This window comes from Rattus norvegicus, chromosome 3, assembly GCF_036323735.1.
Source record: "Rattus norvegicus strain BN/NHsdMcwi chromosome 3, GRCr8, whole genome shotgun sequence".
NCBI classification, from domain to species: domain Eukaryota; kingdom Metazoa; phylum Chordata; class Mammalia; order Rodentia; family Muridae; genus Rattus; species Rattus norvegicus.
Genome location: NC_086021.1, coordinates 104,567,488 through 105,144,203, shown reverse-complemented (window position 1 = coordinate 105,144,203; position 576,716 = coordinate 104,567,488). Strand labels below are relative to the sequence as shown.

General features: G+C 36.6%; 1 non-coding gene and 1 pseudogene across 1 annotated transcript; one reads left to right on the top strand and one right to left on the bottom strand.

The window, feature by feature from the left end:
• Positions 1-189,105: 189,105 nt before the first annotated feature.
• On the bottom strand, positions 189,106-189,170 carry LOC120101993 (U7 small nuclear RNA). The gene has a single exon (XR_005503038.1). It is a non-coding gene; the product is annotated as a U7 small nuclear RNA (small nuclear RNA).
• Positions 189,171-349,656: 160,486 nt separating this feature from the next.
• On the top strand, positions 349,657-349,983 carry C1h9orf85-ps1 (similar to human chromosome 9 open reading frame 85, pseudogene 1; annotated as a pseudogene).
• Positions 349,984-576,716: the final 226,733 nt, after the last annotated feature.

Sequence of the window (576,716 nt, the reverse complement as noted above, 5' to 3'; positions counted from 1 at the left end):
TCTATCCGACCTTCATAGAACACCTCATACCAATATTATCCAAACTATTCCACAAAACTGAAACAGATAGAGCACTACTGAATTCCTTCTATGAAGCCACAATTACTCTTATACCTAAACCACACAAAGACCAACAACGAAAGAGAACTTCAGACCAATTTCCCTTATGAATATCGACGCAAAAATACTCAATAAAATTCTGGCAAACCGAATCCAAGAGCACATCAAAACAATCATCCACCATGATCAAGTATGCTTCATCCCAGGCATATAGGTATGGTTTAAAGTACAGAAAACCATCAATTTGATGCATTACATAAACAAACTGAAAGAACAAAACCACATGGTTATTTCATTAGACGCTTAGAGAGCATTTGACAAAATTCAACACCCCTTTATGATAAAAGTCCTGGAAAGAATAGGAATTCAAGGCCATACATAAACATAGTAAAAGTCATATACAGCAAACCATATACAGCTAACTTTAAACTACATAACCATATAAAAGTTATATACAGCTAACATTAAACTACATGGAGAGAAACTTGAAGCAATCCCCCTAAAATCAGGGACTAGACAGGGCTGCCCACTCTCTCCCTACCTATTCAATATAGTTCTTGAAATTCTAGCCAGAGCAATCAGACAACAAAAGGAGATCAAAGGGATACAGATTGGAAAAGAAGAACTCAAAATATCACTATTTGCAGATGATATGATAGTATGTTTAAGTGATCCCAAGAGTTCCACCAGAGAACTACTAAAGCTGATAAACAACTTCAGCAAATTGGCTGGGTATAAAATTAACTCAAATAAATCAGTAGCCTTTCTCTACACAAAAGAGAAACAAGCCAAGAAAGAAATAAGGGAAACGGCGCCCTTCATAATAGTCCCAAATAATATAAAGTACCTTGCTGTGTCTTTAACCAAGCAAGTAAAAGATCTGAACAATAAGAACTTCAAGACTCTGAAGAAAGAAATTTAAGAAGACCTCAGAAGATGGAAAGATCTCCCATGCTCATGGATTGGCAGGAGTAATATAGTAAAAATGGCCATTTTACTAAAAGCAATCTACAGATTCAATGCAATCCCCATCAAAATACCAATCCAATTCTTCAAAGAGTTAGACAGAACAATTTGCAAATTCATCTGTAATAAAAAAAACCCAGGATAGCTAAAACTATCCTCAACAGTAAAAGGACTACAGTGGGAATCACTTTCCCTGAACTCAAGCAGTATTACAGAGCAATAGTGATAAAAACTGCATGGTATTGGTACAGAGACAGACAGATAGACCAATGGAATAGAATTGAAGACCCAGAAATGAACCCACACAGCTATGGTCACTTGATTTTTGACAAAGGAGCCAAAACCATTAAATGGAAAAAATATAGCATTTTCAGCAAATGGTGCTGGTTCAATTGGAGGGCAACATGTAGAAGAATGCAGATCGATCCATGCTTATCACCCTGTACAAAGCTGAAATCCAAGTGAATCAAGGACCTCCACATCAAACCAGATAAACTCAAACTAATAGAAGAAAAAGTGGGGAACCATCTCAAACATATATGCACGGGAAAAAATTTCCTGAACAAAACACCAATGGCTTATGCTCTAAGATCAGGAATCGACAAATGGGCTCTCATAAAACTGTGAAGATTCTGGAAGGCAAAGGGCACTGTGGTTAGGACAAAACAGCAACCAACAGATTGGGAAAAGATCTTTACCAATCGTACAACAGATAGAGGGCTTATATCCAAAATATACAAAGAACTCAAGAAGTTAGACCACAGTGAGACAAATAACCCAATTAAAAAATGGGGTTCAGAGCTAAACAAAGAATTCACAGCTGAGGAATGCCGAATGGCTGAGAAACACCTAAAGAAATGTTCAACATCTTTAGTCATAAAGGAAATGCAAATCAAAACAACCCTGAGATTCCCCCTCACACCAGTGACAAAAACTCAGTTGACAGCAAATGCTGGCGAGGATGTGGGGAAAGAGGAACACTCCTCCATTGTTGGTGGGATTGCAGGCTGGTACAACCATTCTGGAAATCAGTCTGGAGGTTCCTCAGAAAATTGGACATTGAACTACCCGAGGACCCAGCTATACCTCTCTTGGGCATATACCTAAAATATGCCCCAACATATAAAAACGACAAATGCACCACTATGTTCATAGCAGCCTTATTTTAATATCCAGAAGCTGGAAAGAACCCAGATGCCCTTCAACAGAGGAATGGATACAGAAAATGTGGTACATCTACACAATGGAATATTACTCAGCTATCAAAAAAAATGACTTTATGAAATTCATAGGCAAATGGTTTGGACTGGAAAATATCATCCTGAGTGAGCTAACCCAATCACAGAAAAACACACATGGTATGCACTCATTGATAAGTGGCTATTAGCCCAAATGCTTGAATTACCCTAGATGCATAGAACACATGAAACTCAAGATAGATGATCAAAATGTGAATGCTTCATTCCTTCTTTAAAAGGGGAACAAGAATACCCTTGGCAAGGAATAGAGAGGCAAAGATTAAAACAGAGACAGAAGGAACACCCATTCAGAGCCTGCCCCACATGTGGCCCATACATATACAGCCATCCAATTAGACAAGATGGATGAAGCAAAGAAGTGCAGGCCGACAGGAGCCGGATGTAGATCGCTCCCGAGAGACACAGCCAGAATACAGCAAATAAAGAGGCGAATGCCAGCAGCAAACCACTGAACTGAGAACAGGAACCCCATTAAAGGAATCAGAGAAAGAACTGGGAGAGCTTGAAGGGGCTTGAGTCCCCATATGAACAACAATGCCAAGCAACCAGAGCTTCCAGAGACTAAGCCACTACCTAAAGACTATACATGGACTGACACTGGACTCTGACCTCATAGGTAGCAATGAATATCCTAGTAAGAGCACCAGTGGAAGGGGAAGCCCTTGGTCCTGCTAAGACTGAACCCCCAGTGAACGTGATTGTTGGGGGGAGGGCAGCAATCGGGGAGGGGTGGGGAGGGGAACACCCATAATTACGGGGAGGGGAAGGGATTAGGGGGATGTTGGCCCAGAAACCGAGAAATGGAATAACACTCAAAATGTAAATAAGAAATACTCAAGTTAATAAAAAAAAGAATATGGTGTTCTTTAATAAATCCAAACAAATGTAAAGTATAATTTTAGTGTTGCTGTGAGTGATACAGTTGATCACTGGTGCTATCTCTTGCTTCTTGACTTTGGCAGAGTCCAGTATCCTAAATCGTAGTAGTGAGAACGATTTGTATTTCTAACATTTATATTCATTTCATTTTCTTATTTGTCCTACACATTTATTAGTTGAGTGAACTATAAATAGAATGTATCACTATTCTTAATGCAATTAAAATGTCAGAAATATAAATTTAAAAGACACATCCATGTATCACTTCAATATGTATTATTTCTTAATGAATTAAGTACAGTATCATTGTAAATGTGAAATAACACTGAAACACACACACACACACACACACACACACACACACAAATTATCAGCTTAACTTATCTAAGGAGCAATCTGGAAGTTTTGAAGATACCCATGCAAAAGCTCTGAGCCCCTTTGAGCATGTTGGGCCATGACTTCAACTCTTCACATATGATAGATGTATTCCTTAGTTAATGATGATAGGTATCCTGTAATGTTGGATTATGTGTGTATAATATCATTTGAAATGAAAAGTCATTAAAATGTTATAAAGCTAGAAAAAGCTTTTAAAAAGACATACAATTATAATTCTTCTGGTTCCTATCTGCACCCTGGAGCTTACCTTGTGCCATAGCTATCCTCACACAAATCCTGCCCAGAGGGAGATGGACTCCTGGGAGACTTTCTAGTTCCATCATTTTCCCTCAGAGTTTCATGAAGTCATTATTTTTAATAGCTGAGTAGTACTCCACTGTGTAAATGTACCACATTTTCTGTATCCATTCCTCCATTGAAGAACATCTGGATTCTTTTCAGCTTCAAATCGCACTGGCTCAATTGTTGGTCAGCATGCACATGAATGTAAATTGACCCATTCTTATCTACTTGTACAAAATTCATGTCCAAGTGGATCAAAGTCCTCCCGATAAAATCAGATACATTGAATTTATAAGAAGAGAAATTTGAAAAGAGCCTTGAATACAGTGACACATGGGAAATTTTCTGAACAGAACACCAGTGACACAGGGTCTAAAATCCACTATAGAAAAATGAGATTTCATAAAATTAAAAAGCTTCCGTAAGGCAAAGGACACAGTCATCAGGATAAAATGACAATCTACACATTTGGAAAAGTACCTATTAGAAGACTAATATCCAATATATACAAAGAACTCAAGAAGCTAGACCAAAGCGAATCAAATAACCATAATAAAAATGGGCTACAGAATATCAAACGGCCTAGAAATGTTCAACATCCTTCATCATCAGGGAAATGCAAATCAAAACAAGCCTGAGATTCCACTCCACACCAGTCAGAATGACTAAGATCAAAAACTCAGGTGACAACAGATGCTACTGAAGATGTGGAGAATGAAGAACACTCTTGGACTCTTGGTGGGATTGTAAGCTGGTACAACCATTCTGCAAAACAGTCTGGAGGCTCCTCAGAAAATTGTACAAAGTACTACCTTAAGGCCCAGCTATACCACTCCTGGGCATATACCCAAAAGATACTTTAACATATAACAAGGACACATGCTCCACCATTCTCCTAGCCCCCTTATTTATAATAGCCAGAAGCTGGAAAGAACCCAGATGTCCTCAACAAAGGAATGGTTACAGAAAATGTTGTACATTTATATAATAGGGTACTACTTAGCTATTAAAGAAATGAATTCATGAAATGTGCATGCAAATGAATGGAAAATAATCATGGGAGGTAGAGGCTGGGAGGGACTTGGGAGGAAGAGCAAAAAGGGAGAAGTAAAACGGGGCAGAATCAGGTATGGAAATACATAGGGGAGATGTACTTGGTCAGGCAATTGAACAGAGGTATGTAGCAATGGGAGACGGTGACGTGGAGGTAACCTACAGAAAGCTCAGATGCCAGGAAAGCAAGAGTCTTCCAGGACCCAAAGGAGATGACACTAGCTTAAATAAACAACAAAGGTGAGGGAGAACCTTTAGTGACCGTATCCTGAGGATAGGCCTGGCCCCTGGTTAAGGGATGGGTCACATCCTTTTCCAAATTTAAACCCAGAACTGCTCTTGTCTAAAGAAATACAGGGACAAAGAGTGGAGCAGAGACTGAAGGAAAGGCCATCCAGGGACTGCCTCTTCTGGGCATCCATCAGATATGCAGCCACCAAACCCAGACACAATTGTGGTTGCCAAGAACTGCTTGTTGACAGGAGCCTGATTAAACTGTCTCCTGAGGGACATTGCCATTGCCTGACCAGTACATTTTTGGATGTTCACAGGTTACTATTACAGTGTGTCCAGGTAAAGACTGAATTTGCTGAAGGGGATTTTGCAACTCCATAAGAAGATCAACAATATCAATCAACTAGACCCCTTAGAGTTCCCAGAGACTAAACCACCAACCAAAGAATGCACAAAGAGAGATCCATGGCTTCAGTTCTATACGTAGCAGATGGTGATATTTACTGGCATCAATGGAAGGGAAGGCACTTGGTCCTGCACAGCCTTCATGCCTCAGCTTAGGGGAATGCTAGGGCAGTGAGGTGGGACTGGGTGAGTAGGTGGGTAACGAAGCACCCTCGTAGAATAAGGGGTGTGGGGAATAAATACTACAGGGGGATTGCAGAATGGAAACCAGATAATATTTGATATGTAAATATATAAAATAACTAGTAAAAATTTAAACGGAAAGAATATGAATATATCTCTTCCAGTATTTTTTTTAATTTATGAATACGTTCATGTTTCCTGTATGTTTCTATTTTTAATACTTTGGCAAAGTGTGAAGAAGAGGAGCAAAAGTACCACGTGTAGTCCAGTTCATTATCTTGGATTAAACAATTTCTATGTTACCTAACACCATATATCTGTAAGTTATTGCTGGTAAAGCGGTCATTCTTTTAGTGAAGTATTTACACATTGTAAAGAAAAGATAAGCCATATATCTTCCTTATGAAATGGGAGAATGCAAGCAAGCGTTTACATGATTTTAATTGAGAAATTAGTAGGAATTATTTTTTGGTTTCAAAATATTTTAGATCTATTATTTTAAATTTAACCCAAGCATATTTAAATCACAAAGGGAGAAACAATGCTAAGACTGTGATTAAATCTTCATCACTTTCATAAACCAAATGCAAATTATGCAGATAATCACTTTGTATCCCATGTCAATATTTCTCAATTACCTGTAATTCTTTTTGTACAGTTAGGGCCCCATGAAATTTTGTTAATCCACTTTGGCCATTTTGTTTTTGAGGTCTTTCTATAGCCCTTTTTTGGACAGTTATGTTTATGTGACTTGAGGGAATGTCTTCTGAGAGTGCCAGTAGACATAGACTTACAGCAGAGTCCCTTATCCCCTGGCTCTACAGCTTTTCACTCCCTCCTCTGCATTGTTCCCTGAGCTGTTGGTACAAGAGTTGTTTTGTAGATGTATCCCTTGGAACTAGGTTCACAACTCTTCACTGATATGTTGTAGGTTTCTTCAATGTCTTCTGTCTGTAGCAAAGGGAAGTTTCCATGATGGTAGATAAAATGTACAGTTATCTGTATGTAAAAGGACAGTTATTTAGAATGTAGTAAGGGATTATGTTCATTTTGTAATGTGGTAGTTGTAGGTTTTTCTTCCAAGATATGTGATTTCACAGCCCAGGGTTTGCTTAAGTTTCATTACCAGGTATGTGTTCCCTTTTCTTTAGTAGGTCTAAAGACCAATAAAAGCACTGTTTGCTACCACAAGGTATGAATACCAGTACTTTACTCTTAGATTTATTGTGCCATGGTGGACATTGTTGTGGTTCAAAGACATGATTGCTGGGTTGAACCAATGGTTTCTTCATTTGTACGAAAGGTTGTAAGGAACCCACCAGTATCATGCTCAGGAATGATGCATTCAAAATAGCTATATTTAACAAGGACTTTGGGCCCTGTGACTGAAATGCATTGTGTCCTTAGTAATATGTACTTACTATCTACATATGGGAGGAAACATGCAAGGGCAATACCAATAGTCTACAATATTCTGGGAGTCGTTTTGGACGACACTACCCAATAAGTCCAAGTAGAGCTGTTCATGCTTCATGTTACAATTTTTGTTAGGCATTTTTATTTTTGGCTTTTGGAGGAAGAGTTTTCTTGAATATATATATATATATATATGTATATGTATATATATACACATATATTTACAGGTATTATAGTTTTTTGAAGATAGTTGGGTTGGGGATTTAGCTCAGTTCTAGAGCGCTTGCCTAGGAAGCTCAAGGCCCTGGGTTCAGTTCCCAGCTCCGAAAAAAAAAAAAACAAAAAAACAGAAGATAGTTAATAGTATGATTCCTTACCATTTCTTCAGACATTCTTACAGCTATTTTACCTTTTTTCTTCCTTCTAATGCAGATATAGCCTCCCCCCCTTATTAAAATCAACCCCTTTCTTCCATTTTCTAGTACTAAATCACTTGTACATTTCTAGTACTCTTCCATTTTTTTTCTATCCCATAAACCCTGGCAAAGACAACTTTTCCTTTCAGGATGCTATAGTTACCCAGAATATCCACCCATGAAGATTAGTAGGCAGGGACTTCTGATGCTCTTTTTGTACTGGGTAAACTTCAAGGCAATCTTTCCTACTTCCATTCATTTAACTGAAAAAAAATCTACGTTATCACTTTCCTTCACAGCTGAATAGTATTTCAGAGAACATATGGAGCATATTTTACTTACATTTTTTTCAGCTGAAAGTCATTCAAGCTATTTCCATTATCAATATTTTGTGAATAGAGCAGCAATGTATGTGGCTGAGGCAGGTATCTTGGAATAGGGTGTCAAGTCCTTTGGGCATATGCCAATGATTATTATAGGAAAGTTATTTTTGAATAATTTTACTCTTCTTGGACATTTTATGTATTTATATTTCAAAGGTTATTCCCTTTCCCCCCTCTCGCATATCCCCTCCCCTGCATTTTGGAAGAAAATTGCTAATTGTCCAAAGACACTAAGTGCTCATTTATTAGATAAAAAGGAAATAAAAAAGAAAACCTCTAAACCTATTGAAATAAATTTTCAGTCAACCTAAACATTATTAGAGAAACTAAGCAAAATAAAGATTCAAAAATTGTAATTACAATAGGCCTAAAAGATAAAATAGATTAAAAATTCCTTTAACTGTTGTAAAAATTGATAAATATTTTAATTTCAAATCTCAGTAATAATTTTAATGCATCTCTACAAATATTTGACTATATCAAATAACATTATAATTCTCATATATTTGCTACAAATCATAAACTTGAAATGATTTAAAATCAAGTTTTAAAAGGCTTAAAGCATCGGTTTTTTAATATATTTTTGTTAGCAATTTAAATGAAAATAAATTTGTGAGATTTGTTTCTATAATCCACTATAATAACTAAAATGCAAAATAGTTAATTGTGTTTATATCTTCTCTCTCTCTCTCTCTCTCTCTCTCTCTCTCTCTCTCAGGGAGTGGATAGGTCTTTGGTCTGGGTGGGCATAGGATCATCCTTGTCGAGACTTAGGGGGTGGTGGTGACGAGAGAAAGAGCTATGAGATGTGGAACAGTCATAGAATGAACCGGGAGGTACATACATACATACATACATACATACATACATACATACATACATATACATACACACACACACACACACACACACACACACACATATATATATATATATATATATATATATATATATATAGAGAGAGAGAGAGAGAGAGAGAGAGGATATATCAAATGGAGATTTTCTTTTTTTTTTTTTTTTTTTGCTTCTTTTTTTCGGAGCTGGGGACCGAACCCAGGGCCTTGTGCTTCCTAGGCAAGCACTCTACCACTGAGCTAAATCCCCAACCCCCAATGGAGATTTTCTAACATTCCTCTACACCAGGACATGAAGCCTTCACAGGACCGGGGGCCACCCCTTCCATTGATGTCAGATAATGCTCCTTCATTTCCTTCAGTCCTTCCCCTAACTCCTCTACTGGGGTCTGTATGATCAGTCTGAAGGTTTTAACCTGCTCGTATTTTATCTTGTTCTGTTTATGTCCTTGGGAGCCCTGCTCTTTTGCTGAGGAAAGACTAGGTTGGGTTAGGGTGGGATGGGCAGTGAATCTCCATGAGAGGGGATGGGAGAACCAGAGGAAATGTGTTGGGGGGAAGCTACAGCTAGAATATATTGTATGAAAAAATAGTAATTAAAATTCATAGATAGATATCCAGACATATAAAAGAAACATAGAATAAAAGATTGTCAGTGTCTAGTTGGCTACTCTTTTCTCTTTCCTTCTATACCAATTAAAGATGTGACTTGAGAGGGTCTATTTTTATGATAGGTGTATTTGTTTAAAGTTTTATTAATCAGTAACATTGAATACTATTAACATCTGTTAAGAGGGTACTATCTATCCCATGAGCCACCACATGAGAGAAGCAGGCTAATGGAGATTGAAAAGGCATTTAATCTCATGCCTATTTATTACTGTGTGTTATACATATCAATTGTTCTGTCATTTCTTTCTTCACAAGAGGATTCCTTAGTGTGATACATAACTTCATCTAAAAGAGCAAAACATTCAACGAAATAGAGACTGTTTCAGTTTAACATAAATGGTGCAGATTGCTCAGGATTACCTGTCAGATTGTCAGCAAACCCTATTTCTCAATAAATTTAGTCCAGGTTTAAAAGTCTCACAGTTTATCACTGAATTGGCACTGTTGAAAGGTTCAACATTAAAGTCTTTTCTGAGAATCATGCAATCTTTTAACCTTAATCCCCTGAAAAATCAAAATGACAAGAAAACAAACAATAACAGAAAACAAATCACATACTTCCAACAAATAATGGTGCAGGGTATATATTACCATGTCAAAAGGGAGAAACAAAAGCAGAGAGAAAATACTGGACCAAAGCAAGATCAAAATTCAGCTAACCATACTCCACATGCTGCACTCATATATTATATCAAAATGCTCCACTTCCTTTTGGTGTGTTGATTGCAACACATTTTGGATGTTTCTATTTCTTGTTAGCAGCCTTTCTCTGCAGGTATCTTAGGGTTCTTGCATGTTCAATATTTTGTGATATCCTATGCAATCCAAGTGCCACCTTCACACCTCCATCCAGTGACATCTTTACTCATCCATGAAGGGAAAACCCCTGACACATATCTGGCTTCTTAGTTGTGAAGGGAGACTTCATAAAACCTTTCTTCTATCCGTGTCACAAAAGTCAGAACTATTTGGTGGAAGCTGCCAAGTTCTGCTCCTTGCTGGGGCTGAATCATGGCCTTCATTCATTTATATCATCACCAACTTTCACGTTTTCCATGATTTCCTCCACTGCTTACATTTGGCTGTCCTGAAAGTGGATCTGGAAATAGATGACCTCAAACCAAAACATCCCACCTCAGATTCCTGAGTTTAAAGGCATGCAAAACCACATTTGACTTTAAACTTTTTTAAAATTTCTTTACACAAGTCCAAAACTTAGCTGGATAGGATTTTGTCCTGACCTCCATGCTCATTTTCTTTCATTTAATATCAAGCTTTTCTGTAATCTGTTTACCTCCTTGAATAAAAGACTGAGCTCTATCCCAGGTTCTGATACCCATTTTCTCCTTGAACTATATGTTTTGTATTGTCCTTGATCAGTTTGCTGCTTTTCTTTATAGATCTGAGTAACAGTAACCACTAATAATTATATGGTTAAGTCAATACTGTCTGTTTTGAGATTTCTTCTTCCAAAGTAATTAATCTAATACTCTACAATTTAGCTTCAGGCAGACTTTTCAGACAAGGGTGAAAACCAGCTACAGTCATCACAAAAAAATATCACAAAAATAGACTCTAGGTCTCACCCTAGTATTCTTTGTCTCTGCCACCTCTTGAATCATTTTCCTAGGGTTTGATTACTCTCAGCACCACTGTCTTCCATTTTCTTACTAGTATGACCCATTAAACCATGCAGAAAGCATCCAATTCTTATTCTAGTCTGGAGTTGCAAAGCCCACATTACTCCAAACAAGAAGATGGTCCAACCTATTTCAGCACTACCCCATACATGATCCCAAGTTCTGTCTGTGTTTTTATTGCTGTGAAAAGACACGATGACCACTGCAACTCTAATAAAGTAAAAACATCTAATTTTCTGAGGTTCAGATTTTTATTGTTGTGATGGAAAAAGTAGCAGCATGCAGGCAGATCCGGAGCTGGAGGAACTCAGAGTTCTATATCTTGATTCTCAGGCAGCAAAAGTAAAAGCCAACACAAGGCCTAGCTTGAACATATAAAAGTTCAAAGCCTGTCCCCACAATGTTTCCTCCAAAATGCCACAGCTCCTCCAACAGTCCCATAACTTCTAATAGAGCCAGTCTTTATGAGCCTCTGGGGACATTTTTTCCAAACCAATAAAGATGTCTTAGTTCATATTAAAGATAAATTGAGCAGATCACCAAAAACACTTTGAGAAGGTTAACAATGACTGTTGTGCTTTATTAATATTCTATACCCTAAACCATGTTTCAACCATGTAAGAAATTGAGTATTCACAATAGCATTGATTACATTTACTGTTAGCAAAGGTAAGATTGACATGGATTGCCTTTGTCTCAAATATATTTGTAATTGATAAGCTAAGTGTATGTCTACTTAAATGAGACTTTTGACTTCATTATATCTAAGAGTTTTAAATTATTTCTGGTACACATATAACACAGAATTTACTTCCACCTAAAATATATGATGAGAATGAAAAAGAACTGTTGTCTCCAATCATTTTTCTGGGTGATGGGAAAGGCAAATAAGGAAAGTATAGTCCAGCAATTCTAGCTATTTGTTGGAGTGCTAATCTGAGATAAATTCAGAAAGAATGATTTTCCCTTAACACAGAGACATATATTAAGCCCTCTTTGATGTCAAGGAAACTAAGTTACTTTTTCCATATTTTTCCATAACAGAAAAGAAGAAAAAGCAAGCCATATTTAAACAATAGAAAGATAAAAATTTCAGATGAATGACATAATTCAAAATTAGTGATTTTAAATTTATATAGATAACAACAACATCAATGCCAATATTAGTATTTTGAATTGAGACATTTTAAGGGTTATATTATTTAATAGTGAAGAGATTCTTTGAAAGACACAATATTTATTCCTTAATGCTCTAATAAAAAGAAAAAAGTAGCAGTCCAACTTGCTCAAAGCCATAGAGCTAGTAACAAAACAAAACAGGAGAAAAATAAAAATATAATTTGGAACTAAGCATCTCTAAGTCAATAGGAGAATACTGTAAACAGGATAAAATGTTTCCCTCTTGAGTAGTCAGCCTCACAAAAATAGTAATTGCATGTAGATCAGTAAGTTTATAGGATATTGAAGTTTAAGAAAATGCCATCTTCAGACATATAGCCTTGAGATAACAGCCTGTTACATATCATGACACTATGCAAAGATTATTGAACCATAACATGAAGCCTTTAAGATCACTTTCTACAGAGATTGTATGACATTCCACAGCAAAGAAAAATATGAGTATTACCAGGACTGTCAGAAATTTATGAAGGCTTTCTAGAAGAAACTTAAGTATAACGTAGGGCAATGAAACTATACTGTATAAATTTATAATGCTAGGCATATGACAACATACATTACTTAAAACCCATGAACTACTCAACACAAATATTGAGTCATAATACATATTGATATTTTTAACATTCTACATCATTTGTAAGCTTGGAATCTCATAGAAAATAACCTATACTCTCAAATATGATATTATATCACAACTATAGTGACACAATATAAAATGTCAAGAAACAACACTGAATTAATAATGAAATTATGTGATGTAAAGCAGAGTTTCACATATCATAAGCTCCAACTTAGAATTATCAATCATATGTAAGCAAAGCATGTTTCTTAAAATTTTATTTAACAACATGGTGTTCTCTCTCTCTCTCTCTCTCTCTCTCTCTCTCTCTCTCTCTCTCTCTCTCTCCTGCCTCCCTCTCTTTTTTCTAAATGCATGCTGCTTGAAGGACAGAGCTTTGGATAACCAAACCATGTGAATAACAGAGGGCCAAATGGCTAAATGGATGGTCAGGCTCAAATATATAAATGTTTATTTTATATTAATGTTATAGTTTGACTCCATAAATTTCTGCATAGTAACTTACTTCAGAAATGATATCATGTGGAACTCAGCTATTATGGTTTCAATATAAAAAATGCTCCCCCTGTCAACACATGAGATTGAAGATTGAGTCCTCTTTGATAGTTCTGTTACAGGATATTCTGGGGTCTATAGGAGATGGAAAAGTATTATGAGCAGAAGTATTTTACAGGTTTAGTTTAGTCGAATTATTCAGATTTCTCCCAGGTCCACTAATATGGAAGCAAGCTGCTTCCTGCTCCTTCTATCACAGAAACACTTGTACAAATATCTGATTTGATTAGCTTTGTCCAACTTGACGATGCAAGACATTTAAATAGTTTTTCAATATAGGAAAAGGTAAGGTTCTCAATTTTTTGTTTCAGATACTATACTTTTCTCCCCTTGATACTCAGGATTCTGCCTTACAACAATGAGTTTTAAAGTTACCAATCCTTTCTAACATCAGAGCAAGCTAAATGGACAAAAACCCTCAACAACTGCTTATAGAATCTGTACAAGAACCAATGATCTATAACAAAGCACTGCCCTTAGCATTACAGCAGAAAGAGTATTGGTCCAGGGAGTCATGGCTTACCAAGGACTCCTGGTAGTAAGAAACAACAGGAAGATGGGGAATTCTGAAGATGATATATTAATACATGGCACAGTACTTAGGAAAACTGACCATAAGAATATCACATGAGAAATGTCCAAAACCAAAAAGGGAAACAAGGTACATACACATGCACAGGCACACACATGTGCACGCACACACCAATACACAGATACACACACACACACACACACACACACACGAGAGAGAGAAAGGGGGGTGACAGAGACAGAGAGTCAGAAACAGAAAATGAAAAAGTCAAATAAAATATATTTAAAATATATAAAATAATACATAACTGAGGTTTTTTTCCCCAATTGTTTTCAGATCTCAACTTACAGATCCAGAAAGTTCCAAAGCACCAAGTACAGTGTCACACAATAAGCTGGAACAAAATGAGGCATTTGCAGACTTTGCAGATAAATAGTCAACCATTTAGATAAAGAAGTTTTAGGGGATGGGATAGGAAAAAAATCTTAACATTAGGAAGAAAGAAAGGTAGACTCATAATTTAGTATAGAAAACAGCAAACAATAAGGCAGTATGATAAAATATTTAGTGTGTTGAGAGGAATTAGTTATAAAATAGAATACTTTGGTGAAGTTGTACTTAAAGCATGAAGGAGAAATGTGTCCTCATAGAAAATGTGATGGTATTTTGATAATAAGACTGTTTGTCTTTGTATAAAACTTCACTAGAGAAAAAGATAATAATATATGTTAGAGACTTGGATCTGCAGGTAAAGGCCCTGGTCTTTAAGCATGGTTTTATGAGTTTGTTCCATTGATTCCATGTGAAGGAAGAAGGAGGTATCAGAAAGCATACCTACACATACATACACACACACACACACACACACACACACACACACACACACACACACACACACAAAACATGCATGCACACACACACATGCCAACACACAGATATACACTACATATGTAAGAACAAGGGGTACAAACAAATAAAAGTGAAGATTATATTGTTCCAATGGTATTAATAATAAATTCAAATACAAATAGCCAAGTGCAACAGTAATAAGTGAGATTTGAGAAATGAATCAAAGTAGACATAGTATAGTTTAACGTAAGCACAGGCATGGATTGTGGGTAATGGAGTAGAGAGCAAGTGCTGTCGAGATATATGACCAAAGAATTCAAATAAATAGATGATAGATAGATAGATAGATAGATAGATAGATAGATAGATAGATGATAGATAGATAGACAGACAGACAGACAGACAGACAGACAGACAGACAGACAGACAGATAGATAGATAGATAGATAGATAGATAGATAGATAGATAGATAAGGTGATGGTTAGGAAAATGAACTAACCAAGCAGAGAAGGCATAGTTGGGTTAATTCTTTTTCATTTGCATTTTTTAATTTACACTTTAAATATTATCCCATTTCCCAGATTCCCCTCCAGCAAATCACTATGCCACCCACCCTGCTTCTATTAAGATGCTCCCTCACCCACCCACCAACTCTTTCTCACATTCCTGCCCTGACATCCCCCAACACTGGGGCACCGAGCCTTGACAGGACCAAGGGCTTCTCCCTCCACTGACGCTCAACAAGTTCATTTTCTGCTAGATATGCACATGGCGCCATAGGCACATCACTGTGTTCTCCTGGGATAGTTGTTTAGTCCATGGGAGCTATGGGGGATCTGGCTGGTTGACATTTATTTTTCTAATGGGGTTGCAAACCCCTTCAGCTACTTCATTCCTTTCTCTAGCTCCTCCTTTGGGGACCCTGGTCTCATTTCAGGAATTGGTTACTAGCATCTGAAATTGATTTATAAGGGTCTGAAAGAGCCTCTCAGGAGACATCCATATCAGGCTCCTGTCAGCAAGTAATTCTTTGCATCAGCAATACTGACCGGGTTTGGTGGCTGCAAAATGGATAGATCTCCAGGTGGGGCAGTCACTGGATGACGTTTTTTTTAGTCCCTGCCCCACTCTTTGTCCCTGTATTTCCTCCCATGAGTACTTTCTTCTCCCTTCTATGAAGGAATGAAACATCCATATTTTGGTCTTCCTTCTTCTTGACTTTCATATCATCTATGATTTTTTTTTCATTAGGCATGGAGCTTCAGTCAATTCCATGTGTGTTCTTTTGTGACTGGGTTACCTCACTCCAGATGATAATTTTTACTTCCATCCATTTTCCTATGAATTTCATGTAGGCATTGCTTCTAAAAGCTGAGTAGGACTCCACTGTGTAAATGTACCACATTTTCTGTATGCATTTCTCTGTTGAAGGACATCTGGTTCTTTCCAGCCTCTGGCTATTATGAATAAAACTGCCATGAACATAGTGGAGCATGTGCCCTTGATATATATTGAAGCATCGTTTGGGTGTATGCCCAGGAATGTTATAGCTAGGTCATCAGATAGTACTATGTTCAATTTTCTGAGTAATCTCTACATTGATTTACAGATTGGTTTTACCAGCTGGCATTACCACCAAAAATGGAGGACTGTTCCTCTTTCTCACACCCTCTCCAGCATCTGCTGTCACCTGAGTTTTTGATCTTAGCCATTCTGACTAGTGTGAGGTGAAATCTCAGATATGTTTTGATTTGCATTTCCCTGATGACTAAGGATGTTGAGCATTTCTTTCGTTGCTTCTCAACTATTTAGTATTCCTCAGTTGAGAATTTTTTAATTAGCTCTGAAGCCCATTTCTTAAAAGCGTTATTTGATTCCCAGGAGTCTAACTTCTTGAGTTCTTTATAAATATTGGATATTAGCCCTCTATCAGATGTAGGATTGGTAAAGATCTTTTCCCAATCTGTTGGTTGCTGTTTTGTCCTATTGATATTGTCCTGAGTCTTTCAGAAGCTTTATAATTTTTGAGGTTCTATTTGTAGATTCTTACTTTAGAGCATAAGCCACTGGTGTTCTGTTCAGGAAATTTTAACCTGTGCCCATGTGTTCAAAGCTCTTGCCCATTTCCTCTTCTATTAATTTCATTGGGTCTGGTTTTATGGAGATGTCCAAGATCCGCTAGGAATTAATTTTTTTTAAAAAGGCCATAAGAATGAATTGAATGCATTCTTCTACATTCTAACATCCAGTTGAACCAGCACCATATGTTGAAAATGCTGTCTTTTTTTCCAATGCATGGTTTTTGCTCCTTTGTCAAAGATCAATAGACCTTAGGCATGTGGATTTATTATTTCTGTGTCTCCATTTCTATTCCCTTGATCTCTCTGCCTGTCTCTGTTCTAATATCACACAGTTTTTACCACTATTGCTCTGTAATACAGCTTGAGGTCAGGGATAGTGATTCCCCCAGAAGTTCTTTTATTGTTGAGAATAGGTTTCACTACCCAGTGTTTTTTGTTATTCCAAATGAATTTGCAAATTCCTCTTTCTTATTTTGTGAAGAATTGACTTGGGATTTTGATATGGCTTGTATTGAACCTCTAGATTGCTTTCAGCAAGATGGTCGTTTTTACTATATTAATCCTGCCAATACAAGAGCATTGGAGATCTTTCCATCTTCTGAGATCTTCTATTTCTTTCTCCAGATACTTGAAGTTCTTGTCATACTTGCTTCACTTGCTTGGTTAACTCACACTGAGGAATTTTATGTTATTTGTGACTATTGTGAATGATGTCATTTCCCTAATTTCTTTCTCAGTCTGTTATCTTTGAGTAGAGGAAGACTACTTATTTGTTTGAGTTAATTTTATATCCAGCCACTTTGCTAAAGTTTTTCTTTTTTTTTTATCAGGTTTAGGAGTTCTCCAGTGGAATTTTTGTGCTCACTTAAGTACACCGTCATATCATCTGGAAATAGTGATATTTTGACATCTTCCTTTCCAATTTATATCACTTCGATCTCTTCTTATTGTTTAATTGCTCTCACTAGGACTTCAATCACTATATTGAATAGGTAGGGGAAAAGTGGGAAGTCTTATATAGTCCCTGATTTTAGTCGGATTGTTTCAAATTTCTCTTCATTTAGCAGATGTTGGCTACTGGTTTGCTGTATACTCCTTTTACTATGTTGAGGTATGGGCATTGAATGTTTTATCTTTCCTAGACTTTTATCATGAAGTGCTGTTGAGTTTTGTTAAATGCATTCTCAGCATCTAATGAGATGATCCCGTGTATCTTTTTTCCTTTGAGTTTGTTTATCTAGATAAAAGAGATCTCACAATCTGTAAAATAATGAAAATCATTTAGAAATAAATGTTGCATGTGGTCAGTGAAATAACTAGCACTGAGTTTGTGAACAAGTGGGATGGTGACTTTCCTTTCAGATAAACTGTATAGAAATACCTTGTCTCAAAAAGCAGGTATGATACTCATAAATGCTAAAAGAGTTTGTTGATGCAGTATTATTTCTATCTGAGAAACTGCAGAAAATGGAGAACAACATGAGAAAAATGAGGTTCAGTGACAGGAACAAATTGGTATGCAGCTCAAGGGTATGCCTGTGTCCCTGACACTTTTACTGACGCTATAGTGTGCTTAGCATAGGCTCTCTAGACAAGAGCCTAACATGGCTGCCCTCTGAGAGACCCAACAAGCAGCTGAAAGAGTCAGTAGATATTAGCACCCAACCAAGGGAAAGAAGACAGGCACTACTGTGGTTTAATTGGGGAAAAGTTGGAAGAAGCTGAGGAGGAGGGCAGTCCGGAGGGAAGACCAGCAGTCTCAACTGACCTGGACTCAGAGATCTCTCAGACACTGAGCCACCAGCCAGGCAGCATAAACCAGCTGATATGAGTCCTCCCCCCACACCCCCACCTTGCACCGACACAGGAGAGGATTACTTAATCTGGTGTCATTGAGAGAAGATGAACCTAACCCTCAAGAGAGAGTTGAAGCTCCAGGGATTGGGGAGGCCTGGAGGAGTGGGGCGATAAGGATGGTGTGCAAAAAATATGGGCAGGGGGATTGAATTTTAGATTGTTAGAAAGGATTAAAGAAAAATTAGTCAATTAAAAAAGAAGAAGGTCATTTGAAAAATCAGCATAGAATTGTTTGACTACAAAACAAAAAGGATGAAATTGTAGGAAGAAACAGAAAATTGAAAATGGAGAGTGTGTATTGTGAAAAAGCAAAACAAAACAGGAAGTCTTAAGCCAAGTTATTTGGATAAAAAGCAAGGATAACCTAAATTCATATTTAGTGTTGAAACTGAAAAGAAAAAAGTCAATGAACTACATTCCCTTGAACCCTGAACAAGAAAATAAATACTATGTCAAAGCAAATATTCAGAGGCTTAAAAACTGATGTCATGAACCTGATATCTGAAATAAAATCTTATGGTGCCAAGATAATAAAAATGACATATTTATTAAATAATTTGAATCAATTATTAATTTATTTGGAAAGCAGAAAGCTACAAATGTAGATAGGGTCACAGGGCTCTTCATAGAAAAATTATATAATCTATACCATTTACTTGAGGCTAGAAATAAGAAATGATTATAAGTGGTATAAGAGGCCAGCATTAGCTTAATATACCAATCAGATAAACATAAAATTAAACCAGGCATATCTCAGGCATGACATGGAAAATACCTAAAAAAATTAAGATGTACTTCAGTAGATATATAAAAAGTAATAAACAATATCTACATGGAGTGAACTGTTGTGTAATATTTCTTTCAAATTTAACCAGATGAGTGTGATAAACTCATTCCTAAAAGCCAGTATTTATTGTGATAGCCTACTTCATGACTACAAGGTCTGATAAAGTTACATAGCCACAACCAGGCTAAGAAACACAAAAGTAATTAATAAATAATAATAATAATAATAATAATAATAATAATAATAATAATAAAACAATTCTACATAAACAAGCTAAGAAAGTAAAATACCACATGAATTTAACATTAGATATTAAACTGTCACACACCTATTGTCACTTTCTGCAGGATTTATTTATATTTTTGCTTATTTTATTTATTTACATTTCAAATTTTGATTCCCTTCTTAGTCTCTTCTCCACAAACTCTCCTTTCCATTCTGCCTCCACTGTGCCTCTAAGAGGTAATCCCCTACCCATTCATCCATCCATTCTTGCCTCACCCCTCTAGCAGCCCCTGTGATGGGGAATCAAACCTCCACAAGAGCAAGGGCCTCTTCCCCTCACATTGATGCTAGAAAAGGCAATCCTCTGCTACATATGTAGCTGGAGCCATAGACCTATCCATATAGACTGTTTGGTTGGTGGTTTAGTCCTTAAGCACTCTGGGGAGTCCCGTTAGTTGATAGTGTTCTTCCTATGGGGTTACAATCCCCTTCAGTTTTTTCTGTCCTTCCCTTCACTCTTCCATTGGGGTACCCTGGCTCAGTGCAATGGTTGGCTGTGAGTATCTGCATCTATCTTAGTCAGGTGCTGACAGAGCATTGCAGATGACCATCATAACAAGCTCCAGTCTGTAAGTACATCTTGGCAGGATGAGTAGTGTTGGTGTTTGTTGTCTGTACATAGGTTGGATACCAAGGTATGACAGTCTCAGGATGGCCTTTGCTTTGTCTCTGCTCCATTTTTGTCCCAGCATTTTCTTCAAACAGAAACAATTATGGGATAAAAATTTTGAGGTTGGTGGGTGGCCCCATACCTCAACTGGGGGCCATGCCTATCTACTGGAGTTGGTCTCTTCAGGTTCTATCTCCCTTCTGTTGGGTATTTCTACTAATTTCATCTCTGTTGGGTCCTAGGAAGCTATTACTGCCTTGTGTCTGGGACTTTCTAGTGGCTGGCCGTCTTCCCCACGCCACACCCCACTATTCATTTCTTGACCATCTGGATTCCTTTCCTTTCTCTTCTCATACTTAATCCTGCCTCTCCTCCCTGCTCCCCTCAAGAGACGGCTCAGTTGATAAAAACACTGATTTCTCTTCCAAGTTCAATTCCAAGTATCCACATGGCAGCTCACAACTGTTTGTAACTCTAGTTCCAAGGGACCTGCCACCCTAGTAAAGAATTACAGGTAGGAAAATACTACATATACATAATTTAAGGAAATTTCTTAACTTAAAGAAAGGAATCTACAAAAAGTAGTTTTTTGACTAGTATATTTTATCTCAAAAACAAAACAAAACAAAACAAAAACAAACCCTCAAATTTGTGTTTATTTCTGAGATCAGAGGTAGAAAAAGGATGTGAGTTATCCTCAGTATTTTTAACATTGCTTCAGAATATCTAGTTAATTCACGGAAAGAAAAGAAAAAAAATAAAATCATACCTAAGCAAGTAGAAAATGTAAATAGTCTTAGTTTATGATTAGTGTTTTTCATTAAGTAGAAAATTTCAAGGAATAAAAAGCAATGCAAGGCAGCATTGGTAGAGGAGGGAATAGTCAGAGAACCTTCAAATATATTGCAGCATAAAAGGCTGACCTTTCAATATCCATCTGCTTTTCTTTGAGCCTTCTTGTTTAATATTGTTGTGAGTCACAAACTACTCTATAAGGAGGCTAAATAATCCATGTCTTCTAGAATTCCCTTAAGTTTTAAATTTCAAATTCATTATTTTATAAAATTCAGCATTTATTTTCTGACAATATTTTATTATTTATCTAAATACATATAGTTCTCTTTAAATGTGGGCAGAATTTATGTAACAGAACTTTTATTTTCAGTAATTTCTTTCATGAATCTAACAGCTATATATGTTTACATTATGTTAGCCCCTAATATGCAGAGAAAAGCAAGATTTATTTAAAACTGTACCTCAATAGCTGAGCAGTTAAATGATCTACTTTAACATTTTATGCTAATCTGGCTATCCCTCAATTCCATCATATAATATTTGCATATTATTATCGATCTGACTCTTCAAGCTTCAGTTATGTTTCAGTGATTTCTTGCCAGACCACATGGCTCCAATTTTTCCATCCTCCTGGCTGATCAGAATCTCCCTCTCTCCTTCTTCTAGATGGTAGACATCCTTCCTATTCTATATCATGCCCAGCCATTGGATTATCAGTATTTATTGACAAGGCAGGGAATGAGTAAGAATTCTTTAAGTAAACTTGAAACACATGATTATTGATATAACCATCATAATGCCATGTTTTGGTTGAAACAATACATGAGGACAAAAAATTTTGTATTTGTATAACACAAGAGTAAACTTTACACAGTGTACAAAGACATTATCCATAGATAGGGTTGCTTTTATGTTAGCTATAGTTTTCTTTTATTATTATTTATTATTTTACTATTAGTGATACATCACCCTCATAAATCATAACTGAATCTTATGTTCTTTTTTTTAACTTTCAGTGATTACCATTTTCTAGTGTCCTCATGAGTCTCTCAAAAATATAATTTTATGATTTAAGTAGAGTATAATTTTTTCCTCCAAACTACCTAAAAAATAGCAGGTACGTAAAGGCTTCATGGATACTCCCTTTTACCTATGAGAGATTCTTGTTCTTAAATATTATAATTATTAGTTGTAAATTAATCCTTCTTTCATACAACTTATTTAAAAATTTACTTTGTTTAGAGGTAGAAATGTACCTTAGATATTTCAGTAACTATGGTAATAGAGGTTATAGAACTATAACCTCAGTCTCAGTTGGAAGATATTCTTTTAATTATGTATAACTAATTCCCAATAACATTTAGAAGTTATCTTTCGATAGGCCACCTTTACTTTCTCAATATTACTCTCAAAACTACTTCTCAGTAGTGTTAGTCATACTTATATATTAGGTTAAATATATATACATAGGCTGAAGATATCACTGTCAGTGAAATTTGCAATGCAAGTATGTGGTACTGAATTTTGATCCCCAGAATTCAAGGAAAATAGAGATGGTGTAATCTTAGAGCATTAGTAATCTTAGTGCTAGGGAGGCAGAGACAAGATAGTTGTGCTCAGTCGAAACTCACCTTAGCCTTCTTTGTAAGTTTTATGTCAGTGAACATTCCTATCTCAGAAAACTAGATGAAGGGTTTCTATGGAATGAAACACATAGTTGGCCTCAGGTCTCTACACATAAGGGTACAATCTATACTTACATAAAATGAACTTATTCATATGCACACATATATGTACATTTAGGTATTGTTAATGAGTAAAGAAGACAAAATCTTCTATAGAAACTGTCCTTATATTCTATTTCTCATGTGCCACAATTGAGATCTTCAGTCAGGAAATCTCAGACACACAAACACATACATACACAAACACAGATGCACACACACAACCAAAGTTATAAAGTTCAGAGATGTGAATCCAAATGAAACTCTTCCAGACACAATGGTGTTTTGTAAGTAAATTCAAAATATAATTAAATATTTATAGTTTAACTTAACAATTTTTGTTGTTACACAATAATAATAAAATTATTTTTTCTATTTTATTGAATGTCTTATCATATAATTTTGGAGTATACATATAAATAAAAGCTCCTTTGGTTAATTTTTATAGTCAACAAAATCTGATTTTGGATTAACTAATAGATACACCTTTGGGCATGCCTGTGAAATTATTTTCTATAAGAGTGAACTAAATGAGAAAGACTCAGTCAAATACTGGACAGCATGATTACCCAATGTGGGATCCTATCTTGAATAAGAAGGAGAATATGTGATAATCTCCTAAAATCAAGATGAACTGACATCTTAGACCAGGAGCCAAGACCAACCTTCCTTACCCTTGTTGCTCTTGATGAGTATTTTCTCATCACAGAAAGCAAGAACTAATACAGACTTACACAATAAAATGTGTGTACTTCAAGAATTAAATTTGTTTTACTTTTTGTTTTTCATTTGTTAGGTATCTTTTGAAATACTGAAATATGTAATTGACAATTAAGCTCTTGAAAGTGTTGGGCAGTTCTCGGAGAAGCTACGCTGTGCCATGTGGACTTCCTAATAATAATGTGTTACTTAATCTCACCCAACTGTACTGAATAAGCAAGTTGATCTTATCAAGATCTCAGGCAAATGTGGACATATTGAATTGTGCAGAACAGCTGGCAACATTTTGCTACATATCAGTTTCTTTCCCTTCCATTGTCCCAATTTATAAATTACAACATAAGCTATTTCCTTGTCTTGCTATCTTAGACCATGATAACAAAGTAGTTTGTAATTTCCAACAATCTTTATTGATGTCACTCTGAACATCCTAGTTACGGATAGTATTAGCCTTCATCATTTAATCTGAATAATGCAGTTTCTAATAATCTGTAGTAAGAGCAGTAGGTATTTGAATAAATTCCATCACTGATTCTGTGTGATATCTTGATATCTATCAATTTATCGACATGCTCCAAACTCATTTTATTCCACGTTTTGTAGGACATGTTTATCTCTATCACTAATCTTTCTACATGATTCAATCCAAATATTAGAATATATATATATATATATATAGTTTGTTATCTAATGCTTAATTTGATAAATCCATGAAATTCAATTTTCAAAAAACACTGGAGTTAGAAATAAAATATCCTTAAAAATTGACCTACTAACTCTTCGTTCTATTCTTTAAAATTTTCATAATAATGTATTTGTTCTGTGGATGAAATGAATTTTGCAAATCACAGAGAAAAACACTTAAAGCTCAATTGACTCTTAAATAAAAGAGTTCTACATTTTTTTTCACATGGATATAAAACAACAACAACAACTGCCTTCATGTTTGTATTGCTAGTATTACTGGCTTAGAATTAGAAACTGTTACCTTGAAAGAAAAATGATTTGAAGCTTTACAATATTTTGGTTCACATGTATGCATTTTTACATATTTTATTAACTCAAGAATTCTTCATTTACTCTGTTTTCTATCTAGATTTCCATTTGTATAAAATTGTGGTATATTAATTATTTTCATATTGTTGTGACCAAACACCTGGTAAGATTCTACTTAAGGAAGAAAAGGTTTATTTGGCTTATTGAACTTACTTTTTACAGATAAAGTCTGATCTAGCAGGAAATTCATGGTAAGTGGACTGTGAATTCGCCAAATACATTCCATATGCCATCAAACAGAGAGAGATGACTGTCACTTCCAGCCTAAGGGATGGATCCACCACTTTGACGTTGGTGGGTGAGTTACTTCTTCCTAGAATTAGTTTCACAAACACTCCAGGTACTATTTCTGTGATGAAACTCAAGTTCATAATGAAATTTAATATCATCATATATGAATGATATGCAACTTGTAAGATATGAACTATGCCTTGCGATATCAAAAAAAAAAATGAACAGTGTGAAATAGCTCTTCAGGAAGTAATAAGAAAAAAAGAGAAAACTGGTCATACTTACACCTCTGGTCACTTTCTGTGAAACTCTTACTCACTCAATTTATATTGGATTGTCTTTCTTTGTGCATGTCTTTATGCACGGATAAGGATCTTCCCTGTTGATGTAAACAATAGATACCAAGATAGCATTGGAAACATAAGTTACCAGTGAGTCATTTCACCTATTCTGTCAAAAACATGCATGAGTACCTAGCAAACGAGAGATAAGAACCTGAAGAGGCATAGATCATAAAAAATCCTAAATGTTCTTCTTAAATAGTTAGAGCAAATACAAAGGCTGTAGATTTAGGGACTGTAAATACTACGAGGAAAATAATATCATGTAATGTACACTTTTATACAAAAATGGTCCCAGTATTTGAGCTTCTCCTGTGTCACAGTTCCTTCAAGTTAGATTTTACTATTCCTTCCATCTACAGGTATTGCTTCTCAGACCTTTGACTTCTGAGCTGCCTATTACATTTGCTTTGCTATGAGAAGATTGCAAAAATGACAATTTTAGAAAAATAAAATTCTTATTTTTAAAAAGCATTCATAGACTTTCAGGATCTGTTTTGCAAGTAGCTTCAGTTACCTTGATGGATAATCAGAAATAATAGCCCAGTCACCAGGATGGTCCATTCAAATCCCAGCTAAAGGACAAGTATATCAGAAGTTATGCAGGCAAAACAGCTGATTGTGGCCAATACTGCGACCAAAACAGAATATAACTTAGCCAAGATCATCTGGATCTACTTTGCTTAGAAGAAGAGAACCATGTATTTGTGGGCAATAATAGAAACTTGCAAGTTGCATCATCTAAGCTTTAAAAAGATAGGATGTACATAAGTACATAAGCTGATAATGATACATTGAACATAAGTCAGAGAGTAAATGCTTTCTGCATTAAGACATGTGTGTTAAAACAAACAAACAAATAAACAACAAAACCAAAGTGAATCATATGAACAACAATGCCAACCAACCAGAGTTTCCCGGGACTAAGCCACTACCCAAAGACTATACATCGACTGACCCTGGGCTCCAACTGCATAGGTAGCAATGAATAGCCTAGTAAGAGCACCAGGGGAAGGGGAAGCCCTTGGTCCTGCCAAGACTGAACCCCCAGTGAACTTGATTGTTGGGGGGGAGGGCGATAATGGGGGGGAGGATGGGGAGGGGAACACACATATAGAAGGAGAGGGGTAGGGTTTAGGGGGTTGTTGGCCTGGAAACCTGGAAAGGGAATAACAATTGAAATGTAAATAAGAAATATCCAAGTTAATGAAGATGGAGGGAAAGAAAAGTGTATCAAGACTTCAGAAGAACAATTAAGGGTGGGCCCAATAAATTTAAGACCAGAGAAACAAGTATCTACTAGGCTATTATAGATATCTAAGAAGTTCTTAACATGAAAAAGTTTAAAGTATATGGTCTAAAGAGGACACACATGAAGGAGGTCACATTGTTTTCTAGGAAGTAATTATTGATTTTCGTGAATCGTATTTAGTTTTGTCCAATCTCTCAAAAAGATGTAAAGAATATTTCCTCACACTATTCTAAAGACATAAAATCTTCATCAGCACATTTAACTCCAGACATAGTCTCTAAGGAGTTATATTTATTTTAAGTAAGAAGACAGTAATTTTCAGAGAAATGTTGTGTGCTACTGTTTTCCTGACCTAAAGTTTGGAATCATTGAAATGATCTGGGAGATACGATTATAGTAAGGGATGTGGTTGTGCAATATGTTGGGTAGTCCCCTCTGAGTGCAAATTTCAGAGGTTTCCTATCCGTCAACACCCTAAGTCTCAAGTCAGCTATCCATATTTCAATCCTTCACAATTAGAAAAGAAAAACTAGTGCATTCTATATCTGGCATAAGACTTAAACTCATAGAGGTTGCATATTTAAAAGGCTTTATTTAACCAATATATTTCAAATGTAAGGCAATTTGAAAAAAAATCACACCTAGAAAGTATGACTGAAATCATCATGGGCAGACATGTTCTTTACATAATTGATTTAGAGACATTTATTTTGTTTTATGGTCTCTGTACATTGTCAGAGATAGAATTAACTGATAGATATAAATTAAAATCTTGTCTGTTAAGCTCCATTTATTCAATTCTAATGAAGTTTTCTAGTTAGTAGTTTTACAAGTATTTATTAAATCTCATGATATCAGGAAAAATAAAATGAAGGATAGAAACTCATTCAAGTCTGTCTCTTGAAAATCTAGGAGAAGCAAATCATTGGGGTAATAATAAAGTGTTGTGATAAGACTGTAAATGTAACTTGCCACAAGTCCTGGGAAATTAGTTTAATTGTTTGTCTCATCAGTAAAGTATAACATATAGGTAAATCATAGATACACACACACACACACACACACACACACACACACACACACACACATATATATATATACACACACACACAAACACACATTATCAAATGCTATTTCTGAATGTTATATTTTTTGTAATACAGTGTTAAATTATGTAGCTAATGCTTTTCTGATGATGACTACATGGTCTAGCATAGCCTGAAACTCATTGTTGTTCTTTTTTGTTCTTATTTATAAAGGATGTTTCTTTGTCTACATTTTAAATATTATTCCCCTTCTCAGTTTCCCCTCCAGAGCTACCCTATCTAATCACCCACCCCCTTCCTCCACAAGGGTGCTACACCACCCACCAACCCCTGCCACCTCATCACACTGGCATTCCCTATACTGGGACATCAAGTCTTCACAAAACAAAGGACCTCTCCTCCTATTAATGCCTGACAAGGTCATACTCTGCTACATATGTGACTGGAGACACAGGTCGCTCCATGTGTACTTTTTGGTTGGTGGTTTAGTCCCTGGTAACTCTGGGGTGTCTGCTTGATTGACATTGTTGTTTTCCCTATGAGGTTGCAAATTCCCTGAGTTACCTCAGTCCTTTATCTACCTCCACCATTGGGGACACCATTTTCAGTCTAATGATTAGCTGTGAGGATCTGTCCCTGTATTTGTCATGTTCTGGCCAAGCCTCTCAGGAGACCCCTATATGAGGCTCCTATTAGCATGCACCTCTTGGCATCCCCAACAGTTACTGGGTTTGGTGACTGTAAGTGAGATGGATCTCCGTGTGTGGCAGTTTCTGGATGGCCTTTCTTTCAGTCTCTGGTCTACATTTTGCCTCAATATTTCTTCCTGTGAGTATTTTGTTCCCCCTTCTAAGAAGTACTAAAGAATCCACATTTTGAGCATTCTTCTCTTAAGCTTCATGTGGTCTGTAATTGTATCTTGGGTATTCCGAAGTTTGGGGCTTATATTCACTTATCAATGAGTGCATACCATGTGTGTTCTTTGTGATTGGGTTACCTCACTCAGGATGCTTTCTAGCTCCATCCATTTGCCCAAGAATTTCATGAAGTCATTATTTTTAACAGCTTAGTAGTACTCCATTGTGTTATACATTTTCTATATCCATTTTTTGTTGAGGGATATCTGGGTTCTTTACAGCTTCTGAAAAATAAGGCTGCTATGAACATAGTGGAGCATGTGGACTCACATGTTGGAGCATCTTTTGGGTGTATGCCCAAGGAATGACATAGCTGGGTCCTCAGGTAGTGCAATGTCCTCATTTGTGAGGAACCACCAGACAGATTTCAAAGTGGTCATACCAGCTTGCAATCACACCAGCTTGCAATCACACCAACAATGGAGGAATGTCCATCTTTTTCCACATTCTCGCCAACACCTGCTGTCAACTGAGCTTTTGAACCTAGACATTCTGACTGGTTTGAGGTGGAGTCTCAGGTTGTTTTGATTTGCATTTCACTAATGACTAAGGTTGTTGACCATTTCTTCGGTACTTCTCAGCTAATCAATATTCCGCAGCTGAGAATTCTTTGCTAACTTCTGTACTCCATTTTTTTTAAAATAGGGTTATTTGCTTCTCTGAAGTCTAATTTCTTGAGTTCCATATATATTCGATATTAGCCCTCTATAAGATGTAGGATTAGTAAAAATATATTTCCAATCTGTTAGTTGCTGTTTTGTCCTACCGACAGTGTCCTTTGCCTTACAGAAGCTTTGCAATTTTATGAAGTCCCACTTGTCAATTCTTGATCTTCGAGCATAAGCCATTGATGTTCTGTTCAGGAAAATTTCCCCTGTGTCCTGTGTTTGAGACTCTTCCCAACCTTCTCTTCTATTAGTTTCAGTGTATCTGGATTTACTTGGAGGTCTTTGGTCCACTTGGACTTGAGCTTTGTATAAGGCAATAAGAATGGATCGATTTGTATTCTTCTACATGCTGACCTCCAGTTGAACCAGCATCATATGTCGAAAATGATGTCCTTTTTCTAGTGGATGGTTTTAGCTCCTCTGACAAAGATAAAGTGACCATATTTGTGTAGGTTCATTTCTGGATCTTCAATTCTATTCCATTTATCTACCTGCTTTTGTCTGCAAAAATACCATAGAGCTTTATAATTACTGCTCTGCAATACAGCTTGAGGTTTGGGATGATGATTGTCCCAGAATTTCTTTTATTGTTGAGGATAGTTTTCACTATGGTGGGTTTTTTGTTCTTCCAAATAAATATACAAATTGCTCTATGAAGAATTGAGCTGGCATTTTGATGGGAATTGCATTGATTCTGTAGATTGTTTTTGACAGGATGGCCATTTTTACTATATTAATCCTTCCAATCCATGAGCATAAGAGGTCTTTCTGTCTTCTGAGATCTTCTTCAATTTATTTCTTCAGACACTTGAAGTTCTTGTAATTCAGATCTTTCACTTGCTTAATTAGAGTCACATCAAGGTGTTTTATATGATTTGTAACTATTATGAAGGGTGTCATTTCCCTAATTTCTTTCTCAGCCTTTCTATCTTTTGAGTAGAGGAAGATTGTTGATTTATTTGGGTTATTATATCCAGCCACTTTGCTGAAGTTGTTTATCAGGTTTAGGGGTTCACTGGCTGAATTTTGGGGTCATTTAAGAATACTATCATATCATTTGCAAATAGTAATATTTTGGTTTCTTCCTTTCCAGTTTGTATCTCTTTGACATACTTTTGATATCTAATTCCTCTGACTAGAGATTCAAATACTCTATTGAATATGTGCGGAGAAAATTGGCAGTATTGTCTAGTCCCTGATTTAATAGTAATGCTTCAAGTTTCTCTCCATTTAGCTTGATGTTGGCTACTGGTTTGCTCTATATTGCTTTTACTATGTTTAAGTTCGGGTCGTGAATTCCTTATCTTTCTAAGGCTTTTATCTGAAGGAGTTTTGAATTTTGCCAAATGCAATTTTTTAACATCTGAATGCTTTTATTTTTTTAAATAAGAATTCACCAATCCCTGAGCTTTGTATGATTGGAAAGACAAAATTTTTGATTGTTTTAAACAAAATATTTTAACTTTTGTCAGCAGCATAGAAAATCAGGTCTTCAAGTGTTTGAACAAAATCTCAATACTCAATTATGCACTCTTCAGTTCTTATCACAAGCCTCACTGAAAAAAATGATAATTAGGTAAGATAGTTTAACAGAAATAAAGCCTATGCCCTCATATAAATGGCCAACATTCTTTGATTTATTATATAATTTGCTTCTATAGTATATTATTCATTGCAAGATGCCTGTGAATAATGATCACCAATTCTCCCTGGAAAAGGCTGGATCTCGTGAATCATTTAGATTGAATTACTAAGAGTTAGCAAATAAGATGTCAATGTAGGAAAGATGGAACTCAGAAATGTGGCGATTCCTTTGTTCAAGCTTAATCTTTTGTTAAGTCGTTCTAAGTGAATAACTTTATTGACAGGTTATAAATACTGTTTAGACAAGACCTGTTTTAGACAAGACCCTTTTTAGCAAGACTTTTTTTCTTAGAAAAATTCAGAATGACTCACTTGTCCTGTATGTCATAGAATACAAAGTTGCATGATAAGTTCACATTCCTTGTGTTGCAATTGTGCTGAATTGATGCTACAGGCTTAAAGCAATTGTTCTCAGTGTACAGTGTCAAATAAATAGCATCACATCATTTAGGAACCTAATATGGGAAGATTTGATTGTGCTTCCACTAAATCACTAGTATAGAGGTCTGGTTAAAAGCTTGTTATCTCTAAAGTCTTTTTAGTAATGCCTCTTTCAGATGATATATTAGTTAATTTTGGAGAAATGAAGTAATATTCAGGAATGCCTTATAATTTTAACAAATGAAAAATAAAAAAGAACAAATATATAGTTCACTTTAATTTCAGGAAAACCTTTGACACATCTAAAAATTACTGCCCTACCTTGATATAGAAAAATAATATCCCTTTTTCACAACACTAGTTAAATTCTTTATCCCAGGGTATAGTACGGTCAACTTCAATTTCTACAGGTAAACTTTTCTCCTCTAAGAAATCTTATTTTAATTAAATATTCAATAATTACTAATTTTATCTTGTTTACTTTAACTTCCAATATGAGGGGGAAAGCAAAGGGCAAGATTCAGGTGAGATGCAGGAAAGATTTTTATGATCACATAGCAAGAATAAACATAGGCAACCCATAGTTTTCATAACCATGCATTTAAAATATTCTCAGGAAAGTAGAATATTTTCTGTGTTATTTAGAACTTGACCTATGTAGAAACAAGAGGGCATTTAGTCATTGTTTGTCTTTTAGCTCTACAACCAAAGATGCTAGAAGACATTGTCAATATATTCTAAAGTTTCACTGCTCAAAAATAGAATATGGAAATTTTCATAAAACAGTGCTGAATAGATCCAATTTGTAAAGAACTACTGCCCATTATAACCATATCCACTGCTTAGGACTCTGTTGGTTTAAACAGAAAATCAATAGAGAAATATGAAATCTGAGGAAAATAAAAAAGGATAAATGAATAAAATAGCATCATACTGGCAAGTGATACAACTTTACTTATATGGAAAATACTAATCAGGACTGGAAGGAAAATAACTTCATATTAATGTTTTAAATTCTACAGTATGCATGTAACAAGTAAGAGAAATTTTTCTACTAACATGAAAACCTGAGTTTAATTCCCCATTAGGCATATCAAGAGGTGTTCATGTGAGCCTGCAACCTCAGAATTGTGGAGAACAGAGACAGGAGGATTCCTGAGACTTGCTTCTAGCTAGCCAAACTCCAAGTTCAATGAATATTCCAGTTTCAAATAAATCATGCAGAGACTGATAAAGCATGACCTCTGATTGCCCCTGTGTACCTGCTCACACATATGTGCATACTCCCTGTACACATACATAACATCTAGTGTCAGATGTTGAAATGACAGTGGCTGAATACCTTCTACAATAACTGCATCCAAAGAGTCACACATATATGAACAATTAGGCACTCAGTAAATCACTTTTACAAGAAACATGGGTAACATTTGAGAGACTGCTGCAAATGCACTTTGGGTAACAAAGAAAAGATATGCCAAAGAAATCAGAATGTATTGCCCATGCCATTCCTTTACAATCTTCAGTTGCCACCCTCATGAAGAAAGAAAGGAGATTAAATAAAAGCCTTAGACTTTAAAAAGCACCAGGTTACACAGGGTGAAAACAAATGCCATGCCTATATCAAAGTCCAAAGTTTCCAAGCTTAAAAGCTCAATCTTCTGCTCTAATAACTGTTCACAAGGAATCAAAGGGATTTCCTTCACTATATTTTCCATATGGTAGAAAAAACAAAGGGGTACAGCTTCAACTGTGGAAGAGACTAGGGATAGGGTAACAATTGACCTTTATTTTAGAAAGCAGTTCTGGGACTAACAGAATGAGACCCATCACTTGATAGAAGCAAAAGTCTCACAGAGACATCAGAGTTGACAGAGCCTGTAGTCTAGTACAAGCATCAGAATCTTGTGTTCACTAAGGAGAGTATTGGCTTAACTCACTGCAACATTTAATATTGCAACATTTAATATTGCTATGACATACTCCATTTTAAAATCCTGAAGTTGTTGTGGCTCTGAGATCCAGGTGTGAAACAACCTTAGGTCTAGTAAGTATTTTCCACTTACAATCACTATAATATCAGAACATCCAGATGGAAATTTAGAGCTTCCAAAGGCCAGACAGAAATGTGCCAAAAATGAGGTAGACTAATTATCTCTAGTTTTGATGCAAGTTCATGAAATTCAGGTGTCATCCTAGATAGCTGAGAGACTATCTTAACTAATTCTATCCTTAGTTTTGTAGCAGGGCATGAAGAAGATTCCATTAGCTGGGACATTAAAGGGTTAAACAGGAGTGTGTTCTGAAATATGAAAGTGGTAGCATATGGAATTTAGCAGTTGGAGGATGTTATTAAACGTGTTAGCAGATGTCCTCATGAATTATACTGATGGAATAGCACCAATACTACAAGATTGTACACAACACAATATTTGTTAGAACTTACTACCACTTGTACATATCACCGAACAAAATACTTTAGCTGTGTGGGTCTTGATACTTCTCCAGTTCTCTCCTGAATTTGGTGGGCTGTGAAATCAGACTGTGGTTTTGTTTTGTGACTTTAATGAACACAGGCATAACAGGTAAGTTGGAATCTGACATTCCCATTGCAATTCTACACTGAGCTTAGCAGATACAGAAATTCATGGCTAGAAGCTGTGGGCTATAAAAGAGGAATCTAGGTTTATTGTGACCTACAAAGAAGTCTGTGGATACAGAACTTTTACTTTGTAATATGTTTGGGGCATTTTAAAGAACACATGAACTTCAAATTTGGAACAAAACTTCTTTTGCTAAAAATGTGTCAATATTAAGCAACACACTTGCTAAATGAACCGAGGCACCACCTAGTGCCAAAATAAAAAAAAAAAAATGACTATAAACTTAGTGAGATGTCAGTCTGTTTAAATTTTTTTGTCAACGTGACCACGGTTGAATTACTAAAACTGGAATAAATTTCTGATTATTTGATTTTCTAATAATTTTTCACATTAGAAGCATCTAAACATTCAGAAAACCATGCCAGAAACGGGCAATAATTTCACCAAAATAAGGACTAGTTCCTAAAGGATACAAGAAGAGGAGACAGCTCATATGAAGTGGTATCTCAACTTGCTGAAAGCATATTTCTCTTTAGAAACCTTACATTCATGAGAGTGTAATAAGTCTGTCATAGTATATTTTGTGCAAACAACTTAATCTGCATATAATAGAGGATAAGGCAATGGCAGAGAGAATTATTGGCCCACATACTTAATGTACTTTGTTTTAGAAATCCTCAACTAGTGGCAAGAAAAATGTTTCCAACAACACACAAAAAAACGTCACTCACTTTGCCCAGATGAAATTCATACATTGAACCACTATTCTTGTGAAATGCTAATTAAATATGATATAAGAAAAGTGTACATGATTCCACAAAGGACTTTGATAAAATTCTATGTCAACTCATGATTAAAAAGTATTGATCAGGTAAAGTTAAAAATAAATTAATTGAATGAAGAACATTTAAAAATTTCTGAGGGCTAATATTGTATTCAACTAAAAACACATGATATTTTCTCTATAGGTTGTGGCAAGAATTTTTATTATGAATAATTACCTAAATAAACTACCATATTTTTTGATATTGAACAAATTCAACAGTATATGTAGATGAAAAATCAATAGCCTTTTATATGCTACTAGCAAATCACCTATAATTGAAGTAGTGAAACTCAATTACAGTAGCCATGAAAATGAGTGTAATTAAAAAGCAGAGCACTTTTAGAGCAAAAATTATGGAAAAAACTGATGAACTAAATAGAGAAGGGTGTGGTAAAATGAAAAGATGAGCACAATTATGGATATGAAATGTGGATACAGTTGAAATATCCAGCATAGTCAACAGATTAAACAAATTAACTCTTAAGAAATTCTTGAATTAGAGAAAACAATTGCAAATGTATATATATATATATATATATATACATATGTATATAATTTATAAAAGGTTCTAATAAGCAGTTACAAATCTTTTAGTTAAAAAGAAGAATTATAACACCTGACTTCAAAATACAGGATAAAGCTGTGGTAATTAAAGTATCATGGCATGAAGAGGTTCCGTGTATGTGTGGAGGGGGAGTGTTCACACCTGGTTTTATGAGATATTTACAGTTACTGTATAATAATAAAGCATTTACCTACCTTATGTCACTTTGCTATTGTAGCAGACAAACCTGAATTCCTTTTGAGCCAGAAATTCAAGTCTATAGAAATTAGCTTCTCATCATAAAACAGCAAGAGATTAAGTAATGAATTAATTAATTCATATATATATATATATATATATATATATATATGAATATATGAAGCAAAAGACCAAGAACCTGGGCAGAAACAACTCATTCATTCATAATGAAAAATGAGCTCCTATCTTTATTGAAGAGAGAAAAAAGTTTCTGCCCTATTATAACTACATGAATGAAAACCAAAAGAAGAAAGTTATTTTCCTCTTTGGTAAGACTAAGTCTGCATAGCTACTAAGAAAAGGATGGTTCTATCCCATGGTAAAAAGAAGCCTGCCTGCTCTTTTTAATCTGTCTGCACTTTCTTCTTTTACTCGTGCCATCTGCATTCTGCTTACTGCTCTCTCTCTCTCTCTTTTTTTTTTTTTTTATTAACTTGAGTATTTCTTATATACATTTCGAGTGTTATTCCCTTTCCCGGTTTCCGGGCAAACATCCCCCTCCCCCCTCCCCTTCCTTATGGGTGTTCCCCTCCCAACCCTCCCCCCATTGCCGCCCTCCCCCCATAGACTAGTTCACTGGGGGTTCAGTCTTAGCAGGACCCAGGGCTTCCCCTTCCACTGGTGCTCTTACTAGGATATTCATTGCTACCTATGGGGTCAGAGTCCAGGGTCAGTCCATGTATAGTCTTTAGGTAGTGGCTTAGTCCCTGGAAGCTCTGGTTGCTTGGCATTGTTGTACTTTTGGGGTCTCGAGCCCCTTCAAGCTCTTCCAGTTCTTTCTCTGATTCCTTCAATAGGGGACCTATTTTCAGTTCAGTGGTTTGCTGCTGGCATTCGCCTCTGTATTTGCTGTATTCTGGCTGTGTCTCTCAGGAGCGATCTACATCCGGCTCCTGTCGGTCTGCACTTCTTTGCTTCATCCATCTTGTCTAATTGGGTGGCTGTATATGTATGGGCCACATGTGGGGCAGGCTCTGAATGGGTGTTCCTTCAGTCTCTGTTTTAATCTTTGCCTCTCCCTTCCCTGCCAAGGGTATTCTTTTTCCTCATTTAAAGAAGGAGTGAAGCATTCACATTTTGATCATCCGTCTTGAGTTTCATTTGTTCTAGGGATCTAGGGTAATTCAAGCATTTGGGCTAATAGCCACTTATCAATGAGTGCATACCATGTATGTCTTTCTGTGATTGGGTTAGCTCACTCAGGATGATATTTTCCAGTTCCAACCATTTGCCTACGAATTTCATAAACTCATTGTTTTTGATAGCTGAGTAATATTCCATTGTGTAGATGTACCACATTTTCTGTATCCATTCCTCTGTTGAAGGGCATCTGGGTTCTTTCCATTTTCTGGCTATTATAAATAAGGCTGCGATGAACATAGTGGAGCACGTGTCTCTTTTATATGTTGAGGCATCTTTTGGGTATATGCCCTAATTTTCTAAGTTGCCTTATACTTTCTAAGATATTCCACTATGTATTCTCCTTCCAATGTTGCCTTCTACTAAGTAAAAATGATTCTACTCTCAATACTTTTACTTCTAAGTTATTCTTGTGTTCATTTCTATCTAAAAAGTTCTTTTTCCTTCTGTGTACTCAGCACTTATACATCTTTTACAATACATCATCACATGGTAAATTGTTCATTACAAGTTTACACATAAATCCAAATCATAAATTGAATAAGATGATTACAACAGACAATGTTTACTTACATATCTTTTAGGAGCAATTATCTCACTAAGCATTCATCTTCTATTACCAGCATTACAGGTTCTTGGAGAGTTAAAATCATAATTTCTGTAACTATTAAGTGAAATTTTTATAGATAAACCTAGTCAGCATTATATTTTCTGTCCTTGTACCTATAGCAAGATCTTAGTTCTCTTTTTATTACCTTTGGTTAATAAATTTACAACCTCTTGCAATGTGCTCTGAGTAGTAGATACCTGCTTGATATCCTAGAAGCAATTGACTGGTGACACTTGTAGACTGTGAAAGCTCACATCACAGAAACCTAATAGCAGTCCCATTATTAAAGAGCTTAATAAATGCCAATATAATTTTAGGAATTCCTGTAAGCCTGGCTATTATCAAAAACTAAGACAAAAAAGCTAGTATATAGAGAATATGAAACTCTTGCACACTTTTGGTTAGGGTGCCATTATCACAACTATTGTATAAGGTTATATGGTTATTAAAAATAGAAATAGAAATATCATAGGGTCAAGTAATATAAATGGAACATATATGTTAAAAATATCACTTCTGTGTTTACTGCAAGCTCATCACAATAATTGCGAAATGGAAATGATCAAAAATGCCCCATGAGTGATGAATGAACAGAGAAATTATGATAGTTACACAAAATGGGAAGGTGGTCACACATACATAATCAAGACCTACCAGTTAAGACAGAATGGAGGAAAATGTAGATTACTGTAATGAGTGAAATAAGGCAGGTACTGAATCTTAAGTATAGCAACATTTCTGTGAAATAAAAAAATCTAAAAATACTGATCCTATAGAAAATGAAAGTAGAACGATCTCACCAAAGAAAAGAAGTATATGAAGTTATATTTATAAAGAAGGAAGAATTCTCAATGTCACATTTACATAGTAGGACTCCTGAAAGCATGAATATGATTGTGTATTTTAAAAGACAAGAAATCGTATTCGTGTGATATGATAGAAATTTACTTTTTTAAGCATTATGAGAAGCATGTGTGTGATAAAATATCACAGATTATCCATTATTTTGTAAATAATTTTATTTCCCTTCGACTGAAATCAAACTAATAAAAATAAATTTTTTGCTTACTTTTACTAAGAGATTCTACTTTTCAAAGATGTAAAAGGCTAGAATATAATGAACTTTATATCTTATTAAATAATAATATTTTTAAAAGCATCTCACTGTTACATGACCCAGTAAAAGTACACTTTTCTTACAATGCATTCATATACCACTGTTCATATGTTTATCAATCATTAATTCTATAAAATACAGATTTAATGCCTACTACTTCACTATCTACTCTGAAGTTCTGTTTCTATTGCGACAAACATTATAGTCAAAACTATCCAAAAATGTTCCCTAGAAATCTTCAGAATCAATATAGCTACCTGTATTTTAAATGAATACATAATTGTGAACATTTTAATAAGTAGAATTGATATGTCTTTTGTAGTCAACTTTAGAATCATATATTAGTTTTACTCAATTTCTTATTTATAAGCAAAAGCTGAAACAATATTTAAATAATAATTGTGTGTTATATGTAACTACATGATTCAGAGCTTGATTCTCAAAGTGCATAAATTACCCATGTTTCTTGAAAACAAATACAAATATAATGTTTGTGATTATATAGATAATATAAGTTCATAATTTTCTGTAATATTTAAATTCACAGAAATTCTTTGGAATCCAGTACATAGAATTCTATTAATTAAAACTTGATGCAATATGGCTTAAGCATATATAATTTTTATAACCTTCTAAATTTTAAACTTTACTTTAATTGGATTTTTTATTTATATTTCAAATGCTACTCTCTTTCCCGGTTTCCCAGACATAGGCCCCCTATCCCATCCCATTCTTCTAAAAGGGTGTTCCCCTTACCTTCTACCCCTGGCCATTCCTACCCACGGACATTACTGTACTCTTAAGCATATCTATTTATACTTATATTGTATGACTATAAATAATTCTTGAGTAGTTTATAGCTGAGGCCCGAACCTCTCTGTTCCAGGTCCACAGCTCCCTGCTCCCAAAACTCTTAGGAGAGAGAGCTCATCGCAATGTCAGGTGGGCACTCCTGAGGCTGCAGGGATGGAGAGACCGCCAGTACTGCCCACCCTTGCCCACATCCCTGGCCCAAGAAGAAACTGTATAGGGCCTCTAGGAGCAGGAAGATAGGGGCACTCAACATGGCGGTCCAGACACCTCCCGGATCTGAAGGGATGTGGTCAAACAGCTCCCTGCACCCAAATCCTGTGGGAGAGAGAGAATGACCTTCAGAGGGGCAGAAACGCCTAGAAAACAAGAGGAGACAACTCTCTGACCACATTTCTGACTCTAGAGAAAAATGCCTAGCAACATCTGGGCCCCTTATGCACAGGGTCCCAAGCGAAGTTGGGGCAGGCCCTTCTAGTTGCTGCCCTCATGGAGAGCTGAAACACGGCTTGGAGAAGCGACCCCAGGCTCCAGACCAGAGGTAAGACCAACTTTTCTGCTCCAAGAGACCTGCTTGATAGATTCAGGATACATGCCCACAGAAACACCTGAAGACCAGTAGACAGGAACGACTACAGACCTGAAAGCAGAACACTCTGCTCCCATAACTGGCTGAAAGAAAACAGGAAAACAGGTCTACAGCACTCCTGACACACAGACCTATAGGATGATCTAACCACTGTCAGAAATAGCAGAACAAGGTAACACCAGAGACAAGATGATGGCAAGAGGCATGCGCAAGAATCCAAGCAACAGAAACCTAGACTACATGGTATCATTGGACACCAATTCTCCCAGAAAAGCAAACACTGAATATCCAAACACACCAGAAAGGCAAGATCTAGATTTAAAATCACTTTGATTATGATGATGGAGGACTTCAAGAAAGACATAAAGAACTCCCTTAGAGAAATGCAGGAAAATACAAATAAAAAAGCAGAAGCCTACAAAGGAAATGCAAAAGTCTCTGAAAGAATGACAGGAAAACACAATCAAACAGGTAAAGAAATTAAAAATGGAAAAAGAAGCAATAAAGAAAGCACAAAAGGAGACAACCCTGGATATAGAAAATCAAAGGAAGAGACAAGAAGCCGTAGATACAAGCATCACCAACAGAATGCAAGAGATAGAAGAGAGAATTTCGGGAGCAGAAGATTCCATAGAAATCATCTACACAACTGTCAAAGATAATGTAAAGTGGAAAAAGATACTGCCCCAAAACATATAGGAAATCCAGGACACAATGAGAAGATCAAACCTAAGGATAATAGGTATAGAAGAGAGTGAAGACTCCAAGTCAAAGGACAAGTAAATATCTTCAACAAAATCATAGAAGAAAACTTCCCTAACCTAAAGAAAGAGATACCCATAAACATACAAGAAGCCTACAGAACTCACCTCAGAGACAAAGATAGACACTACCTCAGAGGGAAAGGCTGGAAAACAACTTTCCAAGTAAATGGTCGGAAGGAGAAAGCTGGAGTAGCCATTCAAATATCAAATAAAATCAATTTTCAACTAAAAGTCATCAAAAAAGAAAAGGTAGGACACTTCATATTCATCAAAGGAAAAATCCACCAAGATGAACTCTCAATCCTAAATATCTATGCCCCAAATACAAGGGCGCCTACATACGTAAAAGAAACCTTACTAAAGCTCAAAACACACATTACACCTCACACAATAATAGTAGGAGATTTCAACACCCCACTCTCATCAATGGACAGATCATGGAAACAGAAATTAAACAGAGACGTAGACAGACTAAGAGAAGTTATGAGCCAAATGGACTTAACAGATATTTATAGAACATTCTATCCTAAAACAAAAGGATATACTTTCTTCTCAGCTCCTCATGGTACTTTCTCCAAAACTGACCACATAATTGGTCAAAAAACAGGTCTCAACAGGTATAGAAATATAGAAATAATCCCATGCATGCTATCGGACCACCACGGCCTAAAACTGGTCTTCAATAACAATAGGGGAAGAGTGCCCACATATACGTGGAAATTAAACAATGCTCTACTCAATAATAACCTGGTCAAGGAAGAAATAAAGAAAGACATTAAAGACTTTTTAGAATTTAATGAAAATGAAAGTACAACATACCCAAACTTTTGGGACACAATGAAAGCTGTGCTAAGAGGAAAACTCACAGTGCTGAGTGCCTGCAGAAAGAAACAGGAAAGAGCATATGTCACCAGCTTGACAGAACACCTAAAAGCTCTAGAACAAAAAGAAGCAAAGACACTGAGGAGGAGTAGAAGGCAGAAAATAATCAAACACAGAGCTGAAATCAACCAAGTAGCACATCAATCCAAGAGCACATCAAAACAATCATCCACCATGATCAAGTAGGCTTCATCCCAGGCATGCAGGGATGGTTTAATATTCAGAAAACCATCAACGTGATCCATTATATAAACAAACTGAAAGAACAAAACCACATGATCATTTCATTAGATGCTGAGAAAGCATTTGACAAAATTCAACACCCATTCACAAAAAAAGGCATTGAAAGAACAGGAATTTAAGGTCCATACCTATATATAGTAAAATCCATATACAGCAAATCAGTAGTTAATATTAAAGTAAATGGAGCGAAACTTGAAGCAATCCCACTAAAATCAGGGACTAAATAAGGCTGCCCACTCTCTCCCTACTTATTCAATATAGTTTTCGAATTCCTAGCCAGAGAAATCATAAAACAAAAGGAAATTAAAGAGATACAGAAAAGAAGGGAAGAAGTCAAAATATCACTATTTGCAGATGATATGATAGTATATTTAAGTGATCCCAAAAGTTCCACCAGAGAACTACTAAAGCTGATAAACAACTTCAGCAAAGTGGCTGGGTATAAAATTAACTCAAATAAATCAGTAGCCTTCCTCTAAACAAAAGAGAAACAAGCCAAGAAAGAAATAAGGGAAACGACACCCTTCATAATAGATCCAAACAATATAATGTACCTCGGTGTGACATTAATCAAGCAAGTAAAAGATCTGTACAACAAGAACTTCAAGACTGTGAAGAAAGAAATTGAAGAAGACCTCTGAAGATGGAAAGATCTCCCATGGTCATGGATTGGCAGGATTAATATAGTACAAATGGCCATTCTACCAAAAGCGATCTACAGATTCAATGCAATCCCCATCAAAATAACAATCTTCAAAGAGTTAGACAGAACAATTTGCAAATTCATCTGGAATAACAAAATCCCAGGATAGCTAAAACTATCCTCAACAATAAAAGGACTTCAGGGGGAATCACTATCCCTGAACTCAAGCAGTATTACAGAGCAATAGTGATAAAAACTGCATGGTATTGGTACAGAGAAAGACAGATAGACCAATGGAACAAAATTGCAGACCCAGAAATGAACCCACACACCTATGGGCACTTGATTTTTGACAAAGGAGCCAAAACCATCAAATGGAAAAAAGATAGCATTTTCAGCAAATGGTGCTGGTTCAACTAGAGGTCAACATGTAGAAGAATGCAGATCGATCCATGCTTATCACCCTGTACAAAGCTTAAGTCCAAGTGGATCAAGGACCTCCACATCAAACCAGATACACTCAAACTAATAGAAGAAAAACTAGAGCAGCATCTCACATGGGTACTGGAAAAAATTTCCTGAACAAGACACCAATGGCTTATGCTCTAAGATCAAGAATCAACAAATGGGATTTCATAAAACTGCAAAGTTTCCGTAAGGCAAAGGACACTGTGGTTAGGACAAAATGGCAACCAACCTATTGGGAAAAGATCTTTATCAATCCTAAAACAGATAGAGGCCTTATATCCAAAATATACAAAGAATTCAAGAAGTTAGACCGCGGGGAGACAAATAACCCTATTAAAAAAATGGTGTTCAGAGCTAAACAAAGAATTCACAGCTGAGGAATGCCAAATGGCTGAGAAACACCTAAAGAAATGTTCAACATCTTTAGTCATAAGGGAAATGCAAATCAAAACAACCCTGAGATTTCACCTCACACCAGTGAGAATGGCTAAGATCAAAAACTCAGGTGACAGCAGATGCTGGCGAGGATGTGGAGAAAGAGGAACACTCCTCCATTGTTGGTGGGATTGCAGACTGGTACAACCATTCTGGAAATCAGTCTGGAGGTTCCTCAGAAAATTGGACATTGAACGGCCTGAGGATCCAGCTATACCTCCCTTGGGTACATACCCAAAAGATGCCCCAATGTATAAAACATATTAAAAAGACACATGTTCATCGCAGCCTTATTTATAATAGCCAGAAGCTGGAAAGAACCCAGATGCCCTTCAACAGAGGAATGGATACAGAAAATGTGGTACATCTACACAATGGAATATTACTCAGCTATCAAAAACAATGACTTGATGAAATTCATAGGCAAATGGTTGGAACTGGAAAATATCATCCTGAGTGAGGTAACCCAATCACAGAAAAACACACATGGTATGCACTTATTGATAAGTGGCTAGTACCCCAAATGCTTGAATTACCTAGATGCCTAGAACAAATGAAACTTAAGACGGATGATCAAAATGTGAATGTTTCACTCCTTCTTTAAAAGGGGAACAAGAATACCCTTGGCAGGGAAGAGAGAGGCAAAGATTAAAACAGACACAGAAGGAACACCCATTCAGAGCCTGCCCCACATGTGGTCCATACATATACAGCCATCCAATTAGACAAGATGGATGAAGCAAAGAAGTGCAGGTCCACAGGAGCCGGATGTAGATCGCTCCTGAGAGACACAGCCAGAATACAGCAAACACAGAGGCGAATGCCAGCAGCAAACCACTGAACTGGGAATAGGACCCTCGTTGAAGGAATCAGAGAAAGAACTGGAAGAGCTTGAAGGGGCTCCAGACTCCTTATGAACAACAATGCCAAGCAACCAGAGCTTCCAAGGACTAAGCCACTGCCTAAAGACTATACATGGACTAACCCTTGGCTCTGACCTCATAGGTAGCAATGAATATCCTAGTAAGAGCACCAGTGGAAGGGGAAGCCCTGGGTCCTGCTAAGACTGAACCCCCAGTGAACTAGATTGTTGGGGGGAGGGCGGCAATGGGGGGAGGGTGGGGAGGCGAACACCGATAAAAAAGGGGAGGGGGGAGGGGGATATTTGCCCGGAAACTGGGAAAGGGAATAACACTCGAAATGTATATAAGAAATACTCAAGTTAATAAAAAAAAAAAAAAAAAAGAAAGAAAGAAATTTCTCCTGTCTCATACTAGTCAAACACCAAGTGCACAAAACAAAGAAAGAAAATTAAAAGCAGTAAGGGAAAAAGGTCAAGTAATATATAAAGTCAGACCTATCAGAATTACACCGGACATCTCATCATGGACTATGAAAGCCAGAAAATCCTGGAAAGATGTCATACAGACCCCAAGAGAACACAAATGCCAGCCCAGGTTACTGTATCCAGCAAAAATCTCAATTAACGTAGCTGGAGAAATCAAGATATTCCATGACAAAACCAAATTTACACAATATCTTTCTACAAATCATGCCCTACAAAGGGTAATAAATGATAAAACCCAACACAAGGAGGCAAGCTACACCCTAGAAAAAGCAAGAAACTAATCTTTTTGCAACAAAACAGAGAAGCACACAAACATAATCTCACTTCCAAATATGAATACAATGGGAATCTACAATCACTATTCCTTAATATCTCTCAACATCAGTGGACTCAATTCCCCAATAAAAAGACACAGATTAACAAACTGGATAGGCAAGGACCCAGCATTTTGCTAACAACAGGAAACACACCTCAGAGACAAAGACAGACACTACCTCAGAGTTAAAGGCTGGAAAACAACCTTCCAAGAATATGGTCTAAAGAAGCAAGCTGGAGTAGCCATTCTAATATCGAATATAAAATCGATTTTCAACCAAAAGTCATCAAAAAAAATAAGGAAGGACACTTCATATTCATAAAGGAAAAAATCCACCAATATGAACTCTCAATCCTAAATATCTATGCTCCAAATACAAGGGAACCTACATACATAAACGAAACCTTACAAAAGGTCCAAGCACACTTCGCATCACACAAAATAATAGTAGGTGACTTCAACACCCCACTCTCATCAATGGACAGATCATGGAAACAGAAATTAAACAGAGACATAGACAGACTAAGAGAAGTCATGAACCAACTGGATTTAACAGATATTTATAGAACATTCTATCCTAAAACAAAAGGATATACCTTCTTCTCACAACCTCATGGTATTTTCTCCAAAATTGGCCATATAATCGGTCATAAAACAGGCCTCAACAGATACAGAATGATAGAAATAACCTTCTGCATCCTATCAGACCATCACGGGCTAAAGCTGGTCATCAAAACAATGAGGAGAGAATGCCCACATGTACATGGAAGCTGAACAATTCTCTACTTAATGATAACCTGGTCAAGGCAGAAATAAAGACCTCTTAGAATTTCATGAAAGTGAAGTTACAACAGACCAAAGCCTATGGGAAACAATGAAAGCAGTGGTAAGAGGAAAACTCATAGCCCTGAGTGCCTGCAGAAAGAAACAGGAGAGAGCATACATCAGCAGCTTGATAGCAAACCTAAAAGTTCTAGAACAAAAATAAACAAATACACGCAGGAAGAGGAGAAGGTATGAAATAATCAAACTCAGAGCTGAAATCAACCAAGTACAAACAAAAAGGACCATAGAAAGAATCAACAGAACTAAAAGCTGGTTCTTTTAGAAAATCAACAAGATAGATAAGCCCTTAGCCAGACTAACCAAAGGAAGCAAAGAGTGTGTCCAAATTATCATAATCAGAAAAGAAAAGGGAGACATAACAACAGAGTCAGAGGAAATGCAAAAATTCATCAGATCCTACTACAAAAGCCTATATTCAACAAAACTTGAAAATCTGGAGGAAAAGGACAATTTCCTAGACAGACAACAGGTACAGAATTTAAATCAGGACCATATAAACCATTTAAACAACCCCATAACTCCTAAAAAAATAGAAGTAGTCATTAAAAGTCTCCCAACAAAAAAGAGCCTAGGTCCAGATGGGTTCAGTGCAGATTTCTATCAGACCTTCATAGAAGACCTCATATCAATACATTCCAAACTATTCCACAAAATTGAAAAAGATGAGGCGCTACCGAATTCCTTCTATGAAGCCAAAATACTCTTATACTGAAACCACAGAAAGTCCCAACAATGAAAGAGAACTTCCGATCAATTTCCCTTATGAATATCTAAGCAAAGAATTTCAATAAAATTCTTGCAAACCGAATCCAAGAGCACATCAAAACAATCATCCATCACGTTCAAGTAGGCTTCATGCCAGGGATGCAGGGATGGTGTAATATACAGAAAACCATCAACGTAATCCACTATATTAAAAAACTGAAATATAAAAACCACATGATCATGTCATTAGATGCTGAGAAAGCATTTGACAAAATTCAACACCCCTTCATGATACAAATTCTGGAAAGAACAGGAATTCAAGGTCCATACCTAAACATAGTAAAAGCCATATACAGCAAACCAGTAGCTGATATTAAACTAAATGGAGAGAAACTTGAAGCAATCCCACTAAAATCAGGGACTAGAAGAGGCTGCCAACTCTCTCCCTACTTATTCAATATATTTCATGAACTCCTAGCCAGAGCAATCAGACAACAAAAGGAGATAAAAGGGATACAGTTTGGAAAGGAAGAAGTCAAAATATCACTATTTGTAGACGATATGAGTGTATATATAAGTGATCCCAAAACTTCCACCAGAGAACTACTAAACCTGATAAACACCTTCAGCAATGTGGCTGGGTATAAAATAAATTCAAATAAATGAGTAGGCTTCCTCTACACAAAAGAAAAACAAGCCATGAAAGAAATTAGGGAAATGACACCAATCATAATAGTCCCAAATAATATAAAATACCTCGGTGTGACTTTAACCAAGCATGTGAAAGATCTGTATGATAAGAACTTCAAGCCTCTGAAAAAAGAAATTGAAGATCTCAGAAGATGGAAAGATCTCCCATACTCATGTATTGGAAGCATTAATATAGTAAAATTGGCCATTTTACCAAAAGCAATCTACAGATTCAATGCAATCCCCATCAAAATTCCAACCCAATTCTTCAGAGGTTTGGACAGAACAATTTGCAAATTCATCTGGAATAATAAGAAACCCAGGATAGCTAAAACTCACCTCAACAATAAAAGGATTTCCAGGATAATTACTATCCCTGAACTCAAGCAGTATTATAGAGCAATAGTGATAAAAATTGTATGGTATTGGTACAGAAACAGATAAATAGACGGGTGAAATAGAATTGAAGTCCCAGCTATGAAGCCACACACCAATGGTCACTTGATTTTTGACAAAGGAGCCAAAACCATCCAATTAAAAAAAGATAGCATTTTCAACAAATGGTGCTGGTTCAACTGGAGGTCAACATGTAGAAGAATGCAGATTGTTCCATTCTTATCACCCTCTACAAAGCTTAAGACCAAATGGATCAAGGACCTCCACATCAAACCAGATACACTCATACTAATAGAAGAAAAAGTGGAGAAGAATCTCGAACACATAGGCACTAGAGAATATTTCCTGTATAAAACACCAATGGCTTATTCTCTAAGATCAAGAATCGACAAATGGGATCTCATAAAACTGCAACACTTATGTAAGGCAAAGGAAACTTGTTAGTACAAAACGGCAACCAACAGATTGGGAAAAGATCCTTACCAATCCTATAACTGATAGAGGGCTTATATCCAAAATATACTAAGAACTCATGAAGTTAGACTGCAGGGAGACAAGTAACAAGAGATAAACAAAGAATTCACAGTTGAGGAATGCCGAATGGCTGAGAAGCACCTAAAGAAATGTTCAACATCTTTAGTCGTAAGGGAAATGAAAATCAAAACAACCCTGAGATTCCACCTCACATCAGTCAGAATGGCTAAGATCAAAAACTCTCGTGACCGCAGATGCTGGCAAGGATGTGGAGAAAGAGGAACATTTGTCCAATTTTGGTGGGATTGAACACTTGTACAACCATTCTGGAAATCAGTCTGGAGGTTCCTCAGAAAATTGGACATTGAACTACCTGAGGACCCAGCTATACCACTCTTGGGCCTAAACCCAAAAGAATGCCCTAACATATAACAAAGACACATTCTCCACTATGTTCATAGCAGCCTTATTTATAATAGCCAGAAGCTGGAAAGAACCCAGATGTCCTTCAACAGAGGAATAGATACATAAAATGTGGTACACCTACACAATGGAATACTACGCTGCAATCAAAACAATGACTCTATGAAATTCATAGGCAAATGGATGAAACTGGAAAATATCATCCTGAGCAAGGTAAGCCATTCACCAAAAAATACAGATGGTATGCACTCATTGATAAGTGGATATTAACCCAAACGCTCAAATTACATTAGATGCAGAGAACACATGAAACTCAAGAAGGATGACGAAAATGTGAATGCTTCACTCCTTCTTTAAAAGGGGAACAACAATACCCTTGGGAGGGAATAGGGAGTCAAAGTTTAGAACTGAGTGTGAAGGAACACCCATTCAGAGCCTGCCCCACATGTGGCCCATACATATACAGCCACCAAACTAGATAAGATGGATGAAACAAAGAAGTGCAGGCCGACAGGCACTGGATGTAGACCTCTCCTGAGAGATACACAGAATACAGCAAATACAGAGGCAAATGCCATCATTAAACCACTGAACTGAGAATGGGACTCCTGTTGAAGGATTCAGAGAAAAGACTGAAAGAGCTTGAAAGGCCTTGAGATCCTTTATGAACAACAGTGACAACCAACCAGAGCTTCCAGGGCCTAAGCCACTATCCAAAGATTATTCATGGCCTGACCCTGGGCTCCAACTGCATAGGTAGTAATGAAGAGCCTAGTAAGAGCACCAGTGAAAGGGGAAGCCCTTGGTCCTGCCACGACTGAACACCCAGTGAAAGTGATTGTTGGGGGGAGGACTGTAATGGGGGAGGATGGGGAGGGGAACACCCATATAGGAGTAGAGGATTAGTGGTTAGGGGGATGTTGGCCCGGAACCCGGGAAAGGGAATAACAACTGAAATGTAAATATGAAATACCCAATTTAATAAAGATGGAGGAAAAAATAATTCTTGAGAGATACTTTTACACTAGTTAAAACTGATGATGTCTTTGAAGTGAAATATGATGCAAAATATCTATATCTATATCTATCTATCTATCTATTTATCTATCTAGAGATTGAGATAGAGATAAAGATACAGATAGAGATCTGGGAACCTATTTACTAATTATCAAAACATTTGTGTTGCAGACTCCATCTCCAAGGATTTGAGTTTCCTCTTCACTATTGGTGTTCATCTATCATCAACACTGTGATGCATGTCAATTCTCTTCTACAGGCAAAAGTCCCAAATAAAAGGAAATTATGGCCACCAAAGTCAAGTGAAAGGCTTAGATAGGGCTCTTATTCAACGAAACCACTAGTAGTAGCATTGTGCTGAGGTCAAGTTTGAAAAAAAATGCTACACACTATTACTGATTTATAAGTTCAGAATAGTGAATCCATTGAAATTGTTTACTATAATGGATTATTACAAATGTATCAATTTAAAACAATGCAAATTTATTTCCCAACAGTTTTGGTTTCAGATGTTCACCATAAAATGGAACTTTCAAGTTAGATGTAGCTTGGCTATATACTCTGCCCAGTGACCAATAAATCCAAAAAACAAATGTTGGCTCCTTGCATACAATCTCTGTAGTACCCTTTGCTTTTAATTTAAAAAAGACTCTTGACAAACTATCCTACTTTGATACTCTAGGGGTAGGTCTATTCTAGCCTTAGCATCTGTTACCAACCAGATTCCTCAGTTCCTTAGGTCATCTGCCTTACCTGATTTCAAGAAATATTCTCTGGTGTTAAAAACCCATCTGGTTTGACTAAATTCACCCAGATGACTAAAGATAATTGTCAGAACTTCATGTCTTTAATATTAATCCTGCCTGTAATGTCCTTATTCATGTGGCAAAACCTCAATCATGACCCAGACGAGCAAATATCATGAGGGTCTAAATATTATTCACTGCCAAGTAATTATGTGCTGTAGGCCATTGAGAACAGCAATAAAACATGTTGCTAAGGAAACACTGGGGCGCCTCAGCATAAGAGTCTTCATATCTAAAGAAGATAGCAGAATTTCATTATGAAAATCCAGAAGCTACACAGTATGAAGACAATTTAGCTTTTCAGTGAATAGACAGCAAGTAACCATCATGGGAACATCATTGCAAAATAGGAGAAATTGCAATGAATTTCAAAATAAAAGAACAAAATCTTTTCATGTTCAGAAAAAGTGGAAATCAAGAAAGAAAAAAAATTTAAAAAGGGGCTGAAATTTTTTCTGCCATATAATTTGCCAACTTTTTTCTCCATTGTCTGCTTCATATAAACAAGTTTTTTTTTCAGTAGAACAAAAATAATCAATGAAAAATAATGGCTATCCACAACAGAGACGGTAGAGACATTTGAGAGATTTTAAGGAGGGTAGTAGGAAATGGCAGGGGGAGGGGGAAGAAATAAAGGATGGAAAAGGATATAATTCTATTTCAATTGTAAGCATATTTTTAAATTGTACATTTTATAAAATAGATATAACAATAAAATAGAAAATAGGAATTCACAGAAGGTAATCATTTCATTGATCCTGGCATACAACTATTAGCCTATTCTCTTCACAGTGAGAAACATAGCAGTGTGCAGGCAGACATGGTGTTAGAAATGGAGCTGAGAGTTCTACATCTTGATACAATGGCAGCAGCAGGAGACTGTGTGCCACATTGGGAATAGCCTAAACATTGGGGAACCTCCTCAAGACCATACCTCCTAATTGTGTCACTCCACATGTGCCAAGTATTCAAACACATGAGTCTATGGAGAACATTCCTATTCAAACCTCCAGAGCCACATTTTTATTTTTTTTCCTTAATAATCAAGTCTATCTTTTTTTTTTTATTAACTTGAGTATTTCTTATATACATTTCGAGTGTTATTCCCTTTCCTGGTTTCCGGGCAAACATCCCCCTAATCCCTCCCCCTCCCCTTCTGGATGTGTGTTCCCCTCCCCATCCTCCCCCCATTGCTGCCCTCCCCCCAACAATCTAGTTCACTGGGGGTTCAGTCTTAGCAGGACCCAGGGCTTCCCCTTCCACTGGTGCTCTTACTAGGCTATTCATTGCTACCTATGAGGTCAGAGTCCAGGGTCAGTCCATGTATAGTCTTTAGGTAGTGGCTTAGTCCCTGGAAGCTCTGGTTGCTTGGCATTGTTGTACATATGGGGTCTCGTGGCCCTTCAACAGAGCCACAGTTTTAAATAAAACAGTTGCTTCAGTCTATAGTTTTGTCACTACTGAAAAAATTGTACACTCTAGTTTGTTTCTTGCATGTAACACAGTCCAAGCTAACAGAAATTTAGAATGCCAAGAGAAGACAAAAAGCAAAACTCTTCAGTGGACAGTGTACTGACACTATTTTTATTGGGAAGCTGCTATTTCAAAGGAGTGATGGACTTTGAAAATCTCTTTAACTTACAGACTGCAGAAACGTATAAGGCATTAAAAGTCTTAGACAATATTTATCCATACAACTGTTTGATATAATTTTATTGATGGTATTTAGCACTTTGCTATTAGAATTTCAATAAAAATAAAATAATAACCAAATAGCTAAGTAACTAGGTAACTAAACTGGTAATAACTAAAGGCAAAAAAATAGATTTCAGAAATCAAATTTTATAAACTAGAACAGTTTTCCATTTAACTGAACTATTTGAACTGAGTGAATTAAAAAATTTCAAAAGCCAAGGAATAATAGTGAAATCCTAGATGTCAGTGGAGGACTTACAAATAGATGATCTTCTGGATGGAAAATGTTCACAAAATAAACAAATGAATAAAACTGTAAGACCTCTTAAACGAAAATTAAAACGTATTTCCGGTTTTTACAGAGTCATAATTATGAGATATGGGTCAAGTACAAGTCACTGAGGTAATTCTTCTTAATATGTGAATAAGAATGTTGCATTCTGGTAGTCCAACATAATTATTTTATAAACACAAATGCATTATTTTGTAGATAGCTTCTTTCTTTACTGCCTCTTGAAACCCAAATACAAAAGAGCCTTTTCACAAACTAGCTAATTAATAAAATGAAGAAAACATGAGCTAGATCATAAGAAATACATATGAGCAACATTTCTCTTGTCTACTTGTCTATTGATAATGCTACAGGATGCAGAGGATCAGACTAGGTATAAATAGTGGTGTAAAACCATGGCTGCATATTAGAATCACATGATGTAATTTAAAGATACAAGCATTCAGGTCATTGAAATCACAATGTCAACCAATGAGTACACATGGAGAAACCAATGACTCCAGACACATATGTAGCAGTGGATGGCATTATCCAGCAACAATAGGAGAAAAAGCCCTTGGTCCTGTGAAGACATTTCCCAATGTAGGGTAATGCCAGGGAGTTGAGGTTGGAGTGGGTGGATGAGAGTAATCCTCATAGAAGCATAGAAGCATAGAAATGTAAATACATAAAATATCCAAGAAAAATAAAATTTAAAAAGGGAAATCACAATGTCTGTGGGTAGGAGTGAAGAATAAGAGCTTTTTAAATAAATTCATTAGCTGATTCTAATGCATTGCATTACTTAAGAGGGGCACACTGTGGTAAAGATATATAGCCATGGTAATTTCCCCAGTTATATAGTTCTTAGTTTTATGGAATTTCAAGAGCTTCTATATAAAAAATCAATACCTAATTTGAAATGTGAAATAAATAAGACTTTGGAAGACACTATTCTATTCTGCTACATATCAACATAGTTAGGTTTTTGTGGGTAATATTTCAATATTTCTTGACTTTAGGATAAAGAAACTAGTAGCAACTTCATTCACAAGAAACACTTGCAATTGTGAGTGTTTTTATTAAGCAGTATACAAAATAGGAACTAATACACCATTTAAATACAATATAAATGCAAAATAAATTCTAAAAACAAGAAGGATTTGGCAAATAATGATAAACAATACATGGACTTCATGGCTGTAGAGTTAGTCACTAGAAATCGAATGACTTTAAATAACGTATTTTGCATAGATAGGTTAAATATAAACATCTCTTTTTAGTGCATTTGTATTTATTTTAGATTGGTTTGGTTTGGAAATTTCTGAATCTAGAATGTTTTTGTTTTCAACTGGGCTATATTTTTTTCAGGTATTTGACAACAACACAGGTAGCTGAGTGGTTAGAAATCTGGCAAAACTTTATCTCATATTCAAGAGGCATTGGGCAGGCTGAGGTGATTCTTCCTATACAGCCGACTAACATAGACTTATTCGTAGGTAAGCTGGCTTCTTAAATCCTAGTACATTGAAACTCACACTTCCTCCCAACTTTATTAGATGATTATCAAGTCACAAGATGGAGAAATAAATCATACCTTTTCACTTAAAGAGCCAAAAAGACATATTATAAATATATCTAATAGATTAAATCAAAATATTTTAACACATCCATTTCATCTTATCACTTCTTTATTTTTCACCAGTTTTATTCCTACACTTTTCATATCATAAAAATCACTTATTATGATTTTTAAAAAACAAACCACAACTTCTTTTTATACTGATTTTTCCTTAAAAACTCTCTGAAACTCCTTTTGCTAAATTGTGGAAATCTTGCATTGAGGCTCAGCTTGCACTTGATGAAGAATTAAGCTCCACAAAGGATAAGTTAGAAGCATATTTTCCAGTCATTTAGCTCCTTACACTCAGTCTCTCCTTTCCCAATGCTCATTAAGTAATTGAAGCCAAAAAGTTCCTATAAACCACATCCATTTGCAAGAATTATTGTGATAAAAGACTTACATGTTGTCTCTATTACTATTAAATTCTCCACCCTTGCAGCCGGTACACTTTGATTAAGGGGCAACCATTATTGTTTGATTTCTTGTAGCATGAGACACATCAAAATATAAACACCAAATATATAGTTTCAGCTAATTTTAGTGGGAAATAGAGTAATTAATATAGTCACAAGTAAGCTAAGTTATACATACCAGTAGGTCTTTCATATTATAGCCAATAGTCCCTAGCTTCTGGAATTTGTATTCTTAGAATTCTGTATTCTTTTGCATGAGTTGGAACTGGAAGAATATATTCAGCAGCAGCAGCAACAGCTTCCTCCTCCTCCTCTTCTTTCTCTTCCTCCTCTTCCCCTTCCTCCTGTTCCTTCCTTCCTTTCTCTCTCTCTCTCTCTCTCTCTCTCTCTCTCTCTCTCTCTCTCTCTCTCTCTCAGTTTGTGTGTATGCATGTGCATATGTGTGTTTAGATCAATGCATATGTGCTTAAGGCATTGCTTTCTTGTAGAGAGGGGCTAATTAAGAATTTGCCAAGGTTGCAAGATTAGCTGGCCACGGAAATCTGTAAACACACCAGGCTTTGCCACTCAATCAGTTTAAGTGTATTTATCATATATATTTATTCTTTTAAATTGTTTATTTTATTCTATGATCTCTTTTTACAGTTGAGATTTCATTCCTGTCCAGGGCTCACCCCAAATGCTCTCCATCTCATTCCTCCTTTGACCTGCCTCCATGAGGATACTAATATCCCCAATTCTTACCCCAACAGATCTCCCCACACCCTCATGCCTCAAATCTCTGGAGGGTTATGTGCATCATTTCTCACAGAGGCCAGACTAGGCAGTCCTCTGCTGTATATGTATCTGGGGGCGGGGGGCTCATATCAGCTAGTGTATGCTGCCTGGTTGGTGGCTCAGTGTCTGAGAGATCTCTAGGGTCCAGGTCAATTGAGACTGCGGATCTTTTCATGGGACTGCCCTCCTCCTCAGCTTCTTCCAGCTTTCCCCCCACTTCAACCACAGGAGTTCGTGGATTCTGTCAATTGGTTAGTCGATATTTCTAGTATTTGCCTATGACTCTTTCAGCTGCTTGTTGGACCTCTTAGAGGGCAGCCATGCCAGCTAAGCTCCTGTCTGCAAGCAGACCACCTGATCAGAAAAGTGTCAGGGCTCAGGACCTGTCCTTGAGTTGGATCCCAATTTGTGCCTGTCACTATACTTCCTTTCTTTCATGATCTTCTCCACTGTTGTCCCTGCAGTTCCCTCAGACAGCAAAAATACTCGATCATATCAGAGATTTATTTGACTGTGGGATGGCAACCCCATTCTTCCACTTGATGTCCTGTCCCTCCACTGGATGTGGCTCAGGCTCTAAGATCCAGAATTGATAACTGTTACCTCATGTAACTGGAAAGATTCTGTAAGGCAAAGGACATAGTCAATAGGACAAACTGGCAATGGAAAGATTGGGAAAAACAAAACAATACAATACTTCACTAACCCCACATCCAACAGAGGACTAATATCCAAAATATATAAAGAACTCAAGTGACAGCAGATCCTGGCAAGAATGTGAAGAATGGAGAAAGAACACTCCTCCATTGCTCATTGAATTTCAAACTGGACAACAACTCTGGAAATAAATCTGGAGCTTTCTCAAAAAATTGGAAATAGATCTACCTGAAGACACAGATATACCAATCAGGCTTATACCCAAAATATAACCTACCATGTCACAGGGGCACATGCACTATTATGTTCATAGTGATAGTCAGAAGCTGGAAACAAACCATATGTCCCACAACAGAAGAATGGATAGAGACTATGTGGTTCATTTACATAATGGAATACTACTCAGCTACTAAGAATGAGGACATCATGAGCTTTGCACGCAAGTGGATGGAACTAGAAAATGTTCTGAGTGAGGTAACTCAGACTCTAAAGGACGTGTATGGTATGTTCTCAAGAAAAAGTTAATATTAGCCAATAACGTACAGAATACTCAGAATACAACCCACAGGACTAAAGAAGGTTAACAAGCCGAAGGACCCAAGTGAGGATATTTCGATCATCCCACTTGGGAGGGAGAAGAAATCAGTTACAGGGGGCAGACGGAGTAAGGGAGCTGGTTGGAAGAGGGGACAAGGAGGAGAAAGGGGCAACATGATCTGGTACGCGGGAGAGGACTGCACTGAAGCCTGCAGATAGAATGGGAACAGACAACCTCGGGAAGTAGGAGGTTGAGGGACCTTCTAGAATGTAATGGAGATCTGGGATGTGAGAGACTCTCAGAACACAAAGGGAGGGACCTTGATGAAGTGCTTTACAGTGGGGAGAAGGAACTTGGAATGTCCATCTATTTTATGTAAGTTTTGATGAACAAGATTAAGTTCTCCTGCTTGAAATGGACATTGCTGGCTCACTCCTCAGCCGAATTATTAACTTATAGCAAAGAGTTATACTGCAGATTTGAAGGGATGTCGGTTGTGATGATTGCATTGCAAAAGATGCTGACTTCTACCTTCCATCATATCCTTTACTCTTTTGTTAGTTTAGATAGCGACTTTTATTATCAGGAAAAGAATAGTCAAGGAGAGACTGAGGATTTGGTGAAATAACTAGCAAAGAATAAACTCTTCTTCACAAACAGGAGAGAGAGAGAGAGAGAGAGAGAGAGAGGAGAGACAGAGAGGAGAGACAGAGACAGACAGAAACAGAGACAGAAAGACAGAGAGACAGACAGAGACAGATACAGGCAGAGATGGAGGGAGACACACAAAGACAGGGACAGAGAGGTGCAACTTCTCCTGAAAGTTTAATAAAACATCTTCAGCTAAAGATTCTGAGATCAGCCATGGCATGCTTCTCATTTGAAGTCCTTAAAATTCAGAGTATTTTGCTATGTTACAATAGGTCAATAGGGGTTGGGGATTTAGCTCAGTGGTAGAGCGCTCGCCTAGCAAGTGCAAGGCTCTGAGTTCGGTCCCCAGCTCCAAGAAAAAAAAAAAGAAAAGATAAAAAAAGACAAAAAAAGACAATAGGTCAATAATAAACTGCCATTGAAACTTTTATAATCAATATTAGTTAATCCTTTTGTTATTAACTTTGAATTTCCTTCAAAATTCTATTAAAAGACTGCCAGATTATTATTCTATCATGTCTGACTTTTACCCATATTTTCATATTTTACTTTATATATTTATATACTTAAATATTTCAATAATATATACATAGATGTATAAATATAAATTTATAGTGAATATATGGGTATGTTATGAACACATTTGTATGTACATATTTATTTCTGTACATAAATTCCTTCTGTGGTGTTCCCATGTAAAAGAACATTAACAATAACAAATATCTTTTTTAACCTATCTCCTTATTTTTCTGGGACAGAGTCTTCCTTTGTAGCCTTGAGAAACATGAACCTCATTATGTAGATCAGGTTGGCCTTGAACTCACAGAAAGGCATATGCTTCTACCTCCGGAGTTCTATGATTAAAGCCTGTGCCACAATATTTGGCACAAAAACAATCTCTAACCATGACCCTGTCTCAGGGAAGTGGTTTCTTTCACAGATCTGTATGATAATGTACAATGACTCTTCTGTTAATAGCTTAAACTTCTCATAAAATATCTGAATTTATTAGACATTTAAATATTAAGTATCAAAATATCAAATACATTAAAATATCAAGTATTAAAGTAAAATATGAAAATATCAATAATAATTTACTTACCTACTTTTTGCTTATTTCAGGTTGGAAATTAAACAAAAAGTCTTATATATGCTATTCAAGGAGCTATCTGTAATGTGTTTGATATTTACATTAAAAATAACTTCATTTCCTGTTTAGGTTTGAGAAAATGATAGCATATTATAGTTTATCTTCTGAAAAAAGATTCCGAGGCTTACCTAAAAACCCTCCTCTGTTGTAAAGCAGATTTAATATTCAAAATGCCTGCTATCTATGAGTAAAAAATAGTTATATTATTTTATAATACATTATATATAACATACATAGTAATTATATATTAATTATATATTAAATATCTCCACCTCAGTAGAATTGAATTGCAACAAACAGTTAAATACAGGAGCACAAGATAGGCCATTGGAGAAACAATTTATGTCTTTGGACTTTTCATATTCTTTAATTATATGCAAGTCAAATGAAAATGAATAATTTGAATATTGTTTGACACTATAAAAAATTTTGAGGGGATTCTGGCTTAACAACCACATTCACATGTAGATAACAACACTGTCAGTTAAGAGTCATATCTAACCAAAAAAATTAATGTTCTTTAATTATGTAGTATAAAGAGTAGGATATATTTAAAGCTAAGCCAATAAGCTTGGTTATTAATGAACAGTTTTACTCAAAGTTAATTGGATATTCAAAATTCCAGCTTATATTTAATATGTAGCAGTTTTTTCAGAAATCTCGACAGGTTGGCACTGTTTAGAAAATGATACCCTACATTTCTTTTTTATTGGTTATAATATTTATTTACATTTCAAATGTTATCTACCTTCCCAGTTTCCCCTCAACAAACCACCTATCACATCCTTCCTTCTGCTTATATGAAGGAGGTCCCCTAACTACTCATCTACTCCAGCCTCAGCACCCTAACATTCCCCTGTGTTGGAGAATCCAGTCTCTATGGGACCAAGGGCCTCCCCTCACATCAATTCCAGATAAGACAATCCTCTGTTTCATGAGCAGCTAGAGCTATGTGTTCCTACATGTTTACTCTTTGGATGATGGTTTAGTCTCTGGGATCTTTGGAGGGTCTGGTTGGTTAATATTGTTGTTCTTATTATGGGGTTGCAAACCCCTTCGTTTCCTTCAGTCCTTCTACTAACTCCTCCACTGGGGTCCCCAAGCTCAGTCTGATTGGCTGCAAGCATCGAGTTTTTCAATTTTATGAAATCCCATTTGCCTATATTTTATCTTATATCCTGATCCATTGGTGTTCTCTTCAGGAATATTTCCCCTGTGCCAATGTGTTCAAGGCTCTTCCCCCACTTTCTCTTCTATTAGTTTCAGTGTATCTGGTTTTATGTAGAGGTCCTTGGTCTATTTGGGTTTAAGTTTGTATAAGGAGATAAGAATGGGTCAATTTACATTCTTCTACATGCTCACTGCCATTTGAACCAGTACTATTTGTTGAATATGCTGTCATTTTTCCACTCAATGATTTTGAGTTCTTTGTCAAAAATCAAGTGACCATAAATGTGTGGGCTTAATTCTGAGTTCAATTCTATTCTATTGATCTACCTGTCTGTCTCTGTACCAATACCATGCTGTTTTTATCACTCTTGCTCTGCAGTACAGCTTGAGGTCAGTGATGTTTAATCCCCCAGAAGTTCTCTTATTGGTGACAATAGTTTTCACTCTCCTGGGTTTTTGTTATTTCAGATGAATTTGAGAATTGCTCTTTTTATCTCTGAAGAATTTTGGTGGGGATTGCATTGAAACTGTATATTGTTTTTGGTAAGATGGCCATTTTTACTAATCTTGATGATCCATGAGCATGGGAGACCTTTCCATTTTCTGAGGTCTTCTTCAATTTCAACCTTCAGAGAATCGAACTTCTTTTCACACATATCTTTACATTGCTTGGGTAGAGTCACAACAAGATATTTCATATTACTGGTGCCTATTGTGAAGGATGTCATTTCCATAATTTCTTTCTCATGCAATTTATCATTTGAGTAGGGGAAGGCTCCTGGTTTGTCTGAGTTAATTTTATATACAGCCAATTTTCTAAAGTTGTTTATCATCTGTAGGAGTTCTCTGGTAGAAACTTTGGGGTCACTTAAGTATACTATTATATCATCTGCAAGTAGTGATTCCTTTACTTCTCCCTTTTCAATGAGTGTCACCTTCATCTCCTTTATTGTCTTATTGTTGTGGCTAGAACTTCAAGTAGATAGGGAGAGAGTGGGGAGCCTTTTCTCATCCCTGATTTTAGTAAGATTGATTCAAATTTCTCTCCCTTTAGTTTGCTGTTGGCTATTGGTTTGCTGTATAGTTCTTTTACTATGTTTAGGTATGAGCCTTGAATTCCTGATCTCTCAAATACTTTTAACATGAAGCGTGTTGTATTTTGTCAAATGATTTTTTGGCAAATAATGAGATAAACATGTAATCTTTTTCTTTGAGTTTGTTAATGTAGTCAATTATGTTGATAGATTTCCATATTTTGAACCATCGCTGCATTCCTGGGATGAAGGCTACTTGACCATATTTAATTATCATTTTGTTGTGTTCTTAGATTCAGTTTATGAGAATTTTATTGAGTAGTTTTCCATCAATATTCATAAGGGAAATTGGACTGAAGTTCTCTTTTTTTGTTGGGTCTTTGTGTGGTTTAGGTATTAAACACAGTGCTAATGTGGCTTCATAACATGAATTAGGTAGTGTTCCTTGCATTTATATTTTATGGACTAGTTTGAAAGTCTTGGTATTAGGTCTACTTTGAAGGCCTGATAAAATTCTACATTAAACCATCTGCGCCTGGGGTTTTTTGGTTGGGGGACTTTTAATGACTGCTTCTATTTCTTTAGGTGTTATGAGACTAGTTAGATGGTTTATCTGATTCTGATTCAATTTTGGTACCTGTTAACTTTCTAGAAGAAAATCGTCCTTTTCATCTAGATTTTCTAGTTTTGTTTAGTATATTGGCTTTTGTATTAGGATCTGATTTTTTTTAATTTCCTCAGATTCCGTTGCTATGTCTCCTTATTCATTTCTGATTTTGTTAATTTGAATACTGTCTCTGTGCCCTTTGGTTAGTCTGGCTAAGGGCTTATCTAACTTGTTGATTTTTTTCAAATTACCAGCTCGTGGTTTTGTTGATTCTTTATACAGTTCTTTTTGTTTCTAAATTCAGGGTTGATTTCAAAGATTATTTCCAGCCATCTACTCCTCTTCAGTGTATTTGTTTCTTCTTTTTTTAGATGTGCTTTTAAGCTATTTTATTCTCATTCTCTCTATATCTCTATCTATATCTATATCTATATATCTATATCTATATCTATCTATCTATCTATATCTATATCTATATCTATATATATATAGATATTCCTTAACCATATATTTTGTAGCCTATGGGTTGTTTGTTTTGTTTTGTTTTGTTGTTTCTTATTAATATATATGCATATCACCATTTAGTGTATTTTTATTTATTAATTCGTGTCCACTATAAAGTATATGTCATTAGAAGATATGATAAAGGGAGCCTTATAAAACAAATGTTTATGACCCTTCAAAGAAATTAGTGAAAACAACAGCAAAATTTGTTATGTATCATTGAGTTGGCCAAAAAGGCCCTATGGGACTTTCCACGATAACCAAGGCCATTTGCCTGACTATAGGTTTGTCTCAACAAATTGATGATATGGTCCCATTGTTGATAAAAACACATATACAATTAATTAAACCTGAAAACATCCAGTTTGTGCTTAACTAAAATTCATACTAACAAGTGTGTACAATAATACAAAGCACTCTGCATTCTACCAAGGGCAAAGGTAGACACAAACCCAGCTACAAATGCTTTGATCTATAATGGTGATCTACATATGTGATGGACAAGTGCTGTAGTGGAACTCTTCCCTGACACTCCTAACGTGTCCACAAACCAGAGACTAGATAAGATTGAGACATAGAAAATAAACACACAAATATTAATGTTCTGCTGAAGAAACAGGTCAACAAAGTTACTCTTAATGATGTTCTTTTATACTTACTGATCAGGTTTTTGTTCAGCTTTCGTCAGAGACGCTTACCCCTGCAGTAGATAGAAATAAGATACAAAGTCACAGAGCTGGACATAGGCAGAGTGGAATATTCCAGTCTAAATTGGTTGTCTCCATCAAAACCCTCACTTACGGTTCAGAGAACACTTCAGAAGCAGAGGCAGAAAGGTTGAAAGAGCCAGAGCAGGTAGAGAACAACAAGAAAAGAAGACCAGGTAGACATAGTAGATTCAGTGCACATAAGAACTTGCAAAGACTGTAGCAGCTTATTTTTTATAAAGCTGGGCATAAGAGAATTTCAGTGAGACATAAGCAAATAAACTAAATCCAAAACTTTCTCAAATTGAGAGCCCATTATGAATGGGAAAAAATGGTTTTCTCCAATGGAGTATCATTTGGTATACAAACCACTATGAAGGCTAAGCCCCATTGCCAGAGAAAGATAGCCAAAATAACACAAACTGAATGGTATTTTCAAAGGATTTTGTTATTGTTTTGTTCTTGTTGTTTGGTCTCATAATGATTTTCTGGGAATATTTTTTTCCTTACCCTACTGGTACTTTGCTTATATATTTCTGATTTTGTGTTTTTCTGACATGTCTTGTTATCTATAGGTATTGCTTATGTTTTTTTGTTTAGCTCTTTGTTCTTTTCTGTTCATTTGTTTGTCTTGTCCTGTTCTGGCTTCTTTTAACATTGTTTTATTATTCTTTGTTTTCATTTTTAGATGTCTGTTTATATTTAATGAGAGAGAACAAAAAAAAGGAATGTGGATTTTCATGGGTGGGATGATGCGGGGCAATCTGGGATAATTTGTGGGAGGGTAACCATAATCAGAATATGTTGTATAAAAAGTGTTTTCAATTAAAAAAAGACAGATGTTTGGATTAAATAAACAGTTCTTACTCAGTTCTACATCCATTCAAAAATTACATGATATATAAATGGTTTAATTGTAAACAAACCAAACCAACAAACAAGAAAACAAAACCTACATAGAAAATAATTATACTTCTGGTGCTTTCTGACCCAGTAAGATTTTACTTACAATGTCTGAATGGTAATAAACCTACTACAATTACATGTTTTAGTTTGTGTGAATAAAAGAAAAAATAAACATCACTCACCCACTGTTTTCATATGAAATTTGTTTTAAAAAAGCTCATCTCCCCTGTTATCTTTCAAGTTATTTGAAACACATACAAACATACACAGACACAAAGGCAGACACACAAATGCACATACATGCAGACACAGACACATACACAGAGACTCAGAGCGACATAGAGAAAGAGGCATATAGAGAGACAACTAGACAGAGACTGAGACAGGTTCATATAATGTTACATGTTAGACTTTGCATTAAAATAATACTCTAATAATTAAGAAATATGAATAACATGTTAAGAACTTGAATTTAACCTTTTAACTTTATGAATGAAGGTAATTGTGAGAGAATGAAAATGCATTTATTATAGGTTATTGATGACTTGCCTGCTTGTAACTGATTAGGAACTAGTAAAGGTGGCCAGTGGAAAATTGAGGGTTGTCAGAGGATAGGAGACATTTAATAACCACACACCTAGAAATTGGTTTACTGAATCTTGAGGACACTTCCACAATCAAAAGGCCAGTTTCTCATACTAAAAGAAGACTCTTGGGCTGGGGATTTAGCTCAGTGGTAGAGCGCTTGCCTAGGAAGCGCAAGGCCCTGGGTTTGGTCCCCAGCTCCGGAAAAAAAAAAGAACAAAAAAAAAAAAGAAGACTCTTAAAGCACCAGCAGTATTTTCTAGTTACTGTGACTGAAGGAAGAGGAAATTTAATCTATAAACATGTTTACCACTTGGAAAAAAGTTTTGCCACCACATTCCTGACACTGTTATGTGAGATTTTCAAGAGGCTTATAAAAAGAAATACCTTTAAAAGAAGATTTGATTCACCATTATTTCAGAGTACATAAAGACTACTTACCTGCATGAATATGGTAGCCATCTAAAAATATTCACAGACTCTCATTAATAGTACACAGCAGAGTCCAGTGTGCTGCTGCTGAGTATATCTTGCCTCTGAATGCTTACAGTCTCTCTGTAGACTATGCTTTTCACCTTCTTTGTTGCCTATAAAAACTCATTAAACTATTTTTCTCAGTAAATTATTTCCTATGAGAAGACCCAAGCCAAGGAGAAAACTTTTCGTGTTTTATTCAAATTCTTACACATATCCTGAGATTTTCACATTCATTGATCTGATAAAATCACTCTGTAACTTTCCTTTCCAAATGTCTATACGTCCCTAGAACATATACCCAGTGTAACACCCAAACCGAAATCCTTTCCCATCCCGTAGAGATGATGACAATGAATCTATACTAAATCCCCTGAGTGTGTATTTTCATCATTTGCACAATTGGCAGAAACAGCTATTAAATATTTTGCTCTCTAGTTCTCATTTAGAAGTTCCACGCCATGGATAGTGACTAAGCTACCAACTCAAGTGTTCATTATTCTCAACTATTCAACTAAATCCTAACTTAAGGACTGTGCAACTTTTATAGCTCTGTCTTTTGTTGTCAATGTTCCCTCTCCGTTTTTCACTCTTCCCTCTTTCTGTTCAACTCCTTTACTGTCCAAGAATCACAATTTTCTCCATCAACTTGTTCATTCTTAGAGTTTCCTTAATTGTTGAGTCATAGAGCTTTAACAGCCCAGACTGTCTCATGTTACCAGAGAACATATTTTATAATTTTTTAATTCAGTAAGAAACATTAAATTTTCAGTTTCTATTTATGACCTGTTACTATGGCTAACATATAACAGTGCTCAAGAGAAACTTATACTCATTATGTCGATCTTTACTAAATATTTTTTCACTAGGCACTCTGACTAATTGTTTATTAATTGATTAATTAATTAATTTGCATTCTGACCATAGCTTCACCTCTTTCCTCTCTTATCAATCCCTCCCTGTCATGTCTTCATTCCTGAATCCCCCTTTCTTCTCACAGGAAGGGAAGCCTCCTATGGTTATCAACCCACTTCGGCCAAAGAACATGCAGTTGGTCTAGGCTCATCTTCTCCTATTGAGGGTAGACAACACAGCCCAGTTAGGGGAATTGGATCCAAAGGCAGGTAACAAAGTCAAAGACAGTGCCTATTCTGCTATTAGATGTCCTATGTAAAGACCAAACAGTACAACTCTTACATATGAACAGAGGGCCTAGGTCCATCCCATGAATGCTTTCTTGGTGGTTGGGTCTCTGTAAGCCCCTGTGGGCCTGGCCCATTTTAGTTGACTATATAGTTTTGTTGTTGTTGTTGTTGTTGTTGTTGTTGTTTTGATTTTTTTTATATCTTCTAACTCTCTGTCCCCCTCAATCTTTCCTCCTCCTCCTCTACCACAGGATTCCATAATCTCTGCCTAATGTTTAGCTGTAGGTCTCTGCATTAGTTTCCATCAGTTAATAGCTGAACCCTCTCTCAGATGACAGTTATGCTAGGCCCCTTCTGCAGGTATAGCAGAATATTACTAGTAGTAGCAGGGGTAGGTTTTCTCTTATGGCATGGGGCTGAAGTTGGGCCAGTCATCAGTTGGCCATTTCCTCAATTTCTTTGCCATATTAATCCCTGCACATCTTATACGCAGGACAGATTGTGGGTCAAATAGATTGAAGGGGGTATCAATGAGACTAGCTAGAATACTAGGACAATGGAAACTTCCAAGAATCTATGAAAGTGACACTAGCAAGACTTCTAACTGTGGGAGGTATGGAAGCCCTGAAATGGTCACCTCCTATAACCAGATAAGAATTCCAGGGTTGGGGATTTAGCTCAGTGGTAGAGCGCTTGCCTAGCAAGCGCAAGGCCCTGGGTTCGGTCCCCAGCTCCGAAAAAAGAACCAAAAAAAAAAAAAAAAGAATTCCAACAAAGGGATGTACACACCAACTGAGCTTCAAAACCTTTGACCTACTGTTTATCCAGTATTCTGACTTCTAAAAAACAGAGGAACTTTCTAAGAAGTAACTTTAAATAATCATTATATGTTGCGGTAAATATTTTTAAAAAATGTGGAGCATTTTAACTCCCTCTTGCACTGTCACCCATAGGGCCACCTGGCACTGTGGGGTAATTTTATCTTAGCAGCTCAACTTTGCCCCCAAGTACTCTCTGAGAACCTTTAAACTGCAATAGCACGATCACCTGTGGGCTATATGGCAATGTGGGGTATTTTTGTCTCAGCCCCCATGTATTCTCATGACACGTCATCTGTGAGTCTTTCCAGCATAGCTGCGCGTCCCTAGAGTTAGTACTGCCCCCATAGGGCCACATGGCACTAACCACAATTTATCTCTGGTTAGTATCTCTTTTGTAGGCTCTCTACTAGACATGAACTCTCTGGTTCCAGCTACCGAATAAATCAGGGCTCTACAAGTCCAGTATGGGGTTCGCCCATCATGGACCCTTGCCAAGTTCACACTCCTAACAACCACCCCCTGTAGTTAAAGTATAACCTCCCAATGACCCTGTGATAAATCATGACTCAATAAACTATAATTTATCAATCAGTTTTATATGTTAAATTCTCAATTCAATACATCCATACAATAAAGCACTTGATAAAGATATAAACCACCTATCTAGATAAGATAAATTGATCTATAGAAATCCATCCCTTAAGAAATATTAATAACAACCTCTTCTATGTAGAGATGCATGGAGATGATCATTTAAGTCTGCCTCCATGTTGTCTCTCTCCTCCTTTCTGCCTCTCACTTTCCTTCTAAAATTTCTTTTTCCACATCCCTTGCTTCTTGTCTAATAACAGACCTAGTTTTATCTTGTGTCTGCCTTCACCTGCATAATGACATCAACCTGCAATTATATTTTTTCATTTTAAGCAGCATGAGTATTTAAAGTCTATTTGGCCTGTGTTTGAATCATACAGGTACACGGTATATTTTTCTGCTTGTTTTGTTTGTTTGTTTGTTTGTTTGTTTATTTGATTTTCAGCCAAGATAGAGCCTTGTGCATTCTAGACATGTAGTCTACCACTAATCTAACACTAATCTATATTTCCACTCCCTAGTATTAAGGAAAATTTAAGATGCTCACAATTACATAATCCCTGACATTTTTCAATAAATACAAAATTTGTTGTTAATTATCAGCCTATTTTTCTATAAGAGAAAGACTCATATTTAAAGAATTTCAGAATTTCAGCCATTTTTTCTTATGGCTCAGATTTTAAACACAGAAAGTCATATGGCCACAATATGGCATTTGAGAAACTTTCAAACTTCTCTAATTCTTTAAGGAATCTAGTACGCTGAGGCTGATTTAGACTTTTACATAAACTCATTATTCTATTTACTATCAGGGCACTTCAAATAATCTTATTATGGATTGGGAAATACATAAAAAGTAGACTACAGGAAAAATGAAAAAGTATTGAAAGAAAGAGGCAGGTGCAAAAGCAGACAAGCACAATAGTTAAAATAATGTTGCATCTTGTTAGCATTGTTTTAAATACATGGAATCACAAATACAGGAAGTGGAATTGTAGTTAATTTTGAAGACAGATTTAATGTTGCCAACATAAAATGTGATGAAGGGGACACGAATGTCCACAGAATTGACTTGTGTCATGAGAAGTGTCAGAAAAGTGTGTGGTTAACATTGTTCTGAGGGATCTGAGGGACAGCCACTGCCTTATCCTTCATCAAAGCTGACAATGATAAGCATTTATATTCCTTTTGTTTAGTCTTCAGTGTCCCCTACTCTTGGGAGCATCTTTAATGTCAGGGACAAAACAATAGCTAATTGCTCAGTGAAGTGGGGAAAGAGCACCTGAACTAGTGTTCAGGGAGAATACGTCTTGAGCTAACACACCTCAGCTTCCACCGCAATTCTCAGCCAGCACTAATTGTCCTCATTTTGACAGCTCTGAGGTATGCCTGACAGACTGGATTTCCATGCATAACCTATTACCTTAAATATTACTTAGGTCAAGTTGAAAAACAAACTTATGTGTTACAAAAATGAATCAGCATAAAGCACAAAATATTAGGGCTATGAGAAATTAATACGAAGGCCAGTTAAGGTAAATAGATAATAATATATATTTCCAGATTTTATATTTATTTAGTAACTTTTGAAAAAGAAGTAAATGCATAACTTTATATTTACCATATGCATTAAAATAATCCTAAACAAAATAAGTACGTGACTCAGACAGATATTAAAATAGAATGCAATTAACATTGTTTCAGTAATGCCAGGAAGATTTAACATCAATGAATTAGCCCCTAGCTCACCATTTTTAGATTTTATTAAGCATTTAAGTAATTTTAATTTGTCTAGAATGCTATTGAAACCAGTGCATAGATTATATCACATGCATAAACCAAAGAACATATATAAGGAATATTCTCAGCAAATATTAAGAAATAAGTTCATAAATCAAACACTTTCATGAAATCTAGTAGTTGAGTCTTTAGCAGTGCAACCTGTCTATTTTCAGCAATGCTTTTAAAATAGATTCATGGAGCCAATACCTTTATTAGTTAATAGGACCTAGGAAATATATGAAGAAAATCTAAGTAGGAAAATGTAATTGAAACACTTAAGTGAATTTTTATTTTAATAAATTAAAAAATATAGGTATATTATTCTTAAATTTTATAATGTGACAATTTAATAAAGAGTGTAGCAAAAATATGCAGTGGTGAGTATTTTCTTCTTTCTAGATTTCTTTTCAATAATCATACAAAAATGGTCAAACAGGTTATATTAGTCATAAAATTAAAAGATATTTTATATTAGGCAGTTTGGACTATAAATATTTTATAAGAATAAGAGCACATTTAACTTATTTTTTTTCTTTTTTTTTTTTTTTTCGGAGCTGGGGACCGAACCCAGGGCCTTGCGCTCGCTAGGCAAGCGCTCTACCACTGAGCTAAATCCCCAACCCCCTACATTTAACTTATTAAATTAAGTTCTGAGTCATACACACAGAAATGAAGAAATTCAACAGTTTTGAAATATAACACACACATTCCTAAACACATGCCAACATACTTTTACACAGAGCTATAGGGCTGGTTTTGTGTGAGCATAATTGAATGAGATATTTATTATACTTTATCAAATACTGTTAGCTTATTTTGTTCATATGTTAGAGCATAATTTTTGTCTTTACAAAACATATCATGAATAATAATTTATTGCACATAACATGCTAAGATACATCTTTATTTCATGAATATACATATATCAAAGTTTAAAACAATGACTGATAGAAGAAATACTGGTGTGTCAGCTGAAATGATGAACTTTCAATGCCTAGAAAATTTTATAAAAATTTCATGGAAGTGCTTGTTTTTTATTGGTAGATGTGATTGTGAAAGTCACATATTTCTGTTTCCATGAGAGTGGATTCATCTGTGTTATCATGCATGTGCATTTGTATATATGAACAGATGAAACCCAGAGACGGATGTCAGTTTTCTTCTTCTATCTCCACGTTGTTTAACTACATTGGGACTCTTGCTAACCCAACAGGTTGGGCAAGTCTAGCCAGCCATTTTGAACACATAACTTCCTGTCTATGCTTCCCAAAGTCTGGGATTACAGGCAGCCTGGGACACCTGCCCAGCATTTACAGGGTTTCCGGGAATCCAAACAGATCATAGTACTTACTTGGAATGTGCTTTAACAGCTGAGCCATCAAACGACAAACTATCTGCAATTTTACACGTATTCCATAGAGCACAGTCACAAAGACCTCTCTCAATTTGACATCTTTCTAAAAACAACTAGGAAATTACAGGGTCCCCAATACTACATTTAGGTTTGATTTATTTAATAAAAATTCATACAGTCACTGAAATCTTGTTACATTCAGTCATTACAAAAGGAAAAAAATTATAATCAACCAAGATGATTCTGAATGATGCCAAATAGTAAACACTGTTCAAAAAGAAAAACATATTGTTCTTAAATCTAGCATATATTCATATAACAATTTCAGTTTTATTTTGTAGACTCACTTATATTGTACATATATACCTCAAATATATCTTATGTCTGCTTCAATGTAATGTTTTACATGCATTCATTTATAACGTAATTTTTGAAAATAAAAATTAAAGGAATAAGTAAATAATTAGAAGAATATAGATTAAATAATGTAGATGCATTTCTATAAATAAGACATGTTCTCTAGCTATTTAATTTGTGGTTTACTTCATTTATGTAAATTTTAGATATGATCATAGGATTCAAAACGTCTACAAAGGTAATCAGTATCCAAAATTTTCTATGCTTATATATCAACTAACATAGTTTATGAAGAATAAATTGTAAAATGTGTAAAAGAATATTCTTAGGACATTTCAATCCCATATAAAGAATTGCAGGTAATTGATGAAAGTGCAAGATATGAGAAATGTTTTTTTCCCAGAGACCACACCAATTGATTACCCACTAAATATTTTTTAATCCTTGTATTTAACTTTAAATGTTGTTGAGAATGGATTACTAGTTCCCAAGGGATGAGACTATAGCAGCATCTTGCATAAACATACAGGGAGCAGTATCTACCTGCACTGTCAGTCTCTCAATAGCAAAACCTGAAGGATAAGTCCCTATGTCCTCAGAGTGTTAGGTCTTCATTATTTCTGCTCCATTTGTGCAAAAATCCAACAATAATTATTGTTACATAAAATTGTGACTATTATTATCTGATAATAGGCTATAAGATTTCCATAAAATGAAATTATTTTTAAAACATTGTAAAAAGTACATACGCTACAAAGTGAAAACACACTGTTTACATTGTACTACCTTTGTTTTGAAACTGGAAAATACTGAAATTACATACATTGAAGGTTTTAAATTAATACCTAAGTACTGGATGAAAGATAGTTTTCATTCTCATATTAATTAAAACAACTTTTATAATTGGAAAATTACATCTTACTTAAAAATTTTATATAATAGAAACTTCACTTAATATTCTTATTAACTTAATATAATTTAATATTCTTTAATAACATAATGTATATTTGTAATGTTCAAATGCCCTGCTATGAATTAAAATTGAGTACTAGGAACTTTCAAACTTTTTACCTAAAACATCAAAAATCTCCTATAACAATTACCAAATTTCAACACACTATAGTAATAGCTTTGTGCCCTGTCTATAGAACAATCTATTTATTTATTTATTTATTTATTTATTTACTTATTTATTTATACAATAAAAATTTTATTCCCCTCTTACTCTACCTTCCCACTGTTCTATATCCACCCCACATCCTTCTCTCCACAAGGATTTTCTGACCCCACCCATCCCAACAGACCTCTAAACTCCCTAGGGCTTCCAGTCTCTCGAGGGTTATGTACATCTTCTCTCACTGAACTCCGATCCTAGAGTCCGCTCAGGGCCCTCATATCAACTGGTGTTTGCTGCCTGCTTGGTGATCCAGTGTTTGAGAGATCTTGGGGGTACAGGTTAGTTGAGACTGATATCTACAGGGTCACCCTACTCCTCAGCTTCCTCCTAATTCAACCTCAGGGGTTAACAGCTTCTGTGAATTGGCTGGGTGGATATCTCCCACCTGACTCTTTGAACATCTTGTTGGGTGTTTCAGATGGCAGTCCTGATAGGTCCCTTTTTGTCCCCATGAGAGGTCCCCAAAGCTTCAGTAATGGTGTCAGATCTTGAGACTTCCTCTTGACCTGAAATTTTGGGCCTGTCACTGGACCTTCTTTTCCTCAGGCTCTCTATAGAGAAATCTGGATCTTAACTTTTGCAGGATATTTCACTAGCATTTAATTTGTTTCAATGCCTATAACATAGAACCGATAACTACTTCAATGCATTGTTCTAAATAATGAAATCACAATGCCTGAGTCCCACAAAAAGTTTAACACTTAAATGTTTTATTTTCTTTCAAATTTCATCAAAGGAGATTTTTGGAAACATCAACAGGCAGATGTTTTTTATAAGTATTTAAATGTTGTATAATTCGGTACATTTATGAAATGTAATGACCAAATGTTGATCCCTCTAGTGTTTGTTATTCTGTTCACTTTAGTTGTTTGAGATGATCTAGTTATTTCAAAATATCCAATATAGATTTCATGGTTGCTCAGTTTTACCTTCCTGGACTAGACATATCCTCTTAAATAATTATGGAATGTGTTATCTCAAATTTCTCCTCCTCTTTCCATTCTCTGTAGGTCACTATTTTATCCTTGATTTTTATAAAATAACTGTTCAGCTTCCACATATGAGAAAGATCATGAAGAATTTACTGTTCTTCTACTTAGTTTACTTTACATACAATTTTTCATTTCTGTCCAGTTTACAATGACAGGTTCTATTGTTTTGTTCTGTTGTTTGTTTCTTTTTCTTTTTTTTATTGAATATTTCTTTTATTTACATTTCAAATGTTATCCTCTTTCCTGGATGCCTCTCAGGAAAACCTGTATCCCATCATCCCTCCCCATGCTTCTATGACGGTGCTCTTCCACCCATCCAGCCCCACTACCTCCTGCCTCCTAGCAATGGTATTACCCTACACTGGGACATCCAGTCTTCTCAAGAAATAGGGTTTCTCCTCACACTGATGCCAGAAAATGGCATCCTCTACTACATATAATATACTTCTGGAGCCATGGGTGGCTGCTTGTGAACTCTTTGGTTGGTAGTTTAGTCCCTGGTTACCCAGTGGCATCTGGTTATATTGTTGCCAACCTCTTCAGATTCTTCAGCTCTTTCTCCAACGCCTCCATTGAGGACCCTGTTCTCAGTCCATTGGTTGGCCGTGAGCATTTACTTCTGTATTCGTCAGGCTCTGGCACAGCCTTTCAGGAGATAACTACATCAGATTCCTGTCAGTGTACATTTCATGGCATCTGCAATAGTGTCTGTGTTTCGTGACTGTATATGGGAAGGATCCCCGAGTGTGTCAGCCTCCGGATGGCCTTTTTGTTCAGACTCTGCTCCACAGTTTGTTTCCACATTTTGTCTGTGAGTATTTTGTTCCACCTTCTAAGAAGGAAAGACGCATCCACACTTTGGTCTTCCTTCTTGAAATTCATGCAGTCTGTAAGTTGTATCTTGGATATTCTGAGCTTTTGGGCTAATATCCACTTATCTGTGAGTGCATACTGTGTGTTCTTCTGTGATTGGTTTATACCACTGAGGATATTTTCTAGTTCCATACATTTGCCTAAGAATTTCATGAAGTTATTGTATTTAATAGCTGAGTAGTATTCCATTGTGTAGATGTACCACATTTTTTTATCCATTCCTCTGTTGAAGGACATCTGGGCTCTTTCCAGCTTTTGGTTATTAAAAGACTCCTATAAACATGTGTTTTAATTTTGGCTTATGTTTTCTGTGGTGGTTGGTGTGGTTACTTTGATTCTTAGCAATTGTTTCTTAGTTTGTTTTGTAAAAATGCAGTAAAAAAATAAGGCTTGAAATTGGATCTATAGGGAAATAGGGAGGACTTTGGAAGAAATGCAAGGCCAGGTAGAAACATGAACAAAATATATGATTTTTTTTTAAATAAAGAATTGAGAGGTACTTCAGTCCTTTCCCTAACTCTTTCATTGGTTCCATTTTTTGGTCTGATGATTTGCTGCAAGCATTTACATCTGTATTGGTAAAGTTCTGGAAGATCCTCTCAGGAGACACCTATACCACAATCCTGTCAGCAAGCACTTCTTGGCATCAGCAATCATGTTCTGTTTGGTGGCTGTATACGAGATGGACCACCGGGTGGGATTCTCTTTGAAGAGCCTTTCTTTCAATCTCTGCTCTACTCTTACCTTTATACCTGTATTCCCTTTAGACAGAAGCAGGTATGGGTTAAAAAACTATGAACACAATCCACTATATAAACAAACTCAAAAGGAAAAAAAACCCTGTGATCATCTCATTAAATGTTGAGAAAGCATTTGACAAAACTCAACACCCTTTCATGGTAAAAGTCTTGGAAAGATCAGGAATTCAATGACCATATATAAACATAGTAAAACTAATATACGGCAAACCAGTTGCCAACATCAAACTAAATTGAGAGAAATTTGAAGCAATCCCACTAAAATCAGGGACTATACAAGGCTGCCCACTCTCTCTCTACATATTCAATAGAGTAATCGAAATTCTAGCAAGCAATTAGAAAACTAGGAGGTCAAAAGGATACGAATTGAAAAGAAAGAAGTCAAAATATCACTATTTGCAGATGATAAGATGGTATGCTTAAGTGACGCCAATAATTCCTCCAGAGAACTCCTAAACCTGAAAATCACTTCAGCAATGGCTAGATATAAAACAAATTCAGGCAAATGAGTAGCCTTTCTCTATTCAATGGATAAACAGGGTGAGAAAGAAATTAGGGAAATGACACCTTTCACAAAAGACACAAATAATATAAACTACTTTGATGTGACTCTACGAAAGCAAGTGAAAGTTCTATATGACAAGATCTTCAAGTCACTGAAGAAAGAAATTGAAGATTTCAGAAAATGGAAGTTATCTCCCTTATTCATGGATTGGCTGGGTTAATCTAGCAAAAATGGTCATCTTGCTGAAAACTATCTACCAATTCAATGTGATCCTCATCAAAATTCCAACTAAATTCTTCATAGAGATAGAAAGAGTAATTTGCAACTTCATTTGGACTAAAAAAAGTAAAAACAAACAAACAAACAAACAAAAAAAAAACCAACCCTCAGGATAGCAAAAACTCTTCTAAACAATAAAAGAACTTCTGGGGGAATCACCATTCCTAATCTCAAGCTGTGTTACAGAGCAATAGTGATAAAAACTGTATGGTTTTGGTACAGAAACAGAGAGGTTAACTGATGGAATACAACTGAAGACCCAGAAATGAACTCACACAACTATGGTCACTTGATCTCTGACATGTTCTTTTTTATGACAGAATACTCTTTTATTATATAAATATACACATATATATTTATATATATATATTACATATCCATTAGACAATATTTCATGTTGGTTTCATATCTTGACCATTGTATCCAATACTATAATTATTCTATGAATCAAGTTATCACTTCAATTTAAAAAATCATTTCCTTTGGCTAGCAAGAAAATTTTGCAACACTAAAACTGTTGATTCTTATGATAAATTTTCTCTACATTTTAAAAAATAATAACCAAATTTATGCCTCAAAGTTTAAATAGATGTGGCCAAGGATGCTTATCCTTTCACTTGTAGCAAAAAGGAAGAGAATTTATTTGAGTTTTCTGTTGTTCATGATTGTAGAATTTTAGTTACTCTTTTGATTTTCTAAGCTAATCAACTCCAACTCATTAGATATGTTTCTTGAATGTTACAGTTGGGAGTTCCCTTTAAATCAGCAATAAGCTATCATCAATTTACTTGGTCTATCATTCACATATACCTAATTCTCATCTCTACTTCCTGGAACTTGAGCTTCAGCTTTCAATGAATACACCAGCAGTCACTGATCTGAGCATACTATTCACATACTAATTCAATTGCATTTACAAACATGGTAAAAATAGAAACCATCATTGTACAATACAGTTCAAAGCCTGTAAATACAGCACTTTTTGCATCTAGAGATACTATGGATGGTTCTAATACCTTCCTTCAGTCCAACAAACGGAAGATTATCACATTTTGTCAAAAGAATTTTTCACTCAGAATTCAACTGGCTTCCTGAGAACTCAAGTTGACCATGCAGATGTTTTCCTACAACTCAGAAAATGGAATGGCTTCTCTTTGGGTACATATCTTATGACCCTAAGTGGAAAAGGTAGAAATAACACTATCTCCATTCTGATCCTTTGTAACAACAAAATCATCTGGAGTATTTCTTGTGCAAGTTATGATAAGACTGATGGCTAGAAAGAATAGAAAATAAAGATATAAAAATGAGCTAAACAGAAGATAAGGCTGTATTGGGGAGAGGATGGGGAGGGGAACACCCATAAAGAAGGGGAGGGAGAGGGGTTAGGGGGATGTTGGCCCGGAAACCTGGAAAGGGAATAACATTCGAAATGTAAATAAGAAATACTCAAGTTAATAAAAAAAGAAGATAAGGCTGATTTAAAATTTACTGAACTATATTCCAAATAACTATATGCTATATGTACTATATGATTATGATAACATGATACACACAAACACACACACACACACACACACACACATGCACACACACAAAGCTATTAGCAAGCACTGGAAAGATGGATCAGTGGTTAAAAGTGCTTGCTTTTCTTGAATAAAACCCAGATATGATTTTGAGCTACTGTATAGTGTCTCTGAGCTGCTTGTATCTCTACATCTAACATACTTTTCTTTCCTCAAATAGTTCTAGAATTTACGAAATGTATGTGTACTCATGCAGGCTGACATATATACATAGAAATAAAGCAAATAGCAAAATATTTAAGATATTTATTTATAGTAGCAGCAACAACCAAAGCAATTTGGTGCAAATCAAGTTAAGTAAAAGATATTTGTAAGAAACTTAGAGTGAATTTTGACTGCTGTTGTGAAACTGGCATGCTATGATGCATATATGAGGAAATATTGAAAATTACAGATTTATTCCCAACATTTACTAAGGGTATTTAAATATCAAAATATGTTTTTACTTACTTCCACGGAGGAAAGATAAAAAGACTAATAGTCTCCATTGCTCCTTCTGTTTCTTGGTGACCTCATTGGAAAGACCACTCTTTATTTTCAATTCCAGGAGTTTGTGGTTTGCCATATACCCGACCCCAAAATTTAGAAACTCTAGATTTATATTTACACAAAAGAAGATACAGAGATAAATTATCTAATTCCCATATCAGAAAGTTTCAGACTCTGACTGTTACACTGTTGATATCAAGGGACAGTGCATCCTGGCTCAATGGTACACAATTTGCACTTACAGTAATTTGGAATGCACAAATATTTTACAAGTGTTTCTTTCTAAATGATTTATTAATTTTATGCTCATGTGTTTGAATTTTTGCCTACATCTATGTATGTGTACCAAAGTAGTGCTTGATGCCTAATGTCACCAGATTCAAAGATCCTTTGAAACTGGGGTGACAGACAGTTGTTTACCACTATGAAAGTATAAGATAATAAACCTGGCTTCTCTGCAGAAACAAATGTACACTGCTTAGCCACCCCTCTGACATATGTGTCTTCATGAACCCATTGTCATTGGATTGTTATTGTCTCCTCTCAGTCCCTTCTAGTTGTGTCTAAACATAAGAATAGAAATTGTGCTTTCTTGTGACTATTATGCATGGTTCTATTCTGAAAGCTGTGGCCATGAACACTCAGTCACTAGAATACATTTGTTTGTTTGTTTACTTGCTTGCTTGTTTGTTTGATTCATTGATTGATTGACATGGAAACGTGGGCTTTCTATTACATAGCTCTGACTGGGATCTTGTTCTGTAGGCCAAAATGGAAGTTACCTCACAGAGATTCTTCTTGACTCCATTTCCCAAGTGTTGTGATTAAAGATATGTGCCACCACTCCCACCTAGATGACTATTGAAAACAACAGGCATAGAATGAAATGCTCTGTTAAATAAGAACAGAGATCCCTAGTTTCCAACCAGAGTTTCTTTTATTATTTAATAGGCATAAAATAGGAAATAAATAAAGGGGGAAGGCAGAGTTAGAAGAAGAAACAGAATAAAAAGGAAAGAGATTAAAGGGGAAAAATAAAAGTAAAGGAGGTATAAAAGGGAGGGAGGCAGGGAAAAGAGAAAAAGTGAAAATAGGAAACTCAAGAGCCAATGATGTATTAAAGTAGTTGGACACTCCAGCGTCAAAATAGCAGAAGAACAATATCAAATAAGAGACCACACAAAGCCCCCAGAGACTAAACCATCAACCAAAGTATACACATAGAGCCACTCATGGTTGCAGCTGCATATGTGTCAAAGGATGGACTTATCTGGGATCAATGGAAGGGGAAGCCTTTTGTCCTATGAATGCTTGATGTCCCAGCATAGGGGAATGCTAGGGCAGTGAGGCAGGAGTGGATAGGTGGGTTGGGGAGCACCTTCTACCTTTGTAAAAGCAGAGGGAAGGGGATGTGGGAAGGGGGTGTTCCTAAAGAGGGATAACAATTGAAATATAAAATTAGCAATGAAATTTTTTAAAGAAATAGCAGAATAACATGAGGTGAAATGGATAACTACCAAGATCATAAAGGAAACACGACTCAAAAGAAATAATAAGTAAAATCATACTTACAAGTTAAAATTCAGCAGAGAAAAAGTTAAAACAGTGTGAAATCATTTTTTGTAAGCTCATCTCAAAATATAAATAAAAGGAGAGAAAATGGTTATTTAGAACTCATGACTTTTCTTAAATGAAAATACAAATAGCAAAACAAATATATACAGAGAGCAAACCTATTTATTTATACAGGAGTGATATATCTGGGTCCTCAGGTAGTTGTATGTCAAGTTTTCTGAGGAACCAATTTTATTCCCTACTCACTGACTTCCTCAATGATGCCATCCCTTTGTAGATTATGTGCTTTGGGCCTGCAACACTCATTTCTAATCTCTTCAGACATTAAGTTTGTGGTAAGTAGAATGGCTGATGATTCTGATCTACATTTAATAAATTTACTTATAAGTTCTCCATTTACTTATGTCTCTTTGATATTGGTGATGATTACTTCTGTAGGTTCTCTACAATTTTAAAACAGCCCTCTGTTTTCCATATAGCACCTTCATTTTATTCTCTTCCACACACTTGGTGAATTACAGATCTTCCTCAAATATGTCTTTGACTTGTGCTCTACTTTCCAATGTTTCTCTGTTGCTCTCGGACCATCAATTTTTCTTTGAGCTTTCCTGGTTCTATTGAAGGCAGACTAATAATATGGCTGTTTTCTAGCACACAGAGTTGTGAACATTTATCATATAACTTCCCGGCTGTGCTGTTTAGATCCTGTAACTTTAGTTTCTATTACTCTTTCATAGAAACATTGAACCATGGGCTAATCATTGTTGGTGATTCATCTAGGGAAGAAGATTCTTTAATTCCCTGATTACTTGTGTGCGAAAGACTTTGATTACAGAATATCACTGAAAGTGTACAAAACATGTCACTGCGGCAAATCCAGTGTTGCTACTACAACACTGCTACATCCTAGCCATAGGTTCTGCCCAGGAGAAGTACTAAGAAATATGAATTGAAGCTATTTTTATGTAACAAATTTATCTTTTCCATGAAGTTTGGATATAATCTACATCCCTTGATTGCCTAGTTTTATTCAGTATTCCTTCCTTTTTTTTCTTTCTGCTTTTGCCATTTATTGTGATTTTTTTTAAATTTAAACACATAGATTTTATTTTTTAAAGTAGTTATTTTAATTAACTACATTTCAAATATTATCCCCTTTCTAGGATTCCCCTCCATAACCACCATATTCCATCCTTTCTCCCCCTGCTTCTGTGAGGGTGCTCCCTGAACCACACACACACACTCTCAGCTCACTGCCCTGGCATCCCCCTACACTGTTAAATCAAGCCTTCACAGGACCAAGGGCCTCTCCACTGAGTGATGTCAGACAAGGCCATCATCTGCTACAAATGCAGATGGAGCCATCGGTTGCTCCAAGTGTACTCTTTGGTTGGTGGTTAAGTCCATGGGTGCTCTGGCGGGTCTGGTTGGTTGATATTGTAGTTCTTCATATGGGGTTGCAAAACACTTCAGCTCTTTCAGTCCTTCCTCTAACTCTTCCACTGTGTTCTCAGTGCTCAGTTCAGTGGTTGGCAGGGACCCTCTTTCTCTGTATTTGTTAGAATCTGGCATAGCCTCCCAAGACACGGCTATATCACACTCCTGTCATAACCATTTCTTGGCATCTGCAGCAGTGTCTGGATTTGGTGTCTGTATATGGGATGGATCCTCAGGTGGGGCAGATTCTGGATAGTCTTTCCTTCAGTCTGCTCCACACTTTGTCTCCTTATTAACTTTAGACAGGATCCATTCTGAATTTAAAAAAATTGGAGATTCCCCAACTGGGGAGCCTTGCCTAACCTCTGGATATAGTCTCTACAGATTCTCCCTCTCCTTTGTTGGGCATTTCATCTAATATCATCCCTATTGGGTTCTGGGAGCCTCTTACTTTCCTGTCATCTGGGACATGATGGTGGCTACTTCCAGTTCCCCATTTCCCATTGCTGCACATCTGATCAAATTCTGACCCTCTGTATATCATCCCCTTTCCTCCCATACCTGATCCTGCCCCTGCTTTTTGTACTTCCCTGCCCTCTCTATCCCTCAAGTCCCTCTGACCCTCTACCTCCAGTCATTATTTTGTTCCCCCTTCTAAGAACGACTGAAACACCCACACATCCTTCTTCTTGAACTTCATATGATCTGTGAATTTTACCTTGGGTTTTCCAAGCTATCGGGCTAATATCCACTTATCAGTGAGTGCATACCATGTGTGTTCTTTTGTGACTGGGTTACTTCACTCAGGATGATGTTTTCTAGTTCCATCCATTTGCATAAGAATTTAATGAAGTAATTTTTTAATAGCTGAACAGTATTCCATTGTGTACATATATCACATTTTGTGTATCCATTCCTCTATTGAAGGATATCTGGGTTCTTTCCAGATTTTAGCTATTATAAATAAGGGTGCTATGAACATAATGGAGCATGTTTCCTTGTTATATGTTAGAGTATCTTTTGAGTATATGCGCAGGAGTGGTATAGTTGGGTCCTCAGGTAGTACTATGTCTAATTTACTGAGGAACCTATTTTATTCCCTACTTACTGACTTCCTCAATGATGTTAACCCTTTGAACGTTGTGGGCTTTGGGCCTCCAACACCCATTTTTAATCTCTTCAGACCTTAAATTCGTGTTAAGTAGAATGGCTGATGATTCTGATCTATATTGAGTTAAGTGATCATTCTCAATTGTTATATAGTATACAGTAACAATCAGATTTACTAATAATTTCCACAAATGTCAAACATCTCTAAATTTACCTGTTTTTTTTTTAACAATAATATACATTTAAATTTTGAATGTCTTTCTGGAAAGAGTGCTGTTTTGTTAGAATCCACCTAGAGATGTGGATGAAAAGTGAAATAATGCTGCATAAAATCATTAGGCATACATTTGTGTAATGATTAATAAATCAGCAAGTTAAATTCACAGTGGCTGGCATTTAAGATATTAAAATCTTTAAGACGTTGCCCAATAAAAATGTTACAGAGAAGACCCTCCAATCCAGGGAAGGTCAATACTTGGAGAAGCAAGGTACACCAAACACAGTATGTTTATAGAGTAGAAATGAGGTTGGTGACACCAGGGGATCAGCAAGAACTTTGGATTCTTGACCTAGAGTTTTATCTTTATCTGAGAAAGAATAAATATTCCCCAGAGCATAAAGTATAGTTATATAATTAATTCACCCACATCTAGCCTAGGATAAGGGCACAAAGGCTCACTGTCCATGACTTTCTGGCTAACAATATTCAGTTTGGCGCCTTTCCCAGAACTTAGCAATGTTTTCACACTGCCTAAGTAAGAGATGTTCTCAGATATATTACTGTTTATTTTGTTTTGAATATATTTCATAAAGCATACCTTTTCTAAATATTTATATAAGACTTTTGAACATGTTTTTTAAAAAAATAATTTCAGGAGACATGTGCTGAAGATATAAATTTGGGGATAAGATAAGAAGCCCTGTTACTTCATGTCCTATTTCTCTAAACACTGATGAGCTAAATCACAATAAGAACTGTAGTTTTTGCATGCCAAGGCACTATTTGACATTGTGTCAGAGATAACTTATAATATATATTCATGTATGATATATTTTATATAATGGGAAAAAGCGTTCCTCTGAGGTTTTATTTTATTCACTCTTCTGGATAAGAGAGTAATAAGGGACTACCACTGACCATCTACATAATGAAGATAATATTTTCCTTACTTAAGTGCCAAGACTAAATAACTCACCAAATATGGCTATTTCCAGAATATCAAATCTCTATCCTTTCTCACCTGTGATGAAACTAAATTAAAAATCCCTTTGTTGTATAGAATCTAATGGCTTTGCTTTTACTTTTAGTTCTGTTCTTCTTGTTATATTCCAAATAATAGGGTCCTAAATAAACTCAGTTCTAAAATGCCACAAGAGTTTATAGATTTTAACTTACTATTTCATATGATTGAGGGTACAGTCTTGGACGTTTGTGGAATTTTTATTTTATTTGAGTGAGATTCAACTCTGGCATATTATTCTCATTAACTAATTTCTCTGAGAACTAGTTTCAATTAGAATGGCAATTAATTCATTTTCACTTGGAAGTAAACCAGTTGGAACCATTGTATCAATTGGTTGGCTGATTGAGAAAGAAAACATATAAACTTGGGTAAACTAAAATTCAAGAAGAGGTAAAACACCTACAGAGGGACTAATATCAATATCAACCTAACACATGTACATCATCAGAGGCAGAGTTCTGCTGAGTTCATAAAGTATATATATATATGTTATATACTGATATTTATATATACAAATGAGCACATTAAATTATCTATTATCTATTATAAATATATTTAAATAATTAGTTATATGTTTATATATAAATATATGTTTATATATCAATAATAATTATATCTATATTATAATATGGTCAACAATCCATAAATATTCTCAGTCTATCATAACTACGCCATAGATAACTTTCACTTATCTAACACATGGAAGAAGGCTCTCCCAAAAGTTTGTCCATGTAATCTTAACTATAAGTCTAGAGCCCTAATTTTTAATTTATCAAAATCTTAGAAAAATATATAGCATGTGTATTTTTCTCATCAATTTTGTGTATTTCCTAAAAGGGACATTTGAGAGTGGTCATAAAAATAAGTGTATTTAATATAAGAAGGTCAAGAATGAGACTTTGATGAAACTATTTCTTACACATTTGCCAGTTCTAATCTAATATTGTAGACTTCAGTTAAAAACAAAATTATATGGGGACAATCAACTTAAAACAAATCTGTTTGATTAATGCTTATTATTTTCTCCATTTGACTATATTTATTATTTAGTTATTTTTTCCAGGCTTTGATAGAACCCATCTAATAGCATTATGTTTGAAAGATAAACCAGGAGGACACACATAAACAGAATGTTATCACAGTAAGAATAACTGTCAACACTACGTCATGCAGACAAAGACTACTTAAGACTGAAAGTCCAGATCATATAAGGTTCAGTCTGCTCTAATCTCTTTCTTCAAGGATGTTCTTAACATCTGTATTATGCTTCTGTACCTCGGTTCTGATCATTTTAACAAGATTTAAACATTTTTTATGTACGATGCCTCTTTTTTCTTAAGCATTAAGACTTCAGTCAGAGTTTTGGTCATGGGCATTGATCTATTACCAAAGCAAAATAAAGGCTAAATTAACAAGTGCTACTTTTACATATACAAATGGTAAAAGGAACAAGAAATTAGGAACACGCTCTGTAGTTTATTAGCAGTGAAGATAAATATGAAGCGATCATGCTTGGTTTTCAGATTTTTCATTTTAAGATGTTCCATTTTACGTTAATGTTAATTGGCATGATAGAAATCCAAATTTTACTTTAAAGCCTTTTAGATTGATCCTGGTGCTCTATCCATCTGGAGAATGGAAGCATAAGAATGTCAGTGATTAGTCATCTTGTATCTCACCTCACATATAATTTTTCTCTGAAGAACATAAATGTCTTTAGTGTCTACTTTATTATTCCCAATTTATCAATGAGAAAGGTTTGTAGCTAAGTCATTTTAACTTTATTTTGAATCAAAAATAATCTTTACTGGTCTCAACTATGTGTGTAGCCAGTAAAATTGTACTGATTCTTTTTTAAAATCTGTAACAAAGCTAAATCTTCAATATCTAGATAACTTACAATTTATTGTTTAACTAACAGTAAAATGATTTGTGTTCATTTTATTAGCATTTGATCCAGACTCCACCACTTATACTGTCTACTATTCTGTTCATGACCATAAATTAGAGGTCATTTAACTAAGAATTCCACAGTTAAACAGTCAATGTTTCCCCCTTGAATGTGTTTCTAATCATGCAATTCACGGTGGCTTAAACATAAATGTGTCCTCATTCCTCAACCCCCATTTTATCAACATGATCATTGTTCAGACTTCATTTCCTCACCCACAAGTTACAAACAGCAGCAGCAGCAAACTGTCCTGCAGATGCTGAAGCTGTACAGTGCTAAGGAGAGCAGGATGCTCCCATGTAGCTGTCTAGTAGACATAGCCAAGAGAAGTGAAGATTAAAACAGCCATACAGTAAAATGAGTACTAATTAAAGGAAAGCAATTTGATGGCCTCAGTTATATACTTGTTGAAGAATGAGAAGAAGCATATACTTTCTTGGACTGCAGCAGAGAATCTAAATACTGCAAATTCAGATAGCGATCACAGCATACACAGGAACAGAATCATTTCATATTCAAAGACCAAAAGTCTTCAGTATTACAAACTGGTTTCTAAAGTGTAAGAAGGAAATTTTTCATTAGTTAATGCAAGTAATACAAATTTCAACCAGTGAGTTCACTTTGGGTATTTTAATTTTTCTTGAACAGTCACTACAACATCACAAGAATCTGAGTATTGGTAGGCTCCCTTGGGTCTTGTGTGAACTACTTATAAGATTGATGACTATGATGACATAGGAAGTTTTACACAGTACTGGATATAGCAGACCATATGATAGAGGTAAAGAATGTTCTGACAAATACATCTTTCTGTAACAAGAATTAACATATTGTGCTCTGCATTTCTGTTCATTTTTAAAGGGAAAATAGCTTAATTAGATCTTTCTAGTTCTGATTCATTCATATTGGCATGTCTGTCTTGAGAACACACACACACAGTATATATATATATATATATATATATATATATATATATATATGTAGAGAGAGATAGATATAGATATTTTCTCATTTAAGAACAAATGAATCTTGTTCATTTTGCATATAGTTTTATGAGGGCCAGTTTCATACAACCACTATAAAACATTTAACATCTTCTGTAACAGTTGGAAAAACTGCTTCCTCTGATTTTGCTTCTTAAACAAATGTAAGTAAATGGTAGTAATGGCATTAGTATGAAAATAATAAGACTTTGACTGAAAAAATTCAAGCATAGGTCAGAATATAATTGGTTAAAATACCAACTAATATATATTAAATGGCCACTAAATGTTGTTAATGATTACAGAAATTCTTGACAGTGACAGCAAAGGCATAGTAACTGAACACTTAAGGAATAGTTAGATGAGCAGACATTGGAGTATGTTAAAGATAAATGTTATCCTCTCACTTTAAAATAGATACACACAAATACATATACACATCACACTAAATAATGGGTCTAGAAATTTTATTTAAATGAATCAGACACGTGCATTCTGGCAATATGTCTTAAGAAATTTTTCTTACTATGTCTGGCACACATATTGAACATGATCTATGCTAAACAGAATAAGGAAGATTATCAATATTTAAGTAAAAGAGTATTGCATCATAAATACAAGCTACTAACATCAGTATCTTAAAAGACCATGAATCAAATATTTTACTTATAATATTTTCTAGTGCTGTACCCATGATGAAAATTAAGTTCATTATTATCTGAATTATATATATATATATATATATATATATATATATATATATATATATATATGTGTGTGTGTGTGTGTGTGTTTGTGTGTGAATATATAGATATATACTTGCTATGTTATTCTGTGCTATGTTATTTTTTGATGACAAGTAGCTTGGTGTTATTATTGAAAAAGTAAGGCTTAAAGATGACAGAGATTGGGGTTGGGGATTTAGCTCAGTGGTAGAGCACTTGCCTAGCAAGTGCAAGGCCCTGGGTTCGGTCCCCAGCTCCGAAAAAAAGAAAAAGAAAAAAAAAGATGACAGGGATTATATAAAACTAGAACTCTTAGTTATGAAAGAAAAGTCAAGTATTTGTCAATTCATTTACATAAAATGCATTTTATAGAATTTTTCACCCTTAATTCTATGTATATCTTCTCTCTACTGAACTACTCTGAGCAGTGAAAAATGTAGATTGCAAATGGAATTTATCTTTGGTAATGTTGATGCATAAACCATGAATTAAGTGATGTTTTCTTAAAGTAAAACTGTCAAAGAGGTTGCTTGAAGTGTAGTTTCTGCAATGAAAAGAAATACCCTTCTCAGTCTTTCATGTTAGCAGATATTGGCATGGACTTTCTGCAATTCCTGACCCCAGGCTAAACTGTGTTCTATCTGGTGCTTTCATGTAAATATATCATTATTCTTAACCAAAATTACAAATTGATTACAAGTCATGTAGAGACAGATCATCTTAGCCATCATAAGAGTTTAGCTGCCTATGGGCTAAAGAGTGGCGTCTATTTGGTTCCAAAATGTCTATGTTCAGTAGCACAGGCCACAATGGTCAAATTCACAGAGTATATTCATTCAGCTGTCACTGCCCAACTGTCAAAACAAAATAATTATATTAGAGAAAACCCAAAAGAGAATTAAAAAGTAGTGAAATGATATGCTGGCAAACTGATCTGCAAAGACAGATTAAAATTAAAAATAAATGGAATGAGAGGCAGAATTAAAATGTCATCAAACTCAGGCAGATGACTACTAAAATCCATTAACATGTTAGCTGGGAAAAACTCACAGAAGCATTATAAACATCTGTGTTTTCATACTTAGGTTTACCAAGACTATACAATATCTAATCATTTACTTTCCCATCAATTTCTTTCTCTTTATCATTAATTTAAAAATACCTTTAAAAGAACAACAATAAAATAGCTAAAATTGAGTAGATGCCAACATACACAATTAAGCCATGTACAAAATGTGAAAACTTCTTATATTACTTGATGTGAATTCTAAATGTATTTAGCAATGTCAAATACTTTGTAAGAAACTAAATTCACCTTTGGCCATTTGTAAATATAATTTGTATCTTACTTTACCAAATAGATGGATCATTGAGAAAGAAATTGCTGTCAGTGTTTAAAAAAATTACAGAAAAGCAAGTCTGGCTTTGGGATTATAAGTATAATTAGTGAGTGATATGTGCACAGCAATGTTTTCAGCAGAATAAATATATTAATAAGACAGTCTTTGAGAAGCCATCTTAGGGAAACAACCTGGAGTGACTGTTCTAAAATAAATGACAACAGAGCAAATAAACAAATACCAGCATGCACAAGGCAGAGGCAGGTGGATCGATCTCCATGCATTGGAGGCCAGCATGTTCTACAGAGTGTTATCCAAGACAACCAATCCTGCACAGACAGAAACAAAAAAGGAATTAAAAGAAATAAAATTATAATTAGGGCATTAAGTTCCAATTTTTTATTTTTTATATTGAAAGATTTCACTTATGTAACAAACATATCAACTACACTTGATATATTTTCGTTTATGTCAAAATGAAAATTACATTAAACAGTGGGGTGAAATAGGGAAGAAAATCTATTTAAATCTATGCAAAAAGTGCAAAATTGAGATTAATTTAAACCTACTTCAATTTTGAATAACATCTAAATCTCTGCCATGTGGCGGCTGCCATATTCTGTGGTGATATTTCATGTTCGGCTTTTGCTGTTTTGCAGTATGTAGTTTAACCTCTCACTTTTGTGGAAAAAGAAAAGATACCATATAAGATAGGACACTGGGTTACACAACTACTGATCAGAGAAATATGATTTATCTTAATGATTGCAAGTCAAAAAAATCGAAAATAAAGCCTTTTCTGTTAGGTAAAACAGACAAAACTTTGAAAAGTATAAATATCTCAAAATCAAAAGAAAGAGTATTTAGACATTTTTTAATCAAGATACACTATGAGTATTTACAAGAGTAGCTTCTGACATTTCCAGGAGACACAATTTCACACCAAACTCCACATTCCTTTGGATTTCGTAATCTTTCTGGCCCATATTCCACAATTCTTAAATTACTGCCTAGACATGAGTGGAACAAGAAGAGTAGATATCTAACATAATAGGAGAAAAGCACAGGGACTTCAACACTACACATAGAACTACACTATGTGTAACTAAGAAATGTTGAGAGCAAATAAGAGCATACCTCTAGTTATGAAAACCAAGTTCTCAGTTCTGAAACCATAGATACTTAAGTAAATCATACAAGCTGAGAAGATGGGTTTTATATATTTAAACATTTTATATTATTATGCATATTAACAGTGTTTAAGAAGAAAGCCGTGAATTTGAAGAAAATGAGGAGCTATTTGAAGGGAACAAGGGGAGAGATAAATGATGTAATTACATTATAATCTAAAGAAAAATATTTAAACATACAATTTAAAAATGGTCTGAAGCCCCCAAAAGTACAACAATGTCAAGCAACCAGAGCTTCCAGGGACTAAGCCACTACCTAAAGACTATACATGGACTGACCCTGGACTCTGACCCCATAGGTAGCAATGAATATCCTAGTAAGAGCACCAGTGGAATGGGAAGCTCTGGGTCCTGCTAAGACTGAACCCCCAGTGAACTAGACTATGGGGGGAGGGCGGCAATGGGGGGAGGGTTGGGAGGGGAACACCCATAAGGAAGGGGAGGGGGGAGGGGGATGTTTGCCCGGAAACCGGAAAGGGAATAACACTTGAAATATATATAAGAAATACTCAAGTTAATAAAAAAATAAAATAAAATAAATAAAAAATAAAAAAAAAAGAGTTTAAAAAAAAATGGTCTGAAGCACTGAACCCCCAGTGAACGTGATTGCTGGGTGGAGGGCGGCAATGGGGGGAGGGTGGGTAGGGGAACACGCATAAAGAAGGGGAGGGGGAGGGATTAGGGGGATGTTTGCCCGGAAACCAGGAAAGGGAATAACATTCGAAATGTAAATAAGAAATACTCAAGTTAATAAAAAAAAATAAATGGTCTGAAGCTGAACACTTAAGCAGTTTTCTTGCATATATATATATATATATTATATATATATATATATATGTATATAAATGAGAGATGAGAAAAGGGGGAAGGAGAGAGAGAGAATTCTGTACCTTCATAGTGACCTATAGCATAGCCTGAAGAAAAAGCAGAAAGAAGAGAGTGAAAGCATTCACTCTTTATTCTTGATAACACAAGTTTCCAATACTGAACACTTCATATGCCCTCTCTATTTTAAAACACAGAATAGACAGAACTTCCAAAAAGAATAAGAACTCCTTTTCCTTGGTAGCTAGTTTAATTTGGAATAACTGTAAATAAAATAATTTGATATGACCAAATTTTGGGAAATATCTACTCTTGACATAATTGCAAATATTACGGGCCAAGTTTTTTTCTATTAAAACAAATGAATGTTTTCCCAACTCTCATACAAACATGCTAATGTATTACATATGTATAGTCCAGTTCTGTAGCAATTATTTTCTTTCCCTTTTTAATTAATCATTTTATGTGTTTAAATTTCAAATGATACTCCCCTTCCCAGTTACCCCTCCACAAACCCCCATCGCATCCCATACTCACTCTTCCCTCTCCTATGAGGGTGCTGCTCTACCCACTCACCCACTCCTACCTCACACCTCTAGATTCCCCTATTCTGGGCATCATGTTTCCCTTCTCTCCCACTGATTTCAGATAAGGCCATCCTCTGCTACATATGTATCCGAAGTCATGGCTTGTGGCTTGAAATTTTTGATGCAGAAATGTTCCTGCCTGAAGGAAAGACAGAGGTAAAAAAATGGAACAGGGATTAAAGGAAAGGTCATAAAGAGATCATCCCACTTAGATATCCTTCCCACTTTCAGACACCAAATCCTCTCACTATTGCTGATGTCAAGAAGCTCTTGCTGACAGGAGTCTTTCATGGCTATTCCCTGAGATGTTCTACCAGCACCTGACCAGCACATAGGCAGATGCTCACAGCCAACCATCGAACTGAGCTGGGGAACTCCAGTGGAAGAGCTAGGGAAAGGACTGAGAGTGTTGAAAGGGATTGCAACCCTGTAAGAAGAACAATGTCAACTAACTGTACCACCCAGAGCTCTCCAGATCTAAACCAGCAATTCTTATTTATAATTTGGACTGATTTTGTCAGACTATCATAATAACTTTTAATTCTATCTGTTGGGTTAAATAGTTGTATATGTTTATTTACTGTAGATTTATGGGTGTAGGCACATGCATCCTATGATAATTTGTGGATATTAGATCAAAACGTGTCAGACCTGGATTTATCCCTCTACTAATATGATTCATCACCCAAATGTGCTTTAAAGGCTTTTAGTCACTGAGCCATACCTATGTGCTAAAAAAAATCAAAAGTACTACGGAAATAAGTAGAATTGGATCATTTAGAGCCTTTTCTTAAATACAATTTGTCAAACACCATGCAGATATTTACTTAATACCAACTGACCAACGATTTTAATATCTAATATGGATACTTCAGAATTTCTGAGTCTCTTTACTTCTAGGATCCTCTTCAGTTACCTAATTTGACAGGTATACCCACTTTATTAACTACTGAGTGTATGTTAATGCACTACCATAGGGGTATTACAGTAACATCGATGCATTTTCTCCAAGATCTGGGGGAAGCACATTCAAAATTAAACTGCAGTATGACAAACAGACAGTGGAAATTTAAAAGAAAGAATATTCTTTTCTCATTCCAATTGATTTTTGATACTCTGTCTTGATGTCCCTCTTTCCAATTTCTGCCTGAATCTTTAAATCATTTTTAAAAGATAGAAGAGTATTAGCTCATCTCTAGATCCTCAATGTGCTTATTTCTTCAGGGTTAATTTTTCACAGTGAACACACTTTGGAATTAGGAATAAATAAAGCCCTGCATAGCCTTACATTGGATTGGAGTTTGATAATTTTGGCTAACATTGTTGTAATTTATTCTTTTTTTTATTAACTTGAGTATTTCTTATTTACATTTCGAGTGTTATTCCCTTTCCCGGTTTCCGGGCAAACATCCCCCTAATCCCTCCCACTTTATGGGTGTTCCCCTTCCCATCCTCCCCCAATTGCTGCCCTCCCCCCAACAATCACGTTCACTGGGGGTTCAGTCTTAGTAGGATCAAGGGCTTCCCCTTCCACTGGTGCTCTTACTAGAATATTCATTGCTACCTATGCAGTTGGAGCCCAGGGTCAGTCCGTGTATAGTCTTTGGGTAGTGGCTTAGTCCCTGGAAGCTCTGGTTGCTTGGCATTGTTGTTCATAAGGGGTCTCGAGTTCCTTCAAGCTCTTCCAGTTCTTTCTCTGATTCCTTCAACAGGGATCCCGTTCTCAGTTCAGTGGTTTGCTGCTGGCATTATGTCACCTGCTTGTGGCCCTAAATAATAATGAAATTGTTCCAAGAGAGCATTTTTATTACTTCCATAAAGAAAACACCCTATCATAATTGAAAGTAACAAAAACAACTTTTAGCAGAAGTTAAGGTAGGTGATAGCAAATACAGATTTATTTTTCTTTTGCCTCCTACCATCAGATACTTTATTTGATCTTACACTAAAGGGCAGCAACCAGTTGAACATTTCTCATTTCCAAAGTGTTTACCATGATTTGAAGCCTTTTTCTATCCATAGCAGGAAATAGGTGTTTTTTGACATTCAACAAAAGATATAAAAATAATAGCTTTGTGAAAAGAAAGTTGTTTATGAAGTAAGATAATGATTTGGAAACAATAAGATGTTTATTGTTTCAATATTCTTTTTTAGTATCATCAATAATGGTTTTCCCAATTTTTCAGATTATCTATGTTATTGCAGGATTTAAACCAAACCTGGTCTACATAGCTAGTTATAGGACAGCCAAGGTTACATAGATTAACTGTCTCTCTTGTTTTTTTTTTAATTGGATATATTTCTTTATTATCATTTCAAATGTTATTCCCTTTCTGGTCTCCAGTCCATTAGCCCCGATATCCTTTCACTCACCCATAAGTGTTTCCCCCATCCATCCCCTTTACAACTGCCCACTACATTCCCCTGCACTGGGAGTCCAGCCTTAGCAGTAGGAAGGGTTTCCCTTTCCACTGGTGCCCCAACAAAGCTTTCCACTGCTACATATGCAGTTGGAACCCAGGGTAAGTTCATGTATAGTTTTGGGTATTGGTTTATTGCGTGGAAGCTCTGGTTGGTTGGCATTGTTGTTCTTATGGGGTTGCAAGTCCCTTCAGTTATTTCAATTCTTCCTCTAATTCCACCAAAGGGGGTCCCATTCTCCGTTCAGTGTTTTGCTGCTAGCATTGACCTCTGTATTTGACATGCTTTGGTTGTGACACTTAGGAGAGATCTATATCCAGTCGCTTTCAGCATGCATTATTTAGCTTCATCAATCTTACCCAGTTTTGGTGGCTTTCTCTCTCTCTCTCTCTCTCTCTCTCTCTCTCTCTCTCTCTCTCTCTCTCTCTCTCTCTCTCTCTCTCTGTCTCTCTCTCTGTCTCTCTGTCTCTGTCTGTCTCTGTCTGTCTCTGTCTGTCTCTGTGTCTGTCTCTCTCTCTTTCTCTCTCTCTCTCTCTCTCTCTCTCTCTCTCTCTCTCTCTCTCTCTCTCTCTGCCACATATGAGGCAGGCTACTTCAGTCGCTGCTCTAAACTTTGCCTCTGTATCCCCTCATGTGGATATTATTATTCCCCCTTTTAAGAAGGAGTGGGAGCATCTGCATTTTGGTCATCTTTCTTCTTGAGCTTCCTGTGGTCTGTGGGTTGTAGCTTGGATAATTCGAGCTTTTGGGCTAATATTCACTTATCAATAAATGAATACCAAGAGTGTTTTTCTGTGACTGATTTACCTCACTCAGGATGATATATCCTAGTTCATTCCATTTGTCTATGAATTTCATGAAATCATTGTTTATGATTTCTGAGCATTACTCCATTGTGTAGATGTACCACATTTTTTTTTTTTTGGATCTATTCTTCTGTTCAAGGGCATCTGGGTTCTTTCCAGCTTCTGGCTATTTAAAAGTAAGGCTGCTATGAACTTAGTGGAGCATGTGTCATTGTTGTATGTTGGAGCATCTTTTGGGTATATGCCCAGGGTGGGTATAGCTGGGTCCTCAGGTAGTGGGATGTCCAATTTTATGAGGAATCTCCATATTGATTTCCATTGTGGTTGTACCAGTCTGCAGTTACACCAAAAATGGAGGAATATTCCTCTTTTTCCAACGTTGCCACCAGCATCTGTTCTCACCTGAGTTTTTTAATCTTAGTCTTTCTGACCGATGTGTGATGGAATCTCAGGGTTGTTTTGGTTTTCATTTCCCTGATGACTCAGGATGTTGAATATTTCTTTAGGTGCTTCTCAGCCACTCAATATTCCTCAGCTGAGAGTGTTTTGTTTAGCTCTGTACCCCATTTTCTAAATAGAGTTATTTGGCTCTCTGGAGTTGAACTTCTTGAGTTCTTTGTATATTTTGGATATTAGCCCTCTATCTGTTGTAGGATTGGTAAAGATCTTTTCCCAGTCTGTTGGTTGCTGTTTTGTCCTAATAACAGTGACCTTTGCTTTACAAAAACTTTGCAGTTTTATGAGGTCCCATTTGTCGATCGTTGATCTTAGAACATAAGCCATTGGTATTCTGTTTAGGAAATTTTTCCCAGTGCCTATGTGTTCGAGACTCTTCCCCACTTTTTTTTTCTTTAGTTTGAGTTTATCCGTTTTGGTGTGGAGGTCCTTGTTCTTCTTGGACTTAAACTTTGTACAGGGGGACAATAATGGATCAATTGCTGACCTCCAGTTGAACCAGCACCCTTTGTTGAAAAATGTATCCTTTTTCCAATGAATGGTTTTAGCTCCTTTGTCAAAGACCAAGTGACCATAGGTGTGTGGGTTCACTTTTGGGTTTTTAATTCTATTTTCCTGGTCTATCTGCTTATCTCTGCACCAATAGCATAGTGTTTTTATCACTATTTTTCTGTAATGCTGCTTGAAGTCAGGGATGGTGATTCCTCCAGAAGTTCATTTATTGTTGACTATAGTTTTTGCTATCCTGGGTTTTTGTTATTCCAAATGAATTTGCAAATTGCTCTTTCTATCTCTATAAAAAACGGAGTAAGAACTTTGATGGGGATTGCATTGAATCATTAGATTGCTCTTGGCAAAGTGGCCATTTTTACTGTATTAATCCTACTAATCCATGAGCATGGGAGATCCTTCCATCTTCTGAGGCCTTCTTCAATTTCTTTCTTCAGAGACTTGAAGTTCTTGTCACACAGATCTTTCATTTGCCTGATTAAAGTCACATCAACATATTTTATATTATTTGGGATTATTGTGAAGAAGGGGGTCATTTCCTTAATTTCTTTCTCAGCCTGTTTATCCTTTGAGTAGGGGAAGACTACTTATCTGTTTGAGTTAATTTTATATACAGACACTTTGCTGAAGTTATTTATCATGTTTAGTAGGTCTCTGGTAGAACTTTTGGGCTCACTTAAGTATATTATCATTTATCTGCAAGTGGTTATATTTTGAATTCTTTCTTCCTATTTTTTACCACTTTGACTTCCTTTCTTCATCTGATTGCTCTGGCTAGGACTTAGAGGACTATATTTAATAAGTAGGGAGAGATAGCACAGCCACTTCTACTCCCTGAGTTTAGTGGGATTGCTTCAAATTTATCTCCATTTAGTTTAGTGTTAGCTACTGGGTTTGCTGTATATTGCTTTTACTATATTTGGGTATGGGCCTTTAATTCCTGATATTTCCAGGATTTTTATCATGCAGGGTGTTGAATTTTGTCAAATGCTTTCTCAGCATCTAATGAAATGATCATGTGGTTTTAATCTTTGAGTTTGTTTATATAGTGGATTAATTTGATGGTTTTCCCTATATTGAACCATCCCTGCATCCCTGGGATGAACCATAATTGATCGTGTTGGCTAATCATTTTCATGTGTTTTTAGATTCAGTTTGCAAGAATTTTATTGAGTATTTTTGTGTTGATATTCATAAGGGAAATTGGATTGAAGTTCTCTTTTTTTCCCTTGGTTCTTCATGTGGTTTAGGTATAAGAGTAATTGTGGCTTCATAGAAGGAATTTGGTAATGCACCATCCGATTTTATTTTGTAGAATAGTTTGGTCACTATTATTATGAGGTCTTCTATGAAGGTCTGATAGAATTCTGCACTAAACCCATCTGGTCCTGAGCTCCTTTTAGCTGGGAGGATTTTAATAACTGCTTCTATTTATTTAGGAGTTTGGGGGTTGTTTAGATGGTTTATTTGTTCATGGTTTAACTTTGGTACCTGGTATCTGTCTAGAAAATAGGCCATTTCCTCCAATTTTCTAGATTTGCTGAATATAGGCCTTTGTAGTAGAATTTGATGATTTTTTAAATTTCCTCATATTCTATTGTTATGTCTCCCTTTTCATTTCTGATTTTGTTAATTCGGATACTGTCTCTGTGACCTCTGGTTATTCTGGCTAAGGGCTTATCTATCTTATTGATTTTCTAAAAGAACCAGCTCCTGGTTTTGTCGATTCTTTGTATAGACCTTTTGGTTTGTACTTGATTGATTTTAGCCCTGAGTTCAATTATTTTCTACCTTTCACTCCTCTTGGATATATTTGTTTCTTTTTGTTCTAGAGCTTTTAGGTGTGCTGCCAAGCCGCTGATGTATGCTCTTTCCCTTTTCTTTTTGCTTGCTCTCAGAGCTATGAGATTTCCTCTTAGCACTGCTTTCATTGTGTCCAATAAGTTTGGGAATATTGTATCTTCATTTCATTAAATTCTAAGAAGTCTTCAATTCCTTTCTTTATTTCTTCCTTGACAAATTTGTCATTGAGTAGAGCATTGCTCAACTTCCATGTATATGTGGGCTTTCTGCCATTATTGTTGTTACTGAAGAAAAGCCTTAGTCTGTGATGATGAGATAGGATGTATCGGATTATTTCTGTCTTCCTGTATCTGTTGAGGCCTGTTTTGTGATAGACTATAAGGTCAATTTTAGAGAAGGTTCCATGAGTTTCTGAGAAAAAGAAAGAATATCCTTTTGTTTTGGGATGGAATGTTCTAAAAATATCTGTTAAATCCATTTGGTTCATAACTTCTGTTAATTTTTTTCATGTCTCTAATTTCTATTTCCATATTCTGTCTATTGATGAGAGTGCGGTGTTGAAATCTCCTACTATTATCATGTGAAGTGCAATGTGTGCTTTGAGCTTCAGGTAGGTTTCTTTTATGAATGTAGGTGCCCTTTCATTTAGATCATAGATACTTAGGAATGAGAGTTCATTTTGGTGGATTTTTCCTTTGATGAATATGAAGTGTCCTTCCTCATCATTTTTGATGACTCTTTGTTGAAAGTCAATTTTATTCGATATTAGAATGGAAACTCCAGCTTGTTTCTTCGGACCATTTGCTTTGAAATTTGTTTTCCAGTCTTTTACTCTGAGGTAGTGTCTGTCTTTGTCTCTGAGGTGTATTTCCTATATGCAGCAAAATGTTGGGTCCTCTTCACATACCCAGTGTATTAGTTTATGTCTTTTTATGAAGGAATTGAATCCATTAATGTTGAGAGATATTAAGGAATAGTGATTGTTGCTTCTTGTTATTTTCATTTTTAGAGGTTGAATTATGTTTGCGTGTCTCTCCTCTTTTGGTTTTATTGCAAAGAGATTACATTCTTGCTTTTTGTACAGAGTAGTTTTTCTACTTGTGCTGGAGTTTTCCATCTGTTAACCTTTGTAGGGCTGCATTTGCAGAAAGAGTTTGTATAAATTAGGTTTTGTCACAGAATATCTTGGTTTCTCTATCTATGTTAATTGAGAGTTTTGCTGGATATAGTAGCCTGGGAAGGCATTTGTGTTCTCCTAGGGTCTGGATGACATCTGTCCACGATCGTCTGGCTTTCATAGACTCTGGTGAGAAGTCTGGTATAATTCCTATAGGTCTGTCTTTATATGTCACTTAACCTTTTTCCCTTACTGCTTTTAATATTCGTTCTTTGTTTTATGCATTTGGTGTTTTGACTATTATGTAATGGGAGAAATTTCTCTTCTGGTCCAATCTATTTGGAGTTCTGTAGGCTTCTTGTATGTTTATGGGCATCTCTTTCTTTAGGTTAGGGAAGTTTTCTTCTATGATTTTGTTGAAGATAATTACTGGCCCTGTAAGTTGGGAGTCTTCACTCTCTTCTACACCTAGTATCCTTAGGTTTGATCTCCTTGTGTCCTGGATTTCCTGGTTGTTTTGGGCAAGGAGATTTTTAAGTTTTACATAATGTTTGACAGTTGTGTTGATGTTTTCTATGGTATCTTCTGCCCCTGAGATTCTCTCTTCTATCTCTTGTATTCTGTTGGTAATGCTTTTATCTGGGACTCCTGATCTCTTCCTTAGGTTTTCTATCTCCAGGGCTGTCTCCCTTTGTGCTTTCTTTATTGTTTCTATTTCCTTTTTTAAATCCTAGATGGTTTTGTTCAATTCCTTCACCTGTTTGGTTGTGTTTTTCTATAGTTCTTCAAAGGATTTTTGTGTTTCCTCTTTAAAGACTTCTACTTGTTTACTTGTGTTATCTTGCATTTCTTTAAGGGAGTTATTTATGCCCTTCTTAAAGTCCTCCATCATTATCATAAAATGTGATAATCTGCATCTTTCTTTTCTGGTGTGTTTGTATATCCAGTGTTTTCTTTGGTGGAAGAACTGGGCTGTTATGATGCTAAGTAGTTTTGGGTACTATTGCTTAGGTTCCTCCCCTTGCCTCTATCAGGTTGTTTCTGGTGTTAGTTTGTCTTGCTGTTTTTGACAGTGGTTTGACCCTCCTATAGATCTCTGTGTCAGCACTCCTGTAGAACTGTTTTCCTGTTTTCTTTCAGCCATTTCTTGGAACAGGTGGTCTACTCTCAGGTGTGTAGGAATTCCTGGTGACTGTCTTTCAGCTATAGGGGCAGGCTGGAATCACATGGGTACTGCCCCTTGTGCTCAGGGGGCACAGCTGGCACTAGGCAATTCCCTCTTGGGTTGAGAATGTGGGCAGAGGGTAGTCTCCTCTGATTTCTCAGGTGTGTCTGTACTTCTGACGGTCCAGCTCTCTGCTATGGTATTTGCATGCAGGGAGGTGTTTGAGTGGTTCAGTTCAGTTCTTGGTGTAGACCAGAATCACAGGTACTTGCAGCCGATTGTTCCTATATTCCTGTGTCAAGAGGCACTATGCAGTTTCCCTTTGGACCAGGGATGCAGGTAAAGGTGGACAGAAGTGGCCATCTCTCCTGTGGTCTCAGGATGGTCCACACTTCTGGCTGTTCAGTTTTCTTCCCCACAGGATTTGGGTTAGAATAACTGTCTTAAAAGAGCATTATTAGTAATAAATCTTCAGATTATGGATTCTTTTGTAACAGTTTCAATTTCCTCCTTTTTTTTTTTTTTGGTTTGTTACCAGAGGAACTGAACAGTTTTCTCCTAAGATAAGTATCCTTCTTAGAATTGGGAGAGCATATAAGTATTTCATAGGTTGTGACCCTGTGCTTTGTCTTCTAAATAATAAATTATGAGATCTAGGTTCAATATGCAGATTAACTGCCTTTGTTCAAATCTAAATCTCTATATTTACAATTTCGATGCTATATCATCTACCAGCCTAGCCAGGGCAGGAGAGAAGACGTCAAAGATATTTGTAATTGTCACATATAGACAAATATTTCAAAAGGCAAACTTGTTTTCCTCCAGCTGGCCAAAAAAAGTGGCCAATCCTTTGTTTGATAAAAGATCTAAGATTTTCAACAAGGGGCAGAAAATCCAGCCCCAAAGAGATATCATGCACATCATTCAATGGCCCCACTACATTAGGCTGCAGAGGCAAAGGACCATCTTCTATAAGCAGCTCAAAGTACTTCCTTTCATTAACCAGTTCACCCAGGCCCTGGACAGGCAAACAACTACCTAGTGGCTTATGCTTGCGTGCAATTACATACCAGAGACAGATCAGGGTAAGAAGCAAAGAACATACTGTGAAGAAAACTGCCGGCAAAGGGTTCATACGAGCAGGGGTCAATACAGTCACCTTGGTGGAGAGCAAGAAGGATCATCTGCTGGTGATTGCCCATGATGTAGATATTCCCACTAAGCTGGTGATTTTCCTGCCTGCCCTATGTCAAAATATGGAGATACCCTACTGTATCCTCAAGGGAAAGGCCAAGCTGCAGCACCTGATACACAGGAAGAAAGGCAATACTTTTGCCTATACATAGGTAAACTTGGAAGACAAGGGTGCCCTAGCTAAGCTGGTAGAAGATATTACGAACAATTACAATGACAGAGTTCTGCCACCCTGGGGATGCAATTTCCGGGGTCCGAAGTCTGTGGATCACATTACCAAGTGGAAAAGGCAAAGGCTAAAGAACACACCACCAAACTGGGTAAAATGTAAACTGCCAAGTTTTCTGTACATAAATATAATTACAAAATTACTTCCAAAAATAAATAAATAAAAGACAAACTAGCTGGGAATTAGTAAATGCTTTCAAGTGTAAGGTCTTGAATTCAATTCATGGAAGATAAGTAATATTTCAGTAGAGGGAGATACATCCTTTGCAATCCCATTTTGAAGTCAGATGGGAGACATGAAGACCTTTGGAGTTCGCTGGACAGCTATCTATTCTGATTGGTGAATTTCAAGATACTGATAGAAACTGTATTAAATAAAATGTCTTCAATAGGGTGCCATGCAAGGTTTTTATCTGTCCTTTGCAACCTTATGTATACAAATACACACACACAGATACACACAGAGATACAACACTAACACACACACAATTAATCATTGATTAATATATATTGATCAAAATTTATTAATGAAAATATCAGATTTCCACAAGAAGTTGATTGAAGATGTGACTCTTTTTCTTCAATCTACCTATCATAAAATAACCATAACTTTTTAATAAGACTGGTAGTTCAAGGAAGACTGTGATAGGTTATATCTCAGAACCTTAAAATCATTTATCTAACAAGGCATACTGAAAGTGTGTTTCCATGAATATACTGCCAGGAATTCAAGACCTGTTTAACTGTAATGTATGATTATATGTCTTTCTCTTTAGAGATATTTAATTTAAAGAATTCTTCATGAAGACTCTAATTTATAAACCATACCATCAGTTATGTCTTTGATAAGTGTGTGGGTCATGATTCTGAAAAAGACAAATGCAATGATGACTCTATATTCTGAGAAACAGTAACTTCAAAAACAAAAGGAAGAAAAGAAAAAGAAGGATATCAAGAAAAACTCAGTGATGTAAGAGATCATTGATCATTTTGAATCCCAGTGGCCTACCCTGTATAACACATTGATGTTACGTTGGAAATATAGTTAGTAAAATAGCTAAATTCTCAATCTATGTGCCTTTCTATTTTGAGAAAATATTTTAACTCTAGTCATTAAGATAACTTTTAAATTTTGAGGTGATAGATTATGGAGGTAAAAATATTAATTTGGGTATGGTATGGAATGATCAACAAAGTCTCAGAAAAAAAGTCACAAACATAACTTTGATAAACAAATTCCCAATTGATGCAGAGGAACACTAAAAACATGATATTCGTGTGTGACACCATGCTTATTCTTCATGAAATATCTTCAGAGTGTAAAGTGACATGCATTTTCTTAGTGCCCCTATTTAGGGTTTTCTAATTTCCTAAGTCAAATGTGGAATCACTGTTGGGATTCCTCTTCTCTTTTGGTAAAGGGACAATTGAAAATTGATGCTGCATGTTGCTATTACTATTTTGTTTTTCTTACCCCAATAAAGGTTCTATATTTTCCACCTAGTCAAAAGTCTAGCATCATATGGACAACTCACAAATATTTATTAAATGTTTTAATATTTAATCATGCACATATATTTAAATAAATTATTTTCTTTTTCTGGGCTATAGTACATGTGATGTTATCATTTGCATTAATTTAACAAAATGCCCACTCTTTTCATTATTGCATGCTTTTTGTAATCCTCTAGATTATCCAACCTGGTTTTATTTGATTATGATATTTTTATCTTCTTCTGATTCTGTAAAATTATACAAACATGTTTAATCAGTTGGTCAGAGAACACAGTCTATTCCCCAGGAAAAGAACAACATAAGCATGAAGTCTATTATGTAGGAAAATTATGTGTTTACTTCAATGCCACACAAATAGGTGTTTTGTAGTGGACAAGGCAGATCATAAAATACTGATGACTGTACAGAGAGAATTATTCCCAGATTTCTAGAATGCTAGAAAATATTTGAGAAACAGTGGATTCTTTTATGTTACTATATGAGACATATATTCTATCAGTTATGACTAGAATGTAATTCATAAAACTCACCAAGAAAATGATACTTCAATTTTAAATGTGTAGGCTCTACTACTATGAAAAACATAACCAAGTAGCTGTTTGTCTTAATAATTTTGAAAGATTATCAGTGAATTATGAATTGAAATATAATATATTGCTTATTAATTAGTTGCCATTTGCTTCTCTCTATTTTTGCCTGCTGTCATGCTAGCTAAACTAATGAGAGGATTGTGAAAAGACTAATAGAATCCTTATCAAGATAACAAAGCATGCTATTTTCCTAATATGTTATTTAGAATATTTCATAATTTCCTTCTTTTGACAATATTTATATCATTTAAACCCAGCATACTCACTTCACTTCAACTCCTCCAGTGGCTCTCACTCCTTCCCAAGTTTAGTATCATTTTTATTCAATTATATATAATATATGTCCTTATATATATGTGTATATATATATATTCCTCTAATAAGTCCATTTATTGTGTCTTATTAGCATACATAATTAGTGGTTACTCTCTTTGTAGCTATTATTTGCTTGTCATTCTGTATCTATTAGACAGTCCTTGTGAGATTTGTTCCCATCCATGTCGGAATATCATCTGATCTTATCATTCTGCAAGTTATATTTAAGCCTTAAGATTTCATTTGTGTTGCTTCTCTGTAAAACACTGAATACAGCATGACATAGAAGATGCCCTGATCTCTATCTCTTACAATTGTTCTCAGCCACTTTTACGATATTCCCTGAGCTTTGGTTACAGGGATTGTATTGTTGATATGTCAAACATGTATGTATAATTCATGGTCATTTATTCTCTGAATTTTAATTAGTTGTGGACTTATGTAAAATTTTCTAGATACAGCAAAGAAGCATCTTTGATAAGGGCTGAGGCATGTAGTTCATTGTGGATTAAAGGATATTTAGAAATCAATGAGGAGGGGTTGGGGATTTAGCTCAGTGGTAGAGCGCTTGCCTAGGAAGCGCAAGGCCCTGGGTTCGATCCCCAGCTCCGAAAAAAAAAAAAGAAATCAATGAGGAATTATACTGCTTTATAAATTCTAAATGGTAAATTCTCATGTGGGGTCCATGTCCTCACCAACCACAGGGAGATGGCTAGCTTTCTATGAGCAGCATGATTTCTCTCCGTGTAAGTGGACCCAATGTCGAATTACATGGTTGTTGGTTATTCCACGATAAAGTGCCTCTTGGACATGTTTCGTTCTACTGCTCATTGTAGTGGTTACAAGGCCCACAGCTTGGTAGTACTTTCAATTAATTTCCTCTTGACAGCTTGCATAGTACCTACGGATATTATAAGAAATTTTCCTCAGGGAGAAGACTTCCATGTCATTTCAAATTTGATTCTTCTAAGATAATATAAATGTAGTACATATACACAATAAAATTGTATTCTGAAAACAGGGAGGAGGATGGGATAGGGGGCTTATGTCCAGGAAACCAGGAAAAGGAATAACATTTTAAATGTAAAAAAAAAATCCAATAAAAGAAAAGAAAAAGAAAAAAAAAGATCATGAATTGAGAAAAACTACAGGTAAATGTTTGAAATTATAAAATATGCTCAATGGTATAACGAAGATTCAAACATAAATGCAACATTTTTTCTAAGTTGTGGATATTTAAATATATATTGTATACCTAAAAAAGGAATTGATTTTTTTATGTTTCTGAGCATGTATCTATGTGTCTGCCACATATGAGTGGGTCTACTAGGAGGTCAGAAAAGGGTGTCAGAGCCCCAAATCTAGAGGTACAGGTTGAGTCTTCCTAACATGTGAACTTGGGTCATCTGTGAAACTAGTAAGCACTTCAATAGTTGTAGTATGTTTCCTCTCTTTATATATACATTTTGAGATAAGTAATTATATTTTTACTTACAAAATATGCTAAACCTGTTTATTTTTCAAAGGGACTATAGTCAGCAAAATAGTTAATAATAAATGTCATATTAAGATATCTATCAATGACAACACAAATAAAAGTTAAATAGAACACCAAAACATGAAAAATGAATTTAGGGATGCTTTTAATTAATTTTATGGAACTTCAGAGAAATTACATTCATGAAATATGTAAAGTCAGGATAAACCCATTTGCAGAAAGCTATTATGATGGTGTTATTTGGCACTTTGCTTATGGAAATGTAGAAATAATGAAGGGTAATGCCATTAATGGGATATATACTGATCCACATTTCTCTTATAGTGTGCTTACAGAGAATCAAAAAAAAAAAGATTACAAAAAGGAGCAAAATAGAAAACAAAATCAGTTTTTCTTGTAGTTAGACCGTGATTCCTTTTTTTCCTACATAAACTGTTTCATGGACTTTTCATTCTATTCTAATTGTTATCTTAAAGAAAACAACTCTGTTGAAATTGTTGAAAGTGATAGAAAATATATTGAGAGGAAAAAGGCACTAAAAATAATCCACTATTATGAGTCAGTGAACTGTAAACATCAGACAGGTCACCCATCACTGTGGAGTCAAATTGAAAGCTGAAAGAGATTTACTTTATTGTCTCTCTGATTTAAAATTGATTGAAACGCATATACAAATGGAAAGGCTGTCAAAAGCTGCTTGTGCACAGCTGATAGCTCAACTTTCCTTCTTGTCCCAAATCTTTAATGGAACTCCTTTCAGGTATGGAAGGAAGAAACTACCATGTAGAGGTGTGAACTGTGATCTAGACGTGAGAGGCAACCATTTCTGGGTGTCTGGTGATTACTGATATTCAGAACACATTTGTCAGTCCTGATCCCTAGTGAAATCAGTGGATACAGTACATTGCCTGTATTTGGAAACTTCTACTTTTCCTTGTGGCCCTTTGCACATGTGCACACAAGATTTTGCAATATTTGAAAGATATATAAACATCATAAAATGGTTGACATTTCAAAGGTAATTCTGAGAAAAACATTTCTCATCACTTTACATCATTTTAAAACATTTTGATATTATATTCTTTTGTAAACCTATCAATCCTGTTCTGGCTTCATTTTTCTACTTAAAACTACATTGGTACCTTAAATTTTACTTCCCCTAGACCAATATGTTGAAGTGACTAATAGTTGATTATCAAGTCTCTATCCTTAATACTTAAAGGACTCCCAGCTGCCAAAATCTTAAATGAAAATGAGAATGAAAATTTCAGGAGGAAAGCATTTCAAGTTTCCATTAATCTGTCTCCTTCTCCTCCATACAGCATTAGCACTTTACATTCCTCTGAAATTCCATGATAGACAAAGAGTCTCTTCTTCAAACTCCCTTAACCCCCTGATAACTGTGACCCAACATAATATGCTCAATACTATCTTTAAACCCATTAGTGAATGCTTTCCTATCTGTTAAGAATCTCTTCTGATTTTCTCTCTATTTGCAAATTACATCCATTTGAGAAAACTCATTTCAAAACTTAATGTCTTTTTGCTTAATGGTTCTCAGGAAATATTAGCTCTGTAAGCTGGAATGATTTTTGCATAGAAGAATGTTATTTTATAAAAAGGATGAGTAAGATTCAGGCTGTTATTCATTCTAATACCAAATATGTACTATACAAGGTAGAAATTTTCTTGCTTTAAAAACACATGAGTGCATATCCACACAAACATGTTAATTTTTATGTGAGGAAATATTTAATCTTGGATAATAGCATAAACAAAATATAAAATAAGCCAACAAATAAACCACCATAAAAACAAATACATTTGATCAGGTTCAAACTAAAATGTGAAATATTGCTCAAATATAGACTAATTTGGTAACTACCTTTATCATTAGGGAAATTTTAAATGAACACCAGTGATCTGTTATAAAGTTGCACATATTTCATATGAATTAAAATAATGGGTGCCCATTAAGAGCCTGCCCCACATGTGGCCCATACATATACAGCCAACAAAATAGATAAGATGGATGAAGCAAAGAAGTGCAGGCTGACAGGAACCGGTTATAGATTTCTCCTGAGAGACACAGACAGAATACAGCAAATACATAGGCGAATGCCAACAGCAAACCCTTGAACTGAGAATGGGACCCCCATTGAAGGAATCAGAGAAAGGACTGGAAGAGCTTGAAGGGGCTTGAGAACCCATATGAACAACAATGCCAAGCAACCAGAGCTTCCAGGGACTAAGCCACTACCCAAAGACTATACATGGACTGACCCTGGGCTCCAACCGCATAGGTAGTAATGAAGAGCCTTGTAAGAGCACCAGTGGAAAGGGAAGCCCTTGGTCCTGCCAAGACTGAACCCCCAGTGAATGTGATTGTTGTTGGGAGGAGGTAATGGGAGGAGGAAGGGAGGGGGAGAGATTAGGGGGATTTTGGTCTGGAAACCTGAAAAGGGAATAACAATCGAAATGTAAATAAGAGATACCCAAGTTAATAAAGATGGAGGAAAAAAAAGAATAATGGGTGCAATTTATTTTAATTGGACTTTATCTTTACTAGTAATAAAAGTCCTGAATCTTTATTGAATGCTACATACTGAAAATTTAATAAAAAGTTAAAATAATCCCTCACCATTCGAAGGAGTCAAGTGGGTAAGAGCACTTGTTTCACTCCCAGAGGATCTGTGTTCAGTTTCAACAAACCACATCATAGTTTAAAATCATCTATAATTCTAGTTCCTGGGCACCAAATACCTACTTCTAACTTCTGAGAGTCATAAGGCACATACATGCAAAACATGTTTTTATTTTCATATGCATAGAATAAAGAAAATATGTTTTAAAAGAACTAACAGGTTTTTTTTCGTGTATCTGTTAATTCTTTTTTTTTTTTATTAACTTGAGTATTTCTTATATACATTTCGAGTGTTATTCCCTTTCCCGGTATCCGGGCAAACATCCCCCTCCCCCCTCCCCTTCCTTATGGGTGTTCCCCTCCCAACCCTCCCCCCATTGCCGCCCTCCCCCCACCAGTCTAGTTCACTGGGGGTTCAGTCTTAGCAGGACCCAGGGCTTCCCCTTCCACTGGTGCTCTTACTAGGATATGCATTGCTACCTATGAGGTCAGAGTCCAGGGTCAGTCCATGTATAGTCTTTGGGTAGGGGCTTAGTCCCTGGAAGCTCTGGTTGCTTGGCATTGTTGTACATATGGAGTCTCGAGCCCCTTCAAGCTCTTCCAGTTCTTTCTCTGACAGGTTTTAATCCATTGTGCTGAGATAATAGCACGAAAGCAGAGGACATTTTGTATATTTAAATGTCAAATGGAAAATGTTTCTAATATTAATGTTCTTTTCATTTTTTAGAATAATTAGGTTTTTTAAAGTTATTATTATGAAACATTTGAAAGTATGAAGATTACTTGAATTTCTATCACCTCTGGATTTTAATAATTTTTCCTGATCTATTTTTCATAGTATGGTCTTATGAACATGAATTACCCCTAACCAGCTAAGGAAATTTTGGTGTTTTGTAGGTATCAGGACAGGGATTTTTCTTTAAGGGCATATTGTCACTTGGTTGGTCAACCACAGTCTAGAGAATATATACTGGGAAAATATAAACTGTATTCAACTAATTGTTTAAAAATGTAGAAGAAAACTTGAAGTTGAATGGGAGAGAATTGGGTAGATTATATGAATATGAGGGCAGCTTTGTGAAGGATTGAGTACGATCAAACTATATTCAGTGAAGTTCTCAAACAGGTAATTAGAATTTTCATAAAACATCTTATTAAGAAATTATAGAAATATAACAGTAATATCAATACCAATAATAATAATAATAATAATAATAATAATAATAATAATTTAGAAATAATACAAGAAACTCTTTCTAGGAGTTTAGAGTGTAAACATCATAAAACATTAACAAGTTAAGGGAACTTGTAGCACATTTTCAGGAAGCCTATGTATAGGTATACTTTAGCTTATGTTTTAAAATACTCTTTAAAGTTTTGTTTTTTAATCATTTTTATGCAATACACTCTTCCATCTCACGAACTTGAAGTGGAAACTTCTACTTTCTTTGTAAATATAGTCATCTGAAATGATGTTTTTCTGGGCCACAGAGGTGAAAGGATGTATTCCTGGAGCAGACTCAGGAAAGAATGTTCTCCTGAAGCAGACACGGGTGAAAGAAAGTTTGTATATTGCAAACACATGAAAGGATCTGGGATGAAGGAGTATAAATATGACCCCATAGACACTGGGAAATGAAAACTAAGCATTGGTTTGGTTTGCTCCACCTTGCTACTCTTAAAGCATGTATTATTTTATTAAAGATGCACATGTTGGTTCGCCTTACATAGCATTGCTGTGCTTAACTTGTGGTAATGCCACAGTTGAGAGAAATCTTCCCAAGAACTGCTCCTGAGTTCCCTGCAACAACATATATCTTCTGTGGCCTCACCTCAGGGTGATTGGTAAACCTGGCAGTTTATTCAGAATTAAACTAAAGCTGCCTGGTGTCTGCTTACCAAAAGACTGGACTGTTGCTGCCAGTTCTTGCTTGGTGTCTTCCTGCCTAGAGGAATGATCTGCTACTGCTGAGTCATATTTGGTGTTTGCTATGGGACTGAACTGCATCAAGAAGATTGAGCTCACCCCCCCAAACAACTGTTGAACAAGTCTACTTGCTGCATATCCTAATTACTTTTCCACTACCTCTGCTGGGTTGTGGGCTAGAGGAGAGACTGAAGAACCCTTAATAAAAGTAGATTGCAAAATATTTATTCCTACATCAACTCATCATAAACTACCTTAATTACTTTCCTTTGTTCTCAATGTTGGATTAATGTTCAATTTCAGAATTTGCTTGGTAAAGTAATATGTTAATAAGAATAGAATCACTAAGTCAGAAAAAACTGAGGACCAGGGTAAAAAGAGGTGCTGGTCTAACTGGCTGTCTGTATGTAGAAAAAATGAAAATAGACCCATATTTGTCACGCTGCACAAAGCTCAAGTTCAAGTGGATCACAGACCACAAATTAATACCAGATATATTCAATCTAATAGAAGAGAAAGTACTGACAAGTCATGAACTCATTGGTACAGGGGGAAATTTCCTAAACAGAACTCCAATGGAACATGTTTTAAGAGCAAGAATCTAGAAGGCTTCTGTAAGGCAAAAGACATTGTCAATAGGTCAAATCGGCAACCTACATATTTGGAAAAAAAAATCACTAACCCCATATTTGATAGAGAGCTAATTCAAAATAAAGAAGTCTAAAATCTAATTATAAAAAAAATAAAAAAATTGGGTATAGAACTAAACTGAGAATTCATAACAAAGGAATCTTGAATGGCTAAGAAGCACCTAAAGAAATGTTCAAAGTCCTTAGTGACCAGAGAAATGCAAATCAAAATGATACTGAGATTCCACCTTCTACCAATCAGAATGTCTAAGATCAAAATCTCATGTAACAACACATGCTGGCAAGTATGTGGAGAAAGAAGAACACTCCTCCATTGCTAGTAAGATTGCAAACTGCTATAACCACTCTGGAAACAAATCGGGAGTTAGAAATGGATCTACCTGAAGAATGAGAAATACTACTATTGGTAATATATTCAAAAAATGTCCCACAATTTTCTATAGTCAAGAGGTGGAAACAACCCAAATGTCCCATGATAGAAAAATGGATATAGAAGATGCGGTTCATTTACACAATGGGATACAATTAAGAATGAAGACATACTGAATTTTACAGGCAAATGGATGTAACTAGAAAATATCCTGAGTGAGGTAACTCAAACCCAAAAGGACTCACACAATATGTACTCACTAATAAGTTAATATTATCCAAAACCAAAATAAAAAAGAAGTACAGAATACCCGAAGGTTCATCCACAGAACTCAAAAAGGACAACAAGCTGAAGGGCACAAGTGAAGAAGCCTAAGTCCCACTTGGAAGGGAGAAGAAAGCAACCAAAGTGGGGAGGGAAGGAGGGACCTGGGAGGGAAAGGGATTGGGGGAGGGCATGATCTGGTATTGGGTGGGGAAAAAAGACTGAATCCCTGAGGTCCAGCAAAAAGAACAAAAACAGGCAACCTCAGGAAGGAGGTGGTAGGAAGAACCTCCAGAATGTACCAGAGACCTGGGAGGTGAGGTACTCTTAGGACTCAAAGGGAGAAACCCCAAATGAAATGCCCTACAGTAGGGAGAGTGAACTTGTACAGCCCATTTCCAGCAGAAAGACAGGGTATCAAGTGTGGGATAGGGATTCAGACACATAATCTTTCCTGTCTGAAAGAAATGAAGGAGTGAAAATGGAAAAAAAAGTCTGAGGAAAAGGAGGCCCAGCAACAGGCCCAAAGTGGGATCCAGGTCAAAGGGAGGTCCCAAGGTCTGATACAATTCCTAAGGCTATGAAGTGCTTACAGAAATGGACCTATCACACTGCCTCCAAAAGACCAAACAAGCAGCTGTAAGAATCATATGCAGATATGTGTACACAATCAATGCTGTCCCCTATGATTTAGTCAAGGAAAATCTGGAAGAAGCTGAGAAAAAGGGTGACCCTGTAGGAGGAACAGCACATTCTTTTTTTGTTTGTTTGTTTGTTTTTTGTTTTTTGTTTTCATCTTTATTAACTTTGGTATTTCTAATTTACATTCCGATTGTTATTCCCTTTCCAGGTTCCAGATCAACATCCATCTAACCCTTCCCCCTCCCCTTCTCTATGGATGTTTTCTTCCCCATCCTTCCCCCATTACCCCCTCCCCCCAACAATCAATTTCACTGGACGTTCAGTCTTGGCAGGACCAAGGGCTTCTCCTTCCACTGGTGCTCTTACTAGGCTATTCATTGCTACCCATGAGGTTGGAGCCCAAGGTCAGTCCATGTATAGTCTTTGGGTAGTGGCTTAGACCCTGGAAGCTCTGGTTGGTTGGCATTGTTGTTCATATGGGTTCTCAAGCCCCTTCAAGCTCTTTCAGTCCTTTCTCTGGTTCCTTCAACAAGGGTCCCGTTCTCAGTTCAAGGGTTTGCTGTTGGGATTCGCCTATGTATTTGCTGTATTCTGGCTGTGTCTCTCAGAAGACATCTACATCTGGTTCCTGTCAGCCTGCACTTCTTTGCTTTATCCATCTTATCTATTTTGTTGGCTGTATATGTATGGGCCACATGTGGGGCAGGCTCTGAATGGGTGTTCCTTCTGCCTCTGTTCTAAACTTTGCCTCCCTATTCCCTTGCAAGGGTATTCTTGTTCCCCTTTTAAAGAAGTAGTAAAGCATTCACATTTTGATCATCCTTCTTGATTTTCATCTAGGGTAATTCGAGCATTTGGACTAATATCCACTGATCAATGAGTGAATAACATGTGTGTTTTTCTGTGATTGGGTTATCTCACTCAGGATGATATTTTCTAGTTCTTTCCATTTGCCTATGAATTTCATAAATTCATTGTTTTTGATAGCTGTGTAATATTCCATTGTGTAAATGTACCACATTTTCTGTATCCATTCCTCTGATGAAGGGCATCTGGGTTCTTTCCAGATTCTGATTATTATAAATAAGGCTGCTATGAACATAGTGGAGCATGTGTCTTTGTTATATGTTGGAGAATATTTTTACCCAAGAGAGGTAAAGCTGGGTCCGCAGGTAGTTTCTGAGGACCTCCAGACTGATTTCCAGAATGGTTGTAACAGTCTGCAATCCCACCAACAATGCTGGCAAGGATGTGGAGAAAGAGGAACACAGCACTTTCAATTTAACCTGTATCTCCAAGATTGCTCAGACACCAACCAGGCAGCAAATACCAGCAGATATGATGTTGGGGAACACATATGCAGCAGAGGACTGCTAGGTCTTGGTCCAGTCAGAGAAGATGCACCTAAACCTCAAGAGACTGGAGGCTCCAGAGATTTTAGAGGTCTGGTTTGGAGGGGGATATGGGGTTGGAATATCCTCATCCTTGTGGAGACACTGGAATTGGGGGTAGAGGGATTAGTTATTGAATGTGTAAAAGTCACAGACTAATATAGAAGGGGAATAAAATCTAGAGTGTAAAATAAATAAATAAAGAAAGAAAGAAAGAAAGAAAGTTAAATAAAAAATAAACCAAATTATCAAATGTAAATATTGCCTCTACTGAAAAAGAGAAAGAGAGCAAACTGAAACCTGAGTGCATGTCGTAGGTGTGGCAGAGGGACTGTGCAGCCTGGGTCAGTAGGAAACCAGTGTTTGTCCATGGTATAAATCTGCAATGGACTAGAGCAAGAACAGGTGCCAGTGTAGTTCCAGAAAGGAGTCAGAAAGCATGCTAGAGAGAGCTTGACAGCCTGTGAGATAATCACAACTCAATATGGGTCCATGTGGAAAAAGCTTCCAACTACGTGGAGTTACTAGAGGGTGGGTGAGGCAGGGAAGAAGAAGAAGAAGAAGAAGAAGAAGAAGAAGAAGAAGAAGAAGAAGAAGAAGAAGAAGAAGAAGAAGAAGAAGAAGAAGAAGAGGAGGAGGAGGAGGAGGAGGAGGAGGAGGAGGAGGAGGAGGAGGAGGAGGAGGAGGAGGAGGAGGAGGAGGAGGAGGAGGAGGAGGAGGAGGAGGAAGGGGAAGGGGAAGGGGAAGGGGAAGGGGAAGGGGAAGGGGAAGGGGAAGGGGAAGGGGAAGGGGAAGGGGAATGGGAGGAAGAGGAGGAAGAGAGAGAGAGAGAGAGAGAGAGAGAGAGAGAGAGAGCAGAAGGGGACAGAGGCAGGAGCCAACAGCAGTGTGGCCTAGTGGCAGAGAAACTTGGCAAATGTCAGTAATAGTCATTTGGAGCTGGCAAGAAAAGCCAAAAAGTCAAGAGACTTTGTAATACATTTAGAACATCCTTAAGGAGAAAAAGTTTTAAAAGAAAACTATTTTCTATGTTACAAAATGGAAAACATAATTGACATAATGAATCTAGATCTCAAATGAGATTGTTACATTTATTAGCATACAATTACTTGTTTTTTTCAGTAATGATTAAAATTTTATATATCCTTTTAAAGAGATATCAGGAGAATGTAGACATGGATAAGGAAAGTACTGAAAAAAATCTTAGCTAAGCTAAAATCAATAGAACAAAATTTAACCAATCCTATGAACAATGAAGAAATTTCATGTAAATGTAATCAAATGCCTTCAACACCACCTTCTAACAGGACAACAAAATGGAAGTCAAGATCTGCTTTAAAAATAAAATGATTTGTTAAGCATTGATTAGCAAATTAGATGAAGATGAGAGAAATGAGTAGGATTTTCAAGAATTCAAGTGGCAATCTATAACAGTTTTAAAAATACAACAATCTATGAATTATAGATTACCATGAACTATAGAATTACCATATATCAAATAGATAATTAACAACTAGATGATACAAAATTATATAATTTCAAACATTGGAGGAGATTTGAAGATTCTGGGCTTCAACTACAATGGCTTACATGGTAGAAAGGCGAAGCTTTAATCGTGGAGCAATTAAATATGACTAGACACATAGATATTGTCAAGGATCAGTTACTAGATAAAGTGTTCATATTCTGAATTAATAGTAGAGATTGAACGTAATGACATTGCCCTAGAACTATGTCATACAAAAGCCCTAAATGCTTGGGACAAGGTTGAATAAGGATGAGAGAATCATTTTCAAAAATAATCAAGGGTTCAAATGAATCTGTCACTAACTTTTTCCAAATGGTTATATCAATTTACAATTTGATTTTTTTGATGAACTTTTTTCCCCATCTTTATTAAATTGGGTTTTTCTTATTTACATTTCAACTGTTATTTCCTTTCCTGGTTTCCATGCCAACATCCCCTTACCCCTCCCCCTCAAACTTTTTAACATGTGATTATATATTCTGAAAGATGTATAAGTACTGATGACTAAGAGATGAAATAGAAAAGTAGAATTTTTCCCTTACTAGAATTTTTTTGCGTTTCCCTGCCTAGAGAAGATTTTTTTTTTCCTTTTCCCCACTTACAAGAATTTTTTTCCTCTGCCCCCTTAGGATCTTTCCACTTTTCCACTTAGATAGCTTTAATAGGAAACTTTTTACCATGTAGTAATAAGCACTATAATCGCTTTTCTTTTTCTTTCTAATATTTTTTAAAAAAGACATTGTATAATCATTTTCAAAGCAAATTCTAAAGAATAACCATATCCCACAAAGAATTAATAATGCCAATTGTTCCCCAAAGTTTCAAGCTTCCCCTATTTCCAGGAATGTAGCCAAAATAATAATAAATCTAAACTTATAATTTTTCTATTTTATTATTATCCAATAATGTTTTTTTTCTTTTTTCATCTTTATCAAACTTATCACTATTAAATCTTTAACTTTTGACTTATTACTCTTCAGAGCTCAGAGCTCAGAGGTCAGCTACTTGCCTTTTCCTGTGAAGCTCTAATGATAAATAATATGGGTAAAGCTGCCAGGTAGTGGCTAGAAAGAATCAATTAACCCTTAATTCAGTAGTTCCACTAACTTTCTGCTTCTGCACATTGCCCACAATGTCTCTTCTCAGAGTCCTAGTATTTTGACTTCATTTTACTAATATATAATTTTATGCACTCTATACTTTCTTATTCAGGAAGTATTCTCAAATGTTGTTCAAAACTTATTTCATGACTTCAGTAGTTTTTTTTTTCCGTTCTTGGGGTTCCAATGTTGACTCTAATTCATTTTCTTTTTTCCCCTATTTCATTAACAAAGAAGATGCTAAAAATTCAAAACAACGACTCCTTCTTGATATTTTCTTTCAGGTGGCATTTCTTCCTGTTGTTAACTCCAAATTATTGTATTTTAGTCAGAGAGAACATATACTTCTATAAGTAAAACTTCTTGTTCATCATATTGTATGGTATTGCTGGGCATGGCACACTTGCAAACCCAATAACTTGGGGGTAAGGCAGGAGGACCATTCTTTATTACATGGTGACCTCAAGGCTACATGAGATTCTTTCTCAAAAAATAAGGATTAACATCTATATCAAACATAGTTACAAAATATATGATTTGTCCTAGAATATCAGCATCGTCTCCCATGACATATTTTGTAGCTAGTCTACTACTATAAGGTCACCACTATATTTTATTTAATTTTTATACATGGCAAGTGTAGAATCAGTCCTGTTGTTGTTGTTTTCTTTTTTCTTCTTTTTTCTCAACTTGTATTTTTAATTGAATTTTTAATTTACATTTTAAATATTATCCCATTTCTTGGTTTCCTCTCCAGAAACATGATACACTACACCCTTGCTTCTATGAGGGTGCTCCCTCACCAAGCCACCCACTCCCTCTCATCTCCCCACCCTCACATTCACCTACACTGGGATATCAAGACTTGACAGGAACAAGGGCCTCTCCTTCCATTGATGACCAACAAGGCCTTCCTCTGCTGCATGTGCAGATGGAACGATAGGCCCACTCCTGTGTTTTCTTGGAATTGTGCTTTCATCCCTGGGAGCTCTCGGGGGTCTGGTTGGTTGATATTGTGTTCTTCTTATGGGGTTGAAAACTGCTTCAGCTACTTCAGTCCTTACTTTAACTCCTCCATTGGGGACCATGTTCTCAGTTCAATGGTTGGCTGCAAGCATTCACCTATGTTTTCATAAAGCTCTGGCAGAGCGTCTCAGCATATCAGGCTCCTGTCAACATGCACTTCTTGGCATCCACAATATTGTCTGGATTTGGTGGCTGTATATTGGAGGCATTCCCATGTAGGGCAGTCTATGGATGGCCTTTCAGTCTCTGCTCTACACTTTGTCTCCATATATCCTCCTGTGAGTATTTTTGTTCCCCTTCTAAAAAGGTTTGAAGCATCTACACTCTGTTCTTCCTTCTTCTTCAGCTTCATGTGGCTTGTGAATTATATCTTGGGTATTCCAAACTTTTGGGCTAATATCCACTTATCAGTGAGTGTACACCATGTGTGTTCTTTTGGATTGGGTTACCTCATTCAGCATGATATTATCAAGTTCCATCCATTTGCCTAAGAATTTCATGAAGTTGGAATCCACAGAATCAACCATTTTCAAAAATAGGTTACAGTGCTAAACAGAGAATTATCAACTGTGAAATACAAATGGCAGAGAAGCAACTAAAGAAATGTTCAACAACTTTAGTCATCAAGGAAATGGAAATACAAATCAAAACAACCCTGAGATTCCATCTCATACCAGTCAGAGTGACAAAGATTAAAAACTCAGATGACAAGAAATGCTGGTGAGGATGTGGAAGAAGAGGAACATCCCTCCATTGTTGGTAAAAATGCAAGCTAGTACAACCACTCTGGAAATCAGTCTGGAAGTTCCTCAGAAAATTGACATAATACTACCTGATGACCCAACTATGCCACTCCTGGGCTTATACACAAAGGATACACCAACATATAACAAAGAAACATGCTCAACTATGTTCATAGCCACCTTAAATATAATAACCAGAAGTTGGAAAGAACCCAGATGTCTATTCACAGAGGAATGGATAGAGAAAATGTGGTACATTTACACAGTGGAATAAGAGCCAGCTATTAAAAACAATGACTATTTAAATGCTTTTCAAAGTGTCCCTTTTAATTCATGTGACTTCAGACTAGCAAGTTGAAAGTAAGGACTGCATAGTTCCTGCTGAGATAATGCAAATGCTCTTTATTTAATCCTATGCTGTTTGAGGAAGAGGTGCTAAGTGCCAAAAACTCTAGTTTCTGGCCTCAGAGGGTCACAGAAGGAAGGTCAGCTACAGTAGCATAGTAACTTAGATAAGTAAACTTTTTATTATAATACAACAACCCTAAATATTTGGTAAGACAAAATCTTACCCCTGAATCTTATAAGACCAAGCCTTACCCTCTGGAGATGCTGTTTCTCCTCATTTGCCACAAGAAGAACTGACATTTGAAAGAAGACTCCTGCCATGGTTGGCCCCCAGTACCCAGGAAAGACTGTTCTGAAAAAAATCAACTAGATAAATCAAAGCCTGATAGTACAAACATATCTTCTCAAAACTTAAATAAAACATTTACTAGAGATATAGTGCCTACTATAAATGAAATAAAAAATTCCAAAATTGTAAAGATACCAGGACTGGGGATTTAGCTCAGTGGTAGAGCGCTTACCTAGGAAGCGCAAGCCTTGGGTTCGGTCCCCAGCTCTGGAAAAAAAAGAACCAAAAAAAATTTGTAAAGATACCAAGAAATGGACATTTGGTTAAAGTACTATAAATAACAATAAGCCAAAATTAGACTTACAGTTACATGGAATTACTATTGAAGGATTCAGGTATATTGGAACAGATGTAACTATTGCAAGATTTTTGGAACAAAACTTGGCCAAATTAAATAGTATGTACACTCCTAGAAATTGGGATATTGTCTCAGGTAAAACAAAAGTCTAAAATGGATGAAATTTATAGGACTAGACCATCAAATAGAAAAATTAAAGACATATGTTTCTAATATAGTAGTAAATCTATGGGGAACAGATCTTTTGTGACTGTAGAAAACAAAGGTTAGCATGTTTCCAGCTTCAGATAGAGATTACAAATCAGAAAAAAGAAACCTAAGTATTTGATCAAAGACAAAAACTGTCCAAGCTTTTCATAAGCAGGAAATGGCTGAGGTTGATTCTTCATCTTTATATAAAGAGGCACTTTTTAATAGATCACAAGGGGTCCTGTCACTAACTTTGCAAACTGGCAAACCTTTTTAGATAGAATGATGGCCTGGGACAAAACAAAACGTATGTGTACTAAAACAGCTAATCCAGCAGAAGTTGAAGATAACCTATAGAAGAGGACACAATACCTTGGAATTCTTACATTTTTATGACTAAAAAGATATCTGTGAAATAGAGGATGGTGCTTCTGGTTTACATCTGCACTTGGAGTTGATCCTGTGCCACAGATCTCTGTGACCAGACACTGCTGGGAGAGAGCAGGTCTCGCAGGAGTGCTGACACACCTGGCAGCACAGGTGAGACCATCACTTCTGCTCAGAGAAACCCACCTGGAGTCCTCAAGACACAGGAACAAAGGAGCAGTCTGGAATGGGATCTTTCAGGTTTCCATGTGCTTGCAGAACTGACTCTGTGCCACAGTTCTCTGTACCCAAATTCCGCCAGGAAAGAGCTGGTCTCCCAGGAGTGCTGACACACATACTTACACGAGGGTCAAGCCACAATCAGGGAGAGCAAGACCAGCTAACAGCAAAAATAAACAAATGGAGAAAGGCAAGTTGAAGAAACTAAGAAACAGAAACCAAGGTCACTTGGCATCTTCACAACCCAATTCTTCCACCACAGCAACTTCTAGATACAATAACACACTGGAAAATCAAGATTGTGATTTAAAATCATATCTCATGATGATGTTAGAGGACTTTAAGAAGGACATAAATACATCCATGAAAGAAATATAGGACAACACAGGTAAACAGATAGAAGTTCTTAAACAGGAAACACAAAAATCCCTTAAAGAATTACAGGAACACACAATCAAACAGGTAAAGGAATTGAACAAAACAATCCTGGATCTAAAAATGGAAATAGAAGCAGTAAGAAATCACAAAGTGAAACAACTCTGGAGATAGAAAATCCAGGAAAGAGATCAGAGACATAGACACAAGCAACAGAATACAAGAGATAGAAGAGAGAATCTCGGGGGCTGAAAATATCATAAAAGACTTCGACACAAGAGTCAAAGAAAACACAAAACACAAAAAGATTCTAACCAAACCATCCAGGACACAATGAGAAGATTAAACTTAAGGATAGTATGTATATAAGAGAGCAAAGATTTCCAAATTAAAGGGCCAGTAAATATCTTCAGCAAATTTATAGAAGGAAACTTCCCTAACCTAAAGAAAGAGATGGCCATAAACATACAAGAAGCCTACAGAACGCCAAATACATTGGACCAGAAAAGAATCACCTTCTGACACATAATAATAGAAACAAGAAGTGGAAAAGACAAAGAATGAATATGAAAAGCAGTAAGGGAAAAAGGTCAAGTAACATATAAAGGTAGACCTATCAGAATTAGACCAGACTGCTCAACAGAGACTGTGAAAGGTGGAAGATCTTGGGGAGATGTCATGAAAATCCTGAGAGAACACAAATGCCAGCCCAGGCTACTCTATCCAGCAAAACTCTCCATTACCATAAATGGAAAAACTAAGATACTCCATTCAAAAGTAAATTTATACAATATATTTCTGCACATCCAGATATACAGAGGATAATAGATGGAAAACTCCAATACAAGGAGGAAAAGTTATACCCTAGAAAAAGCAAGAAATTAACCGACTTGCAACAAACTGAGAAAACAATAACCACACAAGCATAATTCCACATCTAAATACAAAAATAACATTACAAAAATAATGGGAAACAATCAGTATTCCTTCATATTCCTTAAAAACAATGGACACAGATCTCCAGTAAAAAGGTAATAGATTAACAGACTGGATACATAAACAGGACCCTTATTTTGTTGCATACAGGGAATATACCTCAGAGAAAAAGACAGAGAAAAAGGTTAGGAAAATTTTTTTCCAATAAAATGGCCCCAAGCAACAAGCTGTAGTAGACATTCTAATATCAAATAAAATTGATTTACAGTCAAAAGTTAGCAAAAAAGATAAAGGAAAACACTTCATATTTGTCGCAGAAAATAGCTACCAAGATGAACTCTCAATTCTGAACGTCTATGCTCCAAATGCAAGGTCATCCACATTCGTAAAAGGAACTCTACTAATGTTCAAAGCACACATTGCACTATACATAACAATAGTAGGAAACTTCAGCAAACCACTCGCACCAGTGGACAGACATGGACTCAGAACCTAAACAAAGACAATGTGAAAGTAATGGAGGTTATGAACTAAATGGATTTAACATATATCTATAGAACATTTGATCCTAAAACAAAAGAATTTACCCTGTTCTCACTACCTCATTGTACCTTCTCCCAAACTGACAATATAATCTGTCACGAAAAAGGCCTCAACATCTGGATACAGGGTTATAGGAGCAGTCAGGAGCAGGAACCTGCTAGGTTTGGCCTGCACCCTGAAATGAACTGAACCAGTCACACAACTCCCTGAACTCAATTCCCATGGGGGAGAAAACTGGACCTTCAGAAATGTGGACATTCCTGAGAACTGAGAGGAGACTACTCTCTGCCCACATTCCTGATCCAATAGGAAATCACCAAATAACATCTGTGCTCCCTGGGCACAGGGACTTAGGAGTAGTCAGGGACAGGACCCTTTGGCAGAAGCCTGTGCCTAGAGCTGAAAACAAATTGCCAGGAGCGCCTACAACGCTGAGAGCAGAGTTCTCTGTTCCAAGATCCAGCTGAAAGAAAACAGGTCTCCAGGAGTGCTGACACACAGGCCTACAGGAGGGTCAAGCTACTGTCAGAGACAGCAAGACAAGCTAACACTAGAGGCAATCCTCCTGACAAGAGGCAAGCTCAAGAACCTAAGCAACAGAAATCAAGACTACTTGGCCTCATCAGAGCCCAGATCTCCCACCAAAGCAAATATATGATATCTAAACACAGGGGAAAAGCAAGACTTAGATATAAAATCACAACTTATGATGATGGTGAAAGACTTTGACAATGACATAAATAACTCCCTCAAAGAAATATAGAACAACACAATAAACAAGTAGAAGCCCTTTAAGAGGAAACACAAAAATCCCTCATAGAATTACAGGAAAATACAACCAAAGAGGGGCATAAGACACCATAGAAAATATCAACATAACTCTCAAAAATAATGTAAAAAGCAAAAAATCTCCTAGCCCAAAACATCCAGGAAATCCAGGAAAAACGAAAAGGTCAAAACTAAGAATATACAAGAGAGGGAACATACCCAACTTAAAGGGTCAGTAAATATCTTCAACAAAATTATAGAAGCAAATTTACCTAAACTAAAGAAAGAGATGCCCATAAACATACAAGAAGCATACAGAACTCCAAATAGATTGGACCAGAAGAGAAATTTCTCCCATTACATAATAGTCAAACACCAAATGCACAAGACAAAGAAAGAATATTAAAAGCAGTAAGAGAAAAAGTCAAGTAACATATAAAGGCAGACTTATAAGAATTACACTGAGCATCTCACCAGTGAATATGAAAGCCAGAAGATCCTGGGCAGATGTCATACAGACCTAAGAGAACACAAATGTCTGCACAGGCTACTATATCCATAAAAATTCTCAATGAAGATAGATGGAGAAAATAAGATATTCCTTGTCAAAATCAAATTTACACAAAATCTTTTTACAAATTCAGCACTACAAAAAATAATAGATGGAAAACTCCAACACAAGGAGGGAAACTATACCCTAAGAAAAGGAAGAAAGTAATCTTCTTGCAAAGAAACCAAAAAAAGAGAGACACACAAATATAATTCCACCTCTAACAACAACAACAACAACAACAACAACAACAACAACAACAAAAGGAAGCAACAATCACTATTCCTTAATATCTCTCAACATCAATGGATTCAATTCCTCAATAAAAAGACATAGACTAACAGACTGCATACATAAAGAAGACTCAGCATTTTGCTGCATACAGGAAACACACCTTAAAGACAAAGACAGACAATACCTCAAAGTAAGAGACTGGAAAAAACACTTTTCAAGCAAATGGTCTGAAGAAACAGGCTGGAGTAGCCATTGTAATATCAAATAAATCAGTTTTCAACCAAAAGTTATCAAAACATAAGGAGGGACACTGCATATACATCAAACAGAAACATCCACCAAGATGAACTCTTAATTCTAAATATCTATGCTCCAAATGCAAGGGCACCTACATTCATAAAAGAAACATTACTAAAGCTAACTCATACATTGTACCTCATACAATACACTCCACTCTTATCAATGGACAGATCATGGAAAGATAAATTATACTGAGACATAGAAGAACTCACAGAAGTTATAAACCAAATGGACTTAACAGGTAATTATACAAAATGCCATCCAAAATCAAAAGAATATACATTCTTCTCAACATCTCATGAGACCTTCTTCAAAACTGACCATATAATAATCAGTCACAAAACAGGCCTCAAGAGATAAAGGAAGATAGAAATAATCCCATGCATCCTTTCAGATCACCAGGGACTAAGGTTGTTCTTCAGTTACAAAAAAAAAGAAAGCCCACATATACATGGAAGCTGAACAACACTCTACTCAATGATAACTTGGTTAAAGAAGAAATAAAGAAAGAAATTAAAGACTTTTTGGAATTTAATGGAAATGAAGGCACAACATACCCAAATTTATGAGACACATTGAAAGCAGTGCTATAAGGAAAGTTCATAGCTCTGAGAGCCTACAAAAAGAAACAGGAGAGAGTGAGCATATATCAGCAGCTTGACAGCACAGCTAAAAGCTCTAGAATAAAAAGAAGCAAATACACCCAAGAGGATTATTTGGAGGAAATAACAAAACTCAGGGCTGAAATGAACCATATAGAAACAATGAGGACTATACAAAGAATCAAGAAAACAGGAGGTAGTTCTTTGATAAAATCAACAAGATGGATAAGGCCTTAAAAAATAACAAGAGGGCACAGTGACATTATCCAAAATAACAAAATCAGAAATTAAAAGGGAGACATAGCAACAGAAGCTGGTAAAATCCAAAAAAAAAAAAAAAAAAAAAAAAAAACAAAACAAAAAAAAAAAACCATTAGATCCTACTACAAACACCTATAACCCACAAAACTGGAAAATCTGGATAAAATAGAAATATTTCTAGACAGATATCAGGTTCCAAAGTTAAAGCAGGATCAAGTAAACCTTCTAAACAGTCCAATAACTTTTAGAGAAATTGAAGCAGTCACTAAACGTCTCCCAAGTATTAATCCAAGGACAAGGTGTTATTAGTGCTGAATTCTATCTGAACTTCATAGAAGACCTAATAACCATACCCCCCAATCTATTCCACAAAATAGAAACAGAAGAAATACTACCTAAGTTGTTCTATGAGACCACAATTACACTTATACCTAAAACACACAAGGACCCAACAAAGAGAGAGTATTTCAAATAAATTTCCTTTATGAATATCAATGCAAAAATACTCAATATGTTTCTCGCCAAAGGAATCCATTAACACTTCAAAATGATGATCTATTCTGATCAAGTAGGCTTAATCCCAGGAATGCCAGGATGGTTCAATACACAAAAATCCATCAACTTAATCCATTATATAAACAAACTCAAAGGAAAAAAAAACAAATAATAAAACACATGATCACCTCATTAGGTCCTAAGAAATCATTTGACAAAATTCAGTACCCCAACAGGATAAAAGTTTTGGAAAGATCAGGAATTCAAGGTCCATACTTAAACATAGCAAAAGCAATATACACCAAACCAGTATCCAACATCAAGCTAATGCAATCCCACTAGAATCAGGGATGAGACAAAGTTGTACACTTTTTCGCTATCTATTGAATATAATACTCCAAGTCCTAGCCTGAGCAATTAGACAACAAATGGAGGTTAAAAGGATACAAAGTGGAAAAGATGAAGTGGAAATATCATTTTGCAGATGATATGATAGAATACTTCAGTGACCACAAAAATTCATCAAGAGAACTGCTACAGCTGATAAACAATGACAACAAAGTGGCTGGACATAAAGTTAATTCAAACAAATTGGTAGTCTTTCTCTACTCAAAGAATGAATAGACTGAGAAAGAAATTAGAAAGACAACATCCTTCACAATAGTCACAAATAATATAAAATACCTTGAGGTAATTCTAACCACACAAGTGAAATATCTTTATGCCAAGAACTTCATGTCTTGGAAGAAAGAAATTTAAGAAGATCTCAGAGGATGGAAAGATGTCCCATGCTCATGGATTCACAAGGTTACTATAGTAAAAATGGCCATCTTCCTTTCAAACTCTCATTGCAATTCTTCACAGAGTTTGAAAGAACTACTTGCAAATTCATTTGGAATAACAAGAAAATGAGGAGAGCCAAAACTATTCTCAACAACAAAAGAATTTTGGGGGAATAACCATCCCTAATTTCCAGCTGTATTACAGAGCAATAGTGATAAGAACTGTATGGTATTGCTACAGAGACAAGCAGGTAGATCAAATGAATAGAATTGAAGACACAGAAATAAACCAACATACATCTATGGTCACCTGATCTTTGACAAAGGAGTAAAACCTTACAATGGATAAAACATAACATTTTCAACCAATGGTGCTGGTTCAACTTGAGGTTAGCATGTAGAAAATGAAAATCAATCCATTCTTATCACTAGTACATAGAGCAAGTTCAAGTGGATCTTGTACATCCACATAAAACCAGATACACTGAAACTAATAAAAGAGACAGTAGGGGAAAACCTTGAACACATGGGCACAGAGAAAATTCCCTAAACAAAATACCAATGGCTTATGCTCTAAGATCAAGAACCAATAAATGGGACCTCACAACATTGCTAAACACTGTCAATAGGAAAAATGGAAACCAACAGATTGTGAAAAGATCTTTTTCAATCCTACATCTGATAGAGGGCTCATAGCTAATATATACAAAGTATTAATGAAGTTAGACTCTAAATTTTAGTAGGCCTTTTAAGAAATGGACTACAGAGTTAAACAAATAATTCTCCTCTGAAGAATATCAAATGGCAGAGGAGCACCTAAAGAAATGTTCAACAGTTTTAGTCATCAGAAAAATACATATCAAAACAACTCTGTGATTCCACCTCATACCAGTCAGAATGGCTAAGTTCAAAAACTGATGTTACTTTTTTTTTCTTTAATTATAATTTTATTTTTCTTAGATATTTTTTCTTTTTTTTTTCTGTCTCCAGCAGTCTTTTTTTTTTTATTAACTTGAGTATTTCTTATATACATTTCGAGTGTTATTCCCTTTCCCGGTATCCGGGCAAACATCCCCCTCCCCCCTCCCCTTCCTTATGGGTGTTCCCCTCCCGACCCTCCCCCCATTGCCGCCCTCCCCCCACCAGTCTAGTTCACTGGGGGTTCAGTCTTAGCAGGACCCAGGGCTTCTCCTTCCACTGGTGCTCTTACTAGGATATTCATTGCTACCTATGAGGTCAGAGTCCAGGGTCAGTCCATGCATAGTCTTTAGGTAGTGGCTTAGTCCCTGGAAGCTCTGGTTGCTTGGCATTGTTGTACATATGGGGTCTCGAGCCCCTTCAAGCTCTTCCAGTTCTTTCTCTGATTCCTTCAACGGGGGTCCTATTCTCAGTTCAGTGGTTTGCTGCTGGCATTCGCCTCTGTATTTGCTGTATTCTGGCTGTATCTCTCAGGAGAGATCTACATCCGGCTCCTGTCGGTCTGCACTTCTTTGCTTCATCCATCTTGTCTAATTGGGTGGCTGTATATGTATGGGCCACATGTGGGGCAGGCTCTGAATGGGTGTTCCTTCAGTCTTTGTTTTAATCTTTGCCTCTCTCTTCCCTGCCAAGGGTATTCTTGTTCCCCTTTTAAAGAAGGAGTGAAGCATTCACATTTTGATCATCCGTCTTGAGTTTCATTTGTTCTAGGCATCTAGGGTAATTCAAGCATCTGATGTTACAACAGATGTTGGCAATGATTTGGAGAAAGAGGAACACTGTTCCATTGTTGGTGGGATTTTAAACTGGTACAACCACTCTGGAAAACAGTCTGGGGGTTCTTCAGAAAATTGGACATATTACTACCTGAGGACCCAGTTTACCACTCCTGTGCATATACATGAAGGATGCTCCAGCATATAACTGGACCCATGATCCAGTATATCCATAGCAGCATTATTTATAATAGCCAGAAGCTGGAAAGAACCCAGATGTTTTTCAACAGAGGAATGGATACAGAAAATGGGGTTTAGCTACACAATGGAATACTTCTCACCTATTAAAAACAATAACTTCATAAAATTTTTAGGCAAATAGATGGAACATGAATATATCATCCTAAGTGAGGTTACCCAATCATGAAAAAATACACATATACACTCACTGATAAGCGATATTTGTCTAAAAGTTCTGAATACCCATAATACAATTTACAAACCACAGGAAGTTCAAGAAGAAGGAAGACCAAAGTGTGAATGCTTCAGAACTTCTTAGAAGCAGTAACAAAAATACTCACAGGAGGAAATATGAAGACAATGTATGGAGCAGTATTGAAGGAAAGGCTATCCAGAAACTGCATAACCCAGGGATCCATCCCATATACAGTCTCCAAACCCAGACAATATTGTGGATGCCAAGAAGTGCATGTTAACAGGAAACTGATAAATCTGTTTCCTGAGAGGTTCTGCCAGAGCTTGACAAATACAGAGGAGGAGGATTGCAGCTGCCCATTGAACTAAGAATGCCCTCTCCAATGGAGGAGTTAGAGAAAGGACTGAAGGAGCTGAAAGGGTTTGCAACCCCATAAGAAGAACAATAACATCAATCTACCAGATGCCCCAGAGCTCCCAGGAACTAAACACTGTCCAAAGAGAACACAGGGATGGACCTATGGCTTTATCTACGTATGTAACATAGGACAGCCTTGTCAGGCATCAGTGGGAAGAGAGGTCCTTGTTCCTGTCAGGACTTGATGTCCCAGTGTAGGGGCATGTCAGGGCAGAGAAGTGGGAGGGAGTGGGTGGGTGGGTGATGGACCTCTTTCATAGAAGCAGGGGGGAGGGATGAAATAGTGGGTTTCTTGAGGGGAAATCATGAAAGGGGATAACACTTATTTTGTAAATTTTAAAAATATAATATAAGAAAACAGATCTATGAATTTTAGGCATAGAAATATACATATCCTATGTAAATGACATTGACCAGATCTCCAAAAAGATTACATAAAAAACATTGCCAAATTAAGAAAAAAAAGTACAGAAAAGGAAGTATATAGTACTTCAAATGGACAGGAAAGAGACTTTCCATGGTGTACTCTACTTAAAACACAATGTGTATAGAACAAAGAGAGATGGTGTTGAAAGTTGCAAGAAGCAAGTTATAAGTAACATGAAAATGAAAACCCACCAGCATAATCACTGATTTTTCAATGAAAACTTTAAAAGGCTGAAGAGCCTGGAACAATGTACTTTAAGTTCTTAAGACAACAGAAGCCAACATAGACTATTTTACCCAACATAAAAAAGGCGACCCTACTAATGACTGTTGGGAGAGAGAAAGGCTAATTGCTTAGCCAATACAAAGTGGTCCTCCTGAAACACTTACAAACAACAAAACCAGACTCACAAGGTTGTATTTTTTTACTTGTGCACACATATACATAAATAGTTGTAGGTGGAGAGTATAATCAAGGAAAAAGGCTTTCCATTTGAGAAGGGTGGAAGGAGTTGAGGGGAGGAAAGAGAGAGGGGGCACTAATGTAATTTTATTTTTATTAAAAATATATTCAAATAAAAATTTGAAATTTTTTGTCTTAGTTGAAAGAGGGAAATAAAAACTGAGCAGGATATAAACTGGACAAAAGAAATAGAGAATAGTAACAGATCTGAAAGAATTGAAAAAAGCCATTCATCCAAGGAGCACTTTACTCCCTGGAATCTAATAGCTTTCTGTGTTCTTTAAAGCATGGTCTATAATACTGATTTATTTATAAAATTGATTTTTTTACAATCAGTTTATATGAGCATGAAAAAGTTTGCTTTCACTAAGTTTACTTATAATAATTCTCAATCTGTTAAAAAATCCCATTCTAGATTCTTATTATAAAGAATGCTAAAATCCTATATATGTCAATATTTCTTACAATAGCCATTAGAAATTATTCATATACTTTTCTCAGTCCATAATTTACCACTATGTGGATAACTTACATGATAATTAGGATATGAATACCTTAATTTTTGATGAAGTAAAGAGAATTTTGCCTTCCTGGGGGTTATAAATTTCTCTTAAAAATATAAAGAGAATATTATATTAATTATATAAGGTATAAAATAGTCTGCCAAAAATTATGCCACAGAGCACACAAATCCAGAGAGAGCAACTAATAATTGTTAATGATTTTCAAAAAAATGGTATGCACTGATTGGCTAAAGCTCATAATTGGATGAACTACTTGTACAATTTACAAGGTGATAAATGCTTAAATAGCCCATGAAACTTCTCATGTATGAAAGAATTGGATATGGTAAAAAAGATATTACAACACACACATATGAATAGTTTGGATACAATATTGGCTAGTAATTTAGTTATTTTGGCTTCTATTCATTTTTCCACAGGTATTTTTATTCCAAGGGAAGACTATATCTAAGAATGGATATTTATAGCACACAGAGAAAAAAAATAAAGACTTTATAGTAAATTCTTCGGGATTGATTATGAAAGAAAAAAATGAGTCTATGCCAATTAGTGGAATAAGTATAGCAGAGATTGTGGTACCTCTTACCAATTCTGAAATTACCTAATTATGGCAGAAAATCAATATTGGCAAAGAATTGACACTAATCAAATACCTCAAAAGCAAAAGACTTTAGTTTATAAAAAGAACTATTCTGATTCACTATTATATAGTAAAAGGGACATCAATTTCTTGTGCTCCTACACTATATACTATTAAATATCTAAATAGTAATCTATACTATTAAAGTACAATTTATTATACTTGTAAATCAGGAGAGATCAGTTTTAAGTCAGAAAGAATAAATAAGGTAGTTCAGAGTAATTATGATTCAATTAAAAAAACAGAGGTATATGTCATTCTAATGATATTATTAGCTTTTTTGAGAATATCTTAATAGAATCATTGACTCAGAACATGCAGAAAGTGTTGCTTTACCTATAAAAGCCGCTGAGCCTACTCAGGATAATTCAGAATTAACTTCCCTCTTTAATCAACTATAGAAGGCAATCATAAATAGAAATAATTCATTATATATAACACTCATTAGATAACAATATGGGTCTACCAAAACCTGTAAGACAAGATAGTAATACAATTGATCAGCTATTAGAAAAAATGTGCTAAGATCTTTAGAATTTCGTGAATAGATAAACACCATGTTAAAAGCAAAGATGGGAAGAAAGGTTTTTCCCACTACTTGGCAACAATCCAACGAAATTACAATGAAATGTCCTACCTGTTCTTTGTATAATCGAAATGCATTCCTTGCAGGGAGTAACCCAAACGGTTCCCAAAGAAATGAAATTTGGCAAATACATGTGTTCCATTTTGGAAAGTTCAAAAATTAAAGTAATAGTCAGCATAACAAAGATACACATTTGGAATTTTAATGGGAAACAGTTTTAAGGTCTGAAAAGGCTGATTTGTAATTACACATTTACTAGAAGCTATGAATATTATAGGCATACCTGTAAAATTTCCAGTATGCCTTTAGTAAAATAAAACTATTTTATACTATAATAAAAAGCGTATTACAGATATACCACACAATTCTACAGGATAAGCAGTTGTAGAGAAAGCTAATCATACCTCAAAAGCAATGCTTAGTAAACAGAAAATGGTAACAAAGACCCCAAGATCAATTTTATAATGCATTATTAAATTTACATTTTAAATGCTAATGAATAAAAAAATAACAAATCCTGAGAGGCATTGGATTATGGGGAAAAACTGCTGAATTTGAATAGCCCATTACTGTAAAGATGCCTTAACTTCGAATTAGAAGGAAGGAAATATATTGCATTAGAGGAGAGGTTTTCTCTTTGTTTCTATAGGAAAAGAAAAGCTGTGGATATCTTCAAAATTAATAAAGATTAAATTTGATCAGAGGAGACATTCTTTGTCATTACTAATTTTAGCAATAGCGCTTAGTTCAAGATGTATATAGAAGCAATAACTTATAAAGTTTGAAGGAAAGTTTATGTTTAAAGGCATAATCTATACCTACGACTAGAGTTATTATTGGATAGATTGTTATCTAGGAAATGCATTGACCTTTTCTTAACACCCCGCACACCCCGTTATAGAGTAACTCTATTTTTTAGTCATTCCATTCGTTTATGTCACAAATTATAACCCACTTCCTGGTTACCCTCTCCACCAATCCCCCATCCCATTATATCCCTCTACCAGCGCCACATCCCACATCTCCAATCACTCCTGCTCTTTGCCTTTATGAGAGCACTCTACCACCCACCCTCACTCTACTCACCCACCACTCCAGCATGCCCCTACGCTGGGGCATCAAGCCTCCCATTGCTGTCAGGCAAGGCCATCCTCTGCTACATATGTATTTGAAGCCATTGATCCCTCCAGGTATACTCCTTTGTTGGTGGTAGTTTCTGAGAGAATTAGGTAATCAGGCGAGCTTATTTTGTTCTTCTAATAGGTTTACAATCCCTGTCTACTCCTCCAGTCCTTCTACCTGCTCCCCAACCAGGTTCCCTAAACTCAGTCTGATAGTTGGCTCCAAGCATCCATATGTACATTGGTCAGTTGCTGGCTGAACCTCACAAGGAGCCGCCACACTAGGTTCCTGTCAGTAAGTGCCTTTAGACCATTGCAACAGTGTTGGATTAGGTGTCTGCAGACATGAAGGATACCCAGGTGAACCCGTTGGCTCTTCCTTCAATCTGTTCCATTTTTGTCACTGTTCTTCCTTTGGACAGGAACAATTCTGGTTTAAAAATTTTGAGATGGGTGGATGGCCCCATCCTTTGGCTGGGGACCATGCCTGTCTAGTGGAGGTGGTCTCTACAGGTTATATCTCCCCGTTTACTGCACATTTTGGCTAAAATTACTGCTGTTGTGTCCTGGAATCCTCATTTTTCCCTGGTGTCTGGGATCCTCCAGTGGCTATTCCTAGTTCTCATACCACCATGCTGCATATTTTTATTTGATTTCCTGACCCTCTGTACCTCTCTCACATCTCCTCCAGTTCCTGATACTGACCCCCCAGTTCCCCACCTCGGGTTTCCCTCCCAGCTACCCCTCTCCTTTCACCTCCCAAGATCATCCTGTTTCTCTCCTCAATGAGGACAGGAACATTTCATAGTTAAAAACATTGAGATGGGTGGGTTTCCCTTTTATTTTTGGATTTTAATATGTTTAAGAAGGTCCTACAGTAGGAGATTACATCACAACTTTTCAAAACCTTTTAGATTTATTCCTGCTTCCACTCCTTCATCAATCCTGTCTTCCTATTTTCTACATTAATTAACCATCCCTAATCCATTTTTCTCTTTTTGCCCTTTGAAAAGTGGATGATATTGTCTTTAAATTGCCATAAAAATGACATATTTTAATAAGCAAAGATACATGAATAAAGCTGATGAATTTTTTCACTTACAGATTTATAGAAAACGTATTTCAAATGAACCCCTTTATTAAGACATAAACAGTAATCATCATTCTTAGATTGTTTATAGAAATTTATATTTCAATATAATTTTATTAGGCTATTATGGTAGGTGTAACAAAAACTAATTAAATAATACACACACACAAACACACACACACACGCATTCGGAAATTTGCTATTCTAGAAGCTGGATTATCATGATCAAAATGCTGACAAGATAAAAATATGATTTTGGAATACCTTTCTAAAAGAAATAGGCAAAAGTTATGTGGGTTTCACCCTTACTATTTAAATACCTCAATACACTATACTTCTTAGCACTATTATCTTGGCGATTATGTATAATCACATGACTGTTGGGGGTAACACAAAAGCTCAGGTCATATCACATGTTCCGAATTGTTTTACGAAAATAAATGATTTCTAAATGTTTATGGTCTACATTTATATTTATCTGATTACTCAAACACTTTCTAAGGTTTTCTAAAGTTTTATGGTTGAAATGACAATAACCTTTACAGTGTTTCAGATAAATGGATTGCATGAATACAGTTTCTGATAGACTGAATGAATAGTGTGTTCTGCAGAATGAGTTATTTTTTTTTTTTTGGTTCTTTTTTTTTCGGAGCTGGGGACCGAACCCAGGGCCTTGCACTTCCTAGGTAAGCGCTCTACCACTGAGCTAAATCCCCAGCCCCCAGAATGAGTTATTTTAACCTTATCTTAAATATACAAAATTTTACTAGATTCTAAACTTAACAAAAAACTTCCCCCATATTCTAAAATAATCACAGGTCAGAAGAGAAATATAAGATTATTTGGGAAAGGAACTCAGATGTCTACAGTTCTTGAAAATATTCCTGTGTGTTAGCTCATTAATCTGCTTCTCAAATAAAACTGTTGTAATTTCAATGCAGACATATTTCTGAGGTGTTGCTAGTGTTGGCTTGATGAGAAAGTAGACATTGATAACATTCCATGCAATTTATTGCCAAGTCTAAAAAAATTGAGGTACTTTTTTGAGATCTGTTGTTTCTATGTCTCTCTCTGTCTCTTTGTCTCCTTGTCTCCTTCCATGCATCTATCTATCTATCTATCTATCTATCTATCTATCTATCTACCTACCTATCATCTATCTACAATATACATATGTCCATATATGTATATGCATATATAAATTTATCCAGGTACATATACAGAGAGAGTTGATAATAAATATAGATGCTTTGATCATTTGGCACAAAAGTAGCATTATATTTAGTATTGGAAGAATTTAAAGCAAAAAAATGAGTCTCTTTAAACAACCTTAAATTGAATATACATTCTATAAATGAAGTTCATTTGAGAAATGACAATGTACTTGAAGATATAATGGGCTGGGCCACAGGCAATGCAAGAAAATAAATAATTGTAACTGCTATGTAAACAATATACATTAATATCAAACTGAATAGTTTATGAAAACATTTAAAAATATCTAATTGAAAATATAATTTAATAAATTTAAGTCATCTGTATGCATATATAACATTGAATTTACACACCCCATTGTCTAAGACGTTGATCACATTTAAATAAGAGTCATTTTAGACTTTTTCCTTATATTGAAACCAATAACAAATGAAGACAATCATAATTCATAATTTGTTAGTTGCTGAAGACCATCTAACTCTTTGCTTTTTAATTGCTCACAGTGGACAGTTCTGGATTTTAAAAAAATGTGCAGTTAGAGTCCTTCTCAATTTTTATAACATAATGTAATATATTTGATGCTGACTCTCTGACTGCTGCCAGCCAGCCTGGCTCTATTAGAATCAGCTGGGAAATTAATTGAAAATACAGTTATGGATATCCCAGTAAAAGAAGCAAACGTAGTAAGTCTAGATTCTAGTTTATGAATATGTATTATTTTACAGCTTTTCCAGGAAATGCTCATTCACCCCAGGAAATAGAAACCACTAAATAATTGCTCTTATTCCCTCCCCAAGGAAATGTGTGCCATCCCTGTCTTCTGGAAGACATTATCATGTATTATTTCCAAGCCTACATCCATTTGCTGGACTGCCACTACTAAGACAAATATGAATACATATTCAACAAGGAAATTCACTTTTAGCCTAGCTGTTTTATGCATCTAGTATAGTACTAAATCATATCTGCAGAAACTATTTCCAACTTACTCAAACACACTTTGAAAGACTTCATTTTGCTTCTTTAAAAAAATTAAGTTTTGGACATCTTCAATATGTTGCCCAAGGTCAAGATTAAACATGTTTTTTCTTCAAAACCCTTGTAAAGAGTTTCCGATACATTCAGAGCTAAAGAATATATGCTATTAGGCACGGAATCATTGGGTAGCAATCTTCAAATGCTTTCAGTACAGCCATTAAAAAAACATGGGAATTATGTCCATGGAGTTCTAGTTCTTCTGGACTATATGTTGTGACCCAATATACTTATATGTTTCATCAGTATACTAAAAAGTTTAAGCAAGGTTGAAATTTCTCAGAGTCTTACCATAGATTAAAGGAATTACATTTTCCCCTTTAATTTTTGGTGATATTTTCTTTGAACCAATCCATGTAGACTAGCACGAATGCTATGATATGAGTCTTAAGAGATAAGAACATAAAAAGACATGCAACTTCTAATTCTTTGATGAAAACTATCACTGTGTTTAAGATATCTAACTACCTAAAGATGCTACACTAGAAAGATTGCTTGTAGACATGCTGGGTAACTACATCATTGGAGACTAGTCTTCTAGTTCCCCACATCAGTCTCATGGAATAGAGGTAATTTATTTCAACTATGTTATTCTTGAGTTTTCAGTTCACCAAATCCAAGAGTATGTAAAATAGTGTGATGGTTGGGAAATTGAAACAAGAATAGGGATTATGTTGGTTTGAGTTTATACCTTTTTCCCTGGTTACTACTTGGTGGTCAAATAGGCCCGTTTCTCATGGACCAACCTCCCAGATATAAACTGGTATTTTGCTATGCAAGGAGTTTCCAAAGAAAAATATCACTAATAATAACCTACCACTCATAGCCTAAACATCTCCACTGTGTTCATGGAAGCCTTATTTATAATAGCCAGAAGCTGGAACCCAGATGTCCTTCAACAGAGGAATGGATACAGAAAATATGATACATCTACACAATGGAGTACTATTCAGCTATTAAAAACAGTGACTTCATGGAATTCATAGGAAAATGGATGGAACTAGAAAATATCATCCTGAGAGTGTTAATCCAATCACCAAAAAACATGGTATGCACTCACTGATAATTGGACATTAGTCCAACAGCACAGATTACCCACAATACAATCCACAGACCCCATGAAGCTCAAGAAGAAGGACTACCAAAATTTGGAAGCTTCAGTCCTTCTTAAAAGGAAGGACAAAAATATTCATAGGATGGGGAATAGGAATGCCCATTCAGAGTCTGCCACACCTGGGGATCCATCCCATATACATACAGCCATCAAACCCAGATGATATTGCTGATGCCAAGAGGTACATGCTGACAGGTGCCTGATATATCTATCTCCCAAGAGGCTTTGCCAGAGAATGACAAATACAGAGGTGAATGCTCTCAGCTAACCATTGAACTAAGAATGGGGTCCTCGTTGAAGGAGTTAGAGAAAGGATTGAAGGAGCTGAAGGTGTTTGCAACTCTATAAGAACACTAAACCACCATCCAAAGAGTATCTACGGACAGATCCATGGCTCCAGCTGCATATGTAAGAGAGGATGGCCTTGTAGGCACCAAAGGGAAACGAAGTCCTTGGTCCTTCCAAGGCTCGACCCCTTAGTGTAGGGGAATATCATGGCGGGGAGGCAGGAAAGGATGGGTGGTTGGGTCGGGGAACACCCTTATAGAAGAAGAGGGATGGGGGAGAGGATAGTGGGTTTATGGACAGGAAAATGGGAAAACAGCTAACATTTGAAATGTACATAAAATATATCCAATATAGTTTTTTTTAATTAAACAAAGAGTGCACATTTTACACTAGCATTTTTCTTTGAAAACTCTTGTCCATTTTCTGCCATTTTTGATGCAAATCTATTATGAAAGGTTTTTTAAAGTTGTACTACCCAGAGATGTCTTTATAAGGGACCTCAATCTATTATTTTATAATTACTGAAGAGATTGACACCCCAGTCTCTGTGTGAGGCATAGGAAAGGTAACATAAATGCATGTCTCTATATCTTGCAAAGCTTCCTTTTAACTTAATGATTACAGGAAGCAATTAGTAAAAACAGACACCTAAGAAAAGATAAAATTCAACTGATATAACAACACTTTGACTAAAAGAAACTTAGGGGAAAGGGGTTTATTTGACTCACCCATCTAGATCAAAATACACCTTTGATGAAAGAATAGGAACTGAACGCAGAAAATCAGAGACAATATCCATGGGAGACAAAACTTTGCACACTTTTTCTGCCTTTCACTTGCTGTCTTGTCCACCCATGATTTGTTAACCTAATGTATAGCCTGAACCACATACAGTGCTCCTTCTCTCAATGAACTTACCATTCCTCTACCAATAAAGAAACAAGACACACCCATAAGCAGGCCTGAACTATGTGGTCCCTCATGATGACTCTATGATGATAGCAGCCTGTGTCTACTTTACAATTGATGCTGATTAATGAAAAACTTATGAAGCACTATGAGCATATTTGGGCCTGTGTAATAAGGTTAGTAATTATTATGCTATTTCAACTTTAGTTTGTGCAAAACTTATAATTCTTTAGAATCCTTAAGGAAGATTTGCTACCTTAAAATTGAGAACAGAATACAAAAATTTTCAAATGCACAAACAAACAAAAATGGTTAAAGAGATAATGAAACAAAAGTTCTCCAGGTTTACCAGCATTCAGGGATGGAGCAATCAGAAAGTGAATGTCACTGCTTTGATGTTTTGCTCAGAAACTCAGCTAGACTAAAAATAGTGACAAGAGGCTCCAACAGAATCTGTAACATTATGACAGTATAGTATTTACATTTGTTATCTAGAAATAAAATCTATAATTTGTTGAAACGGTTATTTAATATTATATTAAATTATTCAGCAATTTTCTCTTTTGTTTTTTTTAGAATATATAATACAATGCTTTGCTTAAATGTACTACTGAATAATGTAATAAAAACATGAAAAATATTAACAGAGGCAATAGACTCAAAATACTGTTTAAAACATAAAAATTAATAAAATGTATGGTTTTTAAGACCAGAAAAGTAAAAATAAAATAAAATCTTAAAAATATTTGTATATTGTTCCTGGTCACAAATTGAGTATTTGTATACAAATAAGTTCATATAATTCAAAAATATCTAGGATAGCTTTTGAAGCCTACATGTTGTAAATGAAAATCAGTCTCTCTGAGAAGTTACATGACTAGTCCCTATTCATAGGATTGGGACCTTGCTTGCACTTCTCTTTAATCAAAGGCCTTATTATTCTTTACTCTGCCCAATAGTTAGGTTACATTCCTTTTACCATATATTTTAAGCTTTATTGTCTTGAATTGTGATGAGGGGCAAGCATCCTTGTAAATGAAATACAAAAGCAAAAGTAGGGCAAGATGGGGAGGAGATAAATTAAATAAATGTAACACATCAAATGAAGAACAGATAAAAGGTTCACTGGCCTCCATGTCCATTTCTGGAGTACTGATAAGTCTTTTAGGTTCACACAGAGAAAGATTTAAAAAAGAGGCAAGAGATCTGCAGAAGTAAGTGGTTATGGTTTGAATGAGAAATGTCCTAAAAACTCATTTACTTGAACTCTTGGCCCCTAGTTGCTACTATTGTTGGAAGATATAGAAACATCTGAAGGTAGAGCCTTAGTAAAACAAGAATGTCACTAGTAGGAGAATTTGAACATTTATATACTTATCCTACATCCTTTTATGTGTGTTTGTGTTTAAAATTGGGGTGCAATAAGTAGGGTACGAGTTTCTACAGTTATGCCCTTCTCAGTTTGATGAAATCTATCCCTCTTCATATGTAAGCCAAAACATACCCACTTTTCCTTGATTTGCTTTTTGTCAAGGTACTTTATACAACAACAACAACAACAACAACAAAAAGAACTGAACTCTTTCCCAAGAGGGAATTGCTGTGATAAACTTAGAGCTGTGAACTCTATGTCTTTGAACCATTTTTTGACAGAGTTTAGAAATTTGGCCTGGAAAAATTATTGAATAGTTGAAGTGGTGCTTAATGGGCTGTTCTACTGAGAATTTAGAAATGGAACTGATAATGTAAGTGTGGGGAGTGGAGCCCTGCTTTATCAGGGTTGAGTGGGGGACAGAAACACTGTCAGAAACAGCTAGGTGCCACTCACGTGCTATTTTGGTGAAGAATTTGGCTGCATTCTTTGTCCTGAGAACTTGAGCAAGACAGATATAAAATGAAACAATGAAATAATTTCTTTTTTATTTTTTTGGAGGAAGTTTCAAAACACCGCATAACATTGAATTTGATTCATGGTTCTTTCTTATTACTGTTATTTAATTCTACCAAAAAAGAAAAGTGCGAAAGACCAAGTGTATCAGAAGTAAATAACATTTGTAGTTTGGAAAGGAATTGAGCACTAGGAGGTTTAGAACTTCAGTCAAGTCGTGTATTTGTTAAAGGGATTAGTGAAAATAGAGAGAATTATCTGTGTCTACAGTGGAGAACCAGGAAAGATACTCAGGGGTAAAGGAAACACAACCTTAGTCTCCAACCAGACAAAGGAAATCCCGAGCAGTTTCTTGCTCTAGGAAAGCTACTGTCTAGGGAAGGTTATCATCAACATCAGACACCGTTACTGATACAACTGTGGTACAAAGGAACCATGATTTCTTCAAGTCTAATAATTGAATATGAAATTATCATTTATATATTAATTGTTTTGTTAGCATGAAAGCTGAAGATCAAAGGGATCATTTATACTTCCTAAATGGATTCAGAAAAGAAATGAGGTCAGTGATATGAAAGACAGGAACAGAAACTGGAAGGAGCCCCAAGATGACATAATGTGAGGCCATTAAAATGAAGCCTGGGAGGCAGAAGAAAGGTAAGGATTTTGGAGTCTACAAATCTGTAGGTCCTATACCAAAGAGACCTCTACACAGGGAGTAGAAACAGCCCAGTCCAGGAGAATAAATCATGTTGCAGGTAACAAACTTTGAGAGATAGACCATACAAAAGCCTTTGAAATTGAATTTCCAAGTACTGTAATAAAAGCTACAGGATTGTTGCTCTTCTGGATTTAAGACTTGCTTTTGTTGAAATATTCCCTCCCTTTTGTAATGGGAATGCATATTCTATGCTATTGAATATGGAATAAAATTCATTGAATAATGATTACCATTATTATTATTTTATTATCATGATTTATCATTATTTTACAGGTGTTATGAGATTGCTGTGGGTTTAAAAGAGACTTTGGATTTTTGAATATTGTTGAGAATATAATTGAGTATGGTTTTGACTATAGTTGGATTAAATACATGTACCTCTTATATATATGTGTCCATGAGCCTCCATCTACTGAGCTCCAAGTGCTTACAAGCTGCAGGTTTCTACCAGCATACTCAGCCTACACAACAAAAAAATACTCAGCAAAGAACAGATTCACAGCAGCCCAATTACTCAGAAATTTCGTTTTCTTCATTCTTTGTTTTCCTTCATTTTTTCCATCCTGAGTTTTATTGTTATTATTATGACTATTGTTGTTGTTGTTGTTGTTGTTACCATTTTTTCTAAACTCTGTCCCACAGTTGTCTAGCAAGAGCCAAGTATTCTCTGCCCACAGTTGTCAGGCAAGAGATAGATAAACCTGACTTACTATAAAAGGGGCGGCTGGCACCCTCCTCACTCTTGCTCTTGCCTGCTCGCTATTGCTTTCTCCCTATTCCCTTCCCCCTCTCTCCTCATTCCCTTCCTCCCTCTTTCTCCACATGCTCATGGCTGACATGAACTTCTCTACATTCTCTCTCCACCTTTCTGTGGCTCTATTACCCTCTGAACTCCCCTGACCATGCCTTTAATAAACTATATTCTATACTATACAATTGTGTGACTAGTCCCTCAGCGGCACGAAATGCTTCTGCATTGGCTGGTAGAGGGACCCACTTCCCCTGTATCTGACCATACATCTACAAAAACATATTTCTTCTCTCATTTATCTTTTTATAAACACAAAAGTTGCTATTGTTGTTACCTTATTCTTGTTACAAAGTACAGCGCTTGATGATCCATGTCTATATGCTCACAGAGAAGAGGAGGGGGGCTAGAGGAAGGATCATAGAAGCAGGTGACTGGGAGGGGGGCAGTGAAAGAGATGTAAAGTGTATAAGTAAAACAAGATTTTTACAAAAGAAAAAGAAAAAACCAGAACAACAACAAAAACTCTAGAAGTTAGACTCCAACATTCCAAATAACCCAGTTAATAAAATGAACAGAGATAAATGAGAATGCCCAAAAGTGTAATTGCAAATGGCTGAGAAGCACTTAAAGAAATGTTCAAAGTCCATAGACATCAGGGAAGTATAAATCAAAATGACCTTGAGATTCAATAGTATACCCATCAGGGTGGCTAAGATCAAAATTTCAATAGATAGTACTTGTTGGCGAGGATGCTGAGAACCACTCCTCCATTGCTGGTTGTATAATAAAATTGTACACTGACTCTAGAAATCCACCTGACAGTTTCTTAGGAAATAGAAAATAGTTCTACCCGAAGACCCAGCTATATCGCACCTGGATATTTTCTTAATTATTGATTAATGTGGGAATGCACAGACCCTTGTGAGGGATGCTACTCTTATACTTGTTCTCCTGAGTTTAATAGGAAAGCATGCAGAGCAGGCCAGGAGAAGCAAGGTAGACAGCAATCTTCCATGGCCTTTCAATCACCTCCTGACTTCAGGTTCATGTCCTATCTGATTTCCCTCAGTGCCCTCACATATCTCCATGCTCTGAGTTCTCTCAGTGATGGACATTAAAGTATGACTGTAAACAAACAAAAACAAACAAACAAATAAAAATCCCAAAAATCTTTCTTCCCTAAGTTATTTTTGGTCATCATGTTTTATTAAAACAATACTAACTCTATTAAAAAGTAGATTCTTCCAAAAGTATGTCACTGTGAATGAAAGATTATGATCTCTAACTTTCCCATTTTCTCTCCCTCTCCCTCTCCCTCTCCCTCTCCCTCTCCCTCTCCCTCTCCCTCTCCCTCTCCCTCTCCCTCTCCCTCTCCCTCTCCCTCTCCCTCTCCCTCTCCCTCTCCCTCTCCCTCTCCCTCTCCCTCTCCGTCTCCCTCTCCCTCTCTCTGTGATTATTTAGCTTCATACTTCTACCATCATGCTGGCCCTAAATTTTCCCTTGCCTTTCCCATCATGATAGACTCTATCTCAGTGGAACTCTACACCAGATTAAATCAGTTTCTCCCTTGACTTGCTTTAGACAATGGTATGTTGTCACAGCAAACTAAAGGTAAGCAATCCTTCTTGGTCATAATTACAAGTAAGATTCTGACAGTAATTGAAAAAATATCTTCCATTATTACTGCTTCCACAGTAGTAGTATGATATCAATATAGAGGTTTGATCCTGCTCTTAGTTGAAGCATTGGTCTTTTTTGATAATTGTGCTTTATTTTTTGCTGTTATTTTTAGTTCATGTGTTTGTATTTTTGTTTTCTTTTATCTTTGTCCTTCCTTAAGGAAATTCTTCTGTAAAGATTTTTACAACCAATTCATGTTCTTCTTCATATTCAGGTTGCCAGCAGGGTCAAGCACCTTTGGTAGAAATGTTTAGGACATTATAAGATCTGACACTGTACACCTTAGAGGTAATAAAAAATAAATCAAATGGCAAATGCCAGACCTTTTTATTTAAAACTTTGGAACAATGTTTGACCTTCTAAGTGCTCGTTCTAGTATAATTTCTCTCTTCTAAGTAGAGGCTAAAGAAGTTTACTTTTAAATCTTTTAAAATCTAGTTATAGGAAACCTCCAAGCTATCTCTCTTTTAGCCTGGCTTGAGGCAATGCATTGTACAAGAAAGAGTTAACTGCATAAAAAGCCAGTATTAGAGTAGACAGTGCATTTCCATAAGGAGTATAATAGCTCCAGGAAGTAATTCTACCCGACTGTGTACTTGACATCTAGAAGAAATAAACATTTGATAACATCAGTGTGATTAGAAGTTAGGATGTTCTTTAAATGGTAGCAAAGATACGTCTTAATCATTTCTATGCTTTCTTTGCCTTCTAGCCTATAAATTACACTGAGAATACACATGTAGATCTAGTGAGCTCTTTTGGTGCGGAGGATGATTTAGGCAATACAGTACAAATTTGTTTAGTCTCATGTTTGTAAGTAGCATTTGATTTAGAAAACTGGATCATAATATATTCCTAGAGGTGAATATCTTGTCATTTATCTGACTCACAGAAAACTATTCAAGGAACACATATGCATTTTCAAACTATTTGCTCAACACATGGTGCTCACATAAATGAAATTTTTTTTCACTCAAGACTAAAGTCCTTTGATCTACCACTGAGGGAATTCTTAATTGTGAAAAGCTTGCTTCATCCCTGGATATTGCCACAGCTAAATAAAAACAGCTTATGAGTCAGATTTTTTTTAACTTTCTAGTTCCAAACAGCAAAGCTATAATAAATTATTCAGCCTTTAAATATAGAGTGAATTCCTTAAAGGCAAAAAGAGAATATACTCAGCATGTTAATAGCTTTCCAATCTTGTTTTGTGTGATATTTAGCAATTTCAGACGAATTCATAAGTGGCTTTATTTGAAAACTTTGGGCATCACATTTTTGAGCATACTGAATAAAAACCTGGGCATGCATACAGATGTTGAATTTCAGTACAAGTATTTCACATTTTAACAATGCCTTCAGGGCTATAGTAGTACCTGGAGGTGTATAACCCCAAATCCAATTCCTGCTGTGATTTCTGCTTGAACCTGTAAAGTCTCACACTACTGAGAATTCTGATTACTGATTTATAAATATTATTGAATGAATCATAAACAGTAATTTGGATGAAATATACAAAGAAATACAAAGTAAAAATGATTTTGACCATTTTATATAGATGTTGCAACATTCAAATTAAAAAAATATTATAGTGCATAGGAATATGTGACATTAGGTTAATATATCAGTATATTATACTTGTATTTTTGAAATGAGTTAAATATTTAGGCCTGTAACACAATTTTGACCAATGTCTAGGGTTATGTTATAGAAATGTACCCATATAGTATACCAATGTTTTAATATAAATATCATGGGAAAAGGAATCAATAAGGAACAGGTTTTATATTTGATAAACAAAAGGAATATGAGTACTTTGAGAGAGTTAATTTCTTCTCAGGATTTGAGAATACCACATTGGAAAGCATAATTTGTCTGTTTGGAATATCATCTAAGACCAAACCTCTTTGGGTACTTTGCTTGTAACTCTTTAGAAACCATTGCAGGGCCACAAACATAAGTCAAAACCTATGCAGTAATATCAAATGTTTCATTTATTAATATGAACATCACACTGCATATGAAGTAGGGAAGGCTTGAATTACTTTTAGTTGTTAGAAGTTAAGAAATGAGGAGAAGTTGCATCCCCATAATACTGGACCTTCTTTCTTAGTAAGATTACTTGTATAAATGTGATTAACTACTCAATTATGTGCCTAAATTGAAAACCTAAAGAGTTCACATAGACAAGGTTGAACTGAGTCACTAGATTTAGGTTAGAGCATCCACAGTAGTCTGTACAGACAAAGGTTACAGGACTAGAAGGAAGCACCAGATTCTACATTAAAATCCAGATGGGAGGGGAGGGCCTTGGTCCTATAATGACTCAATGCCCCCCATTTTGGGCCATGCTAGGGCAGTGAGGCACCCTCATAGAAGGATGGGGAGAGGAAAGGATGGGGTCTGTGGAGGGGAAACCAGGAAAGGGGATAACTTTTGAAATGTAAATAAATAAAACAATGAATAAAAAAATAAAAATAAATTTTAAAAAATCCAGAAGTAAAGACAGAAGATGAAATATAACTCCATGAAAAAAATGTTCTTTAGACAATTAGGTATATTCATATTTATTCATAGAACAGATCATTTTCATAAATGTTGCTATCTCATTCAGAAGCAATAGCATCTTATATATTTTTTTTTTATTTTGTGTGCTAATCATAATTGACAGGTACCTCTAAGACTGACATGCATAGGGATAAAGCAATGTGAGCAATTCCACAAGTAAACAATGGTGATTTCTGATGATTTCCTTGTAAAGCTAAATGCACAATGTGTGCTTGAATAATCCTACTTTAAAGCTTTGAGGCTGATGTGTGTTTCCCTGTCTTTAGTGGTTGGTTTCTATGACAAAAAAAAAAAAAAAAAAAAAGAAAAAAGAAGCCAGTATCTGCAATGGTGCTTTCTTCCGAGTAATGAGTGAGACAACCACTGAACCACTGAGCCAGATAATGAATTGGTGTCAGGCTTGATTACATTTTAAATGCATATTAACCATTTAACCCCAATTGGAAATACTACTGGAAAAGACTGTGAAGTGATTTACAAGATTGCTTTAAATAAGCAGGAGCCTTAAAAACCAAGTAACAAAAGACACCTTCTCTTCTGAACAAAAACACTGGCATACAGTGGACATCAGAAACATTTCATATGTATACTATACATTCTTGGCAATTATGAGGACATTTTTCAACCAATAATGGTGATGTATATAAGACCAAAGACTGGAATTTGTTTGTAAATTTTTAAAATTATGAATTGGCTATATACTAAGATGTATTTTTCACCTATATTTTCTTATCATGCTATAGTGTATAAGAGTTGAAATCTGACTTGATGAATAATATAATCCAAAAATTGTGATACTCAGTATATTAAAATTCAAATAACCAATGGGATAGCAATATGAAACTATTGGTTGCCTTCAGTATATAAGAAGAATATCCCTGTAAATTTTGTCAATGTTTTCAAAGGAGGTAGGATAGGAAAGGACACACATGATATGTATTTACTAATAAGTTAATATTAGACAAAGATATAGAATACTCAGGATAAAGTCTACAGAACTCAAGGTTAACGAGCCTAAGGACCAAAGTAAGCATACCCCAGTCCCACTTGGAAGGTAGAAGAAAGCAAACCCAGGGACCAGAGAAGAGAGGGACCTTGGTAGAAGAGGGTAGAGGTAGGAGTGAACATGATCAGGTATTGAGGGAGGGGGGCAGGACTGACTGCCAGCAAAATTAGTGGACACAGGAAACCTCAGGAGGTGGGAGATGTGGGGGGGGTATCCTCTAGAATGTATCAGAGACTTGGGAGTTGAGTGATTCCTAGGATTCAAAAGGAAAAACCTTGGATAAAATACCCAACATTAATTGGGAAAAGGGAACTTGTAGAGTCTACCTCCAGTAGAAAAACAAGGCAGTAAGTAGAGTGATAGGGTTGCCATTCCACAATTAAAAATTCTGACCTAGAATTGTTCCTGTCTAAAAGAACTGCAAGAACAAAAGTGGAGAAGAGGCTGTGGGAAAAGAGGTTTAGAACAGGCACAACCTGGAATTTATCTCATGGGGAGATTTCAAGGTATGTCACTATTACTGTCATTGTGATGTGCCTAAAGATAGGAGCCTAGCATGGCTGCTCTCCAAGAGGCCCAACAAGCAGCAGATGAGATTGAAGCAGATACTTACACCCAATCAATGAACATAAATATGGACCACTGTGGTTGAATTAGGAAAAGGCTGGAAGAAGTTATGGAGGAGTACTACCCCATAGAAAGACCAGGAGTCTCAATTAACATGGACTCTTAAGATCCCTCACTGAGCCAACAACCAGGCAGCATATACTAGAAGATATGACACCCCCCCCCCCACCGTTACATACACGCAGAAGACTGCCTGGGTTAGCCTCAGTGAGAGAATGGTACATAACCCTCAACCGTCAAGAGACTTGGAGCCCCAGGGAATGGGGAGGCCTGGCTGGGTGTAGAGAAATTGGACTATAGGGATATCACCTTTGAGATGAGGGTATGCATGGGGTTGGGGAGAATGGAATCAAAAACTGTTGGAGGGTAGACTAGGAGGGGAATAATGACTGGAATGCAAAAATAATGAAAGATAATTAAAGAAAAAAATTAATAGATGTAGAAAGCATCCAAAAGATTGTAAACACACTGTAACTTAAAAGATAATAACATTGAGTCTCCCAGTCTCCATCTGCACCTCACAGTTAAACCTGTAGGAAAGCTTTTCAGACCCAAATTCCACTCTGAGAGAGTTGTTCTTGGAGAGTGCTGTCATTTGCAAGTCCATAGACTCACAGTCTCACAGGAGGGACAGGCTAAAATCAGAGACAGCAAGACCATCTAATACCAGAGTTAAGTAGATGGCAAGAGGCAAACACAAGAACCCGAGCAACAGTAACCAGGCTACTTGGCATCATCAGAACCCAGTTCACTCATTATAGCAAGTACTGAATGTCCCCAACACACCAGAAAGGCAAGAATTAGATTTAAAATCACATCCCATGATGATGATACAGGACTTGAAGGAGGATATAAATAACTGCCTTAAAGAAATACAGGAGAACACAGGTAAAAGGTAGAAACCCTTAAAGAGGAAACACAAAAATCCCTAAAGAATTAAAGGAAATCACAACCAAACAGGAGAAGGAATTAAACAAAACCATTGAGTACCTAAAAATAGAAATAGGGATAATAAAGAAAGCACAAATGAAGACAAGTCTGGAGATAGAAAACCTATACAAGAAATCAGGAGACATAGATGCAAGTATCACCAACAGAATACAAGATATAGAAGAAAGAATCTCAGGTGCAGATGATAAAATAAAAATCAGTGATACAGGGTCAAAGAAATTGCAAAATGCAAAAGCCTCTTAACCTAAAACATCTAGGAAATCTAGGACACAACGAGAAGATAAAAACTAAAAATAAAAGAGCAGAGATTTCTAAATTAAAGGACCTTTAAATATCTTCAACAAAATTATAGAAGAAAGACTTCCCTAACCTAAAGAAAGAGATGCCCATGAACATACGAGAAGCTTACAGAATTCCAAATGGATTGGGCCAAAAATTGAATTCCTCCCTTTCACCACATAATGGTCAAAACAGCAAACACACACACAAAAAAGCAAGAATATGAAAAGCCATAAGGGAAACATCGTCATGTAACAAATAAAGCAAACCTATCAAAATTACACCAGACTTCTCAACAGAGACTATGAAAGCTACAAGATCCTGAACAGATGTCATACAGACCTCAAGAGAACACAAATACCAGCCCAGGCTACTATATCCAGCAAAACTCTCAATTTCCATAGAGGGAGAAACAAAGATATTCCATGACAAAACCAAGTTTACTAATATTTTTCCACAAATCGAGCCCTACAAAGGATAAAAGATGAAAAACTCAAACATAAGGAGGAAATCTACACCTTAGAAGAAGCAGGAAAGTAATCTTCTTACAACAAACCCAAAGGAAACCCACAGAAACATAATTTCCCCCCAATAAGAAAAAAACAGGAAGCAAAATTACTTTTCCTTAATATCTATAACACCAGTGTACTCAATTCCCCAATAAAGAGACATTGACTAACAGACTGGATATGTAAACAGGATCCAGCATTTTGCTGCATGTAGAAAGTGCAGGTCAGTGACAAAGATAAACAATACCTTAGAGAAAAAGACTGGAAAAAATTTTCCAAGCAAATGGTCCCAAGAAAAGAAATCTGGAGTAGCCATTTTAATATTACATAAAAGCAACTTTTAATCAAAAGTTACCAAAATGTTAAGTAAATACACTTCATTCTTATCAAAGAAAAAAAAAACATAACATGATGAACTCTCGATTCTGAATATCTATGATCGAAATGCAACAACAACAACAACAACAACAAAATTATAATAATAAAGTTCAAAGCAGAGATTACATCTCACACAATAATATCGGGAGAGTTCAACAACCCCACTCTTAGCAATGGACTGATCATGGAAACAGAAACTAAAATAAGACACAGTAAAACTAACAGAAGTTATGAACCAAAAGAATATAACATATATTTATAGAACATTTCATCCTAAAACAAAAGAATGTACTTTCTACTCCACACCTCATGGTACCACCTGAAAAACTGATCATATAATCCGTCACAAAACAGGTCTGAACAGATTCAGCAAGATTCAAATAATCTTATGCATCCTATCAGATAACCATGGATTTGGTCTTCAATAATAACGAAAACAAAAGAAAGCCCACAAACACATGGAAGCTAAACAACACTCTACTCAACGATTACTTGGTCAAGGAAGAATAAAGAAATTAAAGACTTCTAAGAATATAATGCAAATGAAGGCACAACATACCCAAACTTATGAGATACAATGAAAGCAGTGCTATGAGAAAAACTCATCAATCTCAGTCTCTCCAAAAAGGGACTGGAGAGAGAATACAATAGGTGCTTGACAGCATATCTGAAAGTTCTAGAACAAAATGAAGCAAATACACACAAGAAGAGTAGATAACAGGAAATTGTCAAGTTCAGGGCTAAAATCAACCAGGTAGAAACAAACAAACAAACTAATAACTATACAAAGAATCAGTAAAACTAGGAGCTGGTTCTTTGAGAAAATAAACAAGGTAGATAAATCCTTAGGCAGAATAAACAGAGGTCACAGAGACGTCTAAATTAACAAAATCAGAAATGAAAAGAGAGATAATACAACAGAAATCAAGGAAATTTATAACATCATCAGATCCCACTACAAAATCCTATAATCAACAAAACAGGAGGAGTGGATCATTTTCTAGAGAAATACAAGATACTAAAGTTAAATCAGGATCAGAATAAACCATGTAAACAGTCCCATATCCCCTAAAGAAATAGAAGCAGTCATTAAAAGTTGTAGGGAGCCATTCTGAGCTATACAGTCACAAAGGATGTGGGGAGCGGGTATGGCGGCAGTACAAAGATGGCGCCCGGGACTGCAGTTAAGTCTCATGACTAGCACCTGACTTCCTCACACACCTGAAACTAGCCACATCCATTGTGAGAGCTGCGCAGGCCTGCCATGACGCAAGATCAGGCCATGTGACATGGATCTATGAACAGAGATTATGCAGTCTGGACTGAGGAGGCAGAGCTGAGGGAGGATATAAGGGTGTGCTTGGGGGCTGAGGGACAGGAAGAGAAGAAAAGAGAGATTGCTGGTTGCATGCAGAAAGAAAGGTTCCTGAATAAACTGCTTTGAGAAGAACATCATGGTGTCGCTCCTTTCTACGAGACGGAGGTGACAAAAAGTCTCCCAACAAAAAAGGGCCCAGTACCCGAAGGGTTTAGTGCAGAATTCTATCAGATATTCAAAGAAGACATAATACCAATGCTCTTCAAACAATTTCACAAAAAAGAAAGAAAAGGAACACTACCCAATTCCTTCTATGAAGCCACGATCACATGCATACCTAAGCCACACAAAGACCCAACAAAGAAAGAGTATTTAAGACCAATTTCACTTGCAAATATTGATGCAAAAATATTCAATAAAATTATTGCAAACTGAATCCAAGAACACATGAAAAAGATCATCCCTCATGATCAGTATGATTTTTCTGAGGGATGCCCGATGGTTCAATTTATACAAATCCATCAACATAATCTTCCATATAAATAAACTCAAAGAAAAAATCCACATGATCATTTCATTAGATGCTGAGAAAGCATCTAACAAAATACAATACCACTACATTAAAAAATCTTGGAAAGATTAGGAATTGAAAGCCCCTACCAAAACATAGTAAGAGCAATATACAGTAAACCAGTACCTAACATCAAACTAAATGGAGAGAAACTTTTTTCCCCCACCCCAGCCACATGGAGAGAAACTTAAAGCAGGGACTACTAGACAAGCTGCCCAGTATCTCCCTACCTTTTTAATATGTTATTTGAAGACCTAGTCAGAGTATTTAGATAGCAAAAGGAGGTCAAGGATACAAATTGGAAAGGAAATAGTCAAAATATCACTATTTGCAGATTATATGCTAGTATAGTAAAGTGACCTCCAAAATTCCACCAAAGGACCCCTAAGCCTGAAAAACAGGTCCAGTAAAATGACTAGATATAAAATTACTCAAACAAATCAATAGCCTTCCTCAACTCAAAGGATAATCAGGCTGAGAAAGAATTTAGGGGAATAAGACAATTCTCAGTAGACACAAATAATATAAAATACATTGGTGCAGCATTAACATAACACACAAAAAATTTGTATGACAAGAACTTCAAGTCCCAGAAGAAAGAAATTAAAGATCTCACAAGAAAGATCTCCCATGCTCATGGATTGGCAGGATTGTTATAGTAAAAATTTCCACTTTGCAAAAGCAATCTACAGACTCAATGCAGTCCCCATCAAAATTCCAACTCAATTCTATATAAAGTTAGAAAGAGCAATTTGAAAACTCATTTGGAATAAAAAACAAACAAACAAACAAACAAACAAACAAACAAAACAGGATAGCGAAAATATCCTCAACAATAAAAGAAATTACTGGAGGAATCACCATCCATGACCTAAAGCTGTATTACAAAGCAATAGTGATCAAAACTTCATAGCACTGGTACAGAGTCAGGCAGGTAGATCAATGGAGTAGAATTGAAGACACAGAAATGAACCCAAATACTTATGATCATTTGATCTTTGACAAAGGAGCTAAAACCATCCAGTAGAAAAAAGATAGTATTTTCAACAAATGCTGCTCATTTAATTTACAGTCATTATGTAGAGGAATGACAATTTATTCATTATTATATCCTTGTACAGAACTCAAGTCCAAGTAGATCAAGGACATCCAGATAAACTCAGACACATGGAAACTAATAAAAAAGAAAGTAGCAAAGGGTCTCGAAGACATGGATAAAGGGCAACAGAACAGAACAGAACACAATGACTTCTGCTCTAAGACAAGTAATAGACAAATGGGAGCTCATAAAATTGCAAAGCTTTTGTTAGGCCAAAGGACACTATCATTAGAACAAAAGTGCAACCCACAGATTGGTAAAAGATTTTTACCTATATCTAATAGAGGACTAATGTCCAATATTTTCAAAGAACTCAAGGAGTTAGACTCTAGAGAACCAAATAACCTTATTAAAAAGTGTGGTACAGAGCTAAACAAAGTATTCTCAACTGAGGAATACCGAACTTCTGAGAAGTACTTAAAGAAATGTTCAACATCAGGGAAATGCAAATGAATGACACCCTAAGATTCCAACACACACGAGTCAGAATGACTAAGTTCAAATACTCAGGTAACACCAGATACTGGTGAGAATGTAAAGAAAGAGGAACACTTCTCCATTGTTGGTGGGGTGGCAAGCTGATACAATCTTTGTTGAAATCAATCTGGTGGTTCCTCAGAAACTTGGAAATAGAACTTCCTGAGGACCCATCTATACCACTCTTGGGCATATATACCCAAAAGATGCTTCAACATATATAAGGACACATACTCTGCTCTGGTCATAGCAGCCTTATTTATGATAGCCAGATGCTGGAAAGATGTTCTTCAACAGAGGAATGGATACAGAAAATGTGGTACATTTACACAATTGATTACCACTCAGCAATTAAAAACAATGAACTCATGAAATTCCCAGGCAAATGGATGGAACTAGCAAACATCTTCCTGAGTGAGGAAAAGCTGTCACAAAAGAATACACATGATATGTACACATTGATCAATGGATAATAATTGAAAAGCTCAGAATACTTAAGGTACAATTTACAGAACCCATGAAGCTCATGAAGAAGGAAGGCCAAAGCATGGATGCTTCACTTTTTCTTAGAAAGAGGAAAACAATATTCAAAGGAGAAAATAAGGGAGGCAAATTGTGGAACAAAGACTGAAGGAAAGGCTATCCAGAGCCTGCCCCACCTGCAGATCTATTCCTTATACAGACATCAAACCCAGACATTATTGCAAATGCTAAGAAATGCTTGCTTACAGGACTCTGATATAGATCTCTCCAGGGAGGCTTTGCCAGAGCTGGACAAATTAGAGGTGGATGCTTGCAGCAAAGCACTGAGCACAGGGTCACCGTTGGAAGAGTTAGAAAATGGACTGTAGCAGCTGAAGGAGTTTGCCACCCATAGGAAGAACAACAGTATCAACCAACCAGACACCACAAAGGTCCCAGGGACTAAAACACAAACCAGAGTATACATAGGTGGGGGGTTGCTCTGACTGCATGTGTAGCAGAGGGATAAACTTGTTGGACTTCAATAGGAAGAAAGACCCTTATTCCTTGGAAGACTCGATTCTCCAGTGTAGGAAAATCCCAGTGTGGGTAGGTGTGGGAGTACCTTTATAGAAGCAGTGTTATAAGGAATGTCCAAAGGGAAAACCAGGAATAGGGTAACATTTGAAATGTAAAAAAAATAAAATATTCAATAAAAAATAAATTTAACAACTAGAAAAAATGAAATATTTTATGCAAACTGGACTTTGGGCTTTACAATTTTGTTCTTGTAAAACTTGTTATGCTTTGAAGATTACAACCTTGTTCATTGGTTGTGGCCATACCAAGGTTTTGATGCAAATTTGTCTATAAAAAGTATTGGGAATTATTTGTCCTATATTCTACCCAGTACTAGAGTTCATTAGTACATTCCTAGCGTAACATACTGTGCTTGGAAATGAAGCACCCACATAGTAATAACAAGATGATGTTTTATCAATATTCAAGTTGAAAAAGAATGAAAGTGAATACCAGTAGAACAAATATTTGTACATAAATAAATGTCAGATATCATGTGCTGTGATAATAATGATTCCCAAAACAGGGATTCACTAGTTATAAGCTACTAGTTATTAGATGGGTCAGTAGGTGGAAACTAAATTGAAATAATTAAAAAATAAATAACATATTAAAATAGTACCCAAATTGCAAGGCATTCCCTACTGAGATGTCATTGTTTAATAGCCATTTTTTTTACTGAGCCATTTTTTCATTGTGGGATTAGATTTATTTGTTCAAATCCTTTATAATTCAACTTAAAAAAACAGTTTGTTCTTTTACATTATGAAATTCAGGCAAGGGTGGTAAAAGTAGCCGGTGTTTGAGCCCAGAATTCTTTTTTTAATACCTCTTGTTTTTCATGGGTTACCTGTTAGGAAACTCTGGTTTTTAAAATAAAATGACATAAACTTATCCCACAAGGTTCTTAAAAAAGAAATTGTTATTGTACAGAAGTTATGATAATACAATTTAATTTAGTATGTTTAATTCCTTAGCATGCCTCTGAATTAAAGCAAATAATTAATACAATTTGGTGTGTCTAATAAAAATATGTAGACTTAACTGTTCTTGTAATATTAAATTATTTATGTTTAAATTTGCAAACGTATAATTTTCCTCAAATTTGTCAAATTATTTCAGTAAGTAAATAAACTATTTCAGGGCATGTATTAGGAAAAGAAACCTGTTTGCACCATAAACACTGCCTTTGATATCTATTAATAATCTATACAGGGAAATGAAGAAAATCAATATCTTTGATTTTCTTGACTTGAAGACAGGGATAATACCAGTAACAAACAATATTGAAAGGTAATAAACATGACATATAGCTTGCTTATTGAGTTGCAAAAAAGACATATACAATTACCTGTGATGGAATTATAGAAAAACAATGAGTAAAATTTGGAATATAATTTTTTGGAAGGCTGCCCTCATAGAAATACAGCATTGGTTGGAGTAGTTTTCAAATATGGACTCTTTTAATATACTAAAAAAAAACTGAAAACTTTGGTATGTGTTATAAACAAAACCATTCAGGAAGGCACATGTTATTTTGTTAACAAATAAGTAAACTTACAAATGAAACTTAATGTTATTTGTTAAGAGAACTGGATGAATGACCTAAACAAACTTATTTTTAAGCTCTATTCACACCATTCAATTTTTTTTTATTTATGTGATTTAACCAAAGCAAAGCAAATCAAAGAAAGAAAGAAAGACTTCTAACCATCTGTTTTATCATGCCAAGCACAATATTTTAAAAATTAAAAAAATAAAATTTTAAACAGATAAGTTTATCTTGTCAAATGTTATGTAACTATTAACTTAGAGAGTTTAATTCAGAATTTGTTTTAACGTTATTTATGGGAACCATATTATACTACTTTCTGTTATATAAATGTCATTTTGAGCATATTGTACAGAGAGAGATGTTACAGTATACAAACTTTTAGAGACACACAGTAACTTGTGAATAGAAAAAAAGAAGTTATTTCAAATGCTCTTTCACATCCGTCAACTTCCAGCACAAGGACATAAACATTTAAGCTTATTTAAATTACAGATGAAAATCAAAACAATACATTGGTTGAAAACTGTAGAAACTAATTGGCTAAGTCTCCAGGTGCTGCCTTGGAAAACTTAGGAGTTAACATCCCATGGGACAACCATATACAGCTGTCTTTGATTAGGGAATAGAGCAGTCAACATGAAAACTTTCCAAAAAACATTCATTCATCTTGACTTATGAATAATTATTCAAATTCAGTGGTGGTGGCTACTATCCAGTAAATACTTATGGAGAACAAATGAAGGACAAACAACATAGATATGCTGGAAAGAAAGATGGGCTCTATTTACAGCAAATAGATGTATTAAACAAAGTCTCTGGTTGAACAATTCTTGAATACATTAGAAAGAGTTGTGCAAGACTACATTGTATTGATGCAGATACTGGGAAATTTTTATTGATTTACTGCAGATTGGAGCACCCAGAATAGCACACCATCATCCAAAATAAAATGTTAGACTACATTCACGTTAGGACACAAAAAAGGTCATTTGCATACTCATTTGTTCCTGTAAGGTACTTAAGCTTATTTCACTATTACAGATGGTCCTTTACTTGAGTATATCTTGTACTCAATTTTTTATCTTTACCATATTGAAAAGAGATGCACTTTGCTATACCTAGTGCCATATGTTTTGAATTTTGTTATTTTCCCTGATGTGTCACTAAGATGCTCTTTCCTGTGACTAACACATGGCAGAATGACTTAAGAGAATGCAGAATCAATTGGGTTCAGGTTATACAAGGAATCACACTGCTGTCTTCTGATTGTATTTTTACCTTGGACTGTAATAAGGCATGCTTCACTGCAGGGGATGTATTTCAAGGCAACATGCTCATTTTATGTATACCATGAATCTCAGGGAGAGACTGTCTGCCATACTTTACTCTGCTCCACTCCCCTTTAATGTTTCTGGAATCCAGCCCACACAGTAGTACTCATCACGTTTAGTGTTCCTCTTCTTCTGTAATTTATATGCTCAAAAAGGAAATCTCTAACAGATTCTCTCAGAAGTATCCTTAGTATCCTTTTCTAGTCTCTTAGGTGCTTCTCTGTTAACCATCAGACCTTGTTAATGATATAAATATGCAGTTTTGGGGCTGGGGATTTAGCTCAGTGGTAGAGCGCTAGGCGCAAGGCCCTGGGTTCGGTCCCCAGCTCCGAAAAAAAGAACCAAAAAAAAAAAGATGGAGGAGATGAATTTCAACACAATGCATGATAACCTATTATACCTGCTTCTGATTGGACCAGTACTTTCAGCAGAAACTGTACTGAAAGAACGCACATGACTTTTTTTTTTTTTCAGATAGCTGTGATATACACGCCTAGGGCCCTGCAGATTCTTAGCACATGCTCTCTCACTGAGTGTCTTAGGGCATCTATTGCTGTGATTAAATATCATGAATATAAGAGATTACAGAGGGAGGAGAGTGTGGTGGTTTGAATAAAAATGGCCCGCATAGGCTCTCATAGGGAGTGGCACTATTAGTAAGTATGACTTTATTAATTTGAGTAGCTATGGACTTTTTGGAGGAAATGAACAACTGGGGGTTCCCTTTGAAGTTTTAAATGCACAAACCAGACGAAACTCTCTCTCTCTCTCTCTCTCTCTCTTTCTCCCTCTCTCTCTCTCTCTTTCTCCCTCTCTCTCTCTCTCTTTCTCTCTCTCTCCCTCTCTCTCTCTGTCACTCCCTCCCTCTGTCCTTTCCTCCCTCCCTCCCTCCCTGAAGCAGCTTGAATTTTAGATACTTAATTCATTTCCTATAGCACCATGTCTGTCTGCATGCCACCATACTGTTGGCCATAATGAGAGTAGACTAAGTCTCTGAAACTGTAAGTGGGCCCCAGTTAAATGCTTTCTTTTAGAACAGTTGCTGGGGCCATGGTGTCTCTTCTATATAACCAAGGGAGGAAAGAAGTATTTCTTTGCCTTTTACTTCACATTGCAACCCTTGCTTAAAGCAAGTCAGAGCAGAAGCTCGTATCTGGTAACAGAAGGCAGGAAACAAAGCAGAAGCCATGAGAAAGTGAACCTTATTAATTTTGGTCACCAAGACTTGCTCAATGTGCTTTCTTATAAAGTTCAGGATCACCCACCCAAGGTTGGCACCACCACAATGGTCTGGATTTCCCTAAATCATTAAGCAAGAAAATAGTCCACACATTTATCCTTACATCAATCTTTTCTTCTCCCTTTGGATTAGCACTTATTCACAGTAGAATAATAGCTTTTGTGATGACATTTTATATGTATTTAAATGTATTTAATGTGTTTAAATACATGTAATTATATTTACATGTATTTTCATCACAGTTTCCCAGATGACACTCTTTTTTTTCTCTCTAAGCCTGCTTGTCTCCTTCATCCTTAATGATCCCTCTTGGCCTTGATGTTATTTCTGAAACAACATTTAGATTTCATGTATGTGAGAAAACAAGATATTTGTCTTTCTAATCTGAATTATTTTTCTTCAAATGATGCTTTTTATTAGTTTCATCCATTTTCTGGAAAATGGCATAACTTTCTTTTATTGCTAACACATGTCCTTCTATGTATACAGTGCATTTTCTTCATTCAATCATCCATGGTAGGTGCCTGCACTGATTCCATAAGAAACCTACTGTGGAGAGTACCACAGAGAAAATGCATGTTCATCTCTATTGTGTCTTGAGTTTCTTTACTTCCGGTATTTACTCGGTGCTGTAATATCATATTTTGAAACATCTATTTTTTAATTATGTGTGTGTGTGTGTGTGTGTGTGTGAGAGAGAGAGAGAGAGAGAGAGAGAGAGAGAGAGAGAGAGAGAAAGAGTCTGTGTTTGTGTGTATTTGTATGTGTCTGTGCAGCTATATGGATGTTATTGTAGGTGCCCTAACCCAACAAAGCGTTGAATCCGTCTAGAAAAGGAGTTGTATGTGGGTAGTATAGGCAATCTTTTTTATTTTCTTCAATCTTATTGAGGCATTTTTTTCAATTTAGAGTTTATCTTCCTAAATGACTATAACTTGTATCAAATTGAAATAAAAATAAGCAACATACTAGGCTATATCTGCAGCTATGTAGATATGATTTAAACTTACCAATCTAAAATTTAATTATGAAAAATGTCAAAACTACATATCTATGTATGTTAATTAAATTTATTATTATTTTTATAATGGATCATCTTAGAATGATTAAAACAAAAGAAAGAATGAATTGGTTATAATGAATATCTTTCTAACATAAAGCAAAATATTTGCCATATGTCAATATGTATATTTTATATATTTACTTATGCACAATATATATTTCATATATTTCCTCATGCATATAAATATTTGTTTATAGATCCATATGAAGACTTCATGTCCAAGGAGACGTTAATTTGTGGTTATCACGCTGAACAAGTAGTTTGTTAAAATTTGTATTCTTGGGTTGGGGATTTAGCTCAGTGGTAGAGCGCTTGCCTAGGAAGCACGAGGCCCTGGGTTCGGTCTCCAGCTCCGAAAAAAAAAAAAAAAAGAACCAAAATTTGTATTCTTTCTTCACTGAAAGCTTTAGAAGAATATGTGGAAATCAAACTCTATTGTTGACAAAATGATATAGATAATACTGTTTAAAGTATATAATTATACTTATTTTAGTATTATATATTGAAGGGTCTCATACTTAGTTTTTGCCAGTGGACATAAAAGCAAAAAAAAAAAAAAAAAAAAAAAAAAACAGTAAAGAAGAAATCTCAATTGAGGAACTGCTTCCATTAGATTACCAGTGGGCAAATACTTGTCACATTTTCTTGATTGATAATGAATGCGGGATGGTTTCAGTCACAGAATTTGCTGCTACCCTAGGCAAGTAAGCTTGGGCTGAACAAGGAAGCCCCCTGAAACCAGTGAGCATTGATCCTTCATAGCCCGTTTGAGTTCCAGCCTCCTGACTTGAGTTCCTGCCTCGGCCTCTCTTACAATGGACTATAATGTGTAGCCAAATAAACACTTCCCTCTCCCACTTGCTCTTGGTACAGTTTGTCACAGCAACAGAAAAGCTTACTAGGAGGTAAATTTTAGTTTATGTTTATGAAAGCTATATGATTTTGTTTGTCTTTGTATGATTAATATTTACTGAATCAGACTGATAGATTGGATAATATTTTTTCAAGGGAATGAAAAAGCTATGCTTACTTATTGATATACTTAGGAATCATGTATTTTTTATGAATTCTCATGTTTGTATATTTACATGTCTTTATGCACTCATCAAGAGTTCATTTCAAGGGGTTGGGGATTTAGCTCAGTGGTAGAGCACTTGCCTAGGAAGCACAAAGCCCTGGGTTCATTTCAGAAGCAGATGAGCACATTTATCAACATTCTCTGACATGTTCATGTTCAATTTCCCTACTAGAGAAAGACACTTAGCAGTTAGATATGGCAACAACGTTATGGCGGCCTATTAGTGCCACTTGGGGCACGTCTCATGCCATCCAATACAAATTAAGAACATTGGCAATCCTATTGTTCTTCTGAATTTAAGTATCATGATTAAAGTAATAATGTGCATTAACAGTGCATTTGAATGGTTTAATAGTCTTGTTGTTGATCTGTTTTGAAAAGCCTCGTAAGTAAATAAGCCTGAATCCAAACTTCTTATTTGGAAGGAAAAACAAAATCAACAACAACAACTCCTCTTTGTGTTGAAGTATCACTGCACTGTTAACAGCCACAGCCAGGTCTGAGGATTACAGCAACTCAAATAAATTAATTAGTAAAACTAGCAATTAATTTACAGCCCATTTATCAGAAAAGCTTAATGACTCTGACATAAGCCCGTATCTCATTTCACAACCTGCTGTACCACCCCTGCTCCCTGCAGCTGTTCCTTCATGTTCTATGGAACACCAGCATGCCTACAAAATGCCTGCCAGAATTGGTGTCCCCAGGTCCTCCACACTTCTGGGGCAGGAGCCTGGTGGAGATCTGGGCCAGCTAATACGTTTGCCATGCCAGACAGTATTTTTTCTGCCCAGTCCTTTGGGCCCGATTACATGATAGTAGCAGATGGTTCTCTACTCTCATATGCTTTGCAAATCTCAAAAATGAAAAAAAAAATAAAAGTCCTATTGCTGTCATTTCATTTTTCATATTGACAGAAGGTGAGACTCAGAGGAAGAGAAAGGTCCAGGGAACATGTGTGAACTGCAGTGAGAAATGACAGAACATCAATCCACACATCCTTTTATGTAAAAGGAATGGTGAATGAGGCATTCTCACCTATGATTCAGTTAGTCTGTATTTCATAGCTCATTGTAGCCTTTTTATTCTAGCTAGCACACAGATGAGTTTGAAAGGGACCTATCCTTTTTGCAAATGTAAGGCTTAAATAGTTCACTTTCTTTGGAAAGGGATAAACTAAGTCAATCCTAAAGTTTTAAATCTCTTTCTTCTCTCAAAGGTATGTACATTTTTATTATTTGTACCAAACCAATTCCATTTCTCCACTTTCATGAGACTTCGGAAAAACACAAGTTTTGTATGTAAATGGCTAGTAGAAACACAGTTTATAATATATGAACTTCGGGTTGGGGATTTAGCTCAGTGGTAGAGCGCTTGCCTAGGAAGCACAAGGCCCTGGGTTCAGTCCCCTGCTCCAAAAAAAAAGAACCAAAAAAAAATATGAACTTCGGGAAGTCCCCCACCCGAGGATCCCGGCCCGCAGCAGCTCTCTGCTCCCAGACCCGGTGAGAGAGAGACCCAACCGCCTGGTCAGGTGGGCACTCCTGAGGCTGCAGAGCGGAAGAGACCACCAACACTGCTCACCCCTGCCCACATCCCTGGCCCAAGAGGAAACTGTATAAGGCCTCTGGGCTCCCGTGGGGGAGGGCCCAGGAGCGGCAGGACCCCGCCGGACCCTGAAGGAAACAGACCGGATAAACAGTTCTCTGCACCCAAATCCCGTGGGAGGGAGAGCTAAACCTTCAGAGAGGCGGACAAGCCTGGGAAACCAGAAGAGACTGCTCCCTGCACACACATCTCGGACGCCAGAGGAAAAAGCCAAAGACCATCTGGAACCCTGGTGCACTGAAGCTCCCGGAAGGGGCGGCACAGGTCTTCCTGGTTGCTGCCACTGCAGAGAGCCCCTGGGCAGCACCCCACGAGCAAACCTGAGCCTCGGGACCACAGGTAAGACCAAATTTTCTGCTGCAAGAAAGCTGCCTGGTGACCTCAAGACACAGGCCCACAGGAACAGCTGAAGACCTGTAGAGAGGAAAAACTACACGCCCTAAAGCAGAACACTCTGTCCCCATAACTGACTGAAAGAGAGGAAAACAGGTCTACAGCACTCCTGACACACAGGCTTATAGGACAGTCTAGCCACTGTCAGAAACAGCAGAACAAAGTAACACTAGAGATAATCTGATGGCGAGAGGCAAGCGCAGGAACCCAAGCAACAGAAACCAAGACTACATGCCATCATCGGAGCCCAATTCTCCCACCAAAACAAACATGGAATATCCAAACACACCAGAAAAGCAAGATCTAGTTTCAAAATCATATTTGATCATGATGCTGGAGGACTTCAAGAAAGACATGAACACACTTAGGGAAGCACAGGAAAACATTAATAAACAAGTAAAAGCCTACAGAGAGGAATCGCAAAAATCCCTGAAAGAATTCCAGGAAAACACAATCAAACAGTTGAAGGAATTAAAAATGGAAATAGAAGCAATCAAGAAAGAACACATGGAAACAACCCTGGATATAGAAAACCAAAAGAAGAGGCAAGGAGCTGTAGATACAAGCTTCACCAACAGAATACAAGAGATGGAAGAGAGAATCTCAGGAGCAGAAGATTCCATAGAAATCATTGACTCAACTGTCAAAGATAATGTAAAGCGGAAAAAGCTAATGGTCCAAAACATACAGGAAATCCAGGACTCAATGAGAAGATCAAACCTAAGGATAATAGGTATAGAAGAGAGTGAAGACTCCCAGCTCAAAGGACCAGTAAATATCTTCAACAAAATCATAGAAGAAAACTTCCCTAACCTAAAAAAAGAGATACCCATAGACATACAAGAAGCCTACAGAACTCCAAATAGATTGGACCAGAAAAGAAACACCTCCCGTCACATAATTGTCAAAACACCAAACGCACAAAATAAAGAAAGAATATTAAAAGCAGTAAGGGAAAAAGGTCAAGTAACATATAAAGGGAGACCTATCAGAATCACACCAGACTTCTCGCCAGAAACTATGAAGGCCAGAAGATCCTGGACTGATGTCATACAGACACTAAGAGAACACAAATGCCAGCCCAGGTTACTGTATCCAGCAAAACTCTCAATTAACATTGATGGAGAAACCAAGATATTCCATGACAAAACCAAATTTACACAATATCTTTCTACAAATCCAGCACTACAAAGGATAATAAATGGTAAAGCCCAACATAAGGAGGCAAGCTATACCCTAGAAGAAGCAAGAAACTAATCGTCTTGGCAACAAAACAAAGAGAATGAAAGCACACAAACATAACCTCACATCCAAATATGAATATAACGGGAAGCAATAATCACTATTCCTTAATATCTCTCAATATCAATGGCCTCAACTCCCCAATAAAAAGACATAGATTAACAAACTGGATACGCAACGAGGACCCTGCATTCTGCTGCCTACAGGAAACACACCTCAGAGACAAAGACAGACACTACCTCAGAGTGAAAGGCTGGAAAACAACTTTCCAAGCAAATGGTCAGAAGAAGCAAGCTGGAGTAGCCATTCTAATATCAAATAAAATCAATTTCCAACTAAAAGTCATCAAAAAAGATAAGGAAGGACACTTCATATTCATCAAAGGAAAAATCAACCAAGATGAACTCTCAATCCTAAATATCTATGCCCCAAATACAAGGGCACCTACATATGTAAAAGAAACCTTACTAAAGCTCAAAACACACATTGCACCTCACACAATAATAGTGGGAGATTTCAACACCCCACTCTCATCAATGGACAGATCATGGAAACAGAAATTAAACAGTGATGTAGACAGACTAAGAGAAGTCATGAGCCAAATGGACTTAACGGATATTTATAGAACATTCTATCCTAAAGCAAAAGGATATACCTTCTTCTCAGCTCCTCATGGTACTTTCTCCAAAATTGACCATATAATTGGTCAAAAAACGGGCCTCAACAGGTACAGAAAGATAGAAATAATCCCATGCGTGCTATCGGACCACCACGGCCTAAAACTGGTCTTCAATAACAATAAGGGAAGAATGCCCACATATACGTGGAAATTGAACAATGCTCTACTCAATGATAACCTGGTCAAGGAAGAAATAAAGAAAGAAATTAAAAACTTTTTAGAATTTAATGAAAATGAAGATACAACATACTCAAACTTATGGGACACAATGAAAGCTGTGCTAAGAGGAAAACTCATAGCGCTGAGTGCCTGCAGAAAGAAACAGGAAAGAGCATATGTCAGCAGCTTGACAGCACACCTAAAAGCTCTAGAACAAAAAGAAGCAAATACACCCAGGAGGAGTAGAAGGAAGGAAATAATCAAACTCAGAGCTGAAATCAACCAAGTAGAAACAAAAAGGACCATAGAAAGAATCAACAGAACCAAAAGTTGGTTCTTCGAGAAAATCAACAAGATAGATAAACCCTTAGCCAGACTAACGAGAGGACACAGAGAGTGTGTCCAAATTAACAAAATCAGAAATGAAAAGGGAGACATAACTACAGATTCGGAGGAAATTCAAAAAATCATCAGATCTTACTATAAAAACCTATATTCAACAAAATTTGAAAATCTTCAGGAAATGGACAATTTCCTAGACAGATACCAGGTATCGAAGTTAAATCAGGAACAGATAAACCAGTTAAAAAACCCCATAACTCCTAAGGAAATAGAAGCAGTCATTAAAGGTCTCCCAACCAAAAAGAGCCCAGGTCCAGACGGGTTTAGTGCAGAATTCTATCAAACCTTCATAGAAGACCTCATACCAATATTATCCAAACTATTCCACAAAATTGAAACAGATGGAGCCCTACCGAATTCCTTCTACGAAGCCACAATTACTCTTATACCTAAACCACACAAAGACACAACAAAGAAAGAGAACTTCAGACCAATTTCCCTTATGAATATCGACGCAAAAATACTCAATAAAATTCTGGCAAACCGAATTCAAGAGCACATCAAAACAATCATCCACCATGATCAAGTAAGCTTCATCCCAGGCATGCAGGGATGGTTTAATATACGGAAAACCATCAACGTGATCCATTATATAAACAAACTGAAAGAACAGAACCACATGATCATTTCATTAGATGCTGAGAAAGCATTTGACAAAATTCAACACCCCTTCATGATAAAAGTCCTGGAAAGAATAGGAATTCAAGGCCCATACCTAAACATAGTAAAAGCCATATACAGCAAACCAGTTGCTAACATTAAACTAAATGGAGAGAAACTTGAAGCAATCCCACTAAAATCAGGGACTAGACAAGGCTGCCCACTCTCTCCCTACTTATTCAATATAGTTCTTGAAGTTCTAGCCAGAGCAATCAGACAACAAAAGGAGATCAAAGGGATACAGATCGGAAAAGAAGAGGTCAAAATATCACTATTTGCAGATGACATGATAGTATATTTAAGTGATCCCAAAAGTTCCACCAGAGAACTACTAAAGCTGATAAACAACTTCAGCAAAGTGGCTGGGTATAAAATTAACTCAAATAAATCAGTTGCCTTCCTCTATACAAAAGAGAAACAAGCCGAGAAAGAAATTAGGGAAACGACAACCTTCATAATAGACCCAAATAATATAAAGTACCTCGGTGTGACTTTAACCAAGCAAGTAAAAGATCTGTACAATAAGAACTTCAAGACACTGAGGAAAGAAATTGAAGAAGACCTCAGAAGATGGAAAGATCTCCCATGCTCATGGATTGGCAGGATTAATATAGTAAAAATGGCCATTTTACCAAAAGCAATCTACAGATTCAATGCAATCCCCATCAAAATACCAATCCAATTCTTCAAAGAGTTAGACAGAACAATTTGCAAATTCATGTGGAATAACAAAAAACCCAGGATAGCTAAAGCTATCCTCAACAATAAAAGGACTTCAGGGGGAATCACTATCCCTGAACTCAAGCAGTATTACAGAGCAATAGTGATAAAAACTGCATGGTATTGGTACAGAGACAGACAGATAGACCAATGGAATAGAATTGAAGACCCAGAAATGAACCCACACACCTATGGTCACTTGATTTTTGACAAAGGAGCCAAAACCATCCAATGGAAAAAAGATAGCATTTTCAGCAAATGGTGCTGGTTCAACTGGAGGGCAACATGTAGAAGAATGCAGATCGATCCATCCTTATCACCCTGTACAAAGCTTAAGTCCAAGTGGATCAAGGACCTCCACATCAAACCAGACACACTCAAACTAATAGAAGAAAAACTAGGGAAGCATCTGGAACACATGGGCACTGGAAAAAATTTCCTGAACAAAACACCAATGGCTTATGCTCTAAGATCAAGAATCGACAAATGGGATCTCATAAAACTGCAAAGCTTCTGTAAGGCAAAGGACACTGTGGTTAGGACAAAATGGCAACCAACAGATTGGGAAAAGATCTTTACCAATCCTACAACAGATAGAGGCCTTATTTCCAAAATATACAAAGAACTCAAGAAGTTAGACCACAGGGAAACAAATAACCCTATTAAAAAATGGGGTTCAGAGCTAAACAAAGAATTCACAGCTGAGGAATGCCGAATGGCGGAGAAACACCTAAAGAAATGTTCAACATCTTTAGTCATAAGGGAAATGCAAATCAAAACAACCCTGAGATTTCACCTCACACTAGTGCGATTGGCTAAGATCAAAAACTCAGGTGACAGCAGATGCTGGCGAGGATGTGGAGAAAGAGGAACACTCCTCCATTGTTGGTGGGATTGCAGACTGGTAAAACCATTCTGGAAATCAGTCTGGAGGTTCCTCAGAAAATTGGACATTGAACTGCCTGAGGATCCAGCTATACCTCTCTTGGGCATATACCCAAAAGATGCCTCAACATATAAAAGAGACACGTGCTCCACTATGTTCATCGCAGCCTTATTTATAATAGCCAGAAAATGGAAAGAACCCAGATGCCCTTCAACAGAGGAATGGATACAGAAAATGTGGTACATCTACACAATGGAATATTACTCAGCTATCAAAAACCACGAGTTTATGAAATTCGTAGGCAAATGGTTGGAACTGGAAAATATCATCCTGAGTGAGCTAACCCAATCACAGAAAGACATACATGGTATGCACTCATTGATAAGTGGCTATTAGCCCAAATGCTTGAATTACCCTAGATCCCTAGAACAAACGAAACTCAAGACGGATGATCAAAATGTGAATGCTTCACTCCTTCTTAAATGAGGAAAAAGAATACCCTTGGCAGGGAAGGGAGAGGCAAAGATTAAAACAGAGACTGAACGAACACCCATTCAGAGCCTGCCCCACATGTGGCCCATACATATACAGCCACCCAATTAGACAAGATGGATGAAGCAAAGAAGTGCAGACCAACAGGAGCCGGATGTAGATCGCTCCTGAGAGACACAGCCAGAATACAGCAAACATAGAGGCGAATGCCAGCAGCAAACCACTGAACTGAGAATAGGTCCCCTATTGAAGGATTCAGAGAAAGAACTGGAAGAGCTTGAAGGGACTCGAGACCCCAAAAGTACAACAATGCCAAGCAACCAGAGCTTCCAGGGACTAAGCCACTACCTAAAGACTATACATGGACTGACCCTGGACTCTGACCCCATAGGTAGCAATGAATATCCTAGTAAGAGCACCAGTGGAAGGGGAAGCCCTGGGTCCTGCTAAGACTGAACCCCCAGTGAACTAGTCTATGGGGGGAGGGCGGCAATGGGGGGAGGGTTGGGAGGGGAACACCCATAAGGAAGGGGAGGGGGGAGGGGGATGTTTGCCCGGAAACCGGGAAAGGGAATAACACTCGAAATGTATATAAGAAATACTCAAGTTAATAAAAAAAAATAATAAAAAAAATATGAACTTCACATTGTATTTATTTTTACCAGATGCTTCCAAGTTTTTGAGGAACTGTAAAATTCATGTTAAAGGGCAAACAAAGTTCTTAAGAACTAACAACAGTAAACAATAATCATGCAAATCCATTATTTAAAAAGAAAATTATTGTTTTTATTTCAAGAGATTCTATGTTATTCTGAGGTTATATGCTTCAAGAGAAAGTCAATACATTTCTCTAATAATAGGCAAAAAAAGTAAGAAAAATAAATGCAATTTACAAACATTTATAACACAGAAGGAATGACATTCTGTATATATGTATATGTAATGTGTATGTGTGTATGTGTGTGAGTGTATGCACATAAGAGACAAAGAGATAATTAAAAAACATTTTAGTAAGATAAAGTAACTTTGTAGTAAAGCCAGCAGGCAAATGAAAGAAGAGATGTCATGTTTTCATCAATTGGAACCAGAAAATGAGATGGAACACACACACACACACTCACACACACAGTCACACACACACACACACACACACACACACACGGGAAGTATTCCTTCCTAAGTATAATTCATAGACTATAAATCCAAATACCATTTTCCAATAGCCATCATAATCTGACACATATGATCTAAGAGATAAATGTTTTCATCTGATTCAAATAAACAATGCTAACACATAAAACTATACAATTTTAATAAAGTCTCATTTTCTGAGGAAACTTATATCCTGTTCTTAAGATAACACATTATGGGATGGAGAGATGGCTCAGCTATTAAAATATATGGTAACACATAATACTCGGTAACAATCATTTCTTTGTATGTAAGTGCTAATCAATGAACACCAAGCAGGATTCTGGTGGTAACATTTCAAGAGGAGAAATAGGTTCTGAAAAATCACCTGGAGGGTCGGTTTCAAAGATTATAGTCAGGAACCTGAGAACCACATGCATCTGAGACATTGATTACAAAACGACTTAACACTTACTTCAGGACATGTAAATATGTTCTAAGAGGATTTAGTATTTCTGAGTGTTCAACTGGAAGGTCTCTTAAGATGGTACATGAAAAACTGTTTTACACCGTGAAGCCTAAGTCAACATGGTTTGTCTCTGGACAAGGATGTATCTACATTTCATAGTTGAAGTAGGAGAAAAATCTCAGCTAGCTTTAATAAAATCAAGGTACCAAGTTCTTTGTTGTAAAATTCTTTATTATAAAGAATTTAACTTGCAGTATCCCTATGCTGCCCTTTCATATGTAAAGAAAGAAAGCATTCAGGAAAATGATGTAAGTCTTATTTAAAAAGATGATTTCTTGCAGCAGTTTTTCTTGAGAACTCTAAGCTTGGGAATAGTTTTCAATTGTTTCTATTTTACAGAACTGCCTAAGGTAAAATTTAACCTGGACAGCATCCTATCATTTGAAATCCCATCGGTTCTGGTAATGGCCACCTTTTGTTGTATTTTCAGTACACAGGCCAGTACCTGTCTTACAATTAGATTTCAATATACTTCTAGTACACAAGGAATATATATATTTTCCCTTTAGCTACATGTATTGTGAAGCTATATATATATATATATATATATATATATATATATATATGTATATATATATATATACATGTATATGTGTGTGTGTGTGTGTGTGTGTGTGTGTGTGTGTGTGTGTGTATGTAAATAAAACTTGTCCAGAAAAAGAAAGACCCAGGCAAATACAAATTATAGGCACTCTGGAGTGAAGGTTCAATGAGAAAATTCTCAGTGGATATTTGAAGACACTAAACTGGTGTTCTCAAAAGAAAAGAGAAGTTCTCCCTTCAGATTCCGATGGTGAAGAATCAAGAAGTGTTAAGATAAGATTTGCAGGTAAGAAACATTTTGCATTTTAAATTTGGTCTTTATATTTAAGATATAAATGTGTTTTAATATACATTAAATTTAGATACATTTGCTGATGTATCCAAGGTGTAACCAAAGAACTAGACTTCAACATAGTCAACTTTGCCACTTTTTTGAAGTGTTGGAAATTTGAACTGAATCAAACAATGAGATATTTTTATCTTCTGAAATATAATTTATTCTTGATTATCATGGGTCAAAATATCATCAGTATCTGCTATTTTGTAGCATTTCCCATAGTTCAAATAATTTGATCATCACACACTGTAAGGACATTTTGATTACAAATTATTCCACAATACATGTAGCTAAAGGGATATTATATTTTCATAGTTTTATTGGTAGAAGTCAAGGATTTTTAGAAAAACTCCATTTCAAGACAAAATCTCTGATGAAATTTGTCTAGAATTTTTAATCCCACAATATGGCATTTTTGGCAAGGGGTCATATCCAAACGCCTAGGCCTATTTTACCAGGTTAAAATGCAGAAACACCACACACCTTTAATCCCTCTAACTGTAAAACAGATATGTCCTTACTACCTTTTTAGTTTATAGAAGGAAGCAGTCATGTTCGAACTTGCCATTTAGAGGCAGACAGATTGATGAATCAGACAAAGATTTGAGAGAATAAGTCAGAGATAGGATACAATCAACTCTTAGGAGAACAGCACAGAAAATCAATGCTGTTTATAAAACTGCAAAGCTTCTGTAAGGCAAAGGACACTGTGGTTAGGACAAAACGGCAACCAACAGATTGGGAAAAGATCTTCACCAATCCTACAACAGATAGAGGCCTTATATCCAAAACATACAAAGAACTCAAGAAGTTAGACTGCAGGGAGACAAATAACCCTATTAAAAAATGGGGTTCAGAGCTAAACAAAGAATTCACAGCTGAGGAATGCCGAATGGCTGAGAAACACCTAAAGAAATGTTCAACATCTTTAGTCATAAGGGAAATGCAAATCAAAACAACCCTGAGATTTCACCTCACACCAGTGAGAATGGCTAAGATCAAAAACTCAGGTGACAGCAGATGCTGGCGAGGATGTGGAGAAAGAGGAACACTCTTCCATTTTTGGTGGGATTGCAGACTGGTAAAACCATTCTGGAAATCAGTCTGGAGGTTCCTCAGAAAATTGGACATTGAACTGTCTGAGGATCCAGCTATACCTCTCTTGGGCATATACCCAAAAGATTCCTCAACGTACAAAAGAGACACGTGCTCCACTATGTTCATCGCAGCCTTATTTATAATAGCCAGAAACTGGAAAGAACCCAGATGCCCTTCAACAGAGGAATGGATACAGAAAATGTGGTACATCTACACAATGGAATATTACTCAGCTATCAAAAACAACGAGTTAATGAAATTCGTAGGCAAATGGTTGGAACTGGAAAATATCATCCTGAGTGAACTAACCCAATCACAGAAAGACATACATGGTATGCACTCATTGATAAGTGGCTATTAGCCCAAATGCTTGAATTACCCTAGATCCCTAGAACAAACGAAACTCAAGACGGATGATCAAAATGTGAATGCTTCACTCCTTCTTTAAATGAGGAAAAAGAATACCCTTGGCAGGGAAGGGAGAGGCAAAGATCAAAACAGAGACTGAAGGAACACCCATTCAGAGCCTGTCCCACATTTGGCCCATACATATACAGCCACCCAATTGGACTAGATGGATGAAGCAAAGAAGTGCAGACCGACAGGATCCGGATGTAGATCGCTCCTGAGAGACACAGCCAGAATACAGCAAATACAGAGGCGAACGCCAGCAGCAAACCACTGAACTGAGAATAGGACCCCCCGTTGAAGGAAACAGAGAAAGAACTGGAAGAGCTTGAAGGGGCTCGAGAACCCATATGTACAACAATGCCAAGCAACCAGAACTTTCAGGGACTAAGCCACTACCTAAAGACTATACATGGACTGACCCTGGACTCTGACCTCATAGGTAGCAATGAATATCCTAGTAAGAGCACCAGTGGAAGGGGAAGCCCCGGGTCCTGCTAAGACTGAACCCCCAGTGAACTAGACTGTTGGGGGGAGGGCGGCAATGGGGGGAGGGTGGGGAGGGGAACACCCATAAGGAAGGGGAGGGGGTAGGGGGATGTTTGCCCAGAAACCGGGAAAGGGAATAACACTCGAAATGTATATAAGAAATACTCAAGTTAATAAAAAAAGAGAAATGTAAATAAATAAAAAAAATGTCATAGGCTAAAAAAAAAAAGAGCAGTGCAATAGAGAGTCAGTAATCTGAGAGTCAGTACAGTGTGTACAGAGCTGTGGAGATGAGTTTGTTTTTGAGTTCAGTGCATGTCAGCAGACATAGTTGAAGCCAGAGAATAAGAAGGATCCAGAAGATTAGAAAAAAAGAAATATCCAGATTTGGTTTTAGGCCAGACAGAGCAATTCAGTGAAAAACGGAGAAGCCAGACTTAATCAGTCAGCTAAGAGAGGAGTTTGAGGCAGACCAGCTAAGTTGAACCTGCTAGCCAGATTTCAGACAGAACTAGAAAAGATAAGGTTGTTTAGCAATATGCCTCTGAGACAACAATTATATCTGGTGAATAAAAGTTATATTTACAAAAGTTGAAATCCATTCTGCTATGCTCACCAAGGACAGGGTAACTTTTACCTGATACATATCTCCTGTATGTTTCTGAGAAACATGCAAAAGATCTTACATTGCAGTTGCTGTTCAGAAAACATCTATTGAATCTTTAATGACAGACTGAAAAAAATTATAGCTTTTTCTTACATATAAGTATGGGAAATGTGCTAACTAGAAAAATACAAAATCATATGAAAAGAAGAAAATATACATATCAAGTAACTACATGGCAAATATTATCAGTCTGTATTATGGTGAACAAAATGATCCATTATAACTATTCTATTGGCAGAAATATCAACTTAAAATTATCAACTTGGTCTATGTTTTAGCCTTTATAGAACAAATTCAGGAAATCTAATTAGGGATTGGCTGCATTTTTATCACTCAGGTTTAAAGCCTTCACATGCAAAGGAATTCCTCCTATGATTTGATTAAAAATGAATGACAACTGGTTAAATTTCTTTTGACATGTGAATTTTTTATTTTGGACCTGACTGTAATAGGGCTGCATGCAAAAATACTGATTCTATGAATTATAACTCAGTCATAAGCTCCATTTATAGAGCAGCTAGAAACCAAAAGCATGGTTTTCATCTGGGCTTGATGTGCACTATCATATTTTGTGTTCTCTTGTAGATTTGAAACATTTTACTCAAGAGAATTAGAGATATTTCTGCTTTCAGAAACAATAAACAGAATAGAAGAACAATATAACACTCCTTGTTCAGTTTGCCCTGTTTAGCTGTATTTCTTTGTCATGGATGGCTCAGTAGAGACAGATCAGAAATAATGTCTTTTATTACATTTGCTTTTGGAGAATGAAAGGGGCAGGTCAGTGGAACAGGTACTTTGAATTGTAATTTTGTTTGAGAACCACAGAGATAGAAGTTGCAAGTTATTTAACACAATAGAGCTCATTTAGTCAAAAGAGATAAGTCTACTTAGGTTATGAGTTCCATGAAAAATAGTTAAAACTTGAATCTTAGGAAGAACAACAAACTGAATAGGATGACATCCAATCTTATTGACTCTTCTAAGAAGTCTGCTTTTCTCTGAGGACAAAATCCAGTATATGCTGATACTTTGTTTAGCTTCAAACAACTTGACGAGATGTAGAGTGCATGATCATCAAAGAAAGACCCTTGTAATGATAGTCCCATGGTCACTTTTATTTCCTCTTTTGGAAATTGATGCTAGAAAATAAATCCTATGAAATTGTTTTGTTTAATCATCCCTTAGCAGAAGGTAGAACTAATTAAATAATTGGAACATGAGAGATCGTCCTTCCCTCCAAGAGCAGAATTAACCCTTGATATATGATTATATAGAGGAAAAATCTTAGACAGTTAATATTACATGTTCTCTCTCACTCTCTTTTATCCTCTCCCTCTCCTTGACCCTTTCCCTTGCCTTCCACATCTCTCTCCTTGACTATACATTAACAGCTTAAAAGATAGATCAATACAGAAGAATAGATATATTCTTCAGATAGCATTTATATTAATGACTATGATTATTTTTACTATTCAGGAAAAATATATGAAAATTTGAAAGATAAATCAGGAGAAACTGAGATTATGCAATACATCAAAAATGATTTGCTTTTGTTCTCTATTGGGAAGTGAGTTAGTTTAAAAGTGGTTGAACTCAGAGGATGGGAACAAGATAGTGTGACAGTTGTCAACTTTTAGCTATCAGCAGAATAAATTCACTAACTACTGGCTCTATTTCCCTTTAAGAATTTTCATAAATACAGAACATTCTTCCAATATAGAAGCCATGAGTATAGATATACCTTTGGCTTTAACTGTCTGTGGAAGTTAGAATTCTAGTGAGTATGTGTTTGACTTTTTTTGAGTACTAAAAGTGAATAACAAGTCATTAAACATAAAGTGTAGATATAGGTGGAAACAATATACCCATGTAGTACATTGGAAAAGTCGTGGAAAGAACACCCTTGACGTAATAGTTCTGGGCTGTAACAGCAACTCTACCCTTCACTGCTATCTGGCCTTGTTCATTGCTGCTCATATCCTATGCTGGTGTCACAGATGTCCATGTTTCTTAGTACTACTGAATATACTTTTTATAAATGCCTTTTATGCTTAAATACATTAGAATTGATTTTTGATGTTTGTAACTTAGACTTCTGCCTAGTACTTAAGGACTCAAAAATAAGTCTTAAGGACTACAGCCTTCTAAACTAATTTCCATGTGTTTTTAAAGCCTCTTGGAATTTAATTTACAGTCAATGAAAAAAATAGGACATGACTTATATAGCTTGTCAGAAATACTTCTGCATAATGTATGCCTGCATTTACTTTTTATGAATGCTGCTGAAGTAGACTTCAGAGTGGAAAAGATACTTATTGCTCAAGTTTTCTAGTCTTTAAACATTTTTAAAGGTGACATTTATGGTTTGAGTGTTAACTGATATTTTTCACAGGTATAATTCAACTATGAAGGCATTTTTCTACCTTTCATTTTTTTCTTTTTTTTAGTGTGTGTTTGTGTGTGTGTGTGTGTGTGTGTGTGATGCTAAGTAAATCATATTTGAATTGCACACTAAAGTAGAAATTATAACATCTGCTATATGGTTTAGAATCTGATTATAAAATGTAAAATTAATATCCACAAGACTACTGGAGTTGTTTAATTAATAGAAAAAAGTCATAGCGTTGGTTTAAACCATTTGATCACAAATTCTTACTCTGAGACATACTGTAAAACCATCAGACTATAGTGTTTTAAACAAGATATATAAGGACATATATCCATTTCAGATCACTATAAGAATTTTTCACTCTATTCAACTCATAGGTATTTCATGATAAGTTAAGCTGTAACTTGAATTTTTACTTAAATTCTAAATTTGTATGAACATACGCTTTAAACCAAATATGTATAGAAAGGTAGAACAAAAGTTATCTAAAATATAAGTACTCTAAAAGCAAGCAAAAAATAAGCATTTATCATTTTAACAATTTAGAAAGATTACAAAAGTGTACATACATAGGAGAGTTTAGAAAGAAGAAGATAAGGGAGAAAATTATGTAATTATAGTATAATTTCAAATTTTTAATATCTATGATGAAAAATCATAAATATTCCTCTCACTTTTAGATTTTTCAAGTAGTAGATTTCAACAACCCCATTCTTACTTTTGATAGTAGTGAGAGGCAAAAATAATTGTTCATATTTTTGTTTGTTTATTGGATGGGCTTTCTCTATGAAGACCTGGTTTTACTGAAAGCTGATAGAAAGCTCAAACTGTCTGTGGGCAATATATGCATTACTCATTTTGAAACAGCATTAGTACAAAATGAAAGTATCATCCTTGCTTCACAAATGTAAAAATAATATCTAAAAACCTCTTCAACTGATATAACAAGTAGTTAGGAGAATTTTGATTCAGACAGTGCTTTATAAAAATTGAATATTCGTTCTTTCAATATCTTCAATATGTTGTAGTATGCTAAAGTCAAAATGGTATTCATCATATATTAATATTTGCTGAAATTATTGGAGAATTTAAATAATTTGAAGATGACTTCATTTGCAATAAAAGGAATTACCATATTAACTTATTTCTCATATATTTACATGTACTGATACCTTTTCTGGCTGGTCTATTCTGAACTCACTTCCTTCCACACATTCTTTGCTTCCAGTACAGTATCTTCATCATCATTATCTTGGATAATTTCTAAAATTCTCATGCCTTACGCTTATTCTTAAAATGTTTAGATTTTTTCTTATGTTTTATTTTATTTTATATAGTATAGGAGGAAGATAGAAAAAACATTGCTAGGACATTGTTTAGTAGCTCTCATAGAAGAAGTCAGTTTCTTGACACCAAGACAGATCAATTTTCCATTGTTAACTTGATATGGAATAAATATTTACAGGGAAAATAATGTGGGGATTTTGTGACTTTAACTCAATTGTTTTCTAGGTTGTAATACTGATTTTTTAAAATATAATAATAACATTATAGATTTTTATATACTGTGAAAATATTCCTTCTGAATATGGTCCTTTTAAATTTTCTTCATTTTTGCTTTAATAGTTATTACTCTGCCCTTCTATATTTTGTTAGTTTATTTTTTTCTTTCTCTGCTATGTAAATGAGTTTCATTAGGGTGACCTATATGAAGGTTGGTGAAACTAAAAGACTATAAACAGCTTGCCTGTTATACTTCTGAAGCTTAATTTATCACAAAATCTTTCTTAATTGATTAAAAGGTTAAAATAATAACTTATATTTGTTCTTGATCCACTTTATAGGGTTGTTGTTTTATTTTTGTTTTGTTTGTTTGTTTATTTGCATTTGGTTACTCAATGACTTTTAAGAAAAGACACTGTTTTCTCATTTTCCCCTTTTATTAGCTTGGTTTCTTCCATGTGGATTCTTCTTCCATTGCTTGCATTCTCTTTTACAGAGTAATTAGTAGTGGCTCAAGTAATGAATCATCTAGGGGTAGTTGGTTCTTTGTTCATATTAATCAAATAACATTAACATCTAAATAGAATTGAATGTCATATAATAAATAAATAAATAAATAAATAAATAAAATATTATAGACAGCTCTCAGGTTATCTGTTGGTGATACTAATTTTACTCACTCTCTGATCAGTAAAATAAAATATTTTCTTTTCTTGTTTTTCAACAAATATACGTTAGGTTTTAGGGGTTAATTCCTTCCTGGTTTTTTCTGAAAACAAATTCAAGGGCAAAATTCTAAGAAAGGAACAGGTAATTGAGCATATATTCCTCAAAGTATTTGTTCCTCAACTTAAATTAGTCTCATGTCTACCAGTCAGGCTATTCTATTTACCCCTTCTCAAGATAAATCTACCTTCTGTCACAATAAGTTAAGAGTCATTCCTTTTGTTTAAAAGTTGAGTATTTATGATGTTTATGATTTTGGTAGACTATAATGAAACTTATTTGTGTCTCTTCAAAGTGCACGTTTTAAGGTCTTAAACATCAGTGTCATATTTTGTCACAGGGCTGTCTGAGATAATTAAAGTAAATGTGTTCATAGAAAGAACTATAAAAAGAATCAACAAAACCAGGAGCTGTTTCTTTGAAAAAAATAAAAAAATATATGAACTCCTAACTTGACTAACCAGAGGGCACACAGACAGTATCCAAGTTAACAAAATCAGAAATGAAGACATAACAACAAAAATTGAGGAAATCAAAAGAAATTGTCAGATCCTACTGCAAAAGCTTATATTTTACAAACTGGAAAATCTGGAGTACACTGACAATTTTGTAGACAGAGATGATGCCCCAAATTTAAATCAGGATCAGATAAACCCTCTAAACAGTTTCACAACCCCCAAAGAAATAAAAGTACTCATTAAAAGTCTTCTAACCAAAAAAAAAAGGGGGGGGATCAGGATCACATGAGTATAGTGGAGAATTCTATAGGACCTTCAAAAAGACATAATGCCAATACTCTTTAAACCTTTCCACAAAGTAGAAACATAAGAAACACAATTCAATTCATTCTTTGATGCCACAATTATGCTTATACATAAACCATACAGAGACCCTACTTGAAAGTAAAATTCAGACCAATTTGAAGATCAAATTAAAATTTAATAGAATGTGCTCTCAAACAAAATCCAAGAACAAATAAAAAAGATCATTCACCATGATTTATTTCAGAAATGCAGAGATAGTTTAATATATGAAAATCCATCAAAATCAATATATAAACAAACTCAAGGGAAAAAATTGAACGTCATATTAAATGTTGAGAAAGCATTTGACAAAATTCAACACCCTTTCATGATAAAAATATGAAAAAATTGATGAATTCAAGACCTATACCTAAACTTAGTAAAAGCAATATACAACAACCAGTAGCTAACATCCAACTAAATGGAAAGAAATTTGAAGCAGTCCCACTAAATTCAAGAACTAGTCAAGGCTGCTTACTCTCTATATATCTATTCAATATAGTATTCCATGTTTTAGACAGAGCAATTAGACAATAAAAGGAAGTCAAAATGATATAAATTGGAAAGAAAGAAGTCAAAATATCATTATTTGCAGATAATATGATAGTATACTTAATTGACCCAAAAAAATTCCACCAGAGCATTCCTAAACCTGATAAACAACTTCAGAAATGTGGCTGGATATAAAATTCACTCATACCAATCAGTAGCTTTCCTCTACTCAAAGGATAAACAGGCTGAGAAAGAAATTCGGTAAACAACACAATTCACAATAAAATACCTCGACATGACTCTAACTCATTAAGTGAATGATTTCTATGACAAGAACTTCAAATATCTGAAGAAAGAAATTGAAGATTTCAGAAAATGTAAAAATCTCCCATGCTCATGTATTGGAAGGATTAATATAATAAAAATTGCTATTTTATCAAAAGCAATCTACAGATTCAATAAAATCTCCATCAATACTCCAACTCAAATCTACATAGAGGTAGAAAGAACAATTTGCAAATTCATTTGAAATAACAAGAAGATGAGGATAGCAAAAACTATTCTCAACATTAGTTGAACAAAATTCTGGGGGAATCACCATCTCTGACCTCAAGCTCTATTACAGAGAAATCTTGATTAAAACTGTATAGTATTGGTACAGAGACAGGCAGGTTGGTCAATGGAAAATTGAAGACCCAGAAGTGAACCCATGTGCTATGTTCATTTGAACTTTGACAAAGGTGCTAAAACCATCTAATAGCAAAAAAGACAGCATTTTCAACAAATGGTGCTTGTTCAACTGGATGTCAACATGTAGAAAAATTCAAGTCAACCCATTCTTATATCCTTGTACAAAGTTCAAGTTTAGTGTATTAAAGACCTCCACATATGTGGAAGAGTCTAGAACCAATAGCTACAGGGGAAATAATCCTGAACAGAACAATAGGAGTTTATGTGCTAAGATCAAGAATTTACGAATGGAACTTCACAAAATTGCAAAGGTATTGAAAGGCAATGGTCACTGTCAATAGGACAAAATGGTAACCAACAGATTGGAAGATCTTTACCAATCCTACCTCTGATAGAGGGCAAATGTCTAATACATACAAAGAAATCAGTAAGTTAGAATCCAAAGAACCAATTCAATCTCTTAAAAATGGGGTACAGAACTAAACAAAGATTTCTCACATGAGGAGTACAAATGACCAAGGAGTAGGTAAAGATATGTTCATCATCTTTAGTCCTCAGGGAAATGTAAATCAAAATAACCCGAGATTCCACTACACAGCAGTCAGAATAGCTAAGATCAAAAACTCAAGTGACAATAGATGCTGGTGAGAATGTGGAGAAAGAGGAACACTCCTCCATTGTTGGTGGAATTGCAAGCTAGCACAACCACTGTAGAATTCAGTCTGGTTATTCCTCAGAAAACTGGACTGTGTACTATCTAAGAACCCAGCTATACCTCTCCTGGACATATATACCCAAAAGATGCTCCAACATACTACAAGTACTTATGTTCCACTATGTTCATAGCAGCTTTATTTATATTAGCCAGAAGCTTGAAATAACCTAGATATCCTTCCACAGAGGAATGGATATAGGAAATGTGGTTCTTTTATACTGTGGCATACTATTCAGCTATTAAAAACAATAATTTTTAAGAAATTCCTAGGCAAATTGTTAGAGCTAGAAAATATCATCCTGAGGGAGGTAACCCAATTCACAAAAATACACATGGTATGTACTCACTGATAAGTGGATATTAAGCCAAAAGCTTGTAATACCCAAGATACAACATAGAGACCATATGAAGCTCAAGAAGAAGGAAGACCGAAGTTTGGGAGCTTCAATTCTTCTTAGAAGAGGAAACAATATACTCACCAGAGGAAATACAAAGACACTATGTGGAGCAGAGACTGAAGGAAAAGCTATCCAGATACTGCCCCATCTGGGGATCCATTGAGTATACAGACACCAAATCCAGTCCCTATTGCTGATGCCAGTAAGTGATTGCTGACAGGAGCCTGATAAGCATGTCTCCTGGGAGGCTCTTGCAGTGTCTTACTGGTACATATTATGATGCGTATAGCTAACCATCACACTGAACTTGGGAACCCCAATGGAGGAGTTAGAAAAAGGACTAAAGGATCTGAATGGATTTGGAATGCATAGCATGAACAACAATATAAATAAACCATACCCCCACCCTACCCTGATATTCCAGGGACTAAACCACCAACACAAGGGTACACATGGAGGGACCCCTGGCTCCAGTTGCATGTGTAGCAGAGGATCATTTTTTATGGCATCAATAGTTGGAGAAGTCTTTTATCCTGTAAAGGCTTGTTTCCACAATGCCAGGGTTCTGAGGTGAGAGTAGATGGGTTGGAGTGGAAGCATCTTCATAGAAGTAGGGGGAAGAGGATTGGTAGAGGGGAAAGGGGATAACATTTGAAATGTAAATACATAAAATATTAAATAAAAATAAAATAAGAATTTCTCTACCAATTGATATTCTTTTTTGAGATTTCTCTATTTAGATCTTTACCTCATGTTTCAGTTAGATTATTCAGTTTGTCAATGTCCACTTACTTAAATTCTTTATTTATTTTGGATATTAGTTCTCTGTGAGATGTAGACTTGGTGAATAACTTTCCCATTCTGTGGGATGACATTTTGTCCTATTGATGGTGTTCATTGCTTTACAGAAGCATTTATCTATCATAAGGAACCATTTATTAATTGTTGATATCAGTGCCTAAATTGTTAGTCTTCCATTCAAGAAGTTGTATTCTGGCCAATGCATTAAGGCTCTCTTCCATTTATCTTTTATCAGGTTTTATAGAAAACTTTTAATTCAAAAAATGGCTGCTCTGGAAAGGGATCACCTCCAAATACCTTCTAGTTCTGTGTGATCTTGCTGGTATGAAATACCTTAATCTCTCTGGCTGGAACACAGACAAGTCCTTAGAGCACAGCTTTAATCCCAAACAACAAAGGTAAAGTTACTTGTAGGAGAAAGTAGCCATATTTGAAAATTACAACAATTTGAGGGGCAGACAAAATGATGAGTGGGACAGATGTAAAAGGATGAGTCAGAAATAGGATATACTTACTCAGTCTCAGAGAAATGTCACAGGTGAAGACAGAGCAAGCCAGAGACTAAGAAGGAACTAGTAGATTGGAAACCAGTTTTAATCAATCAGCTTGGAGAGAAATTTGCGCCAGAACAATTTAGTTGAACCAGCTAGGGAGAGTTCAGAAGAACTACATGGGGTGCGATTATTCAGCAGTAACACCCTTACAGGACAATTACATCTGGCAAGTACATGTTACTTTTGCAAAGTTGAGTGTCTCATTTAATATTGAAGTCTTTGATCTATTGTACTTCCATTTTGTTTGGGCGATAGATATAGATATATATTTTTATCCGCATACCAATATCCAACCAGGATAATATCATTTTTAAGGATGTTTTTGTTTTAGCATTGTGTATTTCTGGTTTCTTTTTCAAAAATCAGTTGATTATACACATGTGAGTTTATGGCTGGGTCTTTAATTCCACTTATCAATGTTATGCCAGTATCATGTATTTTAGTGCTACCGACATGTAGTAGAGCTTGAGGTCAGAGATGATGATATTTCTGGAAGTTCTCTTATTGTGTAGGATTATTTTCGATATCCTGGTTTTTGTTTTGTTTTGTTTTGTTTTCCACATGAAATTGAGCATTGTTCTTTAAAGATCTTTACAGAATTGTTCTGGAATTTTGATAGAGATTGCTATGGATTTATAGATTGCTTTTGATATGATTGCCTGTTTTACTTTGTTAATCCTACTGATCCATGAGCATCGTAGATCTTTTATCTTATAATGCCTTTTTCAATTACCCTTTTCAAACATGAGAAGTCTTTATCATACAGGTCTTTAAATTGTTTGGTAGAATTACCACAGGATATTATATATTCTCTACTAACTTCTAGTAGTAGAATACATAATATCTGAATCACCTGTCTTCTGTGACCAGTCAAGGTCTGAAGTGGAAGGATTGTGACACCAACACAATCCCAAATTACCTACAGTTAATTCTGGATTCAGAGTATGCTGGGACCAGAACCCAGCAGTATCATCATCAAAGAGACCAGAGAAATTTCATTAAACAACAAATAGGAGTGGATTCGGAGTACTACAGTCAAGCATTAATTAAAGCTGTGGATGGGAGGATTGTGAGGAGAATGGGGAAGGATAGGAGGAATCAGAAAGGTCAGGAATGTATCACGAGAACATAGCCAACAGAATCAACAGAGATCCAGGAACCTGTAGGGGTCTGACCTAGGTCCTCTGCGTATATGTTATTGCTAAGTAGATTGTTGTTCTATTGGCAATCTTCCTAGCAGGGCCTGTGCCTGACTATTTTGCCTAGTTGTGGAAACCTTTTCCTCTTATAGTGAGATAGTTTCTTCCTACTGGATTACATTATCCAGCCTTGATGCCATGGTTTATGCATGGTCTTATTGTAATGGGTGGCTTGTTTGAAATACCCAGAAGGCTTGCTCTTTTCTTACAGGAGGCTGAGGGTCTGGATCTGGGGGAGAAAGGCTGTGGCTGAGAGGTTGGGGAGAGGGGAGAGAGATGAACTGAAGCTGGTATGTAATATGTAATGGAAGCATAATCAAACAATGCATTTTGGAAATACATATAAGACAATATCTAGGTTTCCATGAAATAATGTGGGATATGATGTAAGCATTAAAGAAAAATTATAGGAAAACTAGAATAAAGAGGAGAACTACAGAGAGCAAATACTAAAAAGTGTGGTCTGAATGTAGGCAGAAATACAGACTTTACAATGGCACTGCATTAGAATTTCAGGATGAAACCTGGAAACACTATTAGGAACTGCAGTGAGACAACTGTTATGCTTGGAAGTATGTTTTTTCAGAGAACAGAGAGCCTCCTCAAAGACCTCTTTTGGACTATTCTTCAATTTCTTTGATAAATGGCACCCAACATCTATAAAGAATTGGCAAATTTATACTATACTACTAATTAAATCTTATATTGTCAACATTTTACAATTACAAATGAACTTGCTCATTTCTAGTAGTAGAAATAGAAAAAAATCTTAATATTGCTATGTGCTTTTTTAAATGATTTATTTATTTATTTGTTTGTTTGTTTAAAATAAAAGTGTTTTCCTATATGCATGTATGTGTACTTATGGTACTCAAGAAGGCAAGAAACTGCTGTTGTATACGCTGGAAATGAAGTTACTTCTAGTTGTGGACCATTGTGCATTTGTGTGTATCAGGGGTATGCGTATATGTGCTGCCATTCTAGAAACTGAAAATAGGCTCTCTGCAAAAGAATCAGCTTCTCTTAACTGCAGAGGCCTTGTTTCAGTCAGTTTTCTGCTGCTGTGAAGAAACCCCATGATGACTGCAACTTTAAAAAGAAAAGGAATTCATTGGGGCTTGCTTACAGTTTCAGAAGTTCAGCCAATAGTCATTGAAGTGGGACACGTTGTGTCATACAAGCATGCATGGAACTGAAAAAGTAGTTGAGATCCATCAGCAAGCAGCAGGAAGAGTGAGACTATCTGCTTAGCATGGACTATTTGAAACCTCAAAGAACAACTTCGGTGACATACTTTGTCCAACTAGGCCCCACCTCCTAATCCTTTCAAATAGTGCCACTCCTTGTTGGCCAACTATTCAAATCTATCGACCTATGGGGCCCATTCCTATTCAAATCACCATTGCAATCTTTCCTCTGCTTTCTTATCATTATACTTTCATTCTCAAACAATTTCTTTCTCTTTATAGAGTACTATAGGCATTTAAGAAAAGCCTACAATTCTTATATAAAGGGTCTAGATCCTAGAAGCTAGAACCAGATTAGAAAGTCAAATTGCTTGACAGTTTACTTGAGGGTCACCTTTCACCCAGTTTTTGATGAAATAACCTTTGTTTTTACATGAAATTCAGGAGGATGTACTTGGGAAGGAAAAAGTTTCACCAACACATTCAACCTCTGCAAATGGGTAAATTTTATTTTTAATTAGTTAAACCACATAATCTATCTCCTCACTATTGATCAAAGTTAGAGTATTATACATTTCTATGATGGAGTATTATACATTTCTTGCCTCGGTTTTGTCAAGTTTTATATTATTTTATAATACATTATAAATTCAAATTGAATTGTATTACATTTCCTCTTCCCTTTCTTCCCTCACATAAACCCTCCCTGCCATGCTGCCCAACTCTCAATTTGCTAGCATTGTTTTTTAAATTATTATAGTTAAATCTCTCTCTCTCTCTCTCTCTCTCTCTCTCTCTCTCTCTCTCTCTCTCTCTCTCTCTGTTTTTCTCATGTGTGTGTGTGTGTCTGTGTGTGTATTTTATGGGTATGTACAAATGTATATGAATTCCACATGCTGAGTGTTCTTGTTGTGTCTATGAATATGTTTTCAAGGCTGTTAACTACCCATTTGACAACAAATAATGGGGCTTATCTTTGGTAGAGGTTAAGTGTATCATGTAGTTTTTGGCACCCTGCTTTAAGTTTGAGGTGGACCATGCTACCAGCCACACTCAGGTTCCCTCAGATCCACAGAGGAAAGACACACAAACACACACACACACACACACACACACACACACACACACACACACACACACACGAGCTTATTTTTCAATCTGCCTTTTTGACTCAACTGTTGAGCACTTCCAGTCTCTCACAGCTACTGTGCCCTTCCCATTACTCTTAGCTCAGCACTCTAAACCTCCCCTCAGCTTTAGCTGCTCAGTTATGTTTAGTACCAGCTCACACCCTAAATCTTCCCCCAGCTTTAGTTGTTATCCCAAACCCAGTCGGGAAAGTAAGTGATGGCCATTCTACCCTAGACCCCACATGACTGGTGGCCTTTTCTCCCTCTGAAGCCCTGTGAAAATCTCCTTCTCTTTTCCCAGCATATGCCACCTTGCCTTCAGGAACCCATATGTCCCATCTACTCCACCACATTCATTAGTCACTAGCATCTTTATTGATGGATCAAGAAAGAGTTTGGGAACAGGACTTTAGGATTTGAAACACTTTCTTCTGTTAAGTCTCCTTCTCTCAGCTGCCCTCAGTTTCTTGTAGTTCTTCATCTAGACATGGAACCCTGTGAAATTTACTCCCTTCCATGCTACCATGAACATTGATGTACTATTATTACAGTCTTCTTCATGTAGCCATTCTTACAGGGAACACTTCTCAGCTCACTTCCTGATATTCTGGCTCTTATAATTTACTTGCCTGTCTTTCAGAGATATTTCCATAAATGTAAGATATTCTCATATGAAATTCTCATATTATCAAATATAAAAATGATACTCTTTCCTCCTGTTTTATTTTGAAATTTGCATTCTTGAATGCTTGGTTCTTACAATATTTTTTGGTGGTACAGTGCTAGTGTTGGTAGCCAAGCCATGAATGTATTTGTTGTACATAATATTTGAATAATAATGTCCAAAATTTTTGTAAAATTGATAGCATAAAATGAATATGTTCTTAGCAAATCTACATTTTATTCTTGCCTTCAGGACAATGCCTTTGCCCTGGTCATCAGTCTTAATACAAACTACTGTTGGGATCTTTGCACAGACTTACAGAATCTTCTTCAAAGCCAATGTCTTCACATTGAGCAGTGATTTATTGGTATTAAGTGGTCCTATGCAATCCCCAAATATTTATACTTTCAATTTAGGTTTGAGAATTCATACCTACACTAGGTGAACTGGGATTAGATTTCTATTGGAATCAGTATAATGCCTGCACATATGTACTACTCATATGGGTATTAAAACCTTTGCCTTCATCTCCAAAAAACTACTTTTATCAGATCATAATATCTTGTATACCTATATCTCCATACATTTATGCAATTAAGCCAGTAATGATTTGTGAAGATTTCACACCTTGGTAATATTTAACTGCAGTACTTAAAACCACATTTATAGATGAGGATGATAATAGCTCCTGGTACAACTGAACCGTATTGGCAAATCTACATATTCCTGAACAGTTCCACAAATTGCCTGGTGGGTATTGACAATGAAAAGGATGCTGATGTAGTCATATTGTTACACAATCTAATACTGATTTTAAACTTAAGGTTCATTGAACATTCAAGATTTTCTTATAAAATTGTCTATTTATGTGCCAAATTTTCACTCATAGTTATTAATGGAAGGCTGGGTTTTCTTTTCTTCAATTTTGTACAAACTACTTTTTTTTTTTTAATGACAGCACTTCCCATATAATCTGTATAGACATGAACCTCACATCTAAGGGGCTATTTTAACTCTTGGCATCTTTTAATAAAGCCAAACAAATATATGCATTAATAACATATTATTCTAGAAAAACAAATTTAGTCTTTTTTAAAAATTTTTTAAATTGTTTTAAATCGGCTTAATTACATGCTCAGGTTTTTTTTTTATTCTATATAGTTTGCATTCAGTATTACACAGGAGGAATCAAAACACATCAGTTCTGAGACTGCTGAGAATCAAAAGATGTTTCAGGCCCAGAGGATCTCTAAGGACTCAGTTTTATATACCCTCCTTGAATAAAGATGCAACATAAACTTTATTATTTATGAGATGCCTAAAGGAAAGAAATGAGGCAGTTAATTTCTTAATAAGGTTATTGCACTTCATTAAATTGCTAATAATCACTCTTCTTTTAAAGCTCGTTTATTAATTCAGCAAAATTTATTGAATATCCATATGCTATTAGGCTCATAATATATATTTGTAGTACCTGGATGATTCCATCATGCTCATGTCTTTCACCTTTCCTTTCAACACATTTCTTCTTTTTCTGAAATCGTTTGAATATTATACAAGTAGACAAGACTATACTATGAATTCAGATTAATTACTAATAAATATCACAGACAGACCAGGAAGATTAACTAATGAATATCCATCGTTTCCTCAGTATATTTTTTTTACTTAAAGCATAAATATATGGTTAGATGAATAATTGGGGGAAAAGAAAATAGGAGTGGAATAAATAAAGACATAGAGAGCTGAAGTATCTTATTGTCTTTCAGTTCTTTTATCATTTATGCTTATTTATTTGTGTGCATGTTCATGTGCACAACACATGTGATCCATAGTCCTTGTGTAGAAATCAGGGACCAAATTTACAAGTTACTATTCTATATCTGTGAATAGATACCATGACTAAAGCTACTTTTTAAAATGCAAGCATTTAATTTGAGCCTTGCTGACAGTTTCACAGGGTCAATTCATTATCTTCATTGAGGGAAGCCGAAAGTTATGGTGATAGAGCAGAAGCTTATAGCTGTCACCTTGATCCACAGGCAGCTGGTGGAGACAGAAAGATGGGTTCTGGTGTGGACATTTGTAATTTCCAAACCCACCTCCACTCTTACACCCTTTTCAACAAGGCCACACCTTCTATTTCTCTACAACATCCCACAAAGAGGGATCCAATCATTCAAATATATGAAACCATGGGAATCATTACCATCCAAATTACTATAACAAACATTGGAAGTTGATTTTCTATTCTCTCTATTTAACTTTTCTTGTGCAGTAAATTAATCAAAAATTATATCTTCAATTTTCAGAGCATGTGCCTTTAACCACCGATCCATCTCTAGGAGCCACATTCTCTTCTTTTTAAAAAAATCACTTTCGGGGTTGGGGATTTAGCTCAGTGGTAGAGCACTTGCCTAGCAAGCGCAAGGCCCTGGGTTCGGTCCCCAGCTCCGAAAAATAGAAAAGTAAAAAAAAAAATCATTTTCTAGTTACTGTACTTAACCAATATTTTTCATATATATACATACCGATAAAAAACATTTGACTGTGTAGTGATTGCAATGTGGGTATAGAATTGGCATTCACATGGTAGTTATAGAAAATCTCTGGTGTAGGGTTTATGGTGTTTTTCAAACCGGAAAGACCAACACTTGAAAATCTATCATTTCTTACTAATTATTTTAACCTAAGTATAAAGGTAATATTAGGTTATTATTGGGGAAATATATAGTAAGGATGAAAAAGTAAAGAGAGCTGAATATAATGAATTAGTATAATATAAGACAAAGCCATGGTATGTCATAAAGTTTTCTGTTCAGATGTAATTACATATAGTGTTCTTTAGTTTAAAGGGCAATAAATGTCTTTAATTCATGGTGCATCTCTCATTCATTATTTCATTCAGAAGAATTTTTCTTTGGGAAATTTGCCTCTGATACTATAAACATTATTGCCAAGGAACTGCTATAGTATCTTGAGCAGAAGGCACAGTTTGTCTAAGGAAATTTAATTTATCTAGTGAAAGTAAAATAATCCTACGTTGCTGTTAATTTTAAAAGAAACCAATATAAGGTCATACTATCTCATTTAATAAGAATGTATTTTATGTTTATCTATCCTGAATCAGAAGAGCTGCAAAATGAAGAAAAGAGAGAGCAAGAAGAAAAGAGTTCTTTTTTTGCTTTTTTCTGGATTATTACTCAGCTATATTAGGGTATATTTTAATGTTGTCACATCTAAGATTGTAACAATTATATTGCAGGAGGAATTAAGAAAGGCTTAAAATCGCATTTGCATTCATCTCCTATTTGTTACCTATAGAGAGCTACAAAGGGTTATTAGAATTTTATTCTAAATCTGCAAAGTTCAAAGTGTTTTAATTTCTTAAAATAGTAAAACAAATTTTAAAATTTATTTATTCCAATTGACATTGCAGCCTGAATGTTATTACCTTCAATAATGAGGTTTTATTTTCTTAATTTATTTTACAAATCTTATATTGCCCTTATTCTGTCACCAAAACATTATTTACTCAGGAAGGTACACTGCAAAGATTTGAGAAGACAGACTTTTTTTCATGATTTTAGCTGCAGAAATTTTATAAGCCTTATTAATGATTTATGTTATAATAAAAATAATACAATTTTGCTCCCTTTTCTTCCTCTAATTCTGTTGATCAAAATATGGATCCTGACCCATGAATACAGTGGTTTATTCCACAGAATGATTTGAAATAAAGCAGGTCTGAAAGTTGATTTAATAGGATTGCAGGGACTGGTATGTTCATGCTAATAAAATTTGAATGTAATAGAAGCATCTGATGCTTTCTCAACACAAGCATTGGCAAATGTGCAATTCCCACTGTGCTTTCACATAATAACACTGCCCATTTTTAGAGAAAAGTTACTGTCATATGATATACTAATATAATATGGCAAACTAGTAGATCAAATAGACATGTAGTACAGAAAAATGAAAACAAAAGCTAACAGTGAATTATTTTTATAGTCCAGAAATTATCCAAAATAAATTCTTCATACTTAGAAAAACATCAGTTAAGTAACTATGCACAGTAATGTATGCACAGGATATTTCTAGTTTTTGTAAAATGTTATAAATGCTTAATGTGAAATGTATTTTCACTCTAATTTAGTCCTATATAGTACATTTTATAATCACCACTATTAATGTATATAAGTAGACAATTTTTCATGTTTTAGATTTTTAGATTTTTTTTACGAAAGATACAGCTCACAGCTTACAAAATCCACTGCTATTTTTTTACAAGTTTTATCTGTTAAATAAAAAGTTGTTTACCAATGTCACTCATGTAATACATGAACAAGTTTCAGTTAAACCTAAGAAATCATACTAGATAGCAGACAAAGTGAATATAATATGCATTACCTACCGAACAAAATTTCTCACATATAATGAGGAAAATTAAATATTAAATTTAATGTTAAATATATTAATGGACTAAAAAAGAGCAACCCATTTATGATTTAGAAAATTTACACATAAAATAATAACATAGAACATATAAAAATTGAACAAGGCCAAAAATAGTCTATGCAAAGGCCAGGTTAAAACTGATGTAATGTCAAATCAAATATGTTCTAAGAAACACGATTAATCAACAACTGCCCACTAAAATTTATGATGGGTAAATGATAATGTAAAAAATAAAGTCATTGATATTCATCATTTTGACATAACTTTGCTGATTAAACACTAGCGGAAACACAAGGCAGGATTGACCTGAAGATTATAGGAGTCCTTTGCTTCTGGTGGATTTGATAGTTTTTTTTTTTCTTTTTTTTTCGGAGCTGGGGACCGAACCCAGGGCCTTGCGCTTGCTAGGCAAGTGCTGTACCGTTGAGCTAAATCCCCAACCCCTGATTTGATAGTTTTGTTAAATAGGCATGATGCTCTTTTTATCACTGTGACCTGGTAAGCACAAATTCTTTAAGAAAATAAGGACTCATTTAGCCACACATTTTCAGGAAGTTCAAACAATGGTTGGATTCTTCCATTTCTAAGTCTAATCAAATTGCCAGATACGCTCTCTAAAAACTACTTATAAGTATTTAAGAAGACTATGATGACAGAGGGCCAAGAACCAGCCTCAGCTAGGTCTGGGTTCCTGAGAAAAGGGGTGTGCAGGAGCAACAAAAGCAAAAGATTCCAAGTCAAATCCTGGGTCCAAGCCTGTGTCCTGTGTTCTGCTGAGATGGCTTTCCAAACTTCTTTCTCTCTGTGTTCTTCTCTGGTCTAGAAATCTTTCTCTTGGTATTATAAAAATTCTCTGGCTGAGACCACTTGTTTTCTGCTCAAGAGAACTCTCTCTGCTCCTCAGAATTCTAAAGGTTCTCTGGATAGCTCATAGATTTCCTGACCAAGGTTAGAAAAACTGCTATGAAAAAGAAAATTCTTGGATCTTCTGAAGAAATAAGAAATCCTGTTAGAAAACCTTTAAAAGTAATGCAAGGGCCTGTTAGAAAAAGTAATGCAAGGGCCTGTGATTTGCAAAAAAAAAAAAAAAAAAGAAAAAAAAATCCTAGACTCAAATAGTATGCACAAGCAAGGAGCATTTTATTCTGCAGAAGACCAGCATAAGGGGATCTACCATTTACCAGGATGAAGATCCCAACATATATAGATTAAGGGGATTCCTAGGAGGAAAATGGATTAAGGGGATTCCTAGGAGGAGTAAGTGACCTTTATCTTGATTGGTTGTCATGATTTCTAGGAGTATGGGGGTCTTTGGAATTGAATAGGGCTTTTGGGACATTCCAAAGCAAGGGGAATGCTGGAAAGATGTGAAGGAGTTGGAAACTGTTGCTTGTTGCTGACTCACTGCTCTTGCCTCAGCCCAGATCGCAGAGCAGCTTCTGATTGGCTTCCTTCAGCCTTTGGTTTTTCTAGTAAGGGACTTGCCTGAACTTACCCAGTTCTGAGAAACAGAAATTTAGGCCTAGTCTCCTGAATTGCCAGTTTGAAACCTGTCATGAAGTTAGCCTGTCCCAGTCCTCATAGTAGTTCTTTGGTTTTCCAATCAAAATCAGAAAATCCACTCAATCCCTGCCCCCCAAAATAATCTATTCCAGCTATTTTTGCCCTTTAGACAGTCTTCTGTATATAGCTGCTAGAAAAGATTATAAAAGGGCTGTGTTTGCTCTCTAATTAATTCTTGGGATTTCTGACCCAGGTCAGAAACTGTACTAGGAAAAAATTCTAAAAGAGCTATAAACAATTCTAAAAGAGCTGTGTTCATTCACCAAGGATTTTCTGAACCAAAACTCAGAAATACTGTTAGAAGAGCTCTGTTTGCTCTTTAGAAATCTCCAGACAGCTCAGCTATCACTAGGAAAAAAACAAAAACAAAAACAAAAACAAACAAACAAACAAACCTGCTATCACTTTCTGCTAGCTCATCTCAAGCTGACCAAAAGCCCAGGTTTTATTTACATATTCATATCAGTTCAGTTACTCCAGGTTCCCTCTAGGCCGTGAATCAGCATTCTATCACCTTAGCCCCTTGACTCACAGCTAAAGAATAGCAAGTACATTTTTTTTTCTTTTCCTTTTTTTTTTTTTTAACAAGAGAATTCAGAGATCTGTCTGCCTTTGCAGACTTAGCTGGGTGGGACCTTGTCCTGAGATTACCATTTTGACTGAAAGACCCCCAGAGCAGGGAGACCCTCATTCAAGTCTCAGGATGACATGACCCCCCAAGAACTCACAAGAGACCATCCTTGCTGTAATCACATTAGGTTTATTGAAAGGAACCAGTGCACTGGGGTCGAGACTCGCGTCCCACGCATGGCTAGAGGAGTTAGAACCCGAATAGCTGGGAGAAGGGGTATTTAAAGGAAGAAACCACAACCCAAGGGGGTAGGAATGGTGTCATTGGAGAATGTCAAGAATACCAGTGAAAAATCACAAGGAGAAGCTTCCTGTTTCTCAAGACTGTTCTTTAAGATTTTGATCTAACTTTATGGTCAGCTGGTTCCTGGAAACATGCAGTTCCAAGGCCCAACCACTTTCTTTCTTCTGCTCTACACTTTTGTCTGGGGGGGGGGGGGGGCGGTGTCAACTTTAAAACTTGTACCTTCCATTCCCCACTTCTTCTAGTGGCTAGTTCTAATCACAGAACTAAATTTCAGTATCTTCACAATATTGATTTTTTTGACCTTGTAAAGCCCTATATTGGTGGCATACTATCAAAATCTGAACAGCAGTTACTCTTTCTCTAATGAAGGTAACTAGTTTATTTAATACACATGGACCTATATGAGAAGCAGAAGCAAGATTAAGAAGGGTCCCATAAAGGAAGATATTAGAGTATTCATCCAAGGAGAGCTACTAAACCAGCTCTCGAACCATTCATGGTATGCTTGTCTGTCTCTCTGTCTTTTGTCTAACCTTTTTCTAAGTTTACTCATGGAGTCTTTAAGTACTCCTGAATGGTCTACATAGAAGCAACATTCTTCTTTGGTGTAGCACACATTCCTTCTTTAAGGAATATCAGGTCTAATCTTCTCTTATTCTAAAGGATTACCTCTAAAGGGAGGTCAGGGATTCTTGGAGTTCAGTTAAAGTCTTTTCTCTTCTTTTTATATCTAAGTCAATGACAGTTCTGAATTCTCCATAAGCTTTGTGTTGCAGGGCAATAGCACATGTCCTTGTAGCTGCCCTTCCAGTACCTAAACTCAGCCCTAAGATAATTGCCAGAGTAATTCCCAACACTCTTTTGTATCCTACTAAGTCTTTAGCATCAGGATTCCAATCTGGGCACTATCTGAAGCCACACACAAAAGTCATGACTGCCTTTTAAAACATCTAAACTTATACAGATTGTGATCCCTGAGGCACAGTACCAAAAAGTGTTAGGAGTACTAACATATGTCATGCCTTCAAAGTAAGGGGATGTTATATTCTTTGCAATAGAAATCAAGCCTACCCCCACACCTACGATTGGGGGATCTTTCTCAATGGAACCCAAGGGAAACATAAAATTCTTGTTTCTAAAGCATACTCCTCAATGAGCATTAGAGTAACCCCACCAGTCACGTCTCTGATGCATCCACTTATTTGGCGTGCAAGTCTAGGGAGCTTTTAAAAATCTGACTGTCCTTCTTGGTCCCAGCACCCCTCCCCAGTCCCAACAGCTAGTAGGTGAGGACTGAAACTTGACGGCTGTCAGGGTAGTCAGAAGCACCAGGAATGGTCCTGTCCAGTAAAGTTCAAGTGTCTGGATGCAATGTTGTCATACCTGGCCGAGTCTCCGACCTGGAACTGGTGAGATGTCTCAGGGGTCCCCAGGACATAGATTATTGCCAGCTGTAATCAGACTTCTTTCTGTTTCATCTGTAAGCTTTTTAGCATGGCATAAAAATCATATTACTATGACATGTTGGTTAAATAGCATCATCTGATACAATCAGAGGAGCTGGGGTCCCATATAAGATCTCAAAGTGGGTAAGGCTGAATCTGGAAGGGGTATTTCTTGCTCTGAAGAGAGCAAGAGGAAAGGAGTGCCACCCAGTCTGCGCCAGTCTCCATGGTCAATTTGGTCAGGGTCTCTTTTAGAGTTCTATTTATTCTCTTTACCTGTCCTGAATTTTGAGGTATGTAGATGCAGTGTAATTTCCAATCGACCTCTAAATACCTGGCCACACCCTGGCTTACCTTGGCAATGAAAGAGGGGCTTTTGTCTAACCAGATTTCCTTGGGCAATCCAAACCTGGGAAAGATTTCTCCCAGTATCTTCTTGATGACTACCAAGGCCATCTCTTGCTTGGTGAGGAAAGCTTCTATCTATTCCTGAAAAGGTATCTACAAGCACTAGGAGATACTTGTAACCATATTTTCTCAGTGAAGTTTACTTTGACTTCTCACTAAACTCCCTAGGTCTCTTTGTCCTCTTTATTTGCTAAGCATTCATTTGTTGACATACCATAAACTTTTTTACTGTCTCTTTGGCTAAAATCTTAAAGTCTATTACATATACCTTAACTACTTGGATAGCTTCTTATTTCATAAATGAGTCCATTTCTGTGTTTGACAAAGTAAGTCTTTTGTTTGATCTCTGGGGAGTACAGCTTCCCCTCAAGTGTGTCATTGTCCCTTCCTCTTCTAAGCATTTCGGGCCTTTTCTTCTGTTGTAATTCTCAGTGAGGCCATCCCTTAGTTGGATCCCAGTTCTGTGGTGGAGAGGTTAGGATTAGGCAGCAAGGTGACCAGATTGCCCACAACCGGTGGAGAAAGTAGTCCATGTCAGCTGACCAGTGGGCCTACCCTCTGGGACATTAGGGGTTAGGAACAGTCAGGAGCTGTGTGTTCTAGGCAGAACAGCACTAAGCCACATATCTCCCAGCATCAGGTACTGGTGCACTGAGTCAGGGTCAGCCTGGGTCTTAAGCTCCACATACACAGTCTGCAGATATAAATACACATGGCCTCACCCAGTCATTTCAGCCCACACAAGCCATTTTTGAGAGCAAATTTCTCATGAGCAAGGGATAGGGGCAGTTAGGGATGACCATGAACTAGTGGGTTACCTGGCCCACGACAAGGTCCACTGTTCTTTGGGTAGTCCATAAGTATTGTTTGTTGCTAGTAGCCCCCTGTACCCAAAGACTTTTGATGAATACTGGCCCACTTGGGCATAGGAGCACAGAGTGTTGGGCCCCTGTATCCACAAAACACTGATCTTTAGTCAGGAATTCTCTTCTGTTGCCAGGTACTGTCTTCCTAGTCTCTCTAACTACCATGGCCACTACAAGTTCCTCTCTTGGCTTTTATTTCTCTTTATTTCTCTAGCTTTCTCTTTCTCTGTCTCTTTTCTTTCCTAGCTTCTTGCTCTTTTTCTCTGTTATGATCTACTTATGTGCACAGACCCTGAACCACATTTTAACATTACTTTTTCTGCAACTTACACTAACTCTCTCAGCAACTTAGCTTAACCCCTCAAGTTTCTGTAACTTTTTGTTTATATCTTTAGCTGACTGGTCTATGAAGGCCAGAATAACAGTGGCCTTCTGTTTTTCTGTTGTAGGATCGTAGGGCATAAACTGATGAAAAACCTCCATCAAACGTTCTAAGAATACTGAGGGGACTGTTTCCCTTACCTTAGCCAAATTGGTGGGGCATTTTCCAGCCCCTCAGAGACCCACAATTGGAGTCTGATGGTAGACCTGGCGCTCCCTACCTTCAGGCATATTGAAGTCAACGGACAGAAGTGAGGACTTCCATCCATATCCAGAATATTTTTTCTGGCCTCTAGTAGGATTCTGTATTTCCTGTAACAGGTACTAACAAGCATCTCAAGTGGGCTAGTGTGAAAAAAAGAAGAGAGTCCAGAAAATAGAGGTCCGCCGAAGAGGACAAATAGCATTCAGTCACACAGAAAGACAATCAAAAGATTAACAGACAAAAACAGAAGTACACACGAAAACAAAAAACAAGCTACCACTGCTAGATCACCACATAACTGAACTGATTCAGAGGGGTGCTTCCATGAGCTCACCAAAGACAGATGAAAGGGAGCAGATTCAACATCACTCCTCCTTCCCAACAGGACACCAAAGACAGATGGAGGAGAGCAGATTCTACAAAAATGATGGTTAAATCCAAGGTGCCCTCTGGAGGCCAGCCGACATCAAACATTGGCCACTCCGGGGAGCAAAAAGTCTGCTTTGGTCCCTTATTAATCTCAACTGACAAGTTGTGTGCTCTAGCCCTAACTTCAGTCCAATGATCTAAAGTCAAACTCAGAAGAGTCGTCAGAGTTTGTCCCATTGGCAAAGTCACAATTAACACAAAAAAGAGACCTAAGACACAAAGACAAAGACTAACAGATGTCTGTCTCCACCTAGACAGACAAGACCACTTTGGAAATACAGATGGCTGGGAGGGCTTGCAGATTTCTCCAATTCAGGAGAACTACAGAACTACCACATCCTTAACAGTACCCAGATAGGAATCTCCCAGGCATCCCTGGGGTTCCCCAAGACCCCCTAGAATGTTTCCCAGGGCAACACAATCGGTGATCCCCAGGCACATCTACCACTCACACCCGCCATCTCCCCTGAGAAGAGAGCCTCCATCTCTACCTGAGAGGCAAGCGATTGCAAAGCCAGAACTCGGGAGCAAATAAAGATCCAGAGTTCAGCCAGCACAAAAACACAAAGATACAGACACTATCTCACCTCCAAGTGGATCTTTGGAGATGAGGGTGGTTGCTGATCCCAGACGAGCCCCCCAATGAAAGACCTCTGGAGCGGGAAGACCCTCACTCAAGTCTCGGGATGACACGATCCCCCAAGAACTCACAAGAGATCATCCTTGCTGTAATCACACTAGGTTTATTGATGGGAACCAGTGCACTGGGGTTGAGACTCATATCCCACGCAGGGCTAGAGGAGTTCAACCCCAGTAGGGAAAAGGGGTATTTAAAGGAAGAAACCACAACCCAAAGGGGTAGGAATGGTGTCACTTGAGAATGTCAAGAATACCAGTGAAAAATCACAAGGAGAAGCTTCCTGTTTCTCAAGATTGTTTAACTTTTATGTCAGCCAGTTCTTGGGAGAAGCTTCCTGTTTCTCAAGATTGTTCTTTAAGATTTTAATCTAACTTTATGGTCAGCTAGGTCCTGAAACATGCAGTTCCAGGGCCTAACCAGTTTCTTTCTTCTGCTCTAAACGTTTGTCTTGGTGGGGGGCAACCTTAAAACTTCTACGTTTCATAACCACAACTGGACCTAAATTAGCTCTTTCTCAGGTTTACTCTGAACTCAGGAATCTGCCTGCACTTTTAAGCATAAACAAGCAACAACTTTGGTGGGTAAGATCATGCCTCTAGATCACCAATCCTTAAATCTCCTTTCTTAGAATCTTTCTGATACTTAATATATCTTCCTCTGCTCTGTTAGATCCACGAAGCCTCTTATATAATTCATATTTAATCCCCATGTTTTTGCATAGTTTTGAAATTATGTATTTTTGGACTCATGTTTTTATAGTTCTTTTCTGCTGCCTTAAGGGCTGTCCTAAAGGTTCCAGAATTTATTATTTTTCCTGAGACATTGGCCACTACTTCACCTCCTTAACTCAGGCTGTCTTTGATTTTTAAGGAGCCATTGATATTAACCAGGAGGACATTCCTCTTGGGGGATCATGAAAATATGTACACTATTATAAAAACAAATCTTATGTGTACAGGAGCCATCTACACTCATGGAGGCCCACTCCTATTAGGTCTGTTCAAAAGACAAGAGCAATGTCTTCTTTCCTCACCAACTCTGTGCTGGACTTGATATCAGAGAAATGAGAAACAATGTTTTTGCTTCATTGGAGAATACCGAAGCAATAAAATACCAATTTGATTTGAATGCGATCTTCAGTGTGTTGCAAGAGATAGACTTAGGTTAGAGCTTATAGCCTGCCTATCTTTGGGAACGATATATACAATTCCTTTTAATTTTCTATAACAAATCACTATGAACATTGTCTTACATATCTTTTTCTATATTTGGTCAAAATTCCTCTTGAGTGCAGAGCTGTATAACTCAAGCATGTGCATATTAGACGCAAAAAGTATTTTCTATGCTTTTATATGGCATTTTTAAAAATTACAAAAGCATGGTAAAGAAATGTTTCAATATTAAAATTTTTTAAGTTGTTAGAAGAAGTTATTTTCTTAAACTTAACCTCATTAAGTTTCAAAGTACCTATGAAATATATGAGATTTTTCTGATGTTTAAAATTACACTTATTGGTTGATTGTGTGTATGAATGGAGAGGGGTGTATGCAGAGGTCAGATTATTCATTTCTCCAATTATGATATGTGAGTTCCATGGATCCAACTCAGGTTATCAGGTTTGACCTTATTACCTTTACCTTATGAAACCTTTAGCTATCCCATACATATTTTTTGTTTATTAGCTTGTTTCTGTTTTCTATCCCTATGTCTGTGTTATTATTTTGTGATAGAAAGCAATGGCTATCAATGTTATAATTGTCTTACACCAATATACATACAAACTTTGAAGTAAATCACTTTCTAAATAACAACATAGATTTACTTATATTCATATCAATCTTTAATTCATTCATGTTTCTGCCTATTTGTTTAGTTAGTTATTCATAAAGAGGTTACCTTTCATTAGGGGATCTCTTGGAGCTTGCAGTCTGTGAACTGTGAGTCTCACAACACAAATGTATGCCAATACAATTGGTATGTATTTTTAATATTCTAAATTTCAGATTTTATTTTAGTATGAACCACTAAAATTTAAAAAGCAAAACAACTTGTTGTAGTTCTAATGAATATAGAGTTGTCTTCCTTTCTTGAATATTTTCATTGTTCATAGTATATCAGAGCTACTAGAATCCTCAAGGATATATCACAAATATTTTTCATATTTATCAATGGTCATCATATTTGATGATAGTAAGTTGTCAGTCTTCCTGAAAGATATGTTAACTATTTGGTTAGAATTTACTGTTTCCCTGTTTATATTACTGTATTTTTATGTGAAAATTAGTTTTTCTTACTAATCTTACTTTTTTTGAAGCATTTTGAAACTTTGATAGTGATCCAATGAAAAACAGGTCTAAATGGTAATATATTTGTCATCTCAAAATAGTTTTCTATAGATTCAAAATTCTTACCACTTCAATTCCTTGGCTGTATTTTTATGAAAACATGTCACTACCAGATGAATTAGAAATTTGAAGCTGGACTTGGCATTAGAATTTACTATTCTCAAATGTATAGTGATTTTGCTGCTGTTCAAAAATTGCTCTACGAAGAGTACCCTGGTATGATTTAGGACTTTGAACACTAGAATCAGAACAAGTATTTATTCAAAGCTGTTTTCTGATTGAACGATTTCATGAATTTGTTTTGATGTTCTTTGAATTTCAACCCTAAACCAACTGTAATTCCATATCAGTTGAGGTGAGCTTTTAGTGCCATTGGAAACATTCCCTGGAGGGACATATCAGATAAAATTGGAAAACTAGAAAAACATGCATCTCTAGCAGCAACTATCATATGTTCACTTCAACATAATTTATCTCATAGTTAATGGGAATAAATGCAACATATATATATAGTGCAAACTATTTACTTACATGTGTAAATATATAAAATACAGTAGAAAGCCACTACCTACTAAAAATGCTGATAACAGGAAAGAAAAAATTGGTACAAAATAGAGTTGCTTGTTTTGTGCTTTTATTCACTGAGTTACTCATTTTTAAAATCAATGCTCAATGTTTAGCCTTTGCTAGATGTTTTGTTTGGTTTCCAAAATGACAGTAGTATGTCATCCCAGAATAAGTGCTGATCTCTTTCAATTCACAAAACAGAAATTTTCCAATCAACTTTAAAGTATCAGACATTATCTTCTGTGCTTGATATACAGCAGGGAACAAAAGCAATAGTGGGTTATAGATTGAAATGAGCATCTCAGTTAAAAAAATTAAGTTTGGATATGTTGATCACACATCTCTCTCTAACTAGAACAGTATATTATTCCTCCCCTTAGAAAACCTGATCTAGTTAAATTCTTTGTTCTCAGTCCATGTATAACAATTATTAAGAAGCAGGCGAACTCTATATTTATAAGTAAGACTGAGCTGTCACAGTATAAAATGGAAAAGGGTAAATGGGATATCTTTATTGGTTCAGCATTTGTACATTATCTCAGTCATTTATTTAAATATAATCGACCATGACTAGAACATATAAGTACTTTCTGAGAGGAATGCATCTTGACTAGCACAAATACTTAGATTGCTACCCATCAAGACATTGATATGCTACCTATAACAATGAAATTGGATCTATTCTAAATATATGGAAGCCCTAAGTATCAAATGGGTAGGTTTATTGATAGTTTTTTTAACTTTTTATGAAGACCCTTATCTACATCTGTGCCCCAGAGCTAGGGCTGTTCCATAGCACAAAGAGATGAAACCTGCCTGCAGAGAGCTGGTCTGCCAGGAGCACTCTCCCTTCTAAGTCCATAGCCCATAGGCAGGACTCCATTTTCACTCTACTGATTGTTGAAAGACAAACACAACAGCAGCACACAGGGTTCAAGAGCCACAGGGTGACATAGGCGAGGAAACTTACTGTCTCCATCTGCGCCCAGAGTTGGGATTGTCCTATAGTTCTCATAACCAAAACTTGCCTGCAGAGAGCTGGCCTTCCAGGAGCACTCTCACTGCAAAGTTCATGGACTCACAGGCTCATAGGCTCACAGGCTCACAGGCCCACAGGAAGGAAAAGCTCTAGTCAGAGACCATAAGACCAACTAACAGCAGAGATAAGCTGATATCAAGAGGCAAGCTCAAGAACCTAAACAACAGAAAGGAAGACTACTTGGAATTATCAGAACCCAGTTCTCCCAACAGAGCAAATACTGGATATCCCAGCACATTGGAAAGGCAAGATTTGGATTTAAATATCACATGTCATGATGATGATACAGGATTTTACAAAGGATATTAAAAAACACTCTCTTAAACAAATACAGAAGAACAAAGTAAACAAGTAGAGTCCCTTAAAGAGAAAACACAAAAGTCCCTTAAAGAATTACAGGAAAACATAACCAAATAGGTGAAAGAATTGAGCAAAACCATACAAGATCTAAAAATGGAACTAGAAACCATAAAGAAATCAAAAAGGGAGACAACCATGGAGATATAAAATAGGAAAGAGATCAGAAGTCAGACATACAATCACCACCAACAGAATAAAAGAAACTGAAGAGAGAATCTCAGGGGCAGAAAATACCATAGAATACATTGAAAAAATAGTCAAAGAAAATGTAAGAAGCAAAAAGCTCCCAACCCAAAATATCCAGGAAATCCAGGAAACAATAAAAAAGACCAAAGCTAAAAAATAATAGTTATAGGCAAGAATGAAGATTCCCAACATAAAGGGCCTGTAAATATCTTCAACAAAATTATAGAAGAAAACTTCCCTAAACTAAATAAAGATATGCAATGTACATAAAAGAAGGTTACAGAACTCCAAACACAATGGACCAGAAAAGAAATTCCTCTCACCACATAATATTCAGAACACCAAATGCACAAAACAAAGAAAGACTATTAAAAGCAGTAAATGAAAAGGGTCAAGTAACATATAAAGACAGACCTATCATCAGAATTAATCCATACTTCTCAACAGAGACTATGAAAGCTAGAAGATTCAGGGAAGATGTCATAAAGACCCTAAGAGAAAACAAATACTAGCCCAGTTTACTATATCCAATAAAACTTCGAATTACCATAGATGGAGAATCCAAGAGATTCCACGAGAAAACCAAATTTATACAATATCTTTCAAGAAATCAAGCCCTACTTAAGGATACAGAGGGAGAACTCCAAAATAAGGAGGGAAACTACACTCTAGAAAAGGCAAGAAATTTATCTCCTTGCAACTAACCCAAAAGGTAATAGTCACACAAACATAATTCCATCTCTAATAAAAAAATATAAGAGAACAATCACTATTCCTTAATATCTCTTAATATCAATACACAATTCCCCAATAAAAAACCAGTGACAGACTGTATACATAAAAATGACCTAGCATTGTGCCATATAGAGGAAAAACACCTCAGTGACAAAGACAGATATTACCTCAGAGTAAAAGTCTGGGAAGCAAATAGTATCAAGAAGCAAGCTGCAGTATCCATTCTAATATCAAATAAAATTGACTTTCAACCAAATGTTATCCAAAAAGATAGGGAAGGGCACTTCATACTCATCAGGGGAAAAATCCTATCAAGATAAACTTTCGATTCTGAACATCTATGCTCCAAATGCAATGGCACTCACATTCATAAGAGAAACTTTATTAAATCTCGAAGCTTTTATTGTACCATACACAATAATAGGACAGATCATTGAAAGAGAAACCAAATGGAGACATAATGAAACTAACAGAAGTTATGAACCAAGTGGATTTAACAGATAGCTATAGAACATTTCATCCTAAAACAAAAGAATATACCTTCTTCTCAGCACCTCATGGTACCTTCTCAGAAAAAAAAAAACATGCAATTGTTCACAAAACAGTCCTAAATAGATACAAAGAGATTGAAATAATCCCCTGGATTCTATAAGATCACCATGGACTAAGGCTGGTCTTCAATAATAACAAAAACAATAGAAATCCCACATACACATGGAAGCTGAATAATCTACTCAGTGATAATTTGGTCAAGGAAGAAACAAAGAAAGAAATTAAGGAGTTTTTAGAATTCAAAGAAAAAGAAGGTAAAGCCTACCCAAACTTATAGGACAAAATGAAAGTCGTGCTTAGAGGACAAAATCATAGCTCAGAGTGTCTCCTAAAAGAAATTGGAGATAGCATACACTTGTAGCTTGACAGCACACCTAAAACCTCTAGAACCATTAAAAAAATACAGCAAATTCACCCAGAGCTTTAGACAGCAGGAAATAATCAAACTAAGAGCTAAAATCAAATAAGTGGAAAAAAAAAACACAAAGAATCAACAAAACCAGGACCTGGTTCTTTGAGAAAATCAACAAGATACATAAACCCTTAGCCATCCTAACCAGAGGGCAGAGAGACAGTATCCAAATTAAGAAAACCAGAAATGAAAAGGGACACATAATAACTGAAACTTAGGAAATTAAAAAAAAATATCAGATCCTACTACAAAAGCTTATACTAAACTAAACTGAAATATTTGGATGAAATGAATAATTTTCTAGACAGATACCAGGTACCAAAGTTAAATAAGGTTCATAAAAACCATCTAAACAGTCCCATAATACCTAAAGAAATAGAAGCAAACATTAAAAGTATCCCAAAAATAAAAACCACTGGAACAGATCAGTTCATGAAGAATTCTATCAAACCTTCAAAGAAGATCTAAGACTAATACTCTTCAAACAATTCCAGAAAATAGAAACAGAAGGAACACTACAATTCATTCTTTGAAGCCATTCTTTGAAGATATTATGCTTATATCTAAACCACACCAAGACCCTACAAATAAAGTGAGCTTCAGACCAATTTCCCTCATGAATATTGATGTAAATATACTCAATAAAACTCTAGCCAACAGAATCCAAGAACACATCAAAATTATAATTCACCTTGACCAAATAGGCTTCATCGCAGGGAGGCAAGCATGGTTCAATTACAGAATTCCATTAATATAATCAACTATACAAACAAAATCAAGTGAAAAAATAATCATTTCATTAGATGCAAAGAAAGCATTTTTATTAAAGTCAACACGCCTTAAATCTAAAAGTCCTGGAAAGATCAGGAATTCAAGGCCCATACCTAAACATATTAAAAGCAATATACAGCAAACCAGTAGCCAACATAAACTAAATGGGAAGGATCTTGATGCAATCCCACTAAATTCAGGGACTAGACAAGGCTGTCTACTCTCTTCATACCTCTGCAATACAGTACTAGAAGTCCTAGCCAGAGCAATCAGAAAATAAAGGTGGACAAAGGGATACAAATTGGAAAGGAAGAAGTCAAAATATCACTATTTGCAGATGACATGATCGTATACTTACGTGACCCAAAAATTTCCACCAGAGAACTCCTACAGCTGAAAAACAACTTCAGGAAAATGGCTTGGATATAAAATTAACTCAAACAAATCTGTAGCCTTCCTCTACTAAGGATAAGCAGGCTGAGAGGCAAATTTTGGAAATGACACCCTTCACAATAGCCACAAATAATACAAAATATGGTGGTGTGACTCTTACCAAGCAAGTGAATGATCTGTATTACAGAAACGTCAAGTCTCTGAAGAAACAAATGGAGGATCATAAGATGGAATAATCTCCATGCTCATGAATCGGCAGAATCAATGTAGTAAAAATGGGCATCTTGCCAAAAGCAATCTAGAGATTCAGTGCCATCCCCTTCAAAATTCCAACTCAATTCTTCATCAAATTAGAAGAGCAATTTGCAAATTCATTTGGAATAGCCAAAAACCCAGGATAGCAAAAATGATTCTCAACAATATAAGAAACTCTGTGAGGATGTCTGTCCTGACCTCAAGCTGTATTACAGAGCAATTGGGATAAAAATTTCATGGTATTGGTACAGAGACAGGCAGGAAGTTCAGTGGAATAGAACTGAAGACCCAGAAATGAACCCCCACACCTATGATCACTCGATCTTTGACAAAGGAGCTAAAAACATACAGTAGAGAAAAGGAAGCATTTTCAACAAATGGTGCTGGTTGAATTGGAGGACAGCATGTAGAATAATGTAAATTAACCCATTCTTATCTCCTTGTATAAAGACTCCATACAAAACCGGATGTACTGAAATTAATAGAAGAGATACTGGGGAAGAGCTCAAACACAGAGGCACAGGGGAAATTTTTCCTGAACAGAACGATAATGGCTTATGGTCTAAGATCAAGATTTGACAAATGGGACCTTATACAATTGCAAAGCTTCTGTTAGGCAAAAACACTGTCAATAGGACAAAACAGCAACCAACATATTGGGAAAATATCTTTACCAATCCTATATTCGATAGAGGGCTCATATCTAGTATATACTAAGAACTCAAGAAGTTAGACTCTCGAAGTTAGAAGCCCTTTTAAAAATGGTCTTCAGATCTAAACAAAGAATTCTTAAATGAGGAATATCAAATGGCTGAGAAGTACCTAAAGAGATGTGCAATGTCCTTGTCCTTAAACATCAGGGGAATGCAAATCAAAACAAACCTGATATCCACCTCTCACAAGTCAGAATGGCTAAGATCAAAACTTTGGTGACAGCTGATGCTAGCAAGGATGTTGAGAAAGAGGAACACTCTTCTATTGCTGATAGGATTGCAAGCTAGTACAACCATTCTGGAAATGAGTCTGGCAGCTTCTCAGAAAGTTAGACATGGTACGACCTGAAGACACAGGTACCACTCCTTGTCATACAGCAAAACTGCTCTAACATATAGCAAGGACACTTACTTGTTCCACTATGATCATAGCAGCTTTATTTGTAAATCCCACAGCAGAAAAGAACCCCTGTGTCCTTTAATAGAGTAATGGATACAGAAAATGTGCTATATTTACACAATGGTGTACTATTCAGCTATTAAAAACAATGACTTCATGAAATTTTTAGGCAAATTGATTGCACTAGAAAATATCTTCCTGGCTGAGGTAACCCAGTCACAAAAGAACACACATGGTATTCACTCACTTCTAAATGGATATTAGCCCAAAATCTTGGAATACCTAAGAAATAATTCACAGATCCACAGATCATATGAAGCCCAAGAAGAAGTAAGACCAAAGCATGGATGCTTCAGTCCTCCTTAAAAGAAAGAACAAAATACTTATGGGAGGAAATACAGGGACAAACAGTGGAGCAGGGACTGAACAAACATCATCCAGATACTTCCCCATCTGGGGTCCATCCCATATGTGGCCACCAACTCAATTACTCTTACTAATGCCAAGAAGTGCTTTCTGACAGGGGCCAGATATGGGTATCTCTGAGAGGCTTTGCCAGAACCCTACTGATTCACATGAGGATTGTGGCAGCTAACCATTGGACTGAACGAGGGGACCCCAGTGGAGAAGTTAGAAAAAATTCTAAAGGAGCTTAAGGTGTTTGCAATACCATTGGAAGAAGAACAATATTAACTAACCAGACTGCACCAGAGGTTTCATGGACTAAACCACCAGCCGATGGGTGCACATGGAGGGACCCATGACTCTAGCCACATATGTAGCAGAGAATGGCATTGTCTAGCATCAATAGGAAGAAAAGCCTTTGATCCTATGAAGGATCACTTCCCCAGTGTAGGGTAATGCCAGGGCATGGTGGTTGGAATGGGTGCACTGGGATGGAAACATCCTCATAGAAGCAAGGGGGTAGGGTAGAGGAGGAAACAAATAACATTTGAAACATAAATATATAAAATATTTAGGAAAAATAAAATTAAATAAAGAAATCCTTACTATTCTGAAAGACAGTATATTCAAAAAAAGTGATTTGTTTATCTAAGCATAATGCAGAAATCACTGATAGCTGAGTATTCCTTCGCCACTCAGGACTCATGTTTGCTGATATTAGAATCTCTAATGTCGTGAGTCACTTTTCTGTCTGGTATGCATAACTGTCTTTGAAATTGTCATGCCAAAGACAAATTTCTTAATACGTTTCAGAGAATGCTATAACTTTAGGACAAAATTTGTGAGGCATAGTTAGGTCAAAAGTGTTAACAAGAAGTAAGTGCTGCATCAGGATAAAATCAATAGATTACATAAGTACAATCAGAGACATAGCTGAAATGACAAAGCATTGTTAGTTCATTAGGTCACTCAGTTGTTTTCATATGAAAATGCAAAATAGCAGAAGAATTGAAGAAGGAAGTGTTCTGTGACACACGGCTTTTAAAACATTCACAAGGTGACATGTATAATATACATATATATGGATTACATATGCATGCAGTACTGATACATACTATATATCAATTTTATATAGTACATACGTTAAAATTATAAATAGCAAAGAAGATCTTTGTGTTATAAAGGGAAATGTTTGGTAAGCAGTTACAGAATTCGTGAAAATGATGTATTCATATTTCTAAAGTTTTTTTCAACTTAGGAAAGGGAAGGATAGAGAAGGGAAATTGAGAAATGTGATTGTCAGGCATGGCCTTGTAACAGAGAAAGCTATGAGGATAGAATAATGAGACAGAGAAGCATTTATGGGACAATCTAATGAAATGATAGAAGAAAATATCAAATTATGGATGTTATAAATAACAAATATGAAATACAATCACACTTTAGAGAAGAAAACCATTACATAATAATACTATACAGGGCAATTTAGGATGAAAATGATCATATTTTTTTCTTTTTCCCAATAATTTATGATGTTTTGTTTAATTATTTGTCTGATTGTAAAAAACTTATTGGCTATGCTCATTGTAAAGCACATATTTATAAAATACTAAGTTGAATATTAAAAAATGTGTTTTCTGAGGGAGTGGATGAAACTGACTAGTGTTTAATTATTTTCACTGTCAGAATTTGATGGCAAAGGCAAAACCTCCAGTTTTATCTACATAATAATTTCTCCGAGATCAATTCTAGATAATATTAAGATAGGAGGCAGAACTACTTTATTACTATCTTGATTGGTAAGATCTGCTTCATATTCTTTAAAAGTTAAAATTGAATATCTCACCAGAAATTTCAAGTATAGAATGAATTAAGAGTATGGAAACACTGGATCTGAAGAAACGCCTTGGTTTGACAAGGGCTTGCAACTCACTTGTGAAAACTAGGATTAGAATCCCAGTAGCCATGTGAAAAGAACTGCTGGGTGTGGTTGGCCTATAACCCCAGTGTGAGAGATGGAAAAAGATGGATTCTGGAGCACATGCAGCCAGCTCTAGTGAGCTATGGATTCAGTGAAAGATCTCACGCTAACAATGTAGTGGAAAGCACAGTCAATAATCACTAGTAAAAATATGCATATATGCACAAGTATCGTCAGCACTCTCATGCACACACACATTCATAGTATACACATACACACACCCACTCACTCATACAAATTCTGTACTTTCACTAAATAACTGCCACAATATGTAAAGTCCTTTCACTTCTAAACAAAACGTAGTACATTGAAATTACTTTGACTAGATCGCTTACTCTCATTCCAATTTATTAAGCTGTAGTGTATTTAGATACTGATAATTAAATTAGAGATGTAGCTGCAGACTAAGTTTCAGTTAACATTTGTTATGTGTGCTCATATTTTATAGCTCTTCTGACATGGTTGAAATCTTATTGGCTATTTCACTTCATAGGACTGTTCTTTATTATTTTCATGTTGATTGTATTGATAAAATTCATTTCATTTTAAATTTATATTGGTGTTTCTAAGTTTTCTAAATCTGATAGAAAGAAGGTAGACAGCTAAAGCACTTCATTCACTAGGAATAATATATTCTTCAAAAAACATGAATGCAGAGTATCTCACTAGATTAAATGGAGAATGAACAAACACATTTCATCACTGCACTTTAAAAATACTTTTGTTTCCGTCCTATAACAAATAGATGCAAGTCCACTGCATTCGGATTTCACTACAGCTTTTTTTTTTTATTCTGAAGCACATTTTATTTGACCAGTCATTTTTCGGTGAGTGTGTCGCATATGAGAAAGATTTATCCTGATTCCACTACTAACTGATAACTTTAAACACATTATCCTAATTCTGCTCTCAGAGTGCTAAGATTCTAGACATACATTTATCAAACCTGATTGTATACATTGCTGGGAATTAACCAAGAGCTTCAGGCATGCTAAGAAAGCACTCTATCAACTGAGCTATACCCTTGTTTTTGACCATAATGTTCACATCTTCAGAAACTTTGCATGCTTCCCAGCAGAAACACCTGGAATTGTCTATAAGATTCCTTTTTTCTTTATTCAAAACAAAATCCTTTCAATTTTTACACTGGTGAGTAATATAGCTTAATTCATCTGTCTCCTTTTTAATCTTTTCTAATATACCCATTTCAGACTACATAAGTCTAATCTATTCTACATCTATCATAGTCAAAAGCAAATGTTTCTTAATTGAAGAAGTGACACAAAACTACAAATTATCTCCACATTAGATTGTATTTTATCAAGAAAAAATGCAATCACAATTAAGCTAAGCAACTCTTTCAGTATTTTAAAAGTTCCTGACTTCCAAGTATGGCCATGAATTCATGATCATCCTGCCTCTGCCCCCTTCAGCAAATCCTACCCGGCATGGGAGAAGAAACCAACCACAAGGGAGGAGGAAGGAACAGGAAAGGGAAAGGGGATGGGGGTGGGAGGAGAGAGGAACATGATCTTGTATTCTTGGGGGAAAGTACTGAAGCCAGCAGAAAGAATGGAAACAGGCATCCTCGGGAGGAAGGAGGTTGGGAAGACCATCTAGAATGTACCAGAGACCTGGGAAGTGAGAAACTCTCAGAACTCAAACGGGAGGGGCATAGACGAAAGGGCCTACAGTGGGGAAAGGAAAATTATTGAATCCACCTCCAGCATAAAGACAGGGCATCAAATGAGGGATGGGTTGCTATCCCATAACCAAAGCTGTGACCAGTAATTCTTCCTGTCTGAAAGAAATGCAGGGATGGAAATGGAGAAGCGGCTGAGGAAAAGAAGGTCCAGTGACAAGACCAACGTGGGATACAGCTCAAGGGAGGCCCCAAAACCTGACACCCTTTCTGAAGCTATGAGGCACTCACATAAAGGGACCTATCATGACCGCTCTCCAAAAAGCCCAACAAACAGCTGAACGATTCAAAGGTAGATATGAGCACCCAACCAATGAACACAAAGTACTGATCCCTCTGTTTGGGGTCTGGTTAGGGAAAAGCAGGAGGAAGCTAAGAAGGAGGGTAACCCTGTAGGAGGACCAGCAGTCCCAATTAACCTTGACCCCTGTGATCTCTTACACACTGGATCACCAACCAGGCAGCATGCATCAGTTGAGATGTGGCCTCCAACACATATACAGCAGAGGACTCCTGGGTTTAGGTTCAGTCAGTGAAGTTGCAACAGACCCTCATGAGACTGGAGTGCCCAGGAAATTTAGAAGTCTAGTGGAGTGTGTGGAATGGGGACATCCTTGTGGAGACTGGAGGGGGTGGTGAGTGGAGTGCAACGGGACTAGGAGGAAGTATGGAATGTGGAACCCTGGGGGGGGGCAGACTGGGATGGGAATAAAATCTGGAGTGTAAAAATAATAAATAAATAAATAAATAAATAAATAAATAAATAAATAAATAAATAAATAAATAAATGAAATTCCTGACTTCCTTAGTTCCATAGTATGTTTCAGTAGCTCCACTTTTCATAGGAGGCCCTTTAAATACCCTTCCTCTTTCTCTCATGTGCATTGGATTGGTCAGTCAGTGTCTCATACTTAAAAGCATTCTCATTTAGGTCCACCCTCACAGAGGTTCTATAATCTCATGTTTACTCCTTTTGCATTCATATACATGTTTCTGTCCATTCACAAATAAATTTTAGGCCATGATGTGTTCATTTGGCTTACTGTTTAACCTAAGTTAATATTGACAACATCTGAAATCGCATTGTCTATAGAAAACTTTTTAAATGTAAATAACAAATTCTGAGAATCACTTAGACTTGTTCCTTCTTTCAGATACAGTCATGTTTTCCATGCCTGATTTTGCCTTATTTCTTACTCTAATATTGCTCTGGTCAAGATCCTTATGACTCAGAGCTAAGTACCCTTCTCTTCTTAGACCTTATATGTTCTTAAAGTAATCTGAGTCACTGTTTTTTTTTTTTAATCCTACCTAACTATAATATACAGTATATAATCCCCATGATCTACCTATCTTGACTTGGATTTCAAAGACAAAAATAAAGCAAACGTACTGCCATACTGCAGTAAATGGTAAGTCAAATATTCTATTACTAGCTTTTGTATTAAGTAAGATCTCTTAACTTTATCAACCAAGAATCCAGACAGAAAGTGCTTCGTGTCTTTCCCACTGAATGTAAAGAAGAATATCAAGACTTTTACTGGACTGTTTGGGAGGCAGAGACAAAGGAATCTTGAGGGTTATAGATGCTTCTCACACTTAGAGTACTTATCTACCACGTGCAAGGCTCCTCTTACCATGGACGCTCATGCTATAATATTTTTCTTTTAATCTATACAAATATATTGATTAGATAAAAATTGAATGTTCAGTGTTAATAGTTAATAATATTCTCCTTATGTTGGTATTTCTATTTATCAATATTTTCCTCTATTTTATATTTTTATGGATTTTTAAATTTACATTTTAAATGCTATCTGCTTTCTCAATTTCTCATCCATAAACCCCATATGGCATCCCCCATTATCCTATGAGGGTGCTCCCCCACCCATCCACCCATCCCTTTCAGACTTCCCACCCTGACATTCCCCTGCATGGGGAGATCCAGCCTTTGCAAGACCAAGGGCTTCTGCTCCTATTAGGGTCCATCAAGGCCATGCTCTTCTTCATATGCAGATGGAGCCATGGGTCTGTCCATGTATAGTCTATGGATAATGGTTTAATCCCCTAGGGCTCTGGTTGGTTGGTATTGTTGCTCTTATAGGGCTGCAAACCCCTTCAGATCCTTCAATTGTTTCTCTAACTCCTGCAATGGGGACCCCTTTGTCATTTCAATGGTTGGCTGTGAGTGTCCTAGTGTCCATCTCTGTGTTTGTCACGCTCTGTCAAAGCCACTCAGGAGAGAGCTCTACCAGGCTCCTGTCAGCATGTATCCCTTTGCATCCCCAATAGTGCCTGGATTTGGTGGCTGTATGTATATGAGCTAGATCTCCAGGTGGGGCAATCTCTGAATGGCCATTCCTTTAGTCTCTGCTCTGAACTTTGTCTCTGTTCTCCCCCTATGAATATTTTGTTGCCCCTTCTAAGAAGGACTGAAGCATCTGCAGTTTGGTTGTCCTTCTTGAGTTTCATGTGATATGTGGATTGTATCTTGGGTAATTCAATCTTTTGGGCTAATATTCACTTATCTGTGAGTACATACCATGTGTGGTTTTTGTTACCTCATTTAGGATGACATTCTTCAGTTCTATCCATTTGCCTATGAATTTCATGAAGTCATTGTTTTTGATAGCTGAGTAGTACTCCATTGTGTAGATGTACTACATTTTCTGTATCCATTCTTCTGTTGAGGGACATCTGGGTTCTTTCCAGCTTCTGGCTATTATAAATAAGGGTGCTATGAACATAGTGGAGCATGTGTCCCTGTTATATGTTGGAGCATCTTTTGGGTATGTACCCAGGAGTGGTATAGCTGGGTTCTCTAGGCTTTTAAAATCTTTTATCATGTGCTTTAATTCTGTCTACTTCTATTAACTAAGGTAAATCAAAACCAATTTTTATGTGTAATGTTTGTTTCTTTTTTTTTTGAGTAAAGGACTGAATGATAAATAAAAGTTTAAAAAGATATATTTTTCATATTAGAAGAAATTAACATATCTATTTAAGAAGACAACTTAGTTGTGACTAGAAAATTCAGTTCTGAATGTATTTCCTTGGATTAATATCGTTCTTATTTTATTTATAAAATCACAATAAATAATCTGTTAAGTACAAAAAGCATCTCTGAAGTAAGATTTAAATTACCAGAGCAAGTCCAGTGATGACTCTCTGTTAAACAGACAGTACAGCTCTGATCCTTGAATGAATATGTTACTATTTTATAGACAGTCTTCCCATTCTCCCCTGCCATGTTTATTTCTATTATTTTTTAACTTTCTGATGGAATTGCTTTTATCCATTGCTCTTAATAAAATTTCATTTCTGTTCTTATTTTTCTTGTAAAAATAATGTTTATTCACCAAATGTAATTGTTGTCTTGGAGGCTTACTGATTAATAAGCTCACCCTTTCTAGCTCTTTCTAAACTATGGATGGCGGGTTCAATTCAGCCCCTCTGGTACAAACTCCTCTCCAAGTTCACTGATGATCTGCCTTCCCTCAGTATCTCATTGAATTTGTCTGCGTGGCCTCACACTAACATAATTATTGTAATCTTCTTTCTCTTCCTTCTTCGCTGACTTCCACTGCCTCTAATGACATGCACTGAACTGCACAAACTTGTGAAGGAACTCAACTCCACTGCACTGCACTCACTGCACTGACTCCCAACTGACTCAGTTGACTCCACCAGAGTGAATTTTACTGACTGAACCGAAATGATTGACTTGTTTCTTACCTGCTCTTAAATAACTTCACTTTCTTTTACTTTCATGAGAGTTGGACATATCCTTTCTCTGATTCATTATGTCAAATCTTTCTCTGATTAGTCACTTTGCCTGCCCCTCAATTAGAATAAATATTACTTTCAAACATAATTGCTTCTTTCTAGAAAATATCATGTGAGATTAAAGTTGTGTACTAAAGGTGATTCTGTATACCACCCAGAGTAGCTTTGTTGCTGGATTAAAACTCTTCTGCATTTCTTCTGTTCTACTTTCATTCACAAGTTTACCTAAACCCCTCATTTTCCATATTGAATCATTATGTATGTCCCTCTGTTAATGTGACCAACACTTGCAGTATGATTTCTGGTAAAAATTTGAATTGTTATTTTCAAAAATGTCTTGACAAATGTTATAAAACATCCCATATTTCTAACCTGAAGAAGTAAACATTCCTAACTCAAGAAATTTTCACATAAAAATTATGTTCCCATGTTATAGGCATGTAGTTGAACACATACTTAATAATTCAAACTTTTAATGCTGGTGAATGATTTTTATCAGATTGTCAGATTTTTGGAAACATAAATAAATAATAAATGTGGATATAGCTTATTCCAATAGCAATTTAACTGCATAGGTTCCCAAAATTTTTTTAGAAAACACTTAGATAACATATAACATATAAATAATTTTAAAAAACAAAATTGAGCTCCTTTAAAATTAAAGTGTTCGGCATAAGGATATTAAACAATGATACTGATTTTTCAAAAAAAATAAAAAGGTGATTATGAAATTTCTTTGACCTACAAAATTTTCTTACTATCAAAACAATGCTGAAGGAAAATCCCAATGCTAAAGGCATATTGTCTGAATTTAAAATGCACTACTTAACTTCTTAACTAAAATAGCATGATTTTGCCCAAAAACAATAAGCAAAATAATACCACCATCACAAACCAACAACAATCTGAATAATCTTAATAATAATAATAACAATCCCACACACATTTCTTTCTTTTATTTAAATATTTATTTGTTTACTTATTTATTTATTTATTTATTTATTTATTTATTTATATCTTGAACTCGGTGTCCCCTCTCTGTTCCCCATTCACAGAGACTCTCCTCCCTCTCCTTCCCCTCCCTTGGATATTGCCCATCATGTCAAGTCAGGTCTCTACCACAGTAGAGTTACCCTCTCCCCCTGAAGCCAGACAAGGCAACCCTGTCAGGGAATGGATACCAGAGTCCAGCTATGTCCTCAGGAAGAGCCTCTGGTCTAGTTTACGGGGGGCCTACATAGAGACTGAACTATATATCTCCTCCATATGTGCCAGGGTCCTCATTCCAGCCCATGTTTGTTTTCTGGTTGGTGCCTCAGTCTCTGAGGACACTTAGAGGTCCAGAAATATTTCTAACATTTAGAGTCAATTGATTTTTTTTAACGAAGGGACCAAATTAAAAAACATTAGGGAAAATGACTTCCTTCAGTGGTGATGAAGCATGATGCTACATTTAAAACTCTCATTTCATAAACCGTAGTCCAAAATGAGTTGTAGATTTAAATGTGTACCTCATATTATGAAATTATTAGAAGACAAAATATAAGAAATACTTCTGCCCAGATATTTTCGTAGGCCAATTTTGGTGTGTGTGTGGATTACCTTAGAAACCAAAGATAAACAACAAAAAAATTGACAAACAGAAAAATGGATTGGTGTCAAACTATGTAAGTTTCTATACAGCAAAGAACATGCTTAACAGAGCTAAGGGAAAATGGACAGAATTGGGGGAAATATTTGAAAACTGTCCTCTCACAAGACATTGTTAAGATTTATAAAGAACTCAAAAGCTCAATAGTGAGTAAATACACTATCTGATTTAAAATTGTTCCAGACAGACATTTAGATAAACAAAGCTCTGTAAGATGTTTCTCCACAGTATTGACTTTTACCACAAGACAGCAAACACATCTTGGCAGGAATATAGGAGAAAGTACTCTCAGAGACTTTCTCTACAAATATAGAGTAGTATGGATTTTATGGAAGCAAATATAGAGTTTTCTCACAAAGCTTAAACTAAAATTGCTCTTATTGACAGGGTTTGCATTAATACTCAAAGGAAAACACCAAAAGAAAAAAAATGAAAAAAAAATAAGTGATTTTTGTAACACTTCTTAGAGTATCTATAGTATTAATTGTCTTCATTGTTAATTAATAGTTGAACAGACTTTTAAAAATCTGAATATATAAACATTATAATAATGTGAAGCTAGAAACAATATAGGCTTCTATTTTGTAACATTTGTAACAATACAGACAGCATTGGAGAAAACTATATTAAGTGATATACTAAATTAAATAATTCAAGTAGATATCATCAAGCAGCACAGAGTGTCAACTCACATAAACCCAAAAGAGTAAAAAACTGAATTCATAGAAGTAGGGAGGGAATTTGTAAACATCCATTTAAAACCAGATTAAAATATTTCTTTTATGTTTTATTCAAATAATTTTATAAGGGGAAGATGTGTATTTATGTCTATAGCTCATTGTTTGTGTTTGTTAGTGGTGAGAAGTTTAAACATATAGGGTGGGGAAAGGCTGATTCATAGGTACATTCTCATTGTGAAGTAAATATGTAAGTTCTAGTGTTCTATCACACAACAGGCTAAAAGGAGAAAACAAAAGCCCTTCTCATCTCAATGGCATGAAGAAAGGCTTGTGATTGTGAACACTGCAAAAAATCCATTAAAGACAGCATGATGTCAATTCTAGAATATATATATAATAAAATGTTTAGATATGCTAGAATATCTAAAATATATCACTTTATTTAATACTGAAAAAATAATTAAAATAAAACTAACCAATAAAGATTATGTCATTTTAAATATCAGATGAGGTATTTTAATTCCATGAGTTGGTTCATACTAAAGTATAAATAGTCCTAACTCTCTTGAGATCTATAAAAATTAATTCTTAAATTTAATATCCACCTAAGCACATAGCTCTTTTTACCAAGATTTTCCATCTAAAAATAATTGGCCTAAATCCACTCAGAAACACTTTGTCTAGTTGGCTAATTGTATAGACAGATAAAGACAGAAGGATATATGCCTATATAGGGAAATAATTGTTCAGCCAATGAAGTAAAAGTACTAGTTTTTATGAAACATATTTTAATTTTACACATCAGTATGTGATAGAAAACAATGACAAATGGCAATAAAGGAAGAAAGAGTTCACTCCTGCTTAAGATTCCAGGTCATAATCTATCATTGAGAAGATGTCAAAGCAGGTACTAAGGTACTAAAGGCAGGAAATTAAAGGCAGATCTGTCAGTATTTGACACAGTACTCCCTTTGTGTAAGGAACTAACCACACAGCCAACGAAGGACACCAAAACAAAAAACAAAAAACAAAAAACAAAAACAAAAAAACCCCTTTATTCTAGATGACTTACAGGGCAGTTTACACTAACTGAGCTTTCTTTGATTTTTCTTTCTTTTTGTTTATTGGTGCATTTTTTAAAGATTTTATCTAATATTTTTTACAGTACAGATTTTTATCTCCTTCCAGCTCCACACCCTGACTATTTGTCATCCAGAATCTCTTCCCCCTGTTTCCACGAGGATATCTCCCCCATGTCCAAACCCACCAAACCTCCCCAATACCTGGGGCCTTCAGTCTCTTGAGGGGGCAGGTGCAACTTCTCTGACTGAGTCTTGGCCTGGCGGTCCTGTGCTGTATCTGCTTTGGGTCCTTATAAAAGCTGGTGTATGCTGCCTGATTGGTGGCCCAAGTCTCTGAGAAATCTCAGATGGCCCAGGTTAGTTGAGACTGCTGATCTTTCTCTGGGGTCTCCTTCCTCCTCAGGTTCTTCCAGGTTTTCCCTAATTTTCCCTAATTTAACCCCTGGGTCAGCAGCTTCTGTCAATTGGTTGGGTGTAAATATTTGCATCTGACTCTTTCAGCTGCTTGTTGGACCTTTCAGAGGCCCCATTTTGTGAGGATCCACTGAGCTGCATCCCAATTTGGGCCTGTCATTGGACCTCCTTTTACTCAGGCTCTTTTCCATTTTTGTCCCTGCAATTCTTCCAGACCAGAACAATTATGGGTCAGAGTTTTTGACTGTGGGATGGCAACCCGATCTCTCAGATCTCTCACTTGATGCTCTGTCTGTCTGCTGGAAGTGGTCTCTATAAGTTCACTTTCTTCAAATAGGACATTTCATCTAGGGCTGCCCCACCTTTGAGTCCTGAGAGTCTCTCACCTCTCAGGTCTCCCAACTCCTACCTTCCAAGGTTGCCTGATTCCATTCTTTCTGCTGTCCCTCACAGCTACTGCCCTGTTCACCCAATAACTGATCATGTTGCCCTCTTCTTCACACTGTCCTCTTTTTCATGCAGGTTCCACCCCTTTGGGATTGTTTTCATCTCCCTCCCATGTGGGACTGAGGTGGCCCCTTGGGTCCTTTAGCCTGTTAACCTTTTGAGTTCTATGGATTGTATCCTGGGTATTCTGTACTTTTTTGTTCTAATATCCTCTTAATAGTTAGTACAAACTATGCCCGTCTTTTGGGGTCTGAGTTAAATCACTCAAGATGATTTTTTTCTAGTTCCATTAATTTGCCTGCAAAACTCAGGATGTCCTCTTTCTTAATAGCTGAGTAGTACTCCATTGTATAAATGAACCTCATTTTCTGTTTCCATTCTTATGTAGTGAGACATTTGGGTTGTTTCAAAAAGTAGGCTGCATTGAACATAATGGAATACATGCTGTTTTGGCATGGTGGGGCATCTTTTGTGTGTATGCCCAAGAATGCTATAGCTGGATCTTCAGGTAGACTTACTCATAGTTTTCTGAAGAAACTTCAGACTGATTCTCACAGTGGTTGTACCAGTCTGCAATCCCACCAGCAGTGGAGGACTATTTCTCTTTCTGAACATCCTAGTCAACATGTTATGATCCCCACGGTTCTGATCTTAGCCATTCCGATTGGTGTAATGTGGAATCTCAGGGTTGTTTTGGTTTGCATTTCCCTGATTACTAAGGACTTTTAACATTTCTTTAAGTGCTTATCAGACATTTGAGATTCCTCTGTTGTGAGTTCTCTGTTTAGTTCTATATCATTTTTTTTTCATTTGGTTGTTGGTGTTTCAGTGATTCTTGAGTTCTATATATTTTGGATATTAGCCCTCTAATGAATATGGGGTTAGTAAAGATTTTTTCCCAATCTGTCACTTGCCTATTTGTATTATTGACTCTGTCCTTTGCCTTACAGAAACTTTCTAGTTTTATGAGGTCCCAATTTATCCATTTTTTATTAGATATATTTCTTTACTTGCATTTCAAATGTTATTCCCCTTCCCGGTTTCCTGTCCATAAGCCCCTACTCCCTCCCCTCCCCCTCCCCATATGGGTATTCCCCCATACATCCCCCTTACTGCCCCCATATTCCCCTGCACTGGAGGTCCAACCTTGGCAGGAACAAGGGCTTCCCCTTCAACTGGTTCCCCAACAAGGCTATTTTCTACTACATATGAAGTCGGAGCCCTGGGGCAGTCCATGTACAGTATTTCTGTAGTGATTTAATCCCTAGAAGCTCTGGTTGGTTGGCATTGTTGTTCTTATGGAGTTGCAAGCTTCTTCAACTCTTTCAATACTTCCTCTAATTCGCCCTAAGGGGATCCTTTTCTCAGTGGTAGTTTGCTGCTAGCATTGACCTCTGTATTGGACATGCTCTGGATGTGTCTCTCAGGAGAGATCTATATCCAGTCCATTTCAGCATGCATTTTTTTAGCTTCATCAATCTTATCTAGTTATATATATGCCACATGTGGGGCAGTCGATTTATCCATTCTTGATCTAAGAGCATGAGCCATTGAAGTTCTGTTTAGGAAATTTCCCCCTGTGCCAACCAGTTCAAGGATTATTAGAACTTTCTCTTCTAGTAGATTGATATGTATCTGGTTTATGCTGAAGTCCTTGACCCACTTGTACTTGAGATTTGTGCAAGGTGACAAATGAGGATCTATTTTTATTTTTCTACATACAAACTGTCAGTTAGATCAGCACCACTTATTGAAGATTCTTTCTTTATTCCATTTTATATTTTTGTCTTCTTTGGCAAAGCTCAAGTATCCATAAATGTGTGGTTTTATTTGTGGGTCTTCAATTGTATTCCATTAATTAACATGTATGTCACTGTACTTATACCATGCAATTTTTATTACTATTGCTCTGTAATATAGTTTGAGGTCAGGTATGGTGATTTCCCCAAAAGATTTTTTATTGTTAAGAATTGTTTCCGTTATTTTTTTCTTTTTCTTTTCCGGAGGAAATTAAGAATTGCTCTTTCCATGTCTTTGAAGAATAGTGTTGGGATTTTGATGGGAATTGCACTGGATATGTAAATTGCCTTTGGTAGGATGGCCATTTGTACTACATTAATCCTGCCAATCCACGAACATGGGGGAATCTCTCCATTTTCAGAGATCTTCTTTGATTTCTTTATTGAGAAACTTGAAGTTACTGTCATACAGATCTTTCAGTTGTTTAGTTAGAGTTATCCCAAGATATTTTATATTATTTTTGGCTGTTGTGAAGAGTTTTGTTTCTCTATTTTTTCTCAACCTATTTATCATTTGTGAGCTTTCTTATATGATTCAATTCTACCCACAATAGGCTTGAACCTCTGAATGAGTTAAAAGTTATGACAATCCACTACAGGCATGTTCATTGGTTAGAGTTGTTTACACAATTTATTGTTTTTATTTATTATTTTATTCTTATTTTATTCATTACATCCCAGCTATAACTTTTTTGATCTCCCCTTCTTCAACCCTCTTCCCCCGTTCTCCTTGACTCCACTCTCCTCAAAATCCAACCCCTTCTCTCTTCAAACAAGAGTAGGCCTCCAGGGATATCAACCCAACAAAGCATAACAAGTCACAATAAAAACAGGCAAATACCATCACATTAATGCTGAACAAGGCACACAAATGTGAAGAAAAATGTCCCACAAGTAGGTAAAAGTGTCATGGACAACCCATGGTCATACAACTATGATTTCCACAAGAATATCAAGCTACTCAGTCATACAATATATGAAGAGGACATAGGTCGGATGTCAAAGGCTCTCTGCTTTCTACAAGTTCCCATGATTCTCAGTAGGATCGTTCTGTGGACTATGTTCTCCTGGTGTTCTTTTTTTTTTTTTTTTTTTTTTTGGTTCTTTTTTTTGGAGCTGGGGACCGAACCCCGAGCCTTGCGCTTCCTAGGTAAGCGCTCTACCACTGAGCTAAATCCCCAGCCCCTCTCCTGGTGTTCTTGACTTGACTTGTTCCCCCTATCCTTTTTCCCCTTAGACTGGACAGCTAAGCTCTGCCTAATTTTGCCTGTGATACTCTGTATCTTCTCCCATCAGTTTCTGAATGAAGTCTCCCTGTTTTTTTTTTTTTTTTTGTTTTGTTTTGTTTTTTTTTTTAATAGTGAAAGGTGTATTTGGAGGTTGGAAAATACATCTACAAAGAAGTTAAATGTGCTGGCAGATTTCTGTTAGTACACAGCAATAAAAACTTTTAACAGTCTTATCTAAAACACATAAGTTGTGGAGGCAGAAAATTAGGGGGAAACATAAAGCTAATCACATCTATGGCTGCTTGAGCTCTCTCTCTCTCTCTCTCTCTTTTTTTTATCTTTATTAACTTGAGTATTTCTTATTTACATTTTGATTGTTATTCCGCTTCCCGGTTTCCTGGCCAACATCCCCCTAACCCCCCCCTCCTCTTCTAGGTGTGCTTCCCCTCCCCATCCTCTCCCCATTACCACCCTCCCCCCAACAATCATGTTTACTAGGTGTTCAGTCTTGGCAGGACCAAGGGCTTCCCTTTCCACTGGTGCTCTTACTAGGCTATCCATTGCTACCTATGCAGTTGGAACCCAGTCCATGTATATTCTTTAGGTAGTGACTTAGTCCCTGGAAGCTCTGGTTGGTTGGCATTGTTGTTTTAACATGAACCCCCAGTGAACGGGATTGTTGAGGGGAGGGTGGTAATGGGGGGAGGATGGGGACGGGAACACCCATATAGAAGGGGAGGGGGAGGGGTTAGGGGGATGTTGGCCCGGAAACCGGGAATGGGAATAGCAATCAAAATGTAAATAAGAAATACTCAAGTTAATAAAGATGGGGAAAAAAACAAAACAAAACAAAAAAACAAAAACGAAAAAAAAAACAAAACAAAACATGATTCTGCTCTGCTTTGGTTTGAGGATACTTTGCCAGTAAGACAAATCAGCTTTATGTTTCTGGGTCTTAGTTACCTCATTCAGGATGATCTTTTTCCTTGTTTTATCCAGCCTGAAAATTTCATGATGTCATTGTTTTGTTTCTTAACAGCTGAGTAATACTCCATTGTACCACATTTTCTTCATACATAATTTGGTTGAGTGCAGCTAGGCTGTTTTTTTTTCTATTTCTAGCTGTGGCATATTACAAGTAAAGCTGCAATAAACATGGCAACTATCCTTGTGATAGGAAAGAGTACCCTTTTGAGTATATGCTCAAGAGTGCTAGGCCTTGAAGCCGATCAATTTCTAATTTCCTAAGAAACTTAAATATTGATTTTCAACCTGGATGTGTAAGTTTGCATTGCCCCAGTAGTGGAGGAGTTTTCTCCTTCTTCCAAATCCTTATCAGCATGAATCCTCATTCATGTTCTTGATCTTAACCTTCCTGACAGGTGTGAGATGGAATTTCAAAATCATTTGGATTTGCATTTCTTTGATGACTAAGGATGTTGCACTTTTTTTCCCCTCCATCTTTATTAAATTGGGTATTTCTTATTTACATTTCAATTGTTATTCCCTTTCCTGGTTTCCAGGTCCCTAGCCCCCCCCTCCCCCCCCTTTTGTTAGAGAGGAAAGGTTTATTTGTCTTATATTTCCAAATCACTGTTCTTCTTTGAAGGAAGTCAGGAGAGGAACCACAAGGCAGGAGGTAATGCAGAGGTCACAGAGAAGTGTTGCTTACTGGCTTGCTTCTTATGGCTTGCTCAGTCTGCTTTCCCATAGAATCTAAAACTACTAGCCCAGGGGTGGCACCACCCACAATGGGCTGATCCCTCTCATGTTGGTTCCATCAGTTAAGAAAATGCTCTATAGGCTTGCCCACATCCCAGTCTTATGGAAGCATTTTTCTTTATTAAGGTTCCCTCCTTAGACGACTATAGCTTGTGTCAAGCTGACACAAAAGTTTCTTACACAGCTACCAGGAGATGACGCTGAAGGCAGGAAGGTGTTAGCCATGTCCTGACTGAGAACTGATTTCCCATGGTAGTGGGCTCCATCACAGAAGCAAGTCATGATTGATATGAGGAATTTAGATTATATTTGTCCAGCATAGTTTGAGCTACATGGGGAATTTGAAGGAAAATATACTACATGGATTGGATTCTTTTAGGTGTTGCTGGGATTAGGGATGAGAATTATAGATTCTGATTTAAGTTTGGAAGGATCAGTCAGATTTGTGCATGTAGAATGTCTGGAGGGGAAACAAGTTCTGAGGTATGTACATGCACTTACCGACCTCATACAGTATATATGTGCTTAGCCACCACATACAATGTTCATCCACTTACCTACCACATACAGTCTACATGTGCTTGCCTACCACATATAGAGAGTTACATAGTCACTTGTTCTATCTCTTCCATCACTGAAAAGCACTTGCCTCTGTGCTTCACCTCTTGTCTTTAAAAGAGTATAGTGTGGCCTCTGAAGAAGGAAACGGAAGTCAGTGCTGATAGGATAGAGTTATGTCTGTCTTGTTGTACTGATCTGCTTCTTCCTCCTTTTTTTCTCCATCTTTATTAAATTGGATATTTCTTATTTACATTTCAATTGTTATTACGTTTCCCTGTTTCCAGGCAAATATCCCCCTAACCCTTCCCCCTCCCCATCTATATGGGTATTCCCCTCCCTATGCTCCTCCTACTACCGCCCTCCCTCCAACAATCACGTTCACTGGGGGTTCAGTCTTGGCAGGACCAAGGGCTTCCCCTTCCACTGGTGCTCTTACTAGGCTATTCATTGCTACCTATGCAGTTGGAGCCCAAGGTCAGTCCATGTATAGTCTTTGGGTAGTGGCTTAGTCCCTGGAAGCTCCAGTTGGTTGGCATTATTTTTCATGTGGGGTTTCAAGCTCCTTCAAGCTCTTTCAGCCCTTTTTCTGATTCCTTCAACAGGGGTCCCGTTCTCAGTTCCATGGTTTGCTGCTGGCATTCACCAATGTATTTGCTTTATTCTGGGTGTGTCTCTCAGGAGAGATCTACATCCAGTTCCTGTCAGCCTGTACTTTCTTGCTTCATCCATATTATCTAGTTTGGTGGCTGTATATGTATGGGCCACATGCGGGGCAGGCTCTGAATGGGTGTTCCTTCTGCTTCTGTTTTAAACTTTGCCTCCCTATTCCCTGCCAAGTGTATTCTTGTTCCCCTTTTAAAGAAGGAATGAAGCATCCTCATTTTGGTCATCCTTCTTGAGTTTCACGTTTTCTGTGCATCTACAGTAATTTGAGCATTTGGGCTAATATGCACTTATCAATGAATGCATACCATGTGTGTTTTTCTGTGATTGGTTAACTCACTCAGGATGATATTTTCCAGCTTGTGGCTAATATAAGTAAGGCTGCTATGAACATAGTGGAGCATGTGTCTTTGTTTTTTGTTGGAGCATCTTTTGGGTATATAGTTGGGTCTCCAGGTATTGCAATGTCCAATTTTCTGAGGAACATCCATACTGATTTCCAGAATGGTTGTGCCAGTCTGCAGTCTTCAATCCACCAACAATGGAGGAGTGTTCCTCTTTCTCCACATCCTCACCAGCATCTGCTGTCACCAGAAGCTGGAAAGAACCCAGATGCCCTTCAACTGAGGAATGGATACAGAAAACCTGGTACATTTACCCAATGGAATACTACTCTGCTATCAAAAACAATGACTTTATGAAATTCATAGGCAAATGGATGGAACTGGAAAATATGCAGTTATTGATAAGTGGACATTAGCCCAAATGCTCGAATTACCCTAGATGCACAGAATACATGAAACTCAAGAAGGATGACGAAAATGTGAATGCTTCACTCCTTCTTTAAAAGAGGAACAAGAATACCCTTGGCAGGGAATAGGGGGGCAAAGTTTAGAACAGAAGCAGAAGGAATGTCCATTCAGAGCCTGCCCCACATGTGACCCATACATATACAGTCACCAAACTAGATAAGATGGATGAAGCAAAGAATTGTAGGCTGACAGGAACCAGATGTAGATCTCTCCTGAAAGACACAGCCAGAATACAGCAAATACAGAGGTGAATTCCAGCAGCAAAGCACTGAACTGAGAATGGGACCCCTGTTGAAGGATTCAGCCAAAGGACTGAAAGTGCTTGAAGGGGCTTAAAACCCCATGTGAACAACAATGCCAACCAACCAGAGCTTCCAGGGACTAAGCCACTACCCAAAGAATATACATGGACTGGGTTCCGACTGCATAGGTAGCAATGGATAGCCTACTAAGAGCACCAGTGGAAGGGGAAGCCCTTGGTCCTGCCAAGACTGAACACCTAGTGAACATGATTGTTGCAGGGAGGGCAGTAATGGTAGAAGGATGGAAAGGGGAACACCCATATAGAAGGGAAGAAGGAGGGGTTCTGGGGGATGTTGGCCTGGAAACCAGGAAAGGGAACAACAATTGAAATGTAAATAAGAAATACCCAGTTTAAAAAAGATGGAGAAAAAAGCATTATTTGTTTATGGCTATACTTCAGTTTTAAAAATTAAATATTAAAAATTAAATAATGTAGTTTTTGTAGTTTCCTGAGTTCTGTATTTTGGATATAAGCCCTCTGTCAGATATGATGTTGGTTAAAATATTTTCCATTCTGTGAGTTCATGTCTCTTAGTAATATTTGAACATAAACCCACAAACTCTCATCAACATGATTGCCCAAACATTAGCACAAGGAGGATGTTTTTGGTTCTTTTTTTTTTTTTTTTTTTTTTTTTCAGAGCTGGGGACCGAACCCAGGGCCTTGCGCTTCCTAGGCAAGCGCTCTACCACTGAGCTAAATCCCCAACCCCAAGCAGAAGGAGGATGAATTGGGTATATTAGCCATCAAAGTAGATGGCTAAACATCCATGAAGCACTTTCTTTAAGAATATTTATTTTATGATTTGATGTTATTATATAATTATATCATTTATCTCTTCCTTTTACTTTATCCAAACCCCTTTGTGATCTTTTAAGCTCATAACCTAATTTTTCATTAACTATTGCTAATTATCTATTTAGTCACATTAAAATGTTCAATTTGACCTCTCACACATCTATGAATCTATAAGTACCTAATACAAATCTATGACATTCGGATTTTGACCAACTATGTATCCATGATTGAAAGGGTCAAAACTTTTACTATACAAATGACTTTGACATCTGATAGTCTAGAGAAGCAAGACATTCTTGGTCATGAGAAGACTATTCTAAGTGTTTGGGAAAGAAAAAGTTCTGGTAATAGATTTCAATGTTCCTCAAGGTTTTAGGACACAGTATTCCTATTTCACAAGCTGGTGATATAATCATAAAAACAAAAGATGAAGTATACTCATGCCATTTCTTATGAAATATATGGTTTTAACTTTAGATGTAGAAATTAGGGTCATTCGCTTCCTCTGTCATTTAAACAAACTGCATGCTCCAAATTGCTATATTTTTAAGTAGTGAAATACATTTGTAATAGGTCATGCTATATATGTAAAATGTCATGTCTTCTTAACAGGTTATACCACATATCTTTGAGAAATTTTTCATTATCTAGTAACTTAGAAATAAAAAGGAACAATAGTGCGGTGGACACTGTTGGAAATGTGCTAATTTTCTATCCCTTTCAATAACCAATTAGCAGGAGAAAAGTAAAAGGTTAATTTTGTAATTACATGCTTCTCTGAGGTAAATTATGCATGCTACCACATTCATTGACACAGTATAATGGGCAGTTTATGGAAAAGTGATTTTCTCTGAGGCTAGAACAATCAAAAGTGTATTTTTAGGAAATAAGTAGGCAGAAAGCAAACAGTGAAAAGACATAATTCTCCCCAAAAATGTGTTCTTGAAAAACTTTTGCCTTTGAAGCAAAATGTGGTGTTCATAAGTCACTCACTCCAACAAGACAAGTCATGAATAAGCTTGAATCATACGTAGCTCTTAAACTTGTCTTCATCACTTATGAGACATATTTTATATATCTAAGGATTGATTCATTCATTAATATATGGAAATTATTATAGTGAATATATAAGTAAAGTTTAAAGTATGGTAGACTATGTATAGGATTGAATGCATTGTCTGTCACATATGGAACTCAATACATTTCTGGTGTGATATTCAGTCACAAGAAAAATTAAAATTATGAAAATGAAATATATGTGTTAAGAAAATTCTTAATTAGACATATCTATACAAATATACTTTTCTGAGACCATATATACCTTTGCTTTAATGTTTGTGTGGAAAAAATTAAGTTTTAGAGCCAAAGATAAATAATTCCCTATGATGTTTCAAATGCATTTCTGAATTCATAGCATTTAAATTGAAATATGAACACATTTATGATTAAAATTTTATACATATTGGGATAGCTTCCCCATGCTTAAGGTTTGAATGCAATCCTTTATTTACTTATTTCATTTTGTGATTTTATCTGATACTTACAATTGAGTAGGGTCACTTAAATGAGATCTATCTTCTCATTGTATTTTCTTTTCACATGGAAAATGTAAGCAAATTTATCTTCTGAGTGGCTTTATGACACCAGAACACAGGTACTTCCAACACCCTTAATCAGCTCTTCTGTTGAAGAATTTGCCTCCATGGTGACAGGTTGCTTAAGGAGCTTTCCCTTCCCCAGTACTTTGTAGTAGCCTGATCACACAACATAAAGGATGGGAACAGCTCCAGTCTTGTTTTTGTAGTATTGACTCATTTCTGCTCAGTAACCTAATGTTCATAATTTATCCAGGTTGACAGTTGGGCACATGTTCTGTTTCCTCTTCAAGTGTTGCCACATACCAACTTTTCCAAAGTAACCTGTATGTTATTTGTTGAAGTTGATCCTGTGGTGATGCATGCCACCAACATTCCCATGGTGTCCTGGGTCCTTGCTGTGCTTACCAATGCAGCTATGACTGTGGCTCATGTAGCCCTGAAGTTTCTGAGTCTTCCTCAGTCTACATAGCATGTCGGTGACAGAAAAGACAGAGGCTTCTCATCATAATTTACATATAGAGCTATAGGTGTAAAATGGGGGTGAGGCAGATAGGCAGTATGGGATGTGAAACTGTGAGAATGGGGGTGGACCGGAATGGGAATAAACCTGGAGTGTAAAAATAAATGAATTAATTAATTAAAAGGAAAAATTAATATCCATTAAGCAGCAATTATCTACTTGTTCCTTGTATCTTTTGGCAACCATTTCTAATCTTATGAATTTGTGTATTTTGAAGTACTTCTTCTAAATGGAAAAGCTTCTTGACATTGTTTTTGGCAATGATTTCTTGGATTTGACACCAAAAGCATGGGTAGTGATACCAAATATAGAAAAGCAGAACTACATCCAACTCAAAAGCTACAAAGTCAAAGATTAATAATGTAAAAAGGCAACCTACCGGATAAAATAAAATACTTGAAAAACAACTACCTGATGAAAAATTAGTTTATACATTATATATTATATATTATGTATATATATGTATATGCATATATACATGTATATAGAGCTAACTATATACATACATGATTTTTACATATTTATGTAAATACATACACAAACAGGTCCTCTGTGTAAATATTACACCGTCCAATTCAGTATTAATACAGGATTCTTTAGTGTGCAGGTGTGTGTGCATGTATGCGTGTATGTGTGTGTGTGTGTGTGTGTGTGTGTGTGTGTGTGTGTGTGTGTTTGTATTTATAAAATTGAATAGAAAAGAGATCCAACTTTTAGTGTGGTTAAATTACAAGTAGACATTTAGGCAAAGGAGAAAGTAAAACTGAACACAAATAGAAAAATGTCTGCTCAAGTCCTCAGTTATCATAAAAAAAAAATCAAGGTATCAATCAGTCATATCCCACCTAGTAAGTTGAACACTAACACATACACACAAATACACATAGACACATATACATATACACACACACACACACACACACACACACACATATATATATATATATACATATATATATATAATCTAAATATTCAGAATTAAGCAACATTCTCCAGATAGAAACACAGAGAAAAGAAACAGTTGTAGGCTTTTTTTGTGAGGACTTTCAAGATGTAATGGTAATATCTTACTGTAAGTTACTTTGTTCAATTCCTATCCAATTTCCTGCAAGTTTCATGTTGTCGGTTTTTTTTTTCACATCTGAGAAAAACTCCATGTATAAATGTATCACATTGTCTTTATTCATTTTTCCTCTGAACGACATCGAATGTTTTCAGTGTCTGCTATAATGAATAGAGCAAAAATGAGTATGATTGAGCAAGTGGATCTCTGTTAGGATGAAGCATATTTTGCGAATATGCCCAAATCAGGTGTAGCCTGATCTTGAAGTCAATTGACTACCATTTTTCTGAACAGGACATCTTTACCCAATCTTAGCAATATGAATATGGTATTTATTCACATATACATGGATATTATCCACGAAGTGAATGTTAATCAAGCTACAATCCATAAAACAACAGAAGGTTGGTATACACTAAAGGACTAAAGAGAACAGATAGATCTTGTCAGGAAAGGGAACTAGAAGAGTTATGGATGGTTGAGAAGGAAGAGGAAAGGCATGGGAGAATAAATGTGGGAGGAAGAATTGCGAGGGTATTGTGGGTGAGCATACAAAATGAGACATTAAATTAGGGATCACTGAGGGGAATTTGAACTTCCTAGTATATAGACATGTATGAATATGATCTAAATAAAACCACCAAATACTAAGAGAGACAGTAGCAACTGAGTATGTCTTATCACCAAATGAATATTCAAGCACAGAGCATGTATTATGCCTAATTTAGATGGTTGGCCGGGTGTTCCCATGGGAATCCTGAAAGACCCAGACTGTTGCCAAGAGTGTAGATTCTTCACAAACTGGTAACAAGTTCCAGTTGTACACAACATGTACAACTCATTAAACATAGAAATGTCAAGCTGGTGCCTACATAAATCCTTCAATCCCTGTGTTCTTGGTACAAGGTATTCTACATACTCACAAGGGAAATGTAAGCATCAAGTCAGACACAAACTTGTATGTACATTGGTATCCTGTCTGCAAGATATACAACAGCAATGGAGTCTCAGAGCTTATGGGAATAACCAACAAACAACTAATTTGACTTATGTCATACTCCATGAGATGACATTCCCAACATTGTTTAAATAACCAGGAAGCAGAGACTAGCTAGTGCAGAGACCTAGGGTAAAACCAAAATTTCTAGTTAAAAAAGAAAAACAGTTTATATTGATAAAGTGTTTCTCAATGATACTCTGCTATACTCATAGATGCTCATAGGAACTTTTTAGCCATCATCATAGAACCTTTCTTCTGCAGCAGATGAGAACTACAAGAGAGATGAACAAGCAGACATTATTCAAAGAGTAAGAGACATCAGAAAGCAGCATCCATAACAGAATGCAGAATGAAAAAGATGCTCCAGGTTGTTCTATTCAATTTCATTTGACCAGAATGAAGAGAAGGCCATCTGCTGATGGGAACAGTCCCTACTGCCAACAGAGCACAAGTCTAGCCTTTTCTTAATTTTGAAGAAAGGCAATGAAAACCAGAATGGCAAATAACTTGCTGGCAATGTGAACATGAACCATGGTAAAAGTCTTGGAAAGAAAACAAATTCAAGACCCATCACTAAATGTAGTTACAGCAATATACAGAAAACCAGTAGCCAACATCAAACTAAATGGAGAGCAATTTGTAGCAATCCCACTAAAATCAGGGACTAGACAAGGCTTCCCACACTCTCACTACCTATTCAATAAAGTACGTGAAGTCCTAGTCAGAGCAATTGGACAACAAAATAAGATCAAAGGTAACTAAGAAATTAGAAAGGAAGAAATCAAAAAACACTATTTGCAGATGATATGATAGTATATTTAAGTGACCCCAAAAATTTCAACAGAGAACTCCTAAACCTGATAAACAACTTCAGAGAAGTTACTGATTATAAAATTAGCTCAAATAAATGAGGGGCCTTCTTCTACTCAAAGGATAAACAGGTTGAGAAAGAAAGTAGGGAAATGACACCTTTCACAATAGTCACAACTAATATGAAATACCTTGGTGTAACTCTATCTAAGGAAGTGAAAGATCTGTATGGCAAGAACTTCAAGTCTCTGAAGAAAGAAATTGAAGAAGTTCTCAGAAGATGGAAAGGTTTCCTATGCACATGGATTGGCAGGATTAATACAATATCAATGGCCATCTTGTCAAAAGCATTCTACAGAATCAATGCAATCCCCATCGAAATTCCAACTAAATTCTTCATAGAGTTAGAAAGAGCAATTTGCAAATTCATTTGGAATAACAAAAAGTACAGGACAGCAAAAACTCTTCCCAACAATAAAATACTTCTAAGGGAATCACCAGCTGACCTCAAGCTGTATTACAGAGCAATTAGGATACAACTTTATGGTATTGGTACAGAGACAGGCAGGCAGATCAATGCAATAGAATTGAAGATCCAGAAATGAAACTACACACCTATGATCACTTGATCTTTGACAAAGGAGCTAAAACTAAAGACAACATTTGCAACAAATAGTGCTAGTTCAGATGGCGGTCAGCATGTAGAAGACTGCAAGTCAATTCTTTCTTACTGTTCTGAACAAATCTCAAGTTCAAGTGGGTTAAGGACTTCAACATAAAACCAGATGCGCTCAAATTAATAGAAGAGAAAGTAGTGAATATCTTGGAATACATAGGCAAAGTGGAATAATGCCAAACACCAGTGGTTTAAGCTTTAAGATCAAAAATCAACTAATGGTATCTCATAAAATTGAAAAACTTCTGTAAGGCAAAGGAAACTGTCAGTAGGACAAAATAGTAATCAAATGATTGGGAAAAGATCTTTACCAATCTTACATCTGATAGAGGGTTAATGTCTAATATACACAAAGAACTCAAAAAGTTAGACTCTAGAGAACCAAATAATCCTATTAAAAATTGGGTAGAGAGCTAAAAAAGGATTCTCAAATGAGGAATATCAAGTGGCCAAGAAAAGCACCTAAAGAAATGTTTAACATCCTTAGTTATCAGGGAAATGCAAATCAAAACAATACTGAAACACCACCTCACACCAGTCAGAATAGGTAAGGTCAAAAACCCAAGTGACAGCAGGTACTGTTGAGGATGTAGAGAAAGAGAAACACTGTCCATTGTTGGTGGAATTGCAAGCTGGTACCACCATTCTAGAAAACAGTCTGACTGTTCCCTAAAATTTTGAACATAGTGCTACATGAGGATCCAGCTATACCACTCCTGGGCATATACACCAAATGCTCCAACATATATCAAGGACACATGTTTCACTATATTCATAGCAGCCTTATTTATAATATCTAGTAGCTGGAAAGAACTATGATGTCCTTCAACAGAGGAATGGATACAGAAAATATGGTACATTTACATAATGGAGTATTGTTCAGCTAATAAAAACAATGACTTCTTAAATTCTTAGGCAAATGCATGGAACTAGAAAATATCATCATGAGTGAGGTAACCCAGTAACAAAAGAACACACATGGTATTCACTCACTGATAAGTGGATATTAGCCCAAAAGCTTGGAATACCCAAAATACAATTCACAAACCCTAAGAAGCTCAAGAAGGAATGCCAAAATATGGATGCTTAAGTCCTTCTCAGAAGGGGTAACAAAATACTTATAGGAGAAAATACAGGGATAAAGACTGAAAGAATGGCCACCCAAAAATTGCCACATCTGGGGATCAACCCCGTATAGAGCCATCATGTCAAAACAACATTGCATATGCTAAGAAGTTCATGCTGACAGGAGCCTGATACAGCTGTCTCCTGAGAGGATCTACCAGAACCTGACAAATACAGAGGCCAACAGTTGAACTGAAAATGGGAGTCTGCAATGCAGGAGTTAGAGAAGGACCTGAAGTGATTTTAACCCCAAAAGAAGAAGAATATAAACCAACCAGACACCCTAGATTTTCTAGGGACTAAACCTCCATCCGAAAAGTACACATAGAGTGACCCATGGCTCCAGCTGCATATGTAGCAGGGGATGGAACTGTCTGGCATCAATAGAAAGAGACACCCTTGTTCCTGTGAAGGTTCATTTCTCCAGTGTAGGGGAATGCCACTGTTTTGAGGTGGGAGTGGGTTGGTGGGAGAGGCAGCATGCTCTTAGAAGCAGGAGTAAGAGGAGATGGGGGAATCAGGAAAAGTGATAACATTTGAAATGTAAATATTTAAAATATCCAATTAAAAAAGTTGAAGACAACGAAATTTACCTTGAGTTTCCAACATTTTGTTGTTTTCAGAATTCAAAGATAAAATTATTTTTGTTATCTCTGAAGTAATTTTTGAATATTGTTATTAATAACTTGATGAGAATCTGTTAAATGAATAATACCATTTAATAATACAAATTTTAAATTACTTTATTGAAATACTTTACAGCAGAAACACTATTTTACGTATACCTATAAAATTCCTATTGGATGTCTTCCCTCAACATAATCCACATTTTTCTTAATAAATCATAAATTGAGAATAAGCTATATTGAGAATTTCAATGTAGAAAACTAGTTCTTTCTGATAAGTAAAGTAACAAGTCTGCAAACTCATTTCTTTTGTTTGAGTTGCTACAATGTTTACTTTGTTATTCTTCTTTTAAATTAAAATAATTTAAATTTTTATAAATTATTTTTTACATTCTACCCTACCTATATTTCTTAAAGATCTTCTCCAGCTTTATATTTTTTAAACTTCATATTATTTCCTTCTTCCTCAAAAAGGTGGACTAAATAAACAATTGAATAAAACTAATAAAGACAACATAAATAAAACAAAAGAAGACCATGCACAGTACTGAACCTAGAAGGAGAGATTAAATAGAGCATAAACCTAGCCAGAATACTACTACTAAATTATACTAGATTATTCTGCCAAGGGTACAAAGCAATACAATGACATGTTGCTATATTCATAGGGCAGCACATAATTCAACTGTCTCCCGAGGAGACTCCTCTTGCAGTAGACAGGAATTAAAAACATATGCACAATTTGCAAACAGTAGGAGACTTTGAAATAGTTGGCTCTAAATATGTTTAAAATGCCCTTACTGCAATGCTCAAGGATCTATTCTAAAGTGGAACCTGAAAGGTTCCACTATATTAGCTAGAAGTAGGTATCTTCAAGCCAATAGTGTTCTTCAGACACATCAGGATGTATGTACATATGAACCCACAGAGACCTTGAAAATGTGTCCAAGACCAGCAAAGTTTCAAAACAGACACAATCCCAGTATTGGGAGGGAAAAATGTGGACACATTCTATCCCTAGTTAAGAAAGTATTTGTAATTAATCAATGCTGAGAAAGGGAATACTAATTTTCTCCAATGGAATGTCTCTGATTATATCAATGACACTCCAGGGATATCTCCATGTCCAGGAGTTGGCCAAGACAAAATGGACTCAACACTTTTGGTGTGTATGTGTGTTTGTGTTTGTGTGTGTGTGTGTGTGTGTGTGTGTGTGTGTGTGTTTGTGTGTGTGTGTGTGTGTTTGTGTGTGTGTGTCTCAGTGTGTGTCTATGTGAGTGTGTATGTGCCCATGTGGAATTTTTGTTTTGTTATATTTTGTCAAATGCTGCAAATTAAAACAGCATAAATCAAAGAAGTACTGTATCTGAACTCCAAATGCCTGACATATTTAAAATAATTGTTATCATTTACATTTCATAGTAAATTTGTTATTAAACAAATATATCCTTTTACAGATGAAAAATTTAGGCAAAATATTTTTAATAATTTATTAAGCCCAATAAGAGGAAGAAAAAATATTGTATATATCCAAGCTCACTCAAGTATAGTTTCTTATTTTTAAATCACATTATGTTTCTAGAATAACATATTATGATTAAGATTAGCATAAATTATGAATTATCATATTACAATTAGAAAATAACTAAATGTAAGGTATGCCATATAGTTGCAACCAAGATACATGTCTGCCCTAAGTGAATATCATTTAATATTTCTTAAAACCAATTAAAAGACTCTTAGCAGCTTTCACACTTTTTACATAAGAATCTGAAATCAAAGATTAAAATAGTGATTACCTGTGTTCACATAATTTAGAAGGACATATGATAATCTATTGTGAGATTACATGCAACCTCCCTTCTTTTGCTTTTAAAGTACTGATCTTGCTACTGTCATTATCTATTTAGATATCATGGTATAATAACTTTGCCTGCCTTGATAGACATTGAAATACAGATGGAGAGAAAAATACACAGATTTCTGAAAATGTTTAGGAAAATCTATGTATAATAAATGCCTTCAAGCAAACCACTGAACTGAGAACTGGACCCCCGTTTAAGGAATCAGAGAAAGGACTGGAAGAGCTTGAAGGGGCTCGAGACCCCATATGAACAACAATGCCAACCAACCAGAGCTTCCAGGGACTAAGCCACTACCCAAAGACTGTACATGGATTGACCCTGGGCTCCAACCTCATAGGTAGCAATGAATAGCCTAGTAAGAGCACCAGTGGAAGGGGAAGCCCTTGGTCCTGCTAAGACTGAACCCCCAGTGAACGTGACTGTTGGGGGCAGGGCGGTAATGGGGGGAGGATGGGGAGGGGAACACCCATAAAGAAGGGGAGGGGGGGTTAGGGGGATGTTGGCCCAGAAACCAGGAAAGGGAATAACAATCGAAATGTAAATAAGAAATACTCAAGTTAATAAAAAATAAAATACAAAACAAAAACAAAACAAAACAAAACAAAACAAAAAGATAAGAACTATTGCCCTGGAGCTATACTTCCAGCCTGCTCTTTTAAAATTATGTTAAAATACAATCTTAGCAATATTCTATATCCTAAATTTTTTTAGCCATCCTTTATTAAATTTAATGAGTCAAAATTATGTATGCACATATGTGTGATTTTAAATGTAAGTCAATGCTGAATGTTACCTAATAAACAATCTTTATAAGAAAAAAAAGCTAATTAAAGCAGAGGTTTCCTGGCAAAGAAAGAAAGAAAGAAAGAAAGAAAGAAAGAAAGAAAGAAAGAAGGAAAGAAAGAAAGAAATGCCTTCGGAATGACATATAAATGATGGCGAGACTGTTCAAATTTGAATGGACCAAAGCAACACATCATGGCATGGCAGAAACAGTGTGATGGGTTGTTATCAGTCAGTTCATTCCCTATGGAGGTGCTTCAGCCAAATCTGTAACAGAAAACTGGAATATGTATTCAAGACAGCCATCTGCAGATTGTACTGAGCTGTTATCCTTTTACTGCTGTTGCCTTAGTTACTATTTTCACCAGCATGGTTTATTTTGAGACAGTCTCCATCTTCATATATTTTTGTTTTCACAAATTCACTCACAGGCAGTACCCACTTTAGATGCAACGTGTCCTTGCAAGCCAGGATCTTAAAGTAGATCTGTCAGAAAGAATTGGAATGCTCAGGCTTGGGCTGTGGATACATTGCTGCTCATCTGTTCAACACTGGTTATAGTTACTTAAAAGTGTATGTGGAAGTAAGATTTCTGCAGTAGATTTTTATACTAGCTTCAGATTCAGGAAAGTATGTGAAAAAAGGTGTTGAATTTGTATATGTTAATCAACTCAGATATACTTACACTTTAAAAATTCTGGTATTATTATACTTTATTTTGATTACACTACATTGAAATAGCTTGTATATTTTAGAAACTTATCATCTAGCTACACTAGTTATTTCATCTTCTCTTCCTAAATTAAACATTAATATTTGCTTAATCATAGCAATAGTAATAATAATAATATTAATAATATAAGACAATTCTTGTGAATGAAGCTTGCTTTAAATATCGCAGATTTTAAATCCAAAAAAGTATGTTATATTTCTGCCAAAATCCTAATAATTTGAACAAATGAGGATAATTATATGCAAAATCTAACAAGTTCTTTTTCAATGTTACTTCAATGACATAAAATAGCTACATTTTAAAGAATAAGATAATTTTCAATCAAACAATGTCAAAATAAAAATCCTAGTAAAATATTACTTGTTAAATATTAGAATAGTCATTGTCAAAATTAGATTGGGACAAAATTATTGATTAAAATTGACAGCTATCTAAATATAAAGCTGCAGAAGATAAGGAATTCCACCAGAGAACTACTGAGCCTGATAAACAACTTCAGAAAAGTGGTTGGATATAAAATTAACTCAAGAAAAACATATCAGTAGCCTTCCTCTACTCAAAGGATAAACAGGCTGAGGAATAAATTAGGAAAACAACACCCTTCACAATAGTCACAAATAATAAAAAAATATTTAAGTGTGACCCTAACCTAGCAATGACAAGAACTTCAAGTCTCTGAAGAAAGAAACTGAAGATCTCAGAAGATAGAAAGATCTCCCATGCTCATGGATTGGCAGGATTAAAATAGTTTAAATGGCCATCTTGCCAAAGGCAATCTAAAAGATTCAATGCAATCCCTATGAAAATTCCAACTCAATTCTTCATAGAGTTAGAAAGAAAAAATTTCAATTCCTTTTGAACAGCAAAAAACCCAGGATAGCAAAAACTATCCTCACAATAAAAGAACTAAGGGAATCACCATCCCTCACCTTAGGCTCTATTACAGAGCAATAATGATAAAAACTATATGGTATTTGTACAGAGACAGGCAGGTAAATCACTGGAATAGGATTGAAGACCCAGAAATGAACCCACACACCTATGGTCGCTTGTTCTTTGACAAAGGACGTAAAACAATCCAATGGATAAAAGATATCATTTTCAACAAATGGTACTGGTTCAACTGGAGATCAGCATGTAAAAGAATACAAATTTATCCATTCTTATCACCCTGTACAAAATTCAAGTCCAACTCTATCAAGGACCTCACATAAAACCAGATAACACACAAAGTCATAGAATAAAAAGTGGGTAAAAGCCCTGAACATATGGGCAAAAGGGAAAATTTCCTAAACAGAACACTGATGGCTTATGCTCTAAGATCAAGAATCAACAAATAGGCTCTCATAAAATTCCAAAGCTTCTGTAATGCAAAGGACACTGTCACTGGGACAAAGTGGCAACCAACAGATTAGGAAAAGATCTTTACCAATCCTATTCCATAGAGGGCTACTATCCAATATACACAAAGAAATCAAGAAAGTAGATGCCATAGAATCAAATAACCCTATTAAAAATAGGACAAAGGGCTAAACAAAGATTCTCAGCTGTGGAATATTGAATGGCTGAGAAGCACCTAAAGAAATGTTCAACATCCTTGGTCATCAGGGAAATGTAAATCAAAACAACCCTGAGATTCCACCTCATACCAGTCAGAATGGCTAAGATCAACAAGTCAGGTGACAGTAGATACTGGTGAAGATATCACTGCTGGGCATATATCCAAAACATTCTCAAACATATAACAAGGACACATACTCCAGTATGTTCATGGTGGCCTTATTTTTAATAGCCAGAAGCTGGAAAGAACCCAGATTTCTTTCAACAGAGGAATGGATACAGAAAATATGGTACATCTACAACATGGAGTCGTACTCAGCTATTAAATACAATGACAATGAATTTATGAATTTTTATGCAAATGAATGGCACTAGAAAATATCATCCTGAGTGAGGTAACCTAATTACAAAAAAAAAAAACCCAAGAAAACAAAAAAAAATAACCCCCACACATGGTATATACTCACTGATAAGTCAATATTAGCCTCAAAGCTTAGATTACCCAAGTAATTAGACCACTTGACACTCAAGAAGAACAACAATCAGCTTACAAATGCTTCAGTCCTTCTTAGAAGGGGGAGCAAATATATTCAAAGGAGGAGATCTAGAAATGAAGTTTGGAGCAGAGACAGAAGGATTGCCCATTGGTGATCCAGCCCATATACATAGAGCCACAAAACTTAGACAGTATTGCTGATGCTAATATGTGCATGTTGACAGGAGCTGATATAGCTGTCTCCTGAGAGGCTCAGCCAGATCATAACAAATACAGAGGTGAATACTCACAACCAACCTTTGAATTGAGAATGGGGTCCCCATTAGAGGAGTTAGAGGAAGGATTGAATGACCTAAAGGGGTTTGTAACCCCATAAGAACAACAATGCCAACCAACCAGAGTTCCCAGGGACTAAACCACCATCCAAAGTGTACACATGGACAGACCCATGACTCCAGCTGTATAGGTAGCAGAGGATGGTCTTGCTGGACCCCAAAGGGAAGAGAAGCCCTCCCTCCCACCAAGGCTGCCCCTGGCTCCAGTGTTGGGGAATATCATGATGTAGGGGTGGGTAGTTGGGTGGCGGAAAGGGGATTACATTTGAAATGTAAATAAAAATAGCCAATTAAAAGAACTAGCATTTGATGTTTCTTTTAATCAACCATTTTATAAAGAAGGAAGATACATTAATGCTTTAATGACATAATTAGCGTTCTTGGAAGCTTGATGCTTCTTCCCACATAAATCATGGGGTATGCTTTGTCCCTTGTTGCTTAAGAGCACCTCAAAGGTTCAGTAACACATATCACGTTTTCTGTGGAAAGCTGACTACACAGTAGAAGATTCTTCAATATTATATGGCCTTGAGGTGAATCCGCAATACTATAGTGAAGGAACAGACTAATTATATTGATCGGGGAGTATGCCTAACCTGGTGAGTGATTACCTAACATGCATGAAGCCCAACTTTCAAACACAGCAACACATGGTGTAAACGTGGATGTTAATGTGTGCAATGCCAGAAATTGTGAACTAAGGCCAGTTGGCTACTTAGGATAGCTTGGAATAAATGAATCCCTGATTCAAACTGAAAATACAAACTAATAGTTTAAAACATTATTTTTAATGAGGTGGAAATAGAAATATAAATTTTTTGTTTGTTTTTGTTTTGATTTTTGATTTTTTTGTAGTGAGCATAGTGTTTGAAACCTTAGCTAGTACAAACAGATGCTTCAGGTTTTGTAAATTGCTGTCTGTAAGCATGTGAGGGTGGGTGAAAGACAAGGTTAGAGTCTGTGATTGGACAGTAGAAAAGGAGGTCTGGCTGAGAGTTTTTGAGAAGTGGGAGAGATAGGAGGAATGGAGAAGGAAGGAAGGTGGAGGAGGAGAAGGACGACCCAGATCTGTGTGGCTTTAAATAACCACAGGTTATTACAGGACAATTTGTCCAATCTATGTGGGCAGCTTATATCAATATTAATTGTCTCGGAGTTCTTTGCTTGTGCATTTTGTGGGTTGCGGATTTACTGATATAAATCTGACTAATAAATTACAAGCCTAAAGAGTTTTGATTTTACTGAGTTACAGGGAATTGTGACAGTTAACCATGAGATGGGCAGCGAATGCTGGGGCCATAGAGTAGCTGGTACTAGCATGGAATGGTACATTCATTTTTTTATTATTTAATGCAACAAGGTTTTATATGCTAGGAACAAATACAAGAAAATTACTTTTGAAACAAAAATCTCACTATACAGGTTTGGCTGACCTTTAAAAGCATATACACTTGCCTGGCCACAATCTCATCTAAAACTCATTGCCTCTATATACCAATGACTGGTTATAGAGATGTGTACAACTGTACATTGTGGGACATTCATGTTAAAAACAGATAAAATAAAATAAATTATTACTGAAGATGTGAAAATTTGAGAACAAATAAATTTAGATTCATCCAAACTGCATTAGATATGCAATGCTCTCTACTGTTTTTAGTTGCTTTTAAAAAATCTAGTTATACAGCATTATGGCTTCCTGATAATACAAATTATTTCAGCTAGTCAAATGTACACAGTAATAATTTGCAACATTTCTAAGAGAAAACATTTGAGATCTGATGTGGCACACTCTGTGTGGTTTTCTCACTCAATAAATGCCTTTTCTACATCAGATCAAGTTGAACCAAATACAATCTCTGTAAAACCAGCATCTCTTATCCAATGGTGAGAGCTTCCTCGATCCAGGGTTGAGGGATCCTTACTTAGCACACTTCTCTTTAAGATTACAAAATGATGCCAAATTTCCTGAAAATATCTTTAGAAGTCTTTTGATCTCAATATTAACTCTGCAAGTATCCAGGGAGTCTCTGGGATTCTCAGTAACTTGTCAAATAAGATGAATAAATTGTACATGACAAGAATAGAGAAAAAACAGAAGACTGTCTACTGTTCTTTATTAATCACAAGGACTGTATTCCACTAAGGAAGAAAAAGAGTATATCTATATTACATTTATTTTAAGAGATAATTTTGTTTTAAAGAGGATTGTACTTATAATAGCTTCTGTATAATAAGGCAGATGGAAGTAAGAAAAGTACATTAAAGTTTGATTAAAAATATTCAGTGTTTCAAGGTAGATAAATGCTCTTCATTTGAGGAAAAAAATGACATTTTTTTCCCTCAGTATTATTGAGGATTGGGCCCACCATCTCATAGAAAAACTAAAATCCATGTGCACTCAAATGTATTATATAAAATGATAAGTATTTCTGGATATGATGTACAACTACCCTCTCACATACTTTAAATCTCTTAGGTTGTGACTTAGGGCATCTGAAACAATGAATTTAATGTGACGAGGAAATCTACCACTTAAATATGAAAGACTTTTACAGAAACCTGTTCTGTGTTTGTGTGTCTGTGTGTCTGTGTGTGTGGTGTGTGTAATTAGAGAGACAGAGACACAGAGAAAGGGGCAGAGAAAGAATCCTTTCTAAGAGCCTAGAGAAACATGAAATGACTCAGAATTTATTTGCATAAATTAAGATGTGAAACATGAATGGTGTTGCCTTATAGGGGTTAAGACACATTCAGTATTTGACCAAGGCACCACCACTATTTGACTTTATTTATTATTACTAACAAAATGTATAGAACATGTATACATAAAACAAAAAAAGACATGGCCAAAGTTTGGTGTGATTATTCATGCAGTCTGTAATTGTACTTGAAGAGTGGACAGGTGTGATAGATAATGGGAAACACAATATGTAGCACAACAGTAAAGATTGACTTTATCTGTTGATTTTAATCTTTTATCTCTTGCTATTGTAAGGTGAACTGTGTTCTTCAGGGAAGATTGCTGAAGTGCTACTTACCTGTAGCTCACATTCTGCTTTCTTTGGGAATAGGGTTGTTTCAAATGTAATTACATTAAATCAAGAACTGAGGCAAGCTCTTGTTATAAAACTGAATGGATCTTTAAAAAAAATAAGCAATTAAAGTCTAACTCTCAATGTGAAGATTATTAGAAGAAAGTGCCTCTGGGTGATAATTAGATCCTAATAATGGAGCTCTCAAAAAAGTGATTAGTGTCCTTGTAACAAGAAACATGAGAGATGATTTTTATCTTCATCCTATGAGAAAATAGACTGATATAAATCAGTAAGAGAACAAGAATCTTCAATATACACATTAGTTTTGTTCTTGACTACACCCTTATTTTGTCTATTCCAGCTTCTATAATTACTAAAAATAAATGATTGTAGTTGATATCAACATTTGTCATATAATGATATGTCATTTCAAATTCCTTCTGTTCCTTATTATTGCAAATTCCTGTTATCCCAAAGTTGTGGGTAGCTGAATCAGGAGGATCATCATGAGTTCAAAACTCGCCTTTCAGAACAGCTGAATCACATAATGGGACTGTGACACAGATAATTAAAAATCAAAAGACATCATTACACTCTGTCCTTTTGTCCTATTATCCTTGTGAAGTTATAACATGAAAACGGCATTTGAAAATGATACTCCTGAGAGACACAGCCAGAATACAGCAAATATAGAGGCGAATGCCAGCAGCAAACCACTGAACTGAGAATAGGTCCCCTATTGAAGGAATCAGAGAAAGAACTGGAAGAGCTTGAAGGGGCTCGAGACCCCAAAAGTACAACAATGCCAAGCAACCAGAGCTTCCAGGGACTAAGCCACTACCTAAAGACTATACATGGACTGACCCTGGACTCTGACCCCATAGGTAGCAATGAATATCCTAGTAAGAGCACCAGTGGAAGGGGAAGCCCTGGGTCCTGCTAAGACTGAACCCCCAGTGAACTAGTCTATGGGGGGAGGGCGGCAATGGGGGGAGGGTTGGGAGGGGAACACCCATAAGGAAGGGGAGGGGGGAGGGGGATGTTTGCCCGGAAACCGGGAAAGGGAATAACACTCGAAATGTATATAAGAAATACTCAAGTTAATAAAAAAAAAATAAAAAAAAAAAAAAGAAAATGATACTCAATGCAGGAAGAAAGTGAGATGACAAGGTGGAGGGAGGAAATTGTAGCGCTGAAGTTACCTCCAAGTTATTTTACCTGCTTATATTGAAATGCATAAATACAATTAGTGCTTGATATAAAGATAATCTTCAGATTTCTGATTGTATTACAGATGTTTCTTCTAATGCAAATGGTGAATTTTCCAGAAGTAGAGGTTCTTAGCTTATGTTGCCGTCCATGACATATAAAAGAATGACTTTTATCTAAAAAAACTGAGTGAAATACCACTTTCTTTTAAAGTCCTGTCACTTCAAACATCCTGTATGGTTCACATAAAGAAGTAAAAATTGTCACATTGAAAGTTAAAGAGTAGATCTAAATTTTGACCTAATCACGCAATTTCTAGGAATGTATTCCATAGCAAGTGAAGAATATATTCATAGATCTAGGTACAAAAATATTTTTATGTTACCATTTATAACATTATCCCAGATGGTGCTGCCCTGATTGTGGCAATGAGTAAGAGAGTTTCTACTTTACACAAATTGTGATTCACTCAAGGTCTACCTGATATAGATTACTTCCTAAAAGAGTTTCCATGCAGTAACCAGATACTCATGTTTGCATCTAAATTATAGTCTAAAGGCTCAGTATGAAATGCTTGTTCCTTAGTTGGAAGCACTGTGAAGATAAGTTGTGATACCTTGTGAGATGGAGCATCACTGTTGCAAATAGGTTCATAAGGCCATACTTTTCAAGCATATTGAGACCCTGATACAAGCCTCACTCTCTCCATATTAGTTTTCCGCAAACTGATTCACGTTTTTAGCACATATGTTGATCTGACCTGTTCTACCATGGTTGCACACCATGAGGGACTGAAAAACTTGAAAAGTATGAGCAAAAAGTACATCTTTAAATTATTTCTATCTAGTGTTGTATTCACAATATCACAAAAGTAATTACTAAAAATTGTTTTTCTTGAGACAGAGAGACTGCTCCAGAGGAAAGTACTCATTACACAAAATGAGGTCATAACCTTGGGTTTTTAGATCTTAAAGTAAGAAGGATAGTGTAACTTGGTAACATGTGTGTGTGTGTGTGTGTGTGTGTGTGTGTGTGTGTGTGGCAGTTCAAGAGGTGCAGAGAGGACTAGCTAACCTGGAGTATGAAGACACGAATTAATGTTGCATAACTCAAATAACAAGAAAGACTAGAAGACCAACAATTTTGTCTTCTGACTTCTGAATATAAGCATATATATGAACACTCATATGTATATATAAAATCATCAGGAAAACAGAACAAAAATCAATCAAACAAGCAAAGACCTCCCTTTATACTTCTATTCCTAAGATTTGATAGAAACTCAAGGCAAATGCTTCTCTGACATATTATGCATTCTTAAGTGCCTTGGTATGAATCATCTTACTTTTTCATTAATGGACTGTAGTCTTTACCATTTTATAAAATGTTTTAACATTCTTTTACCTTCCAGATGTGGTAATATTGGTAAAATTATTAGAGTCATATTAATACTGCATACTGCAAAATAGTTTCTAGGGCAAGAAATCACATCCAAAAAATTGAGTTATAGGTAGTCAGTTTTGTTCAATTCACTTGAGTTCAATTCAATCAGGACAATTTTACACAAACAGGTTGAAGACAAAACAATCTAGACACAGGTGAATAAAAGGTAAAACCTAAAAATGAGAAGGAGCCAAATAGAACAGATTGCTAGAGTTAGTGTGAAGTGAAGCAATTCAGTCAGAACCTGAAAGAAGCCAGTTTGAATATACAAATTTGGAGAGGAGTTTGGGCCAGCATAGCTGAGTTGAAGTAGCCAGACAGAATAGAGAAAGAGCTGGAAAGAATGAGCTTATTCAGAGATAAGTCTCAAGTTGAAAACATTCTAGTCCTAGATTAGGTTGAATGGAAGATCAAAGCTTCTAGTTTAGCAGGAGATAGTAAATCACCAAGATAACAATTACATCAGGTAAATAAAAGTTACTTCTACACAAAGCCTTGGTAGAGTCTTCATTGCAGTCCAGATTGATGATCATAGTCAATAATTATGTTATGCTTGAACTTTTAAAAATTATTCTTCCTGTGTTGATTAGGCTGGCCTCACCCTTGTGATTTTCCTTCTCCTGCCTCAGATTATGTCGATGTAACATGCATCCAGGTCTAAAATATTAATATTTTAAATACAATGTAACACAATAATTTATCTATTTTTCTCCAACATTTGATTCAAGTGTTCCACTTTGTGTTTCATATCTCTAAATAAATGCAGCTGTAAGTAAAGATAGTAAAAGTGACATGACACAGCAGTCTCAGTTTTCAGTGGTTCTGGGTAGCTAAGTTTAAGTTGTTCATTACAGACTTTTTCTGAATAGGTACAGCACAGAAACATCAAGTTACAGCTGGTAACTTGCCCAGGGCAGACAATAGTACAGCAACCACCACATTTCAACATTGCAAACCATGTGTTTCAATTGGAGTTACTTGTAAAAATATAGACGAGATGTTACTTAGAGGAGAGGAAATGACTCAGTGACAGCTCCATCAGCAAAGCCCACCACAGCATGGGTGAAGCTCATAAAAACCTGACAACTGGATTTCAATGCACAGCCTGCAAGCAGGTCAACCTAACTATAAAGTACCCTTTTTAGGTTTTGCAGTTGGTCTAACTCCTTTCTGGTAGCTCATCTGGTACCTGTTTTTTTCCATGCATCCTGGCTTACTATGGATCCAGCCCTTTTACATACAGCCACCAAACACAGGCAATAGTGATGATGCCAAGAAATACATGCTGACAGGAGCCTGATGTACCTGTCTCCTGAGAGGCTCTGCCAGAGCCTGAAAAATATAGAGGTAAGTACTCACAGCCAACCTTTGAACTGAGAACAAGGCCCCCAATGGAGGAATTAGAGGAAGGATTGAAGGGGGTTTACAACCCCATAAGTAAAATAATAGCAACCGACTAGAGATCCTAGGGTCTAAACCACTACCCAGAGTACACATGGACAGACCCATGGCTCCAGCTGCATATGCAGCAGAGGATGGCCTTGTTGGGTACCAATGGGAGGAGACACCCTTGGCCCTGCCAAGACTGGACACGCTAGTGTAGGAGAAGTCAAGGTGGGGAGCCAGGAAAGGGTGGGGGGCCACCCTCATAGAAGAAGGGGGAAGGGGAATGGGATAAGGGGTTTTAGGGTAATGGGATAGGGGTTTAGGGATAAGGGATAAGGGGAAAAGGGGTAATGGGAAGCCTGGAAAGAGGATAATATTTGAATATAAATTTTAAAAAAGTCCAATTAAAAAAAGACAAAAAAAAAAAAAGAAATAAAAAACGAAAAAAAAAGAAACTCTTCTATGTAACTTGATTTGTCTAAAAGTGACTTCTTACAGCCTTTATTTCCTTACTCTGGGAGGGAGTGGCATAGTGAATCTGTTTAGTTTCGGGGACTTCTTAAAAGTATTTTGAGCTGGTTACTTTTTATTTTAAGGAGTTCCCTGGGACATAGAATGTTTTTGGTTTGGAGGAAATTAGTACATAGCAAAGTATAAAGGTAATCTATTTATTGGAAGAAAATATTTAAAATGATGTGTGTGATATTTAGCTTATGTCCTAAAATAAATGGAATACAAAATTTTAATAATCAATATAAATGAGTAACAAATTAGACCCAGCTACATAATGAAGAATAAAAAGCTCTACATAGACATTTCAAGAAGGAGGCAGTTCAATGCATAACAGATACATGCAAAAACACTAACAATGAATTCCAGGTAAATGCAAATCAGAAAGCATTGAGGGACCATCCATCCTATGAATAAGGTTTGTTATAAAAGGGAAGAGATATAGTAAATTCTGAAGAGAAGAGGACACTTGCAGGGGAAACACTAATCCATTCCACAATGGTACAGATGTTACTCAAGGACACTACAATCTTTTCAAAATAAGTGGAATTTTCTCTATTAAGAATGAATGATATTTTGACCTCTTCTTTTCCGATCTGTATCCCTTTGATCTCCTTTTGTTGTCTGATTGCTCTGGCTAGAACTTCAAGAACTATATTGAATAAGTAGGGAGAGAGTGGGCAGCCTTGTCTAGTCCCTGATTTTAGTGGGATTGCTTCAAGTTTCTCTCCATTTAGTTTAATGTTAGCAACTGGTTTGCTGTATATGGCTTTTACTATGTTTAGGTATGGGCCTTGAATTCCTATTCTTTCCAGGACTTTTATCATGAAGGGGTGTTGAATTTTGTCAAATGCTTTCTCAGCATCTAATGAAATGATCATGTGGTTTTGTTCTTTCAGTTTGTTTATATAATGGATCACGTTGATGGTTTTCCGTATATTAAACCATCCCTGCATGCCTGGGATGAAGCCTACTTGATCATGGTGGATGATTGTTTTGATGTGCTCTTGAATTCGGTTTGCCAGAATTTTATTGAGTATTTTTGCGTCGATATTCATAAGGGAAATTGGTCTGAAGTTCTCTTTCTTTGTTGTGTCTTTGTGTGGTTTAGGTATAAGAGTAATTGTGGCTTCATAGAAGGAATTCGGTAGGGCTCCATCTGTTTCAATTTTGTGGAATAGTTTGGATAATATTGGTATGAGGTCTTCTATGAAGGTTTGATAGAATTCTGCACTAAACCCGTCTGGACCTGGGCTCTTTTTGGTTGGGAGACCTTTAATGACTGCTTCTATTTCCTTAGGAGTTATGGGGTTGTTTAATTGGTTTATCTGTTCCTGATTTAACTTCGATACCTGGTATCTGTCTAGGAAATTGTCCATTTCCTGAAGATTTTCAAATTTTGTTGAATATAGGTTTTTATAGTAAGATCTGATGATTTTTTGAATTTCCTCCGAATCTGTAGTTATGTCTCCCTTTTCATTTCTGATTTTGTTAATTTGGACACACTCTCTGTGTCCTCTCGTTAGTCTGGCTAAGGGTTTATCTATCTTGTTGATTTTCTCAAAGAACCAACTTTTGGTTCTGTTGATTCTTTCAACTTCAGCAAAGTGGCTGGGTATAAAATTAACTCAAATAAATCAGTTGCCTTCCTCTATACAAAAGAGAAACAAGCCGAGAAAGAAATTAGGGAAACGACACCCTTCATAATAGACCCAAATAATATAAAGTACCTCGGTGTGACTTTAACCAAGCAAGTAAAAGATCTGTACAATAAGAACTTCAAGACACTGAGGAAAGAAATTGAAGAAGACCTCAGAAGATGGAAAGATCTCCCATGCTCATGGATTGGCAGGATTAATATGGTAAAAATGGCCATTTTACCAAAAGCAATCTACAGATTCAATGCAATCCCCATCAAAATACCAATCCAATTCTTCAAAGAGTTAGACAGAACAATTTGCAAATTCATCTGGAATAACAAAAAACCCAGGATAGCTAAAGCTATCCTCAACAATAAAAGGACTTCAGGGGGAATCACTATCCCTGAACTCAAGCAGTATTACAGAGCAATAGTGATAAAAACTGCATGGTATTGGTACAGAGACAGACAGATAGACCAATGGAATAGAATTGAAGACCCAGAAATGAACCCACACACCTATGGTCACTTGATTTTTGACAAAGGAGCCAAAACCATCCAATGGAAAAAAGATAGCATTTTCAGCAAATGGTGCTGGTTCAACTGGAGGGCAACATGTAGAAGAATGCAGATCGATCCATCCTTATCACCCTGTACAAAGCTTAAGTCCAAGTGGATCAAGGACCTTCACATCAAACCAGACACACTCAAACTAATAGAAGAAAAACTAGGGAAGCATCTGGAACACATGGGCACTGGAAAAAATTTCCTGAACAAAACACCAATGGCTTATGCTCTAAGATCAAGAATCGACAAATGGGATCTCATAAAACTGCAAAGCTTCTGTAAGGCAAAGGACACTGTGGTTAGGACAAAACGGCAACCAACAGATTGGGAAAAGATCTTTACCAATCCTACAACAGATAGAGGCCTTATTTCCAAAATATACAAAGAACTCAAGAAGTTAGACCGCAGGGAAACAAATAACCCTATTAAAAAATGGGGTTCAGAGCTAAACAAAGAATTCACAGCTGAGGAATGCCGAATGGCTGAGAAACACCTAAAGAAATGTTCAACATCTTTAGTCATAAGGGAAATGCAAATCAAAACAACCCTGAGATTTCACCTCACACCAGTGCGATTGGCTAAGACCAAAAACTCAGGTGACAGCAGATGCTGGCGAGGATGTGGAGAAAGAGGAACACTCCTCCATTGTTGGTGGGATTGCAGACTGGTAAAACCATTCTGGAAATCAGTCTGGAGGTTCCTCAGAAAATTGGACATTGAACTGCCTGATGATCCAGCTATACCTCTCTTGGGCATATACCCAAAAGATGCCTCAACATATAAAAGAGACACGTGCTCCACTATGTTCATCGCAGCCTTATTTATAATAGCCAGAAGCTGGAAAGAACCCAGATGCCCTTCAACAGAGGAATGGATACAGAAAATGTGGTACATCTACACAATGGAATATTACTCAGCTATCAAAAACAACGAGTTTATGAAATTCGTAGGCAAATGGTTGGAACTGGAAAATATCATCCTGAGTGAGCTAACCCAATCACAGAAAGACATACATAGTATGCACTCATTGATAAGTGGCTATTAGCCCAAATGCTTGAATTACCCTAGATCCCTAGAACAAACGAAACTCAAGATGGATGATCAAAATGTGAATGCTTCACTCCTTCTTTAAATGAGGAAAAAGAATACCCTTGGCAGGGAAGGGAGAGGCAAAGATTAAAACAGAGACTGAAGGAACACCCATTCAGAGCCTGCCCCACATGTGGCCCATACATATACAGCCACCCAATTAGACAAGATGGATGAAGCAAAGAAGTGCAGACCGACAGGAGCCGGATGTAGATCGCTCCTGAGAGACACAGCCAGAATACAGCAAATATAGAGGCGAATGCCAGCAGCAAACCACTGAACTGAGAATAGGTCCCCTATTGAAGGAATCAGAGAAAGAACTGGAAGAGCTTGAAGGGGCTCGAGACCCCAAAAGTACAACAATGCCAAGCAACCAGAGCTTCCAGGGACTAAGCCACTACCTAAAGACTATACATGGACTGACCCTGGTCTCTGACCCCATAGGTAGCAATGAATATCCTAGTAAGAGCACCAGTGGAAGGGGAAGCCCTGGGTCCTGCTAAGACTGAACCCACAGTGAACTAGTCTATGGGGGGAGGGCGGCAATGGGGGGAGGGTTGGGAGGGGAACACCCATAAGGAAGGGGAGGGGGGAGGGGGATGTTTGCCCGGATACCGGGAAAGGGAATAACACTCGAAATGTATATAAGAAATACTCAAGTTAATAAAAAAAACAAAAAAACAAAAAAAAAAAACAAAAAAAACAAAAAAAAAAGAATGAATGAAATTTTGAAGACAGGAATAAGTTCAACATGATTTAAATATCTTGCCATATGCTGTCAATTCCATAGCTGGAGAGGCAGAGACAGAGATGACTCTAAGAGTTCAAGACCAGTTTTGTCTGCAAAACTAGAGTTAGACTAGCCCTGGCTTTATAGAGAAACCCTGCCTCAAAAACAAAATTAGAGAATTAAAATGTTCCATGATATTTTTGACTATTTATAGTATGCTTGTTTTATGAATCATTCAAATATAAAATTTATAACTTCAATTAACTCACAAAATTCCTAAGAAGAAAAAATACAACAGATATAGGCAGCACATGTTGGTGAGAATGTGGAGAAAGAGGAACACCCCTCCACTGCTGGTGGGATTTCAAATGAATACTAGCATTCTGGAATCAATCTGGAAGTTCCTCAGAGAATTGTAAATAGATCTACCTGAAGACCTAGTTATACTACTCTCGAGCATATACCCAAAAGATGCCCCACCATGCCACAGGAGCACATACTCCACTTTGTTGATAGTGACCTTATTTGTGATACTCAGAGGCTAGAATCAACCCAGAAGTCCCATAATAGAAGAACGGATGCAGAAAATGTGATTCATTTCACAAGGAATACAATTCAGCTATTATGAATGAGGAAATCATGAGTTTTTCAGGCAAATGGAGATGGAACTAGGAAATATCATCCTGAGTGAGGCAACTAAGATCCAAAAGGACATACATGGCATGTACTCACTAATAGGTGGATATTAGGAAAAAGTACAGAATACCAAGTATACATACCATAGAACTCAAGAAGATTAACAAGCAAAATGGCACAAGTGAATACAATACTACGCTGGAGGGAGAATAAAGCAATCTCAGGGGGCAGAAGGAGGGAGGGACCTGAGTGGTAGAGTGGAAAAGGAGAGGAAGAGGGGAAGATGATCAGTTATTAGGCATGAGGACATGAGTAAGGCCCTGAGCAGAAAGAATAGAATGGCCAAAAAGAACCTAAAGAAATGTCCAACATCCTTAGTCATCAGGGAAATGCAAATCAAAACAACACTGAGATTCCACCTCACACCAGTCAGAATGGCTAAGATAAAAAACTCAGGTGACATCAGATTCTGACAAGGATGTGGAGAAAGAGGAACACTCCTCCATTGTTGGTGGGATTGCAGACTGGTACAACCATTCTGGAAATCAGTCTGGAGGTTCCTCAGAAAATTGGACATTGAACTGCCTGAGGATCCAGCTATACCTCTCTTGGGCATATACCCAAAAGATGCCTCAACATATAAAAGAGACACGTGCTCCACTATGTTCATCGCAGCCTTATTTATAATAGCCAGAAGCTGGAAATAATCCAGACACCTTTAAACACAGGAATGGATTCAAAAATCTTGTATCTCTACACAATGTAGTACTACTTAACTATCAAAAACAATGACTTCATGAAATTCACAGGCAAATGGAATGAACTAGAAAATATCATCCTGAGTGAGGCAACTCATTCGCAGAGAAACACACTTGGTATGCACTCATTGATAAGTGGATATTAGCCCAAAAGATCAAATATGTGTAGGAGGGTATATGGAGGCAAAGTTTAGAGCAGCGACTGAAGGAACAGCCATTCAGAGCCTGCCCCACATTTGGCCCATAAACATACAGCCACCAAAACTAGATGAGATTGATGAAGCCAAAAAATTCATGTTGAAAGGGACTGGATATAGATCTCTCCTGAGAGACACATCCAGAGCATGTCCAATACAGAGTTCAATGCTAGCAACAAACCACTGAACTGAGAACAGGATCCCCTTGAGGGGAATTAGAGAAAGGATTGAAAGAATTGAACGAGCTTGCAACCCCATAAAAGCAACAATGCCAACCAACCAGAACTTCCAGTGACTAAACCACTACCTAAAGACTATACATGGACTGATCCAGGGCTCCAACTGCATATGTAGCAGAGAATAGCCTTGTTGTGGCCCCAGTAGAAGGGGAAGCCCTTGAGCCTGCCAAGGTTGGACCCCCCTGTGCAGAGGAATATGGGGGGCAGTAAGGGGGATGTATGGGGGGAATAACCATATGGAGAGTGGAGGCTTATGGACAGAAACCGGCAAAGGGAATAACATTTGAATGTAAGTAAAGAAATATATCTAATTAAAAAAACCAAAAACAATGGGGAAAAAAGAATAGAAATATGCAACCTTGGGAGATAGGAGGTGGACTGGATGAACTCTCAACAATTTACCAGAGACCTGGGAGGTGAGAGACTCTCAGGACTCAAATAGAGGTACTTAAGTGAAGTGACCAACTCTGGGGAGAGGAAACTTGAAGGGTCCACCTCCAGTAGAAAGATAGGGCATCAAATGGAGGGATGGGGTTGCCATCCCATAGACAAAAACTCTGACCCAGGATTGTTCCTTTCTAAAAGAACAGCAGGTACAAAATTGGTGAAGTGACTGAGGGAAAGGAGTTCCAATATTAACTGGCCTAAATTGAGATTCATCTGTAGGGGAGGCTCCAAGGCCTGGCACTATTATGATGCTTTGGTGTCCTTATAGACAGGAGCCTTGTATGGCTATCCTCTGAGAGGTCCAAAAAGCTGCTGAGATAGAGGGAAATACTCACATCCAAGCAATGGACTAAAGTTGGGGACTCTTGTGGTTTTAGGGAAAGGTTGGAAGAAATGGTGGAGGAGAAGGATGCCATAGTAAGACCAGCAATCTTAACAAACTCAGACCCCTGAGATCTCTCAGACACTGAGATGCCAACCAGACACTATACACAAGCTGGAACGAGGTGCCCAATACATATATAGTAGAGGACTGCTTGGTCTGGCCTCAGTGAGAGAAAATGTGCTTAACCCTTGAGAGACTTAAAGTCCCAGGGAGTGGGAAGGCCTGGCATGGGGGAAATCTTCTTGGAGACAGGGGAAGGAGGCATGTGATGAGGAAATATGGGAGAGTAGACTCAGAAGGGAGAAATTGCTGGACGATAAAAAAATAAAAATAATAAAAATTACACTAGAAGAATTCTCTATTGAAATATTCAGGCATCCCTGATAGAAATACAGATATAATAGTACTTATAATATTGTTTTCTTAATTCATAGAGGTGAAAAATATTATAATTCTTGAATATGTATATTTCTCATTTGTGTAGCAAGAGCATTTGGATTCACATCATTTTAATTTGTATTTCTGTGTTATAACTCACATTTTTTATTAAGCTGTATACTATCCAAATCTTCTCACAAATGGAGCACAGTATATTAATATGCTATTGGAGACTATTATAAATACAAATTATGTGAGTAGGGAAGTCCTAATGATTTATGTCTGAATTAGTCAGTGTGAGTTTTATAATAATTTGAGTATTGCAAAAAGGTTTTGAAAGTTACAGATAACTAAAAGCCAAGTCAAAAATGTTATAAATTCTGACTTAATTCCATCTTACTGACGATATCTTCTTAACATAAAGTAATTGTAGAATAAATAAATGTCACAGAAAACATTAATTCCAATATTATTACATTTTTATCATTTATTTCATACGTCTTTTGAATGCTCAATGTGTGTATATGTTTATGATGTCATTTGCATATTGCATGCTTTGTGTGTGCATTTGCGTGTGTGTGTGTGTGTGTGTGTGTTTGCGCGCGCGCGTGCGCACGTGTGTGCGAATGGGCATGTTTATCCACATACTAGACAAATGCCCTACATTTGATCTGAACATACCCTTTCTTTGCTTCAGCAGATTGCCAACATTTTGTTACTCATTAGGGAATCTGTGAATCATGGTATGTATAGAGAAGCTTTAGATCTGATGGAAAAATGAAGTCACTTGAGCATCTTTTGATTACTGTTTCCAGTTCTTAGGCCTTTGTGGACATAGGTGAAACTCAGGACTTACTTTTCCTTGATTTAAATCTTCATATCTAAGGTCTGTCTCTCTGCTTATCCCTCCATCTATAACTTCTACCTCCTCCACAGGCCTTTCTTCATTTACATGTTTTTCAATTCAATTTTATGATACTTGTGCATGTGAATATCCCTGGTATTTATTTATTTAAATGAAAATTTTGAAGAATCACAAGAAATATATTTTGATTCTCTGTAATAAGGAGTCATTTTTAACACAGAAAACCATGAGTTTTGTGTGACCATTATATTATAGTTTTGAATATAATCTAATACTCTAATTTCTATCATTTTTTATTCTTATAACATTTGTGATAAAAATTTCTCTTCAAATATTATAAATGATGACACTTAAAATCAGACTGTTTTACTTTTTCTTACACAAAACATTTAATTTTGAATGATCTGATATCTGATATCAAAGATATTTGTGACTAACTCACGCCCAACTTAAACTGTGATAAATATATTTACTCAAGTGCTACCACACTTAATATATCAAAAAATGCCTGGCAATAAACTTTTTATTTCACTATGTGGGCTCAATGCAGATTGTTACCTTGCCAATAAATGGATTTCATGGTAGCAATCATTTCTAGAACTGGATAAAATTGCAAAATTACCTTGGGTCCATCAATGAAAAAAAAAGCAGGTGAGTAAATGTCATAGTGGTGAGGATATGAGTTCCAATCACCATCAACCACCTAAAGACCCAAGCAAGCATGTCAGCATGTATGTCTGTAACCTGGAGGGTCACAGCCTGAGAGGCAGCTGACCATCAGCCTATCCAGACAGCTCTGCATATGACATAATCTTGAACAAGTATAAATACCTGAATATTCGTGTAGTTGGACTATACAGAGTCACCAAACACACACACACACACACACACACACACACACACACACACACATACACACACACACACAATCTCAAAATATCTATGTACTCATACATACACATGCAGAAGCATACACTATGGGAAGTGAACAGAAGGAGATAAAAGCACAATTTTGAACTTTGTAACTCCTCTTAAATATTAAAAACCAGAAGTGCTATTTAAAGCAATCATCCTGAGTTAGATAACCTGCAACCAGAGAGACCAACATAGTATGCACTCAATTATAAGTGGATGTTAGCTGTAAAGTAAAACACAGTCATGCTACAGTCCACAGAAACAGAGATTAAGTAACAAGGTGGGCTAAAGTGGAGGGGGATTGAATGGATTTGGCAGGTAGACTAAGTGCAGTTGAGTTGGGAACAGGAAGGATCAGATATGGAGGGAGAAATACTGGGAGAAATGGCTGGGGTTGGAGTGAGGTTATTAAAGGGAAAGGTGGAAACCTAACGCAATGGAGCAATACTGGACATTACTTGAACTAGCCATCTTCTGTAATCAGGCAAAGCCTCAAGAGGAGGGATTTGGACATCAACCCAGCCACAAACCTTTGACCTACAAATATTCTTGCCTGTAGAATTTGCTGGAACTGGAGCCTAGCAGAACTGTCATCAAAGAGACCCAGGAGACTTCACCCAGCAATTGATGGGAGGAGATGCAGAATCTCACAGCCAACATTAGGCAGAGCTTGGGTGTCCTAGAGAGAAGGTAGAGGCAGGATCAGAGGAATCAGAGAGGTCAGGGACACATCCAGAGAGCACAGCCCACAGAACCAATAACCTTGGATTCATGGGAAATCACAGAAACAAGGGAACCTATTTGGGTTTGACCTAGGTCCTTTGTATAACATTATGTCTGAATAGCTTGGTGTTCTTTTGTTAATACTAACAGTGGGAACAGAGGTTGCCCATTTTAATTTTTGCCTATATATTCATTTTTTTCCTCCCACTAAGCTCCCTTGTCCAGTATTGATGAGATGATGTCTTCTTAGTTTTTGTGTAGAATGTTATACTGTCTTTGGTTGATGTTCCTGGGAGGACTGCCCTTTTCTGAATGGAGGCAGATAGGGAGTGCATATCAAAAGAGGGGAGGCTGTGCAAGCCTGAGGTGAGGCAGGAAAAATTGTAGGAATGTAACAAGGAAGACGAATAAAAATTTTAAAAAATGTTTACTATACAGGCACACACGACAGACATTGTTATATGGAGAAGGGGAATACACATATTCTAGCTTGCACATTTCGATAGCAGTATTTGATTGGAATTGTTATACTACCAGCCATCATCAAGTGAAGTGTTTACAAGGGTAATTTTTATTGTAGTAAGACTTCAGACTGTTGAACTTGAACAGTGAAATTGAATCACTCATGAAGCCATGCCAGATGTTATTCATATCAGGTGCTGATTAATGCATACACTTCATTTAGCAGAATTTAATACTGAGTTATTAAAATGGGATGCTGTCAGTTTCAAAAGTGATTGATGGATGGAGGTGGAAAGATTTATGAGTTAGGTATGAGGAAGTATGTAAAACATTTTGAGAGAATTTTCCCCCTGAGAAAATAATCAAACCTTCTTTATTTTTATTGTTTTATTAAGATTGCTTTGGGTAGTTTAGTAGAAACCACAATTCTGAGATGGGTCCTGATTCAGAATGTTAAGATTCAATGCCCTGGTCGACCTAAATAAAAGTATCTGTTTGAGTCAAGTATAAAAAACTGAATACTATAGGTAAAATAAAGTTTAGAAATAAACAAATTCATGTGCTGAGGAAAATTAATTAAACAAATGATCTGTCATATGATCCATGCTGGCTGCTTATTGTTTGAAAGATAAGAGATTATCATTGGTGTAGAGAAAAGTCTGTTTGGATGGAATGATAGACAAGAGTTGGGTAGAAGACAACTGAGGACAAAACTAAAGACAAATTCAAATTGTTCATATTTTACTTCGCTGACCATGAACAGGGCTTAGAATTCTCTACAAGAAAGAACATGAAGATGATGGAGAAGTGCATAAAATAACTTAAGTTTTCTTTAAAACAAGCAAGGAAAATCAGGTGTAGCAAACCAGATTCATCCTTAGTGTGTTGGAAGATTCTCTATACTCCTTTCCACTCACTAAAGTCATGAGTTCCAATGGGATACAACATGGCGGCTCCGAATTCCTGAGTGGGAGCGTGCTATAGCACAGTGTGCACTGCTACACTACCAAGTTTTGAACAGAATTACTAGGACTTAACTCATACTTTGGGATCTTGTAACAATTGACATAGATATAGCTTTCTTTTATAATATTTTGATACAGGAAGAATTTAATAAAATTGTAATACTAAGGTAATTTCCTTAGATAAAGTAGGGTTCATTTTATTCATATTCAAATGAGAAATTGATACATTCATATGCAACGTGAAAAGAACTAATTTTAAAATTTTGGGGGAAGAAAAAAGACCAAAGTAGGCCTGGGTTCAATTTGTATTTTAGTACGTAAGTGTTAAGTGCTTTAAAATTTCAGCTAAGACATCAAGTTGACATAAAGAGATAAAACATTTGTTATTTTTGAGCCTGAATCCAGTAGCTAAACAGTATAATTCATGGCTTCAAACTGAGAGGGAAATGGCCAGTTTCCCTTTAAGTATAACTAAAAGGCTCATGGCTTCTGCCCTGTCAAGTGTCAGGTTGCTGGCACTGAAAATAAGAAGCAGATGGCCACCCTGCATTAGCAGCACCCTATGGAGGTGAACAAGTGACAATTTGCTGGCTGATCAAACATAATTTAAGGTCTTTTAACCTTAGAAATTCAAGATATTATAGTGACAGGTTCAATCACTTTTCTAAAAGTGCAAACAATTACATGCTCTGGCCTAACCTTTTCCCAAATGAGAGCAAGTAAATTCTCTAACATACATAGATCAGGCATACATTCTTTTTACATTTTTCAAGTATAAAATGTTTCTCCTCTACATATCCAAAATGAGATAAATGCTCCAAAGGTCATAAGCACACAGATGAGAAGATTTATATGGTTTGTGCAAGATCAAGATGATACCTCCCGTGCAATGGATTTTAGGGACAGGCCTAGTGTCACATTCATGTAATTCCTAGCACTTAGGAAGCTAAGGCAGGACAATCATAAACCGAGGGCTCAACTGGACTATACAGGGATTTCAAGACCATCCATACAACATAGGGAGAATTTTTTCAATTTTCAAAAATATCAAGGAAAGTCTATAAATATTAGTGTTAAGTGCCTAAAAAATTTCCACTGAAATATCAAGGTGACATAAAGAGATAAAACACTTTTTGCTTGCCAACCTGAGTCTTGTAGCTGAACATTGATATATAGGAGGTGCACAGTCCAGGGTTCATCACCAAAGATGGAAAGAAGTAAATAACAAATAAGAGGTGAATTATTGAATGAATTAATTAAGATTTCAATTGGAAAGTCAGCCAAATATTTCAAAATATTCATGACTAAGGAATTCTGAGAGTAAGAATCATAATCTTCCCCATGGACAAATTCATTGTCAATCACATTCCTTGTCCAATTTCAAGTTGTTAGCTCTGAAATCCTATACACAAAAGTAACAATAAGTATTTTGATGAGATAGCTTTTATATATTTATTTACAAACACACACACATGCACAAACACACACACAAACACACGCACACACACACACACACACACACACACACACACTATGAATTAGGTATGAACAAGTATGTAAAAATTTTCCACTAAGAAAAGCAAATCCTTTTGTTTTTTACTATTCTTCAAGATTGGCACACCTGTTTGTTGTTCAGTGCCAAACAATTGTCCCTGAAAATATACATACAAGTAGTGTTGTATATGTCTGTCGGTACTGAGATCTCAGTACTAAAATCCCAGCACCCATAAATTCCAGATTGTTGTAATTAAAATTATTGTGACAAAATATGCTTTCCTATAGCAAAACTTGTCAATAATTCCACTCTCCTTTGATCCAATTATTCAAAATATAGTTTTTCATTTCACTGAGGTTTTGTGCTGGCCTTAATATTAGTATGTGATTATATATCACACGCACACATATATGTGTGTGTGTGTGTGTGTGTGTGTGTGTGTGTGTGTGTGTTCGTGGGACAAGAGAGGCCAGCCTGAACTCTGTACTCCACCCTCTTATAAGAAAGTATCTCACTGGTGAGAAGTACAACAAATTCACTTATTTCTCTCTATGCACATAATTTCTGAACACATTTTACATTTAAAAGAACCTTATATTATTTTTTTAAAATCCCTCAGGAGACATCAACAAAAGAAAAAGATAGAACTCTAGAGACAGACAAAATCCTTTATTTTACAAAGTTATTAAATTATTAATGTTTCATTTTATGTTCTTGCAAGAGCAAACTTGTCCCTGTAAACTGAAATAGAAGGGTGTCACCTTCAAGCATTCTCTCATTATTATTTGATGTTTAGTGAACACCAACAGGGAGCTTTGATAGCTTTGGTGTTTCATTGAATTGTAAATATTAAAGATAAAAAAAGAAAGTCACATACACACACACACACAGGCACACAGACTACACACACACACACACACACACACACACACACACACACACATCACCAACACATCTAACATGACTACCTTCTCCAGCACCACCCACATACTAGCAGACACTCTAACCGAGTAGTATATTAGTGGAATTGATTTGATTTCAATTAAGTATTTCAATAGATTTACTGAATTAGAGGTGCCAATACATGTTTAGGTAGGTAAATGAATACATACATACTTTCATACATATATACATACATACAAACATATATAAATGAAAGATTTTTCTCTTTAACACCTATGGTCCCTATTATTATCTGGTACGTGGTCTTATTTCTTTGTTTCAAATGTACTCTTATTACCATACAGTTCTTTTTCCTAAATGTTTTTCATTTTAAAAAGAACTTAACATTATTTCTTCTGATTTTTCTAGTTATTTTGGCTGGTATGTCCTCAGAGAAACCTTTCAGGATCTCTCAATCTAAAGCCATGTAATCCTTCAAATAATATTATCAAGTATTCTTCAGTACAGTATATATAAATGTCTGATATCATATATCTTGGGGTGCATGCTCCCACTTCTACAGACACTTTGTTAATATGAAGTTAGCAAGTAGACGCCTTCTCAGTGTGATCAGTCCTGTTAAAATTAGTGTCTCATTTTCTGTCTACTGTCCAAAAAACTTATTAAAATCCTTTTTTTTACTGTGGGAGGAGCAAAGAGGGTGAACATGTACAGGATTTTAATCTTATAAAATGAATTTTTATTGTTATTAATTTTGAATTGTTCTTCTCCAATACACCACACCCCAACCAGAGTTTCCTTTCCATCCTCCCTTTCCAGACCCTCCCCATAATAATGCACTATTTATGGAAAAATAAGTACACATTTGATTTAATTTTTCATTGGAAAACAGTAAATATTTATACCCATTCAAATAGTTTGGAAGTTATTGCTTTACAAAAGTCACTGTGGAAAGGGGGAAAGTCTAAAGAGATATAATACTATTTAAATTAATAAAAATAAATGTGTCCAGAACCTAAAGTCTAAAAAATATCTATATCTTTGGGGGTATTCCAGTAAATTACAAGTTTGTCTAGGTTAACAGGTGATTATATTTAATGCAAAAAGCATTGAAAGAGAAATGTGTGGGTAATGCCTTCAACATTTTTTTTTGCCTTCAACATTTTTAAAGTATTTGATACACCTGACATGGGAGAAGTAGACAGGGCTCTTGCAAAGAAATCTCAAGGTAATTAATATATCCAATTACATGTCTTTGATTACTTTTGCTAGTGCTTGTTTTTTAATATACAAATATTGTATATATTGTAAAACTTATAGGCAGTGGACCACCAACCAAGCAGTATACAGCAGCTGATATGAGGCCCCCAACACATATACATCAGAGGACTGTTGAGGTCTAGGTTCAGTCAGAGAAGATGCACCTAATCCTAAAGAGTCTGGAGGACCCAGGGAGTGAGGATGTCTGGTGGGATGGGGGGTGGAGAGAGTAAGAACGGGGGGGGGGAAGGTATGAGATGTGGAACAGTCAGAGGGTGGGCCATGAGGGGGATAAATATGGAGTGTAAAGTAAAAGATTAAATAAAATTAAAAAATATACTATACTTAGTCATGAACTTTTGTCTTTAAAATTGCTATAAATTGTACCTTAAAGTCGGATACAAAATGTGAAATATTATGGAAGTAAAATAATTTTGTTGTTTTTCTACTGTATTATGAACACAGGATTATGCCAATCCTATGTCATAATTACAGAAAATTTTCCTGCATATTTTGAAATGTTCCATTATTATCATATTATCAATAAATGATGATAAACTTATATCTTTCAAAAAAACTGCAAATAATAATGGAGAAAGGGATCACAAATATGAAGAAAAACATAAGTTAGCTTAAGGCTAGGTGAGATAATATTCAGAAAAAATATAAATATTGTTGAAAAACAAGATTTAAAATATCAAATAATAATATATAGGTCAGAATTCCAAAAATGGACTACATCTGCCATTGTATTTAATAGAAGAAAGATAAAGAAAAATTGAAAGCAGTTACTCACCAATAATCAGCTAATTAGTATGCATAGATACAATCTAGCCACCTTGTTTTTCTTAAGACTGTGTTAGTGCTCTATGTCAGGTTAGTTTAATTACTATAAAATATATTTTTTTTGTTTCCTTGGTTTTTCTAAGAGACAGTTTCTCTGTGAAGCCTTGGTTGTCCTGAAACTTACTTTGCAGGGCAGGCTGACGTCAAACTCAGAGATCCACCTACCTCTGCATCCTGACTGCTGGGATTAAAAGTGTGTGCTGTATGTAGATTTACTATGTTTAGGTCTGGGCCTTGAATTCCTGTTCTTTCCAGGACTTTTATCAAGATGGAATGTTGAATTGGCAAACCAATAGATAATATAAAACTAAATGAAGAGAAACTTGAAGCAATTCCACTAAAATCAGGAACTAGACAAGGCTGCCCACTCTCTCCCTACTTACTCAATATAGTTCTCAAAGTCATAGCCAGAGAAATCAGCCAAAAAGGAGGTCAAATGTATAGAAATTGGAAAGGAAGAAGTCAAAATATCACTATTTGCAGATAACAGTAGTTCCCACCAGAGAACTACTAAGCTTGCTAAACAATTTCAGCAAAGTGGCTGGGTATAAAATTAATTCAAACAAATCAGTAGCCTTCCTCTACTCAAAGCACAAACAGGATGAGGAAGAAATTAGGGAAGTGACACCCTTCATAATAAGCCCAAATAATATAAAATACCTCTGTGTGACTTTAACCAAGAAAGTGAAACATCTGTGTCACAAGAAGTGCAAGTCTCTGAAGAAAGAAATTGAAGAAGATCGCAGATGTAAAGATCTCCCATTCTCATGGATTGGCAGGATTACTATAGTAAAAATGGCGATTTTGCCAAGAGCAATCTACAGTTTCAACGAAGTTCCCATCAAAATTCTAACTCAATTATTCATAGAGATAGAAACAGCAATTTGCAAATTCATTTGGAATAACAAAAAACCCAGGATAGCTCAACAACCAAAGGACTTCTGGGGGAATCACTATCCCTGAACTCAAGCAGTATTACAGAGCAATAGTGATAAAAACTGCATGGTATTGGTATACAGACAGGCAGATAGATCAGTGGATTAGAATTGAAGACACAGAAATGAAGACACACACCTATGGTCACTTGATCTTTGACAAAGAAGCTAAACCCATCCAATGGAAGAAAGATCCATCACCATTTTCAACCAATGGTGATGGATCAACTGGAGGTCAGCATGTAGAAGAATGCAGATCGACTCATGCTTATCACCCTGTACAAAGCTTAAGTATAAGTGGATCAAGGACCTCCAGATCAAACAAGATACACTCAAACTAATAGAAGAAGTGGGGAAGAGTCTTGATCACATAGACACTGGGGAAAATTTTCCAAGGAAAACATCATTGGCTTCTGCTCTAAGATCTAGAATTGACAAATGGAACCTCATAAAACTTCAAAGCTTCTGTAAGGTAAAGGACACTGTCATTAGGACAAAACTGCAACCAATAGATTAGGAAAACATCTTTACCTACATCTTATAGAGGGCTAATATCCAAAAAATACAAAGAACTCAGGAAGTTAAAATCTAGAGAGTCAAAGAACCATATAAAAATGAGTTACAGAGCCAAACAAATAGTTCACAGCTGAGGATTATCGAATGGCTGAGAATCACCTAAAGAAATGCTCACCATCCTTAGTCATCAGGGAATTGCAAATCAAAACAACCATGGGATTCCACCTCAAACCAGACAAAATGGCTAAGATAAAAACCTCAGGTGACAACAGATGCTGGCAAGGATGTGGAGAAAGAGGAACACTCCTCCTTTGTTGGTGGAATTGCAAACTGGTACAACCTCTTTGGAAATCATCTGGAGGTTCCTCAGAAAATTGGATGTTGCAGTTCCTGAGGACCCTGTTATATCTCTCCTGGGCATATACTCAAAAGATGCTCCAACAAACAACAAAGACACATGCTTCTCCATGGTCATAGCACCCTTATTTATAATAGCCAAGAGCTGGAAAGATCCCAGATGCCCTTCAACAGAGGAATGGATTCAAAAATTATGGTACATCTGCACAATGATGTACTATTCTGCTATCAAAAACAATGACTTCATGAAATCCATAGGCAAATGGAATGAACTAGAAAATATCATCCTGAGTGAAGTAACCCAATCACAGAAAAAGACACATTATATGCACTCATTGGTAAGTGGATATTATTCCAAAAACTCCAATTACCCAAGATGCAATCCACCGACCAAATGAAACTCAAGAAGAAGGATGGCCTAAATGTGAATGTTTCACTCCTTCTTAAAAAAGGGAACAAAATATCCATAGGAGATAGGGAGGCAAAGTTTAGAGCAGAGACTCAAAGAAAGGCCATTCAGAACCTGCCCCACATGTGGCCCATGTATATACAGCCACCAAAGCTACATAAGATGGATGAAGCTAAGAAATGCATGCTGACAGGAACCGGATGTAGATCTTTCGTGAGAGACACAGCCAGAACATGTCAGATACAGAACCAAATACTAGCAGCAAACCACTGAACTGAGAATGGGACCCCCGTAGGAGGAATTATAGAAAGGATTGAAAGAGCTGAAAGGGCTTGCAGCCCCTTAAGAACAACAGTGCCAACCAGCCAGAACTTCCAGGGACTAAACCACTACCCAAAGACGATACATGGATTGACCCATGGCTCCAATTACATTTGTAGCAAAGGATGGCCTTGCTGGGCACCAATGGAAGGAGAAGCCCTTTGTTCTGCCAAGGTTGGACCCTCAGTGTAGGGGATTGTCAGGGGTGGGGGCGATAAGGGGGTTCGATGGCAAGGGGAACACCCTTATAGAAGGGTAGGGGAAAGGGTTAGAGGGCTTATAGATAGGAAAATGGGAAAGGGAATAACAATTGATTGTAAATAAGAAATATCCAATTTAAAAAAAAGAAAGAAAAAATTAAGTTAACGTTTCTTGAACAACCTGACTTAGAAACTAATAAAACCACAGAAATCAAGACAGTGTGCTGTGAACATCAAAAAAAGAATCAGATCAGCGAGTCAGGCTAACTTATAATAAAGACACCTGACTTGGTGCCTGACTGACCTCTGAACTCTTGCTCCCCTCCCTCCCCTGTGAGACTAGATCTCGCCATGTTGTCTAGGCTGTCCCTGAATGCCTGGACTGAAATGACCTCCTCTCTAGATCTTTGAACTGCTGGCTAATATCACTATGCTCACTTTGATTTCTCAATACAGGCTCAAAGTGGGAAGTGGAAAACTCTTTTTGTAAGAAGTTGTATCAGGGATGGAGGGATGGTTCAGTAGGGTAGTGCACAACTTGCTTTTGCACAGGACCCAGGCTCAATTCCTAACTACCATATGATAGCTAATTGCCATCTGTAATTCCACTTCCAAAGAATCTGACATGCTTCTCTGCTCTTGGTTGTACCAGGCATACATGTATTTGGAAAGTACACAAATAAAACAAAAAATAAATAAACTTTTTAAAAAATGGTACTGGAAAAAAAAGTGTGTGCTAAGATTGCTTCACAAGAATACTTTGACATAGCAACCACAAAGCAACTTTAGAAGTAACCACTGACATTAAAGTAGTACCTGCCATGTCACAGAAAATGTCTGTAAGCCTTTAAATGAAGGCTTCTAAGAATACAGTAAAAATCCATGGAAATATTAGCCATAAAGTTAGAAAGAATAAGTAGATGGGAAACATTGAAATAGTAGAAATAGATATCAAGCAAAATTAGCATGAGGTAGAAATGTTGATAGAGAACTAGATCATAGGTTCCTGGAAAGCTGTCTATGCAGCCAAGGTATAACAAAGCATTCATATTGACAGGTAGAAGTCAAGCAAAAATTGAAAACATTTCATTGATGCTCTTGGCAGGCCATTCTTTTAGACACACCCAGTATACGTTCACTGGACTTAAAAATGAACAAACGAACCAACAAGCAAAACACACACACACACACACACACACACACACAAAGAAAACAAAATTAGAAACTGAAATGGGCAATCAGTTCCATGTTAATTATCTGCCTGTTACTAAATAAAGACATGCAGAGAAAAAGCAGAATAACTAAACAAAGTAAAATTTATCTTTAGGAATTCTGGTAAAAAATGCTAGATGGTTTGTACTTAACATTGATTGTACTTAACATTGTATGTACTTAATGTTCCTTTTTCTGGTTGTGATTTGAATAGTGGCTCTGGTAATTTTTCATCTAATGCTAGTAGCTTATGGAAGTTAATTACTGTAGGATTAAACAACTAAACTGAATATCAATATTTAATGTCAATTCCAAGATATAAAATAGTGCTTCTGATATAAATGTCCATTTCACATTCTAGATCCATGAGAACAGACCAGTCTTTTGCCACAGGGGACAGTGCATACCATTTTCTCACATGTAGGAGAGTGCTAAAAAATGAAGCATGGAGAGAAAACATCCATCATCAATGTTACAAATTAACAGTTGCCATTTTATACAGCATACTGATGCTAGGATCTCCATGAAATTTCAAAATAAAATTGTGAGAGATATCCAAAGGTAGAAAAATAACAAGAGAAAATGGAACATTACATTGTGAACTCAAAACCACAAGAAAATCTTAGAAATAATTCACTGAACTGAAAATAAAGAGAACAAGAAAAAAATGCAATCGTTTTAATGATAGTTCATTAAAGTCAAAAGAAAAACAATATTGATAAATAAAACCAAAACAGTGTTTATGATTTGTGAAATGTATTTAGACACCATTTAGAATTATATTTGTACAGTCCTGATTTTATTTAATCATCATGATCCAGCATTTAGCTGAATCTTATAAAAGAGTATTTCTAATTTAGGAAAACACTAGACTATTATAGATATAAATATCATAGGCAAACCAACTGTCAATTTTAGCATTGACATCATAGACCATCTGAGAAAACCGTTTATTTGTTGCAAAGGTGTAATCTTTCCTCCTCATCTACTTGCTCATTACACGAGGATCCTTCTACAGAGAGATTTAAGTGTAGGGAGCATAAAAATATAAAATTGAGCAGAGATCACTATCGATATATAATTATAAAAATATGCTTTTGGATGATTGCTTTTTGTTTCTTTTACAGATATATTTCAACCCTGCTTTGCACTAGAATCACATACTGCATGTGGAATTATATACACATTCTAGGTGGCAAAATATGTAGTATAAGGGGAAATTTATCCAAAGGCTCCACACAGGAAATTATTGAAATTTTAACTAATGTGTTATATTTTAGTTTGAATGTATATATTTGCCATATTTTCACATATGCCATAATTGTCTGTAGCATCTTTCTTCTAATATACATGTCAGTATCTGATTTCTGGAAACTGCGAAGTAATAGCAAATAAGAATTGATATTTTTTTTATAAGTCATGCAGTCATCATTAGTCCAGATATGATGTACACTGATGTGAAAATCTAAAGTAAACCCCAAGCCTCAGGAGCTCAGATTAACATTTTCATTTTGATATGAAATGAGCCCTCTATTTGGGGGGGGGGGGCAATTGTAAAATAAAACGTAAAGTTAAAGCCTGCCTTAAAAGTGCAACCCTATTGATCAATGTCCAGGCCATTAATGTTTGTAACCATTAGTGTTAGACTATGTCTGGTTGAAATGTTGAATTTGTACTCATTGCATTAAACAAAAAGTAGTTGCTTTTGTGAAAAGGGAGAAAAATGAGCAGAGAAAAGAAAAAATGAGTGAAAATGCCCAGATCTAATTGCGGTTATTTTCGAACCTGGAAGACTCATCCGTCCTTCTTTCCATTTCATTACTCAGCCCACATGCCATCAAGCTAAGTTGAGTGGGAATCACACACAGAAATGGAATTGCCATGGCAACTAACTTAAAATTTTTACCCTGCTGAGAATTTAGCTCACTGGATAATACTTTGTTTTTATCTTTCTGGAAAATTAAATGGAAAGTAATTTTAGAAACATCCATAAGCCATTCCTAGGTTCCAACCTTAGTCAGGTTTGTGCAGTGAGCATAAAAGGTTCCCAGTTTGGTGTTCCTTGAGAAACAAACTACTGAGATTCCAAGAAGTTAACAGTTTACTCTCTTATGGTAACTAGATCGTCACTGTCTAGACCGCCCATGTCTTGTTTGTTCACCTATTGAAATCTCAGTTTCCAAGCCACAGGCACAAAGTGCATTACCATGACCCAGACACACCTTCCCAAGAGAGTCAGCAAAAGCATTGGGCATATATCAATTAATAATTCATGATAATGTTAATATCAATCTTAATTGTCATAATACAAAGGTCTACTAGTTTTTAAGAAAATTAATTCTTTTACAAAAAGATGCTAAACAGTAACATGAGAGTGCACAAACATTATAATGTGCCATGTCTAGTGGTTTTAGCACTCAGATCTAATCTGCAGCTGTGAGCCACAGCTAAATTGATTTTTCAAAGGTTATAATTATATTCTTTATGTCCATGAGTAGCAGGACAAAGACAACAAGAAATTGATTGAAGTGAGATTATCAGTTGATTTCCAAATTGGATTTCACTTTTCTAGAAAAGAGTGATTTGTCTATTGAGAAAGGGACTCAAGTTTTTGCTTTGATATTTCTTTTAGGTGAAAAGGTGGGGTGCAATTTCAGACATCAGAATAACAAATTATGTGTGAGAGTTCTCTGATGTTTAAAAAAAGACAAAGAAAAGTTTATAACTCTACTACATCGCATAATATATATGATTCCTGTTTAGAATTGTGACAATATTCCAAGAACACCTTGGATTGATAACATCAAAGTCAAAGAAAACATTGGTCTATCAATTTCCTGTTTTATATCTTGATTTAATTTAAAGAAAAAATTATTGAAACTCACTTTTTTGAAACATGGATTCTTTTTGTAGAAAGAATTGTTTATGTGGCATAGGAATACCTCAAAAACATGGTAATCCCCTGTTTCAGCCTCAGAAATGCTATGATTATTGATGTGTGCCTGCATGCTCAGCTCAAAGCTTTACCTTTCTAGTACACAAATAGATGCCTTTGAAAAAAACTGTTGCCACATAACTAATGATATCCCATCTAACTTCTTGAAAATATTTCTAAATAATATACTTTATAATGCAAAATACAAAAATTAGAGCTAGTAATAGAGACTTCAGTATTAATTTACACTGAAATCTATGAATTTATAAAACTTATATGTTTATTTTTCTATTCAACACAAACTGATAATCAACCACTGAGTTTCGTTGTTGTTGTTTTGTATTGTTTATTGATTGAGAGACTTTTAATGACTGCTTCTATTTCTTTAGGTGTTACAGGAATGTTTAGATGATTTATCTGATCCTGATTTGTCTTTAGTACCTGGTATCGATCTAGAAAATGTCCATTTCATACAGATTTTCCAGTTTTGTTGAGTATAGGCTTTTGTAGTAGGATCTGCTGATTTTTTGGATTTCTCCAGTTTCTGTTGTATGTTCACCTTTTCATTTCTCATGTTGTTAATTTGGATATTCCTTCTGTGCCCTCTAGTTAGCCTGGCTAAAGGTTTATCTATCCTGTTAATTTTCTCAAAGAACCAGCTGCTGATTTGGTTGATTCTTTGTATAGTTCCTTTTGTTTCTAGTTGGTTGATTTCAGCCCTGTGTTTGATTATTTCCTGCCTTCTACACCTCTTGGGTGTATTTGCTTCTTTGTTCTAGAGCTTTCAGGTGTGCTGTCGATCTTTTAGTGTACGCTCTTTCCAGTTTCTTCTTGGAAGCACTTTGAGCTATGCATTTTCCTCTTAGCACTGCTTTCATTGTGTCCCATAAGTTTGGGTATGTTGTGCCTTCCTTTTTATTAAATTAAAAAAAACTCCTTAATTTATTTATTTCTTCCTGGGCCAAGTTATCATTGAGTAGAGCGTTGCTCAGTTTCCATGTGCAAATCGGTTTTCTGATTTTGTTGTTATTGAAGACCAGCCTTAGTCTGTGCTGATCTGATAGGATGCAAGGAATTATGTCAATTTTCTTGTATCAATTGAGTCTTGTTTTTTGACCAATTATATGGTCAGTTATTGAGAAGGCACAATGAGGTGCTGAGAAGAAGGTATAATCTTTTTCATAGGATGAAATATTCTAAAGATACCCGTTAAATCCATTTGGCTCATAACGTCTGATAGTTTCATTGTGTCTCTATATAGTTTCTGTTTATATGATCAGTACATTGCTGGGAGTGGGGTATTGAAGTTTCTCACTATTATTGCGTGAGGTGCAATGTGTGCTTTGAACTTTAGTAAAAGTTTCTTTTTTGAATGTAGGTGCCCTTGCGTTTGGAGCATAGATGTTCACAATTGAAAGTTCATCTTGGTAGATTTTCCTTTTGACGATTATAAAGTGAATGTGTGGTCATTTTTGATAACTTTGGTTTGAAAGTCTATTTTATTCGATATTAAAATGGTTACCCAAGCTTTTTTTCTTGGTACCATTTGCTTGGAAAAAATTTTCCCAGTTTTTCGCTCTGAGGTAGTGCCTGTCTTTGTCATTGATATCTGTTAACAGGTTGCAGCAAAATGCTGAGTAATGTTTGATTATCCAGTCAGATGATCTATGTCTTTTTATTAGGAAATTTAGTCCATTGATGTTAAGAGATATTAAGGAAAAGTGATTATTGCTTTATGGTATGTTAGAGGTGGAATTATGTGTATGTGGATATTTTCTTTTGGCATTGTTGAAATTAGATTGCTTCCTTGCTTTTTCTAGGGTGTAATTTTCCTCCTTGTGTTGGAGTTTTCCATTTATTTTCCATTGTAGGATTGGATTTGTGTGAAGATATTGTGTAAATTTGATTTTGTTATGAAATATCTTGGTTTTCCATCTATTTTAATTGAGAGTTTTGCTGGGTATAGTTGCCTGGGCTGACATTTATGTTCTTAGAGTCTGTATGACATCTGTCCAGGATCTTCTGGCTTTCATAAATCTAAGTGAGAACTCTGGTATAATTCTGATAGGTCTGCCTTTATATGTTACTTGACGACCTCTTTCCCTTACTGCTTTTAATATTCTTTCTTTGTTTTGGGCATTTGATGTTTTGACTATTATGTGACAGGAGGAATTCTTTTCTGGTCTAATCTATTTGGAGTTCTTTAGGTTTCTTGCGTGTTCCTGGACATCTCTTTATTTAGGTTAGGGAAGTTTTCTTCTATAATTTTCTTGAAGATATTTACTGGCCCTTTAAGTTTGGAATCTTCACTCTCTTCTATGCATATTATCCTTAGTTTGATCTTCTACTTGTGTCCTGGATTTCCTGGTTATTTTGGGTTAGGAATTTTTTGCATTTTGCATTTTCTTTGACTATTCTGTCAATGTTTTCTATGGTATCTTCTGCCCCCGAGAATCTCTCTTCTATCTCTTGTATTCTGTTTGTGACACTTGCATCTATGACCCCTGATCTCTTTCTCTAGGTTTCCTATCTCTAACATTGTCTCCCTTCATGGTTTCCTTATTGTTTCTATATTCATTATTAGATCCTGGATGGTTGTGTTCAGTTCCTAAATCTGTTTGCTTCTGTTTTCCTGAATTCTTTAAGGAATTTTTTGTGTTTTCTAAGTTCTTCTACCTGTTTAACTATGTTCTCCTGTATTTCTTTAAGAAAGTTAATTATGTCATTTCTAAATCCCTCTATTATCATCATGAAATTTGATTTTAAATCCACATTTTGCTTTTCTGATGTGATGGGTTATCCAGGACTTGCTTTAGTGAGAGAACTGGGTTCTGATGATCCAAGTAGCCTTGGTTTCTGTTGCTTAGGTTGTTGTGCTTGCCTCTCACCATCTGGTTATCTCTATTGTTACCTGCCCTTGCTGTCTCTAACTATAGCCTGTCCCTCCTCTTATCCTAGTTTTGTCAGAATATTTCAGAGTTCAGCTGTCTGTTATACTATGATTCTGGGATCCTGTGATCCTGAGATCCTGGTTGTGTCCAATCTCATGGGAGTCGAGCTTCCTCTGTGATCCTGTGATCCTGGGAGTGTCAGAGCACCTCTGATCCTGGATCTGTTAGATTACCTTAGAGTCCTGCTTCCTCTGGGTATTGTGGTACTTGGTGAGAAGCCAGAGTCCAAGATCTGCTGAGAGTACTAGTTCATGTTGGAAGGGACCTGTGCTTCTTGCTGTGTGGGAGTTCCTGTGTCTCTGGATACTGGAGTATCCAGTCACTCTGGGTGTTTTGGCAGATGTGGCCTCCTCCCTTTGTTACTGGTTGTGTTAGAGCACCTGGAAATGGAACTTCCTCTGGGTGTTGTGGGACTGGGTGTGAAGCCAGTGCCCAAGATCTGATAATCAACAACTGAAATGATAGATAAAAGATAAAACCAAAGTTGAAGCACTTTAAAGGAATTAATAAGAATAAGAATAATAAAATTGGACATTGCACTACCCAAGGCCCAGCTGTACCTCTCCTGGGCATATACTCAAAAGATGCTCCAACATACAACAAAGACACACCCTCCACTATGTTCATAGAAGCATTATTTATAATAGCCAGAAGTTGGAAAGACCCCAAATGCTCTTCAACAGAGGAATGGATACAGAAAATGTGGTACATCTACACAATGGAGTACTACTCAGCTATCAAAAAATGACTCATGAAATTCATAGGCAAATAAATAGAACTACAAAATATCATCCTTAGTGAGGTAACCCAATCACAGAAAAACACACATGGTATGCACTCATTGATAAGTGGATATTAGCCCAAATGCTCAAATTACCCAAGATGCACAGACCACATGAAACTAAGGAAGGATGACCAAAGTGCAGATGCTTCACTCCTTCTTTAAAAGGGGAACAAAAATATCCATAGGAGGGGATAGGGAGGCAAAGTTTATAGCAGAGACTGAAGGAATGGCCATTCAGAGTCTGCCCCACATGTAGCATATATATATATATATATATATATATATATATATATATATATATATATATATATATCTCCACCAAAGCTAGATAAGATGGATGAAGCTAAGAAGTACATGCTGACAGGAACAAGATATAGGTCTCTACTGAGAGACACAGTCAGAACATGTAAAATACAGAGGCTAAATGGCAGCAGCAAACCACTGAACTGAGAAAGGGACCACCATTGGAGGAATTAGAGAAAGGACTGAAAGAGCTGAAGGGGGGATAGGCCATCAAATCAGATTCTCTCCTTCAGCCCCAGAGTTCCAGCGTCACTTCAAGATCTGCAGCAGACAATGTGTTATCGCCTCTTCATACTCTCTATATCCATTTTTTAGGCCAAAGATAACCTGCTACTCTCTGTAAAACCACAGATGTTAGGTATAAAGTAAGGGAATATTGTGAGGGCAGATAAATTGAATTAGGCAGGGGAAAATAGAACAGATATTTGTAGTATACATGGGCCATGCACAAGAGGATCAAGTGGAGAGAGGAAAGGAATACAAACACGAGGGAGGAAATATGGGGCGAAATAGCTAAAATTAGGCACCATTTGAAAGATAGTATGGAAACCTGACACATGTGATATTTCCAAAAATATACACAAATGTTAAGAAGATCTAATTGAAATTCATAAATGGGAAGTCCTCACAACATGTCTTCCCTCCAGACTTAGAAAAATCCATGGAAGAGGAGCCAAATCAACAAAACTGGCACACACATAAATTCTCAGCAACTGAGCAGCACCAACAAGACCTGCCGCTGTCTGTGACAGGTGGGGTTCTGGACCTGAAAGGAAATATATGCCCAAATCCACAACCCATATAACCTATTGCAAAGAAAAATATTTTTCTCTTATGAAGTATTTCTGGGGGAAGAAACTACTGATAAGGGTGGACTGCATGCCCAGCCATTTATAGACAACAGCAAACCAACTCCTTGGCGTCTTCGGGGCTTCTTTGTTTCATAGGTCAGTCAGAGCTTTTCCTTTTAAATTTTAAAGTTTATTTTATTCTTTCCCATTTTTATTTATGTTTTTAATTTTTTTCTTCTGTGCTTTTACTTCTTATGCCCTTTGGGAATATATTGTGGTTTCTAGTTAGTATTTTGATAACATTCCTGAATGAGTGAATGAGTGAGTCTCTTTCTCATACCTTGTCTTGGGCTCTTTCTCTTCTGTTTGTTTCTTTTGCCGTATCATGGTGTATTAGGTTTTTGTTCTATCAATATAGAATAGTATAGAATAGTATATTATAGTATAGTATAGTAATTACTTTACAAGTCTATTGTTTTTTTAATTAGAGACAGAAAGAGGATAAACCCGGACAGGAAGGGATATGGGAGGAACTGGGAGGAGGAGAAAGAGAGGAAATGTAGTAAACAAATAACATGTGAGATAAAAAAGAAATCTATTTTCAATACGATAAAAATATTTAAATCCACAAAAATAATGTACTTCTTTACCTCAATTCCCAAATCTAATTATATATTCATGAATTCAATCTGCATTGATTACTTTGCACATTGTGAACTCAATAGGCTTTAAAACACACAGATATGTATGAGTTCCAGGTACTGCTTGTACCTTCCACTAGTTTGCCTAATTTCTTATGCTGATATTGATACAGTTTTAAGCAAAATAAACTTTCAGACAACATAAAATATAATATGAGGGTATTTCTTAATTATTCCTTCACATCTAGTCTGTGCAGCAATATCTAATTACATACAGCACAAAAATAAAATTCTGAAATTTATTTTAGTTCTTTCATTCAGTTTCAGCAAAAGATTCAAGTATTATTTTATTTAATATATTTATGATATTGTGATAATAAAATTCTTAAACACATTGCCAATGAAATTATTTTCAATATTGTATCTTTGCAACTTCTACTTAATTGGTCTAAATTTATTGCATTGTTTTATGTCTGTTAAAGCAACAAGATCAGAAACACAAGATAAACAAAATGTCACTCCAGCTGTTAGTACTCATAACAACATTTTAAATTTTTTTATTTATTCATTTTTACACTCCAGATTTTAGTCCCCTCCTGGTCTACCCTTCTACTGTTCCACAACCCATACCTCCCCTCACCCCCACCCCAGTATAAATGAGGATGTCCCTACTCCACCCACCCCACTAGACCTCTAACCTTCTTGGGGCCTCCAGTCTCTTGAGGGTTAGGTGCATCTTATTTGACTGAACACAGACCCAGGAGTCCTATGCTTTATATGTTTTAGGGGCCTCATCTCAGCTGGTATATGTGCCTGGTTGGTGATTCAGTGTCTGAGGAATCTCAGAGGTCCAGGTTAAATTGAGATTGCTGGTCCTACTACAGGGTCTCCCTCCTCCTCAGCTTCTTCAAGCTTTTTCCTGACTAAGCCACAGGGGTTATCACTTCTGTGCATTGGTTGGGTACACATATCTGCATCTAACTCTTTTAACTGATTGTTGGATCCTTTGGAATGCAGTGGTGATGCATCCCTTATGGTGAGCACTCCATAGCCTCAGGAATAGTGTCAGGACGTGGGGCCTCCTCTTACTCTGTATCCCACTGTGGACCTGTATCTGGACCTCCTTTTCCTCGAGCACTTTTCCATTTCTATTCCTGCAGTTCTTTCAGACAAGAAAAATTATGGGTCAGAGATTTGACTGTGAGAGAGCAACCCCATTCCTCACTTTATGCCCTGTCTTTCTGCTGGACGTTGGCTCAACAAGTTCCCTCTCACCACTGTAGGGCATTTCATCTTGGGTACCCCCTTTGAGTCCTGAGAGTCTTTCACTTGTCAGGTTGCTGTTATATTCTGGAGGGTCCTTCCAGCCTCCTTCCTCGAAAGATTACCTGTTTCTATTCTTTTTATTTTTTTATTAACTTGAGTATTTCTTATATACATTTCGAGTGTTATTCCCTTTCCCGGTACCCGGGCAAACATCCCCCTCCCCCCTCCCCTTCCTTATGGGTGTTCCCCTCACAACCCTCCCCCCATTGCCGCCCTCCCCCCACCAGTCTAGTTCACTGGCGGTTCAGTCTTAGCAGGACCCAGGGCTTCTCCTTCCACTGGTGCTCTTACTAGGATATTCATTGCTACCTATGAGGTCAGAGTCCAGGGTCAGTCCATGTATAGTCTTTAGGTAGTGGCTTAGTCCCTGGAAGCTCTGGTTGCTTAGCATTATTGTACATATGGGGTCTCGAGCCCCTTCAAGATCTTCCAGTTCTTTCTCTGATTCCTTCAACGGGGGTCCTATTCTAAGTTCAGTGGTTTGCTGCTGGCACTCGCCTCTGTATTTGCTGTATTCTGGCTGTGTCTCTCAGGAGCGATCTACATCGGGCTCCTGTCGGTCTGCACTTCTTTGCTTAATCCATCTTGTCTAATTGGGTGGCTGCATATGTATGGGCCACATGTGGGGCAGGCTCTGAATGGGTGTTCCTTCAGTCTCTGTTTTAATCTTTGCCTCTCTCTTCCCTGCCAAGGGTATTCTTGTTCCCCTTTTAAAGAAGGAGTGAAGCATTCACATTTTGATCATCCGTCTTGAGTTTCATTTGTTCTAGGTATCTAGGGTAATTCAAGCATTTGGGCTAATAGCCACTTATCAATGAGTGCATACCATGTGTGTCTTTCTGTGATTGGGTTAGCTCACTCAGGATGATGTTTTCCAGTTCCAACCATTTGCCTACGAATTTCATAAAGTCATTGTTTTTGATAGCTGAGTAATATTCCATTGTGTAGATGTACCACATTTCCTGTATCCATTCCTCTGTTGAAGGGCATCTGGGTTCTTTCCAGCTTCTGGCTATTATAAATAAGGCTGCAATGAACATAGTGGAGCACGTGTCTTTTTTATATGTTGGGGCATCTTTTGGGTATATGCCCAAGAGAGGTATAGCTGGATCCTCAAGCAGTTCAATGTCCAATTTTCTGAGGATCCTCCAGACTGATTTCCAGAATGGTTGTACCAGTTTGCAATCCCACCAACAATGGAGGAGTGTTCCTCTTTCTCCACATCCTCGCCAGCATCTGTTGTCCCCTGAGTTTTTGATCTTAGCCATTCTCACTGGTGTGAGGTGAAATCTCAGGGTTGTTTTGATTTGCATTTCCCTTATGACTAAAGATGTTGAACATTTCTACAGTGGTGAATGGGGATTGCATTGAACCTGTAGATTGCTTTTGGTAAAATGGCCATTTTTACTATATTAATCCTGCCAATCCATGAGCATGAGATATCTTTCCATCTTCTGAGGTCTTCTTCAATTTCCTTCTTCAGTGTCTTGAAGTTCTTATTGTACAGATCTTTTACTTGCTTGGTTAAAGTCACACCGAGGTACTTTATATTATTTGGGTCTATTATGAAGGGTGTCGTTTCCCTAATTTCTTTCTCAGCTTGTTTCTCTTTTGTATAGAGGAAGGCAACTGATTTATTTGAGTTAATTTAAGCAATACCCTAGAAGAAGCAAGAAACTAATCGTCTTGGCAACAAAACAAAGAGAATGAAAGCACACAAACATAACCTCACATCCAAATATGAATATAACGGGAAGCAATAATCACTATTCCTTAATATCTCTCAACATCAATGGCCTCAACTCCCTAATAAAAAGACATAGATTAACAAACTGGATACGCAACGAGGACCCTGCATTCTGCTGCCTACAGGAAACATACCTCAGAGACAAAGACAGACATTACCTCAGAGTGAAAGGCTGGAAAACAATTTTCCAAGCAAATGGTCAGAAGAAGCAAGCTGGAGTAGCCATTCTAATATCAAATAAAATCAATTTTCAACTAAAAGTCATCAAAAAAGATAAGGAAGGACACTTCATATTCATCAAAGGAAAAATCCACCAAGATGAACTCTCAATCCTAAATATCTATGCCCCAAATACAAGGGCACCTACATATGTAAAAGAAACCTTACTAAAGCTCAAAACACACATTGCACCTCACACAATAATAGTGGGAGATTTCAACACCCCACTCTCATCAATGGACAGATCATGGAAACAGAAATTAAACAGAGATGTAGACAGACTAAGAGAAGTCATGAGCCAAATGGACTTAACAGATATTTATAGAACATTCTATCCTAAAGGAAAAGGATATACCTTCTTCTCAGCTCCTCATGGTATACTTTCTCCAAAATTGACCATATAATTGGTCAAAAAACGGGCCTCAACAGGTACAGAAAGATAGTAATCATCCCATGCGTGCTATCGGACCACCACAGCCTAAAACTGGTCTTCAATAACAATCAAGGAAGAATGCCCACATATACTTGGAAATTGAACAATGCTCTACTCAATGATAACCTGGTCAGGGAAGAAATAAAGAAAGAAATTAAAAACTTTTTAGAATTTAATGAAAATGAAGGTACAACATACCCAAACTTATGGGACACAATGAAAGCTGTGCTAAGAGGAAAACTCATAGCGCTGAGTGCCTGCAGAAAGAAACAGGAAAGAGCATATGTCAGCAGCTTGACAGCACACCTAAAAGCTCTAGAACAAAAAGAAGCAAATACACCCAGGAGGAGTAGAAGGCAGGAAATAATCAAACTCAGAGCTGAAATCAACCAAGTAGAAACAAAAAGGACCATAGAAAGAATCAACAGAACCAAAAGTTGTTTCTTTGAGAAAATCATCAAGATAGATAAACCCTTAGCCAGACTGACGAGAGGACACAGAGAGTGCGTCCAAATTAACAAAATCAGAAATGAAAAGGGAGACATAACAACAGATTCAGAGGAAATTCAAAAAATCATCAGATCTTACTACAAAAACCTATATTCAACAAAACTTGAAAATCTTCAGGAAATGGACAATTTCCTAGACCAGGTACTGAAGTTAAATCAGGAACAGATAAACCAGTTAAACAACCCCATAACTCCTAAGGAAATAGAAGCAGTCATTAAAGGTCTCCCAACCAAAAAGAGCCCAGGTCCAGACGGGTTTAGTGCAGAATTCTATCAAACTTTCATAGAAAACCTCATACCAATATTATCTAAACTATTCCACAAAATTGAAACAGATGGATCACTACCAAATACCTTCTACGAAGCCACAATCACTCTTAAACCTAAACCACACAAAGACACAACAAAGAAAGAGAACTTCAGACCAATTTCCCTTATGAATATCGATGCAAAAATACTCAACAAAATTCTGGCAAACCGAATCCAAGAGCACATCAAAACAATCATCCACCATGATCAAGTAGGCTTCATCCCATGCATGCAGGGATGGTTTAATATACGGAAAAACATCAACGTGATCCATTATATAAACAAACTGAAAGAGCAAAACCACATGATCATTTCATTAGATGCTGAGAAAGCATTTGACAAAATTCAACACCCCTTCATGATAAAAGTCCTGGAAAGAATAGGAATTCAAGGCCCATACCTGAATATAGTAAAAGCCATATACAGCAAACCAGTTGCTAACATTAAACTAAATGGAGAGAAACTTGAAACAATCCCACTAAAATCAGGGACTAGACAAGGCTGCCCACTCTCTCCCTACTTATTCAATATAGTTCTTGAAGTTCTAGCCAGAGCAATCAGACAACAAAAGGAGGTCAAGTGGATACAGATCGGAAAAGAAGAAGTCAAAATATCACTATTTGCAGATGATATGATAGTATATTTAAGTGATCCCAAATGTTCCACCAGAGAACTACTAAAGCTGATAGACAACCTCAGCAAAGTGGCTGGGTATAAAATTAACCTGTTTCTATTCTTTCTGCTGGTTCTCAGTGCTTCAGTCATTTCCCTCCACCCGATACCCGATCATGCTCCCATCGCCCCCTACCACCATCCCCTTTCCTTTCCCTGGCCCTCCCTCCCCTGCTCCTTGTGATTGCTTTCTTCCCTCCCCCCAAGTGGGACTGAGGACCCTTTAGCTTTGAGTTCTGTAGTTCTGTATTCTGTATCTTGGGTATTCTGCAGGTTTTTTTTTTTTGGTTAATATCCACATTTTAGGGAGAATATACCGTGCATGTCCTTTGAGGTCTGATTTACCTCACTCAGGATGACATTTTCTAGTTTGATCCATTTCCCTGTAGAACTCAGTATGTCTTCATTCCCAATAACTGAGTAGTATTCCATTGTGCAATAAACCACATTTTCTCTATACATTCTTCTGTCATATGTCAGATGTCATAGGACATGTGGGTCATTTCCAACTTATGGCTATCACTAATAAGGCCTCTATGAATATAGTGGAACATGTGCACCTGTGGCATCGTGGGGCATCTTTTGGGTATATTCCCAAGAGTGTTATTTCTGAATCTTTATGTAGATCTATTTCCACTTTTCTGAGGAAACTTCAAATCGATTTTTGGAGTGATTGTACCAGTTTGCAATCCCACTGGCAGGAGAAGTGTTCCTCTTCCTCCACATTCTTGCCAACATGGGTTGTCACTTAAGGTTTTGATCTTAACCATTTCGGGTGGTGTGAGGTGGAATCTTAGGGTTGCTTTGATTTTCATTTCTCTTATCACTAAGGATTTTGAACATTTCTTTAGGTGCTTCTCAGCCATTCAAGATTCCTCTGTCCTGCATTCTCAGTTTAGTATTATACCCAAGTTTTGATTGGAATTTTTGGTTCTTTCATGGTTACCTTCTTGAGTTTTTTTTTATATTGTGGATGATAGTCCTCTATCAGATGTGGAGTTAGTGAAGATTTTTTCCTAAAGTATAGGTTGCTGATTTGTCTTATTTATTATATGTTTTGCACAGAAGTCTATAGAACACCAAACAAATGGGACCAGAAAAGAAATATTCTAGTCACATAATTATCAAAACATTAAATGCACAGAACAAAGAAAGAATATTAAAAGCTGAAAAGGAAAAGGGACAAGAAAAATAAAAAGAAAGACCTATCACTATTACACCAGACTACTCAACAGAGTCTATGGAAGGCAGAAGAGCCTGGTCATGGTCTGCAGACTCTAAAGGAACACAAATGCTAGCCCAGGGTACTATATCCAGCAAAACTCTCAATCAACATAGATTGGAGAAACCAAAATATTTCAGGACAAAACCAAATTCAGACAGTATCTATATACCAATCCAGCCCTACAGAGGATCATTGAAGGAAAACTCCAATATAAGGAAGATAACCTACACCAAAGAAAAAGGCAAGATATTAATCATCTCACAACAAAACCAAAAGGAGAGAACCACAAGATCATAAATCTACCTACCTACCTACCTACCTACCTACCTACCTACACACACACACACACACACACACACACACACACACACACACACATTATAACAAACAGTCATCTGTCTTTAATATCTCTCAATATTAATGTACTCAACATTCTACTCACCTATAAAAAGGCATAAGCTAACAGATTGGATATGCAAAGAGGAACCAGCATTTTGCTGCATATAAAAAATGCACATGTCAATAAAAAGACAGACACTGTATCAGAGTAAAAGATGGAAAAAGGTCATCCAAGCAAATGGTCCCAAAAAATAAACTGGAGTTTCCATTCTAATATCCAATAAAATAGACTTTCGACTAAAAGTTTTCAAGCCTGATGCTCAGGGAAACTTCATGTTCATCAAAGTGAAAATCCACCAAGGGAAAGTCCCAATTCTGAACATCTATACCCAAATGCAATGGCACCCCCATTCATAAAAGAAGCTTTGCTAAAGCTCAAAACACAGATTGAACCATACACAATAATAGTGGGGACATCAATACCCAGGGGATAGGTCATTGAAACAGAAATTAAACAAAGACACAGTGAAACTAATAGAGGTTATGAACCAAATGCATTTAATATATATCTACAGAACATTTCACCCTAAAACAAAAGAATATGCCTTCTCAGCCTTCTTCTCCAAAATCGACCATATAATTGATCAGGGAACAACCTTCAACTGATACAAGAAGATTTAAATAATCCCATGCATCCTATCAGAACACAGTGGCCTAAAGCTGATCTTCAATAACAGCTAAAGCAACAGAAAACTCACATACATGTAGAAACTGAACTACTAATGGCAACGTTATCCCAATATCAAGACATAATTTAGTGTATTCACATGCTATTCATTACACTGTTTTCTAAAAAAAAATGGGGTATTGGTGCAGAGACAGACAGATAGACCAATGGAACAGAATTGCAGACCCAGAAATGAACCCACACACCTATGGGGACCTAATTTTTGACAAAGGAGCCAAAACCATCCAATGGAAAAAAGATAGCATTTTCAGCAAATGGTGCTGGTTCAACTGGAGGTCAACATGTAGAAGAATGCAAATCGATCCATGCTTATCACCCTGTACAAAGCTTAAGTCCAAGTGGATCAAGGACCTCCATGTCAAACCAGATACACTCAAACTAATAGAAGAAAAACTAGGGCAGCGTCTTGAACACATGGGCACTGGAAAAAATTTCCTGAACAAAACACCAATGGCTTATGCTCTAAGATCAAGAATCGACAAATGGGATCTCATAAAACTGCAAAGCTTCTGTAAGGCAAAGGACACTGTGGTTAGGACAAAACGGCAACCAACAGATTGGGAAAAGATCTTTACCAATCCTACAACAGATAGAGGCCTTATATCCAAAATATACAAAGAACTCAAGAAGTTAGACCGCAGGGAGACAAATAACCCTATTAAAAAATGGGGTTCAAAGAACTGGAAGAGCTTGAAGGGGCTCGAGACCCCAAAAGTACAACAATGCCAAGCAACCAGAGCTTCCAGGGACTAAGCCACTACCTAAAGACTATACATGGACTGACCCTGGACTCTGACCCCATAGGTAGCAATGAATATCCTAGTAAGAGCACCAGTGGAAGGGGAAGCCCTGGGTCCTGCTAAGACTGAACCCCCAGTGAACTAGTCTATGGGGGGAGGGCGGCAATGGGGGGAGGGTTGGGAGGGGAACACCCATAAGGAAGGGGAGGGGGGAGGGGGATGTTTGCCCGGAAACCGGGAAAGGGAATAACACTCGAAATGTATATAAGAAATACTCAAGTTAATAAAAAAAAATGGGGTTCAAAGCTAAACAAACAATTCACAGCTGAGGAATGCCGAATGGCTGAGAAACACCTAAAGAAATGTTCAACATCTTTAGTCATAAGGGAAATGCAAATCAAAACAACCCTGAGATTTCACCTTACACCAGTGAGAATGGCTAAGATCAAAAATTCAGGTGACAGCAGATGCTGGCGAGGATGTGGAGAAAGAGGAACACTCCTCCATTGTTGGTGGGATTGCAGACTGGTACAACCATTCTGGGAATCAGTCTGGAGGTTCCTCAGAAAATTGGACATTGAACTAGCTGGGGATCCAGCTATACCAAAAGATGCCCCAACATATAAAAAAGACACGTGCTCCACTATGTTCATAGCAGCCTTATTCATAATAGCCAGAAGCTGGAAAGAACGCAGATGCCCTTCAACAGAGGAATGGATACAGAAAATGTGGTACATCTACACAATGGAATATTACTCAGCTATCAAAAACAATGCCTTTATGAAATTCATAGACAAATGGTTGGAACTGGAAAATATCATCCTGAGTGAGGTAACCCAATCACAGAAAAACACACATGGTATGCACTCATTGATAAGTGGCTATTAGCCCAAATGCTTGAATTATCCTAGATGCATAGAACACATGAAACTCAAAGACAGATGATCAAAATGTGAATGCTTCACTCCTTCTTTAAAAGCGGAACAAGAATACCCTTGGTAGGGAATAGAGAGGCAAAGATTAAAACAGATACAGAAGGAACACCCATTCAGAGCCTGCTCCACATGTGACCCATACATATACAGCCACCCAATTAGACAAGATGGATGAAGCAAAGAAGTGCAGACCGACAGGAGCCGGATGCAGATCTCTCCTGAGAGACACAGCCAGAATACAGCAAATACAGAGGCAAATGCCAGCAGCAAACCACTGAACTGAGAATAGGACCCCGTTGAAGGAATCAGAGAAAGAACTGGAAGAGCTTGAAGGGACTCGAGACCTCTTATGAAAAACAATGCCAAGCAACCAGAGCTTCCAGGGACTAAGCCACTACCTAAAGACTATACATGGACTGACCCTGGACTCTGACCTCATAGGTAGCAATGAATATCCTAGTAAGATCACCAGTGGAAAGGGAAGCCCTTGGTTCTGCTAAGACTGAACCCCCAGTGAACTAGATTGTTGGGGGGAGGGTGGCAATGGGGGGAGGATGGGGAGGGGAACACCCACAAAAAGGGGAGGGGAAGGGATTAGGGGGATGTTTGCCCGGAAATTGGGAAAGGGAATAACACTCTAAACGTAAATAAGAAATACTCAAGTTAATAAAAAAAATAAATAAATCAAAAGGTATTTTTTAAGTCATTCATAAAAAAAATGGGGTATCAAACTGCTAATAGAAAGTTTTCGTATAGAGGAAAGTATACAGAATACATATGAAATAGAGATCTTTGAAAACAGTCTGTTATCCAACATCTAATTTTGAATACAAGGAAGTAAGGATTTGAAATGCAGTTTTGAGATTGCATCTCAACCTTCTTAAACTTATATATAATCCATGCTTATATATAAAGTATGCTGGATATCTTTACACACACACACACACACACACACACACACACACACACGTGAACAATTTAAATAAGTGGAAATGTATTATTGTTGAAAGATTAAATTTCTGAAAATTCTTCAGAGGATGCCTTCACGTTTCTTGTCTTCACATTTAGAAAAACAGTGAATTGCTTTTTACAATATTTCAGGATGAAGTGTCATTTATTCCTACTAAGGGTCACAAATGAGCACAAGAAATGACTACAGCATCAAGTCATAGTCATATAAATATACTCTTGGAGGTAAATAAGCTGAATTTCTTTTCTCTGTGACAGGATGATGTAATTTGCCACTGATAAACATGGAGAGTCTAGGAATACTACAGTGAACTCTCATTTCCTATTGATCATCTTATTTACCAGATTCTCTCTGCATTAGATGATGATAGTACCTAGGTTTGCTTAGGAAAAAAATCACCATGAATTTCATCTTGACACAGGATCTTCAACACACTATGTTGTGGTTACCAAATTTCTTGGCTTTGCAACTCTCTCTGGTTTAAAGTAAATGAGCACATTACAAAGACCAACCTCTCATCAACATTTATTAGTCAACAATAAATGACTTATCATACTTTAAAACTCCCACTATTCTTTTGACCATCAATTGATACAGATTCATGCAAATACTATGCTGAATTCTGCACTAAATTTGCTCATTTGTATCTTTATGATAATGTCCATTATTAATACCATATTGAGTTTTGAGATAAGGAAATTTAATAATGAGTTCATCACTTTCTGATCAAGTATCAAGTCCCCCCCACCTTTTTTGAACAATTGCTACATTCCTATATCCCCAATGGAAAAGAGTTTGAAGATCTTTTAGATCGTGACACTTGTTTGAAATACAACAGATTCTAGAGTATGGTATACTTTGTTCATAGATTACAGCTTGGGCGGCGCTGACAAATACACTGTGTGATCTTTGAATTGCAATCTGCTTCTTGATGCAGCTTGACCTTCATGCAAGTTCTTCCAATTGAATAAAATGTTCTAAATTTTGGTGGCAAATGAAATTATACATACACCTATGTAAAATATAATGGATTCTTCCTTTAAAAATCATTTTATGCACTGGTGAGAGGTCTCAGTTGATAAAAGAACATGATGCACAACTCTGGTAACCTGAGTTTGATTCCTGAAACACATATTATGGAAGGAGAGTACTGACCCTTGCACATTGTACTTTAGCTTCCAATTGTGCATATGGCACACCCACAGAATAGTAATAGTATTAATTAGCATTCAAAAGCAGATATTAAAAATAAAATTTGAGTTTTATTAGGCAAGCAAATAGAAAATTCTCTGATATCTTTTCGAGAAAAGCAAATGCATTAAACATGTGCTTTATGTCTAAAATCAAAATAGTAGTGTATGTGATTAATGCTATCAAGATGACATTTGGGGAAGCTATCACTGACATTCAATATGCATAAATTATCCAATAAAACCTTGAAGGAAAACCTACGTATGCAAATATCTCTTTAGGGTACTGGCAGACACATGGACATTTATATGAGTTTTCCTGAAACAAACATGAGAAGTTAGAGTAAATAATCCATCTCTGATGTGAAAAAGTGCCATCAAATGCATTGTCAGTGTGGGATGCTTCAGTCTTGAGGAGGGAAATAAGAGGGAAAAAAATTACAAATCACCAGATCATGAATATAGGTTGTTAGAGTGAGTAAGCAGAGATTCCCCTAAGAATCAGGATGTTTTCAACGTATCAGATACGTTGTCAGAGTTATATTTTGTATGAGCATGGCTAGAGAGAATATCTTATGTCTGTATGGATGTGGCATCTGTCAATAATAAATGTGATGTTCTTTGGCTTAGGCAGGAAATAGGATGTGGAGCATTGAAGAGGCAGAAAGGATTCTGGAACAACTCGAGGATTTGTGGCTGTAACCAGGAAGTTGTGACAAGATGGAAGCAGGGTACCTGGGAGAAGTTAATCAGCCATGTGGCAGACTATAGATTAGAATATATGAGTTATTTTAAGTTATGATCTTTTGCAAGAAGACCTCAGCTATATGGACAAGGTATTTTTAAATATATTTTGAGTCTGAGTCTTATTTCTGGGAGCATGGGCATGGGAGGAAGAACCATATCTAACATTTACAAGTGGTAATTCAACATGAAGCAAGGACATTTTTAGAACCCAGTTTAGATTACAAGATCCCTAGAAATAAACAGGGAAAAGTCAGGCTAACTGGACAAGAAAACTGGTCTCTTCAAAGAGAGAGAAAGAGAGAAAGAGAACGAGAGAGAGAGAGAGAGAGAGAGAGAGAGAGAGAGAGAGAATAAGGTGAGTGAATAAGAGAGAGAATAAGAGAAAGGATGAAAGCAGCCCAAAACTTCCCAAAACAACATAAAACAAGCTGTATAGGAGTCTTCCCACTAAAGAAGCAAAAATCAACAGTGATACAGTTTGGAAGGTGGCATTTTAAAGAAGCCCATACTAAATTTAAAAAGAGAACACAAAAATTGTAACTACTCCCAATGGCAGAGCACATTAGTGCCAAGGAGGAGGAGAAACCAGCTTCCTGGTTATACATGTGCTGAAGGCAGGAGATGCACCACCGGTGGGTAGCAAAACCCTTAGAAATTTCCCAGAGTGGAATAAGTCATTTCAAGTTCTCCTAAACTTGGCAGTAAAGGTTGACCTAATCCTGTCCTATAGAATATAATGTTCTTCTCTTATGGTACACAGAAATGAAGTCCTAGGTTTTCCACTGTGGCCAGAATTGAGTGGAAGGCCGAAATGCCTTTCCCTGGGGAAAGAAAAAAAGGAATGGGACATGACCAGATGCAACACAACATCTCACCTAAAACACAGTGGACACAGGAGACATAGATAGGCAGATTTCTGTAAATCTAGACTAGTATGCTTTACACAATACAGCTATTAGCAGATGAGATTCTAAAATTCCAAATTACAATTCTTTTTCTATAAAAGTACTATATAGGTTTTCACTTAATAATAAGTCAAAAATTCTTAGTGATCTAAAAAACAAAGACACATCAATCTTAAATTTAATAAACAGAAAGGTAATATATTCATATTTATACATATAAGTATTTTTATAATTTCAATTTGAAAGATAATGTTTTTCTGTTGCCAAAAGAATTTTGCTGTAGGAAAAATATATTCTGTGTGTCAACTAAGAACCCATTGTTAGAGCTGGGGCAGAGTTGTTTGCATTCATCCTTTCATGAGAAGAGAAACATCCAACTAAGGAATCCAGAGACTACAAGAGAAGAGAAATATCAAAAAGAAAAATATGATGTATTACTCAAAGAAGGAATTTAAATAAAGTTGATTGCAGAGAAAATTAAATTAAGAGAGATAAAAGAAGGAAAATTAAACCTACAAATAGTAATCTACAAAGAAGAGAGAAAGAAATAAAAAAAATTGTTAAACATATGTTCAAGTCAAATAGATACTAAACAAATAAGTTCTTGCCTTTGATCCCAACACTTTGGAAATAAAGACAGATACAGATAGGTTCCCTGTAAGATTTAGGCCATCCTGATCTACAGAACAAATCAAGGGAAGCCTTAGAAACTTAGTTTTAATAAATAATAACACATATATTATTATAGAGCAAAATATTTGACCTCCATAAGACTTGTTTTGATTTATCAACATGAATATGGATTTGTGTTCATGGGTAATGTTGGTACTGTATATCCTCTTTGAGAGAAGTCAAAATGGGGCAGATCTGGATAGAATAGGATCTGATAGATCAGTCTATATTCATGATGACTTCAAAGTACTAAACAATAGGTATTTTATTGAGAGACAGGCTTTGTGTTTGTGTTAACAGGAAAGAAGAAAAGGCTTTGAATTCTATCCAAAATAATAAGGATCAGATTTGTTAGAAGGAGATCCCCTGACGATCTTGGCTTCAGAAAGGAAGGAGACTCAAAGGATAAAAACAAACATGTTATGTATTTGCTGATCTCTCTAATTTGGGAACAGTTCTGAAATTGAGACATAAAAACTTCTCCATCTAAAACTTCAGCTATTCATGGCAAATAATCCTGTTGGCCACAGAATTTTCATAACTTATTATTGCATGCCATCCTTTTATATGGCATGAACGGAGATTTATAATGCAGTTTGTTTATGTGCTAAAACTAACTTCTAGAAGACAGTTGTTTTATGCCTACTAAAATAAAGAACAAAAAAAGCATTTTTAAATATCTGTACATTGGATATTCCATACATTATGTTAATTTGTAAATATATTATTTTAGTTAGGGTTTTATTGCTGTGAACAGGCATTATGACCAACACAAATCTTATACGGACAATATTTCACTGGGGCTGGCTTACAGCTTCAGAGGCTCAGTTCATTATCCTCAAACATGGCAGCATCCAGTCAGACATGGTGCAGGAGCAGTTGAGAGTTCTACATCTTCATCTGAAGTCTGCTAGCAAAATACTGGATTCCAGGCAGCTAGAGTGAGGGTCCTAAGACCCACATCCACAGTGACACACTAACTCCAACAAGGCCACATCTATTCAGACAGGGCCAAGTTTTCTAATAATGCTACTCCCTGGGCTAAGCATATACAAACCACCACATATATTACCCCTGAAAGCTTTATGTTCACAGAAAAACAATGAAAAATAAAACCCTGACAAAATTCACCCCTGGGGATTCTGAGATGCTGAGACTTACTGTTTCAGTTCCCTGGACGATTCTATCTTAGACAACATCAATTATGTCTACTCTAAAGACTTGCTTCCAGGACAAATTCAAAAAAAAAAACCAACTATCTCATTTGTTAATCCTTACAGCCTGATCCAGTCAGGACTTAATATAAGCCTGAATTTTCTCAACATACAGAGAATGGACAATAAATGTTACAACAAGCTTTCATTTGATAAAACACTTTCTCAATTTTTTTGGGCCCCCAAAAAGGAGAACTATACAAAAATTAGCAAGATGATTCATTATGCAAGCACTTTTCCCCATTCCAAAGAGGGGAGGTAGAAGAATTTTGATTATTCAATAGATGTTAAATATTTGTTATATTAAAATTGAATGGATACAAATATATGTGGTCTGGGACAGAGAGAAAATGAAATAAGGAGGTCAGAATCAGGGATTTTTAATAGTTTAGTAGTATTTTACTGTGCAAATGTGACACACTTTCTGTGGTCAAGATTTTTTTTCCCAATCTCTTGTTTGCCATTTTTTCTATTGACAGTGCCCTTTGCCTTACAGAAACGTTTCAATTTTATGGGTCCCATTTGCCAACTGCTGATATTAGAGCCAGAGTGATTGGTGTTTTGTTAAGGAAATTTTCCCCTGTGCCTATGTGTTCAGGGCGATTTCCCACTTTTCTTTCTATTTGATACAGCTTATATAGTTTTATGTTGAAGTCCTTGATCCACTTGGACTCGAGAGTTGAATAAGGAAAAAAATAGATCAATTTTTATTTATCTACATTTACATCACCAGTTTGGCTAGTACTTGTTGAAAATGCTTTCTTTTTTCCAATGTATGTTTTTGGCTTCTTTGTCACAGATCAAGTGACCATAGGTGTGTGTGTTCATTTCTTGGTCTTCAATTCTGTCCCATTGATCCCCCTGTCTTTATTTTTATCAATACTCTGTGTTCATTTTATAACTAATGCTCTGTAGTACATCTTGAGGTCAGAGATAGTGATTCCCCCAGAAATTGTTTTATTATGGAGAAATTTTTCACATTCCTGGGTTTTCGTTATTCCCTATGAAGTTGAGAATTGTTCTTTCTATTTCAGTAAAGAATTGGGTTGAAATTTTGATGGGGATTGCACCAAACTATAGATTGATTTTGGGAAATGTATGGAACTAAAAAATATAATCCTGAGTGTAATAACCCAGACCCAAAAGGACATATATGGTATGTAATTACTGATAAGTGTATATTAACTCAAAGTCTAGAATACCCATGATACAACTCACAGACTATATGAAACTTAACAGGAAGGAAGGCCAGAGTGTGGATGCCAGATTCCCACTTAGAAGTGGGAACAAAATAATTGCATGAGGGAGAGGGAAGGAGGGAACTGAGAAGCAGAGGGGAGAAGGAGAAGGAAAAGTGGGAGGTAGGATCGGGTATGAGAAATCCAGATGATCAGGAGAATGAACAGGAATATGTAGAAGTTGGGGTTGGAGCAAGGTAGGGAATGGAGGGAATCACTACAAATTCTCAGATGTCATAGATGTAAGAGCATTCCAGGACACAATGTGGATGACATTACCTAAAATGCTCAGCAGTGGGAAGATAAAAGCTGAAGATGTCGTCTCTAGTACACCGATATCCCTCCCAGTTTACAGATAGGGCAACTCATTCATCTCAAAAAAATTAACCCAGATTTTTTTCCTGTCAAAATGAAATATAAGGACAAAAATGGAGCAGAGACTGAAGGAAAAAACACTCAGAGACTGCGACACGGTGGTATCCACTCCATCTGCTGACACCAACCAATAACACCATCGCTGATACCAAGATGTGCTTGAAGACAGAGCCTGATTCTGCTGTCCAATGCAAGGGTTTGCTAGCAACTAAGACAGATACAGGTACAGTCACTACTGGATTTTGCTGTGAGTCACAATGGAAAGCTTGGGGAAGGACTGAAGGAGCTGAAGGGGACTGCAACCCCTTTGGAAGAACAACAGTGGCAACTAGTGGACCCTTAGAACTTCCAGGAACTAAACTACCAGCCAAAGGTTATACAAGTGCTATTGCAAGGCTCTAGATACATACGTAGCAAAGGACTACTGTATCTGGAATCAGTGGGAAAGGAAATGCTTGGTCCTTTGGAGAGGGGAATGCTAGAGGGGAGAGTGAGAGTCGGTGGATGAGTGAGCACCATTTTAGAGCAAAGAGGTTGAGGATAGGATTGGAGATTTGTAGAGGTGAGCCCAGGAAGGGGGACAACGTTTGAAATGTAAGCAAATAAAATAATTTATTAAGAAAGTGTATGGTGATAAAAGTTACCAATTCCAATGCCTTATATTTACTAGGACAATTATATAGTGCTAAGTGAATATATAATTCTAATTCATTTTAAGACAGAATTACATTGTAAAGAATGCAATTGTACATAGTATTTTGTTTTGACAGAATGTTCTACTATGAGAAAAGCTGTCTTTATAAACAGAACACCAAATATATGCTTTAGGATTTATGCTCAGCAAATGGCTTTGAATAAAAAACTTAAATATAAAAGAACAATCAGGGATTTCTTTTGTCTTGCTTTTTCTTTTCTCTGTACTTTATTAGGTAATTAGAAGAAAGTTCAAAAGAAAAAGTATTTACAGAAATATAAGAATATTTACAAAAGGGGTAGATTATTGAATATAATTTTAAACCATAAACCATTTTACAGCCATAGTTTTATATTGTTATAAACCTTTGCATTTTGTGCAAAGTTGAGTTTATACTTTGTTATGTTGGTACAAAATTATATATATTGATGCAGAAATGAGGCTACCTTTGATACATTGGCATAGGTTATTGTATGTTGGTACAAATTTAGGGTTAATTTTAATATACATAATGTATATATTTTTAAATTTTATTTGAGAAATTATTCCTATATATTCTTTTTTTGGAACCAAATGGTGTTAATTTAGTTTACATAGTTCATATGTTTTCTAAGACATTTAGAAGCCATTGAAGGTTGTGCATAAGGAAGAACGTAAGAGATGCATAGGATGCCATGGGTTGTTCACCTAGTAGCAGTTTGTGGGGTGCAACTGAAGTAGCAGGAAACTAGTGTAAAGCTATTAGAGACTGGACTGGGGTAGCAGATGTTAGAATCAAACTGAGAGGCTCACAAAATACTATGGAGAATGGTCTGGGAGGTTTTCAGCTGGTGTGGCTGGCATAGTTTCACAGTCTGGAGTCACAGCTCACTGAGAGGCTGAGGTCGTTGGATCACTTGGTCAATGAAATGATCATAGACCTAATTTCACACAGTTGACTTGGAAATGAGAGCTGGGTATCTTAGTGAAATGGTGCAGAAGGGAGCCAGTAATGAGTAAGAGATTCAAGTTGGCCTCAGCTCTGGGGAGTGGTGGAAATAACTTCCTAATTCTCTGGCCAAGAACCAAACATGAAAACAGATCTATACCTTAGACGGACTCCTAGTTTACTGGCTTCTGAGAGTGACATGAATATAATGAACAAGATGGTAGGGATGGGGATGGTGGTCCAAAGAAGCTAAAACATGAGCCATTTCACAGAAAACAGGATCTGATATTCTTTCATTTGTTTTCTTTTGTTTTGTTGTGCTTTTGTCTTTTCAAGACAGGATTTCTCTGTGCTATCCTGGACCAGCTTTGTAGACCATTCTGTTCTCGAACATGCAGCGGTCTACCTGCCTCTGCCTCTGCCTCCCCAGTGAGGGTCTGTTATTCTTAATAAATTGATGGCAAGAGGCAGAAAATATAAGATCCTCATTAATCTAACTATAATTTATGGATTTTAATGGAGCCCAAATATAAAGAACACAAATAAGAAAAAGAGAGGAGGTCGGTAAGATGGCTCAGTGAGAAAAGACATTTGCTGCAAAGCCTGTGGACCCAAGTTCCAGGTGACCCATATGATAGGCATAAGCTTGCCCCTACAAAGTCCCCTCAGGTATTGAAAGCGCCCAGCCACAGTTGATGTATTTACTGCATAACCCTCCAGGTAATCCTCAGAGAACATGAAGAGATTATAGGCTCCAGATGACCAGGACTTCTGCTTCAAGACAGTGTCTTCTATGACAGGGAAGCTGTACTCAAGGGATCGCAACAATATGGCAGCCTAAGCAAATCTTTTTTTTTTTATTTTTTATGAGATATATATCTTTACTTTCATTTCAAAGGTTATTCCCCTTCCCAGTTTCCTGACCATAAGCCCCCATTCCCTGCCCTATCCACCCCATATTACCTTATTGCTCCCCCATATCACCCTGCACTAGGGTCCAATCTTCACAGGACCAAGGGATTCCCCTTCCTCTGGTGCCTCAACAAGGCTATTCTCTGCTACATGTGCAGTTGGAGCCCTGGGTCAGTCCACGTGTAGTCTTTCCTTAGTGGTTTAGTACCTGGAAGCTCTGGTTGGTTGTCATTGTTCTTATGGGGTTCCAAGCTCCTTCAACTCTTTCAATACTTCCTCTAATTTCCCCCAAGGGAAGGTCCTATTCTCAGTTCGGTGGTTTGCTGCTAGCATTGACTTCTGTATTGGACACACTCTGGATGTATCTCTAAGGAGAGATCTATATCCTTTCCCTTTCAGCATGCGTTTTCTAGCTTGATCAATCTTATCTAGTTTTGCTGGCTGTATCTATATGGGCCATATGTGGATCAGGCTCTGAATGGCGATTCCTTGAGTTGCTGCTCTAAACTTTGCTTCTATATCCCCTCCTATGGATATTTTCCTCCTTTTAAGGAGTGGGAGCATCTGCATTTTGGTTATCCTTTTTCTTGAGATTCCTGTGGTCTGTGGATTGCATCATGGGTAATTCGAGTTTTTTGGCGAATATCCACTTATCAGTGAGTGCATATTATGTGTGTTTTTCTGTGATTGTGTAACCTCACTCAGGATGATATTTTCTAGTTCATTCTATTTGCCTATGAATTTCATGAAGTCATTATTTTTGATAGCTGATTAGTACTCCATTGTGTAGATATACCACAATTTTTGAATTCATTCCTGTGTTTAAAAGCATATGGGTTCTTCCCAGCTACTGGCTATTATAAATAAGGCTGCTATGAATATAGTAGAGCATGTGTCTTTGTTGTATGTTAGGGCATCCTTTGGGTATATGCCCAAGAGAGGTATAGCTGGGTCCTCAGGTAGCAGAATATCCAATTTTCTGCGGAACATCCAGACTGATTTCCAGAGTGGCTGTACCAGTTTGCAATCCCACCAACAATGGAGGAGTGTTCCTCTTTCTCCACATAGTTGTGAGCATCTGCTGTCATATGAATTTTTTGTCTTAGCTATTCTAACTGGTGTGAGGTGGAATCTCAGAGTTGTTTTGATTTGCATTTCCCTGATGACTAAGGATGCTGAACATTTCTTTAGGTGCTTTTTGGCCATTCAATAATCCTCAGCTGAGGATATTTTGTTTAGGTCTATACTCCATTTTTAATAGGGTTATTGGGCTCTCTGGAGTCTAACTTCTTCAGGTCTTTGTATATTTTGGATATTAGCCCTCTATCAGATGTAGGATTGATAAAGATATTTTTGCAATTGGTTGGTTGCCATTTTGTCCTAACGACAGTGTCTTTTGCCTTACAGAAGCCTTGCAGTTTTGTGAGATCCCATTTGTCGATTCTTGATCTTAGAGCATAAGCCATTGTATTTTGTTCAGGAAATTTTCCCTAGTGCCCATGTGATCAAGACTCTTCCTCACTTTCTCTTCTATTATTTTGAGTGAATCTGGTTTGATGTGGAGGTCTTTGATCTACTTGTACTTAAGCATTATACATGGTGATAAGAACGGTTCAATTTTCACTCTTCTACATGCTGACCTCCGGTTGAACCAGCACCATTTTTTGAAAATGCTATCTTTCTTCCATTTGATGATTTTAGCTCCTTTGTCAAAGATCAATGACTACAGGTGTGGGGGTACATTTCTGGGTCTTCAATTCTATTCCACTGATCTATCTGTCTGTCTCTGAACCAATACCATACCATTTGTATGACTACTGCTCTGTAATACTGCTTGAAGTCAGGGATGGTGATTCCCCCAGAAGTTCTTTTATTGTTGAGCATAGTTTTAGCTATCCTGGAATTTTTGTTATTCCAGATGAATTTGCAAATTTTCCTGTCAAACTCTATGAAGAATTGGATTGGAATTTTGATGGGGATTGCATTGAATCTGTAGATCACTTTTGGTAAAATGACCATTTTTACTATATTAACCCTGCAAACCCATGAGCATGGAGATCTTTCCAACTTCTAAGATGTTCTTCAATTTCTTTCTTCAGAGGCTTGATGTTCTTATCATAAAGATCTTTCACTTGTTGGTTAAAGTCAAACAGAGGTATTTTATATTATTTGGGACTATTAAGAAGGGTGTCATTTCCCTAATTTCTTTCTTGGCTTATTTCTCTCTTGTGTAGAGTTAATTTTATACCGAGTCACTTTACTCAAGGTGTTTATCAGGTTTAGTAGTTCTCTGGTGGAACTTTTGGGATTACTTAAATATACAATCATATCATCTGCAAATAGTGATATTTTTACTTCTTCCTTTCCAATCTGTATCCCTTTTATCTCCTTTTGTTGTCTGATTCCTCTGGCTAGGATTCTGAGAACTATATTGAATCGGTAGGGAGTGAGTGGTCAGCCTTGTCTAGTCCCTGATTTTAGTCGGATTGCTTTAAGTTTCTCTCCATTTAGTTTATTATTAGCCTCTGGTTTGCTGTATATGGCTTTTACTATGTTTAGGTATGGGCCTTGAATTCTTGTACTTTCAGGACTTTTATCATGAAGGGGTGTTGAATTATTTCAAATGCTTTCTCAGCACTTAGTGAAATGACCACATGGTTCTTATCTTTGGGCTTGTTTATTTAATGGATTACATTAATGGATTTTCATATATTAAACCATCCCTGAATCCCTGGGATGAAGTCTACTTGGTCATGAGGGATGATAGTTTTGATGTGTTTTTGGATTCGGTTTGCAAGAATTTTATTGAGTATTTTTGTGTCAATATTCATAAGGAAAATTGCTCTGATGTTCTCTTGCATCGTTGGGTCTTTGGTTTCAGTATAAGAGTCATTGTGGCTTCATAGAAGGAATTTGGTTGTGTTCCGTCCGTTTCAATTTTGTGGAATAGTTTGGACAGTATTGGTATGAGGTCTTCTATGGAGATCTGATAGATTTCTGCACTGAACCCATCTGAACCTGGCCTCTATTTGGTTGGGAGACTTTTAATAACTGCTTCTATTTCTTTAGGGGTTATGTGGTTGTTTAGATAGTACTTGATATCTGTCTAGAAAGTTGTCCATTTTCTCCAGATTATTCAGTTTTGTTTACAGACTCTGTAGTAGGATCTGATGATTTAATTTTGTCAGATTCTGTTGTTATGTCTCCCTTTTCATATTTTGGTTTTGTTAATTTGGATACACTCTCTGTGACCTCTGGTTAGTCTGGTTAAGGGTTTATCTATCTTGTTGATTTTCTCAAAGAACCAGCTCCTGGTTTTGTTGATTTTTTTGTATAGACCTTTTCATTTCTATTTGGTTGATTTTTAGCTCTTAATTTGATTATTTCCTGCCTTCTACCCCTCTTGTGTTTATTTATTTCTTTTTGTTCTAGAACTTTTAGGTGTGCTGTCAAGATGCTGACAAATGGTCTCTCCTGCTTGTTTTTGCAGGCACTCAGAGATATGAGTTTTCCTCTTAGTACCACTTTAATTGTGTCCCACAACTTTGGGAATGTTGTATCTTCATTTTCATTAAATTCTACAAAGTCTTTAATTTCTTTTTTATTTCTTCCTTGACCAAGTTGTCATTGAGTAGAGCATTGTTCAACTTCCATGTATATGTGGGCTTTCTGTCATTATTGTTGTTATTGAAGACCAGTCTTAGTATGTTGTGATTTGATAGGACACATGGGATTATTTCTTTCTTCCCGTATCTGTTGAGGCCTGTTTTGTGACCGCTTATATGGTCAATTTTGGAGAAGGTTCCATGAGGTGCTGAGAAGAAGGTATATTATTTTGTTTTAGGATGGAATGTTCTATAAATATCTGTTAAATCCAATTGTTTCATAACTTCTGTTAGTTTCTGTATGTCTCTGTTTAATTTCTGTTTCCATGATCGGTCCATTGATGAGAGTGGGTGTTGAAATCTCCTATTATTATACCTTGTGTGATGTGTAATTTGTACTTTGAGCTTTAGTAAGGTTTCCTTGCATTTAGTAAGGTGCCCTTGCATTTGGAGCATAGATATTTAGGACTGAGAGTTCATCTTGGTGGATTTTTTCTTTGATGAATATGAAGTGTCCTTCCTTATCCTTTTAAATGACTTTTGGGTGAAAGTCAATTTTATTTGATAGTAGAATGGCAACTCCAGCTTGTTTCTTCAGGCCATTTGCTTGGAGAGTTGTTTTCCAGCCATTTACTCTGAGGTAGTGTCTGTCTTTGTCTCTGACGTGTGTTTCCTACATGCACAAAATGCTGGGTGCTCTTCATATATCCATTCAGTTAGTTTATGTCTTTTTGTTGGGGAATTGAGTCTGTTGATGTTGAGAGACATTAAGAATTAGTGATTGTCTTTTCCTGTTATTTTCGTTGGTAGAGGTGGAATCATGTTTTCTTTCTCTCTTTTGGTTTCGTTGAAAGGACATTAAATTCTTGCTTTCTGCAAGGTGTTGTTTCTGTCCTTGTGTTGGAGTTTTCCCTCTATTATCCTTTGTAGGGCTGGATTTGTAGAAAGATATTGTGTAAATTTGGTTTTGTCATGTAATACCCTGGTTTCTCCATCTATGTTAATTGAAAGTTTTGCTGGATACAGTAACTTGGGCTGGCATTTGTGTTTTCTTAGGGTCTGTATGAGGCTTTCATAGTCTCTGGTAAGAAGTCTGGTGTAATTCTGACAGGTCTGGGTTATATGTTACTTGACCTTTTTCCTTTATCTCTTGTGATTACGAGACAGGTCTGCTCCAGAGAGTAATACCATTCCACTTCAGAGAAGATGGTGAATATCAATAACCATCATATGGAATTTCTTTAATAGTACAAGGTAGCTACTGGGAAAAGAAAATGACCATGCTCCAACTATAGACAAAATGCTGTCCTGAGCAAATCAACAAAGGGAAGTCAATTGGCAAGCTCTGCAAAGACTGGCTAAGAAAGATCTTAATAATTTCTGCTTCACAAAGGGTCTATCTGAAATATTTGATCACAACACTGAATATGGATGTTTCAATATTATAAGGACAATTATGATTAACTGTTCAGGCTTACAACTGTGTTTGTCTTTTGTTGCTTGTGAGTATTCCCTTCATACTCAGGTAATATTTAGTCCTTCTCCGGTATCTCATAAATAAGCTTACATTGTTTAGGAGCAGTGATACATGCTATAATAGAAAATGAATTAAGTACAAAACTATGAACTCACCAAGATAGAATACATAACAGAATATTTTATAAAATTGTTAAATACTATGGACTGGACATTATGAATGTGAATCTTACCTAATAGTTTTGATAATTATGTTATAATTATTATTATGTTTTTAATTAATAATTGAAAGAAAAGGAGACTTTTATTAGATGAAAATGGAATTATACAGATTCTATCTTATGTATGAATGTAGCACCTGTCGACAATAGATCTGATGATACTCAAGTAGAACTATTTCAAATTTTCTGATGAATTGCTGGACTGATTTCCAGTTTTTTACCAGCTTATGATCCCATCAGTAATGGAGGGGTATACCTCTTTCTCCACATCCTCTCCAGCATCTGCTATCATAAGAGTTTTTGATCTTAGCCATATTGACCTGTGTGATGTGGAATGTCAAGTTCTTTTTGATTTGCATTTCCCTAATGACTAAGGATGTTGAATATTTTTTAAATGCTTTTCAGCCATTGGGGATGCTTCAGTTGAAAATTCTGTTTAACTCTGTACCCCATTTTATTAAGGTTCTTTGGTTCTCTGGAGTCTAACTTCTTGAGTTCTTTGTATATTTTGGGTATTAGCCTCTATAATATAGTAAGGGCAGTACCCGTATCTTTACCCAATCTGTCATTAGCTGTTTTGTCCTATCGGCAGTGTCCTTTCCCTTACTGAAACTTTTCAATTTTATGAAGTCCCATTTGCCAACTGTTGATCTTAGAGCATGAACCATTGGTGTTCTCTTCAGGAAATGTTCCCATGTGCCTATGTGTTAGAGGTTCGTTTCCACTTTTTCTTCTATTAGATTTAGCATATCTGGCTCTGTGTTCAGATCCTTAATTCATTTGGACTTGAGGTTTGTATAAGGAGAAAAGAATGAGTCAATTTGCCTTATTTTACATACCGACCACCAGTTGAATCAGGACCATTTGCTGAAAATGCTGTCTTTTTTGACTAGATGATTTGAGCTTCTTTGTCAAAAATCAAGTGACCATAGGCATTGGGTTCAATTCCGAGTCTTCAATTCTATTCCTTTGTTCTACTTGCCTGTCTCTGTACCAATACCATAGAGATTTTTATCACTATTGCTCTGTAATACATCTTGAGGTCAGGGATATTGATATCCCAAGAAGTTCTAATGTTCAGAATAGACTTCCCTATCCTGAATATTTTTTATTCCAAATGAATTTTCAAATTGCTATTTTAAACCCTATGTTGAATTGAGTTTGAATTTTGATTTGGATTGCATTGAATCTGTAGATTGCTTTTGGCAAGATGGCCATTTTTAAAATTAATCCTGCCAATCCATGGGAGATCTTTCCATGTTCTAAGATCTTCAATTTCTTTCTTTACAGACATGATATTCTTTTCATAAAGCTACTTTACTTGCTTTGTTAGAGTCACACCAAGATATTTTATACTATTTTTAACTATTGTTAAGGATAAGTCAGAGATAGGATACAATCGACTCTTAGGAGAACAGCACAGAAAATCAATGCTGTTTATAAAACTGCAAAGCTTCTGTAAAACAAAGGACACTGTGGTTAGGACAAAACGGCAACCAACAGATTGGGAAAAGATCTTTACCAATCCTACAACAGATAGAGGCCTTATATCCAAAATATACAAAGAACTCAAGAAGTTAGAACGCAGGGAGACAAATATCCTATTAAAAATGGGGTTCAGAGCTAAACAAAGAATTCACAGCTGAGGAATGCCGAATGGCTGAGAAACACCTAAAGAAATGTTCAACATCTTTAGTCATAAGGGAAATGCAAATCAAAACAACCCTGAGATTTCACCTCACACCAGTGAGAATGGCTAAGATCAAAAACTCAGGTGACAGCAGATGCTGGCGAGGATGTGGAGAAAGAGGAACACTCCTCCATTGTTGGTGGGATTGCAGACTGGTACAACCATTCTGGGAATCACTCTGGAGGTTCCTCAGAAAATTGGACATTGAACTGCCTGAGGATCCAGCTATACCTCTCTTGGGCATATACCCAAAAGATGCCCCAACATATAAAAAAGACACGTGCTCCACTATGTTCATCGCAGCCTTATTTATAATAGCCAGAAGCTGGAAAGAACCCAGATGCCCTTCAACAGAGGAATGGATACAGAAAATGTGGTACATCTACACAATGGAATATTACTCAGCTATCAAAAACAACGAGTTTATGAAATTCGTAGGCAAATGGTTGGAACTGGAAAATATCATCCTGAGTGAGCTACCCAATCACAGAAAGACATACATTGTATGCACTCACTGATAAGTGGCTATTAGCCCAAATGCTTGAATTACCCTAGATGCCTAGAACAAATGAAACTCAAGACGGATGATCAAAATGTGAATGCTTCACTCCTTCTCTAAAAGGGGAACAAGAATACCCTTGGCAGGGAAGAGAGAGGCAAAGATTAAAACAGAGACTGAAGGAACACCCATTCAGAGCCTGCCCCACATGTGGCCCATACATATACAGCCACCCAATTAGACAAGATGGATGAAGCAAAGAAGTGCAGGCCGACAGGAGCTGGATGTAGACCGCTCCTGAGAGACACAGCCAGAATACAGCAAATACAGAGGTGAATGCCAGCAGCAAACCACTGAACTGAGAATAGGACCCCCGTTGAAGGAATCAGAGAAAGAACTGGAAGATCTTGAAGGGGCTCGAGACCCCATATGTACAACAATGCCAAGCAACCAGAGCTTCCAGGGACTAAGCCACTACCTAAAGACTATACATGGACTGACCCTGGACTCTGACTTCATAGGTAGCAATGAATATCCTAGTAAGAGCACCAGTGGAAGGGGAAGCCCTGGGCCCTGCTAAGACTGAACCCCCAGTGAACTAGACTGTTGGGGGGAGGGCGGCAATGGGGGGAGGGTTGGGAGGGGAACACCCATAAGGAAGGGGAGGGGGGGAGGGGGATGTTTGCCCGGAAACCAAAGAATTATTATTAAGTATTAAATAAATTAAAAAAAAATGTTTATCCAGAATTTCTCCTGTCAAAAGGTAATGCAGGAAAAAAGAGTAGAGCAGAGATTGATGGCCATCCAAAGACTGCTCCTCCAAAGGATCCATCCCATATGCATACACCAAACCCAGATACGACTGCTGATATCAAGAAGCACTTGTTGACAGAAATCTTGTATAGCTTTCCCCTGAAATGCTCTGCCAGTGTCTGAACAATACAGATATGGGTGCATGCATCCACTAGACTGAGCGCAGGGATACAAATGGAGGAATTAGGCAAAGGACTGAGGGAGCTGAAGTGGTCTGCAACCTCATAGGAAGAACAATATCAACCAATGAGAACCCCCGCCCTCCCAAACATCCCAGGGACTAAACCACCAACCAAAGAGTACACATAGGGAAACCCATGGTTCCAGCTGTGTCCGTAGCAAGGATTGCCTTATCTGGCTACAATAAGATGGGAGGTCCTTGGTCCTGTGGAGGTTCTATGACCTAGCATAGGAGAATGCCATGATGCTGAGGCAGGAATGGGTAGGCAGTTTGGGGAACACCCTCATAGAGGCATGGCGAAGGCAGGGGTGGATAGGGAGTTTATTGAGGAGAAACTGGAAAGGGCGATAACATTTGGATTGTAACTAAAGATAATAACCAATAATAAAAAAAAACAAAAAAGAAACCAACAATAACAAGAATTATAGACAGTTCAGCAAGCCAATGAGTCTCCCCTTCTTTAGTCATTGATTTTGTAACCTTGTAATACGAATATTATAAGCTTCAGGAACTTTCTGATACTGCTGAGTTACTATATGCTATGTCTTATCAATTTTACTAACTATGATCATCTTAATGAGCCTCCTTCAAGACAGAATGTTTCTGTGAGAAGAAAATGTAGGAGACACACACACACACACACACACACACACACACACACACACGAGGGAAAATGTGCCACTAGTGTTATTTCAGTATCTATTTTTTGAAGGAATTTGAGAAATTTTAGTGTTTTGTCATCCTAAATATTTGTTAAAATTTAGCTATGATTCTGTATACTTAAACTTTACCCTGTGGAGATAGTTTAGTTATAGTTTCCTTTTCATTGTTTGTTATGGTTTTGTTTAAATTTGCATTTCTTTTTTATTGAATTTGTATTAATTGAATGAGAACTTAAAATATATCGATTATTTTAGAAGTTCCAGGATTTGAAATAGATTTTTTTAAATTTTTTTTTTATTAACTTGAGTATTTCTTATTTACATTTCCAGTGTTATTCCCTTTCCCGGTTTCCAGGCCAGCATCCCCCTAATCCCTCCCCCTCCCCTTCTTTATGGGTGTTACCCTCCCCATCCTCCCCCCATTGCCGCCCTCCCCCCAACAATCACGTTCACTGGGGGTTCAGTCTAGCAGGACCAAGGGCTTCCCCTTCCACTGGTGATCTTACAATTATATTCATTGCTACCTATGAGGTCAGAGTCCAGGGTCACTCCATGTAGTCTTTAGGTAGTGGCTTAGTCCCTGGAAGCTCTGGTTGCTTGGCATTGTTGTTCATATGGGGTCCCGAGCCCCTTCAAGCTCTTCCTCTTGTTCCTTCTTTCTCTTCAAGTTCTTTCTCTGATTCCTTCAACGGGGGTCCTGTTCTCAGTTCAGTGGTTTGCTGCTGGCAATCGCCTCTGTATTTGCTGTATTCTGGCTGTGTCTCTCAGGAGCGACCTACATCCGGCTCCTGTAGGCCTGCACTTCTTTGCTTCATCCATCTTGTCTAATTGGGTGGCTGTATATGTATGGGCCACATGTGGGACAGGCTCTGAATGGGTGTTCCTTCTGTCTCTGTTTTAATCTTTGCCTCTCTGTGAAATAGATATTTTTAAAGTATTCCTAAGTGACCTTCTGGATTTAATTAAAATATTTGAAACAAGGCTCATTTTGTCAATAACTTTATTAACTGGCTCCTTTTCTCCTTTTATTAGGTTATCCATATGTTCTTAAGTATTATTAGTCTTATCTAAGAACCAAACTGCTCATAGATTGATTATATATAATGTTCTCTTATGTTCTGTTCTACGAATTTCTTCTCTAGTGTTCAATATTTCTCTACAATAGACTAGTTTAGGGTTTGATTTATTTTTCTTGTTTTTCCTCCTTCCTCACTTCCTCTTCTTTTCCTCCTTTTTTAACTAGTAATTTGAGGTATATAATTAGGTTGTCTATCTGGGTACTGTCTTATTTTGATGTGAATATTAATATACAAAAGTCTGGCTGTTAAGACTACGTCAACTGAGTGTCACAGAGGTTTGTGTTCATATATCATTTTATATCTATTTGGTTTTTAGAATTTCATACCTTATCCAGCCTCTGGCACACACTTCAATAAAACATTTGTTTAATTTTTATATATTTGTATAGGCTATAGTATCTATTTGTATCATTTAATTTTCACATATTTCTCTTTCTAGTATTGATATATAGTCATGCTATGGTTTGAAATAATTCAAACATTTCTATTTATTCAGTTATTTTTATTAAGGCTAGAGTTTGAACTATAATGCATCCAGTTTTGGACAAGTTTCTCTCTATTCCTTAGAATATCTGTAATTTCTATTTATATGAATGAAAATTGTAAAAATATTTTAAATCAGATTATCCACATTATAATTTAATAGTATTTTGATGTTTCATCATAATCTTAATATAGTAGAACCCTTTAAGAGTTAATGGGGTTCTTAAATTCCCCATTTTTATTCTTTCACATGCTATGAGATGTACTTTCATTCTAAAATTAAAAACACTAGATTTTGGTTAATAAATATATTTAATGCTCTTATATCAGCTATATGAATTTTTTATTTATGATTATACAGTTAGTTTCTGTCTCTTGAGGCTAGTTTTCATTTTAAATATAATTTTCTAGATAGCAGATAATTTTTAGAAGCAGATTTCCCATTAATTGGTGGATTAGCTTCCATTCTTTAATTCCCAATTTTGTGCACCCTTGTGAACTCTCTTGATTAAGAGGACAATAAAGGCCCAGATCTTGTTTAGTTACTGAGTTAGTGGCTGTGCTATTGTATTTGTGAGTGGTGACTTTTGCGCTTAACCTTACTTTTGAAAGGGCTTTTATATTCATTATGATTTTGATAACTGATATTCCAGTTTGTTGGGATACTGGAGTTCAGTTTTCCTCCTCCTCTGCTAACAATAAAGACTTGTTAGGCTTCTATATTATTCTATGTCTTATTAATTTCTAATTGTTGTTTATCAATATATTTCACTCACACAGAGTTCAGACTTTGTTATCACAGATGATCGTTTTTCTTCATATCTGTTCTTTTAATTACTTTCTGTGGCACTTGCCTTGTCTTTATTTAAATTGCCTTAATTTGTGTGTTGCTGGAAATAACCCTGATACTTCATCAATTATCAATGATAAAGTTGTGTATCTAGCAGTCTTGGATGGAGGCTATTTGCTTTCAAACCTCAAAATATATCATCCTACAATATCTTAGCTTTTAAATTTGCCTATGAAAGATCTCGTATCATTTGGACATGTCTATGTTTTATGTGAACTGGCTTTTTTCTCATAAAACTTTTAGTATTGTTTTGTTGCTTTATATGTTTGCCATCTTGACTCTGATATAGCATGTTACGTCTGTTTTCTGCCAGAGTATATTTGGGGTTCTTGTTGCCTGTTGTGTTTGGGTACACATTTATTTCTCTATGTTTTGGAATTTTTGCAATAATGTCATTTACTAAGTTATATTTTCCTTTATACACTTTGTCATCTTATTTTCTCTCATGGATTTTAATTTTATGTGTTTATTCTATCCAATGATGTTTGCATGTATTACTACAGTTCCTTACGTTTTGTTCTTCATAGACTCCTGGATGTGTTATAATATCATACCTTTTCTACTTTCCTAAATTCACTTTTCTGAGTGGCTTTGACTATTTTTTCTTGCACGATTTTTGGCTTATTAATTTTTTTTTATTTTCAGATTTTTTCCCAATGTTTTGATTTTGGGAAGTGTTTTTTCCACCATGATTTTAAATTTCTCATCCTAGTGAGTTTTGATGACTGTCTTGTGTACGTTCTAAATTGGTTTTCTAATGTCATTCATGTGCTAAGTTGAGTCCAGTATATGGTTAGTGAGCTTTTAATAGAGTAGGGTTTTGAATCCTTCTCTTAAATTTCAGCTACCACAGTAATGTAATTTATAATTACTCTAGTTTTCAAGTCAGAAATGTCCCAGTGTGGATTTTAGTACTGGAGTGTTTATACTTTTCATTATATTTAGCATGAGTTACATATTCTAGTTTTGTTTTTCCATCTTTTCTCAATATTTTTGCTTAGTTTGATTTACTAGAGTCCTGGTTGGGGTTCATCTTAACTAAGAATGCCATTTATTAACACTGCTTATTGGAGATACAACAGTAATGCCTCGTATTAATTTACCAGCAATTCTAGTTCTCTTATTCTGAGTGGAAAACTTGTACATTTCTAACTTCATTTGTGTTACCATTAAGCTAACATGGAAGTCCATTTCTGATGCCAGATAAAACACAGTACTTAAAATTAACAACCAAATTACAAATTAAAAAAATAGAAATTTAAATGAGTAAAGGGAATAAATTATAAAAGATTCCTCCTCTCAGACACATGCCATTGGAATATTACTTAGCTCAATTTCTTTTGCTCCATTAAGCATCAAGATGAGAAAAAAAGCTTGGCTTGTATATTTAACTTACATATCCTAATCACAGCACATCACTGAAAAAAGTCATAGCAACTTGCTCAGGAGAGTATTCAGGAAGCATGGGTTAATATGGCTAACTGAATTGCTCTCCATGACTTCAGCTTGCCTTGCTAAGTAACGGCAACAACCACAGTTAAATTGGCCCTTCTACATCAATCATCATCCATATTCACAGGCAATTCTAATGGAAACAGTTGGTCAGTATAGATTTTCTTCCTTCAAGTGATTCTAGCTTGTTTTTTAGATGACAAAAACTGACTGGAACAATATTTTTACTCCCTCTCCAAGACTACTCTTTGTGTCAGTTCCACAGTATAGAGAGAACTGATGCTATCATCAGTTTGGACAAATGAAGTCAATATACCTTTCCAAATGGGAAGGATTTCTCTAAACAGATAATTTTTTATCATAAATAACATAATTAGATAATAGTATTAATGAATAATATTAACCAGATAACAAAGATAATTTAACCAGAGCCCATTGTCATACTATTCCACATCACTCCTTCATGAATTTACCTTCTAGCATGTTTCAATCTTGTCTGTAATGAGTGAAAGATCAAAATTTCTACAGACAGGACTTGAAAAGGTATGGAAAACTATGAAAAGGTATGGAAGGTCCATAAACTGACGAATCTTGAATAGTACCAGAATGCTGGCTACTAGAGCACAGCTTGGTAAAATTCACAGACATAAACAAAAAATTCTCAGCTGGGGAATATTGAATGGCTGGGTAGTACATAAATGTATAAGATTCTGTGTCATCAGAGAAAAGCAAATCAAAACAACCCAGAGATTTTACTTCACACCAATCAAAATGGCTAAGATAAAAAAACTCATGTGATAAAAGGTGCTACCTAGGATGTGGAGAAAGAAGAATACTCCTCCATTGCTGGTGGAATTGCAACCTAATACAACCACTCTGGATATCCATCTGGAGGTTCCTCAGAATATCAGACATAGTACTACCTGAGGACCCAGCTATTCTATGCTAGGTCATATACCCAAAAGATGGTCCAACATATAATGAGGACACATGCTCGACTAATTTTATAGCAGCCTTATTTATAATAACTAGAAACGGGAAAGAACCCATATGTTCTTTGACAGAGGAATAGATACAGAAAACGTGGTACATTTACACAATGGAGTACTACTCACCTAGTAAAATTAATGACTTCAGGAAATTCATAGGCAAATGGATGAAGAATATCCTCCTATTTGAAGTAACCCAACAACAAAACAAACAAACAAACACACACACACACACACACACACACACACACACGATATACACTCGCTGATAAGTAGATATTAGCCCAAAAGCTGGGATTACCCAAGATACAATCCCTAAACCCAATGAACTTCACTAAGAAGAATGACCACAGTGAGGATGCTTCAGTTTTTCTTAGAAGGAGGAACAAGACTTTTCATAGGAGGAGATATGGAGACAAAGTTTGGTGCACAGACTGAAAGGATGGTCATTCTGAGACTGCCCCACCTGGGGATCCAGCTCATGTACATAGAGCCACCAAATGCAGAAAATATTGTTGATTCCAAGAAGTGAATGTGGACAAGATCCTGATAGAGCTGTCTCCCGAGAGTCTCTGCCAGAGCTTGACAAATATAGAGGTAAATGCTCACAGCTAACCATTGAACTGAGAGCAGGGACACATTGAAGAGGTTAGAGAAAGGATTGAAGGAGATGAAGGGGTTTGCAACACCATAAGAACAACAATGCCAACCAACCAGAGATCCCAGGGAATAAACCACCATCCAGAGTGTACACATGGAGAGACCCATGTCTCCAGCTGCAGATGTAGCAGAGGATGGCCCTGTTGGGCACCAATGGGAAGAGAAGCCCTTGGTCCTGTCAAGGCTTGATTTCCCCAGTGTAGGATGTCAGGGCAGGAGGCAGAAAGTGGTGTGTGGATGAGAGGGAGAACACCCTCATAGAAGAAAAGGCAGGGAGCATGTGATAGGGAGTTTATAGACAGGAAACCAGGAAAGGGGATAACATTTGTAATGCAAATAATAAAATATTCAATAAAAATACAAATCCTAAAAAAAAATCACAACACACAGGTCTATGGGAGTGACTGCCATTTTTTTGTACAGGCTTCCATTCCTGTATATGCTTTCAAGTCAAATTTTGTGAATGTCCTCTCATGTTGTCTCTGCTCAGGTCTGTTCACTGTGTTTGATTCTGATCAACCTGATTAAAATTCCTAATTTTATTCTTGTGTAAAATGTATCAGTAAAGACAAAGTGCTGAGTGGAGAGGTTGAGGTGGCCATCCATTGCAGCAGTAGAAATTGCTTGAGATAGGCATTTAATGGTTGGAATAATTCCACCAGTGTTTGCTGTATATCTGTAGAAAAAGTGGATACCGAGGCTGAGGGATAGTTTGTACATGGAAGAATATGACTGTCATATTCACTTGTTGGTCATTTGTTTGTAGTTCGAGGAGCAACTTATTCCAGTGGGAGGAAACCCTGATCATTTCTTTAACCTTACTTTTATATAGATCCAGTATTCTATTTTTTTGCTCTAAATATTTTACTTTAGTAAGGGATAGGGTGTTAGAATGATGGCATATTTTTATAGCATTATACTTCAAAGAATTATTAAATATTGCATTGAGAGAGATCTCAAGAATGCTGACTCAGATTTAAGAATCAACAAAAATAATATGTTAAGTTACAAAATAAGATTGACATAGGAAATTACATAGAGATATGGGATTACTATTGTGTCCCTGAGGTTTCCAAAATTTAAATGCCAGAGTAAGTAAATATACAACACAAAGAACACAGAAAGAGCACTTAACAAAAACAACAAAAGGACTTGAGAGAAATGTATTCATGTACTCCTAGATATAGGCAATAACTTGTTTGAATTTTCCATGGTAAGGAAAAAGCAGAAATATATCAGTCATGTTTTCTATTCAATTTACACATTAATGTCCCTTTGCTGTGTGGGAGAAGGTAATAGTGCATTTGATTTGTCTTTTTCAAGAAATGGTAGTTTTTATTAAACAATACCCTTCTTAAACGTGTATGTACTTTCTACGTTATCCACAAGTAATCAAATTATTGTGTTTTATTTATCCTCATTGCTTGGCTGCTGGCTTTCTCTTAGTACTTCCTGTGGGCCATTTAATTCCTAAGAAAGTTTCCAAGTCCAATCTCATTGTTTTCTGCTTAGCTATTTCATTGAATCAGTTAGTAATTCTCTCTAGACAAGACATATGTACACCCATGCACATACACACACACACACACACACACACACACACACACACTCACTCACACACACTCACACACACTTTGTATTCCCTAAATAAATTATTTGTTTGTGTATCTTTCATTTGCCAAAACTCTTCGTGAACACCTCCGTGGGACGAAAATATCTACATTCAATTAAAAAAAGACATTCTGCTGGAGAAAATATAACTTTCAAGTCATATTTTCTATTTTCTTTTTCTTTTTAACGTTCTGATATAACATTATTGAAAAGAAATCTTTTAAATATTAGTGCCAAGGTGGGAGAAATAACACTTTGTTTAAGTATACAATGTTTACATGTGTACTGTGTTTCCTCAACAATCTGGTTTATTCCTCCTCTGAAAGAAATGATACAGCCTAGAAATGGGCATGAGCACTTATTCTTCTCCATACTGATTTAGAGAGATTCTATCAAAAGTGGCTCAAAAGTGTAATGAGCACACATAGTTAAAACTTATAAACAAATGATTTTTTTTCTTTTTCTGGATTAATTTTAATCTTTCAGAAATTCATATTTAATGTATTTTTAATACAATCAAAAATGAAATTATGTGTAGGATTATATGCTTTGTAGGAAAATTATTTTATTTACATTATACATGTCATTAACATTGAGCAAACCTTACTGCTTCTTCAACTTGGATGTAATAAGAGGTATACTCATATACAACATAGGGCTGTAAAAATGTTATCCAAGGAATGGGATTTTGGACTTTGAGGACATGCTCATGTGCATTACAAAAGTATAGAGCAAAATTAAAAAAAACAATAGAAAAAAGGTGTTAAAGACATGTCTAAAATCACCTAATAATAGAAATCTTTTAACTCTTTTCCATGTCATTTAAAAAGCTTTGCTACCCATTATTATGCTATTATTATGTATCACTTAATCACTTACTGAAGGGTATATGGGCTTTCTGAGTGAGTAAGAGAACAAGATAATCCTAATTTGATCCCTGAAATGAACTGATGGAAGAAAGAAAATAACTTCTGGAAGTTGTCTTATACTTAACATAAATACATGCAGATAAATAAATTAATTAATTAAAGTAATATTCTAAAAGAATATTTTATCTGGGGTTCATACATGATCTTCTGGGCTCCCCTAAGGAAAAGAATATTTTAAACGAGGAAATCATTTAAGTAAATGGGCACATAATGGCTTGGCTGCTTTCCAACTTCTCTGAGTTCTTGCCTTTTAATATAATTTCAGAAGTTATACAACCACTCTGAAAATCGGATCTGGAGGTTCCTCAGAAAAATGGATATAGGACCTAAGGAGGCAGCTATAACACTCCTGGGCATACACCCAAAAGATGACACAAGGAAACATGCTTCACTATGTTCATAGCAGCCTTATCTATAATAACCAGAAGCTGGAAAGAACTCAGATGTTCCTCAACAGAGGAATGGAAATAGAAAATGTGGTAAATTAACACAATGGAGTATTACTCACCTATTAAAAACAATGACTTCGTGAAATTCATAGGCAAATGGATAGAACTAAAAAATATCATCCTGAGTGAGGTAACCCAAAGACACACACACACACACACACACACACACACACACACACACAGTGAGGTAACCCAAAGACACACACACACACACACACACACACACACACACACGCACACACGCACACACACTCACAAAAAGAAACAAACAAACCAACAAACAAAACAAAACACTTGGTATGCACTCACTAATAAGTGTATTTTTAAAAGCTTGAAAGCTCAAATTACACAAGATACAATCCACAGACCCCGTGAGGCTCATGAAGAATGAACAAAGTGAGGATGCTTCAGTCCTTAGAAGGGAGAACAAAAATATTCACAGGAAGAAATACAGAGACAAAGTCTGGAGCAGAGACTGAAGGAAGGCCATCCAGAGACTGCCCCACTTGCAGATTCAGCTCATATACATACAACCACCAAACTCAACCAGTGTTGCTGATTCCAAGAAGTACATGCTGACAGGAACCTGATATAGCTGTCTCCTAAGAGGCTCTGCCAGAGTTTGAACAATAGAGAGGCGAATGCTCACAGCCAACCATTGAACTGAGAATGGAGTCCCCATTGGAGAAGTTAGAGAAAGGATTAAAGAGCTGAAGGGGTTTACAACCCTATAAGAACAATACCAACCAACCAGAACTTCCTGGGACTAAACCACCATCCAAAGAGTACACATGGAGAGACCCATGGCTCCAGATGCATATGCAGCAGAGGATGGCCTTGTTGGGCACCAGTGGGAAGAGAATCCCTTGGGCCTGCCAAGGCTCTAACCTCCAGTGTAGGAGAATGTCAGGGCAGGAAGGTGGGAAGAGGTGGGTGAATGAGTCAGGAAACACCCTCATAGAAGAAAGGGTAGGGAACATGGAATAAGAGGTTTTTGGACAGGAAACCAGGAAATAGGATAACATTTGAAATGTAAATTAAAAATACAATAAAAAATTTAAAAAATACTCCAGTATTGTCTCATGTCCATTTATATAGCAAAGAAACTATCCTATGATCGTAAGCCCTGAAATACTAAAAACCCAAAAAGTCATGTTTTTCTTTGAAGGTCTTTGGAGAAGATTTTCACTGTCAAACATTCAACTAAAATGGTCATATCTCACACTTTAGCCTCTATAGATTTGAATGAATATCTGATTGAAACCAAGTTAAAACAGACTTTGAGGCTCCTAGAGAATTCACAGATGCTTCATCACAGAGAGGGTTGCACCTGGGAGAATCAGGGATTGTTTTCTTCAAATCTAAGAGGCATATTATTTACATTTTAACATATCTGAAATCTGAATGCATCAGCATGAAGAGATTTAAGATTGCATTAACCTTTCCATTATGCTGATTGTCCCATTTGCTTTACAGAAACAGATTTAGTGTTAGCATTCCTTATTATTTCTATTTTGCTCTCCTGTGCAATAGTTTTCAAGTCAAAAAGTCGCTGCACGATTTTAGTCAAAGAATTCTTCTCTTACATTTTCTTATAGGTATTTTGCGACTTAAGTTAATATGTTTGAATTTTTAACATTCTAAATTGTATTTAAATAAAAGTATTATTTCATATTTTGCATATTTTAATATATCCTTTTCCACAATGTCATTGAAGAATATATACTTTCCTGAATATGCATTCTTATAACTTAGTGAAAATATGTTAGCCACGTTCTATGAGCTTAGTTTTGTATCATATTTTGTTGCCATTGGTTTACAAATTTGAGGGTCATTTTTCTTTGGGTTTTGAACATGTTGTTGTTGTTGTTCCTTTGTTTCTTCCCCACGATCTTACTATTTTGTAACGTTGTTCCATGTTTGAATTCTTGGCTTGTGATGCTTCCTGTGTACCTCTTTCATTCTTGGAGCAGCCTAGAGTCTAATTCCCAGCATCCACATAGTGACTTTCATATCTACCAAATCAGAAGACCTGCTCACCACAGGTACCACAGAGGTATAAATGCAGTGCACATAAATTATACATTCAGTATAAACATCAATATAAATGAAAATAAAATGAAGACATTAAATGCAAACTATCTGTGAAAAGACAATTTTAACATTAATTTAATCCTTCATATACATGTACATATTTATGTATAGATATGGATATTGCTAGATGTAGATAGATTATAAACCTATATTTGAGCTAATGTAAACTATTAATTTAATTAGAATAAACACAAGATTTACAGTTATCAGTTAATGATTAGTTAGGGAAAATTTTTAATTGTCGTAGATGTTTGAAATAATAAAGTAAGATTTTTAGTTTTCAGGATTATTCTCCATGGAATCATCATAAAAATGTACTATTAAAAGCATAGCTGAGGGGTTGGGGATTTAGTTCAGTGGTAGAGCGCTTGCCTAGGAAGCGCAAGGCCCTGGGTTCTGTCCCCAGCTCCAAAAAAAAAAAAAAAAAAAAAAAAAAAAAAGCATAGCTGAAGTTCAACCTTGACAAAGTCTTAGGAGTTATCTGGATAAATCAAGGTGGAGCTAAGTTATGACTTGAATGAATGATTAAGGCTAAAGATTGATTTTAATTGTGGAAATAACTGAGTAAAAAATAATAATTAAAAATTTTTACACGGGGTTGGGGATTTAGCTCAGTGGTAGAGCGCTTGCCTAGCAAGCGCAAGGTCTTGGGTTCGGTCCCCAGCTCTGAAAAACAAAGAAAAAAATTTTTTACACATGAACAGGACAGAAAAGAAAGACAGACAGTCAGAAAGAGAGAAAGACAGAATAAAAAAGAAATTGGTAGTATGAACAAGGTGGAATCTTAAAGAATAAAGAATTTAGACCAGAAGTGAAGATGATCCTGAGACCTCAGGACAGACTGTCACTCCTGCACAGTTCTGCCCACTTGTGCCAAAATGCCCAGCCCAAGAGGAAACTGCAAAGAGCCTCTGGATACAGGAATATAGGAGCAGTCAACAACAGGAACCAGCTGGTTTCTGGCTTCACCCAGAACTGAACTGAACCAGTACCACAACTCCCTGCACCCTAATTCCAGTGGGGAGAGAGCTGGATGCTCAGAAACTACTGTCAACTCAGGAGACAAATACTTTCTGTCCACATTCCTGATCCAAGAGGAAATCGCCTAGTGTCATCTGTGCTCCCTGCGCACAGCGACCTAGGAACACACAGATGCCAGGAATGACTATAAACCTGAGAGCAGAAGTAAGACCAAGCAACCTGTTCTGTACCAAGCAACCTGCCATGAGGCTTCAGGACACATAAACCCAGGACAAGCTCTCTGTGTCCCAGATCTGCCTGAAAGAAAACAAATCTACAGGAGTCCTGATACACAGGCCTACAGGAGGATCAAACAACTGTCAGAGAAAGCAAGACAAGCTATCACCAGAGACAACCTGATGGGGAGAGGCAAGCCAAGCAATGTAACCCACGGAAACCATGTCTACTTGGTGTAATCAGAGCCCAGTTCTCCCACCAAAGCAAACACAATGGAAAAACAAGATTTAGATTTAAAATCACATTTTATGATGATGATGGAGGACTTTAAGAAGGACTTTAAGAGGACTTTAACTCTCTTAAAGAAATATAGGACAACACAAGTAAACAAGTAGAAGCCCTTAGAGAGGAAACACAAAATCCCTTAAAGAACCCTTGAAATAATTACAGGAAAACAAAACCAAATAGGTGAAGGAATTGAACAAAACCATCCATGATTTAAAAATGTATATAGAAACAATAGAGAAAGCACAAAGGAAGACAACCCTGGAGTAGAAAACCTAGGGAAGAGATCAAGAGTCATAGATGAAAGCATCACCAACAGAATACAAGAGCTAGAAGAGAGAATCACAGGGGCAGAAGATACCATAGAAAACATCTACACAAGCTTCAAAGATAATGTAAAATGCAAAAAAATCTCCTAGTATAAAACATCCAAGGAAATCCAGCACACAATCAGAAGATCAAAACTACAGATAAAATGTATAGAAGAGAATGAAGACTCCCAACTTAAAGGGCCAGTAAATATCTTCAAGAAAATTATAAAAGAAAACTTTCCTAACCTAAAGAAAGTAATGCATATAAACATACAAGAAGCCTACAGAACACTAAATAGATTGGACAAGAAAAGAAATTCTTCCCATCATATAATAGTCAAAACATCAAATGCACAAAACAAAGAAAGAATATTAAAAGATTTAAGGGAAAAATGTCAAGTAACATATAAAGGCAGATCTATCAGAATTACACCAGACTTTTGACTGGAGATTTTGAAAGGCAGAAGATTCTTGGCAGATATCATCCAGACACAAAGACACAATGAGAACACAAATGCCAGCCCAGACTACTATATCCAGCAAAATTCTCAATTAACATAGATGAAGAAACCAAGATATTCCATGACAAAACCAAATATTCACAGTATCTTTTTACAAATACAGTACAACAGTGAATAATAGATAGAAAACTCCAGCAAGGGGTTGGAGAGATGGCTCAGTGGTTAAGAGCACTGACTGTTCTTCCAAAGGTCCTGTACAGCTACAGACTACTTATATATAATAAATGAATAAATCTTTAAAAAAAGAAAACTCCAACAAAAGGAGTGAAACTACATCCTGGAGAAAGCAAGAAATAATCTATTTGCAACAATATCAAAAGTAGAGAGACACATGAACATAATTCCACTTCCATCAACAAAAATAACAGGAAACAACAATCACAATCCCTTAATATCTCTTAACATCAATGGACTCGATTCCTCAATAAAACGATATAGACTAACAGATTGGGTATGTAAAGAGGACCCATAATTTTACTGCATACAGGAAACACACCTCAGAGACAAAGACAGACACTACTTCAGAGTAAAAGGCTGAAAAACAACTTTCCAAGCAAATAGTCTGAAATAAAAAAGCTGGAGTAGCCACTCTAATACAGAATAAAATAGATTTTCAACCAAAAGTTATCAAAAAAGATAAGGAAGAATACTTCATATTCATCAAAGGAAAAATCCACCAAGAATAATTCTCAATTCTATGCTTGAAATACAAGGGCTCCAACATGCATAAAAGAAACCTTACTAAAGCACAAAGCTCACATTGCAACGTGCAGAATAATAGGAAGAGATTTTACCACCCCACTCTCATCCAAGGACAGATCATGGAAACAGCAACTAAACAGAGATGTAGAGAAACTAACAGAAGTGATGAACCAAATGGACCTAACAGATAGTTACAGAACATTTCATCCTAAAACAAAAGAATATACTTTCTTCTCTGTACCTCACGGTGCCCTCTCCAAATTTGACCATATAATCAGTCACAAAACAGGCCTCAAAAGACACAAGAAGATACAAATAATCATATGAATCCTATCAAACCACCACAGAATAAGGCTGGTCTTTGATAACAACAAAAATGACAGAAAGCCTACATATACACAGAAGCTGAACAATGCTCTACTGAAAGATAGCTTGGTCAAGGAAGAAATAATGAAAAATTAAAAACTGTTTAGAATTTAATGAAAATGAAGGCACAACATACCCAAACTTATGGGAAACAATGAAAGCAATGCTAAGGGGAAGAATCATAACTCTGGGTGCCTCAAAGAGAATAAGAGAGAGCATATATTAGTAGCTTAAGAGCACACCTAAAATCTCTGGAACAAAAAGAAACAAATATACCCAAGAAGAGTAGAAGGCAGGAATTAATCAAACTCAAGGCTGAAATCAAACAAGAAGAAACAAAAAAGATCATAAATAGTACCTGAAAATGGAAAGCAAAACTTCATGATATTTACAAACAACCACGTATATACACCTTCTAATTATATGCATAATGAATGGTTAACTTAATAGAACTTCAAGGCAGCTAGTAGTACTTGGTCAGTTTAAGAAATGAATCTAATGGCTTTTCAGTTTTGTAATTTTTCCAGGTTTTGCACTAAATATGTTATTGGATAAGTGTTTCCTCTCTGAAATTGCCATGTTCACTTTAATTATAAAATATATACTCTATTAACCCTTAGCAAATTATAAAATACTTAATAACTAAATAAAAGTTTAATTGTTAGTTTTAAGAGAATTCTAAATATTTTACCATAAGTTTTGTGGTGGTGAGAAATATAAGATGGATTTAAGTTCTCTTCATATACAAACATACCAGCAATTTACCATAAGAAAATTAAGCCAAAAAACAACTGGTTAGGAATTTCAAAATTGGAATGGGGAGATATGACATCACCTTCCAGTTCACATCAAAGAAGTGTTTTTTTTTGTTGTTTTGTTGTTGTTGTTTGTTTTTTTTTATTTATTTTAGGAGACTGAAATCTATTCTGTACAACTTTAGCCTGGTCAGCCAGCTTGTTAACACATAAAGTTTAACGTGGCTAGTTTTGAAACAAGCTGTGACTCTACATGGATGTAGAAGGGATTGGTCTTGGAAGCTCACCTGGTACACCTTCCCATAGAGCAAATATAATTTTACATGTGGTGGAGAGAGTGTGTTGCTGTCAGTCTCTGAGAGTTTTTCATGATATCAAAACCAATTTCTGCAACACTGCATTTCACACAAAGTTATGTACTGGGATTTCCATGATGAAACATTCTCTAATAAATTCTGTGGATGAGTGACCTCTGTCACATTCTTGCCCGAACACTCAATAATTCAGATCTCCTGAAATGCAAGTAGTGTGTACTAAGATACTGATGCTTGAACACACAAATGACAGTGAAGTCTATGTATGTTGTAAATTTCTTAAGTGCATATCAGTGATCTAGTTTAATTTATAATAAGGTGAAAGCAGTAATAACTGATAGACTAGAATAATTATAACAATATTCAGCAATAGAATTTACCTGATAACCTTTTAGACTATTGTTATGTTTTTCATAAAATGTTTAATGAGGAAAAAAGATTATCTTAAATATTTATTTTCTATTTGACTTTATTTTATTAGTAATAAATAATACATAGGTACCAGAAAACTATTAATACAGAGGTTATAATATCTTCCAACAACAACATATTAGTAGCAAATTCCATGCTGAAATTACAAGCCTTATTATACCCTGGAATAATAGATGTTGATTAGCAAATCATGGGAGCTGAAAAGATAAATGTAGAACAAATAGAAAACCTTGAGAAAAATTATCTAGGTTTTGCATGTGAACAGGGAGTCTTATGTATTGTTTCAGGATATATGGTAAACAAATCTTGGTTATCCAATACCATTAAGATTATCCCAAGGAATATTTCCACCACTTGTCATTATTTTGCCCACCTTTATGTACTTGGAACTGTATCTACATTTGCCTCAGAATATTCTCTCTCAAAGTATGTTTATACCCCAAGAGGCAATAATTTTTTTATTTAGAATTTTATTTAGAATGAATTTGCTCATGGCTATGGTATCTCTAAAACCTAACATGTACATGAAGATGTTTTTATACAAATGCACCTGGAGAGATAATATTTATTCTACTCAAGGAAATATGTGCTAATAATTGCAACCAGGTAAATATGTATCTGGAAAAGAAACCCACTTTTAGCCAATTCAAACATCTAACTAACCAAGTTTTTATGTTTGACCATGTAAACCTTGACAGATTAAGTCAGCTTGCTTGTCATACCCAACTTGAAATGTCGGAACAATACTTCAGAGACTTGTCTTACATCTTGGGAACACATTAATATTCATGCCAGTTAATAAAATGATAGATATGTTAATTCATACAAACACACACACACAAAAACACACAAACACACACACACGTTTGCACAGTAGCATTGTTAATTAATCAGTAAAGTCAAGACAATTCAAATAGAAAAAGTGTGTGTTTGTGTATCTTCAATGCAAAAGCTTTGCACAGTGGAAGATGATTTTCTCATGATTTCAAAAGGTGGTGAAAGGGGAAACTATGTTGGAATCTGACTTTTACACCAGAAAAAAATGAGAGACTGTTGCATCCATAATAATTTTAACTTTTAAATGTTTTTTTTTAATGAGCACATTTAACATTAGAGTATTTTTTTGCTTTGAAGTTAATGCTACTCATGAAATATGTAAGCTGTAATTTTTCATTTTTTGCGAATTTATGGGGTAATGATTTCCTTTAGTGAGTGTGTGTGTGTGTGTATGTGTGTGTGTGTCTGTGTGACTAAGGGTGAGAAGGATGCAGATAATTTTCTCCTACAATCATTTAACTTTTACCACGTTTTCCTTTTCTAAGAGAGTAAATTGTGCCTTTGTCAATAAAGACATTTTCTTATCCATAATATTAGCTTGGTGGGTCACATGTGATTTTTAGAACAAGACAAGTTCATCAAACTGTTTTTTTTTTGTTGTTTGTTTGTTTGATTTTTTTCATCTTCACTAAATTGGGTATGACTTATTTACATTTCGATTGTTATTCCCTTTCCTGATTTCTGGGTCAACATCTCCCTAACCCCTCCCCCTCCTCCTGGAGTCCAGGGTCAGTCCATGTATAGTCTTTGGGTAGTGGCTTAGTCCCTGGAAGCTCTGGTTTGTTGGCATTGTTGTTCATATGGGGTCTCAAGCCCCTTCAAGCTCTTTCAGTCCTTTCTCTGATTCCTTCAACAGGGGTTCCTTTCTCAGTTCAGTGGTTTGCTGGTCATATTTGCCTATGTATTTGCTGTATTCTGGCTGTGTCTCTCAGGAGAGATCTACATCTGGTTCCTGTTGGCCTGCACTTCTTTGATTCATCCATCTTATCTAGTTTGGTGGCTGTATATGTATGAGCCACATGTAGGGCAGGCTCTGAATGGGTGTTCCTTCTGTCACTGTACTAAACTTTGCCTCCCTAATCCCTGCCAAGGGTAGACCTTGTTTAATCTTTCGTAAATGTCCTGCCTCCAAGTCACATCACATGAGAGGTAATGCATCAGTATTTACACTATGGGGATAGGAAAACAAGCATCCTCAAACCTCAGATCCTCAGCTCATTTCAGTATCAGTTCTAAATTGAAAATCTCTAATATAGGGGTTGGGGACTTAGCTCAGTGGTAGAGTGCTTGCCTAGCAAGCACAAGTCCCTGGGTTCAGTCCCCAGCTCCGGAAAAAAAAAAAAAAGAAAGAAAAAGAAAAAAAAACATCCCCCTCCCCCATCCCCTTCCTTATGGGTGTCCCCCTCCCAACCCTCCCCCCATTGCCGCCCTCCCCCCATAGACTAGTTCACTGGGGGTTCAGTCTTAGCAGGACCCAGGGCTTCCCCTTCCACTGATGATCTTACTAGGATATCCATTGCTATCTATGAGGTCAGAGTCCAGGGTCAGTCCATGTATAGTCTTTAGGTAGTGGCTTAGTCCCTGGAAGCTCTGGTTGCTTAGCATTATTGTACATATGGGGTCTCGAGCCCCTTCAAGATCTTCCAGTTCTTTCTCTGATTCCTTCAACGGGGGTCCTATTCTAAGTTCAGTGGTTTGCTGCTGGCACTCGCCTCTGTATTTGCTGTATTCTGGCTGTGTCTCTCAGGAGCGATCTACATCCGGCTCCTGTCAGTCTGCACTTCTTTGCTTCATGCATCTTGTCTACTTGGGTGGCTGTATATGTATGGGCCACATGTGGGGCAGGCTCTGAATGGGTGTTCCTTCAGTCTCTGTTTTAATCTTTGCCTCTCCCTTCCCTGCCAAGGGTATTCTTGTTCCCCTTTTAAAGAAGGAGTGAAGCATTCACATTTTGATCATCCGTCTTGAGTTTCATTTGTTCTAGGTATCTAGGGTAATTCAAGCATTTGGGCTAATAGCCACTTATCAATGAGTGCATACCATGTGTGTCTTTCTGTGATTGGGTTAGCTCACTCAGGATGATGTTTTCCAGTTCCAACCATTTGCCTACGAATTTCATAAAGTCATTGTTTTTGATAGCTGAGTAATATTCCATTGTGTAGATGTACCACATTTTCTATATCCATTCCTCTTTTGAAGGGCATCTGGGTTCTTTCCAGCTTCTGGCTATTATAAATAAGATTGCAATGAACAAGTTTCCTTTCTGGATTTCAAAATCATTATGTAAATGTACCACATTTTCTCTACCCATTTTTCTGTTGAGAGACATCCAGGTTGTTTTCAGCTTTTGGCTATTACAAATTACATAATGGTAAGTATGTACTTCTTGGTGCATCTTTTAGATATATACCCAGGTTAGGTATTGCTGAGTCCTCAGGTAGAATTATTTCTAATTTTCTGCGGAACCAAAACACTGATTTTCAGAGTGGTCGTACCACCTAGGAATCCCACCAGGAAAGGAGGTATGTTCCTCTTTCTCAACATCCTTGCCAGAATCTGCTCTTACCTGAGTTTTCTATCTTAACCATGCTGACTGTTATGAGGTGAAATTTCAGTGTCATTTGGATTTGCATTTCTTTGATGACTAAGGATGTTGAACATTCTTTAAGTGCTTCTCAGCCATGTGAGATTTATCAGTTGTGAACTTCTGTTTAACTCTGTACTTCATTTTTAATTGGGTTGTTTAGTTCTCTGTACTCTAAGTACTTTGAATATTTTGGATATTATCCCTCTATCAGATGTGTATTTTTAAAGACCTTTTCCCAATCCATGGGTTGCCCTTTTGTCCTTTGCCTTATGAATGCTTTTTAATTTTATGAGGTCCCATTTGTGAATTTTTGATCTTAGAATATGAGCCATTGGTGTTCTGTGAAGGAAAATTCCCCCTGTGCCAATGCGTTTGAGGTTCTTTCCCATTTTCTCTTCTATTAGATTTAGCACATCTGGTTTTATATGAAGGTCCTTGATTCACCTGGACTTGAGCTTTGTACAAGGAGATAAGCATGGGTCAATTTGCATTCTTGTACATGCTGCCTGTCAATTGAAACAGCACAATTTGTTGAAAATGCTGTCTTTACCCCACTGGATGGTTTTGGCTTCTTGATTAAAGTTCAAGTAACCATAGGTTTGTTGGTCCATTTCTTGGTCTTCAATTCTGTTCCATTGATCAACTTGCCTGTCTCTGTACCAACACCATGTGGTTATTACTATTGTTCTGTGGGAGAGCTTTAGGTCAGGGATGGTGATTTCCCCAGAAGTTCTTTTATTGTTGAGGATAGATTTTTGCTATCTCTTTTTAAAATAGTTTGCACTATCTTTTTATTTCAGGTGAATTTGAGAATTTCTCTTTTTGTCTCTTGAATTATGTTGGAATTCTGATGGAGATTGCACTGAATATGTAGTTTGCTTTTGGTAAGATAGACATTTTTAATGTTAAGTTTGCTGATCCATGAAGATGGGAGATCTTTACCTGAACCTCATAAAGACTGAACAAAGAAAGAGAACTTCAGACAAATTTCCCTCATCAATATTGGTGAAAAAATACTCAATAAAATTCTCAAAAATTGATTCCAAAGATGTAGAGATGGTTGAGTATATGGAAATTCATCAACGTCATCTACTATATAAACAAATTCAAAGAAAAAAAAAACACATGACGATTGATCTCATTAGATGCAGAGAAATTCCTTGAAAAATACAACAATCCCTCTTCATGTTAAAAGTATTGGAGAGATAAGGAATTCAAGGTACATATCTAAGCATATTAAAAGCAATATACAGCAGACCACTAGTCAACTTCAAATTAAATGGAGAGAAACTTGAAACAATTCTACTAACATCAGGGACAAGACAAGGCTGCCTAATCTCCCCCATCTATTCAATACAGCACTTAACGTTTTAGCCAGAAGAATTAGGCAACAAAAGGAAATCAAAGGGATGCAAGTCAGAAAGGAGGGAGTAAAGGTGTCACTATATGTAGATGATATGATAATATACATAAATGAGAGAACTCCTACAGCTGATAAACAACTTCAGCAAACAGGCTGGATATAAAATTAATTAAAAAATTACTAGCTTTTCTCTACTCAGAAAGCTTTTAATGTCAAATTTTTCTGCCATCTACAGTTCTTCTCATATATATCTATGAACTGGAGAGCCTCTGTTTAATAAAAGGCAATTCATCACTTCACATTGTGTCCTGAACATCAAGGATACTTCAAAGCATCTGCAGACTGAAAAGTCCACACATGACAATCTATATCACCTCTACATAGAGACTCCTAAGAACCTTCTTTTTCTTTCTCATTTTTTTTCTTTTTTTTTTTTTATTAACTTGAGTATTTCTTATATACATTGCGAGTGTTATTCCCTTTCCCGGTTTCCGGGCAAACATCCCCCTCCCCCCTCCCCTTCCTTATGGTTGTTCCCCTCCCAACCCTCCCCCCATTGCCGCCCTCCCCCCCACAGTCTAGTTCACTGGGGGTTCAGTCTTAGCAGGACCCAGGGCTTCCCCTTCCACTGGTGCTCTTACTAGGATATTCATTGCTAACTATGAGGTCAGAGTCCAGGGTCAGTCCATGTATAGTCTTTAGGTAGTGGCTTAGTCCCTGGAAGCTCTGGTTGGTTGGCATTGTTGTACATATGGGGTCTCGAGCCCCTTCAAGCTCTTCCAGTTCTTTCTCTGATTCCTTCAACGGGGGTCCTATTCTCAGTTCAGTGGTTTCCTGCTGGCATTCGCCTCTGTATTTGCTGTATTCTGGCTGTGTCTCTCAGGAGCGATCTACATCCGGCTCCTGTCAGTCTGCACTTCTTTGCTTCATGCATCTTGTCTACTTGGGTGGCTGTATATGTATGGGCCACATGTGGGGCAGGCTCTGAATGGGTGTTCCTTCAGTCTCTGTTTTAATCTTTGCCTCTCCCTTCCCTGCCAAGGGTATTCTTTTTCCTCATTTAAAGAAGGAGTGAAGCATTCACATTTTGATCATCCGTCTTGAGTTTCATTTGTTCTAGGGATCTAGGGTAATTCAAGCATTTGGGCTAATAGCCACTTATCAATGAGTGCATACCATGTATGTCTTTCTGTGATTGGGTTAGCTCACTCAGGATGATATTTTCCAGTTCCAACGATTTGCCTATGAATTTCATAAGCTCGTTGTTTTTGCTAGCTGAGTAATATTCCATTGTGTAAACGTACCACATTTTCTGTATCCATTCCTCTGTTGAAGGGCATCTGGGTTCTTTCCAGCTTCTGGCTATTATAAATAAGGCTGTGATGAACAAGGTGGAACATGTGTCTCTTTTATATGTTGAGGCATCTTTTGGGTATATGCCCAATAGAGGTATAGCTGGATCCTCAGGCAGTTCAATGTCCAATTTTCTGAGGAACCTCCAGACTGATTTCCAGAATGGTTTTACCAGTCTGCAATCCCACCAACAATGGAGGAGTGTTCCTCTTTCTCCACATCCTCGCCAGCATCTGCTGTCACCTGAGTTTTTGATCTTAGCCATTCTCACTAGTGTGAGGTGAAATCTCAGGGTTGATTTGATTTGCATTTCCCCTTATGACTAAAGATGTTGAACATTTCTTTAGGTGTTTCTCAGCCATTCGGCATTCCTCAGCTGTGAATTCTTTGTTTAGCTCTGAACCCCATTTTTTAATAGGGTTATTTGTCTCCCTGCGGTCTAACTTCTTGAGTTCTTTGTATATTTTGGATATAAGGCCTCTATCTGTTGTAGGATTGGTAAAGATCTTTTCCCAATCTGTTGGTTGCCGTTTTGTCCTAACCACAGTGTCCTTTGCCTTACAGAAGCTTTGCAGTTTTATGAGATCCCATTTGTCGATTCTTGATCTTAGAGTGTAAGCCATTGGTGTTTTGTTCAGGAAATTTTTTCCAGTGCCCATGTGTTCCAGATGTTTCCCTAGTTTTTCTTCTATTAGTTTGAGTGTGTCTGGTTTGATGTGGAGGTCCTTGATCCACTTGGACTTAAGCTTTGTACAGTGTGATAAGCATAGATCGATCTGCATTCTTCTAGATGTTGACCTCCAGTTGAACCAGCACCATTTGCTGAAAATGCTATCATTTTCCATTGGATGGTTTTGGCTCCTTTGTCAAAAGTCAAGTGACCATAGGTGTGTGGGTTCATTTCTGGGTCTTCAATTCTATTCCATTGCTCTTTCTGTCTGTCTCTGTACCAATACCATGCAGTTTTTATCACTATTGCTCTGTAATACTGCTTGAGTTCAGGGATAGTGATTTCCCCTGAAGTCCTTTTATTGTTGAGGATAGCTTTAGCTATCCTGGTTTTTTTGTTATTCCAGATGAATTTGCAAATTGTTCTGTCTAACTCTTTGAAGAATTGGATTGGTATTTTGATGGGGATTGCATTGAATCTGTAGATTGCTTTTGGTAAAATGGCCATTTTTACTATATTAATCCTGCCAATCCATGAGCATGGGAGATCTTTCCATCTTCTGAGGTCTTCTTCAATTTCTTTCCTCAGTGTCTTGAAGTTCTTATTGTACAGATCTTTTACTTGCTTGGTTAAAGTCACACCGAGGTACTTTATATTATTTGGGTCTATTATGAAGGGTGTCGTTTCCCTAATTTCTTTCTCGGCTTGTTTCTCTTTTGTATAGAGGATGGCAACTGATTTATTTGAGTTAATTTTATACCCAGCCACTTTGCTGAAGTTGTTTATCAGCTTTAGTAGTTCTCTGGTGGAACTTTTGGGATCACATAAATATACTATCATATCATCTGCAAATAGTGATGTTTTGACCTCTTCTTTTCCGATCTGTATCCCCTTGATCTCCTTTTGTTGTCTGATTGCTCTGGCTAGAACTTCAAGAACTATATTGAATAAGTATGGAGAGAGTGGGCAACCTTGTCTAGTCCCTGATTTTAGTGGGATTGCTTCAAGTTTCTCTCCATTTAGTTTAATGTTAGCAACTGGTCTGCTGTATATGGCTTTTACTATGTTCAGGTATGGGCCTTGAATTCCTATTATTTCCAGGACTTTTATCATGAAGGGGTGTTGAATTTTGTCAAATGCTTTCTCAGCATCTAATGAAGTGATCGTGTGGTTCTGTTCTTTCAGTTTGTTTATATAATAGATCACGTTGATGGTTTTCCGTATATTAAACCATCCCTGCATGCCTGGGATGAAGCTTACTTGATCATGGTGGATGATTGTTTTGATGTGCTCTTGAATTAGGTTTGCCAGAATTTTGTTGAGTATTTTTGCGTCGATATTCATAAGGGAATTTGGTCTGAAGTTCTCTTTCTTTGTTGTGTCTTTGTGTGGTTTAGGTATAAGAGTAATTGTGGCTTCGTAGAAGGTATTCGGTAGTGATCCATCTGTTTCAATTTTGTGGAATAGTTTGGATAATATTGGTATGAGGTCTTCTATGAACGTTTGATAGAATTCTGCACTAAACCCGTCTGGACCTGGGCTCTTTTTGGTTGGGAGACCTTTAATGACTGCTTCTATTTCCTTAGGAGTTATGGGGTTGTTTAACTGCTTTATCTGTTCCTGATGGTATAAAAATTTAAATTTCTCTTTAATTAATTTTCTTTTAGAATTATAGCACTCTTTGAGGTATTCTAACAAGTGGTTGAGTGTGAATAGAGGATGCTGAAAGAAGAGGGAGGCAGTAAACTCTCAACTTGTGACTAAGGTAAAAGTAGTTCTGAAGGACAGAACCTTGACATGTGTGTAATCTGAAGTTCACACAAGACAAAGAACACATGGAATTAAGATGTAAGGCAATCAATTGATGTCCAAGGAATTGGAGAATTCATTGAGAATAAACCCCTTAGAGAGCTAATATATCATAACCTTATTGTTCTAAATCTTTTATAAATTTACAAACCAACCGAGACTGCTCCACTAGGGATCCATTCCATTTGCAGCCACCAAACCCAGTCACTACTGCTGCTGCCAGGAAGTGCTTGCTGGCAGGATCCTGATGTGGAAATCTCCTGAGAGGCTCTGACAGAGACTTACTAATACAGATGAGGATGCTTGCAGCTAACCATCAGACTGCGATGGGGACCTCAGTGGAAGAGTTAGAGAAAGGACTGAAGGAGATGAAGGGGTTTGCAACACCACAAAAAGAACAACAATATCCAGCAAACAGATCCCCAAATCTCCCAAGGACTAAACCACCAATCATGGAGGGACCCATAACTTTAGCCGTGTATGTATCAGAGGATAGCATTGTCTGGCATCAATAGGAGGAGGAGCCCTTGGCCCTGTGAAGGCTTCTTTCCCTAGTGTAGGGGAATGCCAGTGTGTTCAGGTGGGAGTAAGAGGCAGGTAGCAGAAGCATAGTCATAGAAGCAGGGGTACGGGAGATGGGAGAGGAGGGAATTGGGAAAGGGAATTACATATGCAATATAAATACGTAAATTATCCAATAAAAATAAAAAAAATAACAAACTAAGATCATAGGTCATACCATACTCTGAGCAGTTGAATAGAGCGACACTTCCTACACAGTGAACTATGCCTACTTCTACGACACAGAATTGCTATAAAATATATTCCCAGTAGTGACTCCATATTTCCCCTGTAGCTGACAACTTGATAGTTCAGCACAATATTAACATAGATGCCCTGAGGTACCCTCAATGCCCTAGAAATCCTCCAAAACAACTCGTAACTATATCTTGGGAGATCGGCTCTGAGACCTGTAATATTATGAGTGGTAAGATTTTCGTTTTATGCCAATGGCTTTGGGCCATGACATATGGTTCATGCTGATAATGTAATTATTTTTCATTGCCTGTTCTGAGGTAGAGAGGTGTCAAGCTATATCCCTTTGACATCTCAGAGTGCAGGTGTGTGAGCACAAGGGTCAATCATATTGTTCTATTATCACTACACCTGAGGCTTGTACTTGTGTTCATCTTTTTTTCTCTTTGCTGAATTCAGTCATGTTTTTCCTATAATACAACAGATTTTTAGTATGACATGTTATCATAGGATATTAGCCCTTCTTGCAAATCATTGAGCATAAGATGGTCTTAGGAAATTTCAAAATAATAATGAAAGACTTAGTCACAGGTACAAATTTATCCCTTGATATTTCTATACTTTAAAACTCTGGGAAATTTTCAAATGGTTATCAGTTTCTTTTTTCCCCTAAAGGTACTTGATGTTATTATGCAGTTGAGCCATGTCCTCAGTATGTGGATTTCTGCCTATAGAAAAAATAGGAAACATAGACAAATAGGAGAAATGTCATCGCTTGATGTCTTGCATGGGAAAAGAGTGTTCACAGGCCTTATGTTCACATATGGAACAAATGATAATCATGAACGCCCTCTTATTAAGAAAACAATCCCCATGTTAACTTTTATCTACATCTATGAAAGTAACTGACAATTTATTTTCAAACTTAAAGTAGGTCTAATTTATAACTTATCATAGATTCTACTTTTTCTAAGTGTTTCCTGTGAAGTATCTTCATATAGTCCAATTCACTGGATTAATTCATACAGGGTTTAAGCTTTTAAGTATTGTTTGATATTTTGTTTCTAAAAATATTTGTCATATGACCTAAAATTAAAAAAAACACTGCAGATAATGTTTAGTTTAATGATGAGTATCACTTCTAATATATTGCATAGAGATGTATGTTCAAGTTACTCATAGCTTTTCTGCTTACTTTATTAAAAAATAATCAAGAAAATCCAGTTTACTTTTCATCTACATATCTTGCCAACATAGCAATCTATTTCTATGTAACAACTTATTCCAAAGTGAGGATTGGGAAAAAAAAAACATTCATTAACAGCCAGTTGCAATCCTCCAAATTTGACTTAGTCATGACCTGTGACACAATTTCTCCGACAACAGTGATATCTTTGAACACAGCACTGTTGTCATCCTAAAACTCAAAACAGGAATAATATTGTTTAAAATTACTTCATGGTGTTCCTAATAGTATTAATATCCTGTGAGCATTGGACCAGGCACCTCTGTCATATGCTCACTAATATTTAGAAAGATCCTGTACTGATTTTTTCCTCCCTATGTACTTCTCTTTAAAGTAGCTCAAATCATGGTGACTGTGCTTAAGAGTTTAAATAATATTCTTTATGAAATAGAGGACAGTGGAGAGACAGAGACTGAAAGGGGGTAAAAAATAAAAATATGATAATACAGGTAGAACAATCCAAGCAATGGTGCCTATTCTTATTCATTAGAAGTTCCATGATTGAATCTAGCAGATCACACTGAAGGTGGCAACATGACAAAAATGTGAATATCAGGAAGAAACAACACTAAGATTTTAGAAAGGTTTCAACATAGGCTGAAAGATTCTTATCTGTATGTTTTCTTTTCCTTGAAATTTCGCCCAATTTCTCATCTTTGAGTCTTTCAATCCTATCAAGTTTCCCTTTACTTAGTTATGAGTTAAAATGCCTATTGAACAACAACGCCAACCAACCAGAGCTTCCAGGGACTAAGCCACTACCCAAAGACTATACATGGACTGACCCTGGACTCTGACCTCATAGGTAGCAATGAATATCCTAGTAAGATCACCAGTGGAAGGGGAAGCCCTGGGTCCTGCTAAGACTGAACCCCCAGTGAATGTGATTGTTGGGGGAGGGTGGTAATGGGGGGAGGATGGGGAGGGAAACACACATACACAAAGGGAGGGGAGGGGTTAGGGGAATGTTGGCCTGGAAACCGGGAAAGGTAATAACAATCAAAATGTAAATAAAAAATGCCCAAGTTAATAAAGATGAAAAAAATGCCTATTGATATAAATTATGGCATTCATTCAATATTGTTTAGGTTTCAATTGCAGAGGTAAATATGAAGTTAAAGATGGAAGAAATTGTTTCTTTTTTCTCCTTTTCCTTATTTTATTGAAAACAGATTTTTCCCTCACATAATAAATCCTGAACATATTTTTTCCTCCATAGAATCCTCAAAGCTTCTATGTTTCTTCTTCATAAAAGAGGAACCTTCCAAGAAAGAGTACAACAGGACAAAACACAATCTAATAATAAAAAGCAAAATCTTTGCAAAGAGTCTGGACAAGACAACTCATAGAAGGAAAAAAAGTACTGAGAGGATGCAAAAGACTCAAGGGTATACCTGTTCCCACTGGTAGAAGTCCCACAAAACACCAAACTATCCTAGTTTATAACTGATTTACAATATTAATAATAAGAAATTAGTCTGAGGGGCAGGGCAAAGAAAAAGAAATGGGTCTCAGTGCATCAAAGAATAATGCAAACATACCAGAAAGGACCTATTCTAGGCTCATGTAGATCTTATACTTGCCATTTCAGTCTCTGTAAATTCATCTGAGCCCTGCTAATTTGATTCAGTGTCCATGTTCTTCTCATCCCCTTTATCCCCTTTGCTTCATATAATCATTCTTCTTGCCCTTCCATAGGATTCTAAAATCTCTGGGAGAGGAACCTATAGATACATCCAATTTAGACGTTCTTTTTGCAAAATTTCTGGCAAAGAGTCTCATGGTATTGACACATGATCAATAGGAAAAAACTGAAGACCAAAACATAAATCTAGATATGTGTAGACAACTGATTTTTTATTAAGAAGCACACTGGAAAACAGAAAGAACCGTCAACAAATGTTGTTCCTTTATCTGGATGTCTGAATGCAGAAGAATGCAAATAGATCCATATTTATAACCCTGCACACTATTCAAGCACAAAGGGATCAAGGAACTCAAAATAAAAGAAAAAGAGAGAAAGTGGGGAGTAGGGATGAAAACATTGGCCCAGGAGACAACTTTCTTAATAGAATGACATGGATAGTAATGTGACAGTAGTATATGGGACCTCATGAAACTAAAAGTCTTATAAGGGAAAGGACACTGTCAATAAGACAAAGAATCAACCCACATAATGAGAATAAAGTTTTACAAACCCAAATCTGATAGAGGTCTAATATCCAAAATATATAACTTGAAAAAATCGCATATCTGTCTGGTTGATTCTCTCAAACAGCTTTTGGTTCTGTCAATATTTTTATACATCTGCTTTGTTTCTCTTTGGTTGATTATAACCCTGAGTTTGAGTATTTTCTGTAGTCTACTCCTCATGTATATGTTTGGGCTTTTTTTTCTATAGCTCTCAGGTATGATGTTAAGTTGCTAGTGTAGGATCTCTCAAATTTCTTTACCTGGGCACTTAGTGCTATGGATTTTCTTATTGGTACTGCTTTCATTGTGTCCATGAGATTGGGTTTGATGTGTCATCATTTTCATTAAATTTCAGGAAGTTTTTAATTTCTTTCTTATTTCTTCTGTGACCAAGTTTTCATTGAGTAGAGAGTTGTTCATTGTACATGTGTATGTGTGTTTTCTATTACTTTGTAGTTATGGCACAGGCTCTAATATCAAGAATTGATAAATGGGAATGCATGAAATTTGGAAAGCTTCTGTAATGCAAAAGACATAGACAGTAGAAGAAATTGGCAACCTATACAATGGGAAAAAGTCTTCACTAACCCCATATCCAATAGATGGCTTATATCCAAAATAAATAAAGAAATCAAGAAACTAACAACCAAAAATCCAAACAACCCAGTCAAAATCAGGGTACAGAACTAAACATAATTCACAACAGAGGAATCACAAATGGATGAAAAGCACTTAAACAAATGTTCAAAGTCTTAAGTGTTCAGGAAAATGCAAATCAAAATAACCCTAAGAGTCCAAATTACACCAATCAAAAAGGCTAAGATCAAACTCTCAAGAAACTGGATATTCTGGTGAGGATGTGGAGAAATAAGAACACTTCTTTGCTGGTGGGCTTGTAAGCTGTTACAATTACTTTGGAAATCACTCTGGAGTTTCCTCAGAAAATTGGAAATAGAAGACCCAGCTATACCACTCTTGGTCATATACCCAAAGGATGCCTCACCATGACACAGCGTCACATGCTTTATTATGTTCATAGTGGCCTTATTTGTGATAAGAAAGCTGGATACAACTCAGATGCCCCACAATAGAAGAATAGATACAAAATGTGGTTCATTTACATGATGAAATACTATTTAGCTATTAAAAGGAAGACATACTGATTTTTTCAGGTAAATGAGTGGCACTAGAAAAAAATCATCCTGAGTGAGATAACTCAGACACAAAAGTACATGGCTGGTATGTTCTCACTACTAAGTGGATATTAGCCAAAAAAAAGTACAGAACACCAAAGATACAGTCCACAGAACTCAGAAAGATCAACAAGCTAAAGGGTCCAAGTAAGGATGCTTCAGTTCCACTTGGGAGGAAGAAGAAAGCAATCATAGGAGGCAGATGGAGGGAGAGACCTGGGTGGGAAAGGGGACAGGGAGGGGCAGAGAGAAACATAATCAGGTATTGGTGGGGGTGGATAGGAGTGTGGTGGGAAACCGGACTGAATGCCTGAGGATCAGCAGAAAGAATAGAAATGGGCAACCTCCTGAGGTAGGGGTGACCATCTAGAATGAACCAGAGACCTGGGAGGTGAGAGAGTCTCAGCAGTCAGAGGGAAGAAGATCAGATAAAATGTCCTACAGTAGGGAGAGTGAGCGCATACAGTCCTCCTCCAGTAGAAAGACAGGGCGCCATGTGGAGATATGGGGTTGCCATCCCATAGTCAAAACCTCTGATCCAGAATTGTTCTTGTCTGAAAGAACTGCAGGATCAAAATAGAGAAGATCCAGAGGGAACTGAGGTTCAGGGACAGGCCCAAATTGGAAACCAGCTCAAGAGAAAGCCCCACTGCCTGACACTATTACTGACAACTATGGCATGCTTACAAATAGTAACCTAGGATGACTACCCTCCAAACAGCCTAAAAGAGTCAGATGCGGCTATTTACAACCAACCAATGGAGAGTTATTTACACCCAACAATGTAACTCCTGTGGTAGGATAAGGGAAAAATCTAGAAGAAGGTGAGGAGTGGCTTGATCCTATAGGAAGACAGGACCCCAATCCATTAATAAACCATATTGCATAAAAACAATTTTGTTTATACTAAAATATACATAAATTCTCTCTATATATATATTTATATATGTGTTATATATATAAAACATATTACATGTGAATTGTGATATATATATTGTGATATATATATATATATATATATATATATTGTGATATATATTTTTTTCTACAACTGGTGAAACACATTTTAACCCAGATTAGGCATAAACATTTATTCTGAGTTAATTGAATTCTGAGAATTTAATCTCTTTAAAAGTATACCCTAATTTATAACTGTTTTACAATATATAAGTATGAAATTAGTCTGAATGCATCAAGGAATAATTCAAATATAGTGTGACTGAGCCTCTATTTTTATATTTAAAGAATGAGAATAATATATTATTGATATGCATGAAATATTCACAGTAGTCTTAAAATATTAGGGCTTCTAAAACGAAACAAAATATTAGCTCATGAGCAAAAGAAATTTATGTATTATAAAATGTCTCTAACATGAGAAGTTAAAAAGTAAACAACTTGCTGATTTGGTGTCTGACCTCAGTCCATTTATTTTCTTATCACTTGTACCTCTTGTAGTATCCTCATATCATAGAAAAAACAAATTAGTTCTCTTGAGTGTTTCATAAGCGCAGTGGATTCTATCTCAAGAGCTCTTGTTTTCCATGCTGATAAATTCCCAAATGTCCTACTTTATGTACCATCCCAGGAGAGGGGTGGACAGATATTTTTCTAAGGCCAAGAATTCATACTGAGCAAGTCCAAAAAGAAAGGAAATAATTGTGTTTGTATAAAAAAGGAGGATGTATAGTACTGTTTACACATAGTTTTATTTTGTGCGGACAAGTGCTTTTTATTTATATAAAAGTACACAAGATCACTGAAATTAGTATGTAGACTACTCAATGGTACAATAAGATAATGAATGTTATGTGAATTTCACCTAAACAAAATCATAAAATAATACAACCAATCCAGAATAAATAATCCACTCACACTGACTCATTTTTTCAAAGATCCTGATTCTCTAGCAGAATCTGAAACACAAACCCTGGTACAGAAAAACATGGCTTCTATCTTAATTATTTTCTCCTGAGGTTCATAACTCTGATATCCACTAACACAGGAAGATTTAGTGGTTCTCAGTTCTCAAATTATTATCTTATATAAAAATACTGAACTATAATAGCATTTCAACTCTATTTAATCAGATATTATCTTAATTTTATGTTGGTTTCTGTGAGAAAATATCCTGCCATAAATGAACATAAGGGAATGGGTCTTTAGTTTAGCTCAAAATCTGACGTTATAATTCATCAAAGGGAATTTAATACATCAGCAACTTTAAAAATTAGTACATACAGGGTGAAGAAAAGAAAGACATGAAAGCATGCATGTCAACTTCTTTCCATGTGCTTAGATAAATTTCTCCATTCTTATGGGCCCTTGCCATTTGAATGTTGCTACATACGATGGACTAGGTCCTCACATCAATTAAGTTATTACGCACTGTTTAAAAGGTCAACACAGTGTAGAAAATTTCTCATTGAAACTCTCTTCCAGATAATTACAGGATGTGTCAAATTGGTAGCATGAGCTAGTATCACATAATCTTCATTTTGGTGCTCCTATTTGCTTACCTTCTGATTTCTTCCTTTGCTCATTTACAATTTTCTATGAAACTTATTTATTTTACTTATATCTCAGTTAATCAACAGGTCAGGTGTTGCATTATTTTCCAATTTTATGACACTCTACCATATGCTGCAGGTGTTACTAATTTAGAAGATAGAATCCCTCGATTTTGGTATTAATATTACACCAAAAGAAAAACTAAAACCAAATAACCATTTTCATAAAATGGTCTGTAGAGCTGTAGAAGACCAAAATCCTGTAGTGGAGAATTTTCGGAAACATAAAATGGGGTTTATGAGTAATATTTTAGAAAAGAAGACATACTTGAATACACAAATTTCCAAAGACATTCATTGTATACAGGAAGAATAGAAAGCTTAAATATTCGGGCAGAGGAATAAGCTTGGCATGTTGTTGGAACAAAGTATTTCAGAAGGTCTAGAAATTGAAGAAAAATAATAGTGGAATATCTCACTATAGAATAAATGAGAGCTGGACCTTGGAGGCAGTGCTAAAAGGGACACTCTAATTGAAGTGTTAATCTTTCCATGAAAACTGAGCTCAGGGCGGCAGATTAATTACTAAGCCTTATAATTCTTTTGTGCCCTGTAGGACCCAGAGAAAGAAATGATATGAAACAGACAAAAATATTTATACCTGCTAAGTGCACAAACACTATGAAATTCATAATCAGCCCTCAATAAATACCAGAGATCAAGAGCAATATAAACTGAATTCAATACTAGGGATTTCTCCTTTTCTTCCTATATCTTCTGATTTCTTAGATGACATGATTTCTATTTAATTTTCAAAGGAGATATCCAGTGGCTGGTCACTGAGAATCTCTGGCAACAAGCCCTTGATTGTGGTTGCCTCTTTCAGACAATGTATTCCACAGAGTAATTTCAATTCACTTGAGACAGCAGCTGGTAAGTTTGCCCTGGCCAAAGGGTTGCCTTTGTCAAGTGGATACTCTTATCAGAAAGTTCAATCACTTTTTTTCATCCAGAGGAAGGAAGCGGTTATTAGATGCCAAACTATGCTTATTACCTTGCAATTGTACTTTTAAGTCCCAATATACTTTACCAACATATTTCTCTTCAGACCTGAAAGTACGTAAACCTCAAAACATTGTGCAAGTGGCATTTCTTTTCCAAAAGAAGTAAGACATCAGAAATAAATTAGTCTTTTGTAAAAACAACAACTACCTCCATAGATTGAGGCTACTTGATCATTTCTCTCAAACTAGTGAGAAGCTTATTCACATATGTACTTTTAAAACACCAAAATATCTTGATTTATCTTCAAATGGATTTTAAAGTGTATAGAAGGGTTGGTATACGGACATTGTTGCATTGAGGCTGTGTTTCAATATATCCACCCTATTGTTTCTTTTCATTTGTAGTTAGGGTATCACATGATGACTTTAAGATCTACTTGTAAATCCATAGTTCACATTAAAAATATAAAGGTATTTAGTAATTTGAAATTATTCAATATTATGGAACTTCATAAACATTTATGTTATCTTTCTCTGTTACATATTTTTTCACTAATTCTACTATCACCATCAAATATGCCATTCATGATGACTGAAATCACTCAGGATCTTTTTAGACACACACACACACACACACACACACACATGCACACACGCACACACAAATGGGCATACACACACCACTTTTCAAATTATTCTAAAATAAATTTAGAGAAGCTGTAGTGCACAAAAGCTACTGTATTGCTTTGCCAAAGAAAGTCAGTCTATACTTATATCATTCTCTTAATTTTTTGTTGAAATCTCAAATGTAGATTTTGGAAAATTAACTTTGGGTTTGTGAATTGTTATTTGTCAATTGATAAATAATATTCTACATTTTTTTCTAAGTAAAATGTAAAATGATCAAAAATGTTTCAGAGCCAAACATTTACTTGTAACTTGAATGTATAAATTAGAGGTATAAAATGAGACTGTAAATCATACAAGCTAAATACACATCTGAACAGAATGTATTTAGGCTTGCTGTATGTTCAAATGTAAATATTCAATCATAGAAACTCTACATTTAGAGTATTTTAACACCTACACTGTGTGTAGGAACATTTAATGTGTATTGGAAATACTGTTTGTTATTCTTGTACAAAAATAACTTTATATCTATTATTCTAATATCGTGGAGATTAATAATTATGGAAAATAAGAGCATTTAGTTTAATTTAGTAGCGAATGGAAAATCACATTATCTAAATATTTATTGAATTCTATAATGGCAGAACTTTAAATGTAATTATGAAAATATAAAGGTTAAATGTTTAATAGACTCATGCCAATAACACTCTATATCTAGCAGATAGTGAAAAAAAATTTATACTAGTGATAGGGTAGACAGAAAGTGATTTTCTGTTACTTTTTTCTCTTCCTGCCTGGTTTCAATCAAACTTCTCCTGAGAAGTATGTATCAATTCTCTTTGATTTATTTTCAAATTCTACTGAAGTCTATTCCCTCCACATAGCAGCAGCTTTTGGCTTGCCCATATGGACTCCTGTTTACCCCTTCCCTATACCTTTGGGCTTCCCCATTGCTCTGTCCCTGTCTTACACTCTTGTCTGAAGGTACTCAATCACTCTTAAAATTTTATTTCTGGTTTCCACATTCTCATGGTCACAGACAAATGATCCAAACGCCTTTTATACTTAACTGATTCTGCCTACTCTTCAACTTCTACTTCCTAATTTTCTTTTATCTTTGATTTCTTTTCATTGTGCTCTTAACAAAAAGGTATTAATAAAAAAGCAATTATAAAACTTATTGATATTAATTTTTTATTATTGAAATCCCCTTTTAGACTTAGTTGTGCTTATTATTAACATCTCCTTTTAAACTAAGGGAACAACATGGCTTATATTTTAAATTAATATGGATTTTGCATGATTATTAAAATTCAAAGATATACTTCTACAATGTGATACATATACAATTTAACTATAATTTAAAATGTTCTTATATGATGATGAAATTTCAAGATCATATAGATTCACTCAGATTAACTAAAGCTAATTTAAAATATGTGTCTAGCTTTCCATCCTGCACCTTCAGCAGGGGTAGATCAGCAGCTTATCTGTGCCTTTGAAGACCCCACAGTCTGAAGGTCTCCCAAGAAGATCTTCTTCAACCAGGGAAACAGATTCTACAATCTGAAGACTTCCCAGGAGATCTGCTGGATCCATGGCAACAGAACTCCATAGACTAAAGGCTTCACAGGAATGCTGCTACACCCAGAGCAATAGGGCAGATCATTGGCATGTCTTCCTTTCCAAAAACCCCATAGTCTGAAAATCTCCAAGGAGGTCTGCACTAGCCAGAATCCCAGGCCTCCCAGGAGAACTGCAGCAACCCTGGGACACAGGTGACAAGGTTCAGGCAGAGATACCCAGACCAGTTAGCATTAGAGATAACCAGATGGTGAGACACAAGCACAAGACCATAAACAACAGAAGTCAATTATACTTTGGCACCATTAGAACCCAGTTCACCCACTGTAGCAAGGCTTGGATACTGGAACACAACTGAAAACCAGGATACTGACCAAAATCCTATCTCATGATAGAAATAGAATTCTTTAAGGAGGATATAAATAACTCACTGAAAGAAATACAGGAAAATACAAACAGGTAGAAACCCTTAAGGAGGAAACAATAAACCCCTTAAAAATACAGAAAAAAAAATAAAAAAGGTGAAGGAATTGAACAAAGCAATCTAATACCTAAAAGTGGAAGTAGAAACAATAAAGGAAACACAAATGGAGGCACCCCCTGGAAATGGAAAATCTAGGAAAAAGGTCAGGAACTACAGACAAATTCATGAACAACAGAATAAAAGAGATAGAATAGAGAATCTCAGGCATAGAAGATACTCTAGAAGATACTGACACAAGTTAAAAAAATTCAAAACATAAAAAAACTCCTAACTCGAAACATCCAAGAAATACAGGAAATGGTGAAATGACCAAATCTAAGAACAATAGGAATAGAAGAGTGTAAAGATTCTATGCTCACAGGACACAAAAAAATCTTAAACAAAATCATAGAAGAAAACTTCCCCACCCTAAAGAAAGACATGGACATAAATGTACAAGAAGCCTACAAAACACCAAATGGATTGGGCCAGAAACAAAAACCACTCTCATTAAATAATAATCAAAACTCTAAATGCCCAGAACAAAGAAAGAATATTAAAAGCTACAAGGGAAAAAGGTCCAGTATCATATAAAGAAGACCTATCAGAATTACACCAGACTTCTCAACAGAGACCCAAATAGCCAGAAGAGACTGGAAAGAAGACATGCAGAACCTAAGCAAACAAGATGCCAGCCCAATCTACTATATCCTGGAAACTCTTAATAATCATTGGTGAAGAAAACAAAATATTACATGACAAAACAAAATTTAAATAATGTATCTGTATCAGTCCAGCCCTACAGAAGATTCTAGAAGGGAAACTCCAACACAAGAAGGGCACTTAAATCAAAGGAAACACAAGAATTAACCATCTCCCAACAAAACAAAATGGAGAGAATCCAATGTACATATGCTAGCTACAATAACAATCAAAATAGGAAGTAAAAATCATATGTCTTTAATATCTCTCAGTATCAATAGACTCAAGTTCCCAATAAAACACATAAGCTAACAGACTAGATATGTTAGCAGGATCTAAAATTTTGCTCCATACAAGAAACATGACTCAATAAAGACAGACAGTTCTTCAGAATAAAAAGCAAGAAAATATATTTTAAGCAAATGATCCCCCCAAAAATAAGTGGAAGTTAACATCCTAATATTCAATAAACTAGAACTTCAACCAGAAATTATCAATCAAGATGAGGAAGGACACTACATATTCATCAAAGGGAAAATCTACCAAGAGAAAGTCTCAATTCTGAACATCTATGCCTCAAATGCAAGGCCACCAACATTCATAAAAGAAACTATTATAACTCAAAACACACGTTGAGCAATAGTAGTAAGAGATTTCAATGCCTAGTAGGCACCAATGGAGAGGTCATTGAAAGAGATACTAAACAGAGACACTGTGAACCTAATAGTAGGTATGAACCAGAAGAATTTAATAAGTATAAAGAGAATATTCACCCTAAAACAAAAGAGAACACCTTCTCAGCAACTCATGATATCTTCTCCAAAACTGATTATATAATTGTTAGAAAAACAAGCCTTAATCAATTTAAGAAGACTGAAATTATCACATGCTTCCTTTCAGATTAACACACACTAAGACTAAACTTAAATAACAAGAACAACAGGAAACCCAAATACCATGGAAACTGTACAACTTTCTTCTCAATGATGTCTTGGTTTGGGAAGAAATAAAGAAGAAATGAAAGACTTTCTGGAATTCAATGAAAATTATAACATTCCATACTCAACCTTATGGGAAACAATGAAAGCAGTGCTAAGAGGAAAAATCACAGCACTAAGTGCTCTTAGAAAAAGAAATTGGAGAGATTCTACACTAGAAATTCAGAGCACACCTGAAAACCATAGAGCAAAAGAAGCAAACACACCCAAGAGGAGTAGACTGCAGGAAATAATCAAACACAGGGTAAGAATCAACAAAATAGAAACAAAGGGAAAAATTTAAATAATCAACCAAACCAAAAGCTGGTTCTTTGAGAAAATCAACAAGATAGATAAACTCTTAGATAGATAAATCTAAATAAAGGGTGCAGAGACAGATTCTAAATCAATAAAAATCAGAAATAAAAAGGGAGACATAACAACAGAAACTGAGGAAATTTCAAAAATCATCAGATCCTAATACAAAACTTTATACTCAACAAAACTGAAAAACCTAGACGAAATGGATGATTTTCTAGACAGATACCATGTACAGGTTTAAATCAAAAGCAGGTAACCTATTTAAAGAGGTCCATATCTCCTAAGAAACGCGAAGTCATTAAAAACCTTCCAACCAATAAATGAAAGGGGCAGAGACTAGGTAGTTGGCTGTATTGCAGAATTTTACCAGACTTTCCAAAAAGACCTAATACCAGTATTCCTCAAACTATTCCATAAAATAGAAACAGAAGGAACACTACCTAATTCATTCTGTGAAGCTGCAAATACTCTGATACTAAACCACACAAAGACACAAAGAGAACTTCAGACCAATTTTGCTTATGAATATGGATGCACAAATACTCAGTAAACTTTAAGAAACCAAATCCAAGAACACATCAAAATGATCATTCATCATGATCAAGTATGTTTCATCTCAGGGATGCAAGGTTAGTCTAATATCTGAAAATCCATTAATCTGACCCACTATATAAACAATATTTGACAAGAATTCTACACACCTCCATGTTCAAAGTATTGTAAAGATCAGGAATTCAATTCTGATACCTAATCATAATAAAAGCAGTATACAGCACACCAGCAGTCAATATCAAATTAAAAGGAGATACTTGAAACAATCCCACTGAAATCAGGGATAAGACAAGGCTGCCCACTTTCCCTGTATCTGTTTAATATAGTATTGCAAGTTCTAGTTAGAGCAATAAGACAACAAAAGGAGATCAGGGGAACAAAAATTGGCAAGGAAGAAATCAAAGTATCACTATTTGCAGATGATATGATAATATACATAAGCAACCCCAAAAATTCTGCAAGAGAGTTTCTACAGCTGATAAAAAGTAGCTGGATATAAAACAAACTCAGGGATTGGAGAGATGTCTCAGAGGTTAAGAGCACTGACATTCTTCCAGATCCTGAATTCAATTCCCAGTAACCACATGCTGGCTCACAACCATCTATAATGGCATCCAATGCCTTCTTCTGGTGTGTCTGATGACAGCTCCAGTGTGTACGAATAAGTTAATAAACTTTAAAAATGCCAACATATATACATAAAATATCTAAGAAATATAAAATTAAAATGCCACTCAATGCTGAAACAGAACCTTTTAAAAAACAAAAATAAAATAAACTCAAGTAAATTAGTAGATTTCCTTTATAAAAATGATAAATGGACTGAGGAAGGAAATATGGAAACAACATCCTTCACAACAGTCACAAATAATGTAAAATATCTTGGAGTAACTAACCAAAAAAGTGAAAGATCTGTATCACAAGAGCTTCAAGTCTCTCAAGAAAAGAAAAATGAAGAAGACTCAGAAAATGGAGAGATGTTCCATGTTCATCGCCTGGTAGGATTAATATAGTAAAAAATGACCACCTTACCAACAGCAATCTACAGATTCAATGCAATCCCCATCAAAATTCCAACATAGTTGGTCAAGGACATGGAAAGGGCTATTCTCAATTTCATATGATAAAACAAAAAAAGGATAGCAAAAACAGTTCTTAATTAATAAAAGAACTTATGAGGGAATCAAAAGCCGTGACCTCAAGCTATACCTGAGAGCAATAGTTATAAAAACTGCATGGTATAGCTACAGTGGCAGGCTGATCAAAGAAATAGAACTGAAGACCCAGAAATAAAACCACACACATATGGACACTTGATCTTTGACAAAGAAGCCAAAAGTATATATTGGAGAAAAGAAAGCAGCATCAATAAATGATGCTGATCTAATTGGTAGTCTTTATGTTGAAAAATGAAAATAGGTCCATTTATGTCATCTTGATAGTTGAGGAAATCTACTAATTTTCTTGAGTTTATTTTAATTAATATATGACATCTAGATTATATATTTATCCTTCTCATGGCTCTGACTATATTGATGGCTAAGCTAAGAGTTAGAGAACATATAACCAGCTTCTTACCTCAGAGTAATTCACCAATAAATTCATTAGCCAGTTAAGACTACCTGATCTCTCATTAAAAAAAAGTCAAACAAGTTAGCCTTAACAGGTTGCATGATAAAAGATGCATGAGTTTCAGATGTAAACTTTTGCAGATATAACCATCCTGCTACTCCCTTATCTAAAACAAAAAAGTTCAGTTTCCATTGACTGTACTGCAATCATCAACCTCCCATGTATCAGGGTAAATAACTGGATGGAAAAAGATGTAAATTTTATGCAAAGTTTGAGGACAAGAAAGCTTAAATTATGAGGATCTAAGAAATATATTTGAGGGTCTAGGATGATTTTTGAGGTCAGTATTTATAAGATATAAAATTTGAAGGTCATGATAAACTTGAATGGTGATAGGAAAATAATTTAAGGTATAAAAATGCTTCAGATATCTTGCTCTTGCTATGCTACTGTTATATTAGGACTTCAAAGTTGAATGTTTTAACATTAGTCAATAGATTTCTGATAAATTAGCCTAACTCTTATAAAACATTCCCCTTTATGATCCACTTTTCATAATCACAAGTTCAAGATTTTAAGTTTCCTTTGTTTGTCTTTACAATAGTACAAAGATGTTTCTCATGTGAAGTCTATAAGATGAAGTAACATGTTAACCAGGTCAATGTTTTAAGTTTCCTTTGATTGTCTTTTAAATATAAACATAAAAAACATAAAAATGTTTCTCATTATGCTAAATTTAGGTAATTCAGTCTTCTGGAGAGAGGGAAAAAGCCCTTTTGGCCTCTTTTGCTCCAAAGAAGGTTTTCATCTTCTCTGAGCTTGCCTTAAAGACTACTCATGCTGTTAATGCATTTCTTTTTGTAAACTTAAAAAAGATTCTTCTAAGCTCCAGGAAATCCTTCAAATACATCTCTCATCAGTCAAATAAACTCCATGCTGATATATACCCCTGTCACTCAGTAGCCTAACTTCCCCACCTGTTTCATATTCAAGAGCTATGGATTCTTCCTCTATTCCCTGGCTTTGGGAGTGCCTTCCCAAAAATCGCCAAGAGCATGGAGCTTAGGCTTTCAAATGTGTGACTATGAAAATGTTCCTCTTTTGAACCTACTTTATTTTCTGCCTTTAATATGTACATGTCTTTTGGCATCTTGACAGATCCAATCATTTACTCAAAATTTGGGTTCAGGATAGCTCCAGAGAAGCAAACACAATGGATCTTGTCTACCCTTACAGACACTTCTACTGGGCCCGCACTTTACTACCTGCAGATTACCACAGAGACTCTGGACAGTAATGAAACAGCTGGCTCTCCCAGGACTTGACCAACACAACCAGACCAGTTCTCTAAAATTCCCAAAACACACAACCATTGTCTCAAAGTTAGCAGGAAGTAGTTATAAAGAAGGATCCCTTTTCAAACAATCCCTCTTTCTACTTCTTCATTTTTTAAAGTTTTCTTTTTTTATTGGATATTTTCTTTATTTGCATTTTTATGACTTTGCACTTTCTACTTTTTTAAATTTTTTTATTAACTTGAATATTTCTTATTTATATTTCGAGTGTTATTCCCTTTCCCGGTTTCCGGAAGAACATCCCCCTAACCCCTCCCACTCCCCTTCTTTATGGGTGTTCCCCTCCCCATCTTCCCCCCATTGCCGCCCTCCCCCCAACAATCATGTTCACTGGGGGTTCAGTCTTAGCAGGACCCAGGGCTTCCCCTTCCACTGATGATCTTACTAGGATATCCATTGCTATCTATGAGGTCAGAGTCCAGGGTCAGTCCATGTATAGTCTTTAGGTAGTGGCTTAGTCCCTGGAAGCTCTGGTTGCTTGGCATTGTTGTTCATAAGGGGTCTCGAGCCCCTTCAAGCTCTTCCAGTTCTTTCTCTGATTCCTTCAACGGGGGTCCTATTCTCAGTTCAGTGGTTTGCTGCTGGCATTCGCCTCTGTATTTGCTGTATTCTGGCTGTGTCTCTCAGGAGCGATCTACATCTGGCTCCTGTCGGCCTGCACTTCTTTGCTTCATCCATCTTGTCTAATTGGGTGGCTGTATATGTATGGCCCACATGTGGGGCAGGCTCTGAATGGGTGTTCCTTCTGTCTCTGTTGTAATCTTTGCCTCTCTATTCCCTGCCAAGGGTAGTCTTGTTGCCCTTTTGAAGAAGGAGTGAAGCATTCGCATTTTGATCATCCATCTTGAGTTTCATGTGTTCTATGCATCTAGGGTAATTCAAGCATTTGAGCTAATAGCCACTTATCAATGAGTGCACACCATGTGTGTTTTTCTGTGATTGGGTTACCTCACTCACAATGATATTTTCCAGTTCCAACCATTTGCCTATGAATTTAATAAAGGCATTGTTTTTGAAAGCTGATTAATATTCCATTGTGTAAATGTACCACATTTTCTGTATTCATTCCTCTGTTAAAGGGCATCTGGGTTCTTTCCAGGTTATGGCTATTATAAATAAGGCTGCTATGAACATAGTGGAGCACATGTCTTTTTTATATGTTGGGGCATCTTTGGGATATATGCCCAAGAGAGGTCTAGCTGGATCCTCAGGTAGTTCAATGTCCAATTTTCTGAGGAACCTCCAGACTGATTTTCAAAATGGTTGTGCCAGTCTGCAATCCCACCAACAATGAAGGAGTGTTCCTCTTTCTCCACATCCTTGCCAGCATTTGCTGTCACCTGAGTTTTTGATCTTAGCCATTCTCACTGGTGTGAGGTGAAATCTCAGGGTTGTTTTGATTTGCATTTCCCTCATGACTAAAGATGTTGAACATTTCTTTAGGTGTTTCTCAGCTATTCGGCATTCCTCAGCTGTGAATTTTTTCTTTAGCTCTGAACCCCATTTTTTAATAGGGTTATTTGTCTTCCTGCGTTCTAACTTCTTGAGTTCTTTGTATATTTTGGATATAAGCCCTCCATCTGTTGTAGGATTGGTAAAGGTCTTACCCAATCTGTTGGTTGCCGTTTTGTCCTAACCACAGTGTCCTTTGTTTTACAGAAGCTTTGCAGTATTATGAGATCCCATTTGTAGATTCATGATCTTAGAGCATAAGCCATTGGTGTTTTCTTCAGGAAATTTTCTCCAGTCCCCATGTGTTTGAGTTGCTTCCCCCTGTTTTCTTCTATTAGTTTGAGTGTATCTGGTTTGATGTGGAGGTCCTTGATCCACTTGGACTTAAGCTTTGTACAGGGTGATAAGCAGGGATCGATCTGCATTCTTCTACATCTTGACCTCCAGTTGTACCAGCACTATTTGCTGAAAATGCTATCTTTTTTCCATTGGATGGTTTTGGCTCCTTTGTCAAAAATCAAGTGACCATAGGTGTGTGGGCTCATTTCTGGGTCTTCATTTCTCTTCCATTGGTCTATCTGTCTGTTTCTGTACAAATAACATGCAGTTTTTATCACTATTGCTCTGTAATACTGCTTGAGTTCAGGGATAGAGATTCCCCCTGAAGTCCTTTTATTGTTGAGGATAGTTTAACTATCCTTGGTTTTTTGTTATTCCAGATGAATTTGCAAATAATTCTGTCTATCCCTTTGAAGAATTGGATTGGTATTTTAATGGGGATTGCATTGAATCTGTAAATTGCTTTTGGTAAAATGGCCATTTTTACTTTATTAATCCTGCCAATCCATGAGCATGGGAGATCTTTCCATCTGAGGTCTTCAATTTCTTTCTTCAGAGTCTTGAAGTTCTTATTGTACAGATCATTTATTTGCTTGGTTAAAGTCACACCGAGGTACTTTATATTATTTGGGACTATTATGAAGGGTGTCGTTTCTCTAATTTCTTTCTCAGCCTGTTTCTCTTTTGTGTAGAGGAAGGCTACTGATTTATTTGAGTTAATTTTATACCCAGCCACTTTGCTGAAGGTGTGTATCAGGTTTAGTAGTTCTATGGTGGAACTTTTGGAATCACTTAAATATACTATCATATCATCTACAAATAGTGATATTTTGACTTCTTCTTTTCCAATCTGTATGCCCTTGATCTTTTTTTGTTGTCTCATTGCTCTGGGTAGAACTTCAAGAACTATATTGAATAAGTAGGGAGAGAGTGGGCAGCCTTGTCTAGTCCCTGATTTTAATGGGATTGTTTCAACTTTCTCTCCATTTAGTTTAATATTAGCAACTGGTTTGCTCTATATGTTTTAGTATGTTTAGGTATGGGCCTTCAATTCCTATTTTTTCCAGGACTTTTATCATGAAGGGGTGTTGAATTTTGTCAAATGCTTTCTCAGCATCTAATGAAATGATCATGTGGTTTTTATCTTTCAGTATGTTTATATAATGGATCATGTTGATGGTTTTCTGTATATTAAACCATCCCTGCATGCCTGGGATGAAGCCTACTTGATCATGGTGGATGATTGTTTTGATGTGCTCTTGGATTCGGTTTGCCAAAATTTTATTGAATATTTTTGCGTTGATATTTATAAGGGAAATTGGTCTGAAGTTCTCTTTCTTTGTTGGGTCTTTGTGTGGTTTAGGTATAAGAGTAATTGTGGCTTCATAGAAGGAATTCAGTAGTGCTCCATCTATTTCAATTTTTTTGGAACAGTTTGGATAGTATTGGTATGAGGTCTTCTATGAAGGTTTGATAAAATTCTGCACTAAACCCGTCTCGAAGTGGGCTCTTTTTGGTTGGGAGACCTTTAATGACTGCTTCTATTTCTTTAGGAGTTATGGGGTTGTTTACCTGGTTTATCTGTTCCTGATTTAATTTTGGTACCTGGTATCTGTCTATGAAATTGTCCATTTCCTGCAGATTTTCAAGTTTTGTTGAATATAGGCTTTTACAGTAAGATCTGATGATTTTTTGAATTTCCTCTGATTCTGTAGTTATGTCTCCCTTTTCATTTCTGATTTTGTTAATTTGGACAGACTCTCCATGTCCTCTCATTAGTCTGGCTAAGGGTTTATCTATCTTGTTTATTTACTCAAAGAACCAAATTTTGATTCTGTTGATTCTTTCTATGGTCCTTTTTGTTTCTACTTGGTTGATTTCAGCTCTGAGTTTGATTATTTCCTGCCTTCTACTCCTCCTGGGTGTATTTGATTCTTTTTGTTCTAGAGCTTTTAGGTGTGCTGTCAACCTGGTGACATATGCTCTTTCCTGTTTCTTTCTGCAGGCACTCAGAGCTATGAGTTTTCCTCTTAGCATAGCTTTCATTGTGTCCCATAAGTTTGGGTATTTTATACCTTTATTTTCATTAAATTCTAAAAAGTCTTTAATTTCTGTCTTTATTTCTTCCTTGTCCAAGTTATTTTTGACTACAGCATTGTTCAACTTCCACGTATATGTGGGCGTTCTTCCCTTATTGTTATTGAAGACAAGCTTTAGCCTGTGGTGGTCTAATAGCACACATGGGATTATGTCTATCTTTCTGTACCTGTTGAGGCCTGTTTTTTGACCAATTATATGGTCAATTTTGGAGGACGTACCATGAGGCGCTCAGAATAATGTATATCCTTTTGCTTTAGGATAGAATGATCTATAAATATCTGTTAAGTCCATTTGGCTCATGACTTCTCTTAGTCTGTCTACGTCTCTGTTTAATTTCTGTTTCCATGATCTGTCCATTGATGAGAGTGGGTGTTGAAATCTACTATTATTGTGTGAGGTGCAATGTGTGTTTTGAGCTTTAGCAATTTTTCCTTTACGTATGTAGGTGCCCTTGTATTTGGGGCATAGATATTTAGGATTCATCTTGGTGGATTTTTCCTTTGATGAATATGAAGTGTCCTTCCTTATCTTTTTTGATGACTTTTAGTTGAAATTTGATTTTATTTGATATTAGAATGGCTACTCCAGCTTGCTTCTTCCAACGATTTGCCTGGAAAGTTGTTTTCCACCCTTTCACACTGAGGTAGTGTCTGTCTTTGTCTCTGAGGGGTGTTTACTGTAGGCAGCAGAAGGCAGGGTCCTCATTGCATATCCAGTGTGTTAATCTATGTCTTTTTATTGGGGAGTTGAGACCATTGATGTTTAGAGATATTAGGGAATAGTGATTATTGCTTCCTGTTATATTCATATTTGGATGTGAGGTTTGTTGTGTGCTTTTCTTCTCTTTGTTTTGTTGCCAAGACAATTAGTTTCTTGCTTTTTCTATGGTGTAGCTTGTCTCCGTATGTTGGACTTTACCATTTATTGTCCTTTGTAACACTGGATTTGTAGAAAGATATTGTGTAAATTTGATTTTGTCATGGAATATCTTCGTTTCTCCATCTATGTTAAATGAGAGTTTTGCAGGATACTGTAACCTGGGCTGGCATTGTGTTCTCTTAGGGTCTTAATGACATCTGTCAGGATCTTCTGGCTTTCATAGTCTCTGGCGAAAAGTCTGCTGTGTTTCTAATAGGTCTGCCTTTATATGTTACTTGACCTTTTTCCCTTACTGTTTTTAATATTCTTTCTTTATTTTGTGCATTTGGTGTTTTGACTATTATGTGACGGGAGGAGTTTCTTTTCTGGTCCAATCTATTTCGAGTTCTGTAGGCTTCTTGTATGCTTATGGGTATCTCTTTCTTTAGGTTAGGGAAGTGTTCTTCTATGATTTTGTTGAAGATATTTACTGGCCCTCTGAGCTGGGAGTCTTCACTCTCTTCTATACCTATTATCCTTAGGTTTGATCTTCTCAATGATTCCTGGATTTCCTGTATGTTTTGGACCAGTAGCTTTTTCTGCTTTACATTATCTTTGACTGTTGTGTCAATGATTCCTTTGGAATCTTCTGCTCCTGAGATTCTCTCTTCTATCTCTTGTATTATGGTGGTTATGCTTGTATCTATGTCTTCTTGTCTCTTCCTTTGGTTTTCTATATCCAGGGTTGTTTCCCTTTGTGCTTTCTTTGTTTCTATTTCCATTTTTAACTCCTTCACCTGTTTGATTGTGTTTTTCTGGAATTCTTTCAGGGATTTTTGTGATTCCTCCCTATAGTCTTCTATTTGTTTATTTATATTTTCCTCTGTTTCTCTAAGGGAGTTCTTTATGTCTTTCGTGAAGTCCTCCATCATCATTATCAAATGTGATTTTAAATCTAGTTCTTGCTTTTCTGGTGTGTGTGGATATACAGTGTTTGCTTTGGTGGGAGAATTGGGCTCCGATGATGCCATGTAGTCATGGTTTCTGTTGCTTGGATTCCTGGGCTTGCCTCTTGCCATCAGGTTTTCTCTGGTGTTACCTTGTTTTGCTATTTCTGACAGTGGCTAGACCCTCTATATTCCTGTGTTTCAGGAGTGTTGTAGACCTGTTTTCCTGTTTTCTTTCAGCCAGTTATGGGAACAGAGTGTTCTGCTTTCGTGTGTGTAGTCTTTCCTGTCTACTGGTCTTCCACTGTTCCTGTGGGCCTGTGTTCTGAGTCTACGAGGTCATTTGCTTGGAGCAGAAAAGTTGATCTTACCTGTGGTCCCGCGGCTGATGTTTCTTGTGGTGGGCTGCTATTTGAGCTCTCTGTGAAAGTGGCAGATTATCTCTAGTGTTACTTTGTTCTTCTATTTCTGACAGTGGCTAGACTGTCCTATAAGCCTGTGTGTCAGGAGTGCTGTAGACCTATTTTCATGTTTTCTTTCAGTCAGTTATGGGAACAGTGTTCTGCTTTCGGGCGTGTAGTTTTTTCCTCTCTACAGGTCCTCAGCTGTTCCTGTGGGCCTGTGTCCTGATTTCACCAGGCAGGTCACTTGGAACAGGAAGGTTGGTCTTACCTGTGGCTCAAGTTTGCTCGTGGGGTGTTGCTTATGAGCTCTCTGTGGGGCCAGCAACCAGGAGGACCTGCGCCACCCTTTCCGGAATCTTCCGTGCACCAGGGTTCCAGATGGTGTTTAGTGTTTTCCTCTGGAATCAGTAATGTGGGCAGAGTGTAGTCCCTTCTGGTTTCCCAGGCGTGTCTGGCTCTCTGAAGGTTTAGCTCTCCCTCCCACGGGATTTGGGTGCAGAGAACTGTTTATCTGGTCATTCCTTTCAGGTTCCAGCAGTGTCTCAGATGCAGGGGACCTGCTGCTCCTGTGCCCTTATCTAGGGGAACCCAGAGGCAGTATACAGTTTCCTCTTGGGCCAGGGATGTGGGCAGGGGTGGGCAGTGTTGGTTGTCTCTTCTGCTCTGCAGTCTCAGGAGTGGCCACCTGTCTGGGCGGTGTGCTCTCTCTCCCATGGGGTTTGGGAGCAGTGAGCTACTACAGGCAGGGATCCGTGAGGTTGGGGATCCTGCTAAAAACCGGAAGTTTTTATTTGCATTTTTAATGTTATCTCCTTCCTCTATTTCCCTTCCAGAAGCCCCCTATCCCAGCCTACCTACCCTGCTTCTATGAGGGTGCTCCCCCATCAACCACCCACTCTTTCCTACTCCCTCCAGCCTCCCTTCCCCTGCACTTTGCATCGAACCTTCACAGGACCAAGGGTCTCTCCTCCCACTCATGCCCACCAAGTCTGTCATCAGCTGCATATGTGGCTGGAGCCATGGATCAATTTGTTCCATGTGTACTCTTTGCTTGGTGGTTTAGTACCTGGGAGCTCTAGAAGTCTCGTTGGTTGATCTTGTTCTATCTATGGGGTTACAAACCTCTTCAGCTACCCAGTTCTTTCTCTAACTTCTCCATTGGAGACCCTGTTCTCAGTCAAATTGTTGCATGCAATCATCCATGTCTGTATTGTTCAGGCTCTGGCAGAGTCTCTTAGGAGACACCTATATCAGGCTCCTGTCAGCGTGCACTTGGCATCAGCAATAGAGTCTGGGTTTGGAGACTGTATGTGGGATGGATCCCCAGGTAAGGCAGTCTTTGGATGGCATTTCCTTCAGTCTGTACTCCACATTTTGTCTCTGTGTTTTCTCCTATGAGTATTTTGTTCTGCCTTCCAACAATGACTGAAGCATCCACAATTATGTCTTCTTTCTTCTTGAGCTTGATGTTTTCTGTGAATTGTGTCTTGGACATTCCTAGCTTTTAGGCTAATATCCACTTATCAGTGAGTGAATGCCATATGTATTCTTTTATAATTAGGTTATCTCACTCAGGATGACATTTTCTATTTCCATCTTCATTTTTAATTAAACCTAAATGGAGGAATGTTAGCGTTTCTTCTAGGGGCCACCCAACAATTCCCTAGCAACAGCTGCCTACTTGGTATTAGCCAGGTATCAGGCATATAAGCACAACCACTCTTTACTGTGATCTCTCTAACTCCTACTTCCTCTTTCTTTCTTACATGTCTCTGACTGACTTCTCTTTTTGTCTCCTTTCTTCTTTTATCTCTCTCGCTGTCCCCTTCCTGTGCCATTACTCACTTCTCAAGGTCCCAATACACTCTACTTTATACTAAGCCTGTCTCTCATTCATCTGATTCCTCAGAGAGAATAAATTGGCATGAGCCCATCAAGGTGTGCTGCTTCATAGCTGTTGTTTTGTTAAACACATCATGTAGAATATACCAAAAGTATTATGAAGAACAATATAAATTATAGATATATCTTACCTTCTACTTAATTCCCAGCATCCATTTGTCAATAATTAAGATCAATGAAATATTTTTATGCATTGTGAGGCAAACATAACAGCACATGAAATACATTTACATTTATAAACACAAACCTATAATTAAATATATTTACAAACTCACACACACATGCACACATACACATGGACAAACTGAGAGAGAAGCCTTTGGTTAACACAGAAAACAGTCTTGTAGAGTTAGTTCCTAAATTACTTACTAATTGAATCAAATTGCCCTGAATTTTTTTGAATATCTTAATTTTTGTGAACATATAATCCCAAAATAACTCAAAGTTTGCTTTTCCTAAGTGGAGAGAAATTTTGTCTATCTTCTCAGCACCCAAATAAAATGTTACCTCAAAACCACTTGCCCATTTGACCTTTCTATCAAGAAAGTCAGTGGTTATATTTTCTAGAAAAGAAGTCACATCATCTTGAATCTCACCAACTGTTATATGACACGTTCTCCCGTATTGAATCTTCCCTTCAGGAAGAAGAGAGAGTGCATTAAAATTCTATAGGTGTCCCTTTCCTGTAACTTAAGGGCTGTGCCATCTTACGTTGCTTGTGTTTTGGTGATGAGTTCCCAGAAAGGCAATGTGACTTGGTCCCGGCCTTAGAAGCACCAGAATACGTTCACCTTCAGAAATGACAAGTTTGATGAGTGTTCAGACTAAGAAAATTAATGTAAAACTTCATGATGGAGTATGTCAGCGTTGCAAAGAAGTTCTTGAATGGCGTGTAAAATACAGCAAATACAAACCACTGTCAAAGCCTAAGAAATGTGTTAAATGTTTACAGAAGACAGTAAAGGACTCTTAGCGCATAATGTGTAGACCATGTCCTTGCAAACTTGAAGTTTGTGCAAAATGTGGAAAGGAAGAAGAAATTGTTATTCTGTTTAATAAAGACCAGAAACTTCAGAAAATACTGAAAGTGAAGGTTCCAACAATAGAAGAAGCTGCAAACGGAAGGAAGACAGAGATGAGGACTTAGATGCTGAATCTGACTCAGAGGGCAAGGACGAGTACACTCAGGTCTGACTCCACCGTGTCAGGTGCAGAGGGCGTCGGAAAAGGCTATTCCAGTAGGCAGAACTGGCTCAGGAGCAACGTCAGTTACTTACAACATATGAGTATCAGAATCTTAAAGGTTTTCACAATAACACTCAAGCTGCATATGCAGAATATGTGTTGGCACACTATAGCATGAAGTATAACACCTATAGAAATTGTTTAGAAAAACATATTACCTAATGTGTTAAGAATTGGTGATTGTATCATAACTCTTTCATGGAAAACTATGATGACTAGCTCAGAGTACACTTCTGTTGCCTGACCTCAGGTGTATGACTTCTTTAGCAAAAGGCCCCTTAAATCTTACCAAGCAAAACAGTTTATTTTTACACACACACACACACACACACACACACACACACACACACACAAAATCTTATGTAATGATTTTCCTTTAAAAATGTTTTCATATACTTCATCCCATTTTTTTAACCTTTTTCAGGTTTGGAAATACATTTTTAGAAAAATGCGTAGACTTTATAGTTACTAAATAGAAAGGAACATCCAGCATACATACTGGAGTGGAGACACTCGCAGTCTCAGAAGCCCCTGTGAAGTTCTTCCCCATCAGCTTATCCTTCCCAGATTCCATCATCCTGAGTTGTCACTTTATGTCAGGGCTTTCATTGTAATCAGTGTCAGTTAGCTTCATGTGATTATTGAAGTCTGTGCCCGTGTGTGTAAAATCTCAAGGCTACAGGAAGTGGCTCTCTTTAACTAGATTCTGAATTTTTATGTTTTACTGTGTTTTCTTTGTGCCTTAAGTTCTACTAATGTATATATGATTCATATGTACATGTATGTGTGTGTATATATTTGCTGAGCCATTGAAATAAATGGGAAGCTGTGAAAAAAATTCTATAGGTAAGAAAATATTAGATATAAGGAAAAGTAGAAAACTGTAATATTCTTACCACCTGTTTCTCATATTTATAAAGAATAACTTCAGGGCTGGGAGAGATATCTGCTAATCCAGATGCAAAGAAGGGAGTTTTACATGTGTAGAGCTACCTTTAAATTATGCAGAAAGCTTGTACAAAGAGTTGGAGCTTTTGTGAGCCATCACCAATATTAAGGGAGAAAAGGTTTGGGTGATGTGGCTTCTTCTGAATACTGTCTGTTCCCCTAAGTAAACCCCTTTGTCCCTCTAGGGAATTCCAATAAAAGCTCACTGACACACCAAACTGTACTTTGGTGTAAACATTACACTGGACAGCCACAAATTTTCTTTCTTTCATAATACCTTTGTGATCAGGAAAAGTCTCTCAAAGCATCGCTCACATACTTGAATCAAGTTTTGGTTTTTGATATTCCCCACATTTTCACATATGCCATTAATTTGCGTATCTTTATACTATATACACAAAAGGTACCTAACATAGTGATTTTTTTATATCCTCATAAATTTATTTTGCCCTCCACCATGGTGCAGTAAAAACTATATTGCAATATTTAAATTTTATTGTCCCACAGGTTGAATAAGAAATAATACTTTATTATCATCCTGGGCAAGAAAGGCAGTTCCCATTTAGTTATGTCGTCATCAGGAAGTAACTCATATTCTACTGCCCTGTGTTGGTAAGCTGTGAGACAAGGGAGACATTAGTATTGAAGGCACTTTCTATTGACATCTTTGTTAGCACTTATGAGGGATTGATAGAGTTTCAAAACCATCTTAAACTGAACATCTGTGTGACTGTTCTCATATAAATCTCCCAATCATTTACTCATATGTTTTAATATTAATAAACATTGAGTGCTTCCTTCACCTATTTGGTAGGTATCCGAAACAAAGTACACTGTGTATTTACAAATAACAAAATTATAATGTTCTACTTTTAGTAAATCAAAAGTTAAAATTAGAGTAAAGAGGTTTAGAGTGTGATGAATATCATTCTTTCTTTAAAAGGCAGTGACCTGTCATTATAACTTCACATGTCACAGGCATCAAACTTTATCACTTTATGCATGAGAGAAAGAACGATTCCTTTAACTTCTTGTAAGGATACTAAAGCTTACTATAGTAAAGGCCCCTGGGACAATCTATCCTACAAAGTCTCTTCCTCTGAATTCCATGAAGCTGAGATTTGTTTCAGTTATAGGGATGTAAGGACATATTCAGATAACTCGAAGACTTACTATATTTAATAATCATTCATAAAACTGTACTTACTCTGTTCTGATTTGGTCTTTCAGTGAATATAAATATTTAAATTCAATTTATTGATTGCACATATTTAGCTGGAAGAGATAATGACAGGAAGTTAAAGAAAATCACAATAATGTATATTCCCTTCCATAATTCACTCCATAAAAAGTTTAGTACTTAATAGTTTTAAAGAATACATATATTTGATATTTTTTAATTTTCAATATAATACACATTCCTAATAATGAAAAAAAGAGTACATGATTTGAAAGAGATCAAGAAAAAATAAGGGAGAGTTTGAAAGAAGAAAAAAATGGAAAGAAAAATTATGAAAATACATAATAATCTGAAAAAATATAGTAAAATTTGAATGATAGCTATAAAAATTAGCTAACTCACACTATCCCACAAGATTAGCTCCAGAAGTCAATTTCTCAACTTATATTCTCAGGGTGTTCAGGTTTAAGTTATTAATGGTTTAATGTTAGCATGTTACTTTGGGAAATATTCCATTAACCTTTAAATCACGTTTTAGGTTATTAATACAATCTACATATGAATTAAATGTAAAATGCATCACTTCTTTATTTATAAAGAGAATTCTGATGACATAAAACGTGTCTGAAAAATGTGTGTAACTTCTGTGAAATATTTTTCATCTCTACTTGTTTAAATTTGTGAGTATGGAACTAAGATATAATGAATGCATGATGCTTTGCATTGTTATTTTTGAAAGTTAAGAGATCCATCATGATAAAGTATTCCAAACATTTTAATTTCATTATTAAATAATTTTATTCAAGAATCTGATAAAGTTTTAATATAGTTTATATTAGATTACACGAATATATTTTGTCTATGAGTTTTGTGATGACTTAAGCTTTGCATTTAGTCTTATGGTATTTCTCAGTTTAATGCTTTTATAATTGTAAGGTTGGAAGCAAGGCTTATACTTTCAATAGATAGATATCCAGTTTGAACTAGCACTATGCATCCTTTATTAAATGTAAAAACTACATATTTCATAAACTAGTCTAGCACAATGTAAGGATCTGGTACTGGATTTATTCCATGTTATTTCCTTTGTATATTACTATACCATTAATAAACTTAATTAATATAGCTATGTAGAGAAAGAGTATGCATATATGAGGAATTTGGTAGTAGGGATGGAAAGAGTACATTTCTTTACTTGAAAACATTGTAAATAAGGCTGCTATGAACATAGTGAAGCATGTGTCCTTGTGCTATGTTAGAGCATCATTTGGGTATATGCAGAGGAGAGGGATAGCTAGATCCTCAGGTAGTGCAGTGTTCAATATTCTGAATGATTCCCACAGTTGTACCAGTTTTCAATCCCACCAACAATGAAGGAGTGTTCTTCTTTCTCCAGATCCTCTCCAGCATCTGTTCTCACCTGAGATTTTGATCTGAGCCATTCTGACTGGTGTGAGGTAGAATCTCAGGGTTGTTTGATTTGCATTTTCCTGATGACTAAGGATGTCGAGCATTTCTTTAGGTGTTTCTCAGCCATTCGATATTAGTCAGGTGAGAATTCTTTGTTTAACTCTGTACCCCATTTTTAATATGGTTATTTGATTCTCTGGAGTATAACTTCTTCAGTTCTTTGTACATTTTGGATATTAGCCCTCTATCAGATGTAGGATTAGTAAAGATCTTTTCAGTGTCATTTGCCTTACAGAAGCTTTGCAGTTTTATGAGATCCCACTTGTTGATTCTTGATCTTAAAGCATAAGCCATGAGTATTTTGTTCAAGAAATTTTCCCATGTGCCTATGTATTTGGGGCTCTGTCCCACTTTTTCTTCTTTTAGTTTGAGTGTAACTGTTTTTATACGGATGTCCACTTGGACGTAAACATTGTACAGGCCAATAAGAATGGGTGGATTTGCATTCTTCTACATGCTATATTCTAGTTGAACCAGAATCATTTGTTGAAAATGCTATCTTTTTCCATTGGATGGTTTTAGGACCTTTGTCAAAAATCAATGTGTGGGTTTGTTTTGTGGGTCTTCAATTCTATTCCCTTGATCTATCTGCAAGTCTCTGTACCAATACCATACAGTTTTTTTTGTTTTTTTTGTTTGTTTGTTTGTTTGTTTTTATCTCTATTGGTCTGTATTACTGCTTGAAGTCAGGGATCGTGATTCCCCCAGTTCTTTTGTTGTTGAGTATAGTTTTCCCAATCTTGGGTTTTTTGTTATTGCAAATGAATTTGCGAATTACTCTTTTAACTCTATGAAGAATTGAGTTGGAATTTTGACAGGGATTACATTGAATCTGTAGATTCCTTTTGACAAAATGGACATTTTTACTATATTAATCCTGCCATTACATGAGCCTGGGAGGTCTTTTCACCTTTTGAGATCTTCTTCATTTTTTTTTCTTCAGAGACTTGACATTCTTGTCATATAGATCTTTTACTTGCTTGGTTAGAGTAACACCGAGGTAGTTTATGTTGTTTGGGACTATTGTGAAGGGTGTCATTTCCCTATTTTTGTTCTCAGCCTGATTATCCTTCAAGGAGAGGAAAGCTACTTATTTGTTAGAGTTTATTTTATGTCCAGTCACTTTGCTAAAGTTGTTTTTCAGGCTTAGCAGCTTTTGTGGTCACTTAAGTATACTATCTTATCATCTGCAAATAGTGATATTTCGACTTCTTCCATTAAAATTTGTAATACTTTGACCTCTTTATAGCAGCCTTAATTATAATAGCCAGAATCTGGAAAAAAACCCAGAGATGCCCTTCAACAGAAGAATGGATACAGAAAATGTGGTACATCTACACAATGGAGTACTACTCTATCAAAAACAAGGACTTCATGAAATTCATAGGCAAATGGATGGAACTAGAAAATATCATCCCATGTCACGAAAAACCACACATGATATGCACTCACTGATAACTGGATATTAGCCCAAAAGCTTGAGTTACCCAAGATAAAATCCATAGACCACATGAAGCTCAAGAAGAAAGATGACAAAAGGGTGGATGCTTGGGTCCTTCTTAAAAGGAAGAACAAATATATTCATAGGAGGGGATACAGAGACAAAGTTTTCAGCAGAGACCGAAGAAATGGTCTCTGGTTATATATATATATATATATATATATATATATATATATATATATATATATTACCAAAACTAGACAATATTGATGTACATGCTGACAGGAGCCTGATATAACTGTTTCCTGAGAGACTCAGAGAGATTATGTCAAATATAGAGGTGTATGCTAGCAGTAACCATTGAACTTAGAACACGACACCCGTTGGAGGAATTAGAGCAAGGATTGAAAGAGCTGAAGGGGCTTTCAGCCCCATAAGAAAAATAATACAAGCCAACCAGAGCTCCCAGGGACGAAATCACTACCCAAGGACTACACTTGGTCAGACCCATGGCTCCAGCTGCATATATAGAAGAGGATGGCCTTGTTGGGCACCAATGGGAAGAGAAGCCTTTTGTCCTGCCAAGGCTAGACCCCCAGTGCAGTGGTGGGGAAGAGTGATTCAGGAGGGGCAATAACCTTATAGAAGAAGGGGAGGGGATGGAATAGGAGGCTTATGGATGGGAAACCGGGAAAAGGAATAACATTTCAAATGTAAATAAAAAATATCCAATAAAGAAACAATTGAAAAAATAAATAAAATGCAATTTATTCTTTACAGGAAAATAAACATTGCAATCCAAATGTAGGTAATTTTTCCAACTTACAATTAAACAATTTAAATATTTTTTGTGAAGCTTATTGCAGAATTCTAGCAGTTAAAAATCATGAACACAAAGTCCTCAGCTGTGAATCCTTGGAGCTATAACAATAACCTGTTATAAAGGATATGACCTCTTGATCAGTGGAAACACTGTTGATTGGTTAATTACCTATTCTTACTAAATTTGATAATAATTGTATAGGAAGAAAATCATGCTTAGTTCTATAAATCAGGCTACAAGAACACTACTAGGTAAGTGATAGATCATAGTGAGGAAGCTTTTATCATTATTTTGCAAAATGATGATGCAGTTATATTGCCTCTGAATATCATATTCCATAAATAAAATTAAATCATCTAAACCTGGAAATTTAATGAAAGCAAAGCTAAAAAGTAAATAATTTATTTTGCATAGGTAGTATCAAAATTATCTAAAAGCTGTTTATCTTTTCTTTTCATTAATATCATTTTATGCAAATTACATTCCTTCACATATAAATGATCTGAGTGACCTTGTACTATAATAGCATAGTTTAATAAGGCTGTAGGTATTGCATCAATTTATAGAGTTATTTATGATTCTCATTCTTGACAAAAACCTCTTTCTATTTTATTTCAAAATGTGTTAGGTGGACAATTGAAATAAACCATCATAAATTTAAGTTACATAATATTGAGGCTCCACTCAGTTTCCAAGTGAACCTGTAAACGCAAATTTCATGAGGAATAATCAAGATGTATGTATCTGATTATAGGAGTTGAAACACACATGCATAGACAATTTGCAAATGAACACAAATAGATGTGTGTAAAGATGCAGAAAAGATATGTGTGGTCCCTATTGAAAGAAATATGCACATTTCAAAATAGAAAATCAAAGTGCCCTTACACTGTCAAAGTATAACTTATTCTTTGAATGCCTGGTTTCTCTGCTGAAACCCTTAAGCATATTGTCTCTCTCCCTTGAATAATATCATAGAGTGATCCCTATAGATTTTATCTTCCTCAGATACTTTTGTGTTCTCCCACATGGAGTTATACATCTATAATCCTTGATACTGGATATTCTCTGACAAGTAATAAAAAACAAATTAAGTTGCTTTCTGACTTCTTAGAAAGTCTCTTTACTTGAATAAATATAGATCATCATTACTATTTATATTTCTTTAACTTCTACTGTGTATCTTCTTTGAGATCTTTAGTCTTCTGAGCGATATTTTTCTCTACAATTCAGACTAAAATCTAAGTGCTTATTTCCAAAACACTGATATGCAAGGGAGATGTTCTGGAACAATGACTCTATCTCAGTTTAAAACTCTTTCATCAACAGTTTTAGTTTAATAGATTGAAAAATATGTGAACTGGAAATAAAAAGAAATAAAGAGGCAAGGAAAGAGATTCAGGGTTAATAGTGGTCAGCAAATTAAAGCTTGTCTTGTGATGAGTATTTGAGATGCAGTCACCACAGTCATCCAAAAGAATGAAGTTTTAGACGTGTGATCGGCTCATAACTGAATGATATGCAGCACTATGTTATCCAAAAAGAGCTTAGTTTTTATGTTCTGCTTTGTTTATCTTAACTTTCTATAAAAAAAGAAGACAAAGTTTAAAGGCCTTCAAGGTATAAGAACCACCCCTATCATCACGATTGAAAGACAGGCTACTCTTTACCTTCTTTTTCCAAAGATTTTAATTTTTAAAGTACTTTTTCAAGTGTTTAACTACCTAATAGAAGATAGTTATATAAAGAAAATTATTTGTCCCTACCCAAAACATTTCGTTTCCATCAGCACTTGAAAAATTAAACTTAATCAAATAAATATCACAATAATTAACATTTCATTTCTTTTATATCTAAATTTATATCTGAAATAATTTGGACTATTTGATTTATCAATGTTTGAAGAGATAACCATTGTATCTTAAATCAAAATGATGTCCTTCTACATAAATAAATGGGATAACTCTTGGATGATATCATTATGCAGGTGAAGGCAGATACCGGATAAAATGAGACCTGTCATTGGAAGAGAAGGAAGGATGGGCATGAGAAAAGTTTTAGAGGATCAGGAGACTGGAGCAGAGCAGCTGAAAGAACATGGAGACAGATGCTAAGATTCCTCTCTTCATATTTACAGGTTCTTAAGGGATGGATGTGTATAGGGTTTTGTATGTCTAGATGAGCAATTTATATCTCAACAATTGTTTCAGAGGTTATTGTGTTGTGTGTTCATTCATGTGTCAATTTGTGTTCAAGAGAGTGTGTGGTGACTGGATACAGTGGGCCACCATGGAATTGGGATGTGTATGTTTGGCATGGTGACAACGTAGGGAAAATTAGACACTGACTTCAAGTAGAAAGTTGTGATATTTAAAAGTTAAGAGGCTTATTAAAAATAGAAATCTGTACACCAGAGTGAATAGAGACATATATTATAGAAATTATTAATAAATAAAAATTTGAGGCTCCAGGTAGAGAGCTTGACAGATTGATATATTTTGGGCTAAAGTCTTGGTTTGATAAGTTGCTTACTTCTTATTGGTATTAGAATCAATAGAAGGTGTTTAATTTGTTTTATATACTACCCTGCTAAAAGCCATGTGGCTCAATGATGCTGGCTAGCAAGGGTTCATAGTTATTTTTCATCTTTACCAAAACAGGAAGCTCAGGTTCTCTCAATGTGGGCCCCGCAGGAATTTTGCATTAATTTGTTGATATGACAGTTTAAAAAAAAGCCTAAACAGACTCATAGTCTATTGTTAAGTTTGCTTCCATTTTTTAAAAGATTGTTTATTCTTCATAATGGGAGTGACTTTGCATTTTCTGGTTACATTATTCCTCTGGGAGAGAGTGTATGATACAAGCGTTTCTGGTTACAGACTAAGGAACATGGTACTTTGGGAGAACGGTTTTGTCTTTGTGTTTTGAAAAAGGGTGATTAAGGTCTGGGCACCATCCAGAGTCATATTTGATAGAAGGAGATTGCCTGAAGAACTAAATTCAAGAGAATCAAACAAAAAGATATCTCAACTCTAAACGCTTGTCTGGAGAATTACATTTTGCAGAATGTACCTGCTTGAATTCCTGATCTCAAGGACTTTCAGCTGGGTACATTCAAGACAGGCACATCAGTCTACAACATTTGCTCCATTTTCCCTGCCCTCTAACCCCCCAAAGATATCTCAACACCCATGTATAACTTGAAGAAGTTATTGAAGACTTGTTGCCCCAGTTCCCTGAACTTTTGGGGGGTTGAAAGTGATTATTCTAAGGTTTTTTTTTAAATCAGGAACTTAGAGATGGTCATAATTTAACAGGGAGGAATTAGCTAGATTGAGTCATATAGCCATAATCTCCTTTGGTAACTAAACTAAAATCATATCTTTACTTTGGTACAGATTTTATTTGTTAATTTTTTTTAATTACAATGTTTGGACCCAGTCCTTCTATTGATGCCATTACAAACTTCTGAGTTAATTAAACATAGGTATTAAGGGCTAAATAACAAAAATTCATGGCTCCTAGTTCACCATTAGAGTGGTTTAAAAAATTCTTGTAAGAAATAGCTGAGAATAGTTAATGGACAGCAGTCCAGATGTAGATAGATGGTTTTCAAAGACATCAGAAATTGACAAAATATAACATTTAAAATTATTTATTGTTTTTTAGACATATTTGCTCCTAGAATTTCCCATTTGGTGGGATTAATGAAGAAATTGAGCATCTCTACCTCGAGGTGAGGCAATACCTTTTGGCAAGGCAGCTACCAGGCAGAAACTGCCTATTTCATCTACAGACTAATACTGTCCAAAAAGGGCCACTTTATGCAGCATAGTTGACTGAAAATTTTTGCTGAACCAGAATTTTCAGTCCTTTAACATTTTTGAATTTCAAGAGTCTCAGTTGGTTTTGGGACAGAAGGCAGAAGACTTGTGCTCACAGGTTGCTAACAGAGGACTGGGCTAGTGGAGATTTGTCTCTACAATCCCTCAGTTCTGGAAGCCATACTAGGCTTCCTATGACTATAGATATTTGGTCATTCTCAGATTTCTGATCGGGTTGAAGACTGATTGTAATCTCACAGTCTATCATGCTGATTAATTTTGAAAATACATATTCAATTAGATAGTTATCGGATAGTATACAAGTTAGCCAGGATACAGTATAGATTTTAAGCCTTTCTTAAGATGAAATGGATAACTAAATATTCTGCTTAACTAATAAAATGTTGGACTGGGTTTTAGGTATATTTTATGCTTTTAATTTACAAAATTACGATAGTTGTGCTATGCTTATATTTGAGAGAAAAAATTATTAGACAGAAAGGGTGAAATGTAGGATGGTGTCATTATGCAGGTGAAGGCAGCTACAGGATAGAATGAGGCCTGTCATTGGACGAGAAGCAAAGATGGGCAGGAGAAAAGTTTTAGATGAGGAGGAGGAGACTGGAGTGAGAGCAGGAGAGCAGCTGTTAAGATGGAGGGAGATGTTAAGATTTCTCTCAGCACATTTACAGGTTTTTATGAATATTATCACAAGTTGGATGTGTGCAGGGCTTTGTATGTCTAGATGAGCAAACTATATCTTACAAATTGGGTCAGAGGTTAAGGTTTTCTTTCGTGTGTCAATTTGAGTTCGAGAGAGTGTGTGGTGGCTGGACACACTGGGCCACTAAGGAATTGGCTTGCGTAGGTCTGGCATCGTGGCAACTATCTGGATAAAGAGATGGTACCCAGGCTCAGAGAACAGCCATCAGCAGTGTGAGATAGGAAGGAGCTAAATGGGTGAGACAAAATACTAACTGAGATGAGAATATCCAACAGATGTCTTGTAGCACTATGGTGTCAGCAGTAGTGTAGGATTAAAAAAAATATTAATTTTACTGCAACAGTCAACCTACATTGCTCTAGTAGTTATCATTAATCTGCAGATATGTCTTTTACTGTAAGATTGAAAGTATATCCTGACTTGTTCCCTGAGCACTGAGGGAACACAAAAAAATTACACCCACTAGAATTCAAGGTACTGCCAATAGTGTCTCACTCTTTGATTTTCTTTCTACCTTGATCTTTCTTCTTTATCTGTTCCTGACTTTGATCGTGTGCATGGGATACTTTCTGTGTCTGTTTGTCTTGTGTTGTTCCATAGAAAATTTTTATCTTCCGATATTAACTGAGATTTTTTCCACCATTACTTTCCACTCTCAGCTTGCCTCAGTTGAAACACTTAAGGCACAAAATTCATTTTCTTACTGGTCTTAGCATCGGCATTGGTATGATAATTTTGTCTAGAGAGAATTAGGTAATATTGTCTATATACTTAATTGTTTATTTTGTATTTTATGTCATTAATTGTTAATACGTGTTTGTGTGTGTATGTGTATGTGTGTGTGTGTGTGCATGCTCCTAAATACATAAGTAAAACGAGTTCAGTATATATAAAGATATCATAGATATTTTCAAAAGCATTTTTTATTTTATAATCAATAGGTGTATTCTTCTCTGGAAAAGAGTTTCCTGCTGTCTGCATTCCTCATTTGCCTTTAGTTCTTTCTGTAATATTGAGACCTGGTTGACTTTACCCTGCCTGATTTTTTTGTTTGTTTGTTTGTTTGTCTGTTTGGTTGGTTGGTTGGTTTTTTTTTGTTGTTGTTGTTTTGTTTTGTTTTGTTTCTTTTGTCCTTACTCAGCTTGTGCTTAGTCTGACATGAAGGTGAGACTTGTGTGTGTGTGTGTGTGTGTGTGTGTGTGTGTGTCTTCTGATATTTCTAGGAAACACAACTTAAAGCAATCTTTCTGTTTTTTTCTGGTACTTAAAACTTTCTGACCTTTTGTACACTGATTGCTTAGCCTTTAATACAGCAGCTTAAATTATAAATATAATAAATATGAATATACCCCTGAACTAAGCTCTATAATTCTGCAATTTATTTGGTTGCAGTTTTCTTTAAAATCTTTGTTGAAAATGTACATTTCTTTGACAATGACTTTATTTCTTGTGTTATAATCCAAAATATTTACATTGCAGTAAGGGATTATGGTAGTATAGTAAAGTCAGAATTGTTAATTTTTCTCTAATATCCATGTCTTCTCTTATTCTGGTTAGATGACATGATTTATCTCTTGTTGAGCTGCTTTTAAATTCATTAGTAAACTGTTACTGCCAAAGTATGTGCACTACTACTATACCCACAGAGTCACAAAATGCTCATCAACATCGTCAGTCATGGACATGAGAGGTGGGCAGTACTGTTGGTGTTTTTCCTCATTGGTAAGCTGGCATTGTAACTTTTGTGCCAGGATAGTTATTCCCCAGGAGTGGACACTCAGATCAGTTCCAGTTTAGGGTCATGTATACTCAGTGTCTCAAGTAAAAGATGTTTTCAGCAATACAGACTTACCGTCTACTCTTGGCCAACCAACAATATTAGCAATAATCTTGCTACATACTTTTATAAGTACAATTATAATTATTTAAATCCATAGAAATTAGGAAGATGAACATAATTGTTATTTATTCTGTGTTTTGAGTTATTTCCACACACGCCTCAAACTGTTGCCCTGCCTTAATTTATAAAATCAACATAAATGTTCAGATTATATAAGCTTCAATCTTATTTTATACTATAATCTTAGATAGATTATAATAAGTATATGAAATTATATTTAAATAAATATTATTTTATATACAACATAATAACAACTCAAATTTTAATAGCCAACTTTGGCATTGGATTTTAGGACAAGTATAGGGACGATTCTGTTAATAAACAATAACAGAATTTAATTGTTTTTTATTATAATTGTGTAAAACATGTATATGAGCAAGTCAATTTCTTAAATAAAGATTTGAGTTGCAGGATATTCAGTGAAAAGTTAAGTCAAAAAATGTTTAGAACAGATAAACTAACTTCAAAATCATGACGCTGGTAAACTGTGTCAACATTTGAAATGTATCTCTCTCTCTCTCTCTCTCTCTCTCTCTCTCTCTCTCTCTCTCTCTGTGTGTGTGTGTGTGTGTGTGTGTGTGTGTGTCCATGTATTTGTATCTAATGTGTGTGTGTCCATATATGTGTTGGATGTTGGATGTGACTATATGTAGTAATTAGAGGATAATGGTTGTGTTCTTTTTCAATAAATCACTCTATTTTCTGAGACAAGATTTTTCACTAAACTCAGAACTGACAAATTTGGTGATTCTTGCTTCTAGCAAACCCCAGGGATCCTCTCATTTCATCTTCTACAGATCTGTCCTTTTCAGAAACAAGGGGCATTGGATCTTCTGGAGCCAGAGTTACAGGCAAGTGTGAATAAGTCAACATGGGCACTTGGAAGTGAACTTAAGGCCTCTTCTAAAACAGTAGGCATTCTCAATGTTTGAGCCTTGTCATCATCCTCTTCCTCATATAATAGTTATTTATAATGCAATATGTTTGGAAACAAGTAAAAATGATGTACATTTTTTAGATATGTAGCTCATTCTTTTTAACTTGCTTTATAGCTGAGGATGAGTTTGAATTTACACTTATCCTTCTGAGTTCTATCTTTAAACAATTTAGCATTTTCAGTTTTATTCAAAACTATGGATAGATTCTAGGCCTTTGTCAAAGCTGGACAAGCAAGCACTCTATTAGCATACTTATATCACCAGCCACTGGGATAAATCTTTGGTAGTTCTGGCAGTATTCTGTACCTCAAGTTAAAATGATAAGTTCATAACCACTTCCTGAATTCCCAAATTAAGAAAAAAAAAACACATAACTATTATTTCTCTGACTTCTTAATCCTCAGTGTGGCAATATTTTGCTCAATAGTTTAAGCTCCAAGAAAATGAAATATGAAGCACTCTTGCTATGAAGATAAAACATGACCAAGGTAACTCTTACAAAATCAAAATTATAATTGGGGCTGGTTTACAGTTTAAGAGATTTATTCCATTATCATCATGGTGGGAATCATGGCAGCTTTGAGGCACACATAGTGCTGTGAGATCCAAAAGTACATCTGGTTCCAAGAAAGTCGAGAAGAGTAGGTTCCAGTGAGAGGAGCTTGACCATATATGAGACCTCACAGCCCTCCTCCAAGTGGCATACTTATTGTGACAAGGCCATACCTCATAATAGTGCCACTCATTATGGAAAAAACACTGAAACCTCACATGTATTCAAACCATGACAGAGTCTTCTTTAGTAAATCTTATCCTTCTAGATATTTGCATGGCTTTATTATTTTCCTTGTTGTTTACTGATGGTTGAAGGTCACAGAATTATGAAGAATAAAGAGCCAACAATAAGCTATTTACCTAGGAATTAAAAAAAATTAAGTATGCCTTCAAGGACAAACAAGATGAAAACAAATAAATAAAAGGATGCTCAGGACAGAAAGGATGAGTTCTGTGATCTGCACTCAGGCATAAAGTTAGAAGCAATGAGAAAGCATGATTTCAAAATAGTATTTTCAGTTATTTTTCTTCAACACTGCTTCACACTGTAATTTTATTAGCTACTGGACTGAGACAAAAATCTTCAGTAGCTAGCTTCATGTAAACTGAATAATTCTAGCAACTTCCATGAAAAGTCAATGCACCCTAAATGACATACTGTCATACACAGCATCAAATAGAAAAATTGCTTTGACTTACAGGGAAAATCATGCTCACTCAAGAATATTTAGGATTTATGTAATTGTAAATGTCATTAAAGCCTCAAAGGTAAATATCTGTTCATTCTTCCAATAGTTTAAACCATTTTTATAACCCAAATATATTTAAACAACTCAATATGAGAATGTTCAAATTAAAATTGTCTTTTCCAATACAGATAATAGCATAAAATAAATCAACTAAACCAGGGAGATATATATTTGCATACATAAAATAATATTAATTTTAAAAAATTAATTTAAGTAATTCTTCTTAGGAACCTAAAATGAATGGGAATTGGGAAAGCAAATTTAACATTTAGTTAAAATATATGAACAGTAAAATGTTGACCATTTTATTTCAATATACATGTATTTTACAATTATTTTTTCTGTATTTAATTAGATTTTTAAAACAACATATTCTCAATATTAAACTGAAATTGTAGGTTTCACATAAATTGACTCTTCTATTTTAACAAATCATATCATTATATAATAAAATTATCTAAAAATAATTCTAAGAGTAACAGAGGGAAATTGTTTGAGATGTTTGAGATATAGTGAAGATACATATACATATATATATATATTCATGATATATATGTATATGCCATGAGTTATCTAAGTTAATGATGTTAAAATGTTTATGTCTGTGGAGAGTACAGGAACATATGACAGATAATTATTTCTTCCTTTAATTCTAGTATTCATCTTTGAAAAGAAAGATACTTATCAAATAATATATAAAAGTTCAGAGATATTTAAGGAAGAAATAGATTTACTATTGCCATTAAATTGTTTTCTTAAATTAAATTACTCATTTTTCTCTGTGTAATCATCATTAGCAGGATAAGAAGGAAAAATATAAGTGATGGCACATGGTTTCTATGGTAACATTTTGCTCTTTTATATAATATTGGACATTATTTTTTCACTGTCTACATTGTTTTAATAAAGCAAAATATTTAATAAAGGCATTACTTCACAATTTTACTAGTCCCAATTTATTTATAGTATGAATAATTTGGTAAAAAAATCTATACTAATGAAAAATGTTCATAGTTTGATAATTTATTTTGTAGAATTATATGTGGATATAACATTGCTAACTGTCACAGTGGCTTTCTAGATGAGGAGGTAATTAATAGTATTGTTTATTTTTCTTTAAATTTCTCTTTTGTCACAGATAATTTGTTAAGTAAATTAAACACTAAAATTTAAATGAGTTTACAGTTATCAACTGAAGTATCATCAAGGACTAAATGATTCAGAAATATTTCAAAAATCAGATATTCATGCAAATAGTTTCCATGGAAATAGATGAAATTACTTGCAAGATTTCTTAAAATATATTCTAAAAGCATATAAATTTTGTGAACATTAAAATAAAACAAACAATCAAGAAGAAAACACAAACAGAATATATGGTCTAATTTGCTTTTTCTACAGTTTATTGTCAAAGATCTATGTATTGGGATTCTTTTTGTGGTAACACAGGTACTGATGGAATCCTGAAGAATGAGACAAGCAACAATTTACATCATTTAAAGGAATTGTGTTACTTCTAATTTAACACCCACATAGTCACCACTAGGCTTTTAATTACTTGAGTCTGTCATCAGCTATGTGTCTGATTTTCTCATTCAAATATGACCACTTGCTTCACAAAAAAGCAACATAGGGCACAATGATTTTCAAATAACTAAGAAAACACATATTCCATAAAAGTAATTTATCCCTATTCATCATATTGACAGAAAGCTAACAATGTTTTTATTTATTCAAATTTTCATGTTTTTAACTGGCAAATATAAGTAGGTTGGAAGTATTTTATCAGTAGAAATATTTACTGACAAATTGAAAAACCACATCTAACAGTAAAGATATTCATGAATATCTTGGAAGATTCAAAAAATAAAATTTTATGTCAGAACTAAATCATAAGCATTCTTGCTTCATTGTATCTAGAATTTTATGTAACGGACTCTGTGCAAGAAAATTACCATGATTAAAACAGAAAGTAATCATTAAAGTATACTCAAAATTATGAGATATATAGAAATTACCATGTCTGGAAAGGAGGTGGTGGAGAGAAGGAGGAGGAGGATGAGGAGGAGGAAGAGGAGAAGGAGGAGGAGGAGGAGGAGGAGGAGGAGGAGGAGGAGGAGGAGGAGGAAGAAGAGCAGCAGCAGCAGCAAGAACAACAAGAACAAGAACAAGAAGAACAAGAAGAACAAGAACAAAAAGAACAAGAACAAGAAGAACAAGAACAAGAACATGAAGAACAAGAAGAACAAGAAGAACAAGAATAACATAAAAAGAACAAGAACAAAACCAACAAGAACAAGAACAAGGAGAGAGAAATGGATAATCTAACATTCAATTTCATAAACACAGTAAATAGTAGAGCCTTTATATAAACAAATCAATGTTCTAATACATTTACTCATTCTATCTATACCTCAATATATATTGAATGACTGCAATGTTTAAATTGATTTAATATAGCAGAAGACAAAAGATAGTTTTTGTAATAGCTGTATCTATTGAGTTACAAATCCCACAGTGAAAAATCAGACTGTGGATTACCTATAAAGAAAATACCAATGATACATACTAGACTTACAAAACAGTGTTAAATCAACATAGCTTTCCTAGTGTTAGAAGGTGATAACCATGCTACCAAAGGTGAAAAAAATAACATTCTCAGCCACATATGATCACAAAAACCTATAATTACAACTATCCTGCATAGATATGTAAATAGCTGTGAGAGCAGCATAATGTTATGGGAGTAACCAATTATTTTTGATTGAATCTGAGACATTCTCCATGAGATGCAAATGATTTCTTGCACTACTTACTGGCAAAACCTAAATCTAGATATGCTATACACATTGTAGGAGAAAATAATACCATGAATGGCCCTTAATAGTAAAATGTTGGCCCTTAACAATATGTTGCTATATCCATATACTATGTAGCTCTTAAGATTCATCTATTGAAAGAAATGAGGAAAATCTGTAGAGATGATATGCAGAAGTTAGGCAAGGACCTGCTTTGGGAATGAAGCTACTCACTCATCTCCAAAATTTTCCTCAGAATTGATCCTTATAAAGGAAATACAGGGACAAAGTGTGGAGCAGAGACTGAAGGAACGGCCACCCAGAGACTGCCCCATCTGGGGAATCATCCCATATACAGACACCAAACCAAAACACTATTGCAGATGTCAAAAAGTACTTGCTGACAGGGGTCTAATATAGCTGTGTCCTGAGAAGCACTACAAGAGCCTGACAGATACAGATGCAGATGATTGCAGCCAATCTGAGCATGGGGAAACCAATGGAAGAGTCAGAGAAAGGACTGAAGGGGCTGAAGGGGCTTGCAACCTCATGAGAAGAACAACAATGTCAACCAACCAGATTGCCCCTCCAATCTCCCAGGGAATAAACTACCAACCAAAGAGAACACATGGAGGGATCCATGGCTCCAGCCACATATGTAGCAGAGGATGGCTTTAACTGGAATGAATGGGAGGAAAGGCCCTTGGTGTGTAGGTTTGATGCCCCAGTGTATGGGAATGTCAGGGTGATGAGTTGGAAGTGGGTGGGTGGGTAGGGGAGTACCCTCATAGTAGCAGTGGAATGTATGATGGGATAGGGGTTTTCAGAGGTGAAAATTTCAGAGGATAGCACTTGAAATGTAAATAAGATATAAATTAATTAAAGAAATGTTTTTCTGTGAGCAATATTTTTGAGAATTTCTCAACATTCACAGAATAAAAGACTGTGGAGTGATCACATGTAATAGTCCATTCTTAACATAATGCTTAGAGTAAGGCTTTGGGAACATAGATGGAGTAGAAAGAATACCAAAAACTAAGGGAGAATGACTTCAAGGAAGCACTGTTTGCTAGTCATTAGACTGGAGAAACTAAAGGGGTTTGTACCCCATAAGAAGATCAACAATATCAGTCAGATCCTACAAGAGCTCCCAGGGACTAAACCACCAACAAATGTGTACACATGGAGGAACCAATGACTCCAGTCACAAATGTAGCAAAACATAGCATTGTCCAGCATCAGTAGGAGAAAAAGTACTTGGTCCTGTGAAGACTTGTTTCCCCACTGTAGAAGAATGGTAGGGCATTGAAGTGGGAGGGAGTGTGAGGGGGAACATCCTCAGAGAAGCAGAGGGAGGAGGTAGGGGTATGGGAGAGAGGGAAAAGAGGAATAACATTTGAAGTGTAAATACAGGTGCACAGGGACCTAGGAGCAGTAGGGGCAGGACTTTTCTGCTTGATTCCCTTATGGAGAGCTGAAAGACAGTTGCCAAGAGTGACTACACACCTGAAAACAGAGGTAATACCAACTTTTCTGCTCCAAGTGACATGCCTGGTGGACTGACACACAAAGGTAAAAGTCCTCTGTGGCCAGGCACTTCTGGATTTTGGCTGTGTCCCAAACCTCTCTGATCATGGCCCACAGCTCCCTGCTCCCAAATCCAGGGGGAGAGAGAGCTGAACATCCAGAAGTGCGGGCAATCCTGAGACTGCAAGGCAAGACAGACTGCCATTTCTGCTTACATGTGCCCACATCCCTGGCCCAAAAGGAAACTGCATAGTGCCTCTGGACACAGCAATATAGGAATAGTCAGCTGAAAGAACCCTGAGGTCCAGATATGCACCCAGATCTGAACAGAACCAGTCAAGAAGCTCCCTGCACTTGAATCCCCCCCCCGTGGTGGGGGTGGGGGTGGACAGAGAGCTAGACCATCAGAGGGGCAAACATTCCTGTAAAAACAGAGGAGACTACTCTCTTCCCACATTCCCCACTCAAGAGGAAAAATGGCTTGTGCCATCTGTGCCCCCTGTACATAGGGACCTAGGAAAAGTAGAGGCAGGACCCTTCTGGTTCTTGACATCACAGCGAGCTGAAAGAGAGACACCAGGAGTGACTACATGCCTGAGAGCAAAACACTATGTTCCCATAACTGGCTGAAAGAAAACAGGAAAAGAACTTCTAACACACAGACCCACAGGAGGGTCAAGCCACCATCAGAAACAGCAAGACAAGTTAACACCAGAGACAACCTGATGGCAAGAGGTGAGCGCAGGAAGCCAAGCAACAGAAACCAAAACTACTTGGCATCATCAGAGCCTAATTCTTCCAGCAAAGCAAACACTGGTATCCATACACACCAGAAAACCAAAATCTAGATTGAAAATCACATTTTATCATGGTGATGGAGGACTTTAAGAAGGTCATAAATAACTCCTTTAAGGAAATACAGGAGAACACATGTAAACAACTAGAAGCCCATAAAGAGGAAACACAAAAATCTCTTAAAGAACTGGAAAAAGCAACTAAACAGGAGAAGCAAGTGAACAGAACCATCCAGGAGTTACAAATGGAAATAGAAACAATAAAGAAAGCACAAAGGGAAACAACCCTATGACAGAAAACCTAGGGAAGAGATCAAGGGTCATAGATATGAGCATCACCAACAGAATACAAGAGATTGAAGAAAGAATCACGGGAGCAGAAGATATCATAGAAAACATTGACACAACTGTCAAACATAATGGAAAATGGGAAAAAGGTCCTAGCCCAAAACATACAGGAAATCCAGGACACAATGAGAGATCAAATCTAAGGATAATAGAAATAGAAAAGAGTGAAGACTCCCAACTCAAAAGGCCAGTAAATATCTTCAACAAAATCAAAGAAGAAAACTTCCCTAACCTAAAGAAAGATGTGCCCATAAACACACAAGAAGCCTACAGAACACCAAAAAGATTGGACCAGAACAGAAACTCCTGACGTCACATAATAGTCAAAACACCAAATGCACAAAACAAAGAAAGAATATTAAAAGCAGTAAGAGAAAAAGGTCAAGTAATTTATAAAGGCAGACCTATCAGAATTACCCCAGACTAATAACCAGAGACTATGAAAGCCACAAGATCCTGGACAGATATCATATAGATCATAATAGAACACAAATATCAGCCCAGGCTACTATATCTAGCACACTGTCAATTAACATTGAGAAATAAACCAAAATATTACATGACAAAACCAAATTTACACAATATCTTTCTACAAATCCAGCCCTACAAAGGATAATAAATGACAAAGCCCAACACAAGGAAGGAAGGTCCACCCTAGACAAAGCAAGAAATTAATCATTTTGCAACAAAACCAAAAGAAGCACACAAACATAATATCACTTCCAATAACGAAAATAACAGGAAACAACAATCACTATTCTTTAATAACTCTCAACATCAATGGCCTCAATTCCCCAATAAAGAACACAGATTAGCAGAATGGATACGTAAAGAGAGTCCAGCATTTTGCTGCCTACAGGAAACACACCTCAGATTCAAAGACAGACACTACCTCAAAGTAAAAGGCTGGAAAACCACTTTCCAATCAAATGGTCTGAAGACGCAAGTTGGAGTAGCCATTCTAATAACAAATAAAACAATCTTTCAACCAAAGTTCATCAAAAAAGATAAGGAAGGACATTTTATACTCATGAAAGTAAAAATCCACCATGATGAACTCTCAATCCTAAATATCTATACTCCAAATACAAGGGCACCTACATACATAAAAGAAACCTTACTAAAGCCCAAAGCACACATTTCACCTCACACAATAATAGTAGGATATTTCAACACCCTACTCTCATCAACAGACAAATCATGGAAACAGAAATTAAACAGAGATATAGAGAGACTAACAGAAGTTAGGAACCAAAGTTAACAGACTTTTATAGAACATTCCATCCTAAAACAAAAAGATATAACTTCTCACCACCTCATGGTACCTTCTCCAAAATTGACTATATAATCGGTCACAAAACAGGCTTCAGCAGATATAGAAAGATAGAAATAGTCCCATGCATCCCATCAGACCACCATGGACTAAGGCTGGTCTTCAGTAGCACCAATAATGAAAGAACGCCCACATATACAGAGAAGTTGAACAATGTTCTACTCAATGATAATTGGTCAAGGAAGAAATAAAAGAAAGAAATTAAAAACTTCTTAGAATTTAATGAAAATGAAGGTATAAGATACCCAAAAATGTGGGACACAATGAAAGCTGTGCTAAGAGGAAAAGTCATAGCTCTGAGTGCTTTCAGAAAGAAACAGGAGAGAGTTTACATCAGCAACTTGACAGCAGACCTAAAAGCTCTAGAACAAAAAGAAACAAATACACCCAGGAAGAGTAGAAGGCAGGAAATAATCAAACTCAGAGCTGAAATCAACCAAGTAGAAACAAAAAGTACTATAAAAAAGAATCAACAGAGCCAAAACGTGGTTCTTTGAGAAAATCGACAAAATTGATAAACCATTAGACAGAATAACCAGGCGACACACAGTGTGTTCCAATTAACAAATCAGAAATGAAAAGGGAGACATAACAGAATTGGAGGAAATTCAAAAACTCATCAGATCCTACTACAAAAGCCTAGACTTAAGAAAATTTGAAAATCTGGATGATATGGACAATTTTCTAGACAAATACCAGTTATCAAAGTTAAATCAGGAACAGATAAACCATTTAAACAACCCCACAGTTCCTAAATGAACAAAAGCAGTCACTAAAAGTCTCCCAAACCAAACGATCCCAGGACCAGATGGACTTAGTGTAGAATTCGGTCAGACCTTCGTAAAAAACCTCATACCAATACTGTCCACACTATTCAACAAGATTGAAACAAAATGAACACTATAACATTCCTTCTGTGAAGGCACAATTACTCTTACACCCAAATCACATGAAAACCCAACAAAGAAAAAGAACTTCTGATCAATTTCTCTTATGGATATTGATGGAAAAATACTCAATATAATTCTTGCATACTGAATCCAAGAACACATCAAAATGATCATCCATCATAATCAAGTAGGATTCATCCCAGGTATGCAGAGATGGTTTAATACACAGAAATCCATCAATGTAATCCACTATATAAACAAACTCAAAGATAAAAATCTCATAACCTTCTCATTAGATGGTGAGAAAGCATTTGACAAAATTCAACATCCAGCAGAACCCAGGACAGAATTAGAGGCTGGTCTCTCCTGCCCGATATCCTTTGCTAGTCCAGAAGTCCTCAGAGTCTGTCTCCTGAATGGATCTCCCTATCCGACTTTCCCAAGCCCACCAGAAGAGGTCAACTTCCAGTCAGAAGCTCCAGGCTGTTCTAGCAATGAAGGAGGTAAAGAGAGAGGCAGCAGTGATGCTTTGTTGCAGAGGACAAGTCCAACGAGGATTCTGTTTTTTTGTTTTTTTTTTGTCTTTTTTGTTTTTGTTTTTGTTTTTTGGTTTTTTTTGTTTTTTTTTTGTTTTTTTTTTTTTTTGGAGTTGAGGACCGAACCCAGGGCCTTGCACTTGCTAGGCAAGCGCTCTACCACTGAGCTAAATCCCCAACCCCCTCAACGAGGATTCTGAAGACTTTCTTTAGCCCATGTCAAGGTCAGACAGCATACTGGGCAGAAGGCAACAGTAAGCAAACAGACCTTGGCCTGGCCCCTGAGGAGGCAGTCCCTGTGTTGAAGGGACCTGATGAGTCAATGAGTCAGCATCTGGAGCTGTCATACCGGAGCGTTTCCACTAGGGCTTAATGATATCACAAACCTGTTCAGCCCACAGAAGCATCACCTATAACAATAATAAAAAGACTTCTAAGGGAATCACCATCTCTGGCCTCAAGAAGTATTACAGAGCAATAGTGATTAAAAAAAAAAACACCTCTATGGAATAGAGAAAGGCAAAATGACCAGTGGAATAGAATTGAAGACCCAGAAATGAACCCACATATGTATGGTCACTTGATTTTTGATAAAGGAGTCAAAACCATCCAATGGGAATAAAGAAAGTATTTTCAACAAATGATGCTGGTTCACCTGGAGGTCAACATGTAGAAGAAAGCAAATCAACCCATTCTTATTGCCCTGTATAAAGCTTAAGTCCAAGTGGATCAAGGACCTCCACCAGATACACTCAAACTAATAGAAGAAAAAGTGTGGAAGAATCTTGAACATAAGAGCACTGGAGACAATTTCCTGAGCAGAATACCAATGGCTTATGCTCGAAGATCAAGAATCGACAAACGGAAACTCATAAAGTTGCAAAACTTCTGTAAGGCAAAGGACACAGTCAATAGGACAAATGACTGCCAACAGATTGGAAAAGATCTTTACCAGTCTCAGAAAATGATAGTGGGCTTATATCCAAAATATGCAAAGAACACATGAAGTTATACTACAGAGAGTCAAATAACCCTGTTACAAAATGGGGTACAGAGCTAAAGAAAGAATTCACAGCTGAGGAATATAGAATCGCTGAGAAGCACCTAAAGAAATGTTCAACATCCTTAGTCATCAGGGTAATGCAAATAAAAACAAACTTGAGATTCAACCTCATACCACTCAGAATGGCTAAGGTCAAAAACTCAGGCAACAGCAGATGCTGGCAAGGATGTGGAGAAGGAGGAACACTTCCCCATTGTTGGTGGGATTGCAAACTGGCACAACCGTTCTGGCAATCAGTCTGGAGGTTCCTCAGAAAATTGAACACTGCACTACCTAACGACCCAGCAAAAGATGCTCCAACATACAACAAAGACACATGCTCCACTGTGTTCATAGCAGCCTTATTTATAATAGCCAGAAGCTGGAAAGATCCCATATGTCCTTCAACAGAGGAATGGATACAGAAAATATGGTACTTCTACACAATGGAGTAGTACTCAGCTATCAAAAACAATGACTTCCTGAAATTCATAGGCAAATGGATGGAACTAGAAAATATCATCTTGAGTGAGGTAACCCAATCACAGAAAAACACACATGGCATGTACTCATTGATAAGTGGATATTAGCCCAAATGCTCGAATTACTCAAGATGCACAGACCACATGAAACTCAGGAAGGATGACGAAAATGCAGATTCTTCACTCCTTCTTTAAAAGGAGAACAAAAATATCCATAGGAGATAGGGAGGCAAAGTTTAGAGCAGAGACTGAAGGAATGGTCATTCAGAGCCTGCCCCATGTGTGGCCCATACATAAACAGCCACCAAAACTAGATAAAATGAATAAAGCTAATAATGCATACTGACAGGAACAGGATATAGATCTCTCCTGAGAGGCAAGGTCAGAACACGTCAAATACATAGGCGAATGCCAGCACAAACCACTGAACTGAGAATGCAACCCCCGTTGGAGGAATTAGAGAAAGGACTGAAAAAGCTTAAGGGTCTTGAGACCCCATAAGAACAACAATGCCAACCAGCCAGAGCTTCCAGGGACTAAACCACTACCCAAAGACTATACATGGACTGACCCTGGGCTCCAACTCCATAGATAGCAGTGAATAGCCTTTTTGGGACACTAGTGGAAGGGGAAGACATTGGTCCTGCCAAGGCTGGCCTCCCAGTGTAGGGGATTGTTTGGGGCAAGGTGGTAATGTGGGGTGGATGGGGAGGGGAATACCCATATAGAAGGGAAGAGAGAGGGGATAGGGGGCTGACGGACAGGAAACCGGGAAAAATAATAACAGTTGAAATGTAAATAAGAAACACCCAATTTAATAAAAATGGAAGAAAAAAAGAAATGTAAATACACATAATATCCAGGAAAATGATATGAAATAAAAATAAAAACCTTGGAGTTTTTATTGTTTGTTTTATTGTTTTATTTTTAAAATGATTATTTTATTTAATTATATTTCAACTGTTATCCCCCTTCCTAGTTTCATCTCCACAAATCGCCAATCACATCTCTGCTCCCCCTGTTTCTATTAGGGTGCTATCCCACACACCTATCCTTCTTCCCACCTCACTTCCCTGTCATTGCCCTATGCTAGGACATGGAGCCTTCCAGTGCCAAGGTTCTCCCCTCCAGATAAGCTCATCATCTGCTACACTTCTGGGTCTCCACCACCGTGCAGGGATGTTACCTAACCTCTGGATAGGGTCTCTTCAGGTACTCTTCTGCTTTGTTTGGGTGCTTCAGGTAGTATCTTCCCTGCTGAGTCCTGGGAGCCTCTTGCTTTCCTGACATCTGAACTTTATGATGGCTATCCCCAGTTCCCAATCCTCCACTGCTACAAATGTCTGTTCAATTTCCTGACAATCTGAATATCTCCTCTGTCTCGTCTCACACCTGATCCTGCCCCCTGTTTCCCTCTTGCTCCTGTAGTTCTGCCAAGACCCTCCCCACACTACCTCCTGTGATTATTTTGTTTCCTTCTAAGTAGGGCTGAATCAACCACACTTTGGTCTTCCTTTTTCTTGGACTTCATATGGTCGGTGAGTGGTAACATGGATATTCCAAGCTTTTTGCCTAATTTCTACTTAGCAGGGAGCACACACTGTCTGTGTTCTTTTGTGACTGTGTTACCTCACTCAGGGTGATATTTTCTATTTCCATTCATTTGCTTGAGAATTTCATGAAGTCATTGTTTTAATAGCAAAGTAGCATCCCATTCTTTAAATGTACCACATTTTCTATATTCATTCCTCTGTTGAGGGACAACTAGGTTCTTTCCAGCTTCTGGCTATTATAAATAAGGCTGCTATGAACATAGTGGGGCATGTGTTTTTGTTATATGTTGGAGCATCTTTTGGGTATATTCCATAGAGTGGTACAGCTTGGACCTCAGGTAATTTTCTGCAGAACCATGAGACTGATTTCCAAAGCAGTTGTTCCAACTTGTGGTCCTACAAACAATGGAGGAGAGTTCCTCTTTCTTTGCATCCTCACCAACATCTGTTATCAGCTGAGATTTTAATCCTAGACATTCTACCTGATGTGATGTGGAATTACAGGATCAATTGGATTTGCATCTTTGTTGACTAAGAATGTTGAACATATCATTAGGTACTTATAGGGCATTTGAGATTCCTCAGTTGAGAATTATTTCTTTAGATCTGTAGACATTTTTAATAAGGTTATCTGGTTTTATGGAGTCTAACTTTTTTAGTTCTTTGTATATATAATATATCAGTCCTCTATCAAATGTAGGATTGGTAAAGATCTCTTCCAGATCTGTAGGTTGCCATTTTGTTCTGATGAAACTGAGCTTTGTCTTACAAAACTTTTCAATTTTATGAGATCCAATTTGTCTATATTTGATCTTAGAGTTTGGCCCATTGGTTTTCTTTTTCTTTTTTCTTTTTTCTTTCTTTAATTTTTATTATATATTTCTTTACTTACATTTTAAAGGTTATTCCCCTTACTGGTCTCCTGTCCATAAGCCCCCATTCCCTCCCCTCCCCCACCCCCTGCCATTGGTGTTGAAATTTTCAATCTGTTATCCTTTATTTGGAAGGATTTGTGAAAAAAATACTGTTTAAATTGGGTTTTGTCATGGAATATTTTGTTTTCTCCATCTATGGAAATTGAGAGTTTTGCTGGGTATAGTATCCTGTGTTGTTATTTTTGTTTTCTTAGGGTCTGTATGACATCTGCCCAGGATCTTCTGGCTTTTAGAGTCTCTTTTAAGAAGTCTAGTATAATTGTGATATGTCTAGGGGTAGGGGTGGATTGGTAAGGGCACAAAATTCTCCAATCAACTGAGGATTCATGGGCATTCGATTGCTTTTTGAAATAAGGGAGTCAATTTTTTTTTTGACATGTTCTCTGATAGGTTCTTATAATACCCCAGTCAGGGCCAACCTCCAAGAATAGTTGAACAAAACAAAGCATGTTCACATAGGGCAGGTTGGAAAGGAAGATAACTGAAAATTAATTAGTTAGGATTTTAAGTGTAAGGAAGGTAGATATTAGAGGTGTTGTGGGTGAGCAAATTTTGTATGTAAATGTCTAATTATTAACAAATATTATTAAAATGTAATATCAGAAGTTTGGTGAGTATACTGTACTTCAAAGCGCAAGCCAATAATTAGATTTATTTGACTGGCATTAGTCTAATTTTAAATATTAATCTTATGGTAGCACAAGCAGCATATCCAGAACTTATGACTAACATCACTTAATAATAGTATTATTCAACAAGCGTCTGTGTAATTACTGTTATCAATAAGTCATATTGTTACCAATTTATTAATTTTTGTGCTACAAGTGATTTGGGAATTAACATTAATTTGAGTTCACAGATTTACATTAAGCAGTACAAAGTGAAGGGTCTATTTGACCTATAGTCATACATTCTACTAAGAACTCATATCTACATCCTTTCATGAGATTGCTTATAAAATATTGGTTTTGGTTTAGTTTATTTTTGTTTTTTTCTTTAATATCTATTTCAGGTATAGAAATCCTAAGTAGGAATACAAACTACAGAAAAAGTTATTTCCTCACTCTATCAAGTGAATAAAAACATTAAATAAAGAAGCAAATAAATGAGCATTCCAAGATTATAGGTAATTGTTGTTCATCACATCATAATGGGTGCATAGTTGGGTTGAGAACGGGAAAATTCTTGGTAAAATGTGTAACATTGGGTAACATTTTTTCAAAGAGTTTTTGGATTACGTTCTGCAGATAGAAAGGTGCATAATTTTCTCAAGTAGATAGAACAGCAAGTGTAGAGAAAACCTTATGCAACAAGAAACACAGTTCATTTTGAAGTAGACTAGAAATGAGGAATAACAGAAGAGGAATGAACTAGAAAGAATTATAGGAAAATTTATTTGTAATGACCTCCTGAAAATATCCTCTCAATGCACATGTGTAGTGGAATGCATTGATATATATATATATATATATATATATATATATATGATATATTATGAGATATATGATATGTAGATATATCATATATATAGTACAATATTGTTTGGTTAGTAAAACTGAAAAATGTGTGAAGAAAAAGTACAAGAAAACTGATGTATTTGATCTGAGCAACTGTAAATGTCATTTGTCATTGCACTAGAGAAGAGAGGAGAAGTAGATTTCAGTAGATAGATGAGTGAAGTATGAGATAACCATTAGTATTAACAGAAAGTAGACCATAGAGAATGGTGTATAAATTTGTATTTTAAGGAATAATGTGAACTTAAGATGTAACTTTTGGTTTGTTAGTGTCTTAATAGATTATAAAACTATGACACTCAATGACACTGTCATTGAAGTAAATTTTCATTTAAATTAAATATAATTCCTGTAAAGATTGAGGCACCTCGCAATACGGAGGCTGATTTGATCAAACAAGTATTCATGACATCTAGAAGAAGTTAAATGGGTGTAGTAGTGCCACAATCTCTGAATTCCAGTAAGGACATAATTCTGTGCATGGAGTGATCAATATTTTAAATGCCACTGACAGTTCATATAGAGATGGAATGAAAAACGATCAATGAGTTTCGTTCTATGAATAGCATTGCAAACATTACAAATAAATGGATGGAAATAGAATTTGAACTATTCATATTAAATCATTTCTAGAAAAACTTCAAATATGATTTGAAGATAAATTTGGTAAAGAAGAGAGAGAAAGTATTTTGTGTTTTATCCTGAAGTAAAAAGACTATTGGGACTAATAATGATGATTATGTTCAATCAAGAGGTTTGACAGACTTTAGACATCATAACTGAGCATATGTGGATTACCACCAGCAAGAGTCTGCCAAGAAAAATAAAGGATAATACATATCACAATCATTGCAGCAATTTCCTCTAGTAGGATCATATTGTTTATAAAAAGTAAAGAGAGGAGGAATATGTTTTGGTGTATGTGTAGTAAGATGTGGGGTAAGGGCGTGTCTCAGCTTACCCATGCTGGGATACCCTGAGGGACCAACCACACAATGGTAGAGTATAGAATAGAGTTCATTTAGGGCATGGGCAGTGGAGAAAGAGGAAGGCAGAGAGAGGGAGAGAGATAGGGGGCTTAGGAGGGGAGGCAGAGAGAGAGAGAGAGAGAGAGAGAGAGAGAGAGAGAGAGAGAGAGAGAGAGAGAGAGAATAGAAAAGTAGAGGCTGGCCATGAGCAAGTAGAGAGAGGTGGGGGAGGGCAATGAGATGAGGGAAGGGGCAAGAAGAGAGAGAGCAAGAAGTCAAAGGCAAGAGAGAGAGGAAGTGGGAAAGGACTCCTTTTATAGTGTGTTAGGCACACTTCTGTTGCCAGGTATCTATAAGGCAGAGCTTAGACAAAGTACTAACAAAGATATATATGTGTATATTACAGAAGACTCTCAGAAATGCAGAAAGTGTGGAAAGCTAGCCGAAAAAAAGTAAATAAATTGAGAGTAGTAAAAGAAGATCAATCACTGAAATTCAGATATGAATAGTTACATTGATACATACTGAAAATGTGATAATTTATTTCCAAAACCAGGAAATTATTGTTTATAGCTAGCTTGACTTAATTATTTTATTAAATGTACTTAAAAATTATATTAACTTACAGAATGACATTATTACCTAAACTAATAAAGTTTGAACATTACAATAGAACCTGCCATAGAGTCATATACAATGAATATTAATTCAGTAGAAATGAAATAAATAGGAGAAGGTGAAGACAAAGAGTATTTTGAAAAGGTTAAGATATTTCAAAATAGTTTTATTACACTATATATTAGTTCTAGAGACACAGAAATCCTTTCACACCAATGGGGAACTAGGGAATATTTTTAAATAGGCTCTTGAAACTGAAAAGTGTCCTCTATGGAAGGTAATATATTTATCTGAGGTACCATGACTAAGGTATTCAAGGAAATAGAACTGCCACAAAAATATATTCATTTGAAAATAAAGCAAAATAAAAAAAAAGACATGAGCAAAACAGAAGTTAAATAGAGAAGACCAAAATGAAACAGCCCATGTTTTCTTTCTCATATAATGGGAGATTGAAGTCCAAAATCAGACACTAGCAATTTTTGCATGTGCTGACATCCTTGGGCGGCTTTAGCTGAAAGAAGTTAAATGAACATGAGCAAAGGGGCAGATAGTTATTTCCATCCCTTTTACAACACACAACAGTTTTGAGGGCAGAGCACATGTTGTAATCACATTAAGTTGTTTCCTTATTTCAGGGTTGGTTTCTCAGAATGCATTTTTCTGCCTGTATTTTCTTCTAGGTAACTAAAAATATGGTCAAATTTTCCTATCATTTTTAAAAGTAGAGTGCTTAATTATATACTATAATTTTAATGCTTCTTATAAATGGTTCTATTTCATTACCTATATTTTATCTGAGACTGTACATTCTTTCTTTTGTTCATTCTTTGCGTTTTGTTTTGTTTTCAGATTGGGTCCTATGCATCCCAGTGTGATCTCTCACTTATCATGGACCCATGGATAAGATGACCTTGACTTTCTTATCCAGGTTCTTCCATCTTCTTTTCTAGGATTTCCTACATGCCCCATTACAATCAACAGTGTATTTTGGATCTGAATAAAGACTTTGAAAGTGCTAGATAAAACACTCTGAGCTTTCATTCACACACCCCAGACTATAAAATTCTTGCATGAGATTTTAATCATCATAGTCAATGTATGGTGTTCCATATCACAATGAATAGGGTAATAGAGAGTAAATGTACTGAGATGAGTTGATTTTTAGAACTATAAATAGTTACAGATTAGATGTCAAATGTTATAGGCTCACAATTTTAACAAATCCTGATGAAACTATTACGATGCTACAACGGAGGACAATTTTTTAGTCTGCACTGTATCTGCAAGGTAATTCATCCCTTTTGCCATTACGTTGCTTTTGCCAAAATCTTTTATTATAGCAACAGGAAAGAAATTTAAGATATATTTAAGAATTCACCCCACCTCCTTTTTACATTTGTAAGACATTTGTAAAATGAGACAAAGAGTAAGAGAACAAGGCAATGAGTTTTTTAATTTGTATTTTTATTCTTTTCCCAGAGGTTGTTCTTATATATGTGTTTATGATTTGTCATTTATTTATTTATTTATTCATTATTTTTCTTTTTTTCACACTCCAAATTTTATTTCCCTCCCTCTCCACCTTCTGACTGTTCCACATCCCATACCTCCTCCCCGGCATTCTCCACCCCTCCCTGTCTCCAGGAGGATATCCCCACCCAACTCACTCCACCAGAGCTATAAACTCCCTGGGTCCTCCAGTCCCTTGAGGGTTAGGTGCATTTTCTCAGACTGAACCCAGACCCTGCAGTCTTCTACTGTATGTGTTTCTGGGGCCTCATATCAGCTGATGCATGCTGCCTGGTTGGTGATCCAGTGTCTGAGAGACCTTGGAAGTGCAGGTTAATTGAGACTGCTGGTCCTCTTACAGAGTCGTCCTACTCCTCAGCCTCTTCCAGCTTTTCTCTAATTCAATCACAGGGGTCAGCTGCTTATGCCTATTGTTTGGGGTTACATATCTACATCTGATTCTTTCAGCTGCTTATTGGGTCTTTAGGAGCAGTCATAATAGGTCCCTTTTTTGTGAGTGCTCCATAGCCTCAGTAATAGTGTCAGACCTTGGGGAATCTCCTTTTTTCCAAATGGATGGAACTAGAAAATATCATCCTGAGTGAGGTAACTCAGACTCAAAAGGACATGCATGGTATGTCCTCACTAATAAGTGGATATTAGTACAGAACTCATAAAGGTCAACAAGCTGAAGGGCCCAAATGATGATGCCTCAGTCCCCCATGGAGGGAGAAGAAATCAACCAGAATGGGGGAGCAAGGGAGGGATTGGGAGGGAAAGTGGACAGGGGTTAGGGGGAGGGGAACATGATCTGATATTGGGTAGAGGCAAAGGACTGAAAACTTGAGGGCTAGCAGAAAGAATAAAAACAGTCAACCTCAGGAGGTTGGGAAGACTCTCCAGCTTGTACCAGATACTGGGGATTTGAGAGACTCTCAGGAATCAAAGAGAGATGCCTTAGGTGAAATACTGTACAATGGGGAGAGGGAACTTGTAGAGTGTCTGAAAGACCTGCAGGGGTGGAAATGGAGAAGAGCCTGAGGAAAAGAAGGTCCAGCAACAGGTCCAAGACAATCAAATTTTAACTATTCATTTCTTTTCTCCAAGAAGGCATTGAGTAGATACTGAAGGATTTCTAGATGCATAAACTTGGTTAAAGAGTAAGGTGCAAATTATGTTTAGGAAATTGCTAAGCTTTGACACTAAAAAGGTCATTTTTTTGTTGATTGCAAATGGACCATCAGACTAGTTGCTAAGCTAAAATTTTCTTAGAATATCAAGAATGGTTGTCAGTGAATGATATGGAAAGGATAAGAATTAGTATCTGCTTGGTTGGAAATTTATCTCAACCACAATGCCTATAAAATAGCAGTTCTCAACCTGTGGGGAGTAATCACTTTGAGTGTCCAGTAACCCTTTCACATGGGTTGCATATCAGATATCCTGCACATGAAATATTTACATTACAATTAATAACAGTAGCAAAATTATAACTGAGAAATAGGAACAAAGTACTCTAATTTTGAGAGCCATTGTAACAGGAGGAATTGAATTAAAGTTTCATAGCAGTAGAAATATTAAGAACCATAGCAATAGAACAAGTGATATACAAGTGTGCACTGGATCAAGGGATCAAGATCTAATGGTCAGTGGAGCACTAAAATGGCAATGATGCTGAGGATTTAAAGAGTATTTGAATTATGTAATCTTTCCTGTTGTTTCAATGTTTCAAAGGGAGAAAATTTGCTCTCTCCCTCTCTCTCTCTCTCTCTCTCTCTCTCTCTCTCTCTCTCTCTCTCTCTCTCTCCCTCCTTCCCTTATCTTCCTTCATCCTCTTTTCCCTTACACACATTCTCACATGCAGACACACACACACACACACACACACACACTCATTTAGAATGTTGTTTTCCATTTGAGTTAGAGTGAAAATAAATGTGCTCTTCTATTACAATTGGAATAATTGTTTAATTTTGAGTGCCAGGCAGAGCAGAAGAAAATAGAACAAGTATTTCAGTAAATGATGAAAGTGTGATATTGAAAATGGCAAAGGATAGTACTGAATTCTGCTTGTTTTATTGCTTATTTCAAAAGCTGAGAAAAAGATAATAATAAAAATATATGTTTGGATGTATCTATGTATATATCCTGAATACTACAAAGAATTGACAATTTTCAGGCTAAGCTGCATCCTGCCACACATGACTGCACTTGAACCTGTGATATTTTTGGTGGCCTATTAACACAATTTAGACTGAAAACACAACAAGCCTAGAAATATATTTTTTGTATAAAATGTTCTGCCCAAAATATTATATCAGTGACATGGCTTGATCATGAAAGAATGTTTAAAACCAGTGAAATTATACATGTCTTTTGCTGTAATATCTTTGTAAGGTTTGGTTAACTCATGAAGACCTCTTCTCTATTATTTAATAATTTCTTTGATTCCATCTTTTTACAACAACAGTGTCATTCAGTCTTTTATGTAATTTCTTCCACACGGACAGTTCTTAGATTTAGATTTACCTGAGTTTCTATCAGGTCAAATATGTTTTCATTCCAACTATGAGTAAAATTGGGAATCCCTGTTTTGATTTCTGAGAAAGGAATAGCACATATTCATTCAAAAATCTAGATTGACTAAATCAGAACATCTTGCATATATAACACACCTTAATAATATGTCCTTGGTAGAAAGACTGGTATAGTTTGAAGCTATGACCTGATATTATTACTTTTTAATAAACAACAAGACTTGTTGGCATTTTTGTTTATTTGTTTGTTTTAGTAAATTAAAATATGTAGCATGACGTGGCAAAAGAATTCATGTTTGGAAATGAATAATATTTTGCTCAACTTGTTTTCTGTAAGTAATTATTCATAACAAGACATCTTTCTTTGCATTCTTTCTGGGATAGCAGTAGGTCACAATGATAAATGATATACATCTTGAAGTATAAAGTGTAAAGGACTTGGTTTTCTGTGGTCTAATGTAATTGGAAGCAAATGATAAACAAACGAGCATCTGAGATTTAAATCAGCAATGTTTCTCATTGTTTATTTTCAACATAAAAAGTTTTAGAATCCTGAAGTGAAATAACTAACCTTCCCTACACTATGCTCCACTACAAAAGGCATCCTACCCTAACAATATGAAATTTGGTGAAATTCAGGAGAGATGAACTCAGCAACAATATTCAAGTATAAAACAGCATATTTCAACAGTTTTTCTTTGTTTGTATTAATTGTCCTTAATTATCTCATAACCCATTATTTCTAGCAGTGGTGCTTTGCAGTCAGATATGAAAGTGGAAGGGGTTTGCAACCCCATACGAACAACAATGCCAAAGAACCAGACCTCCCAGGGACTAAATTACTGTCCAAAGACTACACATGGACAGATCCATGGCTCCAGATGCATATGTAGCAGAGGATGGCCTTGCTGGGCATCAATGGGAAGGGAAGCCCTTGGGCCTGCCATGGTTAGATCCCACAGTGAAGGGAATGTCAGGGTGGAGAGGCAGGAAGGCGTGGGTGGATGGGCAGGGGAACACCCTGATAGAAGAAGGGGTAGGGGGATAGAATAGGGAGTTTATGGACAGGAAATCCAGAAAGGGGATAACATTTGAAATGGAAACAAATAAAATAAATAAAAATAAAAAAGAATTATTATTTCTAGTATACCCTGGTAATGTAGATAAAGCTCAGTGAACTTAGGCATTTCCTTCCTTGAGAATAGAAATCCCAATCCCACTTTATTTGGCATTCAATGAAAACAACTATTAAATGCATATTCCAGCTGAATGAATTCATCATGCAGTCTGATATGTGTAGATGTCAAACAGAAAAAGGAATCCATGGATATCGAGAAAAAAATGACATTTTTTAAAGCCTCTGAGAGAATCTAGTTTATTTCTGTGACAATTTTTCCTTGTCATTTAAGTTCTTCTTTAAAAAAATCACTTTTGAAGTTTATTTTTTTTGTAAGGAAGTGTAAAGGAAGAGATGCGCTAGAGCAAAGTACATCATTTGAACAGGTGGAAATTCCATAAAGAAATACTACTTTAAATAATTATTGTAGACTAACAAAAATATGACCAAACAAACATGCTTATACAAATTGTAAAAGAAAGCCAAATGATACACACTCATTATTTATTTAGAATAAGTAAAGGGAAATATGAATTCCACAAGAACAGTATTGTAAAGTAAGAATAATATTATTTCTTTAGCTCTCATAAAGTTTTTACTGTCATTAACATATATAACAAAACACAGATGAAGAAGAAGGAAGACCAAAATGTGGATGCTTTAGTCCTTCTTAGAAGGGGGAAGAAAATACTCACAGGATGAAGTACAGGGACAAAGAGTGGAGCAGATGCTGAAGGAAAGGCCATCCAGATACTGTCGCACTTGGGGATCCATCCCATATGCAGTCACCAAACACAGTCACTAGCTGATGTGAGGAAGTGCTCACTGACAAAAGCCTGATATGGATGTCTCTGAAGAGGCTCTGCCAGAGCCTTACTGATACAGATGAGGATGCTTGCAGATTGAGGACCATCAGATTGAGGACAGGGACTCCAATGGAGGAGTTAGAGAAAGGACTGAAGGAGCTGAAGGGGTTTGCAACCCCATAAGAACAACGATATCAACCAACCAGACTCCCAGAACTCCCAGGGACTAAACAACCAAATAATGAGTACACATGGAGGGACCCATGTTTCCACCAGCATATGTAGAAGAGGATGGCATTTTCTAGCATTAATAGGTGGAGAGGTCCTCTGTGATATGAAGGCCTTTTCCTGAGTGTAGGGGAATGTCCGGATGTTAAAGTGTGAGTGGGAACATCGTCACAGAAGCAGGGAGAGGGAGAAAGGCGACAACATTTGTAAGGTAAATACATAAAATATACAAAAACACACACTAAACTAAAACAAAACAAAAACAAAAACAAACAAACAAACAAACAAACAAAATCCTTAACAGGATCTGCCTCCTTGCCCATCAGTTTTGTCTCTCTCCAGGACAGGCACAGGCACCTTGTTCCACAGACTACAGCTCACAACAATGAGATCAAGCACCAACTAACTGCATACAAGGTGTTTGAGGTATACCATGCCTGTGAAAATGAGGCCCCAGAATGTTGTGGTCTGTCCTGGAGTTACACAAATTTTTATGCTAATTCCACTGCCCCAAGGATGTTGCCTAGTCATGTATTTAGGACTCAGGTGATTTCACCCAAACCTTTTCCCCATTTAATTTGTAAGTACAGGTGAGGGCAGGTACAGGAGAGAGGAAGGCCTGTCATTGGACGAGAAGGAAGGATGGGCAGGAGAAAAGTTTGAAGGAACAGGAGGGAGAAGCAGGGAGACAGCATGGAAGCTGATGTTAAGTTTCCACGCTGTACCTTTACAGGTTGCTATAAATGTTCTCAAGTGATGGATGTGTACAGGGTTTTATATGTTTAGGTTAGCAATTATATCTTATTAATTGAATGAAAGGTTATTGTGTTGCGTGTTCTTTCATGTAGCGATTTAAGTGTAAGAAAGTGTGCTGCTGCTAGAGACACTAGGTTCCTGAGGAATTGGGATGTGTGTTTCTGGCATGGAAACCTGCCTTGGGAACTAGATAGGTAGAGAGATTGCTACCAGATTCAGAGAGAGGCCTTCAGCAATGTGATATGGAATGGGGCAGAGGTGGTGAGAGGCTTTGCTGCCTGAGACTAAGATATCTACCAGATATCTTGGGGCACTGAGGTGTTGGACCTAGTGGGGGACAAAAGACAGCTTTTTACTTTTTATATTTTTACAATAACACCAGAATTTTCTGCTAACAATTATAATTGAAATCTACATATAATGCAAAGGTTAGAAAACTCAAAATTTAACATTAGCGATTGAATTTTAAATGTCTAAAATAATTTATAACCACTTAACAATTAAGCATAGTGTTTCATTTTTTCGGTTTTCTCATCTGCATGTAGGCTTTTATTTTTATTTTTATTTTTGAGAAGGAAGGGAAGATGATTATAAATATTTATAAAAGCCATGGCACTCTCGGGCACAGTTAACATTGGTTTAGATTGTTTCTTTATGAAAACGTATTTCTTTCATACGCAATATATTTACTTCTCCCACATTGCAACTACGAATTTTCTTTTTTCTTATTGTAGAATATTGGGATTCATTGTAAATCCTGGATCTATACCTTGAAATCTTAAACTATGATGCAAATCGCTTTGTGTTTGGGATACCATTTTGTTTTTGCTTAAACAATTATCCTGACTTTATACTTCTAGTTACTTAGCAGTCAGGTCTGCAGTAATGAGCTTGGCCCAGATTTTAGCTTTGTTGTATTTGTTAACATGGCTTATTTTTGTGTGCCTCCAGGGCAAGGGGAGTACTTTTCATGAGCAGTAATATTTCTTCAATCTAACTGGGTCATCACTAATTAATATCCTGCAAAATTAAACATGTTTTTTTCTTTTTGGTTATTATATTTATAGTGACATAAATCCATTTATGTAAATCTTGTCTTAAATATAGGAATGAAAATGCTCCAGAAGATCTGTCAATGTAGAATAGTTAAGAAAGGCAGAAAAGTAAAAGTATTCTCTTTTCACTCTTTCTCCTTTTAAAGACTCACTCTTATAAACTAGATTATTTGAATGTGTGACCTCTAAAATAATATTTAACCCCATTGATATTATAACATTATTTCCAAATATAATCCTTTTTATATTTTATACAAAACAAATCACACATTGTTGTTAATGTATAGACTCTTAAAATGTATTTTTTCATGGTTTTCTAGTTTTTGATAGTATGGTTTAACTGAACTATATCATAAATCTTTAAATATTCAAGGTATCCAAAATTTTATGATAAATGTATCTCCAAAAAAGAACCCAAATTTTTCCACTCATGATTTTATACTGAACTTTTAAAAGTAGTAGCCATTTAATATGCAGTAAAATAGATACTCAACCAAAAGTAAACAAAAGAGATGGGGAAAGATACTTCATATTTATCAAAGGGAAAAAATCCATGAAAAGGAAGTCTAAGTTCTGAACATTTATGCCCCAAATGCAAGGGCGCACACATTTGTAAATGAACCTGGAATAAAGCTGAAAACACACATTGAACCTCACAAAATTATAGTGGGAAACTTCAGCACACAACTCTCATGAATGGACATGTCATTGAAATACAAACTAAACAGAGACAAAAAGAAACTAACAAAAGTTATGAACTAAAGGGATTCAATAGAATCTTCAGAATATTTCACCCCCAAACAAGGGAATACACCCTATTCTCAGTATCTCATGGACCCTTCTCCAAAATTTAACATATAATTGGACATCAAACTAGACTCAAGAGATACAAGAAGATTGAAATACTCCTGTGCAATCTATGAGAACACCATAGACTTCAACAATAACAAAAACAAGAGAAATCCCACATGCTCATGGAAAATAAACCACTCTGTACTCAATGATAACTTGATAAGGAAATACATACATACATACATACATACATACATACATACATACATACATACACAAATAACTGACTTTCTACAATTCGATGAAAATCAAGGCACAACATACCCAAACTTATGGCACACAATTAAAGCTTAATTAAGAAGATAATTCATAGCACTGTGTTCCTTCATAAAAAAATAAAACTGGAGAGATCCTATGGCAATTTAACACCATACCTAAAAGCTCTAGAACAAAAAGAAAGAAGACACACTCAAGAGAAGTAGACTGAAGGAAATAGTCAAACATGGATGAAATCAATGAGAAACAAAGAGTACAATACAAAGAATCAACAAAACCACGATCTTCTTTTTGAGAAAATCAACAAGATAGATATACCCCTAGCCAAAGTAAAATGGCACAGATACAGTATCCAAATTAACAAAATTAGAAATGATAAGGGAGACATAGCAACAGAAACCTAGAAAATTAAAAAAAAATTAAAAAAAAATCAGATTTTACTAGAAAAACCTATACTCAACAAAACTGGAAAATTTAGATCTCTTACACTCATGGATCACTATGATTAACATAGTGAAAATTACCAGTTTATTAAAACCAATCTATAGATTAAATACAATTCCCATCAAAATTCTAATACATTTTTATAGACCTTGAAAGAGCAAATTTCAACATCATGGGAAAAATAAAACCCATGATAGCCAAAACAATTCTTAACCATAAAAGAACTTCTAGGGGAAGTACCAGCCCTGACCACAAGCTGTACTATAGAGCAATAGTGATAAAAAGCCAATTTTATTGGTACAGAGACTGACAGAATGGAATAGAATTGAAGACTCAGAAATAAATCCATTTATCTAAGGGCACTTGATCTTGACAAAAACAAAAACAAAACAAAACAAAACAAAAAACAAAAACAAAAACATAACCATATAGTGGAGAAACAACAACAAATTTTGCTGGCTCAACTGGTGGTCTGCATGTAGAAAGGCAAACTGATTCATATTTTTCACCTTCTATAAAGCTCAAGTCCAAGTGGATCAAGGACCTTAACATAAAACAAGACACACTGAATCTAATGTAAGAGGACACAAGAAAGAGCCTTGAATGCATTGGCACAGGGGAGAATTTCCTGAACAGATCAGAACATAATGGCTCAGGCTCTCATATCGACAAATGATAAATAGGTCATCTTGAAACTAAAATGCTTCTGTAAAACATGGGACACTGTCAATAGGGATTAAAATACTGCCTACAAATTGGGGAAAGATGTTCCCTAACTCTAAAATGCATAGCAGGCTAATATCCAAAATAAATAAAGAACTGAAGAAGTTACACTCCAAAATAAACACACACACACACACACACACACACAAAAACAAAAATAAAATTACAAAACAAAAGAACAAAAAAACCCTACAAATAACACAAGTAAAAAAGGAGATATAGAGCTAAAAAACAGAATTCACAACAGAAGAATTTCAAATGGTCAAGAAGCACTAACAGAAATGTTCAACATCCTTAGTCACTATAGAAATGCAAATAAAAAGGACCCTGAGATTCCACCTTCCACCCACCAGAATGGCCTCAGGTGATAGCACATGCAAGCAAGGCTAATGGTGGGATTGCAAAGTGTCAAAGTAACTCTCGAAATCAATCTGGCAGTTCCTCAGAAAATTGGAAATAGTTCTACCTGAATGTGCACTTATACCACTCCTTATACCAATCAAAAGATGCTCTGTCATACCAAAGTCACATGCTCTAGTATGCTTATAGCACCCTCATTCATATTAGCTAGAAACTGGAACAACCAAAGAATGAATACAAATATGTGGTTTAGTTACTCAATAGAATAATATTTACCTATTCAAAGTAAGAACATCATGACTTTTGCAGGTAAAGGGATGGAACTAGAAAATATCATCCTGAGTGAGGTAACTCAGATTCAAAAACCATATGCAGTCACTGATAAGTGGATATTAGTTAAAAAGGATAGAATGCCCATGATACAACAAACAGACCATACGGGTTTTAACAAGAAGGAAGAGCCAAGGGAGTATATTTTTATCTCATGGGGAAGTGGAAAGAAAATAATCAAGGGAGGCAGAAGGAAGGAGGGACCTGGGTACATGAGGGAAGGAGGATAGGAAAAGGTGGGCTGGATTAGCGATGTGGGAAAACAGAAGAGAAGCCCAGAGATCCAGAAGAATGAATAGAAATATGCAGCTGTATGGGGTGGTGGGTGGTGACCCTCTAGAAAGTCCCAGAGACCTGGAATGTGAGAAGCTCCTGGGATTTTCTGAAATGTCCAACAGTGGGGAGATGGAACCTTAAAAGGTCACTTCCAGTAGTTTGACAGCACTCTTAGTGGAGAGATGGGGACACCAACACATTTTCATTTTTTTAACCAGAATTGTTACTGTCTAAAAGAAATGCAGGGACAAAAATTGAACACTGACTAGAAAGGCTCACCAGTTACTTGCCTAACTTGGGATCCAATCCATGGGGACACCAAACTCTGACACTATTAGTGATGCTATATTATGCTTGTAGACAGGAACCTACAATGACTATCCTCTGAAAGGACTTACCAGCAGCTGACTGAGACAGATGCAGATACAGCCAAACATTTGACTGAGGTTGGGCATCCTTATGGAAGAGTTAGGGAAAGGATTGAAGGAGCTCAAGAGATGATAAGCCCAAAAGAAGACAAAGAGTGTCCACTAACCTGAACCATTGGGAGCTCCCATAGACTGAGCCACTAACCAAAGAGCATGTATTGACTAATCCAAGGCCCCTGGCTCATATGTAGTCGAGGACTGCCTTTTCTGTTCTCAGTGAGAGAAGATGGGCCTAATTCTATAGATACCAGTGAAGGGGGATGCCGAGTACAAGTGGTAACACACTGTCAGGGGCAAACAGAATGGAGAGATGGGTTAAAGAATGTTGGCAGCGGAGACTTGGCAGGGGCGAATTTGTGATGTAAATAAAGAAAATAATTGATTAAAATGAGAAAAGAAAAATTATTTATTTGATGAAAGTAGAGGCTCTTATTAGAAGAATTTGAGAAAGTCATTTACTCCAAATATTTATCAACATGAAATTATTCTGATGAAAGAAATTTTGAGATACAATTTTATTTTCCTTACTACTGAATAAGTTGTCTTGGTGTATAGCTATCTCATTACATGTTGTGACTTAGAGCAACTGAAAAATATACAATGATAAAATGGTACTCCAGATAAATGAAGTCTTAGTAGTGACCATGACGAAGATGGGGGGGGCGGAGTCCTTGAATCATAATATTTTAGCTTGAATTCATTGATTTATTTGCCTTTAGCTGGAATCTCTTAGACGTGACAAGAACCAGATTTATGTTGAAGCCTAACCCAATAGTTCTGTTTGATGTTAAAATTATGAGTATTCACTATCACCTATATTCCTCCTGTATGTTTTCAACTATGAAGAAGTTCCAGAGGTCTCCAGGTAATGTATAGATCATAGTAATCTATAAGTCATGGGTATGAGACATACCATATATAAATCCTGTCAGAGGGGATGTTCCTGAGAAATGGAAAATAACATTGCAACAACAGTGATTATTCACATTCACATTTATGCATAACTATGAAACAGCCTTGAGACAATCTTTGTGATATAGTTTTGGAAGGGATCTACATTTTCCTTTATAGTATTTCTGGACTTGAAAAACATTTTAAAAGCAATTAAAATTTAATTGACTTGTAAAGGAAAATCAAGTGGAAATTAAATCTGTTAGATATCTTTTGCAGTCAGGGTAACAAATCCACAAACCTCTCTTATTCAAATACACCTTTTGCAAATTAGTAGTCATCATGTACAGATCCTCACAATAAAAGCTATGAATGGTTACTTGGTTAAACGTGAGGGAAACATTATAAGTCTTGGGGTTGGGATAAAATGGAAATGCAGACATAAGAGAATATGTTAGAGTCAGGATGAGAGCTCTTTTTAGCAGAAAATAACTCCCAGTACAATTAACATTGAGCCCCTCCCAGCTGGAAAATTATGATTATCTGTGACTTTCATCAGAAACACCATTTCTAGTTAATGGACATGTCCTAAGTAATCTTTGTAAACCAAGTGACTTCAGGATTACAGTTATCAGATGGTAAAAGTATACAAGGCACCTCCAGAGCCATCCTATTATGTTATTTAATAAAAATGTGAGGAAAGGGGTATTTGATTAATTTAAAATCCACTAAAATAGTATATGTGGCTAATACAAGTTCACGTAAGTGTGGCTTTCATCTGATAATGTCCACAAACAACTTTTTAATGGTGTCTTAATTTTTTATGCTAGCATCCATCATCCTATTAAACTTATTTGTTTAGATTCTGTGTGAAAATTTCTCTTACTAAATTATAACTCTTGGAACCTGTGCCCTGAGCAGACCATGGGCTCTGGTTCCACACCTCTCCCCACAACACCCAGAGGAAGTCCATCAACCAGGTGCTCAAACACGTCTAGGATCACAGGAACATGGGAACACAGGATCACAGGAACACAGGGTCACAGGAGCACAGGATCACAGAGGAAGCTTGACACAACCAAGAGCACTGGAGCTCTGATACACTCAAGGTCACAGTCGATGTCACAACTTCTTCATCAACAGCCAGCATAGCTGGGACCCATATAGGAACCAGGCTAACACAAAGCCTGCCCACACAGAGACACATGTTCCTTTTAGCTTTTATCTGTGCTTAGAGCAAATTTAGGGCTCTGGCCTCCCCCAATCTACTCCTACAACACTCAGAGAAAGCTTGAATCCCAGAAATATTATCTCACTCAGGATCCCAGGATCATAGGATCCCAGGATCAAAAATAAACCTTGGCTCCAAGGAGTTTTGACACAACCAGGATCACAAGAAGGAGAGGCTCAAGTCAGAGACAATTAGGCATGCACTGGAGATAAGCAGATGGTAAGCGGCAAGGACAAGAACATAAGTAACAGAAACCAAGGCTACTTGGAATCACTATAACCAAGTTCTCCTACTATAGAATGTTCTAGATACCCTGTCACACCTGAAAAGCAAGAGCTGGTATTAAAAATCATATCTTATGATGATAATAGAAGACTTTAAGAAGGACATGAATAACTGCCTTAAAGAAATACAGGGGAACACAAAGAGGTAAACGAATTGAACAAAACAGCAAATACAGAAGCGAATGCCAGCAACAAACCACTGAACTGAGAATAGGACCCCCATTGAAGGAATCAGAGAAAGAACTGGAAGAGCTTGAAGGGGCTTGAGACCCCAAATGTACAACAATGCCAAGCAACCAGAGCTTCCAGGGACTAAGCCACTATCTAAAGACTATACATGGACTGACCCTGGACTCTAACATCATAGGTAGCAATGAATATCCTAGTAAGATCACCAGTGGAAGGGGAAGCCCTGGGTCCTGCTAAGACTGAACCCCCAGTGAACTAGATTGTTGGGGGGAGGGCAGCAATGGGGGGAGGATGGGGAGGGGAACACCCATAAAGAAGGGGAGGGGGAGGGATTAGGGGGATGTTTGCCCGGGAACCGGGAAAGGGAAGAACACTCGAAATGTATATAAGAAATACTCAAGTTAATAAAAAAAAAGAAAAACATTCAGGATCTAAAAATGGAAATAGAAACAACAAAGAAATCACCAAAGGAAACAACCATGGAGATAGAAAATCTAGGAAAGAGAAAGGGAACCATAAATGAAAGCATCATCAACATAATACAAGAGAAAGAAGAGAGAATCTCAGGTGCAGAGGATACCATAGAAAACATTGACCAAACAGGCAAAGTAAATGCAAAATGCTGAAGGCTCCTAACCCATAACATCTAGAAAATCGAAGACACAAGGAGAAGACTAAAACTATTGATAATAGGGATAGAAGAGAGCAAAGATTCCCAACTCAAAGGGCCAGTAAATATCTTCATTAAAATTATACAAGAAAACTGTTCTAACCTAAAGAAAGAGATGCCCATGAACATTCAAGAAGCCTACAGATCTCCAAATAGACTGGAGCAGAAAAGAAATTCCTCCCATCACATTATAGTCAAAACAACAAATGCATAAAACAAAGATTAATAAAAACAATAAGGGAAAAGGGTCAAGGAATATATAAAGGTATACCTATTAGAATTATCCCAGACCTTTCAAAAGAGACCATGAAAGATAGAAGATCCTGGAGTGATGTCAGGCAGACTCCCAGAGAACACAAAGGCCAGTCCAGGATATTATACCCAGCAATACCCTCAATTATCATAGATGGAAAAAAACAAAATATTCCATGACAAAAACAAATTTACACAATATCTTTTCAAAAATGCATCCATATAAAGGATAATACATATAAAACTCAAACAACAACAAAACCCAGGAAAGAACAATCACTATTTCTTAATATCTCTTAACATCAATGACTCAATTCCCTAATAAAAAGACACAGACTAACAGACTGGATACATAAACAGGACCCAGAGTTTTGATATTTACAAGAAACACACCTCAGTGCCAATGACAAACACTAAGAGGAAAAGGCTGCAAAAAATTTTTCCAAGCAAGTGGTTCAAAGAAAAACAACTTGGGGTAGCCAATTAAACATAAAATAAAATTGACATTCAACCAAAAGTAATCAACAAGGGTAAGGAAGGGCACTTCATACTAATCAAAGAAAAAAATCCACCAAAGTCAATTCTCAATTCTGAATATCTATCCTCCAAATGAAAGGACACCTACATTTCTAAAGGAAACTTTCCTAAAGTTCAAAACATACATTGCACCACACACAATAATAGTGGGAGACATCAACACCCCACCCTCAGCTATGTACAGATCATGGAAACATAAACTGCATGGAGACACAGTGAAACTAAAAGAAGTTATAAACCAAATGGATTTGACATATATCTGTAGGACATTCCCTCCTAAAACAAAAGAATATACTTTCTTAACAACATCTCATGGTAGTCTCCAAAACAGATCATATAATAGGTCAAAAACAGACCTCAAGAGATACAAGAAGATTGAAACGATCCTATGCATCCTATCAGATGGACTAAGCCTGGTCTTCCATAACAATGAAAGCAACAGAAAGGCTACATATGTATGAAAGCTGAACAATGCTCTACTCAAATGAAAATGTGGTCAAGGAAGGAATAAAGAAATTAAAAATGTTTTAGAATTTAAGGCAAATGAAGGCACAACCTACTCAAACTTATACAACAAGATGAAACCAGTGCTAAGAGAAAAATTATAACTCTGAGTACCTCCAAAAAGAAACTGGAAAGAGCGTACTGAAAAGCACATCTGAAAGCTCTAGAACGAAAAGAGTAAATATACCCAAGAGGAGCATAAGGCAAAAATTAATCAAACACAGGGCTACAGTCAACCAAGTAGAAACAAAAAATCTATATAAAGAATTAAGAAAACAAGGGGATCGTTCTGTGTAAAAACCAGTAAGATAGATAAACCCTTAGTCAGACTAACTAGAGGGCAAAGGGAGCTTTTCAAAATTAATAAAATCAGGAATGAAAATGAAGACATAACAGAAACTGGGGAAATTAAAAATTAATCATCAGATCCTACTACAAAAGCCTATACTCAACAAAACTGGAATATCTGGAAGAAATGGAAATTTTCTAGACAGACACCACGTACCAAAGTTAAATCAGGACAACATAAACCATCTAAACAGTCCCAAAGCCCCTAAAGAAATAGATGGAGTTATTAAAAGTCTCCAAACAAACAAACAAACAAAAAAAGCCCAGGACCAGATGCATTAGTGCAGAATTCTATCAGACCTTCAAATAATACCTAATATCAATACTCTTAAAACTATTCCACAAAATAGAAACACAAGAAACATTACCCAATTCATTCTATGAAGCCACATTTATGCTTATACCTAAACCACACAAAGACCCAACAAGGAAAAACTACAGACCAATCTCTATTATATTTATCGATGCAAAAATACTCAATAAAAGTCTTGCAAACCAAATCCAAAAACACATCAGAACAATCATCCATCAAAATCAATTAGGTTTCATTCCAAGGAAGTAGAGATGGTTCAATATATGGAAACCCATAAATGTAATTGCCTGTTTAATCAAACTCAAAGAGCAAAAAAACACATGATCATCTCATTAGACGCTGAGAAAGCATTTGACAAAATTCAACACCACTTCATGTTAAAAGTCTGGGAAAGATCAGAAAATCAAGGCCCATACTTAAATATAGTAAAAGCAATATACAGAAAACCAGTACCCAATATCAAACTAAATAGAGGAAAATTTGAAGCAATTCGACTAAAATCAGTGTCTAGACAAAGCTGCCCACCCTCTCCCTACCTATTTAATATAGTACTTGAAGTCCTAGCCAGAGTGAATAGACAAAAAAAGAAAAAAAAGAGGTCCAACTGATAAAAATTGGAAAGGAAAAAGTTAAAATATCACTATTTGCAGAAGGTATGATAGTATATTTAAGACTTCCAAAATTCCACCAGAGAACTCATAAACATGACAACAAAAACCTTCAGCAAAGTGGCTCGATATAAAAGTAACTCAAACAAATTCTCTACTCAAGAGAAAAACAGGCTGAGAAGGGAATTATGGAAAAAGCAATCTTCATTGTAGTCACAGAAATATAAATACCTCATTTTGACTCTAATGAAGAAAGTAAAATATTTGTTTGTCAAGAACTTCAAGTCTCTGAAGAAAGACTGAGAAGAAGATCTTAGAAGCTGGAAGGATCTCCCATGGACAAAAATTGGCAGGATTAATCTATTAAATATTGCCATTTTGCCAAAAGCTGCCTACAGTTTAAATGTAATCCCTATCAAAATTCCAATTCAATTCTTCATAGAGTTGGAAAGAGCAATTAGAAAATTAATATGGAATAGCAAAGAAACACAGGATAGTTAAAACTATCCTCAACAATGAAAGAACTTCTGGGAAAATTACTATCACTGATCTCAAGCAGTATTACAGACTGATAGTGATAAAACTATATGGTATTGGTACAGAGACAGGCATGTAGATCGATGAAATAGAATTGAATACACAGAAATGAACCCACACACCTATGGTAACTTGATCTTTGACAAAAAAGCTAAACCCAACCATTGGGTAAATGATAGCATTTTCAACAAATGCTGCTGGTTCAACTGGAAGTCAATATGTAGAATAAACAAATGCATCCATTCTTATCACCCAGAACAAAGCTCAAGTCCTAGTGGATCAGGGACCTCCAGATAAAATGAGATACACACAAACTAATAGAATAAAAAGTAGAGAAGAGCCTTGTACACATGGGCACTGGGGAAAATTTCCTGAACAGATCATTAATGGCTTGTGCTCTAAGGTCAAAACTCAATAAATGGTACTTTATAAAATTCCAAAGCTTCTGTAAGTCAAAGGACCCTCTCATTTGGACAAAATGGCAACCAACAGATTGGGAAAATGTCTTTACCAATCCCATACAATACTTCACGATACTCATATGCAAACAGATGAAGATAGAAAATATCATCCTGACTGAGGTAACCCAATCACAAGAGTCACACATGATATGCACTCACTAACAAGTGTGTATTAGCCCAAAAGTTCATATTACCCAAGATACAATACACAGACCACATGGAGCTGTAGAAGAAGAATGACAAAAGTGTGGATGGTTCAGTCCTTCTTAAAATGGAGAATAAAAATATTCATAGGAGGGTATATGGAGACAAAGTTTGGAGCAGAGACTGAAGGAGAGGACACTCAGAGCCTGCCCCACTTGTGGATCAAGTCCATATACATACAGCCATCAATCCCAGACGATATTGCGGATGCTAAGATATACATGCTGACAGAGCCTGATATAGCTATCTCCTGAAAGTCTCAGCTAGAGCATTACAAATATGGAGATGAATGCCAGAAGCAAACCATTGAACTGAGAATGGGGTCCCCATTGGATAATTAAAGATTTGAAAGACCTGAAGAGACTTGCAACCCCATAAGAACAACAATACAAAACAACCAGAGCTCTTAGGGAATAAACCACTAACCAGAGAGTAAAAAGGGACAGACCCAAGCCTTCAGCTACATATGTAGCTAAGGATAGACCTGTTGGACACCAAAGGGAGCTGAAGCCCTTGGTTCTGCCAAGGCTGGACCCCACAGTGTAGGGTAATGTCAGGACTGGAGGCAGGTTGGTTGGGGAGGGGGAATAACCTCATAGACGGGGGGGAGTAGCAACTAGATAGGGGGCTTATGGAAAGGAAACTAGGAAAGGGAATAATATTTGAAATTTAAATTTAAAAATCCAGTAAAAAAGGAAAACAAACAAACAAACAAAAGAATTGAAGACCCAGATATGAACCCACATATCTCTGGTTACTTGGTCTTTCACAAAGGAGCTAAAAAAAATCCAGTAGAAAAAAAGACATTTTCAACAAATGGTACTAATTCAACTGGAGGTCAGCATGTGGATGAATGCAAATTGATCTATTTTTATGACCTTGTTGGAAGCTCAAGTCCAAGTGGATAAAGAACCTCCATATGAAACCCAATACACCGAAACTAGTAGTAGAGAAAGTGGGGAAAATCCTTGAACACATAGGCACAGTGGAAATTTTCCTGAATAGAACATTAATGTCACATACTCTCAAGAATTGACAAATGAAACTTCATTAAAGTGCAAACTTCTGTAATGCAAAGGATATTGTCAATAGGATAAAATGGCATCCTATAAATTGGGAAAAGATCTTAAACCAATCTTACATCCAATAGAGGACTAATATCCAATATACACAAAGATCTCAAGAAGTTAGGCACCAAAGAATTAAATAACCCTATTAAAAAGTGGGATACATCCCTTGGATAAGGGCACAGGAGCAGCAAGTCCACTGCATCAGAGACACCGCTGGAAACTGAAGGAACTGACCGGATAAACAGTTCTCTGCACCCAAATCCCATGGGAGGGAGAGCTAAAACTTCAGAGAGGAAGACATGCCTGGGAAACCAGAAGATACTGCACTCTGCCCACATCTCTGACTCCAGAGGAAAACACCAAATGCCATCTGGGACTCTGGTGCACGGGGGCTCCAGGAGAGGGCAGCACCTATCCTCCTGGTTGCTGCCCCCGCGAAGAGCTCATAAGCAAAACCCCACAAGCAAACTTGAGCCGCAGGACCACAAGTAAGACCACATTTTCTGCTCTAAGAGACCTGCTTGGTGAACTCAGGGCACAGGCGCACAGGAACAGCTGAAGACCTGTAGATAGGAAAAACTACACGCCCGAAAGCACAACACTCTGCGCCCATAACTGGCAGAAAGAAAACAGGAAAACAAGCCTACAGCACTCGTGACACACTGGAATATAGGACAGTCTAGCGACTCTCAGAAATAGCAGAACAAAGTAACACTAGACATAATCTGATGGCAAGAGGCAAGCGCAGGAACCCAAACAACAGAAACCAAGACTACATGGGATCATCGGAGCCCAATTCTCCCACCAAAGCAAACACGGATTATCCAAACACACCAGAAAAGCAAGATTTAGTTTCAAAATCATATTTGATCATGATGCTGGAGGACTTCAAGAAAGACATGAAGAACTCCCTTAGAGAAATGCAGGAAAATATAAATAAACAAGTAGAAGCCTACAGAGAGGAATCACAAAAAATCCCTGAAAGAATTCCAGGAAAACACAATCAAATAGTTGAAGGAATTAAAAATGGAAACAGAGGCAATCAAGAAAGAACACACGGAAACAACCCTGATATAGAAAACCAAAGGAAGAGACAAGGAGCCGTAGACACAAGCATCACCAACAGAATACAAGACATAGAAGAGAGAATCTCAGGAGCAGAAGATTCCATAGAAATCATTGACTCAACTGTCAAAGATAATGTAAAGCAGAAAAAGCTACTGGTCCAAAACATACAGGAAATCCAGGACTCAATGAGAAGACCAAACCTAAGGATAATAGGTATAGAAGAGATGAAGAAACCCAGCTCAAAGGACCAGTAAATATCTTCAACAAAATCATAGAAGAAAACTTCCCTAACCTAAAAATAGAGATACCCATAAGCATACAAGAAGCCTACAGACTCCACCACGGCCTAAAGCTGGTCTTCAATAAAAATAATGGAAGAATGCCCACATATACGTGGAAGTTGAACAATGCTCTACTCAATGATAGCCTGGTCAAGAAGAAATAAAGAAAGAAATTAAAGGCTTCTTAGAATTTAATGAAAATGAAGGTACAACATACCCAAACTTATGGGACACAATTAAAGCTGTGCTAAGAGGAAAACTCATAGCTCTGAGTGCCTACAGAAAGAAACAGGAGAGAGTATATGTCACCAGCTTGACAGCACACCTAAAAGCCCTAGAACAAAAAGAAGCAAATACACCCAGGAGGAGTAGAAGGCAGGAAATAATCAAACTCAGAGCGGGAATCAGCCAAGTAGAAACAAAAAGGACAATAGAAAGAATCAACAGAACCAAAAGTTGATTCTTTGAGAAAATCAACAAGATAGATAAATCCTTAGCCAGACTAACGAGAGGACACAGAGAATGTGTCCAAATTACAAAATCAGAAATGAAAAGGGAGACATAACTACAGATTCAGAGGAAATTCAAAAAATCATCAGATCCTACTATAAAAGCCTATATTTCACAAAACGTAAAAATCTTCAGGAAATGGACAATTTCCTAGACAGATACCAGGTACCGAAGTTAAATCAGGAACAGATAAATCAGTTGAAGAAACCCCATAACTCCTAAGGAAATAGAAGCAGTCATTAAAGTCTCCCAAACAAAAAGAGCCCAGGTCCAGATGGGTTTAGTACAGAATTCTATCAGACCTTCAAAGAAGACCTCGTACCAATATTATCCAAACTATTCCACAAAATTGAAACAGATGGAGCACTACCAAATTCCTTCTATGAAGCCACAATTACTCTTATACCTAAACCACACAAAGACCCAACAAAAAAAGAGAACTTCAGACCAATTTCCCTTATGATTATCGACGCAAAAATTCTGGCAAACCGAATCCAAGAGCACATCAAAACAATCATCCACCATGATCAAGTAGGCTTCATCCCAAGCATGCAGGGATGGTTTAATATGCGGAAAACCATCAACGTGATCCATTATATAAACAAACTGAAAGAACAAAACCATATGATCATTTCATTAGATCCTGAGAAAGCATTTGACAAAATTCAATACCCCTTCATTATAAAAGTCCTGGAAAGAATAGGAATTCAAAGCCCATACCTGAACATAGTAAAAGCCATATACAGCAAACCAGTTGCTAACATTAAACTAAATGGAGAGAAACTTGAAGCAATCACACTAAAATCAGGGACTAGACAAGGCTGCCCACTCTCTCCTTACTTATTCAATATAGTTCTTGAAGTTCTAGCCAGAGCAATCAGACAACAAGAGGAGGTCAAGGGGATACAGATCGGAAAAGAAGAAGTCAAAATATTACTATTTGCAGATGATATGATAGTATATTTAAGTGATCCCAAAAGTTCCACCAGAGAAATACTAAAGCTGATAAACAACTTCAGCAAAGTGGCTGGGTATAAAATTAACTCAAATAAATCAGTAGCCTTCCTCTACACAAAAGAGAATCAAGCCAAGAAAGAAATTAGGGAAACGACACCCTTCATAATGGATCCAAATAATATAAAGTACCTCGGTGTGACTTTAACCAAGCAAGTAAAAGATCTGTACAATAAGAACTTCAAGACTCTGAAGAAAGAAATTGAAGAAGACCTCAGAAGATGGAAAGATCTCCCATGCTCATGGATTGGCAGGATTAATATAGTAAAAATGGCCATTCTACCAAAAGCGATCTACAGATTCAATGCCATCCCCATGAAAATACAAATCCAATTCTTCAAAGAGTTAGACAGAACAATTTGCAAATTCATCTGGAATAACAAAAAACCCAGGATAGCTAAAGCTATCCTCAACAATAAAAGCATTTCAGGGGGAATCACTATCCCTGAACTCAAGCAGTATTACAGAGCAATAGTGATAAAAACTGCATGGTATTGGTACAGAGACAGACAGATAGACCAATGGAATAGATTTGAAGACCCAGAAATGAACCCACACACCTATGGTCACTTGATTTTTGACAAAGGAGCCAAAACCATGAAACGGAAAAAAAGATAGCATTTTCAGCAAATGGTGCTGGTTCAACTGGAGGTCAACATGTAGAAGAATGCAGATCAATCCATGCTTATCACCCTGTACAAAGCTTAAGTCCAAGTGGATCAAGGACCTCCACATCAAACCAGATACACTCAAACTAATAGAAGAAAAACTAGGGCAGCCTCTCGAACACATGGGCAGTGAAAAAAATTTCCTGAACAAAACACCAATGGCTTATGCTCTAAGATCAAGAATCGACAAATGGGATCTCATAAAACTGAAAAGCTTCTGTAAGGCAAAGGATATTGTGGTTAGGACAAAATGGCAACCAACAGGTTGGGAAAAGATCTTTACCAATCCTACAACAGATAAAGGGCTTATATCCAAAATATGCAAAGAACTCAAGAAGGTATACTGCAGGGAGACAAATAACCCTAATAAAAAAATAGGGTTCAGAACTAAACAAAGAATTCACAGCTGAGGAATGCCGAATGGCTGAGAAACACCTATAGAAATGTTCGACATCTTTAGTCATAAGGGAAATGCAAATCAAAACAACCCATAGATTTCACCTCACACCAGTGAGAATGGCTAAGATCAAAAGCTCAGGTGACAACAAATGCTGGTGAGGATGTGGAGAAAGAGGAACACTCCTCCATTGTTGGTGGGATTGCAGACTGTTACAACCATTCTGGAAATCAGTCTGGAGGTTCCTCAGAAAATTGGACATTGAACTACCTGAGGATCCAGCTATACTTCTCTTGGGCATATACCCAAAAGATGCCCCAACATATAAAAAAGACACGTGCTCCACTATGTTCATAGCAGCCTTTTTATAATAGCCAGAAGCTGGAAAGAACTCAGATGCCCTTCAACAGAGGAATTGATACAGAAAATGTGGTACATCTACACAATGGAATATTACTCAGCTATCAAAAACAATGCCTTTATGAAATTCATAGGCAAATGGTTGGAACTGGAAAATATCATCCTGAGTGAGGTAACCCAATCACAGAAAAACACACATGGTATGCACTCATTGATAAGTGGTTATTAGCCCAAATGCTTGAATTACCTTAGATGCATAGAACACATGAAATTCAAGAGGGATGATCGAAATGTGAATGTGTCACTCCTTCTTTAAAAGGGGAACAAGAATACCCTTGGCAGGAAATAGAGAGGCAAAGATTAAAACAGAGACAGAAAGAACACTCATTCAGAGCCTGCCCTACATGTGGCACATACATAAACAGCCACCCAATTAGACATGATTGATAAAGCAAAGAAGTGCAGGCCGACAGGAGTCAGATGCAGATTTCTCCTGAGAGACTCAGCCAGAATACAGCAAATACAGAGGAGAATGCCAGCAGCAAACCACTGAACTGAGAATAGTACCCCCGTTGAAGGAATCAGAGAAAGAACTGGAAGAGATTGAAGGGGCTCGAGACTCCTTATGAACAACAATGCCAAGCAACCAGAGCTTCCAGGGACTAAGCCACTACCTAAAGACTATACATGGACTGACCCTGGACTCTGACGTCATAGGTAGCAATGAATATCCTAGTAAGATCACCAGTGGAAGGGGAAGCCCTTGGTCCTTCTAAGACTGAACCACCAGTGAACGTCACTGTTGGGGGGAGGGCGGCAATGGGGGGAGGATAGGGAGGGGAACACCCATAAAGAAAGAGAGTGGGAGGGGTTAGGGGGATGTTGGCCCAGAAACCGGGAATGGGAATAACACTCGAAATGTAAATAAGAAATACTTAAGTTAATAAAAAAAGTAATAAAAAATGGGATACAGAGGTAAACATACATTTCTTGACTGAAGAATATTGAGTGGCTGAGAAGTACCTTTAACATCCTTAGTCATCATGGAAATGCAAATTAAAACCCTGAAATTCCACCTCACACAAGTCATAATGGCTAAGTTCAAAAACTCATGTGACATCAGATCCTGGTGAGGATGTGGTGTAAATTGAACACTCCTTTTGTTCAATTGTTGGTAGAATTGGGAACTGTTACAACCACTCTGAAAAATCAGTCTGGCAGTTTCTCAGAAAATTGGACATAGTAGTAACTGAAGACCCAGGTATACCTCTCCTGGGAGTATACCTGAAATATGCTCCAAAATATAGCAAGGGCCCATGTTCCAGTATGTTCATAGGAGCCATTTTTATAATAGCCAGAAGCTGGAACGATCCAAAATGTCCTTCAACAGAGATATGGATACAGATAATGCAATCTATTTACACATTAAAATATTATTCATTTAAAAACAATAAGTTCATGAAATTCATAGGCAAATTGAAGGAACTAGAAAATATTATCCTGAATGATGTAACCCAATCACAAAAGAACACACATTGTGTGCATTCACTGATAGTTAGATATTAGCCCCAAACTTAGATTAGCCCCAAGATTCAATCCACAGACACTTCAAGAAGTTGGAAGACCAAAGAGTGGATGCTTCAGTCCCTCTTAGAATAGAGAACAAAAAATTCACAGGAGAAAATTCAGAGACTGTGTGGAGCAGAGACTGAGGGAAAGGTCACCCAGAGATGACTCAACCCTGGGATCCATCGCATATACATACAGCCACCAACCCAGACAATATTGTGGATGCCAAGAAGTGCATACTGATAGGTTCTTGATATTGCTGTCTCCTGAGAGGCTCTGCTAGAGCCTGACAAATCCAGAGTCAAGTGCTCTCATCCAACCATTGAACTGAGAACAGGGTCCCTAATGGAGGAGTTAGAGAAAGGACTGAAGGAGATGAAGTGGTTTTCAACCCCATAGGAAGAAAAATGTAGCAAAGGATGGCCTTGTTGGGCATCAATGACAGGAGCTGTTCTTGGCCCTGTGAAGGCTAAATTCCCCTTTGTATGGGAAACCAGGACAGGGAGATGGCAGGGAGTGGGTGGGTGATTTGGGGAACATTCTCATAGAGGCATGGAGAAGAGTGAAGTAATAGGAGAACTACTGGGGAAATCTGGAAAGAGCATAACATTTGAAATATAAGTAATGAAAATCTCCCTTAAAAAATAAAAGTTCAAATCTATTTCATACTGTTGTGTACTAACAATCTGTTTTATGGAAAAGATGCAGTTTTACCTGATTTTACATTCCTCAGACATTAAAGGAACTACACTGGATGGTGCACATTATTATGAAGAGGTGCCACTATCTCTGACTCAGTAGGCATAGGTCACAGCTCTTGTGTCCATCCAAAGCAGCCAGTAGTAGGTGGTAGAGAGTTTCATATTGTTGGTTTGCACAATTCAAACCTAGAGAAAGCACAGTAAGGAGTCATTTCTCTGTATTATGGTGAAAATTTTAACAATGTTGGCACTGAATTTCAATGTAAAGATCAAATGAAAAAAATTTGTCTCCAGACAGGGCACAGTACTGAAGTTAGCAATTCTTTGCACCTCTCTAAAACCATGGTTCAATGTAATTTATCATGGTGCTCTGTTACGTATGGAATCTTTTATTTTCTTCATATTAATTAAGACTCCAGGATGGTAACGTCAGACAATTTATCAATCCATTGGTTGTAAAATCTTACTGGGTACCACAAAACTTGAAAACAGAATTTTATGAATAAAATTATTTAATTATAATTGCCATAGGAATAGTTTTCACTCATTAAGTATTTAACGTACCCATTAATTTTTCTTATTTGTAACATTGAAAATACAGTTACATGTTCAGCAAAGGGACTGTTGTTACAAAACTCAATATATTATTTAAATGGAGAAAAGGTAGAGGCATAATGATATACAGAAGAAAATCAAAGACCTCTATGAAATTATGCAAAACTGATATTTTAAATAGAGAGGCAGCTTTTCACCCAGGAGCTCTGACACACCCAGTATTTCCGATGAGGCCCCAAACATTATCCCAATACCTGGAGTAACTGGGACTGCCCAGGACCCATGGAACAGAGGAAGCCCTGCCCAGCCAGAAGCCCATGTTCATTCTGGTTTGTGCTTGGACCCTGAAGTAGATACTGGGCTCTGGCTCTCAACCTATTCTGCAAATACCCATAGGTAGCTTGACTCCAAGGAACTGTGATAAATCTGGCATATCAGTATCACAGAATCTCAGAGAAAACTGGACTCCAAAGAGTTATGATACAACTAGGATCACAGCATCACAAGATCAGAAGAGGGACAGGCTTCAGTCAGAGACAGCAAGGCCAGTTAGCACTAGAGATAGCCAGATGGCAAGAAGCAAGCAACATAAGCAACAGAAACTAATGCTCCTTGGCAACATGAGAACCCAGTCCTCCCACTACAGCAAGCCCTACATACCCCCAACACAGCTGAAAAGCAAGATTCAGACTAAAAATCTCATCTCATGAAGATGATAGAAAACTTTTAAAAGGAAAATATAACTCTCTGTAAGAAATACAGAACACAGGTAAACAAGTAGATGTTCTTAAAGATGAAATACAGAAATCTCTTAAAGAAATGAAAACACACTCAAATAGGTAAAGCAATTAAACAAAACCATCCAGATTTGGTGGAAATAGAAATAATAAAGAAATCACAAATGGAGGCACACTTTGAGATGGGATCAGGAATTATAGATGCAAGCATGACCAAGAGATAGAAAAGAGAATCTCCTCTGTAGAAGATATCATAGAAAACATTGACACAACAGTAAATAAAATACAAAAAGCAAAAAGTTCCTAACAAAAAACATTCAAGAACTACAGAAATACACCAAAAAGATTGGACCAGAAAAGAAATTCCTCCTATCACATAATAATTAAAACATTAAAAGCACAAAATAAAGAAAGAATATTAAAAACAATAAGGGAAAAAGGTCAAGTAACATATAAAGCAGACCTATCAGAATTACACCAGACTTTTCAATACTTACTCCAAAAGCCAGAAGACTTGCAGCAGATATTATACAGTTCCTTAAACAACAAAAATGTCAGCCAAGGATACTATAACCAATAAAACTCTCAATTACCATAGATAGCAAAACCAAGATATTCCATGGCAAAATCAAATTTTAACATTATCTTTAAACAAACCCAGGACTACAGAGGATAAAAAGAAAAAGTTTAACATAGGGAAGAAACTACAACATAAAAAACAAGAAATTAATCTTCTCATAATAAGTCTAAAGGAAGAAAACCACACTAATAAAATTCTACAAAATAACAGGAGGCAACAATCATTGGTCCTTAATATCTCCTAAGATCAATATACCCAATTCCTCACCCCCCCCAAAAACATAGGTTAACATACTGGGTAAATAATCAGGACCCAACATATTGCTACATACAGAAAACACACCTCAGTGACAAAGAGAGTAAAATATTGGAAAAATTTTCAAAGCAAATAGTGCCCAAAACAAGGTGGAGTAATAATTCTAGTATTCAACAAAATAGACTTTCATCCAAAAAATTATAAAAATAGTTGGGAAAGGAAACTACATACTCATCAAAGAAAAAATACACCTTGTTGAAATCTCAATTGTGAACATCTATGCCCCAAATGCAAAGGCACCCATATTTATAAAAGAAACATTACTAAAGTTCAAAACAGAAATTGAACCTGACACAATAGTAGGACACTTCAACATCCTGCTCTCACCAATGTACACATCATGGAAACATATGCTAAACAGAGAAACAGTGATGCTAACAGCAGGAATGAAACAAAGGGATGTAACAAATATCTACAGATCATTTCACCCTAAAATAAAAGAATATACCTTCTTGTCAGCACTTCATGGTACCTTCTCCAAACGTGACCTTATAATTAGTCACAAAACAAGCCTCATCAGGTAGAAGAAGATTGAAATATTCCCATGCATTCCATCAGATCACCACAGACTAGGGCTGGTCTTCAATAACTAGGAAAATCAACAGACAGTCCATATATACGTGGAAGCTGAACAACTCTCTTCTCAATGATAACTTAGTAAGGGAAGAAATAAATAAATTAAAGACATTGTAGATTTTAATGAAAATGAAGGCACAACATACCCAAACTTATTGGACACAAGGACAGCAGTTCTAAGAGGAAACATATAGTTCTGAGTGCCTCCAACAAAAAATTGGAGAAAGCATACACTGCAGGTTAGCAGAACATCTGAAAGCTCTAGAACAAAAACAAGCAAATACACCCAAGAAGAGTAGATGGCAGGAAATAATCAAACTCAGAGCGGAAATCAACCAAATACACAGAAAGAGAAGTATACAAGGAATCAACAAAACGAGGAATTGGTTCATTGTGAAAATCAACAAGGTAGTAAACCCTTAGCCAGACTAACCAGAGGGTTACTATCTAAATTAACAAAATCAGAAATGAAAGGGGAGATATAACAAAAAGTAATTGAAGAAATTAAAAAAAAAATCAGATCCTACTACAAAAGTCTATACTCAACAAAGCTGGAAATTCTAGATGAATCACACAATTTTCTAGACAGAAGCCAGGTACCAATGTAAAATAAGGATCAGATGAACCATCTAAACTGTCCCATAACACCTAAAGAAACAGAAGCAGTCTTTAAAACTCTCCCAACCAGCAAAAGCCCAGGACGATATAATTTAGTGCAGAATTTTATCAGACTTTCAATGAAGATATAACACCAATAATTCTCAAACTATTTCACAGAATAGAAACAGAAATAACACTACCCAATATGTTTTAAGAAGTCCCAGTTACACTGATACATAAACCACATAGTGACCCAAGAAAGAAAAGCCATGTGTCTGGTGCATTAAACACACACACACACACACACACACACACACACACACACACACACACACACACATGCAAACACATCAACATTCTAGATCTAGGGAGGACCTAGAATTTGAGTTTTCTATTTATATAATCAATTTAATTTTTTCATTGTGGCAGTAAGAAAATATCTCAGAGTTTATTCCATGTGGAATAGGTTGTAAATGCCACAATTTGAGGATTGGAAACTGAAAATAACTTGACCCGTTTTCAGAAAAATTCTGGTTGAAACTCAAGTTAAACAGATATATGAAGATCAAATTATCTATCATGGAATAACATGACTAGTAATATAGAAAAGCAGAGCAGTTGACTTACAATTAGAAAATTAAAAAAAATTTCTCCATAGATCTGAGCATATTAAACCAACTGACATGCTTCCAGCAAATTTAGGCTATTTACTGTAAGAGGAAGAATCTTGAAACATGCAGCCAGCGTGATCTTTTTAGTCCCTCTAAAGTGAGCTACAGTCAAAATACAAAAGCAAAAGAGTGATTCAATATTGAAAGTCTAGTATTTGTCCAAGTATCACCAGTCAAACCCCAATCTGTCTTATTGTACACTTAATGTTCAGATGATTTTGAAAATGAGAAAAAAAAGTTAGTTTCATCAGAATCTTAAATTATCTTAGAAGTCAAGGTTGTGCCTGAAGTTTCGCTTTGTGACATTCTCCCACCCCACATACAGAGTCACAGTGAGGAAGGGTAACCAGGAAGGGGGATATCATTTGAAATGTAGAAGAATAAAATGAATAATTAAAAAAAGGAAAAAAAGGAATGAAGACAATACATGTTTCTTATTAAGGCAAAAGTTTGTGATAATTTGTTTCAAAGCAATATAAATTAACATGATTCCTAGGATTCAGTGTCAAACTGAAATTTTGTAGCCCCAGTAGGATCATGTAGTCCATGTTGGTAAACCCAGCAGTCATAAGAACAAAGTAGGTTTAACATTAACTTGAATATTTGGAGGCAGTCAAAAAGAGAGTGGCAACCCAAATAAGAGAATTTTAATAGAGTAATCCCGACTGAGATGACAGCCATGCACCAGCTTTAACCGTATACTCTCATACTGCTTTATTTTTGGGTTGATAAGAAATCATTCAGATGATAAAAATGTATTCCTTAGTATCAAAATGATAAGCATTTGTTTAAGAAAATGTTTATAATTTCAGTCAGAATAAAGCAAGACAGTAACCCAAAACCTGGTAATTAGTATTAGCAGGATTTAAGTATGCATGTTTTTAATGCAGAATGTTGTGACTTCCTGTGTAAAGGGGAGCAAATAACAACTACCTTTCAAATATTACTTAGTATAATCCTAAAACATCATCTAGGAGGTCTAATATTCGATATTTTTGAATTTTTTAAATTTGATTTAGTTATTAATAATAAACATATATTTAGTAAACTGTTCATTATTTGAACTAAAACGTATTAATGCCAAGTTTAAAATTCAATGAAGTTATAGTTATTACAGAACACAGATTATATAAAACTATAATGACACCATGAAATTGGATATTACATAACATTGACAATTATGCTTTATTATATAAGGAAAAGATAAAAGAATTTACCACTTGTATTGGCTTACAAACTTATATAAATGACTGGTGTTACAGAGAAAACAACACAAACCACTATAATGAGGGGATATTTAGTAAAATTCTAATTTTAGAGCTAAAGTTATATTCTCAGGAATGGCTTTAAACATTTTTTATATGTTCTGATGGAAAATAACAGCAGCTATCTATGCATGGCAATGCCAATTATGGCATAAGCATATGAAGTATAAAGCTAAACTATTTTATTGCATATATAAAGAAAGTATGTGTGAAATATTTACTCTCAGAATTTAACTTGATATCAAAAAGTCTGTATTTAAAAGTTCTTTTTGGAATCGATCATTTCATGTCAGTACCTTTGGATTCAAACTGGTCTGCAGTGCTCGGGCCATTTTACATATACAAGAGCTTAATCAGCGTTTTGGTATCTAGACTTTATGCTTATGATTTTTACTCTTTTATGTTTCTGAAGTCACATGATTGCCATTGTAGAATCAGGTGTTTTGCTAATGTACATTTGCTGATGAAATGTGTTGTGCATTGCACAGTGTAGAGAAATATTATACTGTATTGATTGACTCAGTTATGATGGTGTAGAGAATAAATCTTTCACAATAAGAAAAATTTATTATCCTGTCAGAAGAAGGAGAACCAACAGGATTAACAGCTCCAGAATCACTTATGTGAACATTCTGAAGGAGAGGATAATATATTACTGAGGTCCTTAAAGTAGCTGCCTGCACTTCACTTCTCTTTCTACTTAGTATTCGCTACCTGAGAAAATATAATATCCCACAGAGGAAGCCAATGTATTGTTACTAAATTAGAATAGCACCAAGATTCATTGAAAGTATTAAGAAATTTTATTAATTAATTTAATGATGATAATTTCATTTATCAAAACACATAGATGCAAATAAATATTAGACTAGAAATTAATTTTACATGTTAAATATGAAAATAAACCCAATATTATAGTTAAAGAATTCACAGATGATTCCATTGCTAATTTCTTTCCTTATCCTAGTGGAATTCATTAATACTTAAAAAAGATAAGATATCATTAAATTGAGAACTAAAAGTATTATGGTATTTGAGAGATAGCTGATTTAGTCTAGTACCTGCAGCAGAACTGAGAATATATGTGTCCAATCCCCAAAGCCTTCCTAAAGGCAGTGTGTGCTTCTAAGTACATTTTACCTATTATTTACTCATTGATTTATTTTTAGGTTTTTAAATGCACTTTTTTTCCTGGTATCCCATCCAGAGACCTGCTATTCCCATACCCACTCACCCCTGCCTTTTTCTTTAAAGATTTATTTTGTTTATATGAATACAACATTGCTGTCTTCAGACACACAAGAGGGCAACGAATCCCATGACAGATGGTTATGAGCCACCATGTGGTTGCTGGGAATTGAACTCAGGTCCTCTGGAAGAGCAGTCAGTGCTCTTAACCAGTGAGCCATCCCTCCACCCTCACCCCTGCCTTCTATAAGGGTGCTCCCTCACCCACCCACTCCCTCCCTCCCACTTCCTCACCCTGACATTCCCCAACCCTGGGACATCAAGCCTTGACTGGAGGAAGGTCCTCTTCTCCCATTTATGCCCAACTAGGCCATCCCCTGCTAAACATGAAAATGGAGCCATAGGTCTGATCCTGTGTTCTCTTGTGATGGTGGTTTTGTCCCTGAGAGATTTGGGGGGTCCAGTTGATTGATATTGTGTTCTTCTCATGGAGTTGCAAACCCCTTCTGCTACTTCACTCTTATTATCTAAGTCCTTCATTGGGACCTATTCTAAGCCCCATGGTTGGCTGCTAGCATTCTCCTCTGTATTTGTCATGTTCTGGCAGAACCTCTCAGGAGACAACTATATCAGGCTTCTGTCAGCATGCACTTCTTTGGATTCACAATATTGTCTGGGTTTCGTTTTCGTATATGGGATGCATCCCCATGGGGTGGGGGCAGTCCCTGGATGGCCTTTCACTTTCTGCTCCAAAATTGTCTCCATAAATCCTCCTGTGATTTTTGTATTTTTGTTGCCCCTTCTAAGAAAGTCTGAAGCATCCATAGTTCAGTCTTCCTTTTTCTTGAGCTTCATGTGGTTGGTGAATTGTATCTTGGCTATTCTGAGCTTTTGGGGTAATATCAACTTATCAAAGAAGGTATACCATGTGTACGCTTTTGTGATTATGCTACTTCACTCAGGGTGATATATTTTCAAGTTCTGTCCATTTGGCTAGAATTTCACGAACTCATTGACTTTTAAAGCAGTGTAGTATTCCACTGTGTAAATGTACCACATTTTCTGTATCCATTCTTCTGTTGAAGGGCATCTCGTTTCTTTGCAGCTTCAGGCTATTATAAATAAGTATTCTATGAACATAATGGAGTATGTGTCCTTGATATATGTTGGAGCATTATTTGGGTATATGCCCAGGAGTGGTATAGCTTGGTCCTCAATTACTACTATGTCCAATTTTCTGAGAAACTGCTAGACTGATCTCTACAGTGGTTGTACCAGGATGAAATAACATCAAAAATGAAGGCCTATTCCTTATTCTCCACATCCCAACCAGCATCTACTGTCACCTTAGTTTTTGATCTTAACCATTCTGACTGGTGTGAGGTGGAATCTCAGCAATGTTTTGATTTGCATTTCCCTGAGACTAAGGATGTTGAACATTTCTTTAGATGCTTCTCAGCCATTCAATATTCCTCTGTTGAGAATTCTTGCTTAGCACTGTCTCCATTTTTTAAATATTTTTTCCTCCATCTTTATTAAATTGGGTATTTCTTATTTACATTTCAACTGTTATTCCCTTTCCCAGTTTCCAGGCCAACATCCTTCTAACCCCTCCCCTCCCCCTCTATATGAGTGTTTCCCTCCCCAGTCTCCCCCCATTACTGCCCTCTCCCCAACATTTTTTTTTAATTTTTCTTTTTTTTTTATTAACTTGAGTATTTCTTATATACATTTCAAGTGTTATTCCCTTTCCCGGTTTCCGGACAAACATCACCCTCCCCCCTCCCCTTCCTTATGGGTGTTCCCCCCCCCAAACCTCCCCCAATTGCCACCCTCCCCGCATAGTCTAGTTCACTGGGGGTTCAGTCTTAGCAGGACCCAGGGCTTCCCCTTCCACTGGTGCTCTTACTAGGATATTCATTGCTACCTATGGGGACAGAGTCCAGGGTCAGTCCATGTATAGTCTTTAGGTAGTGGCTTAGTCCCTGGAAGATCTGGTTGCTTGACATTGTTGTACTTTTGGGGTCTCGAGCACCTTCAAGCTCTTCCAGTTCTTTCTCTGATTCCTTCAACGGGGGACCTATTCTCAGTTCAGTGGTTTGCTGCTGGCATTCGCCTCTGTATTTGCTGTATTCTGGCTGTGTTTCTCAGGAGCGATCTACATCCGGCTCCAGTCGGTCTGCACTTCTTTGCTTCATCCATCTTGTCTAATTGGCTGGCTGTATATGTATGGGCCACCTGTGGGGCAGGCTCTGAATGGGTGTTCCTTCAGTCTCTGTTTTAATCTTTGCCTCTCCCTTCCCTGCCAAGGGTATTCTTTTTCCTCATTTAAAGAAGGAGTGAAGCATTCACGTTTTGATCATCTGTCTTGAGTTTCCTTTGTTCTAGGGATCTAGGGTAATTCAAGCATTTGGGCTAATAGCCACTTATCAATGAGTGCATACCATGTATGTCTTTCTGTGAGTGGGTTAGCTCACTCAGGATGATATTTTCCAGTTTCAACCATTTGCCTACGAATTTCATAAACTCGTTGTTTTTGATAGCTGAGTAATATTCCATTGTGTAGATGTACCACATTTTCTGTATCCATTCCTCTGTTGAAGGGCATCTGGGTTCTTTCCAGTTTCTGGCTATTATAAATAAGGCTGCGATGAACATAGTGGAGCACGTGTCTCTTTTATATGTTGAGGCATCTTTTGGGTATATGCCCAAGAGAGGTATGGCTGGATCCTCAGGCAGTTCAATGTCCAATTTTCTGAGGAACCTCCAGACTGATTTCCAGAATGGTTGTACCAGGCTGCAATCCCACCAACAATGGAGGAGTGTTCCTCTTTCTCCACATCCTCGCCAGCATCTGCTGTCACCTGAGTTTTTGATCTTAGCCATTCTCACTGGTGTGAGGTGAAATCTCAGGGTTGTTTTGATTTGCATTTCCCTTATGACTAAAGATGTTGAACATTTCTTTAGGTGTTTCTCAGCCATTCGGCATTCCTCAGCTGTGAATTCTTTGTTTAGCTCTGAACCCCATTTTTTAATAGGGTTATTTGTTTCCCTGCGGTCTAACTTCTTGAGTTCTTTGTATATTTTGGATATAAGGCCTCTATCTGTTATAGGATTGGTAAAGATCTTTTCCCAATCTGTTGGTTGCCGTTTTGTCCTAACCACAGTGTCCTTTGTCTTACAGAAGCTTTGCAGTTTTATGAGATCCCATTTGTCGATTCTTGATCTTAGAGCATAAGCCATTGGTGTTTTGTTCAGGAAATTTTTTCAAGTGCCCATGTGTTCCAGATGCTTCCCTAGTTTTTCTTCTATTAGTTTGAGTGTGTCTGGTTTGATGTGGAGGTCCTTGATCCACTTGGACTTAAGCTTTGTACAGGGTGATAAGCATGGATCGATCTGCATTCTTCTACATGTTGCCCTCCAGTTGAACCAGTACCATTTGCTGAAAATGCTATCTTTTTTCCATTGGATGGTTTTGGCTCCTTTGTCAAAAATCAAGTGACCATAGGTGTGTGGCTTCATTTCTGGGTCTTCAATTCTATTCCATTGGTCTATCTGTCTGTCTCTGTACCAATACCATGCAGTTTTTATCACTATTGCTCTGTAATACTGCTTGAGTTCAGGGATAGTGATTCCCCCTGAAGTCCTCTTATTGTTGAGGATAGCTTTAGCTATCCTGGGTTTTTTGTTATTCCAGATGAATTTGCAAATTGTTCTGTCTAACTCTTTGAAGAATTGGATTGGTATTTTGATGGGGATTGCATTGAATCTGTAGATTGCTTTTGGTAAAATGGCCATTTTTACTATATTAATCCTGCCAATCCATGAGCATGGGAGATCTTTCCATCTTCTGAGGTCTTCTTCAATTTCTTTCCTCAGTGTCTTGAAGTTCTTATTGTACAGATCTTTTACTTGCTTGGTTAAAGTCACACTGAGGTACTTTATATTATTTGGGTCTATTATGAAGGGTGTCGTTTCCCTAATTTCTTTCTCGGCTTGTTTCTCTTTTGTATAGAGGAAGGCAACTGATTTATTTGAGTTAATTTTATACCCAGCCACTTTGCTGAAGTTGTTTATCAGCTTTAGTAGTTCTCTGGTGGAACTTTTGGGATCACTTAAATATACTATCATGTCATCTGCAAATAGTGATATTTTGACCTCTTCTTTTCCGATCTGTATCCCCTTGACCTCCTTTTGTTGTCTGATTGCTCTGGCTAGAACTTCAAGAACTATATTGAATAAGTAGGGAGAGAGTGGGCAGCCTTGTCTAGTCCCTGATTTTAGTGTGATTGCTTCAAGTTTCTCTCCATTTAGTTTAATGTTAGCAACTGGTTTGCTGTATATGGCTTTTACTATGTTTAGGTATGGGCCTTGAATACCTATTCTTTCCAGGACTTTTATCATGAAGGGGTGTTGAATTTTGTCAAATGCTTTCTCAGCATCTAATGAAATGATCATGTGGTTCTGTTCTTTCAGTTTGTTTATATGATGGATCACGTTGATGGTTTTCCTTATATTAAACCATCCCTGCATGCCTGGGATGAAGCCTACTTGATCATGGTGGATGATTGTTTTGATGTGCTCTTGAATTCGGTTTGCCAGAATTTTATTGAGTATTTTAGCGTCGATATTCATAAGGGAAATTGGTCTGAAGTTCTCTTTCTTTGTTGTGTCTTTGTGTGGTTTAGGTAGAAGAGTAATTGTGGCTTCGTAGAAGGAATTCGGTAGTGATCCATCTGTTTCAATTTTGTGGAATAGTTTGGATAATATTGGTATGAGGTCTTCTATGAAGGTTTGATAGAATTCTGCACTAAACCCGTCTGGACCTGGGCTCTTTTTGGTTGGGAGACCTTTAATGACTGCTTCTATTTCCTTAGGAGTTATGGGGTTGTTTAACTGGTTTATCTGTTCCTGATTTAACTTCGATACCTGGTATCTGTCTAGGAAATTGTCCATTTCCTGAAGATTTTCAAGTTTTGTTGAATATAGGTTTTTATAGTAAGATCTGATGATTTTTTGAATTTCCTCTGAATCTGTAGTTATGTCTCCCTTTTCTTTTCTGATTTTGTTAATTTGGACGCACTCTCTGTGTCCTCTCGTTAGTCTGGCTAAGGGTTTATCTATCTTGTTGATTTTCTCAAAGAACCAACTTTTGGTTCTGTTGATTCTTTCTATGGTCCTTTTTGTTTCTACTTGGTTGATTTCAGCTCTGAGTTTGATTATTTCCTGCCTTCTACTCCTCCTGGGTGTATTTGCTTCTTTTTGTTCTAGAGCTTTTAGGTGTGCTGTCAAGCTGCTGACATATGCTCTTTCCTGTTTCTTTCTGCAGGCACTCAGCGCTATGAGTTTTCCTCTTAGCACAGCTTTCATTGTGTCCCATAAGTTTGGGTATGTTGTACCTTCATTTTCATTAAATTCTAAAAAGTTTTTAATTTCTTTCTTTATTTCTTCCTTGACCAGGTTATCATTGAGTAGAGCATTGTTCAATTTCCACGTATATGTGGGCATTCTTCCCTTATTGTTATTGAAGACCAGTTTTAGGCCGTGGTGGTCCGATAGCACGCATGGGATTATTTCTATCTTTCTGTACCTGTTGAGGCCCGTTTTTTGACCAATTATATGGTCAATTTTGGAGAAAGTACCATGAGGAGCTGAGAAGAAGGTATATCCTTTTGCTTTAGGATAGAATGTTCTATAAATATCCGTTAAGTCCATTTGGCTCATGACTTCTCTTAGTCTGTCTACATCTCTGTTTAATTTCTGTTTCCATGATCTGTCCATTGATGAGAGTGGGGTGTTGAAATCTCCCACTATTATTGTGTGAGGTGCAATGTGTGTTTTGAGCTTTAGTAAGGTTTCTTTTACATATGTAGGTGCCCTTGTATTTGGGGCATAGATATTTAGGATTGAGACTTCATCTTGGTGGATTTTTCCTTTGATGAATATGAAGTGTCCTTCCTTATCTTTTTTGATGACTTTTAGTTGAAAATTGATTTTATTTGATATTAGAATGGCTACTCCAGCTTGCTTCTTCTGACCATTTGCTTGGAAAATTGTTTTCCAGCCTTTCACTCTGAGGTAATGTCTGTCTTTGTCTCTGAGGTGTGTTTCCTGTAGGCAGCAGAATGCAGGGTCCTCGTTGCGTATCCAGTTTGTTAATCTATGTCTTTTTATTGGGGAGTTGAGGCCATTGATATTGAGAGATATTAAGGAATAGTGATTATTGCTTCCCGTTATATTCATATTTTGAAGTGAGGTTATGATTGTGTGCTTTCATTCTCTTTGTTTTGTTGCCAAGATGATTAGTTTCTTGCTTCTAGGGTATAGCTTGCCTCCTTATGTTGGGCTTTACCCTTTATTATCCTTTGTAGTGCTGGATTTGTAGAAAGATATTGTGTAAATTTGGTTTTGTCATGGAATATCTTGGTTTCTCTATCAATGTTAATTGAGAGTTTTGCTGGATACAGTAACCTGGGCTGGCATTTGTGTTCTCTTAGGGTCTGTATGACATCAGTCCAGGATTTTCTGGCCTTCATAGTTTCTGGCGAGAAGTCTGGTGTGATTCTGATAGGTCTCCCTTTATATGTTACTTGACCTTTTTCCCTTACTGCTTTTAATATTCTTTCTTTATTTTGTGCGTTTGGTGTTTTGACAATTATGTGACGTGAGGGGTTTCTTTTCTGGTCCAATCTATTTGGAGTTCTGTAGGCTTCTTGTATGCCTATGGGTATCTCTTTTTTTAGGTTAGGGAAGTTTTCTTCTATGATTTTGTTGAAGATATTTACTGGTCCTTTGAGCTGGGAGTCTTCACTCTCTTCTATACCTATTATCCTTAGGTTTGATCTTCTCATTGAGTCCTGGATTTCCTGTATGTTTTGGACCAGTAGCTTTTTCCGCTTTACATTATCTTTGACAGTTGAGTCAATGATTTCTATGGAATCTTCTGCTCCCGAGATTCTGTCTTCCATCTCTTGAATTCTGTTGGTGAAGCTTGTATCTACAGCTCCTTGTCTTTTCTTTTGATTTTCTATGTCCAGGGTTGTTTCCATGTGTTATTTCTTGATTGCTTCTATTTCCATTTTTAATTCCTTCAACTGTTTGATTGTGTTTTCCTGGAATTCTTTCAGGGATTTTTGCGATTCCTCTCTGTAGGCTTCTACTTGTTCTCTAAGGGAGTTCTTTATGTCTTTCTTGAAGTCCTCCAGCATCATGATCAAATATGATTTTGAAACTAGGTCTTGCTTTTCTGGTGTGTTTGGATATTCCGTGTTTGCTTTGGTGGGAGAATTGGGCTCCGATGATGCCATGTAGTCTTGGTTTCTGTTGCTTGGGTTCCTGTGCTTGCCTCTCGCCATCAGATTATCTCTAGTGTTACTTTGTTCTGCTATTTCTGACAGTGGCTAGACTGTCCTATAACCTGTGTGTCAGGAGTGCTGTAGACCTGTTTTCCTGTTTTCTTTCAGCCAGTTATGGGGACAGAGTGTTCTGCTTTCGGGCGTGTAGTTTTTCCTCTCTACAGGTCTTCAGCTGTTCCTGTGGGCCTGTGTCTTGAGTTCACCAGGCAGGTTTCTTGAGGGGAAAAATTGGTCCTACCTGTGGTTCCAAGGCTCAAGTTTGCTCGTGGGGTACTGCCTAAGTCCTCTCCGCCTTGGCAGCAACCGGGAAAATCTGTGCCGCTCCTTCCGGGAGCCTCCGTGCACCAGGGTTTCAGATGACGTTTGGTGTTTTCCTCTGGCGCCTGGATGTGCACAGAGTGCAGTCTCTTCTGGTTTCCCAGGCGTGTCCGCCTCTCTGAAGGTTCAGCTCTCCCTCCCACGGGATTTGGGTGCAGAGAACTGTTTATCCCTTCTGTTTCCTTCAGGTTCCGGCAGTGTCTCAGGCGCAGGGGTCCTGCCGCTCCCGGGCCCTCCCCTACGGGAACCCAGAGGCCTTATACAGTTGCCTCTTGGGCCAGGGATGTGGGCAGGGGTGGGCAGTGTTGGTGGTCTCCTCCGCTCTGCAGCCTCAGGAGTGCCCACCTGATCAGGCGGTGAGGTCTCTCTCCCATGGGGTTTGGGAGCAGAGAGCTGCTGCGGGCCGGGATCCGCCGGTGTGGGACTTCCGGTAAACACAGGAAGTGCCCGGCCTTAGAGGAATTTTGCCTCTGTGTGTCCTGAGTTCACCAGGCAGGTTTCTTGCAGGGGAAAAGTTGGTCCTACCTGCAGTTCCAAGGCTCAAGTTTGCTCGTGGGGTACTGCCTAAGTCCTCTCCGCTGTGGCAGCAACCGGGAAGATCTGCGCCGCTCTTTCCAGGAGCCTGCGTGCACCAGGGTTCCAGATGGCGTTTGGTGTTTTCCTCTGGCGCCTGGATGTGCACAGAGTGCAGTCTCTTCTGGTTTCCCAGGCGTGTCCGCCTCTCTGAAGGTTCAGCTCTCCCTCCCACGGGATTTGGGTGCAGAGAACTGTTTATCTGGTCTGTTTCCTTCAGGTTCCGGCAGTGTCTCAGGCGCAGGGGTCCTGCCGCTCCCGGGCCCTCCCCTACGGGAACCCAGAGGCCTTATACAGTTGCCTCTTGGGCCAGGGATGTGGGCAGGGGTGGGCAGTGTTGGTGGTCTCCTCCGCTCTGCAGCCTCAGGAGTGCCCACCTGATCAGGCGGTGCGGTCTCCCCCAACATTTTTTAAAATTGTTATTTGATTTTCTGAAATCTACCTTCCTAAGTTCTCTGTATATATTGGATATTAGCCCTCTATTGGATGTAGTATTGGGCAAGACCTTTTTATAATCCGTTGGTTGCCATTTTGTCCTATTGAGTGTCCTTTGCCTTACAGAAGCTTTGGAATATTTTGAGGTCCCATTTGTCATTTCTTGATTTTAGAACATAAGCCATTGGTGTTCTGTTCAGGAAATTTTCCCATGTGTCTATGTATTCAAGTCTCTTGCCCACTTTCTCTTCTATTAGTTGCAGTGTATCATTTCATTAAAAATAAATTTTTGTGGTGATCTGATAGGATGCATAAGATTATTTAAATCTTGTGTCTGTTGAGGCCCATTTTATGACCAATTATGTGGTCAATTTTGGAGAAGATATGAGTACGCTGAGAAGAAGGAACATTCTTTTGTTTTAGCAGGAAATGTTCTATAGATATCTATTAAATCCATTTGGTTCATAACTTCTGTTAGTTTCACAGTGTCTCGGTTTAGTTTCTTCCATGATCTGTTCATTGAGGAGTGTGGGTTGCTGAAGTCTCTCACTATTATTGTATGAGGTGCAATGTGTGCTTTTGAACTTTAGAAATGTGGGTGCCCTTGCATTTGGAAGATACATGTCCAAAACTGAGAGTTCATCTTTGCAGACTTTTCCTTTGATGTTTATGAAGTGTCCTCCATTTTTCTTTTTGATAACTTTTGGTTGAAAGCCACATTTTTTTCAGTATTAGAATGGCTACTATATCTTGTTTCATAAGACCATTTGCTTGGAAAATTGTTTTTCAGCCTTTTACTCTGAGGTAGTGCTTGTCTTTATCACTGAGGTGTGTTTGCTGTATGCAGAAAAATGCTGGGTCCTGTTTATATATCCAGTCTGTTAGTCTATGTATTTTTATTGGGTAACTGAGTCCAAAGATGTTAAAATATATTAAAGAAAAGTGATTATTGCTTCCTGTTATTTTGCTTTTAGTGGTGGAATTATGTGTTACTGACTTGTTCTTCTGGGGTCGTTGTAAGATTTTCTTGGTTTTTCTTGGGTGTAGTTTACCTTCTTGTTTTAGAGTTCTTTCTTATATGACTGGATTTTGTGGAATGATATTGTTTAAATTTGGTTTTATCTTGGAATGTCTTGGATTCTCCATCTATACAAATTGAGAGTTTTGCTGGATATAGCAGCCTGAGCCAGCATTTTTGTTCTAAGTTCTGTATAACATCTGACCAAGATTTTCTGGCTTTTAGAGTCTCTGTTGAGAAGTCTGGTATAATTCTGATGGGTCTACCATTATGTTACTTGACCTTTTTCTCTTACTGCTTTTTATTACTCTTTCTTTTTTGTGCATTTCATGTTTTGATTATTATGTGATAGAAGGAATATCTGTTCTGATCCAATCTATTTGGAGTTCTTTAGGTTTCTGGTATTTCCCCAGCCTTCCTTTCTTTAGTTTAGGGATGTTTTCTTCTATATTTTTGTTAAAGGTGCTTATTGGCCCTTTAAGTTGGAATTCTTTGCTTTCTTCTATAGCTATTATCTTTATGTTTAACTTTCCCATTTTCCTGGATTCCTAGATATTTTGGGTTAGGAGTCTTTTGCATTTTGCATTTTCTTTGACTGTGTCAATGTTTCCTATGGTATCTTCTGCACCTGAGAGTCTCTCGTCTATCTCTTCTATTTTGTTGGTGACACGTGCATCTATGGCTCCTGATCTCTCTCCTAGGTTTTCTAACTCCAGGGCTGTATCCCTTAGTGATTTCATTATTGTTTCTATTTCCAGTTTTAGATCCTGGATGGTTTTGTTTAATTCCTTCACCTGTTTGCTTGCTTTCCTGTAATACATTAAGGGATTTTTGTGTTTCCTCTTTAAATTCTTCCACCGGTTTACTTGTGTTTTCCTGTATTTCTTTAAGGGAGTTATTTATGACTTTCTAAAAGTCCTCTATCATCATAATGAGATATGATTTTAAATCTGAATCTTGCTTTTCTGTTGTACTGGGAAATACAGCACTCCCTGTACCGGGAGAACTGAGTTCTGATGATACCAAGTAGCCTTGTTTTCTGTTTAGGTTCTTGCACTTGCCTCTTGCCATCTAGTTGTATCTGATGTTAGTTGGTCTTACTTTCTCTAACTGCAGCCTATCCCTCCTGTGATCTTAGGTGAGTTTGCACCTTTGGGAGACAAATTTTCTCATGGTAGGATTTGATTGTGGAGAGTTGTATCACAGGGTTAGGTGTGGGGCACTGACAGAAAGCAGAAAATTCCCATTCCCTGGTTTTCTGCAGTTCTGGCACCCGGTGTTCTCCTGGCAGTTCCCTCTTTGGCCATTTATTGGAGCAAAAGTATTGGTTTTACCCGTGAACTTAGGAGAAACAGCACTCCTGAGAGATCAGCTGTCTCTAGGAAAGATTTGTGTTCAGAGAGTTGTGCCACAAGGTTAGCTCAGGAGAGCAGATGCTGGTGGGGATCTTGAGAAAGAAGAACACTCCTCCATTTTTGATGGGATTTCAAGTTGGCACAACTACTCTGGAAATCATTGTAGTGGTTCCATAAAAAATTGGTCATAGTACTACCTGAGGACCCAGCTATACCTCTCCTGGGCATATACCCAAAAGATGCTCCAACATATAACAAAGACACATGCTTCATTCTGTTTGTAGCAGACTTATTTATAATAGCCAAAAGTTGGAAAGAACCCAGATGTCCTTTAACAGAGAAATGGACAAAGAAAATGTGGTACATTTATACAATGGAATACTACACTGCTGTTAAAAACAATGGCTTCATTAAATTCTTAGGTAAATGGATGAAACTAGAAAATATCATGCTGAGTGAGGTAACCTAGTCATAAAAGAACATACATGATATATACTCACTGATAATTAAATATTAGCCCCAAATCTTGGAATACCCTCATTACAATTCACAGAATATATGAAGCTCAAGAAGAGGCTTGACTAAAGTATTGATGCTTTAGTCTTTCTTAGAAGGAAAAAATACTCATGAGAGAAGAGGGTTGGAGAAAAAGAGGAGGTAGAGGGGGACAATGGGGAGCACCATCAGATATGGGAGGAGACAAATGATTTCCAGAGGGCCAGGAAGCTGAACAGATGTGTGTAGCAATGGATGATGGGGAACTGGGGGTAACCACCAGCAAGTCACAGAAGGCAGGAAAGCAAAAGACTCCAGGGACCCAATGGGGGAAAAAAAACATTTTTCTCACATAATATAATTTGACTCTGCTTTCCCTATTTCTACTCCTACTAGTTCCCACCCACCTCCATTCCATCTGGATCTATTATCTTTCTGTTTCTCATTAGAAAGTGAAGATAGTTTTAAACAACAGGAATAAAATATAGTAAGATATAAATGAATACAAAATAAGCAAAAATATTAAGAAAAGGCACACAAAAGAAATGTATAGACACAGATACCCACTCATTTGCACATTCAGCAATTCCATATAACCACTGAAACTTATACAAATGACATAACACACACACACACATGCACAGACATGCACACACACACACACACACACACACACACACACACACATATGCCATGGCATGATATAGGAAACTTCCAAAGGTCCTGTCTATCTCAATTTGTGTTGACCATTTACTGCTATGTGTGCAGCCTACTGTTAAGAGTTGTTTCTTTCCCCAGTGAGACTCTTAGAGAAAAATAAATTTTCATTTGCAAGTGATTATTAAATGGAAACAGTTTATAGTTTATGTAGGAGGGCTTGTGTCCTTTATTAGAATGCCAAGACTTAGTTTGGCACAGATGTCCACTTGTCCTGTGCAACCTGCCTCAATTTCTATGAGTATCTATGTATAGCAACCCACTTTTTGTAGAGGACCTTGTTTTCTTGGCTTCCTCCATTTCCTCTGGCTCTTATAATTTTTTTTATTTGTTTTATTTTTTCCTACACTTTCAGAGGGTTCCCTGAGCTCTAAAGAGAGAGATTTGATGAAGACTTAATGTTTAAGCGTGTTCCAAAGTGTCTCTTTTTCTGCATAGTTTCTTGCTATAGATCTTTGTATTTATTCCCATATGCTCCTGGAATAAACTTCTCTGATGAAACCTGAGCGAGATACTGTTTTATCAATTTGATATTGTCATTTGCTTTACCCCAAGATCTCTGAGTTCTCTGTTTTCAGGTTCTTGGTCATCTGAACAGTGTTAGGTAATGGTTCAATCTCATTGTGTGGGCCCAGAGTTTAATCAGCTATTGATTCATTACTCCTACAATCTTTATCCTGGTGGTCTGTTTTTATTTTTTTAAATTTAACACTGGAGAGTTAGAGCCATGAGAACTTGTGAGGCTTAATAATCTGTCATTCTAACCATTGTGATAAGCCCCCATCCAGTGACAGACATATTCTCTATCTTTAAAAGCATATGATAGTTCATATATATGACATTAAATACTTTACATATGTTCATACATGTGCTTTAGCACCTATTTCTTAAATAAATAGGCATTTAACAAACACACACACAGAGACACACACTAAAATAAAACAATTATAAACATATGATGCATGCTAAAATCCCATTTTTATCACTGTCAAAATCTGTGATGCCATGTGTAAGGATTGATGAACAAACGAATGAAATGATATAAAGTATTTTTATTCACAACTAGAGAAGGCATCTAGGACAAGACTTAGTTTGGCACAGATGTCCACTTGTCCTGTGCAACCTGCCTCAATTTCTATGCGTATCTATGTATAGCAACCCATTTTTGTAGAGGACCTTGCTCTATAACTACAAATCTAAGAAAATCAATAATTGGAAAATTATATGGAGAGAAGCAAGAAAAAGAACCCGACAAAGTAGGTAAAAGGAATGAAAGATACTAAACATTAAAACAATTGGCCAATGACAGCAGTAGAGGGTCAAAATGTCAATCACCAACAAAGCATAAGGAGGAAAAAGTCATAATGAACAGAATCCAGTTCCACAATCAGAGTTTCCAGCCATACTAAAGGGTTATTCTCACAATAGAAGTGGAACTTTTTATAAAATGTTGTTTTATTTTCATTTTACTTTTGAATTTGGTGCAGCCTTGTTGTATAGCTTAACATGAACTGCTCCATAAATTCAAGGCTATCCTTGAATCCATAATCATCCATCCCTATCCTCTTAAGTGTTCTGATTATATGTATGTGCAGCTAGGTTTGCATGTGTATTCACTGCAGGAAGACTTTTAAATTATTTATTGTATAATGACTCTAGAGTAAAATATTTCACCGACTCATAAGAATTTAGGAATAGAAAATTAATATGATCCAATTACAACCTGTTATGTTGTATTTATGCATATATTTCTCTGAGTGCTACTTAATAATTACCCCTCCCAAGGAAAAAATAATGATATTAAAACATTAATGACAGAGACAAAAATTTCAAATGATTCTGGAGAACCAAACAATTCATGTACTTTTTCTTGATTCTTCTTTAGACATGAACAATTCATTGAAATGTTTACTAGCTGGGGGTATTTTTTATAATTAATGAGACAAGAAAACATTTTTGCTGTGACATGTAAACTGTAGCTTGATCAAATATTTACAAACTAATAAGTTTCAAAGAATTCATACCAGAAAATGGAAAAGTCTGATTGAGACAGATTCAAACTGTGTTATGTGTGTGAATACAGGAAAACAGGTAAGTAGATGATAGACAGAAAGATATAAATGCTAGAGAGATAGTGAGAGATTTAGAGATAATGATAAACTATAGAAAATTATGCTTTTACCCTTAGAACTTTATTAGATTCCCAAATTGCGTATCATCAAAATAAATCTTTGTAAACTGGGATTTGTGATAGTAGATATTGATAATCAACTTGACTGAACTTAGAATCTTATTGGACACAAACTTCTGGGAGGCATTGAGTGTGAGAGGTTTTGTAAATTAAGTTAGCCTGTGTTCACTTGGAAAAGCACTCTTTATTATTCAAATTGAGGTTGTAGGATTAACTATAAATGTGTGTGAAGACATTCTAAGGACTGGTGTCCAGTGCTAAATAGAAACAAGAAAACACACTGAGCAATGGCAATCATTCTTCTCTGCTTCATCATTGCAAAGTCATTATGACAAGCATCCTTCAGATACTACCCTTATCATTTACCATCCGTTGTCTGTACCCTCAATCTATGAGCCAAAATGAATTCTTCTAAAAGTTGCTATTATTAGTATTTCCTTAAATCAAGAGGAACAGTAGCTAATACTGTTTTAAAAATTATCTACCTTAAGACCAACACTTCTGCTCTAAAAGATCTGAATGGTGGCCTCAGGACATACAAAGGCAGAAGTCATCTGGGACAGGAAACTTCCAGTTTCTATCTGTACCCAGAGCTGAACTACTACCACATCTCTCTGTATCCAAATCCCATTGGGGAGAGAGCTGGACTCTCAGAAATGTGGACAATCCTGAGAGCTCAGGGGAGACCACCACTTCTATTCACTTCCCTGGCACAAGGAGAAACTTCCAAATGCCCTCTGAAGGCAGGAACCTAGGAACAGCCAGGGGCAGGACACTTCTGGTTTCTGTCTGAGTCCAGATCTGAAAGCCAGTCATCTGGAGCTCTGACATACCTGAAAACATAGATAAGACCAACTCTTCTGCTCCAAGCCACCTGCCTGAAGGCTTCAGATCACACAAACCTAGGAGCAGCTCTCTGTTGCCAGATCCAGCTGAAAGTAAAGAGGTTTATAGGACTTATGACACACAGGCTTACAGGAAGGTCAAGGCACTGTCAGAGACCGCAAGAGCAGCTAATATCAGAGACAAACTTATGCTGAGGGGCAAGCACAGGAAACTAAGCAACAGAAACCAAGACTTGTTGGCATCATCAGAGCCCAGTTCTCCCACGAAAGCAAATACTGGATATCCAAACACAGAAGAAAACTAAGATATGGATTTAAAATCACATCTCATGATGATGATAGAGGACATTAAGATTGACATGAATAACTCCCTTAAAGAAATACAGGACATTTGCCTATGTATTTGCTGTATTCTGGCTATGGAGAGATCTGGAGGATGGTAATGGGGAAGGATGGGGAGGGGACGCCCATATAAAAGGGGAGGGAAAGGGGTTAGGGGGATGTTGGCCTGGAAACGGGAAAGGGAATAACAATTGAACTGTAAATAAGAAATACCCAAGTTAATAAAGATGGATGAAAAAAATGGACGGAAGAAGCAAGCTGGAGTAGCCATTCTAATATCAAATAAAATCAATTTTCAACTAAAAGTCATCAAAAAAGATAAGGAAGGACACTTCATATGCATCAAAGGAAAAATCCACCAAGATGAACTCTCAATCCTAAATATCCATGCCCCAAATACAAGGGCACCTACATACGTAAAAGAAACCTTACTAAAGTTCAAAACACACATTGCACCTCACACAATAATAGTAGGAGATTTCAACACCCCACTCTCATCAATGGACAGATCATAGAAACAGAAATTAAACAGAGACGTAGACAGACTAAGAGAAGTCATGAGCCAAATGGACTTAACGGATATTTATAGAACATTCTTTCCTAAAGCAAAAGGATATAACTTCTTCTCAGCTCCTCATGGTACTTTCTCCAAAATTGACCATATAATTGGTCAAAAAACTTATGGGACACAATGAAAGCTGTGCTAAGAGGAAAACTCACAGCTCTGAGTGCCTGCAGAAAGAAACAAGAAAGAGCATATGTCAGCAGCCTGACAGCCCACCTAAAAGCTCTAGAACAAGAAGAAGCAAATACACCCAGGAGGAGTAGAAGGCAGGAAATAATCAAACTCAGAGCTGAAATCAACCAAGTAGAAACAAAAAGGACCATAGAAAAAATCAACAGAACCAAAAGTTGGTTCTTTGAAAAAATCAACAAGATAGATAAACCCTTAGCCAGACTAACGAGAGGACACAGAGAGTGTGTCCAAATTAACAAAATCAGAAAGGAAAAGGGAGACATAACTACAGATTCAGAGGAAATTCAAAAAATCATCAGATCTTACTATAAAAGCCTATATTCAACAAAACTTGAAAATCTACAGGAAATGGACAATTTCCTAGACAGATACCAGGTACTGAAGTTAAATCAGGAACAGATGAACCAGGTAAACAACCCCATAACTCCTACGGAAATAGAAGCAGTCATTAAAGGTCTCCCAACCAAAAAGAGCCCAGGTCCAGACGGGTTTAGTGCAGAATTCTATCAAACCTTCATAGAAGACCTCATACCAATATTATCCAAACTATTCCACAAAATTGAAACAGATGGATCACTACCGAATTCCTTCTACGAAGCCACAATTACCCTTATACCTAAACCACACAAAGACCCAACAAAGAAAGAGAACTTCAGACCAATTTCCCTTATGAATATCGACGCAAAAATACTCAACAAAATTCTGGCAAACCGAATCCAAGAGCACATCAAAACTAATCATCCACCACGATCAAGTAGGCTTCATCCCAGGCATGCAGGGATGGTTTAATATACGGAAAAACATCAACGTGATACTTTATATAAACAAACTGGAAGAACAAAACCACATGATCATTTCATTAGATGCTGAGAAAGCATTTGACAAAATTCAACAGCCCTTCATGATAAAAACCCTGGAAAGAATAGGAATTCAAGGCCCATACCTGAACATAGTAAAAGCCATATACAGCAAACCAGTTGCTAACATTAAACTAAATGGAGAGAAACTTGAAGCAATCACACTAAAATCAGGGACTAGACAAGGTTGCCCACTCTCTCCCTACTTATTCAATATAGTTCTTGAAGTTCTAGAAAGAGCAATCAGATAACAAAAGGAGGTCAAGAAGATACAGATCGGAAATGAAGACGTCAAAATATCACTATTTGCAGATGATATGATAGTATATTTAAGTGATCCCAAAAGTTCCACCAGAGAACTACTAAAGCTGATAAACAACTTCAGCAAAGTGGCTGGGTATAAAATTAACTCAAATAAATCATTAGCCTTCCTCTACACAAAAGAGAAACCAGCCGAGAGAGAAATTATGGAAACAACACCCTTCATAATAGACCCAAATAATATAAAGTACCTCAGTGTGACTTTAACCAAGCAAGTAATAGATTTGTACAATGAGAACTTCAAGACACTGAAGAAAGAAATTGAAGAAGACCTCAGAAGATGGAAAGATCTCCCATGCTCATGGATTGGCAGGATTAATATAGTAAAAATGGCCATTTTACCAAAAGCAATGAACAGATTCAATGCAATCCCCATCAAAATACCAATCCATTTCTTCAAAGAGTTAGACAGAACAATTTGCAAATTCATCTGGAATAACCAAAAACCCAGGATAGCTAAAACTATCCTCAACAATGAAAGGACTTCAGGGGGAATCACTATCCCTGAACTCAAGCAGTATTACAGAGAAATAGTGATAGAAACTGCATGGTATTGGTACAGAGACACACAGATAGACGAATGGAATAGAATTGAAGACCCAGAAATGAACCCACACACCTATGGTCACTTGATTTTTGACAAAGGAGCCAAAACCATCCTATGGAAAAAAGATAGCATTTTCAGCAAATGGTGCTGGTTCAACTGGATGTCAACATGTAGAAGAATGCAGATCGATCCATGCTTATCACCCTGTACAAAGCTTAAGTCCATGTGGATCAAGGACCTCCACATCAAACCAGACACACTCAAACTAATAGAAGAAAAACTAGGGAAGCATCTGGAACACATGGGCACTGGAAAAAATTTCCTGAACAAAACACCAATGGCTTATGCTCTAAGATCAAGAATTGACAAATGGAATCTCATAAAACTGCAAAGCTTCTGTAAGGCAAAGGACACTGTGGTTATGACAAAATGGCAACCAACAGATTGGGAAAAGATCTTTACCAATCCTACAACAGATAGAGGCCTTATAGCCAAAATATACAAAGAACTCAAGAAGTTAGACCGCAGGGAGACAAATAACTCTATTATAAAATGGGGTTCAGAGCTAAACAAAGAATTAACAGCTGAGGAATGCCAAATGGCTGAGAAACACCTAAAGAAATGTTCAACATCTTTAGTCATAAGGGAAATGCAAATCAAAACAACCCTGAGATTTCACCTCACACCAGTGAGAATGGCTAAGATCAAAAACTCAGGTGACAGCAGATGCTGGCGAGGATGTGGAGAAAGAGGAACACTCCTCCATTGTTGGTGGGGTTGCAGACTGATACAACCATTCTGGAAATCAGTCTGGAGGTTCCTCAGAAAATTGGACATTGAACTGCCTGAGGATCCAGCTATACCTCTCTTGGGCATATACCCAAAAGATGCCCCAACATATAAAAAAGACACGTGCTCCACTATGTTCATCGCAGCCTTATTTATATTAGCCAGAAGCTGGAAAGAACCCAGATGCCCTTCAACAGAGGAATGGATACAGAAAATGTGGTACATCTACACAATGGAATATTACTCAGCTACCAAAAACAACGAGTTTATGAAATTCGTAGGCAAATGGTTGGAACTGGAAAGTATCATCCTGAGTGAGCTAACCCAATCACAGAAAGACAAACATGGTATGCACTCATTGATAAGTGGCTATTAGCCCAAATGCTTGAATTACCCTAGATGCCTAGAACAAATGAAACTCAAGACGGATGATCAAAATGTGAATGCTTCACTCCTTCTTTAAAAGGGGAACAAGAATACCCTTGGCAGGGAATAGAGAGGCAAAGATTAAAACAGAGACTGAAGGAACACCTTCAGACCCTGCCCCACATATGGCCCATACATATACAGCTACCCAATTAGACAAGATGGATGAAGCAAAGAAGTGCAGGCTGACAGGAGCCGGATGTACATCGCTCCTGAGAGACACAGCCAGAATATAGCAAATACTGAGGAGAATGCCATCAGCAAACAACTGAACTGAGAATAGGACCCCTGTTGAAGGAATCAGAGAAAGAACTGGAAGAGCTTGAAGGGGCTCGAGACCCCATATGTACAACAATACCAAGCAACCAGAGCTTCCAGGAACTAAGTCACTACCTAAAGACTATACATGGACTGATCTTGGACTCTGACCTCATAGGTAGCAATGAATATCCTAGTAAGATCACCAGTGGAAGGGGAAGCCCTGGGTCCTGCTAAGACTGAACCCCCAGTGAACTAGACTGTTGGGGGGAGGGCAGCAATGGGGGGAGGGTGGGGAGGGGAACATCCATAAGGAAGGGGAGGGGGAAGGGGGATGTTTGCCTGGAAACCGGGAAAGGGAATAACACTTGAAATGTATATAAGAAATACTCAAGTTAATAAAAAAAAACGGATGAAAAATAAACATGTATATTTGACAGGAAAAGAAAAAATATATACAAGCCAAAAGAGGTAAACAAATAGAAGCAGTTAAAAAGGGAACACAAATATCCCATAAATAATTATAGGAAAAAAGACAGCCGAAGAGGTGAAGGAATTGAACAAAACTATCCAGAATTTAAAAATGGAAATAGGAACTAAAAAGAAAGCACAACAGGAAACAACACTGGAGATGCGAAAACTAGGAAAGAGATCAGGAGTCATAGATGCAAGCATAACCAACAGAATACAAGTGATAGAAGAGAGAATCTCGGGACAAAAGATACCATAGAACACAAAAACAAAACAATGAAAGATAATGTAAAATGCAAAAAGCTCTTAAGCTGAACATCCAGGAAATCACAGACAAAATGAGAAGATCAAACATAAAGAAAATAGGTATAGAAGAGAGGAAAGACTTCCAACTTAAAGGGCCAGTAAATATCTTCAACAAGACTGTAGAAGGAAACTTAACTAAACTAGAGAAAGAAATACCCATAAATATACAAGAAGCCTACAGAACACCCAATAGATTGGGCCACAAAAGAAATTCCTCCTGTCACGTAATAGTCAAATTGTCAAAAACACAAAACAAAGAAAGAATATTAAAAGCAGTAAGGGAGAAAGGTAAAGTAACATATAAAAGCAGACCTATCAAAATTAAACCAGACTTCTCACCAGAGACTATGAAAGCCAAAAGGTCCTGGGCAGATGTCTTACAGACCCTAAGAGAACACAAAAGCCAGCCCAGGCTGCTATAACCAGCAAAACTCTCAAATAACATAGATGGAAAAACTAAGATATTCCATGACAAAACCAAATTATACAATATCTTTCGACACATCCAGACCTACAAAACATAATAGATTTAAAACTCTTAACACAAGCAGGGAAACTACACCCTAGAAAAAGCAAGGAAGTAATCTCCATGCAAAGAAACCAAAAGAAGAGAAACATATAGACATAATTCTACCTCTAACAACAAAAATAACAGGAAACAACAATGACTATTATTTTTTCCATTTTTATTACATTGGGTATTTCTTATTTACATTTCAAATCTTATTCCCTTTTCTGGTTTCCTATCCATCAGCACCCTAACCCCTCCTCTTCCCCTTCTCTAAGGGTGTTCCCCTCCCTGTCCAACCCTGCTTACTTCCACCCCAAACAATTCCCTACACTGGGGGTCCAACTTTGGTAGGACCAAGGGTTTCCCCTTCCACTCGTGCCCCAATAAGGCTATTCACTGCTACATATGCAGTTAGAGCCCAGGGTGAGTCCATGTATAGTCTATGGATAGTGGTTTAGTCCATGGAAGCTCTGGTTGGCTGGCAACAATGATGATTATTAATATTACTTAACACCAATGGACTCAGTTCCCCAGTAAAAAGACATAGACTAACAAACTAGATAGTTAAAGAAAACTATACCTTTTTCTGCATACAGGAAAACCATTTCAGTAATACAGACAGACACTGCCTCAGAGTAAAAGACTGGAAAAAAATTTCCAAGCAAATGGTCCCAGGAAAAAAAGCTGGAGTAGCCATTCTAATATCAAATAAAATCAACTATCAACCAAAAGTTATTAAAAAATAAGGAAGGACACTTTGTTTAATCAAAGAAAAATCCACCACAATGAATTCTTTCTTTATCCTAAATATCTATGCTCCAAATGCAAGGGCATCTACATTACTAAAAGGAATCTCACTAAAAATCAAAGCACACATTGTACATCATACAATAATAATGGGAGATTTCAACAACCTACTCTCATCAATGGACAGATCATGGAAACAGAACATAAACACAGACATAGAGAAACTAACAGAAGTTAGGAACCAAATGGATTTAACAGATATTTATAGAGCATTTAATCCTAAAACAAAAGAATATACCTACTTCTCAGCACCTCCTGATACCTTCTCTAAAATTGACCATATAATCAGTCACAAAACAGATCTCCAGAGATACAAGAAAATTGAAACAATCCTATGCATCCTATCAGATCACCATGGATTAAGGTTGGTCTTCAATTATAGCAAAAACATTACAAAGGCCACATACACATTTAAGTTGAACAATGCTCTACTCAATGATAACTTGGTCAAGGAAGAAATGTCCAAACTATTCCATAATATATAAACAGAAAGAACACTACCTAATTTCTTCTAAGAAGTCAAATTTAGGATTATAACTAAACCAGACAAAGACCAGTAAAAGAAAGCAGACTTCAGACCAATTTCCCTTATGAATATCGAAACAAAAATAATCAATAAAATTCTTGCAAATCGAACCAAAGAACACATGGAAATGATCTTCCTTCTTGATCAAGTAGGCTTCATCCCAAGGATTCAGGGATGGTTCAATATATGGACATCCATCAACATATTGCACTATGCAAACAAACTCAAAAAAAAAAAGAACCACATGATCAAGTCATTAGATGCTGAGAAAGCATTTGACAAAAATCCAACATGTAAAAAGTTAAAAGACTAGGAACAATCAAGAATTCAAGGCTCATTCCTAAACAGAGCAAAAGCAATATACAGCAAATCAGTAGCCAACATCAAACTAAATGGAGAGACACTTGAAAAAAATCCCACTAAAATCAGGGACTAGAAAAGGCTATCCACTCTCTCCTTACTTATTCAATTTAGTTCTCGAAGTCCTAGCCAGAGCAATCAGAGAACAAAAGGAGGTCAAATTGATACAAATGGGAAAGGAAGGAGTCAAAATATCACTATTTGCAGATGATATGATAGTATACTTAAGTGACCCCAAAAGTTCTACCAGAGAACTACTAAACCTGATAAACAACTTCAGCAAAGAGGCTGGGTATAACATTAACTCAAACAGATCAGTAGCCTTCCTCTACTCAAAGGATGAACAGATTGAAAAAGAAACTAGGGAATTGACACACTTTACAATAGTACCAAATAACATAAAATGTTTTGACTCTAACCAAGCAAGTGAAAATCTGTGTGACAAGAACTTCAAGTCTTTGAAGAAAGAAATTGAAGAAGATCTCAGAAGCTGAAAAAATCTCCCATGCTCATGGATTAGCAGGATTAATATAGTAAAAATGGCCATTTTGCCAAAAGCAATCTACAGAATCCACATCAAAATTCTAACTCAATTTTTATAGAGTTAGAAAGAGCAATTAGAAAGTTCATTTGGAATAACAAAAAAAAAATAGAAAAAACTGTCCTCAACAATAACAGAAATTCTCAGGAATTAATATCACTGACTTCAAGCAGTATTACAGACTAACAGTGATAAAAACTGTATGGTATTGGTACAGATACAGGCAGGTGGATCAACGGAATAGAATTGAAAACCCAGAAATGTACCGACACACCTACATTCACTTGATCTTTGACAAAAGAGCTATAACTGTCCAGTGGAAATAAGAAACCCTTTTCAACAAATGGTGCTAGATCAACTGGAGGTCAGCATGTAGAAAAATGCAAATCAACTCATTCTTATTGTGGATCAAGGACCTCCACATCAAACCAGATACACTCAAACTAATAAAAGAAAAGTTGGGAAGAGACTCAAATATATGGGCAGTGGGGAAAATTTCCTGAACAAAACACCAATGGCTTATGCTCTAAGATCACTAATCGACCAGGGACTTCATACAACTGCAAAGCTTCCGTAAGGCAAAGGACACTCTCATTAGGAAAAAAGCCAACCAAAACTTTGGGAAAAGATCTTTACAAATCCTATAGCCAATAGAGGGCTCATATCTAATATATTCAAAGAACTCAAGAAGTTAAACTCCAGAGAGCCAAATAAATCTTTTAAAAAATGGGGTGCAGAGCCAAATGAATAATTCTCAGTAGAGGAATATATAATGACTGAGAAGTAGCTAAAGAAATGTTCAACATGCTTAATCATCAGGGAGATGCAAAACAAAACAATTCTGAGATTCCACTTAACACCAGTCAGAATGACTATGATCAAAAACTCAGGTGACAGCAGATGCAGGTGAGGATGTGGAGAAAGTGGAACACTCCCCCATTGTTGATGGGATTGCAAGTTCTTAGAACCACTATGGAAATCAGTCTGGAGTTTCCTCAGAAAATTGGATATGATACTACCTGAGGAACCAGTTATACCACTCCTGGGCATATATCCAAAAGTGCTCCAACATACAACAAAGAGACATGCTCCACTATGTTTCTAGCAGCCTTATTTATAATAATCAGTAGCTGAAAAGAACATGTCCTTCAACAGAGAAATGGATACAGAAAATGTGGTACATCTATATAATGGTGTACTACTCAGCTATCAAAATCAATGACATCATGAAACTCTTAGGCAAACAGATGGACATGAAAATATCATCCTGAATGAGGTAACCAAGTCACAAAATGCAAACAAGCAAAACAACAACATCATCACCAACAATAACCAAAAACAAACAAACAAAAAACAAACTACACATGCTATGCACTCAGTGATAAGTTTATATTAGCCCAAAAACCCAAATACCCAAGGTACAATCCAATGCCACGTGATGCTCAGTAAGAAAAATAAGCAAAGTGCAGATGCTTCATTCTGCCTTAAAGCAGGGAATATAAATGTTTACAGGAGGGGATATGGAGACAAAATTGAGAGCAGAGACTGAAGGAATGACCATTCAGAGCTTGGCCAACCTTGGGATCTAGCCCATAAATATACAGCCACCAAAACTAGACAATATTGATGAAGCCAAGAAGTGTATGCTGACAGGAGCCTTGTATAGCTGTCTCCTGAGACACTCAGTAAGAGTATGACAAATACAGAGGGAACTGCTAGCCTCAAACCATTGAAGTGAGAATGGAGTCCCTGTTGGAGGATTTAGAGAAAGGATTGAAGGAGCCAAAGGGACTTGCAACCCCATAAGAACAACAATACCAACAAACCAGAGCTCCCGTGGACTAAACCACTACCCAAAGAATAGACATGTACAGATCCATGGTTGCAGCTGCATATAAAGCAGAGGATGACCTTGTTGGGCACTGATGGGAGGAGAATGTCATAGTGGGGAGACAGAAAGTGGAGGTGGTTGGGGAGGGTAAACACCCTTATCAAAGAAGAGGTGGGGGTTGAGATAGGGGGCTTATGGACTGGATACTGGGAAAAGGAATAACCTTTGGAATATGAATAAAAAATAGTCAAATAAAAAATAAATAAAAATCTACCTCAATTATGAAATGAGGATTTTATTAGAGAACTATCAAGACAATTACAGAAAACAAACAAAAGGACAAACAAAAAATGTGTAGCATTAAGCATGAGATAAGAGAAGCTGAAGGATCAGAGGGTGGTCATTAAACTTTGTGTGTATATTAGCACAGTGAATAAGGGTACCTGGATGACTCCTGGCAAGGTGACTTTCAAATCAGAATTGGGGGGATGCTTGTTTATATGCTGGGCATTTTCCTGGATTTCTGTTCTTCAGAACAACCATTCTTTGAAAGAACTAAACACAGATTGGAGGGTTAAAATTGAGCTGCTGTTTTATTTTTGTTTCCTTTTTCTACGATTAAATTACTTTAACAAAAAAGCATAAGAGAGAAGTAGTATTTTGGGCACACAGTTCAATATGACAGCAAAATATTGTAGGAAGTGAAGGTGGTTGTAACAGGAAGTAAGGAATCATACCCAGAGTCATAATTATGAATTAACATATACTTGCTAGTGCTTGCTTCCTTCCCTCTTCTACAATTTTTTGACTAGGAGATGATGCCACTTACAGTGAGCAAGATTTCTTATCTCAGTAGATAGGAAATCCTAGAGACATGCTCACAGTCTAATCAGATCAAGAAAATTCATAGCTACAATTCTCCTCTAAGGCAATAATAGTGTTGAGTAAACTATAGTCAAAACTAACTCTCATAGCTAGCACTACCCACTGTATTTTCACTTATAGTCAAATATATATGTTCTATCTTCAGCATAAGCAAACTTGATTTCTCTTAACTTACTGTAGGTTTTTACAAATATTTCTCATTTGGACTATATCTGGACTGGTTTACATAAAGAGATTGGAGGAACTTACCTCCAGATTCTAAGGTAGCACTAAACAAAACCAACAGAAACCATCACATCATAATTTTATTGCCAATTCATTTGTTCCCCATTTTTGTGTGGTTTATTGATATTGACATTTGAAAGGATAAGTATTATTTATTGATCATGTTTAAATAGCAGATACTAATATTATACTATAGAAGTCAGATAATACACACATGCACACATGCGCACACACACACACACACACACACACACTGAGAGAGAGAGAGAGAGAGAGAGAGAGAGAGAGAGAGAGAGAGATCTCTTGATATTGATATTAGTTGGCTTAGGTATAATTTTTACTTTATGCAAACCAAGTATTTGCATTGGTTCATACAGGGAGGGATACATCATTTTCAAGTGAGCATAGCTTAGATTCACAATCCTAAATACCTCCAAGGCACAAGAATGGTCAATACCTGCAATTCCAACATGAAAAGTCCAAGGCACGAGCATGCAAATATTAGGCTAAATGGTTGCATAGTGAATTCCAGACCAGCTTGGTGATAATGAGACCCTCCTTCAAAGATTACCCCCAACTAGCACAGACCCAAAATACAAGCAAATAAACAAGAAATAAAGACCTAAATACAGAAAGCTTTGAAAGGAAGGCAAGGAGAAAAATGGAAGAAAAGATGAATAAAAAGAAAATAGTATAAAACATTTATGATTTTATCAAACAACAGGATTAAAATTAGCAATCAATAGGATTGACACGATTGTAAATAATATTCTGGCAGTGGACCTATAATGGCTGCAAGACCATTCTTGGAGTTTTCTGAGAAATGCCAATCAAACAAGGTAAATTATTTGTGTATATTTAATAAACTATTATAAGTTGAATGTCTATAGCATAGTATATTTGAAAACAATATACTCACTGTTATAACTTAATCTCATCTGCCTGAAGGTGGGCTTAGCTGCCTTCATAACTGAAGTTAAGGCTTCCTTTTTCCTGTCCTGAATCAGAACATTTTGACGCTACACTTTCTGAGCATTTGCCTCTTTGTTTGCCTTTCCTGCTGCCTGAATTTCAGAACCATACCATCTCAAACAGTTTAAGCTCACAGACCAGATATGGAAACAGAAACAATTTTGAAATCCTTCCTTTATGAATTTTCACTTTGCCATTAATCTCTGGCAGTTACAAAGGACCTGCAGGGTAACCAAAAGGAAGGAAAAATCATGCTGTCTTTATTTACAGTGAGAGATTACTGGAGTGGAACATGGGAATAGAATCAAAAGAGGGAAGTCAGAGACTTTTATTCCATGAAGCTTTGACTAGATTTGAATCATATTTTGGTAGATTAGGATTTTGTGCCTTTCTGAAAAGCCATGAAGGATCCAAGATAAAACATGACGACATTACAGTTGCTTTTATACTTCAATCTCTTCCTTCCCCAAAAACTCACTATGAGAACAGAACTGTTGGATATGTTAACTCTATCTTCCAAGTCTTTCAACCTTCATAGTGTATGATTGTATATTCTGTCTGTCTTACTTTCACAAGGTACTCTCGTTCAAAGTGTAAAACATACATTTTAGAAATTTCTAAAATTCTTTATATTGCTTTTTACCTAATACTATAACATTAATGTTTATTGGCTCTGTGTCACTCAAAGACGATTCGTACATTTATTACAATTATATATTAAATATGAATTCTATTATTTAAACACATACCATATCACTATGCTAAATTATGCCAACATTGTTTTAGAGAATAATTTTTGTGTTTATTGTGTTGTGGGTATGTATGAAGATATGTGTATGTGAGTACAGCACCTCTGCAGGCAAGAAAAGTCATTGCACCCATCTAGAATGGGAGCAACCAGTGAGATAGTTGTGAGCTGCCTAACTGGTTAGATGAAGCTGAACTCATTTACCCTGTAAGATCTCCACGTGTTTTTAAAATTAGAGCCAGCTCTTCAGCTCCCAACTTTCTTTCAAGCTTTTGCATTTATTTAATTTTTACACATGATTTTACTATTTTCTCTCTTTAGTATAGTTTTCTTTTTCTATATACTTAATTTTAAAGACTATTATTTCTTGACTGAAATTTAACATGAGTGTAAAAACACATTTTGCTATTGTTTCAGAATTTAAGTCTAATTCTTCTAAATATAATATTTCTGACTTAAGAGACTATATCATTTTACAGGGTGGGATGATTCTATAGAAATGGTCCAGCTTACCTGGGTTTCTTTGTAAAATTATTTCTAAAAGAGGTTGACTTTGTAGACTGAGTAAAGGATAGCCTCACCTGTACAGTCCTTTCAGAACCTCAGTTGAGCCAAAGAGAAGCAAAGGGTGGGCTTGCTTGCTCTTTGGTCTAGAATATATGATCACTAGATTAGACTGGGCTTAATTCATTAGATCTCCTAGACAACATCAGTGGCCCGAGTCTGTAACTAAGCAGGCAAACCAGAGGACTTCTCAGATGCAAGTATAACACGACTCTGCCTTTTATGAAAATGCCTTCTCTCTGAATTTCTGTGCACCAATATATTGCATTTCCAGTTTCTTTACGTCACATTAATGTTCTGTCATGGTTTCATTGATTCTTACCATTTGGCATCTAAGACCCATGCAACTCCCCCCAAATTTCTAGTGCACCTTTTTGTTCTCATAGTTATATGTTTGCATATTATGTGCCTTCAACTTTATTTATATTTTATCAAGATCTATTTTGATGTAAATTATTTCATGCAGAACAAAAATATTTCAAATGCTGTTTTTTTCATTCTTAGCAACAAACATAACCATAAACACACACAGAGAGAGAGAGAGAGAGAGAGAGACAGACAGACAGACAGACAGACAGAAAGAAAGAGAGTTGTTTAATTTATCTTTTATTTCAATGCTTTTCTTTTATAGAGTGCTTTTCATACATTCAGAATTTTACATGGAGATTTAAAGTGGTTTCTTTTTTTTTTTTTTTTTTTTTTTTTTTTTTTTTTTTTTTTTTTTTTCGGAGCTGGGGACCGAACCCAGTAAAGTGGTTTCTTAAATTTGCTATTTCAATTCATATTTCTTTCTATTGTCTACTAGGCTCTTCTTGAATATTTATAATGATTTTAGTTTCATGAAGAATAATTTATGCTATCCTTTTTGAAATATAAAAACTTGTACTATATAATTTTTCACTGTTTTGACTTATCTTCTTTTCTTATTAAAAATGTTCCATTTCTGCAGATTTTATTTATGGACCTAGCAGATGTTTTTATGTTTTTAATACTTTTGAAAGGGCCAGCTGCCTGTTGAGAAATAATACAAATGAAAATATGGAGTGAGAAATTGTTACTTGCATTGTTGTAAACACTCTTTCATTCAATATGTTATTTTTTTCTCTCCAAGGAAGAAAGCATATTTTCTTTTCTTATCATTTTCTAGTTCCTGTCAAAGATGGTAAGGCTTACATATTTTGATTTCATATCTATAGCTCCTCCTTGCTGGCTTTGCTTTCACTAGTAGTTCCCTTTCTGGTTAGGACACTCTCCTAGACTACACAATCACCTTGTGATAATGCTTTGAATCCTATCTCACCTCTGGCCTGACATTCTGTGGTATTGAATGGTGTCTCCACAGGGACATTCCCCACTTCAGAGTGGCTGCTCTACTGCCCTACATCACCTGCTCCAAATCAAAGCATCTCTCAATACCCTTTTCAGAGTGGGGATACTTATTTTACTGAAAATCTGTATGCTCTAGGCCATCAGAGGTGCAGTGGATGCGTTCTCAGCAGGCTCTCCTGTCACAAACATTACAATATCTGTCAGACTTACTTTACTGGCTTAGGGCTACAGCCGTGGCTTGGCTCTGTCAATTTCTTTTGGTGTCTTTTTCTCTTTTATTACTTACTGTGCCAATCAAATAAATCAGTGTAAAGTCTTCACTGGATCATTAACCGGAAATTATTCTAAACATATTGAATTTAAAATGCTATCCAAACATGTCTAAACCTATAGGAAAAATATCTTTACTCCAATTTAACTAAAAATAAACATGTTAGAGAGCCACTGGGCCTCAATATCTGGAAGTGAATAACTGTGTTATTCACATATTGATGAAAGACGAAGCATCACTCTTCTAAGAAAAAAATAGTAAGTTGGCAACAATAGCCACTATGAAAAGAACAGAAACATTTATATGATCGCATCACCAAACTCAATAATCTCCTTGAATCTAGCTGATTAAAGGTTATCCATGGTAATTTAAACAATCTTCTGAATAGTAAACTTGTTGGATAGATGTAGTAATCCTCTACATGAATGTATGATCTATAAACATTTTCTGGCATACGTTATATTACCTCTATGTCATTTATAACAGAAACATAATAAATATGCAAAGCAAAAGTAGCAACATTGTGATCAGGATAAAAATGCATTAAAATGTGTCAATCTGATGTTAAAATTCCTCTTCCTAACCATTGAGATTAGTGCTTTAATCATAATATGTTTGTCTTTCATGACTTCCATTAAAATGCCATGGTGTGTTAAATAAACTTTAAGATTAGCTTTTCTCACACATCTTACTGTCTTTGAGATTCTGTCAAATTATATTTATCACTAGTTTTATTTTACTTTTATTGCCCAGTAGAATCCCTTCGTACTAGTTCTCTCCTGTCTCATCACCAATTCTGTCGAGGAAACAACTTGAAAATTGATCCTTTTTGGATATTAATTATTTTTAAGGATGTGAAGATCTATTACATTTCAAGTATGCTTTTGTATAACATATATTTTGCATAGGGTATATTCCTGTGACCTGTTGGCTCATTGTTAATGGATGTTTAATTAGTAAGAAAACCATTAAACTAGATAGAATTTTTAGAGTTACAGAGGGGTAAAAGAAGAATGTGTTATTAAACAATGCCATTTCCTTTAACTTGCACATTCTATTGAAGAGCCAAGTCAATGGAAACCACTGCATGGAATGAATCTATGGGGCTATGACATCAGAAGATTGGGATGATTGTTCCCATATTGTCATTTGTGGGACATGTACCATAACAAGAAACTTAGTAAGGTTGAGTGTGCCTGAGACCCCTGCACATAGGTACCCACCTAAGATAGTGGGTGCCATACTAGATTCATGGCCTGGAACAAGTTTTCTATGTAGGAAACATGAACTGTGTTCATACACTCCAAAACAGAGTTCTCCATGCTAATGAGGTTCCTAGATGACCTGAGGACTTAGCCAATGGGCCTTTCTTCATGGACATTCATTCCTGCAAATGGTATTTAATCTCCAGTCTACCCTGAAGAGGTAGTATGCATCCATTTTCCAACAATGAACAGTTAATTGGTGGTAAGGATAAATGCGCACTGTCTTTTCCATCAAAATCTCCATGGCAAGCATGGAGAAGGCCTTGGCCTACAGAGACACTGCCTAAGTCTCCCATAGAAGGTCTGTCTGCTCTTCCAGACAACTGCCACTAAACTTACAACAATCACTGATGAGCTAAGCTGAAGCTCCCATTGCCCTTGGCTCCTGGAATAGAACCGTGCTCAACTTGCACCCCTGACTCTGCTCCCAACTACATGTGACTCAGCTGTGAGGAAGTCCAGGAGTTTGAGAACAGCCTAGAACAAGCCTTGTCGTTGGCCAGTGGATCCCTGATCATTTCTTCCTGATGCCTCTATGGGACACCTTAGCACTAACTGGATGTCCCAGAGTCAGGGAACCCTAGCTTTGGCCAACCATATCTTAGCCTCTATTCTCCCTTTTCTTGAGCCATGTCTTGATGCTTCCCTAAAGTATAGCACCAAACCACAGAGATAAAGGAAGACACAATCAAGAATTCCCATGGTTTGCTTCCCCAGTAGAAGAGCATAACTCATACTGTAGGATAGGAAATTTCTGGAGCAGAAACCTGGAAAGGGGGTAACATTTGAAATGCAAATAAACAAAATGTACAATTACAAAAATAAACCCTCAAGTGACAAAACATGCTATTGAGGATATCAAGCATGGGGAATACTCCCCCATTCCTGGTGAGAGTACAAATTTGGACAACTACTTTTGAAATCAATTTGGCAGTTTCTCAGAAAACTGGGAATACTTCTACCTCGGGACCCAGCTATATCACTCCTGGGCATATACCAAAAAGAGGCCCAACTATATCACAGGGACACTTGCTCAACCATGTTCATAGCAGCTTTATTCTTAACATTTCTCATATTATAAAGCCATGACATAATACTTACAGGCAAGAGAACACTGAGCTCCCTTCTCGGACTTTTTTTGGGCATTTTTGTGCTTGCCTTTGCTAAGTAAATAGAATATCATATAAATTCTAAAGTTATGCCAAAAATGTAACATTATCTTTTCTTTCATTTAAGATATTTATCCTATGGATCCAGCCTCTAGACAATGATGAAGGTGAATCTGCTGGAGAAACAAAAAATAATAGTACAGTCCAACAACTTAACTAATGTGCTAAAAGATAATTATTACTGCCTCATAAATACTACAATTTCAAAAAGTTCTAATATAAAAATATTTTATAAATGCATCTACAGGAAAGACTCTGAAAGAAAAGTACAAAATTGAATCCAGTTTACCCACAAATAATAAGCTAATACTGAGAACAGGTGAGGAATTCTTATATCCTGAAGCAGTCACTAAAGTTCGAAGTGCTTTTCTCAACAAGAAAACATAAAATAACTGTAGCTCTTTCTTTGTTATTAAGTATATAAGTTATGTCTTAATTTTCTAGAAAGATAACAGAATTTTTATCAGAATTGAAATTTAGTAAGTAAAGATGCAAAGAATATGTAGAGAAGCACAGATTTTTTTAAATTCAATAATGTCAGTGACAAGTTATGCAGAGCTTGTTATGCTGGAATAAATAACTGATATATTCTCTTGCATTCAGTATATGATCCTAAAAGAATTCAATTTGTCATTTTTTTTCCGGTCACTACAGTGAAGATAGTGAAGGAAAGAAGAAATAAGTCCCAGAATATGAGACTTTATTTCCTGAAATACCTTCATATTACGTATGAAACTTTGGAATTTGAAAGTCAAATTGGAATTCAAAAATCATAAATTAATTATTGAAAAATTAAGTGTTTTTCAAATATTTTTTCTTCACATTTTTCTTCCTCTATATTTCTGCCATACTGTCTTTGTCTCTGTTTTTGTGTCTGTCTGTCTCTGTGAGTAGATTTGTGTGTGTTTGTGCTCATGCGTGTGTCCGTTTATGTGTGCATGAATGTGTGCCAATGTCCCACAGAGGCCAGAGGGTTTTTAATTCCCTCTTACTGAAATTCCAGGTGGCTGTCAACCATGGAACATGGGTGATAGGAACCAAACTTGAGTTTTATTTCATAGAAACAAGTATTTTTAACCTCTAAGCAATCTTCTAGGACTTTGAATGACTTTTTATCTAAAAATATTACTGTGTACCGGATGAGATTAGGTAAGATAAGTAAGATACATAGATAGGTAGGTAAGTAGATAGGATGGTAAATAGATAGGTAGGTAGTTGAATAGATAAGTAGATATATAGATAGATACATAGGTTACAGAAGAGATAATTTATTGATATAGCTATAATCAAATACATAAATTTACACAGATAAATAGATATATTATTATTTCCAAAGGTTTGAGTGAACATCTAGGTTTCTGGCTTATTTTTTTTATTAAAATGTCTATCTTTTAACAGGTCAGATAACACTTTTCAAGTTTTATCTCAACCTTCTGAGATCATTATACACTTTTCTATATGGGTCCTTGAATTGATGATCACTAGTCCAAATTACAGTACTGTAATTGCCATCCTGTTCTATTTCCATCCCATTGAGAAAGTTCTTTCAACAGCTGATTCAATGAATTAGAGTTTTTACTTCCCTTAAGTTTATTTCTCCAGAAATGAAACAAATGCTAAAAACTGGTGTGTAGTTACTAACTTCACTGAACAAGTTAATTACATAGTAAATATTTGGGGGTTTTATATATTTTAGTGTCTTAGTCCTTTTTAGAGTACTATACTTCGTGCTTTACACTACAAATCTTACTTTCCCCTTTAACACAAGGCAATATTTTAAACTTAAATAGAAATGTGATTGTTTGTTTTGTTGGTTGTTTTGTTTCATTTGTGTGTGTGTATGTATATTATATGTATTTAGTGTTTTGTGTCGTGAATGTTCTTGTTAGTGTTGGTATGTATATGTATCCATGTTAGTGTATGTGCATGTATGTGCACCTGAATATGGAGGCTTTGATGTCACATGACTTTTCATGAATGTATGCTACCTTTCTAATGTTTTTAATTGATATACTATCACATTTTATTTATTCACTTTACACCTTGAATGGACGTGAGATGATGGCCTATGTTGAGTCAGTTCTCTTCTACCATATGGGTCCTGAAGACTGACCTTAGGTGGTCTGACATAGCTGCAAATACCTCTCCTCTTTTAGTATTTCGTGACGACTTCTCCCATTGAACCTTAAGTTCATTGGTTTTCCTGAATTTACTGGTCAATGAGCGTTAGTGATCCACCTGTCTCTGCATTTTGCTCTGTGCAGTGGGGCTTACAGATGAACAGATATACCCCATAGTCCATCCCGGGTGGCTTCTCTGTGTGTTGTGAAAAATAAACTCTTAAGACCTTATACTATCAGGAACTGATTCACAATACCAAAGGTTAAGAAATACACAGATTTGAAAAAATTCCTTGAATATGAAAATATTCCAGTCAAAATTTCTTTGTGGTTAAGACTGAGGAAAGATACCAGAGTATGAAAATATTTGATCTTGCCAATAGAAAGTTCTTCTATAAAGACTGATCTCATCAGTGTCATTTATTGTTTTGTAGTAACAAGTTACTAATATGGTGGGAAATGTAATTTTAGTTGATTTTCAATTCAATTTTAAACATAAATCCCCATATAATTTAAATATCTAAAATGTATACCACATACATCTAGACTTATATGTTTTTTCCATGAAAATACAAAATTAAATTTTTAATTTTGTTATTGCCTGATTTAGTGTTCTGTGTGATATTGGCAGAACAACAAAGCATAATTTGGAAAACACAGTAGAGAAAGACTGAAATATTGATCATTAGTATTTTAAAATGGGAGACTGGTCTCAGGTTATCTCTTTTAAACTTTAGAAAAGTTTAGAGGTAAAAGAAGCCCTTGAGGTGTCATTCTGTTCCTATGCAAAAAAAAACAGCCTGTCCAGACACAACTTGGTAATAGTTATATTCTCGTCAAGCAAAAATCTTAGCAGAAAAATCTCACCTTCTGGTTTAAAACCTTGGGTTGTCACAGTGTATACTTTCATCATGTTGGGAACAATAATTCACAAGCATTGGGTAAATGAATCTGCTTATTCATTCGTTAAAATTGTACATATCTTGATTTCACATATTTTGGTACAGTATAAATATTATAAACTACCTCAAAACATTCGGAAGAAGGAAGAAGGTGGAGAAGAAAAAGTAATACGTGTTTCTAAGCATTAATTAATGAGATGTGCTTTTTATTAGAAAATTAATCTGGCATAAGGAGAAATGCAGACAGTTCTGTCAGGTGCTACCTTCTCAGGTAGAGGCAGTTTTCAAAACACCCTTCAACAGCCTCACAGTGATGCTGTTACCATGGAGACAGCAAGCCCTGGAAGAAGCTTTCAGAGGAGGGCACAGCAAGAGACATTCAGAGCTCTGTTTTACATACACTGCTGTCATTTGAATCCACTTTATGCAGCACTACTACAATTGCTGATCATACAAGTGCAAAATGGTTAACAGTACTGACAAGAGCTTCGCACAAAAGGCCAGGCAGCTTCAGATGATGTTTTCTCTGTTTTCCCTTTACTTAATCACAAGCTGTCAGAGAGCACAAGACAATTTCCTTTGGGTAGTTGTGTTTCAGAAAATACATTGAGTGTAAAGTGCATGTTGACATGTTGACTTAAACCTAATATGATATTGGTAAGTTAGAGCTTTAACTTCTCAACCTAATCAAATTAGTGAATGGCAAAATACAATTAGTAGCCTCCTTTTGTATTTGTTAGTGAAGATAAATCAAGGTTTGGGGGAAGACACTAGGTAATAATTACTTCTGAATTTGTGATGACCTTTGTCTATAAACATACATTCACTCAAGAAATAGTGATGTTTTAAACTAGAATAAAAAAAACTAAAATAGAATGTTTTAAACTAAGCAAATACGTGAGGGAGAAATTAGACTAGAGAGAAAAATGGGCTCTTTTTATCTGTGAGCATCTTTCTTTGAAAATATCAACTTGTACATTTGGCTACAACAAACTACAACCCATTACAAGACAGTACTAAAATAGGTCTTTTCTCCTTTGGGGATTGACTTTGGAAAGCCAGTTTGTAAACATGTTTTAAGAAGCTGGTTACTCCATAGAAATGCAATTCTGATTCTTATGGTCTTGGTGAGGAGTATCCAAATCTGATGCTATGCCTCTGAATGATTTGAACTGAATGAATGAACTGAAAGTCACCACTTATTCTATTCAAGACTGTACTCAGTGCATTAACTCAAAAGCTGTGTTCAACAAACTCTTTTACTTCCTTGATGTCTCCCCAAAGTTAGCAGTGTGAAACCTCTTTTATAGAGAAATATGGGAATAAATGGAAGAAACAGACAAAGCTTAGGTTTTGAAATGCACAACATCAATAAAATGGCACACTTTATTTTTATTTCTTGCCCTGAGAAAGAATAGGCAGCTTAAATTTAGGTTTCCCAGGGCAACGGGTATGTGAATTAACTCAGTGCCACCTACTCAAGCTAATCTCTGCCATCAGAATCACGATGCCTTCTATGTAAGGATACTGCAATAAAAGAAGAGGGCTCTGAGGCATGCTTATAATCTACTTTATGATTTAAGAACCTAGTTCCAAAATGTAAATTTAACTCCTACTTAAGTATCACAGCAGCTGCCATCTTCTTGGCAGGGGAAGAATGTCTCTTCTTCACATTGTAATATTTCTTAACAAACCCAGAAACATATGTGCAAAGGAGAAACTATTTTGGATACAAAATAACTTTGAATTTGTGTCAAAAGTATGGTTATTTATTAAAATGCATGTTTTATTTGTTTTATAATGTTTTTGAACTAGTTGGCAACTTGAGGTCATATAAAAATTAGTTCCTTTCATAGGTGTCTGTTCCTATCCATAGGTATATGTTTCACTTGAAAAAATCTGTAATTTTGAGCTATTTTATGTAATTTTCATTTATTATGAGTCACACACACACACACACACACACACACACACACACACTTTGGTATTCTAAAATGTATCCTTAACATAATAACCTATATTCTCTTTAAAATTTTGATTTGTATGTATGTCACAGTTAATGAAGGTGATATTTTTTTCTGATATACTTACCTAAAATTGTAAAACAAGTAAGTAGATGTGTTTTGTACATTTGCTGTCTTTAGTTCATTTGGCATTTATTCTAAGGCTAGTGGAAGCAAATATAAAATTCATATTAAAATCATCTTAATAATTATCCAGTTATCTTAATAGCACAAATTTCAAAAGTTTATTGCTATGTATTTTATTAAAATTGCTAATATCCATTTTAATTGTGGTTTTATTACTTCTAAAAATCATTGAGTGATATTGTGTTTCCCCTCTATTCGGTCAAATTAACAATCTCAGTGTTTCAGATTAAAAACTAACTCCTCATAAGGTTCCCTTTATACCCACTTCAAACTGCTTTATATTCTTCGCTATATTGTTGCAGTGTTTGACCCTGTGATCCATGTCCAACTTTATCCTGTGAAACAGGAAAATGCAGCAGCCAACACCTACGGGGGATATCTATGTTTTTTGATAGAGGTGACATTGAGCTAATGGGTCTGATAAATGAAGCCACAGAAGAATATATGCCTGGAATGAGCATTCTCTTGGGATTTGCTCCTCTGTAGTATGATTTAGGTATCTTGGGGTAACTCAGTAGTTTGATATAAACCTTTATGAACTACATGAATGAAAGTCTATCATTTTCTATAGGCCATTGGATATATATTGTGTTATAATTCTATACACATTTGCTTCTTAATTTATAACTATAGCATTTTTATTTAAGATACTTAATGTCATAAGCCACTATAATACTACTCAAACAGAAACGTGTAACATTCTGTTATACTAGGAGTTGGGACTGTGTTTAAACCAAAGGCAGAGTTCATATGATTAAAATCAACACTTAAATTTAACAGTTGTTATTCTAAAGATCTTCCAGTTGTCTATAGTTAAAAGAGCTAAGAAAGAAATATACATAAGCCTCAATCACATTATGTGCTGTAACATATATATGCTTATTTTCAGTTGCTATAAAAGAATTTCTAATGTTTACAAAGCCTCCCTCTTAACTTATCCTAAAACTATCTCAAATAAGTTTATTAGATGAATCCCTGCCCGATCTGAAAGATAGCTATCTGCCTACAAAGATATAGAAGCTATATTTGGGAGTTGCTTAGCAGTCTTTATTTTATTTATTTATATATTTTGAACTGTCCTTGAGAAAACAACTTCTGAAAGTACAGCATCTCATTCTAAGAGACAGAAGGACTGAAGTGGCACCAACATCTCTCCACAAAGATGTGAGCCTTAGGGAAAAGAATCATAACTCTACAGTATAAGTCAAAGAGCAGTAATGAAAAAGACATGCACAGTTTGGATGGTTAAAGCAATTATAATAACAAACATGGTTTTGAGAATAGGGAGCTCGGTGATTTATATCAGCTAAGGAGGGTAGGTCACATATTCAAATAGATAAATTTACAGGCTGTAACAATGACTGTAATGTTTTCTCTTTTCTTTTGTGGTTGGCTTGTATTTTCTCTGATTAAAGAATGAAAAATAAAATCTGCAAAAATACTAAACTTTAGGCATAAAACCTTTTTTGCATTTGAGGGCAAATATTACATATTAGTGAAAGTATCTATTATGGTCATTGAAAAAAGGAAATTTTCACGAAATTATGTACACAAAAATAAAGAATAAACATGAATTTTGTAATATTGACCATTTGTGGCAGAAGGATTCTGGCCCTACTTGATAAACATTCATTCATATTGTTGAATCTGTCCATTTTATCACATTATACTTCATTCATTGCTGAAATTCATTACTATTACCGTTATTTGAGTGTCTGAACTTTGTGAGATTCTAGGCTTTTTAGTCAAAATTATGTGTGAGAATTGTAAATTCCTCTTAAAAGTATTATTGACAATAATAACATAGCATATATTGAAATAGAATTCTGTACAAGACTCAATTTCGGACATGGAAATTATAAAGTAAATCATAAAGGAATATTAAAAAGACACAGTTTTGTTTTTCTTTCTTTTTTCCCCTTTTTTTTGGAGCTGGGGACCGAACCCAGGGCCTTGCACTTCCTAAGCAAGTGCTCTACCACTGAGCTAAATCCCCAACTTCCACAGTTTTGTTTTTGATTTGATGGCATGTAAATCTCTCCTCATGATATGTTTATATCAAAGAAAGAGTACCAATAGTGTTCCAAGAACAAATGTCAATTTTAATGCCATGAGATCCTCAGAAACATTCAAGAAACAAAACATCAGAAATGAAAATTTTGGAGAAAAATGGATATTTTGTTGCATTTACAGCATAGGAATCTCTTTTTTGGGGGTACCAAAATTCTTTATTTGAAGAAATGGTACAAATTAAAGAACTTAAGCAGATGTTTTGGTGCAACTTACAGAAAAGACAAAGGCAGCCTGACATGCATGCACTGCCTCAGTGACCAGTAAAGTCACGTGGACTTGGCATCTCTTTTCCAGTCATTTTAACCCTCAGGAGAAAAAAAGACTGATACAGGCAGATACAGGGACCATGACAGGAGCAATTACCTATTGGATAGAGTTAACCAAAGGTATTTGTAAGATCACTGGGGTTTTAGAGCTCATGCTTATGTATTAGACAACCTTCTCTGATTCTGACAGTTACTGGAATGCATCATGGTACCTGTTGGCTCATTTTATCCTTACAATGACTTCTGTGTTACTTTAAAATTATTTTTACAAATAGGATATATATTTTCTCTTTTTTGGAGATCCTTCTCACAGTTTTTTCGAATGTTAGAGTAGGAGCTATGCTTTGCTCCTGAGATGTCCTCTTTTATTCCCAATGTGATCTAAGGAATGAGTTAAAGATGAAATAACAGTTTACCCAGGCATATTCAGCACAACAATTTGTGTCATTTTATTTTGCCTGTTTCTATTGTGAAAAATATTGTACATATTTTGAGATACTAAAGTTCTCTTGTCCTCAAAATTGGATAGAAAGTATTAAAAAACAATGTATTTCTCATTTGTTTACTTGTAAAGATTTGCTGTGGTTCAGATAGGAGATGGTAAAATTGCCTTTCTTTGCTATAATTTTACTCTTGTTCTATTTCTTTTATGGTGTCTCTATCTCTATCTGACTCTGTAGTCAGAAAGAGCTGCTTCATACTTCTTTTTACACTTTCCAAACCTGCCCTTAGTAAAGAGGTGTAAATTAATTTTATCTTAAAGATACAAAGAAATGGATGGTTCAAATCAATCAGAGAGGTCTAAAGGCTTGGGAAGAAATGGAGAGACTTCAGGAATGACTTTACAAACCAAGGAACATTTGGAGCAAAGGCAGCTGACAAAAACTAAAGAATTTTGTCTGAAGGCTTCAAACTGATCTTATATTAACCCATCCCTATGGCTTCAGACGTTTTATTTCCACAACTGTAAAAAATTACTTTATTTTGGTGTTTTAATTACGTTGTTTGAGCACTTTACTATAGTTCTCCTAGAAAAGTGGTATAACTTTGACCTTTTTAGTATTTTCTCTTTTTCCTACTTATTTTCTCCCCTATTTCTTCTTTTCCTTCTTTTAGTTTTAGATTTGCCAAAATTTGTTCCTTTTGCTGATGAATATAGAAAGAAGAACACAAGAAAACAAGCAAGATCCAGACTTAATCTTCTCTATTAAAATACTGGGAAACATGATAGTTTGTATTCCTCTTCTGTGTACTGTAAATACTTTCAGGATTGAAATTAGTTATAGAGGTTTAAATACTATAAACTCTTTAAACATGATATACCAACCTGTAACTTGTATGTAAATCAGTTTATTAAAATAGGTTTTCCAGTTTGAAACAGAAAAACAATATTTAATCATAATGTTCCAGCCTCTTTTATTAATATTTCAAACTCTGGGTCACACCATAAATCCAACTGTTTTTTTAACTACTTTAAAAAAATCTTCCTAACAAAGAATTAATATATAGCTAAGAAAATCATAAAAGCATTTTATTAAAGAGGATAAAATTAACCATTGGCTAATATTAACCAGCATGCAGGCATAATAGCAGTGATTAGGACTATGAATACTACACAGCTATTCCAACTAAATCACTTGATTTGAACAATGTATTTTTATAATCAAAGACTAAGTAATTTATAATAACAGCTCATCTGTCCATCGTTCTGCTCTTGAGTGAGGGGACTATGTCAGAGATTTAATATTAAACTGAGAAGATGATATTGGTTAAACATTGTAAGAATCAGTGCACTAGAGGGATTTTTTTGTTGTTACTATTATTGTTCTTTTCATATATTCTGATTCACTCTTACAGACATTGACCTATGTAGTAATCTGCTTTCTGACACAAGTATCTGTGATTCTCAATTCATAAGAAAGTTTTTTTTAGGTTCAACATTTTGAGGGATTTTATCTATGGCCCTTTGTCCCATTTTTGGGTCTGTGATACATTTTTTGAGAAACGATGGTCAGAATGCAAAAGTAAAGAGGAAAGACCAGGATTCCCTGTCTATTCAGAGAGTTGTATGAAAACACTTAGGACTCGGCTGTTACCCAATAGTACTTTGATTTGGAGGCCTGGGCATTTGACTGAATTTAAATAAAAACTATAATAGTGTGATTGACCTATGGCAAAAAGTAAATCATTGAAGTTCTGAATCTGATTAAATAATTAGTTCAGATTTATGAGGAAAAAACACAGATTCAGAATATGGATTTGACTGTGATTTGTGCTTATTCTCCAGATACATGATAATTAGAAATCTTCCTCTAGCCTTCCAGTTCCTTTTTATAATTTCTCCCCTGACTAACTGTATAAATGAGAAGAATGCAAAGTAGTATGTACAAATGAACTCTCTTAAACTTCTACAGAGCATAACCCTAGTGGGCAGGAGATGGAAATGACTCAACAGGTGGGAAATTTAGTTGCTGGGATGCTCCAACTTGGCTGCAGAGACTGACAGCTCTAATTCTTCCTCAGCACACAGAATGTTGTTTTCACCTCTAAACTGTGAGGACAGGCATAACATCCAGAGAGTGCCACCACTGTCATATGAAACCAGTACGCATTTCCTTCCCTTGTTCCACACTTTCATTCTATATAAAGTTGTGCTCACAGCACTGAAATAGACATTTATGTTCTACAAAAATACCACTGCAACATGGCAAAAATGCCATGACTTGAAATAGACTTTCTTCTAAGATTAATTTTGCCTAAAGAACAAATTTCCAATACCAACATATTCATTCTGAAAAATGTGGGGAAAATGTCACAAATGTCCTTTGTGAACTCTGAGATAGCCTTAAAGTGACTTTCTCCTTGAGTACAAATGTTGACCATGCAAAGCAAATCACTTCTCAACTACATAAACAAAGATTTTCTTGAAAATTTAAATTTTATTTCAGTGATACTTCTGTAAATTACAGGAATCATTCTCAAGTACCACGGTCACTGGTAATGTTTTACTATAGTCTCAAAACAAACCAGATATACACGATACAATGTGTGCTTTGATTTTACTTAAACTCAGCTATTCTTCCATATGGATACTGAGCTAAACTTCTGGAGGTTAACCGCTAAATCATCTTCAAAACATAAGGTCGAAAATCTTATGAAAATGATGGTAGATAAACAGGACCCACATGGACTCTAATATTCTGATAGCTCTCCAAAATATGTCACTTCTTTGGAGGCTTAGACAGAGAACAGGGTGATGAGAAGGGGAAGGGTACAATGTGAAGGCTCTGAATAGGTTGTAGAAGGATGGAAAGCATTTTATAGTGAAGGCAGGTATATGCTTTATTTTTTAAACCCATTTTTAATAATGGTTCTCAAATGCTTAGACTCACACCTTCTAGTCCACTGTCCAAAGGTAGGGAATAAAAGTGGTAAATAGGAAAAGGGAATATAGACATGTTTAGAAGTAGCTCCTGAGAGCCATTCCAATATACTGAAGTATCAGTCCAGTTCAATAGTGTCAGGATATCAAACATGAATCAGCAGCATTGCCATGATCCAGCAGAAACAGGCAGGCATCCTCTGAATCAGCATGAGTCATCAAGAGTTACTAGGACCAGAAGAGATGACAGGAGAAGTTTTCATGCCTCTATCAAGAAGAGAAGATCTGAAAGGCAAAGATGTACATACCAGACCAACAAAGTGTTACAAGGCCAGTTATGCAAGGTCACCTTCCCTGTCCTTTGAATCCTATTTATACTCTCTCCAAACATGTGTCTGCCCATGGAACTTGCCTCAGTGAAACACCTCATGAACCAAGCTGACCATTTATGTCTGTATCAGCAAAACACCAGATGAATCTGTGTCAACTGACATATTCATAAACTTCTACTTGAAGCAGGAGTCATGGAGAAGCTGTAAGAATTTTAGAAGTATGTGTCATCTTTGTGCAGAAAAGAATGGTGAGAAATAGTTTGTGTTTTTCTTTAAATAATTGGAGACAAAGTCTTATGGATAAATACAAAACTAAACTCTCATTTTCATTTCAGAATTTATTGTTTGTTGATAAAAGATCTACTACATTTGAGACATATCAGTACAAAAAGGAGAATTGGCTCTGGTGGGGGGATATGAGATGTGGGGGTAAGGGACTAGGAAGACTGGAGGGAGGCAAAACTGGTTCGGATGTAACCTGTGAGAAATAAATAAACATCAATGAACAATGTGACTCCAGGCTTACTAAACCCATAAATGGCATTAGTATTATTTATGGGCTAGGTACATCAGAAAGTCCTGGGGCCACTTCTCTCCTGCTCAAAAAGAAGATTAAAAGAGATACTAAAAGAATTAAAGTCAAGGTGAAGGATGAACCAAAGTAAAGATCTGCGAGGTTGTCTATTCAACCTTCTTCTAGATAACCTTAGCCTTGACGGGAATAGGGCCTTGCAGATTTAAGGGCAGAAACTACTCTGCATTAATAGAGATGACATTACAGGCTATGCACAGAAAGCTGGAGGTCTGGGGAAACCAATGGAAATATGTGTATTTGTATGATCAGGTACTTCTGGTTACTAGAATAGCTTGAAATACAATTTTTATTATTTGTTTTTCTTGGGCTATGATAAAATACCATAAACAAAAGAAACTAATAAACACAAATATTTGGGTGGATGGTTCAAAGAAGAGTGTCAATAATAGTAGGAAAGATGTGGAATCAGTTAGGTGGAATAACAAGTTCAGAGATCACCTCTGAGCAGCATAGAAAGAAAAACAATGAGGTTACTAACAATCAAATCAAACCGCTATAATATAATATAATTCATATGATAAAGCTCTAACTTCTAAGGCTTTCGTATTTTTCCCAAGCATCATTACCAAATGGGACTAAGGGTCAAATACTTGAACTTATGGTGATATTTCTTATTCAATTCACTATACTATTTTTTATTATTTCACAAATGATAACAATTTCATTTTATTGTATTCTTGAAAATTATGTTGTTTCTAGACAAAACCCATCATTATTTTTTTGGAGATAACTGTCATGCATGACTAACAGATTTCCCAAGCTGGACTGATATAAAACACATGTTCCTTAATGTTTTTCATAGACTTTATCGTAGCTCAAATGAAGAAAAACTCCATGATGCTAACATATATCCGTGTAGTATAAATGGCTTCTGCTATGGAAAATCACAAGCTCATTTTTGTATACTTTCTTTTTATCATCTACAAGAGACCTGGTGGGGTCAGACTTTCTAAAATTGGTTTACAAATATATAAGGCAGATTTGCAGTGACACCATGAGGTGGTGTTCCTCCAAAGTGCAGTGTGTGCTCTTTTCACATGAGCATTCTACCATATTTCTTTAATTTCATCTAAGTCACTACAAGGTTCTGAAAAATTAATACCTAAAATGTTTAAAATGAATTGACAACAACATACATTCTACCTTTTCTCAGTTTATTACATTAAGTGAAGATTTGCTTTAATTTTACAGTAGTTTTGTAAATGAGACGATTATAGAGAGCAATTTTAAAGATACTGTATGTTGTTAAATAGCGCTGCCCCATGTATTTTATGAAATACAAAGATATTTCATTTAAAAGATAACTATTTTATAAAAAGCTATGTATACTTTGGGGAAAAAAGGAATATGATATTTCAAAGTAATGTGATGTTAAAATACTGAACCTTAGTCAGACCTGTAAAGTCAATGGAAATAGTTACTAGAGTTCTTTTGTGACATTTCAAATTTAGTCTCAATTCATATAAGGTAATTAACAAGATTGAGGTGTTTCCATTAAAGTTTACACAGGATTATTAGCAAACATATTGTAAAGGAAAACCATTTTGTAGGTTAATACTCTAGGTTACTTGAATGGCTAAAACATTTCGCAATCCGCAGAAAGGTAAATAGCTTAGACTGTGAAGAATGTGCCAATAATGCTCATTATTACTTGAGTGTTACATCATTGAACTTGATAAACAAATATATGTTCTCACCCAGAGAATTTGATGACATTGAACATTTTCAGGGATTTCTTTACCATTCCTACACAATCACAAATATATATATATATATATATATATAATGCATATATATATATATATTATGCATGTATATATGCACACACATGCATCTTACATTGATGTTGATTACATAAACAGTTGTCCTAGTTTAAATATTACTATGTATATAATAATAAGCAATACTTTTATTAAATGGATAGTAATCGTCAACATGTAAATAAGACAACTGACCTCAAATTTCTTTATAAGCAGTGAATAGAAAGAAAGCAGTATTTTTTTTATATATTTGATGTACCTGAAACTTCCTCAAGATGAAATTTTTAAAGTTCTCATCCCCACTGAAACTGGGGTAAAATTGGAAGAGATACGATTATGGGAGCATGGCTGTGTATTGAACAGCTCATCCTAGTCCATTTTCTTCTATTTTTAAATGTTTCCTGTGTACCAAGAGACCAATAGTTTCTTTCCTTTTATCACAGCATACAGTTATAAATAGCATAATAACTCAGTCATCATCACAAAAAAGCTTGATTGGCAAACAATCTTAAGAAAAATGGTGACTGTACTTCTTCATTAGGAAAGGGCATGCTCTATTTCTTGAGACCCTTATGTGAAAAGGTGATAACAATCAACTCCAATGAGAAATATTTTGGGGAAAATTATCAACTCAACATTCCAGGTAACTCAGTTGTTTTATCACCTCTATCAAAATCTGTCTTGAATTATGTCAAAAACAGAATATATCAGAATATTTTTAAAACTTTTTATAAATACATGGCAAAATAAGCTTATAAAATGTAATATGCAAAATATATCCAAGATCTTATAAAAGATATGCTTTTATTTTATGCACTCTACAATTCCAAAGAAGAGACCCAATCAATCATACGTAGAGGAAAGTAAAATAAAAATAAAAATAAGGGGATCTAAGGAAATATACAGAAAAATGTAGAGAAAGAAAGCTGTGATTTATATCATAAATATGGGGCAAGAAAGATGTGATTTATATTGTAAACATGGAGCAAGAAAGTTTTCTTGACGGTTAAAGGAATCTTCTGCTCTCCTAAATGACTTATATTTAATTCCCAACCAGCACATGGCTGTTCAAAATCATCTGAAGGCCAAATCAAGAGCATCCAATGCCTTCTTCTATGGGCACTAGGCACAAACGTAATGAATATACATTTATAAATTAAGGTGATTCTGTCATAAAAAATACTTTTCAAGTTGTGAAAAAAGTGAATCTACAAAAGAAATGATATTCTTGGTGCATCTCCCATCAAATATTTAATCAAAATATTTTTTTAGTTTGTTAGACAGACTTTGCGTTTTTATAAGAGTATAAAGCTGATCACAAATATGTACTTAAGGAAAGTGATGGGATATGAGCAGTTTCTTACATTTTTAGATACAGAATAACTCCAGTGTGCTCATAGGTGCCTTACTTGTAATTGTTAGAAGCAGGAAAGAACCCAGATGTCCTTCAACAGAGGAATGGATACAAAAAATGTGGTACATTTACACAAAAGAGTACTAAGGCAGCTATTAAAAACAATGACTACATAAACTCTTAGGTAAATGGATGGAACTAGAAAATATCATCCTGAGTGAGGTAACCCAATCACAATAAAACACACATGGTATGGACTCTCTGATAAGTAGATATTATCCCTGAACCTCAGAGTACCCAAGATACAATTTACAGACCCATGAAGCTCAAGAAGAAGGAAGACCAAAATGTAGATGCTTCTATTGTTCTTGAAGGGGAAGCAAGATATTCACAGAAGGGAATACAGGGACAAAGAGTGTAGCAGAGACTGAAGAAGAGGGAATTCAGAGACTGCCCCACCTGGGGGTTCATCTCATATTCACTCACCAAACCCACACATTATTGTGGATACATAGAAGTGCATGCTGACAGTTATTGTCACCTGAGAGGTTCTGTCAGAGCCTGACAAATTCAGAGGTGCATACTTGCAGCCAATCATTGAACTGGGAACAGGGTCTGTAATGGAGGAATTAGACAAGAGACTGAAGGAGTTAAAGGGATTTGTGACCACATAGAAAGAACAACAATATCACCAAACACCCCAGAGCTCCCAGGAATTAAACCATCAAGAAAAGAATACCCATGGAGTGTTCCAGGTGCATATGTAGCAGAGGATGGCTTTGTTGGGCATTAGGGGAGGAGAGACCCTTGGTCCTATGAAGGCTCAATGCCACAGTGTAGGCCAATGCTAGGATAGGGAGGAAGGAGGGAGTAGGTGGGTACATGAGGAAGTGCCTTCAGAGAAGCAGAGGAAGGGAGAATGGGATAGGGGTTTGCTGGAGGGGAAACAAGGAAACAGAATAACATTTGAAATGAGAAATAGAGAAAATATCCAATAAAAGAAAAAAGAGAGAGAATACAAATTGATTTGATACTCTGTACCCAAATCCCATGGGGGAGAGAGCCAGACTCTCAGAAGTGTGGACTATCCTGAGAGCTCAGAGGAGAAAAATACTTCTGACTAGATTCCTGAAACAAGAGGGACTGGCCTAGTGCCATCTGTGGCCTCTGGGCACAGGAACCTAGGAGTAGTCAGGGGCAGGACCTTTCTGGTTTCTGATTGAACCCTGAGCTAACAGCTAGCCACCTGGAGCACTGACACACTTGAGAGCAGTGGCAAGACCAACTCTTCTGTTTCCAGTGACTCACCTGTAGGTCTCAGGACACACAAACCCAGGAGCAGCTCTCTGGTCACAGATCCAGATGAAACATAACAGGTCTACACAAGGGCTGACACAGGAGGTCCAAGCCATTGTCAGAGACAGCAAGACAAGCTAACACCAGAGATAACTTGATGACTAGAGGCAAACACAGGAAACTAAGCCGTAGAAACCAAGACTACTTGGCATTATCAGAGCCCAGTTCTACCACCAAAGTAAATATTGAATATCCAATCACACTGGAAAAACAAGATTTGGATTTAAAATCACATCTGATGATGGTGGAGGACATGGAGAAATACAGGACAACACAGGTAAACAAGTAGAAACCTTTAATATGGAAAGACAAAAATTCCCTAAAGAATTAAAGGAAAACTCAACCAAACAGGGGAAGTAATTGAACTAAATCATCCAGGAATTAAAACTGGAAATAGGGGGCTGGGGATTTAGCTCAGTGGTAGAGCGCTTACCTAGGAAGCACAAGGCCCTGGGTTCGGTCCCCAGCTCTGAAAAAAAAACCAAAAAAAAAAAAAACTGGAAATAGAAACAATAAAGAAAGCAGAAAGGGAGCAAACCTGAAGATAGAAAACTTAGGAAAAAGATCAGGAGTCATAGACGTAAGCATCACCAACAGAATACAAGAGATAGAAGAAAGAATCTTGTGGGCAGAAGATACCCTAGAGAACATCAACAGGACCTGCAAAGATAATATAATAATAAAAATGCTCCTAACCCATAACATCCAGGAGATACAGGACACAATGAGAAGATCAAACCTAAGGTAATTGGTAAAGAAGAGAGAGAAGACATGAAATTTAAAGTTACACTAAATATCCTTAACAAAATTATAGAAGGAAATTTCTCTAACATAAAGAAAGGAATGCCCATAAATATAAAAGAAACTGATAGAACTCCAAATAGATTAGACCAGAAAAGAAATGCCTCCAGTCACATAATAGTCAAAACACCAAACACACAAAACAAAGGAAGAATACTAAAAACAGTAAGAGGAATAGGTCAAGTAACTCATAAAGTTATACCTATCAGAAATCTCAACAGAAGGTCCTTAGGAGATGTCATACACACTCTAAGAGAAAACAAATGTCAGCCCAGGCTACTATATTCACCAAAACTCTCAATTAATATAGATGGAGAAAAAAAGATACTTCATGACAAAATGAAATCTACACAATATTTTGTACAAATTCACTTTATATTCATCAAAGAAAATATCCACCAAGATGAAGTCTCAATCCTGAATATCTATTCTCCAAATGAAAGGGCAAATACATTCATAAAAGAAACCTTACTATAGCTCAAAGAACACATTGCACTTCACACAATGATAGCGGGAGATTTCAACAAACCACTCTCATCAATGAACAGATCATGGAAACAGAAATTGAACAGAGACATTGAGAAACTAAGAGAAGTTATGAACCAAATGGATTTACCAATTATTTATAGAACATTTCATCCTAGAACAAAAGAATATAACTACTTCTCAGCACCTCATGGTACCTTCTCTAAAACTGACCATATAATTGGTCACAAAACAGGCTTCAACAGATACAATAATATTGATATAATCTCATACATCCTATCAGATCACCACAGATGAAGGCTGGTCTTCAGTAACATCAATAAGGACAGAAAACTCATGTTGTAAAAATATAAAAAATACAAACACTGTCTTTTATCCCCAGTAGATCTACACTGTAGTGCCCCAAGATATCTGCTAGATATCTTAATTCTCAGTCAGCAAAGCCTCTCACCTGCTTTGCTCCATCCCATATCACACTACTGAAGGCCTCTCTCTGAAGCTGGCAGCAATCTCTCTACCTATCTAATTTCTAAGGCAGGTTTCTATGCCAGAAACACACATCACAACTCTGTGGTGGCCCAGACCAGCTATCGCACACTTAAATTGCTACATGAAAGAACACACAACACAATAACCTTTGGCTCAATTGATAAGATATAATTGCACACCTAAACATGCAAAACCCAATATACATCCACCCCTTAAAAACATTCATAACAACCTGTAAAGGTACAGTGTGGATTATTAATATCACCTGCCATATTGTCCTGCCACAGATTCTTGCCCTCTCACTCCTGTCTATTCCTCTTTTCCATTCCAGTCTCCACATCTTCCTTCAAACTTTTCTCCCACCCATCCTTCCTTCTCGTCCAATGACAGGTCTCCTTCTATCTTGTATCTGCCTCATCTGTGGCATCATCTTACATTTCACCCTTTTTGTCTAGTTAAAAAAAACCTTTTCTTTCAAATAGGTGGGCAATTAGAAACAACCAAATAGAAACAAAAAGTTCTATACAAAGAATCAATAAAACTAGGAGCTGGTTCTTTGAGAAAATCAACAAGATAGATAAACCATTAGCCAGACTAACCATAAGGCAGAAAGAGAGTGTATCCAAATTAATGAAATCAGAAATGAAAAAGGAAAAGTAAAGAAGAGAACCTTGGGAAAGTCCAAAGTCATAAGAACCTAATACAAGGAACTATATTCAAAAAACTGGAAAACCTGGATGAAATGGACAATTTTCTAGACAGATACCAGTTACCAAAGTTAAAACAGGATCAGAAAAACCATGTAAACAGTCCCAGACCTCCTAAAGAAACAGAAGCAATTATTAAAATCTCCCAACCAATAAAAGCCCATGAAAGGAAGAAGGCAAAATATCAGTATTTGCAGATGATATGATAGTGTACAAGTATACTTAAGTGACCTCAAAGTTCCACCAGAGAACTACTAAGCCTGATGAACAATTTTAACAAAGTGGCTTGATATAAAATTAAATAAAAAAAATCAGTAGCACTCCTCGTCTCAAAGGATAAACAGGCTAAGAAAGAAATTAGGGAAATGTCACCCTTCACAATAGTCATAATAACATAAAATACCTTTATGTGACTCTAACCAAACAAGTGAAAGATCTGTCTGGCATGAACTTCAAGTCTCTTGAGAAAGAAATTGAAGAAGATCTCAGAAGATGGAAAAACCTCCCATGTTCATGGGTTGGCAGGATTAATATAGTAAAAATGGCCATTGTGCTGAAAGCAATCTACAGAATCAATGCAATTCACATTAAAATTCCAGCTCCATTCTTTAAACAGTTAGAGCAATTTGCAAATTCATTTGGAATAACAAAAACCCAGGATAGCAAAAACTATCCTCAACAATAAAAGACCTTCAGGGGGAATCACCATCCCTGTCCTCAAGCAGTATTACAGAGCAATAGTGATAAAAACTCTATTACCATACAGATACAGGAAGGTAGATCAATGGAATAGAATTAAAGACCCAGAAATGAACCCATATAGCTATGGTTACTTGATCTTTGAAAAAGGAGCTAAAAAAAACCAGTGGAAAAAGAGATAGCATTTTCTATAAATGGTGCTAGTTCAACTGGAGGTTAGCAGGTAGAAGAATGCAAATAGGTCCATTCTTATCATCCAGTACAAAGCTTACATTCAAGTGGATCAAGGACCTCCTCATCAAACCAGATACACCACCCTCAAACTAATAGAAAAAAATGGAGAAAAAACTTGAACCAATGGGCACCGGGGAATTTTTCCTGAACAAAGCAATGGCTTATGCTCTAACATCAAGAATTGACAAATGTGACCTCATAAAACTTAAAAGCTTCTCCAAGGCAAAGGACACTGTCATTAGGACAAAATGGCAACCAACATATTGGGAAAGATCTTTACTAATTCTAAATCTGATAGAGGGTTAATATCCAATATATATAAAGAACTCAAGAAGATAGACTCAAGGGAGGCTAACTATTATCCCTATTAAAAACGGGGTTCAGAGCTAATCAAAGAATTCACAGCTCAAGAATATCAAATAGCTGAGAAGCACCTAAAGAAATATTCAATGTCCTTAGTGATCAGGGAAATGCAGATCAAAACAACACTGAGATTCTACCTCACACCAATCAGAATGGCTAAGATCAAAAACTCAGGTGACAACAGATGCTGGTGAGGATGTGGAGAAGTGGAACTCTCCATTTTTGATAGGATTGCAAGCCTCTAGCCATCTTGTTACCTATGATGTCATTTGGTCTTGCTATATCTGACTGGAGCTTCTGTCTCCTCTGGGTGTGTGAGCTTGTGAGCTTGGGCTCTTTGGAGTGAGAGTGCTCTTGGCAGACTAACTCTCTGTTTGCAGGTTTTGGGTCAGAGAGCTGTGAGACAGTCACTGATCTCTGTGCAGATGGAGACAGGGAGGTTGCTGTTGTAGGTGGCCCTGAAGCTGCTGCTCCCTGTGTGCTCCCAGAGTGTCTTTCCTTGAACAGTCAGTTGGGAGAAAGCGGGTTCTTTCCTGAGGAATTTGTGTTTAGGAGGGAGTATGTATGCTCTTGGCTCTGTCTGCAGGTTTTGTGTCCAAGGGCTGTGGAAAAGTTCTAGCTTGGGTTCAGATAGAGACCTGAAGGGCCCAGTTCACTCAATAAAATCTTGAAGTTAATACAGTTTCACACAGTTTTCATGGTTTCTTTTTCCTACATGTTGCCTGATTCTGACCCATTCTCTCTCCCTAGGTGTTACTAAAATCTAAAAGTAATCATGTGTGTTTGTTTCGCATGTTATCCCTATTATGGAAATGGTCAAAGTTATGCAAATGTCTTTTTCCTTTCGTTTTGAGCATTAGCCTTGGCCCTAGTAGCTCTGTTGTAAAATAAAGGTGTTACTTTATATGATAAAATGTTCATGATACTTGTTCATGCAGAAAACAGTTGTCCTCAGAGATCCATGAGATAGTAATAAGAATGGTGATGAAAGCTGAATATGATTATCATACAATTCTGGAGTTCAGCACAATCAATAGATCAGTAGATCATGGGTTCTCTTCATTATAGCATCATGTTGCTATATTACTGGTTCTTTGTATCTTAGAACTTGCAATATTCTGAGCTGGTGTGCTATAAATCGGTTAGAAAACCCCCTGAGATCCTTATGACTAAAAACACATCAAACACTATAAAGAAAACTTTGAAGCATGATATTGATCTATACTGCTAAAAAAAATAAAAGGCATTGTGTAGCATTGTCAACTGTTGTATAGTGTTAGCTGGTCTTATTGGGCTTAACTTTCAAAACAGCTCCTCTGTTCAGGCTTGTAAAATAAAATGTAGATAATTGAGAACATTCAAAATGGAAAAGAGCAGGTCATCATGGTGCATGCATGTAATCTCATGGAGGCACACGCAGAAGGATGATTGCAAATTGATAGCCAATCATACATTCCTAATGAATGCTACAGCTACATAGTGAGACTTGATTTAAATTGCCTTAAGTATATATTTTACATTAAGTATAAATCTAATAATTTCATTTGATAGAACATAAATATCTGACTTCTGATCTCTAATAATCCATTTCCCTTAACTCTAGATTAATCAGATTCTAAACTCAAAGTGTATGAATTATTTGGCTTTATTTAAGGGAGACAAGAACTTTGGGATTGCTTATTATTAGTGCTTTATGAATGATGTTTACTCTTATTGAAACTAATTATGAATGTTTTTTGAATAGTAGTTTCATTATGAGTCTTGCAAACAGAATGATAGGTCTTGCCTATCCTCTACTTTATCTGTTTGTCCTCCCAAGGCCTTTTCTCAGCAGCTTATATTTATTTAGTTTTATATATATTATCTATATATAATATATAGATATATTATCTATATATAAATATATATATTATCTATAAAGTATATGTTAAAACCTCATTTTTTATGGCCAGTTTAACTGTGTCAGACAGGCTTTTTCCAATTGATCCAAGGAAGAGTTATACTAAGCTGGAGGGAAAAGAGACTTGCAGAAGCCAGTTCTGATAAAGATCACCCAGAGATTATTCTTACACTTAATTTTAAGTCATTATGTGGCATAATTGGCCACTTCACAATGAAGCACTTACTTTAAAGATTGTGTGACAGTGATGATTTATCAATATCCTTGGGAATTACCTTAAAGCTTGTTGTATGGTCCCCTAACAGTAAACTTAATTTTTCAATGTGGGTATTCAAGTAAAAGCTATACTTCTTGATTCCGTGCTTCTTTTTTCCAAGTATAAATGCCATATTTCTTTTTTTTTAAAGATTTATTTATTTATTATATACACTGTAGCTGTCTTCAGACACACCAGAAGAGGGCAGACTCCATTACAGATGGTTGTGAGCCACCATGTGGTTGCTAGGATTCGAACTCAGGACCTCTGGAAGAGCAGTCAGTGCTCTTAACCACTGAGCCATCTCTCCAGCCCCAATGCCATATTTCTTTATGTCTTTGGTTTCTAGTATTCATGGGCTTTTGATATTCTCCATCTTAATTATGTCTTTCATTCTCTAATTTTGTCTACTATTGTGAGACAAAGCTTTCTTGAACATCTATAAGAGCAAGCACATTGGTCTGTTTTATATAAAGTCAGGAAACCCCACAGGGACTTTTGAGAATAAGGAGTAAGCCCATTTTCCCACCTTTAACTATCATGGTTCACTGCAGATGTCTACATTTGTTCTAATGGGTTTTCACCTTGGCTTTTCAATAAGTCTCTTCATTTACCTATGAATTTGAGTCCTGATTCTGTCTGCTGACACATTTGACTTACTCACAAATGGGGTGCTCACATATTTGTCAGGCACAAACATTCTATCTTCATCATTGTGGATAAATCTTGAAATGAAAAAGACTGGGAAGCAAATCAAAATATTAAACAAAGAACCATAAAAAATAGTAAATGAATGTCAAATAAAATTTTAAGATATTCTAGATAAGGAAAATAAATTATCACATCAATTTTTTTAATGTTCATTTCTTTATTTTTTTTACATTTAAAAACTTTATGGGATATTTTTTATTTACATTTCTAATGTTATTCCCTTTCTCGGTTTCCCATAAATAAGCCCACTATCCAATCTCGCTCCACTTCTTCTATAAGCGTGTTCTCCTTTTGCAAACATCCATGTGTCATATTTGCCCTCCCTGACCTTTCCCTATACTGGGGGATCCAGCCTTGGCATGACCAAGCGCTTTTCCTCCCATTGGTGTCATGAGGCCAGCCTCTGATACAAATGCAGCTGGAGCCATCTGTCTTTCCATGTATAGTCTTTGGTTAGGGATTTGGTCCCTGGAAGCTCTGACTGGTTGGTATTGTTGCTCTTATGGGGTTGTAATCCCCTTCAGCTACTTTAATCCTTTCCCTAAGCCCTCTGATGAGGACCCATTCTCAGTTCGTTGGTGTGCTGCTAGCATTTGGCTTTGTATTTGTCATGCTCTGGCTAAGCCTCTCAGGCGATAGCTATATCAGTCCCCTGTCAGCATGGCTTCATAAATATTGTCTAAGTTTGGAGGAATATATATATATATATATATATATATATATATATATATATGCTGTATCCACAGGTGGGGCAGGCTCTGAATGGCCATATCTTCACTCTCTGCTCCAAACTATGTCTCTATATACCCTTCTACCAATATTTTTGTTTCCCCTTTGAAGAAGGAGTGAAGCATCCGCAATTTGGTCATCCATGTTCTTGAACTTCATGCAGTCAGTAGATTGTATCTTGGATAATTTGAGCTTTTGTGTTAATTTCCACTTATCAATGAGTACATACCATGTGTGTGTGTTTGTGTGTGTGTGTGTGTGTGTGTGTGTGTGTGTGTGTGTGTGTGTGAGAGAGAGAGAGAGAGAGAGAGAGAGAGAGAGAGAGAGAGAGAGGGAGGGAGGAGATTGGGTTACCTCACTCAGGAGGATATTTTCTAATTTCATTCATTTGCCTATGAATTTCAGGAAGTCATTGTTTTTGATAGCTAAATAGTACTCCATTGTATAGATGTATGACATTTTCTGCATCCATTCCTCTGTGGATGAGCATCTGGGTTCTCTCCAGCTTCTGGCTATTATAAATAAGGCTGCTAAGAACATAGTGGAGCATGTATCATTGTTGTACGTTTGAGCCCCATTTGGGTATATGCCCAGGAGTGATATAATTGGGTCCTCAGGTACTGCAATGTCCAATTTTCTGAGGAACCTACAGACTGATTTCCAGAGTTACTGTAGGTCAAGGAATTGAACAAAACCATTCTGGATTTAAAAATGGAAATAAAAACAATGGAGAAATCAAAAAGAGAGATAACCCTGGAGAAAGAAAAGAGATCAGAAAAAAAAAAAAAAGAAAAGAGATCAGGAGTCATAGATGCAAGCAACACCAACAGAATCAAGAGATTGAAGAGAGAATCTATGGGGCAGAAGATTCCTTAGAAAATATTGAAACAAAAGTCAAGAAGAAATGCAAAAAAGCAAAAAGGTCTTAATCCAAAATATCCAGGAAATTCAAACCACAATGAGAAGACCAAAACTAAGAATAATAGGTATAGAAGTGAACAAAGATTCCGAACTTAAAGGGCCAGTAAATATCTTTAAAATTATGTAAAAACTTCCCTAACCTAAAGAAATAGAAGCCATGAACATACAAGAAGACAACAGAACTCCAAAAAGCTTGGACAAGAAAGTAAATTCTTCCTATCACATAATATTCAAAACACTAAACACACAAAACAAAAAAAAAGAATATTAATAGTGGTAAGGGAAAATATCAAGTAACATATTAAGGCAGACATATCAAAATTAGATTAGACTTCTCAACAGAGACTAGGAAATCTAGAAGATCCTGAATAGATGTCATAAGGACTCAAAGAGAACACAAATGCCAGTCCAGGCTGATATATTCAGCAAAACTCTCAGTTACTGTAGATGGATAAACCAAGATATTCCTGACAAAATGAAATTTACACAATTTCTTTCTGCAAATGCAGCCATACAAAAGATAATAAATAGAAAACTCTAACACAAGGAGGGATGCTACACCCTTGAAAAAGAAAGAAAGAAATCTTCTTGCAACAATCCATAAAGAAGATAGCCACACAAATATAATTCCACCTCTCACAACAAAAATAACAGGGAAAATTATGATGCCTTAATATCTCATAAAATCAAGCGGCTCAATTCCAAACTAAAAAGGCACAGAATGACAGCCTGGATAAATAAACAGGACCAGCATTTTCCTGCACTTCAGTGTCAAAGAAAGATCCTGCCTAAGATTAAAGGCTGGGAAAAATTTTTTTCCAAGCAAATGGTATCAAGAAACAAGCTCGGGTAGAAATTCTAATATCAAGTAAAATCAACTTTCAACCAAAAGTTATCAAAAAAGAAAAGGAAGGACATTTTAAATTCATTAAAGTAAAAATCTACCAAGATGAACTTTCAATTCAGAACGTATATGCTCCAAATGCAAGGGCACCTACATTCATAAAAGAAACTTTACTGAAGCTCAATGAATACATTGTACCACATACGATAATAGTAGGAGACTTCAACACAGCACTCTCATCAAAGGACAGATCATGGAAACAGAAACTAAGTGGAAACACAGTGAAACTAACAGAAATTATGAACCAAATGGATTTAACACAGATCTCTAGAAGATTTCATCCTAAAACAAAAGAATGTACCTTTTTCTCCATGCCTCATGGTACCTTCTCAAAAATTAATCATATAATTGGTAACAAAACAGGGCTCAATAGATAAAAGGAAATCAAAATAATAATACGAATTCTATCAGATCACCATGGACTAAGACTGTTCTTCAAAAATAATGAAAATATCAGAAAGCCCACATGCACTTGGAAGATGAATAACACTCTATTGAATGACAACTTAGTCAAGAAAAAAAATTAATTAAATACATTTTAAAATTTAGTGAAAACAAAGGCACAACATACCCAAACTTATGGGACACAATAAAAGCAGTGCTAAGGAAACAAAAACAAAAACTTATAGCTCTGACTGCCTCTGAAAAAAAAAAAAAGGAGAGAGCATACCTCAGCAGTTAGACAGCACACCTGAAAACTCTAAAATATAAAGATGCAAATTCACCCAAGGGGATTATACAGCAGGAAATAGTCAAACTCAGGACTGAAATCCACCAAGTATGAACTATACAAGAATAAATAAAACCAGGAGCCGATTATTTGAAAAAAATCAACAAGATAGATAAACCCTTAGCAAGACTAACCAAAGAGACAACATCCAAATTAACAAAATCAGAAAAGAAAAGGATGAAAAGGGAGACATAGCAACAGAAACTGAGAAAATTAAAAAAATTAACAGATCCTACTACAAAACTCTCCACTCAACACAACTGGAAAATCTAAAGGAAATGGACCATTTTCTAGACAGATACCAGGAACCAAAGATAAATCAAGATCAGATAAACAATTTAAACAGTCCCTCAACCCTCTAAAGAAATCAAAGCAGTCATTAAAAGTCTCCCAACCAAAAAAAGCCCATGACTGGGTTTAGTGTAGAATTCTATTAGACCTACAAAGAAGACCTAATACCAATACTTTTCAAACTATTCCACAAAATAGAAACAGAAGTAACACTACCCAATTCATTCTTTGAAAGCACAATCATGTTTATATTCAAACCACGCAAAAAGACCCTACAAAGAAAGAGTACTTTAGAACTATTGGCCTCATGAATATCAATGAAAAAAATACTCAATAAAATTCTCACAAACCGAATCCAAATACAAATCAAAACTTTATCCATCATGATCAAGTAGGCTTCATCACAGGGATACCATTGATCTACCTAATACATGGAAATCCATCAACATAATCCATTATGTAAAAAAAAAACTTAAGGAAAAAAACACTTGATTATTGCATTAGATGCTGAGAAAGTATGTGAGAAATTCAACACCCCTTTATGATAAAAATCTTGGAAACATAATAAAAGCAATATACATCAAAACAGTAGCCAACATCAAACTAAATGGAGAGAAACTTGAAGCAATCCCACTAAACTCAGGGAGAAGACAAGGCTGCCCTCTCTCTGCCTACTTATTCAATATGGTATTTGAAGTCCTAGCCAGAGCAATTGAAAAACAAAAGAAGTCAAAAGATTTCAAATTGTAGAGGAAAAAGTCAAAATATCACTATTTGCAGATGATATGACAGTATACTTAAGTGACCCCAAAAATTCTAAAATATAACTCCTACAGCTGATAAACAACTAAAGAAATGTGGTTGGATATACAATTAACTCAAATCAGTAGACTTCCTCTACTCATAGGATAAACAGGCTGAGAAAGAAATTGGGAAATGACACCCTTCACAATAGCCACAAATAATATAAAATACCTCAGTGTGACTCTAACCAAGCAAGTGAAAGATTTGTATGACAAGAACTTCAAGTCTCTGAAGAAAGAAATTAAAGATTATCTCAGAAAAGGGAAAGGCCTCCACTCTTATGGTTTGGCATGAATAATAGAGTTAATGGCCATCTTGCTGAAAGCAATCTACAGATTCAATGCAATCCCCATCAAAATTTTAACTCAATTCTTCACAGAATTAGAAAGAGTAATTTGCAGTTTCATTAGGAAAAGCAAAAAAGCCAGGATAGCAAAAACTATTTGCAACAATACAAGAACTTCTTGGGGAAACACAATCCCTGACCTTAACCTGTATTACAGAGCAATAGTGATAAAAAAGAATGGTATTGGTACAGAGACAGGCAGGTAGATCAATGGAATAAAATTGAAGATCCAGAAAAGAAGCCACACACCTATGGTCACTTAATCTTTGACAAAGAGCTAAAACTCTGCAATGGAAAAGAGAGAACGTTTTCACCAAATGGTGCTGGTTGAACTGGAGTTCAGCATGTAGAAGTGTGCAAAATGACCCATTTGTGTCTTTTTCTACAAAGCTCAAGCCTATGTGGATCAAAGACCTTTACATAAAACCAGATATACTAAAACAAAAAGAGAAAGTGGGTATGCCTCTCAAATACATAGACACAGGAGAAATTTTCCTGAACAGAACATCAATGGTGTATGCTATAAGATCAAGAGTCAGCAAATGGGACCTCATAACATTGCAAAGCTTCTGTAAGGCAAAGGACACTGTCAATTAACCAAATGTCAGACAACAGATTGGGAAAAGGTCTTTACGAATCCTACATCTGAATGAAGGCTAATATTAAATATATACAAAGATCTCAAGAAGTTAGACTCCAGAGATTCAAATATTATTATTAAAACTGGGGTATACAGCTAAACAAAGAATTTTCAACTGGGGAATACCAAATACCTGGGAGTCACCTAAATAAATGTTAAACATCCTTAATCATCAGGAAAATCAAAAGACAACATCTCTGTGATACTATCTCACACTAGTCAAAATGACTAAGATCAAAAATTCAGATGACAGAAGATGTCAGTGAGGATGAGGAGAAAGAAGAGCACTCCTCTATTTTTGGTGGGATTGCAAGCTTGTACAACCACTGTGGAAATCAGTCTGGAGATTCCTCAGAAAATTAGACATTTTACTACCTGAAGACCCAGGTATACTACTCCTGGGAATACACCCAAAAGATGCTCCAACATACAACAAGGACACGTTATGTTCATAGCATTTGTATTTATAATAGCCAGAAGCTGGAAAGAACCCAGATGTCCCTTAATAGAAGAATGGATACCAGAAATGTGGTACATTTACACAATGGAATACTACTTAGCTATTAAAAACAATGACTACATGAAATTCTTAGGCAAATGGATGGAACTAGAAAATGGCATCCTGAGTGAAGTAACCAAAGTTAAAAAAATACACATTGTATCCATTCACTGAGAAGTGGATATTAGTCCAAAAGCTTGGAATACCTAAGAAAAAATTCACAGATCATATGAACCACAAGAAGGAAGACCAAAATGTGAATGCCTCATTCCTTCTTAGAAAGTAGAACATAATATTCATGGGAGGAAATACAGGGGCAAAGAGTGGAGCAGGGATTGAATAAAAGGTCAATCAGAGATTGCCCCACCTGAGGATCTATCCCTTATGCAGCCACCAAACCCAGTCAGTATTGCTGATTCTAAGAAGTGCTAGCTTGCAAGAACCAGATATGTGTGTCTCCTGAAAGTTTCAGCCAGTGCCATATTGATACAGATGAGAATGGTTTCTGTCTACCATTGGACTGAAAAGGGGACCCCAGTGGAAGAGTTAGATAAAAGACTGAAAGAATGGTTGTGGTTTGCAACATCAAAGGAAGAACAACAATATCAATCAACCAAACCTCATCAGAACTCCTGGGGACTGAACCTCCAACTAATGAGTATACACAGAGGCTCCTATGTCTCCAGCCACATATGTGGCAGAGGATGGCTTTGTCCAGCATCAATGGAATAAAAAGCCCTTGATCTTGTGAAGGCTTGTTTCCCCAATGTAGGGTAATCCCTGGGCATTGTTGTTGGAGTAGATGGATGGGAATTATAGCATCCTCATAGAAGCGGGGGATGGGGATAGGGGGTCTGGGAGAGAGGAGAAAGGGGATACCATTTGAAATGTAAATTCATAAAATATCCAAGAAAATAGAATTATTAGAGATAAAGATAGTGATAAAACCCATGCCCATATTACATATTAGAAATATTATATAATGTGTACTCCACTTTTTAAAGAGAACTTAAAATCAAGTAGCTCCTGTTTTGCTGTAAAAAGAAACTTTTAAACAAAAGTTTTTATGACCCAAAATCACATTGGGGAGAGAACTGGACCCTCAGAAGTGTAGACACGCTGGAGAATTCAGAGGAGACAACTACCTTCTGCTCACATTTCTGACCCAGGAAATCACCTAGTGCTATCTGTGACCTCTGGGCACAGGGACCAAGGAACAGTCAGGGGCAGGACCACTCGGTTTTTGCCTGAAGCAAGAGCTGAAAGCCAGTCACCAGGAGCACCCACATACTAGAGAGCAGAGGTAAGAACAACTTTTCTGCTCCAAGTGACCTGCCTGGTGGCCCTAGGACACACTTCCAGTTTCTGGCTGTACCAGGAAGTGAATTGAACTCATCCCACAGCTTCCTGCACTCAAACCCCCTGGATGGGCAGGGGAGGGGAGTACAGACAATCCTGAGACCTGAGGACAGACCACCACTTCTGCCTGCTGCTGCCCATGTACCTGGCCCAAGAGGAAACTGCATAGTGCTTCTGGATACAGGAATATGTGAGCAGTTATCAGCAGGAACCTTCTGGTTTCTGCCTGTGCCTGAAAATGAAATAAAACAGTCCCACAGCTCCCTGTACCCAAATCCAATGGGGTAGAGAAATGGACCCTATGTGTGGACACTCCTGAGAACTCAGAGGGGACAACTACTTTCTGCCCACAACACTGACCCAAGAGGAAATTGCCTAGTGCCATCAGTGACCTCTGGTCACAGGGACCTAAGAGCGGTAAGGGAAAGGAAGCTTCTTTTTTCTCCCTGCACTGTGAGTTGAAAGCAAGTCGCCAAAAGCACCTACACACCTGATAGCAGAGCTCTCTGTTCCCAAATTCGGCTGAAAGAAAACATGACTATAGCAGCGCTGACTCACAGAACTACAGGACATTAAAGCAACTGTCAGAGACAGCAAGACAAACCAAAACCAGAGAGAACATGATGACAAGAAGCAAGCACAGGAACCTAAGCAACAGAAAGAAAGACTACTTGGCAACATTAGCACCCAGTTCTCCCAACAAAGCAAATGTTGGATATTCAAACACACCTGAAAAGGAAGATTTAGATTTAAAATAATATTTTGTGATGATGACAGAAGACTTTAAAAAGACAAAAATAACTTCCATACACAACAGAAAATATCAACACCATCGTCAAAGATAATGTAAAACTCAAAAAAGTTCCTAGCCCAAAACATCCAAGAAATTCGGGACATAATGAGAAGATCAAACATAAGGATTATAGGTATAAAAGAGAGTGAAGACTCCCAACTTAAAGGGCTAGGAAATATCTTAAACAAAATTATAGAAGAAAATGTTCCTAACATAAAGAGATGCCCACAAACATAAGAAGCACACAGAACACCAAATAGATTGGACTGGAAAAGAAATTCCTCCTATCACATAATAGTCAAAACACCAAATGCATAAAACTAAGAAAGAATATTAAAAACAGTAAGGGAAAAAGGTCAAGTAACATTAAAGGCAAACCTATCAGAATTACGCCAGACTTCTCACCAGAGACTATGAAAGCCACAAGATCCTGGGCAGATGTCATACAGACCAAAGAGAAGACACATGTCAGTCCAGGCTACTATATCCAGCAAAACTCTCAATTAACATAGATGGAGAAACTAAGATATACCATGACAAAACCAAACATATACAGTATCTTTCTATAAATCCAACCCTACAAAGGATAATACATGGAAAATTCCAACAAAATGGAGAGAAAATACACCCTAGAAAAAGCAAAAAAGAAATTTCCTTGCAATAAAAGCAAATAACAGAGATACACAAACGTGATTCCACCTCTAACAATAAAAATACAGGAAGCAACAATCACTATTCTTTAATATCTCTTAATATCAATGGATTGAATTCCCAAATAAAAGGACATAGACTAGCACACTGGATACATAAAGAGGACCCAGTAGATTGCTGTGTACAGGAAACACACCTTAGAGACCAAGACAGAGACTACCTCAGAGTAAAAGGCTGAAAAACAATTTTCCAAGCACATGGTCCAAAGAAACAAATTGGAATAGCCATTCTAATATTGAATGAAAATGACTTTTAACCAAAAGTTATTAAAACAGATAAGGAAGTACACTTCATTTTCATCAAAGGAAAAATCCACCAAGATGAACTCTCAATCCTAAATATCTATGTTCTAAATGCATGTGCACCGACATTTATAAAAGAAACCTTACTAAAGTTTAAATCACACATTGCACCAACACAATTATAATGAGAGATTTCAATACTCCACTATCATCAATGGACAGATCATGGAAATGGAAATTAAACAGAGACACAGAAAAACTAAAAGAAGTTATGAACCAAATGAACTTAACAGATATTTATAGAACATGTCATCCAAAACCAAAAGAATGTAACTTCTCAGTACCTTATGATACTTTTTCTAAAACTGACCACATATTCAGCTACAAAATGGGCTTGAACAGATACAAGAAGTAGAAATAACACCATGCATCCTATAAGATCAGCATGGAATTAGGCTGGTCTTCAATAACAACAAAATCACCAGACAGCCCACATATACATTGAAGTTGAACAATGCTCTACTCAATGATAACTTGGACAAGGAAGAAATAAAGAAAGTAATCAAAGGCATTTTTGAATTTAAAGAAAATGAAAGTACAACACACCCAAACATATGGGAAACAATGAAAGCAGTGCTAAGAGGAAAACTCATAGCTCTGAGTGCCTCCAAAAAGAAACAGGAGAGAGCAGACATTAGAAGCATGACAGCACACATAAAAACTCTAGAACAATAGGAAACAAACACACCCAAGAGTAATAGAAAGCAGGAAATAATCAAACTCAGGGCTGAAACAAGTAAAAACAAAAAGGACTATACAAAGGATCAATAAAACCAGGAGCTGATTCTTGAGAAATTCAAAAACATAGATAAACCCTTAGCCAAACAAAGGAGAGGACACAGAGAATGAATGTAAATTAACAAAACCAGAAATGTAAAAAGAGACATAACAACAGAATTTGAGGAAATTCAAAAAATTCATCAGATCCTATTACAAAAGCCTCTATACAACAAAACTGAAAAATCTGGAGGAAATGGAAATTTTTTCTAGAAAAATACAAGGTAACAAAGTTAAATCAGCAACAGATAAACCATCTAAACAATCCCAAAACTCCTAGAAGTAGTTACTAAATGTCTCCCAACCAAAAAGAGATTACGACCAGATGTGAATAACAGAGAATTCTATCAGACCTCCATAGCAGACCTCATACCAATACTGTCCAAACTAGTCCACAAAATAGAAACAGATGGAGCACTACCCAATTCCTTCTATAAAACCACACTCATGTTTATACCTAAACTACACAAAACCCTAACAAAGTAAGAGAACTTCAGATGAATTTCCCTTATGAATATCGATGCAAAAAAAATCAAAGTTTCACAAACCGAATACAGGAACACATAAAAATTATCATTCGTCATGATCAAGTAGTTTTCATCCCAGTTATGCAGGGATGGTTCAATATACAGAAATCCATCAACGTAACCTACAATAAACAAACTCAAAGGAAAAAAATAACACATGATCATTTCCTTAAATACTGAGAAACCATTTGACAAAATTCAACACTTTTCATGATAAAAGTTCTGGAAGAAACAGGAAGTCAAGGCCAATACCTTAACATAGTAAAAGCCATGTACAGCAAACTAGTAACTAAACTAGTAAACTAAACAGAAACTTGAAGCAATCCCACTAAAATCAGGCACTAGACAAGTCTGCCCACTCTCTCCCTACTTATTCAATGTAGTACTCAATGTTCTAGCCAGAGGAATCAGGCAACAAAAGAAGGACAAAGGAAAGAAATTGGAAAGGAATAAGTCAATATATTACTATTTGCAGATGATATGATAGTATACATAAGTGACTCCCCAAATTCCACCAGAGAACACCTACAGCTGATGATCAACTTCAGCAAAGTGGCTTGGTATAAAATTAACTCAAGCAAATCAGTAGGCTTCCTCTACTGAAAGGATAAACACACTGAGAAAGAAAAGGGAAATGACACACTTAACAAAAGTCCCAAATAATATAAAATACCTTGGTGTGCCTCAAATCAAGTAAGTGAAAAATCTGTATGACAAGAACTTCAAGACTCTGAAGAAAGAAATCAAAGATCTTAGAAATTGGAAAGATCTCCCATGCTCAAGGATTGACAGAATTAATATAGTAAAAATGGCCATTTTGCCAAAAGCAATTTACAGATTCAATAAAACCCAATCAAAATTTCAACTCAATTCTTCATAATGTTAGAAAGAGGAATTTGGAAATTAATTTGGAGTAACAAAAAATCCAGGATAGCAAAAAATATACCCAACAATTGAAGAACTTCTGGGAGAATCATCCCTGACCTCAAGCAATTTTACAGAGAAACAGTGATTAAAAACTATATGATATTGGTACAAAGACAGGCAAATAGATCAGCAGAATAGAATTGAAGAAGCAAAAACGAACTTACATCTATTGTCACTTGATCTTAGTAAAAGGAGCTAAAAACATCCACTGGAAAAGAGATAGCATTTTCAACAAATGGTGCTGGTTCAACTGGACGTTAGCATGTGGAAGTATGCAAATCAATTCATTCTTATCACCCTGTACAAAGCTTAAGTCCAAGTGTATCAAGGATCTCCACATCAAACCAGATACATTCAAACTAATAGAAGAAAAAAGTGGAGAAGAGTCTTGAACACATGGGCACTAGGGAAAATTTTCTCAAAAAAACACCAATGGCTTATGTTCTAAGATCAAGAATCAACAAATGGGATCTCATAAAACTGCAAAGCTTCTGTAAGGCAAAGGACACTGTTCTTAGGACAAAACAGCAACCAACAGATTGGGAAAAGATCTTTACCAATCAATCCTAAAACTGATAGAGGGCTTATATCCAAAATATACAAAGAACTCAAGAAGTTAGATTGCACGGAGACAAATAACCCTATTAAAAATGGGGTTCAGAGCTAAACAAAGAATCCACAGTTGAGGAATGCCGAATGGCTGAGAAACACCTAAAGAAATGCTCAACATCCTTAATCATCAGGAAGATGCAAATCAAAACAACCATTATATTCCACCTCACACCAGTCAGAATGGCTAAGATCAAAAACTCAGTAGACAGCAAATGCTGCTAGGATGTAGAGAAAGAGGAATACTCCTCCATTGTTGGTGGGGTTGCAAACTGGTACAACCACTCTGGAAATCAGTTTGGCGGCTCCTCAGAAAATTGGACATGGTATTACCTGAGGAGTCAGCTATATCACTCCTGGGTCTATACCCAAAAGATGCTTCAACATACAAAAAAGACACATGCTCCACTATGTTCATGGCAGCCTTATTTATAAGAACCAGATGTTGGAAAGAACCAAAATGCCCTTAAACAGAGGAATGGATTCAGACAATATCCTATATATACACAATGGAGTACTACTTAGCTATCAAAAACAATGACTTCATGAAATTCATAGGCAAATGGAATGAACTAGAAAATATCAGTGTGAGCGAGGTAACGCAATCACAGAAAAAAACACATGGTGAGTATACAGTGATAAGTGGATATTAGCTCAAAAGCTCGAATTACCCAAGATGCAATCTACAGACCACATGAATCTCAAGAAGAAGGGTGACCAAAATGCAGGTGCTTCATTCCTTCTTAAACTGGGAAACAAAAATATCCATAGGAGGGGATATGGAGGCAAAGTTTAAAGCAGAGACTGAAGGAATGGTCATTCAGTGCCTGTCCCCCATGCGGCCCATATATATACAGTCACTAAAACTAGTTAAGACTGATGAAACTATTAAGTGCATCCTTACAGGAACTAGATATAGATCTCTTCTGAGAGACTCAACCAGAGAAAGTCAAATACACAGGCAAACTCTAGCAGCAAATCACTGAATTGAGAACAGGACCCCTTGGGGGGAATTAGAGGAAGTATTGAAAGAGTTGAACAACAATGCCAACCAACCAGAGCTTCCAGGGACTAAACCACTACCCATAGACTATACATGGACTAACCCATGGCTCCAACTGAATATCTAGCAGAGCCTTGTTGGGCACCAGTGGAAGGAGAGGCTCTTTGTCCTGCCAAAGTTGGACCCCCACTGCAGGAGATGTCAGGGGGGGTGTTGGTAAGGGGGAGTGGATGTGGAGGAAGTAACAACATTTTATGGGAGGAGAAGAGGGGGGATTTTGGGCTTATGGACAGAAAACCAGGAAAGGGAATAATATTTGAAATGTAAATAAAGAAATATATCCAACTAAAAATTACATATATATATATATATATATATATATATTAACGATCAAAAATATACAATAAAAAACTTTTGTTACTGTTGTTTTGTATATATTCTATGACATGCATGTCTGCAAGGAAGAAAGGGCATTGACTACAGCAACAAACACTAGTTAGTCATATTGGCTCTTCAGACAGGAAACAGTAAGCAAGCCATAATTGGGGCTTGCAAATTAAATCTCAAGTCCTGCTTTACATGTCTTCCCTCCTACAGCCAAGTGTCTACCTCTTAAAATCTCGGTAGCCTTGCCAAACACCTCTACACCTTGGATATTCTATCTATTGCAACATGGAGTTCTTTTCATATTTCATCAACAATATTCACTAATATAAGCTACTGTTGACATCAAACAGTAAGAATAGCTGCACACCCAATGTAATTCTTAATTTCTTGTCTTCCTGTAGAAATTGGAATCTTCATTGGTAGTTGAAATTCTGTCTATGGGGTTGAACTTTTGTTACTTTTCTAAAGTACTGAAGAAAATTTTGGGAATAGAATATCAGTAATTTCCCAATATGAGTAGCATGTCAAAATGATGCTTTCCAATCAGTTGTAACGTTGTTATATATACATTACTATCTATGAAAGCTTAATGAAGATATTTTAAATGATATTTTTAATAAAATACTTAAGGGAATTTACTCAATATATTTTTCTCACATACTTGTTAAATATTCTTAACTTAGGGTTAAAATGTGGTCATTTCAATTTGATATTCTGTGATCCTTAATACCTTAAATAGGCTTTAGTAGTGCTAATGTTTGGAAAGATATTACTTTAATTGTACCTTGTAGGAAAAGAATACTTAATATTCATTAATCAAATTACTTCGTAAGGTAGTTAATGTCACAAACAGCTTTGCTTCAAAATATATTTAGATGTCGCTGTTTATATTGCTGTTGAGATCAATAATCATCAAATTATTTAAACTAATTAATTCACTATTGGAAACTATAAATATTTATAGTTTAAATTATTTATGATTATAAATAATATTTTCAGTGCAATAATTATCTAGACTATAAATGGAAAAGAAATGTAAAGTAAGAATAAATAATGCACTCTGTACAAAAAGTAGCTATTAAGTACATGGAATAGGTTCGTAAGATAATAATGGAATCTATACATACATAGGACAATGTATTATCCATATAATAATGTAAGCATTGATCAGCATTTATTGCTTAACAGTCCAAGCTTACAGCCCAACAATTAATCTCTGTCAAACTGTGACAAAATCTCTGTCCAGAAAAGGGATGTATATGCTGTGCAATGTCTTAATTGGTAAACTTGTTTGACTACCATTGCAAACAGGGACCCATCAATCCACCCATAAAAATGTCAACCCCAAATTTGTCCTACCTACAAGATGCACAGGGATAAAGATAGAGCAGAGACTGAGGGCATGTCCAAGCAATGACTGCTCCAACTTGAGTCCCATCCCATGGGAAAAAAGCCAACTCCTGACAAAACTAATTCTCTACCATGCTTCTAGAAAGGAGCCTAATATTACTGTCTCCTAAGAGGCTTCATCCAGCAACAGATGAAAAAAGACACAGAGACTCACATCCAAAAATCAGAGCCAAGGAGGTCCTGTGGAACAGTTGTGGATAGAATTGAGCAAGTCAGAGGGCTCAAAGATACCACAGAAAAAGACCTATAAAGTCAAGTAACTTGGAGCCATAGGGACTCACAGAGATGAAACCACCAATCAAAGAGCATGAAGGGGCTGGACCTAGGCCCTGTGCATATTTGTAGCTGATATCAAATTTGTTTTTCATATAGGACCCCCAAAAATTTGAAGAGAGGCTTTCTCAGACTCTGTTGCCTGCCACTGAATCCCCTTCCCCTACCTAGACTGCCTGATGGGGACTCAATATAAAAGGATGTGATTAATCCTGCTGGGACTAGATGTCCAAGGGTAGGTTAATAAAAAAAGGGGGTCCTCACCTTCTCTAAGGACAAGGGAGTAGTCAATTAAAGGCTATATGCAAAGAAAAAAACAAAAATAGAAAGGAAAAGAAAACATGTTGGACTACAAAAATATGCAATTGTCAAATATTTTAATATATACAGAGAACTTAAGGTATTTTTTCTCTAAACAAGAATAAGGTATCAACAGAAAAAAACATAGAAACATTGTAATACAATAAATATGAAATAAAATGGCTAGAAAATTGCAAATGAGCAAGGGAGCTATCTAAATTTGCTTACTTTTCTTAATTAGTTTTGCATATCTGTGTAACATATTCTCTCTAAAATGAAGATGAGATTGAAACAAAATATTTTCTGTGGGACCAGATTAAGAAAATGATCACACTCACACTTTTCAGGCGTAAGAATAACTATGGCCAGCTTTTATGTTTTAGTTACTACTATAATGGATAAGTACATATGTCCAATAATTGTAAAATTCCACTTACAGAGATTTGTTCTCTGTTACTGTAAATTTCAAGTAATGCTCTCTTTTACCCCACACTAGTGACAGAACCATGGGGCCTCATGGCATCTGTTTGTTTATTTTCATCTCAGTCAACAAAGTGTTTCACCTGCTTTGCTCCATCCCATATCACACTGCAGATGGCTACTCTCTGAGCCTGGTAAAAATCTCCCTACCCATCTAGTTCCCAAAGTAGGCTGCCACCATGTCAGACGTACACATCCCAATTCCGTTGTGGCCCAGTGTCTCCAGCCACCACACACTCTCTTAAATTTAATTAAATTGCTACATGAAAGAACACACAACACAATAACTTCTGATCCAATTGATAATGTATAATTGCCCACCTAGACATACAAAACCCTGTACACGTCCATACCTTAAGAATATTCATAACAACCTGTAAATGTACAGAGAGGAATCTTAACATCTGCCTCCATGTTTTCTTGGCTGCTACTCCTGTCCTTTAGACTCTTCCTCCTCTCTGAAACTTTTCTCCCGCCCATCCTTCCTTCTTGTCCAATGACAGGCCTTGTTCTATCTTGTACCTGCCTTCACCTGCATAATGGCATCATCCTACAGTCCTCAAGACAGAATTAGATGGATATACAATAATGTTCATAAAATAAAATGGTAGGAATGGTTAAATTTTCTTCAGTTTTTTATACAAACTCTTTAATCAACAAAACTTTCAAGTTAGTCTTCTTAGTTTGTTTTTCATAAATGGACAACTTGAAGTAACTTGAAGTAACAGCTCTGAGGAACAATCCAGGCTCTCACTTAATCAGCTTTTCATAATCAGATAATTTTAAGGAACCGAGTGAGTTGGACTATTTTATCTGTTGAATGTCCCTCAGCTTCCCTGTACTTCAATAGCAAGGCAGCTTGTAGACTATTTGAAGTTAAGTGCTGGTAAGCTCACGGTCTACCTGTAAAGTAAAATCATTTTGTAACCAAAAGGTCAGTTTGGAACATGCTTGTATCAGATCGGCCTGTAGGCCAGTCTGTGGGCATTTTCTTTGTTAATGATTCATATCAAAGGGGTAAGCCACTTTAGGTGGTACCAACTTTAAGCACTGTTTTTGGTATATATATATATACACCAGAGAAACAGTTTGGTAAGTAATGTTCCTACTTTACTTGTCTTCTGCCTCAGATCTCAACTCTCAGTTGCTGACTAGAGTTTCTGCCCACTCCTTTCTTCATGACAGACTGGAAGCTGGAAGCAAAAATATACCTTGTCACCCGAAATTTGCTTTTTTTTCACGGTATTTTGGCAACCCAAAGAAAAGTAAACAGAGATAGAATTTAGTACTCGCAAAAAGTGGCACCGATGTCACAGACCTGACCATCATTTGAGGGAAAATGGAGGAAAAAATTTACACTGGATAGATCATGTAGTGATTGAACCTTAATTGCATCTTCTGTAGGAGCTGTGAAGACATGACTACTGACAGACATGCAAACAAAGGAAGCCTGGCTGGTAAAATTTAGAAGGAATTAGAAGAGTCACTCAAAGACTCTACTGGGAATCTTATTAGATATTCTATACTGATTTCATGGTTGCTGGACAATTCACGCTGAAGAATCACCAGTAATTAATAAGAGACATGCATTACTGAAGGGAAATCTTTGTTTTACAGTGAAAGTTAATGCTGGTTTAGATGGAGCTCAAATATTAGCTGTCATTAACAAGGGACCAGCATAACTCAAATTAAATTCTTTTTGTAAGCACTTCATGGAGGTCAGTACATAGTATCATGGACGAGTAGAGGATAACGATACATCTCAAGCTCTCAAGCATACCTCATACTACACTAGAGTCACCTGCATGTTGCTGATTTTGCCAGTGTGAGAGCTGCTTGTTTGAGGTGGTCATGGAAATAATTTGATATTTGACAGCACTGAAATCACTGTGGCGAAGACAGAAAAACACTAGGGAGGTTGCATCAGAGAAAGTTGAACATTTAAAAGACTCAGTGAATATTTGTTTCTAAACAATTTTATACTGTGACTATAACAGGAGAATTTTGTGGATAAACAAAAGAAGAAATGATATAGTCTAATTCTCACATGTTTGTCAAGTTGACAAAGTCTTCACATTTTTTTTTTTGTCAACATGGACACAAGCTGGAGTCATCTTGGTATAGAGAAGAGAGTTGAGAAAATTCTTCCATTAGATTTGCCTGTAAGAAAGTATGTGAGGCATTATTTTGAATAATGACTAATGTGGAAAGGCCAAGGTCTATTATAGGCCATGTAACTCCTAGCAGGTGATCTCAGTTTAAGAAAACATACTGAGCAAGCCCATAAGTCATGTCCCTACTTGGTCCTTGCTTCAGAATCTGCCTCCACATTCTCCCTGATGATAGATGTGTTGTAAGCTGAATGAACCCTTTCCTATCCAAGTTGCTTTTTGGTTGTTACATTTTGTTACAGCAATGGAATGCAAACTAAGAAAAGAAAAAGGATAAAAGGTTTAGAACATGGCTACTATTCAATCTTCCCTTAGTACTTTACATATTATGATTAATAATATGATCCAAGGCTATTCCTTAGCCCCTATTATATTGTCTGTACAAGATTTGCCCTGCCAGAAGGGAATGGGGTACAGTCGCTTTTCAGTGAAAAGATAACTGTCACAGCAGCTACTTGTTCATTCCTTGTCCTATATGGAGAATAGATTCCTGTACTATATTGCTGTGTCCACAGTTTCCTGATATCTGCAGCCCAGATGGTTGTAATTTTCCTGGGGCAAACATGTGAGGAGACAGCTACATTTTTCTAACTCTGGAGATAGCAGCTAAAGGATTTTATTATTTATTTGACATGTTTTGGTGGCAGTGGCTTCTTGACCCATGGATCACACTGGTGCAGCATTGATTTTTCTTCCACAATTCAGAAGGACAAAGCCTGCTTCTTGACAACTAGTCTTCCAGACTGAAAGAAAGATAGCTGTTTCCTCAGAGAAGGGTTCAAGAGTTTTGTTCTGGAAAGAATTCTTGCTGGCACAGTTTTGAACTAACTTTTGAATCCATACTAGCAATTTGGAAAATAGCCTAATTTTTCTCTTTGTAACAGTTAATCATAGGCTATATATTCATCATTGGATGAACATTAAATTTGTTTCCTATATTTAATCATTGAAACAATTCAAATAATGTATTAGGAAACAGGAGCAATTTTATAATATTTATACATAATGACATATAATAAAATAACTGAATTTAAAAGCTACATGTATTCATTAATTAAAATGAAAATGCATTTTGTATTGTGCTGACTAATGGTGTAGGTTACACAATATGATTGTGTATTTGTGTCTATAGTAAGAGAGCTGAAAGCAATAGTGCAAAACTACTATTCTTCAGTGCTACTATTTGAAGCCATTCTCACAATCTTTTGTATATACTCGTGTAGTCGTAAAGTTTGTTGAAGAACCTTGGCTTTATAATATCAAAAACCTACATTCTTTGTGATAAAGACAAGACAACACTATTATTTCAGTCAGAGGGTATGAATTTCATTATTCATTGAGTTGTCTGACTTTCTCATGTATAATTTTACATTAATTAAATTGTATCAGCCATATTCAGTTCCTTTTAAAATTATGATGATAAAGAGCTAGGATAAGATATGAATGCTCATTATTCTCTTATTTTACAAACTACCTTTTAACAAGTACTTTTTACTTGTCTTAATATATTCACTTCACATGGCATTCTTGACAAAGCTTTCCACATACATTGAATGTAAAAACCCTTTTTACTTTAATTGAACAATTATGTGTTCTTGGTATCATACTTAGGTGAAACTGTGAACGTTCAATACTTTCTTCTTTAATTCTCCTATGTAGTTAATAAATCTAATATACTTGTATTTTTCTTACTTTCTCTTTACTTACATTGTAAACTGTAGGAAGTAAAAAGAAAAGATCAAAGCTGTGTTTTGTGATCAGATATAAGAAAATATTGTCCATGTGATAACACTTGAGATTGTGTCACCTTCAGTGATGTTCAGTGGTTGTGGCTTTTGTCTTTTGTTTTGTTTTGCTTTGTTTGCATATCCCAGAATTCTGTAGATGATCAGAACCCATAGAATAAGTAGATATTAAAGTATATGTATTACCTTAGCTACCAATACCATGATGTTGGTAGCAGAAAAATGTCTGTGCCTATATCCTAATATTTTTTTTTCAATCTGTGAAGCTAGATACCTCAGCCGTCCAAGTCTAGGACAAAAGGGGTAAAAGATTCCTGGAGATTTATTGGTCTTCAGTCTACATTGGAAGGCAGAAAGGCTGGGTTTTGATGTCCTTGAGCTACAAGTGGAAGAAACAGTAGCAGAAGCAGCAGCAGCAGCAGCAGCAGCAGCAGCAGCAGCAGCAGCAGCAGCAGCAAAATATAAACTCCCAGGTAGATGTGGACAGGGTTGGCGAACTTGCAAGTACAAGAAGACAATGTAGAACGGTGTCTCTCAACCTGGAGATCCAGCAATCCTCTCACAGGGCTTAAATAAGCCCATAAGAAAACACAGATATTAATGTTACTAATCATAATCATCATGAAATTACAATTAGGAATTAACAATGGAAGCTATTTTATGGTTGCGGGTCACCACAACATGAGGAAGTCTATTTAAAGGTTTCAGCATTAGGGAATTAAGAATGGTGAATTTGTTCACCATTTGAAAACCTTCCTATTTCAATGTACTTTGGAAAACAAAATTTTGGTTGGGGTAAGATTCAAAGGAAAGCATTTGTCCTTAGCTCTACCTTTTTGTACAGATGAGCTTTAAAGTGATGATCTCAGTTTTTACATTAGTTCGTAGTTTATTCTTTGTATACTAGATTCATCCTAAATTCTAAACTACTGCTCTATGAGGGATTCCAAAGTAGGATTTCCAAGTCGGCAAGCTAGAATTATTACAATAATTGTTCCATAATTCTATCATTAATAGTTACTCTTTTTATGTTATGATTCTTACTGCTGAGAAGAGACACTATGACCACAGCAAGCCTTATGAGGGGGAACATTTCTTTGGGTTGGCTGACAGGCTCAGAGGATCAGTCCATTATTACCATTGTAGAAAGCATGGCTGAGTGAAGGCAGGCAGGCATGGTGAGTGCAAAGCAGGAACCAAAAATTTTATATTTGGAATGACAGGGAGCAGTAAGAAAGAATGGCAATTGGCCTGGCATGAGCATTTGAAATCCCAAAGCTCATCCACAGTGACATACTCTATCCAACAAAGTTACATCCACTCTAACAAGGCCATGCCCCCCAATAATGTCAATTCCTCTGGAGGCTGTTTTCACTCAAACCTCCATAGCTCCTGAATAAGTTTTTCCTCTCCTTGGTGATATTTTCTTAGAGTTTTGAATTTCAGAGTCTATTTCAGACACTTCTTGACACATTTGAAATTTTGAATTGAACATCACTCATAACAATTTTGTTATATTTTTCTGGTTTGTTTATAATCACTGCTTTGAATATTCCTTCAACTCCCCAACACCTTTTCTTTTTCCTTATGCTATTTTGTAACTCAGTTTCTAGCCATTCAAAATTACACGGTTAAAAATTATTTTGGCATGTTTCCCAAGGCTTATTTTATTTTAATATATTTCCTCGTATAAATATTTTAGATTATATTGTACTTTATTATTAAATATCTTCTCTTTGTTTTTTTGTGATTGTAATATATTAAGAAAAGAAAGAATCCATATATGAGGTTTTGAGATAGGACCATGATATTTAGATTAGATAAAGTCATCACCATACATCATCCATGATTAAAAGATTGATCATTTCATTAGAAGAAGAAAGAGACCAGATGGCAAATGCACAGATAAGCGTACATTCACATTCCCTAGCACTTGCCACGAGATGCCCTGCACCATATCTGGACTTGTTTGTCATAATCAGGCAAACACACACTTGTGCCAGAACTGTGAGCGAAGGTAAAGACATTTTCTGCCTAAAAGTGCCTATCAGTGGGGGTTCTGTTATAGCAATAACAAGAAAAGAAATACAGAAATTGTTTGCTATCTTGAAGGGCTATTACTGAAAATGAATGCCTAAAAATATAGAAAATCCATTTAGATGTAAATAATGAGCACAGGCTGGAAGAAATGAGAAGCAGGCTAGAAAGCATTTGAGATAAATGCTTCTCTATAAATGATAACACTTCCTTAGATAAGGAACCTTGGGAAGCGGTCCAATAGGGAGAAAGGATTTTGCTGGTATGTAGCTTTAAGAAAAAGAGTATCTTGTGATTTTTGGCTATGGGTAAAACCTTAAGTACAGTGGAGTTTGAAGACATGCTGAATCTGCATCATGAGCTTTCTTCTACCACTTATATCACATCACTTTTCTAAAACAACAAGACGAGTAAAAGAGCCATTTGTTTGATATGAGACAGAAACTTCTGGCTCACATCCTTTAAGAATCATTCAACCCACAACCATCAAGAAAAGAGTACGAAGGTAGAGAAGTATAGACTTAGGGAAATTGAAGAACTTCAAGTCTTTGCATACCTTCATTACTTAATTTTTTATTAATAATTCCATTTGTTAACTTCTCAAATGATATCTTACTTCTTGGTTACCCCTTCCACCAACACTCCATCCCATGATATCCCACGTCCCAGTTACCCCTCCATCCCATCCCACATCTGCTGTCCCCTCACCCTCTACCTTTGTTACTTTAATTCCTCAAATCTTTGGAGTCTTCCCTGTGTAGTGTCTTAGGCAGACTGAGGATTTCTTCAAACACTTTGTCTCATCACAGGTGAAAAAATTCTAGATTCGAAAGTTGAAACTGTTAGATTCTAGAGTATCTATTTCTCTGTCATTTTCGCCACCATAAGACAAATAACTCTAGAAAATACAGTTATACTAATATCTTTCAAATCAAAGCATTTTATAACCACAACAGGTTATTTGCTTGATCATACAAAACTAAATAATCATTTTATATACACTGATTTTTATATTAGTTTCTAGATTTCTACAATCTAGAAAGCTGAATTATTTTTTACTATAAGGGGAATTTCAATGAAAAGACATTTCAAAAATCTTAGGACACGAAGTTAGAAGAAAACATGGCCTTCATGGAGCTGGTTAAAGAGCACTGGATTCAATTTTCAGTGAGAAAGCAAGTAAAAATGGAGCTCCTTCTCCTCCTCACCCCCAATTATTAGGCTCTAACATATGCCAGACATAGAAACATGAATTTCAATTTCAAACCTATCATTTCTTTAACTAAAAGTTTCAGGTACATTCCCATCACAGGGACTATAAAGTAACCAAATATTTGAGTGCCACAGTCTTTTCCTTTCCTGTTTTTCTCTTATCTAACAGAAGTGACACTATTTTCTTTCTTCCAGTGCTAGAAAAAAAGAGTGATCTCTTTTCCAAATTTCTCTCCATTTTCTTTTTTTTTATTAACTTGAGTATTTCTTATATACATTTCAAGTGTTATTCCCTTTCCCGGTTTCCGGGCAAACATCCCCCTCCCCCCTTCCCTTCCTTATGGGTGCCCCCCTCCCAACCCTCCCCCCATTGCCGCCCTCCCCCCATAGTCTAGTTCACTGGGGGTTCAGTCTTAGCAGACCCCAGGGCTTCCCCTTCCACTGGTGCTCTTACTAGGATATTCATTGCTACCTATGGGGTCAGAGTCCAGGGTCAGTCCATGTATAGTATTTAGGTAGTGGCTTAGTCCCTGGAAGCTCTGGTTGCTTGACATTGTTGTACTTTTGGGGTCTCGAGCCCCTTCAAGCTCTTCCAGTTCTTTCTCTGATTCCTTCAACGGGGGACCTATTCTCAGTTCAGTGCTTTGCTGCTGGCATTCGCCTCTGTATTTGCTGTATTCTGGCTGTGTCTCTCAGGAGCAATCTACATCCAGCTCCTGTCAGTCTGCACTTCTTTGCTTCATCCATCTTGTCCAATTGGGTGGCTGTATATGTATGGGCCACCTGTGGGGCAGGCTCTGAATGGGTGTTCCTTCAGTCTCTGTTTTAATCTTTGCCTCTCCCTTCCCAGCCAAGGGTATTCTTTTTCCTCATTTAAAGAAGGAGTGAAGCATTCACATTTTGATCATCCGTCTTGGGTTTCGTTTGTTCTAGGGATCTAGGGTAATTCAAGCATTTGGGCTAATAGCCACTTATCAATGAGTGCATACCATGTATGTCTTTCTGTGATGGGGTTAGCTCACGCAGGATGATATTTTCCAGTTCCAAACATTTGCCTACGAATTTCATAAACTCGTTGTTTTTGATAGCTGGGTAATATTCCATTGTGTAGATGTACCACATTTTCTGTATCCATTCCTCTGTTGAAGGGCATCTGGGTTCTTTCCATTTTCTGGCTATTATAAATAAGGCTGCGATGAACGTAGTGGAGCACGTGTCTCTTTTATATGTTGAGGCATCTTTTGGGTATATGCCCAAGAGAGGTATAGCTGGATCCTCAGGCAGTTCAATGTCCAATTTTCTGAGGAACCTCCAGACTGATTTCCAGAATGGTTTTACCAGTCTGCAATCCCACCAACAATGGAGGAGTGTTCCTCTTTCTCCACATCCTCGCCAGCATCTGCTGTCACCTGAGTTTTTGATCTTAGCCATTCTCACTGGTGTGAGGTGAAATCTCAGGGTTGTTTTGATTTGCATTTCCCTTATGAATAAAGATGTTGAACATTTCTTTAGGTGTTTCTCAGCCATTCGGCATTCCTCAGCTGTGAATTCTTTGTTTAGCTCTGAACCCCATTTTTCAATAGGGTTATTTGTTTCCCTGCGGTCTAACTTCTTGAGTTCTTTGTATATTTTGGATATAAGGCCTCTATCTGTTGTAGTATTGGTAAAGATCTTTTCCCAATCTATTGGTTGCCGTTTTGTCCTAACCACAGTGTCCTTTGCCTTACAGAAGCTTTGCAGTTTTATGAGATCCCATTTGTCGATTCTTGATCTCAGAGCATAAGCCATTGGTATTTTGTTCAGGAAATTTTTTCCAGTGCCTATGTGTTCCAGATGCTTCCCTAGTTTTTCTTCTATTAGTTTGAGTGTGTCTGGTTTGATGTGGAGGTCCTTGATCCACTTGGACTTAAGCTTTGTACAGGGTGATAAGCATGGATCGATCTGCATTCTTCTACATGTTGCCCTCCAGTTGAACCAGTACCATTTGCCGAAAATGCTATCTTTTTTCCATTGGATGGTTTTGGCTCCTTTGTCAAAAATCAAGTGACCATAGGTGTGTGGGTTCATTTCTGGGTCTTCAATTCTATTCCATTGGTCTATCTGTCTGTCTCTGTACCAATACCATGCAGTTTTTATCACTATTGCTCTGTAATACTGCTTGAGTTCAGGGATAGTGATTCCCCCTGAAGTCCTTTTATTGTTGAGGATAGCTTTAGCTATCCTGGTTTTTTTGTTATTCCAGATGAATTTGCAAATTGTTCTGTCTAACTCTTTGAAGAATTGGATTGGTATTTTGATGGGGATTGCATTGAATCTGTAGATTGCTTTTGGTAAAATGGCCATTTTTACTATATTAATCCTGCCAATCCATGAGCATGGGAGATCTTTCCATCTTCTGAGGTCTTATTCAATTTCTTTCCTCAGTGTCTTGAAGTTCTTATTGTACAGATCTTTTACTTCCTTGATTAAAGTCACACTGAGGTACTTTATATTATTTGGGTCTATTATGAAGGGTGTCGTTTCCCTAATTTCTTTCTCGGCTTGTTTCTCTTTTGTATAGAGGAAGGCAACTGATTTATTTGAGTTAATTTTATACCCAGCCACTTTGCTGAAGTTGTTTATCAGCTTTAGTAGTTCTCTGGTGGAACTTTTGGGATCACTTAAATATACTATCATGTCATCTGCAAATAGTGATATTTTGACCTCTTCTTTTCCGATCTGTATCCCCTTGATCTCCTTTTGTTGTCTGATTGCTCTGGCTAGAACTTCAAGAACTATATTCAATAAGTAGGGAGAGAGTGGGCAGCCTTGTCTAGTCCCTGATTTTAGTGGGATTGCTTCAAGTTTCTCTCCATTTAGTTTAAAGTTAGCAACTGGTTTGCTGTATATGGCTTTTATTTTGTTTAGGTATGGGCCTTGAATTCCTATTCTTTCCAGGACTTTTATCATGAAGGGGTGTTGAATTTTGTCAAATGCTTTCTCAGCATCTAATGAAATGATCATGTGGTTCTGTTCTTTCAGTTTGTTTATATAATGGATCACATTGATGGTTTTCCGTATATTAAACCATCCCTGCATGCCTGGGATGAAGCCTACTTGATCATGGTGGATGATTGTTTTGATGTGCTCTTGAATTCGGTTTGCCAGAATTTTATTGAGTATTTTTGCATCGATATTCATAAGGAAAATTGGTCTGAAGTTCTCTTTCTTTGTTGTGTCTTTGTGTGGTTTAGGTATAAGAGTAATTGTGGCTTCGTAGAAGGAATTCGGTAGGGCTCCATCTGTTTCAATTTTGTGGAATAGTTTGGATAATATTGGTATGAGGTCTTCTATGAAGGTTTGATAGGATTCTGCACTAAACCCGTCTGGACCTGGGCTCTTTTTGGTTGGGAGACCTTTAATGACTGCTTCTATTTCCTTAGGAGTTATGGGGTTGTTTAACTGGTTTATCTGTTCCTGATTTAACTTCGATACCTGGTATCTGTCTAGGAAATTGTCCATTTCCTGAAGATTTTCAAGTTTTGTTGAATATAGGTTTTTATAGTAAGATCTGATGATTTTTTGAATTTCCTCTGAATCTGTAGTTATGTCTCCCTTTTCATTTCTGATTTTGTTAATTTGGACGCACTCTCTGTGTCCTCTCGTTAGTCTGGCTAAGGGTTTATCTATCTTGTTGATTTTCTCAAAGAACCAACTTTTGGTTCTGTTGATTCTTTCTATGGTCCTTTTTGTTTCTACTTGGTTGATTTCAGCTCTGAGTTTGATTATTTCCTGCCTTCTACTCCTCCTGGGTGTATTTGCTTCTTTTTGTTCTAGAGCTTTTAGGTGTTCTGTCAAGCTGCTGACATATGCTCTTTCCTGTTTCTTTCTGCAGGCACTCAGCGCTATGAGATTTCCTCTTAGCACAGCTTTCATTGTGTCCCATAAGTTTGGGTATGTTGTATCTTCATTTTCATTAAATTCTAAAAAGTTTTTAATTTCTTTCTTTACTTCTTCCTTGACCAGGTTATCATTGAGTAGAGCATTGTTCGATTTCCACGTATATGTGGGCATTCTTCCCTTATTGTTATTGAAGACCAGTTTTAGGCCGTGGTGGTCCGATAGCACGCATGGTATTATTTCTATCTTTCTGTACCTGTTGAGGCCCGTTTTTTGACCAATTATATGGTCAATTTTGGAGAAAGTACCATGAGGAGCTGAGTAGAAGGTATACCCTTTTGCTTTAGGATAGAATGTTCTATAAATATCCGTTAAGTCCTTTTGGCTCATGACTTCTCTTAGTCTGTCGACATCACTGTTTAATTTCTGTTTCCATGATCTGTCCATTGATGAGAGTGGGGTGTTGAAATCTCCCACTATTATTGTGTGAGGTACAATGTGTGCTTTGAGCTTTAGTAAGGTTTCTTTTACGTATGTAGGTGCCCTTGTATTTGGGGCATAGATATTTAGGATTGAGAGTTCATCTTGGTGGATTTTTCCTTTGATGAATATGAAGTCTCCTTCCTTATCTTTTTTGATGACTTTTAGTTGGAAATTGATTTTATTTGATATTAGAATGGCTACTCCAGCTTGCTTCTTCAGACCATTTGCTTGGAAAGTTGTTTTCCAGCCTTCCACTCTGAGGTAGTGTCTGTCTTTGTCTCTGAGGTGTGTTTCCTGTAGGCAGCAGAATGCAGGGTCCTCGTTGTGTATCCAGTTTGTTAATCTATGTCTTTTTATTGGGGAGTTGAGGCCATTGATATTGAATGATATTAAGGAATAGTGATTATTGCTTCCCTTTATATTCATATTTGGATGTGAGGTTATGTTTGTGTGCTTTCATTCTCTTTGTTTTGTTGCCAAGACGATTAGTTTCTTGCTTCTTCTAGGGTATAGCTTGCCTCCTTATGTTGGGTTTTACCATTTATTATCCTTTGTAGTGCTGGATTTGTGGAAAGATATTGTGTAAATTTGGTTTTGTAATGGAATATCTTGGTTTCTCCATCAATGTTAATTGAGAGTTTTGCTGGATACAGTAACCTGGGCTGGCATTTGTGTTATCTTAGGGTCTGTATAACATCAGTCCAGGATCTTCTGGCCTTCATAGTTTCTGGCGAGAAGTCTGGTATGATTCTGATAGGTCTGCCTTTATATGTTACTTGACCTTTTTCCCTTACTGCTTTTAATATTCTTTCTTTATTTTGTGCGTTTGGTGTTTTGACAATTATGTGACCGGAGGTGTTTCTTTTCTGGTCCAATCTATTTGGAGTTCTGTAGGCTTCTTGTATGTCTATGGGTATCTCTTTTTTTAGGTTAGGGAAGTTTTCTTCTATGATTTTGTTGAAGATATTTATTGTTCCTTTGAGCTGGGAGTCTTCACTCTCTTCTATACCTACTATCCTTAGGTTTGATCTTCTCATTGAGTCCTGGATTTCCTGTATGTTTTGGACCAGTAGCTTTTTCCGCTTTACATTATCTTTGACCGTTGAGTCAATGATTTCTATGGAATCTTCTGCTCCTGAGATTCTCTCTTCCATCTCTTGTATTCTGTTGGTGAAGCTTGTATCTACAGCTTCTTGTCTCTTCTTTTGGTTTTCTATATCCAGGGTTGTTTCCATGTGTTCTTTCTTGATTGCTTCTATTTCCATTTTTAATTCCTTCAACTGTTTGATTGTGTTTTCCTGGAATTCTTTCAGGGATTTTTGTGTCTCCTCTCTATGGGCTTCTACCTGTTTATTTATGTTTTCCTGGAATTCTTTCAGGGATTTTTGTGTCTCCTCTCTATGGGCTTCTACTTGTTTATTTATGTTTTCCTGGAATTCTTTCAGGGATTTTTGCGATTCTTTCAGGCATTTTTGCGATTCCTCTCTGTAGGCTTCTACTTGTTCTCTAAGGGAGTTCTTCACGTCTTTCTTGAAGTTCTCCAGCATCATGATCAAAAATGATTTTGGAACTAGATCTTGCTTTTCTGGTGTGTTTGGATATTCCATGTTTGTTTTGATGGTAGAATTAGGCTCCGATGGTGCCATGTAGTCTTGGTTTCTGTTGCTTGGGTTCCTGCGCTTGCCTCTCGCCATCAGATTATCTCTAGTGTTACTTTGTTCTGCTATTTCTGACAGTGGCTAGACTGTCCTATAAGCCTGTGTGTCAGGAGTGCTGTAGACCTGTTTTCCTCTCTTTCAGTCAGTTATGGGGACAGAGTGTTCTGCTTTCAGGCGTGTGGTTTTTCCTTTCTAGAGGTCTTCAGCTGTTCTTGTGGGCCTCTGTCTTGAGTTCACCAGGCAGCTTTCTTGCAGCAGAAAAGTTGGTCTTACCTGTGGTCCCCGGCTCAAGTTCGCTCGTGGGGTGCTGCCCACGGGCTCTCTGCAGCGGCAGCAACCAGGAAGACCTGTGCCGCCGTTTCCGGGAGCTTCAGTGCACCAGGGTTCCAGATGGTCTTTGGCTTTTTCCTCTGGCGTCCGAGATGTGTGTGCAGAGAGCAGTCTCTTCTGGTTTCCCAGGCTTGTCTGTCTCTCTGAAGGTTCAGCTCTCCCTCCCACGGGATTTGGGTGCAGAGAACTGTTTATCCGGTCTGTTTCCTTCTGGTACTGGTGGTGTCTCAGGCACAGGGGTCCTGCCGCTCCTGGGCCCTCCCCCACGGGAGCCCAGAGGCCTTATACAGTTTCCTCTTGGGCCAGGGATGTGGGCAGGGGTGAGCAGTGTTGGTGGTCTCTTCTGCTCTGCAGCCTCAGGAGTGCCCACCTGACCAGGCGGTTGGGTCTCTCTCTCACAGGGTCTGGGGCAGAGAGCTGCTGCGGGCCGGGATCCGCGGGTCTTCTCTCCATTTTCTAAATCCTACTAATACAATTTTAATAGTGACACCATTTCAGTGATCTCCAAACACAAAGTATGTATCCTCCACTTATCATCACTCCTTTCACTGAATCTTAAAAACAAATTGTATATGTGGGTGACTAAAACTGACAGTGTCTCTTGACCTATATTCTCTACATGCCCTCCACATAGTACAGTCTTTTTATTACAGCAGAAATGGTCATTCAATAGCCTCCAAACAGTCCAGATACTAATGAAGTCAATATAGACGGATCACCACTGGCCATTAAACCATTACTTGATGAACAAAATTGTACAATTACATGTGGTTAAAAACAGTGGTACATCTCCAGCTCTAGGCTACCACTCAGACAAAATTTGCCTCATTGCTACATATCCTGTCTGCTTAGTTTCCCTAGTCACTTCTCTACTAGCATTTAACTTATTGCTTCTAAGACCACTTTGATAAGCAGATAGCTTGAGCACTGAGAGAGAGCTTCGACAGAGCATGAAATTTCTGTCTCAACTTTTTAAAATTCTACTACAGAACAGATGTTGAAATGGAAAATGTTCCAACTGCTCTTAGAGGAATTTACCCAGAGAAATGGTGAATTAAAATGCTTTCTTCCCTTCGGTTGCTGGAAGAAATACTTGTTTATCTGTGCTGCTTTTTGGGAAATGCCATAAGAAAAAGTTGTGCTGAAACCATCTGAAAGATCCATTATTCTCCTACCCTTTAGTATCTGTCCTCTACAAATTTCAGTACCTGTTAAAAAATTGAAATCATTAATGTGAGATAAGAAGTCACAGATACATATTTATTAAACTTCATATTTACTAATTTTTTTTATTTCTTCCCTGACCAAATTATCATTGAGTAGAGAGTTGTTCAGTTCCCATGTCTATGTGAGCTTTCTGTTGTTTGTGCTGTTATTGAAGAAGAGACTTAGGCCATGGAAGTGTTGTAGGGTGCATGGGATTATTTCAAATTTCTTGTATCATTGAGGATTGTTCTGTGACAAATTATATGATCATTTTTGGAAAAGGTACCACGAGGTGCTAAGAAGAATGTGCATTCTTTTGTTTTAAGGTGAAATGTTCTGAAAATATCTGTTAAATCCATTTGATTCATAACCTCTATTAGTATCACTATGTTCTTTAGTTTCGGTTTCAGTTACTTATCCATTCGTGAGAATGTGGTATTGAGTGTCCCGCTATTAGTGTATGGGGCTCAATATATGTTTTGAGCTTTAGTAATGTTCCTTTTATGAATGTGGGTGACCTTGCATTTAGGGTATAGATGTTCAGAATTGAGAGTTTCTCTTGGTGGATATTCACTTTGATAAATATGAAGTATACTTCCTCATCATGCTTGATAACTTTTGGTTGAAAGTCTATTTTATTGGATATTAGAATGGCAACTCCAGTTGCTTGGAAGACCATTTTCTATCCTTTTACTCTGTCTGCTTTTGTTATTGAAGTGTGTTTCTTGTATGCAGCAAAATGCTGGATCTTGTTTGCATATCTAGTCTGTTAGCTTATATATATATATATATTTTTTTTTTATTAACTTGAGTATTTCTTATATACATTTCGAGTGTTATTCCCTTTCCCGGTTTCCGGGCAATCACCCCCCTCCCCCTCCCCTTTTTTATGGGTGTTCCCCTCCCCATCCTCCCCCCTTGTTGCCCTCCCCCCAAAAATCTGGTTCACTGGGGTTCAGTCTTCACAGGACCCAGGGCTTCCCCTTCCACTGGTGCTCTTACTAGGATATTCATTGCTACCTATGAGGTCAGAGTCCAGGGTCAGTCCATGTATAGTCTTTAGGTAGTGGCTTAGTCCCTGGAAGCTCTGGTTGCTTGGCATTGTTGTACATATGGGATCTCAAGCTTATGTCTTTTTATTATGAGTTCAGTCCATTAATATTGAGATATATTAAAGACAGATGACCATTGACTCCTGTTACATTTGTTTTTGTAGGAGGATTTATATGCTTGAGGTTCTCTCCTTTTGGCTTTGTTGTGAGACACTTAATATCTTGTCTTTTCTTTGGTATAGGAAACTTCCATGTGTTGGCGTTTTCCTTCTATGATCCTCTGGATTGCTGGATTGATATATGTGTGTGTGTGTGTGTGTGTGTGTGTGTGTGTGTGTGTGTGTGTGTGTGCTCTTCTGGCTTTTACAGTATCTGTTGAGAAGTCTAGTGTAATTCTGATGGTCTACCTTTGTATGTTATTTGGCTCTTTTCCCTTGCAGCTTTTAATATTCTTTCTTTATTCTGCGTGTTTAGTGTTTTGATTATTATGTGATAAGAGGAATTTCTTTTCTGGTCCCATTTTGTGTTCTATAGGCTTCTGTAAGGCAAAGGACATAATCAGTAAGACAAATATACAACCTAGAGATTGGGGGAAAAATCTTCACTAATCCCACATCCAATAGATGGCTAATATCTAAAATATGTAAAGATCTCAAGAGTCTAACCACCAAAAATACCCCCAAATAACCCTATCAAACAATGGAATATAGAACTAAACCAAGAATTCACAACAATGAAAACTCTAATGGCTGAGAAGCACCTAAAGAAATGTTCAAAGTCCTTAGTGATCAGAGAAATGCAAATTAAAATAACCTTGAGATTCCACTCTACACCAATCAAAATGGCTAAGATCGAAACCTCAGGTAAGGATATGTTGGTAAAAATATAGAGAAAGAGGAACACCTGTCCATTCCTAGTGTCATTGCAAACTTGTACAACCACTCTGGAAATCAATTTGGAGGTTTTTCAGAAATTTGGAAATAGATCTGCCTGAAGACCCAGCAATACAACTCGTGCGAATTTTCCCAAAACATTCCCCACCAAGCCATAAGGGCACATGTTCTATTAAGTTGATAGCAACATTGTCATTGATAACATTGATAATCAGAAGCTGGAAACAACTCCTGAGTATGGCAATACAGATTCAAAAGAACATGCCTGGTATTTCCTCATTAAGAAGTGGATATTTGCCAAAGCATACAGAATACCCAAGATACAGTCCACAGAACTCAAAAAGTTCAACAAGCTGAAGGGCTTAAGTGAGGATACCTTAGTCCCTCTTGGGAGGGAGAAGAAAGCAACCAAAAAGAGGGAGGGAGAGACGTGTGAGGGAAAGTGAATGGGAGTAAGGTGAGCGGGGAACATGATTTGGTATTGGGTGGGAGAAAAGGACTAAAGCCCTGAGGGCCAACAGAAAAAGGAAATTGACTACCTTGGGAAGTAGGATGTAAGGAGGACCCTCCAGAATGCACCAGATACCTGGGAGTTAAGAGACTCTCAGAGATCAAAGGGTGGGGATCCCTAGATGAAATGCCCTACAATGGGGAGAGTGAACTTGTAGAACCGACCTCCAGCAGAAAGACAGAACATCAAGTGAGGGATGGGGTTGCTATCCCACAGTCAAGACTCTGCTCCTGTGGCTGAATTAGGAAAAAGCTGGAGGAAGCTGAGGTGGAGGATGACCCTCCCTGTAAGAGGACTAGTAGTCTCAATTAACGTGGACCACTGAGATGTATCACACACTGAATCACCCACCAGACAGCATACACCAGCTGATATCAGGCCCCCAACACATATACAGCAGAGGACTACCGGGTCTGGGTTCAGTCAGAGAAGATGCACCTAAACCTCCAAGGACTGGAGGCAACAGGAAGTTTGAGTTCTGGAGGGGTAGGTGGGATGCAGACATCCTTGTGGAGATAGGGAGTGTGGGGAGGAGGTATGGTATGTGGAACAGTTGGACAGTGGATGAGGAGGGGAATAAAATCTGGGCAGTAAAAATAAATAAATAAATAAATAAATAAATAAATAAATAAGTCACATATAGCTGTATGTACTTATAACTTAAGATCAGTCATTTAATACATCCTTTACCTAAAATTCTCACATTCCTGGAATATGTTTGATTCAAATTCACTCCTCATTCCCTTCTATAAAATTCTTCCAATCTGTCCCACTACTTTCCAAATTTTATGTGCCCTTTTCAAGTGCTCACTGATTCATGTCACTGTCACCTGTCTGTACATGCATGTAAGCTGCTACTAGAGCCTGGGTAGCCTCTCAATGGCTGTAACTATGAAAAAAAATATAACTTTCCTCCCTGCTAGCCATCATTTGCCAATAACTTCTCTAATAATTATAAGATGTGCACATTTTAAAAATTTATCAAAGGCACATGAATATGTTCTTTTACTTTTAAAATCTGCACTGTTTCTGCAACCATCTGATTTTTTCAAGTTATATAGTTTTTGTTTGAAGACTCCCAACAAAAATCTTACTGTGCTTTTTTACATATATGTGCTGTGAAAAATAAATATAATTGATTCAAAGTTGAGGACTCAAATCCTTAGATGATTAGGCATACCCTCTCCCACTGAGGTCAGATAAGGCAGTCCTCTGCTACATATGTGCTGAGGACTTGGACCATCCTATGTATGCTCTTCAGATGGTGGCTTACTCTCTGGGAGCTCCCAGGGGTACAGATTAGTTGACAGGTTTGGCCTTCATATGCGGTTGCCAAACGATCTCTGACCTCAGTCCAATGGTTGGTTGTAAGTATCTGCATCTTTCTTGGTCAGGTGCTAGTAAAGCCTCTCAGAGAGCAGCCATGCTAGGCTCCTGTCTGCAAGCATAACACAGCATTAGTTATAGTATCAGTATTTGGTGCCTGTCTATGGGATCCATTATTGGGCCAGTCTCTGGTCAGCCTTTCCTTCAGTCTCTGCTTTACTTTTCTCCCTGCATTTATATTACACAGGAACAATTCTGGGTCAAAATTTTTGAATGTGCATTGTGTCCCTATCTCTCTCCCCGGGGAGCCATACCTTACTACGAGAGGTTCTCTCTTCAGATTTCATCTTCCCACCTTTGTGTGACCTTAGCAAAAATGCCCAAGAGTGGGGTTTTCTTTTTCTAAGTATTTCTTATCACATCCCAGTCACCAGGCTCTTCAAAAAGAGACCATGGATGGCAAAGGCTGTTTATTTCGCTTTATTGCATATTACCAGTCTTCTATGTCATTTGCTAGATTACTATAAAATTTTCTCAACTCAAATACCAATGGAGAGCTGAGGAAGAGTCTACCATCCATTAGTCTATATACAATTACTCAAACACATTTTGTGCTAGCATTCATTATTCATCCATCTATCACTTTCTGGGAAAAGTGTGAATATTATTAATTCAGCAGATACTACTAAAACTATAGAAACATATCGGGGGTTGCTAAGCTCAGTACTTTAGCAACATCTTTCAAGCTTTAAAACTATTCAGGGTGAAGCTTGTTAGCACATGCTTATAATCCTTGTTAGGCCAGACTGAAGCAAGAATAAAGGGTTTGAGACCATCTTGGGTTTCATATGGAGTTTGCCCATTTTCAGCTATATAATGAGAGGTCCAAAACATGGTCCACTTCCCTATGTATTCTTCCGTAATAGATATACTACATTTCTTGAAAGAAACTAGTTTATTTCTGAGATAGGGAATAGCTATAAAATATATGATATGCAAATCACATGTATAAAACAAGTGAATGTAAAATGAACAATTACGTACTCTTTATTTCCATACATCAAATACCAAATTCTCTGTTCCTCTGTGTTTTCACATTGTTAATTTCATTTATTTATTTAAGCTTTGGAGCATATTTTATCTTCTAAATACTTGAGTATATATGTATATAATCTCAGTACAAAACATCCTCTTAAACAACTACAGAAAAATTGCCAAATTATTTAAACATATATAAATATATTAAAATTTTGTAAAATATTATATAGCTCCATCATTTTCAATCAAGTCACTAATATTTCTAGTCTTCAATTACTTGTGAGACAGAGCCTAATCTTAGCATTTTATTACATGAGCTTTTAATATGTTTTCATTTCTTTGTATGCAGAAGACTTCATCATCATTTTGGTCTTTTGTGTCACTGATAGATTGGACTCTACAGGACATTGGCTTTGTGCTCTTAGTCATTCCACCACAGTCACCTAATGCTGACTTAAAGGTATCCACCATGTTCTGTTGTGCAGTTATAGGTGTTATATAGTAAGGGAATTGTGTTTTGTGAATTATTTTATCTCTTTGCTCTGGTGTGGAAACTATTCAAGACATTTTTCCTAAGGAGCTTTTTAATTCTACCTACAATATGCCAATCATTCTGCCACTATCTTTAAGGAGACTCTGAAATTTCTGACATAACGACTACAATCATCCAACAAAACCAAGAAAAATATTCAAACTCATTGTTTCCCCAGCGTAACATCAAATATTCCTCAAAATAATATTCCTTCTGAAGCCTACCCTATTAGAATTATGAAAATTAATACATTTTAGTGGAAACTCTGGTTAATTTTGACCTGTATTATAAAAATACACCAAGAATTAAGTGTGTATTTTAGGCTCAGACGACATTTGGGACATTCACATTTTTCTGCCACATTAAAGCAGCTTCTTATAAAATAAACATTTAAAATTCTGAGAGGAGTTAATTATAGGCATTTCTGTATCCTTCCAGCACCAGATTCAAATGAACTGGAAATCTCACAGGTCAACTGTATTTTCGTTTTTATTATCCCAGCTGTGTATCCTTTTAGACCAATCACAACTCATTGTCCTGTGTGATTCTACTCCAACCCTTTCTGATGTGTGTGCCTAAAGCATGAATAATTTCTCTAGAGTGCTTTGCTAAAACCTACTTTGAAAGAGGTAATCCTAAATTCTTCCAGAAACAGATATCTCTTTTTAACACTCCAACATCAGCAAGTCAATAAGGGCCACACAAGGCAAACAAGAGATTGGTTTCCTGTGTCTGTTACTCTTCTAAATGCATTAAGCAAATATCTGGCAAGAAGCAACTTGAGGGGTCAAGAATTTATTTTGGCTATTAGTGCAAAGATACTGTCTCCTATGATGCAGAGGGGTTAATCACATTTTATCCACAGTAGGGAAGTAGAAAGCAAACCCAGGATAGCACTGGCCTTAAACAATTGGGAATGTCACCACTAGTTTGTAATTCTATTATCTCTATTATAACCTCCAACCTTTCTAAATATGGTAAAGACCTTACAATATACAATGCTCGCATGTGCTGCCTGTTCAATACGTGTTTGTTTAGCAATTTTGGATTATTGAATATAATCAGTTAAGCTACATGTTAGAGGAGAATAGTTTTAAATTTTTTGAAACATATAGAATATTTGAGAAAAGTGTAATTCTATTTACCACTGAAAGGTTTATTGTTCCTTTTTATTACAGAGATGGAGAATGCGTGCTTAAATTGAAGGCATGACAATAATTTCTCAATATCTCTGAACATAAGTGAAGACGCTTTACAGTTACTTGGAGTCAGTACAAGGGTAATTTTAGAATGCTTGTTTTCCCTAACTCTTGACTCATTTGATCTCTCATCTTCTACCTTAACCACATGTACTTTTATTATTTCTGATTCATCCCTTTTATTCTAGGTGATCTTTCTTAATAGTAGCTTATTGCTTCTGATTCATCCCTTTTGCTCCATGTAACCATTCTTAATAGTAGCTTATCAAAGACTGCACCAGGAATTCTTCCCTCTGACTTGTCAAGTTTCTAATATCTAGGTCAATTAAAGTTATAATCTTCTTGATTCCATTCAACTGCTCTTAATTGCATACTTGGAAAACTCAGTACATTTAGCATTCATTAGTCTCTTCATATTTTTTTCTATGAAGTTTAAGACCCCTTTACTTCAATGTTTCTGAAAGTGTGTCTGAAACTTTTTTATTGTGGTTCTGCACTTTAATGCTTTATTGATGCATAATGTTCATGACATTCTCTTCTATCCATCCACTTTCTCCAGTCTCTCTTAGAAAGTGAAATTGCCACAGAGAGAAGATTGGAAAAATTAATGGCTTTCTGGATAGCAAATTCTGAGTTCAAGTTCTAGATTTTTAACAGATAGTCTATAATCCTTTGCAATTTTCTTAACCTCTTTAAGCCTTGGGTTAATTGGGATAAAGAAAATCATCATAAAGCCACTACATATGTTGAAGAGATAGTTTGTGTAATAGGTCTGTCACTTGAAATAAACTCAAGAACTGATAATGCCACAATTATTATTGGTGTGCATAATTTTGTTTGTTTTTGAAGCTGTGGTCCACTCACATTAATACCAACCTTTATCTAATGCCTATTGCCATTTCCACTTATCTCAAATTAATTACTGTGATTTATTATTAAACCAGCTTACATTCCTTCACTGATGTCAGATACTTGTCTCAGTCATCACCGTATTTACAGAATCTATGAGAAAATCTATTATGAGAGCGACTCAGTACATTTCTAAGGAATTGGATAAATTGTGAGCCATTGGTACTTTAAATTCCAAAGTACTGTGAAGTATAGTGGGATAAAAAGAAGTATGTAAAATTTAAAATGTATCAAAATATGGATAAAATTAATTATTTATTAACTTATAGACACTCCAGTGATTAATTATCAAGTTGTACTTAAGCTATCTGAGAGGCTATAAGGATTGTTGTGTTTTAGCCAAATATTAGGTGTAGCTTGTGAAATTCTGCAGAGGAGGGAGAAGAAGGAATATAGGAGTCAATGGGGTCAAGCCTGCCATAAAAACCCCACAAAATCAACTAGCCTGGGTCAATATGAGCTCACGGAGACTGAACAGCCAAACAAGGAGCCCTACATCGGATTGACCTACTCTGCACATACGTTACAGTCAGGTAGCTTGGCCTCTTCTGGGACTCCTAACATTAGGAGCTGGGAATGTCTATCTCTATTGCCTACCATTGGGATCCTTCCTCCTTCTGGGATGCCTCTTCTAGGCTCAATAGGAGAGGATGTTTCCAGTATTACTGCAACTTGATATCCCAGGGCTGGTTGATATTCACGTGAAACCTCCTCTTTTCTAAAAACAGAAGAGTGAATAGTGGGGAAAATTAGTAGATGAAGGAAGGACCAGGAAGAGAGGAGGGTGATGAGACTGCAGTTGGGATACAAAATTAATTAGTTAATTAATCAATCAAGCATAAAGAAATTTTTAGAAAATTAAAACATTCAGAAAAATGAATTGTAGTGCTGCTGGTGGCAATTAGGTTCATCCAAATGAATGGAACTTTCTCATTCATGAAAATGTCTCCTGAATTAGGTGAAGGTGCTAATGGATAGTATTAATTTGGGAACATGATCTGAGCACAAGGCCTAAGTGTGATGCTCAGTTGGATAAATTATGGTTTGATTGTTCATTGCCCTTTGAATATATGAGCAAAAATTTGTTTTGAGGGAAAATCACACAGCGTTTGATAATAAGAATAGGGCCCATATACCAAGGCACGCACAGTGTATGGTTTGACATAGTAACGAATATTTTCACATTATTGATTAGGGATTTGGGTGGATTCCACAGCTATTAAAATAATCCAAATTAATAAACACTACTCTTGTTTGTAAGATAAAAAAGTATTGCAATTAAAAAAACATTATTTTAGATATTAACCACTCAGAATTTTGATGTCTCCAACATTATTGAAAACATTCTTTCTGTACTTTATTTTATATTTTATGTTTTGCATGTAAGTACTTTTATGTATATTTTTTGAAATATAAATAGTCTTTATTGATTTTGCTCTTGTCTATTGCCACACTTTTGAGGAATAAAGAATACATTAAGATTTATATCATATGGGTTGGGGATTTAGCTCAATGGTAGAGCTCCAGAAAAAAACAAAAGAAAAGAAAAGAAAGATTTATATCATATTTAATGTAAGATGTAGTTTTTAATATTTTTAGGAACTTGACAAACAGGCAAAGAGAAAACGTTTTTGGAAGTTTTTTTTTATTTAATTGGCTGTTTTATATTTACATTTCATATGTTATCACACATATTTGGTTTCCTATCCATAATCCTCCTATCCCCTCACCCCTCGCCCACTGCCCCTTCTTCTATGATGGTGCTCCCCCACCCACATGCCCACCCTTTCCTGCCTCCCCGCCCTGACATTCCCCTACACTGGGGGATCGAGCCTTGACAGGACGAAGGGCTTCTTCTCCCTTTGGTGCCCAGCAAGGCCATCCTCTGATACATATGCAGCTGGAGCCATGGGTCTGTCCAAGTGTACTCTTTCAATGGTTCAATCCCTGGGAGCTCTGGGTGGTGGGTATTGTTTCTGTTATGGGGTTACAAACCCCTTCAGCTCCTTCAATCCTTTCTCTAACTTCTCCAATAAGGACCTTGCCCTCAGTTCACTGGTTGGTTGGCTGCCAGTGTCTGCCTCTGTATTTTTTATGCTCTGGCAGAGCCTCTCAGGAGACAGCTACATCAGACTCCTGTCAGCATGCACTTCTTGGCATCCGCAATATTGTCTGGGTTTGGTAGTTGTATGTAGATGGGCTAGATCCCCAGGTGGGGCAGTCTCTGAATGGCCTTGAGGAAACTCTTAACTGAAGAAGTGACTCCGTGAAATTGGTCTATGGGGATTTCTCTGTAGAATTTACTTATCTGCTATTTGATGTGAGATAACCCATGTTTCTTTGGCTAGTGCCATGCCTAGACAACTGGACCTAGCATGAAAAGAAAAAAAAAAGAAAAAATGAACAAGGAAAATAAATATCTAGGTTTATCAAGAGCCTGAGCAAAAGATAGTAAGCAGCTATTCCAGATTGTCAGTTAAATACACCTGAAATTAACTAAAACACGTGGTGCTGAGCAAATCTGTGAGCCATTGCATTTTAATTAAATCATTTGAAGTAGGAAGAAACACTTTATTTTTTACATAAAGTACACTGTTCGCTTTTTTATTTATTTATTTTTTTACATTTCAAATGTTATTCACTTTCCCAGTTTCTTGCCCATAAGCACCCTATCCTATCCCGCTCCCCTACTTCTATAAGAGTATTCCCCTTCCCCAACCTGACATTCTCTTACACTTGGGAGTCCAGTCTTGGCAGGAATAAGGGCTTCTGCTGCAAACAGTTTTAATCCGGATCTTTCGAAGTTGGAATATATACCATTAATACAGGTTATGCCTTCTGCTCACAGCCTACATAAAGGACTTGGAAGAAGGAAACTTGATTCCCCTGCCTGCTGCTTTCACTGACAAATCCATTCCTTCAGTGACATTAGAGTCTGCTTCTTCAGATTCTGATATATATGGAAGACAAACTGAGACATGTAGCCTCATAAAATGAACAGGTACTGGATTCTTGGACCTTTCATTGGTATACAAATATTTTTCCCCTAAACAGACTACAGCCTATATAAAAAACAATTATAATAAATATATGTATAATAGATAATAATATGTAAAAGTTATTATAATTATAATATAGAATAAATATATGACAGATATGTTTTATTATACGTATGTTTTTCTAGAAAACCCTAATAAAGATTTTGATACGACATGTAGTTCTAAAGCAAGAGATGTATAAGGACAGATATTTTACAAAACCATGATAGGCTTTTTAATTTGCTAACATAGTTACTGATGTCTCTACTGAGAGGTAGAGATTACTGAACAATCTCTGACCATTTCACACAATTAAGGAGAAAAATGCAGTTGATTATCCTGATTTACTAATTCTGAGAGACAACAAGTTTGGTGATTCTTTATATATATTTTTTCATAATTTGTAGAAAAATAAGAAGAATGATTAATCTGGTCAGTTGTTCCTATCGGTTCTGGATGAGACCCATGAAAAAAGAGACAAACAGCACTTTAGAATGGGTTGAAGGACAACAATGGACTCAGGGTTAAAACTAACTGCTTCAAGTACTACATAAATTCTGAAGCCGTGGTTCTGAACTTTCTTTTTAAAATTTTTATTGGATATTATATGTATTTATATTTCAAATGTTATCTCCCTTGCTCCCTCCTCCACCTCACCCTCTTTTCCTGCTTCTATGAAGATGCTCCCACTGTCACCTATCCACTCCCACCTCAATGACCTCGCATTCCTCTACACTGGGGAAATGAGTCTTCACAGACCAAGAGTTTCTTGATGCCAGACAATGTCATCCTCTACTACATTTGAAGCTGGAGCTATAGGTCCCTCCTTGTGTACTCTCTGGTTGGTGGTTTAGTCCCTGGGAGCTCTGATGGATCTGGTTGTTTTATATTGTTGTTTTTCTTATGGGGTTTCAAACCACTTCAGCTCCTTTAGTTCTTTCTCTAACATCTCCATTGGGATCTGACCCTTCTAAATGCTGTAACCTTTTAATATATTTTTTTATGCTGTGGTGATCCTCAACCATAAAATTATTTCAATACTACTTTATAACTATAATTTTTGCTGTTATGATTTGTAATGTAAATATGTTAAGCAGAATATCTGTTATGCATCTCCCAAAGGGGTCATATCCTTCAGGTTGAAAAATGCTGTTGTAAGCTTTCTATGCTTGTCCTGGAAGAGAATCTTGCCTTCAGCAGCCAGAGAACTCATGTTTTGAAAAATCAAACCAAAGTTCTCATTACAAAGTTGTCTGAATTACAGAAAAATTCATGTCCCAGCCTTGCAGGCTATTCATGGTTAAAGTAAGCATATTAATTGGTAAAGAATGTTATCCTATTACACTATGTAGAGTAGTGTGAGACCATTGAAGTTGGAACCACTTATACTCAGTTTGATTACAATGCTTTTAATTGGGTCCTAAAGTAACAGGGGTCAGGTGTAAGCACTGAAACTCTGAATAGCAAAGTAATTTTGAATGTAGTGATGAGAAAATAGACAAATATCTATGATGTCCTAACTGAAATAGGTAGCATAGCTAAATGAAGTTTATGGTATCATGACTTGTATGAACTTTTGCTAATGTCAAATTAATCCTAATATTCCAGTCATAAAATAGATAAAAAGCCTACTGCCTCATGTGATATACCCAAGAATTGAATAAGTGAAGAAGAGAGGACCAGGGCTTGGTTTATGATCATTATCATTATCATTATGTGGGTATTACCCAGAAGTGGACAGCTACAGAATTACAACCCCTTTCTAGGACAAATCTGAAAGACACAACGTAAGAGAAATCTTCACGGTGTGCAAAATTTCTGGCAGTTTCCATGGCCGTACATTATGTTTGAGAGGAAAATTTGTAAAAGTAAATTTTACATATCTGAATTAATTGTTGTCTTGGAGGCTTATAGCTGAATAAGGTCTTTCTTTCTAGTTCTAACTGTACTCTTCCTGGCTGATTCAACTCAGCTGCTCTGGCTTAAATTCCTCTCCAAGATAATTGATTCAATCTGTCTTCTCTCAACTTCTCGATGAATTGCTCTGCTTGGCTTTAGACTACCTCTGGCAGTTTGTTCTAGTTTTCTGAGACTTTCCTATTCTCTAACTTTAACTACCTCTGCTTCCCTGCACTGAATTACCTGAAATCAGGAGCAAACTCAACTCCACTACACTGTGCTAATTTCACTGACTCCCAACTGATGGATGAACTGATTCAATTCCAAACTGACTCACGTCAGTTCTACCAGAACCATTATATGCATACATATTTACAGAATATTTTATCTACCATCATATTAATTTACTCTGTATTGCTTCTAACCAAGGAACATTCTTCATATCTAAATAAGAGTGACAATACACAGAATCTTTGATTCTATTGGTATTACAATTTTCCTATTATTTTGAAGCCGCTAGTTTGAGAGAAAGTTATAATGGACTTTTGAAGACACAGTTACAATGCCACAGTTGTATGGCAGCAACTTGATGAGCTGAAGGATCACTCTCCAGAAGGTAGTATATGTTTTGAATTAGTTTCCAATATATGGTGTAGTTTCTCCCATAACCAGGATCCTTTGAGCCAGGAATCAAAGGGTGGAAAAGGTAATAATAGTTCCACTCATTATCAACCCTAGTGAACCACTAGGAAAATTTTGCTTTTTGTTCCAATGATCATTATTTCTGCTCGTCTAGTAATTTTGGTTAGGGAATTGGGACTGTACCTTCCAGGAGATACAACAACCATTCATTGATATATAGCAGCTTAGAGTTCCCCTGGGCCACTTTGAAGTTCTAATACCATTAAGTAACCAGGATAAGACAGGGATAATAGTATAAGTAAGGATGAATGATCAAGATTACAAAACAGAGATTGTATTGCTTGACTAGAGTAGAAGTAGGAAAGATTACTTCTGGAGTGTAGGATATCCTTTAGGGCAGCTCTTGATATCACCATGCCCTGTGGTTCAGTAAGTGGGAAACTGTAAGAGTCTAATCCAGGAAGTATTGTAAAGGGCACAGACCCTCCAGCGATGAAGGTTTGAGTTAGCTATATGGGAAAGCAACAGAGACCTGATGAGATCCTTCCTAAGAGAGGAGAAAATTCAAAATTTGTAAGAGAGGAGAGTAATAAATGCTAGCTAAAGCTGAAAAGTTGCAGAAATAAGGATCGTAAGTGACACGGGGCTTTTGGTTTTATTTTCTTAAGAATGTGTATAGATTTTTATATTTTTATTCTTTGATTTCCTTTTCATGTAAGTAATATCTATTGAGAGAGTACTAGTGATTATCATATTTAAGTTTGACACACTAAAAGAATGCTCCCCATGAGACATTGAAAGTTCTTTTAAATTAATATTGTGTTTCTAGTAATAGGGAGAATTAAATCATGTCAGGCATAATTATGGCCTAGCTATTGTTTTCATTTAGAATTTAAGCATGGCACTAGGAGATATTATTGTTTGTCAAGTTGATAAGAGGTAGACATGTTATAGCTATTCTTGGTTATCAACTTGACTATACCTGTAATTAACTAAAACCCAAGTTGCTGCATACATCTATGAGGAAATTTATAAGTTAATTCTATAATTTGAAGTGAGAAAAGCCAAATTCAATATGTATCTTTTGAAGTAGAAATATAGATCTTTAATTTTGTTTATACTGTCTATTTGAAGAAAGAAGTATGCTCTCTTACCCATTCACTCCCTTGTCCCTGCCCTGTCATTTCCCTATACTGGCACATCGAGCCATCCCAGGACTAAGGGCTTTTCCTCCCATTAATGTCTTATAAGGCCATCCTCTGCAAGACGTGCAGCTGGAGCCATGGATCTCACCATGTATACTCTTTGGTTGGAGGTTAATCCCTGGGAGCACTGACAGGTCTCGTTGTTTGATATTGTTATTCTTCTTCTAACTCCACCATTGGGGACCCCATGCTCAGTCCAATGATTGGCTACCAGCCTCTGCATTTGTCATGCTCTGGAAACAACTATATCAGGCTTCTGTCAACAAGCACTATTTGGCCTTCACAATACAGTCTAGGTATCGAATCTGCCTATGGGATGGATTTCCAGAGGGGGGCAGCCTCTGGATGGCCTTTTCTTAACCTCTACTCCACATTTTGTCTCCATATTTTCTCCCTTGAGTCTCACCTTCTAAGAAGGACAGAAGTATCCACATTTTGGTCTTCTTCTTCTTCTTGAGCTTCATGTGGTTTGTGAAATGTATCTGCAAGCTTTGGGGCTAATATCCACTGATCAGTGACTGCATGGTTTGTGTGTTCATTTGTGACTGGGTTACCTCATACAAGGTGATATTTTCTAATTCCATTTATTTGCCTAAGAATTTCATGAAGTCATTGTTTCTAAGAGATGAGTAGTATCCATTGTGTAAATGGACTATATTTTCTGTATTCATTCCTTAGTTCAAGGACATCTGGGTTCTTTCCAGATCCTGGCTAATGTAAATAAGACTTCTATAAGCATAGTAGAGCATGTGTCCTTGTTATATGCTCAAGCTTTTTTTGATTATATGCCAAGGAGTGTTATAACTGGCTCCTCAGTTACTACTAGGTCCAATTTTCTGAGAAACCACCAGACTGATTTCCACAGTGGTTGTACCAGGTTGCAATCCCACCAAAAATGGAGGAGTGTTCATCTTTTCCACATCCTTGCAAGCATCTGTTATCACCTGAGCTTTTGTTTTTTATAAATTTTTATTAGGTATATATTTTTTTGCTTACATTTCAAATATTATTCCCCTTCCCGAATTCCTGTCCCTAAGTCCCCATCCACTTCCCTTCCCCTTCCACATAAAGGTATTTCCCCCATACATCCCCCTTACTGCCACCCCCATATTCCCCTGCACTGGGGGTCCAACATAGGCAGGATCAAGGGTTTCCCTTTCCACTGGTGTCCCAACAATGCTATTCTGTGCTACATATGCAGTTGGAGCCCTGTGTCAGTCCATGTATAATCTTTCGGTAGTGGTTTAATCCCTGGAAGCTCTGCTGGGTTGGCATTGTTGATTTTATGAAGTTGCAAACTCTTTCAATTCTTTCAATACTTCCTCTAATTCTCCCCCAAGGCGGTCTTGTTCTCAGTTCAGTGGTTTGCTGCTAGCATTGACCTCTGTACTGGATATGCTCTGGATATGTCTCTCAGGAGAGATCTATATCCAGTCCCTTACAGCATGCATTTTTTAGCTTCATCAAATTTACCTAGTTTTGGTGGCTGTATTTATTTGGGCCACATGTAGGACAGACTCTGAATGGCCTTTTTTTGTGTCACTGCTCTAAACTTTGCTTCCATATCCCTTCCTCTGGCTATTTTCCCCTATAAAGAAGGAGTAGGAGCATCCCCATAATGGTCATCCTTCTCCTTAAGCTTCCTGTAGTCTATGGATTGAATCTTGGGTAATTTGAGCTTTTTGGCTAATATCCACTTATCAATTAGTGAATACCAAGTGTGTTTTTCTGTGATTGAGTTACCTCACTCAGGATGATAGATTTTAGTTCATTCAATTTGCCTATGAATTTCATGAAGACATGGTTTTGAATAGCTAAGTAGTACTCCATAGTGTAGATGTACCACATTTTTTGAATCCATTAATCTGTTGAAGGGCATCTGGGTTCTTTCCATCTTCTGGCTATTATAAATAAGGCTGCTATGAACATAGTGGAGCATGTGTCTTTGTTGTTTGTTGGAGCATCTTTTGGGTATATGCCCAGGAGAGATATAGCTGGGTCCTCAAGTTGTGGAATGTCCAATTTTCTGAGAAACTCCAGATGTTTTTCCAGAGTGGTTGTACCAGTTTGCAATGGCAACAAAAATGGAGGAGTGTTCCTCTTTCTCTGCATCCTTGCCAGCATCTGCAGTCACATGAGGTTTTTTTTTATTTGTTTTGTTTTGTTTTGTTTTGTTTTATATTAGCCATTCTGACTGATGTGAGGTGGAATCTAAGGGTTGTTTTGATTTGCATTTCTATGATGAGTAAGGATGTTGAACATTTCTTAAGGTGCTTTTTGACAATTTGATTATCCTCAGCTGAGAATGTTTGTTTAGCTCTGTACCCCATTTTTAATAGGGTTATTTGGCTCTCTGGAGTCTAACTTCTTGAGATATTTGTATATTTTAGATATTAGCCCTCTATCAGATGTAGGTTTGGTAAAGATCTTTTCCCAATATGTTGGTTGCCATTATGTCCTAATAACAGTGTCTTTTGCCTTACAGAAGCTTTGCAGTTATATGAAGTTCAATTTGTCAATTCATGATCTTAGAGCATAAGATTGGTGTTTTGTTCAGGAAATTTTCCGCAGTGCCCCTGTGTTTGAGACTGTTCCCCACTCATTTCTTCTATTAGTTTGAGTGTAGCTGGTTTGATGTGGAGGTCCTTCATCCACTTGGACTTTAGCTTTGTACAGGGTGATAAGCATGGATCGATCTGTATTCTTCTACATGTTGATCTCCAGTTGAACCAGCACTATTTGCTGAAAATGCTCTCTTTCCTCCATTGGATTGTTTTAGCTCCTTTGTCAAAGATCAAGTGACCATAGGTGCATGGGTTCATTTCTGGGTCTTCAATTCTCTTCCACTAATATATCTGCCTATTTCTGTACCAATACCATACAGTTTTTATGACTATTACTCTATAATACTGCTTGAAGTCAGAAATGGTGATTCCTCCAGAAGTTTTTATTATTGACTATAATTTTCGCTATACTGGATTTTTTCTTATTCCAAATGAATTTGCAAATTGCTCTTACTATCTCTTTAAAGAATTGAGTAGGAATTTTTATGGGGATTGCATTGAATTTGTAGAATTTCTTTGGGGAAATGGTCATCTTTACTTTATTAATCATGCCAATCCATGAGCAAGGAAGATCTTTTCATCTTCTGAGACCTTCCTCAATTTCTTTCTTCAGAAACTTTAAGTTCTTGTCATACAGCTCTTTCACTTGCATGGTTGAAGTCATTCCAAGATATTTTATACTATTTTGTATTATTGTGAAGGGTGTCATTTCCATAATTTCTTTCTCAGCCTGTTTATCCTTGATTAGAGGAAGGCCACTGATTTGTTGTAGTTGATTTTATACCCAACCACTTTGCTGAAGTTGTTTAACAGCTTACATAGCTCTCTGGTAAAACTTTTGGGGTCACTTAAGTACACTATCATATCATTTACAAATAGTGATATTTTGATTTCTTCCCTTCCAATTTGTATCTCTTTGATCTCCTTTCGCTGTCTGATTGCTCTGGCTACGAATTTGAGTACTATCTTGAATAAGTAGGGTCAGAGTGGGCAGCCTATGTCCAGTCCCTGAGTTTAGTGGGATTGCTTCAAGTTTCTCTCTGTTTAGATTGATGTTACCTACTCATTTGCTGTATATTGCTTTTGCTATGTTTAGATATGGGCCTTGAATTCCTGATCTTTCTAGGGTTTTTATCATGAAGGGGTGTTGAATTTTGTCAAATGCTTTCTCAGAATCTAATGAAATGATCATGTGGTTCTTATATTTGAGTTTGTTTATATAGTGGATTACATTGATGGATTTTTGTATATTAAACCATCCCTCAATCCCTGGGATGAAGCCTAATTGATCATGAGGGATGACTGTTTTGATGAGTTCTTGGATTCGGTTTGCAAGAATTTTATTGAATATTTTTGCATCAATATTTATAAGGGAAACTTCTGAAGTTCTCTTTCTTTGTTGGGTCTTTGTGTGGTTGTGGTATAAGAGTAATTGTGGTTTCATAGAAGGAATTTGGTAGTGCTCTGTCTGTTTCAATTTTGTGGAATAGTTTGGACTCTATTGGTATAAGGTCTTCTATGAAGGTCTGATAGAATTCTTCACTGAACCCATCTGGACCTGGGCTCTTTTTGATTGGGAGACTTTTAATAACTGCTTCTATTTCTATAGGAATTATGGGGTTATTTAGATGTTTTATTTGTTCCTGATTTAACTTGGGTACCTAATATCTGTCTAGATAATTGTCCATTTCCTCCAGATTTTCCAGCTTTCTTGAATACAGGCTTTTGTAGTAGGATCTGATGATTTTTTTAAATTTCTTCAGATTATGTTGTTATGTCTTCCTTTTCATTTCTGATTTTGTTAATTTGGATACACTTTCTATGACCTCTGGCTAGTCTGGCTAAGGGTTTATCTATCCTGTTGATTTTCTCAAAAAACCAGCTCCTGGTTTTGTTGATTCTTTGTATTGTTCTTTTCATTTCTACTTGGTTGATTTCAGCCCTGAGTTTGATTATTTCCTGCCTTCTACTCCTCTTTGGTATATTTATTTCTTTTAGTTCTAGAGCTTTTAGGTCTGCTGTCAAAATGCTGACATATGCTCTCTCCTGTTTCTTTTTTCTGGGCACTAAGATCTATGAGGTTTTCTCTTAATACAGCTTTCATTGTGTCCCATAAGTTTGGGAATGTTGTATCTTCATTTTCATCAAATTCTAAGAAGTCTTTAAATTCTTTCTTATTTCTTCCTTGACCAAGTTGTTATTGAGTAGAGCATTGTTCAACTTCCATGTATACGTGGGCTTTCTGTCATTATTGTTGTTATTGAAGACCAGTGTTAGTGTGTGGTGATCTGATAGGATGTATGGGATTATTTCTGTCTTCCTGTATCTGTTGAGGGCTGTTTTGTGACCGATTATATGATCAATTTTCAGAGAAGGTTCCATGAGGTGCTGTTAAGAAGGTATATCCTTTTTATTAAGGTTGAAATGTTCTATAAATACCTGTTAAATCCATTTGGTTCATAACTTCTGTTAGTTTCTCTATATCTCTGTTTAATTTCTGTTTCAATGATTTGTCCATTGATGATAGTGGGGTGTCAAAATCTCCTACTATTAATGTGTGAGGTGCAATGTGTGCTTTGAGCTTTAGTAAGATTTCTTTTATGAAGGTAGGTTCCCTTGCATTTGGAACCCTTTTTATCTTAGCCATTTTCGTATGAGATGGAATCTCAGATTTGTTTTGATTTCCATTTCCCTGGTGACTAAGGATATTTAACATTTCTTTAGGTGCTTCTCAGCATTTGATATTCTTCAGATAAGAATTTTATTTTTAGCTTTGTACCCTATTTTTAATAGGGTTATTTTTGGTTCTCTGGAGACTAACTTCTTGAGATATTTTTATATATTGGATATTTACCCTCTATGTAATATAGGTTTGGTAAAGATAAATCTATTTCTTCACTAGCATTACGACACTACTTCTTTGGAATTCTGCTGTACATTAAAGGCCAGCATAGAAATCAAGCCTCATGAACAAAACCATTACTGAATGTTTTCTTGTACCTTCAGTTGATAAAACAAGAATTATTGAACTAGCTGGAATACAGCCTCTAATCCATTTAATAATTTCCTTTTATCTATATCATACATTTTTATCTATAACATATGCCATTTTATCTACATTATATAAAATGAATATATATATATATATAATATCAATATGCTATAGCTAAAATGAATATATATCATACATATGATATACATAAAATTAATTAAGTGATATAAGTATTTCATCTATATATGATATAGATTAGAGGAATATATTAAATATACATGTGTATATATGTGTATATACTTTATTTCTTTTATCTAGCTTATACAGACATATTCATATTCATTCTACCTGTTTTGTTCTTCTACACAATTCTGATTAATACAGCGGAATTCCTCTATATTCTTATTTCAGTTCCAGACTTGAGACCTTTCCTTAAGTATCTGCCCTGATTTCCTTCGGTGATAAATTGTGACCAGAATGTGAAAGATGAAATAAACCCATTTCTTCACAAATTGTTTTATGTTGGGATATTTATTGGCTTCTACCTATATGTCATAAGAATCTTCATATGACAGCACTCTTAGCAAAAACATATTTTCCTTAATAAGGTAGAATAACATTATGCTTTCATGTATAGGGACTAATTTTCATTAGATTGTCTGGGATTTCTCTGTTTCATTTATGATAATATTTTTAATATTATAAATGATTCCCTCTGTTAAAAGAACATTCTTTACATGAATCTTTTCATACTTGTTTGATTTTCCCAATATAACCAATTTGCAAGTAGAATTGCTTCAACAAATCATCCTAAAGAATTTTTTGTTTGATAGTTATTATATTCTGAAAAGCAGTTTCTATGTTTCATTATCCTTTTTATTAGAGGACAGTGTTAAACCTTTCTACTTTCATGATTATTGAGAGATGAAACATCATATCTTAATATTAATTAATATGAACAGATTTTATATTCATGTTTAGATATACTGAATTTTATTGATTTCCAGCTTTGCTCATTAATGATATGATAGAGTTCATAAGCAACCCCAAAAATTCCACCAGAGAACTACTTAACCTGATAAACCACTTCAGCAAAGTGTCAAGGTAAATTAACTCTAACAAATGAGTAGCCTTCCTCTACTCAAACGATAAACAGGCTGAGGAAGAAATTAGGAAAATGACACCCTTCATAATGGTCCCAAATAATATAGAATATCTTGGTGTGGCTTTAACCAAGCAAGTGAAATATCTGTATGACAGTAATGTCAAGTCTCTGAAGATGAAATTGAGGAAGATCTCAGAAGATGGAAAGATCTTCCATGCTCATGGATTGGCACGATTAAAGATGGCAATTTTGCCAAAAGCAATCTACAAATTCAATGCAATCCCAATCAAAATTCCTACTCAATTCATTATAGAGATAGAAAGAGCAATATGCAAATTCATTTGGAATGACAAATCCCAGGATATCAAAACTATACTCAACAATAAAAGAACTTCGGGGGAATCACTATCCCTGAACTCAAGCAGTATTACAGAGCAATAGTCATAAAAACTGTATGGTATTGGTACAGAAACAGGCAAGTAGAGCAGTGGAACAGAATTGAAGACCCAGAAATGAACCCACACAACTATAGCTACTTGATCTTTGACAAAGGAGCTAACACCATCCAATGCAAGAAAGATAGCATTTTCAAGAAATGGTGTTGGTTCAACTGGAGGTCAGCATGCGGAAGAATACAAATTGATCCATTCTTATCACCATGTACAAAGCTTAAGTCCAAGTGGATCAAGGACCTCCACATCAAACCAGACACACTCAAATTAATAGAAGAAAAAGTGGGGAATAGTCTCAAATACATGGGCACTGGAGAAAATTTCCTGAACAAAACACCAATGACTTATGTTCTAAGATCAAGAATCGACAAATGGGACTTCATAAAACTACAAAGCTTTTGTAAAGCAAAAGACACTGTCATAAGGACAAAACAGCAACCAACAGATTGGGAAAAGATCTTTACTAATCCTACATCTGAAAGAGGGCTAATATCCAAAATATATAAAAAATCTCAAGAAGTTAGACTGGAGAGAGCCAAATCACCCTATTAAAAATGGGGTACAGAGCTAAACAAAACATTCTCAGCTGAGAATTATTAAAAAAAGGTTCAACATCCTTAGTCTTCAGGGAAATGCATTTCAAAAGAACCCTGAGATTCTACCTCACACCAGTCAGAATGATTAAGATAAAACATTCAGGTAACAGCAGATGCTGGCAAGTATGTGGAGAAAGAGGAATACACCTCCATTGTTGTTGGGATTGCAAAGTGATACAACCACTCTGGAAATCCATCTGGAGGTTCCTCAGAAAATTGGTCATTGCACTACCTGAGGACCCAGCTATACATCTCGTGCATATACCCAAAAGGTGCTCCAACATACAACAAAGACACATGCTCCACTATGTTCATAGCAGCCTTATCTATAGTAGCCAGAATCCAGAAAGAACACAGTTGCCTTTCAACAGATGAATGGATTAAAAACATGTGATACATCTACACAAAGGACTACTACTCAGCTATGAAAAACAATGACTTCATGAAATTCATAGCCAAATGGAGTGAACTAGAAAATATCCTGACTGAGGTTACTCAATCACAGAAAAACACCCTTGATATGCACTCATTGATAAGTGTATATTAGCCAAAAATCTCAAATCACCCAAGATGCAATCTACAGACCACAGGAAGCTCAAGAAGAAGAATGACCAAAATGCAGATGCTCCCACTCCTTCTTTTTTTTTTTCCTTTATTAACTTGAGTATTTCTTATTTACATTTCAATTGTTATCGGTTTCCGGGCCAACATCCCCCTAGCCCCTCCCCTTCCTCCCCCCATTACCACCCTCCCCCCAACAATCACGTTCACTGGCTCCCACTCCTTCTTAAAACAGGGAAATATATTTAAAGGAGGGGTATGGAAGGAAAGTTTAGAGCAGCGACCCAAGGAATGGCCATTCAGAACCTGGCACACGTGGCCCATATATATATGTACAGCCACCAAAACTAGATAAGGTTGATGAAGCTAAAAAATGAATGCGGAAAGGGACTGGATATAGATGTCTCCTGAGAGACATATCCAGAGCATGTCCAATACAGAGGTGAATGTTAGCAGCAAACCACTGAACTGAGAACAAGGCCCCCTTGCGGGGAATTAGAGGAAGTATTGAAAGAATTGAAGGAGCTTGCAACCCCATGAAAACAACAATGACAACCAACCAGAGCTTCCAGGGACTAATCCACTACCAAAAGACTATACATGGACTGACCCAGGACTCCAAATGCATATATAGCACAGAATAGCCTTGTTGGGGTACCAGTGGAAGGGAAAGCCCTTGGTCTTACCAAGGTTGGTCCCCCACTGCAGGGGAATATGGGGGAGGGCACTAAGGGGAATGTATGATGGGAATGTATAAGGGGGAGGGGGAGGGGAGTGGTGGGAGCTTATGGATAGGAAAGCGGGAAGGGGAATAACACTTGAAATATAAGTAAAGAAATATATAATAAAAAATTTTTTAAAATGTACCTTACAAATTTTACTCATTTTGTTTAAAGGTAAAAGCACTTCTTAAGACACTGTTCAGATATTTCAAACTGTGTACGTATGCATATTCTTTATTTATCTCTTTCCAGTTACACAAATATGACAAAATTACATTTATAAAATATGCTCATTAATTAATATAACATATTCCATAATTTAAAAATTAATATGAAAATACAAATATACTATTACAATTAACTTAAATTTTGTGAACATTTTTTCAGGAATGGATAAAAGTTGTAGACTGAAACAAACTACATGAAGAGTAACTACATATGAATATATGTTGTTATATATTGCAATCCTCTCACAGAAAGTCCTCAGGCTCATTGTAAGAAATACAAAATTATTTTCTTGACTTTTCTATTATTGCTTAAAAAGTTATTTTTTTTAACTTTTGTGCTTTAAATTTATAATGTGCACGCTTTTAGAATATGTGTAATTCTCTATTTTCAATTCTAATAATGTTATATGTAATTCAGAATGAACTGTTCAGATACTTCAGGGTTTACTAAAACACACTTTTCTTTTTTTGGGAAATAAGCAATTGTATTTTACCACTGATATTTATGATTGCTTTAACCTCAGCATGACCCAGTCCATGGACCAGTAGCACAGAAATTGGTATTGGAGATGAGAAAGTGTTATAGAAAAACCACCTAACAAAATACATGGCAGTATTTTAAGAAGCAGAGAAAAGTCTGCAGAAATAATTTTTGGATACCAGAATGATGACAATCTATGTCATCCAATAACAGTAACTCCATGCCTTACAATACTAAACGAACTTCTCCATAAAATTACTCCTGAAAACATGAGGTAGCATATGCTGATTTCTGCTGCCTCCAGGCAGCAATGAAAAGATTTCAGAAGAGAATGAATTGGTTTGTAGACCGAATGAAAGGAAAATTAAGAAATCTGTCTCTAATATTTGAGGAACTTTATAGTCGAGGGGTAGGTTGTCCATCCCTAATGCTAGAAGAAAATTAGGAAGCATGTTGACACAAATAATAAAGGAAAAAACACCTGAGTAAAAACATTTTAGTAAGAAATCTAAGATAGAAATCTTTACATTCTCTTTACTAATTTCTAGATAGATCGCTTTGTCATTTGGATGAACTGGCTCTAGAAAAAGTAGGTTAATAATGGACATTTCACCATAGTCAAAAGATATGTAATTATGTTGAGAGTTCTAAGTTATGAAAACAGTATTAAATTGGGGGAAGGGGGGCAATGGGGGGAGGATGGGGAGGGGAACACCCATAAAGAAGGGGAGGGGGAGGGATTAGGGGGATGTTTGCCCAGAAACTGGGAAAGGGAATAACACTGGAAATATAAATAAGAAATACTCAAGTTAATAATAATTAAAAAAAAACTTAAAAAAATTGATGGATATTTGTTATTTCTTATTCTATGGGACAAAGCTCTATTATAACTTATACTTTATAAATCAATGTGAAAGTGTGTGGACACATAAGTTTGGGTGCATAGTACTGTGTATCACAGTGTCTAGTACAGAGGCTGACATTCAATCTCTTTCCCTGCAGGGGTATACAACTTCAAGTTGTCCTCTGCTTTTAAATGGCACTTGAGGTCATTAAGCAGTTAACCCTAAGCCATCTTGCCAGCATCCATGCTAAAAGGACTTTTGATACTAAAAGTTCATTCTTTACACCAATATAGCTTTAATATAAAAGTGAAGAGAAACATGAAATTATATTGGTTCATGGACCTTGACTATTTTTCCTTATAGCATGAGAACAAAATCAACATGTACTTCCATTTATCATTTTCATAAAATGCCGCTATTTGATTATCTTTTGATGATTTTAGTTGCTCTATTTTTCTATAAACATAAAATTCTGATTATAGATAGATAGATATGAGAAAAACAGAGACATGGTAAATATATGATAGCTAAAAGTCAACAGCAAAATTTTAAACATTTTATACGTAATTTAATGAACCAATCTTTGTTACTATGGGGATAATTGTATATAAAAATAATACAAAATAATACTGACATCACCAAAAGCCTCATAATGAATAGCTTGATCTAAATTGGCAGTGAAACTAAAGGACTCTGATTGAATTACCCCATAAAGTAATAATTATTATCAGAAAGAGACATCTCAAGCTCCTATAAAACTAAATGCAATTTCTGTCATCAATAGATGGAGTAGCATGAAATCAGGATCAGACACAGGTGAAAGGCTTAAATGATGGACACAGGTTGAGTAATATGCAAAGTTATATCTGCCTTTTGAGTGATGGAGCCCTTACTGAAATTAAGAACAAAAACAAGGGCTAATGGTTCCAAATATTAAAATTATACTAATGCCTTATGAGTGTTTGAGCTTTAAGTTGAATATTCAATCTTAATTGCAATGATATGTTTAACTACTAAACCCAGGATAAGGTAAGAGGTGGGATAAAAAAAACATTGGAAATTTAAGGAGTAATGAAAAAAGAATCAAATACTTATTATTGTTCTTTTTCAATCTTTGCTCTCAAATTCATGATATATTTTAAATGTGTTTTATTTTGCATTTACGTTTGTATATATGTAATTGTGTATGTAGGAAGATGCAGGGATGGAGGAAAGGGGGAAGGAGAGAGAAATCTTACATAAAAGCCAAAGAGAGAGAGAGAGAGAGAGAGTGTGTGTGTGTGTGTGGGTGTGTGTGTGTGTGGGTGTGGGTGTGTGTGTGTATGTGTGTGTGTGTGTGTGTGTGTGTATGTGTGTAAAACTGAATTGCTTATATTTTTCCATCATATGGGTTACCTAGATTACTTCAGGTTCATATGCTTGAATGAAAAAACAATTAAGTTTATTATTAATTACTCTAAAATCTGTGCATGTAGGTTGACTAATGTGTACACTGTCATTCAGTAGGACAAGTAACCTTTAAAACACAGTTAAGAACTTCATGTACAATAAATTACATCATGATAATTCAGCACACAATGGATAGTACACATTATAGAACTCTGCCATTGCTAATATTATTCAATGTGTCAGAATATATTTTCATTGTCACTCAAAAGGAGTAATATGTGTAGTTTTTATAAAAGATATATGTAGGATATTCAGTAAAAGAGAAATGAGTGAAAACATAGTATGTTCAGTACTTTGTGCAATTCTAATTTAGTATGCCAGATAAACATTATGTAAGATCTTTAAAATAAATATTCTTATTGACAAAGAATGAAAACCACAGTGATAACGTCAGATTAAACAGAAAACTCAATGGGAAGAACTGAATATGTGTGATACATTTGTCAGTTGAGTAGAAGAGAGAATGAAGATTTGAATTATGGTTGTCATCATGGAAATTTAGATTCTATATACTTTAACACCCTCAATATCAGTCTAACAACATATGTTACTTTTTATTCATAGACAATACAAAGTTATCTTATATAGTTAAATGATATGACAATGGTTACTTTGGTTGTCTTTTCTGGTCTGCTAACCTTCGTGTTCTCAGTATCTGTAAAGAATGGAAAACATTTAAACCACTGCCTATTTTGTGTCTGTTACCTTGTTTTGTGTTCAGTTGATGCTAGGCATTGTTATGCAAAATAAAGTGTAGGTATTATGAATCATTTCACCAAGCTTATTGTATTCAACATTTACAAATTTAACAAAGACAGATTGTCTCCTGACTAAATATATACCTTAATTATAGCATTTATTTATCAATCAATGTAACTATTATTTATTTTGTATGTGGACATTCTGTGTGTGTGTGTGTGTGTGTGTGTGTGTGTGTGTGTGTGTGTGTGTGTGTTGCACATGATGCAGTCTACATATAGGTGGTTGATCGACAGTTTGTTTTCACCTTCTACTATGTGAATTCCAGGGATTTAACTCAGGTCGTTGTGAGACTTGGTGTCAAATACATTTAATTGAGGAACTAGTTCAGCAATTCTGTAGTTTACAATTTAAAATAATGTAAACTTGGAAGTTATAATTTTCTCATATGAGCCTATGCTACTAATAAATTATGCATACCTGTTGATAACCTTACATGGTCTGAGCAATGTCTCAGAATAAACGACATAAATGTATGTGCATGAATGGCCAAACTTAAATTGTTTGAATGATTATGTGTGGTCACAGATAGTAAATAAATAAAGAAATGTCATGCTCATTAGAGAAATGAGGACATTTGCCACTAGTGACAGAAATGATACTGCATAACCATCTCAGAGGATTGGAAGTCTCCGTGAAGAAATTATGTTTGGGTACATCAACCAGGTACCTGAGCATCTTTAATTTATCTTTAATTAAGTGAACTTACATGCTAAGTCCAAGATCCCCATCCAAATGAAGCAACTCAACAGAGATAACCAAAGCATCTCCCCTTCATTGATATTCTATTATTATTCTTCACACACACGGTCATAGCTACAACTCACACACTGGTGGAAATATTTCATACTGCAGGGAAACAATAGAATTATGACTTGAGGACAGATCTGTTCTACTGCCAGGGACCTTGTATCTCTCCATTAATTTCACTGTTTCTCTTATCTCTCCCTGTTAATTTCTAGGAAAAAAAAAGTGATGTTCTCAGCAATGAGATGAAACTATGAAAAGAACAATGTTTTTAAAACAATGGAAAGAAACCCTAACATTTGAACATCTTAGATGTCTTGACAGTTCAATTTAAAAAGAACAATTCCTTAACGTCTTACCACTTATCTAATTAACAACATGGAATAATACTAACAATTTCTCTTTTAAAATATTTAACAATTGATTTATTTGGTTATCTTCTTTGCAATTTTATACCAAAGGAAAAACAACATAAGTTCAGAAAGATGCATTTTTAAATTGAAAATGAGAGAAATGCTCATGAAAATTAACACTGCATAGAATTAAGGAGAGTTAGGACTTCAAAACAAATAATTACGTAGTGGTTAATGTTTGTTAAATTAATTCAACAACACAAAATTATGAATTTTCTACAGTATGTATTAGCTCTTTTGATATGTGAGCTAATATGCTTTCGTGATGTCTTGACCCAGAGGGTAAGGAGAAAAGAACAGGCTAATTAAGAAACTGGAAATGCGTCAACAGATGCAAGAAAATTGAAATAACACCTTGTATTATGAGACCACCATGGATTAAAGCTGGGTTTCAACAACAACAGGAACACCAGAAAGACTAAACACTCATGAAACTCTCTACTCAATGATGTCTGAATTATAGAAGAAATAAAGAAATAAATTAAAGATTTTCTAAAATTGAATGTAACTTAAGACATGCCATATCCATATTGATAGGACACAATGAAAGCAATGCTAAGAGGCAAGTTCATAGCACTAAATGCCTCCAAAAAGAAATTAAAAATTTTAGATGGCAGCAATTTAAAAATTCAACAGAAAGATCTAGAAAAAAAACAAGCACACTTAGGAGGAATAGAAGTTAGAAAATAATTGAAATCAAAACAAAAGTCAATCAGTTAGAAGCAAAGAAAATAATACAAAGAATCAAAAAAATCAAGAGCTGGTTCCTTTAGAAAATCAACAAGACAGTCAAATCCTTACTCATACTAATCAAATGGACAATTTACAAATAAACAAAACAAGAAATGAAAAGTGGGGGAAATTCAAAGAATCATTAGGTCTTACTTCAAAAGCCTGTACTCCAAAAAATTGAAAAAATCTTAATGAAACTGTTCACTTTCTAGAGAGAAACCCCATACCAAAGTTAAATAAAGATCAGATTAACAATTTAAACATACCTAAGCCCCTAAAATAATAGAAACACTCAGTAAAAGTCTCCCAACAACAAAAACAAAGACTAGATCCAGAAAGTTTTAGTACAGAATGCCACCAGACTTTCAAATCAGAGGCAATTTCAATACTTCTCAAGCTATTGCACAAAATAGAAACAGGGAGAATACTGCTAAAGTCACTCTGTGAAGATACATGCACCCTGATACCTAAACAATACAAACAATCAACAAAGAAAGAAAATTTCAGATCTATTTCTCTTAAGAACGTTGAAGCAATAAACTCTAAATTACTCATAATACAAGTTCAAAAACATATAAAAAACATCATCCATCATGATCAATTAGTCTTGTTAACTGTGATGCTGGTATGGTTTATTATACCAAAGTCAAACAACATAATGCACTATATAAAGAAACTTAAAGAAAAACACATTATCATCTCATTAGATGTTGAAAACATTTTTTGACATATATCCAACACCCCTCATGTTATAAGTATTAGACAGACAATGGTAGCAATGCATATTTAAACATAATCAAAGCAATATACAGGAAGCCAATAGTCAATGAAGCTGAATAGAGAGAAATTTTAAGCAATTCCAGTAAAATTATGGACAAGACAAGGGTGCTCAATCTCTCCTATCTATTCAATATTACTTGAAATTCTAGCCAGAGAAATAATAAAAATAATTGAGATCAATTGGAAAGAAAGCAGAAAAGAACAAGTCAAAAAGTATTGCTGTTCGCAGATGATATGATAGCATACATAATTGACCCCCAAAATTCAACCAGATAATTCCTACAGCTAATAAACAGCTCCAAAAAGTGGCTGGATAAAAATTTAACACAAAAATATCAGTAGCTCTCTTTTAAATAGGCAGAAATAAAAATTATGGAAAGAACACCCTTTTAAAAAGCCATGAAAATATTAAATATTTCGGTGTAACTCTAATCAAGCAAGTGAAAAATCAGCAAGACAACTTCAAGTCCTTGAAGAAGATATCAAACGATAAAAAAAAAAAAAACCTCCCATGATCATGGGTAGACAGAACTAACATAGTGAAAATATCACCTGTTCCCAAGAGCAATCTACAGATTCAATGAAATCTACATAAAAATTCCAACACAATATTTATAAACCTCAAAAGATCAGTTTTCAACTTTATATGGAAAAAATAAAAAACCCAGGATATCCAAGACAATCTTGAACAATAAAATAACTTATTGAGAAATCAAAATTCATGACCTCAAGCTGTATTACAGAACAGTAATGATATTAGTTACATGATATTTGTATAGAAACATACAGGTTGATTAATGAATTGAATTGAAGACTCACAAAAACCCCATACACATATGGGCATTTTATTTTGGATGAAATAAAATGAAAAAGAGAAAACATCTTCAACAAATGGTGCTGATCTAACTGGATGTCTACATAGAGAGGAAAGAAAAAAATCCATATTTATCACCCTGCGCAAAACTCAAGTCTTAGTGGATCAAGGACCTCAAAATAAAACTGGACACCCTAAATCTTATGGAAGAGAAAGTTAGAAATACCCTTGAAAATATTGGCAACAAAAGAATTTCCTGAAGAAAGTACAAATGCTCGGGCTCTAAGATCAATAACTGATAAATGGGACCCATGAAACTACAAAGTTTCTGTAAGGCAAAAGACATTCTCAATATGACAAAACAGTAGCCTATAGATTGGGAAGGAATCTTCACCAACCGTACATCTGACCAAAGGGGCTAATATCCAAAATTTATAAAGAATTCAAAAAGATTCACACCATCAACTCAAATAACAAAATTAAAAAATTGAGCACAGAGCTAAACAGAGAATTCTCAACAAAGCACTCATGAAGAGCCAAGAAGCACTTAAAGAAATATTCAGAGACATTAGTGATCAAGAAAATGCAAATCAAAACTACCCTGAGAATCCATTTTACACTGGTCAGAATGCCTAAGATCAAAATCTCAAGTAATACCACATGCTGGCAAAGATATACAGTGAAAGACACACTCCTCAATTGCTGCGGGACTGCAAATTTGAAAACCACTTTGGAAATCAATTTGATGGTTTCTCAGAAAAATGAGAATAGCTCTACCTCAGTAACTAGATATATTACTCATGGGCATATAGCCAAAAGCTGTTCCACCAATCCAAAAAAACAGTTGCTCAACTATGTTCATAGCAGCTTTATTCCTAAAAGTCAAAAACTGTCAACAGCCTTGATGTCCCTCAAGTGAAGAATGGATAAAGGAAGAGTTGTACATCTACATAATGGAGAACTATTCAGCTATTAAAAACAAAGATGTCATAATCTTGCAGGCAAGTGGAGGTATCTTGAGAATATCATCCTCTTTCTATAGCCGAACAGGAACTACAATAGAATGATAGGGACACAAAAATCCCCACAAATATTTCAACCCAAAATTTTTCCTTTCTACAAGAAATATGGGAGCAGGGAGTGAAGTGGGGACTGAGGGAATGGCCAAACAATAACTTGCTCCAACTTGAGACCTACCCCATGGGCAAGCACTAATTCCTGACAGTATTAATGATACTCTGTCAAGCTTGCAGACAGGAGTTTAGCATGGCTGCCCTTGAGAGACTTCACCCAGCAGCTGACTCAGGTACATGCAGATACCCACAGCCACATAGTGGATTAAGCTTGGGGACTCTTAGGGAAGAATAGAAGAAAAGATTGTGGGACCCTAAGAGGATAGAAATTCCAAAAGAAGCCTAATAGAATCAACTAAGTAAGCCCGTGGGGCTCTTGAAGACTGTACCACCAACCAAAGGACATACATGTGCTAAACTAGGCCTCCCTGCACATATTTAGCAGATGTGCAGCTTGGTTTTCATATGGGTCCTGAACCACTGGAGCAGGGGCTATTCCAAAAGCTCCTGCATTTATGTAGAATATATTCTTTTAGCTAGGGGTATTTGTCTGTCCTCATTGCAAAAGATATGCCTAGCCTCACAGATTCTTGATGTGTCAGTTTGAGGGGATACTTACAGAGGGGGTTGGTTGGTTACCTAAGAGGAGAAGTTCACTGGGAATGGGGGAAGGATTATATTTGGGTGTGTGAGGGGGTGGGGGATGACTTGCAGGGAACAGTTGGTGAGATGTAAAGTGAATATGTGGAAATAAAGAAAGGAAGGAAGGAAGAATGAGAAAAGGAAAGAAAAGAAGAAAAAGAGGAAAGAATTATATAATTGGCCAAATTGTGAGACTGAAGCTCAGTGGTAAAGCACTTGCCAAGCATGTATTAGGCCCTAAAACCAAACTCCTCTTCTCTCCTCTCCTCTCCTCTCCTCTCCTCTCCTCTCCTCTCCTCTCCTCTCCTCTCCTCTCCTCTCCTCTCCTCTCCTCTCTCTGAGTGTGTGTCTGTGTGTCTCTGTGTGTGTGTGTGTGTGTGTGTGCACGAGAGATTCAGAGACAGAGACAGAGAGACAGAGAGTCAGACAGAGACAAACAGAGAGACAGACAGAGGCAGAGAGACATACAGAGGCAGAGAAATAGACAGACAGACACATAGAGAGAGAAAGACACACACACACACACACACACACACAGAGAGAGAGAGAGAGAGAGAGAGAGAGAGAGAGAGAGAGAGAGAACCATATTTAAAATGGCACCTGAAGCATCTTTTAAGTTCCATAGAACCATGAAAAAGGAGAAAGCAAAGAAATGAGGATGTGTGGACATTGTAGTAACAAGAAGGAAGAATCACTGAACAAATATTTCTTTTTTTTTTTTATTATTAACTTGAGTATTTCTTATATACATTTCGAGTGTTATTCCCTTTCCCGGTTTCCGGGCAAACATCCCCCTCCCCCCTCCCCTTCCTTATGGGTGTTCCCCTCCCAACCCTCCCCCCATTGCCGCCCTCCCCCAATAGACTAGTTCACTGGGGGTTCAGTCTTAGCAGGACCCAGGGCTTCCCCTTCCACTGGTGCTCTTACTAGGATATTCATTGCTACCTATGGGGTCAGAGTCCAGGGTCAGTCCATGTATAGTCTTTAGGTAGTGGCTTAGTCCCTGGAAGCTCTGGTTGCTTGGCATTGTTGTACTTTTGGGGTCTCGAGCCCCTTCAAGCTCTTCCAGTTCTTTCTCTGATTCCTTCAATAGGGGACCTATTCTCAGTTCAGTGGTTTGCTGCTGGCATTCGCCTCTATATTTGCTGTATTCTGGCTGTGTCTCTCAGGAGCGATCTACATCCGGCTCCTGTCGGTCTGCACTTCTTTGCTTCATCCATCTTGTCTAATTGGGTGGCTGTATATGTATGGGCCACATGTGGGGCAGGCTCTGAATGGGTGTTCCTTCAGTCTCTGTTTTAATCTTTGCCTCTCCCTTCCCTGCCAAGGGTATTCTTTTTCCTCATTTAAAGAAGGAGTGAAGCATTCACATTTTGATCATCCGTCTTGAGTTTAGTTTGTTCTAGGGATCTAGGGTAATTCAAGCATTTGGGCTAATAGCCACTTATCAATGAGTGCATACCATGTATGTCTTTCTGTGATTGGGTTAGCTCACTCAGGATGATATTTTCCAGTTCCAACCATTTGCCTACGAATTTCATAAACTCGTTGTTTTTGATAGCTGAGTAATATTCCATTGTGTAGATGTACCACATTTTCTGTATCCATTCCTCTGTTGAAGGGCATCTGGGTTCTTTCCATTTTCTGGCTATTATAAATAAGGCTGCGATGAACATAGTGGAGCACGTGTCTCTTTTATATGTTGAGGCATCTTTTGGGTATATGCCCAAGAGAGGTATAGCTGGATCCTCAGGCAGTTCAATGTCCAATTTTCTGAGGAACCTCCAGACTGATTTCCAGAATGGTTTTACCAGTCTGCAATCCCACCAACAATGGAGGAGTGTTCCTCTTTCTCCACATCCTCGCCAGCATCTGCTGTCACCTGAGTTTGTGATCTTAGCCAATCGCACTGGTGTGAGGTGAAATCTCAGGGTTGTTTTGATTTGCATTTCCCTTATGACTAAAGATGTTGAACATTTCTTTAGGTGTTTCTCAGCCATTCGGCATTCCTCAGCTGTGAATTCTTTGTTTAGCTCTGAACCCCATTTTTTAATAGGGTTATTTGTTTCCCTGCGGTCTAACTTCTTGAGTTCTTTGTATATTTTGGATATAAGGCCTCTATCTGTTGTAGGATTGGTAAAGATCTTTTCCCAATCTGTTGGTTGCCGTTTTGTCCTAACCACAGTGTCCTTTGCCTTACAGAAGCTTTGCAGTTTTATGAGATTGAACAAATATTTCTAATGCTGAGTGAAATATGTAGCATTCCTTATAACTCTCCATATGTTAAAAAGATTTCAATATATGTTTGTCAAATCTTCACGTCTTTGAAACATGGAAAAGAGTTGATTCTCAGTAGTTTACTGGGTTCTTATCTTAGCAGAGGCAATGACTATAAGCAAGATGAAACTTACGTATTTTTTCTCAACTCTTTCACACTCCCTTATTTAACACTCCCTTATTTCCAAGACAAACCAATCCTATTTAAACCTGTTGCCATCTTTAAGGACTGTCAATTATAACTTCTAACCTATTACAGGGACAAGAGCCATGGAAGCAATGACAGATCTGACTGTAAACACAGCATTCTAAAATGTTAACTAACATCTTAACTTAAAGATCATATAAACTCCCATCAAATAAGGTTCTTTGCATGGAGTTCCAGAGTGGTGGAACTGAATGTTGTCAGGGAGAATGAATTGAGCTAATGATATTCTGAGCTATTTAGTAAATGAGAAATAAAAAGTGTTTCCAGGTGCATGTAAACTAAAAAATGTTTCTTTGAATTGCTCATTAATAGGTCATTTAAAATGTATTTTAACTTAAATAAAGACAACAGTTTTAATTTTCTTTTATGTTTAAATTTATTATGTCACTAACTTGAATTATTTATTAAAATATTTGAAATAAATAGATTGTATGAATTGTCCACAAAACATAAATATATAAAAATGAATCAATCAATAAATGCTGCAACTATTAATACAGCTTCAATGGCAATCTTGTTATTTTCTACCATTTGGTTAGAAAAATGAGATCAGCCAAAATTTTTGTTAAAGAGTAATTAGTTGATTCATTTCATGAAAAATATGAGGTCAAACTTACATATGAACTTTGAAGGCCTTATTAAAGACTTTAGGTTTTCCTTTGACTTAGACAGAAGAATTGTGTATTTGCTATCACAAATCTTCCAACTGTAAATATGTACAAGGCGGAGAGCCACAACAAGTGTACAAATAAATAAGATGAGATTAATCACTCCCCAACATGCAAACTCTTCAGAATCTTTTCTCTGACATGTCGTGTTTGGAATTCCCCTTTGAATCTGAGTTGGAAACATGAATATTATATTTTCAGAATGCTACTGACCCATAGGGTCACCTATGTTCCTTCCCAGAGATTACTTTGAGGGTTTCATACATGGTAGGACTAACGATATCTTTGTGTGTGTGTGTGTGTGTGTGTGTGTGTGTGTGTGTGTCACTATTTCTTCCTTTTCATAAGGGTTTCAGTGTTAATGAATACTTTTTTTTCAGCTTCATGAAACTTAACAAATTCTGAGAAAAACTTGCTTGCTCTTATGGCTCTTGTCTCATGTCCTATCAATATAATCATGCTATACAGTAATTATTACAAACAGCTATTTTCCCTATGGGAAAAAGAACAGGATTCAAACACTCCCCAGGCATGACTGGCACCCTTCATTTTAAAACTATTGCTATTGTCTAGCTCATTTTCACACAAAGGCATATCTTTTTTTTATCTTTATTAACTTGTGTATTTCTTATTTACATTTCGATTGTTATTACCTTTCCTGGTTTCTGGGCTAAATCCCCCAACCCCTTCCACTCCCCTTCTCTATGGGTGCTCCCCTCCCCATCCTCCCCCCATTATCGCCCTCTCCCCAACAATCTTGTTCACTGGTGGTTCAGTCTTGACAGGACCAAGGCATTTCTTAATGACCCCAGTGAGAGAAAGCACACCACACCTTCATTTCCATAGCATCCTTGATAGAAATCAGAGTTTGTTATTTTGATTTTCCTTTTGTTTATTTATTTTCCTCACAAGACTCTTTCTTGAACATGAAGGCTATATTTTTTTGTCCTTGCTTCAAGCATTATCAGTAATGTCGCATATGCACAAGTTTGACTGAGTGAATAAAAGATACATCATATTGTTGTAATTCCTTATATGAAAGTTGATACAGAAAGTGCTTCTGCCCACCAATACTTCCCTTACTATTTCTGGTCATAAAGTTACTAGAACTCTTAAATCAAGGTCAAGCAATAAGGATTTCAATTCTAAAATTCCTCCTTTGTTTCTTTGGTTTCTAATCTGACTACAAAGGATTTGAAGGAGACAGTATCATTGCTGTTGGTTAGAGTGACCCTGATGCCCGGTGTGAGACAATGGGGCCAGGGTCCTCCTCTGAGTCACTTACAACAGAGAGCCAGGTTTCCTGAGCGACTCATTAGTACAGTCTATAATTGATAATCTTGGACAAATTTGCAAAAACAATAAGTTTATTATTTTATCTGAAACATACTCAATATGGTTTCAAATATTTAGACTAGCAAAGTTAATATTTCAGGAACATTGTTGAAAAACAAACATTAATTGTTGTTAGATAAAAGAAAAATGGTTTTGAACTGTATGTCTGACTTTATTGTTTTCTTTGAGGACATATTACATTTTTGTAAAGTACTTGATTTGTTTGTTGCTCTGATAACCTAATATATGGAGAGTTTGGCAGATTGAATTAAGTTGGATTATACCTCCATGTAGATATACATTTATCAGTCTTTGACCTAATGTTTATTTAGGATGGAAATAAAAGAAGGGTGGGGGTGGAAGTGGAAGGATGGAGGGGAAGGAGAGAGAGAGGGAGAGAGCGAGAGCGAGAGAGAGAGAGAGCGAGAGAGAGCGAGAGAGAGAGAGAGAGAATTTACAAACATTTAATAATGATATATCACATACACTTCTTTGGATGTGAAATGGACCTAAGTGATACCTGAGCTTCACTCCCAGAAAGCATGCACTTCCAACACTGCACAAAATTTCCATGGTTGTTCTTTAAGTAATTATTCACTCTTTCTTTCTTCTCAGCTGTGAAATCACAAAACTATGAAGTTAAGCTCTCAACTACTTAGTTATGGGTTTCTTTCAAATAGTTCTTTTTTCTACTTCAAAATTACTACCAAAAACACTTTACTGTTACCTAAAAAAATATTAGTACAGTTCTTCCACTTACAGAATAGTTCTAGCTGTTTTATGCCAGTTCATCATGTAGTTTCCATCTTCGTTCTGGTAGAGTGGGGATATTGATTTTCGGATGGTGTGCTTTCATTCAATGTAAGAACAGCTCACTTCCTTCCCACAAAGTGTGGGGATGAGAGTTTGTTGCATGAACAACAGAATAAATAGGGAATAAGTATTGTATTATGTATTCAAACTTCCACATCATAGGAGTAAAAAGTGATTGAAATGGTCCACTTATGTAAATTACTACCATCCATATACTAACAATGATGCTTGTTTCCTCAAGCTACTAAAGTCTAGGGCATAAGTGTTTTTAGGAATGCATTTTAAGAGATTAAAATGGCTCTGTAGTTACAAGTGCTTGTTGCTCTTCTAAAAGTCTGAACTAAAGTTCAATTCTCAGCACCCAGAGTGGTTGGTTTTAAATCACCTGTTAAACTAGCTATAACTGGATTCACCATCCTTTTGTGGCCTCCATGGTCACCCACACACATATTTTTTTCAAAATATAAAGTAAACTGTGCTATTACTTTTTAAAGGACTGATTGATAAAGAAATGGATGGCTATATATACAAGAGACAGAGAAACAGAGACACAGCAAGTCATTCTGCCTTAATGAGCACTTGAATTTTCTCCAATTAACCTGTTTATTTTATAAACATTTCCTCAATGATGTTGATTGTTAATAGTGTTTAATTTTCATCTCTTCCTTTGTTAAAGTTTACTTCCTACTTATCCAGGATTATGAAAGCTTTCCTTTCGGGATATTTACCACCTAGTCATTGGGTATCTCTACCAGTCTGTGGCCTCATCCGAACAATAATATGCTTTGAGTTGTGGAGAGAAGAAAAATAAATATTTGTTTATTTTCTCTAGAATATATCATGATTGAGTTATTCATTATTTAAAGCCTGTTAACATAAAGAAAGCATTTAATCCAGGTTTAGTGAATATAACATTTACTGGTATAGATGGATTCAGAAATTAAGTTCCCCGCAACAGAGATTATATGTATATGTATATGTGTATGTATATGTGTATGTATATGTGTATGTATATGTGTATGTATATGTATATGTATATGATGTATATGATGTATATGATGTATATGTATATGTATATGTATGTGTATGTGTATGTGTATGTGTATGTGTATGTGTATGTGTATGTGTATGTGTATGTGTATGTGTATGTGTATGTGTATGTGTATGTGTATGTGTATATGTATATGTATATGTATATGTATATACATACTAAGGACATGAAATAGAGGGGCACTGAGCAATGCACATTTCTTTGCTGTGTCTCTGCCTTTGCTTATTTTTCCTGGGTATAGAGAGTGCCTCTGTGGGGTGAAAACCTCCTTGCTTCAGAGGAAGACAACACAATTCTTTTACTCTGAACATACTGTGACAGAAATTTAGAGACACAAGCCTTATTTTTATGTACTCTCAAGTACGAAGGCTTCATATTTTCCCTGAATATTGTCATTTCTATTACTACAACAATCACCAAATTACTGTCCCTTTATCCTTAAAGAATTAATATTGTAAAAATGTAAGTAAAATAGTATCATTTCCCATCACAAAATGCAGCAATCACCTGTATGACTTTTCAATTCCCTCTATAACATTAAGGGTGTAATGGTTCAAAGCTCCATGAATTAGATTCACAATTTTACTGTCATTGAGGCAGATGTTTGAAATGAGTCTATTAGAGCTAGAATTAAAGTGCTATTGGCACTTCCTCTGAATACTCATTGAGAATACATTTTCTGGCTCTTCCCAGTTAGTAAAGGCCACCTTCATGCCTTACCTTGCAGCTATTCATCCTTATGCAATGCTTCTTGCTTAGTCAAATACTCTTCTACTGACTTGGTTTGTTTTCTTCCTACTAATAACCACAGTGCTTAGATCCACCACCCAGAATACCTCTCATCTCAAGATCACTAATGACATTTGCAAATTTTAGTTTCACACATGAGATAACATATTTATAGATTCCACAAGCAAGAATTTAGGAATATTTGGAGGATACTATTCTATGTGCCATACATTCTCATCTCAGTCAAGTGAAAGCATAGTATTCTTCAACATTATTGAATTTATGAAGATGAGGCACTGTAGAAATAATCAGTTGTACAATGACATGAGACCACATCAACTTCAGATATAAAAATAATCTGTATGATATGGAATAAAAAATTGTCTATAAACACTGGCTAATGACTGTGATATAAAACTAAGAAGAATTTGGTAACTTTATTTTTTTATTTGTAAAAATATTTATTTCTTTTTTCCCATCTTTATTAACTTGAGTATTTCTTATTTACATTTTGATTGTTATTCCCCTTACCGGTTTCCAGTCCAGCATCCCCCTAACCCCTCCACCTCACCTTCTCTATGGGTGTTCCCCTCCCCATCTTCCCCCCCTTACTGCCCTCCCCCCAACAATCACGTTCAATGAGGTTTCAGGACCAAGGGCTTCCACTTCCACTGGTGCTCTTACTAGGCTATTCATTTCTACCTATGAGGTTGGAGCCCAGGGTCAGTCCATATATAGATATTGGGTAGTGGCCTAGTCCCTGGAAGCTTTGGTTGGTTGGCATTATTGTTCATATGGGATTTCAAGCCCCTTCAAGCTCTTCCAGTCCTTTCTCTGATTCCTTCAATGGGGGTCCCGTTCTCAGTACAGTGGTTGGCTGCTAGCATTCGCCTATGTATTTGCTGTATTCTGGCTGTGTCTCTCAGGAGAGATCCACATCCGGTTCCTCTCAGACTGCACTTCTTTGCTACATCCATCTTGTCTAATTGGGTGGCTGTACATGTATGGGCCACATGTGGGGCAGGCTCTCAATTGGTGTTCCTTCTGTCTCTGTTTTAATCTTTGCCTCCATATTCCCTCCCCAGGGTATTCTTGTTCCCCTTGTAAAGGAGTGAAGCATTCTCATATTGGTCATCCTTCTTGAGTTTCATGTGTTCTGTGCATCTACGGTAATTCGAGAATATGGGCTAATATCCACTTATCAATGAGTGCATACCATGTGTATTTTTCTGTGATTGGATTACCTCACTCAGGATGATACCTTCCAGTTCCATCCATTTACCTATGAGTTTCATAAAGTCATTGTTTTTGATAGCTGAGTAATATTCCATTGTGTAGATGTACCATATTTTCTGTATACATTCCTCTGTTGAAGGGCATCTGGTTTCTTTCCAGCTTCTGGTTATCATAAATAAGGCTGCTATGAACATAATGGAGCACATGTCATTTTTATATGTTGGGGCATCTTTTGGGTATATGCCCAAGAGAGGTATGGCTGGGTCATCAGGTAGTTCAATGTAAAATTTTCTGAGGAACCTCCACACTGATTTCCAGAATGGCTGTACCAGTCTGCAATCCCACCAACAATGGAGGAGTGTTCCTCTTTCTCTACATCCTCACCAGCATTTGCTGTCACCTGAGTTTTTGATCTTACCCATTCTGATTTGTGTGAGGTGGAACCTCTGGTTTCTTTTGACTTGCATTTCCCTTATGACTAAAGATGTTGAACATTTCTTTAGGTGTTTAGCATTTGGCATTCCTCAGCTGTGAATTTTTTGTTTAGCTCTGAACGCCATTTTTAATAGGGTTATTTCTCTCCCTGCGGTCTAACTTCTTGAATTCTCTTAATATTTTGGATATAAACCCTCTATCAGATGTAGGATAGGTAAAGATCTTTTCCCAATATGTTGGTTGTCCTTTTATCCTAACAAGAGTGTCCCTTGCCTTACAGAAGCTTTGCAGTTTTATGAAATCCCATTTGTTGATTCTTGATCTTAGAACATAAGTCATTGGTGTTTTGTTCAGGAAATTTTCTCCAGTGCCCATGTGTTCCAGATGCTTCCCCACTTTTTCTTCTAGTAGCTTCAGTGTGTCTGGTTTGATGTGGAGGTCCTTGATCCACTTGGACTTAAGTTTTGTACAGGGTGATAAGCCTGGATCGATCTTTATTCTTCTACATGCTGACCTCCAGTTGACCAGCACCATTTGCTGAAAATGCTATCTTTTTTCCATTGGATGGTTCTGGCTCCTTTGTCAAAAATCAAGTGACCATAGGTGTGTGGGTTCATTTCTGCATCTTCAATCTTATTCCACTGGTCTATCTGTCTGTCTCTGCACCAATACCATGCAGTTTTTATCACTATTGCTCTGTAATACTGCTTGAGTTCAGGGATAGTGATTCCCCCAGAAGTCCTTTATTGTTGAGGATAGTTTTAGGTATCCTGGGTTTTTTGTTATTCCAGATGAATTTGCAAATTGTTCTGTCTAATTCCATGAAGAATTGGATTGGCATTTTGATTCAATGCGGATTGCATTGAATCTGAAAATCGCTTTTGGTAAAATGGCCATTTTTACTATATTAATTCTGCCAATCCATGAGCATGGGAGATCTTTCCATCTCCTGATTTCTTCTTCAATTTCTTTCTGCAGAGGCTTGAAGTTCTTATCATACAGATCTTTTACTTGCTTGGTTAAAGTCACACCGAGATATTTTATATTATTTGGGACTATTATGAATGGTGTCATTTCCCTAATTTCTTTCTCAGCTTGTTTCTCTTTGTGTAGAGGAAGGCTACTGATTTATTTGAGTTAATTTTATATCCAGCCACTTTCCTGAAGGTGTTTATCAGCTTTAGTAGTTCTCTGGTGGAACGTTTGGGATCACTCAAATATACTATCATATCATCTGCAAATAGTGATATTTTTTACTTCTCCTTTTACAATCTGTATCCCTTAGATCTCCTTTTGTTGTCTGATTGCTCTGGCTAGAACATCGAGAACTATATTGAATAAGTAGGGAGAGAGTTGGCAGCCTTGTCTAGTACCTGATTTTAGTGAGATTGCTTCAAGTTTCTCTCCATTTAGTTTAAGGTTAGCTACTTGTTTGCTGTATATCTCTTTTAATATTTTTAGGTATGGGCCTTCAATTCCTATTCTTTCCAGGACTTTTATCATGAAGGGGTGTTGAATTTTGTCAAATGCTTTCTCAGCATCTAATGAAATGATCATGTGGTTTTTATCTTTCTGTTTTTTTTATATAATTGATTATGTTGATGGTTTTCCATAAATTAAACCATCCCTGCATGTGTGGTATGAAGCCTACTTGATCATGGTGGATGATTGTTTTGATGTGCTCTTGAATTTGGTTTGCCAGAATTTTATGGAATATGTTTGCATCGATATTCATAAGAGAAATTGGTCTGAAGTTCTCTTTCTTTGTTGGGTCTTTGTGTGGTTTAGGTATAAGTGTAATTGTGGCTTCATAGAACGAATTCGGTAGTGCTCCACCTGTTTCAATTTTGTGGAATAGTTTGGATAGTATTGGTATGAGGTCTTCTATGAAGGTCTGATAGAATTCTGCACTGAACCCATCTGGACCTGGGCTCCTTTTGGTTGGGAGAAATTTAATGACTGCTTCTATTTCTTTAGGAGTTATGGGGTTGTTTAAATGGTTTATCTCTTCCTGATTTAAGTTTGGTACCTTGTATCTGTCTAGGAAATTGTCCATTTCCTACAGATTTTCAAGTTTTTTGAATATAGGCTTTTGTAGTAGGATCTGATGATTTTTTGAATTTCCTCTGATTCTGCAGTTTTGTCTCCCTTTTCCTTTCTGATGTTGTTAATTTGGACACACTCTCTGTGTCCTCTCGTTAGTCTGGCTAAGGGTTTATCTATCTTTTTGGTTTTCTCAAAGAACCAACTTTTGGTTCTGTTGATTTTTTTATGATCCTTTTTGTTTCTACTTGGTTGACTTCAGCTCTGAGTTTTATTATTTTTGCCTTCTACTCCTCCTGGGTGTATTTGCTTTTTTTTGCTCTATAGTTTTTAGGTGTGCTGTCAAGCTGCTGATTTATGTTCTCTCCTGTTTCTTTCTACAGGCACTCAGAGGTGTGAGTTTTACTATTAACACAGGTTTCATTGTGTCCCATAAGTTTGGGTATGTTGTACCTTCATTTTCATTAAATTCTAAGAAGTCTTTAATTTCTTTCTTTATTTCTTCCTTGACCAGGTTATCATTGAGTAGAGCATTGTTCAACTTCCATGTATATGTGTGCGTTCTCCCCTTATTGTTACTGAAGATCAGATTTAGCCCATGGTGGTCTAATAGGACACATGGGATTATTTCTATCTTTCTGTACTTCTATCTTTTATGGTCAATTTTGGAGAAAGTACCATGAGGAGCTGAGAAGAATGTATATTCTTTTGGTTTAGGATAGAATGTTCTATAAATATCTGTTAAGTCCATTTAGTTCATGACTTTTCTTAGTCTGTCTATGTCTCTGTTTAATTTCTGTTTCCATGATCTGTCCATTGATGAGAGTGGGGTGTTGAAATCACCTACTATTATTGTGTGAGGTGCACTGTGTGCTTTGAGCTTTAGTAAGGTTTCTTTTATGTATGTAAGTGCTCTTGTGTTTGGAGCATAGATATTTAGGATTGAGAGTTCATCTTGGTGGATTTTTCCTTTGATGTATATGAAGTTTCCTACCTTATGTTTTTGATTACTTTTAGTTGAAAATTGATTTTATTCGATATTAGAATGGCTACACCAGCTTGCTTCTTCATACCTTTTGCTTAGAAAGTTGTTTTCCACCTTTCACTCTGAGGTAGTGTCTGTCTTTGTCTCTGAGATGTGTTTCCTGTACGCAGCAGAATGCAGGGTTCTCATTGCGTATCATTGTGTTAATCTATGTCTTTTTATTGGCGAGTTGAGACCATTGATGTTGAGAGGTATTAAGGAATAGTGATTATTACTTCCTGTTATATTCATATTTGGATGTGAGTTTATGTTTGTGTGCTTTTCTTCTCTTTGTTTTGTTGCCAAGACAATTAGTTTCTTGCTTTTTCTAGGATGTATCTTGCCTCCTTATGTTGGGCTTTACCATTTATTATCATTTGTAGTGCTGGATTTGTAGAAAGATATTGTGTAAATTTGGTTTTGTCATGGAACATCTTGGTTTCTCCATCTATGTTAATTGAGAGTTTTGCTGGGTACAGTAACCTGGGCTGGCATTTGTGTTCTCTTAGGGTCTGTATGACATCTGTCCAGGATCTTCTGGCTTTCATAGTCTCTGGAGAAAAGTCTGGTGTGATTCTGATAGGTCTGCCTTTATATGTTACTTGACCTTTTTCCCTTACTGCTCTTAAAATTCTTTCTCTGTTTTGTGCATTTGGTGTTTTGACTATTATGTGACGGGAGGAGGTTTTTTTTTTTTTTTTTTTCTGGTCCAATATATTTGGAGTTCCATAGGCTTCTTATACGTTTATGGGCATCTCTTTCTTTAGATTAGGAAAGTTTTCTTCTATGATTTTATTGAAGATATTTACTGGTCCTTTGAGCTGGAACTCTTCACTCTCTTCTATACCTATTATCCTTAGGGTTGACCTTCTAATTGAGTCCTGGATTTCCTGTATGTTTTGGACCAGTAGCTTTTTCTGTTTTACATTATCTTTGACTGTTGTGTCAATGATACCTTTGGAATCTTCTGCTCCTGAGATTCTCTCTTCCATTTCTTGTATTCTGTTGGTTATGCTTGTATCTATGGCTCCTTGTCTCTTCCTTTGGTTTTCTATATCCAGGGTTGTTTCCCTTTGTGCTTTCTTTGTTTCTATTTCCATTTTTAACTCCTTCACCTGTTTGATTGTGTTTTTCTAGAATTCTTTCAGGGATTTTTGTGTATCTTCCCAATAATCTTCTATTTGTTTATTTATATTTTCCTTCGTTTCTCTAAGGGAGTTCTTTATGTCTTTCTTGAAGTCCTCCATCATCATTATCAAATGTGATTTTAAATCTATATCTTGCTTTTCTGGTGTGTTTGGATATACAGTGTTTGCTTTGGTGGGAGAATTGGGCTCCGATGATGCCATGAGGTCTTGGTTTCTGTTGCTTGGGTTCCTGGGCTTGCCTCTTGCCATCAGGTTTTCTCTGGTGTTACCTTGTTTTACTATTTCTCTAGTTGCTAGACCGTCTATATTCCTGTGTGTCAGGATTGCTTCAGACCTGTTTTCCTGTTTTCTTTCAGCCAGTTATGGGAACAGAGTGTTCTGCTTTCGTGTGTGTAGTCTTTCCTGTCTACTGGTCTTCCACTGTTCCTGTGTGCCTGTGTTCTGAGTCCACAAGGTCCTTCGCTTGGAGCAGAAAAGTAGATCTTACCTGTGGTCCCACGGCTGAAGTTTCTTGTGGTGGGCTGCTTTTTGAGCTCTCTGTGAAGGTGGCAACACGGAGGGCCTGTGCTGCCTTTTCCCAGTGACTCCATGCACTGCGTCCCAGATGGCATTAGGTGTTTTCCTCTGGAGTCAGAAATGTGGGCAGAGTATATTCTCTTTTGGCTTCCCAGGCATGTCTGCCCCCTTGAAGGTTTAGCTCTCCCTCCCACGGGATTTGGGTGCAGAGAAATATTGACCAGGTCCCTTCAGGTCCGGGCGGTGTCTGGACCACAGGGTACCTGCTGCTTGAGTGCCCATATCTTCATGTTCCCAGAGGCCCTATACAGTTTCCTCTTGGGTCACAGATGTGGGCAGGAGTGGGCAGTATTGGTGGTCTCTCCTGCTCTGCAGTCTCAGGAGTGCCCACCTGTCTGGGTGATGAGCTCTCTCTCCCAAAGGGTTTTGGAGCAGTGAGCTATCGACCCGGATCAGTGAGGTTGGGGCTCCAGCTAAAAACCAGAAGTGTCTGGGCAGAGGAATTTTACCTCTGTGTGTCCTGAGTCCACCAGGCAGGTTGCTTGGAACAGAAAAGTTGGTCTTACCTGTGTTCCCGTGCCTGATGTTGCTTGTGGGGGGCTGCTTTCGAGCTCTCCATGAGGGTGACAACCAGGTGGGCCTCCGCTGCCTTTTCCCAGACTCCTGTGCACCAGGGTCCCAGATGGCATTAGGTGTTTTCCTCTGGAGTCCGTAACTTTATTTTAATATATGCATATATTTATTTATTTTGAGAATTCCACGTGTAATAATTATATTTACATAATTTCCTCCCTATCTCTTCTCTTTAATTATTATAATGTACATAATTTATAACACTACTTTATGTTTCTCATAAACATGTTTATGGCTGATCTTTTCTCACTGACCACCTATCAGGGAGATAATTCTTAGGTCAGACTGATTCTTCTTCTCACAGAAATCAATATAACCCCATAAGTCTTCATCTAGAGGTAGGGAGTTCTGACCTTCACCCCATCCAAATTGGCCTACAAATTGTTGGTGACACTTTTCAGATCTTATTTAAACCATCTTTTCTTCAGATTTCATGGATTTACTTACCCTGTCATATATAGAAGATACTATATCACAACAGATATTTTGATACTTGGCTCTTATAATTTTTCCATTCTCTTTTCTTTGTTTCCTGAGTCTTTGGTGTATGCATACATTGTAGCTATTCTCTGTGTCTTGACCAGTTATATCTTTCTATAATCTCATCCTACCTCAAATAACAGCTACTTAGATGGGGGAATACTATTATACTATTCAGCTATTAAAACACGACTTAAGAAATTTGCAGGAATCAAAAGTTTCCAAATGGAACTAGAAAATAACATCCTAAGTGTGGTAACCCAGGCACAAAAGAACACACATGGTATGTACTCATTGATAAGTGGATATTAGGCTAATCTCCAAATACTCACAATGTAAATCACAGACGATATGAGCTCAAGAAGAAGGAAAAACAAAGTGTGGATGCTTAAGTCCTTAGAAACGGAAACAACATACACACAGGAGATACAGGGTGGGAGTGACTTGAAAAAACACAAGAAAGAGAAGGGGAAATGGGAGAATCAAATATGGGAGGAAAGGAGGATGATTGGGAACTAGGGGTAGCCACCAGAAAGTCCCAGATGCCAGAAATGCAAGAGTTTCCCAGGACCCAACAGAGATGACATTAGCTAAAATACCAAACAAATTGGAAGGAGAACCTGTAGAGAACATATCCAGGGGTTAGGCAAGGCCACCAGTTGAGTGATGTGGCCACTCACACTTCTCAAAATTTTAATCCAGAATTGTTCCTGTCTAAAAGTATTAAGAGAAATTTATTGAGTATCTTTCCATTGATATTAATGAGGGAGATTGGTCTGAAGTTCGCTTTCTTTGTAGGGTCCTTGTGTGCTTTAGGTATAAATGTAATTGTGGCTTCAAGAACAAATTGAGTAGTGTTCTTTCTGTTTCTAGTTTGTGGAACAGCTTGAACAGTATTGGCATTTGGTCTTCATTGATGGTCTAATAGAATTCTACTCTAAACCTATCAGGTCCTGGGCTTCTTTTGGTTGGGAGACTTTTCATGACTAGTTCTATTTATTTAGGGGTTATGGAACTGTTTAAATGGTTTCTCTGACCCTGATTTAAATCTGGTACCAGGTATCTCTCTAGAAAATTTTCCATTTCATCCAGATTTTTTCCAGTTTTGTTGATTTTGTATAGGATTTTAGAGTAAGAGCTGATTTTTTTAATTTCCTCAGTTTCTGCTGTTATGTCTCCCTTTTTATTTCTGATTTGCTTAATTTGGATACTCTCTGTGTGTCATCTGGTAGTGTCTGACAAAAGGTTTGTCTATCTTATTAATTTCTTCAATTAACCGGCTCCAGGTTTTGTTGATTCTTTGTATAGTTCTTTTTGTTTCTACTTGGTTGATTTCAGACTTAAGTTTGACTTTTCTCGCCATCTACTCCTCTTGGGTGAATTTGATTCTTTTTGTTCTAGGGTTTCAGGTATGCTATCCAACGGTTAGTGTACGCTCTCTCCAGTTTCTTTGTGGAGACACTCAGAGCTATGAGTTTTCCTTGTAGCTCTGCTTTCATTGTGTTCCATAAATTTGGGTATGTTGTGCGTTCATTTTCATTAAATTCTAAAAAGAAGTCCTTAATGTCTTTCTTTATTTCTTCCTTGACCAATTTATCATTGAGTATAGTATTTCTCACTTTTATTCAAGTAAGTAGCTTTTTCCTTACAATAATAAGCTATATAAAATAATAAAAATTGTGCCAACTATCAAGAATAATTTTTATTCATAATGTCCAGTCCATGTAGATTTGACAAACTTGGAGAAATTATTCTACTATTTATTCTACCTTGATGAGTTCAGAATTCTGTACTTAAATTAATTCCCATCATAACTTGCTTCACCAACCTAAAACATCTTCTTAGACTTAAGAATATTTTATTAAATCCTAAACATCTTAAACATAATTGTGAGGCTATAACCATTAGTCTTCTATGCCATAATAGACATGGGATAGAATAATTATTACTCAAGTATCCAAGAAGTTCAAAGCAAGAATCTTCCAAAATTCTAGAAATGAGAGAGAAACTGGTTGCCTAGACAGTCAACCAATGTTTGTCATCATTGTAGGAGCATCCATCTTCTGCTCACTGGTGCAGAATATCTGACAGACATTTTTTTTTTAAAGCAGGACTGCTTACTTTGTCTTGGGAAATATCAGGAGTTGACTCCTTATGTGTTATTTGTCCAGTTTGAACAGTATTCTGTTAGCAGTGGAAACAGGGGCAGTTTCTTGACCAGTAGAAAGTGTTCTATTTTTGAAGCAAACACTATATGAAGGTTATCTAATACTCATCTTCCTTGAAGTAGATTGGGCATGGGGCCGGCAGCAGCTACACCTCATTGTCAAAAACAACAAACAACAAACAAAACAAAACAAAAATATTTTAATATTAAAACTTCTTTAAATGCTACATTATGTAGATTTTTGATGTTTTTGAAGAACAGCTCTCTATAGTATATCAGAATAGGGAACTCTTGTTACAGTCGTTTATGTATGTTCAACCTTGAAAATAATGTTTGGTAATTACTAAACAAGTATCTAAAATAACGATAAGTTTGATTTTTCTAATGACTAACTTGCATTACTTAGTTATCCTACACAGTTTACACTAGAACTACTCACCCTGAAAAAGAATTTATGAGTTCTCTGCACCCAAATCCCGTGGGAGGGAGAGCTAAACCTACAGAGAGGCAGACAAGCCTGGGAAACCAGAAGAGACTGCTCCCTGCACACACATCTCGGACGCCAGAGGAAAAAGCCAAAGACCATCTGTAACCCTGGTGCACTGAAGCTCCCGGAAGGGGCGGCACAGGTCTTCCTGGTTGCTGCCGCTGCAGAGAGCCCGTGGGCAGCACCCCACGAGCGAAGCTGAGCCTCGGGACCACAGGTAAGACCAAATTTTCTGCTGCAAGAAAGCTGCCTGGTGAGCTTGGAACACACGGAAGCAGAATTTCTCTAGGACCAGGCACGTTCTGTGTTTACCTGAAGTCCCACACCCGCGGATCCCAGCCCGCAGCAGCTCTCTGCTCCCAGACCCGGTGAGAGAGAGACCCAACCTCCTGGTCAGGTGGGCACTCCTGAGGCTGCAGAGCGGAAGAGACCAACAACACTGCTCACCCCTGCCCACATCCCTGGCCCAAGAGGAAACTGTATAAGGCCTCTGGGCTCCCGTGGGGGAGGGCCCAGGAGCGGCAGGACCCCTGCCTGAGACACCACCGGACCCTGAAAGAAACAGACCAGATAAACAGTTCTCTGCACCCAAATCCCGTGGGAGGGAGAGCTAAACCTTCAGAGAGGCAGACAAGCCTGGGAAACCAGAAGAGACTGCTCCCTGCACACACATCTCGGACGCCAGAGGAAAAAGCCAAAGACCATCTGGAACCCTGGTGCACTGAAGCTCCCGGAAGGGGCAGCACAGGTCTTCCTGGTTGCTGCCGCTGCAGAGAGCCCGTGGGCAGCACCCCACGAGCGAACCTGAGCCTCGGGACCACAGGTAAGACCAAATTTTCTGCTGCAAGAAAGCTGCCTGGTGAACTCAAGACACAGGCCCACAGGAACAGCTGAAGACCTGTAGAGAGGAAAAACTACACGCCCAAAAGCAGAACACTCTGTCCCCATAACTGACTGAAAGAGAGGAAAACAGGTCTACAGCACTCCTGACACACAGGCATATAGGACAGTCTAGCCACTGTCAGAAATAGCAGAACAAAGTAACACTAGAGATAATCTGATGGCGAGAGGCAAGCGCAGGAACCCAAGCAAGAGAAACCAAGACTACATGGCACCATCGGAGCCCAATTCTCCCATCAAAACAAACATGGAATATCCAAACACACCAGAAAAGCAAGATCTATTTTCAAAATCATATTTGATCATGATGCTGGAGGACTTCAAGAAAGACATGAAGAACTCCCTTAGAGAACAAGTAGAAGCCTACAGAGAGGAATCGCAAAAATGCCTGAAAGAATCGCAAAAATCCCTGAAAGAATTCCAGGAAAACATAAATAAACGAGTAGAAGCCCATAGAGAGGAGACACAAAAATCCCTGAAAGAATTCCAGGAAAACATAAATAAACAAGTAGAAGCCCTTAGAGAGGAGACACAAAAATCCCTGAAAGAATTCCAGGAAAACACAATCAAACAGTTGAAGGAATTAAAAATGGAAATTGAAGCAATCAAGAAAGAACACATGGAAACAACCCTGGATATAGAAAACCAAAAGAAGAGACAAGGAGCTGTAGATACAAGCTTCACCAACAGAATACAAGAGATGGAAGAGAGAATCTCAGGAGCAGAAGATTCCATAGAAATCATTGACTCAACTGTCAAAGATAATGTAAAGCGGAAAAAAGCTACCGGTCCAAAACATACAGGAAATCCAGGACTCAATGAGAAGATCAAACCTAAGGATAATAGGTATAGAAGAGAGTGAAGACTCCCAGCTCAAAGGACCAGTAAGTATCTTCAACAAAATCATAGAAGAAAACTTCCCTAACCTAAAAAAAGAGATACCCATAGACATACAAGAAGCCTACAGAACTCCAAATAGATTGGACCAGAAAAGAAACACCTCCCATCACATAATTGTCAAAACACCAAACGCACAAAATAAAGAAAGAATACTAAAAGCAGTAAGGGAAAAAGGTCAAGTAACATATAAAGGGAGACCTATCAGAATCACACCAGACTTCTCGCCAGAAACTATGAAGGCCAGAAGATCCTGGACTGATGTCATACAGACCCTAAGAGAACACAAATGGCAGCCCAGGTTACTGTATCCAGCAAAACTCTAAATTAACATTGATGGAGAAACCAAGATATTCCATGACAAAACCAAATTTACACAATATCTTTCTACAAATCCAGCACTACAAAGGATAATAAATGGTAAAGCCCAACATAAGGAGGCAAGCTATACCCTAGAAGAAGCGAGAAACTAATCGTCTTGGCAACAAAACAAAGAGAATGAAAGCACACAAACATGACCTCACATCCAAATATGAATATAAAGGGAAGCAATAATCACTATTCCTTAATATCTCTCAATATCAATGGCCTCAACTCCCCAATAAAAAGACATAGATTAACAAACTGGATACGCAATGAGGACCCTGCATTCTGCTGCCTACAGGAAACACACCTCAGATACAAAGACAGACACTACCTCAGAGTGAAAGGCTGGAAAACAACTTTCCAAGCAAATGGTCAGAAGAAGCAAGCTGGAGTAGCCATTCTAATATCAAATAAAATCAATTTTCAACCAAAAGTCATCAAAAAAGATAAGGAAGGACACTTCATATTCATCAAAGGAAAAATCCACCAAGATGAACTCTCAATCCTAAATAACTATGCCCCAAATACAAGGGCACCTACATACGTAAAAGAAACCTTACTAAAGCTCAAAACACACATTGCACCTCACACAATAATGGTGGGAGATTTCAAAACACCACTCTCATCAATGGACAGATCATGGAAACAGAAATTAAACAGTGATGTCGACAGACTAAGAGAAGTCATGAGCCAAATGGACTTAACGGATATTTATAGAACATTCTATCCTAAAGCAAAAGGATATACCTTCTTCTCAGCTCCTCATGGTACTTTCTCCAAAATTGACCATATAATTGGTCAAAAAACGGGCCTCAACAGGTACAGAAAGATAGAAATAATCCCATGCGTGCTATCGGACCACCACGGCCTAAAACTGGTCTTCAATAACAATAAGGGAAGAATGCCCACATATACGTGGAAATTGAACAATGCTCTACTCAATGATAACCTGGTCAAGGAAGAAATAAAGAAAGAAATTAAAAACTTTTTAGAATTTAATGAAAATGAAGATACAACATACCCAAACTTATGGGACACAATGAAAGCTGTGCTAAGAGGAAAACTCATAGCGCTGAGTGCCTGCAGAAAGAAACAGGAAAGAGCATATGTCAGCAGCTTGACAGCACACCTAAAAGCTCTAGAACAAAAAGAAGCAAATACACCCAGGAGGAGTAGAAGGCAGGAAATAATCAAACTCAGAGCTGAAGTCAACCAAGTAGAAACAAAAAGGACCATAGAAAGAATCAACAGAACCAAAAGTTGGTTCTTTGAGAAAATCAACAAGATAGATAAACCCTTAGCCAGACTAACGAGAGTACACAGAGAGTGCGTCCAAATTAACAAAATCAGAAATGAAAAGGGAGACATAACTACAGATTCAGAGGAAATTCAAAAATCATCAGATCTTACTATAGAAACCTATATTCAACAAAACATTAAAATCTTCAGGAAATGGACAATTTCCTAGACAGATACCAGGTATCGAATTTAAATCAGGAACAGATAAACCAGTTAAACAACCCCATAACTCCTAAGGAAATAGAAGCAGTCATTAAAGGTCTCCCAACCAAAAAGAGCCCAGGTCCAGACAGGTTTAGTGCAGAATTCTATCAAACCTTCATAGAAGACCTCATACCAATATTATCCAAACTATTCCACAAAATTGAAACAGATGGAGCACTACCGAATTCCTTCTACGAAGCCACAATTACTCTTATACCTAAACCACACAAAGACAGAACAAAGAAAGAGAACTTCAGACCAATTTCCCTTATGAATATCGACGGAAAAATACTCAATAAAATTCTGGCAAACCGAATTCAAGAGCACATCAAAACAATCATCCACCATGATCAAGTAGGCTTCATCCCAGGCATGCAGGGATGGTTTAATATACGGAAAACCATCAACGTGATCCATTATATACACAAACTGAAAGAACAAAACCACATGATCATTTCATTAGATGCTGAGAAAGCATTTGACAAAATCAACACCACTTCATGATAAAAGTCCTGGAAAGAATAGGAATTCAAGGCCGTACCTAACCATAGTAAAAGCCATATATAGCAAACCAGTTGCTAACATTAAACTAAATGGAGAGATACTTGAAGGAATCCCACTAAAATCAGGGACTAGACAAGGCTGCCCACTCTCTCCCTACTTATTCAATATAGTTCTTGAAATTCTAGCCAGAGCAATCAGACAACAAAAGGAGATAAAGGGGATACAGATCGGAAAAGAAGAGGTCAAAATATCACTATTTGCAGATGACATGATAGTATATTTAAGTGATCCCAAAAGTTCCACCAGAGAACTACTAAAGCTGATAAACAACTTCAGCAAAGTGGCTGGGTATAAAATTAACTCAAATAAATAAGTTGCCTTCCTCTATACAAAAGAGAAACAAGCCGAGAAAGAAATTAGGGAAACGACACCCTTCATAATAGACCCAAATAAATAAAGTACCTCGGTGTGACTTTAAACAAGCAAGTAAAAGATCTGTACAATAAGAACTTCAAGACACTGAGGAAAGAAATTGAAGAAGACCTCAGAAGATGGAAAGATCTCCAATGCTCATGGATTGGCAGGATTAATATAGTAAAAATGGCCATTTTACCAAAAGCAATCTACAGATTCAGTGCAATTCCCATCAAAATACCAATCCAATTCTTCAAAGAGTTAGACAGAACAATTTGCAAATTCATCTGGAATAACAAAAAACCCAGGATAGCTAAAGCTATCCTCAACAATAAAAGGACTTCAGGGGGAATCACTATCCCTGAACTCAAGCAGTATTACAGAGCAATAGTGATAAAAACTGCATGGTATTGGTACAGAGACAGACCAATAGACCAATGGAATAGAATTGAAGACCCAGAAATGAACCCACACACCTATGGTCACTGGATTTTTGACAAAGGAGCCAAAACCATCAAATGGAAAAAAGATAGCATTTTCAGCAAATGGTGCTGGTTCAACTGGAGGGCAACAAGTAGAAGAATGCAGATCGATCCATGCTTAGCACCCTGTACAAAGCTTAAGACTAAGTGGATCACAGACCTCCACATCAAACCAGACACACTCAAACTAATAGAAGAAAAACTAGGGAAGCATCTGGAACACATAGGCACTGGAAAAAATTTCATGAACAAAACACCAATGGCTTATGCTCTAAGATCAAGAATCGACAAATGGGATCTCATAAAACTGCAAAGCTTCTGTAAGGTAAAGGACACTGTGGTTAGGACAAAACAGCAACCAACAGATTGGGAAAAGATCTTTACCAATCCTACAACAGATAGAGGCCTTATATCCAAAATATACAAAGAACTCAAGAAGTTAGACCGCAGGGACCAAATAACCCTTTTAAAAAATGGGGTTCAGAGCTAAACAAAGAATTCACAGCTGAGGAATGCCAAATGGCTGAGAAACACCTAAAGAAATGTTCAACATCTTTAGTCATAAGGGAAATGAAATCAAAACAACCCTGAGATTTCACCTCACACCAGTGAGAATGGCTAAGATCAAAAACTCAGGGGACAGCAGATGCTGGCGAGGATGTGGAGAAAGAGGAACACTCCTCCATTGTTGGTGGGATTGCAGACTGGTAAAACCATTCTGGAAATCAGTCTGGAGGTTCCTCAGAAAATTGGACATTGAACTGCCTGAGGATCCAGCTATACCACTCTTGGGCATATACCCAAAAGATGCCTCAACATATAAAAGAGACACGTGGTCCACTATGTTCATCGCAGCCTTATTTATAATAGCCAGAAGCTGGAAAGAACCCAGATGCCCTTCAACAGAGGAATGGATACAGAAAATGTGGTACATCTACACAATGGAATATTACTCAGCTATCAAAAACAACGAGTTTCTGAAATTCGTAGGCAAATGGTTGGAACTGGAAAATATCATCCTGAGTGAGCTAACCCAATCACAGAAAGACATACATGGTATGCACTCGTTGATAAGTGGCTATTAGCCCAAATGCTTGAATTACCCTAGATCCCTAGAACAAACGAAACTCAAGATGGATGATCAAAATGTGAATGCTTCACTCCTTCTTTAAATGAGGAAAAAGAATACCCTTGGCAGGGAAGGGAGAGGCAAAGATTAAAACAGAGACTGAAGGAACACCCATTCAGAGCCTGCCCCATATTTGGCCCATACATATACAGCCACCCAATTAGACAAGATGGATGAAGCAAAGAAGTGCAGACGACAGGAGCTGGATGTAGATTGCTCCTGAGAGACACAGCCAGAATACAGCAAATACAGAGGCGAATGCCAGCAGCAAACCACTGAACTGAGAAAAGGACCCCTGTTGAAGGAATCAGAGAAAGAACTGGAAGAGCTTGAAGGGGCTCGAGACCCCAAAAGTACAACAATGCCAAGCAACCAGAGCTTCCAGGGACTAAGCCACTACCTAAAGACTATACATGGACTGACCCTGGACTCTGACCCCATAGGTAGCAATGAATATCCTAGTAAGAGCACCAGTGGAAGGGGAAGCCCTGGGTCCTGCTAAGACTGAACCCCCAGTGAACTAGTCTATGGGGGGAGGGCGGCAATGGGGGGAGGGTTGGGAGGGGAACACCCATAAGGAAGGGGAGGGGGGAGGGGGATGTTTGCCCGGAAACCGGGAAAGGGAATAACACTCGAAATGTATATAAGAAATACTCAAGTTAATAAAAAAAAAAAAGAAAAAAAAAGAAAAAGAATTTATACACACACACACACACACACACACACACACACACACACACAAAACCATCCTAATTTGTAAAAATATAGATAATCCATACCAAATATAAAAATATTTGGCTTGTTGATAGACTCTGGTTTAAAATTTGATGCAATAAATTATCCTTTTACCTTACTCTTCCTATATTTTTCTTTTCATCCTATCTCCCAACTATTCTCTCTAACATTCATAGGAGAAAAAAGAAGGATAAAGGAAAGGAAAAGAAAGAGATAAACATTCCTGAAGATAGCCTACCTCATTACATTTCCTCCTTTCCAAGACCATAACAACTTATAACTGCCCTCTTAATCTATGGTAAACATCCACCATTCATAGAACAACCAAAAACCATCCACCCTATCTCTTGGGAATGGATGTATAACACTCTTTTTATTACTAAACATTTCATCTATTTACATTTCAAATATTACCCCCCTTCTTGTTGTTCTGTCGACTAACTCTCCACCTTATCCTCTCTCCACTTTGCCTGTAAGATGATACTCTCCAACCCACTCACTCACTCCTACCTAATCCCTCTAGCATCCCCCTTCTATAGGGCATGAAGCCTACACAAGACCAAGCACCTCACATCCCACTGATGCTAAATAAATAGTCCTCTGCTACATATGTATTAGGAGCCATGGACCAGCTCATGTACACTCTGGTTTTGCCTTAGTCCTCCCCCTAACTCTTCCATTGGGGTCTTTGGAGTCAGTCCAATGGTTGGTTGTGAGGGTGTGCATCTGCCTTCATCAGGTCCCTCAGAACAACTCAGAGGACAGCCATATTAGGGTCTTCTGTGCAAGTATACCTTGGCATCAGTAATAGTGTTGGGATTTTGTGTCTGTGGATGGGATGAAACCCAAGGTAAAGCAGGTTCTGGATGGCCTTTCCTTCAGGATCTGATCAATTTTTTGACCCTGCATTTTCTTGAGATAGAAACAAATCTTGGTTAAAAATTTAGAGATAGATTGGTGGCTCTATCCTTCAACTGGGGGCTGTGCATGTCTACTGAGCGTAGTCTCTTCTGGGTTTGTCTTCCCTCTGTTGATTATCCCAATTGATTCCTGGGAGCCTCTCACATGTCTGGGACTCTCTTGTGGTTCTGCCCCATCCCTGTTCCTTATCCTTTCTGGGGGCACTACTACATATTTCTATTCATTCCCCTAGCCCTCTAACACCTTTCCTGTCGTCCTCCTATGTCGATCTCCCTTTTCTCCCATTTTTCCCTCCCACCAAGACCCCTCCATCACTGCCTCTTATGATTATTTTGCCCCCCTTCTAATTTTGACCTTCCTTCTTGTTAAGCTTTATATGGTCTCTGAGATGTATTATGAATATTCTGAGCCTTTGGACTAATATCCATTTATTAATGAGCACATTCCATTTATTTACTTTTAGGTCTAGTTTACCTTACCTAGTCTTAGAACTTGAGCCATTGCTATTCCCTTCAGAAAAATGTCCCCTGTTCCAAGGTGTTTGAGAATATTTTCCACTGTCTCTTCTATTAGATTCAGGGTGTCTGGTTTTATGTGGAGGTCCTTGAACCACTTGGACTTGAGCTTTGTAAAAGGAGACAAAAAATAATCAATTGTCATTCTTCTACCTGCAGACTGCCAGTTAGATCAGTACAATTTATTGAAGATGCTTTCTTCATTCTATGATAGGTTTTGGGTTTGTGTCTGGGTCTTCATATTAAACTACATGTCTGTTTCTGTACAAATACCATCATGTTTTTAATCACTAGTGCTCTGTAAGTCAGCTTGAGGTCAGGAATGGTGATTTCCCAGAAGTTCTTTTATCTTTCTCTGTGAAGAATTGAGTGGGAATTTTGATGGGAATTGCATTGAATCTGTAGATTCTTTTTGGTAGGATGAGCATTTTTTACTGTGTTAGTCCTACCAATCTATGAGCATGAGGGACTTTCCATCTTCTGATGCTTTCGATTTCTTTCTTTAGGGACTTGAAATTCTTGTCATACAGATCTTTCAGTTGCTTAGTCTGTGTTACACCAAATCATTTTTAATTATTTTTGACTACTCTAAAAGGTGTTTTTTCCCTAAATTTTTCTCTGTCCATTTTCCCTGTGTAGAGGAAGACTGCTGATTTAAATTTATTTTATATTCAGCCATATTGCTGAAGTTGTTTATCAGATGTAGGTGCTCTCTTGTAGAATTTCTAAGGTCTTCTATGTATACTACAGTATCATCATTATTCTTAAATTTATGTAGCTAGAATTTTTAATTACACCAGCTTGTTTCTTGGGACCATTTGCTCAGAAAACTTTTTCTAGACATTTACTCTGAGGTAGTCACTGAGGTGCATTTTTTGTAAGCAGTAAAATGCTAGGTATATTTATATAACCACAATGTTATCCTATGTCTTTTTATAGGAGAATTGAATCTATTGGTGCTGTCCAATGATTAAAGACGAATGATTGTTGCCATTATTTTTGTTGTTAGAGATGGTATTATGTTTGTGTAGTTTTGTTCATTTAGGTTTGTTGTAAGGATATTATTTTGCTGGATTTCTTGAGTACAATTTCCCTCCTTGTGTTGGAGTTTTCCTTTTGTAACATTTGTAGGGCTGAGTGAGTGGAAATGTATTCTTTTTTTTTTTATTAACTTGAGTATTTCTTATATACATTTCAAGTGTTATTCCCTTTCCCGGTTTCCGGGCAAACATCACCCTCCCCCCTCCCCTTCCTTATGGGTGTTCCCCTCCCAACCCTCCCCCCATTGCCGCCCTCCCCCCAACAGTCTAGTTCACTGGGGGTTCAGTCTTAGCAGGACCCAGGGTTTCCCCTTCCACTGGTGCTCTTACTAGGCTATTCATTGCTATCTATGGGGTCAGAGTCCAGGGTCAGTCCATGTATAGTCTTTAGGTAGTGGCTTAGTCCCTGGAGCTCTGGTTGCTTGGCATTGTTGTACTTTTGGGGTCTCAAGCCCCTTCAAGCACTTCCAGTTCTTTCTCTGATTCCTTCAACGGGGGTCCTATTCTCAGTTCAGTGGTTTGCTGCTGGCATTCGCCTCTGTATTTGCTGTATTCTGGCTGTGTCTCTCAGGAGCAATCTACATCCGGCTCCTGTCGGTCTGCACTTCTTTGCTTCATCCATCTTGTCTAATTGGGTGGCTGTATATGTATGGGCCACATGTGGGGCAGGCTCTGAATGGGTGTTCCTTCAGTCTCTGTTTTAATCTTTGCCTCTCCCTTCCCTGCCAAGGGTATTCTTTTTCCTCATTTAAAGAAGGAGTGAAACATTCACATTTTGATCATCTGTCTTGAGTTTCGTTTGTTCTAGGGATCTAGGGTAATTCAAGCATTTGGGCTAATAGCCACTTATCAACGAGTGCATTCCATGTATGTCTTTCTGTGATTGGGTTAGCTCACTCACGATGATATTTTCCAGTTCCAACGAAATTGCCTACGAATTTCAGAAACTCGTTGTTTTTGATAGCTGAGTAATATTCCATTGTGTAGATGTACCACATTTTCTGTATCCATTCCTCTGTTGAAGGGCATCTGGGTTCTTTCCAGTTTCTGGCTATTATAAATAAGGCTGCGATGAACATAGTGGACCACGTGTCTCTTTTATATGTTGAGGCATCTTTTGGGTATATGCCCAAGAGAGGTATAGCTGGATCCTCAGGCAGTTCAATGTCCAATTTTCTGAGGAACCTCCAGACTGATTTCCAGAATGGTTTTACCAGTCTGCAATCCCACCAACAATGGGGGAGTGTTCCTCTTTCTCCACATCCTCGCCAGCATCCGCTGTCACCTGAGTTTTTGATCGTAGCCATTCTCACTGGTGTGAGGTGAAATCTCAGGGTTGTTTTGATTTGCATTTCCCTTATGACTAAAGATGTTGAACATTTCTTTAGGTGTTTCTCAGCCATTCGGCATTCCTCAGCTGTGAATTTTTTGTTTAGCTCTGAACCCCATTTTTTAAAAGGGTTATTTGTTTCCCTGAGGTCTAACTTCTTGAGTTCTTTGTATATTTTGGATATAAGGCCTCTATCTGTTGTAGGATTGGTAAAGATCTTTTCCCAATCTGTTGGTTGCCGTTTTGTCCTAACCACAGTGTCCTTTGCCTTACAGAAGCTTTGCAGTTTTATGAGATCCCATTTGTCGATTCTTGATCTTAGAGCATAAGCCATTGGTGTTTTGTTTAGGAAATTTTTTCCAGTGCCCATGTGTTCCAGATGCTTCCCTAGTTTTTCTTCTATTAGTTTGAGTGTGTCTGGTTTGATGTGGAGGTCCTTGATCCACTTGGACTTAAGCTTTGTACAGGGTGATAAGCATGGATTGATCTGCATTCTTCTCCATGTTGACCTCCAGTTGAATCAGCACCATTTGCTGAAAATGCTATCTTTTTTCCATTTGATAGTTTTGGCTCCTTTGTCAAAAATCAAGTGACCATAGGTTTGTGGGTTCATTTCTGGGTCTTCAATTCTATTCCATTGGTCTATCTGTCTGTCTCTGTACCAATACCATGCAGTTTTTATCACTATTGCTCTGTAATACTGCTTGAGTTCAGGGATAGTGATACCCCTGAAGTCCTTTTATTGTTAATGATAGCTTTAGCTATCCTGGGTTTTTTGTTATTCCAGATGAATTTGCAAATTGTTCTGTCTAACTCTTTGAAGAATTGGATTGGTATTTTGATGGGGATTGCATTGAATCTGTAGATTGCTTTTGGTAAAATGGCCATTTTTACTATATTAATCCTGCCAATCCATGAGCATTGGAGATCTTTCCATCTTCTGAGGTCTTCTTCAATTTCTTTCCTCAGTGTCTTGAAGTTCTTATTGTACAGATCTTTTGCATGCTTGGTTAAAGTCACACCGAGGTACTTTATATTATTTGGGTCTATTATGAAGGGTGTCATTTCCCTAATTTCTTTCTCGGCTTGTTTCTCTTTTGTATAGAGGAAGGCAACTTATTTATTTGAGTTAATTTTATACCCAGCCACTTTGCTGAAGTTGTTTATCAGCTTTAGTAGTTCTCTGGTGGAACTTTTGGGATCACTTAAATATACAATCATGTCATCTGCAAATAGTGATATTTTGACCTCTTCTTTTCTGATCTGTATCCCCTTGATCTCCTTTTGTTGTCTGATTGCTCTGGCTAGAACTTCAAGAACTATATTGAATAAGTAGGGAGAGAGTGGGCAGCCTTGTCTAGTCCCTGATTTTAGTGGGATTGCTTCAAGTTTCTCTCCATTTAGTTTAATGTTAGCAACTGGTTTGCTGTATATGGCTTTTACTATGTTTAGGTATGGGCCTTGAATTCCTATTCTTTCCAAGACTTTTATCATGAAGGGGTATTGAATTTTGTCAAATGCTTTCTCAGCATCTAATGAAATGATCATGTGGTTCTGTTCTTTCAGTTTGTTTATATAATGGATCACGTTGATAGTTTTCCGTATATTAAACCATCCCTGCATGCCTGGGATGAAGCCTACTTGATCATGGTGGATGATTGTTTTGATGTGCTCTAGAATTCGGTTTGCCAGAATTTTATTGAGTATTTTTGCGTCGATATTCAAAAGGGAAATTGGTCTGAAGTTCTCTTTCTTTGTTGTGTCTTTGTGTGGTTTAGGTATAAGAGTAATTGTGGCTTCATAGAAGGAATTCGGTAGTGCTCCATCTGTTTCAATTTTGTGGAATAGTTTGGATAATATTGGTATGAGGTCTTCTTCTATGAAGGTTTGACAGAATTCTGCACCAAACCCGTCTGGACCTGGGCTCTTTTTGGTTGGGAGACCTTTAATGACTGCTTCTATTTCCTTAGGAGTTATGGGGTTGTTTAACTGGTTTATCTGTTCCTGATTCAACTTCGATACCTGGTATCTGTCTAGGAAATTGTCCATTTCCTGAAGATTTTCAAGTTTTGTTGAATATAGGTTTCTATAGTAAGATCTGATGATTTTTGAATTTCCTCTGAATCTGTAGTTATGTCTCCCTTTTCATTTCTGATTTTGTTAATTTGGATGCACTCTCTGTGTCCTCTCGTTAGTCTGGCTAAGGGTTTATCTATCTTGTTGATTTTCTCAAAGAACCAACTTTTGGTTCTGTTGATTCTTTCTATGGTCCTTTTTGTTTCTACTTGGTTGATTTCAGCTCTGAGTCTGATTATTTCCTGCCTTCTACTCCTCCTGGGTGTATTTGCTTCTTTTTGTTCTAGAGTTTTTGGGGTGCTGTCAAGCTGCTGACATATGCTCTTTCCTGTTTCTTTCTGCAGGCACTCAGCGGTATGAGATTTCCTCTTAGCACAGCTTTCATTGTGTCCCATAAGTTTGGGTATGTTGTATCTTCATTTTCATTAAATTCTAAAAAGTTTTTAATTTCTTTCTTTATTTCTTCCTTGACCAGGTCATCATTGAGTAGAGCATTGTTCAATTTCCATGTATATGTGGGCATTCTTCCCTTATTGTTATTGAAGACCAGTTTTAGGCCGTGGTGGTCCGATAGCACGCATGGGATTATTTCTATCTTTCTGTACCTGTTGAGGCCCGTTTTTTGACCAATTATATGGTCAATTTTGGAGAAAGTACCATGAGGAGCTGAGAAGAAGGTATATCCTTTTGCTTTAGGATAGAATGTTCTATAAATATCCGTTAAGTCCATTTGGCTCATGACTTCTCTTAGTCTGTCGACATCACTGTTTAATTTCTGTTTCCATGATCTGTCCATTGATGAGAGTGGGGTGTTGAAATCTCCCACTACTATTGTGTGAGGTGCAATGTGTGTTTTGAGCTTTAGTAAGATTTCTTTTACGTATGTAGGTGCCCTTGTATTTGGGGCATAGATATTTAGGATTGAGAGTTCATCTTGGTGGATTTTTCCTTTGATGAATATGAAGTGTCCTTCCTTATCTTTTTAGATGACTTTTAGTTGGATATTGATTTTATTTGATATTAGAATGGCTACAACAGCTTGGTTCTTCTGACCATTTGCTTGGAAAGTTGTTTTCCAGCCTTTCACTCTGAGGTAGTGTCTGTCTTTGTGTCTGAGGTGTGTTTCCTGTAGGCAGCAGAATGCAGGGTCCTCGTTGCGTATCCAGTTTGTTAATCTATGTCTTTTTATTAGGGAGTTGAGGCCATTGATATTGAGAGATATTAAGGAATAGTGATTATTGCTTCCCTTTATATTCATATTTGGATGTGAGGTTATGTTTGTGTGCTTTTCTTCTCTTTGTTTTGTTGCCAAGACGATTAGTTTCTTGCTTCTTCTAGGGTATAGCTTGCCTCCTTATGTTGGGCTTTACCATTTATTATCCTTTGTAGTGCTGGATTTGTAGAAAGATATTGTGTAAATTTGGTTTTGTCATGGAATATCTTGGTTTCTCCATCAATTTTAATTGAGAGTTTTGCTAGATACAGTAACCCAGGCTGGCATTTGTGTTCTCTTAGGGTCTGTATGACATCAGTCCAGGATCTTCTGGCCTTCATAGTTTCTGGCGAGAAGTCTGGTGTGATTCTGATAGGTCTGCCTTTATATGTTACTTGACCTTTTTCCCTTACTGCTTTTAATATTCTTTCTTTATTTTGTGCGTTTGGTGTTTTGACAATTATGTGAAGGGAGGTGTTTCTTTTCTGGTCCAATCTATTTGGAGTTCTGTAGGCTTCTTGTATGCCTATGGGCATCTCTTTTTTTAGGTTAGGGAAGTTTTCTTCTATGATTTTGTTGAAGATATTTACTGGTCCTTTGATCTGGGAGTCTTCACTTTCTTCTATACCTATTATCCTTAGGTTTGATCTTCTCATTGAGTCCTGGATTTCCTGTATGTTTTGGACCAGTAGCTTTTTCCGCTTTACATTATCTTTGACCGTTGAGTCAATGATTTCTATGGAATCTTCTGCTCCTGAGATTCTCTCTTCCATCTCTTGTATTCTGTTGGTGAAGCTTGTATCTACAGCTCCTTGTCTCTTCTTTTGGTTTTCTATATCCAGGGTTGTTTCCATGTGTTCTTCCTTGATTGCTTCTATTTCCATTTTTAATTCCTTCAACTGTTTGATTGTGTTTTCCTGGAATTCTTTCAGGGATTTTTGTGTCTCCTCTCTATGGGCTTCTACTTGTTTATTTATGTTTTCCTGGAATTCTTTCAGGGATTTTTGTGTCTCCTCTCTATGGGCATCTACTTGTTTATTTATGTTTTCCTGGAATTCTTTCAGGGATTTTTGTGTCTCCTCTCTATGGGCTTCTACTTGTTTATTTATGTTTTCCTCGAATTCTTTCAGGCATTTTTGCGATTCTTTCAGGCATTTTTGCGATTCCTCTCTGTAGGCTTCTACTTGTTCTCTAAGGGAGTTCTTCACGTCTTTCTTGAAGTCCTCCAGCATCATGATCAAAAATGATTTTGAAACTAGATCTTGCTTTTCTGGTGTGTTTGGATATTCCATGTTTGTTTTGATGGGAGAATTGGGCTCCGATGGTGCCATGTAATCTTGGTTTCTGTTGCTTGGGTTCCTGTGCTTGCCTCTCGCCATCAGATTATCTCTAGTGTTACTTTGTTCTGCTATTTCTGATAGTGGCTAGACTGTCCCATAAGCCTGTGTGTCAGAAGTGGTGTAGACCTGTTTTCCTCTCTTTCAGTCAGTTATGGGGACAGAGTGTTCTGCTTTCGGGCGTGTAGTTTTTCCTCTCTACAGGTCTTCAGCTGTTCCTGTGGGCCTGTGTCTTGAGTTCACCAGGCAGCTTTCTTGCAGCAGAAAATTTTGTCTTACCTGTGGTCCCGAGGCTCAAGTTCGCTCGTGGGGTGCTGCCCACGGGCTCTCTGCAGCGGCAGCAACCAGGAAGACCCGTGATGCCGTTTCCGGGAGCTTCAGTGCACCAGGGTTCCAGATGATCTTTGGCTTTTTCCTCTGGCGTCCGAGATGTGTGTGCAGGGAGCAGTCTCTTCTGGTTTCCCAGGCTTGTCTGCCTCTCTGAAGGTTTAGCTCTCCCTCCCACAGGATTTGGGTGCAGAGAACTGTTTATCTGGTCTGTTTCCTTCAGGTTCCAGCGGTGTCTCAGGCAGGGGTCCTGCCTCTCCTGGGCCCTCCCCCACGGGAGCCCAGAGGCCTTATACAGTTTCCTCTTGGGCCAGGGATGTGGGCAGGGGTGAGCAGTGTTGGTGGTCTCTTCTGCTCTGCAGCCTCAGGAGTGCCCACCTGACCAGGCGGTGAGGTCTCTCTTTCTCACGGGGTCTGGGAGTAGAGAGCTCGGAAATGTATTCTTTAAATTTGGTTTTGTCGTGGACTATCTTTTTTTCTTCCATCTATGGTGAGTGAGAGTTTTGCTGGTTATAGTAGTGTTGACTGGCATTTCTGTTCTATTTGGGTCTTCCAACATCTGTCCAGGATCTTCTGGCTTTCAGAATTTCTGTTGAGAAGTCTTGTATAATTATTATAGGTTTTCCTTTACTTATTTCTAGGCCTTTTTGCCTTATACCTTTTAATATTCTTTCTTTGTTCTGTGTAGAGTTTTGATTCTTATGTGATAGGAGAATTTTCTCTTTTGTTCCATTCTATTTGGCTGTAGGCTTTTTGTAGGTTTATGGCCATCTTTCTTTAGGTTAGGGAAGTTTTCTTTTATGATTTTATTAAAGATGTTTTCGGATCCTGAGTCAGGAATCACCACCCTCTTCTATTCCTATCACTCTTAGGTTTTGTCTTTTCATTGTGTCCTGGATTTGATTCATGTTTGGTATTTTCTTAGACTGTTCTTCAATGGTATTTTTTGTCTGAGATTCTCCTGTTTATTGTATTCTGTTGATGATGCTTGTTCTCTTACTCCAGATCTCTTGCCTAAGTTTCCCACATCTAGATCTTTCTCTGTTTGTGATTTCTTTGTTGCTTTTATTGCCATTTTTAGGTCCTGGATGGTTTTGTTCAATTCTTTCACTTATTTGATTATATTTTCCTGTATTTCCTTAAGAGAGTTACTTATGCCCATCTCTACTTAAGTCCTCTATTATCTTCATGAGTTGCAATTTTAGGTCAGAATCTTGCTGTTCAGGTGTTAGAGTATCCTGGGTTTGATATCATGGAAGATGGTACTAAGTGGTATTGGTTTCTGTTGCTTGTATTCTTATACTTGCCTGTTGCCATCAGATTATCTCTAGTATTAACTGCCCTTGCTGTCTCTGACTGGAGCCTGCACCTCCTTGTAGGTAGGTGGAGCTCTGTGAACTGCTTAAAGCAGGCTCCAATGGGAGGTTAAGAGTGCTATCTCTCCTTTGGGGAGCCTTCTGTGTCCCTAGTTAAGGCAGGCCTCCTCTGACACTGACTATAGCAGAACTCCTGGAGTCAGGCTGTCTTTGTGGGGTTGTTGGGTCTGGGCTGGAACATCTCATTTGCCCCAGGTGGAGTTGTAGATTGAAACAAAAATGTGTCTCTGGAGACCAGCACCCACAACTAACCTGGAACCCTGAGATATCTCAGAAACTGAGCCACCAACCAGGCAGCATACAAGAGCTGGTCCAAGGTCCCTGACACATGTATAGTATAAGACTGCCTGGTCTGACCTCAGAGAGAGAAGAGTCACCTAATCCTTAATGAACTTGAGGATCCAGAGAATATGGAGGCCTGGCAGGGTGGGCAGGTTGGGGTGGGGATGGTGGTATGGACATCCTCTTGGAGATAGGGGAGGAGGAATGGTATGGGAAACTATGAGAGAACAGATAAAAATGAAAGTAAGGGGACAGGACTATAAAAAAAGGTTAAAAATAATAATAAACTTTTTTTAAAAAGGAAATAAAATGTGTCTCCAGCCTATAACTCTCTGAAAATTATTTCATGCTGTCTTTGGTATTGTTTTCCTTTTACCCCCTAGCCCCAAATCAATTGGCATTTTGGTCAGAATTAAGAAAGATGATTATTTTCTGAAAAGGGGGAACAAAAATATTCATAATAGCAGATATGGAGTCAAAGCTTAGAGCAGAGACTGAAGGAATGTGGATTCAGAGCCTGCCCCACCTGGGGATCCAGCCCATATACATAGAGCTACCAAACCCAGACAATATTGCTGATGCCAAGAAGTACATGCTGACAGGAGCCTTAGAGCTGTCTCCTGAGAGGCTCTGCCAGTGCATGAAACATACAGAAGTGAATGCTTGCAGCGAACCATTAAAATGAGAACTGGGTCCTCATTGGAGCAGTTAGAGAAAGGATTGAAGGAACTGAAGGGATTTGTAACCCAATAAGAATAACAATACCAACCAACCATAGAACCCAGGGGGTAAACCACCATCCAAAGAATATACATGGATAGACTTAGGACTCCAGATTCATATGTAGCAGAGGATGCCCTTTTTGGGCAACAATGAGAGAAGAAGCCCTTGGTGCTGCCAAGGCTGGACCTCTCGTATTAGGGGAATGTCAGGGCAGGTAGGTGGGGGGTGGGGAGTGGATGGGTGGATGAACACCCTTCTAGAAGAAGGGGGAGCATAGATAGGATAGAGGGTTTATGGACAGAAATCTGGGAAAGGGAAAACATTTGAAATGTGAATAAAAAAATCCAACAAATAAAAGTCTTAAAAAAATAAAGAAAGATGATTTTTATCAAAGTTGATTTTATCAACTGGAAAGGATTTTCCTCCTGTGGAAACCATTATAAAGCCTCTCCCCCTGGATAACATACTTACTTCTCTGCATTCTGAGATTAGGAAATCCTTAATATATAGATACTTGTTTAGTTTACCAGCTTTTTACCCCATAATCCAGTGTACTTCAGTAGCTACACTAATTCACTAGCATTTTTCTAAAATCTAAAGTTAATACTGCATTATCTAAGCTATTTTGGGAGCTCTCTTTTTCCCCTTTCATTCTAGTAGCATGTCCTTTAAAGTTCTTAGATCTTTCTGTAATTGCCTGTGTTTTAGGATTTTAAGGAATACCAATAACAATGTCAATGCCATAATGTATTAAGATGTTGCATTCTTATAGATACACGTGGCTGAACATGATTAGCTTTAATCTGCAAGACATTTCAATATTGCCACCATATCTAATAAATGTGGAATCTCAGAATCAGCCTTTTTAGAACTTAATGCAAAAATATATTCAAATCCTGAGTCTGAATCAACTGTATGATGTGTTAACATATATGCATTCTTTATTTCTCCGGACTCTGCCAAGTGGAAAACATAATCTATTTTATAATATTTCTTTAAGTTAGCATGGTTTAAAAGAATATGGATTCTTAAGTCAGAATATTGCGTCTCTGTGGACTGCCTTTTTAATTCCTCAAGGCTTTATGAATTTTTCTCATATTGAAGTACATTTTCTGCAGGATCCACATTAGGTTTTTTGAATATTCTTTACTCTTACTTAAAGAATTCTTCAATCTCTGTTCTATGCCCCAATCTAGCATTCCATCTATCAGTCTTTTCTGTCCCTAAGTCTGCTTTATTCTGATATTTTTTTTAAAAAGGATGTATACAACTACAATTTTTACTGATTTGTATGCTGATCTTAAGTATAAAACTATAGAGTCAAGTGTCCTCTGGCATTTCATTTTTCACCATTTTTAAAGCATAGATAATATTGTCTTTTTAATATCTAATTTATCCTTAAAGACTTTTCTAGTCTGTTGACTATTTGGCTTTTTCTACTATACCTTTTCACTACCACCATACACACATAATCCTGTTTACACACACCCTGCCCTTTGTGTGTGTAGGATCTTTCTGCCCTTTAGCTAGCTTGTGCCTATAGTTTCTAGCTCCATGTCCTTATCCTGGGCTAGCAGGCTGTAGACCCTTGTTTCTGCCCCATTTGTGTAGGTCTCTTTCTCTGGGAAGTTTTAGACTTTTCCCAGCAAAGACTGAAATTGGGCCCTCTTTCTGTCTCTAGCGGGCTTTTTGACCATTCTCTGGAACCATGTGGTGCTTGGGAGAAACCACAACTATTATACCCTCAGATTCTGGTTCTAGAGAGACCATGAACAGCTCCATCATGAAGTTAGCCCCTATGCCTCGGCTAACTACCCTCTGCTTATTGTGCTGCAAAGCTTTGGTTTCTCTTGAAGAAACTAGGCCTGTGAAATACACTGGAATTTGGTTCCCCATATCTTTCTCAGAAAATTTTTTTGTTTGTTTTGTTTTGTTTTGTTTTTTTGCAAGGAGTGCTTTTTCATGCCTTCCACCCAGAGATTTTCAGGCCCCAAGTTTGGATTCCATGCCACAAATTGGGGGCCATTTTTAACTGCAGGCTTTACCACCCACCCACAGGATCCACAAAATAATGACTCCGAGACTTCTTATAGATGAATAAGTGCTTATGACAATAGTTTAAGATCATTTCACCTAGTTTAAGTCATGCAACATGCTTAGATACCTCTCTTCACTTTCATTTGTTTATCGAAATCAGCATTCAGGGTGAATTTCCTTACGCACTTAACTCTTTCCCAGAATCCTCTATCTCTGCAGCATATCTCACCTTCTATTCCTGCCTCAGCTCGTTGTCCATAGGCTTTTATTAATAGGTGATAGTCTCACACACAACATAAAGATTCTCTATACACTCCAATCACATGCTCATATTCTTATATCTGTTTTGAACCATTTCCAATAGAAGTCTCCCAATTCTCCCTGGGGCTATCAGACCTTTACATAAATATGTCTGTATCACCTCTATATTTAAATTTTTTTCTACAGTATACAAAATTATCTAGATACTTACACTGTGAGGTTTCATGCACTTCTCTATGTCAATTCACCCAAAACAATATACACAACCTAAGACCCTGACATGTGTTTAATAAGCAAATCAATAATGCAAGGAATAAATTATTTTCAGTTTATATATTTTCTATTTAAAATCACTGTTCTTGTAACCAGGTTTTAGGAAAATGATTTAGGACTTTTTTTTGCTTCTGCAAATTATTGATTTATGGGAAATCTAGTTAATCTTACCCAAACCACAGACCTCAGCATAAATTATATTTCCTCATTCTTCATATGTTTTTGAAATTATTTAAGCATCTTGATTACCTACTCAGCATTTTAAATGATTTCCATTTTCTTCTTACTTATGTTTCAGAATGTTTAAAAGGAGAGGGAGAAATGGATATAGATAGATAGATGTTTGATAGATAGATGATAGATAGATAGATAGATAGATAGATAGATAGATAGATAGATAGACAGACAGACAGATGGATTTACAGGGAAGAACTTACTTTCTTCAACCTTCTTGTCATTTCTGATCTAGTTTTAAACAAAGGTGCCAAGTGGAGGTGAACCAGAGAAATTGATTTAAATACACCGTTACCTAAGTTAAGAGACTTAAAAAAGCAAAGCCTAGGATCAAGGGAAAACTTATCTGAAATTCTGCTTATGTTTACTAAGTAATGAGCAGTAGTATAGAAATAGGACCTGGCAAATCATATAACACTAACTAACCAATAAAGTCAGGAGTCAAGACAGTCTCATGTTCTTATTCCTTGTGGCTTCTCTGTGAGTACAGGACAGGATTCTTTCTAGAGTGAACATCTATTCAACTACTTTCAGACAGGTTACAAATTTCATTTCCAGAGCTTACATGAAATATGTGAAAATTAGAGTACTATATCTAGGTTTTTACAACTTAGTCTAAGGAGTACAGTTTCAGTTACTACAACTTGTCTTAGGAACAGAGAACACTGATTTTCATGAGTACATTTCTGGATAGAAGAGTACATTTCTGGGTAAAAGAGTAACAGATCATGAGAAAGAACTTTCTTCTAATATCATTTAGTTCAAACATCAGGCATTCTGGAGCACTATTTATTAGAGGTATCTGTGGGCCATAACAGTCACATCAGGAAAGTGGTTAATTTCTCCTACTTTTACTATCTGATTATTTGGCTAGATTCTGCTTGTGATTCAAATTTTATTTCTCCCAAATACACAGACTATATTAACTGCAATTTGCATTTTCATCATGAAACATTGGGACAGATGACCCTTACCTTAGCATCAAATCTTTGAATCTTCCAATCTTTCTCATTGTATTAAAGTACAGTTTCTCTTTTGAGTGTATGTGGTCTACATGGAGAATTTTATAGTGATGAAATCTTTTTCATTCACTTCTTTATTTCTGTGGTAAAATAGAAACTAAATGTCCTGTTTGTTAGTAATAGAGTAAGTAAATAAGTAAATAAGTAAGTAAGTAAGTAAGTAAGTAAGTAAGTAAGTAAGTAAGTAAAAAAGAAAGTAATTTCTCAGTATGCAAGTAAGTAAGGCTTATTTCAGGCTCACAGTTGAGAAAGTGTAGGATTGTGAGTCTGTAGTTCATATTGTGTTTGTCATTGGGAATCAGAAAGAAGAATGATGATACTAAGATGTGCCTCCCAGTTGCTTTTTCAGTTCAGAATCCTGGTCTATGAAATAATGTGACCTGTAAAAGTAGTTGAGTCTTCCAACCTCAGTTAAACCTCTTTCCAACTGTCCTTACAGACATAAACAAAATTTAGCTTCCATTAAATTGACAAGGTTACCCATCACAAAATGAAGGTTACATTCTTTTGTGGAAAGTAACACGCCTCACTTAAGATTACATAGCTAATGAGCTACATAAGGGAAACCAACTAAAGTAGGTGATCAAAAAGATAACTACAGTTTTTGTATGTTTCTGCTGTATATTTTTATCACCATTGTTGTTTGTTTTGTTTTAACTTAATTTATTTCCTTAAGAGCATAAAGGACATTCGGAATTCAAATTCAATTTCTGTATTGATAAAATTACTTAGAGGGTTAGAGAAATCTTTTTTGTTTTAATTTATTTTTATTCGATATTTTATTTATTTACATTTCAAATGTTACCCCTTTCCAAGTTTCCCCTCTGGAAGCTCCCTATACCATCCTCCCTCTGCCTGCTTCAATGAAGGTGCTCCGCCCACATCCACTCCTGTCTCCTCACCCTGGCATTCCCCTACACTAGGGCATCATGCCTTCCCAGGAACAAAGGCCTCTCCTCCCATTGGTGTCTGACAAGACCATCCTCTGCTACATTTGTGGCTGGAGCCAGGGGTCCATCCAGGTAACTACTTCTGATCGAAATGTATCCAAAATGCTAACTAGAGGTTGCGTCCTTAGTGAGTAGGGTTAATTTATTTCTTTTTCTTATTTATTCTCTTCCCAAACACTCATGCCCCTTGCCCTTACCTTTTCCCCTTCTCCTCCTAGAGGGTGGTGCCACCCCCTGGGTATCCTCTAAACCTAGCAAGTCACGTTCCTGTAGGATTATGGGCACATTCTGCTGCTGCCAGACAGAACATATTCCATTATCAGGAACAAGCTCCATAATCAGTCTCCATTCCAGTTGCTGGGGGACTCACTTGAAAATTGAGCTGCATATGTGCTGGGGGCCTCAGTCATGCCCATGTATGCTCTTTGGTTTGTGGTTCAATCTCTGAAAGCTCTCAGTGGCTCAGTTTATTTGACACTGTTAATCTTCATGTGAAGTTCCTATCTCCTTCAGGACCTTCAATTCTTTCCCCATCTCTTTCACAAGAGTGGCAAACTGCCATCCAATGTTTTGACTGTAAGTGTCTGCTTCTCTTTCAGTCAGCTGTTGAGTAGAACCTATCAGTTATGCTAGACTATCATTAAATAGTCTCTAGGATTAGTGTGTGTCCTTAAGATGAGTCTGAAGTTGACTGATTTCTTAAGTCTCTAATCTATTTTTGACACTGAATTTCTTTTAGTCAGCACAAGTTTGAGCTTGAAACTTTTCTGGGTGGGTTTGTGTCCTTATCCCTCCATTGGGGATTGGGCCTGGCTACAAATGAGGGCTTCTTCTAGTTCCATGTCCCCACTCTTAGGCATCTCCACTAAGGTATTGAACATTGACTCCTGGGAGCCTCCTACATCCCAGGTCTCTGAACCTTCCTAAAGATTCTCCCTATATCCCCATCCTGAGAAGTCACAGATTTCCATTCATTCTCCTGACCCTTTGGTCTTCTCTTCTGTCTCTTCTCATACCTGATTCTACCCAGTTTCATTACCCCTTCCTCTCCCACTCAGTTCTCTCCATCTTTCTGCCTCCTATGGCTATTTTATTCCCCTTTCTTTGTGAGATTCATGCAACCTCAACTTAGACCTCCATTCTTGTATAACTTCTTTGGGTATATGGATTTATCATTAATTTGTAAATATAAAAGAAACAGAATGTAACAGATCATTTGGTTAGAAGTAGAGTCTCCAGATATAGTGACATTTCATAATTTGACTCATCAACTATTCAAAATATTACCATATTAGTCCCAGGATTTTGGAATATGTAAGCATTCATCATTTACATGTATCTTATGTAGGCTCAGATTATTTTCAAAACCTACTTTGTTAAGGGTTCTTAAGTTCTAATATTTCTCCTCTATTTGTCAAAACATAGGTAGAGGGAAAAAAAACAAGGTTTGTAGGAAAAGGGTGAAGTGGACCTGTTTAAAAGATCTTCCTTGGAACAATTCCACTCTTTGTTGCCAGAATATCAGCAGTCCATTTCAATACCCAACACCAAACACAAATAGTGGCAACATGATCCAGAAAAAAACAGCAAGTCTCCACCAAATTGTCATGAGTTACCAGTCAGAATCAAGAGGAGTGCCATGAGAAGTCCTTTGGCATGTCTCTCGTTATAAAGTGATGACCAACAAAGATGCGCAAAGACGAGCAGTGTCCTATCACTGTATGTGGGGTTCCATTATATTTTTTCTAACCATCATGTGCCCTCTCAAGTATCCGTTTTCAGCAAAACAGCTAATGTCCTTTAACAAGACAGCTTCCAGAAAAACATCATGTTACACAACTGAGTTGTTGAATAAACTAGAAATTAACACTTCACACTTGTTTCTTTATTTAATCATACTGTATTGCTTGATAGAATACACAACATTTAGACACAGTATCAGAAATATTGCAATAAACTCTGGGAAGATAGAAAGATGTTATTAGGTTTGTGTAGTCTCAGACAACTACAAATTGTCCACATCAGCATATTTTCTTCACAATGCACAACTTTTAGATATACTTTTGATAAATTTTCAGAAAACATAATACATTTTGACATAGAAAAGGTAATTAATTTTAAATTAGGATAAGGCATAAGTGAGTTTCATAGAAATAATAAAATAATGCAATGCAATGAACTCAGTACCTCTGATAATCACTATTTCTGACTACAGGGTCCCATTATAATTACTTTACCAGACTTACTGCCAAGGAGCAAATGATTTTTCCACTGAAGACCTACACTTTATGAATTACTGGTGGCAACTATAGAACATTTACTTAAAAAATTATTTTAGATTTAGGCTCCATTCTTAATAATGCAGGCTCTGAGAGGACAGTCTAATTTTTCACATCTCACTATTGCAGTCTCAGAATAGTATATGACACACAGTATCAAAAATGATTGGAAGGAATAAAACCTATAAAAAGATTATAAGGGTATGCTCAGAAGGTACTGAACATTGGGCTGAGGGGTTAGCTCAGGTGATAGTGTGCTTGTCTAGCATGCTCCACATGCAGGATCACATAAACCAAACATGCTGTCACATTCCTGTAATCTCAGCACTTTGGTGATAGACAAAGAATGGAGGATCCCTTACTGCACATAAAGTTGGAGGCCGTCTGGCACTGTAGTGCCCCATGACATCTCTTTGATATTTTCATCTCACACAACAAAGCATCTCACCTGCTTTACTCCATCCCATATCGCATTGCTGATGGCTACTCTCTGAAGCCTGGCAACAATCTCTCTATCCATTTAGTTCCCAAGGCAGGTTGCCAAACATAAGCATCCCAAGTCTGTGGCGGCCCAATGTCCTGCCACCACACACTCTCTTGAACTCAATTAAATCACCACATGAAAGTACACACAATACAATAACCTCTCATCCAATTGATAATATATAATTGCCTACCTAGACATCGAAATCCATCCCTTAAAAATATTCATAACAACCTGTAAATGTGCAGAAAGGAATCTTAACATCAGCCTCCATGTTCTCTCTACTGCTTCTCCTCCTCTCTTGCTCCTGTCTCCTCCCCCTCTCTTATAATTTTCTCCCACCCATCCTTCCTTTTGTCCAATAACCTTGTTCTATCCTACACCTGTCTTCACCTGTATAATGACATCATCTTACACATCCTGGGTTACATGATATCTTTTCTCAAACAAAATAAAATAAAAACTATGTTTCTTCATTTTCTTAAACATACATGGGACTGTAGTGGGCTCAGTGGCTAAATGCCTGCCCACATATATGAGAATCCTCAGAATCCATGTAAACAAACAGTGAGTGGTTTTAATGATTCACATATAATTCAGGTCTCTGATTGCAGACAAAGGGAATTCCCAGAGAAAGACTAACCCTATTGGTAAAGTCTGTGTTTCATTAAGAGACTCTGCTTCACTAAGTAATGTTTTAGAAAAGCAATGAAAGATTATTCTGCACATCCGCTATGCTGCACCATAGGTATATGCATGCATGGTCATGCACACATAATGAACAAGCACATATAATATAATACATACAAATATACTTGGAAAATGAAAATCACACATGCTCAGATATAATAGATACAAAAGGGTCATAGAAAGTTGTTAGGGCTAATTGAGTGATTATGTTGATTTCTGGGTAAACTTTATTAAGAGTAACTTTGTTTTAAGAGTTAACTAATATTGAAAATAACAGTCTCTGTAATAGGAATTACATAAGATTTTTAACAGTGCAGGCTAGAGATCTAGGATTTATTTTTGTCACTAAAACTACCTAACTTTATGCTGAAAAGATGGTAAAACAGTGCTCATCTATGAGCTACAACCCTACATCCTGTATAGCTTTCTAGTGAAAATTCTCTTTGATGTGAGTAAAACTTAGAACAACTGAAAGTTACAGCATTTTTGAATAAATACAAATATCCAAATACACTAAAATGTTGCTCATCCGTCTTAGAATAGAGTATCTGATATGTTTGCTTCTTTACTTGCTTCTTACCTTAGGTGACATTTTGTGCACAATCTCTAAATAGAAACTTAGAGATAAAATTACTTTCACAATTGTAAATCTTAAGTTTTCAGATGTTCTCAGGCTGTTTACATTCAAGGATATTGATGACTTGATTTTCCTCAAGACTACAATGTTGCAGCAAAAATTTAAAAGAATGTTTTCTACTAGTTCCCACAAGCTGGATTCGCTTGCTCCGGATGCTACTCTACTATGTGGTCCTCAAGCAGTCCTCCTCCAGCTGCCTCCCTTTCAGCTGCTTGCTCCACACGGTCCCCTGGTCGGTAGTTACCATGCCTGACTCCCTCACACACATATCTCGTTCTGTGGGCCCTGCGTGATCTCACTCCTTGTGGGCAACAGAATCAGATCTGACACTTCCCACTGCCTCTCAGCCATCTCTCGCACACACTGTCCTCTTTAGCCAGGTAAAATCAAAGTTTCAGAAACTTGTAATTTAGCAGTTAGATTTACATGTTAAATTCTCGATCCACAATTCATCCACATAATAAATTCACTGCCAATTGATAAAGATATAAAATGCCCGCCTAGACAAGATAAAAATCAATCTAGTTCACCTAAATCTGAACTATCCTCCTCCATAGACTCATCTTGACCTCCCTCCTTCTTCCTTCTTCTGCCTCACAAAAACCTTGTTGCCACCCCACTCTTTACTGTCCAGTCATATATTGCCTTGACATCAGCCTACACTACAAATCATTGAGGACACACAACATAGTTCTTTTTCATTGTAGCATCACAGTAACCTTGTACTGGTGATCAATCAGAATATTTGATTGGTAGGAACATGTTCCATCCTGATGACAGAGTAAAAATACAATTAATGACTCACATGAGACATGTTTAGATGCAATCCTCATGTATTACAGAGCTGCTCTTGTGGACACTTGAAGCAGTCACTTGAATTAATGTTTTTATGGTATCTGGAGCTACTACTCCTGCTCTGAGCTTGTCACAATGCTTAGAATCACTTCTATCATTAGTGTTATCATCCTCAGCGCTGAGAACTGCTTTTGCACTGACTTTAACTCCCTGGTAAATTTTTCAACAGTTGCTCTTGGAACACATGCAACTCCCTGGTTTAATGTTCACTGACTCCTTCCTTTATGGTTGATGTGCACACAGATCATAATTTATGTTATCACAGGTAATCCCAGCTCGCTTTGTACAGAAGCTTTGCCTGACATTGAGGCCAGTGTTTCAAATTTTCTGTGTACCATCTGGATGTGGATCACAGGAGGCAATAACAGGGAAGACATCGGTTAGTCAGCAAGAGATTTGCCATCTCACTATGATCCCTCTAACAGCCCACTGAAGTGTGCTTGCCCTCATTTTTCAGATGACAATACTGGAACTGAGGGCCTTTACATCTTGTGCTCAAGGCCACTGGGCAAAAGTAAGTACCACAGTAAGCTGTTATAAGACACATAACACGGTAGCAAATATATACACATAAAGTGCAAGGCTTGTATATTTAATCTTTGTGATGTTGGTAGGCAGCATTCCATGGCTACTTCATCACAGTTCACTGAAAATCTAAGTAATTTCAGCAAAGTATCAATTTTATTTGCTGAACTGAAATATAATGGATTTCCAACACAGAAAATAAAACAGTGACAACCCTGAAAAACAGTTTAATGATAAGTACAGTCATTTGTTTCAGGAGAAAAACTGTCTTAACTGTGCATGTCTCTGTGTGTATTTGTGCATGCTTTTGTGTGTGTGTGTGTGTGTGTGTGT